The 576,716-nt window shown below is 44.8% G+C and overlaps 29 protein-coding genes, 8 long non-coding RNA genes, 1 other non-coding gene and 4 pseudogenes across 59 annotated transcripts; 24 read left to right on the top strand and 18 right to left on the bottom strand.

The window, feature by feature from the left end:
• Window positions 1-53,395: 53,395 nt before the first annotated feature.
• Window positions 53,396-53,977, top strand: LOC117193813. The gene is made up of 2 exons (XR_004474710.1): window positions 53,396-53,553; window positions 53,629-53,977. It is a non-coding gene; the product is annotated as an uncharacterized LOC117193813 (long non-coding RNA).
• A 17,420-nt stretch (window positions 53,978-71,397) lies between these two features.
• Window positions 71,398-94,532, top strand: LOC117192895 (lipase 3-like). The gene is made up of 5 exons (XM_033397638.1): window positions 71,398-71,532; window positions 83,879-84,112; window positions 84,185-84,343; window positions 94,009-94,093; window positions 94,183-94,532. The coding sequence occupies exons 1-5, from the start codon at window positions 71,398-71,400 to the stop codon at window positions 94,509-94,511; spliced, it is 942 nt and encodes a 313-aa protein (XP_033253529.1). The 3' UTR covers window positions 94,512-94,532.
• Window positions 94,533-119,689: 25,157 nt separating this feature from the next.
• Window positions 119,690-122,236, bottom strand: LOC117193360. The gene is made up of 2 exons (XM_033398075.1): window positions 121,641-122,236; window positions 119,690-121,563 (listed from the first exon to the last, which is right to left on the bottom strand). The coding sequence occupies exons 1-2, from the start codon at window positions 121,647-121,649 to the stop codon at window positions 120,568-120,570; spliced, it is 1,005 nt and encodes a 334-aa protein (XP_033253966.1). The 5' UTR covers window positions 121,650-122,236; the 3' UTR covers window positions 119,690-120,567.
• Window positions 122,237-187,615: 65,379 nt separating this feature from the next.
• LOC117192646 lies at window positions 187,616-191,656 on the bottom strand (annotated as a pseudogene).
• Window positions 191,657-191,742: 86 nt separating this feature from the next.
• Window positions 191,743-195,819, top strand: LOC117192663. Of its 3 annotated transcripts, none has more exons than XR_004474412.1 (3): window positions 191,743-192,056; window positions 194,702-194,989; window positions 195,071-195,819. It is a non-coding gene; the product is annotated as an uncharacterized LOC117192663 (long non-coding RNA). The 3 variants fall into 3 exon arrangements; XR_004474411.1 differs by lacking the exons at window positions 194,702-194,989; window positions 195,071-195,819 and adding exons at window positions 192,119-192,406; window positions 192,488-193,270; XR_004474413.1 differs by lacking the exon at window positions 191,743-192,056 and adding an exon at window positions 194,293-194,639.
• LOC117192661 lies at window positions 193,028-194,226 on the bottom strand. The gene is made up of 3 exons (XM_033397387.1): window positions 194,062-194,226; window positions 193,375-193,997; window positions 193,028-193,316 (listed from the first exon to the last, which is right to left on the bottom strand). Exons 2-3 carry the CDS (start codon window positions 193,400-193,402, stop codon window positions 193,042-193,044), a joined length of 303 nt encoding a protein of 100 aa, XP_033253278.1. The 5' UTR covers window positions 193,403-193,997; window positions 194,062-194,226; the 3' UTR covers window positions 193,028-193,041.
• Window positions 195,820-196,855: 1,036 nt separating the features above from the next.
• LOC117192664 lies at window positions 196,856-198,025 on the top strand. Of its 2 annotated transcripts, XR_004474415.1 has the most exons (3): window positions 196,856-197,190; window positions 197,253-197,540; window positions 197,622-198,025. It is a non-coding gene; the product is annotated as an uncharacterized LOC117192664 (long non-coding RNA). The 2 variants fall into 2 exon arrangements; XR_004474414.1 differs by lacking the exon at window positions 196,856-197,190 and having other exon boundaries at window positions 197,199-197,540.
• A 1,392-nt stretch (window positions 198,026-199,417) lies between these two features.
• Window positions 199,418-200,994, top strand: LOC117192665. The gene is made up of 2 exons (XR_004474416.1): window positions 199,418-199,776; window positions 199,839-200,994. It is a non-coding gene; the product is annotated as an uncharacterized LOC117192665 (long non-coding RNA).
• On the bottom strand, window positions 200,752-201,956 carry LOC117192660. Its single transcript, XM_033397386.1, has 3 exons — window positions 201,787-201,956; window positions 201,099-201,722; window positions 200,752-201,040 (listed from the first exon to the last, which is right to left on the bottom strand). Exons 2-3 carry the CDS (start codon window positions 201,124-201,126, stop codon window positions 200,766-200,768), a joined length of 303 nt encoding a protein of 100 aa, XP_033253277.1. The 5' UTR covers window positions 201,127-201,722; window positions 201,787-201,956; the 3' UTR covers window positions 200,752-200,765.
• Window positions 201,957-205,270: 3,314 nt separating this feature from the next.
• Window positions 205,271-212,039, top strand: LOC117192655. Of its 3 annotated transcripts, none has more exons than XR_004474407.1 (4): window positions 205,271-205,285; window positions 210,624-210,826; window positions 210,891-211,514; window positions 211,573-211,699. XR_004474407.1 is itself a non-coding variant. In XM_033397381.1 (3 exons), exons 2-3 carry the CDS (start codon window positions 211,487-211,489, stop codon window positions 211,845-211,847), a joined length of 303 nt encoding a protein of 100 aa, XP_033253272.1. In that variant the 5' UTR covers window positions 210,718-210,826; window positions 210,891-211,486; the 3' UTR covers window positions 211,848-212,039. The 3 variants fall into 3 exon arrangements, 1 of the variants encoding a protein (XP_033253272.1); XR_004474406.1 differs by lacking the exon at window positions 205,271-205,285 and adding an exon at window positions 205,352-205,366; XM_033397381.1 differs by lacking the exon at window positions 205,271-205,285 and having other exon boundaries at window positions 210,718-210,826; window positions 211,573-212,039.
• Window positions 211,619-213,164, bottom strand: LOC117192651. The gene is made up of 3 exons (XM_033397375.1): window positions 212,825-213,164; window positions 212,474-212,762; window positions 211,619-212,392 (listed from the first exon to the last, which is right to left on the bottom strand). Exons 1-3 carry the CDS (start codon window positions 213,008-213,010, stop codon window positions 212,373-212,375), a joined length of 495 nt encoding a protein of 164 aa, XP_033253266.1. The 5' UTR covers window positions 213,011-213,164; the 3' UTR covers window positions 211,619-212,372.
• A 7,014-nt stretch (window positions 213,165-220,178) lies between these two features.
• Window positions 220,179-248,987, bottom strand: LOC117192650. 2 transcript variants are annotated; one of them, XM_033397374.1, is made up of 4 exons: window positions 248,934-248,987; window positions 221,015-221,209; window positions 220,664-220,952; window positions 220,179-220,582 (listed from the first exon to the last, which is right to left on the bottom strand). In XM_033397374.1, the coding sequence occupies exons 2-4, from the start codon at window positions 221,198-221,200 to the stop codon at window positions 220,563-220,565; spliced, it is 495 nt and encodes a 164-aa protein (XP_033253265.1). In that variant the 5' UTR covers window positions 221,201-221,209; window positions 248,934-248,987; the 3' UTR covers window positions 220,179-220,562. The 2 variants fall into 2 exon arrangements, with proteins under 2 accessions (XP_033253265.1, XP_033253264.1); XM_033397373.1 differs by lacking the exon at window positions 248,934-248,987 and adding an exon at window positions 242,444-242,555.
• LOC117192652 lies at window positions 233,180-234,826 on the top strand. Of its 2 annotated transcripts, none has more exons than XM_033397377.1 (3): window positions 233,180-233,454; window positions 233,517-233,802; window positions 233,890-234,826. In XM_033397377.1, the coding sequence occupies exons 1-3, from the start codon at window positions 233,269-233,271 to the stop codon at window positions 233,901-233,903; spliced, it is 486 nt and encodes a 161-aa protein (XP_033253268.1). In that variant the 5' UTR covers window positions 233,180-233,268; the 3' UTR covers window positions 233,904-234,826. The 2 variants fall into 2 exon arrangements, with proteins under 2 accessions (XP_033253268.1, XP_033253267.1); XM_033397376.1 differs by having other exon boundaries at window positions 233,884-234,826.
• On the top strand, window positions 235,652-236,862 carry LOC108158936 (7-methylguanosine phosphate-specific 5'-nucleotidase). Its single transcript, XM_017291745.2, has one exon. It carries the CDS (start codon window positions 235,784-235,786, stop codon window positions 236,777-236,779), a length of 996 nt encoding a protein of 331 aa, XP_017147234.2. The 5' UTR covers window positions 235,652-235,783; the 3' UTR covers window positions 236,780-236,862.
• On the top strand, window positions 237,512-257,021 carry LOC117192659. 3 transcript variants are annotated; one of them, XM_033397385.1, is made up of 4 exons: window positions 237,512-237,633; window positions 237,698-238,321; window positions 238,381-238,511; window positions 256,167-256,313. In XM_033397385.1, the coding sequence occupies exons 2-4, from the start codon at window positions 238,294-238,296 to the stop codon at window positions 256,308-256,310; spliced, it is 303 nt and encodes a 100-aa protein (XP_033253276.1). In that variant the 5' UTR covers window positions 237,512-237,633; window positions 237,698-238,293; the 3' UTR covers window positions 256,311-256,313. The 3 variants fall into 3 exon arrangements, 1 of the variants encoding a protein (XP_033253276.1); XR_004474409.1 differs by lacking the exons at window positions 237,512-237,633; window positions 237,698-238,321; window positions 238,381-238,511; window positions 256,167-256,313 and adding exons at window positions 255,317-255,427; window positions 255,492-256,115; window positions 256,645-257,021; XR_004474408.1 differs by lacking the exons at window positions 237,512-237,633; window positions 237,698-238,321; window positions 238,381-238,511 and adding exons at window positions 255,317-255,427; window positions 255,492-256,115.
• On the bottom strand, window positions 238,806-239,787 carry LOC117192653. 2 transcript variants are annotated; one of them, XM_033397378.1, is made up of 3 exons: window positions 239,642-239,787; window positions 239,291-239,579; window positions 238,806-239,209 (listed from the first exon to the last, which is right to left on the bottom strand). In XM_033397378.1, the coding sequence occupies exons 1-3, from the start codon at window positions 239,753-239,755 to the stop codon at window positions 239,190-239,192; spliced, it is 423 nt and encodes a 140-aa protein (XP_033253269.1). In that variant the 5' UTR covers window positions 239,756-239,787; the 3' UTR covers window positions 238,806-239,189. The 2 variants fall into 2 exon arrangements, with proteins under 2 accessions (XP_033253269.1, XP_033253270.1); XM_033397379.1 differs by having other exon boundaries at window positions 238,806-239,203.
• LOC117192658 lies at window positions 240,572-241,286 on the top strand. Its single transcript, XM_033397384.1, has 2 exons — window positions 240,572-240,929; window positions 240,988-241,286. The coding sequence occupies exons 1-2, from the start codon at window positions 240,902-240,904 to the stop codon at window positions 241,260-241,262; spliced, it is 303 nt and encodes a 100-aa protein (XP_033253275.1). The 5' UTR covers window positions 240,572-240,901; the 3' UTR covers window positions 241,263-241,286.
• On the bottom strand, window positions 241,264-242,451 carry LOC117192649. Of its 2 annotated transcripts, none has more exons than XM_033397371.1 (3): window positions 242,249-242,451; window positions 241,898-242,186; window positions 241,264-241,816 (listed from the first exon to the last, which is right to left on the bottom strand). In XM_033397371.1, exons 1-3 carry the CDS (start codon window positions 242,432-242,434, stop codon window positions 241,797-241,799), a joined length of 495 nt encoding a protein of 164 aa, XP_033253262.1. In that variant the 5' UTR covers window positions 242,435-242,451; the 3' UTR covers window positions 241,264-241,796. The 2 variants fall into 2 exon arrangements, with proteins under 2 accessions (XP_033253262.1, XP_033253263.1); XM_033397372.1 differs by having other exon boundaries at window positions 241,264-241,810.
• LOC117192656 lies at window positions 242,736-243,873 on the top strand. The gene is made up of 3 exons (XM_033397382.1): window positions 242,736-242,855; window positions 242,913-243,536; window positions 243,595-243,873. The coding sequence occupies exons 2-3, from the start codon at window positions 243,509-243,511 to the stop codon at window positions 243,867-243,869; spliced, it is 303 nt and encodes a 100-aa protein (XP_033253273.1). The 5' UTR covers window positions 242,736-242,855; window positions 242,913-243,508; the 3' UTR covers window positions 243,870-243,873.
• On the top strand, window positions 245,238-246,277 carry LOC117192654. The gene is made up of 3 exons (XM_033397380.1): window positions 245,238-245,287; window positions 245,350-245,638; window positions 245,720-246,277. Exons 1-3 carry the CDS (start codon window positions 245,243-245,245, stop codon window positions 245,737-245,739), a joined length of 354 nt encoding a protein of 117 aa, XP_033253271.1. The 5' UTR covers window positions 245,238-245,242; the 3' UTR covers window positions 245,740-246,277.
• LOC117192657 lies at window positions 246,508-247,952 on the top strand. Its single transcript, XM_033397383.1, has 3 exons — window positions 246,508-246,732; window positions 246,797-247,420; window positions 247,478-247,952. Exons 2-3 carry the CDS (start codon window positions 247,393-247,395, stop codon window positions 247,750-247,752), a joined length of 303 nt encoding a protein of 100 aa, XP_033253274.1. The 5' UTR covers window positions 246,508-246,732; window positions 246,797-247,392; the 3' UTR covers window positions 247,753-247,952.
• On the top strand, window positions 249,096-250,274 carry LOC117192647 (7-methylguanosine phosphate-specific 5'-nucleotidase-like). The gene has a single exon (XM_033397369.1). The coding sequence runs from the start codon at window positions 249,251-249,253 to the stop codon at window positions 250,244-250,246; it is 996 nt and encodes a 331-aa protein (XP_033253260.1). The 5' UTR covers window positions 249,096-249,250; the 3' UTR covers window positions 250,247-250,274.
• LOC117192662 lies at window positions 251,726-253,451 on the bottom strand. The gene is made up of 3 exons (XR_004474410.1): window positions 253,063-253,451; window positions 252,712-253,000; window positions 251,726-252,630 (listed from the first exon to the last, which is right to left on the bottom strand). It is a non-coding gene; the product is annotated as an uncharacterized LOC117192662 (long non-coding RNA).
• LOC117192648 (7-methylguanosine phosphate-specific 5'-nucleotidase-like) lies at window positions 253,477-254,652 on the top strand. Its single transcript, XM_033397370.1, has one exon. It carries the CDS (start codon window positions 253,574-253,576, stop codon window positions 254,567-254,569), a length of 996 nt encoding a protein of 331 aa, XP_033253261.1. The 5' UTR covers window positions 253,477-253,573; the 3' UTR covers window positions 254,570-254,652.
• A 24,571-nt stretch (window positions 257,022-281,592) lies between the features above and the next one.
• On the bottom strand, window positions 281,593-291,348 carry LOC117185945. 4 transcript variants are annotated; one of them, XM_033397263.1, is made up of 6 exons: window positions 291,227-291,348; window positions 287,327-288,704; window positions 286,289-287,264; window positions 286,055-286,221; window positions 281,929-285,983; window positions 281,593-281,866 (listed from the first exon to the last, which is right to left on the bottom strand). In XM_033397263.1, the coding sequence occupies exons 2-6, from the start codon at window positions 288,701-288,703 to the stop codon at window positions 281,713-281,715; spliced, it is 6,729 nt and encodes a 2,242-aa protein (XP_033253154.1). In that variant the 5' UTR covers window position 288,704; window positions 291,227-291,348; the 3' UTR covers window positions 281,593-281,712. The 4 variants fall into 4 exon arrangements, with proteins under 4 accessions (XP_033253154.1, XP_033253153.1, XP_033253151.1 ...); XM_033397262.1 differs by lacking the exon at window positions 291,227-291,348 and adding an exon at window positions 289,214-289,543; XM_033397260.1 differs by lacking the exon at window positions 291,227-291,348 and adding an exon at window positions 289,288-289,543.
• Window positions 291,349-292,386: 1,038 nt separating this feature from the next.
• On the bottom strand, window positions 292,387-295,049 carry LOC108160329 (H/ACA ribonucleoprotein complex subunit 4). 2 transcript variants are annotated; one of them, XM_033397406.1, is made up of 7 exons: window positions 294,957-295,042; window positions 294,808-294,888; window positions 294,412-294,699; window positions 294,086-294,337; window positions 293,581-293,855; window positions 292,898-293,323; window positions 292,387-292,834 (listed from the first exon to the last, which is right to left on the bottom strand). In XM_033397406.1, the coding sequence occupies exons 1-7, from the start codon at window positions 294,967-294,969 to the stop codon at window positions 292,616-292,618; spliced, it is 1,554 nt and encodes a 517-aa protein (XP_033253297.1). In that variant the 5' UTR covers window positions 294,970-295,042; the 3' UTR covers window positions 292,387-292,615. The 2 variants fall into 2 exon arrangements, with proteins under 2 accessions (XP_033253297.1, XP_033253296.1); XM_033397405.1 differs by having other exon boundaries at window positions 294,412-294,888; window positions 294,957-295,049.
• Window positions 293,401-293,539, bottom strand: LOC117194224. The gene has a single exon (XR_004474790.1). It is a non-coding gene; the product is annotated as a small nucleolar RNA snoR639/H1 (small nucleolar RNA).
• Window positions 295,050-295,629: 580 nt separating the features above from the next.
• Window positions 295,630-299,667, top strand: LOC117192679 (ras-like GTP-binding protein Rho1). Its single transcript, XM_033397404.1, has 5 exons — window positions 295,630-295,757; window positions 296,384-296,547; window positions 299,119-299,268; window positions 299,333-299,413; window positions 299,472-299,667. The coding sequence occupies exons 2-5, from the start codon at window positions 296,392-296,394 to the stop codon at window positions 299,661-299,663; spliced, it is 579 nt and encodes a 192-aa protein (XP_033253295.1). The 5' UTR covers window positions 295,630-295,757; window positions 296,384-296,391; the 3' UTR covers window positions 299,664-299,667.
• A 4,030-nt stretch (window positions 299,668-303,697) lies between these two features.
• On the bottom strand, window positions 303,698-306,388 carry LOC117193101 (annotated as a pseudogene).
• A 483-nt stretch (window positions 306,389-306,871) lies between these two features.
• Window positions 306,872-313,373, top strand: LOC117185849 (annotated as a pseudogene).
• Window positions 313,374-313,494: 121 nt separating this feature from the next.
• LOC117192889 (esterase-6-like) lies at window positions 313,495-315,507 on the top strand. Its single transcript, XM_033397633.1, has 6 exons — window positions 313,495-313,692; window positions 313,748-313,891; window positions 313,950-314,073; window positions 314,126-314,311; window positions 314,367-315,211; window positions 315,283-315,507. The coding sequence occupies exons 1-6, from the start codon at window positions 313,495-313,497 to the stop codon at window positions 315,331-315,333; spliced, it is 1,548 nt and encodes a 515-aa protein (XP_033253524.1). The 3' UTR covers window positions 315,334-315,507.
• A 3,701-nt stretch (window positions 315,508-319,208) lies between these two features.
• LOC117192634 lies at window positions 319,209-397,358 on the top strand (annotated as a pseudogene).
• Window positions 340,392-341,047, bottom strand: LOC117192635. The gene is made up of 2 exons (XR_004474402.1): window positions 340,607-341,047; window positions 340,392-340,552 (listed from the first exon to the last, which is right to left on the bottom strand). It is a non-coding gene; the product is annotated as an uncharacterized LOC117192635 (long non-coding RNA).
• On the bottom strand, window positions 348,160-348,697 carry LOC117192636. The gene is made up of 2 exons (XR_004474403.1): window positions 348,266-348,697; window positions 348,160-348,210 (listed from the first exon to the last, which is right to left on the bottom strand). It is a non-coding gene; the product is annotated as an uncharacterized LOC117192636 (long non-coding RNA).
• A 69-nt stretch (window positions 397,359-397,427) lies between the features above and the next one.
• On the top strand, window positions 397,428-398,953 carry LOC108158081. The gene is made up of 3 exons (XM_033398237.1): window positions 397,428-398,343; window positions 398,407-398,574; window positions 398,631-398,953. The coding sequence occupies exons 1-3, from the start codon at window positions 398,130-398,132 to the stop codon at window positions 398,882-398,884; spliced, it is 636 nt and encodes a 211-aa protein (XP_033254128.1). The 5' UTR covers window positions 397,428-398,129; the 3' UTR covers window positions 398,885-398,953.
• Window positions 398,954-400,955: 2,002 nt separating this feature from the next.
• On the top strand, window positions 400,956-414,082 carry LOC117192936 (protein spinster-like). 3 transcript variants are annotated; one of them, XR_004474466.1, is made up of 9 exons: window positions 400,956-401,752; window positions 407,552-407,909; window positions 408,359-408,685; window positions 409,243-409,504; window positions 412,130-412,228; window positions 412,304-412,498; window positions 412,556-412,697; window positions 412,809-412,957; window positions 413,164-414,082. XR_004474466.1 is itself a non-coding variant. In XM_033397666.1 (8 exons), exons 1-8 carry the CDS (start codon window positions 401,404-401,406, stop codon window positions 413,205-413,207), a joined length of 1,776 nt encoding a protein of 591 aa, XP_033253557.1. In that variant the 5' UTR covers window positions 400,959-401,403; the 3' UTR covers window positions 413,208-414,082. The 3 variants fall into 3 exon arrangements, 1 of the variants encoding a protein (XP_033253557.1); XR_004474465.1 differs by lacking the exon at window positions 409,243-409,504 and adding an exon at window positions 408,789-409,050; XM_033397666.1 differs by lacking the exons at window positions 409,243-409,504; window positions 412,809-412,957 and adding an exon at window positions 408,789-409,050 and having other exon boundaries at window positions 400,959-401,752.
• Window positions 414,083-446,065: 31,983 nt separating this feature from the next.
• On the top strand, window positions 446,066-446,932 carry LOC117192863. Its single transcript, XR_004474458.1, has 3 exons — window positions 446,066-446,230; window positions 446,283-446,735; window positions 446,790-446,932. It is a non-coding gene; the product is annotated as an uncharacterized LOC117192863 (long non-coding RNA).
• A 2,900-nt stretch (window positions 446,933-449,832) lies between these two features.
• Window positions 449,833-461,232, top strand: LOC117193097 (MAGUK p55 subfamily member 7-like). 5 transcript variants are annotated; one of them, XM_033397819.1, is made up of 8 exons: window positions 449,833-450,089; window positions 451,479-451,585; window positions 451,652-451,929; window positions 451,991-452,116; window positions 453,647-453,676; window positions 459,674-459,841; window positions 459,899-460,220; window positions 460,380-461,232. In XM_033397819.1, the coding sequence occupies exons 2-8, from the start codon at window positions 451,543-451,545 to the stop codon at window positions 460,667-460,669; spliced, it is 1,257 nt and encodes a 418-aa protein (XP_033253710.1). In that variant the 5' UTR covers window positions 449,833-450,089; window positions 451,479-451,542; the 3' UTR covers window positions 460,670-461,232. The 5 variants fall into 5 exon arrangements, with proteins under 5 accessions (XP_033253710.1, XP_033253713.1, XP_033253711.1 ...); XM_033397822.1 differs by having other exon boundaries at window positions 460,500-461,144; XM_033397820.1 differs by lacking the exon at window positions 453,647-453,676.
• A 52-nt stretch (window positions 461,233-461,284) lies between these two features.
• Window positions 461,285-464,058, bottom strand: LOC117193096 (spermine oxidase-like). The gene is made up of 2 exons (XM_033397818.1): window positions 463,959-464,058; window positions 461,285-463,132 (listed from the first exon to the last, which is right to left on the bottom strand). The coding sequence occupies exon 2, from the start codon at window positions 463,115-463,117 to the stop codon at window positions 461,591-461,593; it is 1,527 nt and encodes a 508-aa protein (XP_033253709.1). The 5' UTR covers window positions 463,118-463,132; window positions 463,959-464,058; the 3' UTR covers window positions 461,285-461,590.
• A 16,462-nt stretch (window positions 464,059-480,520) lies between these two features.
• Window positions 480,521-482,395, bottom strand: LOC117193639 (syntaxin-6-like). The gene is made up of 4 exons (XM_033398384.1): window positions 481,896-482,395; window positions 481,609-481,766; window positions 480,743-481,453; window positions 480,521-480,673 (listed from the first exon to the last, which is right to left on the bottom strand). The coding sequence occupies exons 1-4, from the start codon at window positions 481,928-481,930 to the stop codon at window positions 480,597-480,599; spliced, it is 981 nt and encodes a 326-aa protein (XP_033254275.1). The 5' UTR covers window positions 481,931-482,395; the 3' UTR covers window positions 480,521-480,596.
• Window positions 482,396-483,250: 855 nt separating this feature from the next.
• Window positions 483,251-492,729, top strand: LOC117192295 (phospholipid scramblase 3-like). Its single transcript, XM_033396951.1, has 5 exons — window positions 483,251-483,405; window positions 491,725-491,889; window positions 491,949-492,340; window positions 492,404-492,547; window positions 492,614-492,729. Exons 2-5 carry the CDS (start codon window positions 491,814-491,816, stop codon window positions 492,641-492,643), a joined length of 642 nt encoding a protein of 213 aa, XP_033252842.1. The 5' UTR covers window positions 483,251-483,405; window positions 491,725-491,813; the 3' UTR covers window positions 492,644-492,729.
• A 191-nt stretch (window positions 492,730-492,920) lies between these two features.
• LOC117192293 lies at window positions 492,921-576,495 on the bottom strand. The gene is made up of 9 exons (XM_033396950.1): window positions 575,108-576,495; window positions 526,123-526,179; window positions 500,781-502,273; window positions 500,402-500,715; window positions 499,703-500,288; window positions 499,515-499,631; window positions 496,310-499,446; window positions 496,020-496,249; window positions 492,921-495,943 (listed from the first exon to the last, which is right to left on the bottom strand). The coding sequence occupies exons 1-9, from the start codon at window positions 575,136-575,138 to the stop codon at window positions 493,737-493,739; spliced, it is 8,172 nt and encodes a 2,723-aa protein (XP_033252841.1). The 5' UTR covers window positions 575,139-576,495; the 3' UTR covers window positions 492,921-493,736.
• Window positions 576,496-576,716: the final 221 nt, after the last annotated feature.

The raw sequence follows: 576,716 nt of genomic DNA, 5'->3' as shown, positions 1-576,716 counted from the left end.
GACGAAAATCTGTTGCATCCACAATATTGCAGATTCGAGAAAACTAAAAACGCAGAATCATAGATAATGACCATATCTATCAGATTGCTGAATCTAGATCAGATCGGATCATTTTTGTAGCCAAAAGCAAGAAATCAATTTTCAGTGGCTACGCAGCGCCCGACGTCACGCTCAGACTGATTTTCTGTCTCTCTCGCACGCACTCTTTGTCGTGTCGTTTAATATTAGCGGCGTCTGCCGGAGGAGAGCCATACTGACTTAGTATCGGGTATAACCGTAGAGTTGCGGTGTCCGCAGCAACTCACAACGTTCCCCCTCGTTTGGTGTTGTGTTTGTTTGGTTGGTTGGATGCTTTGAAAATTAACAATAATTATAAGTAACTAATATGCCGAGCAGGTTTTCCTTTACTTTCTTTACTTTTTTTTTTGATGGAACGTGACGACTGAGATTGTTTTGGAAAAAAGAAATACCAGTCAGGGAAAATATTGATATATACTTTTATAAATTGCTTGCAATCACATTTACGTTTCCATTTTAAACAAATATTACAACTAAATGGAGTATTTTTTTCAGATTTATTCCTCAATTGAAAACTCTTTGTAAATATATGACAGGGAAAATAAATGAGAAAAATATATATTTTCAACGATGTGAAATCAAATCAAAGCGAAATCCCTTTATACAGTTTATGCAAATATAAAAAACAAAAGCAAAAAATAAAACGTGGCTACGTCAATCGTTAAAAAAAGTGAAAAAGTGAAAAGACTTATCAGCTTCGCATAAATAAAAAATCAAACGAATATGGAAATAATGTGAAGCAAATACAATAAAAACGAGGGGGAACGTTGTGAGTTGCTGCGGAGACCGCAACTCTACAGTTATACCCGATACTAAGTCAGTATGACTCTCCTCCGGCGGACGCCGCTAATATTAAACGACACGACAAGGAGTGCGTGCGAGAGAGACAGAAAACCAGTCTGAGCGTGACGTCGGGGGCTGCGTAGCCACTGCAAATTGATTTGTTCCTTTTGGCTATAAAAATGATCTGATCTGATCCAGATTCAGCAATCTGATAGATATGGTCATTATCTATGATTCTGCGCTTTTAGTTTTCTCGAATGTGCAATATTGTGGATGCAACAGATTTTCGTCCTTTGTGGGGGCGGAAAAGGGTGGGGCGAAATTCTGAGATATACGTTTTATGGTGAGATCTAACAGAAGTGCGGATACCAAATTTGGTTACTCTAGCCTTAATAGTCTCTGAGATTTGTGGATGCCCCAGATTCTCGTCCTTTGCGGGGGCGGAAGGGGGTGTGGCGAAATTTTGAAACAAACTCGTCTCGGTCCGATATATTAGGAGTGTGGATACCAAATTTGGTTGCTCTAGCTTTTGTAGTCTCTGAGATCTAGGCGCTAATATTTTACTCTAAGCAAAGCCGCCTATGCTACGTGTGTGTTAGAGAGAGACAGGGCGAGAAAGAATAAAATTGTTTTCTTGATTCTGGCTAAAATCATTATACGATCTGGTTCAGATTTTGCACTGTAGAAGATATGGTCATCCTCACCGATTCTGCGTTTTTGGTTTTATCGTATCTTTAAAAATGTGGATGCCACAGATTTTCGTTCTTTGTGGGGGCGGAAGTGGGCGGGGCGAAGTTTTGAAATATTTTTGTAGCAGTGACATATCACAGAAGTCTGGATCCAAAACATCGTTGCTCTAGCTCTTATAGTCTTTGAGCACTAGGCGCTGAAGGGGACGGACGGACGGACGGACGGACGGACAGACGGACAGACAGACAGGGCTCAATCGACTCGGCTATTGATGCTGATCAAGAATATATATACTTTATGGGGTCGGAAACGATTCCTTCTGGACGTTACACACATCCACTTTTACCACAAATCTAATATACCCCAATACTCATTTTGAGTATCGGGTATAAAAAGCGCTAAAGATTAGCTTGTTTATATTATTATCAGGCCCAAAACTTTCGGCAGTCTACCGACCATTCCATGCCCAATAAATTTAATTTTGACAAAAAATCTGATGCCATAATTATGGCGATTTATTTGTTTCATTTCATTGAGAGTCAGATCAATCATAATACTATATTCCTAAATATTCCGTAGAAGGTATAACATAGTCGATCAAATAGCAGTCTATATTAAAAAACGAGGGGGAACGTTGTGAGTTGCTGCGGACACCGCAACTCTACAGTTATACCCGATACTAATTCAGTATGACTCTCCTCCGGCGGACGCCGCTAATATTAAACGACACGACAAGGAGTGCGTGCGAGAGAGACAGAAAATCAGTCTGAGCGTGACGTCGGGGGCTGCGTAGCCAGTGCAAATTGATTTGTTCCTTTTGGCTATAAAAATGATCTGATCTGATCCAGATTCAGCAATCTGATAGATATGGTCATTATCTATGATTCTGCGTTTTTAGTTTTCTCGAATGTGCAATATTGTGGATGCAACAGATTTTCGTCCTTTGTGGGGGCGGAAAGAGGTGGGGCGAAATTCTGAGATATACGTTTTATAGTGAGATCTAACAGAAGTGCGGATACCAAATGTGGTTACTCTAGCCTTAATAGTCTCTGAGATTTGTGGATGCCCCAGATTTTCGTCCTTTGCGGGGGCGGAAGGGGGTGTGGCGAAATTTGGACACGAAACGGTCAAGGTCCGATATCACAGGAGTGTGGATACCAAATTTGGTTGCTCTGGCTCTTATAGGTTCTGAGATCCTTGAACTCATATTTTGCAATTGGCAAAGCCGACCATGAAACCTGTGTGTTAGAGAGAGACAGAGCGAGAAAGAATGAAATTGTTTTCTTGATTCTGGCTATAATAATTATACGATCTGGTTGAGATTTTACACTCTAGAACATATTGTCATTCTCTACGATTCTGCGTTTATGGTTTTATCGTATCTTTAAAAATGTGGATGCCACAGATTTTCGTCTTTTGTGGGGGCGGAAGTGGCCGGGGCGAAGTTTTGAAATAATTTTGTAGCAGTGACATATCACAGAAAACTGGATCCAAAACATCGTTGCTCTAGATCTTATAGTCTTTGAGCACTAGGCGCTGAAGGGGACGGACGGACGGACGGACGGACGGACGGACGCACGGACGGACGGACGGACAGACGGACAGACAGACAGGGCTCAATCGACTCGGCTATTGATGCTGATCAAGAATATATATACTTTATGGGGTCGGAAACGATTCCTTCTGGACGTTACACACATCGACTTTTACCACAAATCTAATATACCCCAATACTCATTTTGAGTATCGGGTATAATAAAAAAACGAGGGGGAACGTTGTGAGTTGCTGCGGAGACAGCAACTCTAAATTTATACCCGATACTAAGTCAGTACGGCTCTCCTCCGGCAGACGCCGCTAATATTAAACGACACGACAAAGAGTGCGTGCGAGAGAGACAGAAAATCAGTCTGAGCGTGACGTCGGGGGCTGCGTAGCCAGTGCAAATTGATTTGTTCCTTTTGGCTATAAAAATTATCTGATCTGATCCAGATTCAGCAAGCTGATAGATATGGTCATTATCTATGATTCTGCGTTTTTAGTTTTCTCGAATGTGCAATATTGTGGATGCAACAGATTTTCGTCCTTTGTGGGGGCGGAAAAGGGTGGGGCGAAATTCTGAGATATACGTTTTATAGTGAGATCTAACAGAAGTGCGGATACCAAATTTGGTTCCTCTAGCCTTAATAGTCTCTGAGATTTGCGGATGCCCCAGATTTTCGTCCCTTGCGGAGGCGGAAGGGGGTGTGGCGAAATTTGGACACGAAACGGTCAAGGTCCGATATCACAGGAGTGTGGATACCAAATTTGGTTGCTCTGGCTCTTATAGGTTCTGAGATCCTTGAACTCATATTTTGCAATTGACAAAACCGACCATGAAACCTGTGTGTTAGAGAGAGACAGAACGAGAAAGAATGAAATTGTTTTCTTGATTCTGGCTATAATCATTATTCGATCTGGTTCAGATTTTGCACTGTAGAAGATATGGTCATCCTCACCGATTCTGCGTTTTTGGTTTTATCGTATCTTTAAAAATGTGGATGCCACAGATTTTCGTCCTTTGTTGGGGCGGATGTGGGCCGGGCGAAGTTTTGAAATATTTTTGTAGCAGTGACATATCACAGAAGTCTGGATCCAAAACATCGTTGCTCTAGCTCTTATAGTCTTTGAGCACTAGGCGCTGAAGGGGACGGACGGACGGACGGACGGACGGACGGACGGACGGACGGACGGACAGACGGACAGACAGACAGGGCTCAATCGACTCGGCTATTGATGCTGATCAAGAATATATATACTTTATGGGGTCGGAAACGATTCCTTCTGGACGTTACACACATCCACTTTTACCACAAATCTAATATACCCCAATACTCATTTTGAGTATCGGGTATAAAAAACGAGGGGGAACGGTGTGAGTTGCTGCGGACACCGCAACTCTACAGTTATACCCGATACTAAGTCAGTATGGCTCTCCTCCGGCAGACGCCGCTAATATTAAACGACACGACAAAGAGTGCGTGCGAGAGAGACAGAAAATCAGTCTGAGCGTGACGTCGGGCGCTGCGAAGCCACTGCAAATTGATTTGTTCCTATTTATACCCGATACTCAAAATGAGTATTGGGGTATATTAGATTTGTGGTAAAAGTGGATGTGTGTAACGTCCAGAAGGAATCGTTTCCGACCCCATAAAGTATTTATATTCTTGATTAGCATCAATAGCCGAGTCGATTGAGCCCTGTCTGTCTCTCCGTCTGTCCGTCCGTCCGTCCCCTTCAGCGCCTAGTGCTCAAAGACTATAAGAGCTAGAGCAACGATGTTTTGGATCCAGACTTCTATGATATGTCACTGCAACAAAAATATTTCAAAACTTCGCCCCGCCCACTTCCGCCCCCACAAAGTACGAAAGTCTGTGGCATCCACATTTTTAAAGATACGATAAAACCATAAACGCAGAATCGTAGAGAATGACAATATGTTCTAGAGTGTAAAATCTCAACCAGATCGTATAATTATTATAGCCAGAATCAAGAAAACAATTTCATTCTTTCTCGCTCTGTCTCTCTCTAACACACAGGTTTCATGGTCGGCTTTGCCAACTGCAAAATATGAGTTCAAGGATCTCAGAACCTATAAGAGCCAGAGCAACCAAATTTGGTTTTCCACACTCCTGTTATATCGGACCTTGACCGTTTCGTGTCCAAATTTCGCCACACCCCCTTCCGCCCACGCAAAGGACGAAAATCTGGGGCATCCACAAATCTCAGAGAATATTAAGGCTAGAGTAACCAAATTTGGTATCCGCACTTCTGTTAGATCTCACTATAAAACGTATATCTCAGAATTTCGCCCCACCCCCTTCCGCCCCCACAAAGGACGAAAATCTGTTCCATCCACAATATTGCACATTCGAGAAAACTAAAAACGCAGAATCATAGATAATGACCATATCTATCAGATTGCTGAATCTGGATCAGATCGGATCATTTTTGTAGCCAAAAGCAAGAAATCAATTTGCAGTGGCTACGCAGCACCCGACGTCACGCTCAGACTGATTTTCTGTCTCTCTCGCACGCACTCTTTGTCGTGTCGTTTAATATTAGCGGCGTCTGCCGGAGGAGAGCCATACTGACTTAGTATCGGGTATAACTGTAGAGTTGCGGTGTCCGCAGCAACTCACAACGTTCCCCCTCGTTCCTGTTGGCTACAAAAATGATCCGATCTGATCCAGATTCAGCAATCTGATAGATATGGTCATTATCTATGATTCTGCGTTTTTAGTTTTCTCGAATGTGCAATATTGTGGATGCAACAGATTTTCGTTCTTTGTGGGGGCGGAAGGGGGTGGGGCGAAATTCTGAGATATACGTTTTATAGTGAGATCTAACAGAAGTGCGGATACCAAATTTGGTTGCTCTGGCTCTTATAGGTTCTGAGATCCTTGAACTCATATTTTGCAATTGGCAAAGCCGACCATGAAACCTGTGTGTTAGAGAAAACAGAGCGAGAAAGAATGAAATTGTTTTCTTGATTCTGGCTATATTAATTATACGATCTGGTTGAGATTTTACACTCTAGAACATATAGTCATTTTTGGCTTTATCGTATCTTTAAAAATGTGGATGCCACAGATTTTCGTTCTTTGTGGGGGCGGAAGTGGGCGGGGCAAAGTTTTGAAATATTTTTGTAGCAGTGACATTTCACAGATGTCTGGATCCAAAACATCGTTGCTCTAGCTCTTATAGTCTTTGAGCAATAGGCGCTGAAGGGGACGGACGGACGGACGGACGGACGGACGGACGGACAGACGAACAGACAGACAGGGCTCAATCGACTCGGCTATTGATGCTGATCAAGAATATATATACTTTATGGGGTCGGAAACGATTCCTTCTGGACGTTACACACATCCACTTTTACCACAAATCTAATATACCCCAATACTCATTTTGAGTATCGGGTATAAAAATAGGGTATATGGAAAATCGCTTAAAGGCATGAGTGATATGTGTATAAAACCGTGATCATGGTTGAAGACCAACGAATAGACACCGCACATTCATTCTTTTCAGATGGCTTACTTGGTTCAGGATAATCACTTACGATACGATTAATAGCTTTGACTCCCACGCAGAAAGATCTTTCGTTGTGTGTTGGATGCGATGATTTGATGGGTGGAGGAGTATGATGATGTGTGTGATTGTGATGAGTATCTGCATAGATGATGAGATGAATGCGTGGCAACCAAAATCAAAAACTGTAAAAATAATCGGTATTAATACACTACTCATTTGTTCAAGTTCGATTTAGCCCATGGATAGGAATTCCCTTTTTGTTTATACCGGATTTAATTGGCTGTTGCAAATTTTTTGCCGTATCAAAAGAACGTAGTTAAACAGAAAGCGGATAAAAAACAGGGTTTCGCATATCGGGTCTAATTTCGAAAGAAAGATAGAAAATATAACTAAATCCGAGGCGGGGTCGATGCTTCCCGGCTGGAGACCGAGTTCCTACTCGAAGTCTGAAGGTGGCACACGATTGTACCGGGCGCAGGTAACTTCAGCTGTTTCCGATGCCAAGGGTCAATGACCGCGGTTCATCTGCGGCGTGAGGTTAGGTACACCCGCACACTTGATGGCTCGTGGGGCGACTGGTGTATTTGAAGAGTCAGTCAGATCATCCCCATGGGTCGAACGGGTCCCGGCGACGCTTGTAGAGCCCACCGATCGGGTTTACTGGAGGAGCAAGTCCATGCCCTCGGCTACCACCTCATCCGATTGTCAAACGGTGGGGGTTTAACCGGTGGTACGGGCACGTGGCCAATAGAGGTCTCCGGGAATAACCAATCCGTAACTTCTAGACCAGCGTTTCAATACGTAGATACTAGTGGTGCTAATCCTACGCGGAAAGAACGGACAGACAGACAGGGCTCAATCGACTCGGCTATTGATGCTGATCAAGAATATATATACTTTATGGGGTCGGAAACGATTCCTTCTGGACGTTACACACATCCACTTTTACCACAAATCTAATATACCCCATTATTACTCATTTTGAGTATCGGGTATAACAATACCATACTCGATGGAAGGGAAGGGAAGCTCGGAATGGCCATCGAACTGTGGCATACATATATCTCGATTGATATATCCCTATGCCGCCGCGGATGAGGAAATAATTGCGGGAAAAATACCTACATTTAATTGCATTCAGCAAAAATATGGAGAAAAAAAGTGGTCTTTCTGCGAAACACTCTGCCTCGCTGCCATAGAATATGTAAATTGATATTTCAACAGCTAACAGATTTTCTAATCAATCAAAATGTCTTTTAAGCATTGGAATAATTATTGCTGGAATATCTTTGTTATTTTTATGGAGCTACATTCTCCCAATTCCAAATGTAAAATATATTTATTATCAAGCAAATTGGAGTTTTTTCCCACGCCAATGATATCATTGATGATTACTCTCCGTGTAAAAGCCTAATGATTAAATAACTAGGACATATCCTTATCAATCAATCAATTATCATACAATTTTTTACCTTTCTCATCTCTCTTTTTCCTGCACTTATTATTTTTCATCTTTAATTTTTCCCACCTGCCATGGCCTGCCCTTGTGTACCACATTGTAGTGTACCAGAGTTTAAATATATATATATGTAAACAGATATATAGTCCCTTGATATCAGCAGATGACTATGACTGAACTTAAGGACGGCGTACAAATAGGGTTGGTCGTGTGCACTCTTGCTAGGCTCGGGTCTAGCTCGCCGGATGGTCGGGGTTCTTCCTCACCTAATTGTACTATCGTACTCCACTACTTTTAAATAGTGCACTTTACGGGAAACTATAAGTGATTATACAAAAACAAAGTAAACTGAAATACTGATAGCGCCGACACGCCAAATAAAAGCCCTACTGAACCATTTCTATTTAGAGAGAACCTAGGTGTTGATTGCCCCTCTCTTCTGTACCCACCCTACCATGACAATGCGTTCGAGTTCTTGCATTGTCCCTTGATGAATCCTTTACTAAGATTTACCACATTTTATATGATCCTGGCACGGATACTCGACAGACCATTTTTATGATTTTAAAGATTCATTTCAATTCAAAACGATTCATATTTTAATATAATGGGAGACTTCAATTTCAATATTCATTACGTTGCAGTTGTAGAAACACAACAATTGACTTAGGTTCTAATTTGTGGGTAATATTTCCTTAATCCTAATTATCATATAAGTATAGTTATAAATTCATTATTTAAAGCATGAAAATTATTAGGGTATAGATATATAAAGTGACATATCTATAGTCCATGCTCCGCATACCCTTGTCTATGTCTATTACCCTGCACCCACAATACTATAAACAATACGACACCCTCAGCTTCGAACCCTCATAAACAATCTCACGCTCGAAATGGACCACGCGCAGCCGATTGCAGGCAATGTAAACAAACACCCTAAACTGGAAGTTGAACATAAAACAATAGATGCCGCCCTAGAATCCAGCCGCACTAGAATCCAGCCGCACCAGAATCACGCCACTCTTTAGAGATCAATTACGAATCGATTCTCAAGAATCACACCATCCTAGCTGACCAATCAGAGGCCCTATTCTCAGCCACCCCCAAGTAATGCAACACCGATCATACGCAGCGGAAGCCTTTCATCAAAAGCCGCCTTTCCCACATATCGATCGAGTCACGTACTCCATCTCCGAAGCCGAAGTCGAAGCCAACGCCTCCGAATCCAAATCCGAATCCCAAACCGAGCATCATAATATAAATAGTCTGCATCTAAGAAGCCAACTCAGTTCTGTTCAAGACAAACGTCAATCGCGACACCGTCGGAGAATTCAACCAAAGTTAATTCCGTTCAAGACTTCAGACCTCAGTCATCGTCGGGGAAATAACTAATCAATGTACGCTAAAGTTTAAGTGAAGAATAAAACCTTTTTTAAAACGTAAACTGAAGTGTCGCATATTTAATTGGCGCAGCCGGTAGGATCTCAGTTAAAAGTGAATCCTTTTTTTTAACACGATCAATTGGCGTAGTGACAGTTACAGTGCGTAATAACCTACAGTGATCAGAGGAAAAGTAACGCTAATACTAAAGAGATCCGCCAAAGAATCTACACACGAAACTCAATTAATATTAGAAAAAATAAATAAATAAAAAGAAATCAACATGCCGCTAACAGAAATACACCTGAACCAAGCCTTGAAGTCAATCAGGCAAATTCCACCATACGACGGATGCCAAGAACGACTAAGCTCGTTCATAAGTAGGATCGAGTACATCTCCGAATTGTACTCAACAGAAGACATCCGTCAACAAAGCATCATGTACGGAGCCACTGAGGGTCAACTGTGCGGACGAGCACAACTTTTATCACAAAGCCTTCAACCCAACACCTGGACCGATCTAAAAGCAGCCCTAATCAGCAAATTCAACAACCACACTCCATACGAGAAGCTGCTACAACAATTACACGACACCAAATTCAATGGGAATATTCGTAAGTTCGTAGAAGAACTAGAAATTAAGTCAAATGTTATAGTAAGTAAACTAAATCTGGAGACTAGCCCAGAAAATAAGATAATCTTTAAAAACGCTCTGGCAAATGCCACCAGACATACCATAGAAGATGCTCTACCCAATAAACTATTCATCATTTTAGCAAAAAAAGACATTTCTACTATGGCTAATCTAGAAAAATCAGCTCAAGAGTTAGGAATCTACGAAAATTTCGTAACTGATAACAAGAATCACGAACATTCAAGAAACGGAAATAACAATCGTAAGAATGTTGGAAGTTATTACCCTCGCTATAGTAGTAACGATTATAACAAGCAAAACCCAAGTACTTCCAGAAATAATCTTGGATCGAATCGAAATAATTCAGGAAATAATGCCGTAAATAATAAAGGGTTATTTAACGAATTTAGAAATTCCTTAAACCAGGGCAGAGTCCAGAATCCCACAAACTATCAAATCAATCAGACACAGGCAGGTAGCAGTGCACCAAATCAGCCAGTCAAACGATCTAGGGAAAGCCAAAGCGGACAAATGAAAATGGATGTAAATTTTCAGCAGAGTGCCTCGGAAGAAATCGAGGAAGACCAAATATAGAAATAATCGCAAATAATCAAAAATTAAGAGGTATCGCGGACTCGGGATCGTCAATAAATATAATAAAAGAAAACTATACAGATTCCAAAGTCGATAGCGACAACCTCACCGTCCATACCATCAATGGACCCGTCCGTCTGACTCAGAGCATTACACGTAATGCAACCAAAAACTGTCCGACAAAACAAAAATTTTATATTCATAATTTTTCTAAAAATTATGACATACTCTTAGGCAGAGAATATTTGATGGCCAGCAAAGCCGTCATCGATTACCGAAATGAAACGGTAACGTTAGGAGAAAGGTCATACCCAATCATCCAAAGTGGAGAAGCAATTGCCGTCGGCAAGACCGCACACAAAGGTGTTAAGCCATCTTCAAAGGAAGATATAACTACACCTAAGTGCCTTGACCCATCTCCTGAAGGAGAGCAATACTTCGCTTCCGCATTAGAGAATGAATTCAGGGAATGCAACCAGCTAAGGTTGGAACATTTAAATGACGAAGAAAAGGAGAAACTAAAGAAAGTTCTCTATGAATTTAAGGACGTGCAGTATAAAGAAGGTGACATTTTGACCTTCACTAGTACTATAAAGCACGAAATAAAAACCCATCACGAAGATCCTGTATATCGTCGACCATATAAATATGCTCAAATACACGATCAAGAAGTGACACAACAAATCAAAGATATGATTAGACAGGGAATCATTCGTAAGTCGAACTCTCCCTATTGTGCACCCATCGCTATGATACCAAAGAAAATAGATGCTTCAGGAAAGCAGAAATATCGTATGGTAGTAGATTATAGAAGTCTAAACGAGGTGACAATAAAGGATAAATTTCCTACACCCAGAATGGACGAAATACTAGATAAACTAGGTAGGTGCCAATATTTCACAACAATCGATTTAGCTAAGGGATTCCATCAAATTCCTATGGAACCTAGCTCAATCCCAAAAACAGCTTTCTCCACGAAGCATGGTCATTACGAGTTCACTCGTATGCCCTTTGGGCTAACCACTGCCCCCGCTACCTTCCAAATGTGTATGAACAATCTGCTAGAAGAGTTAATCTTCAAAGATTGCCTCGTATACTTAGACGACATCATTATATTTTCCACTTCATTGGAAGAACACCTGTTGTCACTAAGGAGAGTATTTGGAAAGTTGAGAGACGCCAACTTAAAGCTACAAATGGATAAGTGTGAATAAGACAGAAAATCAGTCTGAGCGTGACGTCGGGTGCTGCGTAGCCACTGCAAATTGATTTCTTGCTTTTGGCTACAAAAATGATCCGATCTGATCCAGATTCAGCAATCTGATAGATATGGTCATTATCTATGATTCTGCGTTTTTAGTTTTCTCGAATGTGCAATATTGTGGATGCAACAGATTTTCGTTCTTTGTGGGGGCGGAAAGGGGTGGGGCGAAATTCTGAGATATACGTTTTATAGTGAGATCTAACAGAAGTGCGGATACCAAATTTGGTTGCTCTGGCTCTTATAGGTTCTGAGATCCTTGAACTCATATTTTGCAATTGGCAAAGCCGACCATGAAACCTGTGTGTTAGAGAGAGACAGAGCGAGAAAGAATGAAATTGTTTTCTTGATTCTGGCTATATTAATTATACGATCTGGTTGAGATTTTACACTCTAGAACATATAGTCATCTTCTACGATTCTGCATTTTTGGTTTTATCGTATCTTTAAAAATGTGGATGCCACAGATTTTCGTCTTTTGTGGGGGCGGAAGTGGCCGGGGCGAAGTTTTGAAATAATTTTGTAGCAGTGACATATCACAGAAAACTGGATCCAAAACATCGTTGCTCTAGATCTTATAGTCTTTGAGCACTAGGCGCTGAAGGGGACGGACGGACGGACGGACGGACGGACGGACGGACGCACGGACGGCCGGACAGACGGACAGACAGACAGGGCTCAATCGACTCGGCTATTGATGCTGATCAAGAATATATATACTTTATGGGGTCGGAAACGATTCCTTCTGGACGTTACACACATCCACTTTTACCACAAATCTAATATACCCCAATACTCATTTTGAGTATCGGGTATAATAAAAAAAACGAGGGGGAACGTTGTGAGTTGCTGCGGAGACCGCAACTCTAAATTTATACCCGATACTAAGTCAGTACGGCTCTCCTCCGGCAGACGCCGCTAATATTAAACGACACGACAAAGAGTGCGTGCGAGAGAGACAGAAAATCAGTCTGAGCGTGACGTCGGGGGCTGCGTAGCCAGTGCAAATTGATTTGTTCCTTTTGGCTATAAAAATTATCTGATCTGATCCAGATTCAGCAAGCTGATAGATATGGTCATTATCTATGATTCTGCGTTTTTAGTTTTCTCGAATGTGCAATATTGTGGATGCAACAGATTTTCGTCCTTTGTGGGGGCGGAAAAGGGTGGGGCGAAATTCTGAGATATACGTTTTATAGTGAGATCTAACAGAAGTGCGGATACCAAATTTGGTTACTCTAGCCTTAATAGTCTCTGAGATTTGTGGATGCCCCAGATTTTCGTCCCTTGCGGAGGCGGAAGGGGGTGTGGCGAAATTTGGACACGAAACGGTCAAGGTCCGATATCACAGGAGTGTGGATACCAAATTTGGTTGCTCTGGCTCTTATAGGTTCTGAGATCCTTGAACTCATATTTTGCAATTGACAAAACCGACCATGAAACCTGTGTGTTAGAGAGAAACAGAGCGAGAAAGAATGAAATTGTTTTCTTGATTCTGGCTATAATCATTATTCGATCTGGTTCAGATTTTGCACTGTAGAAGATATGGTCATCCTCACCGATTCTGCGTTTTTGGTTTTATCGTATCTTTAAAAATGTGGATGCCACAGATTTTCGTCCTTTGTTGGGGCGGATGTGGGCCGGGCGAAGTTTTGAAATATTTTTGTAGCAGTGACATATCACAGAAGTCTGGATCCAAAACATCGTTGCTCTAGCTCTTATAGTCTTTGAGCACTAGGCGCTGAAGGGGACGGACGGACGGACGGACGGACGGACGGACGGACAGACGGACAGACAGACAGGGCTCAATCGACTCGGCTATTGATGCTGATCAAGAATATATATACTTTATGGGGTCGGAAACGATTCCTTCTGGACGTTACACACATCCACTTTTACCACAAATCTAATATACCCCAATACTCATTTTGAGTATCGGGTATAAAAAACGAGGGGGAACGGTGTGAGTTGCTGCGGACACCGCAACTCTACAGTTATCCCCGATACTAAGTCAGTATGGCTCTCCTCCGGCAGACGCCGCTAATATTAAACGACACGACAAAGAGTGCGTGCGAGAGAGACAGAAAATCAGTCTGAGCGTGACGTCGGGCGCTGCGTAGCCACTGCAAATTGATTTGTTCCTATTTATACCCGATACTCAAAATGAGTATTGGGGTATATTAGATTTGTGGTAAAAGTGGATGTGTGTAACGTCCAGAAGGAATCGTTTCCGACCCCATAAAGTATTTATATTCTTGATTAGCATCAATAGCCGAGTCGATTGAGCCCTGTCTGTCTCTCCGTCTGTCCGTCCGTCCGTCCCCTTCAGCGCCTAGTGCTCAAAGACTATAAGAGCTAGAGCAACGATGTTTTGGATCCAGACTTCTATGATATGTCACTGCAACAAAAATATTTCAAAACTTCGCCCCGCCCACTTCCGCCCCCACAAAGTACGAAAGTCTGTGGCATCCACATTTTTAAAGATACGATAAAACCATAAACGCAGAATCGTAGAGAATGACAATATGTTCTAGAGTGTAAAATCTCAACCAGATCGTATAATTATTATAGCCAGAATCAAGAAAACAATTTCATTCTTTCTCGCTCTGTCTCTCTCTAACACACAGGTTTCATGGTCGGCTTTGCCAACTGCAAAATATGAGTTCAAGGATCTCAGAACCTATAAGAGCCAGAGCAACCAAATTTGGTTTTCCACACTCCTGTTATATCGGACCTTGACCGTTTCGTGTCCAAATTTCGCCACACCCCCTTCCGCCCACGCAAAGGACGAAAATCTGGGGCATCCACAAATCTCAGAGAATATTAAGGCTAGAGTAACCAAATTTGGTATCCGCACTTCTGTTAGATCTCACTATAAAACGTATATCTCAGAATTTCGCCCCACCCCCTTCCGCCCCCACAAAGGACGAAAATCTGTTCCATCCACAATATTGCACATTCGAGAAAACTAAAAACGCAGAATCATAGATAATGACCATATCTATCAGATTGCTGAATCTGGATCAGATCGGATCATTTTTGTAGCCAAAAGCAAGAAATCAATTTGCAGTGGCTACGCAGCACCCGACGTCACGCTCAGACTGATTTTCTGTCTCTCTCGCACGCACTCTTTGTCGTGTCGTTTAATATTAGCGGCGTCTGCCGGAGGAGAGCCATACTGACTTAGTATCGGGTATAACTGTAGAGTTGCGGTGTCCGCAGCAACTCACAACGTTCCCCCTCGTTCCTGTTGGCTACAAAAATGATCCGATCTGATCCAGATTCAGCAATCTGATAGATATGGTCATTATCTATGATTCTGCGTTTTTAGTTTTCTCGAATGTGCAATATTGTGGATGCAACAGATTTTCGTTCTTTGTGGGGGCGGAAGGGGGTGGGGCGAAATTCTGAGATATACGTTTTATAGTGAGATCTAACAGAAGTGCGGATACCAAATTTGGTTGCTCTGGCTCTTATAGGTTCTGAGATCCTTGAACTCATATTTTGCAATTGGCAAAGCCGACCATGAAACCTGTGTGTTAGAGAAAACAGAGCGAGAAAGAATGAAATTGTTTTCTTGATTCTGGCTATATTAATTATACGATCTGGTTGAGATTTTACACTCTAGAACATATAGTCATTTTTGGCTTTATCGTATCTTTAAAAATGTGGATGCCACAGATTTTCGTTCTTTGTGGGGGCGGAAGTGGGCGGGGCAAAGTTTTGAAATATTTTTGTAGCAGTGACATTTCACAGATGTCTGGATCCAAAACATCGTTGCTCTAGCTCTTATAGTCTTTGAGCAATAGGCGCTGAAGGGGACGGACGGACGGACGGACGGACGGACGGACGGACGGACAGACGAACAGACAGACAGGGCTCAATCGACTCGGCTATTGATGCTGATCAAGAATATATATACTTTATGGGGTCGGAAACGATTCCTTCTGGACGTTACACACATCCACTTTTACCACAAATCTAATATACCCCAATACTCATTTTGAGTATCGGGTATAAAAATAGGGTATATGGAAAATCGCTTAAAGGCATGAGTGATATGTGTATAAAACCGTGATCATGGTTGAAGACCAACGAATAGACACCGCACATTCATTCTTTTCAGATGGCTTACTTGGTTCAGGATAATCACTTACGATACGATTAATAGCTTTGACTCCCACGCAGAAAGATCTTTCGTTGTGTGTTGGATGCGATGATTTGATGGGTGGAGGAGTATGATGATGTGTGTGATTGTGATGAGTATCTGCATAGATGATGAGATGAATGCGTGGCAACCAAAATCAAAAACTGTAAAAATAATCGGTATTAATACACTACTCATTTGTTCAAGTTCGATTTAGCCCATGGATAGGAATTCCCTTTTTGTTTATACCGGATTTAATTGGCTGTTGCAAATTTTTTGCCGTATCAAAAGAACGTAGTTAAACAGAAAGCGGATAAAAAACAGGGTTTCGCATATCGGGTCTAATTTCGAAAGAAAGATAGAAAATATAACTAAATCCGAGGCGGGGTCGATGCTTCCCGGCTGGAGACCGAGTTCCTACCTGAAGTCTGAAGGTGGCACACGATTGTACCGGGCGCAGGTAACTTCAGCTGTTTCCGATGCCAAGGGTCAATGACCGCGGTTCATCTGCGGCGTGAGGTTAGGTACACCCGCACACTTGATGGCTCGTGGGGCGACTGGTGTATTTGAAGAGTCAGTCAGATCATCCCCATGGGTCGAACGGGTCCCGGCGACGCTTGTAGAGCCCACCGATCGGGTTTACTGGAGGAGCAAGTCCATGCCCTCGGCTACCACCTCATCCGATTGTCAAACGGTGGGGGTTTAACCGGTGGTACGGGCACGTGGCCAATAGAGGTCTCCGGGAATAACCAATCCGTAACTTCTAGACCAGCGTTTCAATACGTAGATACTAGTGGTGCTAATCCTACGCGGAAAGAACGGACAGACAGACAGGGCTCAATCGACTCGGCTATTGATGCTGATCAAGAATATATATACTTTATGGGGTCGGAAACGATTCCTTCTGGACGTTACACACATCCACTTTTACCACAAATCTAATATACCCCAATACTCATTTTGAGTATCGGGTATAACAATACCATACTCGATGGAAGGGAAGGGAAGCTCGGAATGGCCATCGAACTGTGGCATACATATATCTCGATTGATATATCCCTATGCCGCCGCGGATGAGGAAATAATTGCGGGAAATATACCTACATTTAATTGCATTCAGCAAAAATATGGAGAAAAAAAGTGGTCTTTCTGCGAAACACTCTGCCTCGCTGCCATAGAATATGTAAATTGATATTTCAACAGCTAACAGATTTTCTAATCAATCAAAATGTCTTTTAAGCATTGGAATAATTATTGCTGGAATATCTTTGTTATTTTTATGGAGCTACATTCTCCCAATTCCAAATGTAAAATATATTTATTATCAAGCAAATTGGAGTTTTTTCCCACGCCAATGATATCATTGATGATTACTCTCCGTGTAAAAGCCTAATGATTAAATAACTAGGACATATCCTTATCAATCAATCAATTATCATACAATTTTTTACCTTTCTCATCTCTCTTTTTCCTGCACTTATTATTTTTCATCTTTAATTTTTCCCACCTGCCATGGCCTGCCCTTGTGTACCACATTGTAGTGTACCAGAGTTTAAATATATATATATGTAAACAGATATATAGTCCCTTGATATCAGCAGATGACTATGACTGAACTTAAGGACGGCGTACAAATAGGGTTGGTCGTGTGCACTCTTGCTAGGCTCGGGTCTAGCTCGCCGGATGGTCGGGGTTCTTCCTCACCTAATTGTACTATCGTACTCCACTACTTTTAAATAGTGCACTTTACGGGAAACTATAAGTGATTATACAAAAACAAAGTAAACTGAAATACTGATAGCGCCGACACGCCAAATAAAAGCCCTACTGAACCATTTCTATTTAGAGAGAACCTAGGTGTTGATTGCCCCTCTCTTCTGTACCCACCCTACCATGACAATGCGTTCGAGTTCTTGCATTGTCCCTTGATGAATCCTTTACTAAGATTTACCACATTTTATAAGATCCTGGCACGGATACTCGACAGACCATTTTTATGATTTTAAAGATTCATTTCAATTCAAAACGATTCATATTTTAATATAATGGGAGACTTCAATTTCAATATTCATTACGTTGCAGTTGTAGAAACACAACAATTGACTTAGGTTCTAATTTGTGGGTAATATTTCCTTAATCCTAATTATCATATAAGTATAGTTATAAATTCATTATTTAAAGCATGAAAATTATTAGGGTATAGATATATAAAGTGACATATCTATAGTCCATGCTCCGCATACCCTTGTCTATGTCTATTACCCTGCACCCACAATACTATAAACAATACGACACCCTCAGCTTCGAACCCTCATAAACAATCTCACGCTCGAAATGGACCACGCGCAGCCGATTGCAGGCAATGTAAACAAACACCCTAAACTGGAAGTTGAACATAAAACAATAGATGCCGCCCTAGAATCCAGCCGCACTAGAATCCAGCCGCACCAGAATCACGCCACTCTTTAGAGATCAATTACGAATCGATTCTCAAGAATCACACCATCCTAGCTGACCAATCAGAGGCCCTATTCTCAGCCACCCCCAAGTAATGCAACACCGATCATACGCAGCGGAAGCCTTTCATCAAAAGCCGCCTTTCCCACATATCGATCGAGTCACGTACTCCATCTCCGAAGCCGAAGTCGAAGCCAACGCCTCCGAATCCAAATCCGAATCCCAAACCGAGCATCATAATATAAATAGTCTGCATCTAAGAAGCCAACTCAGTTCTGTTCAAGACAAACGTCAATCGCGACACCGTCGGAGAATTCAACCAAAGTTAATTCCGTTCAAGACTTCAGACCTCAGTCATCGTCGGGGAAATAACTAATCAATGTACGCTAAACTTTATGTGAAAAATAAAACCTTTTTTAAAACGTAAACTGAAGTGTCGCATATTTAATTGGCGCAGCCGGTAGGATCTCAGTTAAAAGTGAATCCTTTTTTTTAACACGATCAATTGGCGTAGTGACAGTTACAGTGCGTAATAACCTACAGTGATCAGAGGAAAAGTAACGCTAATACTAAAGAGATCCGCCAAAGAATCTACACACGAAACTCAATTAATATTAGAAAAAATAAATAAATAAAAAGAAATCAACATGCCGCTAACAGAAATACACCTGAACCAAGCCTTGAAGTCAATCAGGCAAATTCCACCATACGACGGATGCCAAGAACGACTAAGCTCGTTCATAAGTAGGATCGAGTACATCTCCGAATTGTACTCAACAGAAGACATCCGGCAACAAAGCATCATGTACGGAGCCACTGAGGGTCAACTGTGCGGACGAGCACAACTTTTATCACAAAGCCTTCAACCCAACACCTGGACCGATCTAAAAGCAGCCCTAATCAGCAAATTCAACAACCACACTCCATACGAGACGCTGCTACAACAATTACACGACACCAAATTCAATGGGAATATTCGTAAGTTCGTAGAAGAACTAGAAATTAAGTCAAATGTTATAGTAAGTAAACTAAATCTGGAGACTAGCCCAGAAAATAAGATAATCTTTAAAACCGCTCTGGCAAATGCCACCAGCCATACCATAGAAGATGCTCTACCCAATAAACTATTCATCATTTTAGCAAAAAAAGACATTTCTACTATGGCTAATCTAGAAAAATCAGCTCAAGAGTTAGGAATCTACGAAAATTTCGTAACTGATAACAAGAATCACGAACATTCAAGAAACGGAAATAACAATCGTAAGAATGTTGGAACTTATTACCCTCGCTATAGTAGTAACGATTATAACAAGCAAAACCCAAGTACTTCCAGAAATAATCTTGGATCGAATCGAAATAATTCAGGAAATAATGCCGTAAATAATAAAGGGTTATTTAACGAATTTAGAAATTCCTTAAACCAGGGCAGAGTCCAGAATCCCACAAACTATCAAATCAATCAGACACAGGCAGGTAGCAGTGCACCAAATCAGCCAGTCAAACGATCTAGGGAAAGCCAAAGCGGACAAATGAAAATGGATGTAAATTTTCAGCAGAGTGCCTCGGAAGAAATCGAGGAAGACCAAATATAGAAATAATCGCAAATAATCAAAAATTAAGAGGTATCGCGGACTCGGGATCGTCAATAAATATAATAAAAGAAAACTATACAGATTCCAAAGTCGATAGCGACAACCTCACCGTCCATACCATCAATGGACCCGTCCGTCTGACTCAGAGCATTACACGTAATGCAACCAAAAACTGTCCGACAAAACAAAAATTTTATATTCATAATTTTTCTAAAAATTATGACATACTCTTAGGCAGAGAATATTTGATGGCCAGCAAAGCCGTCATCGATTACCAAAATGAAACGGTAACGTTAGGAGAAAGGTCATACCCAATCATCCAAAGTGGAGAAGCAATTGCCGTCGGCAAGACCGCACACAAAGGTGTTAAGCCATCTTCAAAGGAAGATATAACTACACCTAAGTGCCTTGACCCATCTCCTGAAGGAGAGCAATACTTCGCTTCCGCATTAGAGAATGAATTAAGGGAATGCAACCAGCTAAGGTTGGAACATTTAAATGACGAAGAAAAGGAGAAACTAAAGAAAGTTCTCTATGAATTTAAGGACGTGCAGTATAAAGAAGGTGACATTTTGACCTTCACTAGTACTATAAAGCACGAAATAAAAACCCATCACGAAGATCCTGTATATCGTCGACCATATAAATATGCTCAAATACACGATCAAGAAGTGACACAACAAATCAAAGATATGATTAGACAGGGAATCATTCGTAAGTCGAACTCTCCCTATTGTGCACCCATCGCTATGATACCAAAGAAAATAGATGCTTCAGGAAAGCAGAAATATCGTATGGTAGTAGATTATAGAAGTCTAAACGAGGTGACAATAAAGGATAAATTTCCTACAACCAGAATGGACGAAATACTAGATAAACTAGGTAGGTGCCAATATTTCACAACAATCGATTTAGCTAAGGGATTCCATCAAATTCCTATGGAACCTAGCTCAATCCCAAAAACAGCTTTCTCCACGAAGCATGGTCATTACGAGTTCACTCGTATGCCCTTTGGGCTAACCACTGCCCCCGCTACCTTCCAAAGATGTATGAACAATCTGCTAGAAGAGTTAATCTTCAAAGATTGCCTCGTATACTTAGACGACATCATTATATTTTCCACTTCATTGGAAGAACACCTGTTGTCACTAAGGAGAGTATTTGGAAAGTTGAGAGACGCCAACTTAAAGCTACAAATGGATAAGTGTGAATAAGACAGAAAATCAGTCTGAGCGTGACGTCGGGTGCTGCGTAGCCACTGCAAATTGATTTCTTGCTTTTGGCTACAAAAGCCGATCTGATCCAGATTCAGCAATCTGATAGATATGGTCATTATCTATGATTCTGCGTTTTTAGTTTTCTCGAATGTGCAATATTGTGGATGCAACAGATTTTCGTTCTTTGTGGGGGCGGAAGGGGGGGGCGCGAAATTTTGAGATATACGTTTTATAGTGAGATCTAACAGAAGTGCGGATACCAAATTTGGTTGCTCTGGCTCTTATAGGTTCTGAGATCCTTGAACTCATATTTTGCAATTGGCAAAGCCGACCATGAAACCTGTGTGTTAGAGAGAGACAGAGCGAGAAAGAATGAAATTGTTTTCTTGATTCTGGCTATATTAATTATACGATCTGGTTGAGATTTTACACTCTAGAACATATAGTCATCTTCTACGATTCTGCATTTTTGGTTTTATCGTATCTTTAAAAATGTGGATGCCACAGATTTTCGTCCTTTGTGGGGGCGGAAGTGGGCGGGGCAAAGTTTTGAAATATTTTTGTAGCAGTGACATTTCACAGATGTCTGGATCCAAAACATCGTTGCTCTAGCTCTTATAGTCTTTGAGCAATAGGCGCTGAAGGAGACGGACGGACGGACGGACGGACGGACGGACGGACAGACGGACAGACAGACAGGGCTCAATCGACTCGGCTATTGGTGCTGATCAAGAATATATATACTTTATGGGGTCGGAAACGATTCCTTCTGGACGTTACACACATCCACTTTTACCACAAATCTAATATACCCCAATACTCATTTTGAGTATCGGGTATAAAAATAGGGTATATGGAAAATCGCTTAAAGGCATGAGTGATATGTGTATAAAACCGTGATCATGGTTGAAGACCAACGAATAGACACCGCACATTCATTCTTTTCAGATGGCTTACTTGGTTCAGGATAATCACTTACGATACGATTAATAGCTTTGACTCCCACGCAGAAAGATCTTTCGTTGTGTGTTGGATGCGATGATTTGATGGGTGGAGGAGTATGATGATGTGTGTGATTGTGATGAGTATCTGCATAGATGATGAGATGAATGCGTGGCAACCAAAATCAAAAACTGTAAAAATAATCGGTATTAATACACTACTCATTTGTTCAAGTTCGATTTAGCCCATGGATAGGAATTCCCTTTTTGTTTATACCGGATTTAATTGGCTGTTGCAAATTTTTTGCCGTATCAAAAGAACGTAGTTAAACAGAAAGCGGATAAAAAACAGGGTTTCGCATATCGGGTCTAATTTCGAAAGAAAGATAGAAAATATATCTAAATCCGAGGCGGGGTCGATGCTTCCCGGCTGGAGACCGAGTTCCTACTCGAAGTCTGAAGGTGGCACACGATTGTACCGGGCGCAGGTAACTTCAGCTGTTTCCGATGCCCAGGGTCAATGACCGCGGTTCATCTGCGGCGTGAGGTTAGGTACACCCGCACACTTGATGTCTCGTGGGGCGACTGGTGTATTTGAAGAGTCAGTCAGATCATCCCCATGGGTCGAACGGGTCCCGGCGACGCTTGTAGAGCCCACCGATCGGGTTTACTGGAGGAGCAAGTCCATGCCCTCGGCTACCGCCTCATCCGATTGTCAAACGGTGGGGGTTTAACCGGTGGTACGGGCACGTGGCCAATAGAGGTCTCCGGGAATAACCAATCCGTAACTTCTAGACCAGCGTTTCAATACGTAGATACTAGTGGTGCTAATCCTACGCGGAAAGAACGGACAGACAGACAGGGCTCAATCGACTCGGCTATTGATGCTGATCAAGAATATATATACTTTATGGGGTCGGAAACGATTCCTTCTGGACGTTACACACATCCACTTTTACCACAAATCTAATATACCCCAATACTCATTTTGAGTATCGGGTATAACAATACCATACTCGATGGAAGGGAAGGGAAGCTCGGAATGGCCATCGAACTGTGGCATACATATATCTCGATTGATATATCCCTATGCCGCCGCGGATGAGGAAATAATTGCGGGAAATATACCTACATTTAATTGCATTCAGCAAAAATATGGAGAAAAAAAGTGGTCTTTCTGAGAAACTCCCTGCCTCGCTGCCATAGAATATGTAAATTGATATTTCAACAGCTAACAGATTTTCTAATCAATCAAAATGTCTTTTAAGCATTGGAATAATTATTGCTGGAATATCTTTGTTATTTTTATGGAGCTACATTCTCCCAATTCCAAATGTAAAATATATTTATTATCAAGCAAATTGGAGTTTTTTCCCACGCCAATGATATCATTGATGATTACTCTCCGTGTAAAAGCCTAATGATTAAATAACTAGGACATATCCTTATCAATCAATCAATTATCATACAATTTTTTACCTTTCTCATCTCTCTTTTTCCTGCACTTATTATTTTTCATCTTTAATTTTTCCCACCTGCCATGGCCTGCCCTTGTGTACCACATTGTAGTGTACCAGAGTTTAAATATATATATATGTAAACAGATATATAGTCCCTTGATATCAGCAGATGACTATGACTGAACTTAAGGACGGCGTACAAATAGGGTTGGTCGTGTGCACTCTTGCTAGGCTCGGGTCTAGCTCGCCGGATGGTCGGGGTTCTTCCTCACCTAATTGTACTATCGTACTCCACTACTTTTAAATAGTGCACTTTACGGGAAACTATAAGTGATTATACAAAAACAAAGTAAACTGAAATACTGATAGCGCCGACACGCCAAATAAAAGCCCTACTGAACCATTTCTATTTAGAGAGAACCTAGGTGTTGATTGCCCCTCTCTTCTATACCCACCCTACCATGACAATGCGTTCGAGTTCTTGCATTGTCCCTTGATGAATCCTTTACTAAGATTTACCACATTTTATAAGATCCTGGCACGGATACTCGACAGACCATTTTTATGATTTTAAAGATTCATTTCAATTCAAAACGATTCATATTTTAATATAATGGGAGACTTCAATTTCAATATTCATTACGTTGCAGTTGTAGAAACACAACAATTGACTTAGGTTCTAATTTGTGGGTAATATTTCGTTAATCCTAATTATCATATAAGTATAGTTATAAATTCATTATTTAAAGCATGAAAATTATTAGGGTATAGATATATAAAGTGACATATCTATAGTCCATGCTCCGCATACCCTTGTCTATGTCTATTACCCTGCACCCACAATACTATAAACAATACGACACCCTCAGCTTCGAACCCTCATAAACAATCTCACGCTCGAAATGGACCACGCGCAGCCGATTGCAGGCAATGTAAACAAACACCCTAAACTGGAAGTTGAACATAAAACAATAGATGCCGCCCTAGAATCCAGCCGCACTAGAATCCAGCCGCACCAGAATCACGCCACTCTTCAGAGATCAATTACGAATCGATTCTCAAGAATCACACCATCCTAGCTGACCAATCAGAGGCCCTATTCTCAGCCACCCCCAAGTAATGCAACACCGATCATACGCAGCGGAAGCCTTTCATCAAAAGCCGCCTTTCCCACATATCGATCGAGTCACGTACTCCATCTCCGAAGCCGAAGTCGAAGCCAACGCCTCCGAATCCAAATCCGAATCCCAAACCGAGCATCATAATATAAATAGTCTGCATCTAAGAAGCCAACTCAGTTCTGTTCAAGACAAACGTCAATCGCGACACCGTCGGAGAATTCAACCAAAGTTAATTCCGTTCAAGACTTCAGACCTCAGTCATCGTCGGGGAAATAACTAATCAATGTACGCTAAAGTTTAAGTGAAAAATAAAACCTTTTTTAAAACGTAAACTGAAGTGTCGCATATTTAATTGGCGCAGCCGGTAGGATCTCAGTTAAAAGTGAATCCTTTTTTTTAACACGATCAATTGGCGTAGTGACAGTTACAGTGCGTAATAACCTACAGTGATCAGAGGAAAAGTAACGCTAATACTAAAGAGATCCGCCAAAGAATCTACACACGAAACTCAATTAATATTAGAAAAAATAAATAAATAAAAAGAAATCAACATGCCGCTAACAGAAATACACCTGAACCAAGCCTTGAAGTCAATCAGGCAAATTCCACCATACGACGGATGCCAAGAACGACTAAGCTCGTTCATAAGTAGGATCGAGTACATCTCCGAATTGTACTCAACAGAAGACATCCGGCAACAAAGCATCATGTACGGAGCCACTGAGGGTCAACTGTGCGGACGAGCACAACTTTTATCACAAAGCCTTCAACCCAACACCTGGACCGATCTAAAAGCAGCCCTAATCAGCAAATTCAACAATCACACTCCATACGAGACGCTGCTACAACAATTACACGACACCAAATTCAATGGGAATATTCGTAAGTTCGTAGAAGAACTAGAAATTAAGTCAAATGTTATAGTAAGTAAACTAAATCTGGAGACTAGCCCAGAAAATAAGATAATCTTTAAAAACGCTCTGGCAAATGCCACCAGACATACCATAGAAGATGCTCTACCCAATAAACTATTCATCATTTTAGCAAAAAAAGACATTTCTACTATGGCTAATCTAGAAAAATCAGCTCAAGAGTTAGGAATTTACGAAAATTTCGTAACTGATAACAAGAATCACGAACATACAAGAAACGGAAATAACAATCGTAAGAATGTTGGAACTTATTACCCTCGCTATAGTAGTAACGATTATAACAAGCAAAACCCAAGTACTTCCAGAAATAATCTTGGATCGAATCGAAATAATTCAGGAAATAATGCCGTAAATAATAAAGGGTTATTTAACGAATTTAGAAATTCCTTAAACCAGGGCAGAGTCCAGAATCCCACAAACTATCAAATCAATCAGACACAGGCAGGTAGCAGTGCACCAAATCAGCCAGTCAAACGATCTAGGGAAAGCCAAAGCGGACAAATGAAAATGGATGTAAATTTTCAGCAGAGTGCCTCGGAAGAAATCGAGGAAGACCAAATATAGAAATAATCGCAAATAATCAAAAATTAAGAGGTATCGCGGACTCGGGATCGTCAATAAATATAATAAAAGAAAGCTATACAGATTCCAAAGTCGATAGCGACAACCTCACCGTCCATACCATCAATGGACCCGTCCGTCTGACTCAGAGCATTACACGTAATGCAACCAAAAACTGTCCGACAAAACAAAAATTTTATATTCATAATTTTTCTAAAAATTATGACATACTCTTAGGCAGAGAATATTTGATGGCCAGCAAAGCCGTCATCGACTACCGAAATGAAACGGTAACGTTAGGAGAAAGGTCATACCCAATCATCCAAAGTGGAGAAGCAATTGCCGTCGGCAAGACCGCACACAAAGGTGTTAAGCCATCTTCAAAGGAAGATATAACTACACCTAAGTGCCTTGACCCATCTCCTGAAGGAGAGCAATACTTCGCTTCCGCATTAGAGAATGAATTAAGGGAATGCAACCAGCTAAGGTTGGAACATTTAAATGACGAAGAAAAGGAGAAACTAAAGAAAGTTCTCTATGAATTTAAGGACGTGCAGTATAAAGAAGGTGACATTTTGACCTTCACTAGTACTATAAAGCACGAAATAAAAACCCATCACGAAGATCCTGTATATCGTCGACCATATAAATATGCTCAAATACACGATCAAGAAGTGACACAACAAATCAAAGATATGATTAGACAGGGAATCATTCGTAAGTCGAACTCTCCCTATTGTGCACCCATCGCTATGATACCAAAGAAAATAGATGCTTCAGGAAAGCAGAAATATCGTATGGTAGTAGATTATAGAAGTCTAAACGAGGTGACAATAAAGGATAAATTTCCTACACCCAGAATGGACGAAATACTAGATAAACTAGGTAGGTGCCAATATTTCACAACAATCGATTTAGCTAAGGGATTCCATCAAATTCCTATGGAACCTAGCTCAATCCCAAAAACAGCTTTCTCCACGAAGCATGGTCATTACGAGTTCACTCGTATGCCCTTTGGGCTAACCACTGCCCCCGCTACCTTCCAAAGATGTATGAACAATCTGCTAGAAGAGTTAATCTTCAAAGATTGCCTCGTATACTTAGACGACATCATTATATTTTCCACTTCATTGGAAGAACACCTGTTGTCACTAAGGAGAGTATTTGGAAAGTTGAGAGACGCCAACTTAAAGCTACAAATGGATAAGTGTGAATTCCTGAAGAAAGAAACGGAATTCCTAGGCCATGTAGTAACAACTAACGGCATAGTTCCTAATCCAAAGAAAATATCTGCCATAATAAACTTCCCAATACCCAATACAACCACAAAAATAAAATCATTCATAGGTTTATGTGGATTCTATAGGAAATTCATTCCCAACTTCGCTAATATAGCAAAACCTATGACACTCAAATTAAAGAAACGAGCAGTCATAGACCCAACAGAGGAAAAATACGTCGAGGCCTTCGAAAAATTGAAAGTACTTATCACCTCAGACCCCATCCTCGCATTCCCAGATTTCAACAGAATGTTCACGGTAACAACCGATGCAAGTAACATTGCATTAGGAGCAGTGTTGTCGCAAGACCACAAACCAATCTGCTATGCAAGTAGAACCTTAAACGAACACGAAATCAATTATTCAGCAATAGAAAAGGAATTACTAGCTATAGTTTGGGCAACTAAGTATTTCAGATCATACCTGTTTGGTAGAACGTTTGAGATATTAAGTGATCACAAACCCTTGATTTGGTTGAATAACCTCAAGGAACCAAATATGAAGCTACAACGATGGAAGATCAACTTAAATGAATTTGACTTCAAAATAAAATATTTACCCGGAAAGGAGAACCATGTAGCCGATGCGCTATCAAGAGTAAAGATTAACGAAAACCTACTCGGGGAAACCATTAATAGTGATTGTGCAACGGTCCATAGCGCGCAAGAAGATAATACAAATTATATTCCACTTACAGAGAGACCAATCAATTACTATAATAGGCAAATAGAACTGATTAAAGGTAATGAAGATAAGGTAGAAACATCCCACTATTTCCACAAGATACTGATAAAAATCACATATACCGAAATGACAGAATCATTAGCAAAAGATATAATAAAGGAATATGTGTGTACCAAAAAGAGTGCACTATATTTCCATAACGAAGTAGACTTCCCACTGTTCCAAAGGGCATTCCTGGAGATAATCAGTCCAAATCACTTCACTAAACTGATTAAATCCAGTACCAAACTCATAAATATTCCCAACTACTCCGAATTCAAAGAACAAATATTGAAGAATCATAAAGAGCTACTTCACCCAGGTATCGAAAAGACCACTAATTGGTTTAAAAGAAAATTCTACTACCCCGATTATCAAAAGTTAATCCAAAATATTATCAATGAGTGTACTACGTGCAACGTTGCTAAAACTGAGCATCGTAACACCAATCTAACCTTCGAAATCACCCCTGAAATACAAAATATCAGAGAAAAGTATGTCATGGATTTCTATTTGGTAGGCAATCAACAATTCCTATCATGCATTGATGTATATTCTAAATTCGCTACCCTTGTAGAGGTTAAGAGTCGTGACTGGTTAGAAACCAAGAGAGCCATCATAAAAGTCTTTAACGAAATGGGCAAGCCACAGGGAATTAAAGCCGACAAAGATTCAGCCTTTATGTGCGCAGCATTGCAAGCATGGTTGAATGCGGAAAACGTGAAAATCGAAATCACCACCAGTAAAAACGGAGTTTCTGATGTAGAACGACTACATAAAACGATCAATGAAAAATTAAGAATCATTTCAAGTGAGGATAACATAGAAAACAAGCTCACAAAATTCGAGTTAATTCTATACACTTATAACCATAAAACGGTTCATAATACTACAAAAAGATCCCCAGCTGATATCTTCCTGTACGCCGGACTACCAGATTATAACACTCAACTGAATAAAGTTAGGAAGATCAATCATTTGAATAACGATAGAATCGACTTTGAAGTAGACACACGCTTCAAGAATGCACCCCTAGTTAAAACAAAAACAACCAACCCGTTCAAAAGAACAGGGGAAATTAGGCAGGTAGACGAAAAGCACTTTGAAGAGAAAAATAGAGGGAGGAAAATCACCCACTATAAAACGAAATTCAAAAGAAAGAAAAAATCTAATAAAAGTAAATACGATAATTGTAGAGTACCCGAAGAGAGTACTGGGAATCCGGAGCTACAACATGATTAATATTATAATCTTACTAATGTTCACCGTCCTACAGTCTTCCGGACAGAATATAGAGATAGATCCCATCAACTCAAGGAATGGATATCTCATATTCAAAACAAATACCATTAACATACCCATTAATTATGAATACCATTATCTAACAATTAATATAACAAGAACAGATGAAACATATCAGAGTTTACTAGAACAGGCCACCCAATTTAATAACGAAATCCAAGTTCAATATTTAGTCGAGAAATTGCAACGTGAATTCAACGGCATCAAAATAGCCAAAAGAAACAAAAGAGGCCTTATAAATGCAGTAGGCACAGTATATAAATATCTATTTGGAACATTAGATCAAGATGATAAAGTCGAATTAGAAGGGAAAATAAACAATCTGGCTAGCCACAGTGTTCAAGCTAACGAATTAAACTTAGTAATCCAAGCAGTAAATTCTGGCATAGAAGTTGTCAATAAATAAAGCAAGGATAATGATAGAAATAAGCAACTAGAGATATTAATATTTAACCTTCAACATTTTACAGAGTACATAGAGGATATTGAATTAGGCATGCAGCTAACAAGATTAGGGATCTTTAATCCAAAATTATTGAGGCAGGATTACCTGAAACACATCGATTCAGAGAAATTATTAAATATCAAAACATCTACCTGGTTGAAAACAGACACTAACGAAATACTAATAATTTCCAACATCCCACGAGAGATCAGAAATATTCCTATACTTAAAATTGTCCCATATCCAGATGAAGATAATAACATCCTCACTGACCTAACGCAAAACAATTATTACGTTCTAGAAAACGAGGTATATGAAAAAGAATCAAAACGAAAAATAAATGACGAATGTATTTCAGGAATAGTCAAACAAGTAGAAACAAAATGTCCATACACCAAAGCACACCAAAACTTTCAAATAAGTTTCATAGAACCCAACATATTGTTAACTTGGAAATTACCAAAAACCATATTAAACCAAGATTGCCTAAACCAAGAAATAAAAGTAGAAGGTAACGCATTAATAAAAATACATAATTGCAGTGTACAGTTAAACGAATTCTTAATATCCAACTCCATACCAGAATTTGCACAAAGCATCTACATCAACAATAAAGTAACAAAAATTAAACCATTGTCTTTGTGGAGATAATGTTTTTTATCCCCAATCGGCCGACTAATTATTTCGAATTAAATAAAACTCGGCGCAGAAATAAAATTACGATATGTTATTTAATGCGTGACATCCAAATTGCAAGTGTGGCTTGCCTGCCCTTTACATTGCCGCTCCGATCGCTAAGCGCAGCTTCGCTCGGCCGACGTCGGTAGGCAGACGCAAAGCGGAGATAGCGAAGAGCGAGCTGGCAGAGAGCGTTTAGCAGGGCAAGCAAGCGCAGAGCTTTAACAAACAAATGAGTGACATAGACATAAGTAACAAACAAAATAAGCGGCTGAGGGCCAAGAATTAGGTGCTATTTGGCAAGCAGCTAATCGGCTGGGTTCTGCTCCGAACATTCACCCCCCGTTGGAAGGCAAAGGCTTTCAACAGATCCATCCTGAAGGGGCAGAACCGCTATTTTTCCAACGGCCCTCTTGAAAAGGCCTTTTTGAGTGCGGATGACGGCTACTCTGATGGTTCCATCTTTTCCTGGGATGACGCTCTCAATGCGGCCAAGCGGCCACCTTAATGGTGGCAGCGTTTCCTCCTTGATCATGACGAGCGCTCCTAGCTTGATGTTTGGAGACGATGACCGCCACTTGCTCCGCTCCTGAAGAATCGAAAGATACGCCGTGCTCCATTTTCTCCAAAACGCCTGCTTCATTTGACACAGCCGCTGCCATCGACTAAGTAGGTTGACCCGGAGATGCGCCACATCTGGCTCGTCGAATGCAGCTTTCGGGGCTCCATTGAGAAAGTGGTTTGGCGTGAGCACATCTAGATCATCGGGACTTTCTGTAATTGCATAAAGCGGACGGGAATTTAACAAAGCAGAGATTTCACAAGCCAAGGTCTGAATTTCATCAAGAGTAAAAATGTAGGTCCCGACGATGCGATGAAAATGATATTTAGCTGCTTTAACAGCCGCCTCCCACAAACCCCCAAAATGAGGTGAGCGAGGGGGATGAATTTCCAATCGATTCCACTAGAAACGCAGAGATGTGACACAGCCGACGTATGAGGATCGCTGAGGAACATTTGCCGAAGCTCCAAAAGCTCATTTTTTGCTCCTACAAAATTTGTAGCGTTGTCTGACCAGATGATTCGAGGTTTGGGACGTAGACTTATAAAACGCCTTAATGCTGCCAGAAAGGATTCTGTAGATAGATCCCGAACGACTTCCAAATGAGTTGCTTTGGTGCTAAAGCATACGAAGACAGCGATGTAACATTTGATAGGAGGCCTGCTTCTGACTTCCGACTTGTGATAAAAGGGTCCGCAAAAATCAACGCCCGTTGTGTGGAATGCTGGATTAGTCCTTACGCGATCCGCAGGCAAGTTTCCCATGATATGTTCCCTCAGCACTGGCTTCAAACGAAAGCATCTAACACATTTGCGAATGATTCCCGCAACATATTTGCGTCCGCCAATAGGCCAGAATTTTTGCCGAAGCAGTCCGAGCAATCCTTGAGCTCCTGCGTGGAGAAACCTTTCGTGAAAGAAGATAATAATAGAGACAGTGACAGGATGTCCCTTAGGAAGCAGGATCGGGTGCTTCGCGTCGTAGTCCAATTCGGCATTTTGGAGGCGGCCTCCAACACGCAGCAATCCAAAGCTATCCAGAAATGGATTCAGTGAGGCCATCGTGCTTTTTGGGGGTAGGGCCTGTTTGCTGGCGAGGGCCCTTATCTCTTCCGAAAATTGTTGCTGCTGTATTGCCCTTATGAGCAAATGCGTACCATTTTTGATGTCGATTACGGTAAGTTGACCCTTCGACCGCGCTATGCCTTTGTCCTTGAGAATGTAGAATCGATATATGTAAGCAAAGACGCGCTGCATGGATCCGAATGAGTTTTGAAATTTGCAATCGTACGATACATCCCTTTCGTTTGAAACAACCAATGCTGCATGACGACGTTCTGGTACATCGGTCGGCAATTGCAAGCCTGCAGGCCACTCTGAGCTCTCAAGACGCAAGAATGGTGGTCCAGAGATCCAAAGGCTGCTATCCATTAGTTCAGCGGGCGTGGCTCCACGTGATATGATGTCGGCAGGATTCAACTTTGTGGGCACGTGATGCCAAGTCATTCCAGCGGTGAGCTCCTGAATCCGCTGAACTCGATTAGAAACAAATATATTAAAATTCAATGGTGATTCTCGAATCCAGGCAAGGGCTATGGACGAATCCGACCAGCAATGTATTTGGCATGGAGCTGATAATCCCTTAACTATGGTGGACACTAGTTCGGCTAATACGAGGGCAGCGGACAGCTCAAGCTTGGGGATAGTCATACTTTTCAAGGGCGCGACTCTGGATTTAGAGCATAAGAGATGACTTTGCACAATGCCAAGAGCTTCCGAACGCATGTATACACAGGCGCCATATGCTGCTTGGCTCGCATCACAAAACGCGTGCATTTCTAATCTGGCTTGCTGCCGAAGCACGTAACGTGGAAACTTAAAGTTTTTAACCATCGACAACTGCGAAGTCAGCTCAATCCAAGTCGTATGTAGATCCTGGGGCAGGCTTTCGTCCCAATTCAATTTTAGGCTTTCGTTCCATAGCGACTGCATAAATATTTTAGCTTTTGTGATGATGGGAGAGATGAGCCCTAGAGGATCGTAGAACCTAGCTAGTGTAGACAGGACCGAACGCTTCGATATTGGGCCTGCAGCGGTTCCGACGTGAGCGAAGCTAAACAGAAGATTGTCCGTGGTGGGATCCCAAACTAGACCAAGCGCCTTGGTTACTTCAGTCCCATCATGAAAGGTAAGGAACTTTTCGCGATCCGCCTCCGATACGCCTTCCAAAGCAGCGGGTTCATTGGAACACCATTTACGTATGGGAAAACATCCTTTCGAAAGTAGCTCCTTTACCTGCTGACGAATTTTGATGACAGAATCAATGCTGTCCCCTCCAGATATGAGATCATCGACATAGAAATCTCTTCGAACAACATCAGCGCCAAGCGGAAAACGCAACTCTTCATCATTTGCCAATTGATGCATAGCACGAATTGCTAAGAAAGCGGCAGGTTTGGTTCCGTAAGTAACAGTCTCCAACTTGAACACCTGAATCTCCTCCTTCGGGTCATTGCGCCATAGGATGCACTGCACGTGCGTATCGGGATGGGAAACGCGTACACAGCGGTACATTTTGCAGATATCGCCACACAAGGCGACTTTAAAAAAGCGGAAACGAAGCAGAGTTATCAGAATTTTAGGTTGGATGGTGGGTCCAGCCATAAGCGCATCATTCAGTGATACTCCAGACGCTGTTTTGGCAGATCCATCGAACACTACGCGTAATTTGGTGGTTGTACTATCCTGCTTGTGGACGCAATGGTGAGGCAAGAAGTACTGCGGGAGGTCTGACTGCCGCGAAGCTGGCGACATGTGTCCTAAATCACGATACTCCTGAAGAAACTCCATATATTTTGCCTTAAGCTGTGCACTTTTTGCTAGCTTCCTCTCCAAATTGAGAAATCTACGTAGCGCCTGCTGATACGATTCTCCTAATTCCTCTAGACTGAATTTGGTTGGCAAACGCACGGAGTAAGCTCCGGACTCTAGGCGAATGCAGTTTGTGACGAAATGCTGTTCGCAATGAACATCTTCCTCCGAAATTGATGAGGGCGAATAATCTCCATCGACTTCCCAAAACCGCCTTACAATATCGCACAAATTAGTCTCGCAAGCGGAGATGACAGGGGGATCTTCAACGGCTGCTAGCGCCGCACGGGCTTTCTCAGAGTTTTTAATACTTCCTGACACTATCCAGCCAAGTTTCGTCTTCTGCAATGTTGGCAATTGGTCTGACAGTCGAATCTGTCCAACGCACATTAATTCGAAAAACAAACCAGCACCTATCAACAGATCGACCCGCTGGGGCTTGGCGAAATTAGGATCAGCTAGTTTTAGGTTATTTGGCATTGGCCAATCCTTTGCGTCTAGGCCGAAGTTAGGCTGCATTCCTGTGATTGAGGCAGTGATAATTGCAGAGAGGAAACCGCGATAGCTTTCGTCTTGAGATTGCAGGACGATGTCCACAGCCTTGCTGGATGGTAGAATTGACTCTCCAATACCGGCGATTTTAACGTGAGACGGGTGAGGATCTAACTGCAGCTGATTGGCGAGTCTCGATGTTATAAAGTTAACCTGAGAAGCGGAATCTAAAATGGCACGACATGGAATAAGCGATCCAAAACGGCCCCTGACATATACGATTGCAGTAGCTAGCAGCACGTTTTGGCTAGGCAGAGATTTTTGACTCGAGGGGGGAGGGCTAATATATTTGCTTGCTACTAGGGCACTTGCAGGATCATGCTGGGTCGATTCCGTGCTCGGCGACGGCAACTCAGCGTCAGCGCCCGACTGCATGTGGAGCAGTGTGTGATGCTTGGCTTGGCAATTTCTACATGCCCCTGACTTGCAGCGTTGCAATGAATGGCCTTTGTTGAGGCAGTTTAGACATAAATGGCGCTTCTTCACCTCCTTGTATCGAGAAAAAACAGGGAGATCTATAAATGCCTGGCATCGGGATATGTAGTGCTCGGAGGATTTGCAATACTTGCATGTTGAGCTATTATGATCGTTAATGGAGGTGATTAGGGTGCTAGGTTTACTTTCTCCCACCTGCTGGCTAGGAATTGTTACCATAGCCGATCCCAAATTTTCCAGCATCCGACATCTTGCTTCCAAGAATGAGGCCATGCTTGACCACCGAGGCAATCCTGACGTCGGCAAGTTCTCTTCCCATTTCTCCTTGGTCTTGTGGTCCAATTTCGTGCCTATGATGAAGATCAGCAACCCATCGGAAATCTCCTGCGGGGTCGCCAAGGTCTGAAGTGCACGCAAGTGCGAATTGATTTTATCGCTGAGCGCGCGCAAGCCGATAGCCGAGCCCTTCTCCACCCCTTGCAGCCCGAAAATAGCCTTGACGTGTGCCTGAAAATGTAACAGTTTATTATCGAATCGCAACATTAGTAAATTCAACGCCTTGTCGTAATTCTCCTCAGAAAGTTCCAAGGAACGAATCGTATCCAGCGCAGCACCATCTAGACATCCACGAAGATATTGGAATTTTTCGATGATTGGTATACGATGGTCTTTGTGCACCATTGTCGAAAACATCGCGTGGAATTCTGGCCAATCCATGTAGCTCCCACTGAATCGCGGAAGCTGCAACTCGGGCATTCGAGAACGGCCTATACTATTATAGGCGAACAACGACGAATTCCCCTCGAGAGTATGCCGAGCCGTTGAATTGGCAACATTTACCGTGCGAGCAGCCATCAACTCCCGCGACAGCCTGGACCTAACCTTGACATAAACATTCGAAAAGTCCAGCCGGGCATCATGGGCTAACTGCAGGAAATCCAGCCTTTCAAGGCTCGTTTGAGCGGCATCGAAATCCGCATTCATTCGCTCGATTTGCTCTAAGCGAGCTTGAAGTTCTGCCTCATCTAACTCGGCAAGCTCTTCCTTGGTAAGAAAGCGATCCATGGCCTTTAGTTGGCGCGCGATGGACTCGGCCTTGTGCTTGTAGAAATCTACATCACTCGGCATTGCTGCGTTCGCGACATTGGTAGGCTCAGGTGCTGCCATGTTGAGGTTTTAAAAGAGTCACTCAGCACGACCGAAAAAGACACCCTGTATACGTATAAACGTGGGAACCGAAAGCAAAGGGATTACAACTAATGCATTTAGCTGTGCGACTGTGCGAGCTGTCCGACTCCGCTTTGTACTCCGCTTGTGTGTATTAGTGAGTTCGCTGCACTGCCTACCGCACTGCACTGACCGAATTGTCGCGACAGAGAAATTAATAGCCAGCAATGCGTGTATGTAGGTGTATGTAAGTGTGTTTTAGCACCGAATTGTGCTTAACCGCCGAAAATTTGCTAGGGCTAACGAATGTCGATCGCGAATGATTATTAATTGACACTGCAACTCAGAGATCACGTCGGGGTCACCAAATTTTATGTGGAGATAATAATTTTTATCCCCAATCGGCCGACTAATTATTTCGAATTAAATAAAACTCGGCGCAGAAATAAAATTACGATATGTTATTTAATGCGTGACATCCAAATTGCAAGTGTGGCTTGCCTGCCCTTTACATTGCCGCTCCGATCGCTAAGCGCAGCTTCGCTCGGCCGACGTCGGTAGGCAGACGCAAAGCGGAGATAGCGAAGAGCGAGCTGGCAGAGAGCGTTTAGCAGGGCAAGCAAGCGCAGAGCTTTAACAAACAAATGAGTGACATAGACATAAGTAACAAACAAAATAAGCGGCTGAGGGCCAAGAATTAGGTGCTATTTGGCAAGCAGCTAATCGGCTGGGTTCTGCTCCGAACAGTCTTATTTGCAAACCAAAGAAATCGTAATAGAAAATACGCGATTAAATAATGTATTACATTTAAGCTTAATACTACTATTTGTCATAATCATAATAGGATTAAGCTACAAATTGTTTAATCTAAGTAAAAGCAATAAGCCTAAAACCGACCCGCACATAGAAACACCTTCAGACGAAGACGAGGAATCCCCAGCAGGCACAGTTTTAGACGCACCCGAACTATATCCAAGGATAATCGCCTGAGGACAGGCTTAAATCTAACAATGGGGGAGTGACATATCTATAGTCCATGCTCCGCATACCCTTGTCTATGTCTATTACCCTGCACCCACAATACTATAAACAATACGACACCCTCAGCTTCGAACCCTCATAAACAATCTCACGCTCGAAATGGACCACGCGCAGCCGATTGCAGGCAATGTAAACAAACACCCTAAACTGGAAGTTGAACATAAAACAATAGATGCCGCCCTAGAATCCAGCCGCACTAGAATCCAGCCGCACCAGAATCACGCCACTCTTCAGAGATCAATTACTAATCGATTCTCAAGAATCACACCATCCTAGCTGACCAATCAGAGGCCCTATTCTCAGCCACCCCCAAGTAATGCAACACCGATCATACTCAGCGGAAGCCTTTCATCAAAAGCCGCCTTTCCCACATATCGATCGAGTCACGTACTCCATCTCCGAAGCCGAAGTCGAAGCCAACGCCTCCGAATCCAAATCCGAATCCCAAACCGAGCATCATATTATAAATATTCTGCATCTAAGAAGCCAACTCAGTTCTGTTCAAGACAAACGTCAATCGCGACACCGTCGGAGAATTCAACCAAAGTTAATTCCGTTCAAGACTTCAGACCTCAGTCATCGTCGGGGGAATAACTAATCAATGTACGCTAAAGTTTAAGTGAAGAATAAAACCTTTTTTAAAACGTAAACTGAAGTGTCGCATATTTAATTATATATATATAACGAGGGGGAACGTTGTGAGTTGCTGCGGACACCGCAACTCTACAGTTATACCCGATACTTAGTCAGTATGGCTCTCCTGCGGCAGACGCCGCTAATATTAAACGACACGACAAAGAGTGCGTGCGAGAGAGACAGAAAATCAGTCTGAGCGTGACGTCGGGCGCTGCGTAGCCAGTGCAAATTGATTTATTCCTTTTGGGTATAAAAATGATCCGATCTGATCCAGATTCAGCAGTCTGATAGATATGGTCATTATCTATGATTCTGCGCTTTTAGTTTTCTCGAATCTGCAATATTGTGGATGCAACAGATTTTCGTGCTTTGTGGGGGCGGAAAGGGGTGGGGCGAAATTCTGAGATATACGTTTTATAGTGAGATCTAACAGAAGTGCGGATACCAAATTTGGTTACTCTAGCCTTAATAGTCTCTGAGATTTGTGGATGCCCCAGATTTTCGTCCTTTGAGGGGGCGGAAGGGGGTGTGTCGAAATTTGGACACGAAACGGTCAAGGTCCGATATCACAGGAGTGTGGATACCAAATTTGGTTGCTCTGGCTCTTATAGGTTCTGAGATCCTTGAACTCATATTTTGCAATTGGCAAAGCCGACCATGAAACCTGTGTGTTAAAGAGAGACAGAGCGAGAAAGAATGAAATTGTTTTCTTGATTCTGGCTATAATAATTATACGATCTGGTTGAGATTTTACACTCTAGAACATATAGTTATCCTCTACGATTCTGCGTCTTTAAAAAATGTGGATGCCACAGATTTTCGTCCTTTGTGGGGGCGGAAGTGGGCGGGGCGAAGTTTTGAAATATTTTTGTAGCAGTGACATATCACAGAAGTCTGGATCCAAAACATCGTTGCTCTAGCTCTTATAGTCTTTGAGCACTAGGCGCTGAAGGGGACGGACAGACGGACGGACGGACAGACGGACAGACAGACATGGCTCAATCGACTCGGCTATTGATGCTGATCAAGAATATATATACTTTATGGGGTCGGAAACGATTCCTTCTGGACGTTACACACATCCACTTTTACCACAAATCTAATATACCCCAATACTCATTTTGAGTATCGGGTATAAAAACGAGAGAATAAGAATCGAAATCGTAAACAAAAGCTAGATCAGACTGGGGTGCATTATAGACGCTGAGCAGACGGGTTTGAATCATTATACGTTGTATGCATATCTACACTTTCAAGCCAATGGCTCTTTTGACCAAACTACTTTTCGCTGTACATAATTACTCACTCCGGCGTTATTGTCTTACGCTGATCGTTGGGCCCAATGATGTCGTAGATGTTGACCGCAGCTGTTTAAAATATGGAAAATCATAAATATATAATGCATACAATACAATTACGCTACAAACACCGTCGCATAGTCATCAGCCAGTTGTTTTGGTTTTCATAATACAGACAGAAATTTAATTGTTATGCTCTATCGCGAAAATTGAACCAAAAAGTAACAAACGAAAGACAATTTAGTGTGCATATGCACATATGTATGTAGATATGTACGCGCGTAACATCAAAGAGGGGTGTTAATAAAGTTTCAGTTACAATACGTTAAACTGCTGGTGTTATGCGTTGGAACTTGATAATGAATTAAATGTAAATTGGACAACACTCGATCCCGTGCGGCTGCTTTGTAGACTCTTGCCCGACTGAAGTTGGTTAGAGGTCAACAGGTGCGATGTATATGGTTCCTGGCCGTACTGACGAATCTTCCGCCAAGCCTATATTTAGTTATTTATGACTGAGCAGCACTAAAAATTCTTGGCGATTGAGGCTGATCTGGTTCACTTGGATCTTTGGAGATTCCGAACTCGGTGGTAATATAAGATCCAGAAAAGATGAATTATGGTTGGAGTTGGAGAGACCTCGACAACTGTACGCCTAAGCCAGCTCCCAGGGTAGTCTTCTCGAGACTATACCGCGATGGGGCAGCTTATGTACACTTCCCTGCAACATAGGTTATGTCAGCACGTGCACGGCATTAATATGAAAACATACCTTTTTTCCCCAATTATATCTGCACTAAATTCTTCTTATTCACTGACCACTGGACTGTACGGCACTTGTAATTATATGCTTCCAGCATATATATGTGGAAATATATATATTTTCCGGACAGCACTATATATATATGTGTGCACTGTGTATGTTGCTCGCACTCGGGAATTATCACGTCTTAACAGATAGATCAACTTTCTTCTTTTGTTCAAAGCAGTAATAGACGATGGACTGAGTAGCCTGTGCAGCAGAGCTTTTGGAGCTTTTTACCAACTGTGCAATCGTATGATCTAGAACATTCGAGCAGAATTAGACGATCGTCTAATGCACAGCATAGCTTAACTGTGCAATCGTACGATTGCCGTCTATGCTTCCCACTGTCCGTCGCTTGCATGTGTGCGTGGGCGTTCGGACTTAAGAGCGGCTAAAGCTTTGATCCAACCTTAAGAGCGGCTAAAGCTTGATCATTTGAAAGATCACTAGGGGGTCTCACGAGACGAAAGAAGATAACCAATTCCCTATATTTTTGTGCTGGCTACTACACCACAGATATTTATACAAGACCTGCTCGACGAATAATTATCTGAAGAACCTGATTAGGAGAGATTATTTCCTGATCTGAATGTCTTTCAGATGATACACGCCGAGATATTTCTTGTTCTCATCGACCAATTCGTAATAGTACGGACTTCGCCTTTTAACTAAACTTTTTTACAGCACTACTTTGTGTGAAATTTCTAGCATATACCAAATCTCCAATCTTTAATTGTGTATCACGGCAGCGTAAATTGTATCTACGCGAATTTTCTTCGTGTGCCTTTTTGACATTCGCTTTAGCCTGTTGCCGGATTAGCTGCAAGGAATCTGGGTTCTCTATTCTAGTATCGTCGTTCAAAAGGTCTAGTTTACGCAAGAGCGCGTAATCTTTCCCATTCAACATCATGTTTTGACCAAATGCTAAAAAATATGGAGAATACCCTGTACTCCTATGTAAGGTAGATCTCAATGAACCACTAATGGCATTCAGGTTACAGTCCCATTTGGAATGTTCGTTACCGATATAAGCTCGTATCGCAGCTATCACGGATCTGTTCAGTCGCTCGCTGGCATTCGCTTGCGGTGAATAAATAGCTGTGCATTTTTGTGTTATACCGAAGCTATTTAAAAATGCCTGAAAGTAGCTAGATTTAAATTGGGATCCATTGTCTGACAAGATGACTTCTGGCACCCCAAATGTATAAAAGAGAGACCCTTCCAGATATTCACAGATCTTTGGGGCTGTAAATTTCTTCAGGGGACACAGAAAATGGAACTTGGTATTGTGATCGACAACTATGAGCAATCCTATGTTTCCCTTTTTCGTGCGTGGGTATGGTCCTAAGAGATCTATGTATAATTTCTGAAACGGCCTATCCGAAGTGAATGGTTTACCCATAGGAGGTCTAAGAATCATATTCGGACTCTTGGTCGTGCGACAAACGGTGCATTCAGATATGTACTTGCGCGTCTGGCTAACCATGCGAGGCCAGAATAAATATCTTTTAAGCTTCTCTATGGTTTTACTCATCCCACAATGTGCGGAGCTAGGGGCGTCATGAGCTTGATATAATACGTTCGTAATTAACCCTGACGGAACCCAAAGTTTCCATGATGCGTTCTCTTGAGACTCATCTCCCGAAGCGAATACTGCCCTTTTGAAAACTTGACCGTCTATCACTTTCAAGTCTGGGAACTTACTCTGATTCTGTTGAATGCTTTCTATTAAACTCAGATACTCAGCTGATTTGAATTGATCTGAGTCCAGATCAACCATGGGGTTTATTTGCGTGAGCTCCACTATAGCCGGTTCATCCTGACGCGATAGAGTGTCAGCGACAACATTCAGTGTCCCCTTTCTATGTAGGATATTAAATGTGAAACTACGCAATTTCATAGACCATCTGGCTAATCTACCCGATAAAACTTTTTGTTGCATTAACCATTTAAGTGCTGCGTGATCGGTTATGACTACGAAGTCCTGTCCCTCAATATAAGAGCGGAATTTTTGTATCCCCTTTATGACTGCTAAGCACTCTAGTTCGGTAACCGAATAATTACGTTGTGCCTTGGATAATTTTTCTGACATGTAAGCAATTGGCAATTTAACGCCGTCGCGTTCTTGCGCTAAAACACAGCCGATTCCGTAAGTGCTAGCATCACAGAGCAAAATAAAAGGTTTTGAGAAGTCAGGAGTTATCAAAATGGGTGATGCGGTTAAACAGGACTTTAAGGTCTCAAACGACTGTTGAGCATCCTTATTCCACTGTAAATCTTTTTCTTCTTAAGCAACTCGGTTAGGGGAAAACTAACGGAAGCATAATTTTCAACGAAACGTCGGTACTAACCGGATAACCCCAAAAATCGACGCAGTTGCTTAACGGTAACTGGCACAGGGAACTTCGAGATGGCCTTGATTTTGTCTGGATTTGTCTTTATCTGACCATTGCCAATAATAAAACCCAAATACGTGATTTCTTTTAAGCAAAAGTTCGATTTCCCTATGTTAATGGTTAGATTTGCTTTGCGTAGACACAACGCTATCTCCTGTAACAACAGTAAATGCGACTCGAAGTCCTCTGATAAAACAAGTAGATCATCTAAATATACAAACACACGTGTACGAAGATGAGCTGGAATAACTCGATCCATTAGTCTACAGAGAGTTTGAGCGGCATTGCAAAGACCAAAAGGCATCATTTTATATTGATATAACGGTCGGTTAGGCACTGTAAATGCAGTGTACTGTCGCGATTGTTCATCCAACGGGACTTGCCAAAATGCGTGTTTCATGTCTAATCCAGTGATGTAACGAGCGGTTGGTAACCGACTTAGAATACGACTTAGTTTTAACGTATCTTTAAAAATGTGGATGCCACAGATTTTCGTCCTTTGTGGGGGCGGAAGTGGGCGGGGCGAAGTTTTGAAATATTTTTGTAGCAGTGACATATCACAGAAGTCTGGATCCAAAACATCGTTGCTCTAGCTCTTATAGTCTTTGAGCACTAGGCGCTGAAGGGGACGGACAGACGGACGGACGGACAGACGGACAGACAGACATGGCTCAATCGACTCGGCTATTGATGCTGATCAAGAATATATATACTTTATGGGGTCGGAAACGATTCCTTCTGGACGTTACACACATCCACTTTTACCACAAATCTAATATACCCCAATACTCATTTTGAGTATCGGGTATAAAAACGAGAGAATAAGAATCGAAATCGTAAACAAAAGCTAGATCAGACTGGGGTGCATTATACACACTGAGCAGACGGGTTTGAATCATTATACGTTGTATGCATATCTACACTTTCAAGCCAATGGCTCTTTTGACCAAACTACTTTTCGCTGTACATAATTACTCACTCCGGCGTTATTGTCTTACGCTGATCGTTGGGCCCAATGATGTCGTAGATGTTGACCGCAGCTGTTTAAAATATGGAAAATCATAAATATATAATGCATACAATACAATTACGCTACAAACACCGTCGCATAGTCATCAGCCAGTTGTTTTGGTTTTCATAATACAGACAGAAATTTAATTGTTATGCTCTATCGCGAAAATTGAACCAAAAAGTAACAAACGAAAGACAATTTAGTGTGCATATGCACATATGTATGTGGATATGTACGCGCGTAACATCAAAGAGGGGTGTTAATAAAGTTTCAGTTACAATACGTTAAGCTGCTGGTGTTATGCGTTGGAACTTGATAATGAATTAAATGTAAATTGGACAACACTCGATCCCGTGCGGCTGCTTTGTAGACTCTTGCCCGCCTGAAGTTGGTTAGAGGTCAACAGGTGCGATGTATATGGTTCCTGGCCGTACTGACGAATCTTCCGCCAAGCCTATATTTAGTTATTTATGACTGAGCAGCACTAAAAATTCTTGGCGATTGAGGCTGATCTGGTTCACTTGGATCTTTGGAGATTCCGAACTCGGTGGTAATATAAGATCCAGAAAAGATGAATTATGGTTGGAGTTGGAGAGACCTCGACAACTGTACGCCTAAGCCAGCTCCCAGGGTAGTCTTCTCGAGACAATACCGCGATGGGGCAGCTTAGGTACACTTCCCTGCAACATAGGTTATGTCAGCACGTGCACGGCATTAATATGAAAACATACCTTTTTTCCCCAATTATATCTGCACTAAATTCTTCTTATTCACTGACCACTGGACTGTACGGCACTTGTAATTATATGCTTCCAGCATATATATGTGGAAATATATATATTTTCCGGACAGCACTATATATATATGTGTGCACTGTGTATGTTGCTCGCACTCGGGAATTATCACGTCTTTACAGATCGATCAACTTTCTTCTTTTGTTCAAAGCAGTAATAGACGATGGACTGAGTAGCCTGTGCAGCAGAGCTTTTGGAGCTTTTTACCAACTGTGCAATCGTATGATCTAGAACATTCGAGCAGCATTAGACGATCGTCTAATGCACAGCATAGCTTAACTGTGCAATCGTACGATTGCCGTCTATGCTTCCCACTGTCCGTCGCTTGCATGTGTGCGTGGGCGTTCGGACTTAAGAGCGGCTAAAGCTTTGATCCAACCTTAAGAGCGGCTAAAGCTTGATCATTTGAAAGATCACTAGGGGGTCTCACGAGACGAAAGAAGATAACCAATTCCCTATATTTTTGTGCTGGCTACTACACCACAGATATTTATACAAGACCTGCTCGACGAATAATTATCTGAAGAACCTGATTAGGAGAGATTATTTCCTGATCTGAATGTCTTTCAGATGATACACGCCGAGATATTTCTTGTTCTCATCGACCAATTCGTAATAGTACGGACTTCGCTTTTTAACTAAACTTTTTTACAGCACTACTTTGTGTGAAATTTCTAGCATATACCAAATCTCCAATCTTTAATTGTGTATCACGGCAGCGTAAATTGTATCTACGCGAATTTTCTTCGTGTGCCTTTTTGACATTCGCTTTAGCCTGTTGCCGGATTAGCTGCAAGGAATCTGGGTTCTCTATTCTAGTATCGTCGTTCAAAAGGTCTAGTTTACGCAAGAGCGCGTAATCCTTCCCATTCAACATCATGTTTTGACCAAATGCTAAAAAATATGGAGAATACCCTGTACTCCTATGTAAGGTAGATCTCAATGAACCACTAATGGCATTCAGGTTACAGTCCCAATTGGAATGTTCGTTACCGATATAAGCTCGTATCGCAGCTATCACGGATCTGTTCAGTCGCTCGCTGGCATTCGCTTGCGGTGAATAAATAGCTGTGCATTTTTGTGTTATACCGAAGCTATTTAAAAATGCCTGAAAGTAGCTAGATTTAAATTGGGATCCATTGTCTGACAAGATGACTTCTGGCACCCCAAATGTATAAAAGAGAGACCCTTCCAGGTATTCACAGATCTTTGGGGCTGTAAATTTCTTCAGGGGACACAGAAAATGGAACTTGGTATTGTGATCGACAACTATGAGCAATCCTATGTTTCCCTTTTTCGTGCGTGGGTATGGTCCTAAGAGATCTATGTATAATTTCTGAAACGGCCTATCCGAAGTGAATGGTTTACCCATAGGAGGTCTAAGAATCATATTCGGACTCTTGGTCGTGCGACAAACGGTGCATTCAGATATGTACTTGCGCGTCTGGCTAACCATGCGAGGCCAGAATAAATATCTTTTAAGCTTCTCTATGGTTTTACTCATCCCACAATGTGCGGAGCTAGGGGCGTCATGAGCTTGATATAATACGTTCGTAATTAACCCTGACGGAACCCAAAGTTTCCATGATGCGTTCTCTTGAGACTCATCTCCCGAAGCGAATACTGCCCTTTTGAAAACTTGACCGTCTATCACTTTCAAGTCTGGGAACTTACTCTGATTCTGTTGAATGCTTTCTATTAAACTCAGATACTCAGCTGATTTGAATTGATCTGAGTCCAGATCAACCATGGGGTTTATTTGCGTGAGCTCCACTATAGCCGGTTCATCCTGACGCGATAGAGTGTCAGCGACAACATTCAGTGTCTATGTAGGATATTAAATGTGAAACTACGCAATTTCATAGACCATCTGGCTAATCTACCCGATAAAACTTTTTGTTGCATTAACCATTTAAGTGCTGCGTGATCGGTTATGACTACGAAGTCCTGTCCCTCAATATAAGAGCGGAATTTTTGTATCCCCTTTATGACTGCTAAGCACTCTAGTTCGGTAACCGAATAATTACGTTGTGCCTTGGATAATTTTTCTGACATGTAAGCAATTGGCAATTCAACGCCGTCGCGTTCTTGCGCTAAAACACAGCCGATTCCGTAAGTGCTAGCATCACAGAGCAAAATAAAAGGTTTTGAGAAGTCAGGAGTTATCAAAATGGGTGATGCAGTTAAACAGGACTTTAAGGTCTCAAACGACTGTTGAGCATCCTTATTCCACTGTAAATCTTTTTCTTCTTAAGCAACTCGGTTAGGGGAAAACTAACGGAAGCATAATTTTCAACGAAACGTCGGTACCAACCGGATAACCCCAAAAATCGACGCAGTTGCTTAACGGTAACTGGCACAGGGAACTTCGAGATGGCCTTGATTTTGTCTGGATTTGTCTTTATCTGACCATTACCAATAATAAAACCCAAATACGTGATTTCTTTTAAGCAAAAGTTCGATTTCCCTATGTTAATGGTTAGATTTGCTTTGCGTAGACACAACGCTATCTCCTGTAACAACAGTAAATGCGACTCGAAGTCCTCTGATAAAACAAGTAGATCATCTAAATATACAAACACACGTGTACGAAGATGAGCTGGAATAACTCGATCCATTAGTCTACAGAGAGTTTGAGCGGCATTGCAAAGACCAAAAGGCATCATTTTATATTGATATAACGGTCGGTTAGGCACTGTAAGTGCAGTGTACTGTCGCGATTGTTCATCCAACGGGACTTGCCAAAATGCGTGTTTCATGTCTAATCCAGTGATGTAACGAGCGGTTGGTAACCGACTTAGAATACGACTTAGTTTTAACGTATCTTTAAAAATGTGGATGCCACAGATTTTCGTCCTTTGTGGGGGCGGAAGTGGGCGGGGCGAAGTTTTGAAATATTTTTGTAGCAGTGACATATCACAGAAGTCTGGATCCAAAACATCGTTGCTCTAGCTCTTATAGTCTTTGAGCACTAGGCGCTGAAGGGGACGGACAGACGGACGGACGGGCAGACGGACAGACAGACATGGCTCAATCGACTCGGCTATTGATGCTGATCAAGAATATATATACTTTATGGGGTCGGAAACGATTCCTTCTGGACGTTACACACATCCACTTTTACCACAAATCTAATATACCCCAATACTCATTTTGAGTATCGGGTATAAAAACGAGAGAATAAGAATCGAAATCGTAAACAAAAGCTAGATCAGACTGGGGTGCATTATACACACTGAGCAGACGGGTTTGAATCATTATACGTTGTATGCATATCTACACTTTCAAGCCAATGGCTCTTTTGACCAAACTACTTTTCGCTGTACATAATTACTCACTCCGGCGTTATTGTCTTACGCTGATCGTTGGGCCCAATGATGTCGTAGATGTTGACCGCAGCTGTTTAAAATATGGAAAATCATAAATATATAATGCATACAATACAATTACGCTACAAACACCGTCGCATAGTCATCAGCCAGTTGTTTTGGTTTTCATAATACAGACAGAAATTTAATTGTTATGCTCTATCGCGAAAATTGAACCAAAAAGTAACAAACGAAAGACAATTTAGTGTGCATATGCACATATTTCTGTAGATATGTACGCGCGTAACATCAAAGAGGGGTGTTAATAAAGTTTCAGTTACATTACGTTAAACTGCTGGTGTTATGCGTTGGAACTTGATAATGAATTAAATGTAAATTGGACAACACTCGATCCCGTGCGGTTGCTTTGTAGACTCTTGCCCGCCTGAAGTTGGTTAGAGGTCAACAGGTGCGATGTATATGGTTCCTGGCCGTACTGACGAATCTTCCGCCAAGCCTATATTTAGTTATTTATGACTGAGCAGCACTAAAAATTCTTGGCGATTGAGGCTGATCTGGTTCACTTGGATCTTTGGAGATTCCGAACTCGGTGGTAATATAAGATCCAGAAAAGATGAATTATGGTTGGAGTTGGAGAGACCTCGACAACTGTACGCCTAAGCCAGCTCCCAGGGTAGTCTTCTCGAGACTATACCGCGATGGGGCAGCTTATGTACACTTCCCTGCAACATAGGTTATGTCAGCACGTGCACGGCATTAATATGAAAACATACCTTTTTTCCCCAATTATATCTGCACTAAATTCTTCTTATTCACTGACCACTGGACTGTACGGCACTTGTAATTATATGCTTCCAGCATATATATGTGGAAATATATATATTTTCCGGACAGCACTATATATATATGTGTGCACTGTGTATGTTGCTCGCACTCGGGAATTATCACGTCTTTACAGATCGATCAACTTTCTTCTTTTGTTCAAAGCAGTAATAGACGATGGACTGAGTAGCCTGTGCAGCAGAGTTTTTGGAGCTTTTTACCAACTGTGCAATCGTATGATCTAGAACATTCGAGCAGCATTAGACGATCGTCTAATGCACAGCATAGCTTAACTGTGCAATCGTACGATTGCCGTCTATGCTTCCCACTGTCCGTCGCTTGCATGTGTGCGTGGGCGTTCGGACTTAAGAGCGGCTAAAGCTTTGATCCAACCTTAAGAGCGGCTAAAGCTTGATCATTTGAAAGATCACTAGGGGGTCTCACGAGACGAAAGAAGATAACCAATTCCCTATATTTTTGTGCTGGCTACTACACCACAGATATTTATACAAGACCTGCTCGACGAATAATTATCTGAAGAACCTGTTCAGGAGAGATTATTTCCTGATCTGAATGTCTTTCAGATGATACACGCCGAGATATTTCTTGTTCTCATCGACCAATTCGTAATAGTACGGACTTCGCTTTTTAACTAAACTTTTTTACAGCACTACTTTGTGTGAAATTTCTAGCATATACCAAATCTCCAATCTTTAATTGTGTATCACGGCAGCGTAAATTGTATCTACGCGAATTTTCTTCGTGTGCCTTTTTGACATTCGCTTTAGCCTGTTGCCGGATTAGCTGCAAGGAATCTGGGTTCTCTATTCTAGTATCGTCGTTCAAAAGGTCTAGTTTACGCAAGAGCGCGTAATCCTTCCCATTCAACATCATGTTTTGACCAAATGCTAAAAAATATGGAGAATACCCTGTACTCCTATGTAAGGTAGATCTCAATGAACCACTAATGGCATTCAGGTTACAGTCCCAATTGGAATGTTCGTTACCGATATAAGCTCGTATCGCAGCTATCACGGATCTGTTCAGTCGCTCGCTGGCATTCGCTTGCGGTGAATAAATAGCTGTGCATTTTTGTGTTATACCGAAGCTATTTAAAAATGCCTGAAAGTAGCTAGATTTAAATTGGGATCCATTGTCTGACAAGATGACTTCTGGCACCCCAAATGTATAAAAGAGAGACCCTTCCAGATATTCACAGATCTTTGGGGATGTAAATTTCTTCAGGGGACACAGAAAATGGAACTTGGTATTGTGATCGACAACTATGAGCAATCCTATGTTTCCCTTTTTCGTGCGTGGGTATGGTCCTAAGAGATCTATGTATAATTTCTGAAACGGCCTATCCGAAGTGAATGGTTTACCCATAGGAGGTCTAAGAATCATATTCGGACTCTTGGTCGTGCGACAAACGGTGCATTCAGATATGTACTTGCGCGTCTGGCTAACCATGCGAGGCCAGAATAAATATCTTTTAAGCTTCTCTATGGTTTTACTCATCCCACAATGTGCGGAGCTAGGGGCGTCATGAGCTTGATATAATACGTTCGTAATTAACCCTGACGGAACCCAAAGTTTCCATGATGCGTTCTCTTGAGACTCATCTCCCGAAGCGAATACTGCCCTTTTGAAAACTTGACCGTCTATCACTTTCAAGTCTGGGAACTTACTCTGATTCTGTTGAATGCTTTCTATTAAACTCAGATACTCAGCTGATTTGAATTGATCTGAGTCCAGATCAACCATGGGGTTTATTTGCGTGAGCTCCACTATAGCCGGTTCATCCTGACGCGATAGAGTGTCAGCGACAACATTCAGTGTCCCCTTTCTATGTAGGATATTAAATGTGAAACTACGCAATTTCATAGACCATCTGGCTAATCTACCCGATAAAACTTTTTGTTGCATTAACCATTTAAGTGCTGCGTGATCGGTTATGACTACGAAGTCCTGTCCCTCAATATAAGAGCGGAATTTTTGTATCCCCTTTATGACTGCTAAGCACTCTAGTTCGGTAACCGAATAATTACGTTGTGCCTTGGATAATTTTTCTGACATGTAAGCAATTGGCAATTCAACGCCGACGCGTTCTTGCGCTAAAACACAGCCGATTCCGTAAGTGCTAGCATCACAGAGCAAAATAAAAGGTTTTGAGAAGTCAGGAGTTATCAAAATGGGTGATGCGGTTAAACAGGACTTTAAGGTCTCAAACGACTGTTGAGCATCCTTATTCCACTGTAAATCTTTTTCTTCTTAAGCAACTCGGTTAGGGGAAAACTAACGGAAGCATAATTTTCAACGAAACGTCGGTACCAACCGGATAACCCCAAAAATCGACGCAGTTGCTTAACGGTAACTGGCACAGGGAACTTCGAGATGGCCTTGATTTTGTCTGGATTTGTCTTTATCTGACCATTACCAATAATAAAACCCAAATACGTGATTTCTTTTAAGCAAAAGTTCGATTTCCCTATGTTAATGGTTAGATTTGCTTTGCGTAGACACAACGCTATCTCCTGTAACAACAGTAAATGCGACTCGAAGTCCTCTGATAAAACAAGTAGATCATCTAAATATACAAACACACGTGTACGAAGATGAGCTGGAATAACTCGATCCATTAGTCTACAGAGAGTTTGAGCGGCATTGCAAAGACCAAAAGGCATCATTTTATATTGATATAACGGTCGGTTAGGCACTGTAAATGCAGTGTACTGTCGCGATTGTTCATCCAACGGGACTTGCCAAAATGCGTGTTTCATGTCTAATCCAGTGATGTAACGAGCGGGTGGTAACCGACTTAGAATACCATCAATGTGGTATGTGGTAACGGATATGCATCCCGTCTTGTAACCTTGTTCACCTCTCTTGAATCGTAACACAGTCTATATTTTTCGCCTTTCTTTACCAAAACGCAATTACTGCTCCAGGGACTAGTCGACTCCTCTATAACATCGAGCGCATGCATATTGTCCACCTCGGCAAACATCAATTTCTCAATGGCTGGTGATACCGGCCAATGTCGTTGCTTTACGGGAATAGCTGCTCCAACATCTATAGAGTGTGTGACTAAACTGGTACGGCCTAATCCTTCAGTCGCGAAAGATGGAAAACAACCTATCACTTTATCTAAGCGAATTCTCTCGTCTGCTGTCAATTTATGTAGGTTCGGTGGTTCTTCGACGTCATCCGTACCTCCAACATCTAATTCAGATACCTCTGCAGTGTGTGTGATTTTATCTAAAAGTCCAAATTTTTTCCAGAAGTCTATCCCCAAATAGACGTCTTGCTTGAGTTCAGGAATAAGAAACATTTCTAGGTCTGCCGTGCATCCACGGTAATTAATTTGTGTTACCAGCTTGCCTATAACCTTACTTTCAGTATCGTTAGCCGTTCGTATTGCTCCTGAACACTTTTTAATCTTGCAATGCGCCAACATTTCTTTCGCGGCGGAGCCTCCAATACAACTGATTGTGGCCCCCGAATCCAACAAAGCTACGTAATCACTGCCTTCAATGGTGACATTGGTATACAGCCTGTTATCCGAACTAAGAAATATAGCTGAAACAAACTTGTTCTTATTCTTGCGAACCATCTTCCAAAATTGTCTTAAACGTTTAGTTGAACGTTTGGGCTTTCTTACAAATTTAAAACTATCTATCTTATCAAAAATTTTCTTACGCGTTGTAATATAATTTGTTTCCCTTTCAGGTAAAGGAGTAAATGAATAATGATATGCCGTAGGCAGGGTTTCCACTACTGTTTGTGAGCTGATCTTAGGCTTCCTTAAACTTTGGTCGTTCGTTAAACTAGTAGGTGATTCTTGCAAACTTTTTTCTAAGAATGTGTCTGCTTGTTCTTGTTTAACACATCCTTCTGCAGGTTTCCCGGAGGGTTACATTTGGGACGTACCGGCTTGTAAGTATCTTTTGTTCCACACCCGTAGCAAAAGATCTTACGAGGACCTACACAATCGTCAAATTTATGACCTTTGTTGTCACAATTCCAGCAATTTGGAACTGTGTGTGAAGTACGACGTTGTATTTGACACACTTCATTATGCTCGACCAAGTCATCGAATAGCTGCTCGCTATCGTCTGGACCTAACAAATCCAATACGTATGAGCGAAGAGTCCTTTGCTTGACCGATTTTATATCGTTATAAAACTGCTCGTGCTCACGTACCTCTCGTCGTAATAGCGATCTGTTGGCAATCTTTAAGTGAAGAAGCTCGTGGTGAAGAGTGGGCTTGGAATTTCTAATAAGTAGATTCACCACATCTTCTTCTGTAACCGAATTTTGAAGCCTATCCACGAGATCTTCGATAGCATATTGAAAGTCATCGAAGGATTCGTTTTCGCCCTGACGACGTTTCCTAATCTTTTCCCAGATATCATAGTCGGTCTCAACATCTTCAAATCTTCGTCTAAACTCTATACAAAACGTATCCCAATTAAAGTTTGGGTAAGTTCGATGGAATTTCCAGTCCCAATCACTAGCTTTTCCCGCGAATAAAAGATACAAGTGATCACAAAGCAATTGATAATTGTTATAAAGATTTTGTTGCGTTAGAGAACGTACTCGATAAATAAACTCATCCATTCTCATGCATGTTTTTGAACCATCGAATTTAATGCGCCAATTCTGCATTATACTGGAAACTTTTGCTGGTGCTACGTGTGAGCTCGAATTACTTCGATTTGCACTCGCTCTTGAAAAATCTAAAAGAACTTCTGCGTGACTATCGTGCTTGACCGATACCCACGTTATTTGTTTGGATAATGTTATTGTCACGGGAAACATCGGGTGTTATATGTTCTGGTTGCGTCAACTGGAGTGACGCTAATTGATTTTGAATCGAAGATTCAATTGTTTTGCTTAAAAATGAAGTTAGTTGTTCCATTAACTGAGCCTGTTGAATGCTTACAGCAGACTGGACGTAGTTAGCGTTTGACACTTGAGTGGTTATTGGAAGGGTTGTGTCGTTGGTTTCAGTTTCTGTTGGTGAGCGATCTAACCGGGATCGTTGAGTTGATCTCGTATTCATACCCCTTCTAATAAACTTTTGGCCCTTTTTAGGTCGATTAGACGTTCCGTCTATTGTGCTAAAAGATTCGTTAGCACTAGTTGGACGTGTTCCTTCGGCGTTAAGCTCGGCTAACAACGTGTTGTTAGAGAATGTTAGTGCCAGAGCAGAACAATCTAATGAACAGGTGGGAAATTTTGGGTTTGTCCTAATCTGTTCCAAAATACAAAGTTTATGGAATTTGTGTCTACACGGGGTGTTGGCTATAATCTCACTAGTTCCCAATACTTCGTTGCAAATTCCACAAAATGGTTCTGCTTCCTGCAAAGCAGTTGTTATATCATCTGTACTTCGCCTTACAGCCATTGTATATCAGACAATATTTAAGGAATTAAAGAAAAACTAATAAAAAAAATTATATAAGAAGATATTAATTGTAATAATAAGGTCTGTCTTTCCCACATGCCAGAATACTTACAAAATATCTATTTGGTTTCAGTAGGCTTTTCTATTTTCGTTAATATGGACTATTTATAGGTTAATGACCTCGTACACTGAATCATTGGACAACTATCGCGATTTGGCAATATAAAATTGTAAATCCGAATAACGCAAGATGCCTAAAGTGAAAAAGCAGGTTTGCTTTGGTCGGTCAATCCAAAATGAAATGAACTGGAACCGCAAAATCCTAAAACAATTCCTGTTTATTCTGATCACTGTATGGTATTGCATAACTGTCTCTGATACTCACAATTCGATACTTTAGGTCTGTTTTGGTCAACCAATCCGAATCAATTGAATTGCAGTTGCTAAATCCGAAAACCGAGTCTAAGTATAAATTTTGAAATCTTTAACCCTTATGCAATATTTTGCAAAAGAAAATGTGTCGCTGAAATTTTGATGTATTACCGGTTGAGTTTGTAGAACCAAGGCAAGATTTGCTTGTCTTATTAAAATAAACGGCCTATATAGTAAGACACTATAAATCCAAATTTTAATATCGGCTCTTAATTGTTTTTAGATTCTAAGGCAAGTTGCCTGGCCCCACGTTGGGCGGCATAAATGTGTAGTGTACCAGAGTTTAAATATATATAGTGACATGTCCATAATTCCATCCACACAAGTACCCCATCCACACAAGTAACAGGACACCACTGAAGAATCAATAACTGATTCTTCCCACACTCCAGCTAGAGTCCACTAATCTAAACAATAGACCCTATTGATTCATCAACGCCAGAATCACGCCACCCTCAAGAAATCGATCCGTTAGAATCATGCCACTCATGAGGACCAATCAGAGCTAGTCATAAAACCAAGAAGTATCACATTCCTAGCTCACTCATGTAATGCAACACCGATCGCCAGCAGCGGATGCCTTTGATCAAAAGCCGACGCATCCCCAAACATCGGTCCAGGCACGTACGCCACCGACACGAAGATGCAGCCGAGGAAAGCAGCACCCGAAGCCGGAGTCGAGAGAAGGGCTCATGGAAACTAGCAAACAATAGAGAAGTCAGTTCCGTTTGAGACAAGAAGACGTAAAGTTAAGTCGGGAAATTCAACCAATCTTGTGACATAAAGAAATTAAGTACTAAAAATAAAATCTTTTTTTTAAAGCTAAATTTCGAGTTGCGGATATTTAACTGGCGCAGCCGGTAGGATTTCGTTTAAAATTAACTCCTATATTTCGGTAATGGTCAGCTTGTGTAATTTCTAATTACTGTGATCACGTAATCCCGGAATCGTTAATAAAATTGTGAAATCCGCCAAAGAACCTATGTGCTGCAAGAACATACGATTTGCAAAACTAAATTTAAGTGAACTGAAGTAAGCAGAGGACACCAAGGAATCAGTGAAACACTAAATACAAAATCAAAAAACTTACAAGTGAACCAAAATAAAGTTCAAAACTACAACAAAACAAAACCCAATCAACACCAACAACTACAACATGGCGTTACCATCACCAACATTGAGCGAAATCCACTTGAACCAGGCACTGCTGTCGATCCGACAAATACCTGCTTTTGATGGTTCATCTGGACAGTTGAGTTCGTTCATCAACCGAATCGAATATGTATGCAGTTTATATCCAACTGAAGATCTTCGACAACAAAGGATCCTATTTGGAGCGACCGAGATCCAACTAACAGGAGAGGCACAACGCATATCGCAGATGATACAACCCAACACATGGCACGAACTGAAGACGGCGCTAATCAACGAGTTCAAAAATCACACACCATATGAAGAACTCTTACGACAACTATACACCACCAGATTCAACGGCAGTCTTCGTAAGTTTATAGAAGAATTAGAAATAAAAGCATTATTAATAAACAATAAGCTAAACTTAGAAAACATACCAGAAAATAATGTCATTTATAAAAATGCTTTGAATAACACAATTAAAGATTTCATTACTCGAAAACTTCCTGACAGAATGTTCATGAAAAGATATTACTACATTGTCTAATCTTAAGAAGGCAGCACAAGAAGAAGGATTATACGAAACTAGTATAAAAGATTCAGGTACAAATAAAGATCAATCGAAATCATCTCAATCAAATCGAAAGAATTTTGGAAATTATTATCCAAATTATTATTTGGATTTTTTTTTTTTTATTTGGAATTCCAAATTATTACTACTAACTATCACAATCAAACTCAGAATTCATCTGGAACAGGTCAAACTAATCGAATAAATCAAAATCAAAATTCCCAAGATCCTGGATTATATAATGAGTTCAAAAATTCTTTCAATCAAGGTAGGGCTCAGAATCCATTCAATCAGCAAATATCTCAAAACCAAGCCAGTGGGAGTAGACCCAACCAACCTACTAAAAGATCGAGGGAGAGCCAAAGTGGCCAAATGAAGATGGACGTAAATTTTCATCAAGCCGCCTCGGAAGAAACTGAGGAGGACCCTTTATAAACATTACCATTAATAAAAGAACATTAAGGTGTATCGCTGACTCGGGATCATCGATCAACATTATGAAAGAAAATTATACAGATTCCGAGATAAAAGACGATAACCTTACAGTCCATACCATCAATGGACCTGTCCGTTTAACCATAAGTATAATGAGGAATGCGAACAAAACATGTCCGTCCGAACAAAAGTTCTACATACATAACTTTTCCGAGAACTATGATATTTTATTAGGAAGAGAATACTTGATGGCAAGTAAAGCCATCATCGATTACAGAAATGACACTGTAACATTAGGAGCTAGGTCGTACCCAATCATTCAGGGTGGAGAAGCTATTGAAGCCGGCAAGACTGCACAGAAGTGCATAGATCCCTCTACAAAAGAAGAGAAGATCGTACATAAGTGCCTTGACCCATCTCCAGAGGGAGATCAATACTTCGCTTCCGCTCTAGACAGTGAATTAAGGGAATGTAATCAATTAAGATTAGATCGTTTAAACGACGAAGAAAGGGAGGCATTAAAGGTCTTATATGAGTTTAAAGATGTGCAGAACAGAGAAGGTGACAATTTGACTTTCACAAGTACAATCAAGCACGAGATCAAAACTCAACATGAAGACCCGGTCTACAGACGACCATACAAATATGCCCAGATACACGATCAGGAGGTAAATCAACAAATCAGGCAGGGAATAATTCGAAAATCGAATTCTATGAATTCTATCTATGATTCCGAAGAAGATAGATGCTTCAGGAAAGCAGAAATATCGAATGGTAGTAGACTATAGAAGTCTTAATGAAATAACAGTTAAGGACAAATTCCCAACTCCAAGAATGGATGAAATCCTAGACAAACTAGGTAAATGTCAGTATTTCACGACAATCGATTTAGCAAAGGGTTTCCATCAAATACCCATGGAACCTAGCTCAATCCCCAAAACTGCGTTCTCCACTAAGCATGGACATTACGAGTTCACTCGTATGCCTTTTGGGCTAACCACTGCCCCCGCTACCTTCCAAAGATGTATGAACAATCTGCTAGAAGAGTTAATCTTCAAAGATTGCTTTGTATACTTAGATGACATCATTATATTTTCCACTTCATTGGAAGAACACTTGTTGTCACTAAGGAGAGTATTTGGAAAGTTGGAATTGGAATTCATGAAAAAGGAAACTGAATTCCTAGGTCATGTAGTCACTTCTGAAGGAATAGTACCAAATCCAGGCAAGATCTCTGCCATCGTCAAATTTCCAATACCGGAAACGACTAAGCAAATAAAGTCATTCTTAGGTCTGTGCGGTTTCTACAGGAAATTCATTCCTAATTTTGCAAACATAGCAAAACCCATGACACTCAAACTAAAGAAAGGAGCTGTCATAGACCCCAAGGAAGAAAAGTTCGTCGAGGCATTTGAGAGACTAAAAGTACTCATCACCTCAGACCCTATCCTTGCATTCCCAGACTTCGACAAAATTTTCACGGTAACAACCTACGCTAGTAATATAGCATTGGGAGCGGTTTTGTCACAAGAACTCAAGCCGATCTGCTACGCTAGCAGAACCCTAAACGAACACGAAATAAACTATTCAGCCATCGAAAAGGAATTATTGGCGATCGTATGGGCAACCAAGTATTTCCGTTCATACCTGTTCGGTAGAACATTCGAGATACAATGCGATCATAAACCCTTGATTTGGTTGAACAACCTCAAGGAGCCAAATATGAAATTACTAAGATGGAAAATAAAACTGAATGAGTTCGACTTTAAAATAAAATATCTACCAGGCAAAGAAAATCATGTAGCGGATGCCTTATCAAGGGTAAAGATTAACGAAAATCTCCTTGGAGAAGCTTCCAATAGCGTTGGTGCAACTGTACATAGCGCACAGGAAGACAATCTCAATCACATTGCCATCACGGAAAGACCGATTAACTATTACAACCGGCAAATCGAGTTAATAAAAGGCAATGAAGAAAAGGTAGAAACAATTCGTTACTTTCACAAGCTAATCATCAAGATTACGTATAAAGAAATGACTAACACCTTAGCGAAGGATTTAATAAAGGAATATCTATGCATCAAAAAGAGCGCATTATATTTCCATAACGAAATAGATTTTCCTCCATTCAAAAAAGCCTATTTAGAAATCATTAATGCTAACAATATACATATACAAAACGAGGGGGAACGTTGTGAGTTGCTGCGGACACCGCAACTCTACGGTTATACCCGATACTAAGTCAGTATGGCTCTCCTCCGGCAGACGCCGCTAATATTAAACGAAACGACAAAGAGTGCGTGCGAGAGAGACAGAAAATCAGTCTGAGCGTGACGTCGGGCGCTGCGTAGCCACTGCAAATTGATTTGTTCCTATTGGCTATAAAAATGATCTGATCTGATCCAGATTCAGCAATCTGATAGATATGGTCATTATCTATGATTCTGCGTTTTTAGTTTTCTCGAATGTGCAATATTGTGGATGCAACAGATTTTCGTCCTTTGTGTGGGCGGAAGGTTGTGGGGTGAAATTTTGAGATCCACGTTTTAAAGTAAGATCTAACAGGAGTGCGGATACCAAATTTGGTTACTCTAGCCTTAATAGTCTCTGAGGTTTTTGAATATCCCCAGATTTTCGTCCTTTGCGGGGGCGGAAGGGGGTGTGGCGAAATTTTGAAACAAACTCGTCTCGGTCCGATATATTAGGAGTGTGGATACCAAATTTGGTTGCTCTAGCTTTTGTAGTCTCTGAGATCTAGGCGCTAATGTTTTACTCTAAGCAAAGCCGCCTATGCTACGTGAGTGTTAGAGAGAGACAGGGCGAGAAAAAATGAAATTGTTTTCTTGATGCTGGCTATAATAATAATACGATCTAATTCAGATTCCGCAGTCTTAAAGATATGGTCATTCTCTACAATTCTACGGTTTTGGTTTTCTCATATCTTTAAAATTGTGGATGCCACAGATTTTCGTCCTTTGTGGGGGCGGAAGTGGGCGGGGCGAAGTTTTGAAATATTTTTGTAGCAGTGACATATCAGAGAAGTCTGGATCCAAAACATCGTTGCTCTAGCTCTTATAGTCTTTGAGCACTAGGCGCTGAAGGGGACGGACAGACGGACAGACGGACAGACGGACGGACGGACGGACGGACAGACGGACAGACAGACAGGGCTCAATCGACTCGGCTATTGATGCTGATCAAGAATATATATACTTTATGGGGTCGGAAACGATTCCTTCTGGACGTTACACACATCCACTTTTACCACAAATCTAATATACCCCAATACTCATTTTGAGTATCGGGTATAAAAAGCTGTCAAATCAAGCACGAAACTTCTAGATATTCAAAATTACGCTGAATTTAAAGAAACCATTTTAAACGAGGGGGAACGTTGTGAGTTGCTGCGGACACCGCAACTCTACGGTTATACCCGATACTAAGTCAGTATGGCTCTCCTCCGGCAGACGCCGCTAATATTAAACGACACGACAAAGAGTGCGTGCGAGAGAGACAGAAAATCAGTCTGAGCGTGACGTCGGGCGCTGCGTAGCCACTGCAAATTGATTTGTTCCTATTGGCTATAAAAATGATCTGATCTGATCCAGATTCAGCAAGCTGATAGATATGGTCATTATCTATGATTCTGCGTTTTTAGTTTTCTCGAATGTGCAATATTGTGGATGCAACAGATTTTCGTTCTTTGTGTTGGCGGAAGGGGGTGGGGCGAAATTTTGAGATACACGTTTTATAGTAAGATCTAACAGGAGTGCGGATACCAAATTTGGTTACTCTAGCCTTAATAGTCTCTGAGATTTTTGAATATCCCCAGATTTTCGTCCATTGCGGGGGCGGAAGGGGGTGTGGCGAAATTTTTAAACAAAGTCGTCTCGGTCCGATATATTAGGAGTGTGGATACCAAATTTGGTTGCTCTAGCTTTTGTAGTCTCTGAGATCTAGGCGCTAATGTTTTACTCTAAGCAAAGCCGCCTATGCTACGTGTGTGTTAGAGAGAGACAGGGCGAGAAAAAATGAAATTGTTTACTTGATTCTGGCTATAATAATAATACGATCCAATTCAGATTCAGCAGTCTTAAAGATATGGTCATTCTCTACAATTCTACGTTTTTGGGTTTCCCATATCTTTAAAATTGTGGATGCCAGAGATTTTCGTCTTTTGTGGGGGCGGAAGTGGGCGGGGCGAAGTTTTGAAATATTTTTGTAGCAGTGACATATCACAGAAGTCTGGATCCAAAACATCGTTGCTCTAGCTCTTATAGTCTTTGAGCACTAGGCGCTGAAGGGGACGGACAGACGGACAGACAGACAGGGCTCAATCGACTCGGCTATTGATGCTGATCAAGAATATATATACTTTATGGGGTCGGAAACGATTCCTTCTGGACGTTACACACATCCACTTTTACCACAAATCTAATATACCCCAATACTCATTTTGAATTTTGGGTATAAAAATCATAAAGGCTTACTCCACCCAGGGATAGAAAAAACCGTAAATTGGTTTAGGGGAAAATACTATTACCCGGATTATCAAAAACTAATCCAAAACATTATAAACGAGTGTCCTACTTGTAATATTGCCAGCACAGAGCATAGAAATACAAAGATGGCATTCGAAACCACACCTGAAATACTGAACATCAGAGAGAAATACGTCATGGACTTCTATATGATTGATAACCAACAGTTCCTATCATGTATTGACGCATAATCGAAGTTTGCCACTCTTGTAGAAGTAAAATGTCGTGACTGGTTAGAAGCAAAAAGAGTCAGCATGAAAGTTTTTAACGAGATTGGCAAACCTATTGAAATCAAAGCCGACAAGGATTCAGCTTTTATGTGCGCAGCATTGCAAGAATGGCTGAATGCGGAAAACGTCAAAATAGAGATCACTTCCAGCAAAAATTGAATATCCGACGTAGAAAGATTTCATAAAACAATAAATGAAAAATTACGAATAATACCTAGCGAGGATAACCCAGAAGATAGATTCACGAAATTTGAATTAATTCTTTACAATTATAATCATAAAACAAATCATAATACCACAAACAGGACTCCAGCTGATATATTCATTTATGCAGGCTCACCTGATTATGACACCCATCTAAATAAAGTGAATAAAATCACTCAATTAAATAAAAACCGCATAGAGTATGAAGTAGATACCCGCTATAAACTATCTCCTTTAGTTAAGTCTAAGGTAGCAAACCCTTTCAAAAGGACGGGCGAAATTAGACAGGTAGACGAGAAACATTAAGAAAAAAAGAATAGGGGTAGGAAAATAACTCATTATAAATCAAAGTTCAAGAAAAAGAAGAAATCTAATACAAGCAAATATAATAATATAACACAGTTAAAATCCTCATCTTCCTCATAATAACCATCGTAATGGCACAGGGCCAAAACATAGAAATAAATCCTATAGAATCCCAAAACGGAACTATGATATTCAAAACTGGATCGATTAACATACCTATCAATTATGAATACCATTATCTAACTGTTAATGTAACTAAAACTGAAGAGCTATACCAAAATTTGTTATTGTAAGCCACTAAATTCCAGGACATGATCCAACTAAAATATCTAGTAGACAAAGTGCAAAGAGAAATGAACGGGCTAAATATAACCAAAATAAATAAAAGAGGACTAATCAATATAGTAGGAACAGCCTACAAATATCTCTTTGGAACACTAGATCAGGAAGATAAAGTCGATTTGGAACAAAAAATAGAAAATTAAGCCAGCCACAGCATTCAAATGAATGAACTAAAATTAGTAATAGATGCAGTAAATAGCGGAATAAACGTCATAAACAAACTAAATGAAGAAAAAGACAGGAATCAACAAATAGAAATTGTTATATTCAATCTACAACATTTCACAGAATATATCGAAGATATAGAACTAGGTATGCAATTAACCAGGCTCGGTATATTTAATCCAAAATTATTAAAACAAGACTACCTGGAACAAAAAAATTCTGTAAATTCGATACTAACGAAATTTTAATAATTTCCAACATTCCCAAAGACATTACAAAAGTTCCAATCTATAAAATCGTTCCGTATCCAGACGAATTAAATAATATGTTAACAGATATGACACACGACAAGTACTACATACAAAATGAAGAAGTATTTGTTAAAGAAACTAAACTGAAAACCAATGACAATTGTATAAAAGGAATTTTAATGCAAACTCCCTCTAAATGTCCATATTCAAAAACTTTTCAAAACTTTCAAATAAACTTTATAGAACCCAATATACTAATCACATGAAATCTTCCAAAAACAACGCTAAACCAGAATTGTGTAAACCAAGAAATCATAGCGGAAGGAAATCTACAACTGTTCAATCCAGTTAAATGAATTTACAAAATCAAACACAATGTTAGATTTTGCCCAGTACGTTTATGTCAACAAAAACATAACTAAAATAAAACCACTGTAGTATGTCCAAACTAATGAAATAATTATGCAATACACCTGTTAAAGTTATTTTATTTGTAAGACAGCAGAAGATCAGTATACAGAATTATATGTGCTTCCGAGTAACATACGCAAGAGACAGACGCCGAAAGTAGAATATCGATATGAGAACATCGATATGAGAACATATGCAGCAGGGCACATGCGCAGTGTTGTTAGAGATCAATATATAATTATCGTGGCGGTCACTTTGAACACTCCTCCTCAACACAACGCATGTTTACAAACTTTAAATATACTTAACTAATATCCAATAACATGTCAAGCACTTATAAACGATCTTTTAAACCAAATGCGAATACAAATTTATGGTGCTTAACCTTGGCTAAGTTCTTTGTGAGGACATCTGCTATCATCTCATCGGTTGGCAGATACGCAATGTTAACTTCACCTCTCTTGAGAACCTCTCGAATATGATGTATCTTAAGGTCGATGTGCTCTGTAGGTGCAGCTTCAAGTCAATCAGTAGGCTGCGAAAGTATATCGCCTCTTTTGCTGCAGATGATAAGGCTATGCACTCTGCCTCCGTGGAACTGAGGGCAACCGTCGATTGCTTTCTTGACTCCCAAGAAACCGGTCCTCCTGCCAACATGCATACATAGCCAGTGAATGACTTTCGGTTCGTCATATCACTTGCCCAATCTGCATCAACAAAACACTCAATTGCCTTTCCTTGCTTTGTGTAGCATATCTCCCAGTCGATAGTTTTTGCCAAATATCGAAGGATGTGCTTGGCTGCCGCTTCATGTTCGGAATGAGGATCCTTGTTACGTTGTGCTAATTTGTTCACCGAATGCGCAATGTCCGGACGAGTCATAACAGCAAGATAAGATAACTCTCCAATTAGCTTTTGGAACGATGTGATGTCGACCCTGCGGCAGTCCTCTTTGTTGCATGCCACCTGGTAACCAGCTTCAAGAGCCGTGGACGTCTGTCGACAATCTTTCAAATTGTACTGTTCGAGCAACTCTCTAATATACTTCCGTTGGCTGATTGAAATCGCACCCGTACTGCCTTCACGTTTCACCTCAATACCTAAAAAGTATTGCATAGGCCCGATGTCAACCACATCAAATTCTGCTGCGATCTTTATCTTGATATCAGATATATCATCTAGGTCCTTCCACGCCAAAATAATGTCATCTGCGTAGACAGCTATTAGACACATATTTTTACCTGGCTTACAATACAGACAGGGTTCATTGACAGTCGGTATAAAACCAATGCGTTTCAGCGTTGCATCCAACGTAGAGTTCCACACTAATCCTGATTGTACTTTTGTGAAGCCTCAAAACATGATTTGGGTGAACTTCGCTGATGAAGCCGTCAGGTTGTCTCATAAAAACCTCATCTTCCAATTCGCCGTTGAGATACGCCGTGACAACATCCCTTTGATGTAGGTGGAGACCATGTTCGACTGCAAGTTGCGTGGCGTACAACTGGTGCAAATGTTTCCTTGTAGTCGATCCCGTAGCGTTGGCTACAACCTTTCGCCACCAGACGTGATTTGAGCCTGTTCACGCTTCCATCCGGATTGGACTTAACTGCGTAAACCCATCTGCATCCAATCGACTTTTTCCCGCTAGGCAATTTAGTAAGCGACCACGTGCCGTTCTTCACGATAGATTCGTACTCGTCCTTCATTGATGCTTTCCATATCTCGCCTTCAGTAGACCGTTCAGCTTGTGCGTAGTTTTGTGGAACTAGTACGTCTGCTGCCAGTATCGCATTGAGCATATGATACTGCTTCCATGGTCGTCCTGGTTTGCCCGTCCGTACTATGGTTGGGCGTCCTGGTCCTCTTATTGGTTCTGGAAATACAAGAATGTCATTACTAGACCTAATCTCCTCCTGATATTCTGGCTCATTTTCTGGATCTTTAAATTGCTCGCTATCCATTTCGGGTTCAGAGTCCTGCTTTTGTTGAACCTCAATTGATGCCATGTCATTGGAACATGATGCATCTAGTTTGCCCCCTTCAGGTTCTACAAAAATGACATCCCTACTCTCTACGAGTTTCCTGGTTTCTTTACTGACCAAACGGTATGTTTTGGCCGTATCCGAGTAGCCCACCATTATATACTCTAAGCCTTTCTGTGCGAACTTTGATTTCTTTGTTTTATCTAGAGCTATCGCTACTGAGCCAAAAACTCTTAAATGCGATACCACTGGCTTTCTACCTGTCCATATTTCAAAAGGTGTCACCCCGCTCAAGCAGCTGCTTGCCACTCTATTTCGCAAATAGGTGGCAGCTCGAATCGCTTCTGCCCAATAGCATTCACTTAACCCAGCATGCAGCAGCATACTTCTTGCCATTTCTACCAATGTTCTGTTGGCCCTTTCTGCAACTCCGTTTTGTTGAGGTGTATATGGCACTGTTAAGTTTCGCTTTATTCCATTTTGGTTTAGGTAATTATCAAAAACGTTTGATATGTATTCTCGGCCATTGTCGCCTCGTAAAACCTTGACTTTTCTCCCAGTTTGGCACTCAACTTGACTTTTAAATTCTTTAAAAGCCTGGAAAACCTGATCTTTGGTTTTTAGGAAACTTACTGATACATATCTTGAACAATCATCAATAAATGTGGCGAAATATCGATTGCCTCCCATTGACTGCTTTTGCATTGGACCGCATACATCAGTATGTATTAAGTCTAGAACGCCCTTTGACCTGTTTGTGCTCGATTGAAATGGTTGCACGCAAATTTTACTTTTTGCGCATGTTGCACACACTTGTTTTGGCTTGTATATGCCCTTGAGACCTATTACCATCTCCTTGTTAACCATTTCCTTTAATGCGTCAAAATGTACATGGCCGAACCTATTGTGCCATTTGAATGCATCTGCCTCAACATTTACAATGTTCATACACTTTTCCTGATTGTCCTGAACCATAAACAATCCATTTTCCAGATGTGCCTTTATAACAATTTTTCCGTTTTCAAAAATCATCGCTTGATTTTTCTCAAACACAACTTTTTTTCCATGTTTTAATAGTTTTGTGACCGATATAAAATTGTACTGCAAATCTGTTACCAAGATAACCTTTTCCAGCGTAACGGATCTATCACCGAACTTTACTTGATCAGTTCCATGCCCTTCAGCAATAAGTGATTTACCGCCGGCTAAAAATACTTTTTGATTATCTTCCGTGAACGACACAAAGCGTTCCTTGTCACAACATAGTGTAACGATCCGTTCTTTTCCCGTCTGATGCAGCTGGGCTGGCTCAGCGGTCGGTAGGCTCGCTGCAACAATATTTGTATGTTGTCCCGACGACAAGTAAGAAGGCACGGGTTGGGTCTTGTACTGGTATGCTAATATGCTTTATTGGTATCTTAAGTCTATCTTACGCTATTCCGCCTCCGGTGCGGGTTCTCCTCGTGGTTCTCCTCTGTGGTTCGATGAGCATGTCGCTCCCTGGGCCCCCCACGGCGTCGCCGAGCGTGGCACCGCCGGCTCTACTGACTGGGTCTAGCGATTCTTGGCACGTGGCCCAAATCCGCCTCTCAGTCAGGCGCCTGACGCGTTCGCTCTCACTCGACTCCCTTGGCTTTGCGGCCCGAGGGTGCCTCACTCCTGGTGGGATGCGCGTCAAGCGTGGCACCGTTGGTTCAAGGGATTGGGGTCTTTGCCCCTTGTTTGCTCGCTCGAGTCCGCCTCTCAATCCTCACACAACGTGTTCGCTTTCTAACGCTCTTTTCCCTTCGCTTGGTCTCACTCTTGGCGCTCACTGTGCACTTCACTTTTGCTAGCTCCGTTTGCTGACTGTCCTCTGTTCCTGGTCGCGGCCCTCCTCTTATAGGCTCGCTTCTGCGTCAGCGCCGCCGATGCCGCCTGGCGCTAACGGCACTTTCCGCCATGCGGTGCCCGTATTTTTCCATCGGCGTTCCTTCATTCCCTTGTCGCTTTCCAACGGGACCTGGCTGGTGGCGTGATCTCATGACCATATTTGGTCATGCGCTGGGCCACTGCCGGCCCGATCCCGTCATCCCGCGGCTCTCTCTCCAGGGTCCTCCCCTCTCATCTTGGGTCCCCGGGAGAGCTCTCCTCGGGAATTCGCCGCCTCCGGATATCCCCGGATAACGGCCGTTAGCGCTTAACCCTGCACTGCCCCCTACGTGTGGGAATACCTTTCCTCACACTTCCCCTTTTCTTTTATTGGCGGAAAACCCCGGTTATCCGCGTCCCAGGTTTGGGATGCTTCAAAAGCCCCGCGCGACCGGCGCGCGTGCTTTGTTCTCGACCCGGGTGCCCCCTGGCGCCCTCTTTCGGCCTCACGCCTTGCGGTGTTGCCGTACCTCTCCGATGAGCGCGATCGATTCGATTCCCCCTTACCGATAGTTCGCATAGGAGCTTTTTTTTTGCCCCGCCCGATATAGGGTACGGTCGCTATTCTGCCCTACTCGATATGACACGGCGTTGCCCTTACGCTCCACTCGATACAGCGTAGGGTCGTTTCTGTGCTCTACTCGATATGTCGCAGCGTGCGTATTCTACTTCTGGATCGCGAATTCCTCAATGGACTGGAAACGTACTATTTTCTCGCGATGCCGGGTGTTTTCTTTGTTTACCTTGTGCGCGTCTGGTTTTTCCTACTACCCTTCGCTGGGCCGCCTGCTTTCCGCCGGCCCTCTGGATGCTTCGGGTAAGTTTTCCTCCCGCTTTGGCTCCTTCCGCCGCCTTCATTCAAGCTCCCCCGATTCCCCGCTGTTCCTCTGCTGCAAGGTAAGACCTTGTTTTTTTTCTTAAAACACCCCTTTTTTTTTGGTTTTTTTTTTTCTTTTTTACTTGTTCTTGTTTTCAGTTACTTTCTTCTCCATTCTTCTTCTCTACTCTTCCTTTCTCCTCAATACCCAGCCCGGAATACCGGGCTATCCGCCACTCCTCGCGGTTGACGGCACGCCACCGTGAGTTGTCCGCCGACCTCGTCTGGGGCCACGATGCCTGGCGCTGGAGCTCGGGCCGGCGCGCCTTCGCCCGCTCCCCTGGGCACGACGCCTGTCGGCCCAGCTTCGGACGCTCGCCCTGGCCGGGTTCCGGCCATCGCCAAGGACCTCTCTCCCATGGCTCAGGTGAGTGTTGTTCCGCGGCCTCGTCCTTCTTCGCTTCCGCCGTTGCTCTTGCGCCGTCATCCGCTTCGCCGTCGGCCGCCACCCCGGCTTCGGGCGCCGCCGCTGGGCCCTCCGCCGTCAGTGATGTTGGCGTGTTCGTCGTGCCCTCCGTCTCGACCTCTGCCGTCCTCCCGGGCGCCTCCTCGGGCACCTCTTCGGCGGTGGGTGCCACCGCTGAGCCTGTCGACTCCTGTGGCCGTGCCCGCCGCCTCGGGTCCCGCTCGTCACTGGCGCGTGGTGCCTCCTCCCACAGTCGAGCCTCCCTCGCTTCTTGCCCGGGCTGCTGGGGCGCGGGCCCAGAGGCCCACGATATGTGCAGCGTTTGCACGTGCCACATCATGCCGTCTCGCACCGCGGAGCGCACCTCCTGCGAGACGAACGGCCCGATGGCGGCTCCCTGTGGCCCGTGCCAGTGCTGCTGCTGCTGCTGCTGATGCTGCTGCTGCTGACGCTGCTGCTGCTGCTCCTGATGCTGATGCTGCTTTTGCTGATGCTGCTGCTGCTGACCCCCTTGACCGCGCGCGTTGTAAGCCGGCGGCCGACGCCGGAACAGCTCTTCCTCTGCCCCCGGTGACGGTGGGGCCTGCGGCCGTGGCTCCTCCTCGGACTCGACGTGTTCAGGGGTGGCTGCCAGAGCTCCTCCTCCTCCACCTCGGCTCGTCGTAGCCTCTCCTGCCACTCCTCTTCGGGCGACTGGACTCGAGCCGCCTTCGGCGCTGGTGGGCACTCCGGCTCCTCCTCGTCGCTGGAGATCACCGCCAGCCCGCCTGCCGCGCCCTCCGCCCGCGTCGCCCTTGCCTTCTCTGCTTCCGCCCGCAGACTCTCCCTTCGCTCCGCTGCGTCGACCCGGCTAATACAACGCCATTGTATTGTGCGCGCTTGCTTGTGCGGGGCCCCTCGTGCTTGCTGGTGCGGGGCTCCTTGCTACTGCTGGTCCGGGGCTCCTCGCGCTTGGTGCGGGGCTCCTTGCTACTGCTGGTCCGGGGCTCCTCGCGTTTGGTGTGGGGCTCCTCGCGCCTGCTGGCCCGGTGCTCCTCGCGCTTGCCGGGGTGGGGCTCCTCGCGCTTGCTGGTGCGGGGCTCCTTGCTACTGTTGGTCCGGGGCTCCTCGCGCTTGGTGTGGGGCTCCTCGCGTCTGCTGGTCCGGGGCTCCTCGCGCTTCGCCTCGCGTGCGCGTTCTCTCCGTGGCGCCGGCTCCCAGCTCACCAATTCTAGGTCACTTTCCGCCTCGGTGTACCCCGGCGATACCATGGGGGACACCGTCGGTCCCATGGATCCCGCGGTTGACACTAGCGGTGAGGCCAACAACTGTAGCTCAGGTGAGTGTTGTTCCGCGGCCTCGTCCTTCTTCGCTTCCGCCGTTGCTCTTGCGCCGTCATCCGCTTCGCCGTCGGCCGCCACCCCGGCTTCGGGCGCCGCCGCTGGGCCCTCCGCCGTCAGTGATGTTGGCGTGTTCGTCGTGCCCTCCGTCTCGACCTCTGCCGTCCTCCCGGGCGCCTCCTCGGGCACCTCTTCGGCGGTGGGTGCCACCGCTGAGCCTGTCGACTCCTGTGGCCGTGCCCGCCGCCTCGGGTCCCGCTCGTCACTGGCGCGTGGTGCCTCCTCCCACAGTCGAGCCTCCCTCGCTTCTTGCCCGGGCTGCTGGGGCGCGGGCCCAGAGGCCCACGATATGTGCAGCGTTTGCACGTGCACATCATGCCGTCTCGCACCGCGGAGCGCACCTCCTGCGAGACGAACGGCCCGATGGCGGCTCCCTGTGGCCCGTGCCAGTGCTGCTGCTGCTGCTGCTGATGCTGCTGCTGCTGACGCTGCTGCTGCTGCTCCTGATGCTGCTTTTGCTGATGCTGCTGCTGCTGACCCCCTTGACCGCGCGCGTTGTAAGCCGGCGGCCGACGCCGGAACAGCTCTTCCTCTGCCCCCGGTGACGGTGGGGCCTGCGGCCGTGGCTCCTCCTCGGACTCGACGTGTTCAGGGGGTGGCTGCCAGAGCTCCTCCTCCTCCACCTCGGCTCGTCGTAACCTCTCCTGCCACTCCTCTTCGGGCGACTGGACTCGAGCCGCCTTCGGCGCTGGTGGGCACTCCGCCTCCTCCTCGTCGCTGGAGATCACCGCCAGCCCGCCTGCCGCGCCCTCCGCCCGCGTCGCCCTTGCCTTCTCCGCTTCCGCCCGCAGACGCGCCGTCTCCCTTCGCTCCGCTGCGTCGACCCGGCTAATACAACGCCATTGGTGCGCGACGTCTCGCTTGTGGCGCTCCGCCTCCGCTTCTTGCGCCGCCTTTTCAGCATCCTGCGTGGCCTTCAGCCTCTTTGCCAGCGTCAAGGCGTCCTCCCATACACGCCGTTGCCTCCGCTCCTCCGCCGCCGCGGCCAGCGCGAACCGCCGGTGCCATTCGCGAGGCGTCGTGCCTCAGCGGCCGCGTTATCTTCCGCGATGTCGGCCTTCGTTGCCTGCGGCTCTTTGACCGCGGTCTCGGTCGGCGTTGTCTGCGGCTCTTTGACCGCGGTTTCGGCCGGCGTTGGCTGCGGCTCCTCGACCTGTGGGTCTGTCGGCCGCTGATCCCTTGTGCGTGCCGACGACTCCTCTTCCTTGGCCGTACGCGTCGAACGCGTGGACGCCCGCTTCGAGGCCCGCTCACTGGGCTCCTCCTTCCGCGTCTCCGTGCGCCCCTCCTTCCTCCCTCAGGCCGCTCCTCGCGCTTGCTGGGGTGGGGCTTCTCGCGCTTGTCGGTGTGGGGCTCTTCGTGCCTGCTGGTCCGGGGCTCCTCGCGCCTGCTGGTCCGGGGCTCCTCGCGCTTGCCGGTGCGGGACTCCTCGCGTCTGCTGGTCCGGTGCTCCTCGCGCTTGCCGGTGTGGGGCTCCTCGCGCTTGCTTGTGCGGGGCCCCTCGCGCTTGCTGGTGCGGGGCTCCTTGCTACTGCTGGTCCGGGGCTCCTCGCGCTTGGTGCGGGGCTCCTTGCTACTGCTGGTCCGGGGCTCCTCGCGTTTGGTGTGGGGCTCCTCGCGCCTGCTGGCCCGGTGCTCCTCGCGCTTGCCGGTGTGGGGCTCCTCGCGCCTTCTGGTGCGGGGCCCCTCGCGCTTGCTGGTGCGGGGCTCCTTGCTACTGTTGGTCCGGGGCTCCTCGCGCTTGGTGTGGGGCTCCTCGCGTCTGCTGGTCCGGGGCTCCTCGCGCTTCGCCTCGCGTGCGCGTTCTCTCCGTGGCGCCGGCTCCCAGCTCACCAATTCTAAGTCACTTTCCGCCTCGGTGTACCCCGGCGATACCATGGGGGACATCGTCGGTCCCATGGATCCCGCGGTTGACACTAGCGGTGAGGCCAACAACTGTAGCTCCGGGGACCTACTCCTACTTGCCCTTTGCTCCTCGCGCTCGACCTGGTACGCCTGCCGCCGACTTTGTGTATGGGTGATAGCCTGATACCCGCGGCGAATCCATTTTCGCTGCTCCGTTAAGTACCTTATTAAGTGCTGCTGCATCTTACCCTTTTTCTTTTTTCCACCTGGTCAACTTTTGAAAAGACCTGATCGTGCGCTGCTCCCCCCTTTATAAGGGCTCGTGCCGGTGTTCACCGTTCCCTGTAACGGTGCCTTACATGGGCCCGTGGGACGGCTCTCTCTTGCTTTCCAGCTGGCTCTCTCGCTCGCTCCCGTTTTGAAAGTTATCCGCGCCTCTCGCCGCGTTAACCCTAGGGTGCCCCCTGGTTTTGTTAGCTTTCCTTCGGTTCCCACTTTTCTTCCTTTTCCCTTTTTTTTCCATTTGGCCCTTTCTACTTCCAGGTCTGGCGACGTGTTGCCTGGCTTCGCCTTGGATCTGGTAAGCCTCCCGAGTTCTTGGGTTCCTCATCTCAACTTGCCTTTCTTCCAGCCCGTCCTTGGGTTCCAGTCCAGGGTGCTGACTGATCTCCCAGCTCGTGACCAATAGGTCCTCCGACCTTTCGCCCGTGCTGCCAAACATCGGCCCGCCCCCCGTGGCCAGCTCCGCCCGTCTCTGGATCGGCTTAGACGCGGATGTCACCCCCGTGCAGCGCCTCGGACCCAGGGATCATCCGATTCCCCAGCCGGAAGACCGCGCACGGGCGGCATCCGCTTTTGTCCCGCCATCCCCGACGTTAGCAGCTGGCTTCGATGCCCTGGACCCGGACCCGAACTTCTGCTCATCTCGGAACCCCCTTCTCGGGCGCCCCCTCGTCCGTCGACGCACCACGCAACCCGCCCCCCCTGGGATAGTGGTAACCCGGGTATCTTCTACCTTCTTTGCCTTTGATCAGTTCCAATTGGCTGACGAGCTAATCCTCCTTTTTTTTATTGTAGGTCCAGCTTTATTGGTCCGCCGGCCGCCGTCTGCTGCTTAGTTTTACTGAACCTTAGTTGTAAGAGCATCCTGTACGGCCTTGTCCTGCGTGGCATCAAGTTGGGCCACCCGCTCCTCCCTTGTGGGCGATTCATGTCCTGCGTGACACGCGTGGTTCTTAGTTTTTTTGAACCTTAGTTGTAAGAGTATCTCGTACGACCTTGTCCTGCGTGGCATCCAGCTGGGACTCTCCTTTCTGCCCCTGCCGTTAGTCTCTGTCTTCCGTGCTCGTCCACCCTTATCCGTATGCCTCGCCCGTTGCCCCTCCTTGTGCGTCGTCTACGATTCGGCTCCAGGGCCTGTTTTAGGGGTTCCTTCCCCGGGTTGTGGCTTCAGGTCCCCTATACGGGCGGTCCGCGTCCGTTTCTCGCTGTCCTTCTTTAAGTTACAAATGACCGGGGACACGAAATCCATTATGGTGTAGGGCCCGTCATATTTCGGGGCCAGTTTTGCCGCAAACCCTTCGGCCGCGTTGGATAGATGGTGTTGCTTGGCCCATACCTTGTCTCCAATCGTGGGTTTCCACGCTCTCCTCCTCAGGTTATAATACCTCGCCTGGTCCTGCGCCGCTCTTTCGAGATTCCGCCTCACCAGTTGAAACACCTCTCTCAACTTGGCCGCGTTCTCGTCCGGAGTGGGCGTGCCCTGTCCTGTGCCAAGCGCTTCGTCATCGTATAGAGCCTTTGGTAGCCTCGGCTCTCTCCCTTGGACCACGAACGCCGGCGAGTACCCGGTGGATTCGGACACCCCTGAATTTACGGCCAACATTATCTCCGGCCATTTCTCATCCCAGTTCCTCTGGTTCCCTTCGGTGAACTGAGCTATCATAGTTCTCCTGCGGCGTGTACGGGGCCGTGAACTGATGCCGTACACCCATCTGCTCCAAAAACCTCTTAAAAGCTCTACTGGTGAACTGGACGCCATTATCCGTGATCACCACCTTCGGCACGCCAAACCGGGACACGATGCGCTCTCGGAACGCTTTCGTTAGTGCTTCCGCCGTGGCCTTTCTCAAGGGGACCAACTCGGTCCATTTCGAGAACCGATCCACCATCACCAATAACATGGCATTCCCATGCTTTGACCTGGGCAGAGGGCCCACGAAGTCGGCACACACCGTTGCCCACGGCTCTTCTGGCACTTGTGTCAGCCTTTTCCCGGCCGCCTGCAGTTGACTTGGTTTGTAGCGTATGCAGCTTTCACACTTTCTCACGTATGTCCTCACATCTCGGTGCATCCGCGGCCAGAAGTATCGGGCGGCTACTCGGGCCATCGTCCTTCTGCCGCCCGCGTGCCCCGCCTCCGGCGAGTCGTGATTCTCTCTTATAACTCTCTCTCTTAGATCCTTCGGTACGCATAACTTCCATGATGCTATCTCCTCTTCTCCAGCCCGGTGAGGGATGTGCCGGTATATCCGGCCTGCTTCCTCGACGTAATCCGGATATTTCCTCGGTTCCGTCCTCATCCTCTCTTTGACCTTTTTAATCCATCCGCACTCTGCCTACGGTTCGTGTCCCTTTTCTGCTTCCGCCTCGGTGGTTCTCAGGCATCGCTCCGCCAATGGCTGTCGGGACAGTGCGTCCGCCACTACGTTCAGCTGCCCTTTCCTATATGCCACTTCGAAGTCGTATTGTTGTAGCTCCAGCGCCCACCTGGCGATCCTCCCTGTTGGGCTCTCGATGCTGTTCAACCATTTCAACGCCATGTGATCCGTGACCACCTTGAAATGGTATCCCTCCAGATAGGGCTTTAGCTTTCTTATAGCCCATACAATGGCCAGACACTCCTTTTCAGTCGCCGAATAGTTCTTCTCTGCGCTATTCAGAGTCCTACTGGCGTATGAGATGACCCTCTCGCCCTTCTCCGTCTCTTGCGTCAGGATCGCCCCCAGTCCGTAGTCGCTGGCGTCCGTCTGGAGCACGAATTTCTTTGAGAAATCTGGGCATGCCAACACCGGATCTGCTGTCAGCCGACCTTTAACGTCCTCGAACGCTTGTTGCTGTTCCGTTGACCATTCCCACTTGGCCTTCTTCTTCAGCAAAGTGCTGAGGGGCTGCACCAACGTGGCGAATCCCTTTACGAAACGCCGGTACCAGGAGGCCACGCCCAAGTATTGTCGTAGCTCTTTGACACTCGCTGGCGGCTGCAACTCCTTAATGGCCGCCACTTTCTCGGGATCGGTGCAGATTTCGTCTCCCGTTACCAAATGCCCCAGGTATCGTAGCTCCTTCCTAAAAAATTGACACTTGTCCACATTTAGGCGCAAGTTTGCGTTCTTCAACCGTCGAAAAACTTCTTCGAGGTTGCGCTTGTGCTCCTCCTCGGTACGGCCGATGACAATGATGTCGTCTTGGTACGCGAACGCGTGTGGCATCATCTCGTAGCCGAGGCTGAGTGGAGTCCGAATGGCATCACCTTCCACTGGAACAGCCCTTTGCCGGGCACCGTGAACGCGGTGAACTTTCTACTGCCTTCCTCCAGTGGTATCTGCCAATATCCGTCCTTTAAGTCCAAGCTACTGATGAACCGTGCCTCCCTGAGCTGGTCCAAAATATAGTCTATTCTTGGCATGGGGTACGCATCCTTGATGGACTTCGCGTTTATCTGTCTGAAGTCCACGCATAATCTCCACTTTCCCGTCTTCTTTTTGGCCATCACGATGGGTGAACTGTACGGGCTCTTCGATGGCTCAATACACCCTCTTTCCAGCAGTTCGTCAACCTGTTGGTTGATTTCGGCTTGCATCTTGGGATTTTTGGGGTAGTAGCGCTGTTTGACCGGCTGTGCATCACTCATAGAGATCGTGTGTGTAGCTATGTTCGACACTCCCTTCAGTTCTCGGAACTCTTCCAACTCCTTTGCCAGGAAGTTTTCAACCGATCCCTCCTCCGCTCGCGTTCCGTCGGATGCGGGCTCGACAGACCTTCCCGTGTTCGCTACCACCGCCACTGACAGACTCTCCTCCAACCGCCCCTGGCGGTGGCCTCTCGCCGGGATCACAATCCTGTGTCCCGCACAGGTCACCTCTGCTCCGACCGCGGTGAGGAAATCCCATCCCAGGACCAGCTCATCTATTACTCCGGGCAACACGAGAAGCGGGATTGTAACGATCTTGTCCCCGAAGGCCAGCTCCACCTCGATCTGGGAATTGATTTCCCGGCTGCGTCCGTCAGCCAGCCGCACCAGCTTCCTCGTCTCTTTCTGTCGCCCCTCTTCCCCAGTCTACTCGCCGCCTCGCAGCTGATAAACCTGCTTGTCGCCCCGGTATCGACCGTTGCTTTCCAGTTGCTGCCCGCGATCCTCACCACCGCCGACAGCTGGACATCCTCCTCCGTGAGTTCTCCTATGAGCTTTGGGGGGCTTCGTCTTGCGAAAAGCTCAAGAGCTTTGGAAGCTTTAAGCTTTAGCGCAGATCAGCGGCAGCAGGTGCTTCACACCTATGCGACGGTGATTAGTTACCCTTACTTTTGCATTAATACGAAAATAACGAAAATGTAGAAATCTTAAATTACAAAAGTTCCTAGTTAAATATTCATGAAATTATTCCCAGTACCCTACCATCTGTTTTTGAGATCATATATTTTATTCCTATTATTTAAAATTATTATTCCTATAGTTTTAATTTTCTTATTGCCCTAGCTTATACTCAACCCATAACTATATATCATTTTCTTTCTACCCAGGTATTTAGCTTTAGGCACTATCGTTAAAAATAAATATTGTTAATGATTTGGAAATGATTTGTTAGAAGATTTTTGTTTAGGAGCCATGCAGGGATCGATGAGGGAGAGTGAGGTATGACCCCCGGCGAGAAAAGGGATCATCCATAAGCCATATTTTCTTCGGAATTAGGATGATCAAGGTTGGGAGGGCCATGGCTGTTGCATCCAACACCAGCACAGCTACCCGTCGGTTCGGATATGCATGGCGGAAGCCCACTTCCCTTTCCCCTTAATTCCTTTGTCCCTTCTAATTCCCCCAGCCTCCTCATCCTCCTTCCCCAACCCCCTAACACAAGTCATACGGTCATACGCAGGGTATTGCACGCGAACAAAAATAATAAGATAAGGCATCGACGCGAGCACGTATAGGAAAGGACCAGTATAGGCCCTCTTGAAGATGCTTGCTTGGGCGCAGCTGGCGGCTACGCTGGGATGATCGTCGAACACGGCCCTCCGCGGCTTGGGTCGCGGGGCGTTTCCCGCTTTCTGGCAGCACTGCCATGTCGGGGCTCCTACCTTGCCGCACCTCCAGCAGAATGTTATAGGTCGGCCATCGGATGCTTGTGCCCAATGGCGGTCACTTCCACATCGTCGACACGCCTGGGCTGGGTTTTTCACGAACCCAGCCTCTATGTTCGTGTTCGCTTGGTCGTCCCGCCGCGTTGGGACCGGCCTTTTTTCCCTTGTCGAATCAGAGCTGGCTGTCGTTTCGCCCTGGCAGCGGCGACATATCTCCGTTACTGCCGGACGAGCGAACGGATTGTTTGCTTTTGCCTTATTCGCCGGACACTCCCGTTGGAACTCCAGCCGGTCCCTCTCCAGAGCCTCAAACTCGTCGGCCAGCGTCATCATGTGATCCAGGTCTCTGCACCTATGTGGCCGGATGAACACCCTCAGATCGGGCATGCTGTTGTCTCTAATGAGCTCCAACTGCTCTTCGGGCGTGCATTTTAGTGGCCGCATGAGGGTCTGCATCTCCACCATGTAGTCCTTGAATGGCTCTCCCCATCTTTGCTTCCTCAACCTCACCTCCTGGAGTAATTTTTCAAAATACCCCCTCGGCAGGAAGTATGCTTGGAAGCTACGCGCAAATGCGTCCCATGTCTGCCACTGCCTGTTGTTGGCTACAAACCACATGAGCGCCCGACCCCTTAGCAGCTCAGGCATGGCTCGCGGAATTAGATTCAACTCCAACCCGTACATGTCGGCTGACCACTCGATCTGTTACAGGAACTCGAGTGGTTTCGCCGTTCCGTCGAACCGAAACGACCACTCCCTGAGCTGCTTGGCGACGTGGGCAAAACTTGAACTGGGCGGTCTCGTGGTTTGTTCATCGAGTCCCCGTCGACGATCCTCCCCTGCTCTCCCTTCTTCCAATCCCTGTGGGTTTCTCGCGCCCCCTTTTTCCGGCTGTGCTGGCCTGGTTGGCCTCTCCCCACTCTCTGCCCGCGGTCGGCTAGGCGACCGGCTTTTCACCGGGACCGCCAGGCTCGCGAGGAGCTCCTCTGGGGTCTCGGACGGCCGTCTCCACAGCGTTACTTGCTCCGCACTCGCCGGCAGCGTCAGGCGCTCGTATGGATCCGCCCCGTCCTCCATTTGGGCCGCGGTCACGGCTCCTTCCGCCTTCATCTCCCAGGCCTCGAGCGCGTCCGCATACTCCGGTTCCTCTCCGTGTTTCTCTATCCACTCCTTAAAGATTCGGCGCATCTCGGTCAGCGTGCCTTCCAATCGAAGACCGCACGCCCGCGCGCACTGGACCAAGTCCTCTTTCCTCAATAAATGAACCCATCGTCGGCTCCTCATTTTTATGCCCTCGCGATACCAAACTCAATACCGCCCTTCCCAAATGCACTCTGTCTTTTGCTTGTCGAGAGACCCCACGTTGGGCGCCAGTTGTAACGATCCGTTCTTTTCTCGTCTGATGCAGCTGGGCTGGCTCAGCGGTCGGTAGGCTCGCTGCAACAATATTTGTATGTTGTCCCGACGACAAGTAAGAAGGCACGGGTTGGGTCTTGTACTGGTATGCTAATATGCTTTATTGGTATCTTAAGTCTATCTTACGCTATTCCGACTCCGGTGCGGGTTCTCCTCGTGGTTCTCCTCTGTGGTTCGATGAGCATGTCGCTCCCTGGGCCCCCCACGGCGTCGCCGAGCGTGGCACCGCCGGCTCTACTGACTGGGTCTAGCGATTCTTGGCACGTGGCCCAAATCCGCCTCTCAGTCAGGATCATGACGCGTTCGCTCTCACTCGACTCCCTTGGCTTTGCGGCCCGAGGGTGCCTCACTCCTGGTGGGATGCGCGGCAAGCGGGGGACCGTTGGTTCAAGGGATTGGGGTCTTTGGCTCTTGGCTGCACGCTCGAGTCCGCCTCTCAATCCTCACACAACGTGTTCGCTTTCTAACGCTCTTTTCCCTTCGCTTGGTCTCACTCTTGTCGCTCACTGTGCACTTCACTTTTGCTAGCTCCGTTTGCTGACTGTCCTCTGTTCCTGGTCGCGGCCCTCCTCTTATAGGCTCGCTTCTGCGTCAGCGCCGCCGATGCCGCTTGGCGCTAACGGCACTTTCCGCCATGCGGTGCCCGTATTTTTCCATCGGCGTTCCTTCATTCCCTTGTCGCTTTCCAACGGGACCTGGCTGGTGGCGTGATCTCATGACCATATTTGGTCATGCGCTGGGCCACTGCCGGCCCGATCCCGTCATCCCGCGGCTCTCTCTCCAGGGTCCTCCCCTCTCATCTTGGGTCCCCGGGAGAGCTCTCCTCGGGAATTCGCCGCCTCCGGATATCCCCGGATAACGGCCGTTAGCGCTTAACCCTGCACTGGCCCCTACGTGTGGAAATACCTTTCCTCGCAAAGACTATAAGAGCTGGAGCAACGATGTTTTGGATCCAGACTTCTGTGATATGTCACTGCTAAAAAAATATTTCAAAACTTCGCCCCGCCCACTTCCGCCCCCACAAAGGACGAAAATCTGTGGCATCCACAATTTTAAAGATATGAGAAAACCAATTGTAGAGAATGACCATATCTTTAAGACTGCGGAATCTGAATTGGATCGTATTATTATTATAGCCAGCATCAAGAAAACAATTTCATTTTTTCTCGCCCTGTCTCTCTCTAACACACACGTAGCATAGGCGGCTTTGCTTAGAGTAAAACATTAGCGCCTAGATCTCAGAGACTACAAAAGCTAGAGCAACCAAATTTGGTACCCACACTCCTAATATATCGGACCGAGACGTCTTTGTTTAAAAATTTCGCCACACCCCCTTCCGCCCCCGCAAAGGACGAAAATCTGGGGATATTCAAAAATCTCAGAGACTATTAAAGCTAGAGTAACCAAATTTGGTATCCGCACTCCTGTTAGATCTTACTATAAAACGTGTATCTTAAAATTTCGCCCCACCCCCTTCCGCCCACACAAAGGACGAAAATCTGTTGCATCCACAATATTGCACATTCGAGAAAACTAAAACCGCAGAATCATAGATAATGACCATATCTATCAGATTGCTGAATCTGGATCAGATCAGATCATTTTTATAGCCAATAGGAACAAATCAATTTGCACTGGCTACGCAGCACCCGACGTCACGCTCAGACTGATTTTCTGTCTCTCTCGCACGCACTCTTTGTCGTGTCGTTTAATATTAGCGGCGTCTGCCGGAGGAGAGCCATACTGACTTTGTATCGGGTATAACCGTAGAGTTGCGGTGTCCGCAGCAACTCACAACGTTCCCCCTCGTTTAAAATGGTTTCTTTAAATTCAGCGTAATTTTGAATATCTAGAAGTTTCGTGCTTGATTTGACAGCTTTTTATACCCGATACTCAAAATGAGTATTGGGGTATATAAGATTTGTGGTAAAAGTGGATGTGTGTAACGTCCAGAAGGAATCGTTTCCGAACCCATAAAGTATTTATATTCTTGATCAGCATCAATAGCCGAGTCGATTGAGCCCTGTCTGTCTGTCCGTCTGTCCGTCCGTCCGTCCGTCCGTCTGTCCGTCTATCTGTCTGTCCGTCCCCTTCAGCGCCTAGTGCTCAAAGACTATAAGAGCTAGAGCAACGATGTTTTGGATCCAGACTTCTGTGATATGTCACTGCTACAAAAATATTTCAAAACTTCGCCCCGCCCACTTCCGCCCCGACAAAGGACGAAAATCTGTGGCATCCACAATTTTAAAGATATGAGAAAACCAAAACCGTAGAATTGTAGAGAATGACCATATCTTTAAGACTGCGGAATCTGAATTAGATCGTATTATTATTATAGCCAGCATCAAGAAAACAATTTCATATTTTCTCGCCCTGTCTCTCTCTAACACACACGTAGCATAGGCGGCTTTGCTTAGAGTAAAACATTAGCGCCTAGATCTCAGAGACTACAAAAGCTAGAGCAACCAAATTTGGTATCCACACTCCTAATATATCGGACCGAGACGACTTTGTTTAAAAATTTCGCCACACCCCCTTCCGCCCCCGCAAAGGACGAAAATCTGGGGATATTCAAAAATCTCAGAGACTATTAAGGCTAGAGTAACCAAATTTGGTATCCGCACTCCTGTTAGATTTTACTATAAAACGTGTATCTCAAAATTTCGCCCAACCCCCTTCCGCCCACACAAAGGACGAAAATCTGTTGCATCCACAATATTGAGGATACGAGAAAACTAAAAACGCAGAATCATAGACAATGATCATATATATCAGATTGCTGAATCTGGATCAGATCAGATCATTTTTATAGCCAAAAGGAACAAATCAATTTGCACTGGCTACGCAGCACCCGACGTCACGCTCAGACTGATTTTCTGTCTCTCTCGCACGCACTCTTTGTCGTGTCGTTTAATATTAGCGGCGTCTGCCGGAGGAGAGCCATACTGACTTAGTATCGGGTATAACCGTAGAGTTGCGGTGTCCGCAGCAACTCACAACGTTCCCCCTCGTTATTTTTAGCATGCTCAAGCTCGGCAAATCATCTCGCGTCTCAATCGCAACAACAAAACTTTCATACGATTTAGGCAAACCATTTAGCAACACAACTGATAAGATCTTTTCATCAACCTTTATAGGTGTATCGCTGACTCGGGATCATCGATCAACATTATGAAAGAAAATTATACAGATTCCGAGATAAAAGACGATAACCTTACAGTCCATACCATCAATGGACCTGTCCGTTTAACCATAAGTATAATGAGGAATGCGAACAAAACATGTCCGTCCGAACAAAAGTTCTACATACATAACTTTTCCGAGAACTATGATATTTTATTAGGAAGAGAATACTTGATGGCAAGTAAAGCCATCATCGATTACAGAAATGACACTGTAACATTAGGAGCTAGGTCGTACCCAATCATTCAGGGTGGAGAAGCTATTGAAGCCGGCAAGACCGCACAGAAGTGCATAGATCCCTCTACAAAAGAAGAGAAGATCGTACATAAGTGCCTTGACCCATCTCCAGAGGGAGATCAATACTTCGCTTCCGCTCTAGACAGTGAATTAAGGGAATGTAATCAATTAAGATTAGATCGTTTAAACGACGAAGAAAGGGAGGCATTAAAGGTCTTATATGAGTTTAAAGATGTGCAGAACAGAGAAGGTGACAATTTGACTTTCACAAGTACAATCAAGCACGAGATCAAAACTCAACATGAAGACCCGGTCTACAGACGACCATACAAATATGCCCAGATACACGATCAGGAGGTAAATCAACAAATCAGGCAGGGAATAATTCGAAAATCGAATTCTATGAATTCTATCTATGATTCCGAAGAAGATAGATGCTTCAGGAAAGCAGAAATATCGAATGGTAGTAGACTATAGAAGCCTTAATGAAATAACAGTTAAGGACAAATTCCCAACTCCAAGAATGGATGAAATCCTAGACAAACTAGGTAAATGTCAGTATTTCACGACAATCGATTAGCAAAGGGTTTCCATCAAATACCCATGGAACCTAGCTCAATCCCCAAAACTGCGTTCTCCACTAAGCATGGACATTACGAGTTCACTCGTATCCTTTTGGCTGTCGCAACAACTGTCTCTGAAACACACTCGCACTCTCACTCTCCCTCTCTACGACCATCTATCCCTTTTGTTTGCAACACATTTATTAGGCAAACCAAAGCGCAAACTTCCGTTCAGTCCACGTTCCAGTCCTCCCAGACAAAAAACTTGTCCAAAACAAAGGCAGCAAAAAAATTAACTTAACTCAATTTAAAAACGAGGGGGAACGTTGTGAGTTGCTGCGGAGACCGCAACTCTACAGTTATACCCGATACTAAGTCAGTATGGCTCTCCTCCGGCAGACGCCGCTAATATTAAACGACACGACAAGGAGTGCGTGCGAGAGAGACAGAAAAACAGTCTTTTTTTTTATTTTTTTTTATTTTATTAGAAATCAGCTTTACTTAAACTATGATCTAATATTAGTGATATTTACATTGGCTTACTACATATTATAAGAGTTTAATGATTAGGTTTATATATACATTTTAATGATGTGTTATTCAGCAAATTTTTCTATTTTTTATGTTCGATGGGTGGAGACGTTTGAGTCTGCGTGGGATTTGGGGGTGCAGTAATCCTCTAGCTGTTTCATTTGGATGGTTAATGAGCCTATCGTTGTATCGACTGCTATGATGGTTTATTTGATCTCCAATTTTTGGGATGAGGAGATCTCTTTCCAGCATTGTGGTCCGAACAAACCACGGGGCACCTGTCATCGCCCTTAGAGCCTTCGCTTGCATGACTCTGATTTTATTCAGATGCGTCTTCGCTGCACATCCCCAGACTTGAATGGCATATGGCCATATAGGGATTATAGTAGCCTTGTACAATATGACTTTATTGCGTAGGGGAAGCTTACTTTTTGAGTTCATGAGCCAGTGCAACTTTTTGAGTTTGTTTTGACATTTGATGACTGTAGCTCTGATATGCGGTCCCCAAGTTAGGCTTTTATCGAAGTGGACACCGAGGTAACAGTGACTGCTCTTGCGCGGAATTATATTTCCGTTGAAGGTTAGGTCTGGTGGGTGCTTGCTTCTTAGAGTAAAATTTACGTTAACTGACTTTGTTTCGTTAATTGTGATGTTCCATTTTTTTGCCCATTTTTCCACGGATTCGAGGTAGATTTGAAGTTGTTCAGCAACGGCTCGGTAGCAGGTGGATGACGAAAGAATAGCAGTATCGTCAGCGTAAGTGGCGACCAGGAAGTTGCTTGGGTTGACGTGCGGTAGCGGCATGTCGCGTGAAAACAATGTGTACAGGATTGGCCCAAGGACGCTGCCTTGTGGAACTCCAGCTCTGATAATTTTTATGTCTGAAATAGCGTCCTTGATTGTGACAATAAACGTTCTTTCTCCCAAAAATGACTTTATGACTGAATACTGGGGGGCGGGTAGTAGAATCTTTAATTTATATAAAAGTCCCTTGTGCCAGACTTTGTCGAAAGCTTGTTTCACGTCGAGAAACACCCCTGAGCAGTATTGCTTAGTTTCATAAGCGTTGAGGATGTGTTGAGCCACTCTGTGTACTTGTTCCGGAGTCCCGTGCTGTCTTCTGAAACCGAATTGGTGCTGTGGAATAGCTTCCTTGACGCAGCTTTCAGCCACCATTCTGCTCAAGAATATTCTTTCGAATATCTTGGAGAAAACTGGCAGTAGGCCCTCTACGACCTGCCCGCCATCGTGGACCGTGTACTGGTAATGACACGCCACCGGCAGGTACACTATGTGGGTCACTCGCAGGGAACCACTGTGCTGCTGGTGCTCCTGTCGCAGCGTCCCGAGTACAATTCGAAATTTGCCAATGCGGCCCTAATGGCTCCCGTGGCCTTTCTCAAGCACCTTAGTAGTCCGCCGCTGCGTTTGCTGGCCAGCGACAGTTCTGGGGTAACCGTGCGTATATACTTGATGAGCGGACACATCACCAGAATATGATCCTAGAATCCTAACCCTCCCCCCTTACAGATGCTACTCAACAAGCTGGGCCTCAACGAGCTGCTGCCCGCCACGGCGCTCACCCAGGTGGGGGGGCAGTTCTTCTGCAGCGCAACCCTGCCCACCTACACCCTCTGCACGTTCTTCACCTCCCTCTATGTGGGCTTCAGCGACTATCCAGTGGATCGTGTGAGTACGATTATATATGCGGGCCATAATTTAGCCAACAAAGCGGCCCCAAAACTTTTTTCTTGTTGTATGCAAAAGTTTTTATTGCACTCAGGAGTGGTACTGAACCAAAACCCCATGCTGCCACACACACACACACACAGGCATATACGCACATACAGACAGGAGTGGGGAAGCGTGGCGACGAATGCGAGAGGTAGAGCTCTGCTGGAGATCATTGCGCCCCTGGACATCGCGCTCCTCAACGAGGGAAACCAGCATACCTTCTCCAGAGCAGGAACAGGATCGGTCATCGACCTTACATTTGTCAGCAGCTCACTTTTTAATTCATCGGGCTGGAGCATCAGCCAAATCTACACAGGGAGCGACCACAGGGCAATTATATGGGACACAGGCCAACAGACGTGTAGCGTAGAGACAGCTGCGCCCAGATGGAGATGCTATCGCGCCGAAACGCTCAATACGGCCCTGTTCATGGAGCTTATGTCCAACCTCACGGCGAATGGAAATGCTGAATGCATGGCCAACCATGTCATGGAGCATCTGGAGGCAGCATGCAATGCCACCATGGCGCAGAGGAAGCACTACGGTCGCCACCACCAACCTGTGTTCTGGTGGAACGAGGACATTGCCGCGCTACGCCGGGAATGCAACCAAGCTCGACGCCGCTACCAGCGCTCGCGCGGAAGCACTGCCTTTCCGCAATGGCAATCCACGTTCAGGGACTGCAGAAGGGCCCTCAAGGCGGCCATTAGGGATAGCAAGCGCCAGTGCTTTCTCAAGCTATGCGACTCTGCGGAGCAGGACCCATGGGGAAGGGCGTACAAGTTGGTGACGAACAAACTTTGCGCCAAGAGGCAGGCCCCCCCATCGGACCCCGACACGACAAGATCTATCGTGGAGGAACTCTTTCCGCACAGGGCTGACCACATCGGGGATGTCCGTTGCCTCACACTGCAGCCGCACAGTCAGGCACACATCGAGGAGGTGTCACTCGAGGAAGTCGAAAGCGCAGCCAGGAGCATCAGCCCGAACAAGGCTCCTGGGCCGGACTCTATCCCGAACAGAGCCCTCTTGCTCGCCCTCTCCACGCGTCCGGACATCTTTGCGAAGCTGCTAAATCAGTGCCTTCGGGAAGGAGTGTTCCCTGTGAGGTGGAAAATACAGAAGCTGGTGCTTATTCCCAAGCCAGGCAAGCCGCCGGGGACAGCGTCGTCGTATAGGCCTATCTGCCTGATCGACACCGCGGGTAAACTGCTTGAGAAGGTGGTCTGCGCGCGACTGGAACGCTCCATCGCGGAGGCTGGCGACCTCTCACCGCACCAATACGGCTTTCGCAAGGCCCGATCCACGATAGACGCCGTTCGTAAGGTGGTGGACATTGCCTCCGGTGCAATTGCCGGCACTCGGTGGAAAGGCGGCGGGAAAGAGTACTGCCTAGTAGTCACCCTAGACATTAAGAACGCGTTCAACACGGCGAGGTGGAGCTGCATCCTAAGGGCGCTGGAGAGTTTCGACACACCCAGGTACCTGCAGCGGATGGTACAAAGCTACTTTGAGAGAAGGCTGCTTTTGTACGACACGCAGGCTGGCACGGAGGAATACGAGGTATCGGCAGGCGTCCCGCAGGGTTCAGTGCTTGGCCCCACTCTGTGGAACGCAATGTATGACGGCATCTTGCGACTCAGCCTCCCCCACGGAGTACACATGGTGGGTTTTGCAGACGATGTGGCTGTCCTAGTGGTGGCAAAAGACCTGTCCGTCGTGGAAACGACCTGCAACCAAACGATAGCGCGCATTCAACAGTGGCTGGACCTGGTCGGGCTCGAACTCGCACCCCACAAAACAGAGGCAGTGCTAGTATCCAGCCGGAAGAAAGTCGAGACGGCCAACATCTCAGTGGCAGGTACCCCGGTTTCGTCTAAGCGCGCTATCAAATACCTTGGTGTCCTGGTGGACACACGTCTCTGCTTTCAGGAGCACTTGGCCTACATGGGCACGAAGGCGGCGACCACCAACGGTGCGCTCTCGAGGCTAATGCTGAACACCCGAGGACCAAAGCAATGGCGGCGACAACTGCTAACGAGTGTCACGAGATCGGTGATGCTATATGCGGCGCCAATCTGGGCAAAGGCCCTTCGAACAGCGAGCTACGCACGGGGTCTGGCAGCCACGCACCGCCTCTCTTCGATTCGGATCACCAGTGCCTTCCGAACGGTCTCGGACGAGGCAGCACACGTGATCGCGGGCATAGCACCCCTGGAATTACTGGCGGATGAACGGTCCACATACTACCAGGAAACACATGGCAGAGGAATGGACGCGGCGGCGAAAAGGCACGCATGGCGTGCAAACAGGAGAGTCTCAGAAGGTGGCAACAGCGCTGGGACACGACCACTAAGGGGCGTTGGACCCACCAGCTTATCCCGTCCATCGACGCGTGGGTAAGCAGGAAGCACGGGCAGGTCAACTTTTACCTGACTCAGCTCCTCAGTGGTCACGGCTGCTTCCGAAGCTACCTTCATCGCTTCGGGCACGCGGACTCCGCAGAATGCTCTTGGTGCGGGCACTACGTGGAGGAGGATGCCGAGCATGCGATATTTTCGTGTGGCAGGTTCGCAGCGCAGCGCCAGCGGCTAGAAGAAGCGCTGGGGGGAGCCGTAGTCAAGCAGAGCTTGGTGCCGTGCATGCTCCTGTCCCCGGAAAACTGGGAGGCGACGAGCTGCTTCGCGGCGACCATTATGAGGGAACTGCGCGCTGTTGAGCACCAGACAAGAGTCCAGTTAGTCTAAACGAAGCATGCACATGTGTGAAGCATTGCTCCACGGCCGTACCACACATGTTGGGCTTCATAGCCTAACCTTTATTATAGTTTGCTTTAAGTATAAAATAAGTTGTAAATACAAGCAATTAAATGGAATTTAAAAAAAAAAAAAAAAAACATACAGACAGAGAGAAAGAGAAAAAGAGCTGAAGTGGAAGGTTGGAAATTGGGGGAGAAGCCTTAGTTTTGGTAATAAAAGTTCTTTGAATTTAAATGCGTAAACGAGCTGCTCCTGCCGGGTCTCAGCTTCCTGGTTGGAAGTTAGGTCAGAACTATTGTGGATAGAAAGAGTGCAGATGGGTATATCGGTATGGGCTTAACGTTTATAACCTTTGGACTGTAAATATCCAAACAATCGAGAACTGTGAGAAGGTCCGTCAGACATTCAATTGGATGAACAGATTTAATCCATATATATCTGTATATATTGTGATGTACCTATTTCAGGCTGAGGTAAGCTCAGTCCCGTCCGGGGGTCAATCCACAAGAAATTTGTAGAAATGTGATGGAACCTTAAGGGCGGCGTCAGGGGGGCGGCCTGTTGTAGAGAGGTGGATCGGGGCTAGAATGGGCGTCGCTCGTCGTGTATACGAAACGACTGTGTGGACTCGGGGCGGGGCGACGTCGGTGCCTCGGCTAATTGGGGTGAACTTACGCAATCGGGTGTTTTTACTTTGATAATTTGACATTTTATTGTATTTCTTAGCGGTTTAAATGAACTTATTTTTAATTGGGCGCCGATGTCTTCTGGTGAGTTCCGGGTACCGCGTCTGTACTCCGGGCCGAGTCTCTGCGTAAGTTGCTCTTTGGTTCTCGTCGCCGTCTTTTTATAGGCCCGTATTGCTGGGTCGGCGGGTTTGACAAATGCACTTCCGCGTCGGGGCGCACTTTGCCGTTCTGCAGATTCGTTGCAGATTTTGGCGGCGCCGACTTTCCTCCGTCGATGAACCCGGAAAACCGCACTCGGCCGATGGCTTGGCTTGGAGTGGGGGAAAGCTCGTGTGACCTGATGTCTTTGGTCATCGTTCTAGAGTTGGCGCGTGTTGATCGTTGGTTGCTTGCGGAGGGGGCGCTGGTTGTGGGGTGCGGTGCGATGCGCTCATTATAGGTCGGTGGACGGATTGTATCGAAACCTTTTAGGTTCGTTACACCCTCCCCTTTCTTCCCCGACGAGAGTTACGAAGACTCGTGCGTCGGGTGCGCGGCGGTGGGTCCTGTACCTTTCGCGTCGAGGGCGGTGTCGATGCGCTTGTGGGCCAGGGTCGCGGTCGGAGGTGGTACCTCGAGCGCCTGGCTGCTGCGTGGCGGCTGTCGTTGCTGGGGCCGGGTTGTCTTCTGGGTTCCTGGGTGTCCTGGGTTCCTTTCCCTTCGTTGGGGAACCGCGTCGGTGTCCTCGGGAGACCGACTCGCTTTCTTCGTGGCATTGCTTAGTTTTGGGTTTCTCGGAGTGGGCCTGGGGCTACTGTGCCTCGTCGTGGACGTGGGTTCTGTGTTCCTTGTTCCTTGTGCTCTTGTCTCGTGTCATGGCGGGGAATTCATTGGCGGCGGGGGTCTCGAGTTCGTGGGTCCGGGGGCGTGTACTTGGCTAGCGGTGATCGTCGGCGTGTTTGGGGTGGGGCGTCGGGAGCCTTGGAGCTGGAGGCGTGTGGCGCCTCATTGTATTGTGGTTTCAATGGCGCACAGGAAATCCATCCCTATGATGGCTTGCTCTACCATATTTAGTAGTACCAAGAGTGGCATCTGTATCTCTTGTTCGTCTAGTTTGACGCGCGCTAGCAAGATCTGAGTTATCTCGCGGGCCGAGCCGTCTGCTAGGCGTATCGGGACGCATGCGGCTCGCAGGTCGTTGTCGCGGCCGAGTTTGCGGGCGAGTTCGGCGTTGATGAAGCTTCGGGACGCCCCGGTGTCGACCGTGGCTTCCGCGCGCCGTCCTCCGATGGTCACTCTCGCCATTATCCGGCCGTCGTGTACTTGTAGCGGTTTTCTTAGTTGGTTGTCTGAGGAAGCGTCGTGCCCGGCTGTTCCCGTGTCAGCTGGGGACGCGAGTCGTTTCCCGACGGGTCCCGGCGGCAACAGCCCACGGTGCGCGTTCCGCGCCTGCCGCATTCCCAACAGAAGAGGATCGATGGGTTGGTGCAGTCGCGAGAAACATGTCCAGCTTCTCCGCAGCGTCGACAGGCTGCGTGTGAGTTGGCGATGGGGGTGGTGATCATTCTATGTGCCGTTTCCTGTGCTGGAGCGCCGGCCTGGTGCGGCTTCCTTGCGGGTTCCGAGGTGTTCCAGTGAGGCTTTCGGAATTGGGCCCGATTCGTCCCGCTTTCGTTTTGTTGTGCCGTTGGCCGCGTGTACCTGGGTGGTTGTCGAGGGGTAATGAGGGTCGCTGGTACGTTTCGTTCCTGGATACTCTCGAACTCTGTGGCCAGCATTGTTAATTGCGTCAGACTTCTCAGTTCGTGCCTTCGCACGTACAGCTGGTACGCCGGGAGGGTGTTGTCATAGATCCGGCTAAGTTCCTTGGCTTCGTCGTACCCGGCGTGGTGCATGAGCAACCGGAGCTCGATGACGAAGTCCTTGAACGGTTCGCCCACCGCTTGTTTGCGGTCCCTGATCTGGTCTTCCAATTGCTCGAAGTACCGGGGAGGCAGGAAAAAGGCTAGGAATTCCTGGCGGAAATCGGCCCAAGAGGCGCTCTGGAGTCGGCTGGTGCGGAACCAACGGTTGGCTCGGTCGGTGAGGAGCTCTGCCATGGCTCGCGGCACGTAGTTCATGTCTACCCCGTACGAGAGGGCACGCTCTTGCAGTAGTTCGACGAACGACAGTGGGTCGTCCTGCCCGTCGAACTGGATTCCCCACTTTCGGATCCGTTCCGCCATCTGTGCGGCGTGACTGTAGTAATGACCGTCTGTGGGGCCATTTCCTCCCGCTGTCGGCAAGATCCTTCTCATGGGCGAAGGCCTTCGCTCCGGGGGCGGGGGCTTCGGTAAGTCTTCGACGGTTATCAATGTCGGTGAGGTGCTGGCTTTGCCCTCCATGACTCCTGGAACTTGTAGGCTGAGTTTGGGGTCCGTCTTTCGCTTCTCTGCTAGTGCTGAGATGTCGGGCTGGGGCGATCTGGCTCGTCCTGGCGATCTGGCGTACTGCCGCTCGAGCTCTGCCAACCTGACCCAGGCATCGTGTTCGAGGGGCCCGGCGACTAGTTCGGCGAAATTTCTCCGCAAATCTTCCACGTTACCCAGCTCCTCTCGGCGGCGTTTGTGTATCCAGCCGGTACTCACCCCTGGGTTGGCGACGAATTCTCCAGGGTAATACCCACTGGGCTGTTCCTCTGCATGGGATTCCATCGCTTCGATTGTTACTCGAGTTGGCTGTTTCGCTGGGCTTGCGCTTTTCCTTCACTAGGGCACTGTGTAGAGCTTCGCGGCTGACGCTTCGAATTTCTTCTCGGGGTGACGGCACTGTTCCCGTTTCTCTGTCGCTGTGTCGCGCTTTCGTCTGCTCGTTGCGCAACTCTTGCCGTTGGTATTGTGCGAGGTCGGGGCTTTCTTTGAGTCGTTTTCTTTTGTTCTTCTCTAGTGGCCGTGGGGTTTTATTCCACAAACCCTCGCTGACGTTCCCTTGGGTCCCTGCTCGGGCGCCACTTGTGATGTACCTATTTCAGGCTGAGGTAAGCTCAGTCCCGTCCAGGGGTCAATCCACAAGAAATTTGTAGAAATGTGATGGAACCTTAAGGGCGGCGTCAGGGGGGCGGCCTGTCGTAGAGAGGTGGATCGGGGCTAGAATGGGCGTCGCTCGTCGTGTATACGAAACGACTGTGTGGACTCGGGGCGGGGCGACGTCGGTGCCTCGGCTAATTGGGGTGAACTTACGCAATCGGGGGTTTTTACTTTGATAATTTGACACTTTGACAAATGCACTTCCGCGTCGGGGCGCACTTTGCCGTTCTTGGTGATCGTTGCAGATTTTTCGCCGACTTTCCTCCGTCGATGAACCCGGAAAACCGCACTCGGCCGATGGCTTGGCTTGGAGTGGGGGAAAGCTCGTGTGACCTGATGTCTTTGTCATCTTTGGTCATCGTTCTAGAGTTGGCGCGTGTTGATCGTTGGTTGTTTTCGGAGGGGGCGCTGGTTGTGGGGTGCGGTGCGATGCGCTCATTATAGGTCGGTGGACGGATTGTATCGAAACCTTTTAGGTTCGTTACAATATATATATGTATATAGCTTTATTAAATAATCACATCATTAACCATTCAGAGCATCTGCATATAGACGGCACTTTAACCTTTTGTATATCTCCTTTAATGTGCAGCCCAAAGGTACGCTAAACTTTTCCACTGCCCAACCGAACTAAAACCGTTTCCAGGAATACACACATACACACAGTTCCCCACCGCCTGCTCCGCTGGCGCGGCTAACTAGAGTATAACATACATTACGTATACGGCACGCTGCATTAAACACTTATTGTTTCCCTCTCGCATGCGAATGGTACACTCGGTACATTTGAATTTTGTTTTGCCGTGAAATATGGCGAATAAATCGCGCCCGTGCAACGAGAGAAAAAACTTTATGGCTTATCTGTGTGTTCGCCATGTTACGGGGGCGCGTGCTTAAAAGGCTTACCTATCCGACTGGAGTGAATCTGTTGGAGTGTGCCTGGTGTATGTGGCATGCCCCGGACGGACGCCAAGTGCCGCTTGTTAGTTATTAGGGTAAGGGCTTGGGCCAATTGGTTTTTGGACCAGGCCAATGCTGCCGAAGCCGGATGTTCACTTTTTATAGTTGCCAAGAGACAGTGAAAAAATGGTTGGAAACTGTTGGGGAATATAACTCTAAAGACTCTTTCCATATGCAGCCATAAACAAGCATTTAAAACGATGAATAAAACACAGTATATCTTAAACAAAACACTGCCCTCAAAAAGTACAACATACAAAATTGATCGTTCATGGAATATGCAACAATGGAAACGCAATCAATTTATTATAAATAAATACGATTTGTCAGATTTCTGAGAGTCTTACTAGCTTCAAATCAAAGAAAGTCTTATCGCAGGAATTTCAGAATATTCTATTTTGGCAAACCAATCAAAGATTCATTTTATTTCAATACCAATCCCAAGCGAATCCCTTCAATTGATGACTCTTCCTCCCAGGGAAGAACCAAGTGGAAACCAGTTTCCCTGTACATGAATAAGTTTGTCAATTTGAAACTTCAACGCCGAAACTTTGGAGCGCCAAACGGAGGCAAGTCAACAGCAATTTGGCAGCTACTGCCACTTGACACAGGAATCACTAAGTGCAACCGCGTGCCATAGTCGGATCGTCATGGCTTCCATAAAAAAGTCAACAAACTAGTCACTGCAACCAGTAAAAAAATAAAAATAAAAGGAGAATATATGGCTAAGCAAATAGGGAGCAAAGACGCTCAGAGTTGAGCAAATGGAGCTAGGCGATGGCGATGGCGATACTTGCGACAACTGTCGAACATGCCACACCATACAGATAGACGTCCGAATAAATATTTGTGCATATTTAGTAGGAGCGGGCTGCCCCTCAAGCCGGGGCCCGCATGGAGTTCAACAGACTTGGCCAACAGCAATTCTGCAATGCGTCGAGTAAGATTCGAGAGGGAATAAAGAATGTACAGAAAAACGCAAGCGAATAATCATGGGGAATGGGTAAAGAAAAACTCTGGAAACACAAACAAGCTGGCGGCACAAAAATTGCTCGTATTTGCCACAAGTTGCAAGCTGGTTGCAACAAAAATAACAACAACTGTCGTGTGGAAATGCAACGGCCAGGCGGAAAATCAAATAAACATCAAAATAGCAACAAAAAAATATGTCGCCGCAGGACGCAGAGCGACACTCAACGGGCAACGCGACGCGGGACGACAGGACGCGACACTACGCCACACGAAGCGCCACGACGCATGCAACGTTTCAATGGCTTGTCATGGAAATTTAAAGTCGCCGGATTTACATAAAATACTACAGTTAAAAACTCCATTCAAGAGTCGTTGCGGCATGGAAAAAGAATGCCACAAACATGCAGTCGACATCCACAAAAAGTGACCAAGTTTTTGCGGATATTCCAAATGAATATCCCATTCGTATTCAATCAAGCAGCGATTTCTTCGTTTTAAATTAAACTTTTTCGATAGAGTTTAATAGTATCAAAGGAAAAATTGGCAAGATGTTTATTCAGTGTTTTTGGGGAATAGAAAAACGAGGCGGAGATGTCTTGTCAAATGAATCCGTAGAATAAAAATCAATTAATCAATTGTGGAATTCTGCAAGTGTAATTTAAGAAAAATTTTACGAAAGATAAGCAGATTGAGAATCTATGTATGTATGTCCGACTCTCTTAATAACAATATTAATGAAAGCTCTTTAATCTTACGACTCTTGCCCTTAGTTTAATTTATCCACCCCAAATCAATCTTAATGAGTTTCAATTTTAAATGGAAAATTCCTTTGCATTTTCCTTAATCAAAAGCTGATCAACAAATAAGCAGATAATTTCTAAAAAAATAATAAAAATTCCAAGCAACGGTCGGAGCAGCCATCAAAGCAAACGGACCTCCTAGCCTTTGGCCTGCGACCTCGCTTCAGTGTTTGCTCATGTGTCTTTGTGTGTATGTGTGTGTGCTTGTGTGGACTTCCGTATGCTTTTAAACGGAAATAGCAGCCTGAACACACACCGATACGACGGCCGACACACACATGAATGGTCGAGAGGTCGTATATCCGGCTTCATATCATACAATTTAAACGTTTTGGAAGTTTAAGCCTAACAAAATGGCTTCATGCTTGCCTCTGCTTTGGCTTTTGCCTTTCACAGAACCTCTTGCCACGCATCCTGGAGACGATTCCGGCGGGCATCTCGCGTGGCCAGTCGCAGCACTTCGGGCAGCTCATCAATAGCGGTAAGTCGGAGAGATGACATATGCCTGATGCGAGTGGGGAAGGTAATCCTTCTCCATCCTGCTGATGTCTTTCTCCGTTTCATCCGTAGGCAAATTCCAGCAATACGACTATCGTTCGCCGAAGCTGAACAGCCTGGGATATGGCCAGCCCACGCCCCCCTCATATCAGTTGAGGAATGTTCGCCTCCAGCTGCAGATCTTTCATGGTACACGCGATGCCTTGTCCAGTCAGGCGGATGTACAGCGACTGGTTAACGAGCTGCGTCAGAGCCGTACCCGGCTGTATCAGGTTCCAGGCTACAATCACATTGACTTTCTGTTTGCCGTCACTGCCTCGCAATTGGTTTATGAGCGCATCATTCAACAGGCCTGGCAACTGGATGCAACAGCAGCAGCAGTAGCACTCCAGGGTAGATGATAGTGATGATGATGAATTACAGTGGTAGAGATACTTTTATTCTATTTTATCAATAGGTTTAATCGTCTTAATCGTGGAAATATTCATTATAGTTACACTCATAGCTTGTTATGGTGAAAAACAAAATCTAAACTAAAAACGAGGGGGAACGTTGTGAGTTGCTGCGGACACCGCAACTCTACGGCTATACCCGATACTAAGTCAGTATGGCTCTCCTCCGGCAGACGCCGCTAATATTGAACGACACGACAAAGAGTGCGTGCGAGAGAGACAGAAAATCAGTCTGAGCGTGAAGTCGGGCGCTGCGTAGCCACTGCAAATTGATTTGTTCCTTTCGGCTATAAAAATAATCTGATCTGATCCAGATTCAGAAATCTGATAGATATGGTCATTATCTATGATTCTGCGTTTTTAGTTTTCTCGAATGTGCAATATTGTGGATGCAACAGATTTTCGTCCTTTGTGTGGGCGGAAGGGGGTGGGGCCAAATTTTGAGATACACGTTTTATAGTAAGATCTAAAAGGAGTGCGGATAACAAATTTGGTTACTCTAGCCTTAATAGTCTCTGAGATTTTTGAATATCCCCAGATTTTCGTCCTTTGCGGGGGCGGAAGGGGGTGTGGCGAAATTTTGAAACAAACTCGTCTCGGTCCGATATATTAGGAGTGTGGATACCAAATTTGGTTGCTCTAGCTTTTGTAGTCTTTGAGATCTAGGCGCTAATGTTTTACTCTAAGCAAAGCCGCCTATGCTACGTGTGTGTTAGAGAGAGACAGGGCGAGAAAAAATGAAATTGTTTTCTTGATGCTGGCTATAATAATAATACGATCCAATTCAGATTCCGCAGTCTTAAAGATATGGTCATTCTCTACAATTCTACGTTTTTGGTTTTTTCATATATTTAAAATTGTGGATGCCACAGATTTTCATCCTTTGTGGGGGCGGAAGTGGGCGGGGCGAAGTTTTGAAATATTTTTGTAGCAGTGACATACCACAGAAGTCTGGATCCAAAACATCGTTGCTCTAGCTCTTATAGTCTTTGAGCACTAGGCGCTGAAGGGGACGGACAGACGGACGGACGGACAGACGGACAGAAGGACAGACAGACAGGGCTCAATCGACTCGGCTCTTGATGCTGATCCAGAAAATATATACTGTAACGGACCTGCTTCTTGGTTCGCTTGAGTTTGCTGGGCTCGCTCAGCGGTCGGCCGATTCGTTGCAACGTATTTTTATTGTTGCCCCCAACGACAAATGATTAGACCTTCCTTTTCTTTAATCGAATCTCTCTTTATTCGTACTTATATTAGGACTTAGGGCTAGATGCTACAATTCAGCTTATCTATGGATCTCCACCACGCGTGGGCTCTCGTCGGGTGTGGCAGCGTTGAGGCTGTTGATTGGGGCAGTTTGACCTCCGCTATTGCTTTGGCCCGCCACGCAAATCCGCACTCTACGTCTCGCACTCCCCTCTTAGCTTCCGCCGGCAACTGTGGATCACCTCTTAACTTAGACTCACTCTGGGGGCAGGCGGGGTCTGTCTTCCTGTTGTTATTCGCTTCACTGCACTTCTTCGAACCGTACCGGGTATTACTCTCACGTTTCGACGGGGTTTCAACGTGCGCGCGCGATCACTTCTCCACGGAAAAAAAAGAGCCGCTTCGTTGCCGCAGCCTCCTTTTATAGCCCCTTGACGGGCCCCGGCTCGGCGTTGGTAGTTTTCCATCGCCGTCTCCTGGTTTCCACGGCCTTCGTAACGGGGCCTGGCCGGTGGCGTGATCCCATGCCCTTATTTGGTCATGCGTCGGATCGCTGCCGGCCCGATCCCGCCGTCTCCTCTGCCTCTCGCGTTTCTCTTGCTCCGAGAGCGGGACACTTCTCCTCTCGGGGCCCTTGGCCTCTTCGCCGCATCCGGCTATCCGTGGGTATCTGGGCTGACCTTCGCCTTATCCAGCCAGCCATCAGCCTTTATCCGACCGTCCCTCCGCCTTTATCCGGCTATGCCTTGGTCGAATTCGGCCTGTGGGAACCACGGTTCCTCACACCCCCCTCTTTCTTCCCGCAGCGGAATACTCCCGTTTTCCGCGACCTTGCGACGGAGTGTGCTTTCCTCATTCAAACGGCCCCATTTTACGCGCGCTCCTTACGGCATCTGGGATCACGGGCGCCCTGGCGCCGTCTGGCGCCTTTGCTCGGGCGGCGCTGCCAGCCCTTGCAATTTTCTGGCTGGGGCCGAATCCCCACCTATCGATAAGGTGTGGGGGTGCTTAGGCGATCCACTCGATATCTCTCCCCCGTACGTATTCCACTTTTCTCTTTTTCTTCTCTCTTTATTCATTTTCTCTTTTTTTTCTTTCCCCCTTTTTTTCCTTACTTGTGCTCGCGGAACACCTCCGTGCGCGTGGCCGACATCGCAATGCGGTACCGGGTACCCCGCTCGCTCACCAGCTTCTTCACCCTCCTACCCACGAGGCGAATCTGGGCCTGCGCGCGGATCACCGCCGCCGGCCACTCCTCCCGCGGGATCGCCCTCCAGTGGACCGTGGCTGCTGGTGCCGAGCTCTGCCGTTGCAGGGCCGGTCGCTTCGGTCCTGCACAGGGCTCCGGGCAGGAGGCCTGTCGCTTCAGAGCCGGGCGCTCGGCCGCCGTCGACCTCTCCGGTGCGGGCCACACCCACGGTCCGCGCTCCCACGCCTCGAGTTCCACCTCCGTCGGTGCTGTCGCCGCCGTCGCCGTTTCCGCGGCCCGCGTCTCTGCTTCTGCCGCTGCCTCGGCCGTCGCCGTCTGGGCCGCCGTCGCCGTTTCCGCGGTCTGCGTCTCTGCTGCCGCCGTCGCCGCCTCTGCCGCTGTCTCGGCCGTCGCTGTCTGGACCGCCGTCGCCGTTTCCGCGGCCCGCGTCTCGGCTTCTGCCGCTGCCTCGGCCGTCGCCGTCTGGGCCGCCGTCGCCTTTTCCGCGGTCTGCGTCTCTGCTGCCGCCGTCGCCGCCTCTGCCGCTGTCTCGGCCGTCGCTGTCTGGACCGCCGTCGCCGGCTGGGCCGCCGTCGCCATTTCCGCGGCCTGCGTCTCTGCTGTCACCTTCGCCGCTTCTGCAGTCCGCATCGCTGCTCTCGCTGGGCTTCGCTCGGGGCGGGCCCCGAGGCCCACGTGATGTGCAGGTTCTGGTGGTGCCACACCATCCCCTGGCGCACGGCGGTCCGCACCTCCTGCGATACATACGGACCCATTACGGCCGCCTCCGGTCCCCTCCACTGTGGTTGCTGCTGCCACTGCTCCTGCCCCTGCTGCTGGTGATGCGGCTGCTGGTGCTGCTGGTGCTGGTGCTGCTGTTGCTGCTGCTGGTGCTGCTGCTGCTGCTGCTGGTGCTGCTGCTGCTGCTGCTGGTGCTGCTGCTGCTGGTGCTGCTCCTCCTCGGCCTGCGGCTGCCGCCTCTCGGGGCCCTCGTCATCCTCGGCCGGTGGCGTAGGCTGCCACAGCTCGCCTTCCTCCTCCTCGGCCTGCTGCAGCCGCCGCTGCCACTCGGCCTCTGGGTTCGTAGCCTGCTTGCCCGTGGCCTGGGGCGGCGTTCCCTCGGTCTCCGCCTCGTCGGTCCGGGGCTGCATCGGCGGCAGCACCACCCGGAATGGTGGGGGTGGCGGCGCCTCGTCGTTCTCTTGGCCGTGCTCCTCCGTACTGGCGGCTCTTTCCGCCTGTCGCCGCCGCGCCACCATCCGCTCGTCCCTCCGCCGCCTGATCGCCCGCGCCCTCTCCAGCACTTGGTGCATCCGGCGCTTCTCCTCCGGCGTCGCCTCCTGAAACCTCCGCCTCACCGCCTCAATTTTGTCGCGCAGGGTCAACGGCCTTCCATTCCTCGTCTCCGGCTCCGCCCTTTGCTGCCGTCTCCATCTGGCCTTCTCCTGAGCGGTTGGCGCGCGCGGGCCGTCGGTGCATATGACCTCGTCGTCTTCCTCCTCCTCCTCATCCGATGACACCGTCGGCGACACCGAGTCGTGCCCCGATGGCACCGGTGACACCAACGGCGAGGCCAGCAGTTGAAGGAACTGGGAGCCATCGCACCAATCCTCCTCGTCGCTACGCGAGAGCAGAGACGCCCGTCGCTGACGAGAAGTACCGGCGCGATAGCCCCCTCCTCCCACGATCGCCTGTTGCTCCTCCAGGAAGGCCCTCATATCATCCATCTTTTTCCTGCCATCCTCGTGGTTGAGCCCGCGTTTCATCTCCATTTTTTTTGCTGCCTTTCTTGCGTTCTTTCTGGTGATAACTACCTTCAAGTGTTCGCTGTTCCGTTTTCCACCCGCCTATATACACGCGTTGCATTGCCAATCGTTCCCTCTACCGGTGCCGGTGCTCCGTGTCTCGGTCTCTCCCGCCTGGTTCTAACGGTTGTTGCGTCTGTACTCATGGCCCTCAGCCTCGTCTCTCTGCCGGCCGCGCTCTCTAACGGCATCTTTCCCCTGGTTGTGCGAGTGCCGGCGCGCTCTCCGCTCTCTAGCCGATTTCGCCTTATCCCTTCTTTTTTGGATACTGTTGTGTTCTCGCCGCGTTTCTCTGTTGGCTCATGGATAAAACTTTTCCATCTTTGATGGACCCACCCCCTTCCCGCTCATGATTATTTTGCTTTTTATTCCCCCATTTTATTTTTGCTTATTCACAACTTTTATTCAGCCCTTTATTCTTGTTTATTTTAATTGCTATTTAATGGATTGATGGATTGCTAATTATTTACTTTTAATTTTTATAGAAAAATTGCTATTTATTCTTACATGCTACCGCCGACCTGTCTTCTTCATCCCGTGCTGCTCGGACCCTCCTTGGCCTGGGTGAGTTCTCCCGACCCGGATGACTTTTACTCCATCCTTTCTCCCTTTCCAGCTCGCCCTCTGCCCTCAATGCGGGCCGCTTGCCGCGATTCCGCTCGTAAACAATGGGTCATCCGACCCTCCGCCCGGGCTGGAATCTTGGGCTCACATCCCAGGGCAACTCCTTTGCGCCACCGGCCGGACTCTTTTGACGGGTGTCTCCCTCACACAGTGGCTCGGACCCGAGGATAATCCGACTCCTCGCCCGGTAGTCCACGCATGAGCGGCACCCGTCGTTCCGGCCCGACGCTCGTAGTTGCCCCGTGAGTCCGCGTTGAGGCGTGAACCTGGCCCCTGGGTTTTTCCTGGTCATCCGCTGTCTGAGATTACACTCCCCGACCCTGGATTCGCCTCCCAGCTTTGGGTGACGCGTTTCCTGTTCAGGTTTGCTGCGCTTTTCCTCTTCTCGTTTTATTTTCCTTTCTTTTTACTAATCTTCGCTTCTTTCAGATTTCTCCAAACACAGTCTTCCTGTTCGCCTTTTTTTTTTTTTAATCTAAGTGCACAAGTCCATCACCCTGCGCGCTGACGAGTCTCGTGCGTGTCCTGCGCGGCACCCTTCCCCAGTGTCCTGCGTGGCACTCTACCGTTCCTGGTCCTGCGTGACCCTTTAGGGCGACCTATTACAGCCATTCTCCTTCACCCCTGTGTCTCTCGCTCCTCGGGTTGGGGTTTCAGATCTCGTATGTGTGCCGTTCTCTTCTTCCTGTCGCCCTCCTTTCTTAGGTTGCAGATAACCGGGGATATAAAGTCCTCTATCTGGTATGGCCCATCGTACCTTGGTGCCAGCTTCGCGGCGAATCCCTCCGCTGCATTGGAAAGGTGGTGCTGTTTGGCCCACACGACCTCTCCCACTTTGGGTCTCCACGGTCTTCTTCTCAGGTTGTAATGCCTGGCCTGATCCTGGGCTGCCCTTTCCAAGTTGCGTCGAACCAACTGAAACAGCTCCTTTAATTTCTTCGCATTTTCATCCGGCGTCTCTGTGCCTTGTCCCGTGCCTACCGTCTCCTCGTCATATAGGGCCTTTGGCAGCCGGGGTTCCCTTCCTTGCACCACGAACGCCGGTGAATATCCCGTTGTATCCGACACTCCCGAATTCATGGCCAGCATTAGCTCCGGCCATTTTTCATCCCAACACCTTTGATCACCCTCGGTGAACTGAGCTATCATGGTCTTTACCGTTCTGTTCGTTCGCTCTGTCGGATTCTCTTGCGGCGTGTATGGCGCCGTAAGCTGGTGACGAACTCCTAGCTGCTCCAGGAATCTTGTAAATGCCCTGCTTGCAAACTGCACCCCATTGTCCGTAATGAAGACTTTGGGCGTGCCAAAACGGGCTATTATACGCTCCCGACAGGCCTTTATTAGTGCCTCTGCTGTGGCCTTCCTCAGCGGCACCAACTCGGTCCACTCGGCCAGGGGATCTGCCAATATCCATCCTTCAGATCTAGGCTACTTATGAATTTCGCTTGCCGCAGTTGATCGAGGATGTAATCGATCCTGGGCATTGGGTACGCGTCCTTTACTGATCTCGCGTTAACTTGACGAAAGTCCACGCACAATCTCCATTTGCCATTTTTCTTCTTTACCATCACTATAGGCGAACTGTAGGGGCTCTTTGACGGCTCTATGCATCCCATTTCTACTAGTTCGTCCACTTTCTGGTTAATCTCGGCCTGCATTTTGGGGTTCTTCGGGTAATATCTTTGCTTAATCGGTTGCGGGTCACTCATGTGATTGTGTGATTGGGTGATTGTGTGCACCGCCACATTAGACACCCCCTTGATCCTGGAAAATGCCTCTAACTCTCGGGCTAAGAATTCCTCCACTGGCTCTTCCCTCGCCCCCTTATTCTGCCTCATGCCCGCTGACACCCCTCTGGCGGCCATTCTTAGGGTCGTGTCCGTTTCGTTGTCGGACTCCGGAGCCGTGTCTCCAGCTTCGGCCTTCGCCACGGACAGTCTTTCCTCCTGGTCTCCTCGTTCCCGATCTTGGGCAGGGATCACCACCCTGTGCCCTGCACCGGTCACCACTGCCCCGACCGCGCGGAGAAAATCCCATCCCAACACTAACTCCTCAATCACACCCGGCAATACGAGTAGCACCATTGGGATCTCCTTGTTCCCAAAGCATACCTTCGTTTCAATCTGGCACGTGACCTCCTGGCTATGGCCATCCGCCAACCTCACCCTTTTCCTTGCCGCCGCCTCCCGGCCTTCACCCTTTAGTCGGTCCGCCAGCTCGCGGCTCACGAAACTGCTGGTAGCTCCTGTATCCACCGTGGCTTGCAGCTCCATGCCCGCGACCTCCACTAATGCGGATAACTGTTCCTCCTCGCTGGTCAGCCTGCCGACTAGGCTTGAGGGACCGTTTCTTGCGACCCTGGCACGGCCCTCCGCGGCGTGGGTCGCGGGGCGTTTCCCGTCTTCCTGCAGCATTGCCATGCCGAGATGCCCACTTTTCCGCATCTCCAGCAGTAGGTGAGAGGTCGGCCATTGCACTCCCGGCTCCAATGATCCGCGCTCCCACACCTTCGGCACGCCTGGGCCGGATTCTTGACATATCCGTTCTCGATATTGCCGTTGGTCGGTGTCGGCCTAATGACACGCTCTCCCCTCTCCTCAAGTGCTGCTCCGTCCAGCGGGCCGTCCTTGCATCGCCGACAGGCCGTCGTCTCGGCTGGCTTGTGGAAGGGATTCGCTGCCCGGGCTTTCACGGTTGGATTCTCCCGTTGGAACTCTAGGCGGTCCCTCTCCAACGCCTCGAACTCGTCTGCCAGTTCCATCATGGTGTCGAGGTCCTTGCACCGGTGCGGCCTCATATACGCTCTCAGATCGGGCATGCTATTCTCACGAATCAGCTCCGTCTGCTCCTCTTGGGGACATTTCAGGGGTCGCATAAGTGTCTGCATCTCTACCATATACTCTTTGAATGGCTCGCCCCATTTCTGTTTCCTCATCCTCACTTCCTGCAGCAACTTCTCAAAGTATCCCCGCGGCAGAAAGTAAGCCTGGAAGCTCGACGAGAACTCTTTCCACGTTCTCCACTGTCGATTGTTCGCCACGAACCACATCAGCGCCCGCCCTTTTAGCAGCTCCGGCATCGCCCTTGGGACCAGATCCGGATCCAGACCGTACGTCTCGGCGGACCACTCGACCTGCTCCAAGAACTCGAGAGGCTTCGTCGTCCCGTCGAACCGGAACGACCACTCTCTCACCTGTTTCGCCACTCTAGCGTAGTCCAGGTGTGCTGGCCGTATTGTGGCTGGTTCGGTTCTCCCTCTTTCGGTCTCTCGGCTTCGATCCCTTCCTTGGTGGCGGGGCCTGCTAGGCGTCCCCGTGTGCGAGCGTTCCGGTATTGGCACTGAGAGACTCGCTATCAATTCTCTCTGTATGTCGACTGGGGACCTCCACAGCGTCGCCGCGGTTGCGCCGGGTGGGGGTGCCGGGTGCTCGTACGCGGCTTGTTTGTCGTCCGCCCGGGGTGTCGGCGAGGACCTGTCCGCCCGACACTCCCATACCTCAATCAGATCGGCCCACTCCGACTCATCTTCGTGTTCCCTCATCCACTCCTTAAATGTTCTTCTCATTTCGTCCACTGTGCCCTCCAGCCGCACGCCGAAGGCGTGGCCGCATTGGACAAGCTCCTCCTTTCTCAACCGGTGGATCCATTGTCCCTTCCCCATTCTCTCATCTATATTTCTCCTCCCTTTGTCCTACTATTTGTCGTTGTAGGCCCCACGTTGGGCGCCAGTTGTAACGGACCTGCTTCTTGGTTCGCTTGAGTTTGCTGGGCTCGCTCAGCGGTCGGCCGATTCGTCGCAACGTATTTTTATTGTTGCCCCAACGACAAATGATTAGACCTTCCTTTTCTTTAATCGAATCTCTCTTTATTCGTACTTATATTAGGACTTAGGGCTAGATGCTACAATTCAGCTTATCTATGGATCTCCACCACGCGTGGGCTCTCGTCGGGTGTGGCAGCGTTGAGGCTGGTGATTGGGGCAGTTTGACCTCCGCTATTGCTTTGGCCCGCCACGCAAATCCGCACTCTACGTCTCGCACTCCCCTCTTAGCTTCCGCCGGCAACTGTGGATCACCTCTTAACTTAGACTCACTCTGGGGGCAGGCGGGGCCTGTCTTCCTGTTGTTATTCGCTTCACTGCACTTCTTCGAACCGTACCGGGTATTACTCTCACGTTTCGACGGGGTTTCAACGTGCGCGCGCGATCACTTCTCCACGGAAAAAAAAAGAGCCGCTTCGTTGCCGCAGCCTCCTTTTATAGCCCCTTGACGGGCCCCGGCTCGGCGTTGGTAGTTTTCCATCGCCGTCTCCTGGTTTCCACGGCCTTCGTAACGGGGCCTGGCCGGTGGCGTGATCCCATGCCCTCATTTGGTCATGCGTCGGATCGCTGCCGGCCCGATCCCGCCGTCTCCTCTGCCTCTCGCGTTTCTCTTGCTCCGAGAGCGGGACACTTCTCCTCTCGGGGCCCTTGGCCTCTTCGCCGCATCCGGCTATCCGTGGGTATCTGGGCTGACCTTCGCCTTATCCAGCCAGCCATCAGCCTTTATCCGACCGTCCCTCCGCCTTTATCCGGCTATGCCTTGGTCGAATTCGGCCTGTGGGAACCACGGTTCCTCACAATACTTTATGGGGTCGTAAACGATTCCTTCTGGACGTTACACACATCCACTTTTACCACAAATCTAATATACCCTGTCGGGTCAAGCAGCTTAAATATTTTAAATTATTGCCAGTGGTGCGGCCCAAAGGAAATGCATTTTGGTGTTGTCGTTTCCAATGCCCCCACTGCAAAGATCATTTGCTACCGCATATGCGCATGCAGCGGAATTCTTTCGTCTCCTTATGTCGCAATCTGTCGGACTCGGCTTAACAGCGTCGCCGAGCAGCTCTAACGCTCTCGGGCTATCATACGCTCTCGCTCGCGTCTAAGCTTGCTGCATAGGGCCCGGCAATTTGGCCCGTCAGCCCTTGCATGAGCAGTCTTGAGCTAATCGTCGCTGCTATTAGACTAACATCCTCGCATCAATCGTTCGCCCCAATCATCCCCATATGTACATACATACGCGATAAGTTGGTGTTAAAGTTATTTTATTTGTAAGACAGCAGAAGATTAGTATACAGAATTATATGTGCTTCCGAAGAACATACGCAAGAGACAGACGCCGAAAGAAGAATATCGATATGAGAACATCGATATGAGAACATCGATATGCAGCAGGGCACATGCGCAGTGTTGTTAGAGATCAATATCTAATTATCGTGGCGGTCACTTTGAACACTCCTCCTCAACACAACGCATGTTTACAAACTTTAAATATACTTAACTAATATCCAATAGCATGTCAAGCACTTATAAACGATCTTTTAAACCAAATGCGAATACAAATTTATGGTGCTTAACCTTGGCTAAGTTCTTTGTGAGGACATCTGCTATCATCTCATCGGTTGGCAGATACGCAATGTTAACTTCACCTCTCTTGAGAACCTCTCGAATATGATGTATCTTGACGTCGATGTGCTTTGTACGTGCATGAAACATGGGGTTTCTAGCAAGCTGCTGTGCTCCAAAGTTGTCGCCGTACATCTGAATAGCTGACTCCTTGGACATCAGCTTCAAGTCAATCAGTAGGCTGCGAAAGTATATCGCCTCTTTTGCTGCAGATGATAAGGCTATGTACTCTGCCTCCGTGGAACTGAGGGCAACCGTCGATTGCTTTCTTGACTCCCAAGAAACCGCTCCTCCTGCCAACATGCATACATAGCCAGTGAATGACTTTCGGTTCGTCATATCACTTGCCCAATCTGCATCAACAAAACACTCAATTGCCTTTCCTTGCTTTGTGTAGCATATCTCCCAGTCGATAGTTTTTGCCAAATATCGAAGGATGTGCTTGGCTGCCGCTTCATGTTCGGAATGAGGATCCTTGTTACGTTGTGCTAATTTGTTCACCGAATGCGCAATGTCCGGACGAGTCATAACAGCAAGATAAGATAACTCTCCAATTAGCTTTTGGAACGATGTGATGTCGACCCTGCGGCAGTCCTCTTTGTTGCATGCCACCTGGTAACCAGCTTCAAGAGCCGTGGACGTCTGTCGACAATCTTTCAAATTGTACTGTTCGAGCAACTCTCTAATATACTTCCGTTGGCTGATTGAAATCACACCCGTACTGCCTTCACGTTTCACCTCAATACCTAAAAAGTATTGCATAGGCCCGATGTCAACCACATCAAATTCTGCTGCGATCTTTATCTTGATATCAGATATATCATCTAGGTCCTTACACGCCAAAATAATGTCATCTGCGTAGACAGCTATTAGACACATATTTTTACCTGGCTTACAATACAGACAGGGTTCGTTGACAGTCGGTATAAAACCAATGCGTTTCAGCGTTGCATCCAACGTAGAGTTCCACACTAATCCTGATTGTTTTAGGCCATATATACTTTTGTGAAGCCTCAAAACATGATTTGGGTGAACTTCGCTGATGAAGCCGTCAGGTTGTCTCATAAAAACCTCATCTTCCAATTCGCCGTTGAGATACGCCGTGACAACATCCCTTTGATGTAGGTGGAGACCATGTTCGACTGCAAGTTGCGTGGCGTACAACTGGTGCAAATGTTTCCTTGTAGTCGATCCCGTAGCGTTGGCTACAACCTTTCGCCACCAGACGTGATTTGAGCCTGTTCACGCTTCCATCCGGATTGGACTTAACTGCGTAAACCCATCTGCATCCAATGGACTTTTTCCCGCTAGGCAATTTAGTAAGCGACCACGTGCCGTTCTTCACGATAGATTCGTACTCGTCCTTCATTGATGCTTTCCATATCTCGCCTTCAGTAGACCGTTCAGCTTGTGCGTAGTTTTGTGGAACTAGTACGTCTGCTGCCAGTATCGCATTGAGCATATGATACTGCTTCCATGGTCGTCCTGGTTTGGGCGTCCTACTATGGTTGGGCGTCCTGGTCCTCTTATTGGTTCTGGAAATACAAGAATGTCATTACTAGACCTAATCTCCTCCTGATTTTCTGGCTCATTTTCTGGATCTTTAAATTTCTCGCTATCCATTTCGGGTTCAGAGTCCTGCTTTTGTTGAACCTCAATTGATGCCATGTCATTGGAACATGATGCATCTAGTTTGCCCCCTTCAGGTTCTACAAAAATGACATCCCTACTCTCTACGAGTTTCCTGGTTTCTTTACTGACCAAACGGTATGTTTTGGCCGTATCCGAGTAGCCCACCATTATATACTCTAAGCCTTTCTGTGCGAACTTTGATTTCTTTGTTTTATCTAGAGCTATCGCTACTGAGCCAAAAACTCTTAAATGCGATACCACTGGCTTTCTACCTGTCCATATTTCAAAAGGTGTCACTCCGCTCAAGCAGCTGCTTGCCACTCTATTTCGCAAATAGGTGGCAGCTCGAATCGCTTCTGCCCAATAGCATTCACTTAACCCAGTATGCAGCAGCATACTTCTTGCCATTTCTACCAATGTTCTGTTGGCCCTTTCTGCAACTCCGTTTTGTTGAGGTGTATATGGCACTGTTAAGTTTCGCTTTATTCCATTTTGGTTTAGGTAATTATCAAAAACGTTTGATATGTATTCTCGGCCATTGTCGCTTCGTAAAACCTTGACTTTTCTCCCAGTTTGGCACTCAACTTGACTTTTAAATTCTTTAAAAGCCTGGAAAACCTGATCTTTGGTTTTTAGGAAACTTACTGATACATATCTTGAACAATCATCAATAAATGTGGCGAAATATCGATTGCCTCCCATTGACTGCTTTGGCATTGGACCGCATACATCAGTATGTATTAAGTCTAGAACGCCCTTTGACCTGTTTGTGCTCGATTGAAATGGTTGCACGCAAATTTTACTTTTTGCGCATGTTGCACACACTTGTTTTGGCTTTTATATGCCCTTGAGACCTATTACCATCTCCTTGTTAACCATTTCCTTTAATGCGTCAAAATGTACATGGCCGAACCTATTGTGCCATTTGAATGCATCTGCCTCAACATTTACAATGCTCATACACTTTTCCTGATTGTCCTGAACCATAAACAATCCATTTTCCAGATGTGCCTTTATAACAATTTTTCCGTTTTCAAAAATCATCGCTTGATTTTTCTCAAACACAACTGTTTGTACACGGAGCGTTTTCCGCATTAATGTTAATTCACGGATGGGGGTGTGTTAGTTTTTTCTGCAAACGAATCAAAGTCTATACAAGAAAGAAAAAAATCGATCGATCCAGTTGAGTATTAGGGAATAACTATTTATTACAAATCTTAGTGCTTGAGTACTGGGCATAAGAGAGAGAATACAGTGGTGAATTTAGTACAATTATGGTGAGTAAATACAAAAAGTGAGCGTAGGCTATCTATTTTACGAGTGTCATTTGAATACTTGTTCCTTAAAGGAGTTTGACCGATCATCCCGGCCCCGTTGAAAGGACTGCTTTCAAACCACCGGAAGAATTGCCAACTTGTGTATTGGCCTGCAACATGTTCCATTTGCAGTGCGGAGGTGCACCACCCGTACAAGTCCATCCTTCCCAAGCACAGTAGACTGCACTCGGCCTAGTTTCCAGAGTAGCGGTGGCAGGTTGTCCTCATGGATGATGACCAACGTGCCCTCGGTGAGGTTCGTTGAGGGTGCTGCCCACTTCGTGCGCGATCGCAATTCGTTGACATAGTCAGCAGACCATTGCTTCCAAAACCGTTGCTTGACGGCCGTAATCGCATCGTAGCGGTCCATACTTGACAGCTTGATATTCTCGAGGGACCTTTCAGGTAACGATCGCAAAGATTCGCCAACCAAGAGATGACCAGCCGTGAGAGTGCTATAGTCATTTGGGTCTGACGAAAGCGGCGATAGCGGGCGCGAGTTGAGGATCGATTCTATCTCGACGACGACAGTGATCAACTCTTCGAAGGTGAACCTGGTGTTGGCCAGCGTACGATTTAACAGCCCTTTTGCACTCTTGACTGCCGCTTCCCAAAGGCCTCCGAAATGAGGTGCCCTGGGGGGAATAAAATGGAAATTAATAAAGTCAGATGCGCAAAATTTATAGATTTCATCTTGGGTCTGCTTTAAAAACATAAACTTTTTTAGTTCCTGCAGTTGATTCGATGCCCCTACAAAGTTAGTGGCATTATCGCAGAAGATGTCTGTCGGCAGCTTGCGACGACCTCCCATCCGTTTCAATGCGTTTAAGAACGCCTTTGTTGACAAATCAGAGACTACTTCGATGTGAACGGCCTTGGTGAGAAGGCAAACGAACACGGCTATGTATGCTTTTGTAGGTCCCTTTCCTCGAATGCGTAGATATGTGTTGATGGGTCCACAAAAGTCAACTCCACAGCGTTCAAGGGGTCGAGCCGGAGCGAGTCGCGTAGGCGGTAATGAGCCCATGAGTTGTTGTAGCAGCTTCGGTCTGTAGCGAACGCAGTGTACACAGGAGCGAACAATTCTACGTGCCAAGTCTCTGGCGTTAACGATCCAATACTCCAAACGAATGAGAGCGACTAGGGCTTTAGGTCCAGCGTGATAGTTCCGAAGATGCAAATGGCGAATATAGTTCCATACAAATTTGGACTGACTAGGCAGCAGCAACGGATGTTTTTGACCGTCTTGTAGGTCTGAGTATTCCAAACGTCCACCAACCTTGATAAGTTCGAATCCGTTCACGACTTCTAAAAAGGGAGTAAGAAACTTTAAGCTGCTTTTTAATGGTTTTTCCTTCTGAAGTAAACGGATGTCCTCTACAAAATGAGTTTGTTGAATGTTCCAAATAAGGCAATGTGAAGCAAAACGAAGTTCATCTGGCGTCGGTGAGGTTGTGGTAAACGTCGATTGCTTCCGACATCTCCTTATGAACCTAATCATCCAAGCAATGAGACGCAGACTGTGATTGTACGAGCTGATATTATCGACGATGTTGAGGATATTATTTGTCTCGTGTACGGCAGCAAACAAACTTTTCCGATTCTCCGAGTTAACCACGTCCATGTCAATATCAAGTTTTCCACCAGTGGCGGGCCAGCTTAGTGAATCTTCGACTAGAAACGTAGGACCCGAAAACCATGGAGACTTAATCAACTCGCTCACGTTACAGCCTCGCGACAGAATATCAGCAGGGTTTTGATGTGTTGGCACATAGCGCCATTTTCCATCAGACGTTAAATCCTGAATATCGGACACTCGATTTCCAACAAAGGTCGATAAGGTGACTGAGTGTTGTTGCAACCAATGCAATACGAGCTGTGAGTCGCTCCAAAAATAAGATGTGATAGTGTGTTTTGTAATGTGCCAGAAATTCATATTCGTAGAGGTGTGAGATTGTATGTACGGATGGAGGTTGTACATACTTTTTTTGACGGTCAGACACCAATAGTATAGCAGGATTTCGGAACGTGTACCTCTAGCTATGCTCTAACTAGCTCGCCGGAATGTCGTGGGATCTTTCCTACTCTCCTATCTGCTATACGAACACATTCGCAAAGATGTTTTAGGTACACTTGATTTAATGTTCAAAAGGAACTCTACAAAAGAAATCAAAAAGAAAAGAATGTGAATTTTAACTAACTGTTTAACCGACTACCGACAAATAGTCAGGCTATATTCCGTCGCTCTTGGGGAACTCAGATGACTTTGATCCCTTCTCTACCCTCCCTACCTTTGTATGCCGTTTAATCGACAGCATAACCCTAATCGAGCGCATCTCTATTTGATCATCGGACTTCCTCAGGCTCTACTCAGGACAAACACGAAAGGTTTAATGTTCCATTATTATCTACTAATTATTATTTAATAATTCAAAATTTAAGGGTTTGGACTTCATGGTTTTCCAGACAAGTATAAACTTAGCATAAAGTAATTAAATAAAGAAGGAGGAAATAGTATCCAGTTATACCTAGTTATATGTATATATGTATATAGGACTTATGTGTAGAGAATATGGCGTAAAAGAAATTAAATTGGAGAGAAGAGAAAAATATGATAATTATATAACTAGAAGGCAAACGTGAAAGTAAAGTTAGTAGCCGATCCGCTTTAAATTATGGCACGGATATGGTTGTTTTATATACCGGAATAGAAGTTTTATCAGACAGATATATATTTCGAAAATACTCGAGAATTCCGTTTAAGGAAGTTTCGTAACTCACTCATACTTTATACGAATTATCCGGCGTGTCCGTTGAGCTCAAGGGGCGACGTAGGAACATATTCTGAGGAAGGGAGAAAAATTATGAATATACAGGTCTTCACTTCTAATTCGGATGAAACACCGATTTTCTTTCCATTTCCATACCCGTACGATGACGATTTGCCACTCAACGGCGGATCTTAAAAAAATGTGGTTTTCATTTGCGCTAATTTCTAATTATGGGTAATTATATACATTATTGGTTTTTTTTTTTTTTTCCTTTTTAAATCTAGACAATACAAAAATAGTTAGTGCGTAGCCTAATCTTTAATAAATGGAAAATCTCATGACGAGACTCAAGACTAATACTTTGGTACATTTTCACACGACGACTATTAAACGGCAGTGTGGATCGCCGCAGAATAATGTTTTATTTTCACAGTTTGAGAGCCACTCCACACATTGCGAAGAACTACATGCGAAAGCCTTAGCCGCGCGCTTAATTCATAAGCGAGAAGGGTGACGAAGAAAACTATTCTTCTCGTCTTACTCCAAAATGTACTTCAGCTCAAGTATGCCTCCACATAACTTGGGGTTTCACTCTAGTATATCTTCGGACGGCTCTTTCTGGTTTATTTGGTTGTAGTTATCGTTGGTTTATGTAGATGCTGGTTCCTGGGAAATCCGAGGTCTTTCCTAGATCTACTAAGAAATCGATGGACTTTGACGACCTCGTTCTTGGAGGGGGGGTCAATTGGTTTTTCTTTCCCAGTGTCGAACGTAGTAAGATTTCCAGCCCTATGATACGAGACTGTTAAAGCTGTGTCACTATTGTAAGGTCCAAATACCTTTTATTTTTTCTTAATCCAAAAGGAATAATGTAGTCCACCAGAACTTCAATTTACTTGGCACGTGTTTGATTGCACAACGTTTTCAAATTCACTTGGATCTATATATTTGTATAAAAAGACACATCCGAATTCGCACAGCTTCATTATAGCAATGATCTAGCCAGAAGTTCTATTACTTGCATTAGCCCTTACGATCGGAACTTTACCTTCCACAACCAACGGGGTAATCGTACGATTCCAGACAAAGCTTACACCTTGCTTCCCTAGATAACGGAGTAATCGTACGATGCTAAGCAAAGCTTACACATAGCTTCCACGACTAACGGAGTAATCGTATGATTTCTAGTAAAGCTTTAAAACATAACTCCCACAGATCCACGCTGCTTCTCTAAATTAGACATTAAGCTCTTCAATGGAAGCTTTAACTACTGCTCTCTTGTAATTGATCTCTTATCTTGTTTTTTTGTAAAGAGCAGAGTTAATGTTATGTTCCCAAGCTGTTCTCTGGAGTTTTAGAGTCACAACTGGCCACTACACCACAGTTGAGGAAGCGCTAGTTTTAACTGGCGAAGCCTAAACGGAAAAAGGACAGTTGCCTAGTGTTTCACTTGTATGTCTTTGAGGTGAAATATTCCTAAGTTTTTACCCTGTTCGTTCTTCAGTTGATAATAGGATGAGCCAACTCGTCTAGATACCACGGCTGAAATAAAAACCGGCGCTAACTTTGCATTGAACTTTTTAATAGCATTGCTTTGGCAGAAATTGCGGGCAAGTACTGGCTCTCCAACCTTAAACTCTACTTTCCGACAGCGTAGATTATATCGCCTAGCATTTTGTTCATGGGACTCTTTCGCCTTTTTCTTTGCCGATTCGCGAATAATTTGTAGTGCTTCCGGATAACTAATGCGGCTATCCTCCGATAAGAGTCTTAAGTGGCGAAGCAACTCATAGTCTTTGCCATTCAGAATCATATTTTGTCCAAAGGTTAGGAAATAGGGCGAGTACCCGGTGCTTTGGTGAATGTTGGATCTGAGAGCAGCACTGATTTCCGGTAATTTGGTATCCCAAGTGGAATGATCCCGGCTTATGTAAGCTCTTATAGCTGCTAACACCGATCTATTGAGTCTCTCACTGGCATTCGCCTGTGGTGAATATATCGCCGTACGAATATGTTGTATCCCAAAGCGGGTTAGAAAAGCCTGAAAGGCTCCAGAAACGAATTGAGATCCGTTATCTGTTAATATCACCTCGGGGACTCCAAATGTACAGAACAAATAATTTTCGAGGTAATCGCACACCCGATTGGAAGTAAACACCCTAAGGGGGCATAGGAAATGAAATTTTGTGAAGTGATCTACGATAATAAGTAAACCAATGTGCCCTTTCTTGGATCGGGGATATGGACCCAGCAAATCCATATAAAGCTTTTGAAACGGACGATCAGACACCATTGGTTTTCCCATGGGTGGTTTCAACACGGTGTTCGGGTGTTTGGTGTGACGACACACTTCACAATGAGTTACATACTCACGTATTTGCTTGTTCATTTTTGGCCAAAACAAATATCTTTTAATCTTTTCGATGGTTTTCCCTACTCCACTGTGAGCGGCATTGGGCGGATCATGAGCCCGCGAGATTACACCCTGGGTGAGTTCCCTAGGAATCCACAATTTCCAAGATAGATTATCTACACCATTATTTCCCTGATCAGGTTCGGTTCTTTTGTAGACAAAATCATTGAGAATCTTCAAGTCTGGTAATTTGTCTTGCTTAGCGCGAATGTTATCAATTAAGGTCATATATTCTGGTGATTTAAATTCTGCGGCAGACAGATCAACTATCGGACCCTGCTCTTCCATTTCAGAAACAGTAATTTCCTCTTTACGCGATAGGGCATCCGCTACCACGTTTAGTGAGCCCTTCCGGTGCGTTATCTCAAAAGAGAATCCCTGTAGTTTTATGGCCCATCGAGCTAATCTACCAGACAACTCCTTCTGACGCATAAGCCATTGTAATGAGGCATGATCGGTTATCACCTCGAATGCCTGACCTTCTACATAAGCACGAAACTTTTTAATTCCCTTTATCACCGCTAAACATTCTAATTCCGTGACTGAGTAGTTTTTCTGAGCTTTAGATAGCTTCTCGGACATGAATGCTACGGGTAATTCTTCTCCTTCTTCGTTTTTCTGAGCTAACACACAACCAATTCCTACAGTACTAGCATCACATAACAGCAAAAAGGGTTTTGAGAAATCAGGAGTAGACAAAATGGGAGCTGACGTCAAGCACTGTTTAAGTTTTTCAAATGCCTGATTGGCCAAAGGGTTCCACGCATACGCTTTCGGTTTCTTTAATAGTTCTGTGAGGGCGCAACTTACCGTTGCATAATTGTCTACGAAACGACGGTACCACCCAGCAAGACCAAGGAATCGTCGCAATTGTTTCACCGTCTTGGGAACGGGGAATTCTTTAATAGCTTCAATTTTACTCGGATCCGTCTTTACCTGTCCGTATCCAATGATGAACCCCAGATACTTAATCTCACGCATGCAAAAGTGCGACTTGGCAATGTTTATCGTAAGATTAGCCTTTCGTAAGTGTACTGCAACTTCTCTGAGTAACATTAAATGGGATTCGAAATCGTCTGATAAAATTAGTAAGTCATCGAGGTAAACAAACACTCTCGTACGCAAGTTAGCAGGTATTACCTTATCCATTAAACGACAGAGGGTTTGTGAGGCATTGGTTAGACCAAAAGGCATAACTTTGTATTGATACAGCGGTCGGTTAGGTATGGTAAACGCGGTGTATTGGCGTGAAGACTCCTCTAGGGGAATTTGCCAATAAGCATGCTTCATATCGAGTCCCGTTATGTATTTGGCAGGTGGCAATCGACTGAGTATCCCATCTATATGGGGAAGGGGGTATGCATCTTTTCGGGTATATTTGTTGATCTCTCGAGAATCAAGGCATAACCTATTCTTGTTCCCTTTCTTTACTAGGACGCAATTGCTACTCCATGGACTATTTGAAGGTTCTATCACGCCCAGCTTAATCATCTTCTCTACTTCTTCGAACATCACTTTCTCTTTCGCGGGGGAAATGGGCCAATGTCGTTGTTTGACGGGTACTTCGGCATTGATTACCATAGAATGTTGTATTAGGTGTGTACGACCTAGTCCGTCGCATTCATATGACGGGAAGGTTCTTATTACCGCCTCTAATTGGTTTCTTTGTTCTTCATTTAGGGAATGCATTTTAGGCGTTTCCTTCATAATCGTGTCGTCTCTATTCTCCAAACAGCTCACAGTTCCTTCTCGGGTCAATAATTGGGATAGAAGACCGAAATCTTTCCAAAAGTCAACTCCTAAATAAACATCTTGCTTTAAATCTGGTATGATAAAGAACTCTACTTCCTTAACTATTTTACGGAATTCAATCGGGACCACCAATTTGGACACTACGGTACAAGCTTCGTTGCTGGCAGTGCGTATGGTTCCCAAACACTTCTGAGACTGTGGGTGATGTGCTAAAAAGGTTGCTGCTCTCCCACCCAAACAACTAATGGTTGCTCCTGAATCCAGCAAAGCCTTATAAGTTTGCCCTTCGATCATTACCTCCGTGTACAATCGGTTATCTGAACTCAGAATAACTGCTGAGACTAAACGTTTTCGAACAGATTGGACCTTTTTCCAGAACGCTCGTCTCCGGACCGTTGATCGTTTGGGCTTAACTATCAATTTAAACCACGTATTCACATTTTCTGAATCTAACTCTTTGCTCTCCATCGTTTGAGTCGCTACATCTATACCTGTACAAATTTGGTGTAGTATCATATCCGGTTTTACGTCAACTACCCCTTCGGAAAGCCCTCTTAAGGTAGTTGGTTTACTTTCGTTTAGTTGCTGTTCTTGGTCGGATGTACTGACTGGGCTCCGGTCGGTACATCCCGTTTCAAGTTTTTCGCTGGGTTACATTTGACGCATCGAGGTTTATAAATATCCTTAGCACCACACCCATAGCAGAAAATTCGCCTTTCTCCTAAACAATCATCAAAACGATGCCCTTCCTGGTCGCAGTTCCAGCATACTAGTTTCTTACGATAAATCTGCGAAACGTCTTCTTCCTCCATATCTTCATTGTCCGTAAGTATTTCTGCTACATTCGGTTTGCTGAATTTACCTCGTGGAAAAGGGTTATGGTTGTCTTTACAGAAGTTTTCATGCTTGCGAACTTCTTCTCTCAGGCCAGTTCGATCGCTGATTTTGAGATGCAAGAGTTCATATCTGAGGGCCGTTTTTGCGTTACGTTTTAAAATGTCTACTAACTTATTTTCGCTAACCTCGTGTGAGAGCCTGGACACTAATTCTTCGACGGCCGTCTGGTAATCGTCAAACGATTCACCCTCTCTCTGACGGCGTTTTCTAATCAACTCCCACAAGTCGAAATCATCTTTAGCATCATCGAATCGTTGTCTAAATGAGGCAGAAAAAGTTTGCCAAGAAAACTGTGGGTTCTTTCTATGGAAGTTCCAAAACCAATCGCTGGCTTTAGACGAGAAAAGCAGATGCATATTGTCACAGAGTAATTCGTAATCGTTATTTAAAGTGGAGGATGTAAGTGAACGAACCCTGTACAGGAATTCGTCGACGTTCATAGCGTCTTTGGATCCGTCAAACTTTAGTCGCCAACTGGCTAAGATATTAGCGGCCTTCCCAGGAGCTATTGCCCTGTTAGAGACATTTGGATGTGGTAATCCCCTTTCCCTTTCATTTTCTGAAGACAACGAGTTTCCTGTTATATTAGGCTCGTGATTTTGCCTTGTCGCTTGCACAGGCGTGCTATCTGAGGCTATAGTCATCCTACCTAATTGTCCGCGTAGATTTTCTTCGATCAAATTCTTAACGAATGAACTTAGCTCCACCATCATATCTTTCTGCTCCCCTTTTATCAGGGCTTGTATAACCTCAAGGGTTCTTTCCGACATATCTCCTTCGCCCGACCTATGGCTGATGCTGCCCAAAGAATTATCCCGAAATTGTTGAGACTGCAACCTAGTATGCATCCCTCTGCGCGATGTAGTTCCTCGTCCCTGTTTAGGCCTAGCCCCTCTTGACTTTTGAAGTCCTCTCTCTGAAGCGTTTGACTCCGGGTTGGATCCCCCTTCTAACGGCACTATACCCGAACCCATGTCGGGTGGTAATTCGGCTGCTAGAGTATTCTCATCAAACGAAAGTTCCTCCGGATTCAACTCCGCCCTACATACGGGGCAATTTCTGTTATTTTTCACGAATTCTTTCATGCAAGTATCATGATACCTGTGCCCACAAGATGCAGTACATATTAGTTGACTTCTTCTTATGGCTTCTTGACATATACCACAGATCTGGGCGTCCACGTCACCCGACGCCTTGCTCCCTGGGGTACGTTGTACTGGTGACATGTTAAGATAACCCAGTAATACGAGCTCTGATCACTAAATGTGGAAATCCCTAATTATAGGACCAAAGCTTCAATAAATTCTACAAAATTTTCCTAAATACCCAATATTTGTCCTTTTCGAGCTTGACTCCGTCCGATATACGCTTTCTCTTGTCGCCGGAATATAACCTCAATGAAATCTAATTTGGTCTATGGTATGTTTATGTGGTCAGTAACCTTGGCAATGGCTAATTTCCAAATCTATATCTAGAAAATTAGACTTCCGAAAGCCATCGATACTCTTCCCTCATAAACTCTTTTGGGGTTATCCTATTATAATTTGGCCGACCTATCCGCCTTTGTGAATAGCTGTCGTATATTCGCAAATTAATTCTGGTAACAAAAAAAAATCAGTTTCCATCCCTTGCTACCTGGCGGATTCTATTTGGTTAGGTATTCCGAAACTCGGAATCTTAAACCCAAAATTCCATCAATATCCTCCGTTACAGTAGTTGGACGGGAAGTATTAATTTTAATGTGGAATTTAAAATTGCAACGAGCAAAGTTTTTGGGGGTTTTAACCAGTAGTAACTCGTACTCTGGCCCCACGTTGGGCGCCAATCTATGTAATGTGCCAGAAATTCATATTCGTAGAGGTGTGAGATTGTATGTACGGATGGAGGTTGTACATACTTTTTTTGACGGTCAGACACCAATAGTATAGCAGGATTTCGGAACGTGTACCTCTAGCTATGCTCTAACTAGCTCGCCGGAATGTCGTGGGATCTTTCCTACTCTCCTATCTGCTATACGAACACATTCGCAAAGATGTTTTAGGTACACTTGATTTAATGTTCAAAAGGAACTCTACAAAAGAAATCAAAAAGAAAAGAATGTGAATTTTAACTAACTGTTTAACCGACTACCGACAAATAGTCAGGCTATATTCCGTCGCTCTTGGGGAACTCAGATGACTTTGATCCCTTCTCTACCCTCCCTACCTTTGTATGCCGTTTAATCGACAGCATAACCCTAATCGAGCGCATCTCTATTTGATCATCGGACTTCCTCAGGCTCTACTCAGGACAAACACGAAAGGTTTAATGTTCCATTATTATCTACTAATTATTATTTAATAATTCAAAATTTAAGGGTTTGGACTTCATGGTTTTCCAGACAAGTATAAACTTAGCATAAAGTAATTAAATAAAGAAGGAGGAAATAGTATCCAGTTATACCTAGTTATATGTATATATGTATATAGGACTTATGTGTAGAGAATATGGCGTAAAAGAAATTAAATTGGAGAGAAGAGAAAAATATGATAATTATATAACTAGAAGGCAAACGTGAAAGTAAAGTTAGTAGCCGATCCGCTTTAAATTATGGCACGGATATGGTTGTTTTATATACCGGAATAGAAGTTTTATCAGACAGATATATATTTCGAAAATACTCGAGAATTCCGTTTAAGGAAGTTTCGTAACTCACTCATACTTTATACGAATTATCCGGCGTGTCCGTTGAGCTCAAGGGGCGACGTAGGAACATATTCTGAGGAAGGGAGAAAAATTATGAATATACAGGTCTTCACTTCTAATTCGGATGAAACACCGATTTTCTTTCCATTTCCATACCCGTACGATGACGATTTGCCACTCAACGGCGGATCTTAAAAAAATGTGGTTTTCATTTGCGCTAATTTCTAATTATGGGTAATTATATACATTATTGGTTTTTTTTTTTTTTTTTTTTTTTTAAATCTAGACAATACAAAAATAGTTAGGGCGTAGCCTAATCTTTAATAAATGGAAAATCTCATGACGAGACTCAAGACTAATACTTTGGTACATTTTCACACGACGACTATTAAACGGCAGTGTGGATCGCCGCAGAATAATGTTTTATTTTCACAGTTTGAGAGCCACTCCACACATTGCGAAGAACTACATGCGAAAGCCTTAGCCGCGCGCTTAATTCATAAGCGAGAAGGGTGACGAAGAAAACTATTCTTCTCGTCTTACTCCAAAATGTACTTCAGCTCAAGTATGCCTCCACATAACTTGGGGTTTCACTCTAGTATATCTTCGGACGGCTCTTTCTGGTTTATTTGGTTGTAGTTATCGTTGGTTTATGTAGATGCTGGTTCCTGGGAAATCCGAGGTCTTTCCCAGATCTACTAAGAAATCGATGGACTTTGACGACCTCGTTCTTGGAGGGGGGGTCAATTGGTTTTTCTTTCCCAGTGTCGAACGTAGTAAGATTTCCAGCCCTATGATACGAGACTGTTAAAGCTGTGTCACTTTTGTAAGGTCCAAATACCTTTTATTTTTTCTTAATCCAAAAGGAATAATGTAGTCCACCAGAACTTCAATTTACTTGGCACGTGTTTGATTGCACAACGTTTTCAAATTCACTTGGATCTATATATTTGTATAAAAAGACACATCCGAATTCGCACAGCTTCATTATAGCAATGATCTAGCCAGAAGTTCTATTACTTGCATTAGCCCTTACGATCGGAACTTTACCTTCCACAACCAACGGGGTAATCGTACGATTCCAGACAAAGCTTACACCTTGCTTCCCTAGATAACGGAGTAATCGTACGATGCTAAGCAAAGCTTACACATAGCTTCCACGACTAACGGAGTAATCGTATGATTTCTAGTAAAGCTTTAAAACATAACTCCCACAGATCCACGCTGCTTCTCTAAATTAGACATTAAGCTCTTCAATGGAAGCTTTAACTACTGCTCTCTTGTAATTGATCTCTTATCTTGTTTTTTTGTAAAGAGCAGAGTTAATGTTATGTTCCCAAGCTGTTCTCTGGAGTTTTAGAGTCACAACTGGCCACTACAGTTTACTGAATATGGCCTTGACTTTGTTATACAACTGAGAAAGTAGATGTGCGCCGCATAGTTCAAGCTTCGGAAGAGACTGTTTCTTCACTGGTGCTACTCTAGACTTAGAAGTGAACAATTTCACTGTGACCTGTCCAAGCGAATTCTCCGTGCGCACATAAACACAGCAGCCGTATGCCCGAATCGATGCGTCGCAAAATCCATGTATTTGAATGCTCCTAGTATCAGGCTGCAAACAAAAACGAGGTACCGCTAGTGACGACAGTGAATTCAGCGATTCCAAACACTTGCTCCATGCATGGCTTAAATTCTGGGGGACAGACTCGTCCCAGTCGAGTTTCAAAAGCCACAACTCCTGAAGAATGATCTTAGAGACAATGACTAACGGTGATAGCAGACCGATTGGATCGAATAGCGACGACGCAGTAGACAAAATTGTTCGTTTTGTGGTAGTGGGATAGACTTCCTTTGGATTAAATGTGAAACTAAATGCATCTCTTCGTTGATGCCAAGCTAAGCCGAGTGTGCTGCTGACTGAGTTTTCTGAAATGTTTAATTCCTTGGTAGATTCGTCTTCCATCACGCCTGGATGATTTGAATGCCACTTGCATAATGGAAACTGACCACGAGCGAGAGTTGATGTGATTTCAGTTTTTAGTTTGAAGAGTGTATCTATATCACCAGCCCCACACAAAAGGTCATCAACATAAAATGCAGTTTTAACAGCAGCAGCCCCTAATGGCCATGCATCCTTACAACCCTCAGCCAAGTAATGCAAACTACGAGTTGCGAGAAATGGGGCAGACGCAGTCCCATATGTCACTGTATTGAGTTGGTAGGTTTGAAGATCCGTATTTGGAGATGCTCGCCACAAAATGTACTAGAATTTTCTATCCTTCTCACTCACAAGTACCTGCCTGTACATTTTTGTGACGTCGGCTGTGATGCCGAACCTATGCATGCGGAACCGCAGCAATTGCAAGTACAACTCATCCTGAATGGTAGGGCCGACTAAAAGTAGATCGTTAAGTGACCTTTGAGATGTTGTACGGCAAGAGGCGTCAAAGACAACTCTGAGCTTCGTCGATGTACTGCTTGGTTTCAGAACGAAATGGTGGGGTATATAATAATGCGGTTCTTCCAAGTTAGGATTCAGTACGAGGGACATATGGCCGAGACTTTCATATTCCTGCATGAACGAGATATACTGCGAGCGAATTTCCGGTAGACGAGCGAGACGTCTCTCAATGGCAAAAAATCGAGTTCGAGCTGTATCGAAGGAACTTCCAAGACAACTTGGATCTTCTTGAAATGGCAAGCGAACGACAATCCGCCCACTGGCATCCTGATGTGTTGTGTCCCTGAAATGGTCCTCACAGCGACGATGATTTGGGAGCATTCTAGCGCTTGGATCGACAAATGAGTCCACTTTCCATAATTGCTGCAAATTCTTGTCGATCGACTCTTCTACAGTCGCCAAGCACAATGGTGGCTGTCTGTTATATTGCCGCTGGTACCTCCCAGCAACAACCCAACCAAAAAGAGTCTTCTGCAAAGTGGGAAGATTTGGACCAATGCGAATCTGGCCAACAGCTAGAGCTCCATAGAAGGCTTCGGTCCCCAGTAACAAATCAATACGTTTAGTCCTATAGAACGATTCGTCAGCCAATGGAGTGTTAGCTGGTAGGTTCCAATTCGATATGTCAATCTCACTATCTGGCTGGTAGGCAATATGGGATGTGATTCCAAGCTGGAGAGTGAGCTGATAGCCGGAAGTACGTGACTTAATAGAGGTAGTCGTACGAGCCTTCAAACTAGTAAGGGAGTCTCCTATACTGCGAATTCCAATGTGGTGTTTTTCACGACGAAGGCGAAGCTTTTGTGCAAAGGTTTCGGTTACAAAATTAACCTGAGAGCATGAATCAAGCAACGCTCTACCGAGTTTGTATTCACCTGTGGCATCCTTTACCAAAACCATAGCTGTTGCCAACAAAATTTGATCATCTGCTGCGATCTCCATATGAGAATGTGAAGCAGCTTGATGAGCTGTTTGCCAGGAGGGTTGCGCTGGTTGGAGTACCGGTTCAGTAGTTGAAGATTGTCCTGCTGATGATTGGGGTGGCTGTTGCGGCTGAGAGTGATGCAAAGATGAATGATGATTCCGATTACAGGATCGGCAACGATGAGTCGATGAACATTGCGCCACTCTATGACCATTTCCAAGACAATTGATGCAGAGACCGAGGCGTTTTGCATTGTCGTACCGTTGGTTGCTGTTCATAGCCTTGAACTGAGCGCAATTAGAGATCTTATGGCCAGAACTAGAACAAAGTGTACAAGACGGATTAGTGATAGCAAACGACGAGTTTATTTGGTGATTAGAATGACGATTTGACTTATTGGATTCAGCCTTTCGTTGTGACGAAGTAGCAGCCGAGTTTCCAGACGAATGGAGAAACTGACAGTGGCGTTCCAAAAGCTGTGTGCATGCTAGCCAGGTTGGCAGAGTTTTGTAGTCCTGCGATTCCTTTCACTTGTTCCGAGTTTGCTGATCACACTTTTCCATTATGATATATATAACCATAGCGTGAACAATATTCTCAGGTTTGCCGATGGACTCCAGCGAGCTTAATATAGCGGATGCCTTATCCACTAGGCTGTGAAGCTGCTGACTGTTTGACCTTTCCACAGGTTGTAGTGCAAACAATGCCTCAATACCTTCTAAAAATATAAGAGTAGGATTATCAAAACGGCCTTTGAGTTTTGCTAGGGCCTTCGGATAGTTTTCGCTTGTAACCTGGAATGCCTGAATTGTATCTAATGCCGGCCCCGTGAGGCAGGTCAGCAAATAATTAAACTTTTCTATATTAGACAATCCAGACTCACGCACAACAATTTGCTCGAACGAGTGAATAAAATTCTTATAGTTTGCATATGTTCCGTCGAAAGTGGGTAGCGACAACCTTGGTAACGATGACTTCACTGGCGGTGGGTGGTAGTCCGGCGCAACAATGCTGGCGTTCAGATCTCCTCCCATTTTTTCCCTTATGGCTAGCTTGATTGCTATGTATGTATCCTCCAAATCTGCCCGTCCTTCATCATTCGGACTAAGGTCTTCAATATTAGCTTGGACATTTAAAACATTCTTGAAATACGTTTCTAAGATGTTCAACCGATAGCGAAGCTCATCATTGCATATCGGGGTTTCCGATTTAGCATCTACCACAGATTTGATCCGAGTTATATTTCGTTTTATATTGCTCCGTTGGCGTTTTAAGTCTTCGAGCGTCATCATTTTGTTGTGTAGTGTAATTACGCTGACACAGAACTAGAGCTTCCAAAAATAACAACAACAAAAAAACGCAGCAAGCAGCAGCAGCTAGAGCACAAAACCAACGGTGAAAGCAAAAGCAAAAGTTCCAGCAGCGGCAACGAAAGCAAAACGAAAGTGAAGCGGTGGAATTCCAATAGAAAGAATGCGTTGATCGATGGACCAAATCAGGTAGCTGCAAAGCGAACGAACCGAGAATGCAAGCGCCGTTGAATGCGTTGTGGGTGACAAGCGAATGATAAAATTAAGCGAGAACAAGGCGAGGACAACGATCCCGCGATCTAGACGAACAATTCTGATACGGTTTTCGGAACTTTCGATTGCAGCTGCGAGACGAGCGAATGTTGTAATTGTTGCCTTTGTAGATTGCGATTAGTTTAATTGTTCACAGAAGAATTAACATAACACACATGCCCCACGTTGGGCGCCAAAATGTTTGTACACGGAGCGTTTTCCGCATTAATGTTAATTCACGGATGGGGGTGTGTTAGTTTTTTCTGCAAACGAATCAAAGTCTATACAAGAAAGAAAAAAATCGATCGATCCAGTTGAGTATTAGGGAATAACTATTTATTACAAATCTTAGTGCTTGAGTACTGGGCATAAGAGAGAGAATACAGTGGTGAATTTAGTACAATTATGGTGAGTAAATACAAAAAGTGAGCGTAGGCTCTCTATTTTACGAGGGTCATTTGAATACTTGTTCCTTAAAGGAGTTTGACCGAACAATAGCAATAGCATTCACTTAACCCAGCATGCAGCAGCATACTTCTTGCCATTTCTACCAATGTTCTGTTGGCCCTTTCTGCAACTCCGCTTTGTTGAGGTGTATATGGCACTGTTAAGTTTCGCTTTATTCCATTTTGGTTTAGGTAATTATCAAAAACGTTTGATATGTATTCTCGGCCATTGTCGCTTCGTAAAACCTTGACTTTTCACCCAGTTTGGCACTCAACTTGACTTTTAAATTCTTTAAAAGCCTGGAAAACCTGATCTTTGGTTTTTAGGAAACTTACTGATACATATCTTGAACAATCATCAATAAATGTGGCGAAATATCGATTGCCTCCCATTGACTGCTTTTGCATTGGACCGCATACATCAGTATGTATTAAGTCTAGAACGCCCTTTGACCTGTTTGTGCTCGATTGAAATGGTTGCACGCAAATTTTACTTTTTGCGCATGTTGCACACACTTGTTTTGGCTTGTATATGCCCTTGAGACCTATTACCATCTCCTTTTTAACCATTTCCTTTAATGCGTCAAAATGTACATGGCCGAACCTATTGTGCCATTTGAATGCATCTGCCTCAACATTTACAATGTTCATACACTTTTCCTGATTGTCCTGAACCATAAACAATCCATTTTCCAGATGTGCCTTTATAACAATTTTTCCGTTTTCAAAAATCATCGCTTGATTTTTCTCAAACACAACTTTTTTTCCATGTTTTAATAGTTTTGTGACCGATATAAAATTGTACTGCAAATCTGTTACCAAGATAACCTTTTCCAGCGTAACGGATCTATCACCGAACTTTACTTGAACAGTTCCATGCCCTTCAGCAATAAGTGATTTACCGCCGGCTAAAAATACTTTTTGATTATCTTCCGTGAACGACACAAAGCGTTCCTTGTCACAACATAGATGCGCCGTTGCGCCACTGTCTATGCACCATGCATTTAACATCTGGTCATTTGGCTTAGCTAAACTTAGGATTGGTACATATTTTTCTGGTTCCACTTTGGCATATTCGGTTACGCAAAGCATTGTACCCAATCTTTCCCCGCTTTTACTGTTTGCGCCCTTGTTGTTTGCTCCTTCCTGCTTGCTTTTAGCACGGCATTCCGATTTAAAATGCCCTTCCTTTCCGCACTTAAAACACTTTTTGCCCTTCTTAAAGTTTTTCTTAAAATTGTTGTTGTCATAACTGACGTGTAGTTCCGCGCTACTTGTAATTTCCTTGCTAATGCTATCTTCCTGCCTATTCGCTTCTTCAGAAATTTTTATTTTTAGCATGCTCAAGCTCGGCAAATCATCTCGCGTCTCAATCGCAACAACAAAACTTTCATACGATTTAGGCAAAACATTTAGCAACACAACTGATAAGATCTTTCCATCAACCTTTATGTTGACCTCTGCTAAAGCCTCGTGTACCACCTAGAATTTCCGCAAATATTCCTGTGCACTTATACCATCCGACATTTTTAACGTCAACAATTGTTTAATTAAAAGCACTACCCTTGCTGGTCCGCTTGGCCTGTGAATTTTATTTAGCTTTTGCCATGCCTGTGACGACGATACACAATTTTTAATATTGTTTAGTTGGGTCGATTTAACACAAAGTAAACTTGACGCCAACGCCTTTTGATCCTTTAGTTCAAAAGCTGCACGTTGCTCATTTGTTGCACTTTCAATTTTACCACTGACGATTGGCCACAAATCATTTTGTATGAGAACACTTCTCATAAAAACTTCCCATGTGCTATAATTGTTTTCGTCCAGTTTCTCAATATTGAAATTCATATTTCCACTCATTTTTGATACTTATTGTCCCACAGTGCAAAATTTGTACTTGTCGATCGTCTCATGCACAAAGCAACTACGACGACAATACTGTTGTCCGTGTCTTTCTTTTGTTTTTTCGTTTTCTTTTAAGTATCCCTCCGAGTTGCTATTTACACACACACACTCGCGATTTTCTATGCCTTGGTATACACACTTTTGGGTATACACACTCGCGGTTTTGTGCGGCTTGGCATACGCACTTTTTGGTACACACACTTGAGTCTCCGTTCGCTTTTGTGTTTCTTGATCCGTTGGGACTGCTTTATTTTGGACTTTAAACCACGGCAACGGTCCGATTCGCTGCAAAATTCTAATCAAAAAAACACAATGCGAATCTCCGTTGAATTTGTTCAACTTGTTCTTTTGCCTTTCTATGTACACACATACACTAATGAGTCTCTGCCATTTTTTTAGCACTGCTTTTCACTAAGCACCAAACAATGTTTATTGTTTCTCACTGTTTCTTTTTTATACTGTTTCTGGGTGAATTGGTGTCTGGGCCCATAACCTGTTAAAGTTATTTTATTTGTAAGACAGCAGAAGATTAGTATACAGAATTATATGTGCTTCCGAGTAACATACGCAAGAGACAGACGCCGAAAGAAGAATATCGATATGAGAACATCGATATGAGAACATCGATATGCAGCAGGGCACATGCGCAGTGTTGTTAGAGATCAATATCTAATTATCGTGGCGGTCACTTTGAACAGTTGGTTTACATATGCAAATAAATTGTGACTTATAAACAGCCTCTCGACTTTCATAAACTTCAAATTGCAACAGTTGTTAAAAACGCTTAATAGCTTAACATTTGGTGACCCCGACGTGATTGTGCAATAAATAATCCATCAGTGCAATCACAAACTAATATAGCATTCAAAGATCTTAACTAATTGCCATCTCAACCAGTGTCATCGACCACATAAGTTACCCATACATATATACACCGGCCTCCCCTGCATATTCGGTAGTGCACGGAGCTGTTGGCTTGCGCTTCTCTTTTCGATCATCTTCCCGCAAGAAACGTTTCTTACACCGGTCGCCTTTGTATATACAGTTCGTACATAGCTGTTCGCTTGCTGGGCTCGGTTCTTGTCGTCTATTGCTCGTGTTACTCTTTGCGATCATCTTCCCGCTAGAGACGTTGGTCTTTCTGCTAACGCTGCCGCTACCATGGAAATTAATGCTGCTAACGAAACTCCAATGACCAGTGAGCAAAACAGGGTGTCTTTTTTGAAGCTTAAGTCAACGGAATTATGCGAGAAATTGAAAAGGTTAGCTACCGCTTGGCAGAATGAGTCGTCAGACTGTGACTACTACATGCTCGTGGTAAAGCAAGAGCAAGTCGAGAAGTTGATCAGCAAATTTGAGATGTTTCACGGCGAGCTTGAGGAATTGGATCGAAGCGAAATTCACATTTTTGAGTCACTTGCAAGCTCGCTGAAGGCGGCGATTATGAGGGAAATGGCTAAGAGTAGCGGCCGCATGCCGTTTCATTCTACCTTGGCTGGAGGAAATACTACGGTTGAGTTTGCCGGCTCGCAATTTCTACCTCACCGTAGACAAGTACCATCCCTCCCTCCTATACAATTGCCGACGTTTAGCGGCGGGTATGCGAACTGGACGGACTTTTATTCAATGTTTGCCACCATCATCGACAGCCATCCGGACTTAACAAACATAGAAAAGCTCCAGCATTTGCGTTCCTGTTTGCGGGATTCGGCATTGGAGACTGTTCGGTCGCTGGAAATCTCAGATGGCAATTATGCTGTGGCATTAGATTTGTTGGAAAACAGATTCAATAATCGGCGATTGGTCTTTCAGGCACACATCAATGAGATCTTGGCGCTCCAGGCTGTGGAACCTGGGTCAGTGGTCATGCTTCGGGAGCTTTCAGACAAGTTCAATTCACATATGCGCGCGCTCCAGGGTTTGGGCACCACTGAGCAGATCGCAGGATGCATCGTCGTGCAGGAAATTCTCCGAAAACTGGATCCAGCGAGCCAAGAGAAGTGGGTGGAACGATTCAACGACCTCGCATTCGCAAACTTAATTCCGTCGTGGGAATCTATGGCCTCGTTCTTGGAGCAGCGATGCAGATCATTGGAGACGATGGACTTTTCTATGGCAAGCTATGCGTTGAGCAATCAGGTGGGCAGAAGTAGAAAGCATAATAATTCTAGGTCCACATTGGTTACAACGAACCAAACCGTAGCACGCTGCGCGCTGTGCAACGATGGTGCACACGAGGTCCAGCACTGCCAGAAGTTTAAAGCGCTGTCCCCCACAAATCGCTATAAAGAAGCCAAGCGGCTTTCGTTGTGCATAAATTGCCGCAAAACAGGGCATCGATTACTTCAGTGCACCTCGAGCAACTGTCGTACCTGCGGGGGTAGACACCATACCCTCCTTCATTTTGGTAGCCCTGAAGATACCGCAGTCCCAGGGAAATCAGCGCCGTATACTCCATCTCAGTCTGCACTGTCTGAGTCTACGCCGTCTGAGCATACCACTGCGCCCTCTACTTCAGCGGCTATCTCGTCTGCCCTTATTGCCCAAGATCTCAGGAATGGTGTTGTTTTACTTGCCACGGCCACGGTCTTAGTCAAAAATCGTTCCGGAGTTTTAGTTCCCTGCCGAGCGTTGCTGGATTCCGGCTCCCAGTTGCATCTAATAACTTCTCGTTTCGCGAATCAGCTTCAGCTTCGAAAAATGAAATCATCGACTGCAGTCTCGGGAATAGGCGACTCTAGCTTCGTCACGGATGGATTTTCGGTCAACGTTAGCCTGCACTCTCGCTCATCGGATTACTCAACTCTCATCACTGCCATTGTAGCCTCTAGCATAACCGATCGACAGCCAAGCTTTGGAATTGACACTCAAAACTGGAACATTCCATCTAACATACCACTAGCTGATCCGGAGTTTTATAAGCCGCAGCGCGTCGATCTGCTAATTGGCGCAAGTCTGTTTTTCGAGCTCCTGTGTGCTGGTCAGGTCAAGCTACTGCCAGGATTGCCTTCAATTCAGAAAACGCGCTTGGATGGGTCGTGTCTGGAAGTTGTTCGCGTTTAAAAGGTTCCTCGTTGATGGTCTCTCGCGCTCGGGCCGTAGCTGCTGAGGATAATAGTCCAGAGGATCGGCTTGAGGTGCTTCTTCGGAGGTTTTGGGAGGTAGAAAATTGCATCGAACCAATAATAAAGTCTACCAAAGAAGAGCTAGATTGTGAAGCACACTTTGTGCAGCATTTCCGTCGACTACATAAAGGCGATTATTGTGTTCGGCTGCCAGCAAAATATAATTTGGATCTCCTTGGAGAATCTTACAATCAAGCGCTTCGTAGATTCCTGACCCTTGAGAGAAAGTTAGATCGTCGCCCTGAGGTTAAATCTCAGTATGCAGCATTTATAAAGGAGTACCTTGATTTAGCCCATATGTCTCAGGTTCCTACCCAGTCAATCAGCAACTGCCGATATTTTTTGCCTCACCATTGCGTCATGAAGGAAGATAGTTCTACGACCAAGCTTCGCGTCGTTTTTGATGGATCCGCTTCAACCCCATCTGGATATTCCCTGAACGACGTTTTAATGGCTGGTCCCGTAATCCAACCCAAACTGTTTCATATTCTTGCTCGATTTCGGTCATACGCCGTTGCGATTACGGGAGATATCTGTAAGATGTATCGTTGTGTAAGAGTCTCGACCGAGGATAGCAACTTGCAGTGTATTCTGTGGAGAAACTCCAGGGAAGAAGACTTGCGTGTGTTTCAATTGGACACCGTTACTTATGGGACGAAGCCTGCCTCCTATCTATCTGTGCGAGCGATGCATCAGTTGGCAATAGACGAGCAGATGGCGTTTCCAGTTGGAGCTGAAATCCTTCGCCGTGACTTCTACGTGGATGACTTGATATCTGGAGCCAGCTCGCAGGAGGAGGCTATCCGGATTAGGGAGCAAACTACTGGAATTTTGTCTAGAGGTCAGTTCAGATTGAGGAAATAGTGTTCGAACGTCCCTGCTGTGCTGGATGGAGTTCCGGAAGAGGACAAGGAAACATTTTTGAAGTTCGACGATGGCAGCCATGTGACTAAAACTTTAGGACTTGCGTGGGACCCGGTTTCTGATCTACTATTATTTTCGTTCTCGGCCCTTCAATCTTCTTTGAATTCCTGCAGGCGCTCTGTTTTGTCATCCATAGCGCGATTCTACGATCCTCTCGGACTAGCTGGTCCCGTAATTACTAAATCCAAAATCTTTCTCCAGCGTTTGTGCCAAGAGAAGTTGTCCTGGGATGAAAGCCTTCCAGTCGCACTGAACACCGAGTGGCAGGAAATATGCACCAGTTTTGGTCAGATTCGTCGACTTGAATTTCCTCGGCTTGTGCTCCTTCCAGACTCTACGCTGGAAATTCACGGATTTTGCGATGCCAGCATCGAGGCTTATGGTGCATGCATTTATGTCGTGTCCAAGGGTCAGCATTTCAGCAGTCACTTACTTTGTGCCAAATCTCGTGTGGCTCCTTTGAAGACACTTACAGTACCAAAGTTGGAGCTTTGTGGAGCGGAGTTGCTGGCTAGGCTCATATCTGAGATAGCTGGAATGAATGTATTCAAGGGAAGGTGTTACTGTTGGTGTGATTCTGCCGTTGCGCTCTCTTGGATTCGGGACGAGCCGTCAAGATTTAATATTTTTGTTGCAAATAGAGTCAACGATTCAGGAAATGACCGAAAAAATGGAATGGCGCTATGTTCCCACAGCTTTAAACCCAGCCGACATTCTGTCTCGAGGGGCTCATCCGACTGAGCTGAATGAGTCACCTCTTTGGGCTCATGGTCCTCCATTTCTTTGCGGCTCCTCAGATGACTGGCCACCCACTGTGCTACCTGATAAGCCAGCCCTTGAACTTCGTCGGAAGGCTCTTCTGGTCAAATCGCCCTACATGGACATTATTGCTGATTCCAAGTATGCAAATTCATTTGCTTCTTTGCAACGCGTTTTCGGATACATTCACAAGTTTTGCAACCGAATTCAGCGCCCCGGACTCACTGTCTCAGACATTGAACATGGAACCCAGGTATTGCTACGACTAGTCCAGCGTACTCAGCTATGGGAGGACATGAAGTCACTGCGGGCAAGGGGAGCAGTCTCCTCATCGAGCTCAATCGCATCGTTATCGCCATTCATGGATCAGTTTGGACTTCTCAGGGTAGATGGTCGACTGAAAAACTGTTCGTTGGATTTTAATGGCCGTCATCCCATCATCTTGCCTAGCAGCCATCCACTGACTCTTGCAATAATCTCCCATTTTCATGAGCGGAATCTGCACGCTGGTCCTCGAGCTTTGCTTGGACTAATTCGATCCCAATATTGGCCTATTGGGGGAAGGAAGACGGTAAACAAGGCAGTATACAAGTGCGTAAGATGCTTTCGACTGAAGCCCAGGGTATTGGAGCATATTATGGCGGATCTTCCAAAGGAGCGGCTCGGTGGGTCTCATGCCTTTGAGATCACAGGCGTGGACTTCTGTGGGGCGTTTTTCTACAAACCGGAGGCACGCAATAAGGCTCCAATCAAGTGCTACGTCTGCGTCTTCATTTGTTTCATTTTTGCTTGGTCGAGGCTATAGACTGGCATTTCATTCCTCCGCGCTTGTAAGAGGCTTGTAGCTGAGGGCGAAAACTAAATTGACCGCCAACGGCGTTGTATGGGCAGCCATAGTCTCGCTGCTACAGGGGGTTTTGGAGTCAGGGGCTCTAAAACGGTGCTCTGAAAGGTTGGCTCCCTCTGGGGGTGAGTTAACGCTGATGGCAGTTGAAGAGAAAGAGGAGAACGTCATCCAGCGGATCCGACCGGTCTCATAGTGGATGGGAGCGTGTCCATCTTCCTTTTGGAATTTGGATGTCGAGCGACCAACATCGCCCCGAACAGGCTCAGCAAAAATCATTAAGGAAAAAGTTCCAAAGTCAAGAAAAGAATATTGTCAAAGCGCGAGTGGTATCCAGCAGCAGTAAAGCAAAAGTCGCGGGACTACGATAACTGAAGCTAGGTCGGCCACTGGGGCCAAGATTGACGGGTAAGAGGAACAAAAAGTGGGATACCACAGATCTTTCGGATCGACGTCGGTGAGGCGGCGGCCAGAAAGCGGGACGGTCGATAATCCGCGATAGCGGAAAGTTCAGCACCGGCGAAATACGAACGGAGAAAAAGGAGGAAAATAGCGCAAATCCGACCTAAACGTGCCGTAGGGCAAATTAAGTTAACAAGGCCCAATTAAGATCCGCAGTACATAGTGAAGGAAAGAGTTAGTGTGTTGTTGGAGTTCAATACTCAGAGCTGCAAGGGTAATGCCCCAAAACAAATAAAGAGGGCGAGCGGAGCCAAAGGTGATGCGCGCATAGGCAGAGAGTGAAAGCGGGGGAGAGAGAGAACGCGCAAGCAGCAAAGGCAGAGCCCAAACCATCGTTGCTCTAGCTTTTATAGTCTTTGAGCATTAGGCGCTGAAAGGGACGGACGGACGGACGGACGGACGGACGGACGGACAGACGGACAGACAGACAGGGCTCAATCGACTCGGCTATTGATGCTGATCAAGAATATATATACTTTATGGGGTCGGAAACGATTCCTTCTGGACGTTACACACATCCACTTTTACCACAAATCTAATATACCCCAATACTCATTTTGAGTATCGGGTATAAAAAGAAATGCAGAAATGAAGAACAGCAGTGAGGGAGCATAGAGTAGGAAAAGAAGGGCAAGAGGAAGAGTGAATATGAAACTAAAACAAATCCATAAATAGATAACCTTCCATGCACAGATCAAAACAAAACGAGGGGGAACTTTGTGAGTTGCTGCGGACACCGCAACTCTACGGTTATACCCGATACTAAGTCAGTATAACTCTCCTCCGGCAGACGCCGCTAATATTAAACGACACGACAAAGAGTGCGTGCGAGAGAGACAGAAAATCAGTCTGAGCGTGACGTCGGGCGCTGCGTAGCCACTGAAAATTGATTTCTTGCTTTTGGCTACAAAAATGATCCGATCTGATCCAGATTCAGCAATCTGATAGATATGGTCATTATCTATGATTCTGCGTTTTTAGTTTTCTCGAATGTGCAATATTGTGGATGCAACAGATTTTCGTCTTTTGTGGGGGCGGAAAGGGGTGGGGCGAAATTTTGAGATATACGTTTTATAGTGAGATCTAACAGAAGTACGGATACCAAATTTGGTTACTCTAGCCTTAATAGTCTCTGAGATTTGTGGATGCCCCAGATTTTCGTCCTTTGCGGGGGCGGAAGGGGGTGTGGCGAAATTTGGACACGAAACGGTCAAGGTCCGATATCACAGGAGTGTGGTTACCAAATTTGGTTGCTCTGGCTCTTATAGGTTCTGAGATCCTTGAACTCATATTTTGCAATTGACAAAACCGACCATGAAACCTGTGTGCTAGAGAGAGACAGAGCGAGAAAGAATGAAATTGTTTTCTTGATTCTGGCTATAATCATTATACGATCTGGTTCAGATCAGAAATCATCGACTGCAGTCTCGGGAATAGGCGACTCTAGCTTTGTCACGGATGGATTTTCGGTCAACGTTAGCCTGCACTCTCGCTCATCGGATTACTCAACTCTCATCACTGCCATTGCAGCCTCTAGCATAACCGATCGACAGCCAAGCTTTGGAATTGACACTCAAAACTGGAACATTCCATCTAACATACCACTATCTGATCCGGAGTTTTGCTAATTGGCGCAAGTCTGTTTTTCGAGCTCCTGTGTGTTGGTCAGGTCAAGCTACTGCCAGGATTGCCTTCAATTCAGAAAACGCGCTTGGGATGGGTCGTGTCTGGAAGTTGTTCGCGTTTAAAAGGTTCCTCGTTGATGGTCTCTCGCGCTCGGGCCGTAGCTGCTGAGGATAATAGTCCAGAGGATCGGCTTGAGGTGCTTCTTCGGAGGTTTTGGGAGGTAGAAAATTGCATCGAACCAATAATAAAGTCTACCAAAGAAGAGCTAGATTGTGAAGCACACTTTGTGCAGCATTTCCGTCGACTACATAAAGGCGATTATTGTGTTCGGCTGCCAGCAAAATATAATTTGGATCTCCTTGGAGAATCTTACAATCAAGCGCTTCGTAGATTCCTGACCCTTGAGAGAAAGTTAGATCGTCGCCCTGAGGTTAAATCTCAGTATGCAGCATTTATAAAGGAGTACCTTGATTTAGCCCATATGTCTCAGGTTCCTACCCAGTCAATCAGCAACTGCCGATATTTTTTGCCTCACCATTGCGTCATGAAGGAAGATAGTTCTACGACCAAGCTTCGCGTCGTTTTTGATGGATCCGCTTCAACCCCATCTGGATATTCCCTGAACGACGTTTTAATGGCTGGTCCCGTAATCCAACCCAAACTGTTTCATATTCTTGCTCGATTTCGGTCATACGCCGTTGCGATTACGGGAGATATCTGTAAGATGTATCGTTGTGTAAGAGTCTCGACCGAGGATAGCAACTTGCAGTGTATTCTGTGGAGAAACTCCAGGGAAGAAGACTTGCGTGTGTTTCAATTGGACACCGTTACTTATGGGACGAAGCCTGCCTCCTATCTATCTGTGCGAGCGATGCATCAGCTGGCAATAGACGAGCAGATGGCGTTTCCAGTTGGAGCTGAAATCCTTCGCCGTGACTTCTACGTGGATGACTTGACATCTGGAGCCAGCTCGCAGGAGGAGGCTATCCGGATTAGGGAGCAAACTACTGGAATTTTGTCTAGAGGTCAGTTCAGATTGAGGAAATATTGAGGTTTGAAATATTCTTGTAGCAGTGACCTATCACAGAGGTCTGGATCCAAACCATCGTTGCTCTAGCTTTTATAGTCTTTGAGCATTAGGCGCTGAAGGGGACGGACGGACGGACGGACGGACGGACGGACGGACGGACGGACGGACGGACAGACGGACAGACAGACAGGGCTCAATCGACTCGGCTATTGATGCTGATCAAGAATATATATACTTTATGGGGTCGGAAACGATTCCTTCTGGACGTTACACACATCCACTTTTACCACAAATCTAATATACCCCAATACTCATTTTGAGTATCGGGTATAAAAAGAAATGCAGAAATGAAGAACAGCAGTGAGGGAGCATAGAGTAGGAAAAGAAGGGCAAGAGGAAGAGTGAATATGAAACTAAAACAAATCCATAAATAGATAACCTTCCATGCACAGATCAAAACAAAACGAGGGGGAACTTTGTGAGTTGCTGCGGACACCGCAACTCTACGGTTATACCCGATACTAAGTCAGTATAACTCTCCTCCGGCAGACGCCGCTAATATTAAACGACACGACAAAGAGTGCGTGCGAGAGAGACAGAAAATCAGTCTGAGCTTGACGTCGGGCGCTGCGTAGCCACTGAAAATTGATTTCTTGCTTTTGGCTACAAAAATGATCCGATCTGATCCAGATTCAGCAATCTGATAGATATGGTCATTATCTATGATTCTGCGTTTTTAGTTTTCTCGAATGTGCAATATTGTGGATGCAACAGATTTTCGTTTTTTGTGGGGGCGGAAAGGGGTGGGGCGAAATTTTGAGATATACGTTTTATAGTGAGATCTAATAGAAGTGCGGATACCAAATTTCGTTACTCTAGCCTTAATAGTCTCTGAGATTTGTGGATGCCCCAGATTTTCGTCCTTTGCGGGGGCGGAAGGGGGGGTGGCGAAATTTGGACACGAAACGGTCAAGGTCCGATATCACAGGAGTGTGGATACCAAATTTGGTTGCTCTGGCTCTTATAGGTTCTGAGATCCTTGAACTCATATTTTGCAATTGACAAAACCGACCATGAAACCTGTGTGCTAGAGAGAGACAGAGCGAGAAAGAATGAAATTGTTTTCTTGATTCTGGCTATAATCATTATACGATCTGGTTCAGATTTTGCACTGTAGAAGATATGGTCATCCTCACCGATTCTGCGTCTTTGGTTTTATCGTATCTTTAAAAATGTGGATGCCACAGATTTTCGTCCTTTGTGGGGGCGGAAGTGGGCGGGGCGAAGTTTTGAAATATTTTTGTAGCAGTGACATATCACAGAAGTCTGGATCCAAAACATCGTTGCTCTAGCTCTTATAGTCTTTGAGCACTAGGCGCTGAAGGACGGACGGACGGACGGACGGACGGACGGACGGACGGACGGACGGACGGACGGACGGACAGACGGACAGACGGACAGACGGACAGACAGACAGGGCTCAATCGACTCGGCTATTGATGCTGATCAAGAATATATATACTTTATGGGGTCGGTAACGATTCCTTCTGGACGTTACACACATCCACTTTTACCACAAATCTAATATACCCCAATACTCATTTTGAGTATCGGGTATAAAAACGAGGGGGAACGTTGTGAGTTGCTGCGGGTTATACCCGATACTAAGTCAGTATGGCTCTCCTCCGGCAGACGCCGCTAATATTAAACGACACGACAAAGAGTGCGTGCGAGAGAGACAGAAAATCAGTCTGAGCGTGACGTCGGGCGCTGCGTAGCCACTGCAAATTGATTTGTTCCTATTGGCTATAAAAATGATCTGATCTGATCCAGATTCAGCAATCTGATAGATATGGTCATTATCTATGATTCTGCGTTTTTAGTTTTCTCGAATGTGCAATATTGTGGATGCAACAGATTTTCGTCCTTTGTGTTGGCGGAAGGGGGTGGGGCCAAAATTTTGAGATACACGTTTTATAGTAAGATCTAACAGGAGTGCGGATACCTAATTTGGTTACTATAGCCTTAATAGTCTCTGAGATTTTTGAATATCCCCAGATTTTCGTCCTTTGCGAGTCGGAAGGGGGGGTGGCGAAATTTTGAAACAAACTCGTCTCGGTCCGATATATTAGGAGTGTGGATACCAAATTTGGTTGCTCTAGCTTTTGTGGTCTCTGAGATCTAGGCGCTAATGTTTTACTCTAAGCAAAGCCGCCTATGCTACGTGTGTGTTAGAGAGAGACAGGGCGAGAAAAAATGAAATTGTTTTCTTGATGCTGGCTATAATAATAATACGATCCAATTCAGATTCCGCAGTCTTAAGTATATGGTCATTCTCTACAATTCTACGTTTTTGGTTTCCTCATATCTTTAAATTGTGGATGCCACAGATTTTCGTCCTTTGTGGGGGCGGAAGTGGGCGGGGCGAAGTTTTGAAATGTTTTAGTGTAGCAGTGACATATCACAGAAGTCTGGATCCAAAACATCGTTGCTCTAGCTCTTATAGTCTTTGAGCACTAGGCGCTGAAGGGGACGGACAGACGGACAGACGGACGGACGGACAGACGGACAGACAGACAGGGCTCAATCGACTCGGCTATTGATGCTGATCAAGAATATATATACTTTATGGGGTCGGAAACGATTCCTTCTGGACGTTACACACATCCACTTTTACCACAAATCTAATATACCCCAATACTCATTTTGAGTATCGGGTATAAAAATAACAAAAAAACCACATGTTTATAACCGAAATGCAATAATAATACACCCGAACCCAAAATATCATATTAACCACAGTTTTGCAGCAACCATCAGAAAGCGCTTTCGACGGTGGATCCGTTTGTGGGGGCGGAAGTGGGCGGGGCGAAGTTTTGAAATATTTTTGTAGCAGTGACATATCACAGAAGTCTGGATCCAAAACATCGTTGCTCTAGCTCTTATAGTCTTTGAGCACTAGGCGCTGAAGGGGACGGACAGACGGACGGACGGACAGACGGACAGACAGGGCTCAATCGACTCGGCTATTGATGCTGATCCAGAATATATATACTGTATGGGGTCGGAAACGATTCCTTCTGGACGTTACACACATCCACTTTTACAACAAATCTAATATACCCTGTCGGGTCAAGCAGCTTAAATATTTTAAATTATTGCCAGTGGTGCGGCCCAAAGGAAATGCATTTTGTTGTTGTCGTTTCCAATGCCCCCACTGCAAAGATCATTTGCTACCGCATATGCGCATGCAGCGGAATTCTTTCGTCTCCTTATGTCGCAATCTGTCGGACTCGGCTTAACAGCGTCGCCGAGCAGCTCTAACGCTCTCGGGCTAACATACGCTCTCGCTCGCGTGAGCAGTCTTGAGCTAATCGTCGCTGCTATTAGACTAACATCCTGGCATCAATCGTTCGCCACAATCATCCCCATATGTACATACATACGCGATAAGTTGGTGTTAAAGTTATTTTATTTGTAAGACAGCAGAAGATTAGTATACAGAATTATATGTGCTTCCGAGTAACATACGCAAGAGACAGACGCCGAAAGAAGAATATCGATATGAGAACATCGATATGAGAACATATGCAGCAGGGCACATGCGCAGTGTTGTTAGAGATCAATATCTAATTATCGTGGCGGTCACTTTGAACACTCCTCCTCAACACAACGCATGTTTACAAACTTTAAATATACTTAACTAAACGATCTTTTAAACCAAATGCGAATACAAATTTATGGTGCTTAACCTTGGCTAAGTTCTTTGTGAGGACATCTGCTATCATCTCATCGGTTGGCAGATACGCAATGTTAACTTCCCCTCTCTTGAGAACCTCTCGAATATGATGTATCTTGACGTCGATGTGCTTTGTACGTGCATGAAACATGGGGTTCCTAGCAAGCTGCTGTGCTCCAAAGTTGTAGCTGACTCCTTGGACATCAGCTTCAAGTCAATCAGTAGGCTGCGAAAGTATATCGCCTCTTTTGCTGCAGATGATAAGGCTATGTACTCTGCCTCCGTGGAACTGAGGGCAACCGTCGATTGCTTTCTTGACTCCCAAGAAACCGCTCCTCCTGCCAACATGCATACATAGCCAGTGAATGACTTTCGGTTCGTAATATCACTTGCCCAATCTGCATCAACAAAACACTCAATTGCCTTTCCTTGCTTTGTGTAGCATATCTCCCAGTCGATAGTTTTTGCCAAATATCGAAGGATGTGCTTGGCTGCCGCTTCATGCTCGGAATGAGGATCCTTGTTACGTTGTGCTAATTTGTTCACCGAATGCGCAATGTCCGGACGAGTCATAACAGCAAGATAAGATAACTCTCCAATTAGCTTTTGGAACGATGTAATGTCGACCCTGCGGCAGTCCTCTTTGTGGCATGCCGCCTGGTAACCAGCTTCAAGAGCCGTGGACGTCTGTCGACAATCTTTCAAATTGTACTGTTCGAGCAACTCTCTAATATACTTCCGTTGGCTGATTGAAATCGCACCCGTACTGCCTTCACGTTTCACCTCAATACCTAAAAAGTATTGCATAGGCCCGATGTCAACCACATCAAATTCTGCTGCGATCTTTATCTTGATATCAGATATATCATCTAGGTCCTTACACGCCAAAATAATGTCATCTGCGTAGACAGCTATTAGACACATATTTTTACCTGGCTTACAATACAGACAGGGTTCGTTGACAGTCGGTATAAAACCAATGCGTTTCAGCGTTGCATCCAACGTAGAGTTCCACACTAATCCTGATTGTTTTAGGCCATATATACTTTTGTGAAGCCTCAAAACATGATTTGGGTGAACTTCGCTGATGAAGCCGTCAGGTTGTCTCATAAAAACCTCATCTTCCAATTCGCCGTTGAGATACGCCGTGACAACATCCCTTTGATGTAGGTGGAGACCATGTTCGACTGCAAGTTGCGTGGCGTACAACTGGTGCAAATGTTTCCTTGTAGTCGATCCCGTAGCGTTGGCTACAACCTTTCGCCCCCAGACGTGATTTGAGCCTGTTCACGCTTCCATCCGGATTGGACTTAACTGCGTAAACCCATCTGCATCCAATGGACTTTTTCCCGCTAGGCAATTTAGTAAGCGACCACGTGCCGTTCTTCACGATAGATTCGTACTCGTCCTTCATTGATGCTTTCCATATCTCGCCTTCAGTAGACCGTTCAGCTTGTGCGTAGTTTTGTGGAACTAGTACGTCTGCTGCCAGTATCGCATTGAGCATATGATACTGTTTCCATGGTCGTCCTGGTTTGCCCGTCCGTACTATGGTTGGGCGTCCTGGTCCTCTTATTGGTTCTGGAAATACAAGAATGTCATTACTAGACCTAATCTCCTCCTGATTTTCTGGCTCATTTTCTGGATCTTTAAATTGCTCGCTATCCATTTCGGGTTCAGAGTCCTGCTTTTGTTGAACCTCAATTGATGCCATGTCATTGGAACATGACGCATCTAGTTTGCCCCCTTCAGGTTCTACAAAAATGACATCCCTACTCTCTACGAGTTTCCTGGTTTCTTTACTGACCAAACGGTATGTTTTGGCCGTATCCAAGTAGCCCACCATTATATACTCTAAGCCTTTCTGTGCGAACTTTGATTTCTTTGTTTTATCTAGAGCTATCGCTACTGAGCCAAAAACTCTTAAATGCGATACCACTGGCTTTCTACCTGTCCATATTTCAAAAGGTGTCACCCCGCTCAAGCAGCTGCTTGCCACTCTATTTCGCAAATAGGTGGCAGCTCGAATCGCTTCTGCCCAATAGCATTCACTTAACCCAGCATGCAGCAGCATACTTCTTGCCATTTCTACCAATGTTCTGTTGGCCCTTTCTGGAACTCCGTTTTGTTGAGGTGTATATGGCACTGTTAAGTTTCGCTTTATTCCATTTTGGTTTAGGTAATTATCAAAAACGTTTGATATGTATTCTCGGCCATTGTCGCTTCGTAAAACCTTGACTTTTCTCCCAGTTTGGCACTCAACTTGACTTTTAAATTCTTTAAAAGCCTGGAAAACCTGATCTTTGGTTTTTAGGAACCCTTCTGATACATATCTTGAACAATCATCAATAAATGTGGCGAAATATCGATTGCCTCCCATTGACTGCTTTTGCATTGGACCGCATACATCAGTATGTATTAAGTCTAGAACGCCCTTTGACCTGTTTGTGCTCGATTGAAATGGTTGCACGCAAATTTTACTTTTTGCGCATGTTGCACACACTTGTTTTGGCTTGTATATGCCCTTGAGACCTATTACCATCTCCTTGTTAACCATTTCCTTTAATGCGTCAAAATGTACATGGCCGAACCTATTGTGCCATTTGAATGCATCTGCCTCAACATTTACAATGTTCATACACTTTTCCTGATTGTCCTGAACCATAAACAATCCATTTTCCAGATGTGCCTTTATAACTATTTTTCCGTTTTCAAAAATCATCGCTTGATTTTTTTCAAACACAACTTTTTTTCCATGTTTTAATAGTTTTGTGACCGATATAAAATTGTACTGCAAATCTGTTACCAAGATAACCTTTTCCAGCGTAACGGATCTATCACCGAACTTTACTTGAACAGTTCCATGCCCTTCAGCAATAAGTGATTTACCGCCGGCTAAAAATACTTTTTTATTATCTTCCGTGAACGACACAAAGCGTTCCTTGTCACAACATAGATGCGCCGTTGCGCCACTGTCTATGCACCATGCATTTAACATCTGGTCATTTGGCTTAGCTAAACTTAGGATTGGTACATATTTTTCTGGTTCCACTTTGGCATATTCGGTTACGCAAAGCATTGTACCGAATCTTTCCCCGCTTTTACTGTTTGCGCCCTTGTTGTTTGCTCCTTCCTGCTTGCTTTTAGCACGGCATTCCGATTTAAAATGACCTTCCTTTCCGCACTTAAAACACTTTTTGCCCTTCTTAAAGTTTTTCTTAAAATTGTTGTTGTCATAACTGACGTGTAGTTCCGCGCTACTTGTAATTTCCTTGCTAATGCTATCTTCCTGCCTATTCGCTTCTTCAGAAATTTTTATTTTTAGCATGCTCAAGCTCGGCAAATCATCTCGCGTCTCAATCGCAACAACAAAACTTTCATACGATTTAGGCAAACCATTTAGCAACACAACTGATAAGATCTTTTCATCAACCTCTATGTTGACCTCTGCTAAAGCCTCGTGTACCACCTGGAATTTCCGCAAATATTCCTGTGCACTTATACCATCCGACATTTTTAACGTCAACAATTGTTTAATTAAAAGCACTACCCTTGCTGGTCCGCTTGGCCTGTGAATTTTATTTAGCTTTTGCCATGCCTGTGACGACGATACACAATTTTTAATATTGTTTAGTTGGGTCGATTTAACACAAAGTAAAATTGACGCCAACGCCTTTTGATCCTTTAGTTCAAAAGCTGCACGTTGCTCATTTGTTGCACTTTCAATTTTACCACTGACGATTGGCCACAAATCATTTTGTATGAGAACACTTCTCATCAAAACTTCCCATGTGCTATAATTGTTTTCGTCCAGTTTCTCAATATTGAAATTCATATTTCCACTCATTTTTGATACTTATTGTACCACAGAGCAAAATTTGTAACTGTCGATCGTCTCATGTACAAATCAACTACGACGACAATACTGTTGTCCGTGTCTTTCTTTTGTTTTTTCGTTTTCTTTTAAATATCCCACCGAGTTGCTATTTACACACACACACTCGCGATTTTCTATGCCTTGGGTATACACACTCGCGGTTTTGTGCGGCTTGGCATACGCACTTTTTGGTATACACACTTGAGTCTCCGTTCGCTTTTGTGTTTCTTGATCCGTTGGGACTGCTTTATTTTGGACTTTAAACCACGGCAACGGTCCGATTCGCTGCAAAATTCTAATCAAAAAAACACAATGCGAATCTCCGTTGAATTTGTTCAACTTGTTCTTTTGCCTTTCTATGTACACACATACACTAATGAGTCTATGCCATTTTTTTAGCACTGCTTTTCACTAAGCACCAAACAATGTTTATTGTTTCTCACTGTTTCTGTTTTATACTGTTTCTGAGTGAATTGGTGTCTGGGCCCATAACCTGTTAAAGTTATTTTATTTGTAAGACAGCAGAAGATTAGTATACAGAATTATATGTGCTTCCGAGTAACATACGCAAGAGACAGACGCCGAAAGAAGAATATCGATATGAGAACATCGATATGCAGCAGGGCACATGCGCAGTGTTGTTAGAGATCAATATCTAATTATCGTGGCGGTCACTTTGAACAGTTGGTTTACATATGCATATAACATATAGCATTCAAAGATCTTAACTAATTGCCATCTCAACCAGTGTCATCGACCACATAAGTTATCCATACATATATACACCGGCCTCCCCTGCATATTCGGTAGTGCACGGAGCTGTTGGCTTGCGCTTCTCTTTTCGATCATCTTCCCGCAAGAAACGTTTCTTACACCGGTCGCCTTTGTATATACAGTTCGTACATAGCTGTTCGCTTGCTGGGCTCGGTTCTTGTCGTCTATTGCTCGTGTTTCTCTTTGCGATCATCTTCCCGCTAGAGACGTTGGTCTTTCTGCTAACGCTGCCGCTACCATGGAAATTAATGCTGCTAACGAAACTCCAATGACCAGTGAGCAAAACAGGCTGTCTTTTTTGAAGCTTAAGTCAACGGAATTATGCGAGAAATTGAAAAGGTTAGCTACCGCTTGGCAGAATGAGTCGTCAGACTGTGACTACTACATGCTCGTGGTAAAGCAAGAGCAAGTCGAGAAGTTGATCAGCAAATTTGAGATGTTTCACGGCGAGCTTGAGGAATTGGATCGAAGCGAAATTCACAGTGGTTTGTGTGACATTTTTGAGTCACTTGCAAGCTCGCTGAAGGCGGCGATTATGAGGGAAATGGCTAAGAGTAGCGGCCGCATGCCGTTTCATTCTACCTTGGCTGGAGGAAATACTACGGTTGAGTTTGCCGGCTCGCAATTTCTACCTCACCGTAGACAAGTACCATCCCTCCCTCCTATACAATTGCCGACGTTTAGCGGCGGGTATGCGAACTGGACGGACTTTTATTCAATGTTTGCCACCATCATCGACAGCCATCCGGACTTAACAAACATAGAAAAGCTCCAGCATTTGCGTTCCTGTCTGCGGGATTCGGCATTGGAGACTGTTCGGTCGCTGGAAATCTCAGATGGCAATTATGCTGTGGCATTAGATTTGTTGGAAAACAGATTCAATAATCGGCGATTGGTCTTTCAGGCACACATCAATGAGATCTTGGCGCTCCAGGCTGTGGAACCTGGGTCAGTGGTCATGCTTCGGGAGCTTTCAGACAAGTTCAATTCACATATGCGCGCGCTCCAGGGTTTGGGCACCACTGAGCAGATCGCAGGATGCATCGTCGTGCAGGAAAATCTCCGAAAACTGGATCCAGCGAGCCAAACTTAATTCCGTCGTGGGAATCTATGGCCTCGTTCTTGGAGCAGCGATGCAGATCATTGGAGACGATGGACTTTTCTATGGCAAGCTATGCGTTGAGCAATCAGGTGGGCAGAAGTAGAAAGCATAATAATTCTAGGTCCACATTGGTTACAACGAACCAAACCGTAGCACGCTGCGCGCTGTGCAACGATGGTGCACACGAGGTCCAGCACTGCCAGAAGTTTAAAGCGCTGTCCCCCACAAATCGCCATAAAGAAGCCAAGCGGCTTTCGTTGTGTATAAATTGCCTCAGAACAGGGCATCGATTACTTCAGTGCACCTCGATCAACTGTCGTACCTGCGGGGTAGACACCATACCCTCCTTCATTTTGGTAGCCCTGAAGATACCGCAGTCCCAGGGAAATCAGCGCCGTATACTCCATCTCAGTCTGCACTGTCTGAGTCTACGCCGTCTGAGCATACCACTGCGCCCTCTACTTCAGCGGCTATCTCGTCTGCCCTGAAGTGGTTTGAAAGAGTAACGTATAAAAAAAAGGTATAAATACTGGGATCCACAAAAGGGAACATTTGGAAAAGTACCAAGAAGGGATATTGGTCTCCCTATGTTACTCAACTTTGCCGCCTCAATTCAAGTTAACAGGTAAACGAAGGAGAGCGGTTTTTTATACCCGATACTCAAAATGAGTATTGGGGTATATTAGATTTGTGGTAAAAGTGGATGTGTGTAACGTCCAGAAGGAATCGTTTCCGACCCCATAAAGTATATATATTCTTGATCATCATCAATAGCCGAGTCGATTGAGCCCTGTCTGTCTGTCCGTCTGTCCGTCCGTCCGTCCCCTTCAGCGCCTAGTGCTCAAAGACTATAAGAGCTAGAGCAACGATGTTTTGGATCCAGACTTCTGTGATATGTCACTGCTACAAAAATATTTCAAAACTTCGCCCCGCCCACTTCCGCCCCCACAAAGGACGAAAATCTGTGGCATCCACATTTTTAAAGATACGATAAAACCAAAAACGCAGAATCGTAGATGATGACTATATTTTCTAGAGTGTAAAATCTCAACCAGATCGTATAATTATTATAGCCAGAATCAAGAAAACAATTTCATTCTTTCTCGCTCTGTCTCTCTCTAACACGCAGGTTTCATGGTCGGTTTTGTCAATTGCAAAATATGAGTTCAAGGATCTCAGAACCTATAAGAGCCATAGCAACCAAATTTGGTATCCACACTCCTGTGATATCGGACCTTGACCGTTTCGTGTCCAAATTTCGCCACACCCCCTTCCGCCCCCGCAAAGGACGAAAATCTGAGGCATCCACAAATCTCAGAGACTATTAAGGCTAGAGTAACCAAATTTGGTATCCGCACTTCTGTTAGATCTCACTAGAAAACGTATATCTCAGAATTTCGCCCCACCCTTTTCCGCCCCCACAAAGGACGAAAATCTGTTGCATCCACAATATTGCACATTCGAGAAAACTAAAAACGCAGAATCATAGATAATGACCATATCTATCAGATTGCTGAATCTGGATCAGATCAAATCATTTTTATAGCCAAAAGGAACAAATCAATTTGCAGTGGCTACGCAGCCCCCGACGTCACGCTCAGACTGATTTTCTGTCTCTCTCGCACGCACTCCTTGTCGTGTCGTTTAATATTAGCGGCGTCTGCCGGAGGAGAGCCATACTGACTTAGTATCGGGTATAACTGTAGAGTTGCGGTCTCCGCAGCAACTCACAACGTTCCCCCTCGTTTTTTCTGTTTTTATACCCGATACTCAAAATGAGTATTGGGGTATATTAGATTTGTGGGAAAAGGGGATGTGTGAAACGTCCAGAAGGAATCGTTTCCGACCCCATAAAGTATATATATTCTTGATCAGCATCAATAGCCGAGTCGATTGAGCCCTGTCTGTCTGTCCGTCTGTCCGTCCGTCCGTCCGTCCGTCCGTCCGTCCGTCCGTCCGTCCGTCCCCTTCAGCGCCTAGTGCTCAAAGACTATAAGATCTAGGGCAACGATGTTTTGGATCCAGACTTCTGTGATATGTCACTGCTACAAAAATATTTCAAAACTTCGCCCCGCCCACTTCCGCCCCCACAAAGGACGAAAATCTGTGGCATCCACATTTTTAAAGATACGATGAAATCAAAAACGCAGGATCGTAGAGGATGATAATATGTTGTAGAGTGTAAAATCTGAACCAGATCGTATAATTATTATAGCCAGAATCAAGAAAACAATTTCATTCTTTCTCGCTCTGTCTCTCTCTAACACACAGGTTTCATGGTCGGCTTTGCCAATTGCAAAATATGAGTTCAAGGATCTCAGAACCTATAAGAGCCAGAGCAACCAAATTTGGTATCCACAATCCTGTGATATCGGACCTTGACCGTTTCGTGTCCAAATTTCGAAACACCCCCTTCCGCCACCGCAAAGGACAAAAATCTGGGGCATCCACAAATCTCAGAGATTATTAAGGCTAGAGTAACCAAATTTGGTATCCGCACTTCTGTTAGATCTCACTATAAAACGTATATCTCAGAATTTCGCCCCACCCTTTTCCGCCCCCACAAAGGACGAAAATCTGTTGCATCCACAATATTGCACATTCGAGAAAACTAAAAACGCAGAATCATAGATAATGACCATGTCTATCAGATTGCTGAATCTGGATCAGATCAGATCATTTTTATAGGCAAAAGGAACAAATCAATTTGCACTGGCTACGCAGCCCCCGACGTCACGCTAAGACTGATTTTCTGTCTCTCTCGCACGCACTCCTTGTCGTGTCGTTTAATATTAGCGGCGTCTGCCGGAGGAGAGCCATACTGACTTAGTATCGGGTATAACTGTAGAGTTGCGGTCTCCGCAGCAACTCACAACGTTCCCCCTCGTTTTTTCTGTTTTTATACCCGATACTCAAAATGAGTATTGGGGTATATTAGATTTGTGGTAAAAGTGGATGTGTGTAACGTCCAGAAGGAATCGTTTCCGACCCCATAAAGTATATATATTCTTGATCAGCATCAATAGCCGAGTCGATTGAGCCCTGTCTGTCTGTCCGTCTGTCCGTCCGTCCGTCCGTCCGTCCCTCCATCCGTCCGTCCGTCCGTCCGTCCGTCCGTCCGTCCGTCCGTCCCCTTCAGCGCCTAGTGCTCAAAGACTATAAGATCTAGAGCAACGATGTTTTGGATCCAGACTTCTGTGATATGTCACTGCTACAAAAATATTTCAAAACTTCGCCCCGCCCACTTCCGCCCCCACAAAGGACGAAAACCTGTGGCATCCACATTTTTAAAGATACGTTAAAACCAAAAACGCAGGATCGTAGAGGATGATTATATGTTCTAGAGTGTAAAATCTGAACCAGATCGTATAATTATTATAGCCAGAATCAAGAAAACAATTTCATTCTTTCTCGCTCTGTCTCTCTCTGACACACAGGTTTCATGGTCGGCTTTGCCAATTGCAAAATATGAGTTCAAGGATCTCAGAACCTATAAGAGCCAGAGCAACCAAATTTGGTATCCACACTCCTGTGATATCGGACCTTGACCGTTTTGTGTCAAAATTTCGCCACACCCCCTTCCGCCCCGCAAAGGACGAAAATCTGGGGCATCCGCAAAGCTCAGAGACTATTAACGCTAGAGTAACCAAATTTAGTATCCTCACTCCTGTTAGATCTTACTATAAAACGTGTATCTCAAAATTTGGCCCCACCCCCTTCCGCCTACACAAGCGACGAAAATCGGTTGCATCCACAATATTGCACATTCGAGAAAACTAAAAACGCAGAATCATAGATAATGACCATATCTATCAGATTGCTGAATCTGGATCAGATCAGATTATTGTTATAGCCAATAGGAACAAATCAAATTGCAGTGGCTACGCAGCGCCCGACGTCACGCTCTGACTGATTTTCTGTCTCTCTCGCACGCACTCCTTGTCGTGTCGTTTAATATTAGCGGCGTCTGCCGGAGGAGAGCCATACTGACTTAGTATCGGGTATAAATGAAGAGTTGCGGTCTCCGCAGCAACTTACAACGTTCCCCCTCGTTTGAGTTGAAACTTGTAAAATAATTACGGCGTCAATTCGCAAATGGAGGTCTCAGACAGTGCAGATCTAGCCTCGGTCTCTTGGAAGAAAAACTGTTGGCGAAGACAGACGTGCTATTTTTGTCCAGTCCAAGTATAAAGAACGTTGGAACGTTGTGAGTTGCTGCGGACACCGCAACTCTACAGTTATACCCGGTTATACTCTACAGCCCCAGTATGGCTCTCCTGCGGCAGACGCCGCTAATATTGAACCACACGACAAAGAGTGCGTGCGAGAGAGACAGAAAATCAGTCTGAGCGTGACGTCGGGCGCTGCGTAGCCACTGAAAATTGATTTCTTGCTTTTGGCTACAAAAATGATCCGATCTGATCCAGATTCAGCAATCTGATAGATATGGTCATTATCTATGATTCTGCGTTTTTAGTTTTCTCGAATGTGCAATATTGTGGATGCAACAGATTTTCGTCTTTTGTGGGGGCGGAAGGGGGTGGGGCGAAATGCTGAGATATACGTTTTATAGTGAGATCTAACAGAAGTGCGGATACCAAATTTGGTTACTCTAGCCTTAATAGTCTCTGAGATTTGTGGATGCCCCAGATTTTCGTCCTTTGCGGGGGCGGAAGTGGGTGTGGCGAAATTTGGACACGAAACGGTCAAGGTCCGATATCACAGGAGTGTGGATACCAAATTTGGTTGCTCTGGCTCTTATAGGTTCTGAGATCCTTGAACTCATATTTTGCAATTGACAAAACCGACCATGAAACCTGTGTGTTAGAGAGAGACAGAGCGAGAAAGAATGAAATTGTTTTCTTGATTCTGGCTATAATAATTATACGATCTGGTTGAGATTTTACACTCTAGAACATATAGTCATCCTGTACGATTCTTCGTCTTTGGTTTTATCGTATCTTTAAAAATGTGGATGCCACAGATTTTCGTCCTTTGTGGGGGCGGAAGTGGGCGGGGCGAAGTTTTGAAATATTTTTGTAGCAGTGACATATCACAAAAGTCTGGATCCAAAACATCGTTGCTCTAGATCTTATAGTCTTTGAGCACTAGGCGCTGGAGGGGACGGACGGACGGACGGACGGACGGACGGACGGACGGACGGACAGACGGACAGACAGACAGGGCTCAATCGACTCGGCTATTGATGCTGATCAAGAATATATATACTTTATGGGGTCGGAAACGATTCCTTCTGGACGTTACACACATCCACTTTTACCACAAATCTAATATACCCCAACTCATTTTGAGTATCGGGTATAAAAAACGAGGTGGAACGTTGTGAGTTGCTGCGTACACCGCAACTCTACAGTTATACCCGATACTAAGTCAGTATGGCTCTCCTGCGGCAGACGCCGCTAATATTGAACCACACGACAAAGAGTGCGTGCGAGATAGACAGAAAATCAGTCTGAGCGTGACGTCGGGTGCTGCGTGGCCACTGCAAATTGACTTCTTGCTTTTGGCTACAAAAATGATCCGATCTGATCCAGATTCAGCAATCTGATAGATATGGTCATTATCTATGATTCTGCGTTTTTAGTTTTCTCGAATGTGCAATATTGTGGATGCAACAGATTTTCGTCCTTTGTGGGGGCGGAAGGGGTTGGGGCGAAATTCTGAGATATACGTTTTATAGTGAGATCTAACAGAAGTACGGATACCAAATTTGGTTACTCTAGCCTTAATAGTCTTTGAGATTTGTGGATGCCCCAGATTTTCGTCCTTTGCGGGGGCGGAAGGGGGTGTGGCGAAATTTGGACACGAAACGGTCAAGGTCCGATATCACAGGAGTGTGGATACCAAATTTGGTTGCTCTGGCTCTTATAGGTACTGAGATCCTTGAACTCATATTTTGCAATTGGCAAAGCCGACCATTTAACCTGTGTGTTAGAGAATGAAATTGTTTTCTTGATTCTGGCTATAATCATTATACGATCTGGTTCAGATTTTGCACTGTAGAAGATATGGTCATCCTCACCGATTCTGCGTTTTTGGTTTTATCGTATCTTTAAAAATGTGGATGCCACAGATTTTCGTCCTTTGTGGGGGCGGAAGTGGGCGGGGCGAAGTTTTGAAATATTTTTGTAGCAGTGACATATCGCAGAAGTCTGGATCCAAAACATCGTTGCTCTAGCTCTTATAGTCTTTGAGCACTAGGCGCTGAAGGGGACGGACGGACGGACGGACAGACAGACAGGGCTCAATCGACTCGGCTATTGATGCTGATCAAGAATATATATACTTTATGGGGTCGGAAACGATTCCTTCTGGACGTTACACACATCAACTTTTACCACAAATCTAATATACCCCAATACTCATTTTGAGTATCGGGTATAAAAAGAGGAATAACGAGGGGGAACGTTGTGAGTTGCTGCGTACACCGCAACTCTACAGTTATACCCGATACTAAGTCAGTATGGCTCTCCTGCGGCAGACGCCGCTAATATTGAACCACACGACAAAGAGTGCGTGCGAGATAGACAGAAAATCAGTCTGAGCGTGACGTCAGGTGCTGCGTGGCCACTGCAAATTGATTTCTTGCTTTTGGCTACAAAAATGATTCGATCTGATCCAGATTCAGCAATCTGATAGATATAGTCATTATCTATGATTCTGCATTTTTAGTTTTCTCGAATGTGCAATATTGTGGATGGAATAATAGGAATAACGAGGGGGAACGTTGTGAGTTGCTGCGTACACCGCAACTCTACAGTTATACCCGATACTAAGTCAGTATGGCTCTCCTGCGGCAGACGCCGCTAATATTGAACCACACGACAAAGAGTGCGTGCGAGATAGACAGAAAATCAGTCTGAGCGTGACGTCAGGTGCTGCGTGGCCACTGCAAATTGATTTCTTGCTTTTGGCTACAAAAATGATTCGATCTGATCCAGATTCAGCAATCTGATAGATATAGTCATTATCTATGATTCTGCATTTTTAGTTTTCTCGAATGTGCAATATTGTGGATGCAACAGATTTTCGTCCTTTGTGGGGGCGGAAGGGGGTGGGGCGAAATTCTGAGATATACGTTTTATAGTGAGATCTAACAGAAGTACGGATACCAAATTTGGTTACTCTAGCCTTAATAGTCTCTGAGATTTGTGGATGCCCCAGATTTTCGTCCTTTGCGGGGGCGGAAGGGGGTGTGGCGAAATTTGGACACGAAACGGTCAAGGTCCGATATCACAGGAGTGTGGATACCAAATTTGGTTGGTCTGGCTCTTATAGGTTCTGAGATCCTTGAACTCATATTTTCAATTGACAAAACCGACCATGAAACCTGTGTGTTAGAAAGAGACAGAGCGAGAAAGAATGAAATTGTTTTCTTGATTCTGGCTATAATCATTATACGATCTGGTTCAGATTTTGCACTGTAGAAGATATGGTCATCCTCACCGATTCTGCGTTTTTGGTTTTATCGTATCTTTAAAAATGTAGATGCCACAGATTTTCGTCCTTTGTGGGGGCGGAAGTAGGCGGGGCGAAGTTTTGAAATATTTTTGTAGTAGTGACATTTCACAGATGTCTGGATCCAAAACATCGTTGCTCTAGCTCTTATAGTCTTTGAGCAATAGGCGCTGAAGGGGACGGACAGACGGACGGACGGACGGACGGACGGACGGACGGAATATATATACTTTATGGGGTCGGTAACGATTCCTTCTGGACGTTACACACATCCACTTTTACCACAAATCTAATATACCCCAATACTCATTTTGAGTATCGGGTATAAAAAAGCACTTCCCTACGCCACGAGTGTATGTGGTGTATATTAGCGACGCTGAAATACATACCAATTGAGATTGGCACTTAACACACTTTTACTTTATAAACGCACAATATTTCTTTCTTTTTGCTGTATTCAGCTGTTAAGATCTTTTCCCGGTTTTTATACCCGATACTCAAAATGAGTATTGGGGTATATTAGATTTGAGGTAAAAGTGGATGTGTGTAACGTCCAGAAGGAATCGTTTCCGACCCCATAAAGTATATGTTAGGTATTATATTAATATCTATATACGGTCACACCATCCAAGGGATATAGAATAAAAGAGAATATTGAAGACAACGCGTGCTTAAGTCTGAGTGTCAATACACTACATAATTGGCGACGAGCATAAAATAAAACGTATTAATATACATACACATGTTAAAAGTGCATATAAATGCGGAATAGCAACATGACGAAAAATGAAGCACCAACATTCTATCAAATGGCAACAATTGCTGAGTTTTCGCCACACCAAGAAACGTTCTGCATTTGGAAGGAAAAATTCGACATACATTTGTGCGAATTGAATGTGAAAGAGGAAAACACAAAAAAGGCAGTTTTGTTGAAGTCGATCGGTACAGCGGCTTACACTGTACTACATAGTTTGTGCAATCCGGTATCACCCGTATCAAAAGCATACAAAGAATTATGTGAAATTTTAAAAACACACTACACACCACCTACACTCATATTCAGAGAAAGAAAAAAATTTCACATGTCCACAAAAAGTGAAGATGAGACTGTAGCGGAGTGGTATGCTCGAGTTAAACAATTGGCATTGGAATGCAAATTTGGCTCAAATCTGGAAGCGTTTGTATTAAACCAATTTGTGATGAGCCTTCCCAACCCTATATATGAAAGAATATGTGAAGAAGACGAAAATCTAACTCTGGCTGATGCACTCAAGAAGGCGATGATCATGGAGACGAAGATCAGCACAAGGAAGACAGAACACAACGTCAACTACATGCATCAAAAGAACGGGACTAGTCAATGGCAGAGGCAAAGAGGCGAGAACAGAGATCAAGCAAAGAGCAACGGCAGAAGTCATTTCAAGGGCAACCGAAACGTGAGTTACAGAGGCGGCAGAAGCGACGGTGACGGCGACGGCGAAAACGACTGCGACGCTGGCAGAGAAAAGAAGCAGCAGCCATGCACACACTGTGGCTGGCGAAATCATAACTCAAACAATTGCAAGTATAAGGCATGCAAATGTCACAGCTGTGGAAAAATAGGTCACTTGGCGAGCATTTGTAAAAATAAATCAAAAAAATCCGTAAATTATGTATCTCAAACAAAACATGACACCTATTCTGATAATAATTTTGATAATGATAATTATAACTTTTCTATCTATAGCGTTGATACAACCTCAACTAATGGAGTATATTATTTACCTGTAAAAATTGATGGAAACATAACGAAAATTGCTTGCGACACTGGTGCACCGTGCACATTGGTTCCAAAAACATTTTACGAAAGCTTAAATACCAGCAGACCACTTAGAAAATGTCTAGTTCCATATGTAGATTACAATGGAGATTCAATCAAAGTTATTGGTGAGTACGATGCAACGATCGAATATCGAGGTCTAAAAAAACAAATTGTTGTTGTTGTAACCAATGCAGTGAGTCCACCTTTGCTAGGTAGAACATTTTTGAGAGCTTTTAATTTTGAGTTAATGCAGGTGAACAATGTGTACGTAAATGAACCAAATTCTGTAATTACAGAACAGATTAAATCGGAGTTTGCTGAAGTTTTTGAGCCTCGTTTAGGTTCATATACTACGAATACGATATCGTTACTATTAAAAGAAGATGCAAAACCAATATTTTTCAAGCCTAGGTCAGTACCATTAGCATGGAAAGAAAAGATTGAAGTGCAGTTACGAAAATTCATAGATGATGGAATTTTAGAGCAAGTTGTTAGTTCTGAATGGGCAACACCTTTGGTACCGATTTTAAAACCAAACGGTGACATACGAATTTGTGGTGACTATAAGGTTACATTAAACCGGTCTTTAGTCGACGTAAAGTATCCACTACCTCGAATAGACGACATTTTTGCAGCGCTTGAAGGGGGTACACTGTATTCAAAACTTGACCTGTCAAATGCTTACAATCAGCTAAATTTAGATGAGCAATCTCAAAATTTGTGTACTTGGAGCACACATATTGGACTATTGAAAGTTAAACGCTTACCATTTGGTATAAAAACTGCAGCAGCTATTTTTCAAAAAACAATGGAAGGGTTGTTTCAGGGTATGCGAGGAGTTGTGGTTTATCAAGATGACATAACAGTTACAGGACGAGATCTTCAAGAACATATTTCAAACCTAAAAGCTGTACTTAGAAAACTGAAATCAGTTGGACTTAAATTAAATGACAAGAAATGTGAGTTCTTTAAATCCAAAATTTGTTACCTAGGATTTTCAATTGACAGGATAGGACTGAGCAAAAACAATGATAGAGTTGCGAGTGTATTGTTTGCACCGGCTCCGGAAAACGTATCACAGCTTAGAGCTTTCATAGGCATGGTAAATTATTATTCAAAGTTTATCAATAATTTCGCTCAGATAATGAGTCCTTTATATGCATTATTAAAGAAAAATACAAAATTTAATTGGACACGCGAATGTCAGAGTGCATATGAAGAGGTAAAGAAAGAAGTAACTTCTGAACAAGTTTTAGTTCACTACAACCCAGATCAACCGTTAGTATTAACGACTGATGCTAGCAGTCATGCAGTTTCAGGTGTTTTATCACATAAATGCAATGAAGATATCAAACCAATAGCATTTGTATCAAGAGCATTATCCAAAAGCGAGCATAATTACAGTACAATCGAGAAAGAGGCCCTGGCTATAGTGTTCTGTGTGAGTAAATTAAGACAGTATCTTTTAGGAAACAAGTTCATCCTTCGAACAGATCACAAACCATTACTAAGCATATTTGGAGACCTGAAAGGACTTCCATTGATGGCCTCTGCACGAATGCAAAGATGGGCACTGACTTTGTCAGGTTTTCAATATACAGTTGAACACATAAAAGGGACCTTAAATATAGCAGATGGACTCTCAAGAATGCCTCAATGGGAAACGGCTGTACCAAACGAAGACTATAATTACATACATTTTATACAGTCCGAAAAGGTGTTCAAAATTAGCTTCAAAGAAAAAGCTCGCGAAACACGACGTGACCCAATATTATCAAAAGTTTGTGAGGCAATTAACACTGGTTCGAAGACAAGATTAAAAAGCAGCGAGTTTTCTGCCTACATCTCTAAAACAAATGAACTTTCAGTGGAATATGATTGTATCTTATGGGGACACAGAGTAGTAATTCCAACCAAACTGAGACAAGCTATTTTAGCAGAATTTCATGCATCGCATTTGGGAATAGTAAAAACCAAAATGTTAGCACGTTCTTATGTGTGGTGGCCTTGCATGGATTCTGAAATTGAGAAATTAATTCGAGATTGTATTCCTTGTCAGGAACTACAATCAAGTCCAGAAAAGAGTCTGTTAATACCGTGGAAATCCACAGGAAAGGCTTGGAGTCGAGTACACATAGACTTTGCAGGACCAATTAGAGGTTTTCATTTATTGGTTATTATAGATTCTTATACAAAATGGGCAGAAGTATTCAAAACGAAGGAAATAACTTCATTGTTTACTATCAACAAGCTTAGAGAAGTATTTTGTCGATATGGTTTACCAGACGTGTTAGTTAGTGACAATGGACGACAGTTTACTTCTGATGATTTTAAAACGTTTATGAAAAACAATGGTGTTAATCACATTTTTACTGCTCCAGGACATCCAGCGACTAATGGTCAAGCAGAAAATTTTGTAAAGACTGTTAAGAAATCACTATATGCAAACATAAAGGCTAATGAAAGACAAGATTTTAATACAATTTTAAATAGATTTTTGATCGATTACCGAAATACGATTCATTGTACTACGGGCGAATCTCCTGCTAAATTATTTTTTGGTCGTACACTAAAAACAAGATTTTCGTTGTTAAAACCACCTACGGTCGAAAGCATAATAAATAAAAAACAGACTGAGTGTGTTGTAAATCACAAAGGTAGACGAAGCACAGAATTTTTAAAGGGTCAAAAAGTTATGGTTAGGGACTACAAAAATCCTAACAAAGCAAGCTGGACTCAGGCAACTGTAAAACAACAACTGGGCCCGCGTTCGTATTGTTGAATTTTGGCGAACAATAACAGAGAAATAAAACGTCACCTGGATAAAATTAGAAACCAAAGCACTAACAATCATACATCGCCTAATGCGAAAACACCTGATGTCGAAAGCAATTGTTCAGTAGATGACAATTCCAAAACCAACAATGAACAAATAGTTTCTCAACCAACACCCACCAGGAGAGAGTTGAGACCACGTGAGGCAGGGAAGGTAGTAAAGCGTATTTAACAATAAAATAATATAAAGAAAGGAATTATGAAATCAAATTATGTACAAATTAAACACTGAAACAAATACTAAACAGATTAAGAAGAAAGAAAAATACGAAATCACATAAATTTTATATACGCTAATTAGATTAAGTACACAAATCAAATTGTTATAAGAAAATAGATTTGTAAATGACATGTATATTAAACATCTAAGGAGAGGCGTGTTAGGTATTATATTAATATCTATATACGGTCACACCATCCAAGGGATATAGAATAAAAGAGAATCTTGAAGACAACGCGTGCTTAAGTCTGAGTGTCAATACACTACAGTATATATATTCTTGATCAGCATCAATAGCCGAGTCGATTGAGCCCTGTCTGTCTGTCCGTCTGTCCGTCCGTCCGTCCGTCCGTCCGTCCGTCCGTCCCCTTCAGCGCCTAGTGCTCAAAGACTATAAGAGCTAGAGCAACGATGTTTTGGATCCAGACTTCTGTGATATGTCACTGCTACAAAAATATTTCAAAACTTCGCCCCGCCTACTTCCGCCCCCACAAAGGACGAAAATCTGTGGCATCTACATTTTTAAAGATACGATAAAACTGCGTAGCCACTGAAAATTGATTTCTTGCTTTTGGCTACAAAAATGATCCGATCTGATCCAGATTCAGCAATCTGATAGATATGGTCATTATCTATGATTCTGCGTTTTTAGTTTTCTCGAATGTGCAATATTGTGGATGCAACAGATTTTCGTCTTTTGTGGGGGGGGAAGGGGGTGGGGCGAAATTCTGAGATAAACGTTTTATAGTGAGATCTAACAGAAGTGCGGATATCAAATTTGGTTACTCTAGCCTTAATAGTCTCTGAGATTTGTGGATGCCCCAGATTTTCGTTCTTTGCGGGGGCGGAAGGGGGTGTGGCGAAATTTGGACACGAAACGGTCAAGGTCCGATATCACAGAAGTGTGGATACCAAATTTGGTTGCTCTGGCTCTTATAGGTTCTGAGATCTTTGAACTCATATTTTGCAATTGACAAAACCGACCATGAAACCTGTGTGTTAGAGAGAGACAGAGCGAGAAAGAATGAAATTGTTTTCTTGATTCTGGCTATAATAATTATACGATCTGGTTCAGATTTCGCACTGTAGAAGATATGGTCATCCTCACCGATTCTGCGTTTTTGGTTTTATCGTATCTTTAAAAATGTAGATGCCACAGATTTTCGTCGTTTGTGGGGGCGGAAGTAGGCGGGGCGAAGTTTTGAAATATTTTTGTAGCAGTGACATATCACAGAAGTCTGGATCCAAAACATCGTTGCTCTAGCTCTTATAGTCTTTGAGCACTAGGCGCTGAAGGGACGGACGGACGGACGGACGGACGGACGGACGGACGGACAGACGGACAGACAGACAGGGCTCAATCGACTCGGCTATTGATGCTGATCAAGAATATATATACTTTATGGGGTCGGAAACGATTCCTTCTGGACGTTACACACATCCACTTTTACCACAAATCTAATATACCCCAATACTCATTTTGAGTATCGGGTATAAAAAACGAGGTGGAACGTTGTGAGTTGCTGCGGACACCGCAACTCTACAGTTATACCCGATACTAAGTCAGTATGGCTCTCCTGCGGCAGACGCCGCTAATATTGAACCACACGACAAAGAGTGCGTGCGAGAGAGACAGAAAATCAGTCTGAGCGTGACGTCGGGCGCTGCGTAGCCACTGAAAATTGACTTCTTGCTTTTGGCTACAAAAATGATCCGATCTGATCCAGATTCAGCAACCTGATAGATATGGTCATTATCTATGATTCTGCGTTTTTAGTTTTCTCGAATGTGCAATATTGTGGATGCAACAGATTTTCGTCTTTTGTGGGGGCGGAAGGGGGTGTGGCGAAATTCTGAGATATACGTTTTATAGTGAGATCTAACAGAAGTGCGGATACCAAATTTGGCTACTCTAGCCTTAATAGTCTCTGAGATTTGTGGATGCCCCAGATTTTCGTCCTTTGCGGGGGCGGAAGTGGGTGTGGCGAAATTTGGACACGAAACGGTCAAGGTCCGATATCACAGGAGTGTGGATACCAAATTTGGTTGCTCTGGCTCTTATACTCATTTTGAGTATCGGGTATAAAAACCGGGAAAAGATCTTAACAGCTGAATACAGCAAAAAGAAAGAAATATTGTGCGCTTATAAAGTAAAAGTGTGTTAAGTGCCAATCTCAATTGGTATGTATTTCAGCGTCGCTAATATACACCACATACACTCGTGGCGTAGGGTAGTGCTTTTTTATACCCGATACTCAAAATGAGTATTGGGGTATATTAGATTTGTGGTAAAAGTGGATGTGTGTAACGTCCACACACCTCCTTTATCGGAGGTGCAACGAGATCAACTGAATAGAACCATTCAGTGTCTTCCGTCTTTCGCGGATAATGGTTTAGGAAAAACCACGTTGTTGTCCCATGTAATAGATGTAGGGGAGGCAAAGCCCACAAAACAACGACACTATGCAGTGTCCCCAGCTATCGAGAAATTAATGTATGAGGAGTTGGGTCATCGAAAAATCCAACAGTGCGTGGTCTTGTCCGGTAGTACTCGTCCGGAAGCCGGAGAAGGTTCGTCTTTGTATAGACAGCCGCAAGGTGAACGAGGTGACTCGGAAGGACGCGTATCCCATGCCGCTCATAGATGGGATCTTAAGCCGGTTACCAAAGGCAGAATACATAACTAGCCTCGACCTGAAAGATGCCTACTGGCAAATACCGCTAGAAGAAGGTTGTAGGGATAAAACAGCATTCACAGTGCCTGGACGGCCGCTTTACCAGTTTAAAGTTATGCCGTTTGGGCTTACCAATGCGCCGTCTACTATGTCCAAACTTATGGACCGCATTATTCCAGCCAATCTTCGAAACGAAGTGTTTATATACTTGGATGACCTGCTTATAGTGTCAGACACCTTTGAAAGGCATCTGAGTGTGTTAAAAGTATTAGCAGAGAAGCTGTCTGCAGCGGGGCTTACAATTAATATACAGAAGAGCAAGTTCTGTGTGCCTGAGGTCCGCTATCTGGGTCATGTAGTGGGTCACGGTATTATAGGCATGGACTTGGACAAAATAGAGGCCATTAAGGAATATCCTGCTCCGAAGTCGGTGAAACAGTTGCGTCGATTCTTGGGTATGACGGGATGGGACCACAAATTTATAAAGAATTTTGCGGCTATTGCGGCGCCTCTGACGGACGCCCTGAAGCAGAAACGCCAGTTCATTTGGTCCGAAGAAGCAGAAGCTGCATTCACAGCTCTGAAGAACTCAATGTGTGAAGCTCCCGTCTTACACACACCGAATTTTGAAAAGCCTTTCTTTATCCACTGCGACGCTAGTCACTCAGGAGTAGGAGGGGTACTGATGCAGATAAACGAAGAGGGCGATGAAGTACCAATTGCGTTTATGTCACGAAAATTGAATAAGTGCCAACGTGCTTACTCGGTGACGGAAAAGGAATGCTTAGCTGCCATTCTGAGCATCAAGAAATTTCGCGCTTATGTAGAGGGACATCAACTTACGGTGATAACCGACCATGCCTCCTTGAAGTGGCTGATGTCCCAATCAGATCTGAGTAGCAGACTGGCCAGATGGGCTTTGAAGCTTCAGGGGTATTCCTTTAATATTAGCCACCGAAAAGGGTCTCGAAACATCGTTCCAGACGCCTTGTCTCGGGTCTTTTCCCCAGATTTGTCAGAGATCGAACCAGAAGAAAGGATCGATTTGGAGTCGGAGCACTTTAGTTCGACGGATTACGTTTCCCTTAGGGCTAAAGTAGCGAGTAGTCAGGCTCAGATGCTAGATGTAAAGGTGGTAGGCAGGCATATATATCGTCGCACCGAGCACGCAACAGGCGAAAGGGTAGCGGATGAACTCTGTTGGAAAATTTGAATTCCCAAGGGGCTCATAGATTCGGTCCTGAAAATGGCCCACGAGCACGCCCTATCTGCACACGGAGGCATAAATAAAACGCTCGAAAAGGTTCGGCGCTACTATTATTGGCCGACGTTGTTAAAAGATGTCAAAGAGTTCATAAACCGGTGTGAAATTTGTAAGTGTACTAAGCATCCAAATAGACCTTTAACACCGCCACTAGCAAAAACGGGGGAAACAGAACGGTTCTTCCAGAAGCTCTACGTAGATTTTCTGGGACCGTATCCTAGAAGTCGTAGTGGGAATGTCGGCATATTTGTGGTGTTAGATCATTTTTCCAAATTTCCGTTTATTAAACCCGTAAGAAAATTTACCGCCGACGCCATCGTACCATACATTGAGGAACAATTATTTCACTGCTTGCCGGAAAAGCTAGTCTCGGACAACGGCGTCCAATTTAAGTCCCATGCATTCAACTCCTTGCTTCAGAAGTATGGCATAGAGAACGCTTACACCGCCGTTTACGCTCCGCAGGCTAACGCGTCCGAGCGAGTTAACAGATCTATCTTGGCAGCAAGATCGTTGGGTGCATTTTTCTAGGGACGACTCATTTGAGATGATGCGTGGCACGGCAAAGGAGGCAATGAGGGCTCAGCACGAACGAAATGAAAAGACGTATAACCTTCGAAGTAAGGAGGTATCATTCAGAGTGGGAAGGAGGTTTACCGTCGAAATTTCCAGCAAAGTAATTTCGTGAAAGGATTTAATGCCAAGTTGGCTCCCGTTTTTGTGAAGTCCCGGGTAAGGCGACAGTTGGGTCAAGCCTATTACGAGCTAGAGGATCTGCAAGGACGTCTGATCGGCAAATTCCATGCCAAAGATATCAAACAGTAGCACCATGGTTAAAAATCGCTCTAAGTGGGTATCACCCTTTTGGTCCTTCTTCCCCAAAGTGTGATTTTGGTACGGGGATTTGAAGTGTTTTGAAAGAGTAACGTATAAAAAAAAGGTATAAATACTGGGATCCACAAAAGGGAACATTTGGAAAAGTACCAAGAAGGGATATTGGTCTCCCTATGTTACTCAACTTTGCCGCCTCAATTCAAGTTAAAAGGTAAACGAAGGAGAGCGGTTTTTTTCTGTTTTTTGAGTTGAAACTTGTAAAATAATTACGGCGTCAATTCGAAAATGGAGGATTCTCAAGTTTAAGGCTGTACTGGGGGTCTCGGACTGTGCAGATCTAGCCTCGGTCTCTTGGAAGAAAAACTGTTGGCGAAGACAGACGTGCTATTTTTGTCCAGTCCAAGTATAATGAAAAAAAAAGAGGAATAAAAACCGGGAAAAGATCTTAACAGCTGAATACAGCAAAAAGAAAGAAATATTGTGCGTTTATAAATTAAAAGTGTGTTAAGTGCCAATCTCAATTGGTATGTATTTCAGCGTCGCTAATATACACCACATACACTCGTGGCGTAGGGTAGTGCTTTTTTTTTATTGTAGGAAATTAATTTTTCAGATTGGCGGTTAGTACCGGCTTAAACTTCGGGCAATCGTTTGGGTACCTGTCTGAACCCCAATACGAAAGCTCGCAACATTAATTTCTCCGATATTAGGGCCTCCGCCCGCGGCAAGGGACTTATGCTCCTCGTCCAACTACAGCTCCGTACCAAAAATTCCCAGCGCTAGGCCGAGCAGCACAAAGCGGGAGGCGTAAAAGATCGGCTCATCAGTCGCTTTGCGGGCGCGAGCCACTTATGTGTCACGGACCCGCGATATATTGGAGGCCGTCCAATTCTGCGGAAATTATTAAAGCTATGTAAGCGGTCAGCCAATTTCTACCCGAAATATAGATCTGGGTCTCGACCTATTTTCGTTTCCCCATACGAAGTGCCGAGGAGTGCCCAGATGTGAAGCCGGCGGCAACGACTGTCGTTTTTTTTTATATCCATCAGTGTAACCGCTGATTCCTATTTTTATGCTATAGTGTCATTAGTGTAATTAGCTTAATAAATTTCTTTTGGTTGTGTTTTTAAATTCTGTTCGGAAGAAATAGCAAGTGGAATGTGTGACAGGGCGAAAGTGAACAACGGTTAAACGGCAGAGGAGAGCGTGAGTTTTTTTTTTGTAAAAGTATTTCTCCAGCTTTCGTTTTAGGAACGTTGCCGCAGTCCATGGAAGCGCTTTCATCGCTGTTTCAACGCATTTATTAAAACAAATCAAAGGAAGGCCGTAAGTGATCCCAAAACATAAAGATAAAATATTGGAGTTTGTTTGTTATGAGCAACTATTTATTGCATGACCGAAAAAAAAAAACCTCACGTAGTCAGGAGCTTCGTCGCTTAAGAGAGGCTGTGCGCTCTCCCTTATGCCCTGCTGGCAACCATAAGCGCTTACCCCGCGCATAAGAACCAGCCCTCTTAAGAACAAGGCACAAAAGGGAAGATGCGAGGCTGGTCGCTCTGACGTTCTTTTATGCTTTCTACTTGCGGTTGCTTTCGCTAATGCACTTGAATAACTGACCTGCCATAACGATCGCGGCGCACAGTTTTTACATTCCCTTTTGCATATTTATTTATTATTATTATCTATTTGCCTAACATAAAAGCTGGAGATGTGTACCCTTCCCTTCTTTCAATTTGTAAGTTAAATTTCAATCTAAAGTGTATTATTAAGAGTTAATCATTTATTAGTTTACTAGTGCGATGCATGTGCTATTGCTCTATATGAAATATAGGATTTAACATGAATCGGGGCTAGAGTTCTATATGCGGGGACCATGCTGGGCAAAGGAGGGTAATGGGGTTGGATAGGAGGCTGTAAGAGCCTTCTTTATGGGATCACCGGATGAACCGGGAGCGGTGTCCCGTCCGTTCTGGGAAATAAAAAAACCCCCCATTTCTTGCCGATGAGACGGAAGCCGGAACAAGCACGTGCCCGGACGGGAGACGAACCATCACCTGCTCAGCCTTCCGTGAAGGTTTGGTAATATCCAATATGCTACAGCCCTTATTGCCCAAGATCTCAGGAATGGTGTTGTTTTACTTGCCACGGCCACGGTCTTAGTCAAAAATCGTTCCGAATTCTTATTTCCCTGCCGAGCGTTGCTGGATTCCGGCTCCCAGTTGCATCTAATAACTTCTCGTTTCGCGAATCAGCTTCAGCTTCGAAAAATGAAATCATCGACTGCAGTCTCGGGAATAGGCGACTCTAGCTTCGTCACGGATGGATTTTCGGTCAACGTTAGCCTGCACTCTCGCTCATCGGATTACTCAACTCTCATCACTGCCATTGTAGCCTCTAGCATAACCGATCGACAGCCAAGCTTTGGAATTGACACTCAAAACTGGAACATTCCATCTAACATACCACAAGCTGATCCGGAGTTTTATAAGCCGCAGCGCGTCGATCTGCTAATTGGCGCAAGTCTGTTTTTCGAGCTCCTGTGTGCTGGTCAGGTCAAGCTACTGCCAGGATTGCCTTCAATTCAGAAAACGCGCTTGGATGGGTCGTGTCTGGAAGTTGTTCGCGTTTAAAAGGTTCCTCGTTGATGGTCTCTCGCGCTCGGGCCGTAGCTGCTGAGGATAATAGTCCAGAGGATCGTCTTGAGGTGCTTCTTCGGAGGTTTTGGGAGGTAGAAAATTGCATCGAACCAATAATAAAGTCTACCAAAGAAGAGCTAGATTGTGAAGCACACTTTGTGCAGCATTTCCGTCGACTACATAAAGGCGATTATTGTGTTCGGCTGCCAGCAAAATATAATTTGGATCTCCTTGGAGAATCTTACAATCAAGCGCTTCGTAGATTCCTGACCCTTGAGAGAAAGTTAGATCGTCGCCCTGAGGTTAAATCTCAGTATGCAGCATTTATAAAGGAGTACCTTGATTTAGCCCATATGTCTCAGGTTCCTACCCAGTCAATCAGCAACTGCCGATATTTTTTGCCTCACCATTGCGTCATGAAGGAAGATAGTTCTACGACCAAGCTTCGCGTCGTTTTTGATGGATCCGCTTCAACCCCATCTGGATATTCCCTGAACGACGTTTTAATGGCTGGTCCCGTAATCCAACCCAAACTGTTTCATATTCTTGCTCGATTTCGGTCATACGCCGTTGCGATTACGGGAGATATCTGTAAGATGTATCGTTGTGTAAGAGTCTCGACCGAGGATAGCAACTTGCAGTGTATTCTGTGGAGAACTCCAGGGAAGAAGACTTGCGTGTGTTTCAATTGGACACCGTTACTTATGGGACGAAGCCTGCCTCCTATCTATCTGTGCGAGCGATGCATCAGTTGGCAATAGACGAGCAGATGGCGTTTCCAGTTGGAGCTGAAATCCTTCGCCGTGACTTCTACGTGGATGACTTGATATCTGGAGCCAGCTCGCAGGAGGAGGCTATCCGGATTAGGGAGCAAACTACTGGAATTTTGTCTAGAGGTCAGTTCAGATTGAGGAAATGGTGTTCGAACGTCCCTGCTGTGCTGGATGGAGTTCCGGAAGAGGACAAGGAAACATTTTTGAAGTTCGACGATGGCAGCCATGTGACTAAAACTTTAGGACTTGCGTGGGATCCGGTTTCTGATCTACTATTATTTTCGTTCTCGGCCCTTCAATCTTCTTTGAATTCCTGCAGGCGCTCTGTTTTGTCATCCATAGCGCGATTCTACGATCCTCTCGGACTAGCTGGTCCCGTAATTACTAAATCCAAAATCTTTCTCCAGCGTTTGTGCCAAGAGAAGTTGTCCTGGAATGAAAGCCTTCCTGTCGCACTGAACACCGAGTGGCAGGAAATATGCACCAGTTTTGGTCAGATTCGTCGACTTGAATTTCCTCGGCTTGTGCTCCTTCCAGACTCTACGCTGGAAATTCACGGATTTTGCGATGCCAGCATCGAGGCTTATGGTGCATGCATTTATGTCGTGTCCAAGGGTCAGCATTTCAGCAGTCACTTACTTTGTGCCAAATCTCGTGTGGCTCCTTTGAAGACACTTACAGTACCAAAGTTGGAGCTTTGTGGAGCGGAGTTGCTGGCTAGGCTCATATCTGAGATAGCTGGAATGAATGTATTCAAGGGAAGGTGTTACTGTTGGTGTGATTCTGCCGTTGCGCTCTCTTGGATTCGGGACGAGCCGTCAAGATTAAATATTTTTGTTGCAAATAGAGTGTCAACGATTCAGGAAATGACCGAAAATATGGAATGGCGCTATGTTCCCACAGCTTTAAACCCAGCCGACATTCTGTCTCGAGGGGCTCATCCGACTGAGCTGAATGAGTCACCTCTTTGGGCTCATGGTCCTCCATTTCTTTGCGGCTCCTCAGATGACTGGCCACCCACTGTGCTACCTGATAAGCCAGCCCTTGAACTTCGTCGGAAGGCTCTTCTGGTCAAATCGCCCTACATGGACATTATTGCTGATTCCAAGTATGCAAATTCATTTGCTTCTTTGCAACGCGTTTTCGGATACATTCACAAGTTTTGCAACCGAATTCAGCTCCCCGGACTCACTGTCTCAGACATTGTAGTGTATTGACACTCAGACTTGAGCACGCGTTGTCTTCAAGATTCTCTTTTATTCTATATCCCTTGGATGGTGTGACCGTATATAGATATTAATATAATACCTAACACGCCTCTCCTTAGATGTTTAATATACATGTCATTTACAAATCTATTTTCTTATAACAATTTGATTTGTGTTCTCAATCCAATTAGCGTATATAAAATTTATGTGATTTCGTATTTTTCTTTCTTCTTAATCTGTTTAGTATTTGTTTCAGTGTTTAATTTGTACATAATTTGATTTCATAATTCCTTTCTTTATATTATTTTATTGTTAAATACGCTTTACTACCTTCCCTGCCTCACGTGGTCTCAACTCTCTCCTGGTGGGTGTTGGTTGAGAAACTATTTGTTCATTGTTGGTTTTGGAATTGTCATCTACTGAACAATTGCTTTCGACATCAGGTGTTTTCGCATTAGGCGATGTATGATTGTTAGTGCTTTGGTTTCTAATTTGATCCAGGTGACGTTTTATTTCTCTGTTATTGTTCGCCAAAATACAACAATACGAACGCGGGCCCAGTTGTTGTTTTACAGTTGCCTGAGTCCAGCTTGCTTTGTTAGGATTTTTGTAGTCCCTAACCATAACTTTTTGACCCTTTAAAAATTCTGTGCTTCGTCTACCTTTGTGATTTACAACACACTCAGTCTGTTTTTTATTTATTATGCTTTCGACCGTAGGTGGTTTTAACAACGAAAATCTTGTTTTTAGTGTACGACCAAAAAATAATTTAGCAGGAGATTCGCCCGTAGTACAATGAATCGTATTTCGGTAATCGATCAAAAATCTATTTAAAATTGTATTAAAATCTTGTCTTTCATTAGCCTTTATGTTTGCATATAGTGATTTCTTAACAGTCTTTACAAAATTTTCTGCTTGACCATTAGTCGCTGGATGTGCTGGAGCAGTAAAAATGTGATTAACACCATTGTTTTTCATAAACGTTTTAAAATCATCAGTAGTAAACTGTCGTCCATTGTCACTAACTAACACGTCTGGTAAACCATATCGACAAAATACTTCTCTAAGCTTGTTGATAGTAAACAATGAAGTTATTTCCTTCGTTTTGAATACTTCTGCCCATTTTGTATAAGAATCTATAATAACCAATAAATGAAAACCTCTAATTGGTCCTGCAAAGTCTATGTGTACTCGACTCCAAGCCTTTCCTGTGGATTTCCACGGTATTAACAGACTCTTTTCTGGACTTGATTGTAGTTCCTGACAAGGAATACAATCTCGAATTAATTTCTCAATTTCAGAATCCATGCAAGGCCAGCCCACATAAGAACGTGCTAACATTTTGGTTTTTACTATTCCCACATGCGATGCATGAAATTCTGCTAAAATAGCTTGTCTCAGTTTGGTTGGAATTACTACTCTGTGTCCCCATAAGATACAATCATATTCCACTGAAAGTTCATTTGTTTTAGAGATGTAGGCAGAAAACTCGCTGCCTTTTAATCTTGTCTTCGAACCAGTGTTAATTGCCTCACAAACTTTTGATAATGTTGGGTCACGTCGTGTTTCACGAGCTATTTCTTTGAAGCTAATTTTGAACACCTTTTCGGACTGTATAAAATTTATGTAATTATAGTCTTCGTTTGGTACAGCCGTTTCCCATTGAGGCATTCTTGAGAGTCCATCTGCTATATTTAAGGTCCCCTTTATGTGTTCAACTGTATATTGAAAACCTGACAAAGTCAGTGCCCATCTTTGCATTCGTGCAGAGGCCATCAATGGAAGTCCTTTCAGGTCTCCAAATATGCTTAGTAATGGTTTGTGATCTGTTCGAAGGATGAACTTGTTTCCTAAAAGATACTGTCTTAATTTACTCACACAGAACACTATAGCCAGGGCCTCTTTCTCGATTGTACTGTAATTATGCTCGCTTTTGGATAATGCTCTTGATACAAATGCTATTGGTTTGATATCTTCATTGCATTTATGTGATAAAACACCTGAAACTGCATGACTGCTAGCATCAGTCGTTAATACTAACGGTTGATCTGGGTTGTAGTGAACTAAAACTTGTTCAGAAGTTACTTCTTTCTTTACCTCTTCATATGCACTCTGACATTCGCGTGTCCAATTAAATTTTGTATTTTTCTTTAATAATGCATATAAAGGACTCATTATCTGAGCGAAATTATTGATAAACTTTGAATAATAATTTACCATGCCTATGAAAGCTCTAAGCTGTGATACGTTTTCCGGAGCCGGTGCAAACAATACACTCGCAACTCTATCATTGTTTTTGCTCAGTCCTATCCTGTCAATTGAAAATCCTAGGTAACAAATTTTGGATTTAAAGAACTCACATTTCTTGTCATTTAATTTAAGTCCAACTGATTTCAGTTTTCTAAGTACAGCTTTTAGGTTTGAAATATGTTCTTGAAGATCTCGTCCTGTAACTGTTATGTCATCTTGATAAACCACAACTCCTCGCATACCCTGAAACAACCCTTCCATTGTTTTTTGAAAAATAGCTGCTGCAGTTTTTATACCAAATGGTAAGCGTTTAACTTTCAATAGTCCAATATGTGTGCTCCAAGTACACAAATTTTGAGATTGCTCATCTAAATTTAGCTGATTGTAAGCATTTGACAGGTCAAGTTTTGAATACAGTGTACCCCCTTCAAGCGCTGCAAAAATGTCGTCTATTCGAGGTAGTGGATACTTTACGTCGACTAAAGACCGGTTTAATGTAACCTTATAGTCACCACAAATTCGTATGTCACCGTTTGGTTTTAAAATCGGTACCAAAGGTGTTGCCCATTCAGAACTAACAACTTGCTCTAAAATTCCATCATCTATGAATTTTCGTAACTGCACTTCAATCTTTTCTTTCCATGCTAATGGTACTGACCTAGGCTTGAAAAATATTGGTTTTGCATCTTCTTTTAATAGTAACGATATCGTATTCGTAGTATATGAACCTAAACGAGGCTCAAAAACTTCAGCAAACTCCGATTTAATCTGTTCTGTAATTACAGAATTTGGTTCATTTACGTACACATTGTTCACCTGCATTAACTCAAAATTAAAAGCTCTCAAAAATGTTCTACCTAGCAAAGGTGGACTCACTGCATTGGTTACAACAACAACAATTTGTTTTTTTAGACCTCGATATTCGATCGTTGCATCGTACTCACCAATAACTTTGATTGAATCTCCATTGTAATCTACATATGGAACATATGGAACACGGTGCACCAGTGTCGCAAGCAATTTTCGTTATGTTTCCATCAATTTTTACAGGTAAATAATATACTCCATTAGTTGAGGTTGTATCAACGCTATAGATAGAAAAGTTATAATTATCATTATCAAAATTATTATCAGAATAGGTGTCATGTTTTGTTTGAGATACATAATTTACGGATTTTTTTGATTTATTTTTACAAATGCTCGCCAAGTGACCTGTTTTTCCACAGCTGTGACCTTTGCATGCCTTATACTTGCAATTGTTTGAGTTATGATTTCGCCAGCCACAGTGTGTGCATGGCTGCTGCTTCTTTTCTCTGCCAGCGTCGCAGTCGTTTTCGCCGTCGCCGTCACCGTCGCTTCTGCCGCCTCTGTAACTCACGTTTCGGTTGCCCTTGAAATGACTTCTGCCGTTGCTCTTTGCTTGATCTCTGTTCTCGCCTCTTTGCCTCTGCCATTGACTAGTCCCGTTCTTTTGATGCATGTAGTTGACGTTGTGTTCTGTCTTCCTTGTGCTGATCTTCGTCTCCATGATCATCGCCTTCTTGAGTGCATCAGCCAGAGTTAGATTTTCGTCTTCTTCACATATTCTTTCATATATAGGGTTGGGAAGGCTCATCACAAATTGGTTTAATACAAACGCTTCCAGATTTGAGCCAAATTTGCATTCCAATGCCAATTGTTTAACTCGAGCATACCACTCCGCTACAGTCTCATCTTCACTTTTTGTGGACATGTGAAATTTTTTTCTTTCTCTGAATATGAGTGTAGGTGGTGTGTAGTGTGTTTTTAAAATTTCACATAATTCTTTGTATGCTTTTGATACGGGTGATACCGGATTGCACAAACTATGTAGTACAGTGTAAGCCGCTGTACCGATCGACTTCAACAAAACTGCCTTTTTTGTGTTTTCCTCTTTCACATTCAATTCGCACAAATGTATGTCGAATTTTTCCTTCCAAATGCAGAACGTTTCTTGGTGTGGCGAAAACTCAGCAATTGTTGCCATTTGATAGAATGTTGGTGCTTCATTTTTCGTCATGTTGCTATTCATATATTATATGCACTTTTAACATGTGTATGTATATTAATACGTTTTATTTTATGCTCGTCGCCAATTATGTAGTGTATTGACACTCAGACTTGAGCACGCGTTGTCTTCAAGATTCTCTTTTATTCTATATCCCTTGGATGGTGTGACCGTATATAGATAGTAATATAATACCTAACAGACATTGAACATGGAACCCAGGTATTGCTACGACTAGTCCAGCGTACTCAGCTATGGGAGGACATGAAGTCACTGCGGGCAAGGGGAGCAGTCTCCTCATCGAGCTCAATCGCATCGTTATCGCCATTCATGGATCATTTTGGACTTCTCAGGGTAGATGGTCGACTGAAAAACTCTTCGTTGGATTTTGATGGCCGTCATCCCATCATCTTGCCCAGCAGCCATCCACTGACTCTTGCAATAATCTCCCATTTTCATGAGCGGAATCTGCACGATGGTCCTCGAGCTTTGCTTGGACTAATTCGATCCCAATATTGGCCTATTGGGGGAAGGAAGACGGTAAACAAGGCAGTAAACAAGTGCGTAAGATGCTTTCGACTGAAGCCCAGGGTATTGGAGCATATTATGGCGGATCTTCCAAAGGAGCGGCTCGATGGTTCTCATGCCTTTGAGATCACAGGCGTGGACTACTGTGGGCCGTTTTTCTACAAACCGGAGGCACGCAATAAGGCTCCAATCAAGTGCTACGTCTGCGTCTTCATTTGTTTCGCTACCAAGGCTGTTCATCTGGAGCTTATAAAGGACTTATCCACAGCTGCTTTTCTACATGGACTAAAGCGCTTCATATGTACCAGACGGAAGCCGCGGCAAATTTGGTCAGACAACACAACCAATTTTGTCGGCGCTAAGAATGAGCTGATGGAATTAAAGAGCCTGGTCCTCAGCGATGACCATTAGAAGGCGCTGCTGGAGGCTATAGACTGGCATTTCATTCCTCCGCGCTTGTAAGAGGCTTGTAGCTGAGGGCGAAAACTAAATTGACCGCCAACGGCGTTGTATGGGCAGCCATAGTCTCGCTGCTACAGGGGGTTTTGGAGTCAGGGGCTCTAAAACGGTGCTCTGAAAGGTTTGCTCCCTCTGGGGGTGAGTTAACGCTGATGGCAGTTGAAGAGAAAGAGGAGAAAGCGATGACATTCGAACGTCATCCAGCGGATCCGACCGCTCTCATAGTGGATGGGAGCGTGTCCATCTTCCTTTTGGAATTTGGATGTCGAGCGACCAACATCGCCCCGAACAGGCTCAGCAAAAATCATTAAGGAAAAAGTTCCAAAGTCAAGAAAAGTATTCTTTCCTTGTCAAAGAGCGAGTGGTATCCAGCAGCAGCAAAGCAAAAGTCGCGGGACTACGATAACTGAAGCTAGGTCGGCTACTGGGGCCAAGATTGACGGGTAAGAGGAACAAAAAGTGGGATACCACAGATCTTTCGGATCGACGTCGGTGAGGCGGCGGCCACAAAGCGGGACGGTCGATATTCCGCGATAGCGGAAAGTTCAGCACCGGCGAAATACGAACGGAGAAAAAGGAGGAAAATAGCGCAAATCCGACCTAAACGTGCCGTAGGGCAAATTAAGTTAACAAGGCCCAATTAAGATCCGCAGTACATAGTGAAGGAAAGAGTTAGTGTGTTGTTGGAGTTCAATACTCAGAGCTGCAAGGGTAATGCCCCAAAACAAATAAAGAGGGCGAGCGGAGCCAAAGTAGGAAAAGAAGGGCAAGAGGAAGAGTGAATATGAAACTAAAACAAATCCATAAATAGATAACCTTCCATGCACAGATCAAAACAAAAAAAATAACAAAAAAACCACATGCTTATAACCGAAATGCAATAATAATACACCCGAACCCAAAATATCATATTAACCACAGTTTTTCAGCAACCATCAGAAAGCGCTTTCGACGGTGGATCCGCAGTAAAAGTGAGTTTATTTACTAGGTGTTTGATTACAATCATTTGGGCATGGAAGAAATTGTCTATTGGTGTTCCGACCAAATTGCCTTACCGTTTCGTAGCCCGTAAGAATCAACATTTATATTCTATCTTTAAATTTTAATCTTTACCATTGCACATTTATTCAAATACTAGTTTATAAGTTTACCTGATCCTAGTTCAAGGGAACCAGGCCCAGGTAGCCTATGGGAGGGAACATATACCCCGTATTTTTATGTATAATTTAGTTCCAATAAATATCATTATAATGTTTAACTAAACCCTTCTTATGATCTCCCCTTCCAAGCCCCTGTAGCGCGTGTCGGCACACCAAGGGGTCATGGCCGACAGATAGATGTATGGAATGGTTTGGTAATATCCAATATGCTACAGCCCTTATTGCCCAAGATCTCAGGAATGGTGTTGTTTTACTTGCCACGGCCACGGTCTTAGTCAAAAATCGTTCCGGAGTTTTAGTTCCCTGCCGAGCGTTGCTGGATTCCGGCTCCCAGTTGCATCTAATAACTTCTCGTTTCGCGAATCAGCTTCAGCTTCGAAAAATGAAATCATCGACTGCAGTCTCGGGAATAGGCGACTCTAGCTTCGTCACGGATGGATTTTCGGTCAACGTTAGTCAAGTCTGTTTTTCGAGCTCCTGTGTGCTGGTCAGGTCAAGCTACTGCCAGGATTGCCTTCAATTCAGAAAACGCGCTTGGATGGGTCGTGTCTGGAAGTTGTTCGCGTTTAAAAGGTTCCTCGTTGATGGTCTCTCGCGCTCGGGCCGTAGCTGCTGAGGATAATAGTCCAGAGGATCGGCTTGAGGTGCTTCTTCGGAGGTTTTGGGAGGTAGAAAATTGCATCGAACCAATAATAAAGTCTACCAAAGAAGAGCTAGATTGTGAAGCACACTTTGTGCAGCATTTCCGTCGACTACATAAAGGCGATTATTGTGTTAGCCTGCACTCTCGCTCATCGGATTACTCAACTCTCATCACTGCCATTGTAGCCTCTAGCATAACCGATCGACAGCCAAGCTTTGGAATTGACACTCAAAACTGGAACATTCCATCTAACATACCACTAGCTGATCCGGAGTTTTATAAGCCGCAGCGCGTCGATCTGCTAATTGGCGCAAGTCTGTTTTTCGAGCTCCTGTGTGCTGGTCAGGTCAAGCTACTGCCAGGATTGCCTTCAATTCAGAAAACGCGCTTGGATGGGTCGTGTCTGGAAGTTGTTCGCGTTTAAAAGGTTCCTCGTTGATGGTCTCTCGCGCTCGGGCCGTAGCTGCTGAGGATAATAGTCCAGAGGATCGGCTTGAGGTGCTTCTTCGGAGGTTTTGGGAGGTAGAAAATTGCATCGAACCAATAATAAAGTCTACCAAAGAAGAGCTAGATTGTGAAGCACACTTTGTGCAGCATTTCCGTCGACTACATAAAGGCGATTATTGTGTTCGGCTGCCAGCAAAATATAATTTGGATCTCCTTGGAGAATCTTACAATCAAGCGCTTCGTAGATTCCTGACCCTTGAGAGAAAGTTAGATCGTCGCCCTGAGGTTAAATCTCAGTATGCAGCATTTATAAAGGAGTACCTTGATTTAGCCCATATGTCTCAGGTTCCTACCCAGTCAATCAGCAACTGCCGATATTTTTTGCCTCACCATTGCGTCATGAAGGAAGATAGTTCTACGACCAAGCTTCGCGTCGTTTTTGATGGATCCGCTTCAACCCCATCTGGATATTCCCTGAACGACGTTTTAATGGCTGGTCCCGTAATCCAACCCAAACTGTTTCATATTCTTGCTCGATTTCGGTCATACGCCGTTGCGATTACGGGAGATATCTGTAAGATGTATCGTTGTGTAAGAGTCTCGACCGAGGATAGCAACTTGCAGTGTATTCTGTGGAGAACTCCAGGGAAGAAGACTTGCGTGTGTTTCAATTGGACACCGTTACTTATGGGACGAAGCCTGCCTCCTATCTATCTGTGCGAGCGATGCATCAGTTGGCAATAGACGAGCAGATGGCGTTTCCAGTTGGAGCTGACTTGATATCTGGAGCCAGCTCGCAGGAGGAGGCTATCCGGATTAGGGAGCAAACTACTGGAATTTTGTCTAGAGGTCAGTTCAGATTGAGGAATGGTGTTCGAACGTCCCTGCTGTGCTGGATGGAGTTCCGGAAGAGGACAAGGAAACATTTTTGAAGTTCGACGATGGCAGCCATGTGACTAAAACTTTAGGACTTGCGTGGGATCCGGTTTCTGATCTACTATTATTTTCGTTCTCGGCCCTTCAATCTTCTTTGAATTCCTGCAGGCGCTCTGTTTTGTCATCCATAGCGCGATTCTACGATCCTCTCGGACTAGCTGGTCCCGTAATTACTAAATCCAAAATCTTTCTCCAGCGTTTGTGCCAAGAGAAGTTGTCCTGGAATGAAAGCCTTCCTGTCGCACTGAACACCGAGTGGCAGGAAATATGCACCAGTTTTGGTCAGATTCGTCGACTTGAATTTCCTCGGCTTGTGCTCCTTCCAGACTCTACGCTGGAAATTCACGGATTTTGCGATGCCAGCATCGAGGCTTATGGTGCATGCATTTATGTCGTGTCCAAGGGTCAGCATTTCAGCAGTCACTTACTTTGTGCCAAATCTCGTGTGGCTCCTTTGAAGACACTTACAGTACCAAAGTTGGAGCTTTGTGGAGCGGAGTTGCTGGCTAGGCTCATATCTGAGATAGCTGGAATGAATGTATTCAAGGGAAGGTGTTACTGTTGGTGTGATTCTGCCGTTGCGCTCTCTTGGATTCGGGACGAGCCGTCAAGATTAAATATTTTTGTTGCAAATAGAGTGTCAACGATTCAGGAAATGACCGAAAATATGGAATGGCGCTATGTTCCCACAGCTTTAAACCCAGCCGACATTCTGTCTCGAGGGGCTCATCCGACTGAGCTGAATGAGTCACCTCTTTGGGCTCATGGTCCTCCATTTCTTTGCGGCTCCTCAGATGACTGGCCACCCACTGTGCTACCTGATAAGCCAGCCCTTGAACTTCGTCGGAAGGCTCTTCTGGTCAAATCGCCCTACATGGACATTATTGCTGATTCCAAGTATGCAAATTCATTTGCTTCTTTGCAACGCGTTTTCGGATACATTCACAAGTTTTGCAACCGAATTCAGCGCCCCGGACTCACTGTCTCAGACATTGAACATGGAACCCAGGTATTGCTACGACTAGTCCAGCGTACTCAGCTATGGGAGGACATGAAGTCACTGCGGGCAAGGTGAGCAGTCTCCTCATCGAGCTCAATCGCATCGTTATCGCCATTCATGGATCATTTTGGACTTCTCAGGGTAGATGGTCGACTGAAAAACTCTTCGTTGGATTTTGATGGCCGTCATCCCATCATCTTGCCCAGCAGCCATCCACTGACTCTTGCAATAATCTCCCATTTTCATGAGCGGAATCTGCACGCTGGTCCTCGAGCTTTGCTTGGACTAATTCGATCCCAATATTGGCCTATTGGGGGAAGGAAGACGGTAAACAAGGCAGTAAACAAGTGCGTAAGATGCTTTCGACTGAAGCCCAGGGTATTGGAGCATATTATGGCGAATCTTTCAAAGGAGCGGCTCGATGGTTCTCATGCCTTTGAGATCACAGGCGTGGACTTCTGTGGGCCGTTTTTCTACAAACCGGAGGCACGCAATAAGGCTCCAATCAAGTGCTACGTCTGCGTCTTCATTTGTTTCGCTACCAAGGCTATTCATCTGGAGCTTATAAAGGACTTATCCACAGCTGCTTTTCTACATGGACTAAAGCGCTTCATATGTACCAGACGGAAGCCGCGGCAAATTTGGTCAGACAACACAACCAATTTTGTCGGCGCTAAGAATGAGCTGATGGAATTAAAGCGCCTGGTCCTCAGCGATGACCATTAGAAGGCGCTGCTGGAGGCTATAGACTGGCATTTCATTCCTCCGCGCTTGTAAGAGGCTTGTAGCTGAGGGCGAAAACTAAATTGACCGCCAACGGTGTTGTATGGGCAGCCATAGTCTCGCTGCTACAGGGGGTTTTGGAGTCAGGGGCTCTAAAACGGTGCTCTGAAAGGTTGGCTCCCTCTGGGGGTGAGTTAACGCTGATGGCAGTTGAAGAGAAAGAGGAGAAAGCCATGACATTCGAACGTCATCCAGCGGATCCGACCGGTCTCATAGTGGATGGGAGCGTGTCCATCTTCCTTTTGGAATTTGGATGTCGAGCGACCAACATCGCCCCGAACAGGCTCAGCAAAAATCATTAAGGAAAAAGTTCCAAAGTCAAGAAAAGTATTCTTTCCTTGTCAAAGCGCGAGTGGTATCCAGCAGCAGCAAAGCAAAAGTCGCGGGACTACGATAACTGAAGCTAGGTCGGCTACTGGGGCCAAGATTGACGGGTAAGAGGAACAAAAAGTGGGATACCACAGATCTTTCGGATCGACGTCGGTGAGGCGGCGGCCACAAAGCGGGACGGTCGATAATCCGCGATAGCGGAAAGTTCAGCACCGGCGAAATACGAACGGAGAAAAAGGAGGAAAATAGCGCAAATCCGACCTAAACGTGCCGTAGGGCAAATTAAGTTAACAAGGCCCAATTAAGATCCGCAGTACATAGTGAAGGAAAGAGTTAGTGTGTTGTTGGAGTTCAATACTCAGAGCTGCAAGGGTAATGCCCCAAAACAAATAAAGAGGGCGAGCGGAGCCAAAGTAGGAAAAGAAGGGCAAGAGGAAGAGTGAATATGAAACTAAAACAAATCCATAAATAGATAACCTTCCATGCACAGATCAAAACAAAAAAAATAACAAAAAAACCACATGCTTATAACCGAAATGCAATAATAATACACCCGAACCCAAAATATCATATTAACCACAGTTTTTCAGCAACCATCAGAAAGCGCTTTCGACGGTGGATCCGCAGTAAAAGTGAGTTTATTTACTAGGTGTTTGATTACAATCATTTGGGCATGGAAGAAATTGTCTATTGGTGTTCCGACCAAATTGCCTTACCGTTTCGTAGCCCGTAAGAATCAACATTTATATTCTATCTTTAAATTTTAATCTTTACCATTGCACATTTATTCAAATACTAGTTTATAAGTTTACCTGATCCTAGTTCAAGGGAACCAGGCCCAGGTAGCCTATGGGAGGGAACATATACCCCGTATTTTTATGTATAATTTAGTTCCAATAAATATCATTATAATGTTTAACTAAACCCTTCTTATGATCTCCCCTTCCAAGCCCCTGTAGCGCGTGTCGGCACACCAAGGGGTCATGGCCGACAGATAGATGTATGGAATGGCATGACCAAGGTAGGGTGGGCAAGGGGTCCTCGAAACAGCTGAGGATCGTCCGTCTGTATTTTAGGTAATCGTCCGTGTTATGTGGTCATTTGTAGTGAACTCTGTCCGGTGAAGTGTATGGCTTGTTTTTTCTTGCACGTTAAATTTAAAATAAAGAAAGTAAAGGGCCTCGGACTATGACAATAAAACAACTCCACCCCCTTGCCGACGAGCCAGCAGCCGGAAACAATACGTGCCGGTCATAGCCGAGTAATACCATCTCGCCCAAGTACTCGTTACCCATTACAGTAATAATTAAGAAGATCTTTATTTTTGGCGCCCAACGTGGGGCCACCTTGTGTTGTACATCGGATTGACTCCGATTAATTAATACCAGGAGGACTCACACATTACATTGACCACAATTGTCTTCTTTCCCATCTGTCTTATTTACAACCTTGTATTGTCTGAGTGAATTGCGTAGGGTAGCTGTCCGTAAAGTTTACGCTGGTTAGCGTATAGCTTTGATGGCAAATATCTGTTTCACTACAAAGTTTTCTGCGAGCATGGAACCATGACAAAAACTTGGAATGCAGGCAAATTAGCCTCAGAGGCGATAACCTGTCCAGTGAGATGTGGGTTCGAGCGGGATTTCTATATTTTCAACAGGTGAAGGGACGACTGGGATAGAATGCATAGGAATTCAGAATGGGTCAGCTGCGAGCAGTTGCCTTCTGACCACATTTACCTAGCGATAGTTTTCACTTAACCTTATCTTTTATTTGTTTTGATGTTTTTGTTGAAAAGCCATTCTGACGATTGGAAATCAAGTTGATTCAACCTTTGGGATGAATCTCTGACCACGGCAGATGGACTGGAACGGAAACATGGCAGTTCTTCTATTTGTTTGTGATCGAGAAATTGAGTCGAGTAGGAAACAAGGAGAGTTTTTTTGTCATGCCTCCTGTCCACGATTCATTTGTGTTGGTCAGTTTCATAAATTTGCTATTAGACGTTACCAAAAAAGCGGACAATTGGTGTGCAGCTTCTGCAGGGAGCTATTGGGAGTCGGGAGATTATTATTTTCTTTTGATGGTATAATTTCAAAGAATTAAATTTCTTTATATATTTGTTTTATAGAAACATTTTTATATTTTCTTCTATATTTTTTTTTATAATTTTTTTATATCTTATTTTTGTTATATTTTTTTTTATATATACTCACATACATATGTACACTCATTAACAGGCTACATAAATAGATTTGATACATTTATTGGGGGTTATTCCGCAATGTGATGTAATTAATTCTGGGAAGAAATTAAATAGTTCTATGGGTCTGGATAGATCTTCACGAAAAGGGGTGCCTCCTCGAAGCATAGAATGCAGCTTATGCAAGTCCGAGTTGGGAACTGGGGAAAATTATAAAACGAAGTGCGGACATCCGTTTCATAAGGCATGTATAAAAACGCATTTCACTGTTAAAACAACTTGCCCAACTTGTGATTCGGTTTGCATAGCTCAAACCATTACAAATCCATCTAGCACATCTGTGTTAACGAGGCAGCAATCTAGACTCGTACCAATCCCAAGAGCAGATAGCTTATCAGATTTGGCCGAAACGAGAAGTGAAGAGCTAAGTGCGAGCGAGAACCCGTCCATCGTCGAGATGAGCCAGACGTCTGCCGAAATTGCAGCCGCTGTCAAGGCTATGCAGAACGAGCTGTTAACTCAGTTGACAGAACAAATGGCGAATCTCATTCAAACCAATGTAGAAGCTCACATAAATAATATGGAGCAGCAAAGACAAACGCGAAATCCAAATACTAGCAGGAATACTTCTTTGGAGCAGCTACTAGGAATCAATGGGCAGCAACCAGATCCGGGGTTACCTCCGCGTGCAACCAGCGCCCGATCGGTAGGTTCAGAATTGGCCCAAAGACCAGACAAAGTAGGCCACATAATGTCGAACTGGAAATTAAGAGTTTCAGGAACCACCGATACAATAGGAATCGATAGCTTTATCTATAGAGTTGAGGCCCTTACTCATCGTTAGAGGGAAATTTCTCACTTCTGTGTGGTAATGCGAATTCGCTATTTGATGGCAAGGCATCTGATTTCTGGCGATATCACAAGTCGGTAGGAGTGGTAGGAGTAGTTCGGTGGCAGGAGCTTTGTGCTGCGTTGAGGAAGCAATTCCGAGACTCCAGAACGGATGTGGATATCCGCCAAATAATAAGGGATAGAAAACAGAGGGAAAAAGAAACGTTCGAAAGTTTCTACGATGCCATCCTAAAGCTAACTGATAGACTCGACCAGCCTCTTAGTGAGAAGACGCTGATTGAAATTGTGAGGCGTAATTTACGTCCGAAAATTCAGCATGAAATTCTTAACATACGGGTAGATTCGATGGAAACCTTGAGGGATATATGCAGGAAAAGGGAATGCTTTTTAGAAGAAGTCCGTAAGAATCATGGTTATCAGAAACCATCGGTCTTTAATAAGCAGATATCAGAGCTCAGAAGCGAACATCGATGATGCCGTAGAATTTTCTGAAGGAGAGGTAGAGGATGAGATAGGCGCTTTTGCTCTCGTATGCTGGAATTGCAGGAAGGAGGGGCATAGGTATCAAGACTGCGCGGAAAAAAGAAAATTTTTTGCTATGGATGCGGTATTCCTAATGCCTATAAACCTTCATGTGCGCGATGCCAAAAAAACGCGCAAAGGAGCACTGCAGCATCTCGTCCACTGACCAGTGTTCCCAACCGGCAAGCGGCGACAAAGGAGTGAGGATATATAGCAGTGGTGGGGAGCGGGAAATGACACACTCCCTTTCGGCTGGTCAGCCAGAGTATTTTTGGCATACTAAGCTGGAAAATATTAGGAAGATTGGGTTTCCGAGCTTTGGCGACAAAGCAAAGACAAGTTCTCGCAGCAGTCGGCGGTTAAAAAAATTCTGGGAGTCAGTAAAGTACATAAATATCATTAGAAGAAACAAAGGGGACAAACGCCCTTATGCTGAAGTTAGTCTTCTGGATAATAAGCGAGTGGGTTTGCTCGATACAGGAGCTGCTCTGACTTGCATCGGAGGGAAACTGGCCAAAGAATATATTATCAGCAGGAAGCCGTTTAAAAAGGTGCTGTCCAAGGCATGCACCGCTGATGGAAGTCATCAGAAAATAGTTGGTAAATTTAGGACTAGTATAGAGTATAAAGGTATAAGTAAAGAATTAGATATATACATAATCCCTTCGTTAAGTCAGGATGTTTATTTAGGAATTGATTTTTGGATGTCGTTCGATCTTTTGCCCCCACCCTTAGAGGTGGCGGAAATATCAGCCGCCACAGAGCAGCACGTTCTGACAGACATTCAGGAATTGAAATTGCAGGGAATGGTCCAACGTTTTCCATCATTTGCGACATCGGGTCTCGGGAAAACTTCGGTGTTGTCACACTCAATAGACACTGGAAACGCGAAGCACGTTAATCAGCGTCATTTTCCAGTTTCCCCGGCAATTGAGAAGTTATTGTACACTGAGATTGACAGGATGCTTCAACTAGGAGTGATTGAAGAATCTGAAAGTCCTTGGTCCTCGCCAGTAGTACTTGTCCGGAAACCGGGAAAAGTCAGAGTTTGTTTGGACAGCAGAAAAGTGAATGAGGTTATGGAAAAAGATGCGTACCCCCTTCCCCAAATAGATGGCATTCTCAGCCGTTTACCGAAGGCAGTGTTCATAAGTAGTCTCGACCTGAAGGATGCATATTGGCAGATCCCCTTGGATCCGGCATCTAGGTGTAAAACTGCATTCACGGTTCCAGGGAGGCCCTTGTATCATTATAAAGTCATGCCGTTTGGTCTCTGTAATTCCTCTCAAACCATGACACGCTTAATGGATAAAGTCATTCCTGCGTCGCTTAGAAACGAAGTCTTCGTTTATTTGGACGACTTATTGCTGGTGTCAGATACGTTTGAGAGACATTTACTCGTTTTGGACACCGTGGCCTCGCGGATTCGGGAAGCTGGCTTGACCTTAAATATCGAGAAAAGTAAATTCTGTGTGCGCTCTGTGAGATACCTAGGGCATATAATAGGAGAGGGTGGTATTCGCACTGCCCCCGAAAAAGTCTCGGCTATTTCGGATTTTCCATTGCCGACGTCGTTGAAAGCGTTGAGAAGCTTTCTGGGATTGGCAGGGTGGTATCGAAAATTCATAAACAACTTTGCGTCTGTATCCGCCCCGTTGACCGACCTATTAAAGCCGAAGCAAAAATTCGTGATGACAACAGAAGGCAAGGAAGCTTTTGAGCGGTTAAAGGGCATGCTTTGCAGTGCTCCGGTCTTGCCGGAAGTCCGGACTTCAGCAAACCATTTTTTATACATTGCGACGCCAGTAAAAGCGGGGGAGGCGGAGTACTGGTACAGAAGTCGGTCGAAGGGGAAGAACTGCCGATAGCCTTTGTTTCGAAGAAGCTTAACAAAGCCCAAAGAAACTATACGGTTACAGAGCAGGAATGTCTCGCTGCTCTGGTGAGCATAAAAAGATTCAGAGCCTATGTAGAGGGTCAGGAGTTCACTGTAATTACGGATCACGCCTCGCTGAAATGGCTCATGTCTCAAAGTGATTTGAATTCGAGGTTAGCGAGATGGGCTTTAAAACTGCAAGGTTTCCGGTTCAGTATCCAACACAGAAGAGGGAAGCTGAATGTTGTTCCGGATGCCTTGTCCAGGGTCCCATATGACCAAGTGGCTGCAGTGGATTTCAGCAATGGCTTGCTGGTGGACATTGAGTCAGCTCATTTCAAATCGGGAGAATATTTGGAACTGATGGAGGGAATTAAGAGCAATATGGCTCAACTCCCCAACCTTAAAATAGTTGATTCTCTGATCTATCGGCGATCCAAGCATGTAAAAGGAGACATCCTTAATGACGCGTTTGCTTGGAAGTTGTGGGTACCCAGGGGGATGGTCAAAGAAGTGCTTAAGAGAGCACACGATGATCCGCTGGCTTCCCATGGTGGAGTCCACAAGACACTCGAGCGGATTCGGCGTTATTATTTCTGGCCCGGACTCGTCAATGACGTAAAAGACTACGTGGCAGCCTGCGAGCAATGTAAAATATCAAAAGCTCCAAAGGCTCCGTTACGTCCACCGATGGGAAAAGCGGCCGAGTCGCAAAGGTTCTTCCAGCGTCTCTATATTGATTTCTTAGGTCCGTATCCTAGGTCTCGCAGTGGAAATATAGGAATTTTTATTGTCCTGGACCATTATTCGAAATTTGTTTTCCTCAAGGCTGTAAAAAAATTAAATGCGGATGTTGTGCTGAGGTATTTAGAGGAGGAGTTATTCCATACTTTCGGAGTTCCAGAAGGAATTGTATCTGACAACGGATCGCAATTTCGATCCGAGAAGTTTCAAGGCCTGCTCAGAAGGCATCGAATAACGCACACGCTAACAGCTGCCCACGCTCCCCAAGCCAATGCTTCGGAGCGAGTCAACCGTTCGGTCATCGCTGCCATTCGGTCGTATATTCGCAGTGACCGGAAAGACTGGGATGAGAGTCTTAGCAAAATATGCTGTGCGTTGAGGTCGGCGGTTCACTCAGGGTTATGATCCACGCCTTACTATATGGTTTTCGGCCAGCAGATGGTGTCTTCAGGCGCAACGTATTCTTTGCTGAGGAAATTGGGGATGTTAGAGGACAAGGCAGCGACCTTCACACGTGAGTATGCTTTGGATATCGTCAGAAAGAGAGCGTGTGAAGTGATGCGGAAGCAATGGGAGCGAAATCGACGGCATTATGACCTGAGGGCACAGGAAGTATCGTACCAGGTGGGGCAGGAAGTGCTACGGCGAAATTTTAAACAAAGCAATTTTCAAGCCGGCTACAACGCTAAGCTAGGGCCAATGTTTCTTAAGGCGCGAGTTAGACGGAAAGTGGGGAACTCGATTTATGAGCTGGAAGATCTGCAAGGAAAGCTCATCGGAAGGTACCACGGGAAGGATATCCGGCAAGTGTAGCTACAAGCCAGTCAGCCTTGTGGATTCCTCAAGGCAGGCAATATCCCCAAGTCTAACTTTGGCAGGGGGGATTTTGTAAGAGGCTTGTAGCTGAGGGCGAAAACTAAATTGACCGCCAACGGCGTTGTATGGGCAGCCATAGTCTCGCTGCTACAGGGGGTTTTGGAGTCAGGGGCTCTAAAACGGTGCTCTGAAAGGTTGGCTCCCTCTGGGGGTGAGTTAACGCTGATGGCAGTTGAAGAGAAGGAGGAGAAAGCGATGACATTCGAACGTCATCCAGCGGATCCGACCGGTCTCATTGTGGATGGGAGCGTGTCCATCTTCCTTTTGGAATTTGGATGTCGAGCGACCAACATCGCCCCGAACATGCTCAGCAAAAATCATTAATGAAAAAGTTCCAAAGTCAAGAAAAGAATATTGTCAAAGCGCGAGTGGTATCCAGCAGCAGCAAAGCAAAAGTCGCGGGACTACGATAACTGAAGCTAGGTCGGCCACTGGGGCCAAGATTGACGGGTAAGAGGAACAAAAAGTGGGATACCACAGATCTTTCGGGGCCGTATACGTTAGACGGTTCTTTCTCCCTGCACTAGATTTGGCGCCTAGCAATTTGGGCTGGCGAAGCAGCGGCGCTCCAAGCAGCTGATCCGTCGCAGCACAGAGCGAGGGAGCAGAGACGCAAAAAAAATTCAGAGAGGCTCGACCTTCGCGGGCAGCCGGATCGACGTCGGTGAGGCGGCGGCCACAAAGCGGGACGGTCGATAATCCGCGATAGCGGAAAGTTCAGCACCGGCGAAATACGAACGGAGAAAAAGGAGGAAAATAGCGCAAATCCGACCTAAACGTGCCGTAGGGCAAATTAAGTTAACAAGGCCCAATTAAGACCCGCAGTACATAGTGAAGGAAAGAGTTAGTGTGTTGTTGGAGTTCAATACTCAGAGGGCGAGCGGAGCCAAAGGTGATGCGCGCATAGGCAGAGAGTGAAAGCGGGGGAGAGAGAGAACGCGCAAGCAGCAAAGGCAGAGCCCAATAGGAGAGCGAGCGAGCTATAAAAACGCTCGCCAGCAACGGAGCCGAAGGGGGCTGGCGATAAGCCGAGAGAAGTAACATAAGTAACATAAGAGTAAGCAGAATAGTACCGAGCAGCAGAACAGCTATTTAAGTTTACATATATATACATAAAAAAGAAATGCAGAAATGAAGAACAGCAGTGAGGGAGCATAGAGTAGGAAAAGAAGGGCAAGAGGAAGAGTGAATATGAAACTAAAACAAATCCATAAATAGATAACCTTCCATGCACAGATCCAAACAAAACGAGGGGGAACGTTGTGAGTTGCTGCGGAGACCGCAACTCTACAGTTATACCCGATACTAAGTCAGTACGGCTCTCCTCCGGCAGACGCCGCTAATATTAAACGACACGACAAGGAGTGCGTGCGAGAGAGACAGAAAATCAGTCTGAGCGTGACGTCGGGGGCTGCGTAGCCAGTGCAAATTGATTTGATCCTTTTGGCTATAACAATAATCGGATCTGATCCAGATTCAGCAATCTGATAGATATGGTCATTATCTATGATTCTGCGTTCTTAGTTTTCTCGAATGTGCAATATTGTGGATGCAACTGATTTTCGTCCTTTGTGGGGGCGGAAAAGGGTGGGGCGAAATTCTGAGATATACGTTTTATAGTGAGATCTAACAGAAGTGCGGATACCAAATTTGGTTACTCTAGCCTTAATAGTCTCTGAGATTTGTGGATGCCCCAGATTTTCGTCTTTGCGGGGGCGGAAGGGGGTGTGGCGAAATTTGGACACGAAACGGTCAAGGTCCGATATCACAGGAGTGTGGATACCAAATTTGGTTGCTCTGGCTCTTATAGGTTCTGAGATCCTTGAACTCATATTTTGCAATTGACAAAACCGACCATGAAACCTGTGTGTTAGAGAGAGACAGAGCGAGAAAGAATGAAATTGTTTTCTTGATTCTGGCTATAATCATTATACGATCTGGTTCAGATTTTGCACTGTAGAAGATATGGTCATCCTCACCGATTCTGCGTTTTTGGTTTTATCGTATCTTTAAAAATGTAGATGCCACAGATTTTCGTTCTTTGTGGGGGCGGAAGTGGGCGGGGCGAAGTTTTGAAATATTTTTGTAGCAGTGACATATCACAGAAGTCTGGATCCAAAACATCGCTCTTATAGTCTTTGAGCACTAGGCGCTGAAGGGGACGGACGGACGGACGGACAGACAGACAGGGCTCAATCGACTCGGCTATTGATGCTGATCAAGAATATATATACTTTATGGGGTCGGAAACGATTCCTTCTGGACGTTACACACATGCACTTTTACCACAAATCTAATATACCCCAATACTCATTTTGAGTATCGGGTATAAAAATAACAAAAAAACCACATGTTTATAACCGAAATGCAATAATAATACACCCGAACCCAAATATCATATTAACCACAGTTTTGCAGCAACCATCAGAAAGCGCTTTCGACGGTGGATCCGCAGTAAAAGTGAGTTTATTTACTAGGTGTTTGATTACAATCATTTGGGCATGGAAGAAATTGTCTATTGGTGTTCCGACCAAATTGCCTTACCGTTTCGTAGCCCGTAAGAATCAACATCTTTAAATTTTAATCTTTACCATTGCACATTTATTCAAATACTAGTTTATAAGCTTACCTGATCCTAGTTCAAGGGAACCAGGCCCAGGTAGCCTATGGGAGGGAACATATACTCCGTATTTTTATGTATAATTTAGTTCCAATAAATATCATTATAATGTTTAACTAAACCCTTCTTATGATCTCCCCTTCCAAGCCCCTGTAGCGCGTTTCGGCACACCAAGGGGTCATGGCCGACAGATAGATGTATGGAATGGCATGACCAAGGTAGGGTGGGCAAGGGGTCCTCGAAACAGCTGAGGATCGTCCGTCTGTCTTTTAGGTATACGTCCGTGTTATGTGGTCATTTGTAGTGAACTCTGTCCGGTGAAGTGTATGGCACGTTAAATTTAAAATAAAGAAAGTAAAGGGCCTCGGACTATGACAATAAAACAACTCCACCCCCTTGCCGAGGAGCCAGCAGCCGGAAACAATACGTGCCGGTCATAGCCGAGTAATACCATCTCGCCCAAGTACTCGTTACCCATTACACGCTCCCCTCATTTTGGTGGTCTATGGGAGGCTGCAGTGAAGACGGCCAAGTACCACTTCTACCGTGCGATAGGCAACTCGGTTCTTGGATTTGACGAGCTGCGGACGCTGTTGTGCCACATCACGGCAGTGATTAATTCAAGACCTTTAGTTTCAATTTCAGAGAGCCCTGTCGATCTAGATGTTCTAACTCCAGCGCATTTCTTGAATGGTGGCCCTCCTGCTTCGTTCGCTGAGCCTGACGTCACGCAGCTAAACTTCGATCGCCTGGACGGCTGGCAGCGCGTTTCGTACCTGCAGCAGCTCTTTTGGTCCCGGTGGAAGGAGGAGTACATAACGTCACTGCAGCAGCGCTCAAAGTGACGCACTGCGAAGCCTAGTTTAGTTCTTTGTGTGGGCGGAAAGGGGTAGGGCGAAATTTTGAGATACACGTTTTATAGTAAGATCTAACAGGAGTGCGAATACCAAATTTGGTTACTATAGCCTTAATAGTCTCTGAGATTTTTGAATATCCCCAGATTTTCGTCCTTTGCGTTGGAGGAAGGGGGGGTGGCGAAATTTTGAAACAAACTCGTCTCGGTCCGATATATTAGGAGTGTGGATACCAAATTTGGTTGCTCTAGCTTTTGTAGTCTCTGAGATCTAGGCGCTAATGTTTTACTCTAAGCAAAGCCGCCTATGCTACGTGTGTGTTAGAGAGAGACAGGGCGAGAAAAAATGAAATTGTTTTCTTGATGCTGGCTATAATAATAATACGATCCAATTCAGATTCCGCAGTCTTAAATATATGGTCATTCTCTACAATTCTACGTTTTTGGTTTCCTCATATCTTTAAATTGTGGATGCCACAGATTTTCGTCCTTTGTGGGGGCGGAAGTGGGCGGGGCGAAGTTTTGAAATATTTTTGTAGCAGGGACATATCACAGAAGTCTGGATCCAAAACATCGTTGCTCTAGCTCTTATAGTCTTTGAGCACTAGGCGCTGAAGGGGACGGACAGACGGACAGACGGACGGACGGACAGACGGACAGACGGACAGACAGCCATGGCTCAATCGACTCGGCTATTGATGCTGATCAAGAATATATATACTTTATGGGGTCGGAAACGATTCCTTCTGGACGTTACACACATCCACTTTTACCACAAATCTAATATACCCCAATACTCATTTTGAGTATCGGTTATAATAATCAAAAGAAAAACCTTGCTAAACAGACCTCAAAAGCTTCATTCTTTACACATCGTATTTAGGTAAGTCATTATACATATACATATATATTTACTATGAAGAACTGGAATAGATGCACTGTCTGCATCGCCTACATCGCCTGCCTATGTACCAGTGTGCCTAGTGGGTCCCTTGGATTGGAGTCGTGTTTTCCGGGTATGGGGATATGTGTACCCTGTTCAAGGGAGAGTGGTACTGTGGGTGTATAGGTGGGAGTCAGATTAGCTGAGCTCGAATCCCACACCGGACTGTATGGCATAGAGCAGCTTTTCGCGCATTTGTTCCACAGTATTAAATGGCGGCAACTTCAGCAGATTGGTGCAGGTGCTGGCCGTAGGCAAGCGCTCCATATCTCCAGCATTTTGTATGAAGAATGGAGGATCCAGGTCCTGCAAACGATATTTAATATAAGATAAAACAGGTTCAAATGAAATTCCATCTAGTGGTCACACCTTAAAACCCAACAACGGTGGCCTAGAACAGCTGGTAACGAACTTTAGCAGCTGCCTGCGCTGCAGGTCATCGAAGCCCTCTAATGCCTCCCAGAAGGCCACAATCGAGGGATGCTCCGGCGTGTATTCGCCGCCGTACTTGCAGTGCTTCTTGAGATCCTCCAGATCGATCGGAATCTCAGCACCAGAGATGAGTATTTGCAGCTCCTTGTTGCTGAACATTTTCAGCCATTCGATGGGCAGGACATTGGACAGACCCTTGCGGAAGGCATTGCAGTGGCGACGTATCTGGACATTGAGCTTATAGTCGGCTATCAGCTGGATATAATCAATGCGATTTGAGTTGGTCACCGGAGTGCTCTGGCCCTGCGGCTTCAGCTCGACAATCTGTGTCTGTCCCAGCGAGCTGCTGGCCACCGTGAAATCCAAATTCAGTTCACTGACATCCCCCGTATAGTCCTTCAAGTACAATAGATTGCGATACAGTTCCGGGTCCAGCGAGGCCAACTGATGTATGTCCACATCCGAGTATTTGCCAGCCAGTTTTGTCAGGAAGAACTCGGCCAGCGGCAGCTCCACGAGCAGATTCTCGTATATCGCCTTGCCCAGAATGCGACCAATGAAATAGTAATGTTTCTCAAAGTCGCCAAAAAGATCTGCCACATTCGGATTCGGATAAAGCTTGTTGTCCGTGGTTACCCTGGTAATGCCAATATAATGAATAAAGGGATTTCCCCCTTGGGTATAGCTAATGTCCTCACATGAAAAAACCCCGATTGGGATCGAATGCAGATTTGATAAGCTCTGATAGGAATTCGCGAAAAACTCCGCCGCCATCAATTCCCGCCTCATCCAGACCCAGCGAAGAGACAAACTGTATGCGGAATTTCGGACGTAGATCCGGCTCTGTAAGAAAGATAATTTCATTAAAATCAAACATTATGGAATAGGAGGGGAGAGCATACCATTCTCCGGGCGCAGCTTGTCGTAGGCATCTTCATATAGATGCGTCCGCCAGACAGTGATCATAATGGAGGGACCCTGGAGGAAGGCTTGTAAGTGGCCCTGTACTCGCATCTTGTTGGCTGCCACCAGACCTTGAAGAATGCTCACACGCTTGCTGAAGGCCACCACAAATGGTATTTCGCGCAGAATGCTTATTGAGCGTATCTGCTTGGTGGACATGGGCGGACCGTTCTCGAAGTCTTCGCGTGTAAAGTCCCGGATCGGTTGAAAGGGACGAATGCCGCGCAAACGGCTGCTATGAGTCAGGGGAAGATCGGTTGGCCTATCGAGCGGCAGGTCCAATCGGCTGACAGTCCAGTGCGACTCCGGACAGATGCCCATGCGCAGGTCACGCGTGTGTATTTGGTTGAGCACAAAGCACATTGAGCAGATTGGCCCAGATCTGCTTCTGATGACGCAGCTTTTTGTCATCGGCCTCTGTGCCCAACACGCTGCAATAGTTGGCCAAATTGCTGCGCGTTTCTGGAAAGGCCAGCTCCACGAGGCCCAAACTAATGTCCTTAAGCGTCTTCGACATTTGCACAATCTCTGCAATAGAGAATGGCATTAGTCGAACGTGCGTCGTCGGCATCAGCTTATTCTCCACAAACTCTACATCGTGCAGAGTGGGCAGCAGACGTCCAAAGAGCATACAAAACGTGGCCAACAGTGGAATGGTGCGATCCACTCCTTGCTGCTTCGCTGTGGAAATGCGAAAGAAATGGCAATTTGTAATGGAACCAAAGAAGCTGTCTTTCATTTTAAAGAGCACTTACGCACAACCCCCTTGGAAATGAGGGTAAGCGGTGCTGAGAAACCGAGCTGTGTGGATTCGGCGGCCAGCTTGAACCATACGGCGCGTATAAACTTCGGAGTGAAGGCCAGAGTGTAGAGCAGCCTGCAAGGGCAAAAGTTTACTTAACTGAATGCTCATTATTGACCATATTCTCACTTATATTCGAAGACTGCGTGTTTGTTGTAGATCATTAGGTTGTGGCAGATCTCGCAGAGGGCGTAGATCAGTTGGCTGTGCTCAATGTGAGGATCCAGCTGCTGGACAATAAAATCCACGCGCTCCGTTTCGTTCAGTGTGGCTATAGACTCCAGCAGACAGTCACGCTCCTTGCTGCTTAGTTCCGCGCTCGTGCGTCTGCTCCATATCGTAGTCCAGTGTGTGAGCGACTGGCTGGTCCTCCTCTTCCTCCTCATCCGATTCATTGTCGCTGTCCACATGCCGATGCGGGGCATTGGCATGCGTTCGTAGAGTGGACTTGGGAAGGAGCAGAATGTTGGGCATCATTTCGGCTATGATTCGCACGTATACAGTGAGCAGTGAACTCTGCAGCAATGTGGCTGCAGACACAAGACAATTTATGATGGATATTTGATCCGGGTACTCAAATACAATATTTTTGTAGCGACCTACCCAGCTGCCTGCGGTCGAGCACCAAGAGAGAGTTAAGTAAGAATGAGGTAAACAAGGCATCCATTGGTTGGGCCACGGTTTGCTTAGCGCCGCCGCTGCCCGTGTCTGCTCCATGGAACAAGAAGCTGCGCCGACTGGACGCACTATCTGACTCCGATGTCGCAGTCACCGCTGCTGTTTCCAGGAGATCGATGAGCGAGCGCATCAGCAGATCGAATGGGAACTCTGGATATTCTGCCAGGCAGGGGAGTACGAAACAACGTATGGCATCCGTGTGGGGCGTGGCCAGGATATCCTTTATGAAATTCTGGCACACGAGCAATGACACGGGCAATACTTGGCCCCCATTACAGGCTCGTTTGGCCACTGCCAACACACGCAGCAGCAAATGGAGTAGGGCATCGGCCTGCGGACTGGGGGCATACAGCGTTTCCCCATCCAGCGGCGGGCATTTTTCATCCAGCAGCCTGCGCAAGCGATGGAAATAGTTGCGTGCGATTAGGAACCCAAACACACGCTCCAAATATTTGAACAGCAATGTCTCATCGTTCACATAGCGTTCCACGGAGGTGACGGTTGTGAAGGTTTCCAGCATTCGCAGGGGAATGGCCTGGGGAGCCTGGGAGAGCGTCAGCTGGAGCAGGCAAGCGTCTAGGAGCTTGCATACACGAAACAGCCATATCGGATCCGAGGCTGAATGCTGCAATAGGCGGCCAGGGCTACGCAGGATTTGTTGACAGACTTCAATCTGGAAAAGCAAAGCATAAGCCGGCTAGCGAGTGGAATATATAATTGACAGTTTTACGAGTCATACCAAACGTTCGCCGTCCTTGGCTTCGCGACTGCTGTAGAAGAAGTTGAGGCGACGCAACAGAAAATTCAGACTCTCATCCTCCGTCAGGCGGTGGCGATGAATCTGGAGGTATATGTCAAAGGCCTCACGCTCCGCCCTTTTGAGACGCTGGCGATGAATGAAAGAACGGGCATAGGACTGCAGCAACACCGCGCCGTTGGCCTTCTGGCGCAGCTCATTGCGTTTCTGTCGCTCCTCGGCTGCTTTCCGTATCACAGTCTCCCGGTCGTGTGTATGCGAAGCGCCACCAAGACTTTGCACCGGACGACGACGGAACTCGCCATCGAATCCAAACATGACGCTGCACTTGTCTTGGTTTAATATTGAAGTTGTTCCGTCTTGTTTCTATTAAGTTTCTGTTGTTGTTGTTATTGTTGTTGCCAGCAGCTGGTCTCGTTCTCTTTATAGGCTCTGCACACTGAGCCCATCCCGGGGGAATGGTGGGATTTTTTGACAGATGTGAAACTCCGATTCACACTGCCACCATCCACCATCCACCATCCGTCAAAAACAGCTGATGCCAATAACAAGTTCATTAAATTTGCGCGGAAGACTTATTAATTCTTGGTTCTTATAATGGATGATGAAGATATAGCAATTATTTCGGCTGTGGTTCAACAGCAAAATATTTTCTTGCACCAACTAATAATGTTGCTGTCAATGAATAATGATGATGACGATGATGACTTTAACATTGACGAGGATGAGATGACCCAGATGACTGCCATAAAAACACAAAAGCCAGGAAGATTATGGTCGTTTGTGAGTACTTCTACTAACTTCAACTATAGTTTAAAGTACAAGGACATATTTTATGGTTTTAGAAGCGGTTCGGGATATTTTGGGAGAAAGATGTACCAGAAAACAACGAGGCGTTTTTCAAAGAGAGTTTCCGAATGGAGAGGCCCTGCTTTGATATTTTAGTGAATCGGCTTGAAGTACTGCGAAAGAAGGACACCAACTGCCGAGCTGCAATTCCTTTGGAAAAGCGCATCGCCATTGCGCTATACACTTTGGCTCGTCCTCTGAGTACCGAACAGTTGGCAGGCTTTTCGGTGTAGCTCCAAACAGTGTGTGTAATATCCTGCACGAGTTTTGCAGAGCACTTATAGGTATGCAAATATCTTGCACAAAAATATGTATTAAGCAAGTTGGTTTAATGTCCTAAATTATTTAAATCCGATTCTTTTTAGATACAGATTTACATATGTAAATATCGGCTCTGCAGGAAGGTGCAATGACTCGATGATATACCAGAAGTCAAGCCTTGCAAAACATATCGAAGCATCGGCAATACTCCAAGAGAAAGCCAAGGAAATAAGCGGAGTAAACGTCCCTGTAATGCTTATCGGGGACTCGGCATTTAGGTTTTCTAAAAAGCTGATGAAACCTTCCCCGTTTTCCACATTCGCCTCTTTGGAATAGCGCACGTTTAACTACAACCTTTCCAAAGCTAGGCCAGTGGTGGAAAATGCATTTGGGCATTTAAAAGCCAGATTTCGAATATTCGGAAAAGGTCTTGATAGCCACCAAAAAAATAATAGCGCCATAATAATGAGCTGTTGTATTTTACACAATATATTAAATATGCACAACAGCGCGATTAATGAAAATTGGGAGCTTGCAACAAATGAGCAGCGCGAACAGCCCGATACCAGCAACAGTTCTGCTGACTTTAATCAGTCAGCAGAACAGATACGATCTGCAATCGCAAAATATTGTGTAGACCGTAATGAAAATTAAAAACTTATTTATTTTTATTTTTTAAAACTTCTAATAAGTCGTTCTGGAATTTTGTTTGGGTGCTGATCAAGTCCTGCACCATCTTCTCCTGCCTAACGTCGTGCTCCTCCTTCTTTCTGTGGTGGTCCTTTTGTTGTTCGAGACGCTCCTGGGCGATCTCTGCCAGCCACGAAATTTCGGTCTTTTTCTTTTTCTTTGGCGGACGCCCAGACAAGGTGCTGGAGCTACAAGATCCGTCCAGGTCCATCTCAATAATATCCGAAAAGTACTCATCAGGATCTGCAATGAACACCTTAAATGAAATATATTTTTTTTGCAATAAATTAATAAAACTTACTATCGTTGTCCAATGTGCTCTGCTCCATGTTGTTTGCACTCAAGATGCCAAATCAGCTAACTTCAGTTCAGCGCCCTGAATGTGACGGTCAACCGGCGGTAATCTGATATCTTGCACATGCCGCAAGATCAGCATTATCGCTTATGCCAAGTCGGCTTACCGACTGTAGCTTTGTAGCTCTAAGTACATATATTTTGTAGCTTTGCATTCTTTGGCAATTAAATACTTTTGATTCAGCTTATGCCACAGCTTGCTGGTGGCTCCTAGTTTTAGTTCTGTTCTTATAACGAAAGCTAACGCTTCTTAATAAACCTTGCTCCGGCAACCAGCCGTAAACACTTTGAATTATTAATTCTATACCACTGTACCACAAGGCCAGTGATAAGAGAGACAGTTATCTCTCCAACATAATCTTCATAAAGGATTCTATACCACGGAACCCGCACGAGGACCACCGCATCAAGCAGCTAAGGCTACTTGGACATACGGACAACTTAATTTACACATGTGAATTTTTGCGTGGTCCGCGCAAATCTTCAATTTTCTCCTTCCATATGTCAATCAGCAGGCTCTTAAGCGCGGCACTCCATTTCACCCTGCGCCTGCTGTTGTTCTCTTGTTTGCTGCATTGTGTAATAATATTATATATTATAAACAATAAAAAACAAATATATCTATTCAACGTACCACTGGAGGAGTTTTCTGGCACTAAATCCATTTTATTAATAAGTTTTTCAAAACTTTGGTCTGCTGTCCTTCCGAGCTGTTCTGTAGTTGTTTTTTTTTTTTGTTAATTTTGTCACAATCATTGTTTACGTTTTCGCAGTGAATACCATTTTTCCATTGTGAATGACAATTATTCAGAGTTGCGTTTGAAAACCATCGGCTAACTATCGCATAGAAACGTGCGGTTTATAGGCTCTGCACACTGAGCCCATCCCGGGGGAATGGTGGGATTTTTTGACAGATGTGAAACTCCGATTCACACTGCCACCATCCACCATCCGTCAAAAACAGCTGATGCCAATAACAAGTTCATTAAATTTGCGCGGAAGATTTATTAATTCTTGTTTCTTATAATGGATGATGAAGATATAGCAATTATTTCGGCTGTGGTTCAACAGCAAAATATTTTCTTGCACCAACTAATAATGTTGCTGTCAATGAATAATGATGATGACGATGATGACTTTAACATTGACGAGGATGAGATGACCCAGATGACTGCCATAAAAACACAAAAGCCAGGAAGATTATAGTCGTTTGTGAGTACTTCTACTAACTTCAACCATAGTTTAAAGTACAAGGACATATTTTATGGTTTTAGAAGCGGTTCGGGACATTTTGGAGAAAGATGTACCAGAAAACAACGAGGCGTTTTTCAAAGAGAGTTTCCGAATGGAGAGGCCCTGCTTTGATATTTTAGTGAATCGGCTTGAAGTACTGCGAAAGAAGGACACCAACTGCCGAGCTGCAATTCCTTTGGAAAAGCGCATCGCCATTGCGCTATACACTTTGGGCTCGTCCTCTCAGTACCGAACAGTTGGCAGGCTTTTCGGTGTAGCTCCAAACAGTGTGTGTAATATCCTGCACGAGTTTTGCAGAGCACTTATAGGTATGCAAATATCTTGCACAAAAATATGTATTTAGCAAGTTGGTTTAATGTCCTAAATTATTTAAATCCGATTCTTTTTAGATACAGATTTACATATGTAAATATCGGCTCTGCAGGAAGGTGCAATGACTCGATGATATACCAGAAGTCAAGCCTTGCAAAACATATCGAAGCATCGGCATTACTCCAAGAGAAAGCTAAGGAAATAAGCGGAGTAAACGTCCCTGTAATGCTTATCGGGGACTCGGCATTTAGGTTTTCTAAAAAGCTGATGAAACCTTACCCGTTTTCCACAGTCGCCTCTTTGGAATAGCGCACGGTTAACTACAACCTTTCCAAAGCTAGGCCAGTGGTGGAAAATGCATTTGGGCATTTAAAAGCCAGATTTCGAATATTCGGAAAAGGTCTTGATAGCCACCACAAAAATAATAGCGCCATAATAATGAGCTGTTGTATTTTACACAATATATTAAATATGCACAACAGCGCGATTAATGAAAATTGGGAGCTTGCAACAAATGAGCAGCGCGAACAGCCCGATACCAGCAACAGTTCTGCTGACTTTAATCAGTCAGCAGAACAGATACGATCTGCAATCGCAAAATATTGTGTAGACCGTAATGAAAATTAAAATTTTATTTATTTTTATTTTTTAAAACTTCTAATAAGTCGTTCTGGAATTTTGGAATTTAACATCGTGCTCCTCCTTCTTTCTGTGGTGGTCCTTTTGTTGTTCGAGACGCTCCTGGGCGATCTCTGCCAGACACGAAATTTCGGTCTTTTTCTTTTTCTTTGGCGGACGCCCAGACAAGGTGCTGGAGCTACAAGATCCGTCCAGGTCCATCTCAATAATATCCGGAAAGTACTCATCAGGATCTGCAATGAACACCTTAAATGAAATATAATTTTTTAGCAATAAATTAATAAAACTTACTGTCGTTGTCCAATGTGCTCTGCTCCATGTTGTTTGCACTCAAAATGCCAAATCAGCGAACTTCAGTTCAGCGCCCTGAATGTTACGGTCAACCGGCGGTAATCTGATATCTTGCACATGCCGCAAGATCAGCATTATCGCTTATGACAAGTCGGCTTACCGACTGTAGCTTTGTAGCTCTAAGTACAAATATTTTGTAGCTTTGCATTCTTTGGCAATTAAATACTTTTGATTCAGCTTATGCCCCAGCTTGCTGGTGGCTCCTAGTTTTAGTTCTGTTCTTATAACGAAAGCTAACGCTTCTTAATAAACCTTGCTCCGGCAACCAGCCGTAAACACTTTGAATTATTAATTCTATACCACTGTACCACAAGGCCAGTGATAAGAGAGACAGTTATCTCTCCAACATAATCTTCATAAAGGATTCTATACCACGGAACCCGCACGAGGACCACCGCATCAAGCAGCTAAGGCTACTTGGACATACGGACAACTTAATTTACACATGTGAATTTTTGCGTGGTCCGCGCAAATCTTCCACTCTCTCCTTCCATATGTCAATCAGCAGGCTCTCAGGCGCGGCACTCCATTTCACCCTGCCGCCTGCTGTTGTTCTCTTGTTTGCTGCATTGTGTAATAATATTATATATTATAAACAATAAAAAACAAATATATCTATTCAACGTACCACTGGAGGAGTTTTCTGGCACTAAATCCATTTTATTAATAAGTTTTTCAAAACTTTGGTCTGCTGTCCTTCCGAGCTGTTCTGTAGTTGTTTTTTTTTTTTTGTTAATTTTGTCACAATCATTGTTTACGTTTTCGCAGTGAATACCATTTTTCCATTGTGAATGACAATTATTCAGAGTTGCGTTTGAAAACCATCGGCTAACTATCGCATAGAAACGTGCGGTTTATAGGCTCTGCACACTGAGCCCATACCGGGGGAATGGTGGGATTTTTTGACAGATGTGAAACTCCGATTCACACTGCCACCATCCACCATCCGTCAAAAACAGCTGATGCCAATAACAAGTTCATTAAATTTGCGCGGAAGATTTATTAATTCTTGGTTCTTATAATGGATGATGAAGATATAGCAATTATTTCGGCTGTGGTTCAACAGCAAAATATTTTCTTGCACCAACTAATAATGTTGCTGTCAATGAATAATGATGATGACGATGATGACTTTAACATTGACGAGGATGAGATGACCCAGATGACTGCCATAAAAACACAAAAGCCAGGAAGATTATAGTCGTTTGTGAGTACTTCTACTAACTTCAACCATAGTTTAAAGTACAAGGACATATTTTATGGTTTTAGAAGCGGTTCGGGACATTTTGGAGAAAGATGTACCAGAAAACAACGAGGCGTTTTTCAAAGAGAGTTTCCGAATGGAGAGGCCCTGCTTTGATATTTTAGTGAATCGGCTTGAAGTGCTGCGAAAGAAGGACACCAACTGCCGAGCTGCAATTCCTTTGGAAAAGCGCATCGCCATTGCGCTATACACTTTGGGCTCGTCCTCTCAGTACCGAACAGTTGGCAGGCTTTTCGGTGTAGCTCCAAACAGTGTGTGTAATATCCTGCACGAGTTTTGCAGAGCACTTATAGGTATGCAAATATCTTGCACAAAAATATGTATTTAGCAAGTTGGTTTAATGTCCTAAATTATTTAAATCCGATTCTTTTTAGATACAGATTTACATATGTAAATATCGGCTCTGCAGGAAGGTGCAATGACTCGATGATATACCAGAAGTCAAGCCTTGCAAAACATATCGAAGCATCGGCATTACTCCAAGAGAAAGCTAAGGAAATAAGCGGAGTAAACGTCCCTGTAATGCTTATCGGGGACTCGGCATTTAGGTTTTCTAAAAAGCTGATGAAACCTTACCCGTTTTCCACAGTCGCCTCTTTGGAATAGCGCACGTTTAACTACAACCTTTCCAAAGCTAGGCCAGTGGTGGAAAATGCATTTGGGCATTTAAAAGCCAGATTTCGAATATTCGGAAAAGGTCTTGATAGCCACCACAAAAATAATAGCGCCATAATAATGAGCTGTTGTATTTTACACAATATATTAAATATGCACAACAGCGCGATTAATGAAAATTGGGAGCTTGCAACAAATGAGCAGCGCGAACAGCCCGATACCAGCAACAGTTCTGCTGACTTTAATCAGTCAGCAGAACAGATATGATCTGCAATTGCAAAATATTGTGTAGACCGTAATGAAAATTAAAAACTTATTTATTTTTATTTTTTAAAACTTCTAATAAGTCGTTCTGGAATTTTGTTTGGGTGCTGATCAAGTCCTGCACCATCTTCTCCTGCCTAACGTCGTGCTCCTCCTTCTTTCTGTGGTGGTCCTTTTGTTGTTCGAGACGATTCTGGGCTATCTCTGCCAGCCACGAAATTTCGGTCTTTTTCTTTTTCTTTGGCGGACGCCCAGACAAGGTGCTGGAGCTACAAGATCCGTCCAGGTCCATCTCAATAATATCCGAAAAGTACTCATCAGGATCTGCAATGAACACCTTAAATGAAATATATTTTTTTTGCAATAAATTAATAAAACTTACTATCGTTGTCCAATGTGCTCTGCTCCATGTTGTTTGCACTCATGATGCCAAATCAGCTAACTTCAGTTCAGCGCCCTGAATGTGACGGTCAACCGGCGGTAATCTGATATCTTGCACATGCCGCAAGATCAGCATTATCGCTTATGCCAAGTCGGCTTACCGACTGTAGCTTTGTAGCTCTAAGTACATATATTTTGTAGCTTTGCATTCTTTGGCAATTAAATACTTTTGATTCAGCTTATGCCGCAGCTTGCTGGTGGCTCCTAGTTTTAGTTCTGTTCTTATAACGAAAGCTAACGCTTCTTAATAAACCTTGCTCCGGCAACCAGCCGTAAACACTTTGAATTATTAATTCTATACCACTGTACCACAAGGCCAGTGATAAGAGAGACAGTTATCTCTCCAACATAATCTTCATAAAGGATTCTATACCACGGAACCCGCACGAGGACCACCGCATCAAGCAGCTAAGGCTACTTGGACATACGGACAACTTAATTTACACATGTGAATTTTTGCGTGGTCCGCGCAAATCTTCAATTTTCTCCTTCCATATGTCAATCAGCAGGCTCTCAAGCGCGGCACTCCATTTCACCCTGCCGCCTGCTGTTGTTCTCTTGTTTGCTGCATTGTGTAATAATATTATATATTATAAACAATAAAAAACAAATATATCTATTCAACGTACCACTGGAGGAGTTTTCTGGCACTAAATCCATTTTATTAATAAGTTTTTCAAAACTTTGGTCTGCTGTCCTTCCGAGCTGTTCTGTAGTTGTTTTTTTTTTTTTTGTTAATTTTGTCACAATCATTGTTTACGTTTTCGCAGTGAATACCATTTTTCCATTGTGAATGACAATTATTCAGAGTTGCGTTTGAAAACCATCGGCTAACTATCGCATAGAAACGTGCGGTTTATAGGCTCTGCACACTGAGCCCATCCCGGGGGAATGGTGGGATTTTTTGACAGATGTGAAACTCCGATTCACACTGCCACCATCCACCATCCGTCAAAAACAGCTGATGCCAATAACAAGTTCATTAAATTTGCGCGGAAGATTTATTAATTCTTGGTTCTTATAATGGATGATGAAGATATAGCAATTATTTCGGCTGTGGTTCAACAGCAAAATATTTTCTTGCACCAACTAATAATGTTGCTGTCAATGAATAATGATGATGACGATGATGACTTCAACATTGACGAGGATGAGATGACCCAGATGACTGCCATAAAAACACAAAAGCCAGGAAGATTATAGTCGTTTGTGAGTACTTCTACTAACTTCAACCATAGTTTAAAGTACAAGGACATATTTTATGGTTTTAGAAGCGGTTCGGGACATTTTGGAGAAAGATGTACCAGAAAACAACGAGGCGTTTTTCAAAGAGAGTTTCCGAATGGAGAGGCCCTGCTTTGATATTTTAGTGAATCGGCTTGAAGTGCTGCGAAAGAAGGACACCAACTGCCGAGCTGCAATTCCTTTGGAAAAGCGCATCGCCATTGCGCTATACACTTTGGGCTCGTCCTCTGAGTACCGAACAGTTGGCAGGCTTTTCGGTGTAGCGCCAAACAGTGTGTGTAATATCCTGCACGAGTTTTGCAGAGCACTTATACGTATGCAAATATCTTGCACAAAAATATGTATTTAGCAAGTTGGTTTAATGTCCTAAATTATTTAAATCCGATTCTTTTTAGATACAGATTTACATATGTAAATATCGGCTCTGCAGGAAGGTGCAATGACTCGATGATATACCAGAAGTCAAGCCTTGCAAAACATATCGAAGCATCGGCAATACTCCAAGAGAAAGCCAAGGAAATAAGCGGAGTAAACGTCCCTGTAATGCTTATCGGGGGGGGACTCGGCATTTAGGTTTTCTAAAAAGCTGATGAAACCTTCCCCGTTTTCCACATTCGCCTCTTTGGAATAGCGCACGTTTAACTACAACCTTTCCAAAGCTAGGCCAGTGGTGGAAAATGCATTTGGGCATTTAAAAGCCAGATTTCGAATATTCGGAAAAGGTCTTGATAGCCACCACAAAAATAATAGCGCCATAATAATGAGCTGTTGTATTTTACACAATATATTAAATATGCACAACAGCGCGATTAATGAAAATTGGGAGCTTGCAACAAATGAGCAGCGCGAACAGCCCGATACCAGCAACAGTTCTGCTGACTTTAATCAGTCAGCAGAACAGATACGATCTGCAATCGCAAAATATTGTGTAGACCGTAATGAAAATTAAAAACTTATTTATTTTTATTTTTTAAAACTTCTAATAAGTCGTTCTGGAATTTTGTTTGGGTGCTGATCAAGTCCTGCACCATCTTCTCCTGCCTAACGTCGTGCTCCTCCTTCTTTCTGTGGTGGTCCTTTTGTTGTTCGAGACGCTCCTGGGCGATCTCTGCCAGCCACGAAATTTCGGTCTTTTTCTTTTTCTTTGGCGGACGCCCAGACAAGGTGCTGGAGCTACAAGATCCGTCCAGGTCCATCTCAATAATATCCGAAAAGTACTCATCAGGATCTGCAATGAACACCTTAAATGAAATATATTTTTTTTGCAATAAATTAATAAAACTTACTATCGTTGTCCAATGTGCTCTGCTCCATGTTGTTTGCACTCAAGATGCCAAATCAGCTAACTTCAGTTCAGCGCCCTGAATGTGACGGTCAACCGGCGGTAATCTGATATCTTGCACATGCCGCAAGATCAGCATTATCGCTTATGCCAAGTCGGCTTACCGACTGTAGCTTTGTAGCTCTAAGTACATATATTTTGTAGCTTTGCATTCTTTGGCAATTAAATACTTTTGATTCAGCTTATGCCCCAGCTTGCTGGTGGTTCCTAGTTTTAGTTCTGTTCTTATAACGAAAGCTAACGCTTCTTAATAAACCTTGCTCCGGCAACCAGCCGTAAACACTTTGAATTATTAATTCTATACCACTGTACCACAAGGCCAGTGACAAGAGAGACAGTTATCTCTCCAACATAATCTTCATAAAGGATTCTATACCACGGAACCCGCACGAGGACCACCGCATCAAGCAGCTAAGGCTACTTGGACATACGGACATCTTAATTTACACATGTGAATTTTTGCGTGGTCCGCGCAAATCTTCAATTTTCTCCTTCCATATGTCAATCAGCAGGCTCTCAAGCGCGGCACTCCATTTCACCCTGCCGCCTGCTGTTGTTCTCTTGTTTGCTGCATTGTGTAATAATATTATATATTATAAACAATAAAAAACAAATAAATCTATTCAACGTACCACTGGAGGAGTTTTCTGGCACTAAATCCATTTTATTAATAAGTTTTTCAAAAATTTGGTCTGCTGTCCTTCCGAGCTGTTCTGTTCTTGTTTTTGTTTTTTGTTAATTTTGTCACAATCATTGTTTACGTTTTCGCAGTGAATACCATTTTTCCATTGTGAATGACAATTATTCAGAGTTGCATTTGAAAACCATCGGCTAACTATCGCATAGAAACGTTCGGTTTAGGAACATCCAAAATGGATGGTGGACTAATAGGCTCTGCACACTGAGCCCATCCCGGGGGAATGGTGGGATTTTTTGACAGATGTGAAACTCCGATTCACACTGCCACCATCCACCATCCGTCAAAAACAGCTGATGACAATAACAAGTTCATTAAATTTGCGCGGAAGATTTATTAATTCTTGGTTCTTATAATGGATGATGAAGATATAGCAATTATTTCGGCTGTGGTTCAACAGCAAAATATTTTCTTGCATCAACTAATAATGTTGCTGTCAATGAATAATGATGATGACGATGATGACTTTAACATTGACGAGGATGAGATGACCCAGATGACTGCCATAAAAACACAAAAGCCAGGAAGATTATGGTCGTTTGTGAGTACTTCTACTAACTTCAACCATAGTTTAAAGTACAAGGACATATTTTATGGTTTTAGAAGCGGTTCGGGACATTTTGGGGGAAAGATGTACCAGAAAACAACGAGGCGTTTTTCAAAGAGAGTTTCCGAATGGAGAGGCCGCCCTGCTTTGATATTTTAGTGAATCGGCTTGAAGTGCTGCGAAAGAAGGACACCAACTGCCGAGCTGCAATTCCTTTGGAAAAGCGCATCGCCATTGCGCTATACACTTTGGGCTCGTCCTCTGAGTACCGAACAGTTGGCAGGCTTTTCGGTGTAGCTCCAAACAGTGTGTGTAATATCCTGCACGAGTTTTGCAGAGCACTTATAGGTATGCAAATATCTTGCACAAAAATATGTATTTAGCAAGTTGGTTTAATGTCCTAAATTATTTAAATCCGATTCTTTTTAGATACAGATTTACATATGTAAATATCGGCTCTGCAGAAAGGTGCAATGACTCGATGATTTACCAGAAGTCAAGCCTTGCAAAACATATCGAAGCATCGGCATTACTCCAAGAGAAAGCCAAGGAAATAGGCGGAGTAAACGTCCCTGTAATGCTTATCGGGGACTCGGCATTTAGGTTTTCTAAAAAGCTGATGAAACCTTACCCGTTTTCCACAGTCGCCTCTTTGGAATAGCGCACGTTTAACTACAACCTTTCCAAAGCTAGGCGAGTGGTGGAAAATGCATTTGGGCATTTAAAAGCCAGATTTCGAATATTCGGAAAGGTCTTGATAGCCACCACAAAAATAATAGCGCCATAATAATGAGCTGTTGTATTTAACACAATATTTTAAATATGCACAACAGCGCGATTAATGAAAATTGTGAGCTTGCAACAAATGAGCAGCGCGAACAGCCCGATACCAGCAACAGTTCTGCTGACTTTAATCAGTCAGAAGAACAGATACGATCTGCAATCGCCAAATATTGTGTAGACCGTAATGAAAATTAAAAACTTATTTATTTTTATTTTTAAAACTTCTAATAAGTCGTTCTGGAATTTTGTTTGGGTGCTGATCAAGTCCTGCACCATCTTCTCCTGCCTAACGTCGTGCTCCTCCTTCTTTCTGTGGTGGTCCTTTTGTTGTTCGAGACGCTCCTGGGCGAAAAATGAAATATATTTTTTTAGCAATAAATTAATAAAACTTACTGTCGTTGTCCAATGTGCTCTGCTCCATGTTGTTTGCACTCAAGATGCCAAATCAGCGAACTTCAGTTCAGCGCCCTGAATGTGACGGTCAACCGGCGGTAATCTGATATCTTGCACATGCCGCAAGATCAGCATTATCGCTTATGCCAAGTCGGCTTACCGACTGTAGCTTTGTAGCTCTAAGTACATATATTTTTTAGCTTTGCATTCTTTGGCAATTAAATACTTTTGATTCAGCTTATGCCCCAGCTTGCTGGTGGCTCCTAGTTTTAGTTCTGTTCTTATAACGAAAGCTAACGCTTGTTAATAAACCTTGCTCCGGCAACCAGCCGTAAACACTTTGAATTATTAATTCTATACCACTGTACCACAAGGCCAGTGATAAGAGAGACAGTTATCTCTCCAACATAATCTTCATAAGGGATTCTATACCACGGAACCCGCACGAGGACCACCGCATCAAGCAGCTAAGGCTACTTGGACATACGGACAACTTAATTTACACATGTGAATTTTTGCGTGGTCCGCGCAAATCTTCAATTTTCTCCTTCCATATGTCAATCAGCAGGCTCTCAAGTGCGGCACTCCATTTCACCCTGCCGCCTGCTGTTGTTCTCTTGTTTGCTGCATTGTGTAATAATATTATATGTTATAAACAACAACGGTACCAACAATATCCGGCAGCGACTGGCAGGCATTGAAGATCCCAAAACTGGAGGGCACCACACTGCCGTCCTCAGTCCGCTGTTTGGTGATTGTATAGTCAAAGTCCGACGCAATGCGCTCCGGGCCGCCCTGTACGAACTCATTGATGATGCACTCCACCTTGGAGGGATCTAGCATGCGACAGTGGTCCTGCATCAGCACCGGAATGTCCTGGATGCGCAGGCTTGGCTTGGTGGTTTCTTGCTTCTCCTCACAGCCCATGTTAGTTTGATATGGAAAAATTGTCGCTGACTGCACCGATGGAAATTCGCTGTGGGAGGGAGCTTTCGATTCAGCAGTATCTGTAAATGTTATAGTGGTTAAGCGAACTAGTGCCGTCGCCTATATACCGCTTTTTTTGCTTCCCCAGCACTTATGTATGTCAGCGAATACGAGTATGTGAATGTGGTTGCGCGTTGGTCGTTCTATATTATGTGTGGCTGACCTTGGTTGTGGTTTTTTTTTAAATTTGACAATTCAATTGCTTTGCTTTGCCGCCTTCGATTTCCCCCCTATACCAGTACGAATGAATGCGTGGGCGCTTGTCAGCTGACCATAGAAGCTTTATAGGCTATTCACACTGACGACCATCCACCATCCACCATCCATTTCGGGGATGGTCCGTAAGGTTTTGCCGTTCCGAAAATTTCCCAGTTATAGCCTATTCACACTGACGACCATCCACCATCCACCATCCATTTCGGGGATGGTCCGTAAGGTTTTGCCATTCCGAAAATTTCCCAGTTAGTCCACAATCCATTTTGGATGTTCCTAAGCCGCACGTTTCTATGCGATAGTTAGCCGATGGTTTTCAAATGCAACTATGAATAATTGTCATTCACAATGGAAAAATGGTATTCACTGCGAAAACGTAAACAATGATTGTGACAAAATTAACAAAAAACAAACACTTCCTTTTCATCAGCGAGCGAGACCGGTCGTGTTTTTTCTTAACAGTCTGAAAAGTGACTTTTTCCAAGCAACAAAGGCTTAATTAAAAGTGATTGTAAAAATTGGATCATTGTTTATTTCATACAAATCTTCATCAATATATAAATTATTCCTCTTTTCATTTCCCAAAGGAGAGGTAAGTCTTTGGCAATCTGGTTAAACCAGCAAGTATGGCGGACGCCGGTCACTCGGTGTCTGTCAAATTGAAACCCCCTGATCAGGTGGCAAAAAGCGGCAAAATTCAAACCCAAAAAACAATAGCAAAAAACTTCAGTGCTTTGTGTTCAGGTGTGAAAGAGGACATATTCGACAGCTTGACTAACGAAAAGTACCCAGCAAAAAAGATGCGCAAGGAACAAAAAAGCGACAACACCAATACAGACATAAATAACAAAATGCTGATAGACGATGGCAGTAACAAAATGGTGGAGGCTTCTGACGGTGTGACCGTTCACAATTCTCACACAAATGCCATAAATGGTTTTACTGGAAATACTGAAATGACTAAAACACTGAATAAAAATACTAATCCGATTATAAACCCATCAAATGTAGGTATCGAAAGAGAAACAGTGTTGTATAGTGAGTGCCACATCGGTGATGCGGCTGTACTAGTATCGACTAAGAACAGTACCATCTTCGAAAACAAAAACACCAAAAATGGCTTATTCTTTTTTGAAAAAATAAGACACCTTAAAATCAAAGGAATTAAAGAGATCGTAGCTCTTGCGCCTACACTATACAAGATTTATTTTAAGGTTTTCAGCGAAGCAAATGATTTAGTTTTAAATGAGGAGTTAAAAAAAATGAATTTAGTGGTATTTATACCAGAAGACTATGTGGAATCCTATGGAGTAATTAAAGGGGTGCCCCTCGGTTTTTCTGAGAATGAAATTATGGATAATATTACTTCTAACATAAAAATTAAGTCAATTGAAAGATTAGCAAGAAGGCAGAAAATTACAACAATGAAACATTCAAGCTCATACCATTAGAAACAGTCAAAATTGGTTTTGAGGGTTCAGACATCCCAGAAAAGGTATCTCTTTTTGGGATATGTGGGATGAAAGTAAGCATATATGTTCCCAGAGTAAGGCAATGTTATAATTGTGGCAGACTTGGTCACACTTCGACCAGATGCAAATCAGCTAGGAGGTGCTATAAATGCTGAGTCGAGGAGTGCAATGGGTCGTTCACTGATCTCAAGTGTATCCTTTTCAATGGGAAAAATCACTCAGAATCATATACCAGCGATTCTAGTAATCACGTACCATTTTTTGAAAACAAAGAACTAAAAGAAACCAATTTACCATTCAACAGATGGTTGGCATGTTGTCTTTGTTTAGTCGACTCAAATGATGTGTCACATCCATCAAAAAAAGTGACCAGTACAAATGATTACAATATGGAACATAATGCAGACAGAAAAATGAACAAACAGAGAGAAACGAACCTTTTTAAAACATCTAAATAAATATGAAATTTTTACAACATAACATTCAATCTATTAAAGCCAATAAAAACGACCTAGTATTCTACTTAAACAATGAAAACTTCGACTTTGCCATTCTGGCTGAAGTTTTCTCTCACCATCTCCGTTTTAGGAAACTAGCCAACTTCAATATGTTAGAAAAACATAGAGAGGACGGTTATGGAGGAGTGGCGATTGCCTACAAAAAAGAATTAAGAGTTAAAAGACTGATATATGAGACAGAGCAAGATATAATTATAGCAAGAACCATCAACAACAAAGATAAATTTCTTATCACCTCAGTATATTTTGAACCTTTGTTGTCTCTTGCATCCTTCAAGCAAGCGATTAACAATCTCCTTGAATATTTAGATGCATTCGGAAAAGTCATAATTGCAGGAGATTTTAACGCAAGACATACCTTTTCTGGAGACAGAACTAACAGTGGAAAGGGAACTTTTCTCATGCAAGCTATGTCAAATGCTGGCTACAGTCTAGCAAATGACCACAGTCTCACATTCAGAAGACACATCGACTCAACATCAGAGTCTATACTCGATTTAACTTTCACAAAGGGTATTCATATAGAGAATTGGAAATGCGAAAAGTTTTACCTAGGAGGCAGCCACCATCACCCAATAACCTTTGAAACAGCAGGATATCAACACAAACTCAAAACTTTCCTTGCCAAAAACAGGCTACTGAAAAAGCTAAGCCAGTTTGAGGCCGACAAAGATATGGATAATTTAGCGAAGAACATCCAACAGGAAATAAAAGCAGCTACTTATGAAATCAAAAACAAATGTCCAAAACTATGGTGGGACGAGAATTTAGCCAAATTATTCAGGGAGTTTGCAGAGTCGCAGAAGAAGGCAGCTTCAGAACCCTCCTTTCAAAATTATTGTTCTGCTGTTAACCTCAAGGTTAAATGGAATAAATCTGTTAAAATTGCCAAAAGAACTAGCTATGCCAGGAAGTTAACAGAGTTAAATGTAAAATCGAACTCAAGAGAAGCCTGGAGATTCCTCAGAAATCTAAAAAACTGTCAAGAAGACACCCCAGAAATTTTCGACCCTGACAAAGCTGGGCCATACCTAGAATTCCTTAACGAACAAATAACCTCAGAAGCAAAGGATGTAGACGAAGAAATGTACTCAACCAAGAACAATGAAAATCCTTTCTTTTCCTTGGAAGAGTTAGAGGCTGTGTTAGTCAGAAACAGAAAAACGGCAGGAGGAATAGATCACATCACATACGAGATGCTGAGTGCTCTTAACACTAGTATAAAGACAGAACTTGTACATTTTTACAACCGTCGAGTGGCTATGTGCGATTTCCCAGTCGAATGGAGATCTATCAGAATTGTACCAATACCGAAAAAAAACATGGATCTGACTGACTTAAAACATTTTCGACCCATATCCCTCATTTCGGTTCTAGCCAAGACAGTAAATGGCATGGTGAAAGCCAGGCTGGAAAAGCATATACAAGAAAACAAGATTATACCCTACAGATCTTATGCATACCAAAAAAACAAGTCTGCAGTGATGTGCATTAATGATGTCATCAATGTGGTAGCGGCAAAGAAAAAGAACAAGGAACACGTTACTCTTGTGGTTGTTGACCTCAACAATGCCTACAAGTGTGTCAACCTGAAATTCTTAAAAAGACTAATGGAAAACGAGTGTTTTCCTAAAACATACATTGGCTGGATCATCATTTTTATGTCTATGAGACTACTGAAAACAGGGGAAGCTGTTCAGGTAGTTCAGGGAGAAATCTTGTCTGTCGCCCCTCCTTTTTAATGTATACACAAAAAGACTACATCAGATCGGTAGCGGTTGAAAACCTTAATAAAAAACTAAATGACTTTAACCTTCTATGTGGTGATCTCGGTTTTAGCTTCAATCCAAGCAAATCTGCAGCAATGAATGTAGGAAAAAGACAGGTCAGAGCGGTAAATATTTCTGTTAGAAATGTGCCTATACCAAATCGAAAAGATATCCGTTTCTTAGGCAGACTGATTAGCGCAAACATGTCAAATGTCAGTCATGTAAAAATGGTTAAAGAACAAACAAAAAAATGCAACAGACTTCTCCAGCTTGCGACTACTATCAAATCAGGTCTAAAACCTAAAACAAGTGCCAACATCTTCAAATCTTTTATTAGAACAAAACAAGAATATGCTATCACAAGTTTTTCAGACATGGGATCTGGAGCAAGTAAAGATATAGAAATAGCGCAAGCTAAATCACTCAGAAGGTGTGTTGGGGTGCCACCTGACACAAGCAAACACGAAATTTTTGTCCTCGCTGGTGTAATGCCACCTGTTTTCAGGGCGAAATGGCTTACAGCCAAAGAACTGCTTAAAATTAAAAGGTTCAATCCAACAATGTTTGACGAGCTAATACGCTCAAAAGCGGATACGAGTTACACACGTACTTTAAGAGAATTTATTTCCATCTTTGTAAACACTCAAGAATGTGATAGTGTTAACACATGTAACAAAATCCATGTATTAGATAAATTTTTAACTAAGGGTAAAGAAGAATACTCGAATGAAGAAATAAAAACTATATTTTATGAGATTCTGAACAAGTACAGAAAGGACGACTGGAACATTCTATCAACAGATGCCTCAGTTACAGAAAGTACATGTGGCATAGGAATAGTAGAATGGCCTAGTGGAAATATCCACAAGTACAAAATAGAAAACAGATTATCCTCAGTAGGTGCCGAACTCGTAGGCCTTAAAAAGGCCTGCGAACTATGTCTTAAATATAATTACAAAAAGGCTTTGATTTTAAGTGATGGATTAGGAGCTATTAATTTAATTAAAAATAAGAATACAGACTCGTACCTAGTGAATGATATTCACAACATAATTAACCAATCAGACATTCAGAAACTTGACATTCTATGGGTCCCTGGTCACAAGGGTGTGGCCGTCAACGAAAAGACTGACATAGCAGCAAAGGCTGCTACAAGTGAGGGGTTTACAATAAATATAAAATACAGCTACAAGGAGGCTCAAAGAGAAATTAGGAACTTTTTAGTATACAAATGGAATGAGGACTACAGGACGAAGTGTAGGACGAAGGGATCCAGCCTCATAGACATATTTCCAGACATACCCAGTAAACCCTGGCATTTTTCTCTTAAATGGAATGCTAAAAGCATCAAGACCATTAACAGCCTTATGACGGGACACACATACGACAAAGTCTTCCTACACAGAATCAAAGCAATTGACCCAAATATCTGCGAAACGTGCAATGTAACTGAATATGCCGAACACCTGATCTTCGATTGCCAAAGATTTGCCGGGCTCAGAAGGAAATTCAAAATCTTTAAATATTATAACAATTTACATCAATTATTAATAAAACGAGAGGGAACGTTGTGAGTTGCTGCGGACACCGCAACTCTACGGTTATACCCGATACAAAGTCAGTATAACTCTCCTCCGGCAGACGCCGCTAATATTAAACGACACGACAAAGAGTGCGTGCGAGAGAGACAGAAAATCAGTCTGAGCGTCACGTCGGGCGCTGCGTAGCCACTGCAAATTGATTTGTTCCTATTGGCTATAAAAATGATCTGATCTGATCCAGATTCAGCAATCTGATAGATATGGTCATTATCTATGATTCTGCGTTTTTAGTTTTCTCGAATGTGCAATACTGTGGATGCAACAGATTTTCGTCCTTTGTGTGGGCGGAAGGGGTGGGGCGAAATTCTGAGATATACGTTTTATAGTGAGATCTAACAGATCTGACGGATGGTGGATGGTGGCAGTGTGAATCGGAGTTTCACATCTGTCAAAAAATCCCACCATTCCCCGGGATGGGCTCAGTGTGCAGAGCCTATTAGTCCACCATCCATTTTGGATGTTCCTAAACCGCACGTTTCTATGCGATAGTTAGCCGATGGTTTTCAAATGCAACTCTGAATAATTGTCATTCACAATGGAAAAATGGTATTCACTGCGAAAACGTAAACAATGATTGTGACAAAATTAACAAAAAAAAAAAACAAGAACAGAACAGCTCGGAAGGACAGCAGACCAAATTTTTGAAAAACTTATTAATAAAATGGATTTAGTGCCAGAAAACTCCTCCAGTGGTACGTTGAATAGATATATTTGTTTTTTATTGTTTATAATATATAATATTATTACACAATGCAGCAAACAAGAGAACAACAGCAGGCGGCAGGGTGAAATGGAGTGCCGCGCTTGAGAGCCTGCTGATTGACATATGGAAGGAGAAAATTGAAGATTTGCGCGGACCACGCAAAAATTCACATGTGTAAATTAAGTTGTCCGTATGTCCAAGTAGCCTTAGCTGCTTGATGCGGTGGTCCTCGTGCGGGTTCCGTGGTATAGAATCCTTTATGAAGATTATGTTGGAGAGATAACTGTCTCTCTTATCACTGGCCTTGTGGTACAGTGGTATAGAATTAATAATTCAAAGAGTGAACGGCTGGGTGCCGGAGCAAGGTTTATTAACAAGCGTTAGCTTTCGTTATAAGAACAGAACTAAAACTAGGAGCCACCAGCAAGCTGGGGCATAAGCTGAATCAAAAGTATTTAATTGCCAAAGAATGCAAAGCTACAAAATATATGTACTTAGAGCTACAAAGCTACTGTCGGTAAGCCGACTTGTCATAAGCGATAATGCTGATCTTGCGGCATGTGCAAGATATCAGATTACCGCCGGTTGACCGTAACATTCAGGGCGCTGAACTGAAGTTCGCTGATTTGGCATCTTGAGTGCAAACAACATGGAGCAGAGCACATTGGACAACGACAGTAAGTTTTATTAATTTATTGCTAAAAAAATATATTTCATTTAAGGTGTTCATTGCAGATCCTGATGAGTACTTTTCGGATATTATTGAGATGGACCTGGACGGATCTTGTAGCTCCAGCACCTTGTCTGGGCGTCCGCCAAAGAAAAAGAAAAAGACCGACATTTCGTGGCTGGCAGAGATCGCACAGGAGCGTCTCGAACAACAAAAGGACCACCACAGAAAGAAGGAGGAGCACGCCGTTAGGCAGGAGAAGATGGTGCAGGACTTGATCAGCACCCAAACAAAATTCCAGATCGACTTATTAGAAGTTTTAAAAAAAATAAGTTTTTAATTTTCATTACGGTCTACACAATATTTTGCGATTGCAGATCGTATCTGTTCTGCTGACTGATAAAAGTCAGCAGAACTGTTGCTGGTATGGGGCTGTTCGCGCTGCTCATTTGTTGCAAGCTCCCAATTTTCATTAATCGCGCTGTTGTGCATATTTAATATATTGTGTAAAATACAACAGCTCATTATTATGGCGCTATTATTTTTTTGGTGGCTATCAAGACCTTTTCCGAATATTCGAAATCTGGCTTTTAAATGCCCAAATGCATTTTCCACCACTCGCCTAGCTTTGGAAAGGTTGTAGTTAAACGTGCGCTATTCCAAAGAGGCGACTGTGGAAAACGGGTAAGGTTTCATCAGCTTTTTATAAAACCTAAATGCCGAGTCCCCGATAAGCATTACAGGGACGTTTACTCCGCTTATTCCTTGGCTTTCTCTTGGAGTAATGCCGATGCTTCGATATGTTTTGCAAGGCTTGACTTCTGGTATATCATCGAGTCATTGCACCTTCCTGCAGAGCCGATATTTACATATGTAAATCTGTATCTAAAAAGAATCGGATTTAAATAATTTAGGACATTAAACCAACTTGCTAAATACATATTTTTGTGCAAGATATTTGCATACCTATAAGTGCTCTGCAAAACTCGTGCAGGATATTACACACACTGTTTGGAGCTACACCGAAAAGCCTGCCAACTGTTCGGTACTCAGAGGACGAGCCCAAAGTGTATAGCGCAATGGCGATGCGCTTTTCCAAAGGAATTGCAGCTCGGCAGTTGGTGTCCTTCTTTCGCAGCACTTCAAGCCGATTCACTAAAATATCAAAGCAGGGCCTCTCCATTCGGAAACTCTCTTTGAAAAACGCCTCGTTGTTTTCTGGTACATCTTTCTCCCAAAATGTCCCGAACCGCTTCTAAAACCATAAAATATGTCCTTGTACTTTAAACTATGGTTGAAGTTAGTAGAAGTACTCACAAACGACCATAATCTTCCTGGCTTTTGTGTTTTTATGGCAGTCATCTGGGTCATCTCATCCTCGTCAATGTTGAAGTCATCATCGTCATCATCATTATTCATTGACAGCAACATTATTAGTTGGTGCAAGAAAATATTTTGCTGTTGAACCACAGCCGAAATAATTGCTATATCTTCATCATCCATTATAAGAACCAAGAATTAATAAATCTTCCGCGCAAATTTAATGAACTTGTTATTGGCATCAGCTGTTTTTGACGGATGGTGGATGGTGGCAGTGTGAATCGGAGTTTCACATCTGTCAAAAAATCCCACCATTCCCCCGGGATGGGCTCAGTGTGCAGAGCCTATTAGTCCACCATCTATTTTGGATGTTCCTAAGCCGCACGTTTCTATGCGATAGTTAGCCGATGGTTTTCAAATGCAACTCTGAATAATTGTCATTCACAATGGAAAAATGGTATGCACTGCGAAAACGTAAACAATGATTGTGACAAAATTAACAAAAAACAAAAACAAGAACAGAACAGCTCGGGGATAGAGGTTGTTCAACACTGGTATGGCGCGTACCTAAAATTGTTTGCGGAAGGAAAAAATTAACATATTTCAAGACGTTCGCTGATAGTTTTAATCAAAAAGACATTTTCCGAAGCTTCTGGGGGTGCCTCACACGCCTACGAAGACGGCGCGAAGAAATTCCCAAAGCTTCATCAATTAAGTCTAAAACCTGGAATTTACAGCATGGCGTTCCGGAATAACTCTTAAAACGGCTCTTGGAACTCCGTCTGGACCCTGGGAAGCATGGCAAGCATAGGAAAGACAAGGATGGCCACGGAGAAGGCGACGGGAGTTAAAATTCGCATGGAAACGCTGAAAAAAAGGGAAGGAGAAGCTAAATCCGCCATGCGGGTAGGAGTAAAGATGGCGGCAAAAACGGCTCCGCAGCTTTTGGCTTCTAAACTGCTGTGCAAGAAACCAAACTTGTCGACGAACGTGTCGACAAACATGTCCACGAACACGACAACAAGCATGACATCAAACATTTCTACGACGAAAGAGAGAGAGAAGACTGACGCGGTTTGTGTGGCTTCCGTGAGTACGAAAAACGGAAGTAACCGTACGGAAGTAAATCATCGTTAACAAGTATTATGAGGGGCATAAAGGCCCATACATTGTTTGTATCGACAAAATGAGTGCGAATAATGCCAGAATTGCTATAAACCAGTTTGATCTATCCGATCTACTGCTGAAACAGGGCATTAGCGATATCGAGGAGGTTGCTAGAATGGGCTATGGCAGGTGCAAGATTGTGTGCGGGTCGGCGGAGTGTGCAAACGGGCTAGTGGAAAACAGTGTTTTCGATGCTCAAGGGTACTCAACCCGAATCTTTAGGCACTTCGTCCAAAAAGCAGGGTTAATTTTTGGGATCCCCGGGCACTACTCGGAGGAACAGCTAGCGGAGCTTGTAACCTCGGATATCCCAATTGAGGAGATAGTTCGGATTACGCGAAGGGATAGAGCATCGGGGGAACGTGTACCTACTGGCAGGGTGAAACTCTGGTTCAGAGGAGAGCAGTTACCAACCAAAATCAATTTTCTATATTTTAAAGTAGAAGTGAAACCTTTTGTTCAGCTTATTCAATGTTTTAGGTGTTTTAGGTTTGGCCATCTGGCGCAACATTGCAAGAGTGGAGCGAAATGTTTCAAATGCGGACAAGATCACAGCAAAGATATTATCTGCTCAGGGCTGGTCTGTGCTAACTGCAAGGGGGAAAATGCTGCCACCCACCCGCAGTGTGAGGCCAGGAAAAAAGCGTACGCCATTCAAAAGTGCATGACACTGGAAAACCTAACTAGAGCTGAGGTCAAGGCTAGATATCCGATCCTTTTTGATAGAACTTCCCCCAACCTAAGGGATCAAGGGGAATTTCCTAGACCCAGTTGGCAATCTAACCGCTCCCCTGAATTCTTAAATAACAGCTTAGAGTCCGCCAGGGAAATTCATTCTGTCACCTCTTTCGCGGAAGTGACCAAATCCAATAGGGTTGCCGCCCGGAACGCAGAGGCGGCCAAGGCAGCAGCCAACATGGCAGAGTGGAAGAACTCAATAAACTCAGACTACGTCCAAATGAGCGAGAAATTTGTGAGATCTTCATCCGTGGCATCTTCTCTGGCCCAGGATAAGCTAAACGCACTAGGAGCCAAACTCACAGCGTTCCTGATTGATCCAAACAACATCATTAAAGGGGATTCTTTAGCGAATAAATTTATTAAGGAAATTAGAGAATTTGTCAATGCTTCCAACGCAGAACTAGATAGGCGTCAGATTGCCCAAGGGATGGCAGTTGGTTCTCAAAACATCCAACAATGAAGATTCTTCAGCTAAATATTCAAAGTCTGACACACAACAACAACAAACAGCTCCTCTCAATGTTCCTAGACAAGAACACAATAGATATTGCCATCCTCTCAGAGATTTGGGTGTTGAACAACGCGGACTGCAGCATTTTAGACTATAAATTTTTTCTGCAGGCCCAGAGAGGACGGCTACGGCGGGGTTGGCATCTACGTCAGGAAAAACATTCAATTCAGCATTTTAAAAATAGAGAACGACTTGGAAATTTTAGGAATAAAAACATTAAACCTCAAGAGCAATTTCAATATTTTTAGCATATATGCACCGCCATCAACAACAGTTTCACAGTTTAAATCGGGCACAAAAAAGTTTTTCGAATTCGCGGCTTCGCTTGACATACCCTCAATAGTGGGCGGGGACTTCAACGCTAGGTCTTCTATCTGGGGAAGTCCGATCTGTGATCGCAAGGGTCGCAGCATTGAGAATTCCACCCGGGAGGCCGGATTTATCTGCCTAAACGACGGTTCGCCAACCTTCTCCAGGAGCCCATCTCAATTCTCCGTTCTTGACCTTTCCTTTTCGAACTACAGAAATGGAACTATTAACTGGCAAGTCCTCAAAACAAAAATTACGAACAGCAACCACTTCCCAATTGTATTATCAGTGCAAGGCCTAAATGCCCCCCTCCAAGGCAAGAAGATCCTTCACAACAGAATGGCCCGGATTCTGGGTGCAAGTGATTTCTCAAATCTGGAGGAGCTCAATGAAAAAGTGAAATCCCTGACCTTAAAAAACACGGTCACATTCCCAAGCAAGAACAAGTACGTTGCTAAGAAATGGTGGAACGAGGAAACGGAAAAACTTTTTCGCGTGAGAAACGCTTGCAGGCAAAAATTCTACCTCACCAAAAAATTGGCTGATGCCAGAGCAACCTTAGAAGCTGACAAAAATCTACAAAATCACGTAAAAAATCTTAGAAAGCGCAACTTTTCCAAGTTTATAGAAGAGGTCTCCTCATCGCCCTCTATGTAGAGCAGGGTGAAGAACATAAAAAAATACGGTCAAATCAAAAATGTAGGGAACAAATGGACGAACGAAGATGACAAAAACTTTCTCAATATGGTTAAAGTAACCCCATCCACGTCAAACAGTAGGCCCCCTAAGAAAATTCCTGCCCCTTTGTTAGGACCAGACGACCCGGAACCCCTGGAACTGGAAGAATTCCTGGCCTTCCTAAAAACCAGGAACCCCAATTCGGCTAGAGGCCCTGATGGCATCTCGTTCAGGATGCTTCAAAAGCTACCAAGTGGGAAAAAACAAGACATTTTTGAAATTATAAATAAAGTATGGCTGAGTGGCGTCATCCCTGAAGTCTGGCGCAGGATAAAAGTGGTACCCATCCCCAAGAAGAATGCAGACCCTACTTCCTTCCAAAACCATAGGCCGATTTGTTTGATTAACACGCTGTTTAAATCCATAGAGGGGTTGATAAGGTTGAAGTTGGACGAGCACATAGCAAACTGTGACCTGCTGCCGGTCAGGTCCTATGCCTTCAGGAGAAACAGGTCCACGGCTCTTTGCATCAACGACCTTATCAACAAAGTTCTGGCGCTGAAGGCGAGGGGTTGTCAGGTTGTCGCAGCTTGCCTAGATTTACAAAGAGCGTTCGACTGCGTAAGAGTGGACACACTCGAGCACAGGATGAGGGATATGCGGTTCAATACAAGCCTCACGGCTTGGATCTCCAGCTTCCTTAACAGACGAATTCTCATAAAGGGCAAAAGCGAGGTAGAGGTGAACAGAGGTGTTAGCCAGGGTAGCTGTCTCAGCCCAACCCTTTTTAACCTTTACACAGCCGAACTACATGATATTAACAGTCATAACTGCTTACTGTTTCAGTATGCTGATGACTTTTTCATAGTTTGTTTTCATAGAGGCGTATCCATTGCGAAAGGTGTGCTGGAAGACAGTATAGATAAGTTCGAAGAAAAATGCAATAGGCTAAACCTGTCATTCAATCCGGTGAAGTCTAAAGTGATTTACTTCAACAATCGTAGAGCTGCGCTAAATATCTCGCATCAAGGAGTTGAGATCAGACAAGTAGAGCAGATCAAATACCTAGGCAGGACTATCTCAGCAAACAACTCAGCCTCTGGTCACATTGATCTGGCCATCTCGGAATCGAACAGAAACTGTGCATTTCTCAGATTACTCAGTGGGTGTCACTATGGTATCAGCCCCAAAAGAGGGCTTATATTTTACAAGGCATTTGTCAGAAGTAGGCTAGAGTACGCGTGCTCATCATTCTGCAACCTGTCCAAATCTGCCTTGGCCAAAATCAAATCCCACTGCAACCATCACCTCAGAAAGTCGCTGGGTCTGATAATCTGCACTCCCGTTCCTATCATATATCACATGGCAGGAGAACTTCCCCCGGACTACAGGATGAGATTCCTGGCGGCGAAAGAGTTGGTTAAGGTGTTTGCATTTAATCTCCCAGCAAGTGAAACAGTGTCAGCAAATAGGGATTTCAACACGGGCTACGCTAAGGCATATCGGGAGTTTGGCAGCATAATAGATAAAGTTGAGGTTTTCGAGAACACAGCTTCATTTTGCACTAAAATTAGCTCCGACTTAGAATTTTTCAAGGGTTCTGCACCCAACAAGCACGCTATAGACCAGGCAGGTATCATGCTGCTCCACGGGGAAAAGAAGGATCAGCTGACAAAAGGTGGTTTTGAAATCTATTACACGGATGGGTCAGTCGCAGATGGGCATTCCAGCGCCGCTTTCCTGCACGATAGGACAGGTTTTTGAGATAGCTATTACACGCACAAAACCCTTTCCTCGTTGTCCGCCGAGCTCCTTGCTATCGAGAAGGCATTAGACCATGCTATTTTGTCAAATTTTCCTCGTGTCGCGCTCCTGACAGACAGCAGAAACAGGGCCCTCATTCTGGCGAAGAACATTCAGGATAACTCTATCGCCTACAAAATCAGAGAAAAGATCCAACAAAATCCACATCTAAGAACTGTAGAGGTTCACTACATTCCCGGACACGCTAACATCCCTCAGAACACTTCAGTTGACGCAGCAGCCAAAGAAGCCCACAGACGAGGAAAATACACAGTGGTTAAATGGAACCTTAAAGACGCTATGTGCGAAATACACAGAATCTTAAAAGCAGAATGGGAGAGAGAATACGCCGAGTTTGCTAGTATCAAGCACAACGATTACTGCTCGCTTTTCCCCTCAACATCATCCAAACCGTGGTTCCTAAATAAAACTAAGCTTAAAGCCATTGACGCTAAAAGAATCAACAGACTGCTTAGTGGTAACGCATTCGATAGGCACACTCTCGCCAAAATGCATGTAGTTCCTAGTAACATATGTGATACATGCGATAGTATCGATAACGCCTAGCATTTAATTTTCAATTGTACAAAGTACAACACAACAAGGCAAAACTTCCCATCTCTAAGAAAATATAATGATATTTACAAATTCTTTGAAAAAGAAAACATCAGCGCGTACCAAACACTAATTGACTTTATCGACGAAATTGATGTAAAGCTATAAACAGTACTCCAACATCTTCTATTCTTTGACTTGGCAATTTCCACCTTCAAAAGGCGGGCGGCCAACTAATCCCACGCTACTCACGGGTAGCTTGGTAACTTAAATCCTAAAAAAAAAAAAAAAAAAAAAAAAAAAAAAACAAACAAAAACAAAAACAAGAACAGAACAGCTTGGAAGGACAGCAGACCAAATTTTTGAAAAACTTATTAATAAAATGGATTTAGTGCCAGAAAACTCCTCCATTGGTACGTTGAATAGATATATTTGTTTTTTATTGTTTATAATATATAATATTATTACACAATGCAGCAAACAAGAGAACAACAGCAGGCGGCAGGGTGAAATGGAGTGCCGCGCTTGAGAGCCTGCTGATTGACATATGGAAGGAGAAAATTGAAGATTTGCGCGGACCACGCAAAAATTCACATGTGTAAATTAAGTTGTCCGTATGTCCAAGTAGCCTTAGCTGCTTGATGCGGTGGTCCTCGTGCGGGTTCCGTGGTATAGAATCCTTTATGAAGATTATGTTGGAGAGATAACTGTCTCTCTTATCACTGGCCTTGTGGTACAGTGGTATAGAATTAATAATTCAAAGTGTTTACGGCTGGTTGCCGGAGCAAGGTTTATTAACAAGCGTTAGCTTTCGTTATAAGAACAGAACTAAAACTAGGAGCCACCAGCAAGCTGGGGCATAAGCTGAATCAAAAGTATTTAATTGTCAAAGAATGCAAAGCTACAAAATATATGTACTTAGAGCTACAAAGCTACAGTCGGTAAGCCGACTTGGCATAAGCGATAATGCTGATCTTGCGGCATGTGCAAGATATCAGATTACCGCCGGTTGACCGTCACATTCAGGGCGCTGAACTGAAGTTCGCTGATTTGGCATCTTGAGTGCAAACAACATGGAGCAGAGCACATTGGACAACGACAGTAAGTTTTATTAATTTATTGCTAAAAAAATATATTTCATTTAAGGTGTTCATTGCAGATCCTGATGAGTACTTTTCGGATATTATTGAGATGGACCTGGACGGATCTTGTAGCTCCAGCACCTTGTCTGGGCGTCCGCCAAAGAAAAAGAAAAAGACCGACATTTCGTGGCTGGCAGAGATCGCCCAGGAGCGTCTCGAACAACAAAAGGACCACCACAGAAAGAAGGAGGAGCACGACGTTAGGCAGGAGAAGATGGTGCAGGACTTGATCAGCACCCAAACAAAATTCCAGAACGACTTATTAGAAGTTTAAATAAAAAAAAAAAATAAAAAAGTTTTTAATTTTTATTACGGTCTACACAATATTTTGCGATTGCAGATCGTATCTGTTCTGCTGACTGATTAAAGCCAGCAGAACTGTTGCTGGTATCGGGCTGTTCGCGCTGCTCATTTGTTGCAAGCTCCCAATTTTCATTAATCGCGCTGTTGTGCATATTTAATATATTGTGTAAAATACAACAGCTCATTATTATGGCGCTATTATTTTTGTGGTGGCTATCAAGACCTTTTCCGAATATTCGAAATCTGTCTTTTAAATGCCCAAATGCATTTTCCACCACTCGCCTAGCTTTGGAAAGGTTGTAGTTAAACGTGCGCTATTCCAAAGAGGCGACTGTGTAAAACGGGGAAGGTTTCATCAGCTTTTTAGAAAACCTAAATGCCGAGTCACCGATAAGCATTACAGGGACGTTTACTCCGCTTATTTCCTTGGCTTTCTCTTCGAGTAATGCCGATGCTTCGATATGTTTTGCAAGGCTTGACTTCTGGTATATCATCGAGTCATTGCACCTTCCTGCAGAGCCGATATTTACATATGTAAATCTGTATCTAAAAAGAATCGGATTTAAATAATTTAGGACATTAAACCAACTTGCTAATTACATCTTTTTGTGCAAGATATTTGCATACCTATAAGTGCTCTGCAAAACTCGTGCAGGATATTACACACACTGTTTGGAGCTACACCGAAAAGCCTGCCAACTGTTCGGTACTCAGAGGACGAGCCCAAAGTGAATAGCGCAATGGCGATGCGCTTTTCCAAAGGAATTGCAGCTCGGCAGTTGGTGTCCTTCTTTCGCAGCACTTCAAGCCGATTCACTAAAATATCAAAGCAGGGCCTCTCCATTCGGAAACTCTCTTTGAAAAACGCCTCGTTGTTTTCTGGTACATCTTTCTCCCAAAATGTCCCGAACCGCTTCTAAAACCATAAAATATGTCCTTGTACTTTAAACTATGGTTGAAGTTAGTAGAAGTACTCACAAACGACCATAATCTTCCTGGCTTTTGTGTTTTTATGGCAGTCATCTGGGTCATCTCATCCTCGTCAATGTTAAAGTCATCATCGTCATCATCATTATTCATTGACAGCAACATTATTAGTTGGTGCAAGAAAATATTTTGCTGTTGAACCACAGCCGAAATAATTGCTATATCTTCATCATCCATTATAAGAACCAAGAATTAATAAATCCATAATAATGCGCTGTTGTATTTTACACAATATATTAAATATTCACAACATCGCGCTTAATGAAAATTGGGAGCTTGCAACAAATGAGCAGCGCGAACAGCCCGATACCAGCAACAGTTCTGCTGTCTTTAATCAGTCAGCAGAACAGATACGATCTGCAATCGCAAAATATTGTGTAGACCGTAATAAAAATTAAAAACTTATTTATTTTTTTTTTTTATTTAAACTTCTAATAAGTCGTTCTGGAATTTTGTTTGGGTGCTGATCAAGTCCTGCACCATCTTCTCCTGCCTAACGTCGTGCTCCTCCTTCTTTCTGTGGTGGTCCTTTTGTTGTTCGAGACGCTCCTGGGCGATCTCTGCCAGCCACGAAATGTCGGTCTTTTTCTTTTTCTTTGGCGGACGCCCAGACAAGGTGCTGGAGCTACAAGATCCGTCCAGGTCCATCTCAATAATATCCGAAAAGTACTCATCAGGATCTGCAATGATCACCTTAAATGAAATATATTGTTTTTAGCAATAAATTAATAAAACTTACTGTCGTTGTCCAATGTGCTCTGCTCCATGTTGTTTGCACTCAAGATGCCAAATCAGCGAACTTCAGTTCAGCGCCCTGAATGTGACGGTCAACCGGCGGTAATCTGATATCTTGCACATGCCGCAAGATCAGCATTATCGCTTATGCCAAGTCGGCTTACCGACTGTAGCTTTGTAGCTCTAAGTACATATATTTTGTAGCTTTGCATTCTTTGGCAATTAAATACTTTTGATTCAGCTTATGCCCCAGCTTGCTGGTGGCTCCTAGTTTTAGTTCTGTTCTTATAACGAAAGCTAACGCTTGTTAATAAACCTTGCTCCGGCAACCAGCCGTAAACACTTTGAATTATTAATTCTATACCACTGTACCACAAGGCCAGTGATAAGAGAGACAGTTATTGTAGCATATCACATACAACGATTGTTGTGTGTGGCGGTGCCACTCGCGCTGGTCGGGGGTGTATCGGGCAGGACTGGTGCACGCGCTGGCTCCGGCTGTATGATCGGTAGTATGGGGGGGGTTCCTATACTGGTCCTTTCCTATACGTGCTCGCGTCGATACCTTATCTTATTATTATTTTTTTTCGCGTGTGATACCCTGCGTATGACCGTATGACTAGTGTTAGGGGGTTGGGGAAGGAGGATGAGGAGGCTGGGGGAATTAGAAGGGACAAAGGAATTAAGGGGACAGGGAAGTGGGCTTCCGCGTTGCATATCCGAACCGACGGGTAGCTGTGCTGGTGTTGGATGCAACAGCCATGGCCCTCCCAACCTTGATCATCCTAATTCCGAAGAAAATATGGCTTATGGATGATCCCTTTTCTCGCCGGGGGTCATACCTCACTCTCCCTCATCGATCCCTGCATGGCTCCTAAACAAAAATCTTCTAACAATTCATTTCCAAATCTTTAACAATATTTATGTTTATCGATAGTGCCTAAAGCTAAATACATGGGTAGAAGGAAAATGATAGATAGTTATGGGGTGAGTATAAGCTAGGGCAATAAGAGAATTAAAACTATAGGAATAATAATTTTAAATAATAGGAATAAAATATATGATCTCAAAAACAGGTGGTAGGGTACTGGGAATAATTTAACGAATAATAACAATAATAATGAATATTTAAGTAGGAACTTTTGTAATTTAAGATTTCTTCATTTTCGGTATTTTTGTATTAATGCAAAAGTAAGGGTAACTAATCACCGTCGCATAGGTGTGAAGCACCTGCTGCCGCTGATCTGCGCTAAAGCTTACAGCTTCCAAAGCTCTTGAGCTTTGCGTGGGCTTAAGGCCTCTTTACAACAAAAAAAGCTCCAACATAATTTAGGGAAAAATCAAAGACTACGGGCGACCGGGCTCATGTATGGTTTTTTCTTTTGTCTCTTTATGTTAAAAGTTTATAAACGTTAACTGGGAGTTTGTTCACTTACGTACTTTCATGTTCCGGCCACGTCCAAAAGATCTTTCGGCGAGGGGAATACCTGTAAGTTTTAGAGAGAGAGCACACACACATGCACACGCATGACCACGGCTAACACCAGATTATCTTGATCTTCTTTTTCTTTTTGTTTAGGGCTTTTTTTTTGAGCATATATAGTTCATAAATCAAATTATTCCATCTTTAACTTCTATATTTTATACTTTATTCAATATTTATTCGTTTATTTAGATTCGTTGGGGTAGGTCTTGATCCATAGACCAAGGTGTGGGCGCACGGAAAAAGCTCCAAGCAGCTGGTTTCGTTTTATATGCACAAAGGGGTCAACGGCCTAACAAGCGCACATAAGTTCTTTGGGAATAAACGCACAATGGCCACAAGAGGATCATACGAGTTCTTCCCGTTCCGTTGGGGTTTATTTAATACATTTAACCTTCACATGTCATGATCTGGCTTTTAGGTTAGGGCGAAGCACGTCGACAAAAAAAATTCGGGTCAGGGTCTCTTTTTCCTTGGACGGGTCTGGTTATTCCTGGCAAGGAAGATCACTTGGCACTTTTTGTTTAAGGCTCTTGGCCCGGTGGCTGGATGGCCCACTCTCGGTCGCGACGGCTCGCGTTGGGGCGGCGAAGAGCTCGCTGCTGCCGGCGCTAAAGCTCGGAAACGGCTGAGGGGCCGCTCTCTGTCGGCGCTGAAGCTCGGGAACTGCTGAAGGGCTCGCTGTGGTGGATGGCGTTGGGGCTTTAGGTGGAGCTTCCCAACTCTACGGTGGACCGCGTTGGCGGAGGGCGTTGGGGCGTTGGGTGGAGCTTCCCAACTCTACGGTGGCCCGCTTTGGGGCGATCGTCAGAAAATTCGCACCATCCTCTGCACCGTGGATCGGGGATTGGTTTCTTGTCTGGGTGGATGGGGTCTTTCTTCCGAAAGGCCGGCGGATCGTGCTGATCTCCCAAGAACTTTTATTTGATTTTTACCTTTTATTAATTTTTTTTTTTTTTTGAGCTGGATAAGTACGTCCGTACTGTTCGGATACCACGAGGAGAGAGCGAGCTGCTTCTCCCGGAAATCAAGGCCTCATCCCCTCGTTCTTCCCTTTTTCTTTTTCGATTTGTCAAAATGACAGTGGGAGGAGGAGGCCGATTAAAACGTCAGCCAAACAAAATAATATGGGCAGCCCAAGGTGACGAAGCGCACCCAGTAGATGGCGTGTTAAAAGCTTAGCTTTCTTGGACCCAACAGAAGACTTAGCCTATTCGCGTAGCATAATTTTAGGGAAAATTAAGACGTCGATGCAAACAATTTTTTCTTACAACAAGCGCACTACATAATCCCCCCCACTTAAATCACGCTTGGGGTGGGACACCCAAAGTGGGATCCGCGCTTGTAACAATTCATGTCAAGGTTTTATATCCTTGGTATGAAATTTGCCTACAAGGCGGCCTTGAAGATCTTCAAGTTCGTAATGGCAGTTTCCTAGCTTCCTGCGCACTCGGGACTTTATAAAGGTTGGTGCTAACTTTGCGCTAAAGCCCTTAGCGAAATTGCTTTGCTGAAAGTTACGTCTATATACTTCCTGTCCATCCCTATAGGAAATTTGTCTCGTTCGTAAGTTATAGGATCTGGCATTTCGGAAGTGCTGGGCCTGTATAGAGCCTTTTGCTTTGCTGCGAATTATGTCGAAGGAATCTTCTCGCGAAAATTGGACACCGCGATCTTCTAACATGTCTAGGTTACGCATCAGTTTATAGCTACTGGCATCGGTTACCATATGCTGTCCAAAAGCAAGCCGATACGGGGTAGTGCTTATGGCTAAATGATGGCTAGACCGAAGTGCACAGCAAATGCTGCTTAATTTCTCATCCCAATTACGTTGATCCGGGTCAACATAACTTTTTATGGCCGCCAGAACGGATCTATTTACTCTCTCCGAAGCATTGGCTTGAGGAGAATAAAAGGCAGTATAGACATGAGAGATATTATATTTGTCAAGCAAGGAGTTAAAAGTGTGAGATTTAAATTGGACCCCATTATCGCTTACGATGGTTTCGGGGACCCCGAAACAGTGAAAGAGGTCTTCTTCCAGGAAGCGTTTTATGGAATCTGCTGTAAATTTTCGTACGGGCTTCAAAAATGGAAATTTTGACAGATGGTCTAACACGACAAAGATGTCAATATTTCCTGACTTGCTGCTCGGATAAGGTCCTAAAAAGTCTACAAATAATTTTTGAAAGAATCGAGAAGGTAAGCCCGTATTTCCCATTGGTGGCTTTAAGGGTTGACTTGGATGCTTCGTGGTTTTACAGATATGGCAATTATTTATGAGTTCTTTGACATCCACCGCTAAGTTTGGCCAATAATAAGATCGCCTGAGTCTTTCAAGGGTTTTATTTATCCCACTGTGGGCACACAAGGGATCCTCATGGGCAGCTTTGAGGACGGGTTTTACAAGGGATGGGGGTATCCAAAGTTTCCAGCAGGAATCGTCTGTGATCTTGGTTCCATCGGCATGTTCCGCACGCCGAAAGATGCGTTCATCTTTGATTTTCAGATCAGGCAATCGGGAACTGTTCAACCTAATCTTCTCTTTAATTGACTGATATTCTGGTGATTTGAACTCAGGAGAATCAGGGTCGACCAACATGCTATCAATTGCCAAGAAGGACAAGTCTTCTGAGTGCGTACGGGACAAGGCATCGGGGACTATGTTATCACTCCCGTTTCGGTGTAAGATTTTAAATTCAAATCCCTGCAACTTTAAGGACCAGCGAGCCAATCGGGAGCTAAGATCAGCCTGCGACATTAGCCACTTTAAGGAGGCATGATCTGTAATGATTGTGAATTCTTGGCCCTCAATGTATGCCCTGAACTTTTTTACGGCTAAAACCGCAGCGTAACACTCTTTTTCAGTTACAGTGTACTGCCTCTGGCATTTGTTAAGCTTTTTCGACATAAAAGCAATTGGTACGTCTGCGCCCTCGTTGTTTTCTTGCATTAGAACTGCCCCTACGCCGGTATGACTGGCGTCACAGTGTATTGAGAATGGTATGGAGAAATTTGGGCTATGTAGAACTGGCGCGGAACACATTTGGGACTTTAATGACTCGAAAGCAAGCTGAGCCTCGTCAGTCCAAATAAACTTGCGCTTAGATTTCAGAGTATCTGATATGGGTGAACTAATAGCTGCATAATTGTGGATGAACTTGTGGTACCAGCCTGTCATTCCAAGAAATCGACGAACTTGTTTGATCGACTGGGGAGCTGGAAAGTCCTTAACGGCGGCTATTTTGTCAGGATCAGTGCGAATATTCCCACCACCAATCACGTGGCCTAAATATTTAACTTCTTTCCGGCAAAATTTGCTTTTCTCCACATTTATAGTAAGATTGGCCTTGGAAAGTTGGGATGCGACCAGGGACAACACCTCCAGATGGTGCTCAAAATTATCGGATATAACTAAGAGGTCGTCAAGATATATGAAGATTTCATTCCGTAGATGGGCTGGTATGACTTTATCCATAAGTCGCGACAAGGTACAGGGTGCGTTGGTTAAGCCGAATGGCATGACGACAAACTCGTATAAGGGACGGCCAGGCACGGTAAACGCTGTCTTATCACGAGATTTTTGATCGAGAGGGATTTGCCAAAACGCGTCCTTTAGATCGATGCTTGTGATGAACTCTGCTTTCGGTAGTCTACTCAGGATTCCGTCTATAAGGGGCATGGGATATGCATCCTTTACCGTGACCGAGTTTACTTTCCTACAATCGATACACAATCTAACCTTGCCAGGCTTTTTAACCAGCACTACGGGCGAAGACCACGAACTAACCGATTCTTGTATAACCCCAAGCTTCAGCATTCGGTCTAATTCCTCGTACATTAGCTTCTCCGTTGCCGGTGACACCGCATAGTGGCGTTGTTTAATGGGCTTTGCGTCGGCTATCTCTATCGTGTGAGTGATTACAGAGGTCTTTCCTAGACCTTGCTTTGAGTAAGATGGGAAGAGAGCTATTACCTCCTGTAGTAATACTTGCTGTGAAGGCAGAAGCGCCCTCATTGTGGGGTCTTCTAAGGTTTCAATACGTAAATTTTGTGTCATCAAGTGCAACGGTAAAAGTTCAAAAGCCGTCCAAAAATCGATTCCTAAATAGAGATTACCCGTCAAGGAAGGTACAATATAAAAACAAAGTTCCTTGGATTCCCCTCTATACGTGACTTTTGCGGAAATTTTGCCGACTATACTTTGGCTCTTTCCGTCGGCAGTTCTAACTTTTAGGGACAGCGGCTTATATTGGACTTTATTCCGAATAACGTCGGACGCGCAACTTCCCCCTATGCAGCTAACTGAAGCTCCAGTATCCATTAGTCCTATGACTGGTTTACCAAAAAGCATAATCTGAGCATGGGGTCGTAAATCATTTGGTTTTCCAACTACAGAAGCTAAGAGCAGTCTTTTCTCAAGTTTGCAATGTTTCTTAAAATCGCTTCTTCGGCGCTGGGATCGATTTGGAGGGCTAGCAAGGTGGTCAGCGTATACGCTGTTTGACACGTCTGGTATAATAAGGTCAGTGGAAGGAGAAGAATTGATCACTCGGTATTGGTCGCTTGGTTGACCAGTTGTTTGCGTGCACTTTTCGGCGGTGCACGCGACAACGAGTTTTTTGCCGTGTGGGGGTTGCACTTCCTGCAACTAGGCTTATAAGTATCGGCCCTGCCACAACCATAGCAAAATACCCTACGTTCGGCCATGCACTCTTGGTATCGATGGCCTTTGCCACCGCAATTCCAACAGACGAACTCTACGGCTGATACTTCCAGATCTTCTTCTTCACCTACTTCTTCACTATCCGGGGCAATAGATTCGTCTAATATAGCATTGACTTGGCGGCGTGGTATCGTTCGGGGGGCCGCCAGGGGAGGCTTGGTTTTAGCTACGGACTGCATGAATATTTCTCGCGTTCGGACCAGGTGACGTAAGGATTTCACCGTCGCAGCCGACTCATATAAAATTTCATGCTGTATATCAGCCAAAAGGTTTGCTCGCAGTGTCTCAACCAAGGCTGCCTCAGACATGGGCTCAGACAGTTTATCTGCCAATGCGGCAATTACGCCATAAAAATCATCAAAGGACTCGTTTGGTCGCTGTTTCCTTAATTCGATCTCTGTTCTGATATTCCTATCTGTTCTATCGTCTTTAAATTGGCCACGCAAGGCTAGGCATAGATCTGCCCAACGGACTTCAGGGACACTTTTATGATACCGCCAAAACCACTCGCTGGCGCTTCCATCAAAGAGGTTACTGGCGTATCGAGCTGTTATTTCAAAGTTACCGTCCAAAGTTTGCTTTGTAAGTGCTTCAATACGGTAAATGAAGTCCTCAATCGACATACCAGCCTTTCCCGTAAACCGCAGTTTCCAATTAGACATTATCTGGCTAACACGATCTGCCCGAAGGGATGAAGCGGAGGAACCTGTGGAAACTCCTGAGCCAACATTACGGGTTTGCTCCAAATTCGAGGGTGACGAACTATTTCCCGATTGATTAATCCCCGGCACTGGTACCTGTTCACTAGTGGACAGCCGAAAAAGTTGCTCGATCGTTTGCTGTTCTAGTTCTGCTACCGGTTGCATCCGAGCTGCATTTATGTTCGGGGAGGGTACAGATGCCGTACTTTGAAGTCCATCGGAAATGGCTCGAACTAGCCGGTTAGTTTGATCAGCCATGCTGGTCGCCAAAATTCGGGTTTGCTCTACCATAGCTACTCTAATCGCGTCCACTATGGACTGCTGTATAGTTTCCGCCATAGTGGCCTGATTCTGTTGAGGGTCGACGGAGATTGGAGACCTGTTGGCATTCTCTGAGTTAGCCATCTCAAGAGGGCTTAACGCTTCAACTCTTTTGCTTGGACTTCTAGTCTGAAGGGACTGAGTAACAGATGGCATTCGTGCTCTAGACGTAGACGGACCAATGGGACTAAGATTCTCAGCTGAGGCCGATGTGGTGTTCAGGTCTTGCTGACAAGTGGGACACTTCCGTTTGTTACCACTTTTAGCGGTGAAGCACACTCTGTGGAAGGTGTGCCCACAACTGGCCGACAATAGTTGTATCTGGTAAACGATTACTTCGGAGCAAATTTGGCAATGTTTCCCCGTGTCTTCTGAGAGGGCTAAATTCTCCGTACTACGAGACACCACCATTTCGGTTTGGGCACCACCAAGTATGAATATATTAGATATATATAGCAAATGCAAAAAAAATAATACAAAAAAAAGTCACAGTCAATAGATATGTAGATATCAAAACAGTTTAGGAGCCATGCAATCGTTTTTTGGGTAGGAATAGAGTAAAGCGGATTGCATTGTTTTCGGGTAGGGAAGGGACAGGAATAGGGTAATCTACTTATAACTGAAATCTGCCTCACAAGTTAATCCGTGGCAGGATAAATAATCCCCCATCCAGCGAAATCTAAAAGGTCAGATCAGAAGTATTGGGGCTGAGAAAGGTGCTGGATTAGTTCCACTAATCATCAGGTAGTATGGGAGTCCGATGTCACCTAGGCTTACCGAGGCTTGCAACCTCAGTAATCTTCTCAGGGGTTCCTCGGGACAGCCAAAACCCAGTTAATTAGGGGCAATCTTCGTAGAATTTCATCATAAACGATTTGGAATGCGCTCTCCTTTCCTGCAGTAGTGTTCTCGCTTAGCTCCTATAACAATCTTCAACTAGTTGATAGGCTAAGCTCGACCCACGGAGTTATACCCAATATAAGTTATAACACTTCCAGTGTATCGGACCTACTGCACGCCAATATACCCTGCACGATACTAGGCCCTGTAGGCCATGATGAGCTTACACGGATCCACAGTATCCACTGGATAAGTTGCAAAAAAAAACGGTCTAGCAAGGATAAAAGTCAGGTGTTACTTTTGACCAAGTTATTTCTTTAAATGGGGCAAGCCGGATCGGGCCCCACGTTGGGCGCCAAAATAAGATAAATGTAGCATATCACATACAACGATTGTTGTGTGTGGCGGTGCCACTCGAGCTGGTCGGGGGTGTATCGGGCAGGACTGGTGCACGCGCTGGCTCCGGCTGTATGATCGGTAGTATGGGGGGGTTCCTATACTGGTCCTTTCCTATACGTGCTCGCGTCGATACCTTATCTTATTATTATTTTTTTTCGCGTGTGATACCCTGCGTATGACCGTATGACTAGTGTTAGGGGGTTGGGGAAGGAGGATGAGGAGGCTGGGGAATTAGAAGGGACAAAGGAATTAAGGGGACAGGGAAGTGGGCTTCCGCGTTGCATATCCGAACCGACGGGTAGCTGTGCTGGTGTTGGATGCAACAGCCATGGCCCTCCCAACCTTGATCATCCTAATTCCGAAGAAAATATGGCTTATGGATGATCCCTTTTCTCGCCGGGGGTCATACCTCACTCTCCCTCATCGATCCCTGCATGGCTCCTAAACAAAAATCTTCTAACAATTCATTTCCAAATCTTTAACAATATTTATTTTTATCGATAGTGCCTAAAGCTAAATACATGGGTAGAAGGAAAATGATAGATAGTTATGGGGTGAGTATAAGCTAGGGCAATAAGAGAATTAAAACTATAGGAATAATAATTTTAAATAATAGGAATAAAATATATGATCTCAAAAACAGGTGGTAGGGTACTGGGAATAATTTAACGAATAATAACAATAATAATGAATATTTAAGTAGGAACTTTTGTAATTTAAGATTTCTTCATTTTCGGTATTTTTGTATTAATGCAAAAGTAAGGGTAACTAATCACCGTCGCATAGGTGTGAAGCACCTGCTGCCGCTGATCTGCGCTAAAGCTTACAGCTTCCAAAGCTCTTGAGCTTTGCGTGGGCTTAAGGCCTCTTTACAACAAAAAAAGCTCCAACATAATTTAGGGAAAAATCAAAGACTACGGGCGACCGGGCTCATGTATGGTTTTTTCTTTTGTCTCTTTATGTTAAAAGTTTATAAACGTTAACTGGGAGTTTGTTCACTTACGTACTTTCATGTTCCGGCCACGTCCAAAAGATCTTTCGGCGAGGGGAATACCTGTAAGTTTTAGAGAGAGAGCACACACACATGCACACGCATGACCACGGCTAACACCAGATTATCTTGATCTTCTTTTTCTTTTTGTTTAGGGCTTTTTTTTTGAGCATATATAGTTCATAAATCAAATTATTCCATCTTTAACTTCTATATTTTATACTTTATTCAATATTTATTCGTTTATTTAGATTCGTTGGGGTAGGTCTTGATCCATAGACCAAGGTGTGGGCGCACGGAAAAAGCTCCAAGCAGCTGGTTTCGTTTTATATGCACAAAGGGGTCAACGGCCTAACAAGCGCACATAAGTTCTTTGGGAATAAACGCACAATGGCCACAAGAGGATCATACGAGTTCTGCCCGTTCCGTTGGGGTTTATTTAATACATTTAACCTTCACATGTCATGATCTGGCTTTTAGGTTAGGGCGAAGCACGGTGACAAAAAAAATTCGGGTCAGGGTCTCTTTTTCCTTGGACGGGTCTGGTTATTCCTGGCAAGGAAGATCACTTGGCACTTTTTGTTTAAGGCTCTTGGCCCGGTGGCTGGATGGCCCACTCTCGGTCGCGACGGCTCGCGTTGGGGCGGCGAAGAGCTCGCTGCTGCCGGCGCTAAAGCTCGGAAACGGCTGAGGGGCCGCTCTCTGTCGGCGCTGAAGCTCGGGAACTGCTGAAGGGCTCGCTGTGGGGGGTGGCGTTGGGGCTTTAGGTGGAGCTTCCCAACTCTACGGTGGACCGCGTTGGCGGAGGGCGTTGGGTGGAGCTTCCCAACTCTACGGTGGCCCGCTTTGGGGCGATCGTCAGAAAATTCGCACCATCCTCTGCACCGTGGATCGGGGATTGGTTTCTTGTCTGGGTGGATGGGGTCTTTCTTCCGAAAGGCCGGCGGATCGTGCTGATCTCCCAAGAACTTTTATTTGATTTTTACCTTTTATTAATTTTTTTTTTTTTTGAGCTGGATAAGTACGTCCGTACTGTTCGGATACCACGAGGAGAGAGCGAGCTGCTTCTCCCGGAAATCAAGGCCTCATCCCCTCGTTCTTCCCTTTTTCTTTTTCGATTTGTCAAAATGACAGTGGGAGGAGGAGGCCGATTAAAACGTCAGCCAAACAAAATAATATGAGCAGCCCACGGTGACGAAGCGCACCCAGTAGATGGCGTGTTAAAAGCTTAGCTTTCTTGGACCCAACAGAAGACTTAGCCTATTCGCGTAGCATAATTTTAGGGAAAATTAAGACGTCGATGCAAACAATTTTTTCTTACAACAAGCGCACTACATTATCTCTCCAACATAATCTTCATAAAGGATTCTATACCACGGAACCCGCACGAGGACCACCGCATCAAGCAGCTAAGGCTACTTGGACATACGGACAACTTAATTTACACATGTGAATTTTTGCGTGGTCCGCGCAAATCTTCAATTTTCTCCTTCCATATGTCAATCAGCAAGCTCTCAAGCGCGGCACTCCATTTCACCCTGCAGCCTGCTGTTGTTCTCTTGTTTGCTGCATTGTGTAATAATATTATATATTATAAACAAAAAAAACAAATATATCTATTCAACGTACCACTGGAGGAGTTTTCTGGCACTAAATCCATTTTATTAATAAGTTTTTCAAAAATTTGGTCTGCTGTCCTTCCGAGCTGTTCTGTTCTTGTTTTTGTTTTTTGTTAATTTTGTCACAATCATTGTTTACGTTTTCGCAGTGCATACCATTTTTCCATTGTGAATGACAATTATTCAGAGTTGCATTTGAAAACCATCGGCTAACTATCGCATAGAAACGTGCGGTTTAGGAACATCCAAAATAGATGGTGGATTAATAGGCTCTGCACACTGAGCCTATCCCGGGGGAATGGTTGGATTTTTTGACAGATGTGAAACTCCGATTCACACTGCCACCATCCACCATCCGTCAAAAACAGCTGATGCCAATAACAAGTTCATTAAATTTGTGCGGAAGATTTATTAATTCTTGGTTCTTATAATGGATGATGAAGATATAGCAATTATTTCGGCTGTGGTTCAACAGCAAAATATTTTCTTGCACCAACTAATAATGTTGCTGTCAATGAATAATGATGATGACGATGATGACTTTAACATTGACGAGGATGAGATGACCCAGATGACTGCCATAAAAACACAAAAGCCAGGAAGATTATGGTCGTTTGTGAGTACTTCTACTAACTTCAACCATAGTTTAAAGTACAAGGACATATTTTATGGTTTTAGAAGCGGTTCGGGACATTTTGGGAGAAAGATGTACCAGAAAACAACGAGGCGTTTTTCAAAGAGAGTTTCCGAATGGAGCCCTGCTTTGATATTTTAGTGAATCGGCTTGAAGTGCTGCGAAAGAAGGACACCAACTGCCGAGATGCAATTCCTTTGGAAAAGCGCATCGCCATTGCGCTATACACTTTGGGCTCGTCCTCTGAGTACCGAACAGTTGGCAGGCTTTTCGGTGTAGCTCCAAACAGTGTGTGTAATATCCTGCACGAGTTTTGCAGAGCACTTATAGGTATGCAAATATCTTGCACAAAAATATGTATTTAGCAAGTTGGTTTAATGTCCTAAATTATTTAAATCCGATTCTTTTTAGATACAGATTTACATATGTAAATATCGGCTCTGCAGGAAGGTACAATGACTCGATGATATACCAGAAGTCAAGCCTTGCAAAACATATCGAAGCATCGGCATTACTCCAAGAGAAAGCCAAGGAAATAAGCGGAGTAAACGTCCCTGTAATGCTTATCGGGGACTCGGCATTTAGGTTTTCTTAAATGCTGATGAAACCTTACCCGTTTTCCACAGTCGCCTCTTTGGAATAGCGCACGTTTAACTACAACCTTTCCAAAGCTAGGCGAGTGGTGGAAAATGCATTTGGGCATTTAAAAGACAGATTTCGAAATTTCGATTCGGAAAAGGTCTTGATAGCCACCACAAAAATAATAGCGCCATAATAATGAGCTGTTGTATTTTACACAATATATTAAATATGTACAACAGCGCGATTAATGAAAATTGGGAGCTTGCAACAAATGAGCAGCGCGAACAGCCCGATACCAGCAACAGTTCTGCTGACTTTAATCAGTCAGCAGAACAGATACGATCTGCAATCGCAAAATATTGTGTAGACCGTAATGAAAATTAAAAGCTTATTTATTTTTATTTTTAAAACTTCTAATAAGTCGTTCTGGAATTTTGTTTGGGTGCTGATCAAGTCCTGCACCATCTTCTCCTGCCTAACGTCGTGCTCCTCCTTCTTTCTGTGGTGGTCCTTTTGTTGTTCGAGACGCTCCTGGGCGATCTCTGCCAGCCACGAAATGTCGGTCTTTTTCTTTTTCTTTGGCGGACGCCCAGACAAGGCGCTGGAGCTACAAGATCCGTCCAGGTCCATCTCAATAATATCCGAAAAGTACTCATCAGGATCTGCAATGAACACCTTAAATGAAATATATTTTTTTAGCAATAAATTAATAAAACTTACTGTCGTTGTCCAATGTGCTCTGCTCCATGTTGTTTGCACTCAAGATGCCAAATCAGCGAACTTCAGTTCAGTGCCCTGAATGTGACGGTCAACCGGCGGTAATCTGATATCTTGCACATGCCGCAAGATCAGCATTATCGCTTATGCCAAGTCGGCTTACCGACTGTAGCTTTGTAGCTCTAAGTACATATATTTTGTAGTTTTGCATTCTTTGGCAATTAAATACTTTTGATTCAGCTTATGCCCCAGCTTGCTGGTGGCTCCTAGTTTTAGTTCTGTTCTTATAACGAAAGCTAACGCTTGTTAATAAACCTTGCTCCGGCAACCAGCCGTAAACACTTTGAATTATTAATTCTATACCACTGTACCACAAGGTCAGTGATAAGAGAGACAGTTATCTCTCCAACATAATCTTCATAAAGGATTCTATACCACGGAACCCGCACGAGGACCACCGCATCAAGCAGCTAAGGCTACTTGGACATACGGACAACTTAATTTACACATGTGAATTTTTGCGTGGTCCGCGCAAATCTTCAATTTTCTCTTTCCATATGTCAATCAGCAGGCTCTCAAGCACGGCAAAACCTTACGGACCATCCCCGAAATGGATGGTGGATGGTCGTCAGTGTGAATTGCCTATAAAGCTTCTATAGTCAGCTGACAAGCGCCCACGCATTCATTCGTACTTGTATAGGGGGGAAATCGGAGGCGGCAAAGCAAAGCAATTGAATTGTCAAATTTAAAAAAAAACCACAACCGAGGTCAGCCACACATAATATAGAACGACCAACGCGCAACCACATTCACATACTCGTATGCGCTGACATACATAAGTGCTGGGGAAGCAAAAAAAGCGGGATATAGGCGACGGCACTAATTCGCTTAACCATCGAAAGCTCCCTCCCCCAGCGAATTTCCATCGGTGCAGTCAGCGACAATTTTTCCATATCAACGTTCGCACTGTTAAAACGCAGACGTCTTTCTGTTTGTGTCCGAGAAAACTAACATGGGCTGTGAGGAGAAGCAAGAAACCACCAAGCCAAGCCTGCGCATCCAGGACATTCCGGTGCTGATGCAGGACCACTGTCGCATGCTAGATCCCTCCAAGGTGGAGTGCATCATCAATGAGTTCGTACAGGGCGGCCCGGAGCGCATTGTGTCGGACTTTGACTATACAATCACCAAACAGCGGACTGAGGACGGCAGTGTGGTGCCCTCCAGTTTTGGGATCTTCAATGCCTGCCAGTCGCTGCCGGATAGCTTCAAAACGGAGTCGGACAAACTATACCATAAGTACAGGCCAATTGAGATCGATCCGCACATGCCCATCCCCGAGAAGGTTCAATACATGGTCGAATGGTGGACCAAGTCGGGTGCGTTGGCCACCGGCTTCACCTTCGATCAATCAGAAATAGATCAGATTGCCAGCAAGAATAAAAACGCGCTACGTGACCGTACTCATGAGTGTTTTGCCGATCTACAGCGCTTGGGCATTCCCACATTGGTGTTCTCCGCCGGACTGGGCAACTCTGTGGTCTCCGTGTTGCGCAAGGCAAATGTGATGCATCCCAATGTAAAGGTGGTGTCGAATTTCCTGCAATTTCGCAATGGACTTCTGGACGGCTTCCAGCAGCCCATGATACACACCTTCAACAAGAACGAAACTGTCCTGGACGGCAGTGAGTATTACAACCTGGTCCACACACGCGACCACATCATCGTGATGGGGGATTCCCTGGGAGACGCTGACATGGCCTCCGGCGTTCCGGCCTCTTCGCATATCATAAAAATTGGTTTCCTTTTCGAACATGTGGAGGCCAATATGGATAAGTACATGAAAACATTTGATATCGTCTTGGTGGATGATCAAACAATGGATGTGCCCCGGGCTTTGCTCGCTCTCATCGAAAAGCAGCACCAGCTGAAGCAGCAGGCCCCTCTGTATCGTACTCAAAAAACGTTCCTGCTTTCTCAAACACAAACACACAGCAGAAGCTACTAATTAAGTGGTTTAGATTTAACCATTTCATCCATTCTAACAGCAATTCATACCATATTAAATGACAACGTTGTGCTACAAAATTATTTATTCAATTTTATTTAGTATATATTTAAAACGAGGGGGAACGTTGTGAGTTGCTGCGGAGACCGCAACTCTACATTTATACCCGATACTTAGTCAGTATGGCTCTCCTCCGGCAGACGCCGCTAATATTAAACGACACGACAAAGAAAGCGTGCGAGAGAGACAGAAATCAGTCTGAGCGTGACGTCGGGCGCTGCGTAGCCACTGCAAATTGATTTCTTGCTTTTGGCCACAAAAATGATCCGATCTGATCCAGATTCAGCAATCTGATATGGTCATTATCTATGATTTTGCGTTTTTAGTTTTCTCAAATGTGCAATATTGTGGATGCAACAGATTTTCGTCCTTTGTGGGGGCGGAAGGGGGTGGGGCGAAATTCTGAGATATACGTTTTATAGTGAGATCTAACAGATCTGACGGATGGTGGATGGTGGCAGTGTGAATCGGAGTTTCACATCTGTCAAAAAATCCCACCATTCCCCCGGGATGGGCTCAGTGTGCAGAGCCTATTAGTCCACCATCCATTTTGGATGTTCCTAAACCGCACGTTTCTATGCGATAGTTAGCCGATGGTTTTCAAATGCAGCTCTGAATAATTGTCATTCACAATGGAAAAATGGTATTCACTGCGAAAACGTAAACAATGACAAAATTGTGACAAAATTAACAAAAAACAAAAACAAGAACAGAACAGCTCGGAAGGACAGCAGACCAAATTTTTGAAAAACTTATTAATAAAATGGATTTAGTGCCAGAAAACTCCTCCAGTGGTACGTTGAATAGATATATTTGTTTTTTATTGTTTATAATATATAATATTATTACACAATGCAGCAAACAAGATAACAACAGCAGGCGGCAGGGTGAAATGGAGTGCCGCGCTTGAGAGCCTGCTGATTGACATATGGAAGGAGAAAATTGAAGATTTGCGCGGACCACGCAAAAATTCACATGTGTAAATTAAGTTGTCCGTATGTCCAAGTAGCCTTAGCTGCTTGATGCGGTGGTCCTCGTGCGGGTTCCGTGGTATAGAATCCTTTATGAAGATTATGTTGGAGAGATAACTGTCTCTCTTATCACTGGCCTTGTGGTACAGTGGTATAGAATTAATAATTCAAAGTGTTTACGGCTGGTTGCCGGAGCAAGGTTTATTAACAAGCGTTAGCTTTCGTTATAAGAACAGAACTAAAACTAGGAGCCACCAGCAAGCTGGGGCATAAGCTGAATCAAAAGTATTTAATTGCCAAAGAATGCAAAGCTACAAAATATATGTACTTAGAGCTACAAAGCTACAGTCGGTAAGCCGACTTGGCATAAGCGATAATGCTGATCTTGCGGCATGTGCAAGATATCAGATTACCGCCGGTTGACCGTCACATTCAGGGCGCTGAACTGAAGTTCGCTGATTTGGCATCTTGAGTGCAAACAACATGGAGCAGAGCACATTGGACAACGACAGTAAGTTTTATTAATTTATTGCTAAAAAAAATATATTTCATTTAAGGTGATCATTGCAGATCCTGATGAGTACTTTTCGGATACTATTGAGATGGACCTGGACGGATCTTGTAGCTCCAGCACCTTGTCTGGGCGTCCGCCAAAGAAAAAGAAAAAGACCGACATTTCGTGGCTGGCAGAGATCGCCCAGGAGCGTCTCGAACAACAAAAGGACCACCACAGAAAGAAGGAGGAGCACGACGTTAGGCAGGAGAAGATGGTGCAGGACTTGATCAGCACCCAAACAAAATTCCAGAACGACTTATTAGAAGTTTTAAAAAAAAAAAAAAAATAAGTTTTTAATTTTTATTACGGTCTACACAATATTTTGCGATTGCAGATCGTATCTGTTCTGCTGACTGATTAAAGTCAGCAGAACTGTTGCTGGTATCGGGCTGTTCGCGCTGCTCATTTGTTGCAAGCTCCCAATTTTCATTAATCGCGCTGTTGTGCATATTTAATATATTGTGTAAAATACAACAGCTCATTATTATGGCGCTATTATTTTTTTGGTGGCTATCAAGACCTTTTCCGAATATTCGAAATCTGGCTTTTAAATGCCCAAATGCATTTTCCACCACTCGCCTAGCTTTGGAAAGGTTGTAGTTAAACGTGCGCTATTCCAAAGAGGCGACTGTGGAAAACGGGGAAGGTTTCATCAGCTTTTTAGAAAACCTAAATGCCGAGTCCCCGATAAGCATTACAGGGACGTTTACTCCGCTTATTTCCTTGGCTTTCTCTTGGAGTAATGCCGATGCTTCGATATGTTTTGCAAGGCTTGACTTCTGGTATATCATCGAGTCATTTCACCTTCCTGCAGAGCCGATATTTACATATGTAAATCTGTATCTAAAAAGAATCGGATTTAAATAATTTAGGACATTAAACCAACTTGCTAAATACATATTTTTGTGCAAGATATTTGCATACCTATAAGTGCTCTGCAAAACTCGTGCAGGATATTACACACACTGTTTGGAGCTACACCGAAAAGCCTGCCAACTGTTCGGTACTCAGAGGACGAGCCCAAAGTGTATAGCGCAATGGCGATGCGCTTTTCCAAAAGAATTGCAGCTCGGCAGTTGGTGTCCTTCTTTCGCAGCACTTCAAGCCGATTCACTAAAATATCAAAGCAGGGCCTCTCCATTCGTAAACTCTCTTTGAAAAACGCCTCGTTGTTTTCTGGTACATCTTTCTCCCAAAATGTCCCGAACCGCTTCTAAAACCATAAAATATGTCCTTGTACTTTAAACTATGGTTGAAGTTAGTAGAAGTACTCACAAACGACCATAATCTTCCTGGCTTTTGTGTTTTTATGGCAGTCATCTGGGTCATCTCATCCTCGTCAATGTTAAAGTCATCATCGTCATCATCATTATTCATTGACAGCAACATTATTAGTTGGTGCAAGAAAAGATTTTGCTGTTGAACCACAGCCGAAATAATTGCTATATCTTCATCATCTATTATAAGAACAAAGAATTAATAAATCTTCCGCGCAAATTTAATGAACTTGTTATTGGCATCAGCTGTTTTTGACGGATGGTGGATGGTGGCAGTGTGAATCGGAGTTTCACATCTGTCAAAAAATCCCACCATTCCCCCCTGGATGGGCTCAGTGTGCAGAGCCTATTAGTCCACCATCCATTTTGGATGTTCCTAACCCGCACGTTTCTATGCGATAGTTAGCCGATGGTTTTCAAATGCAACTCTGAATAATTGTCATTCACAATGGAAAAATGGTATTCACTGCGAAAACGTAAACAATGATTGTGACAAAATTAACAAAAAACAAAAACAAGAACAGAACAGCTCGGAAGGACAGCAGACCAAATTTTTGAAAAACTTATTAATAAAATGGATTTAGTGCCAGAAAACTCCTCCAGTGGTACGTTGAATAGATATATTTGTTTTTTATTGTTTATAAAGCTACTACACAATGCAGCAAACAAGAGAACAACAGCAGGCGGCAGGGTGAAATGGAGTGCCGCGCTTGAGAGCCTGCTGATTGACATATGGAAGGAGAAAATTGAAGATTTGCGCGGACCACGCAAAAATTCACATGTGTAAATTAAGTTGTCCGTATGTCCAAGTAGCCTTAGCTGCTTGATGCGGTGGTCCTCGTGCGGGTTCCGTGGTATAGAAATCTTTATGAAGATTATGTTGGAGAGATAACTGTCTCTCTTATCACTGGCCTTGTGGTACAGTGGTATAGAGTTAATAATTCAAAGTGTTTACGGCTGGTTGCCGGAGCAAGGTTTATTAACAAGCGTTAGCTTTCGTTATAAGAACAGAACTAAAACTAGGAGCCACCAGCAAGCTGGGGCATAAGCTGAATCAAAAGTATTTAATTGCCAAAGAATGCAAAGCTACAAAATATATGTACTTAGAGCTACAAAGCTACAGTCGGTAAGCCGACTTGGCATAAGCGATAATGCTGATCTTGCGGCATGTGCAAGATATCAGATTACCGCCGGTTGACCGTCACATTCAGGGCGCTGAACTGAAGTTCGCTGATTTGGCATCTTGAGTGCAAACAACATGGAGCAGAGCACATTGGACAACGACAGTAAGTTTTATTAATTTATTGCTAAAAAAATATATTTCATTTAAGGTGTTCATTGCAGATCCTGATGAGCACTTTTCGGATATTATTGAGATGGACCTGGACGGATCTTGTAGCTCCAGCACCTTGTCTGGGCGTCCGCCAAAGAAAAAGAAAAAGACCGACATTTCGTGGCTGGCAGAGATCGCCCAGGAGCGTCTCGAACAACAAAAGGACCACCACAGAAAGAAGGAGGAGCACGACGTTAGGCAGGAGAAGATGGTGCAGGACTTGATCAGCACCCAAACAAAATTCCAGAACGACTTATTAGAAGTTTTAAAAATTAAAAATAAATAAGTTTTTAATTTTCATTACGGTCTACACAATATTTTGCGATTGCAGATCGTATCTGTTCTGCTGACTGATTAAAGTCAGCAGAACTGTTGCTGGTATCGGGCTGTTCGCGCTGCTCATTTGTTGCAAGCTCCCAATTTTCATTAATCGCGCTGTTGTGCATATTTAATATATTGTGTAAAATACAACAGCTCATTATTATGGCGCTATTATTTTTTTGGTGGCTATCAAGACCTTTTCCGAATATTCGAAATCTGGCTTTTAAATGCCCAAATGCATTTTCCACCACTCGCCTAGCTTTGGAAAGGTTGTAGTTAAACGTGCGCTATTCCAAAGAGGCGACTGTGGAAAACGGGGAAGGTTTCATCAGCTTTTTAGAAAACCTAAATGCCGAGTCCCCGATAAGCATTACAGGGACGTTTACTCCGCTTATTTCCTTGGCTTTCTCTTGGAGTAATGCCGATGCTTCGATATGTTTTGCAAGGCTTGACTTCTGGTATATCATCGAGTCATTTCACCTTCCTGCAGAGCCGATATTTACATATGTAAATCTGTATCTAAAAAGAATCGGATTTAAATAATTTAGGACATTAAACCAACTTGCTAAATACATATTTTTGTGCAAGATATTTGCATACCTATAAGTGCTCTGCAAAACTCGTGCAGGATATTACACACACTGTTTGGAGCTACACCGAAAAGCCTGCCAACTGTTCGGTACTCAGAGGACGAGCCCAAAGTGTATAGCGCAATGGCGATGCGCTTTTCCAAAAGAATTGCAGCTCGGCAGTTGGTGTCCTTCTTTCGCAGCACTTCAAGCCGATTCACTAAAATATCAAAGCAGGGCCTCTCCATTCGGAAACTCTCTTTGAAAAACGCCTCGTTGTTTTCTGGTACATCTTTCTCCCAAAATGTCCCGAACCGCTTCTAAAACCATAAAATATGTCCTTGTACTTTAAACTATGGTTGAAGTTAGTAGAAGTACTCACAAACGACCATAATCTTCCTGGCTTTTGTGTTTTTATGGCAGTCATCTGGGTCATCTCATCCTCGTCAATGTTAAAGTCATCATCGTCATCATCATTATTCATTGACAGCAACATTATTAGTTGGTGCAAGAAAATATTTTGCTGTTGAACCACAGCCGAAATAATTGCTATATCTTCATCATCCATTATAAGAACCAAGAATTAATAAATCTTCCGCGCAAATTTAATGAACTTGTTATTGGCATCAGCTGTTTTTGACGGATGGTGGATGGTGGCAGTGTGAATCGGAGTTTCACATCTGTCAAAAAATCCCACCATTCCCCCCGGGATGGGCTCAGTGTGCAGAGCCTATTAGTCCACCATCCATTTTGGATGTTCCTAAACCGCACGTTTCTATGCGATAGTTAGCCGATGGTTTTCAAATGCAACTCTGAATAATTGTCATTCACAATGGAAAAATGGTATTCACTGCGAAAACGTAAACAATGATTGTGACAAAATTAACAAAAAACAAAAACAAGAACAGAACAGCTCGGAAGGACAGCAGACCAAATTTTTGAAAAACTTATTAATAAAATGGATTTAGTGCCAGAAAACTCCTCCAGTGGTACGTTGAATAGATATATTTGTTTTTTATTGTTTATAAAGCTACTACACAATGCAGCAAACAAGAGAACAACAGCAGGCGGCAGGGTGAAATGGAGTGCCGCGCTTGAGAGCCTGCTGATGGACATATGGAAGGAGAAAATTGAAGATTTGCGCGGACCACGCAAAAATTCACATGTGTAAATTAAGTTGTCCGTATGTCCAAGTAGCCTTAGCTGCTTGATGCGGTGGTCCTCGTGCGGGTTCCGTGGTATAGAAATCTTTATGAAGATTATGTTGGAGAGATAACTGTCTCTCTTATCACTGGCCTTGTGGTACAGTGGTATAGAATTAATAATTCAAAGTGTTTACGGCTGGTTGCCGGAGCAAGGTTTATTAACAAGCGTTAGCTTTCGTTATAAGAACGGAACTAAAACTAGGAGCCACCAGCAAGCTGGGGCATAAGCTGAATCAAAAGTATTTAATTGCCAAAGAATGCAAAGCTACAAAATATATGTACTTAGAGCTACAAAGCTACAGTCGGTAAGCCGACTTGGCATAAGCGATAATGCTGATCTTGCGGCATGTGCAAGATATCAGATTACCGCCGGTTGACCGTCACATTCAGGGCGCTGAACTGAAGTTCGCTGATTTGGCATCTTGAGTGCAAACAACATGGAGCAGAGCACATTGGACAACGACAGTAAGTTTTATTAATTTATTGCTAAAAAAATATATTTCATTTAAGGTGTTCATTGCAGATCCTGATGAGCACTTTTCGGATATTATTGAGATGGACCTGGACGGATCTTGTAGCTCCAGCACCTTGTCTGGGCGTCCGCCAAAGAAAAAGAAAAAGACCGACATTTCGTGGCTGGCAGAGATCGCCCAGGAGCGTCTCGAACAACAAAAGGACCACCACAGAAAGAAGGAGGAGCACGACGTTAGGCAGGAGAAGATGGTGCAGGACTTGATCAGCACCCAAACAAAATTCCAGAACGACTTATTAGAAGTCTTAAAAAATAAAAATAAATAAGTTTTTAATTTTCATTACGGTCTACACAATATTTTGCGATTGCAGATCGTATCTGTTCTGCTGACTGATTAAAGTCATCAGAACTGTTGCTGGTATCGGGCTGTTCGCGCTGCTCATTTGTTGCAAGCTCCCAATTTTCATTAATCGCGCTGTTGTGCATATTTAATATATTGTGTAAAATACAACAGCTCATTATTATGGCGCTATTATTTTTGTGGTGGCTATCAAGACCTTTTCCGAATATTCGAAATCTGGCTTTTAAATGCCCAAATGCATTTTCCACCACTCGCCTAGCTTTGAAAAGGTTGTAGTTAAACGTGCGCTATGCCAAAGAGGCGACTGTGGAAAACGGGTAAGGTTTCATCAGCTTTTTAGAAAACCTAAATGCCGAGTCCCCGATAAGCATTACAGGGACGTTTACTCCGCTTATTTCCTTGGCTTTCTCTTGCAGTAATGCCGATGCTTCGATATGTTTTGCAAGGCTTGACTTCTGGTATATCATCGAGTCATTGCACCTTCCTGCAGAGCCGATATTTACATATGTAAATCTGTATCTAAAAAGAATCGGATTTAAATAATTTAGGACATTAAACCAACTTGCTAAATACATATTTTTGTGCAAGATATTTGCATACCTATAAGTGCTCTGCAAAACTCGTGCAGGATATTACACACACTGTTTGGAGCTACACCGAAAAGCCTGCCAACTGTTCGGTACTCAGAGGACGAGCCCAAAGTGTATAGCGCAATGGCGATGCGCTTTTCCAAAGGAATTGCAGCTCGGCAGTTGGTGTCCTTCTTTCGCAGCACTTCAAGCCGATTAACTAAAATATCAAAGCAGGGCCTCTCCATTCGGAAACTCTCTTTGAAAAACGCCTCGTTGTTTTCTGGTACATCTTTCTCCCAAAATGTCCCGAACCGCTTCTAAAACCATAAAATATGTCCTTGTACTTTAAACTATGGTTGAAGTTAGTAGAAGTCCTCACAAACGACCATAATCTTCCTGGCTTTTGTGTTTTTATGGCAGCCTATTAGGAACATCAAAATGGATGGTGTACTAATAGGCTCTGCACACTGAGCCCATCCCGGGGGAATGGTGGGATTTTTTGACAGATGTGAGACTCCGATTCACACTGCCACCATCCACCATCCACCATCCGTCAAAAACAGCTGATGCCAAAAACAAGTTCATTAAATTTGCGCGGAAGATTTATTAATTCTTGGTTCTTATAATGGATGATGAAGATATAGCAATTATTTCGGCTGTGGTTCAACAGCAAAATATTTTCTTGCACCAACTAATAATGTTGCTGTCAATGAATAATGATGATGACGATGATGACTTTAACATTGACGAGCATTTTCAGACCCAGATGACTGCCATAAAAACACAAAAGCCAGGAAGATTATGGTCGTTTGTGAGTACTTCTACTAACTTCAACCATAGTTTAAAGTACAAGGACATATTTTATGGTTTTAGAAGCGGTTCGGGACATTTTGGGGGAAAGATGTACCAGAAAACAACGAGGCGTTTTTCAAAGAGAGTTTCCGAATGGAGAGGCCCTGCTTTGATATTTTAGTTAATCGGCTTGAAGTGCTGCGAAAGAAGGACACCAACTGCCGAGCTGCAATTCCTTTGGAAAAGCGCATTGCCATTGCGCTATACACTTTGGGCTCGTCCTCTGAGTACCGAACAGTTGGCAGGCTTTTCGGTGTAGCTCCAAACAGTGTGTGTAATATCCTGCACGAGTTTTGCAGAGCACTTATAGGTATGCAAATATCTTGCACAAAAATATGTATTTAGCAAGTTGGTTTAATGTCCTAAATTATTTAAATCCGATTCTTTTTAGATACAGATTTACATATGTAAATATCGGCTCTGCAGGAAGGTGCAATGACTCGATGATATACCAGAAGTCAAGCCTTGCAAAACATATCGAAGCATCGGCATTACTCCAAGAGAAAGCCAAGGAAATAAGCGGAGTAAACGTCCCTGTAATGCTTATCGGGGACTCGGCATTTAGGTTTTCTAAAAAGCTGATGAAACCTTACCCGTTTTCCACAGTCGCCTCTTTGGAATAGCGCACGTTTAACTACAACCTTTCCAAAGCTAGGCGAGTGGTGGAAAATGCATTTGGGCATTTAAAAGCCAGATTTCGAAATTTCGATTCGGAAAAGGTCTTGATAGCCACCACAAAAATAATAGCGCCATAATAATGAGCTGTTGTATTTTACACAATATATTAAATATGTACAACAGCGCGATTAATGAAAATTGGGAGCTTGCAACAAATGAGCAGCGCGAACAGCCCGATACCAGCAACAGTTCTGCTGACTTTAATCAGTCAGCAGAACAGATACGATCTGCAATCGCAAAATATTGTGTAGACCGTAATGAAAATTAAAAACTTATTTATTTCTATTTTTTAAACAGATTTTCGTCCTTTGTGGGGGCGGAAGAGGGTGGGGCGAAATTCTGAGATATGCGTTTTATAGTGAGATCTAACAAATCTGACGGATGGTGGATGGTGGCAGTGTGAATCGGAGTTTCACATCTGTCAAAAAATCCCACCATTCCCCCGGGATGGGCTCAGTGTGCAGAGCCTATTAGTCCACCATCCATTTTGGATGTTCCTAAACCGCACGTTTCTATGCGATAGTTAGCCGATGGTTTTCAAATGCAACTCTGAATAATTGTCATTCACAATGGAAAAATGGTATTCACTGCGAAAACGTAAGCAATGATTGTGACAAAATTAACAAAAAACAAAAACAAGAACAGAACAGCTCGGAAGGACAGCAGACCAAATTTTTGAAAAACTTATTGATAAAATGGATTTAGTGCCAGAAAACTCCTCCAGTGGTACGTTGAATAGATATATTTGTTTTTTATTGTTTACAATATATAATATTATTACACAATGCAGCAAACAAGAGAACAACAGCAGGCGGCAGGGTGAAATGGAGTGCCGCGCTTGAGAGCCTGCTGATTGACATATGGAAGGAGAAAATTGAAGATTTGCGCGGACCACGCAAAAATTCACATGTGTAAATTAAGTTGTCCGTATGTCCAAGTAGCCTTAGCTGCTTGATGCGGTGGTCCTCGTGCGGGTTCCGTGGTATAGAATCCTTTATGAAGATTATGTTGGAGAGATAACTGTCTCTCTTATCACTGGCCTTGTGGTACAGTGGTATAGAATTAATAATTCAAAGTGTTTACGGCTGGTTGCCGGAGCAAGGTTTATTAACAAGCGTTAGCTTTCGTTATAAGAACAGAACTAAAACTAGGAGCCACCAGCAAGCTGGGGCATAAGCTGAATCAAAAGTATTTAATTGCCAAAGAATGCAAAGCTACAAAATATATGTACTTAGAGCTACAAAGCTACAGTCGGTAAGCCGACTTGGCATAAGCGATAATGCTGATCTTGCGGCATGTGCAAGATATCAGATTACCGCCGGTTGACCGTCACATTCAGGGCGCTGAACTGAAGTTCGCTGATTTGGCATCTTGAGTGCAAACAACATGGAGCAGAGCACATTGGACAACGACAGTAAGTTTTATTAATTTATTGCTAAAAAATATATTTCATTTAAGGTGTTCATTGCAGATCCTGATGAGTACTTTTCGGATATTATTGAGATGGACCTGGACGCATCTTGTAGCTCCAGCACCTTGTCTGGGCGTCCGCCAAAGAAAAAGAAAAAGACCGACATTTCGTGGCTGGCAGAGATCGCCCAGGAGCGTCTCGAACAACAAAAGGACCACCACAGAAAGAAGGAGGAGCACGACGTTAGGCAGGAGAAGATGGTGCAGGACTTGATCAGCACCCAAACAAAATTCCAGAACGACTTATTAGAAGTCTTAAAAAATAAAAATAAATAAGTTTTTAATTTTCATTACGGTCTACACAATATTTTGCGATTGCAGATCGTATCTGTTCTGCTGACTGATTAAAGTCATCAGAACTGTTGCTGGTATCGGGCTGTTCGCGCTGCTCATTTGTTGCAAGCTCCCAATTTTCATTAATCGCGCTGTTGTGCATATTTAATATATTGTGTAAAATACAACAGCTCATTATTATGGCGCTATTATTTTTGTGGTGGCTATCAAGACCTTTTCCGAATATTCGAAATCTGGCTTTTAAATGCCCAAATGCATTTTCCACCACTCGCCTAGCTTTGGAAAGGTTGTAGTTAAACGTGCGCTATGCCAAAGAGGCGACTGTGGAAAACGGGTAAGGTTTCATCAGCTTTTTAGAAAACCTAAATGCCGAGTCCCCGATAAGCATTACAGGGACGTTTACTCCGCTTATTTCCTTGGCTTTCTCTTGCAGTAATGCCGATGCTTCGATATGTTTTGCAAGGCTTGACTTCTGGTATATTATCGAGTCATTGCACCTTCCTGCCGAGCCGATATTTACATATGTAAATCTGTATCTAAAAAGAATCGGATTTAAATAATTTAGGACATTAAACCAACTTGCTAAATACATATTTTTTTGCAAGATATTTGCATACGTATAAGTGCTCTGCAAAACTCGTGCAGGATATTACACACACTGTTTGGAGCTACACCGAAAAGCCTGCCAACTGTTCGGTACTCAGAGGACGAGCCCAAAGTGTATAGCGCAATGGCGATGCGCTTTTCCAAAGGAATTGCAGCTCGGCAGTTGGTGTCCTTCTTTCGCAGCACTTCAAGCCGATTAACTAAAATATCAAAGCAGGGCCTCTCCATTCGGAAACTCTCTTTGAAAAACGCCTCGTTGTTTTCTGGTACATCTTTCTCCCAAAATGTCCCGAACCGCTTCTAAAACCATAAAATATGTCCTTGTACTTTAAACTATGGTTGAAGTTAGTAGAAGTACTCACAAACGACCATAATCTTCCTGGCTTTTGTGTTTTTATGGCAGTCATCTGGGTCATCTCATCCTCGTCAATGTTAAAGTCATCATCGTCATCATCATTATTCATTGACAGCAACATTATTAGTTGGTGCAAGAAAATATTTTGCTGTTGAACCACAGCCGAAATAATTGCTATATCTTCATCATCCATTATAAGAACCAAGAATTAATAAATCTTCCGCGCAAATTTAATGAACTTGTTATTGGCATCACCTGTTTTTGACGGATGGTGGATGGTGGATGGTGGATGGTGGCAGTGTGAATCGGAGTTTCACATCTGTCAGGGGAAGCAAAAAAAGCGGTACATAGGCGACGGCACTAATTCGCTTAACCACTATAACATTTACAGATACTGCTGAATCGAAAGCTCCCTCCCCCAGCGAATTTCCATCGGTGCAGTCAGCGACAATTTTTCCATATCAACGTTGGCACTGTTAAAACGCAGACGTCTTTCTGTTTGTGTCCGAGAAAACTAACATGGGCTGTGAGGAGAAGCAAAAAACCACCAAGCCAAGCCTGCGCATCCAGGACATTCCGGTGCTGATGCAGGACCACTGTCGCATGCTAGATCCCTCCAAGGTGGAGTGCATCATCAATGAGTTCGTACAGGGCGGCCCGGAGCGCATTGTGTCGGACTTTGACTATACAATCACCAAACAGCGGACTGAGGACGGCAGTGTGGTGCCCTCCAGTTTTGGGATCTTCAATGCCTGCCAGTCGCTGCCGGATAGCTTCAAAACGGAGTCGGACAAACTATACCATAAGTACAGGCCAATTGAGATCGATCCGCACATGCCCATCCCCGAGAAGGTTCAATACATGGTCGAATGGTGGACCAAGTCGGGTGCGCTGGCCACCGGCTTCCCCTTCGATCAATCAGAAATAGATCAGATTGCCAGCAAGAATAAAAACGCGCTACGTGACCGTACTCATGAGTGTTTTGCCGATCTACAGCGCTTGGGCATTCCCACATTGGTGTTCTCCGCCGGACTGGGCAACTCTGCGGTCTCCGTGTTGCGCCAGGCAAATGTGATGCATCCCAATTTAAAGGTGGTGTCGAATTTCCTGCAATTTCGCAATGGACTTCTGGACGGCTTCCAGCAGCCCATGATACACACCTTCAACAAGAACGAAACTGTCCTGGACGGCAGTGAGTATTACAACCTGGTCCACACACGCGACCACATCAGCGTGATGGGGGATTCCCTGGGAGACGCTGACATGGCCTCCGGCGTTCCGGCCTCTTCGCATATCATAAAAATTGGTTTCCTTTTCGAACATGTGGAGGCCAATATGGATAAGTACATGAAGACATTTGATATCGTCTTGGTGGATGATCAAACAATGGATGTGCCCCGGGCTTTGCTCGCTCTCATCGAAAAGCAGCACCAGCTGAAGCAGCAGGCCCCTCTGTATCGTACTCAAAAAACGTTCCTGCTTTCTCAAACACAAACACACAGCAGAAGCTACTAATTAAGTGGTTTAGATTTAACCATTTCATCCATTCTGACAGCAATTCATACCATATTAAATGATAACGTTGTGCTACAAAATTATTTATTCAATTTTATTTAGTATATATTTAAAACGAGGGGGAACGTTGTGAGTTGTTTCGGAGACCGCAACTCTACATTTATACCCGATACTTAGTCAGTATGGCTCTCCTCCGGCAGACGCCGCTAATATTAAACTACACGACAAAGAGTGCGTGCGAGAGAGATAGAAATCAGTCTGAGCGTGACGTCGGGCGCTGCGTAGCCACTGCAAATTGATTTCTTGCTTTTGGCTACAAAAATGATCCGATCTGATCCAGATTCAGCAATCTGATAGATATGGTCATTATCTATGATTTTGCGTTTTTAGTTTTCTCGAATGTGCAATATTGTGGATGCAACAGATTTTCGTCCTTTGTGGGGGCGGAAGAGGGTGAGGCGATATTCTGAGATATACGTTGTATAGTGAGATCTAACAAATCTGACGGATGGTGGATGGTGGCAGTGTGAATCGGAGTTTCACATCTGTCAAAAAATCCCACCATTCCCCCGGGATGGGCTCAGTGTGCAGAGCCTATTAGTCCACCATCCATTTTGGATGTTCCTAAACCGCACGTTTCTATGCGATAGTTAGCCGATGGTTTTCAAATTCAACTCTGAATAATTGTCATTCACAATGGAAAAATGGTATTCACTGCGAAAACGTAAACAATGATTGTGACAAAATTAACAAAAAACAAAAACAAGAACAGAACAGCTCGGAAGGACAGCAGACCAAATTTTTGAAAAACTTATTAATAAAATGGATTAGTGCCAGAAAACTCCTCCAGTGGTACGTTGAATAGATATATTTGTTTTTTATTGTTTATAATATATAATATTATTACACAATGCAGCAAACTAGAGAACAACAGCAGGCGGCAGGGTGAAATGGAGTGCCGCGCTTGAGAGCCTGCTGATTGACATATGGAAGGAGAAAATTGAAGATTTGCGCGGACCACGCAAAAATTCACATGTGTAAATTAAGTTGTCCGTATGTCCAAGTAGCCTTAGCTGCTTGATGCGGTGGTCCTCGTGCGGGTTCCGTGGTATAGAATCCCTTATGTTGGAGAGATAACTGTCTCTCTTATCACTGGCCTTGTGGTACAGTGGTATAGAATTAACAATTCAAAGTGTTTACGGCTGGTTGCCGGAGCAAGGTTTATTAACAAGCGTTAGCTTTCGTTATAAGAACAGAACTAAAACTAGGAGCCACCAGCAAGCTGGGGCATAAGCTGAATCAAAAGTATTTAATTGCCAAAGAATGCAAAGCTACAAAATATATGTACTTAGAGCTACAAAGCTACAGTCGGTAAGCCGACTTGGCATAAGCGATAATGCTGATCTTGCGGCATGTGCAAGATATCAAATTACCGCCGGTTGACCGTCACATTCAGGGCGCTGAACTGAAGTTCGCTGATTTGGCATCTTGAGTGCAAACAACATGGAGCAGAGCACATTGGACAACGACAGTAAGTTTTATTAATTTATTGCTAAAAAAATATATTTCATTTAAGGTGTTCATTGCAGATCCTGATGAGCACTTTTCGGATATTATTGAGATGGACCTGGACGGATCTTGTAGCTCCAGCACCTTGTCTGGGCGTCCGCAAAAGAAAAAGAAAAAGACCGACATTTCGTGGCTGGCAGAGATCGCCCAGGAGCGTCTCGAACAACAAAAGGACCACCATAAAAAGAAGGAGGAGCACGACGTTAGGCAGGAGAAGATGGTGCAGGACTTGATCAGCACCCAAACAAAATTCCAGAACGACTTATTAGAAGTTTTAAAAAATAAAAATAAATAAGTTCGTAATAAGATCGTATCTGTTCTGCTGACTGATAAAGGCAGCAGAACTGTTGCCGGTATCGGGCTGTTCGCGCTGCTCATTTGTTGCAAGCTCCCAATTTTCATTAATCGCGCTGTTGTGCATATTTAATATATTGTGTAAAATACAACAGCTCATTATTATGGCGCTATTATTTTTTTGGTGGCTATCAAGACCTTTTCCGAATATTCGAAATCTGGCTTTTAAATGCCCAAATGCATTTTCCACCACTCGCCTAGCTTTGGAAAGGTTGTAGTTAAACGTGCGCTATTCCAAAGAGGCGACTGTGGAAAACGGGGAAGGTTTCATCAGCTTTTTAGAAAACCTAAATGCCGAGTCCCCGATAAGCATTACAGGGACGTTTACTCCGCTTATTTCCTTGGCTTTCTCTTGGAGTAATGCCGATGCTTCGATATGTTTTGCAAGGCTTGACTTCTGGTATATCATCGAGTCATTGCACCTTCCTGCAGAGCCGATATTTACATATGTAAATCTGTATCTAAAAAGAATCGGATTTAAATAATTTAGGACATTAAACCAACTTGCTAAATACATATTTTTGTGCAAGATATTTGCATACCTATAAGTGCTCTGCAAAACTCGTGCAGGATATTACACACACTGTTTGGAGCTACACCGAAAAGCCTGCCAACTGTTCGGTACTCAGAGGACGAGCCCAAAGTCTATAGCGCAATGGCGATGCGCTTTTCCAAAGGAATTGCAGCTCGGCAGTTGGTGTCCTTCTTTCGCAGCACTTCAAGCCGATTCACTAAAATATCAAAGCATGGCCTCTCCATTCGGAAACTCTCTTTGAAAAACGCCTCGTTGTTTTCTGGTACATCTTTCTCCCAAAATGTCCCGAACCGCTTCTAAAACCATAAAATATATCCTTGTACTTTAAACTATGGTTGAAGTTAGTAGAAGTACTCACAAACGACCATAATCTTCCTGGCTTTTGTGTTTTTATGGCAGTCATCTGGGTCATCTCATCCTCGTCAATGTTAAAGTCATCATCGTCATCATCATTATTCATTGACAGCAATATTATTAGTTGGTGCAAGAAAATATTTTGCTGTTGAACCACAGCCGAAATAATTGCTATATCTTCATCATCCATTATAAGAACCAAGAATTAATAAATCTTCCGCGCAAATTTAATGAACTTGTTATTGGCATCACCTGTTTTTGACGGATGGTGGATGGTGGATGGTGGATGGTGGCAGTGTGAATCGGAGTTTCACATCTGTCAGGGGAAGCAAAAAAAGCGGTACATAGGCGACGGCACTAATTCGCTTAACCACTATAACATTTACAGATACTGCTGAATCGAAAGCTCCCTCCCCAGCGAATTTCCATCGGTGCAGTCAGCGACAATTTTTCCATATCAACGTTCGCACTGTTAAAACGCAAACGTCTTTCTGTTTGTGTCCGAGAAAACTAACATGGGCTGTGAGGAGAAGCAAGAAACCACCAAGCCAAGCCTGCGCATCCAGGACATTCCGGTGCTGATGCAGGACCACTGTCGCATGCTAGATCCCTCCAAGGTGGAGTGCATCATCAATGAGTTCGTACAGGGCGCCCCGGAGCGCATTGTGTCGGACTTTGACTATACAATCACCAAACAGCGGACTGAGGACGGCAGTGTGGTCCCCTCCAGTTTTGGGATTTTCAATGCCTGCCAGTCGCTGCCGGATAGCTTCAAAACGGAGTCGGACAAACTATCCCATAAGTACAGGCCAATTGAGATCGATCCGCACATGCCCATCCCCGAGAAGGTTCAATACATGGTCGAATGGTGGACCAAGTCGGGTGCGCTGGCCACCGGCTTCCCCTTCGATCAATCAGAAATAGATCAGATTGCCAGCAAGAATAAAAACGCGCTACGTGACCGTACTCATGAGTGTTTTGCCGATCTACAGCGCTTGGGCATTCCCACATTGGTGTTCTCCGCCGGACTGGGCAACTCTGCGGTCTCCGTGTTGCGCCAGGCAAATGTGATGCATCCCAATTTAAAGGTGGTGTCGAATTTCCTGCAATTTCGCAATGGACTTCTGGACGGCTTCCAGCAGCCCATGATACACACCTTCAACAAGAACGAAACTGTCCTGGACGGCAGTGAGTATTACAACCTGGTCCACACACGCGACCACATCATCGTGATGGGGGATTCCCTGGGAGACGCTGACATGGCCTCCGGCGTTCCGGCCTCTTCGCATATCATAAAAATTGGTTTCCTTTTCGAACATGTGGAGGCCAATATGGATAAGTACATGAAGACATTTGATATCGTCTTGGTGGATGATCAAACAATGGATTTGCCCCGGGCTTTGCTCGCTCTCATCGAAAAGCAGCACCAGCTGAAGCAGCAGGCCCCTCTGTATCGTACTCAAAAAACGTTCCTGCTTTCTCAAACACAAACACACAGCAGAAGCTACTAATTAAGTGGTTTAGATTTAACCATTTCATCCATTCTGACAGCAATTCATACCATATTAAATGACAACGTTGTGCTACAAAATTATTTATTCAATTTTATTTAGTATATATTTAAAACGAGGGGGAACGTTGTGAGTTGCTGCGGAGACCGCAACTCTACATTTATACCCGATACTTAGTCAGTATGGCTCTCCTCCGGCAGACGCCGCTAATATTAAACTACACGACAAAGAGTGCGTGCGAGAGAGATAGAAATCAGTCTGAGCGAGACGTCGGGAGCTGCGTAGCCACTGCAAATTGATTTCTTGCTTTTGGCTACAAAAATGATCCGATCTGATCCAGATTCAGCAATCTGATAGATATGGTCATTATCTATGATTTTGCGTTTTTAGTTTTCTCGAATGTGCAATATTGTGGATGCAACAGATTTTCGTCCTTTGTGGGGGCGGAAGAGGGTGGGGCGAAATTCTGAGATATACGTTGTATAGTGAGATCTAACAAATCTGACGGATGGTGGATGGTGGCAGTGTGAATCGGAGTTTCACATCTGTCAAAAAATCCCACCATTCCCCCGGGATGGGCTCAGTGTGCAGAGCCTATTAGTCCACCATCCATTTTGGATGTTCCTAAACCGCACGTTTCTATGCGATAGTTAGACGATGGTTTTCAAATGCAACTCTGAATAATTGTCATTCACAATGGAAAAATTGTATTCACTGCGAAAACGTAAACAATGACAAAATTGTGACAAAATTAACAAAAAACAAAAACAAGAACAGAACATCTCGGAAGGACAGCAGACCAAATTTTTGAAAAGCCTATTAATAAAATGGATTTAGTGCCAGAAAACTCCTCCAGTGGTACGTTGAATAGATATATTTGTTTTTTATTGTTTATAATATATAATATTATTACACAATGCAGCAAACAAGAGAACAACAGCAGGCGGCAGGGTGAAATGGAGTGCCGCGCTTGAGAGCCTGCTGATTGACATATGGAAGGAGAAAATTGAAGATTTGCGCGGACCACGCAAAAATTCACATGTGTAAATTAAGTTGTCCGTATGTCCAAGTAGCCTTAGCTGCTTGATGCGGTGGTCCTCGTGCGGGTTCCGTGGTATAGAATCCTTTATGAAGATTATGTTGGAGAGATAACTGTCTCTCTTATCACTGGCCTTGTGGTACAGTGGTATAGAATTAACAATTCAAAGTGTTTACGGCTGGTTGCCGGAGCAAGGTTTATTAACAAGCGTTAGCTTTCGTTATAAGAACAGAACTAAAACTAGGAGCCACCAGCAAGCTGGGGCATAAGCTGAATCAAAAGTATTTAATTGCCAAAGAATGCAAAGCTACAAAATATATGTACTTAGAGCTACAAAGCCACAGTCGGTAAGCCGACTTGGCATAAGCGATAATGCTGATCTTGCGGCATGTGCAAGATATCAGATTACCGCCGGTTGACCGTCACATTCAGGGCGCTGAACTGAAGTTCGCTGATTTGGCATCTTGAGTGCAAACAACATGGAGCAGAGCACATTGGACAACGACAGTAAGTTTTATTAATTTATTGTTAAAAAAATATATTTCATTTTTCGCCCAGGAGCGTCTCGAACAACAAAAGGACCACCACAGAAAGAAGGAGGAGCACGACGTTAGGCAGGAGAAGATGGTGCAGGACTTGATCAGCACCCAAACAAAATTCCAGAACGACTTATTAGAAGTTTTAAAAAATAAAAATAAATAAGTTCGTAATAAGATCGTATCTGTTCTGCTGACTGATTAAAGTCAGCAGAACTGTTGCCGGTATCGGGCTGTTCGCGCTGCTCATTTGTTGCAAGCTCCCAATTTTCATTAATCGCGCTGTTGTGCATATTTAATATATTGTGTAAAATACAACAGCTCATTATTATGGCGCTATTATTTTTTTGGTGGCTATCAAGACCTTTTCCGAATATTCGAAATCTGGCTTTTAAATGCCCAAATGCATTTTCCACCACTCGCCTAGCTTTGGAAAGGTTGTAGTTAAACGTGCGCTATTCCAAAGAGGCGACTGTGGAAAACGGGGAAGGTTTCATCAGCTTTTTAGAAAACCTAAATGCCGAGTCCCCGATAAGCATTACAGGGACGCTTACTCCGCTTATTTCCTTGGCTTTCTCTTGGAGTAATGCCGATGCTTCGATATGTTTTGCAAGGCTTGACTTCTGGTATATCATCGAGTCATTGCACCTTCCTGCAGAGCCGATATTTACATACGTAAATCTGTATCTAAAAAGAATCGGATTTAAATAATTTAGGACATTAAACCAACTTGCTAAATACATATTTTTGTGCAAGATATTTGCATACGTATAAGTGCTCTGCAAAACTCGTGCAGGATATTACACACACTGTTTGGAGCTACACCGAAAAGCCTGCCAACTGTTCGGTACTCAGAGGACGAGCCCAAAGTGTATAGCGCAATGGCGATGCGCTTTTCCAAAGGAATTGCAGCTCGGCAGTTGGTGGCCTTCTTTCGCAGCACTTCAAGCCGATTAACTAAAATATCAAAGCAGGGCCTCTCCATTCGGAAACTCTCTTTGAAAAACGCCTCGTTGTTTTCTGGTACATCTTTCTCCCAAAATGTCCCGTTATTATGTTGCTGTTATTAGTTGGTGCAAGAAAATATTTTGCTGTTGAACCACAGCCGAAATAATTGCTATATCTTCATCATCCATTATAAGAACCAAGAATTAATAAATCTTCCGCGCAAATTTAATGAACTTGTTATTGGCATCACCTGTTTTTGACGGATGGTGGATGGTGGATGGTGGATGGTGGCAGTGTGAATCGGAGTTTCACATCTGTCAAAAAATCCCACCATTCCCCGGGATGTGCTCAGTGTGCAGAGCCTATTAATATGACAAGCTTTTTATTTATATATTATATGAGCAAAAACAATGCGGAACAACGCTGTGTAAACAATCAGCTTATTTAACTTGTACTCGCGTCGCGCGGTTTTTACAATAAAAACTACGAACAGCTGTTGATTGCAGCAATTTCTGGAACGCTGTGGAACTGAAACTAACTTATCGAAATCCAAGCAACAGCTGTGAAGCGCCTGAAAACAAACCAATTTGTTTTGAAAAAACAACGAACCGTCTGAAATAGTTTAGTTGGAAAAATTTGCTTTTCAAAGAAAGAAAGCACACAATCTAATATATGTATATAAATAGTTCTGCAACCAACTTTCAGATAGCTGAAGCCAAGTGGAACTGGAACAAAGAAACATCTGGCCAGCGGTCGAGCGAAACGAATTTCAATCCACATTTTTATAAACTTAAACTTATATAAATAAAAAATAGCTTAAAGATAAAAAACATTGGATCATGATCAACTTAAGTTACAAACTAGATAGTTTACATATTTCATATGTAAGGTGGGATCACGCCACCGGCCAGGCCCCGTTACGAAGGCCATGGAAACCAGGAGACGGCGATGGAAAACTACCAACGCCGAGCCGGGGCCCGTCAAGGGGCTATAAAAGGAGGCTGCGGCGACGAAGCGGGTCTCTTTTTCCGTGGAGAAGTGATCGCGCGCGCACTTTGAAACCCCGCCGAAACGTAAGAGTGATACCCGGTACGGTTCGAAGAAGTGCAGTGAAGTGAATAGCAACAGGAAGACAGGCCCCGCCTGCCCCCAGAGTGAGTCTAAGTTAAGAGGTGATCCACAGTTGCCGGCGGAAGCTAAGAGGGGAGTGCGAGACGTGGAGTGCGGATTTGCGTGGCGGGCCAAAGCAATAGCGGAGGTCAAACTGCCCCAATCATTAGCCTCAACGCTGCCACACCCGACGAGAGCCCACGCGTGGTGGAGATCCATAGATAAGTTGAATGGTAGCATCTAGCCCTAAGTCCTAATATAATTACGAATAAAGAGAAATTCGATTAAAGAAAAGGAAGGTCTTATCATTTGTCGTTGGGGGCAACAATAAAAATACGTTGCGACGAATCGGCCGACCGCTGAGCGAGCCCAGCAAACTCAAGCGAATCAAGAAGCAGGTTCGTTACAACTGGCGCCCAACGTGGGGCCTACAACGACAAATAGTAGGACAAAGGGATGAGAAATATAGACGAGAGAATGGGGAAGGGACAATGGATCCACCGGTTGAGAAAGGAGGAGCTTGTCCAATGCGGCCACGCCTTCGGCGTGCGGCTGGAGGGCACAGTGGACGAAATGAGAAGAACATTTAAGGAGTGGATGAGGGAACACGAGGATGAGTCGGAGTGGGCCGATCTGATTGAGGTATGGGAGTGTCGGGTCACCCCGGGCGGACGACAAACAAGCCGCGTGCGAGCACCTGGCACCCCCACCCGGCGCAGCCGCGGCGGCGCTGTGGAGGTCCCCAGTCGACATACAGAGAGAATTGATCGCGAGTCTCTCAGTGCCAATACCGGAACGCTCGCACACAGGGACGCCTAGCAGGCCCCGCCACCAAGGAAGGGATCGAAGCTGAGAGACCGAAAGAGGGAGAACCGAACCAGCCACCATACGGCCAGCACACCTGGACTACGCTAGAGTGGCGAAACAGGTGAGAGAGTGGTCGTTCCGGTTCGACGGGACGACGAGGCCTCTCGAGTTCTTGGAGCAGGTCGAGTGGTCCGCCGAGACGTACGGTCTGGATCCGGATCTGATCCCAAGGGCGATGCCGGAGCTGCTAAAAGGGCGGGCGCTGATGTGGTTCGTGGCGAACAATCGACAGTGGAGAACGTGGAAAGAGTTCTCGTCCAGCTTCCAGGCTTACTTTCTGCCGCGAGGATATTTTGAGAAGTTGCTGCAGGAAGTGAGGATGCGGAAACAGAAATGGTCCGAGCCATTCAAAGAGTATATGGTAGAGATGCAGACACTTACGCGACCCCTGAAATGTCGCCAAGAGGAGCAAACAGAGCTGATTCGTGAGAATAGCACCGGTGCAAGGACCTCGACACCATGATGGAACTGGCAGACGAGTTCGAGGCGTTGGACAGGGACCGCCTAGAGTTCCAACAGGAGAATCCAACCGTGAAAGCCCGGGCAGCGAATCCCTTCCACAAGCCAGCCGAGACGACGGCATGTCGGCGATGCAAAGACGGCCCGCTGGACGGAGCAGCACGGGAGGAAAGGGGAGCGCGTGTCCTTATGCCGTGTCCTCAGGGACTTGGCAGCCCCCTGTTCTAAGTATGCCTTATCCGGGCAACGTGGATCTCTGCCCGGACGGACCGTACCCCTTCTCTGCAGCTCGTGGGAAAAGAATGGAAGAATTTAAAAACAAAAAAAATGAGTCTGGCACTCCCCAAATGCCAACAGGGAGCAATCCCAAACAGGGGAAGGCAGCGGCCCAATGGCCTGGCCCGACCCGCAAATCAGCAGGGAAAACCTGCGCGGCGGAAGATGCTAGGGAGAGCCCAAAGGGGTCCCATCCCGGTGTCGGGGTGGGTGGTGAATTGGCTCCCAAAATCGATACCTTGGCAGAGTGGCTATGCAATCCTGCGGCTGCTCTGCCTGCTGGTAAAGTGGCGGGTGATGAGTCACCATTTACTAGTGCCCAAGCCAAATCTTTTACATACGCCGACAGAAGGAGTGCTGGCAATATACTCCGTCGGCAGAACGCAAGCCAGATGTCCAGCCCGACGGACAAATGGATAAAGAAGGTTGAGTGGGCCTCGAAGGTGCGGCCGAACTTTGGCAAGGAAGCACCGAAGAAGGAAGCCCCTCAGCCAAAAAGGCAGCGCTCACAAGAGACTCCGGGGCCGACACCGAAGCGCTCCAGAGTGCTGCCTAACACATCATTCGCGCAGATTGCCAGAGAAAGGACGCTGATTGGCGTCCTGGACAAAGGCAGCGCGGACTCCCGGATACCTAGAAACCAGTGGAAGTGGGTGGAAGCGGCACTGGCCGACCGCTGCTTCGAGCTGCTGGAAAAGCAGCCTGGACCCCCCCCCCGTCTGCAAAGACATGGGCTGGTACCAGGGCTGCATAAAAATCGTAGCCTGTGAAGACGAGCGCTCCGTACAGCTGTACAAAGCAGCGGTAGCGCAAGTCGGGGAAGTCTACCCAGGGGCGAAGCTCGTCGCTGTAGACTGGAGCGAAGTGCCCAGTAGACCAAGGGCGAGAGTCTGGGTGCCCGCCTCCATGAAGGAGCCGGAGCGCATCCTAAAAATGTTGCAAAGATGCAACCCCCACCTCCCAACAGCAGATTGGAAGGTGGTCAAAGTTGAGACGACACAGGGCCCCACAAACCAGGCGGTGGTCGTCCTCAACAAAGAGTCGCTGGCCCCGATTGAGGCTGCCAAAGGCGAGCTAAATTTTGGGTTCAGCTCTGTGACCGTAAAGGTCTACAAGTCGGATGCGGCGGGCGAGGCACGTCCTGTCGACAAGCCAGTTGAGCAGGACGCTGCCTCGGAGATCGAAGCACCCGACGATCACACAGAGATAGACCCAGAGGGCTACTCCACCGATGGCACGCTGAGATGCGACTTCGAGGCGATGTGTTGCCACGAGGAAGTCGAGGACGATCCGGATGCCGACATTACAGTGGTGGAGAACACTAAGGATGTCCTTGAGGCTCCTTCAGATCAATCTCCACCACTGTAAGGTGGCATCCGCTGCTCTTATACTCCGCCTCGAAGAGAGCGGAGCAGACGTAGCCCTGATCCAGGAACCTTGGATAGTGGGAGACAAGGTTTGTGGACTAGGGTCGAAGGAGTACAAGATAATTGTAGCTCAACATGAAGGTAAAACCCGCACCTGCATTCTCGCCAGAAAGCACCTTAATATCTTTCTGCTCCATAACTATAGCGATAGCGACAACACGGCGGCAAGCCTAGAGCTGAAGGGGACACATCTAAGGCTGATGTCGTCCTACATGGCCCATGAGGGAAACGATCCTCCCAACGACCTGGTTCGCAAACTAGCCAGCGACAGCGAGAGGTCGGACATAGACCTATTAATAGGTTGCGATGCCAACGCTCACCACACTCAATGGGGGAGCTCGAACACAAATGTAAGGGGTGAGTCACTTTTCAGCTTCATCCTCAACTCAAATCTACTTATTTGTAATCGGGGCAACGACCCCACTTTTATAATTAAAAATCGACAGGAGGTTATTGACATCACCCTAGTGTCTTCCAACCTGTTAGACATAGTCAAGAGTTGGCAAGTCCTTGATGACCACTCTTTCTCTGACCACAAATACATCGAGACCACACTATCCCTCGAGTGTCCGAAACCTAAGGACTATATTAATCCCAGGAAAGCCAACTGGGAAAAATATAGCTCAGCCCTGGAGGACTTACTCCCCTCCAAAGCACCATCATGCCCTGACACAAAAGACGACCTAGATCGCCTAGTGAACAGGTTCACAGAGGCATGCAACAAAGCCTTCGCGGCAGCGTGCCCCTCTAGCAAACCTAGGGGGAAAAAGAAACCCCCCTGGTGGTCAAAACAAATAGACATCCTACGTAAAAGCTGCAGGACCCTCTTCAATAGGGCCAAAAGCGCGAACGAGGAGAGCCACTGGGCAGACTACAAAATCAGTCTGTCACTATATAAAAAGGAAACAAGGAAAGCAAAAAGGGCCTCTTGGCAAAAATTTTGCTCGGAAATTGAGGAAACGTCAGAGGCCGCAAGGCTTCGCAAGATTCTCTCAAAAACTAACCCCTCGGTAGGGTATCTTAAAAGGAATGACGGCACGTGGACTAACTCCAGTGAGGAGTCCCTGCAGATTCTACTAGACACACATTTTCCAGGGTGCACAACCATCGAGACGGCACATCTTCCAGGAGAGGGACCGGTAACCTCGATGGATCACATCCTCACAAAAGGTAACATAAGCTGGGCAATAAACAGCTTCAACCCGTTCAAATCGCCAGGCCCAGACCAGGTAATCCCGGCCCAACTTCAGAAGGCCGGGGATACGGCCATCAACTGGCTACAAGGTATCTTCAGGAAGATACTGGCTGTGGGTACAATCCCGCGAACATGGCTTAAGGCAAAGATAGTCTTCATTCCCAAAGCTGGGAAAGCCTCGCACTCAGCTGCAAAAGACTTTAGACCAATCAGCCTATCGTCCTTCCTTCTCAAAACCTTTGAGAGACTCGTCGGGCTGCAACTGAGGACAACTATACACCCTCAGTTGCTGTCAGGCGCACAGCATGCCTACCGGAAAGGAAAATCCACGGAAACGGCTCTTCATGAAGTGATCTCAGCGGTAGAGAAATCTCTGCATCACAAAGAGTACTCACTCATAGCCTTTCTCGATATTGAGGGAGCTTTCAACAACGTTGTACCGGGCGCCATTACAGAAGCCCTGACTTACCTGGGGGTGGACCGTCACTTGGTGATGCTCATTGATCAATTGCTCACATGCAGGACGGTGACATCATCGATGGGATCGTCCGCCCAGTCAAGGTATGTCAACAGAGGCACCCCGCAAGGTGGTGTCCTGTCTCCTCTTCTGTGGAACATAGCAGTCAACAAGATTCTATGTGACCTAGAAGGGGGGGCTGCAATGTCGTGGCCTATGCGGACGACGTTGCGATTATCTTCTCGGGGAAATACCCCCAAACACTGTGCGACTTAATGTCCACAAAGCTAGCGCAACTGTCGGATTGGACAGAATCGCGCGGTCTGGGAGTAAATCCCTCAAAAACGGAACTCGTACTATTCACAAATAAATACAAGGTCCCGCCCCTCAACCCTCCAATACTACAAGGATGCAGGCTCTCCTTTAGCGACAGTGCCAGTTACTTAGGGTTGGTAATTGACAAGAAGCTTAGCTGGAACCTGAATGTCAAAGACAGAGTGAAGAAGGCAATGACTGCACTCTACACATGCAAAAAAGCTATTGGGCTAAGATGGGGTATGAACCCAAGCATAGTCCAATGGATATATCAAGCTATAGTTAGACCAATACTACTCTACGGAGTTACGGTGTGGTGGCCGGCCCTATCAAAAAGGGCGATCACCAAGCAACTGGGCAAAGTCCAGCGGACTGCCGCCCTATGCATCAGCGGAGCTCTTCGCACCACCCCAAATGATGCGCTAAATGCCATCCTATGCCTACAGAGCCTTGACCTCGCAGGAAAGGAACGGGCAGAAGCAGCAGCAATACGTCTAAGAGACTCAGATCAATGGGTGACTCAGTGCATAGGTCACTCAGCCATTCCAAGAGAGTACACAGACACTCCCTTCGACACAATCATCCCTCACAGAGACGAATGGCTCGAGGGACTCCCAGGCCCAGATGGGGCCATAAACATCTTCACAGATGGATCAAAGCTGGACGACAGAGTCGGAGGGGGAATCTACTCTGAACAGCTAAGCATAAGGCATTCCTTCAGACTCCCAGATCATTGCAGTGTCTTTCAAGCGGAAGTCATAGCAATCAGGGAGGCTCTAGACTGCCTACAAGCGGCTGCCGTCACGGCAACCAAGCTAAACATTTATAGCGACAGCCAGGCTGCGATCAAATCGCTGAGCGCGATTTCCTCGAACTCGGCCACCGTGGCAGACTGCCGCAAATCTCTGCACGAGATGGCTCAGCAATTTGCTATTAGCCTGATTTGGGTCCCGGGCCACCGGGACATCGAGGGCAACTGTATAGCGGACGAGCTGGCCAGATCTGGCACTACAATCCCCCTTCTCCAAGACAAGGAGGATATCTGTATGCCAATGGCCACCTGTAAGCTCATTATAAGGGAGCAATACAAGCGACTAAACAACGATATGTGGCAAACAGTGCCACGATGTCGCACAACTCGGCAAACATGGCCGACCATGGACATGAAGCGCACCTCCGAGCTCCTCAAGTTAAGCAGGAAAAGGTGCAGCGTGGTCACACGTTCCCTCACGGGACACTGGCTAATAGGCACCCACGCTAACAGGCTGGGGGCCCCACATAACGATTTTTGTCGCAGCTGTAGAGACGAGGAAGAGGAGGAGACAGTGGAACATCTGTTCTGCTCCTGCCCAGCTCTCAGCAGAAGAAGGCTACAGCACCTGGGCTCAGCCTTTCTACACGACATCTCAGAGATGTCCAAACTATGTCCCAGGAGGATAGCGAACTTTGTGAGAGCATCTGGCTGGGATAATTGCTGACAGGAAGTCTCACAACGCAGGAAGGAAATGATCCTATGCGGTATCACAACGGGCCGAAACCGGCCTAAGTGTGACGGGTTCCGAGCGAGCCCGGCAGCCGCCTCAACCTAACCTAACCTAACCTTATGCCGACACCGACCAACGGCAATATCGAGAACGGATATGTCAAGAATCTGGCCCAGGCGTGCCGTAGGTGTGGGAGCGCGGATCATTGGAGCCGGGAGTGCAACGGCCGACCTCTCACCTACTGCTGGAGATGCGGAAAAGTGGGCATCTCGGCATGGCAGTGCTGCAGGAAGACGGGAAACGCCCCGCGACCCACGCCGCGGAGGGCCGTGCCAGGGTCGCAAGAAACGGTCCCTCAAGCCTAGTCGGCAGGCTGACCAGCGAGGAGGAACAGTTATCCGCAGTAGTGGAGGTCGCGGGTGAGGGTGAGGTTGGCGGATGGCCATAGCCAGGAGGTCACGTGCCAGATTGAAACGAAGGTATGCTTTGGGAACAAGGAGATCCCAATGGTGCTACTCGTATTGCCGGGTGTGATTGATGAGTTAGTGTTGGGATGGGATTTTCTCCGCGCGGTCGGGGCAGTGGTGAGGTCACAGGGTAGTGATCCCTGCCCAAGATCGGGAACGAGGAGACCAGGAGGAAAGACTGTCCGTGGCGAAGGCCGAAGCTGGAGACACGGCTCCGGAGTCCGACAACGGAACGGACACGACCCTAAGAGTGGCCGCCAGAGGGGTGTCAGCGGGCATGAGGCAGAATGAGGGGGCGAGGGAAGAGCCGGTGGAGGACTTCCTAGCCCGAGAGTTGGAGGCATTTTCCAAGATCGAGGGGGTGTCTAATGTGGCGGTGCACACAATCACCATGAGTGACCCGCAACCGATTAAGCAAAGATATTACCCGAAGAACCCCAAAATGCAGGCCGAGATTAACCAGAAAGTGGACGAACTATTAGAAATGGGATGCATAGAGCCGTCAAAGAGCCCCTACAGTTCGCCTATAGTGATGGTAAAGAAGAAAAATGGCAAATGGAGATTGTGCGTGGACTTTCGTCAAGTTAACGCGAGATCAGTAAAGGACGCGTACCCAATGCCCAGGATCGATTACATCCTCGATCAACTGCGGGAAGCGAAATTCATAAGTAGCCTAGATCTGAAGGATGGACATTGGCAGATCCCCCTGGCCGAGAGCAGCCGGCCGATCACGGCGTTCACGGTGCCCGGAAAGGGGCTATACCAATGGAAGGTGATGCCGTTTGGGTTACACTCCGCGTCGGCCACCTTTCAACGGGCGTTAGACCAAGTGATTGGGCCAGAAATGATGCCGCACGCGTTCGCGTACCAGGATGTCATAGTGGTCATCGGGCGAACAGAGGAAGAACACCGAAGAAACCTGAAAGAGGTGTTTCGACGGCTGCGCTTGGCTAACCTGCGGCTGAACGCAGACAAGTGCGAGTTCTTTAGGAAAGAGCTGCGGTATCTGGGCCACAAGGTGACCGGCGAGGGATATGTACAGACCCCGAGAAAGTCGCAGCCATAGCCGAACTGAAACCGCCGACAAATGTCAAGGAGCTGAGACAGTACTTGGGAGTGGCCTCATGGTACCGGAGGTTCGTGCCCGACTTCGCCACCCTCGTGCAGCCCCTGACCGGGCTCCTCAAGAAGAATATGGAATGGGTCTGGACACAAGAACGTCAAGAAGCGTTCGAGGAGGTGAAAAGACGACTAGTGGCGGACCCCGTGCTGGCGTGTCCCGACTTCTCGAAGAAGTTCATTCTGCAGACAGACGCCAGTGATTACGGGCTGGGAGCGATTCTCACGCAGGAGACGGAAAGGGGCGAACGGGTAATATCATATGCTAGCAGGACGCTAAATGGACCCGAAAGGAACTATTCGGCGACCGAGAAAAAATGTCTGGCCATTGTATGGGCCATCCGCCGGTTGAGGCCATACTTGGAAGGATATCGCTTCAAGGTGGTCACGGACCACATGGCTCTGAAATGGCTAAATAGCATAGAAAGTCCGTCGGGAAGAGTGGCGAGATGGGCATTAGAGCTACAGCAGTACGACTTTGAAGTCGCGTACAGGAAAGGACAGCTCAACGTGGTAGCCGACGCACTCTCCCGACAACCGGTGGAGGTGCGAGGTCGTCGGATAAGAAATGAGGAGGGAACACAACCAGTAGGCGAGCCGCCCTGCAAGTGGTTAGAGGGCATGGTAGAAAAGATCAGAAAAGAATCCCCGAAGTACCCCGACTATGTGGAGAAGGGGGAAACTTGTACCGGCACATTCCTCACCGGGCAGGGAGCGAAGAAGTCGCCTCGTGGAAGTTATGTGTGCCGAAATATGCCCGAGAAAGGGTTTTAAAGGAAAGCCACGATAGCCCGGAAGCAGGCCACGCCGGCGGAAGGAGAACCGCGGCACGGGTGTCGGCAAGATAGTACTGGCCAGGGATGTACAGGGACGTGAGGGCCTACGTGCGGAAGTGCGAACTATGTCTTCGTTTTAAGCCAAGTCAGCTACAAGCGGCAGGAGAAATGTTGACACAGGTGCCGGAAGAACCATGGGCAACGGTATGCGCGGATTTTGTGGGTCCTCTGCCGAGGTCGAAACATGGGAACTCGATGCTGTTGGTGCTGGTGGATCGATTCTCCAAGTGGACCGAGTTGGTGCCGCTGAGGAAGGCCACAGCAGAGGCACTAATAAAGGCCTGTCGAGAGCGCATAATAGCCCGTTTTGGGGCGCCCAAAGTCTTCATTACGGACAATGGGGTGCAGTTTGCAAGCAGGGCATTTACAAGATTCCTGGATGTAGTGTATTGACACTCAGACTTAAGCACGCGTTGTCTTCAAGATTCTCTTTTATTCTATATCCCTTGGATGGTGTGACCGTATATAGATATTAATATAATACCTAACACGCCTCTCCTTAGATGTTTAATATACATGTCATTTACAAATCTATTTTCTTATAACAATTTGATTTGTGTACTTAATCTAATTAGCGTATATAAAATTTATGTGATTTCGTATTTTTCTTTCTTCTTAATCTGTTTAGTATTTGTTTCAGTGTTTAATTTGTACATAATTTGATTTCATAATTCCTTTCTTTATATTATTTTATTGTTAAATACGCTTTACTACCTTCCCTGCCTCACGTGGTCTCAACTCTCTCCTGGTGGGTGTTGGTTGAGAAACTATTTGTTCATTGTTGGTTTTGGAATTGTCATCTACTGAACAATTGCTTTCGACATCAGGTGTTTTCGCATTAGGCGATGTATGATTGTTAGTGCTTTGGTTTCTAATTTGATCCAGGTGACGTTTTATTTCTCTGTTATTGTTCGCCAAAATACAACAATACGAACGCGGGCCCAGTTGTTGTTTTACAGTTGCCTGAGTCCAGCTTGCTTTGTTAGGATTTTTGTAGTCCCTAACCATAACTTTTTGACCCTTTAAAAATTCTGTGCTTCGTCTACCTTTGTGATTTACAACACACTCAGTCTGTTTTTTATTTATTATGCTTTCGACCGTAGGTGGTTTTAACAACGAAAATCTTGTTTTTAGTGTACGACCAAAAAATAATTTAGCAGGACATTCGCCCGTAGTACAATGAATCGTATTTCGGTAATCGATCAAAAATCTATTTAAAATTGTATTAAAATCTTGTCTTTCATTAGCCTTTATGTTTGCATATAGTGATTTCTTAACAGTCTTTACAAAATTTTCTGCTTGACCATTAGTCGCTGGATGTCCTGGAGCAGTAAAAATGTGATTAACACCATTGTTTTTCATAAACGTTTTAAAATCATCAGAAGTAAACTGTCGTCCATTGTCACTAACTAACACGTCTGGTAAACCATATCGACAAAATACTTCTCTAAGCTTGTTGATAGTAAACAATGAAGTTATTTCCTTCGTTTTGAATACTTCTGCCCATTTTGTATAAGAATCTATAATAACCAATAAATGAAAACCTCTAATTGGTCCTGCAAAGTCTATGTGTACTCGACTCCAAGTCTTTCCTGTGGATTTCCACGGTATTAACAGACTCTTTTCTGGACTTGATTGTAGTTCCTGACAAGGAATACAATCTCGAATTAATTTCTCAATTTCAGAATCCATGCAAGGCCACCACACATAAGAACGTGCTAACATTTTGGTTTTTACTATTCCCAAATGCGATGCATGAAATTCTGCTAAAATAGCTTGTCTCAGTTTGGTTGGAATTACTACTCTGTGTCCCCATAAGATACAATTATATTCCACTGAAAGTTCATTTGTTTTAGAGATGTAGGCAGAAAACTCGCTGCCTTTTAATCTTGTCTTCGAACCAGTGTTAATTGCCTCACAAACTTTTGATAATATTGGGTCACGTCGTGTTTCACGAGCTATTTCTTTGAAGCTAATTTTGAACACCTTTTCGGACTGTATAAAATGTATGTAATTATAGTCTTCGTTTGGTACAGCCGTTTCCCATTGAGGCATTCTTGAGAGTCCATCTGCTATATTTAAGGTCCCCTTTATGTGTTCAACTGTATATTGAAAACCTGACAAAGTCAGTGCCCATCTTTGCATTCGTGCAGAGGCCATCAATGGAAGTCCTTTCAGGTCTCCAAATATGCTTAGTAATGGTTTGTGATCTGTTCGAAGGATGAACTTGTTTCCTAAAAGATACTGTCTTAATTTACTCACACAGAACACTATAGCCAGGGCCTCTTTCTCGATTGTACTGTAATTATGCTCGCTTTTGGATAATGCTCTTGATACAAATGCTATTGGTTTGATATCTTCATTGCATTTATGTGATAAAACACCTGAAACTGCATGACTGCTAGCATCAGTCGTTAATACTAACGGTTGATCTGGGTTGTAGTGAACTAAAACTTGTTCAGAAGTTACTTCTTTCTTTACCACTTCATATGCACTCTGACATTCGCGTGTCCAATTAAATTTTGTATTTTTCTTTAATAATGCATATAAAGGACTCATTATCTGAGCGAAATTATTGATAAACTTTGAATAATAATTTACCATGCCTATGAAAGCTCTAAGCTGTGATACGTTTTCCGGAGCCGGTGCAAACAATACACTCGCAACTCTATCATTGTTTTTGCTCAGTCCTATCCTGTCAATTGAAAATCCTAGGTAACAAATTTTGGATTTAAAGAACTCACATTTCTTGTCATTTAATTTAAGTCCAACTGATTTCAGTTTTCTAAGTACAGCTTTTAGGTTTGAAATATGTTCTTGAAGATCTCGTCCTGTAACTGTTATGTCATCTTGATAAACCACAACTCCTCGCATACCCTGAAACAACCCTTCCATTGTTTTTTGAAAAATAGCTGCTGCAGTTTTTATACCAAATGGTAAGCGTTTAACTTTCAATAGTCCAATATGTGTGCTCCAAGTACACAAATTTTGAGATTGCTCATCTAAATTTAGCTGATTGTAAGCATTTGACAGGTCAAGTTTTGAATACAGTGTACCCCATTCAAGCGCTGCAAAAATGTCGTCTATTCGAGGTAGTGGATACTTTACGTCGACTAAAGACCGGTTTAATGTAACCTTATAGTCACCACAAATTCGTATGTCACCGTTTGGTTTTAAAATCGGTACCAAAGGTGTTGCCCATTCAGAACTAACAACTTGCTCTAAAATTCCATCATCTATGAATTTTCGTAACTGCACTTCAATCTTTTCTTTCCATGCTAATGGTACTGACCTAGGCTTGAAAAATATTGGTTTTGCATCTTCTTTTAATAGTAACGATATCGTATTCGTAGTATATGAACCTAAACGAGGCTCAAAAACTTCAGCAAACTCCGATTTAATCTGTTCTGTAATTACAGAATTTGGTTCATTTACGTACACATTGTTCACCTGCATTAACTCAAAATTAAAAGCTCTCAAAAATTTTCTACCTAGCAAAGGTGGACTCACTGCATTGGTTACAACAACAACAATTTGTTTTTTTAGACCTCGATATTCGATCGTTGCATCGTACTCACCAATAACTTTGATTGAATCTCCATTGTAATCTACATATGGAACTAGACATTTTCTAAGTGGTCTGCTGGTATTTAAGCTTTCGTAAAATGTTTTTGGAACCAATGTGCACGGTGCACCAGTGTCGCAAGCAATTTTCGTTATGTTTCCATCAATTTTTACAGGTAAATAATATACTCCATTAGTTGAGGTTGTATCAACGCTATAGATAGAAAAGTTATAATTATCATTATCAAAATTATTATCAGAATAGGTGTCATGTTTTGTTTGAGATACATAATTTACGGATTTTTTTGATTTATTTTTACAAATGCTCGCCAAGTGACCTGTTTTTCCACAGCTGTGACATTTGCATGCCTTATACTTGCAATTGTTTGAGTTATGATTTCGCCAGCCACAGTGTGTGCATGGCTGCTGCTTCTTTTCTCTGCCAGCGTCGCAGTCGTTTTCGCCGTCGCCGTCACCGTCGCTTCTGCCGCCTCTGTAACTCACGTTTCGGTTGCCCTTGAAATGACTTCTGCCGTTGCTCTTTGCTTGATCTCTGTTCTCGCCTCTTTGCCTCTGCCATTGACTAGTCCCGTTCTTTTGATGCATGTAGTTGACGTTGTGTTCTGTCTTCCTTGTGCTGATCTTCGTCTCCATGATCATCGCCTTCTTGAGTGCATCTGCCAGAGTTAGATTTTCGTCTTCTTCACATATTCTTTCATATATAGGGTTGGGAAGGCTCGTCACAAGGTGGGTTAATACAAACGCTTCCAGATTTGAGCCAAATTTGCATTCCAATGCCAATTGTTTAACTCGAGCATACCACTCCGCTACAGTCTCATCTTCACTTTTTGTGGACATGTGAAATTTTTTTCTTTCTCTGAATATGAGTGTAGGTGGTGTGTAGTGTGTTTTTAAAATTTCACATAATTCTTTGTATGCTTTTGATACGGGTGATACCGGATTGCACAAACTATGTAGTACAGTGTAAGCCGCTGTACCGATCGAGTTCAACAAAACTGCCTTTTTTGTGTTTTCCTCTTTCACATTCAATTCGCACAAATGTATGTCGAATTTTTCCTTCCAAATGCAGAACGTTTCTTGGTGTGGCGAAAACTCAGCAATTGTTGCCATTTGATAGAATGTTGGTGCTTCATTTTTCGTCATGTTGCTATTCATATATTATATGCACTTTTAACATGTGTATGTATATTAATACGTTTTATTTTATGCTCGTCGCCAATTATGTAGTGTATTGACACTCAGACTTAAGCACGCGTTGTCTTCAAGATTCTCTTTTATTCTATATCCCTTGGATGGTGTGACCGTATATAGATATTAATATAATACCTAACACTGGAGCAGCTAGGAGTTCGCCACCAGTTTACGGCGCCATACACGCCGCAAGAGAATCCGACAGAGCGAACGAACAGAACGGTAAAGACCATGATAGCTCAGTTCACCGAGGGTGATCAAAGGTGTTGGGATGAAAAATGGCCGGAGCTAATGCTGGCCATGAATTCGGGAGTGTCGGATACAACGGGATATTCACCGGCGTTCGTGGTGCAAGGAAGGGAACCCCGGCTGCCAAAGGCCCTATATGACGAGGAGACGGTAGGCACGGGACAAGGCACAGAGACGCCGGATGAAAATGCGAAGAAATTAAAGGAGCTGTTTCAGTTGGTTCGACGCAACTTGGAAAGGGCAGCCCAGGATCAGGCCAGGCATTACAACCTGAGAAGAAGACCGTGGAGACCCAAAGTGGGAGAGGTCGTGTGGGCCAAACAGCACCACCTTTCCAATGCAGCGGAGGGATTCGCCGCGAAGCTGGCACCAAGGTACGATGGGCCATACCAGATAGAGGACTTTATATCCCCGGTTATCTGCAACCTAAGAAAGGAGGGCGACAGGAAGAAGAGAACGGCTCACTTACGAGATCTGAAACCCCAACCCGAGGAGCGAGAGACACAGGGGTGAAGGAGAATGGCTGTAATAGGTCGCCCTAAAGGGTCACGCAGGACCAGGAACGGTAGAGTGCCACGCAGGACACTGGGGAAGGGTGCCGCGCAGGACACTCACGAGACTCGTCAGCACGCAGGGTGATGGACTTGTGCACTTAGATTTAAAAAAACGAGGTGAAACGTTGTGAGTTGCTGCGGACACCGCAACTTTACAGTTATACCCGATACTTAGTCAGTATGGCTCTCCTCCGGCAGACGCCGCTAATATTAAACGACACGACAAAGAGTGCGTGCGAGAGAGACAGAAAATCAGTCTGAGCGTGACGTCGGGCGCTGCTTAGCCAGTGAAAATTGATTTGTTCCTTTTGGGTATAAAAATGATCCGATCTGATCCAGATTCAGCAGTCTGATAGATATGGTCATTATCTATGATTCTGCGTTTTTAGTTTTCTCGTATCCTCAATGTTGTGGATGCAACAGATTTTCGTCCTTTGTGGGGGCGGAAGGGGGTGGGGCGAAATTCTGAGATATACGTTTTATAGTGAGATCTAACAGAAGTGCGGATAACAAATTTGGTTACTCTAGCCTTAATAGTCTCTGAGAGTTATGGAGGCCCCAGATTTTCGTCCTTTGCGGGGGCGGAAGGAGGTGTGGCGAAATTTGGACACGAAACGGTCAAGGTCCGATACCACAGGAGTGTGGATACCAAATTTGGTTGCTCTGGCTCTTATAGGTTCTGAGATCCTTGAACTCATATTTTACAATTGACAAAACCGACCATGAAACCTGTGTGTTAGAGAGAGACAGAGCGAGAAAGAATGAAATTGTTTTCTTGATTCTGGCTATAATCATTATACGATATGGTTCAGATTTTGCACTGTAGAAGATATGGTCATCCTCACCGATTCTGCGTTTTTGGTTTTATCGTATCTTTAAAATGTGGATGCCACAGATTTTCGTCCTTTGTGGGGGTGGAAGTGGGCGGGGCGAAGTTTTGAAATATTTTTGTAGCAGTGACATATCACAGAAGTCTGGATCCAAAACAACGTTGCTCTAGCTCTTATAGTCTTTGAGCACTAGGCGCTGAAGGGGACGGACAGACGGACAGACAGAAAGGGCTCAATCGACTCGGCTATTGATGCTGATCAAGAATATATATACTTTATGGGGTCGGAAACGATTCCTTCTGGACGTTACACACATCCATTTTCACCACAAATTTAATAAACCCCAATACTCATTTTGAGTATCGGGTATAAAAAAAAGGGATAAGGCGAAATCGGATAGAGAGCGGAGAGCGCGACGGCACTCACACAACCAGGGGAAAGATGCCGTTAGAGAGCGCGGCCGGCAGAGAGATGAGGCTGAGGGCCATGAGTACAAACGCAACAACCGTTAGAACCAGGCAAGAGAGACCGAAACACGGAGCACCGGCACCGGTAGAGGGAACGATTGGCAATGCAACGCGTGTATATAGGCGGGTGGAAAACGGAACAGCGAACACTTGAAGGTAATTATCACCAGAAAGAACGCAAGAAAAAGTAGCAAGCATAAAAGATGGAGATGAAACGCGGGCTCAACCACGAGGATGGCAGGAAGAAGATGGAGGATATTAGGGCCTTCCTGAAGGAGCAACAGGCGATCGTGGGAGAAGGGGGCTATCGCGCCGGTACTTCTCGTCAGCGACGGGCGTCTTTGCTCTCGCGTAGCGACGAGGAGGATGGGTGCGATGGCTCCCAGTTCCTTCAACTGCTGGCCTCGCCGTTGGTGTCACCGGCGCCGTCGGGGCACGACTCGGTGTCGCCGACGGTGTCATCGGATGAGGGCGCCGAGGAGGGCGACGACGAGGTCCTATGCACCGACGGCCCGCGCGAGTTACCGATAACGGTACCGCGACACCCCCACCTAAACCCCCTCGGGCCATGGCAATGTTCCACTGAACGACTATGTCATTCAACCCGGACATTGTAATGTCCAGCTCAACACTTTGACCACTTTGACTGTTGCAACATTCTACATACCGCGGCACAAACAACCGCCTACACATCTTAACATGAACAACATCGAAACTGGAACCCGACATCCGGCATAATGCCGACTCGGCGGTTTCACATACGCTAGCCCGTTGCAACATTTTATACTTATGTATGCCTTATGTACTAAACTCAAAGCCTCTGCGAAGGCTTCCTAAGAACATAATTAATAAACTCAGAACACTTCAATTTGGAACTCAAACCCGAACAGTCATACTTTATTCAACAGATTTTCGTCCTTTGTGGGGGCGGAAGGGGGTGGGGCGAAATTCTGAGATATGCGTTTTATAGTGAGATCTAACAGAAGTGCGGATAACAAATTTGGTTACTCTAGCCTTAATAGTCTCTGAGATTTATGGATGCCCCAGATTTTCGTCCTTTGCGGGGGCGGAAGGGGGTGTGGCGAAATTTGGACACGAAACGGTCAAGGTCCGATATCACAGGAGTGTGGATACCAAATTTGGTTGCTCTGGCTCTTATAGGTTCTGAGATCCTTGAACTCATATTTTACAATTGACAAAACCGACCATGAAACCTGTGTGTTAGAGAGAGACAGAGCGAGAAAGAATGAAATTGTTTTCTTGATTCTGGCTATAATCATTATACGATATGGTTCAGATTTTGCACTGTAGAAGATATGGTCATCCTCACCGATTCTGCGTTTTTGGTTTTATCGTATCTTTAAAATGTGGATGCCACAGATTTTCGTCCTTTGTGGGGGTGGAAGTGGGCGGGGCGAAGTTTTGAAATATTTTTGTAGCAGTGACATATCACAGAAGTCTGGATCCAAAACAACGTTGCTCTAGCTCTTATAGTCTTTGAGCACTAGGCGCTGAAGGGGACGGACAGACGGACAGACAGAAAGGGCTCAATCGACTCGGCTATTGATGCTGATCAAGAATATATATACTTTATGGGGTCGGAAACGATTCCTTCTGGACGTTACACACATCCATTTTCACCACAAATTTAATATACCCCAATACTCATTTTGAGTATCGGGTATAAAAAAAGGGATAAGGCGAAATCGGATAGAGAGCGGAGAGCGCGACGGCACTCACACAACCAGGGGAAAGATGCCGTTAGAGAGCGCGGCCGGCAGAGAGATGAGGCTGAGGGCCATGAGTACAAACGCAACAACCGTTAGAACCAGGCAAGAGAGACCGAAACACGGAGCACCGGCACCGGTAGAGGGAACGATTGGCAATGCAACGCGTGTATATAGGCGGGTGGAAAACGGAACAGCGAACACTTGAAGGTAATTATCACCAGAAAGAACGCAAGAAAAAGTAGCAAGCATAAAAGATGGAGATGAAACGCGGGCTCAACCACGAGGATGGCAGGAAGAAGATGGAGGATATTAGGGCCTTCCTGAAGGAGCAACAGGCGATCGTGGGAGAAGGGGGCTATCGCGCCGGTACTTCTCGTCAGCGACGGGCGTCTTTGCTCTCGCGTAGCGACTAGGAGGATGGGTGCGATGGCTCCCAGTTCCTTCAACTGCTGGCCTCGCCGTTGGTGTCACCGGCGCCGTCGGGGCACGACTCGGTGTCGCCGACGGTGTCATCGGATGAGGGCGCCGAGGAGGGCGACGACGAGGTCCTATGCACCGACGGCCCGCGCGAGTTACCGATAACGGTACCGCGACACCCCCACCTAAACCCCCTCGGGCCATGGCAATGTTCCACTGAACGACTATGTCATTCAACCCGGACATTGTAATGTCCAGCTCAACACTTTGACCACTTTGACTGTTGCAACATTCTACATACCGCGGCACAAACAACCGCCTACACATCTTAACATGATCCGGCATAATGCCGACTCGGCGGTTTCACATACGCTAGCCCGTTGCAACATTTTATACTTATGTATGCCTTATGTACTAAACTCAAAGCCTCTGCGAAGGCTTCCTAAGAACATAATTAATAAACTCAGAACACTTCAATTTGGAACTCAAACCCGAACAGTCATACTTTATTCAAACTCAAACACCAATCTTTGGAAAAGACAGAAATATAAACCCATACAAGAACAACCAGGACCATCAACAAGAAGCAGAAGGACGAACTGGTAACTGGCGCAGCCGGACTAAGAACCGAGGATCGCAGGATGATCTCCTACATTGGATTAATATTAGCAATGTAAAGCAGGTGAGCACCCAGTGGCAACGTTATGAGTGAAAGAAAAGGAAACTATAAAGAAATTTAAAAGACAAATAATAAATCTTATAATGCATAAAGTGGTGTGTGACAATAAAAGAAAGAAAAATAATATACAAATGTGGCGGCACTATCCGAAAGGCAAATGCCGAGCACCGCTGTTGTGCAGAAAAACTTAAATATATATATACATATACACGTACCCCCGTGCAAAACAAAATCTAGTGCAGATCATTGCCGTGGGTACCGGAAGAAATTAACTAATCTGTGTAACTGTGCAACAAATCTAGTGCAGATCATTGCCGTTATACTAATTAATACATTAAATAATATGCAACAAAACATATACATACATCCACATATACAAGGACCACTGTGCAAAAATCTAGTGCAGATCATTGCCGTGTGTACCGAAAAAAATTTTTGTTCTTTAACTAATCTGTGTAATTGTGCAACAAATCTAGTGCAGATCATTGCCGTTATACTAATTAATACGTTAAATAGTATGCAACAAAATATATACATACATCCACATATACACGTACCACTGTGCAAAAATCTAGTGCAGATCATTGCCGTGTGTACCGAGGAAAAATTAACTACTCTGTGTAACTGTGCAACAAATCTAGTGCAGATCATTGCCGTTATACTAATTAATACGTTAAATAATATGCAACAAAACATATACATACATCCACATATACAAGGACCACTGTGCAAAAATCTAGTGCAGATCATTGCCGTGGGTACCGGAAGAAATTAACTAATCTGTGTAACTGTGCAACAAATCTAGTGCAGATCATTGCCGTTATACTAATTAATACATTAAATAATATGCAACAAAACATATACATACATCCACATATACAAGGACCACTGTGCAAAAAATCTAGTGAAGATCATTGCCGTGTGTACCAAATAAAAATTTTAATTAATCTGTGTAACTGTGCGAACATCTAGCGTAGATCATTGCCGTTATACTAACTAAAACATTAAATAAAAAGTGTTATTATGCGGACATCAAGTGCGATCACCGCAAGTCAAAAAAAAAAAAAGAGAAAAGGAGAAGAGAATGTATATGCAACAAAATATATACATACATATACATGTGTCGCTGTGTATAGTAATAATAAAAATTAAAAAGAATCTACAAACACAGCCAGAGCGGCGCAATATATGAAATAAGAGACTTCAAGTGAAGTTTCAGTTGAAGTCAACCCCAGCGTCCGTCCCATATGTACGAACGAGTGGCGGATACAAAATATCCACCACTCATTTTTTTTTCTTTTTCCTATTTTCAAAGTACATAGTGGAGGGATCAAGTTACACGTTCCTCCACAGCCGCCACAATAAAGACCAACAAATAAACGAATAAACAAAACTGCTAATAAAAAGAAAAGAAGGAAAAGAGAAGAAAAAAACACAGCATATCACTTTATATCAAAACAACATTGCGCACCACAAAAATCGGTGGCGGAAAAAAAAAACTTTTCTATACCCTTTATTAACATGCCATTGGGTCCACGCAAATATACATTATAAACGATACACTTACCACATATATTACAGACTTCAACAATTTTAAACAAATTCCCTCATAAAGGGGAACGACAAACAAGTAAAATAAATTGTTGTACACATTTTACCACTTTACACTTTTACTCTATTTAAGAATTCATATACAAAAAAAAAAATTAAACAATTACTGTCACAACAAAATATTACAATAGAATTAGACCATGAAATGTATAACATACTTTCACTGGAATCAACAACAGTAAACAAACTCTAACTTTTAAAATTAAAATACCCATGCTATTACAGGAACAATACCAATTGTACCGATTAATACCCTTACCGTTCAACAACACAAAATGTGTAATTCTCCCACAATACATTATTAGAAATAAGCTAGAAATTAAGATTTTAAATTCACCTTGTATTAAACTGGGCAAATTGCATGTATGTGAACCCCCGACAGCACCGACAAATCCAGACTGTCTAATCAACCTACTCAACAATAACAAAGCGACTTGCAATATCGTCAACGGCGGAAACCAACCGCGAATATTCGTACCAATAAAGGGTCTACTACTAATCTTCAACGCCAAGAATGTAAATATTACGTCCGATTGCATGTCAGGCCACACGTTCAGCGGCTCCATGGTCATCCACTACGAGAACTGCTCAATCTCCGCGGACGGCATCGAATATGTCGACGCTGCCACCACCATAGCAGACAAAATTAAGATCAACATGCCACATATTCAAAACTTAACATTAACCTCAAATAAGGAATTGAGCCTCCAAGACTTACACCTAAACGATCTGGAGAACAGCCTGGAGGTTATCCGACTAAGAGACCAAGCATCTGCACACTTGACAGCCGTTTATGTGCTCATCGGAATCCAGCTCATAGCCACAACCCTCGTATGGATCTTCAAACGCAGAACAATAACTTTCACACCCGCCAGCCTTGACTCCGTTGTAACTCCTGCCACGGCTTCGTTGGCAATACCCTCATTGTGGCCATCGTTCCAAGTTAAGGGGGAGGAGTTACCGATAACGGTACCGCGACACCCCCACCTAAACCCCCTCGGGCCATGGCAATGTTCCACTGAACGACTATGTCATTCAACCCGGACATTGTAATGTCCAGCTCAACACTTTGACCACTTTGACTGTTGCAACATTCTACATACCGCGGCACAAACAACCGCCTACACATCTTAACATGAACAACATCGAAACTGGAACCCGACATCCGGCATAATGCCGACTCGGCGGTTTCACATACGCTAGCCCGTTGCAACATTTTATACTTATGTATGCCTTATGTACTAAACTCAAAGCCTCTGCGAAGGCTTCCTAAGAACATAATTAATAAACTCAGAACACTTCAATTTGGAACTCAAACCCGAACAGTCATACTTTATTCAAACTCAAACACCAATCTTTGGAAAAGACAGAAATATAAACCCATACAAGAACAACCAGGACCATCAACAAGAAGCAGAAGGACGAACTGGTAACTCGCGCTCCAACCGCTCAAGAGAAGGCCAGGTGGAGACGGCAGCAAGGGGCGGTGCCGGAGACGAGGAATGGAAGGTCGCGGAAATGGCGTCGGTGGCCCAGACGGCGACGGCCGAGGCAGCGGCAGACACGGCGACGGCGGAGGCGGCGACGCGAACGGCAGAGGCGGCGACGACGGCAGCCGGGACGCAGACCGCGGAAACGTCGACGGCGGTGCAGACAGCGACGGCCGAGGCAGCGGCAGAAGCAGAGACGCGGACCGCGGAAACGGCGACGGCGGCCCAGACAGCAACGGCCGAGGCAGCAGCGACGGCGGCGACAGCACCGACGGAGGTGGAACTCGAGGCGTGGGAGCGCGGACCGTGGGTGTGGCCCGCACCGGAGAGGTCGACGGCGGCCGAGCGCCCGGCTCTGAAGCGGCAGGCCTCCTGCCCGGAGCCCTGTTCAGGACCGAAGCGACCGGCCCTGCAACGGCAGAGCTCGGCACCGGCAGCCACGGTCCACTGGACGGCGATCCCGCGGGAGGAGTGGCCGGCGGCAGTGGTCCGCGCGCAGACCCAGATTCGCCTCGCGGGTAGGAGGGTGAAGAAGCTGGTGAGCGAGCGGGGTACCCGGTACCGCATTGCGATGTCGGCCACACGCACGGAGGTGTTCCGCGAACAAAAGTAGGGGGGAAAAAAAGGAAAAAAAGAGCAAAAGGGGACGAAAAAAAGGGGAGAAAAAACAAGGGCGAAACACGCGGGAAGAAAATGAATAAAGAGAAGACGAAAAAGAGAAAAGTGGAATACTTACTGGGGAGAAATATCGAGTGGATCGCCTAAACGCCCCTACACCTTATCGATAGGCGGGGAGTCGGCCCCAGCCAGAAAAGTGCAAGGGCTGGCAGCGCCGCCCGAGCAAAGGCGCCAGAGGGCGCAAGGGCGCCCGTGATCCCAGATGCAGTAAGGAGCGCGCGTAAAATGGGGCCGTTTGAATGGGGAAAGCACACTCCGTCGCAAGGTCGCGGAAAACGGGAGAATTCCGCTGCGGGAAGAAAGAGGGGGGTGTGAGGAACCGCGGTTCCCACAGGCCGAATTCGACCAAAGCATAGCCGGATAAAGGCGGTGGGACGGTCGGATAAAGGCTGATGGCTGGCTGGATAAGGCGAAGGTCAGCCCAGATACCCACGGATATCCGGATGCGGCGAAGAGGCCAAGGGCCCCGAGAGGAGAAGTGTCCCGCTCTCGGAGCGAGAGAAACGCGAGATGCAGAGGAGACGGCGGGATCGGGCCGGCAGCGATCCGACGCATGACCAAATATGGTCGAAGGCCGTGGAAACCAGGAGACGGCGATGGAAAACTACCAACGCCGAGCCGGGGCCCGTCAAGGGGCTATAAAAGGAGGCTGCGGCGACGAAGCGACGAAGCTGCGCGCACGTTGAAACCGTAAGAGTGATACCCGGTACGGTTCAAACTGCCCCAATCATTAGCCTCAACGCTGCCACACCCGACGAGAGCCCACGCGTGGTGGAGATCCATAGATAAGTTGAATTGTAGCATCTAGCCCTAAGTCCTAATATAATTACGAATAAAGAGAAATTCGATTAAAGAAAAGAAGGGTCTTATCATTTGTCGTTGGGGGCAACAATAAAAATACGTTGCGACGAATCGGCCGACCGCTGAGCGAGCCCAGCAAACTCAAGCGAACCAAGAAGCAGGTTCGTTACAATATGTATCAGACAGACATACGATACGTTGATGAGCGTGAGTGGTAAAGTATGTGCAGTATATAGCATATACATAGTTCTTAAAACTAAACAAAAAGTGTTTTTGTTCATGTAATGAGACGACAGCAGTGGTTTTTTCTTTTCCTATTTTTGGGATCAATCTTCGATTTCAATGGCGGCCGGTGGCTCTTGATACTTTGCTGGCCCTTTCGCGGTTGTCGTCTGTTGCCTCACAATCGACTGTGGGTCTGGCCGGAACTTCCAGTCGGCTGGCAGCATGGCCCTGCATTCCGTCTTCCGCATGAGTTCGCTTCAAGAGGAAATCGAATATTGAAATTGTGTGATTTACGTGGACTTTCCTGTGCTACTCACCGATTGAGGTAGGCGCCAGCAGTCACGTGATTCGCGAAGCGCAGAATTCCCACATGTGGCATCTTTAGAAAGAAATAGTCGCCCGACAGCTTGGTGCGATAGCTTGGCAGTCCATTAGACACCATATAGCCATATGTACACTTTGCCGCCACCCCTTCCGTTTGAGTCGCACTTTGCGCCGTCGGTATTTTGGCTGGCAGGGATGGCCGCGAGCGGGCCTGCTCCGCGGCAGCAGACGGTTGGCCAGGCAAAGAGACGCGGCCGACCATCCGACCAGGAGTGGCACGGACGTACGGTGAGTTTGCCTTCTTTGCCGGTTCCACCTCCCCAGCAGCCGCAGCAATCGGAGCCGTTTCCGGCGGTGGGTCTTTTACCGCTCGTGCTCCTTTGTTGGCGGTGGACGGTCCTACCCTGGAGGGGTACAAACTCACACAGGTGCCCGCCCTTGCGGTGGCGGGTCCTACTGGCGGTGTAGGACGTGGTCGTATCGGCTGATGATTACCTATGGAGAAGGTAGTTGCCGACAGCTGGATAATGGTGGGCCCAGCCTTGGATGTACACGCTGTAGGTGTGGCTGCGCGTGGCTTCTCTGTAGACGCGGGAGTCGGTTTAGGTAATAGTCTTGGCAAATGCCTAGGCCCCCCAGAGACACTACGCTTGGTGCCAATCTTGATGGCTTCACAGCCCTTGCCTAGTGATTTGGAAGTTGCTTTGGATTCATTGCCATCCATTTTGGTGACGGTTATGCTGGCAGGCAGGGCGGCTGTGGCTGTTGCTGTGGGTGTCGGGGTGCCGCTGCTCAGTAGCTCTTGCAGCGATTCGTTGATCCTGGCGCCAAAACTGAAGCGGCCCATCTTAGGAGCCGGCGGGTCCAAGGAAGTAACATTGGATGCACTTTGCTCGGGGGCGGCGCCGGCTACTGTTTGGGTGAGTTGGACCTGGGGTGTGAGGAGCTGGGTGGTGGGCGCCAGATCCCCAATCGCCGGCACATTGGCTATGAAAGGTACAAAGGCGCCAGTCAGCTTCCAGTTAGTCTCGGTGCTGTCTGGACGGGAGGATTCTAAGGCAGCATCTGGGGTGATATGCAGGGCCCCACTGCTGGGAATTGTTTGAATGGTAAAGTTCATGCGCGGTAGCTCCTGCACTCTCTCCGGATTGGACAGTGGGAGAGGTTCCACCACCGCCTCAAGATCTGTCTCCATTTGCTTCTCGTTCGCACACTGGTCCTTTTCTTTGACATGTTTCTCCGACACTTCATCATCTTCGTCTTCGCTGTCGATGATGACAACCGGCAAATCGTTGGCGGGCACCAACTGTTCGCTGGGATTGCCAGGAAGCGGAACCGGAACTAGGTTCCCAGCGGATGGCAGAGGGATCTGCGGGGCATTGGAATCAGTAAGAGTCTTCTGATCCTCCATATCGATCTCAAAATGCAGCTGTCCCTGAACTTTGAGCACCGAAAAGGCCATGCTCCGGTGGTGGGGCTGAACGGGAATGGAATGCTCTCTCTGGTAGACCTCTCGCAGCATCATCTTGCCATCGACGCTCTGCAGCAGCACCAGAACGGGTAGCGACATATCTAGCCGCAGAGGCCCGAAGTAGATCTTCTTTCGAGAGGCGGCCGTTACGAATGCATAGTATGGGGCCTGGTGGAAGAACTGAAGCTTCACCAGTTTATTCTTATCACGGGCCACCCGCATCACCTTGTGTATCCTGTCCAGCGATATCATCTCCCCGAAGGCGGGCACAAAGATGTGCGAGAAGTCATCGACAAGATCCAGCACCACCCAACGATGGTCACCCTGGTAACTTTCGGGTATATCCAGTTCATCCACATCGTTGCGGGTGACCCTGCGGAACTCGATATTCGTGCGGATGTTGGAAGCGTTTGCCTTTGTGGGGGCCTGATTGGAGGAGGCTGCTGGTCTTAGATCGGCTTCTGAAGCAGCCACAGATACAGATGCAGATGGAGATGGAGATGCAGATGTAGGTGTAGATGTAGATGGAGTCTGTTCCTCTGGCACAATCGTAATGGCCGGAACATCAGGGGCAGCAGGTTTCTTCTGGTGTTCACGAATGCGCTGCTTCACCAGCAGCGAGCAGAGGACGTTTATCTTCTTGATGAGCAGTGGATGCGTCTGAGGCGTCGGCTTAGTGCAGGCGCTGCCCTGAATGTGGCGCAAAAAGCCCTTGACCAGCCAATAGCTCTGCCTGCCCTGCATCACCACGGCCAGTCGGCTGGTGTACTCGTTTCGCTTGCTATCCATCAGCATGCGCGCCATCATAGGGGTATCGGGGTTGGCGGAAGCGAATCTGGTGTCCCCAATGGCGATGGCGCCGCACACTGCAGGCATCAGGTTGGTGGTGGTGGCCGCCAGGAAGGTGTACGTCTTCATTTGTACAATCCAAATGTACACATAGTTACATTCGTAGGCGGCCAGGAAGTTGGTCCACTTGATGATGCACAGAATCTCCTCGTTGGGTGCTGGTATGATTTTGCTCTCGCGCTGCAGGGCCAAATCAATGTCCTGCATCTTCTTGCTGACCTGCGAGTTCATGTTCTTCACCACCTCGTTGTAGAAGGAGCGACAGTTGGGCGAGTCCGCATCGGCCGGGGTGGGCCCTATACCACTAGCAGCCACGGCAGCAGCGGCCGCTGTATTCATGCCAGCCCTCAGCACGTCCACAGAGGCGGAATTCAGCGAGTAGCAGGCTGAAATGCGTGGCACCTGTATATCCAAATGAAGCTTGCCACTCTCCATCGGAGCCCTGTCTGATTGCAGTTTGGTGCGTTTGCTGGGAGGCATAGGTGGCGCATTCTGACGGCCTGACGACGGTACACTCCGCTTTCGGCTTTCTGTCTGCTCGCTCTCATCCGAGTCGTCCCGCACGACGATGACCGGGGCCTCCACCCGGCCCTGGGTCTCAGCCTGCTGGATTAACTGTCGACGTCTCAGCTTTTCCAACTCCTTGCGATAGAAGAAAACGGCGCCATCAATGCGACGCCTGAGCAGCTCCTGCGTCTCGGTCGTCTCCGTCTCCGTCACGTACTCGCGGGTGATATTCATGCGACAGCGATTCAGCTGTGTATAGGAACGCCTGGGCACGGCTAAGGCACGACGGCAGAGATAGGGACGCGAAGTGTAGTAGGTGTAAATGTTGTCCAGCTTAACTCTGCGTTCATGCGGAGACGATGTGCGAGGCTGTTGTTTTGAGGAGAATGCAGAAGATGCGGAAGGTGCGGAAGGCGCGGGAGATGCGGAAGGTGTCGAAGATGTGGAAGATACTGCTACCTTCGGCGTACACTCGTCTTTACGCACATTCTTTGGGGACTTGGGCAAAACAACTTTAGGCTTTGTAACCAGCATCCCTTCTAGTTTCGGCAAAGGCGGCACCGGCAGTACCGTGGCCTCCTCCTTTTCAGCCACCGCCAGCTCGGGTGGGTTTTGCTTTTTTCTGCCCCTCTTCTTAGGCTGTTGCTCCTCCGCTTGTCGTTCAAAGCTATAGTGCGCTCGGGTGGCCAGCTCTGGGTTGTAATGCGATACGGTCGCGTTCCACTGCTCCTTCTCGATGATCACGGGCTTTCCCTCGGTGGCCTCGCCGCCACAGAAGCACTTGTAAAGCTGATGAGTCATGCAGAAGGGTGCTATGTTGCCCATATCGCGCAGGCGACGGATCGAAACAAAGCAATGCTTCAGCTTGGCCAGATCCGTGTCCTTCACGGTGCAGCCCTTGGTGAGAGCGGCAGCGGCATTCTTGGCGCTAGCAGCAGCTGCCGCCGTGGCAGCCGCAGTCACAGCATTCCTCTTCGATGTGGTCCGGGAGGGAGAGACTATTTCGTCGTCGTCGTCAAACATGTTCGAGTCGTCAAAGTCTTCGTAGCGTTTGGGGGCCTTGGTGCAGCGTCGCTTCTTATCGCCCTGCGACTCGTTTATCAGCAGCGTCTCGTTATCCGTGAGCACCAGTGTCGAGGTGAAATCCTTCTCCATTTTGGCCAGTCGAGCAGTGGCCTTGCGTCGCAAATTGAACGCATCCTCGTTGGAGATGCTTCGCCCCTAAAACAAGCAAAAACACACAAAACGATTAAGTCTCACCCGAAAAGAGCGGGGTTCCAATGAGAGCTTACATCGGCCGTTTGCACACGCATCACTCGGGACTGTTCGCCGCCCATGCAATGACACTCGATTACGCAGTCGGCGCGTCCGCAATGGTCCCGCATCGGCAGCTCGGCTCCGCTCAGACTGGCACAAAGGCAGCCCAGCTGGCAGTGTTCCTTGATGCAAGGCTTTATGGCTGCAAAAAGGATGCAGGATTAAAGGATTCCTGACTATGACCTCGAATGGGTTTAAATAGCACATACCATTCGCATTCCTGTCGGCCGCATCTATGATGGTGGCATTGAGACGACGCAACTCATTGGCCAGTCGCTTCTGCTTGGTGGGACGACGCTTCCAATTCCCCACGGACTTGTCATCTTCGTCCTTGACGAGACTCAGGTCGGCGGCAGGCTTTGGTGGGCTGCTGATCGCTGCGGGATCGTCCATTGTCAGAGTATCCTCGGTGATGAAGCTGTTCTCGCTGCAGCTGATGGCCACCGTGTTGATCATGTCATTAATCATGTTTGCACAGTCCAGCATTTCAGCGTCGGGCTCCTGGGGCAGAGCCTTATGGAAACCGAACTCTTGCAGCTTGTGTGGCTCCTGGTAGAAGCTGGGATCCATCTGTTCAGACCGATCTACGACGCGACGCACTAGGATGTGATTTCGATCGTTTGTATATGGAATAACGAAGGTGAAGCTCTTCCGTCTGCCGGCTGCCGTCTGGGAAGCCTGCTCCTCGGCCTCCTTCATGCAAACAGGCGGCTGCTGCTGCAGCGTCGACACACTAAACTCGGCCCACTCTCTGGTTATGTCATGATGGGGCAGAATATGCTGCAGATACCGCCTGGCAATCTCGTCCAGTGGCCGCCCCAGCTGTGGCATTACTTCCAGCTGGACGGTGGGCATGCTGACCACAGCCATGCTGCCGCCGGCCAGCAATAGGGCTGCCTTGTCGTCATCCAATGGCTTCTGTAGCGGCTTCATCGACAGCGGACAGGGTGGAAAGATGGCAGATGCTGGATACTGATTGAGCCGCTTGTGATGCATGGCATTCGTCGCTGTAGTGGGTAGAATATTCAGCTTGGGTTGAACCGCTGCGTCCAAGCACAGGTCGTTGCAATAGACTGTGGCCGCCTCCTGGGGCGTCAGTTTGCTCTTGTAAGGACGCTTCTCCCGCTGCAGATTGTTGCCTTGGGCACCTGGCAGGCGAACCCTCTTACCGTCCACCTGGATCACCTGTCGGCATCGGAAATATAATTTTTCAGTCAATGGAAAGCTGGAAGGCATTCAAAACTCACCTGATAATAATACTTTGACGTTTCAGTGGCCACATAGCTGGCCGCCTGCCAGCCCTGGCGGGTGAAAGGCATCTGAGTGGTGAGGGCCTGCAGGTGCTGCATCGCCGCAATCTTGACCTTCCGCTGGCGCTGCTTGCGCTGCAGCTCCCTGTAAATGTTGGCCTCGTTGTTAATGATGGCCATCTTTTGGTTCTTGGAGCGCTGCAGGTACGAACGACGCTCGGCCACCGTGCGGAGCCGCTGCAGGGCCTCGGGAACAGCTGGCATATCCATGGGTGGCGGCAAACTGTGTGAGGTTACCTGCCCGTCGTGACCCATGGGCTCCAGGAGTTTCACCTTGTCATCGTTGATGTGATGCTCGCGCATGTACGCATCGAGAGATTCGCTGACGAAGGCCGAATTCCCCTCCAACGTCTTGCAGCTCTGTGGCACAATGGGAGTGAGCAGCATTCCCGGCTGATGGACGCTCTCATCGAAGCCGACAAAGTCGCCGCTGCCATCCTCTTCGGCTGTAAACGCAGGAATGGACGCTGGACAGGTTTCAATATGTAAATTCGATTCCCGGGCGTAGGAATTGACGCGCGCTTTATTGATCAGCATGTCCAAGAACTTTCTGCCACCGGATTCCTCTGATTTCTCCGATTTGTCAGCTTTTTCGGTACTAGAGCAAGCACTGGTCTGGCTGGTATTCTCTTTGCTGGGAGTGGCTGGCGTAGGAGCATCTTCCTGGCCGGAAAACATTGATTCGGGTGACTTTGTGGGTGTCTTCTCGTCCGTCTCCTTTGAGGGGGCGATGTCCATTGGTTTAACGCATTCGCTCTGACCATTGTCCTGGCCGATCCTTTCGGCATGCGATCCTATTTTGGCAGCAGTCTGACTGATCTCTTTGGCTTCGAGCATTTCGACATTTTTGTGTGAGTCTTCTATCAGGCAGAGAGTCCGTTTGCCAGTCTTGAGCAGCTCCAGTTGTTGCTTCATTTTCTTGGACAGCTCCTCGGCTGGCAGCGGCTCGGACACGTTGTATAGCTCCGTCTCCTCGTGCTCCTCGATGTGGCCCATTTTCTTGTGATAGTTTACGATGCTAAATGACCATTTTCTGATGTTCTTCTTACGCCTCTTGATCATCCGCTTGAGGCGCGGATCGAAGAGACAGATGCGAACGCGTTTCCGGATAACGACACGGTTGTTGCGTCGACTGCGCCACGCGTAGTTCCGCAGGATACAGCGTGGCGTCAGGGCATAGATGATAAAGCGCTTCACGTTCCACCAATTGCGATTTAGGAATTCCTTGGACACCGGATATTTTCGTTTTAGGTGACGATATTTGATCAATTGTTTGCCTTGTAATATGATAGGCGGCAGTTCGCTGCTAGTCATGCTGTAAAATATTTACAAGCAAAAGTGTCCATTAGCCCCAAGAAAATAATTTATTTTCACTAAATCTATTGTACCCGCCCCAGGAAACGATCGACTGTATATTAATGGACAGCACTTTTTTGATACAATGCACCATCACGTTTCGCAGGACCTGTCATTTTAAAATGAGTTGACAGCGCAATTCAGAATCTTAATTTTCATTTACATTTACCCGGTGGCGTGGCGTGGCCACATCTTGCGATGCTATAATTGCATTTAGGCCAAAGCAGGCTGGTGCATTACACATATAATTAAACAACTTTTAGCCAAGAAAAGTCTCGTAGCCACGTGCAGAATAACAAGCAGCGTGCGGCCGAGTTTGCCGCATGAATGCAGCAGTGGGTTGGGAGCACCGTCCGCCAGGGACACATACATACATATACACCTGGAATAAACCGTATTCCCCGGCAATCATCGACATGATGATGACCCCGGCATGCATCTTATTAATTGAAATAAATTACCACGCACTTTTTTCAACACTTCAAATATCACAGGAATGATATTGTTGCGATTGTTGTGCAGCAGTGCACACAAACACTCACACACAAGCAGACAGGGCAGGCGACAAGAGCCAGAACCATATGCACCAGCAGCCATCAACAAAAACTTTTACACTTTGATTTCTTTTCAGCACTGACGCCAGCCACAATAAACAATTGCATTGCCCAAAGGCATTGCGCATGTGCACACAAAATAGCTTTTATCAGTGCATGCAAACAATTTTTTTAAACGATTTATAATGCAGGCAGCGCGTGCGAATTCGCGATCACAAAACAGCATTGATTCCAACCGAGTGAGTGACGCTAGTGATGTAAAAACCCATCGATGCATCGAGCATCGATGTTTTTTTGCCGATGTTTACCGATGTTTTCCGGTGTTTTTGCTGGTACCGATGTTGAGCGATGCATCGATGTTTTGCAAAACATCGATCGTTTAATTTCAAATCATTGCGTATTTGTCTTCTGTAAGCAGCAACACAGCAATGTCAAATAAAGTAAACATATTTGACTTAAAATGAATCAAATTTACTATAGATGGTATACATTTGTTTAAATATGAAACTGCGAACGCCGTTAACATCATTCGAAGGCAACCCGTTGTGTGTTTGGGAAGGTATGAAGAGTACTGTTCAGTCACAGACATATACCTTATTAATATTACAGAATATACAGTACAATCTCATACACAAATACTCATAAATACAATTGTCCATGTCACTTCATGTCAATGAATATGACGACACGAAAATTACATTAGCAACTAAGAATAGACAATTGCACTTGTAAACTCGAACCCACCAAAAAGGGTGAAGCAATAAACTATTTACTCTATTGCTGCCAAGTACCTAAGTAAATGCACTGAAATGTAACCCCCGCACAGAGTAAGTGCACCATATCTAAAAATACACTCACATGGAGCCTGTGCGTTCCTTCCCATACAATAAGAGTACCACTGCTAGCTATATAAGGAGATCCATTTGTTCAATAAAACTCAGTATCAGAAACAGTACCACAACTGCCTGTCACTAATTTTCCCATCGCAATCATCAGAGGCTGTCGCCGTGTCTTCAGATCCTGATTTCGCGGTCATACATCGATGCATCGAAGAATAAATCCGATGTATCAATCCAACATCGATGTTTAATTTTGATAACATCGATGGACATCGACATCGATGTTTTCATTCAAATTTACATCACTAAGTGACGCTGCCACCGTCAGATGTGTGTGTGTGTGTGTGTGTGTATGTGTGTTCTTTGCGTGCGTGAATATTGGGCAATTTCGGTTCCAGGCGTTCCCCTGAAATACATGGCAATGGCACACTGGCTGAACCAAATGTGGGCGGCGAGGGACTTAGATACATATATGTAAATATACATGTACTGTATGCTTACGTTCGTTTGTAAACGTGTGCACTGATTACCGATGAATTATGTAAACCACAAATAAATGCAAAAGGAGCGGGAGACGAAGAAAGTCCTTACTTTTTCAACACTGAAAATCGGCGTTTAAACGTGGAAAGTAGTGTATCTAGGTGGCGTACCTCCCTGAACCTTGGAATCGCGATCAAAGCTATATTTATTGAATCCAATTTTATATTACCACATCAAAATGCAACCATGCGCAACTGCATTTTATTCATGTTTTATTTTACGAAGTCGTCACTCAATTTCAGAAAATAACCTCAAAAAATTCCCACACTTCGCGTCAGTCAATCGACGTTAAAACATCTTAAAACTTAAAAAAAAAAACATTGATGTATCTGGTCATTGCAGGTTAATTTCCTTGCGACAATATAATTCGGTACAGAAGCGATCAAATACAAAACAAAATTCAACATGGCGTCTCTGGTCGTCAGCAGACACATACAGAACCGATCACATGCGTCACGCAAAAGCACCCCCTTTTGCGCGGCCATGTAGAAAAATCTCGAATGATAAAAATGTCCTTTTGCACAACTTATTGCTTTCAGATTATTTACCTGTACAAGCAGTGGCTATCCGCACCGTGCAAGTTCCGAAACAATCACAAATCCGTATAGTTTTTATTATTTTACAAGCTATTTTCACAATTAATCAACAGCCAGCTCTCGTTGCTCACGTTGAAAAAAGCCAGCGAATACATACACAATGCGTGAGACACAGATGCGCACACAATGACGGGCTCGATAATTCCAATATGGAGACCGATAACTGCCCGCCAAGGGGACCAAGGTTTGCAACATGTGGAATGAAACGCAGGGTTGCATATTAGAGTTTGGTCTTTTTATACCTGATATTTTCATTCTAGAGGAAATGTGCAAACACAATTCGAAAATAAACCTGCACACCAGATAGAAATAAAGGGACAGTAACTAGATATGGTGGTCTTTTGACGGCAAACAAAGTCATTCAATTTAAGCCTTGTCAACAATGCCCAATAAAAAAATGTTGTACACGCTTCTTCTTGCGCTTTTTCATGGCAACTCTGTACGTCACCTGATTCCCGCACAAAATGCTCAGAGAGAAACTTCTGCGTTTTTGAGGTTAAATGCGCAAGTGGAATTTTATTCTGTGGGTTCATTTATTTTGAGTTTTTATTCATTTAATTTTATATTTATATATAGTCAACGAAAGATAAGTCGTCAAATAAATATCAGCTATAACAAGTGCTTTACAAATGAAACAAACCTTTTGAAATTACGTTTCTACGTGGTGAGGCAGGCCACTGTAAATGAATAGAAAACGTGTCGGTTAGTTCTTTCTCAGGATAATCTTTAAAGCTTTTAGCATAGTTTTTATATTCAGTAGGACCTATTGGATTTTGTATTGCGGTTATGTGAAAATCATGCCACATTATTCAGTTTTTTTTTTAACATCATTTTAAAACAGAATCGGTTTTAAATATATATAAATATTTACCTTGAACAATGTAGACAATCCGTACATGCAAAAGATAAGGAAGGAAAACTTTAGTCGATTGCAGAAAATATAGGGGCGAAAGTTTAATTATCATCATAAGGCAGCAGCAAAAGCAGAATTTGACAGAACTTTTAATCAATTTCAAATTGAACTTACCTTTAGTTGGGTTTAATGTGTGGCTGCTCACTGAAAAGCTAAACAAAACTGAACTACTGGGAATATAATACAGACAATATTTAGATTCTGCTGGTATATGTACAATAAATTATATAAAATTTATTGCATTGCGAATGTCACCTAAATGCATCTGAAATTTGTTTGCATTTCTAAACATAAAAACACTTGTTTGTAAAGATAGACAACTCTTTAAGCTTAACCACTAAGAAAATGTGTTGAAAATAATAATTAGATCTCTACAAAAAATCGTAGAGCTCTCTTAGAAAACCTAATCCTATAGGAACATAAATATCCTATTCCTGAGCTTCTTCTCTTTCCCTATCCTTATCCTTCTTCTTCTTCTTTTTCTTCTCATTCTTTACTGGCTCCACATCAGCCGTTGCCTCCTTCTCCGCCGCGGGGGACCCTTCTTCGCCCTTGTGCTTCTTCTTCTTTTTGTCAGTTTTGGCAGAGGAATCTTCAGCTCCCGTTCCCTGTGCTGCTTCCTCGGTACTGGAGGTGCTCAGTTTGCGCTGAAAAGTATTTATTTGATAAGTGAAAAAAGTATAACATAGAAGGTAATGTATAATCCCCACCTTGGACGGTTCGTCCGAGCCATTACTCCCGGTTTCTTTGACGGGTGTCTGTGGGGCCACTGCCGCCGCTGGCTTCTTGGCATTGTAGTCGACAAAGCCGGTGAGCCATTCTTTAGGCGTGTTCTCATTGGGCCTGCCAAACTTGTCCAATTTTCCGGCAGCGATGAGTGCCTTCCTAGCGGAAGCCTTGGGACCCAATCCCCACTTACGCGGATATATATCGCGCTCCATTATCACACGCTTTATCTTGGCCACAACGCCATGATCACACGACGACATGGTGGCCGTGGTCATCAGAGCAATGGCCAGGCAAATGGCCTCACCCTTGGTTGTGCATATGACAATCTCCTGATCGATCTCAATGCCATCCTCATAGCGCAGGACACCAGGCAACATGATTTTGGCGCCATAGCACACAGCATTCACCTAAGAGAAGAGCAGCATCAGCATACAGATTTGCAAGTTGTGTCGAAGATGATTTCGAATTCGGTCGGTCTTGGAAGTGTAGTCTGAAATTTCTTTGTCGAGTGCGCAGGAAAGAGCGCTGCCCAACATACACACATCAGCACCTTTACTGTTCCCAATCAAAGTCACAGACGCTTATGGGGGATACGGGCGTCTGCCGGCTTAATATCATGGGGTCATGGGGAATCAAAAGTGTAGAAACACTGTTGAACACTTACTGAACTGTCCTTCATTATGATGCGCTTGTGGTTGACCAGCAGACCCTCCAACGGTTTTATCACACGACGCAGCATCGACTCGTCCTTGTGGTTCTCGTACAGCCACATGGCATCGAGGACGTCATGCATGGTTACCATGCCGTCGCCCTCCGATTGAATGCCCGAACGCACACGACGCAGTTCCAACATTTGACCGCCAACGCCCAAGACTAGACCCAGATGGACGCACATGGTACGGATGTAGGAGCCGGCCTCGCAACTAACCCAAAAAACACCTAAACGTGAGTAGGGGGCAGATATTGTGGTGTTGGGGCATTGGGAGGGGAGAGAAGATACAGAGATGTTTTAACTAATAACTGTGCATTTGCATGTATGGGAAAATACTGAGATTTTTTACTGTACTAGCCGAAGCATCTTGCACGTCCCTGCCATACAGATTCATTCAAGCAGCGACGCACAAGCTTCGAATCGAATAAAATTAAATACAAATAAAACGAAAACTTACCCATATTGCGACTCTCATCGTAGTCCAACAGCTTGCTGTCGTACACCGTACGCACTCGGAGCTGTCGCTTGACGGCCGAGATAAGCGGGGTACGCTGGAAGAGAGCACCGCGCAGCTTCTCCAAGCCCTGACGCACTTTGGCCACCGATTCAACAGCACCATGGAGCTTAAAAATAGCCACATACTCCTTGCCGGCACTCTGTTGCGACTTCACTAGACGCGTGGCGCGGTCGATGCAGACAATCAAGCAACCTGCCGAGCAGAGCGCAACACACGTGCGTTGGTATTTGGAGGTTATGTTGAGGCGGCACATGCGTATCGCTTACCTGTAACCTTTGGATCCAAGGTTCCCGAATGTCCAGTCTTCTCTACCTTGAGAATCTTCTTAATCCAGGCCACCACCTCGTGGGAGCTGGGATTGGACGGCTTATCCAGGTTGATGAAGCCCGTCTTCATGTACTCTTTGATGTCGCGGTTGAGGGGCGAGGAGCCATGTGCCAGGGGCGTATAGTGATTGGATCGAATATTTAGTTTGTCGAAGCTCTTCAAAAGCAGCGGCCATTGCGATGTGTCCAGCTCGGCTATCTTCGACGAGGGTTTTATTTGAAAGTTACCCTGCTTTTGCAGCGTGCCAATATCGTCGGCATCCACTGGCTCCTCCTTGATCTTCTTCTTTCGCTTCTCTTTGCGTACATCTGCAACGATTCGCAGCGAAAAATTACCCTGCTTTTGCAGCGTGCCAATATCGTCGGCATCCACTGGCTCCTCCTTGATCTTCTTCTTTCGCTTCTCTTTGCGTACATCTGCAACGATTCGCAGCGATGCTTCTTGTAATCCTAGCACTAGGTTTAGTCATCACTTTGCTACTCACCACCATCAGCCATTTTTACTTATACAAATTTTAAAACGCTTTTAAACGCTTGTGCACGCGGTGCCTGGTCGAAGAAAATGGACGATCCAAACGTGTTGCCGATGAGTGTGGCCGCCGTGACCTTCGAACACTCAGAAATATACCGAAATATACGGTCTTATTTTCAAAATATACCGTACATATACTGACGAATTCAAGTTATATTTTACATATTCCCCGTTTTTGATCTTCCGTTGAATATTCCCAGCTATACAGATAATTTAGCCATGCCCACGTAATTTTATACGATTGGTGAATCTATTTTCTAATTGACTGGCCTATTCTTAATACTTGCTTTTATTAGATTTCTGTATACCGTTGAAAATGAAAAATAATAGATTGATGAAATTGACCATTATATACCGATATACAGTCGGTTCAATTTTGACCTCAAAAGATACCGAAAAGTATTAAAAATACCAGAAGCATATCGATATAAATATTCAGAAAAGTCAGAAAGGGATGCAATTGTCACAGAGCCACCTGGCGAACATCATTGGCGATACTATCGCAAAAGTGCGACTCTGTGGTTGAAGGCGTTGGTTGGTCATCGGGGTTCATCGCGCTACCAAGAAATGAAACGAATGAACATTGTTCATCGTCATTTTGCATGAGAAAAAAATCGTCTAGTTCAATTCGAATTTTTATAATTGTATCTTTAATACGAAACTATAAGGGCTAGACGCATAAGAATCAACCAGTTTGTGTCATTTTTTAAGCAAATTAAGTATCGAATTCGTGTTGTAAAAATCATCATAAATTGTAAGTGAGAAAAGTTGAAAGAGCAGTGAAAAAATTCCACAGAGGCACACACACGCACACAGAAGCAGCTAGCGCAAAGGCAGAGACACACACAGACAACAGCAATGCGAGTGGATGAGATGTTTTTGGAATAAAAGCAAAAGCAGCGGGCACGGGACGAGGAGTTTCTTTCAGTGGATTGGAGAAGGGAACGGGGCTGACGGGCACGGGCGGGCCCAAGCCCTATGACGCGACCACTTTGGACAAAACGCGAAAGTAATATGCATCAGGAGTATGGAACTCGATTAAAGCCAAACAATTATGAACTGAATCAAAATTTTCAATGCGGACATTGGTCAAAAAGAAAAGAACCCCCACTTTTGACTTTTAGATCGTTGTTCCGTTCAGTCAAGAACATGACTAAGTGAGAGCGAGCGAACGTGTGTGTACTGTTGCGGTGTGTTGGAGTGCTGCTGGTGTGTGCCGTGCCGTCTGTGCGCCTGTGTGTGTCTTTTTCATTTTGATAATTTTGAACAGCTCGCGCAGTTTTCGCGAATAAATCAAATCAAATAGAACTCGGATTTCGACGAACAGAAGAACGTGCTGCCTAGTATTGCATCCACACTCTCTTCCTTTTGCCATTGCAGAACGTCCAATGACGACGATTCGCAAGAAATTGGTAATTGTCGGCGACGGTGCCTGCGGTAAAACTTGCCTTCTGATTGTCTTTAGCAAAGATCAATTCCCCGAGGTGTATGTACCCACTGTGTTTGAGAACTATGTGGCCGATATCGAAGTTGATGGTAAACAGGTAAGTTTTCTACAAGCCATGCTATACCACACCCTGTCCCCCTTCCCTTTGGCAGTGCCAATCATCTGATCTCGTTTTACGTGAGATTTGTGCATTCAGCAAATTCAATTGCGCGTATCCTCCTTATTCTCCATTGTACTCGCACATCTGTGCTTCTGCATCTGTGCGTATGTGTGCATTGTGTAATTTCTTTATTATTCGTATTTCTCCACCACCCACAACTCCCGCCCCACTTCCCAAATACGTTTCCTTTTGCGGGTCTTAAAAAAAAAAACCGCCGTGAGTCAATACTGAACGACGACCGACGGAACAGGCACACAGACACTCACGCACACAGGTATACTCACGAGTGTTGGGAATATACTTTTATTTTGGCGATCACAGTCAACGAAAATATAAGTTTCTTCCGGCTCTGCTGATAGCTGAGATATACTGTGAAATATTCTGAGATGGTTGCTAGGATTCTGAAATACAGTTTCCCCACTAAGCCAATCATTCACCACACATAGCCAGACTGAGAGAGAATCACACACACAAACAAAGAGCAGTTGGCAGCTCCAACACACACAATAAACAATCATGCAGCTCCCTTCCTTCCGTTTCTTGTTGCTCGTTTTCTTTATTTTGTATTTGACTTATACAAGTACGTTTGCGCACATACAGTTTTGTGCGTTGCGACGACCCGATAGCCCCCTCCTCTGTTGCCCCCCGGACTACCGCAGCCTACCATACCCTAGCCTCTCTTTATCTCGTTCTCTTGCTGAGCACATTCTCCCTACCTGTATGTTATGGAGCCTGCGCTCCCGCTCTCTCTCGCTCACTCGCATTTGTAGTGAATCTTTTTGCGATTTTTTCTGGGGAGCCATTAAGTCATGATTTTGAGTTTTCGCTGTATTCCATTTCTAATATTTTCATTCGGTTTTCGGAAAAAAAACGGAGAGTGTTTGTGCTGCGCAGTATACATATGTATGTACATATGTATAGCTGGTTTCTGGGGTGTCGGAAGCATGGAAGACCTGTGTTTGGGTAACGTTTACATACCCATTCCGCACACACATTCGCACATGTGCACATACAGTATGTCAAGAAACTCTTTACACACTGAAAATAAATTAAATTTTTTGACTTTGGATAAGAAAATAATGGCCTTTGGTTCAAATTTATCAAATTTTTTTAATTCATAACCATTCAGGGATTAATTATAAAGTAGTTAGTGAAAAAAAAAAAAACTATAAATAGGTAACTTAAAAAAAAACAAAAACAATGATTACTCATTTTTGACACTGTCAAGAAACTCTTTACACATTTCGTTTTCGAGCTCTGTTTTGATCTCGTTCTTAGAAAAAACGGGACTTTACCGTAATCTATGCTTTTGGCGTTGCTCAGTGATGCTCTATTTTTGCATTGACTTTGATTTGGTTGCGAAATTTTGACCGGTGCACATCTACAGACTAACTTTCTGAAATTTTTAAAATGCCTGGCAAAAGACTATGCTTTCACGTTGTCCAGTTGATTTACTATAATCACCAGTTGGGCAAATCTGTTGCAGACATGGTAGACATGTTTTCAGTATCAAGGAAAACAATTTACAATGTCCTAAGTCGCGCGAAGAACGAAGGGAGACTGGAAACCAAATCTGGAGGTGGCCGTAAAAGGAAGATAGACAAACGGGCAGACCGCATAATCATGAGGAAAATTAATCAGAATCCGCAAATATCGGTCAGGACTCTGGCCAAGGAACTTGACGAAGAACTTGACTTGGTTGTTTCACACGAAACAGTACGCCAGGTTATTCTACGCCATAAATACTCTTCCAGAGTGGCACGAAAGAAACCGCTGCTTTCGTCGGTCAATGTGGAAAAGCGCTTCACTTTCGCTGTTAACATGATCAGTAAGCCGGCAGAGTATTGGGATGACGTCATATTTTGCGACGAAACAAAAATGATGCTATATTACAATGATGGTCCACCCAGAGTATGGCGCAAGCCGTTAACAGCTTTAGATAACCGAAACATCATTCCGACTGTAAAGTTTGGAAAACTTTCGGTTATGATTTGGGGGTGCATCTCTAGCCGAGGTGTGGGAAATATTGAATTTATTGAGAACACAATGGATGCCAAACAGTACCTCCAAATTTTAAAAACAAATTTAAAAAGCAGTGCGGAGAAATTTGGTCTCATTACGGACAATAGGGCCAAATTTAATTTTTATCAAGACAATGATCCCAAAGGCCATTATTTTCTTATCCAAAGTCAAAAAATTTAATTTATTTTCAGTGTGTAAAGAGTTTCTTGACATACTGTATGTACATATGCTGACGCTCGCGTCATTCTACTTTGATGTGATTAATACGTTCGGTATTTTCGCCGCCAAGTTCCTTAGCCCTGCTCTCCCTCGCTCAGTTGCTATCTCCAACTTGAAGTTCTTTCCTCTGCTCTTCCATATTCTCCCCATACGTCCCTCTGTCTGTAAAACCGTCTGATGAGTACCCATCTACACCGACATATGTATCTATTTATCTGCGATCGTCCTCTGTATCACCTACTAATGACATTGTTGCCATTATTTCAGGTGGAGCTGGCCTTGTGGGATACGGCCGGGCAGGAGGACTACGACAGACTACGACCGCTGAGCTATCCGGACACAGATGTAATACTGATGTGTTTCTCAGTGGATTCCCCCGATTCACTAGAAAATATTCCTGAAAAGTGGACCCCAGAGGTGAGTGATTGGCGTAGCCTTAAACCGTGACCAACAACTAATCTCTGAAATGCCATTCTCGCAGGTCAAACACTTTTGTCCAAATGTTCCAATCATTTTGGTAGGAAATAAGAAAGATTTGCGAAATGATCCCAACACAATTCGGGTAAGTCTCTCTCATTCCTTTAGAGGGTAATCTAATTAAATTTATGTACCTCCTGAAGGATCTCGCAAAAATGAAGCAGGAGCCTGTTAAGCCGCAGGAGGGACGCGCCATGGCCGAGAAGATAAATGCCTTTGCCTATTTGGAATGCTCGGCCAAGTCCAAGGAGGGTGTCCGGGAGGTGTTTGAGACGGCAACCAGGGCTGCGTTGCAGGTTAAAAAGAGGAAGAAGACCAGATGCCTTTTGCTCTAAAAGAGTAACTAACAAATGAAAATCTTTAACCATAATCATAGCTCGCAAATAACTGTTGACACTTTCGGCGTGTCTGATAAAAACCACTCATTGACGGACACATTGAGAAAATGGACTGAAAAGACCCGATCAAATCTGTTTTTGCTCAACTCGCTCTTCGGTCAAGCAAAGACCGATTTCTTCACTTCTCTTTTGTTCCTGTTTTTCACTGAGCATCTTGTCGCGAGTGAACGAACAAAGTGTCTTTTGCGTATGTATGCGTGCTTGTACGTGTGATGCTTATGGCAACGATCAATTTTTGTGAATTCTATACGGTTTGACTATTGGAGCTTAAAATGAATTAAAATGAAAAGCAAAACGAAAATGTTCGTTTGCCAATTTTGCAAATAAATATACATATTACAATACAATAGCCCAAACAATGCGGAAAACATGAATAAATAAACATATACACGAAAAAAACTAAAAACACTTTACTCAGACACTTTTTTGGTTCTGCTCATCTAAAGACACTTTTGCTGTGAGCGCTTGACCAAAGTGTCTCTCTAAGTTGTTATTGTGAGACACGATCGTGTGTCGGGCTCACCCGAAAACCCGAAAGACATAACACAAGCGAAGAGACAAAAAGTGTTCTGCTCAGTGAGAGACCGTGTCTTCGTGGTCTTTTTCGGTTTTGTCAGTGACGAGGCAGCAAAGGGAAAAAGTGTTGACCGTCGTTTGCGAGCTATGACCATAATACAACAAAAACAGCAACAACAACACACATAAACACCACACCCTCTCTCACCACACACCCACACACACAACACACACCTTTTAAAAAAAGAAAAAACGACAGCAACAAAAACAACATCGGCTGGAGGATGGATCATCAGGAGAACGCCAGCAACTAACGCAGCAAATCGTAGTGAACCCGGGGCAGAGTGTGTCCCATGCGTATTTGATTTTATATACAGTTTAGTGTAGTTATAAACCGAAGTAAAACCACATTAATAACGATGGCATTATTAATTGTATATCCCAAGGGCAGCAGACCGACCAATCCAGTCGAGCGGCTACAATCAAGAAATATATATCGATATATGTATACATATTCAAGTTGCATCCGTTTCTGTTCACCCCCTATCCTGCCCTGTTCTTTGATGCTTTTTGTGACCCTGTTGCCTTGAGTGCCTGCTTGTGCGAGGGTGTGGCAAGTTGAATCAGTTGGAAATGTCCAGTCAGACGCGATAATATGATCTATTATGTTCCCTTATCACAAAAACTACTTTATCAAGTGACACAGAAACTGCCAATAAACGATGAAAGCGTAACTACACTACAAGCAAACACATACAGAAAAGATACAAGATATTTTCAACACAAAAGATTAATGTTTATTATTTGACTAAAACGTAAGCCACAAATTAGATGAATTCAGTTTTCGGGAGTGGGTTGAGTCCCAGGAATCTGGAATCAGAGCGAAAAGTTTTTAATATTTGTATTTTGCATTAAAACAAATTGAAAAAAATATAAACAAAAAAAAAACGATGCAACAAGCTACCAAATTAAATGTATGAGGAAAATTTTATAATTTTATAAAATGCCAGTACCACATATATATATATATATTAATATATATACATCTAAATATACAGTGCATATATGTGTGTATGTCTCTTTTTGTATTTTGTACCGTCAATCGTGTAATTTCTCACACAGGAAATATTTAAACAAAAGAACACTCAAGGGAAAAGTGCCGTTTTCTACAGCAACAACAGAAAAAAGCAACCGCAAAGGAATAAATCTGAATATTTTCTATATAAGTGCAACTACGCTACTATTTTCTACAGTTACTATTACACAATTTACTAAATTTATAAATAAAGAAAACAAAAATAAATACAAAGAAACAAAAAAAAAACTAAGATCGAAAACCAGAGTCGAAAGTAAATTTGTAAATTTGTGCATTCAAAGTTTTGCTTCCTATAAAATAAAAAAACACACATTTACCAGATTACCAAAATTATATTTATATAATTTCCATATATGAACATTTAAAACGAAATGATAACTAAAACCAAACAAGCATATTGACCAGAGATTACGAAAATCGAATCCGACGTTTGGTGTCTTTTGTTGTTAATTTAAAGAGCAAAAATATGAAAAAATATTATGTGAAACGTGTCAGAGGAAAGAGAAAATGAGGATTATTTAAAAAATAAAGAATTTTTCGAGAGTCTATTGTGCATTTTGCATAATATTCCTTACAACAAATTAGAAAAATAATGAAAATCATCAAACAAAATTTGAAGAAAACAAAATGGAAATGAATAATTAAAGGTAAAAATATTTTACTAATATAAATACATATATTACATATATAAAAAATAAATAAAAAATACAAAAAGGATACAAAAATCAAATCATATTTTGAGTTTTATTGAAGATCGCTCAGGTGGTACGTATAGACGTCCTCCAGCTAAACTTGCAATTATGGATTAAATGAGAATGTTCGAATTCTTCAAAACTCTTTTAGTTGGGAATGTAAATTTCGTGAAATTCCAGTGAAAGTCGTACTTTTAACGGGAGTTTCCAAAAATCTTTATTTCTTTTTGTTCATATTTTATTTTTCCATTGTGCATTAGTATTCCATTTTTTAAATACATTTTAAATGTATATAACATTATGAATAAAAATAGGGTTTTGGTTTCTCATTTGTTTGGGCATTACAATCCAAAATTACTCGCAACGCTCCTGGAACATGTCGGCCGTTTTCAAAACGACCAGAGCTACGACAGAACGATGGTGTTACATACAAACTCGTATGTAGGTATAGTTTCTAGGATGTTGGGGGAAAGCGTTCAAGGCTGGCTTTTTCTTTAGATTAACCCGCATTCCATGACGCGCTTATCGCTTGTGAAGTTGGCTATTGTTGTGTTTTGTTTTTTATACCCGATACTCAAAATGAGTATTGGGGTATATTAGATTTGTGGTAAAAGTGGATGTGTGTAACGTCCAGAAGGAATCGTTTCCGACCCCATAAAGTATAAATATTCTTGATCAGCATCAATAGCCGAGTCGATTGAGCCATGTCTGTCTGTCCGTCCGTCCGTCTGTCCGTCCGTTCGTCTGTCCGTTCCCTTCAGCGCCTAGTGCTCAAAGACTATAAGAGCTAGAGCAACGATGTTTTGGATCCAGACTTCTGTGATATGTCACTGCTATAAGAATATTTCAAAACTTTGCCCCGCCCACTTCCGCCCCCACAAAGGGAAAAAATCTGTGGCATCCACAAATTCAAAGATACGAGAAAACTGAAAACGCAGAATCGTAGAGGATGACTATATCTTCAGGATATAGTAACCAGATCGTGTAATTATTATAGCCAGAATCAAGAAAACAATTTCATTCTTTCTCGCTCTGTCTCTCTCTAACACACAGGTTTCATGGTCGGTTTTGCCAATTGCAAAATATGAGTTCAAGGATCTCAGAACCCATAAGAGCTAGAGCAACCAAATTTCGTATCCACACTCCTGTGATATCGGACCTTGACCGTTTTATGTCAAAATTTCGCCACATCCCCTTCCGCCCCTGCAAAGGACGAAAATCTGGGGCATCCACAAATCTCAGAGACTATTAACGCTAGAGTAACCAAATTTAATATCCGCACTCCTGTTAGATCTCACTATATAACGTATATCTCAAAATTTCGCCCCACCCCCTTCCGCCCCCACAAAGGACGAAAAACTGTTGCATCCATAATATTGAGGATACAAGAAAACTAAAAACGCAGAATCATAGATAATGATCATATCTATCAGATTGCTGAATCTGAATTAGATCAGATCATTTTTATAGCCAAAAGGAACAAATCAATTTGCAGTGGCTACGCAGCGCCCAACGTCACGCTCAGACTGATTTTCTGTCTCGCGCACGCACTCTTTGTCGTGTCGTTTAATATTAGCGGCGTCTGCCGGAGGAGAGCCATACTGACTTAGTTTCGGGTATAACTGTAGAGTTGCGGTGTCCGCAGCAACTCACAACGTTCCCCCTCGTTTTTTTTTGTTGTTGGCGGGTTTACACAAATTAGTCATCGAATCGTTTCATGAGGGGATTTGTAATAACAATATATATGTAGTTATGGAGTAGTTCCAACGTTCAACTGCTTAAGTGGGTTCCATAACAAATGTTGGAGTAATTAAAGCCGTTTAAAACTGTTATTTGTGTAGTGTAGTGTTTTCTGTAGTAGTGATGATAGTTAATAATATTAACATGTATGAGAGGAACTCATGGTGAACGCTTAGAGAACGTGATGTGTTGCGTGGTGGAGTTGTTTTGTGTGTAAACAGTAATTAACAAATGTGTTAAACTAATAATAAATAAACTTAGAAGTAAACACGTGTCCTTAACAATAAACATATAAACCATAGACATTTCTCAAACTTAAACAACAATTTCAATCGGCTGTCTTGGGCTTAAATTACATACATACATTATCTCTCTGTGTATTTAGGTGTATATCATATATATATATCATTATCAATTTGGATTGGATTTGGATTTGAACAAAGCTCCAGGTCAAACACACATTCTGAAATGTTCCCGCGTTTTACATTCTTATATCGTAGATCGATCGATTTATATATATATATATATCTGTATATATGAATTAGTATACATTAAATTCAACATTTATTCGATTAGTTAAATGTGTGCTTGTGTGTGTCGCGTGTCCTGCTGGGGTAATACATGCATTACATAAGTTCTAAAATCCACCATCAATACTTTCTCTGCCAATATCCATCCACTTCCCTGACAGAAACGCTTGGCATTCACACTCACTTGTGTTGTGCTTTGTGTGTCCTTTGCTAGGATGCAGATCTCTCAGGTGTGTCACGATTTGTTATAAGATTATTGGTTTCGCGTTGCTCTGCTTCGTCCGGTCTCAGCCTCAGATTGAAGCTCATTGCTTCAACTTGAATTTGAATGCATGTCTACTTTTTGCTGCTTTTGCCAATTGCCAGCCAATCTGTCACGCCTGCTTCTATTCTACCTCACCTCGCCTTAGGAATCAACGTTATTTGTTTTATTTTGACTACATAAAACATATGTACGTGCATTGTTAATATGTATCATTTTGGATCGGTGCTTAAACATATTGATATATTCTATCGTCTACCTCCGCTTGCTGCGCCTATCTTTGCTTGTTTGGCCAACAACAAATACGTTAAATAGTTTGTAACAAATAATAAATAAACGACTGACCGACCGACCCTCTTCCTCTCCACGGTGGCCATAACAATAATTATGTAGTTTCTTCTATCTCTCGATTGGTAAATTCTTGTGGTTTTGCCTCTGCCTTTGGAAACTTCGATCAATTACAAATAATCGTAGATATATAATCTGCGGATTGGTTGTGCTATATACAATCCGTGTATATAGCGACACATAGAAAGAAAAGGTTACTCGCATTGGTTAATATTGCACTGATTCAAAGAAATTGTTAACGCGCACGCACTCTTCTGGCTCCAGCTAAAGCTCCTACCCAGCTTTATCCCCCAGTCTAGTTCAAGTTGCGTCGACGACGGAATACCAAGGCGAATATGGAGCGTATGCGCCACCAGCGGCTGCGGTGGCGCGTGTGGATTTTCTCCGAGCTGCTGTCGGTGCCCTTCTGCTGCTCCTTGCGACGGATCTCTCGGACGAGTGTGTAGAACGCCTCGTCGATGTAGTGGCGTAGTGCCGCGGACGTTTCAAAGAACGGACAGCCAAACTGATTCGCCAGATTTTTGCCCTCCTCGGTGGTGACGCGACGCTGAGATTCCAGATCCACCTTGTTGGCAATCAGCACCAGCGGTATCTCTTCGGACAAACGCACCCGGGTAATCAGTTTGCGGTACTCCGATGCCTCCTGGAAGCTGTGGCGGTCGGTGACTGAGTAGCAGATGATGAAACCTTCCCACAGCGCATGTATTGGTCCCGCATGGCCGTGAACTCGACCTGGCCGGCAGTATCGAGTATATCGAGCAGGGCGGCCTCGTTGTCGATGACCGCCTGTTGCTGGTACGAGTCCTCTGCGGCAACGAGTCGGCAGCATTTAAGGATTAGTCAAACGAGTTCAAGTCTATCGGCATGCTGCAGCACACTCACCAATGGTCGGGTCGTGGTAGTCCAAGAAGCTGTGGCTCACGAACTGCAGGGTAACAGCTGATGTTCGAGTGCGCAGGGTTCAGCCGAACGCCCGAACGAAAGCGCCGAGACAGACGGATTGGGGGTGGTCGGGGCGATGGTGCGTGTGGAGGGAGGGCAGTGATGGGGGACGGACAAAACAAAGCGTAAAAGAAATTGAGATAATTTATTGATTTTTCGCAACCACAATCAAAATGCGCAGTGATAACTTTGCAGAGCCTGGTAGCCAACTTACCCGACTTTCCGACACCGCCATCCCCAAGGATGACTATCTTGTACACCCGGAGGCCACCTCGCATGTTCTGGGGCGGTGCTGGGGCTTGTTTTACGCTGCCATTGTCCATGCGATCGTTGGCTGCTATGTGCATGGAGTCCGTGTCGCCCCCACTGGTGCAGGACTTTAGTTTGCTCGACCTTTTCAAAGCTGAACAGCCAATGGACATGTCGCCGGCCATTACTTTTACTCCCTACCCCTGGGGGCCCTTGATCTTATACGTTTTTCAACAACACGACCCGCCACAACCCAGTTAGAGCTCACTAAAACCAATTTCTGTATTTATTTTCTTTTTTTTTTTTGCGGCTCGGGTTCAGTGTGATTTATCCATAAAATATACCGTCAGTCCGAAGAAATATACCGAAATATACCCAAAATGCCGATGACAAATTCGAGCTAACCCATTCAACCCCCCTCTCTTTAAACCGGTGAACAACTGCGGTTTGTTGTGTATGCAGTCACATTTCTTTATTTGTTGAACACAGTGGAATAATAATGATATTTATGGGCAAATCAATGAATATTACACTTGCTTGGTGTTTTCTACTGGGGTTCCTTAAGCCGGTAGCCTGGCCGTATTTGAATAATTGTTTACCGCCTCGAACACAGAGCTGCCACCCAGTTCGACTGTGCTGGGAACTTGAAGGACCAACACAATAAGTTGGCTCAAATGTATTTTTGAACAATCAAGTTTAGTTTACGCAATTTACTATTGCAATATATATTTTCCCATCCACAGGACGTCTGGCAACGTCGAAACGCAACGGCGCACATTTTATAAATAATTTCCAACGACTACGAGCTGCTCGCATTTCGTTACGTACAGCGATCGTGTTCGGGAACGCTGACAGCCCGGTCTTTGTGGCCGTCGACGACACCTATACACATCTGGACACAAAACAACATACATTTCCCCCCATCATATTGGCATAAATTTAGTGTCAGGCCAGGAAAATGTCGGGGGATGTGCAGCCGCGAAAGCGCAAGGATAAGCGCAGAAAACGCGGTAAGTTCACTGCGGTAATTCCCTGCGGCCGCCGCTAAGACCGTAGCAAGCAGTTCATTTCTTTTATTATCAAAATAATATTGTCGAGTGCCTTTAAAAATAACTTTGCCCTATTATATAAAATTATACATCTCGCCTGTTTCTGTCGCTATGCGTGTGCCGATCCACTATAGAAAAATATGTATATGTATTGGACATATGCGGGGGTCTATGTGTGGCTTTTATGACTCGTAGAAAGGAAAAGGGCATTGAATATTTCGGGTTGGTTAGCTTAGATTTTAATTTGAAATTATTTGTGGAGACTGCTCTGTCTTTTATCTTGTATTTTTCACTCTGTCCGAGCTATCCCGGGTCTTATCTCACGGCTTATCTATAAAGACTAACAACTGGGGGAGGGTAAGAAATCACCTCGACCATAATTCATGATTCCAACGCTGTTAATGCGCTGCACAAAGACACGGAACGACACTTCCCGTTTCGTCTGTGGCCATTACACCCACAGAAGATTCTCTTTTTGGACAGGCAGTGCAACAAAAACACCGAAATTATATGTAAAGCAATTTAATTTTATTTGGCCATCTGCCCAAGAGCATGACTGGCGGGTTCTTTGTTTATTATTGCACATATTTAGGCATAAACAAATCCCTCTCTTACCGCATTGTAATACCGGTGTCACACAAGCGGGGGAAATTCTGCGGGTACAATAATCCAGGAGGGAAGCTGTTTTCGGGGTAGTACATTCTAAATAGCTTTGGCATTCATTGTAACTAACTTTTTGTGTTTAGATAATTGCAAATCTGACGGCGATGTGACTGTTCTGCGTCAGTCCAGCTTTCAAGGTAGCCAAAGCCCCTCCGTCCCATATCCCATAACCACATCCGTCGTCCTACCCTCTCCAACCCCCTAAATGGTTTTCTGTTACTAAATCAACCGCTTGTCTATCTACCATGCAATCGCACACACGAACTCACAGATGACGACGAGTCTTCCCATGGCGTCCACATTACGAAGATGGGAAACGACGATGTACACTTGCACGTGCATCACGAGCACGACACCGGTGGCAATTGGTGTGCCAAGATCATGTTCTTCTCTCTGATGGCAGTTCTCTTGGGCCTCGTCGGCCTAATCATCTTGGAGAATCGTGGCCTTGAAGATAGTAAGTCCAGAAACCACTAAATGATACTTGTTTGGTTAATGAAAATATATTTTAGTGGACACTCCGTTATCTGAGTCGCGCTTTTCAAACTATTTTAATGGTTTGGTCGACGAGCATCGAGGGGAGCATGATGCCCGTGACGTAAACAAACCTTCTGGAGAGGCTTTGGATGAGCATGACGATCATGACGATCACGATGAAGAAGGTAGGCCGAACACACTAATGCATAACTCTCTTTTTAAAGCCTTTTCTCTTTTAGAAGACCCCCTTTCGGAAGAAATAGAAGAGGAAGAAGAGGATGATGATCATGACGATCACGAAGAAGAAGGTAGGCCAAGCATTACAGAATGCATACATATGTTTTTAAAGCTGTTTCTCTTTTAGAAGAACCTATTTCGGAGGAAATAGAAGAAGAAGACACAGAGCAAGAGCAAGAAGAAGGTGAAGAAGAGGTGGAGCAGGAGGAGCAGGAGCAGGAAGAAGACGACGAAGAGGAGGATAACAATGCTGGCGAAAACATCACCGCCGAAGATCCAGAAGATGACGATGAAGACGAAGACAATGTTGAAGAGGCCACTGTTGAGGCTACCACAGAGGCCACCGCAGAAGCCACCACTGAGTACGATGTAGAGGAACCCGAAGAAGTGGCAGAATCGCAGGAGCCAGCTCCTTCTACAGCCAAATTGGATGAGGTAGAGTCTAAGTTTTGTTTAAATATTGAACACTTAGATAACTATCTGTCTGGCATCTTGCAGGAAGATGAGGAGGACAACGATGATGCTGACGAGGAGGAGATCGAAGAGCCTGTTCAATCGAAAGCACAAAGGGTCCCTGCCACAAATATGTGGCAATATAAATATGTCAAAGTTGATAAATATGATGAGGTGAAAGAAAGCAATTTCTTTGAAAATAAGTTTAATATTCGATACACGATCTGCAGGACAAATACGATGATGACGACTTTGAGTCCCTCGATGAGGAATCCGAAGATCTGGTGCGGCGAGTGAGAAGACCCGACCTTGACGAAAGCGAGGAGCAGAAACAAGACGATGATGAGGAAGAACCGAAAGAGGGCTCTTCCTGGTTAGCATCGCGTAAGTTGAGTCCCTTTCTGAGGCGATACCCAGTGGAACAGTGAACGGATGTCCCTAAGGCCCTAGAACGTTAAGAACTGACAGACCATCTCTTGCTCCACCTTATTACAAACACGCACACACAAAACACAGAAAAAATATTGTACAAGAAAGTGCAAAACAAATCTTGTTTGTTCTCTGATACTAAAACCTGAATCATTTTACAGTTGCCGTTAAATTTGGCGTTGGCGTTGCACTTGCCTTAGTTTCACGTCTTGTATTGATCAGGAAAAGTCCGAATACAATTGAGTCTTCAATGCTTGACCTACTCCTCCATTGCTCTCTGCTCTGTGATCTGTGATCTCTGCCAAAGCACGCCAAAATCAATGTTACTGCATCTCTCTATCTGGCTATCTGCTTGAGGACTGTATGTTCGGATAGTTTGTAACCAAAGCGACGCTTTCCTTTCTAACCCACCAAAAGCCATTGGCAACAACACTCTCACTGTCTCCAATTCGATTTGTGACGTATTAACAGAGCTAAAACAAAGTCTCGGCTCTCGGTTTCTCTCTTTTCGGTTTTCAAAATATACAAATTTCTTTTATTTTAAACGAAATACGTTGAGAAATCGGTGCCAGAGCTAACCTTTTGCACTTTCTTTATTATTTATGATTATGATTTTTTTTAATTTTGTAAATTTATTGTAGTTACAGCTCTGTTTAACTATTTCCACCAATGTATGTATGTATGGAAATTGCTGTATGGCTTTGTTGTTGCCCGTCTAGTAATAGTTTAATCCGCATTATGATGACCAAAATGTAGCCAAAGACGAGCCGCCCCCACCGGAGGCAATCATGAGGCGCCGCCTGTCGATTGCCACGGACTAGGATCAGATACCAGACGACCTGGAGGAGATTCCGCTGCTGGACGATGGTTGGAGAGCTCATTTATATCCCAATTCAGAACTTCGGATTATCGAAGATGCTTCGAAATCATTTCTAGCTGCAGCTGGAAGTGATCTTGAAGTCTTTAGTTAGGATCCAAAATGTATCCATTAATATTAATTTGTATAATATCACATTCCATCACAAAAACAAGAATATTCCGAGGAGGAAATCGAAATCGAGGAGGAAATCGACAGCGACATCGAAGAAGAGGATGCCGGTGATGGAGATGGTGATGTGGCATTGTCGGCCAGCTATGTGTCCGAGACCTTTGAGCAGATGAGCTCTATGTACAAGTCATCGCCAGAACCATCAGATGAAACGAAGAACAAGGAGCCAGAGGAGACAAACGAACCAATAAAGCCTTCGGGCTTCAGTGATCTTTATGTGGAATACGAGGACGGGGCTATTGAGGATTACGAACACGATGGAGAGACAGACGAGGAGGACGAGATATCCGATGAGGAAGAGGACGAGATATCCGACGTGGATGATGCCGATCTAATGAGCAGACTGGAGGCCAAGTACGGCCGTCTGCCGGTTAAGGAGTACGAAAGCGACCCGGACTCCGACGATCCAACCTGGACACGTAATTACTAAATGTACAATTCACACAGTATCGCCTTCGACTGTCGATGTCCTCCACTGCATTGACTTATCCTACATACTCTCGTATTGTTTAAGACTCTAAAATAATCTCAGTCATGGCCATAAGCTACACTCTACTTTAAGACACACCATCTGATCCATAACCGATCGTAAGTGAAGAACTTCTCCTACTCCTACTATCAATAGAAACGCCTCACTAACACTTCATATGTATAAGGTGGAGCTCTGTCTAGGCCCTAACCGTTCAAAGAACTGTTCATTGCACTGTATAAACATCAAATCCAATCAATCTTTAACCCAACCAGAAATCAAACCCAAGGATCCTACCACAGATGCTCCGGCTTCGGTTCCGGTTCCAGCCGCAGATGATTCGTTTCAACAGGAGCTGCGTCAGGCCAATGCCGAAATGATCCGGGGGGTAGGTCACAGATTTGAAGACTTCGTGCCAAGGAATAACCCAAGGAATCTCTCGATATATCTCTGGCTCAACAATCATTAAATCACACAAAACCAAACTCATTTCATAGCTTTAGTTTCATGTTTGCTTTGCTAGTCATTAGATCTATTAACTGTTTAGCTTTATAAGATCCAAAACGTAAGATTTGGCTTGTTGGAAACCCTCTTGTCAAAGCTTTTCAATTGGGCGCAACCAATGGCGGCCTCCTCCAGCCAGACACACCCACTGGAGGGGGCCTCCTGGGGGATGTTCCCCTGAAGTCCTCTGAAAATTGTGTTTCCTCTTCTAATGAGCTTCATTATTTTTGTACTAATTGCATGTCCTGTGAACCCTATCTAACCCGTCTTTGTGTGCGTTTTGGCTGACGAACCGCGAACTAATCGCCGCCCAAAGAACTATGCCCAAGCCCTGCGCTCGTTTAACACGCTCATCCAGTACTATGCCGACGAGCCCTTGTCCCATCTGGCCCGTGCCCACTTTTTGGAGCGCCTGGCAGAGAGGGAGCGCAGCAACCAGCGACTGTTGGAGGCCATTGATTCCTACAAACGATATCTGGCCTTTGGCGAGCTGGTGGCCAGCGATGGAGAGTTTCTTTCTGCTGGAGAACGCTGCATCGAGCATTTGCGATTCATGGGTGAGTTTTGGAGATGCTGTTCTTCTTGAAAAATCTTCTCATGATGTCTCTGCTCCAGGTTATCATCACCAAACAGTGGCCATTCACGAGCTGCTCATCGAGCTTTTGCCTGCTGATCCGCGACTGCGCAATCAACTCTCTTTCACCCACCTAACGGCCAATAAGTAGGTGAGCTAAGGTTCAAGCCCAAATCCTATTCCGGCTTTAATCTCACAAGATTGCTTGCAGCATGCGCCAGGTGAAGCTTGTGGCAGCTGAAACCTTGAAGCTCTGGCCAGCAGATCCAGTCATAGAGTCAAAGGCAGATGGCACACAGGAGGCTTACTTCTACCTCGCCCTGGGAGAAACGCTCCAACGTTTGTCCAGACAGCCAGAGGCTGTGGAAGTGCACAGACAGGGCGTGGCTAGGGGATTATTCGTCAGAGTCTATCAGAGATCGCTGTACAATGAGCCCAAGCTGAGAGCTCAACCCTTTTGGCAACCCTCGGAGACGGGCTACAACTCGCAGTTAAGGAAACTACAGCACAACTGCATATCCATCCGTGAGGAGGCCTTGGCCCTCCTCAGCCATCGCGCCTACTTCGAAGATGAAACGGAGAATCTGCGCCACATGGGCATCTGGCAGCAGTTCGAGCTCTTCGCGAAGGGGCAGCTTATTAGAAGAACTGCCAACGGGCTCCCATCACCTGTAGTCTGCTGAAAGAGTTCCCCGAATCCAGCGGCTGTCGACGGGGACAAGTGAAGTTCAGTGTGATGCAGGCAGAGACGCATGTGTGGCCGCATTGTTGGCCCACCAATTGCCGCTTGAGAGCGCATCTCACGCTGGTGGCTCCAGAGCCAGAGCGAACCTCACTTCGAGTGGCAGAGCAGGAAAGGTTAGTGGAAATGGAAGCTTTTCGCCATCAAAATCTCATTTGATTTTACCTTTTAGAACCTGGCGCGAAGGCGAACTAATCATCTTTGATGACAGCTTCGAGCACGAGGCCTGGCACAATGGCACTCGCCCTCGGCTGGTCCTCATCCTGGACATGTGGCATCCAGATCTAACTGCCTCACAGCGTCGCAGTCTGACAGCTATCTGAGATCAATATCGAGCGTCTTATTAGATTTACAAATGGTTACGGTTCCTAGGCTTCACGTATAGACAATTTCCGCACCTTTTGTTCATTGTTAGTTGAATTCATTCACTAGTTATAGAGTCATTACACTCAAGTACTAAAGTAATTGTATCTCTTAATTGTTAAGCTCAATTGAATGCGTGTTTAGGCCATAGGAAAATGCACTCTTGATATGTATTTTACATACGATCTGCTTTGGTGGGCAGCGACTGTTTGCCTTTTGTACTTTAAATACAGAATCAATACAATGTTTTTTAAGATTTGAAAATAGCAGGAATTATTTTTTGGGAAGCTTGGCGACATGAGATTGAGATTATTGTATCCTAGTGTGTTCGGTTAAGTTTTTCTATAAAAGGGAGCCGCACTGGCTGCCCGTACATGAAACCAAAATGTGCCTGCTCTGGTCTGGAGCTCTACTGACTCTAGCTTTCTGCTGGCTTTCGGTTACCGGCGATTCTTTAGATGCGATTCTGAAGGATCTGGGCTGCCTCAGGGGCACACAAATGCCAGGATATCAGGGCGAGGAGTTCGAGGCCTTCATGGGAATACCATTCGCCCAGCCTCCTGTGGATTCCCTCCGACTCAGGGTAAGTTCAGGACAGTCCTTTTATAATTTTAACATAATAATGTATACCAATCTAGAACCCAGTTCCTGCCATTGCCTGGGAGGGCATCTTTGATGCAGAAACAGCCAAGGACAGTTGCCTGCAGAGAAACTACTTTGTCGAGAAATGGCCAGTTTCGGGCGTAGAAGATTGCCTTTATCTGAATGTCTACAGGCCAAAAGTTACGGTTAATGTGCAACGGAAAGGCAGATTTCAACTAACTTTCATTCCATTCATAGAGACGCGATAGAAATCCCTTGCCAGTCATGGTATATATCCATTCTGGGGCTTACCTCAGCGGTTCTGCGGTTCTTACGGAGCAGGTGATCATGGTCAGCGTACCTTATCGCCTGGGCCCATTAGGTGAGCTCTGAGGGAGTAATTGTCAACAGTTTGAAGAGAGGATCTCTTGCAGAATTCCTAAGCACTGGCGATACAAATATGCCGGGAAATTTCGCTTTAAAGGATCAGCGCCTGGCCATAAAATGGGTGCAGCAGCACATCGGCGACTTTGGAGGGGATCCCCAGCTGGTGACGATCTTTGGCCACAGTGCGGGAGGGATGTCGGCCCAATATCACATGCTCAGCCCCAGCTCAAACGGTGGGCTTCACTGTACAATCATTTGACTCTCGCTTAACTCTTTTCTTCTCTCTAGGACTCTTTCAACGAGCCATGTCCTTGGATGGCACCATTCTATCACCATTATTGAAGATAAACAGGGATCCTCTGGCCCAGGCGATGCAAATTGCTGATGTGACAGGCATCGAAAATGTGGAGATCTTGAGCACCAAGGACCTGGCCCAAGCTCTGCGAGAGCTGGATCCCATTAAGCTGCTCACCGCGGTAGATTCCCTAAAAGTCTGGGAAAACTTTCCCTTCATCAGCAAAACACCAGTCGTCGAGCCGGTTGGATGTCCGGAAGCCTCCTTCACCGAGGATCCGGTGCAGGCTCACCTTGAGGGACGCATCAACCAGGTCCCCTGGCTGCTGGGCATCAATTCGAGGTCCGGAGAGGGTTCTCTTGCCCTTCTGCACGTCTTCGACAATCAAAACCTGCGGACGGAGCTCAACGAGCGCTTCTTGGAGCGTTTTTCACAAATTTTGCATTTGCCTGACGGCACATCGCCTCAGGTTGTGCGGGAAATCTTAGACGCCTATGGATTCGAGGGAGAGACCATTAGCAACGATACACTCGTGCCGCTGGCCGAGATCTCGGGCGACTTTGGGTTTTACTATCCGCTCTACGAGTCGGCCTACACATATGCGAGCTACGCCAATCTTCAGGAGAATCCGCTTTCCTTATACATTTTCGAGTACCGTGGTCTGCGCACCCTCTCGCCGCTGTTTAGTGGTTCATCGGTGGAGTATGGAGTCGGTACTGCCCACATGGACGATGCCCTGCACGCCATACGGTTTCCGGCTATTGTCGAGGACTATCCCAAGGATTCGGAGGATGCTGTGGTCATTAAACGAGTGACCTCATTGATGGTGGACTTTGAGGTGAGGTTTTATTCCATTTTCTATGAAAGAGCTTCTAAGCTATATGTTATATTTGCTGTTCCCTGATTTAGGATCTTCCACAGTGGCACATACTGCAAAGCTTCGGATTTCACGGATCATGAGATGTGCAGCTATGTCCATTTTGGTGGCACCATTGGCAACTACAAGGAAGACATACTGAAGGATGTCCAATTGCCAGCCTATCCAATATGGAAAAGGTTGTTTTTCTGAGAATCCAGTTCGCGCACCGATTTCTTCAAGGTTAACATAACATAAAGCTACAAATTTGAATACTACTGTAAGGAAGCGATCCTGGGCTGGGGTTCATATCTCAGAGTACTCCAGGGTCGAAATTACAGTAATATTTATAATTTGCCGGGACTCCGTATTTCGGACCGACGATGGGGACGGGGCAGCAGTCCCGCGGACGGGAGCGATCGTAGCGTGGGACGTGGCAGTTGGTTTTACCGAGAGCACTCAGGTTATCGCCGAATTGCGCCTTCAGAACCCCACCGAACTCAGAATCAATACGGAGGTCTTTACTATGCGATAATACCGACAGGCATCGCCGAGAGTACCGACAGTACTTACGTGACCCTGTCGGCCTAAGAATTACTACGAGGGTCGGGTATATCGACAAGCATCGCCGAGAGTGCCTAGGAAATCGCCGGATAGCACTTACGAACACTGTCGAACTAAGAATTACTACGGGGGTCAGGGATATCGACAAGCATCGCCGAGAGTGCCTAGGCAATCGCCGGACGGTACTTACGGGACCCTGTTCGCCTAAGAATTACTACGACGCGGAAAGGGGGACTTTGCTATGCGGAAATACCGACAAGTATCGCCGAGAGTACCTAGGCTATCGCCGGACGGTACTTACGCGACCCTGTCGGCCTAAGAATTACTACGACGCGGAAAGGGGGGACTTTGCTATGCGGAAATACCGACAAGTATCGCCGAGAGTACCTAGGCTATCGCCGGACGGTACTTACGCGACCCTGTCGGCCTAAGAATTACTACGACGCGGAAAGGGGGGACTTTGCTATGCGGAAATTGCTATGCGGAAATTCCGACAAGTATCGCCGAGAGTACCTAGGCTATCGCCGGACGGTACTTTCGGGACCCTGTCGGCCTAAGAATTACTACGACGCGGAAAGGGGGACTTTGCTATGCGGAAATACCGACAAGTATCGCCGAGAGTACCTAGGCTATCGCCGGACGGTACTTACGCGACCCTGTCGGCCTAAGAATTACTACGACGCGGAAAGGGGGGACTTTGCTATGCGGAAATACCGACAAGTATCGCCGAGAGTACCTAGGCTATCGCCGGACGGTACTTACGGGACCCTGTCGGCCTAAGAATTACTACGACGCGGAAAGGGGGACTTTGCTATGCGGAAATACCGACAAGTATCGCCGAGAGTACCTAGGCTATCGCCGGACAGTACTTACGCGACCCTGTCGGCCTAAGAATTACTACGACGCGGAAAAGGGGACTTTGCTATGCGGAAACACCGACAAGTATCGCCGAGAGTACCTAGGCTATCGCCGGACGGTACTTACGGGACCCTGTCGGCCAAAGAATTACTACGGGGGTCAGGGATATCGACAAGCATCGCCGAGAGTGCCTAGGCAATCGCCGGATAGCACTTACGGGACACTGTCGAACTAAGAATTACTACGGGAGTCAGGGATATCGACAGGCATCGCCAAGAGTGCCTAGGCAATCGCCGGATAGCACTTACGGGACACTGTAGAACTAAGAATTACTACGAGTGTCGGGGATACCGGCAAGCATCGCCAAGAGTGCCTAGGCAATCGCCGGATAGCACTTACGGGACACCGCCGAACTAAGAATTACTACGAATACGGGAGTACCGACGCATATCGCCGAGAGTGCCTAGGCAATCGCCGGATAGCACTCACGGGACACTATCGGGCTAAATATTACTGTCATACAGGGCAGGTATCGCCGAGAGGGCTTAGGCAATCGCCGGACAGCCCCTTCGGGACCCAGGGAACTATGGGGATCAGGCGATACACCAACAGGCGTCACCGGGAGCGCTTAGACGATCGTCGGATAGCGGCCTCGGGATCCTGCGGGGTCACAAACTACTGGAGGGAATCATGCGGAGGGAACGCCGACAGGTGTCACCGAGAACGCCTAGGCAATCGCCGGACAGCGGCCTCAGGATCCTGTCGGGCTACGAACTACTGGATAGAATCACACAGACTCGGGCAAGAGGCGTGAGGAAGGGCAGAGAAGATAAAGCCCCGGGCCTCCAGGTTCCCTAGTGTCTAGATTGTTGGTGGGCAGGCTATGTTTCTGTTATATTCGTTACATTTCACTTTATTCTTTCTTGGTTCCCTACATATCGCACCGCTCAGCAGCCCGTATACACGTCTAGAGACTCGCTTACTCCTGAACTCCTACGCTTGTACTCGTCGAAAGCCTCCTTTTCCCCGTGGGTGCAGCGTAGATGCAGGATCTCCTCTCCGTAAGTGTAGTATCGATGCAGGGTCTTCTCCCCGTGGGCGCAGCGTCGATGCAGGATCTTCCTCGTGTCACTGATCGCGTTAGCGTGGATCCGGTCCGCCACGTGTTTTACTTTTTCCAAGCCACTCGAATTTTTTCCGCGAACACGTCCGACTCCTACGACTGCTCCCAATCGAATTGCCTCTCCTTCCACGTTTTTGCAGCTCAGAGCCGGCGTTCTGCTGGCTCTGCCGATCCAGCGTCAGCGTGGGCGGCTAGCGCCGTCATCCTCGCTGCGGCAGAAGGCTGGCGCCGTTGTCTACCCTCTTTTTCGGCGTCTGTAGCTGCGCCAGTGTAGCGATGCCAGCGGCTCGCTGGGTCCCGGTGTTTTCCTCGTCACTCTTTGGCCGCTTCTGCGTCGTTGTTGTTGGGTTTGGTTCTCGGCGTATTCCTCGTCTCTCTTTGGCCGCTGCTGCGTCGTTGCTGTTGGGTTTGGTTCTCGGCGTATTCCTCGTCTCTCTTTGGCCGCTGCTGCGTCGTTGTTGTTGGGTTTTTGTTCTCGGTGTTTTCCTCGTCTCCCTTTGGCCGCTGCTGCGTCGTTGTTGTTGGGTTTGGTTCTCGGCGTATTCCTCGTCTCTCTTTGGCCGGTGCTGCGTTGTTGCTGTTGGGTTTTGTTCTCGGCGTATTCCTCGTCTCCCTTTGGCCGTTGTTGCGTCGTTGTTGTTGGGTTTGGTTCTCGGCGTATTCCTCGTCTATCTTTGGCCGCTGCTGCGTCGTTGCTGTTGGGTTTGGTTCTCGGCGTATTCCTCGTCACTATTTGGCCGCTGCTGCGTCGTTGTTGTTGGGTTTGGTTCTAAAAAGCCAGTGGCGTCCGCCGTGATCGCGACTTGGCCCCCCCCTTGGCCTTCGTGGCCTTCCCCCCTACCCCTTAACCTAAAACTGAAAAGTCAATGCTTAAACCTAGAAAACGAAGAAAAGTCAAAAATCTTAATTCTAATAAAGTAGGTCCGGGTCCCTCCACTGGGAAAATGCCGGCGAGTTGATGGGCGGAAAAATGTGGGTGGAGCGTACGCTCCCTCACACTACACAATATCTGGCACTGGAACGAACATTGTAATATTAAAGTCTCCTCTAAAAGACACTTTCGTTCCACAATACGTGTACTCAATGTCAATTGTAACTGTGTGTGGGGCTCTACTTGCACTTGGGGCTGTTTCTCACTCTCTCTCTCTCTGTCTATATATCTCTTCCTCCCTTTAGCGATCGGCATGTTGCTGCTGCGATCGCGGCTGTGATTCCGAAGGTCAGTTTTGCATATTGCAGACAATGCAAGAAACGAGATTAAGTGCGAATAAAAGAAAAAAAGCAAGGTTTTGGAAGCATCAAAAAACCGTTCATAAATAACCATCCACTCGATATGCATAATTAATGATCCATAAAGATGGCCATTAGCTTGGCTCGGCTTCGATTTCGGTTTCTTTGTAGCCAGACGAAGATTTAGGCGATACAGTTACGGATGATGCTGGTGCCGCTCGTGCTCATGCTCGTCCTAGAGCTCTTCTCGTGCCCGACTCTGGCTCTGGACCAGCTGACCGTCTGTCCGCCGAGTGTGGGCTGCGTGAAGGGCACGCACCGAAAAGGCTATCAGTCGGAGCGGTTCGAGGCCTTCATGGGCATTCCATATGCCCTCTGCGCGAAAGTCCGAAAGGGAAAGGAGTTCCATGTAATGTCAGGGCGGTATTTTTCCATCTAGAACCCCAAGGTTATGCCCAAGCTGCTTGGCCTCTACGATGCCACCAAGCCCAAGCCGGACTGTATCCAGAAGAACTATCTGCTGCCTACTCCCATCGTCTTTGGCCAAGAGGATTGCCTCTATCTGAATGTCTACAGGCCGGAGGTGGTGCTATACTAACTTGTTTTATCTGCCTTTAGTCTTTATCTGAGTCATTTCTGCATCTTCCACGTTCTGGACAGGCCCTGCTCCCTGTAATGGTCTACATGCATGGTGGTGGATTCTTCAGTGGCTCCGCTGGACCTGAAGTGACGGGACCAGAATACTTTATGGACTGATAACCATGGCCTATCGCCTGGGGCCTTTCGGTAAGCACCAGTCTCTGTAAACAGTTGTAGTTTGTAACGAACCTAAAAAGTTTCGATGCAATCCGTCCCCCGACTTATAATGAGAGCATCGCACCACACCCCGCAACCTACGCCCCCTCTCCGCAAGCAACCACCGATCAACACGCGCCAACTCCATAACGATGACCAAAGACATCAGGTCACGCGGACTTTCCCCACTCCAGGCCAAGCCATCGGCCAAGTGCGGTCTTCCGGGTTCATCGACTGAGGAAAGTCGGCGCCGAGAAAATCTGCGACGATCACCAAGAACGGCAAAGTGCACCCCGACGCGGAAGTGCATTTTCAAACCCGCAGACCCAGCGATACGGGCCTATAAAAAGACGGCGACGAGAACCAAAGATCAACTTACGCAGAAACCCGGCTCAGAGTACGGACGTGGTACCAAAAACTTACGCAGAGACCCGGTTCGGAGTACAGACGTTGTACCCGGAACTCACTAGAAAGCATCGGCGACCAATTAAAAATAAGTTCATTTAAAGTGCTAAGAATTACAATAAAGTGTCGAATTATCAAAGTAAAACACCCGATTGCGTAAGTTCACTCCAATTAGCCGAGGCACCGACGCCACCCCACCCCGAGTCTGCGTGGCCGTTTCGTATACACGACGAGCGACGCCCATTCTAGCCCCGATCCACCTCTCTACGATAGGCCGCCCCCCTGACGCCACCCTTAAGGTTCCATCCCATTTCTACAAATTTCTTGTAGATTGAGCTTGCCTCAGCCTGAAATAGGTCCATCACAAGTGGCGCCCGAGCAGGGACCCAAGGGAACGTCAGCGAGGGCTTGTGGAATAAAACCCCACGGCCACTAGATCATGAACACAAGAGAACAACCCAAAGAAAACCCCGACCTCGCACAATACCAACGGCAAGAGTTGCGCAACGAGCAGAAAGCGCGACACAGCGACAGAGGCCGACAGAGGTCTCCAAGGCTCCCAACGCCCCATCCCTAACACGCCGATTATCACCGCCAGCCAAGTACACGCCCCCGGACCCACGAACTCGAGACCTCCGCCGCCAACGAATTCCCCGCCACGACACGAGACAAGAGCACAAGGAACAAGGAACACAGAACCCACGGCCACGACGAGGCACACTAGCCCCAGGCCCACTCCGAGAAACCCAAAACTAAGCAAAGCCACGAAGAAAGCGAGCAGGTCTCCCGAGGGCACCGACGCGGTTCCCCCAACGAAGGGAAAGGAACCCAGGACGCCCCTCCAGAAGACAACCCGGCCCCAGCAACGACAGCCGCCACGCAGCAGCCAGGCGCTCGAGGTACCACCTCCGACCGCCACCCTGGCCCACAAGCGCGTCGACACCGAGAAAGGCGATCACTACCACACGAGGCACCCATCGGAACCCCGACGCAACTGGAGCTGACGCACCATCGATCGTCCCCGAAATCATGGAACGCCTCCCGGGCAACACCTCGTACGGCGCCGACATGCGGCCCAGCACCACGCCTGGAGCTATGTCGGTGAACCTCACCGCCCAAACTAGCCGTCGGTCAAACGCTACGATCGCCATCGAGACCCGCACGTTCGTACATCACGCTGAGTACAACGTCGCGCAAGCACCCCCAGGACACACACGAGCCCCCTACTCATGATCGAGGCACCCGTCGCCAGCATAAGCGAATACACTCGCGAAGTCGAACCACCAAGCGCATTCGACATAACAATCCGCCCCGAGAACCCCGACCACACTTGCGACCCAGGAATCGACGACCCACCCGAGGACGATTCGGAACGAATCTCCGACCCATGGCCTCCCGACATCGCTCCGAAAATACGGAAATTCCTAGACGAGGAACTGCCAACACTCGCAGGCATCCGAGGGACGACGGGCCTAACGGAACACACCATCGTCATGAGGGACAACCGACCCAAAAAACAACGGTACTACCCGAAAAATCCAGCCATGCGGCGGATCATCGATGAACAGGTCGACCAACTGATAGCCGAGGACCAATCGAACCATCCCGGAGCCCCCACAGCGCGCCAATCGTCCTGGTCCGCAAAAAGGACGGGAGATGGCGCATGTGTGTAGATTATCGGCAGCTAAACGAGCGTTCTATCCCGGACGCGTACCCGCTACCCAGGATCAACTACATACTAGAGCGACTCCGAAATGCCCACTTCATCACGACCCTTGACCTGAAAAACGGGTATTGGCAGATACCAATGGCCCGCGACAGGCGGGAAGCCACGGCATTCACGATACCCGGCCGAGGATTATACCAATGGAAAGTAATGCCTTTCGGTTTACACTCCGCGGGAGCCACGTTTCAACGGACCCTCGACGCCGTTATCAGCGCAGACATGGAACCATTCGCGTTCGCATATCTCGACGACATCGTCATCGTCGGGAAAAGCTTCCAGGAACACCTGAACAACGTAAAAGAAGTTTTCGCACGACTGCGAAAGGCAAACCTACGGGTCAACACGAACAAGTGTGCCTTCTTCCAGCGCCGCATAAAATACCTGGGCCACGTGATCAGCGAAGAAGGTATCCACACGGACCCCGACAAAATCGCAGCCGTAAAGGATCTGAGGCCGCCGACCAACCTGAAGGAGCTACGACAATGCGTAGGCATGGCCGGGTGGTACCGCAGATTCGTCCCAAACTTTGCCACCGTAGTCCAACCAATGTCACTGCTGCTGAAGAAAGGGAAAGCATGGACATGGGGTCAAGAACAACAAGACGCCTTCGACGAGCTGAAAACACTGCTCACCACCGCACCGGTACTCGCCTTCCCAGACTTTAACGTCAAATTTTCCCTGCAGACGGACGCAAGCAACCTTGGAATGAGCTCGGTCCTCACCCAAGAGATCGAAGGGAAAGAGCGGGTCATCGCATACGTCAGTCGACGCCTCAACAAGGCAGAAGAAAACTCCTCGGCCACCGACAAGGAATGCCTCGCCGTCATCTGGGCGATCCGAAAACTCCGATGCTATCTCGAAGGCTACCGATTCGACGTCATAACCGATCATCTCGCACTAAAGTGGCTGAATACCCTCGAGAGCCCTTACGGTAGAGTAGCAAGATGGGCGCTCGAACTACAGCAATACCAATACGACGTGCACTATCGGGCCGGCAAACAGAACGTAGTCGCAGACGCACTGTCAAGACAACCACTGGAGACCCTATAGTGGTCGCTTGTCGGGCGGATAGGAAAGCATATTTGTGTTCTTCGCCTGAAAGTATGCCCGATGGTATTTGTACAATTTATATATTTATGTATATTATATATATAAATATATTTATATATATTATATTATTTATACAAGTATATATCACACCTCACCGAGATACTTATTAATTATTAAGTTTAGTCCCCATAGTTAGTGTATCGTTAGGTTAGGTTAGGTTAACCCGGACGGCTCTCAGCGGGGCCACGCCAATATGGCCCTTAGTTATCTGGATGGGGTGTGTATGAACCGTCGCGGGAGTGTTAATGTGGTTTTAAAAAGTCCCCGAGAATCGAGGTGTTTTTAGCATAGGCCAGCAGTTCCTGTGGCGTCCTTTTGGAGGCATCTTCCAGTGATGCCAACACTGGGGCGCCCAGGTATCTCCTCCTTGCCCTTGAGAGAGCCGGACAGTTGCAGATGAGATGTTCCAGGGTTTCTATAGCCCCAGGTTCCTCACATTTCCTACAACTGTCTCTGTTGGTGATGCCTAGCTTTGCTGCATGTGCAGCAGCCAGACAGTGACCTGTTAGTATCCCCACTAGCAATCTACAGTCCTTTCGTGGTAGGTGCAGTAGGTAGTGGCTAAGTTTCTCGTTGCGCTCCTTGCACATTATCTTCGAGGTTCTGCAGGTGGTGGTACTCCTCCACCTGCTATCAGTCTGTGCTCTAGCCTGCTTCTCTAGATCGCCTTGCAGCGTTCTGAGGGAGACAGGCACGTTCTCGGTTCTCCTATTCTCCAGCCCGACGCCTTCGTTAGCTAGTACGTCCGCCGCTTCGTTTCCTTCGATGCCCTGGTGGCTGGGAACCCAATAGATCCGCACTGTCTTTTTCGTGCTTAGGATGTCTAATGCCTCCCTGCTCGCCAAGACACTTCTGGAACTGACCGCGGACGACTGCATGGATCTTATCGCCGCTTGGCTGTCGACGAATAGGTTGACTGCATCGTGTGCTCGTTCTGTTAGGAGAGCGACCTCCGCTGCCTTCCCGATGGCAAAAACTTCTGCCTGGAATATGCTGCATTGGTCCGGTAGCTTATACGACAGCCTTATCTCAGGGTCTGTACAGTATAGGCCCGCTCCTACTCCTCCTTCCATCTTGGAGCCGTCTGTGTATATGTTGAGGTGCTCAGTTTGGTCCCTTCCAATTTTCCAGTCTTCAGGTCCCAAAGATGTGGTTGTTTTGACGTCAAGGCAAGTTTGGGGGGTCATGTAATCAGTTGATCTGGTCATGTCCCTGCCAATTGAACTGTGCCCGTATCCTTGTATGGATAGGTTTCCTGATGCTATAAGGCGTTGTGCTGCCTTTCCCGCAATCAGGCGAGCGTGAATGTCCAGGGGGTCGATTCCGAGTATAGTTTCGAGTGCTTTTGTTGGGGTTGACCTCAGCGCCCCTGTAATACAGAGCAAAGCCTGTCGCTGAGTCTTTTCCATAAGCTTATGGTATGTCTTCTTTTCAATAGCCAATGTAGATCCAGTGCATTAGAGCAGGTGACAGGCCCCATGTGCTGCTGAGCATCTTCTTGGATGCATAAAGCGCAATGGTAGCCTTCTTCACCCTTTCCACTACATTGGGCCTCCATGCCAGCTTGCTGTCCAGTACTGTGCCTAGGTATTTCACCTGTGATTTTGGAGTCAGCCTAGTTTGGTCAATTTTCGGGGGGGTCCATATCGGTACCTTGTACCTCTTGGTAAAGAGGTTGAGGTCCGTCTTGTCCGCGTTGATACTGAGTCCTACCTCTTCCGCCCACTCACTTATCTCCCTGAGTGTACGTTCCATTATGGAGCTGAGGGTCGATGGACATACACCCGTAATAAGTATGCTTATGTCATCTGCATAGGCTGTTATTTTTGGGGCCTTCCTTTCAAATCTCTTAACGAGGTCGTCGACCACCAAATTCCACAGTAGTGGCAGTAGGACTCCACCTTGAGGTGTGCCTCTGTGTGCCCCCTTTACCATGGAAGCGGTGCCCCACTCCGATTGCACCCGTCTACAACTTAGGAGGTTTTTGATCCAGACGTTGATTGCAGGGTGTATGTTATTCGCTTCTAGGCGACTTGTTATTGCGGTTGTTGCCACGTTGTTGAATGCTCCTGAGATGTCCACAAATGCTCCCAAAGCATACTTTTTGTTGTGAAGGGCGCTCTCGATGGTGGCTACTAGCGAGTGTAGTGCCGTCTCCACTGATTTCCCCTTGGTGTAGGCGTGTTGGTTTATTGACATCAGTCCCCCTACCTCATTCCTGATGTGTAAATCCAACAGCTTTTCTAGTGTTTTTAGTAGAAAGGAGGTAAGGCTTATCTGTCTGTAATCCTTGGGACTCACGTGGCTGCACTTTCCTGCCTTAGGGAGGAAGACAACCCTCGAGGTTCTCCATTGGATGGGGATATAGCCTGTACTTAGGCATGCTGAGTATATTGCGAAGAGCCATGGGGTAATAACCTCTTTGGTCAACTGCATCATGGCTGGGAATATCCCGTCCAGTCCTGGTGCTTTTATGGCCGCGAAGGAGTCTATGGCCCAGTGGATTCTCTTAGTGGTTAACAGACCTATTGGGGGTGCTGTTCCTCAGTTGCTAGGTCCTGATGCTCCTTGGCGTCAGTGACCTCGGTGCATCCAGGGAAGTGCGCCTCCATTAGTGCTGTTAGGGCTTCTTTACTGCCCTCTGTCCACTGTCCGTTGTCTAGTTTTAGTTGGCTCTGTACTGTGGGCTGCTTTGAGAGCAGCTTCCGGAGCCTAGCGGTTTCGGGCACTTTCTCAATGTTGGAGCAGAAGTATCCACGAGTTCCTTTGTGCCTTACGTATTTCCTTCTTGTAGCTCCTAAGTATGATTTTATATTCCTCATTGACAATCTCTTCGTTCGCTTGTTTGGCGATCTTGAAGAATTCCTTGAGGTTGTTCCTTTGGAGAGAGAGATCTCGGTTCCACCAGAGTGGCTTGGACCTCCTCTTCGTTCTCGAGGGTTTGCACGATGCATGGTAGGCGTTCAGTAACTCGTTGAATAGGGTCTTTAGGGACTTCTCTATATCCTCCGCGGATTTCACTGAGCCCGGATTCGCGAGCTTCGAAGTAACAGTCTTTTTAAACTTTACCCAGTTTGTGTTTCGGGGGTTTCTATAGACTGTTATCTTCGAAGAGTGTGTGAATTCGCACTTGAACTGAATGTACTTATGGTCTGAGAAGGATGGTCTTTCGAGGACTCTCCAGTCAGATACCAAGGTACTCTTTCCCGTGACAAGATTTAGGTCTAGCACGTCTGACGAGGTGGGACCCACGAAGGTGTGTTCCTCCCCCACGTTTGCTACATCTAAGTTAGTGGATAAGATAAAGTCTAGGAGTGACTCACCTCTATCGTTGGTGTCAGGGCTTCCCCACACATTGTGATGGGCGTTGGCGTCTGCACCGATGAGGAGTTGGAGATTTTTGGAGCCGGCTTCTGTTACAGACTCCTTAGTTCTTCCGGCGGGGCGGGCCTGTCGTGTGCCATGTAGCAGGAAGCTGCCATTAGGCGCTTTTCCTCGCTCTCCAGCATCACCACCGTCAGGTCATCCGTGCTGTAATGAGACATAAGATGAGCATGGATTCCCTTCCGTACGAGTACGGCGGTTCTGTTCCTGCTTACCGATGTTGAGTAGAGAAGGCTGTAATTTGAGGACTTTAGTCCGGCCACAGAGTTGCCTGACGCAATCCACGGCTCCTGGACTAAAGCTATGTCGGCGGGCCCTTGCTCCATGGCAATGAGGAGCTCCGCCGACGCTACCTTGCTTTTATGGAGATTGAGTTGCAGCACCCTTAGTGTCATGGGTGGCTAACTCAACCTCGCACGACGGGTTGACTATGATTGTCAGGTCACCGTCACCGTCTTCCTCCTCCTCCGAGTCGTCCAGCGCAAGACCCTGGGCGGCCTCCACTATGGTCTCCAGACCTAGGTCCTTCTCGACCTCGCCTGCCTGGAGGGTGTGCGCATCTTTATCCTCGGGGTGGCGCTTTTTCAGCCGTAGGTATACGCTACCTACGCCCCACGCCATCTTTCCGAACTTGGTATACAGGATGTCCTCCGCCACCTTGCTGATCTGGAGGATCACGTGCTGGTCCCCCTCGTTGGGTAGTGGGCTACCGGCATGCAGAACCTTCCAATCAGCCGTTGGCACGTCCGGATTTTGCCTCTGCAGCAGCTTCAGAGCTCGCTCCCCCTGGACAGCAATGGGGAAGAGCACCTTCGCCTTTGGTATGGACGGGATCAGCTCCCTGTCTACCACCTCCAGCTTGGCCCCCTCCCACAGAGCTTCCAGTAGGGGCACCTTCTGCACCAGCCACTGCCGCGCTGGGTCGTCATTGCACTTGAGGATTTTGACCCCGTTCAGCCATCCCGCTCCATCGAACGTGGGCATGGGAGCGCTAGGGTCCTCCTCCATTCGCGAGAACAGTGCCTCGACGAGCTGCGCGTGGACTAACTTCCACTGCGCCGCCGTCATCTTCCCGTTCTCATCGCTGCGATCGATCAAGGCCACAATGAGATGTCTCTTGGACACCTCGCTCATGGCCTTCTGCCTCGGCTTCCTCGTCTTCGGCTGGGGGGTGGCCACCTTGGGCCCGCGTTGCCGCTTGCTCGCCGGAGTGTCTTTGGCAGCACTCTCGATCGAGCGTTGCCTCTTGGTGGCCAACATCTCCTCCACCTTGTTGGCGAATCCACCGTTTGTTGCCTTCATCTGCGGCAGCTGCGCGTAGTGTTCGCGGCCCTCCTGTACACGTTGCTCAGCCCAGGCTAGCTTGGACTTCTCCTCTTGGGAGATATCCGCCTTGCCCTGGAGCCGGCTCAGTAACTTGAGGGCCGCCTTATACTGAGCTTTTGCCTTCATCCCCTCCCTGGAACGCTTCGGCCCTTCCCTACGCAGGGAGCTGGTACCTGGTTCCGGCAAGCGGAGAAGGCTTTCCTCTTCGGTCTTGCTAAGGGATAGCACGCTCTCCAGGTCCGAGTCTGCATCGACAACGGCACCCGCGCGGCTCTCCCTGCAACGCGTCGTTTTTGTGGCAGTAGTATTACAACTGACATGACCTGCTCCCGCCATGCCCGAGGTGTGACCGCTGGCGACACGCAGAGAGGATTGCTCCTCCCCGTGCCCGCCGGTGGTAGCAGTCACGCTTTCCACCGACGTTTGGGTTGACATCCCAACCCGTGTTTGCTCCTTATCTACCTCCATATTTGGCCCGAAGGTCCATACCGGTTAGGGTTTTTCGGGGGACCACCCCCTAGCGTTTTATGACTGGCCGCCAGGCACCTCTAGCCATGGCCTTGGTTCAGTTCCCCCGACTTTAGATCGGGAAGACGATGGACCATAGCCTTAGCTAGACACTGCATTACCCCGGGCAAGGCAAGCGACAGTGCATTATCCTCGCCCGGGATAATGCAGTGTCCATTGCCCAGCCGGCACCCTCGTGGAGGGTTCAGCTAGAGGGTTTTTAGGTATAGTTAGGTTGGCTTAATTTCTTGTTGTGGTGTTACATGTTAAATGTGTCTTGTCGTGTGGGGCTAGCGCCACCTAGGGTTGACATTAAGAATATGCTTAAAAACGAACAAAAATCTCCCCACCATTTCCATAACCATTCAAGGTGAATGGCGAAGGATCGTGCAAAGGCAGATCCGGAGAACAAAATTTTTGTTGGTCAGTAGATCCGCCCAAACCGTTCTTTCTCCTCGTGGCCGTACAAGCATTCAGTTGCGCGGTGAGAAAAAAAACGAGGGGGAACGTTGTGAGTTGCTGCGGACACTGCAACTCTACGGTTATACCCGATACTAAGTCAGTATGGCTCTCCTCCGGCAGACGCCGCTAATATTAAACGACACGACAAAGACAGAAAATCAGTCTGAGCGTGACGTCGGGCGCTGCGTAGCCACTGCAAATTGATTTGTTCCTATTGGCTATAAAAATGATCTGATCTGATCCAGATTCAGCAATCTGATAGATATGGTCATTATCTATGATTCTGCGTTTTTAGTTTTCTCGACTGTGAAATATTGTGGATGCAACAGATTTTCGTCTTTTGTGGGGGCGGAAAAGGGTGGGGCGAAATTCTGAGATATACGTTTTATAGTGAGATCTAACAGAAGTGCGGATACCAAATTTGGTTACTCTAGCCTTAATAGTCTCTGAGATTTGTGGATGCCCCAGATTTTCGTCCTTTGCGGAGGCGGAAGGGGGTGTGGCGAAATTTGGACACGAAACGGTCAAGGTCCGATATCACAGGAGTGTGGATACCAAATTTGGTTGCTCTGGCTCTTATAGGTTCTGAGATCCTTGAACTCATATTTTGCAATTGGCAAAGCCGACCATGAAACCTGTGTGTTAGAGAGAGACAGAGCGAGCAAGAATGAAATTGTTTTCTTAATTCTGGCTATAATAATTATACGATCTGGTTGAGATCTTAAACTCTAGAACATATAGTCATCCTCTACGATTCTGCGTTTTTGGTTTTATCGTATCTTTAAAAATGTGGATGCCACAGATTTTCGTTCTTTGTGGGGGCGGAAGTGGGCGGGGCGAAGTTTTGAAATATTTTTGTAGCAGTGACATATCACAGAAGTCTGGATCCAAAACATCGTTGCTCTAGATCTTATAGTCTTTGAGCACTAGGCGCTGAAGGGGACGGACGGACGGACGGACGGACGGACGGACGGAAGGACGGACGGACGGACAGACGGACAGACAGACAAGGCTCAATCGACTCGGCTATTGATGCTGATCAAGAATATATATACTTTATGGGGTCGGAAACGATTCCTTTTGGACGTTACACACATCCACTTTTACCACAAATCTAATATACCCCAATACTCATTTTGAGTATCGGGTATAAAAACTGTAAGAGATGTGCTCACATATGTACCTATGTATGTATACACAGCCCACTGAAAGCCACTGAGGCCAAAAAGATCCCACCGTGACTCGCATTCCCTTGAACCTCGCAGTCCGTTGATATGTCTGTTTTTGTGTAGTTGGATATTCTTAGTGATAATTGTAGACAGAACAAAAAAAAAAAAACAGAAAAAAAACCCAACAACACATGGAAATTTTAAAAATGCATTTGATGAAAGTTTAAAAGTTTGAGCTTAAAAGCGTCCGCTCGGCCGGGTCCCATCCGCGAGCTTATGCCATGCAGCACGCGCTGTACGATTTTGTTTTTGGTTTGCAGGTAAAAGTTTAATGCACCCACACACAGTCACACGCCCAGCTACGAAAGATCTTTCGCCGCGGGAACACAAACAAAAACTGATTGAGCTTTATAATATACCAACAACACTACATTTCTTTGCCTCCCAAAATTCCGCGAGCGTGGCAAAAGCTTCGTTCTTTTTTGCTAGAGCTGTTTGTCGTTCGTTGACCTCACACTTTTAAAGTAGTCACAGCTGATTGGCCTTCTGCCTTTACAGTACGCTTGGTAAAACGAATAGTATGTCCAACTACTCCCTGAAGCCGATGTGCTGGGACATGTGTACCTATATGGCGCTATAGTATTATCTTTCTATTTAAGGAAAAATCATTAGTTTATATCGCACTATAAAATATCGTATATGCACTTATAACTATTTACACTTATCGTATTTATTTATCTAAATATTCCCTAGTAATAATAGCTATATCTCTTGTTACGCTTTTCGTTCCTCCTTTTGTCCATTTAGCCTTGTCTTGGAGTTCTCGGTTAGTGTTTCTTTTTTCTTGTAACATGGGGGTATCTGAATATAGTTTCTAATAAAATGATTGTTAAGATGAATATGTGCTAGACGTTACCGTATTTGGGGGGAACCATGCCGCTCGTGAGCGAAATAGGATGACCAATACCGGCCTCTCCAGGGATCCTGATATTATTATTGGCTCTTTCAGGATCATGGTAGGGTGGGCGTGGCACGACTCCGTGCCAGCAAAACAGAGATGTCCGCCGCGGTGGTAGATCCCTACTCCTTCTCTGCACTATCTTTGCCCCACTATACTTTCCGTACCCCTAACGATCCTTTCCTTGTCTGTCCCCCTCCCATTCCCAAAAAGAGTACGCGAATTTTAATAAAATAATACAAGCAGGAGCGAAGCAACCTAACTGGAGGGTTACCCCAAAGAACCCATCCCCATTTCCGACCAGAGACCAGCCGTGAAAGCGAGCGCGTACTCCTTCTCAGTTAGCCGACCACCAGCTTCATAGTGCGAAGATTCTCTTCGTTACTCGTTACAGGAATAATTATTTTATTTGGCGCCCAACGTGGGGCCGAAAGGCCTGAAGGTCAGGGTTGACGTAATTGTAATCCTTACAAAGCGGAGTTACATTAACCTGTAGTATGGTTTTGTGTGACCCCAGCCAAACTTGACCCCGAAGCAGAAAAATTGTTGAGAAAGTCCATAACACCTGCGAGCAGTGCATAGTCATGCACTGGCTTAAGACTTTTGTTCCCTGTTTCCCTTCCCCCTTCCTTCCTGCCTATTTATACAGCAGGTTATCGCCGGCCGAACGTGGTACCCCTGGTGCTGGTGCGTTTCTTCGTGCTACGCTTCCGGCCCGGACCGAGAATGGCTGCGGAAAAGGTATAGGTCGTAGCACGCAGAAACTATTACAAACTCCCCGTAACCGCTTCGGTAATGTTTCCTCGATGGGCGGCTGACGAGCACCGTCGTGATCCTGGTATTGGCACGCGTGCAAGAACGTCGTCCGTCCCTATGTTTAGGCGTTCGCCGCAGACAGGCCTAGAGCTACTACTTGGGTCACGATTGCCGAAGATACCTTTTCTTTATTTCTCCCTTTTTCGCTCTACCACGCATAGTTATTGGCAACCTTTTCGGAGGGAAAGGGTTGCATGCTTTCCCCAAAATCTCTCTATCAAAGATCGTTTTTTTTTGCTTTCCCCGTTATTATTGTTTTTATACCCGATACTCAAAATGAGTATTGGGGTATATTAGATTTGTGGTAAAAGTGGATGTGTGTAACGTCCAGAAGGAATCGTTTCCGACCCCATAAAGAATATATATTCTTGATCAGCATCAATAGCCAAGTCGACTGGGCCCTGTCTGTCTGTCTGTCTGTCCGTCTGTCCGTCTGTCCGTCCGTCCGTCTGTCCGTCCCCTTCAGCGCCTAGTGCTCAAAGACTATAAGAGCTAGAGCAACGATGTTTTGGATCCAGACTTCTGTGATATGTCACTGCTACAAAAAAATTTCAAAACTTCGCCCCGCCCACTTCCGCCCCCACAAAGGACGAAAATCTGTGGCATCCACATTTTGAAAGATACGATAAAACCAAAAACGCAGAATCGGTGAGGATGACCATATCTTCTACAGTGCAAAATCTGAACCAGATCGTATAATGATTATAGCCAGAATCAAGAAAACAATTTCATTCTTTCTCGCTCTGTCTCTCTCTAACACACATGGTCGGTTTTGTCAATTGCAAAATATGAGTTCAAGGATCTCAGAACCTATAAGAGCCAGAGCAACCAAATTTGGTATCCACACTCCTGTGATATCGGACCTTGACCGTTTCGTGTCCAAATTTCGCCACAAACCCTTCCGCCCCCGCAAAGGACGAAAATCTGGGGCATCCACAAATCTCAGAGACTATTAAGGCTAGAGTAACCAAATTTGGTATCCGCACTTCTGTTAGATCTCACTATAAAACGTATATCTCAGAATTTCGCCCCACCTTTTTCCGCCCCCACAAAGGACGAAAATCTGTTGCATCCACAATATTGCACATTCGAGAAAACTAAAAACGCAGAATCATAGATAATGACCTTATCTATCAGATTGCTGAATCTGGATCAGATCAGATCATTTTTATAGCCAATAAGAACAAATAAATTTGCAGTGGCTACGCAGCGCCCGACGTCACGCTCAGACTGATTTTCTGTCTCTCTCGCACGCACTCTTTGTCGTGTCGTTTAATATTATCGGCGTCTGCCGGAGGAGAGCCATACTGACTTAGTATCGGGTATAACCGTAGAGTTGCGGTGTCCGCAGCAACTCACAACGTTCCCCCTCGTTTTTATACCCGATACTCAAAATGAGTATTGGGGTATATTAGATTTGTGGTAAAAGTGGATGTGTGTAACGTCCAGAAGGAATCGTTTCCGACCCCATAAAGTATATATATTCTTGATCAGCATCAATAGCCGAGTCGATTGAGCCCTGTCTGTCTGTCCGTCTGTCCGTCCGTCCGTCTGTCCGTCCGTCCGTCCCCTTCAGCGCCTAGTGCTCAAAGACTATAAGAGCTAGAGCAACGATGTTTTGGATCCAGACTTCTGTGATATGTCACTGCTACAAAAATATTTCAAAACTTCGCCCCGCCCACTTCCACCCCCACAAAGGACGAAAATCTCTGGCATCCACATTTTAAAGATACGATAAAACCAAAAACGCAGAATCGGTGAGGATGACCATATCTTCTACAGTGCAAAATCTGAACCAGATCGTATAATGATTATAGCCAGAATCAAGAAAACAATTTCATTCTTTCTCGCTCTGTCTCTCTCTAACACACAGGTTTCATGGTCGGTTTTGTCAATTGTAAAATATGAGTTCAAGGATCTCAGAACCTATAAGAGCCAGAGCAACCAAATTTGGTATCCACACTCCTGTGATATCGGATATATGTCCAAATTTCGCCACACCCCCTTCCGCCCACGCAAAGGACGAAAATCTGGGGCAACCACAAATCTCAGAGACTATTGTAACGAACTTGGCAGGTGTCGGGGAGTGAGAGAAGGGGGCACGCAGATATTCCCGGCTGGGAGGCTCGTCGGCTAGTTGGGGTGGTGATCTTGCCCTCCTCTCACTTAATGCCTATTCTCATTATTACAAGGTTATAATCTGTGCGTGCTACGACGAGAGTTAATTTGGACCTAAAATTCGACTGAACACATAATTGGCTCTTTCTTCTACCTGTTCCCGAACGCTTTTCCTCGCCTCCGATCTCGTTGAAGCGGATTGACCTTCCCTTCCTTGGCCATCCGCAATTTTCACGGAATGACCCCTCTGCGTTCTCATGGGGCTCTCAGGGGCATCTGGCTAGCCGAAGGCAAACAAAAACTATATTCTAGAACATTATAAAATTTATTGAACCCTACATAAACAAATTTCTAAACTAAAACTAAACCTAACCCAAAAATAGGTACGCATAAAACAGATAAAATAGATGGAATTTCAAAATGACTTAATAATAGTGATAAACAAAATGAATAATTATTTCACATATAAAAAGATTAACAACGGCCAAACCGAAAGGGGGGAAGAAATAGAAACAGTAAGGGGGGAAGCATATAAAGTATTTGTCCCTCTCCTCTTTACTTTTTCAGTGGGACTCGAGTCAAATCGTTCGAGTTGCGTCTTTTACATTTCTCTTTCACACTCACCCGCAGATCCGCATGTCCACCGACGAAAGCGCTTTCCGGAGGAGAATCGGACCTGGAACAAGAACTCCGATAGGGAGTGGCATAAAGCACAACAAAAACTCACTCACAAATTCCCCACTTTCCTCTCTCCACACTTAATTTGAGCGACTCATTACATTAAAAAAAAACTTTCTCGCCCCTTTTCTTTTTCTCGTTCGCGCTGCCCCTTGCCGACTGCCGATGTCTTTCTCAAAGAAAAAAACTAACAAAAAAAAATTATTTAAATTAACATAAAACACTCGACAATACATATATTAATTCTTTTCAAATTTCTGCCTTCCCGATCTCTTCCCGACCTTCCGCAATCGGGCTGTTTTCGACGACCACTCGCGCCGCCCCTCGAAATCTCAGACTGTTCTTGATCGCGCTCAGTCTGCGCTATGTAGCCCTTCCTTGGCTCGCTCTCCAACCATAAAAAAAGGAGTTTTTTTTTTCTTCCAAAAACCACTCAACTCCCGCTAGCGTCGTTGGTGCCCGGGTACTTGGGCCTGTAAATTTTCCACCGCAGCTTCGGCTGCTCCTCTGGACCTCTTTTGCGTCCCTCGGTCTCTCGATCTACTCGACGCCTCGGCGTCTTTGGATCCGTGAAGCTGAACCGGGTCGGTATTGTAATGAAAATGCGGCGACACGGCGTTCCTCTTCTGCCGTATAAACTGCGCCAATAGCCGGTCCTAGTTTGGAAAAACTAACGCCGGATTAACTCGAGACTTTCTCGTTTCTGAAGCACTTAGATAAAAAATATATTTTTTTTTCTGATAAAAGAAAACGAATGCTCGGGTCGAGCGCCAAAACGGGAAGAGACCGAAGCCAAGCCCCTCAACATGCTAGAACCTTCGGGCCCTCTCATAGAACAAGGGAAATGCCAGAAAAAGTTGACAATCTGGGCTGTTAAATCTATCACCCTTTCCTATGCCCCTTTTCGTGACCTCCCAAACATAGCCCATAGAGGGTGTATGCTCTGCCACGGCCATTACGGTGCCGACCACTAGATGGCGCTGCGAACTAGCTCTCTCGGCTGATCCAAGCGTTACAAATACCCCCGCCGAAGATCTGACTTAGTGGTATCACACAAGTCGGATCCCAAACTGCGCGGATCAGCTATTGTTTTAAGTCTTTCGCGTGGTATCGACCAATAGACCGTCCTTGCAGATCCTCTAATTCATAGTAAGCATTCCCTATTTTCTTGCGTATTCTGGCCTTCACATATGCTGGGCCCAGTTTGGCACTATAGCCAGCCTGGAAGTTACTCTGCTTGGAGTTCTTTCTGAACACCTCTTGGCCCACTTGATACGAAGTCTCCCTTGATCTCAAATTGTAAATCCGTTCGTTTTTCGCCCTTTGCTTCTCCATTATCGTTAAAGCCTTGCTACGTACCAACTCTAACGAATCCTCCTTGGAAAACACTAGGGATTTATCCTCCAACAATCGAAGAGCTCTCAGAATTTTGTATGTTTCCCCGGAGCTAACGAACTGTTGCCCAAATACCATATAATACGGCGAAGTTCCGAGGCTGGAATGGACCGCGGTTCGCAATGCGCAACAGATACTGCTCAGCTCCTCGTCCCAATTTTTCTGATCTGCCCTCACGTATGAGCGAATGGCGGCAATTACCGACCGGTTTACTCGCTCTGACGCATTCGACTGCGGAGAGTATACTGCTGTGGCCGTATGTGATATCTTGTGCGCCTTGAGAAACTTCTGGAAAACTTCCGACTTAAATTGAGAGCCATTGTCCGATACAATGATCTCCTGAAAGCCAAAAGTATGAAACAGATCTTGCTGCAGGTCACAAGATCAGCCGTTAGTTTTTTAACAGCTTTCAGAAAGACGAACTTTGAATAGTGATCTAACACTATAAATATACCAATGTTCCCGCTTTTTGAGCGTGGATACGGGCCCAGAAAGTCGACGTATAGCTTTTGGAAAAACCTCTGCGACTCAGGTGCCACTCCCATCGGGTGTCGATGGACAGAGTTCGGTGCTTTAGTAGATTTGCACGTGTCGCACGCGAGTACATATGCTTTTACATCTTTGACTAAACTTGGCCAATAGAGAAACTGTCGCACTCGCTCTAAAGTCTTATGAACTCCCCCATGCGATGCTAAGGGATGGTCGTGAGCATTGGCTAATACCTCTGGAATAAGACTCTGTGGGATCCATAACTTCCAGATAAAATTATCATGAAGAATACTCCCTGTGGCGAAATCACACTTCCTGTACACAAGACCTTCGACCACCCTCAGATCCGGCAGGTTAACGTCATTGGCTTTTATTCTGCTTGCCAGTTCTACATACTCAGCGGACTTAAAAGCTGGGGACTCGAGATCAACTGCTTGACCATAACCACCATCCACGGCCGCCAAATCTTCTTCATTGACTCTGGACAAGGCATCGGGTACAACATTTAAACGACCACTCCGGTGTTCAATTTTGAAGTTAAAGCCCTGTAACTTTAATGCCCATCGGGCTAGCCGCGAATGTAGATCCGTCTGAGTCATGAGCCATTTCAGAGATGCATGATCGGTGATAACCGTAAAATCATGTCCTTCAATGTAGGCTCTGAAACGGTTGATGCAAACGATTGCCGCCAGACACTCTTGCTCGGTCACAGAATAATTTCTTTGCGCCTTATTAAGTTTTTTCGACACAAAAGCTATCGGAAATTCGTCTCCCTCTGGAGTCTTTTGAACTAAGACACCTCCAACTCCTGATTTGCTGGCATCGCAATGCACAAAGAACGGCTGGTTGAAATCCGGACTGCGAAGAACTGGCGCAGAGCACAAAAATTTTTTAAGTTCCTCGAACGCTGTACGTCCTTCTGGTGTCATGACAAATCTGCACTTAGGTTTCAGCAAGTCAGTGAGAGGGGAAGCTATTGACGCAAAATTTTCTACAAATTTACGATACCATCCAACCATTCCAAGGAATCTCCGTAAGGCTTTCAGAGAGTTCGGTACTGGAAAGTCTATCATGGCCGAAATTTTCCCGGGATCCGTTCGAATGACACCCTCCCCGACGATATGACCAAGATACTTCACCGAACGCATACAGAATTTGCTCTTTTCCACGTTAAGCGTTAATCCGGCCAATCGAACATGCTGCGCTACAACTCTCAATACCTTTAGATGCGACTCAAAGCTATCGGAAACAATTAACAAGTCATCCAAGTAGACGAAGACTTCATTGCGAAGTTCCGCCGGGATCACCTTGTCCATCAATCTGGTCATGGTTTGCGACGCGTTGGTGAGACCGAACGGCATGACCTTGAACTGATATAGAGGTTTACCCGGAATTGTGAAAGCAGTTTTGTCCCGAGACTCCGGATCCAAGGGTATCTGCCAATAGGCATCCTTGAGATCCAGACTTGAGATGAACATTGCTCTGGGGAGGCGACTTAGTATACCGTCTATTTGCGGCAACGGATAGGCATCCTTTCGTGTAACGGCATTGACCTTCCGGCTGTCTAGGCAAAGTCGAACCTTTCCCGGTTTCTGGACTAGCACAACTGGAGAGGACCAGGCGCTATCAGAGTCCTCAATAACTCCTAATTTGAGCATCCTGTCCACTTCAGCATACAGCAATTTATCCACTGCTGGTGACACGGGAAAATGCCGTTGTTTTACGGGCTTGGCATCTCCTGCATCGATCGAGGGCGACAAAACCGATGTTCTACCCAAACCAGAGACTGCAAAGGATGGAAATCCCGACACAACCTTCTGCAAATCCTCTTTCTGGCTTAGAGTTAGTTCATGCGATTCCTGACAAATTTCTGCTACCTGCATCTCCGGAGGTAATAAATTGAACGTGGACCAAAAATAGATTCCTAGATATAAGTCCTGGCTAAGCGACGGAATGATATGTAGTTCCAAGTCCTTCACAACCTTATCATAGGTGACTGGAGTTCTCAATCGCCCCAGAACCTCCTGACGCTTGCCATCTGCAGTATGAGCAACTGAGATTCCCCGTTTAAATGGAATCCTACTGGTGATTATTTGTTTAGCCAAATTCCCACCAACTACACTCATCGCTGCCCCCGTATCTAACAACCCAAGCACTGGCCGCTCAAAAATGTTTACCTCTGCGTACGGACTTTTATCTAGCTCTTTGTACCTAATCGCATTTATCGATTTAGCTGCCTTCCAAAATGATCTCATCCGTTTGGAGTGTCTTGAATTGGATTTATGACGGAACAGTGTTTCTGCAGCCTCTTCATCTGAATGAGAATTAATGAAATTGTGCCATAAATTTGTTGCTACACTACTGACGGACTGGACTGGAATGGTTGTATCTATAACTGCCTGGTGTTGCTTTTCTACTGGCTGGCGTCTGGGTTCGCGGACTGGGTTTTGGCGACGCACACTTTGAAGCTGACGAGGCTGTGTGCTCGCCCTGCCGTTTTTTTTCTGACATTTTTCACAAGCTGGTTTGTAAATGTTTGGAATGCCACACCCATAGCAAAAGATCTTGCGTTTGGATTCGCAATCCCGGTACCGATGTCCTTCCTTATGGCATTTCCAACATACCAAGGCCAACGCTCCTATTTCGCCTTCGCCCTCCCCTTCGGAAAACTCCGTTGCGTCATCAGACATGTGCTCCTCCACCAACTCAGCCACTTGCCTACGGAAAGGGACACTCTTTTGATAACCATAATTCCGTCTCACGTCATCCAGGAAACTCTCTCTTCGTCTGCATATTTCCCTGAGCTCCCCAACCGAAGTTATGTTTATATTGAGCAACTCGTGCCTTACTTCGAGCCTCAAATTCCTTCGCAGTATGGCTACCACAGACTTTTCTGACAAGGGATACTCTAAACTATCCATTTGCTGAACTATGGCTTCATAAAAAGCATCGAACCCTTCCTTTTCTTTTGCTTCCGGTCCCTGATCGCTTCCCGAATGTCCACATCCGTGCGAGTGTCTCGGAACTGTTTCCTTAAAGCCTGACAAAGCAAGTCCCATCGTACAACTACCACTGACTTATGAAACCTCCAAAAGAATTCACGAGCCTTTCCGTCAAAGAGGATGCTAGCGTTGCTACATAGCACCGCGAAGTTGCTTTCCAGCGTTGAATGGGTAAGAGCTTCTACTCTATAGATAAAATTATCAACGCTAATTCCTTCCGCATTCCCGCTAAATCGTAGCTTCCAACCATTCATAATGTGTACGACCTTGTCCGGCCTTTGGGACAGGTCGGAAGCTATACTTCTAGGAGTGTCTCTGCCCTCTCTGTAAAATCCTGTCGATTCTCGGCCTCCGCCTGCTTCCTGACCCTGCGAACTATGGTCCTGAGCTAAATTTCGAGTATGATGATCTCGGCCAGTCAGTTGAAGATGAGCAGCGACATTGGTTTGTATTATTTGCGCCATCTGCTCCGACAACTGGGATAAAAGGTCGTTTTGCATGGCCCGCACTGCTTGGGTAATCATGATCCCTATATTCCCGCTATCCACTGGAGCCGACCCTGGGTTATTAACGGGTGCTCCCGCCGCTGGGGTGCCTGAAGCTTTTTGCATGCCCGAGCCCGATGCGCCGCCTTGCAAGTCAAAAGTGGCTCTTCCACACCTAGGACATTTGGCATTTTCCCTCGAATATGGCACTATGCAAGCTTTATGAAATTCGTGGCCACACCTGGTCTTGTATAACTGCTGAGATCCAAACTCTTCTCCACACAGAATGCAGACGGACGGATCTACAGGTTCTCCCTCCATTATTAATACGTTCCCTTTATCTCCAACTGTTAACTTCCGCTTACTCTGTCACTCACTATCAACGAGATTCAACGATTCGAGATTCAACACAGCTGACCCGCTCAATTCCCTTCGGTACTTCAACTAGCCTTTCCTTTTTCAGCGCTCACAACTCTCTGCCGGTCAATGACCTATCTCACCTGAACCAGCTGTTCCGCGTTTTATCACCCTTGTTCTCTCCTAACACCTTCGTTTGTGACACTTTTTTTTTTTTTTTGTTTGCCGCTTGAGGAATTGAGACGCGTTTATTGTTGAAAACAAAACATAAAACAAATTATAAATAAAAAATAATATTTTGTAAAAACCGCAATATATAAAGAAATACAAAAACATTTATTTGCCTTCAAGCATAGCTTAGTTCCCCTGAAAAAAATCTTATTGGAACTGGTGTGAGAAGAAAGAACAAACATAATTTACCGCTACTTGTGCCGTGCTAATCAGCCCTCGCAACAACCAAACGTTTTGTTGCTTTGGCGCGCCGATCCGCAAGACAAAAACAACGACTGCAAGCTAAAGTGCGAGTAAATCGAAGCTAATCAGTTTCGTCTTCTTTACTCTCCTTCGCACTCTTGCTTCTGCGGACAGGTATGCTGGTTTTCCATCACCCGTGGCCAGGCAAACTCTTTATAAAGAGATTGTTCTGTCTTTCCAAGCGTTTGATGGCTAGCTCTGCCGCATACTATTGCTGAAAGTGGATGGGTCTTTGCCAAAACTTGTTATCCGTGGTCAGGGTAGACTTATCTAAAGACTTCTTCCCTGCTTTTCCAAACGTCTAACTAGTTGGGCTACGGACTCCATTACTGTAGGGTATTTAATCGCCTACTAAGCTCTACGACGTCAGCCGTGGCTTGTCGATCGCTGCTACCAACTTCACGACAATAACTCCTATGCGACTGATTTGCAAAATTTAGCTGACTGTGAAGCTCGTTATTCTGGCCCAGATGCTGCAGCAACCGTAGTTTGAGAATAAAAGCGGACAAACGTATATGCTTCTCTTCTCAAGCTCACTACATAATATCTAGTTTGCCAGAAAAATCGAAAGTGTTTTTGATGTGTGTTCCTGCGATATTGTTGACCACATCGAGATGCGGTTCTACCAATTATTTTGGGTCCCATTGTTGGGCGCCACTTACTTTATAATAATGAAATTAATAATTACTTATAACTGTAACGAACTTGGCAGGTGTCGGGGAGTGAGAGAAGGGGGCACGCAGATATTCCCGTCTGGGAGGCTCGTCGGCTAGTTGGGGTGGTGATCTTGCCCTCCTCTCACTTAATGCCTATTCTCATTATTACAAGGTTATAATCTGTGCGTGCTACGACGAGAGTTAATTTGGACCTAAAATTCGACTGATCACATAATTGGCTCTTTCTTCTACCTGTTCCCGAACGCTTTTCCTCGCCTCCGATCTCGTTGAAGCGGATTGACCTTCCCTTCCTTGGCCATCCCTAGGTCGCAATTTTCACGGAATGACCCCTCTGCGTTCTCATGGGGCTCTCAGGGGCATCTGGCTAGCCGAAGGCAAACAAAAACTATATTCTAGAACATTATAAAATTTATTGAACCCTACATAAACAAATTTCTAAACTAAAACTAAACCTAACCCAAAAATAGGTACGCATAAAACAGATAAAATAGATGGAATTTCAAAATGACTTAATAATAGTGATAAACAAAATGAATAATTATTTCACATATAAAAAGATTAACAACGGCCAAACCGAAAGGGGGGAAGAAATAGAAACAGTAAGGGGGGAAGCATATAAAGTATTTGTCCCTCTCCTCTTTACTTTTTCAGTGGGACTCGAGTCAAATCGTTCGAGTTGAGTCTTTTACATTTCTCTTTCACACTCACCCGCAGATCCGCATGTCCACCGACGAAAGCGCTTTCCGGAGGAGAATCGGACCTGGAACGAGAACTCCGATAGGGAGTGGCATAAAGCACAACAAAAACTCACTCACAAATTCCCCACTTTCCTCTCTCCACACTTAATTTGAGCGACTCATTACATTAAAAAAAAACTTTCTCGCCCCTTTTCTTTTTCTCGTTCGCGCTGCCCCTTGCCGACTGCCGATGTCTTTCTCAAAGAAAAAAACTAACAAAAAAAAATTATTTAAATTAACATAAAACACTCGACAATACATATATTAATTCTTTTCAAATTTCTGCCTTCCCGATCTCTTCCCGACCTTCCGCAATCGGGCTGTTTTCGACGACCACTCGCGCCGCCCCTCGAAATCTCAGACTGTTCTTGATCGCGCTCAGTCTGCGCTATGTAGCCCTTCCTTGGCTCGCTCTCCAACCATAAAAAAAGGAGTTTTTTTTTTCTTCCAAAAACCACTCAACTCCCGCTAGCGTCGTTGGTGCCCGGGTACTTGGGCCTGTAAATTTTCCACCGCAGCTTCGGCTGCTCCTCTGGACCTCTTTTGCGTCCCTCGGTCTCTCGATCTACTCGACGCCTCGGCGTCTTTGGATCCGTGAAGCTGAACCGGGTCGGTATTGTAATGAAAATGCGGCGACACGGCGTTCCTCTTCTGCCGGGTGAACTGCGCCAATAGCCGGTCCTAGTTTGGAAAAACTAACGCCGGATTAACTCGAGACTTTCTCGTTTCTGAAGCACTTAGATAAAAAATATATTTTTTTTTCTGATAAAAGAAAACGAATGCTCGGGTCGAGCGCCAAAACGGGAAGAGACCGAAGCCAAGCCCCTCAACATGCTAGAACCTTCGGGCCCTCTCATAGAACAAGGGAAATGCCAGAGAAAGTTGACAATCTGGGCTGTTAAATCTATCACCCTTTCCTATGCCCCTTTTCGTGACCTCCCAAACATAGCCCATAGAGGGTGTATGCTCTGCCACGGCCATTACGGTGCCGACCACTAGATGGCGCTGCGAACTAGCTCTCTCGGCTGATCCAAGCGTTACAAATACCCCCCGCCGAAGATCTGACTTAGTGGTATCACACAAGTCGGATCCCAAACTGCGCGGATCAGCTATTGTTTTAAGTCTTTCGCGTGGTATCGACCAATAGACCGTCCTTGTAGATCCTCTAATTCATAGTAAGCATTCCCTATTTTCTTGCGTATTCTGGCCTTCACATATGCTGGGCCCAGTTTGGCACTATAGCCAGCCTGGAAGTTACTCTGCTTGAAGTTCTTTCTGAACACCTCTTGGCCCACTTGATACGAAGTCTCCCTTGATCTCAAATTGTAAATCCGTTCGTTTTTCGCCCTTTGCTTCTCCATTATCGTTAAAGCCTTGCTACGTACCAACTCTAACGAATCCTCCTTGGAAAACACTAGGGATTTATCCTCCAACAATCGAAGAGCTCTCAGAATTTTGTATGTTTCCCCGGAGCTAACGAACTGTTGCCCAAATACCATATAATACGGCGAAGTTCCGAGGCTGGAATGGCCCGCGCTTCGCAATGCGCAACAGATACTGCTCAGCTCCTCGTCCCAATTTTTCTGATCTGCCCTCACGTATGAGCGAATGGCGGCAATTACCGACCGGTTTACTCGCTCTGACGCATTCGACTGCGGAGAGTATACTGCTGTGGCCGTATGTGATATCTTGTGCGCCTTGAGAAACTTCTGGAAAACTTCCGACTTAAATTGAGAGCCATTGTCCGATACAATGATCTCCTGAAAGCCAAAAGTATGAAACAGATCTTGCTGCAGGTCACAAGATCAGCCGTTAGTTTTTTAACAGCTTTCAGAAAGACGAACTTTGAATAGTGATCTAACACTATAAATATACCAATGTTCCCGCTTTTTGAGCGTGGATACGGGCCCAGAAAGTCGACGTATAGCTTTTGGAAAAACCTCTGCGACTCAGGTGCCACTCCCATCGGGTGTCGATGGACAGAGTTCGGTGCATTAGTAGATTTGCACGTGTCGCACGCGAGAACATATGCTTTTACATCTTTGACTAAACTTGGCCAATAGAGAAACTGTCGCACTCGCTCTAAAGTCTTATGAACTCCCCCATGCGATGCTAAGGGATGGTCGTGAGCATTGGCTAATACCTCTGGAATAAGACTCTGTGGGATCCATAACTTCCAGATAAAATTATCATGAAGAATACTCCCTGTGGCGAAATCACACTTCCTGTACACAAGACCTTCGACCACCCTCAGATCCGGCAGGTTAACGTCATTGGCTTTTATTCTGCTTGCCAGTTCTACATACTCAGCGGACTTAAAAGCTGGGGACTCGAGATCAACTGCTTGACCATAACCACCATCCACGGCCGCCAAATCTTCTTCATTGACTCTGGACAAGGCATCGGGTACAACATTTAAACGACCACTCCGGTGTTCAATTTTGAAGTTAAAGCCCTGTAACTTTAATGCCCATCGGGCTAGCCGCGAATGTAGATCCGTCTGAGTCATGAGCCATTTCAGAGATGCATGATCGGTGATAACCGTAAAATCATGTCCTTCAATGTAGGCTCTGAAACGGTTGATGCAAACGATTGCCGCCAGACACTCTTGCTCGGTCACAGAATAATTTCTTTGCGCCTTATTAAGTTTTTTCGACACAAAAGCTATCGGAAATTCGTCTCCCTCTGGAGTCTTTTGAACCAAGACACCTCCAACTCCTGATTTGCTGGCATCGCAATGCACAAAGAACGGCTGGTTGAAATCCGGACTGCGAAGAACTGGCGCAGAGCACAACAATTTTTTAAGTTCCTCGAACGCTGTACGTCCTTCTGGTGTCATGACAAATCTGCACTTAGGTTTCAGCAAGTCAGTGAGAGGGGAAGCTATTGACGCAAAATTTTCTACAAATTTACGATACCATCCAACCATTCCAAGGAATCTCCGTAAGGCTTTCAGAGAGTTCGGTACTGGAAAGTCTATCATGGCCGAAATTTTCCCGGGATCCGTTCGAATGACCCCCTCCCCGACGATATGACCAAGATACTTCACAGAACGCATACAGAATTTGCTCTTTTCCACGTTAAGCGTTAATCCGGCCAATCGAACATGCTGCGCTACAACTCTCAATACCTTTAGATGCGACTCAAAGCTATCGGAAACAATTAACAAGTCATCCAAGTAGACGAAGTCTTCATTGCGAAGTTCCGCCGGGATCACCTTGTCCATCAATCTGGTCATGGTTTGCGACGCGTTGGTGAGACCGAACGGCATGACCTTGAACTGATATAGAGGTTTACCCGGAATTGTGAAAGCAGTTTTGTCCCGAGACTCCGGATCCAAGGGTATCTGCCAATAGGCATCCTTGAGATCCAGACTTGAGATGAACATTGCTCTGGGGAGGCGACTTAGTATACCGTCTATTTGCGGCAACGGATAGGCATCCTTTCGTGTAACGGCATTGACCTTCCGGCTGTCTAGGCAAAGTCGAACCTTTCCCGGTTTCTGGACTAGCACAACTGGAGAGGACCAGGCGCTATCAGATTCCTCAATAACTCCTAATTTGAGCATCCTGTCCACTTCAGCATACAGCAATTTATCCACTGCTGGTGACACGGGAAAATGCCGTTGTTTTACGGGCTTGGCATCTCCTGCATCGATCGAGTGCGACAAAACCGATGTTCTACCCAAACCAGAGACTGCAAAGGATGGAAATCCCGACACAACCTTCTGCAAATCCTCTTTCTGGCTTAGAGTTAGTTCATGCGATTCCTGACAAATTTCTGCTACCTGCATCTCCGGAGGTAATAAATTGAACGTGGACCAAAAATAGATTCCTAGATATAAGTCCTGGCTAAGCGACGGAATGATATGTAGTTCCAAGTCCTTCACAACCTTATCATAGGTGACTGGAGTTCTCAATCGCCCCAGAACCTCCTGACGCTTGCCATCTGCAGTATGAGCAACTGAGATTCCCCGTTTAAATGGAATCCTACTGGTGATTATTTGTTTAGCCAAATTCCCACCAACTACACTCATCGCTGCCCCCGTATCTAACAACCCAAGCACTGGCCGCTCAAAAATGTTTACCTCTGCGTACGGACGTTTATCTAGCTCTTTGTACCTAATCGCATTTATCGATTTAGCTGCCTTCCAAAATGATCTCATCCGTTTGGAGTGTCTTGAATTGGATTTATGACGGAACAGTGTTTCTGCAGCCTCTGCATCTGAATGAGAATTAATGAAATTGTGCCATAAATTTGTTGCTACACTACTGACGGACTGGACTGGAATGGTTGTATCTATAACTGCCTGGTGTTGCTTTTCTACTGGCTGGCGTCTGGTTTCGCGGACTGGGTTTTGGCGACGCACACTTTGAAGCTGACGAGGCTGTGTGCTCGCCCTGCCGTTTTTTTTCTGACATTTTTCACAAGCTGGTTTGTAAATGTTTGGAATGCCACACCCATAGCAAAAGATCTTGCGTTTGGATTCGCAATCCCGGTACCGATGTCCTTCCTTATGGCAGTTCCAACATACCAAGGCCAACGCTCCTATTTCGCCTTCGCCCTCCCCTTCGGAAAACTCCGTTGCGTCATCAGACATGTGCTCCTCCACCAACTCAGCCACTTGCCTACGGAAAGGGACACTCTTTTGATAACCATAATTCCGTCTCACGTCATCCAGGAAACTCTCTCTTCGTCTGCATATTTCCCTGAGCTCCCCAACCGAAGTTATGTTTATATTGAGCAACTCGTGCCTTACTTCGAGCCTCAAATTCCTTCGCAGTATGGCTACCACAGACTTTTCTGACAAGGGAGACTCTAAACTATCCATTTGCTGAACTATGGCTTCATAAAAAGCATCGAACCCTTCCTTTTCTTTTGCTTCCGGTCACTGTTCGCTTCCCGAATGTCCACATCCGTGCGAGTGTCTCGGAACTGTTTCCTTAAAGCCTGACAAAGCAAGTCCCATCGTACAACTACCACTGACTTATGAAACCTCCAAAAGAATTCACGAGCCTTTCCGTCAAAGAGGATGCTAGCGTTGCTACATAGCACCGCGAAGTTGCTTTCCAGCGTTGAATGGGTAAGAGCTTCTACTCTATAGATAAAATTATCAACGCTAATTCCTTCCGCATTCCCGCTAAATCGTAGCTTCCAACCATTCATAATGTGTACGACCTTGTCCGGCCTTTGGGACAGGTCGGAAGCTATACTTCTAGGAGTGTCTCTGCCCTCTCTGTAAAATCCTGTCGATTCTCGGCCTCCGCCTGCTTCCTGACCCTGCGAACTATGGTCCTGAGCTAAATTTCGAGTATGATGATCTCGGCCAGTCAGTTGAAGATGAGCAGCGACATTGGTTTGTATTATTTGCGCCATCTGCTCCGACAACTGGGATAAAAGGTCGTTTTGCATGGCCCGCACTGCTTGGGTAATCATGATCCCTATATTCCCGCTATCCACTGGAGCCGACCCTGGGTTATTACCGGGTGCTCCCGCCGCTGGGGTGCCTGAAGCTTTTTCTTTGCCTCCTGCCTGCTGTTTGGCTGTTTGCATGCCCGAGCCCGATGCGCCGCCTTGCAAGTCAAAAGTGACTCTTCCACACCTAGGACATTTGGCATTTTCCCTCGAATATGGCACTATGCAAGCTTTATGAAATTCGTGGCCACACCTGGTCTTGTATAACTGCTGAGATCCAAACTCTTCTCCACACAGAATGTAGACGGACGGATCTACAGGTTCTCCCTCCATTATTAATACGTTCCCTTTATCTCCAACTGTTAACTTCCGCTTACTCTGTCACTCACTATCAACGAGATTCAACACAGCTGACCCGCTCAATTCCCTTCGGTACTTCAACTAGCCTATCCTTCTTCAGCGCTCACAACTCTCTGCCGATCAATGACCTATCTCAACTGAACCAGCTGTTCCGCGTTTTATCACCCTTGTTCTCTCCTAACACCTTCGTTTTTGACCCTTTTTTTTTTTTTTTTGTTTGCCGCTTGAGGAATTGAGACGCTTTTATTGTTGAAAACAAAACATAAAACAAATTATAAATAAAAAATAATATTTTGTAAAAACCGCAATATATAAAGAAATACAAAAACATTTATTTGCCTTCAAGCATAGCTTAGTTCCCCTGAAAAAAAATCTTATTGGAACTGGTGTGAGAAGAAAGAACAAACATAATTTACCGCTACTTGTGCCGTGCTAATCAGCCCTCGCAACAACCAAACGTTTTGTTGCTTTGGCGCGCCGATCCGCAAGACAAAAACAACGACTGCAAGCTAAAGTGCGAGTAAATCGAAGCTAATCAGTTTCGTCTTCTTTACTCTCCTTCGCCCTCTTGCTTCTGCGGACAGGTATGCTGGTTTTCCATCACCCGTGGCCAGGCAAACTCTTTATAAAGAGATTGTTCTGTCTTTCCAAGCGTTTGATGGCTAGCTCTGCCGCATACTATTGCTGAAAGTGGATGGGTCTTTGCCAAAACTTGTTATCCGTGGTCAGGGTAGACTTATCTAAAGACTTCTTCCCTGCTTTTCCAAACGTCTAACTAGTTGGGCTACGGACTCCATTACTGTAGGGTATTTAATCGCCTACTAAGCTCTACGACGTCAGCCGTGGCTTGTCGATCGCTGCTAGCAACTTCTCAACAATAACTCCTATGCGACTGATTTGCAAAATTTAGCTGACTGTGAAGCTCGTTATTCTGGCCCAGATGCTGCAGCAACCGTAGTTTGAGAATAAAAGCGGACAAACGTATATGCTTCTCTTCTCAAGCTCACTACATAGTATCTAGTTTGCCAGAAAAATCGAAAGTGTTTTTGATGTGTGTTCCTGCGATATTGTTGACCACATCGAGATGCGGTTCTACCAATTATTTTGGGTCCCATTGTTGGGCGCCACTTACTTTATAATAATGAAATTAATAATTACTTATAACTGTAACGAACTTGGCAGGTGTCGGGGAGTGAGAGAAGGGGGCACGCAGATATTCCCGGCTGGGAGGCTCGTCGGCTAGTTGGGGTGGTGATCTTGCCCTCCTCTCACTTAATGCCTATTCTCATTATTACAAGGTTATAATCTGTGCGTGCTACGACGAGAGTTAATTTGGACCTAAAATTCGACTGAACACATAATTGGCTCTTTCTTCTACCTGTTCCCGAACGCTTTTCCTCGCCTCCGATCTCGTTGAAGCGGGTTGACCCTCCCTTCCTTGGCCATCCCTAGGTCGCAATTTTCACGGAATGACCCCTCTGCGTTCTCATGGGGCTCTCAGGGGCATCTGGCTAGCCGAAGGCAAACAAAAACTATATTCTAGAACATTATAAAATTTATTGAACCCTACATAAACAAATTTCTAAACTAAAACTAAACCTAACCCAAAAATAGGTACGCATAAAACAGATAAAATAGATGGAATTTCAAAATGACTTAATAATAGTGATAAACAAAATGAATAATTATTTCACATATAAAAAGATTAACAACGGCCAAACCGAAAGGGGGGAAGAAATAGAAACAGTAAGGGGGGAAGCATATAAAGTATTTGTCCCTCTCCTCTTTACTTTTTCAGTGGGACTCGAGTCAAATCGTTCGAGTTGAGTCTTTTACATTTCTCTTTCGCACTCACCCGCAGATCCGCATGTCCACCGACGAAAGCGCTTTCCGGAGGAGAATCGGACCTGGAACGAGAACTCCGATAGGGAGTGGCATAAAGCACAACAAAAACTCACTCACAAATTCCCCACTTTCCTCTCTCCACACTTAATTTGAGCGACTCATTACATTAAAAAAAAACTTTCTCGCCCCTTTTCTTTTTCTCGTTCGCGCTGCCCCTTGCCGACTGCCGATGTCTTTCTCAAAGAAAAAAACTAACAAAAAAAAATTATTTAAATTAACATAAAACACTCGACAATACATATATTAATTCTTTTCAAATTTCTGCCTTCCCGATCTCTTCCCGACCTTCCGCAATCGGGCTGTTTTCGACGACCACTCGCGCCGCCCCTCGAAATCTCAGACTGTTCTTGATCGCGCTCAGTCTGCGCTATGTAGCCCTTCCTTGGCTCGCTCTCCAACCATAAAAAAAGGAGTTTTTTTTTTCTTCCAAAAACCACTCAACTCCCGCTAGCGTCGTTGGTGCCCGGGTACTTGGGCCTGTAAATTTTCCACCGCAGCTTCGGCTGCTCCTCTGGACCTCTTTTGCGTCCCTCGGTCTCTCGATCTACTCGACGCCTCGGCGTCTTTGGATCCGTGAAGCTGAACCGGGTCGGTATTGTAATGAAAATGCGGCGACACGGCGTTCCTCTTCTGCCGTATAAACTGCGCCAATAGCCGGTCCTAGTTTGGAAAAACTAACGCCGGATTAACTCGAGACTTTCTCGTTTCTGAAGCACTTAGATAAAAAATATATTTTTTTTTCTGATAAAAGAAAACGAATGCTCGGGTCGAGCGCCAAAACGGGAAGAGACCGAAGCCAAGCCCCTCAACATGCTAGAACCTTCGGGCCCTCTCATAGAACAAGGGAAATGCCAGAAAAAGTTGACAATCTGGGCTGTTAAATCTATCACCCTTTCCTATGCCCCTTTTCGTGACCTCCCAAACATAGCCCATAGAGGGTGTATGCTCTGCCACGGCCATTACGGTGCCGACCACTAGATGGCGCTGCGAACTAGCTCTCTCGGCTGATCCAAGCGTTACACTATTAAGGCTAGAGTAACCAAATTTGGTATCCGCACTTCTGTTAGATCTCACTATAAAACGTATGTCTCAGAATTTCGGCCCACCCCCTTCCGCCCCCACAAAAGACGAAAATCTGTGGCATCCACAATATTGCACATTCGAGAAAACTAAAAACGCAGAATCATAGATAATGACCATATCGATCAGATTGCTGAATCTGGATCAGATCGGATCATTTTTGTAGCCAAAAGCAAGAAATCAATTTTCAGTGGCTACGCAGCGCCCGACGTCACGCTCAGAATGATTTTCTGTCTCTCTCGCACGCACTCTTTGTCGTGTGGTTTAATATTAGCGGCGTCTGCCGCAGGAGAGCCATACTGACTTAGTATCGGGTATAACTGTAGAGTTGCGGTGTCCGCAGCAACTCACAAAGTTCCAGCTCGTTTTGTTAATATTTGTCTGAACTAGATTTATAGGAACATGCTTAAAGCTAGTTAATATATAGTATAACGTTACAATGCCGGTAGACCGAAGCCCGGATTATAGGATTCAGCCAAAAGAGAGCGAAACCGTTTGCTGTGTATGCACGCAAGAAGTCAAATACCCAGGCCAGCTATTAGCTACCAGCTGTAACCACTTTTTCCATCACACCTGCTTTAGTGCACGTTCAGGAAATAAGAAAGTCTGTCCAGTGTGCAGAACTGCGCTGAGCAAATCGACCCTTAATTTGGCAGAAGAACTAGAAGCAGCTCAAGCCTCAGGCAACCAACCAGGGGCAGTTTCAGTGACCAGATCCCGTTCGAAAACACTTAAATCACAGCAAAACCAATTATCCGCTGCCAATATGCAGAGTGGGGTCCGAAGTGTTAGCCAACCCGAAGGGCCTAGTGTTTCCGGTCCAATGGCCGCTCCAGATCGTCCTAGAGGCCAACCGCCAAATTCTGCGGCAGCAGTGGTGTCAGCTTCAGCAGCTCGAACGGGTCTGCCAGCCACGGATGGTAGCTTGCAACAGACCATTGCGGACGCAGTGACAGCCGCACTAGCACAGCACACTCAAATGCTAGCTAACGCGATTGAAGCGGGGTTTCAAAGATTGTCGCTCCAGAATGCAGCTCCAGTTCCAACGGAAAGGGTACACCCAGCCCATAGGCAGTCCTCTCCCGTTAGGTCAAATCAATCCTTTGAGCAACTCTTTAGGTTATCCGCCAGGGAAAACGCAGCATTACCAAACTCAGCGTCCGAGCGACCGACTAACTTGTCAGCTCCACCCGAGTCGCAGCAATCACATCAGTTGCGCGCGGATCGGATTAGCCAGATAATCGCGAACTGGAAGTTGAGATTCTCAGGGCGCTCCTCTATGTCAATAGATGATTTTTTGTATCGCGTCGAAGCTCTGACCAGCCAGACATTAGATAGCAATTTTGAATTGTTATTTCGCTACGCGAGCAACCTGTTCGAAGGAAGCGCGGGTGAATGGTACTGGAGGTATCATAAAAGCGTACCAAGAGTGTGCTGGATTGATCTCTGTATTGCTCTGAGATCGCAGTTTTCGGACGGCAGAACAGATTTAGAAATCAGAACCGCGATCACCCAGAGGAAGCAGAAAGTCAACGAACCGTTGACAGTTTTTATGAGGCCATAGAAGAATCAGATAGCCCGTGGTCTTCCCCTGTAGTAATTGTGCGTAAGCCAGGTAAGTTTCGCCTTTGCCTTGATAGCCGGAAAGTTAACGGAGTAACAGTCAAAAATGCTTACCCTATGCCCCTCATTGATGGCATTTTAAGTAGACTTCCAAAAGCGCAGTTCATTTCAAGCATCGATCTTAAAGATGCTTACTGGCAGATTACGCTTACTCCAAGGGCTCGGGAGAAGACGGCTTTTGCTGTGCCTGGGAGGCCGCTATATCAATTCACGGTGATGCCGTTTGGTTTATGCAATGCCCCACAGACCATGTCCAAACTGATGGATAAAGTTATCCCACCATCTTTGCGAAATGAGATTTTCATTTATCTCGACGACTTATTGGTGATTTCGGAGTCCTTCGAGAAGCACATGTCCGTGTTGAAAGCGCTGGCCGACCGGCTGTCTCTAGCTGGACTGACGATAAACGTGGAGAAGAGCCAATTTTGCCTGAAGGAAGTGAAATACCTGGGCCACGTGATAGGGTATGGGATAATACAAACGGATCCCGAAAAAGTTGCTGTTATTCGGGAGTTTCCAGTGCCTCGATCGGTGAAGCAAGTACGACGATTTTTGGGAACCACTGAATGGTACCATAAATTTATTAAAAACTATGCCGGAATTGCTGCCCCAATATCAGATACACTAAAGCAACGTCGATCGTTTGTATGGACCAACGAAGCGCAAAGGGCGTTTGAAAGTTTAAAAGACCAAATGTGCGAGGCACCAGTCCTACATAGCCCCGACTTCACCATTCCATTTGCCATTCATTGCGATGCCAGCCACACCGGAGTTGGCGGCGTGTTAATGGAAACGGATAGCGATGGTAATGACATCCAAATCGCATTCATGTCTCGCAAGCTGAATCAGTGTCAGCGAAACTATTCAGTCACGGAAAAAGAGTGTTTGGCAGCCATAATGTGTGTGAAGAAGTTTCGAGCTTATGTGGAAGGACACGAGTTCTCCATCCATACCGACCATGCATCATTGAAGTGGCTAATGTCACAATCGGACCTAAGTTCTAGGTTGGCAAGATGGGCTCTCAAATTGCAGGGGTTCAACTTCAAAATTTTCCACCGCAAAGGTAGCCAAAATGTTGTCCCAGATGCTCTGTCGCGGGTGCACACCGAAGATCTATCGGCATTCAGCTGCGATGGATTGGTAGACCTGCAGTCTGATTGCTTCAAGTCAGCAGAATATTTGGAACTGATTCGAAAAATTAAAGGCAACCAGACACAGATGCCAGACATTAAGGTGATCGATAATCTCATATATCGGCGAGCAGAACACGCGGCTGCTGATCAGATCGCTGACGACCTGTGTTGGAAGCTGTGGGTTCCAACGGAGCTGGTGTCCGATGTACTAAAACAGAGTCACGAACAGTCGTTAGCAGCTCATAGCGGCATTAATAAAACGTTGGAGAGAGTTCGACGTTATTATTATTGGCCAAGTTTAGTAACCGATGTGAGAGCGTTCATAAACAGCTGTTCGGTCTGCAAGTGCACCAAGTACCCGAATCGTTCGTTACGACCCCCATTAGCTCCAGTGAAGGAAACTCAACGAGTGTTTCAGAAGTTGTTTGTGGATTTCCTGGGTCCGTATCCACGAAGCAAATCCGGAAATATCGGTATCTTCGTTGTTTTGGACCATCTTTCAAAATATCCGTTTTTAAAACCCGTAAAGAAATTTACAGCGGAGGCGATAACTCGATTCATGGAAGAAGACCTATTCCATTGCTTCGGGGTACCCGAAGTGGTTGTGTGCGACAATGGAGTACAATTGAAGTCCCATCACTTCAATTCGCTGCTGAAAAAGTACAATGTGCAGCATTTTTATACGGCTGTGTACGCACCTCAAGCCAACGCATCGGAACGCGTTAACAGATCCGTTATTGCCGCCATTAAAGCTTACTTAATTGGGATGAGCAGCTTAGTTCTATTAGTTGTGCCTTACGATCTAGTCTGCATTCAGCCCTAAACGACAGCCCCTATCGGGTTGCATTTGGACAGCACATGACAACCAATGGAGACACCTATCAGCTCTTACGAAATTTGCAGGTTTTAGAAGATCGTACCGTGAGTTTTGGTCGGGAAGATTCGTTTGATGTGATTCGAAAAACAGCCCAACGAACAATACAAAACAACACCAACGAAACGAACAGCAGTACAACCTTCGAAGTCGTGAAGTGGCGTTCAAAGTTGGCCAGGAGGTCTACAGGCGCAACTTTCAGCAGAGCAATTTCGTTAAAGGTTTTAGCGCAAAACTAGCTCCTACTTTTGTAAAAGCTAGAATAAAACGTAGGCTTGGTCACAGTTATTACGAGTTGGAAGATCCCCAAGGTAGACTTATCGGAAAATACCACGCTAAAGACATAAAGCAGTGACCATCCTAATACAGGTTAACGGGTTTCCTCCAAGCGTCTATCACCCTTTGATGTGATTAACACCAAAGTGTGATCTTGGCCGGGGGATTTGTAGTGGTCGCTTGTCGGGCGGATAGGAAAGCATATTTGTGTTCTTCGCCTGAAAGTATGCCCGATGGTATTTGTACAATTTATATATTTATGTATATTATATATATAAATATATTTATATATATTATATTATTTATACAAGTATATATCACACCTCACCGAGATACTTATTAATTATTAAGTTTAGTCCCCATAGTTAGTGTATAGTTAGGTTGGCTTAATTTCTTGTTGTGGTGTTACATGTTAAATGTTCCTTTTCGTGTGGGGCTAGCGCCACCTAGGGTTGACATTAAGAATATGCTTAAAAACGAACAAAAATCTCCCCACCATTTCCATAACCATTCAAGGTGAATGGCGAAGGATCGTGCAAAGGCAGATCCGGAGAACAAAATTTTTGTTGGTCAGTAGATCCGCCCAAATCGCACATCTCTTACAGTTTTTCGGGTACATTCAGCCTACATAATGACACTAACGTGCACATAAGACAAACACGGGCCTCAGCTGCTCTTTAAATAAACGTTTGAACAGCTAGGCCGAATCACGAGAAGAACAGGAGAGGCGATACCACTAGGGGTCGCCGGGAGGTTATGTACACACGTGGTGCACTATTTTTTCCCGCCCGGTAGGAACATTTAAGCGGCGTCGGTCCTACGCTGACTGCAAGCACCGGTTTCCGTTTCTTGTCCCGGTTTTGAACGCGAAACGGCTACGCCAATTCGCCGCACTAAGCCCGTTCAGACGGCTGTCCTCGCCTCGCGCAGCCAAAGTTCACTGCCCGCGACTTGGTGGATCAGCTGGTTCGTAGTGCGGGGGCTTAAAGCTCGGGCTGCAGCTTTTGGATACTTCTTAAACTAAGTGCCGATTCTAATGTGGAATTTGAAAATACTGATCAGGCTACTTTTTCTAACAGTTACTCCATTCACATATTTACCCGGTTGGAACTGGCACTGCGAAAATAGGGGGATGGGGTTGCGGTGCTAATTCCTTCTTTCTCCAGGTTTTTTTATACCCGATACTCAAAATGAGTATTGGGGTATATTAGATTTGTGGTAAAAGTGGATGTGTGTAACGTCCAGAAGGAATCGTTTCCGACCCCATAAAGTATATATATTCTTGATCAGCATCAATAGCCGAGTCGATTGAGCCATGTCTGTCTGTCCGTCTGTCCGTCTGTCCGTCCGTCCGTCTGTCCGTCTGTCCGTCCCTATTAGCGCCTAATGCTCAAAGACTATAAGAGCTAGAGCAACAATGTTTTGGATCCAGACTTCTGTGATATGTCACTGCTACAAAAATATTTCAAAACTTCGCCCCGCCCACTTCCGCCCCCACAAAGAACGAAAATCTGTGGCATCCACAATTTTAAAGATACGAGAAAACCAAAAACGCAGAATCGTAGAGAATGACCATATCTTTCAGACTGCGGAATTTGAATAAGATCGTATTATTATTATAGCCAGCATCATGAAAACAATTTCATTTTTTCTCGCCCTGTCGCTCTCTAACACACACGTAGCATAGCCGGCTTTGCTTAGAGTAAAACATTAGCGCCTAGATCTCAGAGACTATAAAAGCTAGATCAACCAAATTTGGTATCCACACTCCTTATATATCGGACCGAGACGAGTTTGTTTCAAAATTTCGCCACACCCCCTTCCGCCACCGCAAAGGATGAAAATCTGGGGATATCCACAAATCTCAAAGACTATTAAGGCTAGAGTAACCAAATTTGGTATCCGCACTTCTGTGAGATCTCACTTTAAAACGTATATCTCAAAATTTCGCCCCACCCCCTTCCGCCCCCACAAAGGACGAAAATCTGTTGCATCCACAATATTGAGGATACGAGAAAACTTAAAACGCAGAATCATAGATAATGACCATATCTATCAGATTCCTGAATCGGGATCAGATCGGATCATTTTTATAGCCAATAAGAACAAATCAATTTGCAGTTGTTACGCAGCGCCCGACGTCACGCTCAGACTGATTTTCTGTCTCTCTCGCACGCACTCTTTGTCGTGTCGTTTAATATTAGCGGCGTCTGCCGGAGGAGAGCCATACTGACTAGGTATCGGGTATAAATGTAGAGTTGCGGTGTCCGCAGCAACTCACAACGTTCCCTCTCGTTTTTTTTCTCACCGTGCAACTGAATGCTTGAATGCTGAACATTTAACATGTAACACCACAACAAGAAATTAAGCCAACCTTACTATATACTAACTATGGGGAATAAACTTAATAATTAATAAGTATCTCGGTGAGGTGTGATATATACTTGTATAAATAATATAATATATATAAATATATTTATATATATAATATACATAAATATATAAATTGTACAAATACCATCGGGTATACTTTCAGGCGAAGAACACAAATATGCTTTCCTATCCGCCCGACAAGCGACCACTACAAATCCCCCCGGCCAAGATCACACTTTGGTGTTAATCACATCAAAGGGTGATAGACGCTTGGAGGAAACCCGTTAACCTGTATTAGGATGGTCACTGCTTTATGTCTTTAGCGTGGTATTTTCCGATAAGTCTACCTTGGGGATCTTCCAACTCGTAATAACTGTGACCAAGCCTACGTTTTATTCTAGCTTTTACAAAAGTAGGAGCTAGTTTTGCGCTAAAACCTTTAACGAAATTGCTCTGCTGAAAGTTGCGCCTGTAGACCTCCTGGCCAACTTTGAACGCCACTTCACGACTTCGAAGGTTGTACTGCTGTTCGTTTCGTTGGTGTTGTTTTTGTATTGTTCGTTGCGCTGTTTTTCGAATCACATCAAACGAAACTTCCCGACCAAAACTCACGGTACGATCTTCTAAAACCTGCAAATTTCGTAAGAGCTGATAGGTGTCTCCATTGGTTATCATGTGCTGTCCAAATGCAACCCGATAGGGGCTGTCGTTTAGGGCTGAATGCAGACTAGATCGTAAGGCACAACTAATAAAACTAAGCTGCTCATCCCAATTAGTTTGATCTGGCTTGATGTAAGCTTTAATGGCGGCAATAACGGATGTGTTAACGCGTTCCGATGCGTTGGCTTGAGGTGCGTACACAGCCGTATAAAAATGCTGCACATTGTACTTTTTCAACAGCGAATTGAAGTGATGGGACTTAAATTGTACTCCATTGTCGGACACAACCATTTCGGGTACCCCGAAGCAATGGAATAGGTCCTCTTCCATGAATCGAGTTATCGCCTCCGCTGTAAATTTCTTTACGGGTTTTAAAAAGGGATATTTTGAAAGATGGTCCAAAACAACGAAGATACCGATATTTCCGGATTTGCTTCGTGGATACGGACCCAGGAAATCCACAAACAACTTCTGAAACACTCGTTGAGTTTCCTTCACTGGAGCTAATGGGTGTCGTAACGAACGATTCGGGTACTTGGTGCACTTGCAGACCGAACAGCTGTTTATGAACGCTCTCACATCGGTTACTAAACTTGGCCAATAATAATAACGTCGAACTCTCTCCAACGTTTTATTAATGCCGCTATGAGCTGCTAACGACTGTTCGTGACTCTGTTTTAGTACATCGGACACCAGCTCCGTTGGAACCCACAGCTTCCAACACAGGTCGTCAGCGATCAAGCAATCAGACTGCAAGTCTACCAATCCATCGCAGCTGAATGCCGATAGATCTTCGGTGTGAACCCGCGACAGAGCATCTGGGACAACATTTTGGCTACCTTTGCGGTGGAAAATTTTGAAGTTGAACCCCTGCAATTTGAGAGCCCATCTTGCCAACCTAGAACTTAGGTCCGATTGTGACATTAGCCACTTCAATGATGCATGGTCGGTATGGATGGAGAACCCGTGTCCTTCCACATAAGCTCGAAACTTCTTCACACACATTATGGCTGCCAAACACTCTTTCTCCGTGACTGAATAGTTTCGCTGACACTGATTCAGCTTGCGAGACATGAATGCGATTGGGATGTCATTACCATCGCTATCCGTTTGCATTAACACGCCGCCAACTCCGGTGTGGCTGGCATCGCAATGAATGGACTGGTGCCTCGCACATTTGGTCTTTTAAACTTTCAAACGCCCTTTGAGCTTCGTTGGTCCATACAAACGATCGACGTTGCCTTAGTGTATCTGATATTTTGGGGCAGCAATTCCGGCATAGTTTTTAATAAATAAAGTTATGGTACCATCCAGTGGTTCCCAAAAATCGTCTCACTTGCTTCACCGATCGAGGCACTGGAAACTCCCGAATAGCAGCAACTTTTTTGGGATCCGTTTGTATCATCCCATACCCTATCACGTGGCCCAGGTATTTCACTTCCCTCAGGCAAAATTTGCTCTTCTCTACGTTTATCGTCAGTCCAGCTTGAGACAGCCGGTCGGCCAGCGCTTTCAACACGGACATGTGCTTCTCGAAGGACTCCGAAATCACCAATAAGTCGTCGAGATAAATGAAAATCTCATTTCGCAAAGATGGTGGGATAACTTTATCCATCAGTTTGGACATGGTCTGTGGGGCATTGCATAAACCAAACGGCATCACCGTGAATTGATATAGCGGCCTCCCAGGCACAGCAAAAGCCGTCTTCTCCCGAGCCCTTGGAGTAAGCGGAATCTGCCAGTTAGCATCTTTAAGATCGATGCTTGAAATGAACTGCGCTTTTGGAAGTCTACTTAAAATGCCATCAATGAGGGGCATAGGGTAAGCATTTTTGACTGTTACTCCGTTAACTTTCCAGCTATCAAGGCAAAGGCGAACCTTACCTGGCTTACGCACAATTACTACAGGGGAAGACCACGGGCTATCTGATTCTTCAATCACACCAAGGCCTAACATTTGGTCCAACTCTTCGTATATACATTTTTCGACTACAGGCGACACTGCGTAGTGACGTTGTTTTATGGGCCGAGTCTCTGAAATTTCTATGTCATGTGTAAGCCAGTTTGTCTTTCCTAATCCTTTTTCGGCAAACGAAGGGAACATCTGTACTATCGCTACTAGTTCCTTCTGCTGTAATTCCGACAAAGGTATTTGCATCGGGTTGTCAAAGTTTATAGCCGCCAAACTGTTATTATTCGCTTTGCTGATTAAGAAGAACGGCAGTAGATTAAAGCTTCTCCAAAAGTCTATTGCTAGATATAACTCCTGCGATAACGATGGTACAAGATAAAGGCATATTCGTTTGGAATTTCCACGAAAGCAAATGAGTGTGGAGATCCTACCTAGAATAACTTGCTTTTTCCCATCTTCGGTTCGCACGGCTGACTTCATCGGCTTGACCTCAGGGTTTGTTCGAGCTACCTCTTCTGCAAATTTACCCCCAAGGCAGCTGATTGAGGCGCCTGTGTCCATTAATCCACTTATCGTCTTGCCAAACAGAGTGACATTGGCGTAGGGTCGTAGATCAGTTATATTACTAATAACAGAGGCTAATAATGCTCTGCGCGCATTTTTGCTCTGCGTGCGGAACAGCTTCCTACGCTTACGGTCTCTCGCGCAGGGGTCCTTTCCTGATCGTCGTCCTGTACTGGTATCATAGTGGTCGTTATTATGTCAGGAGGTAGGGGAAGTGAGCTTGACGTAGCCCCGATTACTCCGTATTCGTCGCCTTCGACACTAATTTGCGTGCACTCGATATCGGTGCACGAGCCAACTCGTTTTTTGACGAGCTACATTTTCGGCACGATGGTTTATATGTGTCCCGCTTACCACATCCATAACAGAATACTTTACGCTCTGCTTCGCACTCTTGATATCGGTGGCCTTGTTTATTGCAATTCCAGCAAGAAAGCGTCATCGCGTCGATATCAAGAGCGTCAGCTTCTTCCGAATCGGCTTCTGCCAGACCTTCTGTCTGGATGGACATTTCGTTCACCTGATTGCGAGGAACAAATCGTCGAGTAGCCGGGATTGGCTTAGCAGTGTTTTCGATGAACATTTCACGCTTGCGGACCACTTGTCGCAACTGCACAATGTTCGGTATGGACACATATAAAATCTCATGTTGTATGTAATTTTTTTTTTTTTTTATTTTTTTTTTTCATAAGCGTTGAATCCGTACATTGCATATAACGTATCTTAACATCACTGGTAAATAATATTGGGGTAGCCAAACCTAATGCTAAATGCGAGAGGACTTACAAAAAATATAATATTATAATATTGGGAGGGAAACTTAGAGTTGGCCAATAGTTTTGGCAAAACCCAATCTCTTCAACCGCCTCACAGGCCTGGCAGGTAGTAATCGTCTGGCGAGCACACTATGGTGTCTAATTAGCCTGTCACTGTATCTGCTGGTGTGCCTTCCAATCTGCTCCTCTACTGTATGCAGATTCAAATCCCGATGTAGGGTGGAGCCGCGCACGTACCAAGGGCAGTTCGTTATTTGCCTCATGACGCGATTCTGCAAGACCTGTATCCGTTTATAGTTCGATTTGGCAGCTATACCCCAAATCTGCACACCGTAGAGCCAGATCGGGGCTACACAGTGTACACAAACTGCTCTTTTGGCTCACAGTGACATGGTGCTTCTTCTGTTAATCAGCCACCGCAATTGCTGCATTCTTTGCCCACATTTACGAGCCGTAGCTTTCAAGTGTGGACCAAAAGTAAGACGCTTATCAAGGGTGATACCGAGATACTTTGCTTGCTCTGGTTGGTCCAAAGTTACGCCTTCAAACTTTATGGGTGGGGTGTGGTCTATGAGCGCTTTCAGGGTGAAGCATGGTGGTCTTCAGTGGGTTGACTTTTAAATTCCATCTTTTGCACCAAGCTGCCAAAGAGTAGAGGTACTCTTGGAGACCATCTGCTGCCTCAAGGCGGCACTTGGAGCTGTAGAGTAGTGCTATATCGTCCGCGTAGGTAGCAAGCAGAGCCTTATGGGGGGCCTCCATATGTTGCTCGCTTGGGGAGGGTAGATCTGCAGTATAGATAGAGTAAAGCAGCGGGCCAAGGACGCTGCCCTGTGGAACTCCAGCTCTCATTTGGCAAGGTGTTGAATGTGTGTTCCTGAACCTGACCATAAACTGACGTCCTTCCAAGTATGATCGTAGGACACCGTAGTATGGTGCTGGGAACAGTTTTTTAATTTTGCTCAGTAGGCCGATATGCCAAACTCTATCGAAGGCTTGCTGCATATCAATGAAGACTGCATTGCAGTATTCTAGATCATCATAGGCCTGTAGGATGTGTCCTGCCAATCTGCCGCATACTATTGCTGAAAGTGGATGGGTCTTTGCCAAAACTTGTTATCCGTGGTCAGGGTAGACTTATCTAAAGCCTTCTTCCCTGCTTTTCCAAACGTCTAACTAGTTGGGCTACGGACTCCATTACTGTAGGGTATTTAATCGCCTACTAAGCTCTACGACGTCAGCCGTGGCTTGTCGATCGCTGCTAGCAACTTCTCAACAATAACTCCTATGCGACTGATTTGCAAAATTTAGCTGACTGTGAAGCTCGTTATTCTGGCCCAGATGCTGCAGCAACCGTAGTTTGAGAATAAAAGCGGACAAACGTATATGCTTCTCTTCTCAAGCTCACTACATAGTATCTAGTTTGCCAGAAAAATCGAAAGTGTTTTTGATGTGTGTTCCTGCGATATTGTTGACCACATCGAGATGCGGTTCTACCAATTATTTTGGGTCCCATTGTTGGGCGCCACTTACTTTATAATAATGAAATTAATAATTACTTATAACTGTAACGAACTTGGCAGGTGTCGGGGAGTGAGAGAAGGGGGCACGCAGATATTCCCGGCTGGGAGGCTCGTCGGCTAGTTGGGGTGGTGATCTTGCCCTCCTCTCACTTAATGCCTATTCTCATTATTACAAGGTTATAATCTGTGCGTGCTACGACGAGAGTTAATTTGGACCTAAAATTCGACTGAACACATAATTGGCTCTTTCTTCTACCTGTTCCCGAACGCTTTTCCTCGCCTCCGATCTCGTTGAAGCGGGTTGACCCTCCCTTCCTTGGCCATCCCTAGGTCGCAATTTTCACGGAATGACCCCTCTGCGTTCTCATGGGGCTCTCAGGGGCATCTGGCTAGCCGAAGGCAAACAAAAACTATATTCTAGAACATTATAAAATTTATTGAACCCTACATAAACAAATTTCTAAACTAAAACTAAACCTAACCCAAAAATAGGTACGCATAAAACAGATAAAATAGATGGAATTTCAAAATGACTTAATAATAGTGATAAACAAAATGAATAATTATTTCACATATAAAAAGATTAACAACGGCCAAACCGAAAGGGGGGAAGAAATAGAAACAGTAAGGGGGAAGCATATAAAGTATTTGTCCCTCTCCTCTTTACTTTTTCAGTGGGACTCGAGTCAAATCGTTCGAGTTGAGTCTTTTACATTTCTCTTTCGCACTCACCCGCAGATCCGCATGTCCACCGACGAAAGCGCTTTCCGGAGGAGAATCGGACCTGGAACGAGAACTCCGATAGGGAGTGGCATAAAGCACAACAAAAACTCACTCACAAATTCCCCACTTTCCTCTCTCCACACTTAATTTGAGCGACTCATTACATTAAAAAAAAACTTTCTCGCCCCTTTTCTTTTTCTCGTTCGCGCTGCCCCTTGCCGACTGCCGATGTCTTTCTCAAAGAAAAAAACTAACAAAAAAAAATTATTTAAATTAACATAAAACACTCGACAATACATATATTAATTCTTTTCAAATTTCTGCCTTCCCGATCTCTTCCCGACCTTCCGCAATCGGGCTGTTTTCGACGACCACTCGCGCCGCCCCTCGAAATCTCAGACTGTTCTTGATCGCGCTCAGTCTGCGCTATGTAGCCCTTCCTTGGCTCGCTCTCCAACCATAAAAAAAGGAGTTTTTTTTTTTCTTCCAAAAACCACTCAACTCCCGCTAGCGTCGTTGGTGCCCGGGTACTTGGGCCTGTAAATTTTCCACCGCAGCTTCGGCTGCTCCTCTGGACCTCTTTTGCGTCCCTCGGTCTCTCGATCTACTCGACGCCTCGGCGTCTTTGGATCCGTGAAGCTGAACCGGGTCGGTATTGTAATGAAAATGCGGCGACACGGCGTTCCTCTTCTGCCGTATAAACTGCGCCAATAGCCGGTCCTAGTTTGGAAAAACTAACGCCGGATTAACTCGAGACTTTCTCGTTTCTGAAGCACTTAGATAAAAAATATATTTTTTTTTCTGATAAAAGAAAACGAATGCTCGGGTCGAGCGCCAAAACGGGAAGAGACCGAAGCCAAGCCCCTCAACATGCTAGAACCTTCGGGCCCTCTCATAGAACAAGGGAAATGCCAGAAAAAGTTGACAATCTGGGCTGTTAAATCTATCACCCTTTCCTATGCCCCTTTTCGTGACCTCCCAAACATAGCCCATAGAGGGTGTATGCTCTGCCACGGCCATTACGGTGCCGACCACTAGATGGCGCTGCGAACTAGCTCTCTCGGCTGATCCAAGCGTTACACTATTAAGGCTAGAGTAACCAAATTTGGTATCCGCACTTCTGTTAGATCTCACTATAAAACGTATGTCTCAGAATTTCGGCCCACCCCCTTCCGCCCCCACAAAAGACGAAAATCTGTGGCATCCACAATATTGCACATTCGAGAAAACTAAAAACGCAGAATCATAGATAATGACCATATCGATCAGATTGCTGAATCTGGATCAGATCGGATCATTTTTGTAGCCAAAAGCAAGAAATCAATTTTCAGTGGCTACGCAGCGCCCGACGTCACGCTCAGAATGATTTTCTGTCTCTCTCGCACGCACTCTTTGTCGTGTGGTTTAATATTAGCGGCGTCTGCCGCAGGAGAGCCATACTGACTTAGTATCGGGTATAACTGTAGAGTTGCGGTGTCCGCAGCAACTCACAAAGTTCCAGCTCGTTTTGTTAATATTTGTCTGAACTAGATTTATAGGAACATGCTTAAAGCTAGTTAATATATAGTATAACGTTACAATGCCGGTAGACCGAAGCCCGGATTATAGGATTCAGCCAAAAGAGAGCGAAACCGTTTGCTGTGTATGCACGCAAGAAGTCAAATACCCAGGCCAGCTATTAGCTACCAGCTGTAACCACTTTTTCCATCACACCTGCTTTAGTGCACGTTCAGGAAATAAGAAAGTCTGTCCAGTGTGCAGAACTGCGCTGAGCAAATCGACCCTTAATTTGGCAGAAGAACTAGAAGCAGCTCAAGCCTCAGGCAACCAACCAGGGGCAGTTTCAGTGACCAGATCCCGTTCGAAAACACTTAAATCACAGCAAAACCAATTATCCGCTGCCAATATGCAGAGTGGGGTCCGAAGTGTTAGCCAACCCGAAGGGCCTAGTGTTTCCGGTCCAATGGCCGCTCCAGATCGTCCTAGAGGCCAACCGCCAAATTCTGCGGCAGCAGTGGTGTCAGCTTCAGCAGCTCGAACGGGTCTGCCAGCCACGGATGGTAGCTTGCAACAGACCATTGCGGACGCAGTGACAGCCGCACTAGCACAGCACACTCAAATGCTAGCTAACGCGATTGAAGCGGGGTTTCAAAGATTGTCGCTCCAGAATGCAGCTCCAGTTCCAACGGAAAGGGTACACCCAGCCCATAGGCAGTCCTCTCCCGTTAGGTCAAATCAATCCTTTGAGCAACTCTTTAGGTTATCCGCCAGGGAAAACGCAGCATTACCAAACTCAGCGTCCGAGCGACCGACTAACTTGTCAGCTCCACCCGAGTCGCAGCAATCACATCAGTTGCGCGCGGATCGGATTAGCCAGATAATCGCGAACTGGAAGTTGAGATTCTCAGGGCGCTCCTCTATGTCAATAGATGATTTTTTGTATCGCGTCGAAGCTCTGACCAGCCAGACATTAGATAGCAATTTTGAATTGTTATTTCGCTACGCGAGCAACCTGTTCGAAGGAAGCGCGGGTGAATGGTACTGGAGGTATCATAAAAGCGTACCAAGAGTGTGCTGGATTGATCTCTGTATTGCTCTGAGATCGCAGTTTTCGGACGGCAGAACAGATTTAGAAATCAGAACCGCGATCACCCAGAGGAAGCAGAAAGTCAACGAACCGTTGACAGTTTTTATGAGGCCATAGAAGAATCAGATAGCCCGTGGTCTTCCCCTGTAGTAATTGTGCGTAAGCCAGGTAAGTTTCGCCTTTGCCTTGATAGCCGGAAAGTTAACGGAGTAACAGTCAAAAATGCTTACCCTATGCCCCTCATTGATGGCATTTTAAGTAGACTTCCAAAAGCGCAGTTCATTTCAAGCATCGATCTTAAAGATGCTTACTGGCAGATTACGCTTACTCCAAGGGCTCGGGAGAAGACGGCTTTTGCTGTGCCTGGGAGGCCGCTATATCAATTCACGGTGATGCCGTTTGGTTTATGCAATGCCCCACAGACCATGTCCAAACTGATGGATAAAGTTATCCCACCATCTTTGCGAAATGAGATTTTCATTTATCTCGACGACTTATTGGTGATTTCGGAGTCCTTCGAGAAGCACATGTCCGTGTTGAAAGCGCTGGCCGACCGGCTGTCTCTAGCTGGACTGACGATAAACGTGGAGAAGAGCCAATTTTGCCTGAAGGAAGTGAAATACCTGGGCCACGTGATAGGGTATGGGATAATACAAACGGATCCCGAAAAAGTTGCTGTTATTCGGGAGTTTCCAGTGCCTCGATCGGTGAAGCAAGTACGACGATTTTTGGGAACCACTGAATGGTACCATAAATTTATTAAAAACTATGCCGGAATTGCTGCCCCAATATCAGATACACTAAAGCAACGTCGATCGTTTGTATGGACCAACGAAGCGCAAAGGGCGTTTGAAAGTTTAAAAGACCAAATGTGCGAGGCACCAGTCCTACATAGCCCCGACTTCACCATTCCATTTGCCATTCATTGCGATGCCAGCCACACCGGAGTTGGCGGCGTGTTAATGGAAACGGATAGCGATGGTAATGACATCCAAATCGCATTCATGTCTCGCAAGCTGAATCAGTGTCAGCGAAACTATTCAGTCACGGAAAAAGAGTGTTTGGCAGCCATAATGTGTGTGAAGAAGTTTCGAGCTTATGTGGAAGGACACGAGTTCTCCATCCATACCGACCATGCATCATTGAAGTGGCTAATGTCACAATCGGACCTAAGTTCTAGGTTGGCAAGATGGGCTCTCAAATTGCAGGGGTTCAACTTCAAAATTTTCCACCGCAAAGGTAGCCAAAATGTTGTCCCAGATGCTCTGTCGCGGGTGCACACCGAAGATCTATCGGCATTCAGCTGCGATGGATTGGTAGACCTGCAGTCTGATTGCTTCAAGTCAGCAGAATATTTGGAACTGATTCGAAAAATTAAAGGCAACCAGACACAGATGCCAGACATTAAGGTGATCGATAATCTCATATATCGGCGAGCAGAACACGCGGCTGCTGATCAGATCGCTGACGACCTGTGTTGGAAGCTGTGGGTTCCAACGGAGCTGGTGTCCGATGTACTAAAACAGAGTCACGAACAGTCGTTAGCAGCTCATAGCGGCATTAATAAAACGTTGGAGAGAGTTCGACGTTATTATTATTGGCCAAGTTTAGTAACCGATGTGAGAGCGTTCATAAACAGCTGTTCGGTCTGCAAGTGCACCAAGTACCCGAATCGTTCGTTACGACCCCCATTAGCTCCAGTGAAGGAAACTCAACGAGTGTTTCAGAAGTTGTTTGTGGATTTCCTGGGTCCGTATCCACGAAGCAAATCCGGAAATATCGGTATCTTCGTTGTTTTGGACCATCTTTCAAAATATCCGTTTTTAAAACCCGTAAAGAAATTTACAGCGGAGGCGATAACTCGATTCATGGAAGAAGACCTATTCCATTGCTTCGGGGTACCCGAAGTGGTTGTGTGCGACAATGGAGTACAATTGAAGTCCCATCACTTCAATTCGCTGCTGAAAAAGTACAATGTGCAGCATTTTTATACGGCTGTGTACGCACCTCAAGCCAACGCATCGGAACGCGTTAACAGATCCGTTATTGCCGCCATTAAAGCTTACTTAATTGGGATGAGCAGCTTAGTTCTATTAGTTGTGCCTTACGATCTAGTCTGCATTCAGCCCTAAACGACAGCCCCTATCGGGTTGCATTTGGACAGCACATGACAACCAATGGAGACACCTATCAGCTCTTACGAAATTTGCAGGTTTTAGAAGATCGTACCGTGAGTTTTGGTCGGGAAGATTCGTTTGATGTGATTCGAAAAACAGCCCAACGAACAATACAAAACAACACCAACGAAACGAACAGCAGTACAACCTTCGAAGTCGTGAAGTGGCGTTCAAAGTTGGCCAGGAGGTCTACAGGCGCAACTTTCAGCAGAGCAATTTCGTTAAAGGTTTTAGCGCAAAACTAGCTCCTACTTTTGTAAAAGCTAGAATAAAACGTAGGCTTGGTCACAGTTATTACGAGTTGGAAGATCCCCAAGGTAGACTTATCGGAAAATACCACGCTAAAGACATAAAGCAGTGACCATCCTAATACAGGTTAACGGGTTTCCTCCAAGCGTCTATCACCCTTTGATGTGATTAACACCAAAGTGTGATCTTGGCCGGGGGATTTGTAGTGGTCGCTTGTCGGGCGGATAGGAAAGCATATTTGTGTTCTTCGCCTGAAAGTATGCCCGATGGTATTTGTACAATTTATATATTTATGTATATTATATATATAAATATATTTATATATATTATATTATTTATACAAGTATATATCACACCTCACCGAGATACTTATTAATTATTAAGTTTAGTCCCCATAGTTAGTGTATAGTTAGGTTGGCTTAATTTCTTGTTGTGGTGTTACATGTTAAATGTTCCTTTTCGTGTGGGGCTAGCGCCACCTAGGGTTGACATTAAGAATATGCTTAAAAACGAACAAAAATCTCCCCACCATTTCCATAACCATTCAAGGTGAATGGCGAAGGATCGTGCAAAGGCAGATCCGGAGAACAAAATTTTTGTTGGTCAGTAGATCCGCCCAAATCGCACATCTCTTACAGTTTTTCGGGTACATTCAGCCTACATAATGACACTAACGTGCACATAAGACAAACACGGGCCTCAGCTGCTCTTTAAATAAACGTTTGAACAGCTAGGCCGAATCACGAGAAGAACAGGAGAGGCGATACCACTAGGGGTCGCCGGGAGGTTATGTACACACGTGGTGCACTATTTTTTCCCGCCCGGTAGGAACATTTAAGCGGCGTCGGTCCTACGCTGACTGCAAGCACCGGTTTCCGTTTCTTGTCCCGGTTTTGAACGCGAAACGGCTACGCCAATTCGCCGCACTAAGCCCGTTCAGACGGCTGTCCTCGCCTCGCGCAGCCAAAGTTCACTGCCCGCGACTTGGTGGATCAGCTGGTTCGTAGTGCGGGGGCTTAAAGCTCGGGCTGCAGCTTTTGGATACTTCTTAAACTAAGTGCCGATTCTAATGTGGAATTTGAAAATACTGATCAGGCTACTTTTTCTAACAGTTACTCCATTCACATATTTACCCGGTTGGAACTGGCACTGCGAAAATAGGGGGATGGGGTTGCGGTGCTAATTCCTTCTTTCTCCAGGTTTTTTTATACCCGATACTCAAAATGAGTATTGGGGTATATTAGATTTGTGGTAAAAGTGGATGTGTGTAACGTCCAGAAGGAATCGTTTCCGACCCCATAAAGTATATATATTCTTGATCAGCATCAATAGCCGAGTCGATTGAGCCATGTCTGTCTGTCCGTCTGTCCGTCTGTCCGTCCGTCCGTCTGTCCGTCTGTCCGTCCCTATTAGCGCCTAATGCTCAAAGACTATAAGAGCTAGAGCAACAATGTTTTGGATCCAGACTTCTGTGATATGTCACTGCTACAAAAATATTTCAAAACTTCGCCCCGCCCACTTCCGCCCCCACAAAGAACGAAAATCTGTGGCATCCACAATTTTAAAGATACGAGAAAACCAAAAACGCAGAATCGTAGAGAATGACCATATCTTTCAGACTGCGGAATTTGAATAAGATCGTATTATTATTATAGCCAGCATCATGAAAACAATTTCATTTTTTCTCGCCCTGTCGCTCTCTAACACACACGTAGCATAGCCGGCTTTGCTTAGAGTAAAACATTAGCGCCTAGATCTCAGAGACTATAAAAGCTAGATCAACCAAATTTGGTATCCACACTCCTTATATATCGGACCGAGACGAGTTTGTTTCAAAATTTCGCCACACCCCCTTCCGCCACCGCAAAGGATGAAAATCTGGGGATATCCACAAATCTCAAAGACTATTAAGGCTAGAGTAACCAAATTTGGTATCCGCACTTCTGTGAGATCTCACTTTAAAACGTATATCTCAAAATTTCGCCCCACCCCCTTCCGCCCCCACAAAGGACGAAAATCTGTTGCATCCACAATATTGAGGATACGAGAAAACTTAAAACGCAGAATCATAGATAATGACCATATCTATCAGATTCCTGAATCGGGATCAGATCGGATCATTTTTATAGCCAATAAGAACAAATCAATTTGCAGTTGTTACGCAGCGCCCGACGTCACGCTCAGACTGATTTTCTGTCTCTCTCGCACGCACTCTTTGTCGTGTCGTTTAATATTAGCGGCGTCTGCCGGAGGAGAGCCATACTGACTAGGTATCGGGTATAAATGTAGAGTTGCGGTGTCCGCAGCAACTCACAACGTTCCCTCTCGTTTTTTTTCTCACCGTGCAACTGAATGCTTGAATGCTGAACATTTAACATGTAACACCACAACAAGAAATTAAGCCAACCTTACTATATACTAACTATGGGGAATAAACTTAATAATTAATAAGTATCTCGGTGAGGTGTGATATATACTTGTATAAATAATATAATATATATAAATATATTTATATATATAATATACATAAATATATAAATTGTACAAATACCATCGGGTATACTTTCAGGCGAAGAACACAAATATGCTTTCCTATCCGCCCGACAAGCGACCACTACAAGTCCCCCCGGCCAAGATCACACTTTGGTGTTAATCACATCAAAGGGTGATAGACGCTTGGAGGAAACCCGTTAACCTGTATTAGGATGGTCACTGCTTTATGTCTTTAGCGTGGTATTTTCCGATAAGTCTACCTTGGGGATCTTCCAACTCGTAATAACTGTGACCAAGCCTACGTTTTATTCTAGCTTTTACAAAAGTAGGAGCTAGTTTTGCGCTAAAACCTTTAACGAAATTGCTCTGCTGAAAGTTGCGCCTGTAGACCTCCTGGCCAACTTTGAACGCCACTTCACGACTTCGAAGGTTGTACTGCTGTTCGTTTCGTTGGTGTTGTTTTTGTATTGTTCGTTGCGCTGTTTTTCGAATCACATCAAACGAAACTTCCCGACCAAAACTCACGGTACGATCTTCTAAAACCTGCAAATTTCGTAAGAGCTGATAGGTGTCTCCATTGGTTATCATGTGCTGTCCAAATGCAACCCGATAGGGGCTGTCGTTTAGGGCTGAATGCAGACTAGATCGTAAGGCACAACTAATAAAACTAAGCTGCTCATCCCAATTAGTTTGATCTGGCTTGATGTAAGCTTTAATGGCGGCAATAACGGATGTGTTAACGCGTTCCGATGCGTTGGCTTGAGGTGCGTACACAGCCGTATAAAAATGCTGCACATTGTACTTTTTCAACAGCGAATTGAAGTGATGGGACTTAAATTGTACTCCATTGTCGGACACAACCATTTCGGGTACCCCGAAGCAATGGAATAGGTCCTCTTCCATGAATCGAGTTATCGCCTCCGCTGTAAATTTCTTTACGGGTTTTAAAAAGGGATATTTTGAAAGATGGTCCAAAACAACGAAGATACCGATATTTCCGGATTTGCTTCGTGGATACGGACCCAGGAAATCCACAAACAACTTCTGAAACACTCGTTGAGTTTCCTTCACTGGAGCTAATGGGTGTCGTAACGAACGATTCGGGTACTTGGTGCACTTGCAGACCGAACAGCTGTTTATGAACGCTCTCACATCGGTTACTAAACTTGGCCAATAATAATAACGTCGAACTCTCTCCAACGTTTTATTAATGCCGCTATGAGCTGCTAACGACTGTTCGTGACTCTGTTTTAGTACATCGGACACCAGCTCCGTTGGAACCCACAGCTTCCAACACAGGTCGTCAGCGATCAAGCAATCAGACTGCAAGTCTACCAATCCATCGCAGCTGAATGCCGATAGATCTTCGGTGTGAACCCGCGACAGAGCATCTGGGACAACATTTTGGCTACCTTTGCGGTGGAAAATTTTGAAGTTGAACCCCTGCAATTTGAGAGCCCATCTTGCCAACCTAGAACTTAGGTCCGATTGTGACATTAGCCACTTCAATGATGCATGGTCGGTATGGATGGAGAACCCGTGTCCTTCCACATAAGCTCGAAACTTCTTCACACACATTATGGCTGCCAAACACTCTTTCTCCGTGACTGAATAGTTTCGCTGACACTGATTCAGCTTGCGAGACATGAATGCGATTGGGATGTCATTACCATCGCTATCCGTTTGCATTAACACGCCGCCAACTCCGGTGTGGCTGGCATCGCAATGAATGGACTGGTGCCTCGCACATTTGGTCTTTTAAACTTTCAAACGCCCTTTGAGCTTCGTTGGTCCATACAAACGATCGACGTTGCCTTAGTGTATCTGATATTTTGGGGCAGCAATTCCGGCATAGTTTTTAATAAATAAAGTTATGGTACCATCCAGTGGTTCCCAAAAATCGTCTCACTTGCTTCACCGATCGAGGCACTGGAAACTCCCGAATAGCAGCAACTTTTTTGGGATCCGTTTGTATCATCCCATACCCTATCACGTGGCCCAGGTATTTCACTTCCCTCAGGCAAAATTTGCTCTTCTCTACGTTTATCGTCAGTCCAGCTTGAGACAGCCGGTCGGCCAGCGCTTTCAACACGGACATGTGCTTCTCGAAGGACTCCGAAATCACCAATAAGTCGTCGAGATAAATGAAAATCTCATTTCGCAAAGATGGTGGGATAACTTTATCCATCAGTTTGGACATGGTCTGTGGGGCATTGCATAAACCAAACGGCATCACCGTGAATTGATATAGCGGCCTCCCAGGCACAGCAAAAGCCGTCTTCTCCCGAGCCCTTGGAGTAAGCGGAATCTGCCAGTTAGCATCTTTAAGATCGATGCTTGAAATGAACTGCGCTTTTGGAAGTCTACTTAAAATGCCATCAATGAGGGGCATAGGGTAAGCATTTTTGACTGTTACTCCGTTAACTTTCCAGCTATCAAGGCAAAGGCGAACCTTACCTGGCTTACGCACAATTACTACAGGGGAAGACCACGGGCTATCTGATTCTTCAATCACACCAAGGCCTAACATTTGGTCCAACTCTTCGTATATACATTTTTCGACTACAGGCGACACTGCGTAGTGACGTTGTTTTATGGGCCGAGTCTCTGAAATTTCTATGTCATGTGTAAGCCAGTTTGTCTTTCCTAATCCTTTTTCGGCAAACGAAGGGAACATCTGTACTATCGCTACTAGTTCCTTCTGCTGTAATTCCGACAAAGGTATTTGCATCGGGTTGTCAAAGTTTATAGCCGCCAAACTGTTATTATTCGCTTTGCTGATTAAGAAGAACGGCAGTAGATTAAAGCTTCTCCAAAAGTCTATTGCTAGATATAACTCCTGCGATAACGATGGTACAAGATAAAGGCATATTCGTTTGGAATTTCCACGAAAGCAAATGAGTGTGGAGATCCTACCTAGAATAACTTGCTTTTTCCCATCTTCGGTTCGCACGGCTGACTTCATCGGCTTGACCTCAGGGTTTGTTCGAGCTACCTCTTCTGCAAATTTACCCCCAAGGCAGCTGATTGAGGCGCCTGTGTCCATTAATCCACTTATCGTCTTGCCAAACAGAGTGACATTGGCGTAGGGTCGTAGATCAGTTATATTACTAATAACAGAGGCTAATAATGCTCTGCGCGCATTTTTGCTCTGCGTGCGGAACAGCTTCCTACGCTTACGGTCTCTCGCGCAGGGGACCTTTCCTGATCGTCGTCCTGTACTGGTATCATAGGGGTCGTTATTATGTCAGGAGGTAGGGGAAGTGAGCTTGACGTAGCCCCGATTACTCCGTATTCGTCGCCTTCGACACTAATTTGCGTGCACTCGATATCGGTGCACGAGCCAACTCGTTTTTTGACGAGCTACATTTTCGGCACGATGGTTTATATGTGTCCCGCTTACCACATCCATAACAGAATACTTTACGCTCTGCTTCGCACTCTTGATATCGGTGGCCTTGTTTATTGCAATTCCAGCAAGAAAGCGTCATCGCGTCGATATCAAGAGCGTCAGCTTCTTCCGAATCGGCTTCTGCCAGACCTTCTGTCTGGATGGACATTTCGTTCACCTGATTGCGAGGAACAAATCGTCGAGTAGCCGGGATTGGCTTAGCAGTGTTTTCGATGAACATTTCACGCTTGCGGACCACTTGTCGCAACTGCACAATGTTCGGTATGGACACATATAAAATCTCATGTTGTATGTAATTTTTTTTTTTTTTATTTTTTTTTTTCATAAGCGTTGAATCCGTACATTGCATATAACGTATCTTAACATCACTGGTAAATAATATTGGGGTAGCCAAACCTAATGCTAAATGCGAGAGGACTTACAAAAAATATAATATTATAATATTGGGAGGGAACCTTAGAGTTGGCCAATAGTTTTGGCAAAACCCAATCTCTTCAACCGCCTCAAAGGCCTGGCAGGTAGTAATCGTCTGGCGAGCACACTATGGTGTCTAATTAGCCTGTCACTGTATCTGCTGGTGTGCCTTCCAATCTGCTCCTCTACTGTATGCAGATTCAAATCCCGATGTAGGGTGGAGCCGCGCACGTACCAAGGGCAGTTCGTTATTTGCCTCATGACGCGATTCTGCAAGACCTGTATCCGTTTATAGTTCGATTTGGCAGCTATACCCCAAATCTGCACACCGTAGAGCCAGATCGGGGCTACACAGTGTACACAAACTGCTCTTTTGGCTCACAGTGACATGGTGCTTCTTCTGTTAATCAGCCACCGCAATTGCTGCATTCTTTGCCCACATTTACGAGCCGTAGCTTTCAAGTGTGGACCAAAAGTAAGACGCTTATCAAGGGTGATACCGAGATACTTTGCTTGCTCTGGTTGGTCCAAAGTTACGCCTTCAAACTTTATGGGTGGGGTGTGGTCTATGAGCGCTTTCAGGGTGAAGCATGGTGGTCTTCAGTGGGTTGACTTTTAAATTCCATCTTTTGCACCAAGCTGCCAAAGAGTAGAGGTACTCTTGGAGACCATCTGCTGCCTCAAGGCGGCACTTGGAGCTGTAGAGCAGTGCTATATCGTCCGCGTAGGTAGCAAGCAGAGCCTTATGGGGGGCCTCCATATGTTGCTCGCTTGGGGAGGGTAGATCTGCAGTATAGATAGAGTAAAGCAGCGGGCCAAGGACGCTGCCCTGTGGAACTCCAGCTCTCATTTGGCAAGGTGTTGAATGTGTGTTCCTGAACCTGACCATAAACTGACGTCCTTCCAAGTATGATCGTAGGACACCGTAGTATGGTGCTGGGAACAGTTTTTTAATTTTGCTCAGTAGGCCGATATGCCAAACTCTATCGAAGGCTTGCTGCATATCAATGAAGACTGCATTGCAGTATTCTAGATCATCATAGGCCTGTAGGATGTGTCCTGCCAATCTGTGGACTTGCTCCACTGTGCCGTGTCCCTCCCGAAAGCCAAACTGGTGATCCGGCAAGATACGGCATTCCTTGATTATACTACCAAGACGATTGGCAAGAAGCCTCTCCCATACCTTAGATAAGGAAGACAAAAGACTTATTGGCCGATACGACTCAGGGTCGTCCTCCGGTTTTCCAGGCTTATGGATCATCAGGATTGTTGCTATCTTCCACTGCTTAGGGAAAAACTGCATCCTTAACATGGCGTTAAAAATGAGCACTATGTAGAGTATCGCCCGAGTAGGCAATGCTTTCAGTGTGGAATTGCACACTCTGTCAATGCCAGGAGCCTTCTTCCTCGGTAGGGACTTGATGACTTCAACAATCTCCTCAGCCCTGGCTGGTTTAATGGGTAAGGCCATTTGTAGAGGTGTTTGCAGACTATCTTTTGTCTCTTTGTACTGCGCCTCCGTGGCGAATTGGTAATGGGTGAACCTGTCCCCTAAATGATGTGCAAACGAATTGGCCTGCTCTTCTTCGTTTCTAGCAAGTTCACCGTTGGGACACCGGATGGAAATCTGTCTGAACGGTTGTCTCTCAAGAGACTTAGTGGTCTTCCAAAGCGAATATCCAGCATCCACGGTGTAATCCATGGAAGCAAGCTTTTGTTCAAAGAAGTTGCTTCGAAGTTCTCTCAGGGTGTTTCGAAGTTGCTTGGCAGCCCGGTTCCATAGAATTCAGTCCCATGGGTCTTGAGATCGGATTGCGCGTCTGCGAAGTCTCCTTTTTTGTGACAAAAGCTCTCTGGCCTCTCTTGTAAGAACTATTCCATAGGCGGCGCTTGTCGGAGGATGCGAGGGCGTTGAGGCAGCAGCAGCCATGTGTATACTCTCTGTGATGTTATCTACAGCCATCTCGATATCTTCCTCAGAGTTTAGCGTGACGTTCAGTTGAATCGACCTCTCCAAATGTTGCCTAAATGCGAGCAGATCAGTGTGCTTGGTGACTAGATGAGGGCTTGGATTTTCTATAATGCCATCTGTTTTAATGCTGATGACTAAGGCCAGATGGTCGGAGTCCAGATCCCAGCTCTGACTTATTGTTGCTCGAGAATCCGGAATACCATGATGTACTGCGAAGTCTATGCAGGACGGCGTGTGATTGAGTACATATGGGTACCTGGTTGGTGATCCAGTTGCAAGGATCTTAGCGCCAGTAGCAGAGATGGCTTCCGCTAGCTCTCGCCCCCTAGGGGAATTGTAAGTGTCTCCCGACAGCCAGTGTCGGGCATTCCAGTCACCACCAACCAAATACCTTTGCCCGCAAGCACGGAGTGCATCGATGTAATGTCTTTCCTCAATCCTGACTCTGGGAGGGCAGTAAATGGCGCTGAACTCCACATCGCCCAGTCCTGTGGCTACTTTTACTGCTGACATTTGCATGCTGCGTGTCTCAATGACCCTTTGTGGAAAATGACGAAGCGAAGTCTTAACTAAAACCGCAACTCCACCAACGCTATTATTATTCCGCGATGGCTTGAAGGCTGGATAGAAGGCATATCCATGTATTTTTACAGCTGCCCCTCTTTTAATTCTGATCTCCGTCAAAAGAAGAATGTCAACGCTATTCTTGTGCGCGAAGAGCTCAACTTCTTTTGCTTTCCCTGAAATGCCGTTAGCATTCCAGATGAGAACCTTTAGTGGGTTCATTGAGATGCTGAAACGTTGTTCTGGAGCTGAAGATTAGATCCAGCCCATTGCTTAATCGTGTTGGCCAATTCAAAAACCATTTTTTCAAGTTTTTCAAGGCGTTGATTGGCTTGACTATTATGCTGCTGCTGTTCTTGTTGCTGTTGCTGTAGCCACATAAGAAACTGCTGCTGCTGCTGCTGTTGGAGCTGTTGTTGTCATTGTTGAAATTTTGTCTGCTGTTGTTGTAGCAGTGCATGAACTTCATATGAATTCTGTTGCTGGTTATTCAATCCTTGTGGCTGATGCGCTTGTAGACTATGAAAACGACGCTGAGCAGGTGTAGCAGGTATTGCATTTGAATTACCATTTGCTACGGCAGCATAGGAGGCTCCTGTATTACTTCTAGTGCCTACCAAAGGTTGGTGCTGAACAATATTTCGCTGGTGCTGCTGTATTGTTGGTCTATTAGCCCCCTTTTTGTGACTAGACTGCAAGGTAGGAAACTGTTGCTGGTCTCCAGGAAGTGTGGTAGAGTAAGCATATGCCACTTGATTATTTAAGGGGACATGACCCGTCCTGTTCGTATTAATTGCCTTCTTTGCGGAGCCCATTGATCGGCGTAGAAACTCCTGATACCATTGGCATCCTTTGTAACTGGCCATATGGCTTCCAGAGCAGTGAATGCAGGTTGGCTGTGCATCTAGGGGGCGTGTGCATTGTGAGGTTTGGTGATTTTCACCGCATCTGGCACAGTTGTGATGTCGGCGGCAGTATTAGGCTGTGTGGCCGAAATCCTGGCATCGACGACATTGAGCAATCTCTGTGGATTTTCGCATCCTTTCAATCCTTATTTTTTGGCGGCAAAGGGTCTTGACTTGGTAAATTTCGTTAATTTTTGCACAAGGCTTAATATTAATGAAAAAAATATTAAGTTTTTCGTCCTTGTTAGTCCTTGAGCTTGGATTATGGATGTGAAGGACCTCGAAGCCCAACATTTTAAAATCGGCGGTAATATCATTGTTTAGGGTGCTATGATGTAGGTCTCTTACAACAATTCTATGAGGCTTTTCAGTCTGCAATTGGTATGTGTGGAATTCTATTCCAATGGCATCGAAACAATCCACAATTGCTCTATAGGTATCACTGTCTTTGGGGAGGATTCTGACCGTTTCCCCCTGGTTAGCTTTGACGCTTTTCAAACTTGCAACGTCCTTTATGACATCAAATAAGTCATTTAAGTTGCTAATATTGACAACTATTTGCGGTGGTTTTGGAGGGCCTTTAAGCTGATTACCAGAGCTCGTTGATTCTCCTTGAAGACACTGGTCTGTATTAACTGCTTCATAAAGGTGTTCATCCAGTTGGTCATTTCCAACGTCTGCATCTACATTCATCCGAACTTCCTCATTATTACTATCACTTGGGATGTTCGTGTCAAGAATGGAAAATCTGTTGTTGGTGTTTGCCTGTTGGCTTGTAGTGGGGGGCAAGCCCAGGTCCCGGCCGCCGCTCCCTCGTTTAGATTTAGATGACAAAGTCTGATCGTTTTTTCTTTTGCCCGTTCTCCGTTTTTGAGCATCCAGAAGTCGTTCGGCAGCAGTGCGAAGTGTTTTTGCCTCAGTGTCGTCGGGGCATGTGGATATGGAGTTTTCTTGGCTATCAAAGCTTAGTGCAGGGCAGTTGCCATGGTGTAGGTGGTGTTGTTGGTGGCACTAGTGAATGTTACTGTTGTTGTGGTTTCTGTGCATGTAGAGCGTTCAGCCTCTGAACGGTACTCAGAACGAATCTCAGAAGATAATTTGCCTGATATTAGAAGCATTCTCTCATGATCAGTCCGCTTATTTCTAAGCCGAGAGTCAGATGAACTATTCGCATTCATTATACCGTAGCTGATAAGCGAAGTTTTTATTGCCCCTCTTGTGCGGCTGTGCGCAGACTGAGGGGAATGTCTTGCCCGAAGGGCACTGAATACAGTTGTAAAAACGTTCACAAATGTGTTTTTTGTTTTTGTCCAATTGCCGACACCGCACAAAGCAGCACCCGAATTTACGATGTATGCTATTTTTAGCACACAAGAGAATGCTCCGCTAAAGCAGAATAAAGAAAACAACTTTGCACAAGCGCGACACAACCGATCTCTATGAAAGTTGATTCGAGACTCAATAAAAGCAAGTATTTCAAATAAACCACTCAAGTATGTTACACTTGGCTTGTTTCCCAGAGGGCCATGCCGGCTATTGTATGTCATTGAGCAGATTTGCTCGCAACACCTCTAACAAGGACTGCTCAGTCATCGGCTGCACGAGCTTGTCTGCAAGCCCCACTATGGCCTCATAAAAACTGTCAAACGGTTCTTTGACTTTCTGCTTCCTCTGGATGATCGCGGTTCTGATTTCTAAATCTGTTCTGCCGTCCGAAAACTGCGATCTCAGAGCAATACAGAGATCAATCCAGCGCACTCTTGGTACGCTTTTATGATACCTCCAGTACCATTCACCCCCGCTTCCTTCGAACAGGTTGCTCGCGTAGCGAGATAACAATTCAAAATTGCTATCTAATGTCTGGCTGGTCAGAGCTTCGACGCGATACAAAAAATCATCTATTGACATAGAGGAGCGCCCTGAGAATCTCAACTTCCAGTTCGCGATTATCTGGCTAATCCGATCCGCGCGCAACTGATGTGATTGCTGCGACTCGGGTGGAGCTGACAAGTTACTCGGTCGCTCGGACGCTGAGTTTGGTAATGCTGCGTTTTCCCTGGCGGATAACCTAAAGAGTTGCTCAAAGGATTGGGCTGGGTGTACCCTTTCCGTTGGAACTGGAGCTGCATTCTGGAGCGACAATCTTTGAAACCCCCCTTCAATCGCGTTAGCTAGCATTTGAGCGTGCCGTGCTAGTGCGGCTGTCACTGCGTCCGCAATGGTCTGTTGCATGCTACCATCCGTGGCTGGCAGACCCGTTCGAGCTGCTGAAGCTGACACCACTGCTGCCGCAGAATTTGGCGGTTGGCCTCTAGGACGATCTGGAGCGGCCATTGGACCGGAAACACTAGGCCCTTCGGGTTGGCTAACACTTCGGACACCACTCTGCATATTGGCAGCGGATAATTGGTTTTGCTGTGATTTATGTGTTTTCGAACGGGATCTGGTCACTGAAACTGCCCCTGGTTGGTTGCCTGAGGCTTGAGCTGCTTCTAGTTCTTCTGCCAAATTAAGGGGCGATTTGCTCAGCGCAGTTCTGCACACTGGACAGACTTTCTTATTTCCTGAACGTGCACTAAAGCAGGTGTGATGGAAAAAGTGGTTACAGCTGGTAGCTAATAGCTGGCCTGGGTATTCGACTTCTTGCGTGCATACACAGCAAACGGTTTCGCTCTCTTTTGGCTGAATCCTATAATCCGGGCTTCGGTCTACCGGCATTGTAACGTTATACTATATATTAACTAGCTTTAAGCACGTTCCTATAAATCTAGTTCAGACAAATATTAACAAAACGAGGGGGAACGTTGTGAGTTGCTGCGGACCCCGCAACTCTACGGTTATCCCCGATACTAAGTCAGTATGGCTCTCCTCCGGCAGACGCCGCTAATATTAAACGACACGACAAAGAGTGCGTGCGAGAGACACAGAAAATCAGTCTGAGCGTGACGTCGGGCGCTGCGTAGCCACTACAAATTGATTTGTTCCTATTGGCTATAAAAATGATCTGATCTGATCCAGATTCAGCAATCTGATAGATATGGTCATTATCTATGATTCTGCGTTTTTAGTTTTCTCGAATGTGCAATATTGTGGATGCATCAGATTTTCGTCTTTTGTGTGGGCGGAAGGGTGGGGTGGGGCGAAATTTTGAGATATACGTTATATAGTAAGATCTAACAGGAGTGCGGATACCAAATTTGGTTTTTCTAGCCTTAATAGTCACTGAGATTTTTAAACATCCCTAGATTTTCGTCCTTTGCGGGGGCGGAAGGGGGTGTGGCGAAATTTTGAAACAAACTCGTCTCGGTCCGATATATTAGGAGTGTGGATACCAAATTTGGTTGCTCTAGCTTTTGTAGTCTCTGAGATCTAGGCGCTAATGTTTTACTCTAAGCAAAGCCGCCTATGCTACGTGTGTGTTAGAGAGAGACAGGGCGAGAAAAAATGAAATTGTTTTCTTGATGCTGGCTATAATAATAATACGATCCAATTCAGATTCCGCAGTCTTAAAGATATGGTCATTCTCTACAATTCTACGTTTTTGGTTGAACGTTTTGTGAATATCCCCAGATTTTCATCCTTTGCGGGGGCGGAAGGGGGTGTGGCGAAATTTTGAAACAAACTCGTCTCGGTCCGATATATAAGGAGTGTGGATACCAAATTTGGTTGCTCTAGCTTTTATAGTCTCTGAGATCTAGGCGCTAATGTTTTACTCTAAGCAAAGACGGCTATGCTACGTGTGCGTTAGAGAAAGACAGGGCGAGAAAAAATGAAATTGTTTTCTTGATGCTGGCTATAATAATAATACGATCTTATTCAAACTCTGCAGTCTAAAAGATATGGTCATTCTCTACGATTCTGCGTTTTTTGGTTTTCTCGTATCTTTAAAATTGTGGATGCCACAGATTTTCGTCCTTTGTGGGGGCGGAAGTGGGCGGGGCGAAGTTTTGAAATATTTTTGTAGCAGTGACATATCACAGAAGTCTGGATCCAAAACATCGTTGCTCTAGCTCTTATAGTCTTTGAGCACTAGGCGCTGAAGGGGACGGACGGACGGACAGACGGACGGACGGACAGACGGACAGACAGACAGGGCTCAATCGACTCGGCTATTGATGCTGATCAAGAATATATATGTATACTTTATGGGGTCGGAAACGATTCCTTCTGGACGTTACACACATCCACTTTTACCACAAATCTAATATACCCCAATACTCATTTTGAGTATCGGGTATAAAAACGAGGGGGAACGTTGTGAGTTGCTGCGGACACCGCAACTCTACGGTTATACCCGATACTAAGTCAGTATGGCTCTCCTCCGGCAGACGCCGCTAATATTAAACGACACGACAAAGAGTGCGTGCGAGAGAGACAGAAAATCAGTCTGAGCGTGACGTCGGGCGCTGCGTAGCCACTGTAAATTGATTTGTTCCTATTGGCTATAAAAATGATCTGATCTGATCCAGATTCAGCAATCTGATAGATATGATCATTATCTATGATTCTGCGTTTTTAGTTTTCTCGAATGTGCAATATTGTGGATGCAACAGATTTTCGTCCTTTGTGTGGGCGGAAGGGGGTGGGGCGAAATTTTGAGATACACGTTTTATAGTAAGATCTAACAGGAGTGCGGATACCAAATTTGGTTACTCTAGCTTTAATAGTCTCTGAGATTTTTGAATATCCCCAGATTTTCGTCCTTTGCGGGGGCGGAAGGGGGTGTGGCGAAATTTTAAAACAAACTCGTCTCGGTCCGATATATTAGGAGTGTGGATACCAAATTTGGTTGCTCTAGCTTTTGTAGTCTCTGAGATCTAGGCGCTAATGTTTTACTCTAAGAAAAGCCGCCTATGCTACGTGTGTGTTAGAGAGAGACAGGGCGAGAAAAAATGAAATTGTTTTCTTGATGCTGGCTATAATAATAATACGATCCAATTCAGATTCCGCAGTCTTAAAGATATGGTCATTCTCTACAATTCTACATTTTTGGTTTTCTCATATCTTTAAAATTGTGGATGCAACAGGTTTTCGTCCTTTGTGGGGGCGGAAGTGGGCGGGGCGAAGTTTTGAAATATTTTTGTAGCAGTGACATATCACAGAAGTCTGGATCCAAAACATCGTTGCTCTAGCTCTTATAGTCTTTGAGCACTAGGCGCTGAAGGGGACGGAAAGACGGACAGACGGACAGACGGACGGACGGACAGACAGACAGGGCTCAATCGACTCGGCTATTGATGCTGATCAAGAATATATATACTTTATGGGGTCGGAAACGATTCCTTTTAGACGTTACACACATCCACTTTTACCACAAATCTAATATACCCCAACACTCATTTTGAGTATCGGGTATAAAAAAATCGACGGAGATGGCCGCTCTGTGGGCTCACCACCAGCGGTGGAGACATCGGCCGGGACATCGGCTGGGGGTTAAAAATGCGCCTCTAGACTGTCAATCCCTCATAACGACTTCTGCAGGAGTTGTCGCGACGAGGAGGAGGAGGAATCGGTCCCCCACTTCTTCTGCCACTGCCCAGCCTCGGAAATCGTCGTCTTCGTATTCTCGGGGCCGCTTTCCTCACGGACATTTCGGACCTGTCCGTAATCAAACCAGGGACCTTGTCCAAATACATCCAAGCCACCGGATGGGACTGCCCTTAACCTGCAGTAGTATGCTCTCACGGTTCGGGCAACGCGAAGGGGCACATGCCCATGCGGCAACACAACGGACCTTTTATAGGTCCAAGTGAGCTTGGGGGCGGGAGGCTCTTATCCCCCCCCCCCCCCCCCCCCCCCCCCCCCCCCCCTCCCGGCTACCGCCTTAACCTAACCTAACCTATGTACATACATATGAACTATGTATATTGTATGTATATAGCAAACATCTGAATTAAATTCGTTCATTTCAAAAATCATCAGCAGTCCCATGGCACATGCTCCTGTTGAGCATCGTTGTTGATACGAAGTTAGATAAGAAGTTGCAGAAGAGCAGCTCTCACGGGGTAAACGTTTGTTCCTTTTCAAATAAAATTTACAGCAGACAGCCTGTATCGGCATATGTTTTGTTCTCATTTCACTTTTCGCTGACATGCGCATTTTTAACCCCCAGCCGATGTCCCGGCCGATGTCTCCACCGCTGGTGGTGAGCCCACAGAGCGGCCATCTCCGTCGATTTTTTTATACCCGATACTCAAAATGAGTATTGGGGTATATTAGATTTGTGGTAAAAGTGGATGTGTGTAACGTCCAAAAGGAATCGTTTCCGACCCCATAAAGTATATATATTCTTGATCAGCATCAATAGCCGAGTCGATTGAGCCCTGTCTGTCTGTCCGTCTGTCCGTCCGTCCGTCCTTCCGTCCGTCCGTCCGTCCGTCCGTCCGTCCGTCCCCTTCAGCGCCTAGTGCTCAAAGACTATAAGAGCTAGAGCAACGATGTTTTGGATCCAGACTTCTGTGATATGTCACTGCTACAAAAATATTTCAAAACTTTGCCCCGCCCACTTCCGCCCCCACAAAGGACGAAAATCTGTGGCATCCACATTTTTAAAGATACGATAAAACCAAAAATGCAGAATCGTAGAGGATGACTATATGTTCTAGAGTGTAAAATCTCAACCAGATCGTATAATTATTATAGCCCGAATCAAGAAAACAATTTCATTCTTTCTCGCTCTGTCTCTCTCTAACACACAGGTTTCATGGTCGGTTTTGCCAATTGCAAAATATGAGTTCAAGGATCTCAGAACCTATAAGAGCCAGAGCAACCAAATTTGGTATCCACACTCCTGTGATATCGGACCTTGACCGTTTCGTGTCCAAATTTCGCCACACCCCCTTCCGCCCCCGCAAAGGACGAAAATCTGGGGCATCCACAAATCTCAGAGACTATTAAGGCTAGAGTAACCAAATTTGGTATCCGCACTTCTGTTAGATCTCACTATAAAACGTATATCTCAGAATTTCGCCCCACCCCCTTCCGCCCCCACAAAGAACGAAAATCTGTTGCATCCACAATATTGCACATTCGAGAAAACTAAAAATGCAGAATCATAGATAATGACTATATCTATCAGATTGCTGAATCTGGATCATATCGGATCATTTTTGTAGCCAAAAGCAAGAAATCAATTTGCAGTGGCCACGCAGCGCCCGACGTCACGCTCAGACTGATTTTCTGTCTCTCTCGCACGCACTCTTTGTCGTGTGGTTCAATATTAGCGGCGTCTGCCGCAGGAGAGCCATACTGACTTAGTATCGGGTATAACTGTAGAGTTGCGGTGTACGCAGCAACTCACAACGTTCCCCCTCGTTTTGATTAGATTTTTGCAGCGAATCGGACCGTTGCCGTGGTTTAAAGTCCAAAATAAAGCAGTCCCAACGGATCAAGAAACACAAAAGCGAACGGAGACTCAAGTGTGTATACCAAAAAGTGCGTATGCCAAGCCGCACAAAACCGCGAGTGTGTATACCCAAAAGTGTGTATACCAAGGCATAGAAAATCGCGAGTGTGTGTGTGTAAATAGCAACTCGGAGGGATACTTAAAAGAAATCGAAAAAACAAAAGAAAGACACGGACAACAGTATTGTCGTCGTAGTTGCTTTGTGCATGAGACGATCGACAGTTACAAATTTTGCACTGTGGGAAAATAAGTATCAAAAATGAGTGGAAATATGAATTTCAATATTGAGAAACTGGACGAAAACAATTATAGCACATGGGAAGTTTTGATGAGAAGTGTTCTCATACAAAATGATTTGTGGCCAATCTTCAGTGGGAAAATTGAGCTTAGTGAAAGTGCAACAAATGAGCAACGTGCAGCTTTTGAACTAAAGGATCAAAAGGCGTTGGCGTCAATTTTACTTTGTGTTAAATCGACCCAACTAAACAATATTAAAAATTGTGTATCGTCGTCACAGGCATGGCAAAAGCTAAATAAAATTCACAGGCCAAGCGGACCAGCAAGGGTAGTGCTTTTAATTAAACAATTGTTGACGTTAAAAATGTCGGATGGTATAAGTGCACAGGAATATTTGCGGAAATTCCAGGTGGTACACGAGGCTTTAGCAGAGTTCAACATAAAGGTTGATGAAAAGATCTTATCAGTTGTGTTGCTAAATGGTTTGCCTAAATCGTATGAAAGTGTTGTTGTTGCGATTGAGACGCGAGATGATTTGCCGAGCTTGAGCATGCTAAAAATAAAAATTTCTGAAGAAGCGAATAGGCAGGAAGATAGCATTAGCAAGGAAATTACAAGTAGCGCGGAACTACACGTCAGTTATGACAACAACAATTTTAAGAAAAACTTTAAGGGCAAAAAGTGTTTTAAGTGCGGAAAGGAAGGGCATTTTAAATCGGAATGCCGTGCTAAAAGCAAGCAGGAGGGAGCAAACAACAAGGGCGCAAACAGTAAAAGCGGGGAAAGATTGGGTACAATGTTTTGCGTAACCGAATATGCCAAAGTGGAACCAGAAAAATATGTACCAATCCTAAGTTTAGCTAAGCCAAATGACCAGATGTTAAATGCATGGTGCATAGACAGTGGCGCAACGGCGCATCTATGTTGTGACAAGGAACGCTTTGTGTCGTTCACGGAAGATAATCAAAAAGTAATTTTAGCCGGCGGTAAATCACTTATTGCTGAAGGGCATGGAACTGTTCAAGTAAAGTTCGGTGATAGATCCGTTACGCTGGAAAAGGTTATCTTGGTACCAGATTTGCAGTACAATTTTATATCGGTCACAAAACTATTAAAACATGGAAAAAAAGTTGTGTTTGAGAAAAATCAAGCGATGATTTTTGAAAACGGAAAAATAGTTATAAAGGCACATCTGGAAAATGGATTGTTTATGGTTCAGGACAATCAGGAAAAGTGTATGAACATTGTAAATGTTGAGGCATATGCATTCAAATGGCACAATAGGTTCGGCCATGTACATTTTGACGCATTAAAGGAAATGGTTAACAAGGAGATGGTAATAGGTCTCAAGGGCATATAAAAGCCAAAACAAGTGTGTGCAACATGCGCAAAAAGTAAAATTTGCGTGCAACCATTTCAATCGAGCACAAACAGGTCAAAGGGCGTTCTAGACTTAATACATACTGATGTATGCGGTCCAATGCAAAAGCAGTCAATGGGAGGCAATCGATATTTCGCCACATTTATTGATGATTGTTCAAGATATGTATCAGTAAGTTTCCTTAAAATCAAAGATCAGGTTTTCGAGGCTTTTAAAGAATTTAAAAGTCAAGTTGAGTGCCAAACTGGGAGAAAAGTCAAGGTTTTACGAAGGTACAATGGCCGAGAATACATATCAAACGTTTTTGATAATTACCTAAACCAAAATGGAATAAAGCGAAACTTAACAGTGCCATATACACCTCAACAAAACGGAGTTGCAGAAAGGGCCAACAGAACATTGGTAGAAATGGCAAGAAGTATGCTGCTGCATGCTGGGTTAAGTGAATGCTATTGGGCAGAAGCGATTCGAACTGCCACGTATTTGCGAAATAGAGTGGCAAGCAGCTGCTTGAGCGGGGTGACACCTTTTGAAATATGGACAGGTAGAAAGCCAGTGGTATCGCATTTAAGAGTTTTTGGCTCAGTAGCGATAGCTCTAGATAAAACAAAGAAATCAAAGTTCGCACAGAAAGGCTTAGAGTATATAATGGTGGGCTACTCGGATACGGCCAAAGCATACCGTTTGGTCAGTAAAGAAACCAGGAAACTCGTAGAGAGTAGGGATTTGTAGAACCTGAAGGGGGCAAAATAGATGCATCATGTTCCAATGACATGGCATCAATTGAGGTTCAACAAAACCAGGACTCTGAACCCGAAATGGATAGCAAGCAATTTAAAGATCCAGAAAATGAGCCAGAAAATCAGGGGGAGATTAGGTCTAGTAATGACATTCTTGTAATTCCAGAACCAATAAGAGGACCAGGACGCCCAACCATAGTACGGACGTGCAAACCATGGAACGACCATGGAAGCAGTATCATATGCTCAATGCGATACTGGCAGCAGACGTACAATTTCCACAAAACTACGCACAAGCTGAACGGTCTACTGAAGGCGAGATATGGAAAGCATCAATGAAGGACGAGTACGAATCTATCGTGAAGAACGGCACGTGGTCGCTTACTAAATTGCCTAGCGGGAAAAAGTCCATTGGATGCAGATGGGTTTACGCAGTTAAGTCCAATCCGGATGGAAGCGTGAACAGGCTCAAATCACGTCTGGTGGCGAAAGGTTGTAGCCAACGCTACGGGATCGACTACAAGGAAACATTTGCACCAGTTGTTCGCCACGCAACTATCAGGTTGATAATTGCACTTGCAGTCGAACATGGTCTCCACCTACATCAAATGGATGTTGTCACGGCGTATCTCAACGGCGAATTGGAAGATGAGGTTTTTATGAGACAACCTGAGGGCTTCATCAGCGAAGTTCACCCAAATCACGTTTTGAGGCTTCACAAAAGTATATTTGGCCTAAAACAATCAGGAAGAGTGTGGAACTCTACGTTGGATGCAACGCTGAGACGCATTGGTTTTATACCGACTGTCAACGAACCCTGTCTGTATTGTAAGCCAGGAAAAAATATGTGTCTAATAGCTGTCTACGTAGATGACATTATTTTGGCGTGTAAGGACCTTGATGATATATCTGATATCAAGATAAAGATCGCAGCAGAATCTTTCGTATCTTTCGTAGTGATCAGACGTGTTTTTGTTTTGCGCTCCGCATTTTTTCTTTTGGTTTTGAATAAACAGCCGGTGTTTTCCTAACTAAATTCTAATTATACTTCCTAACCAGACAACAATCTGGAAACCTATTCTATTACGCGAGTGCATGCCTTTTGATTTGTGTTAAAACATTATTTAACTTTTTATTTTTCGGCGTCGGCTTGTGCTTGTGTTTGTGTTGTTGCAGTAAGTGAGTACGCATTACATTGCATTGCAGTCCGCTCTCGTCTGGTAGCTTTTGTTGTTTTATCACTCTCTCGCTATCACCTCAACTTCAATAACTGTTCTTTCTCTCTCGCTCTTTAAACTTTCTGAGCAATAGCGCTCTCTGCTTAGTAGCTCTCGCAATAACCGCTCTCCACTCTGCTCTCTTTTTTTTACCAATTCCGCTTTGAGCGTTGTCTGGCACATTGGTCTGATACCAATTTGTTTTGCAAATAATAGTGTATATATAAATAAATAATAAAATAAAATGGAATACGCTGTGGTCTGTGCCAAAAAAAGCTGTAAGAAGCAGATCACCCACGATCAGCCGAATGTCCCCTGCTGGCTCTGCGACAGCGTAGTGCACGCAAAATGCGCTGGATTTTCTGGCCTCGTGAGTGATGCTATAGCCAAACGTAATGGCTTGCATTACAGTTGCGAGGCATGCCGTGCGGTGGAGAAAGACATGGTGGCTTTCATGAGGCAGACGCGGAGTGGCTTTAAGGAGCTGACCGTTGGTTTTAAAAACCAATACGATCGGCTCCTAGCCATGGAGGCTCAGTTTAGCGGTTTAAAACTGCTGAATGAGTCTCCGAGGCGCAAAAAGGTCACTCCGCGGGATCTGCAATTGCCAACCGTCACTCAGCCGTGCGCCGCCGAAAAACTGACTCCGACCACTCCAAGTGTGCAGCAGTTGATCTCGTTTGCCACTCCAAGGGCAACGACAGCTGCTGGCGACGCAGATTCGGTAGCCGAATTCATCGCCTCGGAGAATGTGCAGCCAAGTACGTCTGCAGCGTCCGTGTCCGTGGTGTCCGCAAGTTCGCTAGTTGTCCCGTCTATCCCGATCCCACCAGTAAATAGACGTTCCGGACCTCCGGATATTGCCACCACAGGTACTAGGCCTGTGGTGACTAAACCACTGGTGGGAGTCCCACCAAAACGACAAGTGTTTGTTTCACGGCTGGCCCCTGACCTCACATCTAATGATGTAATTGCTTTTATTCAAAGCAAAATAAAAGCCGTGGGCTTAAAGGTGGAGAAATTTAACTTCTCTTATGCCAGGGAGATAGCCTCGTTTAAGATAAGCATCTCCCCAACTCAATTTGACACCATTTGCTCCGCCAAATTTTGGCCGGAGCATTTGGTGGTGAAGGAGTTTAAGGCTAAGAAGAAGAATAGGCCCCCCATATCCCTTCCAAACCTTTCCAGTGTGCCACCCTCAACCTCAACCTCAACTTCCTCTTCCTCAACTTCCCGTCTTGCTTCCACCTTTCCAAAAAACTAACTTCTCTTTTAGTAACCTATCAGAATGTAAGAGGCTTGCGTAGTAAGCTCAGCATTCTTTTCCGGGATAGTGTTGCATTTGCTTCCCACGTTATTGTGTTTACTCAAACCTGGTTAAAGCCGGACATTCTTAGTTCCGAGGTTTTGGCAGGTCGGTACACAACTTTTAGAAAGGACCGTTCGTCTCGACGGGCAGGGGGGGTTCTAATTGCAGTGGACTCTTACTTCACGTCGGAACACTTCACAGTCCAAGTTCAACAGGAACTGGAATTCCTGTGTGTAAAACTGATTCTTCCCGCTTTCGCTATATTCATTACTTGCTCGTATATCCCACCTTCTTCGGATATTTCAATTTATGAGCAGCACTTGTCCGCTTTAACCGCTGTTTCTTCCTCGCTATCTGATAAAGATCGTATGATAGTTCTTGGTGACTTCAACTTGCCAGGAACTGTTTGGTCTTCGGTAAACGAGTCTAGTATCCTAGTGCCCATGTCACGACATGACTTTGTTGACGGCTTGCTTGACCTATCCCTGTCTCAAGTCAACCATGTGAAAAATTCCTTGGGTCGATTGCTTGATCTGTGCTTTGTATCGGATCCGACCATAGTGTTGTTAACCCGAGCCCTTCCGCTCACCATTCCTGAAGACGCCTACCACCCTACTTTCGAGGTGTCGCTAGATATAGGACCAACTGTATTGGATCGGTCGAGTAGGCTGCCCGAACGTGTCCGCTGCTTTCGTAAAGCCCAGTTTGCGAAGCTTAATAACCTCATTAGGGATTTTGATTGGTCCGCTTTGTACTTGTGCACTGATATCATAAAAGGCACAAACATTTTTTACAATGCTCTTGGCACATTTTTCGATTCTTGTGTCCCGCTTTCTTGTCCGACTAGATCTGGAAAACCCCCTTGGTTTACCAAGGAGTTATCCAGTCTAAAAAACTTAAAATCAAGACTTTATAAAAAATTTCAAGAAGTGGGTTCTCCTACTTCTCACTCTCGCTATGTATTAGCTCGGTCAAACTTTTCAGTTCTTAATGCTCAATGCTATAAGAACTACCTATCTCGATGCAGGATACGTTTTTCTCAGGACCCTAAACAGTTTTACAGCTTCGTAAACAGTAAGCGTAGAACGTCCGCACACCCATCCTCGCTATCATTTTGTAATACGTCGGCAAATAATGATCAGGCAATTGCCGATCTTTTTGCCCAATTCTTCCAAACCACCTATTCTGAGGAAAGCTACTCTGGTCATCCGTACCCATACGGTTTACCGAGGTCGAACGGCATTTTCAGTCCCTTGTTAAATGAATGTTCCCTACTTCATGATCTTCGACTAGTTAAGCCGGTGTTTTCACCGGGTCCAGACGGGATTCCAGGTTGTGTACTCAGGTACTGCGCCGAGGCTCTGTGTGGACCTTTGCTTAAACTATTCACCCTATCCATTGATTCTTCTTGCTTCCCCCCGATCTGGAAGGAATCGTTTATAATTCCTCTCCATAAAAAAGGTAGCAAGTCTGATGCAAAAAATTATAGAGGTATCGCAAAGTTATCCGCTATTCCTAAAATGTTTGAGAAGGTTTTAACTCCGCACTTGCAACATCTCTGCAAGTCACTTATATCTCCAACTCAGCATGGATTTATAAGGCGGCGATCAACCACCACGAACTTGTTTGAGTTTACCTCTTTCATTATTAAAGGCTTTCAAGGTAACTTACAGACGGATGTTATTTACACCGACTTTAGTAAAGCATTCGACTCTGTAAACCATTCCCTTTTAGCGCATAAACTTGACCTTTTAGGGTTTCCGCCCAACCTCCTGAGATGGATTTCTAGCTATCTTTGTTCTAGGTCTCAAAGAGTCCTCTTCAAAAACTCCCTCTCTTTCCCAGTAAAGGTTTCTTCGGGAGTACCACAAGGCAGCCATCTAGGCCCCTTACTCTTCACACTCTTTATTAATGACTTACCTTCAGTATTAACATACTCTCGAGTACTTATGTATGCGGATGATGTTAAACTCTGTGTCCAGTACAAGGACATTTCATTTCATTCTCGCTTGCAATCCGATCTCAATAACTTTCAGTCATGGTGTTGTGCAAACTTGTTACACCTTAATGCCTCGAAATGCAAAGTTATGACATTTCATCGTTCTAGCCCTTTGTTGGCTCCCTACACCCTATTTGGTGGTTCCCTTGAGAGAATTACCCTGGTGGATGATCTGGGTGTTATGTTAGACCCCAAGTTAAAGTTTTCCGAACACATTTCTACCATGGTAAATAAGGCCATGGGCGTGCTTGGGTTTATAAAGAGGTGGTCAAAGGAATTTGACGACCCCTATATAACAAAGACTCTCTATACCTCGCTTGTTCGTCCGATCTTAGAATACGGCTCCTGTGTATGGTGCCCTCAGTACAAAGTACACCAGGACCGTATAGAATCAGTACAGAAAAACTTTTTACTCTTTGCTCTGCGGGGCCTTAACTGGGATGCGGGTGTAAGACTCCCATCTTACTCTAGTAGACTACTATTAGTAAACCTCCCATCCTTAGTTAACCGTAGAAAACTTCTTGGTGTGATATTTATGCACAACTTGATCAGGGGTGACATAGACAGCCCTGATCTGTTGAGCCGCATAAACTTCACGATTCCTATTAGACTGACTAGAAATTTTATACCGTTGTTCCTTCCACTTTGTAGATCGAATTATTCCTTGCATGAACCGTTTAGGGTCTTATGCTCGGATTATAATTCCCTCTACCATATTATATCCACCACTAATTCTCTTCCTCTTATTAAATTATTAATCCTTACACACCTTTCTATTAATTAGTAATTGTAGTGGTATTTGTATTTTGATTGCATGCTTAGTTTCTTAGTAAGTTTAGTACTAATTTTCCTCGAATGTTAGTCTAATAGCTATCTTTCTTGCATGTTCGCGTTTGGTTCGGCTACGCACCGCGCGTCATGCGGCAGCGCCCCTCGGTCGGTTGGGCGGGAGGAGGGCTGCGTTTTGCCTGGGATCCGCGCGTAACAGCCTTCTGCTGGTGTCACACGGGCCACTTGACGGTGCAGTAACTGCATCGCCTCTTGAAAGATGCAGTCATTGCATGACAACGTCCACAATAAATAATATAATATATAATATAATATATAATATAATATATAATATAATATATAATATAATATAATATAATATAATATAATATATTTATATATATAATATACATAAATATATAAATTGTACAAATACTATCGGGCATACTTTCAGGCGAAGAACACAAATATGCTTTCCTATCCGCCCGACAAGCGACCACTACAACCTTCTCCCGCATCGAGGAAGACGACACACCATGCACCTGGCTTTAACAAAGGATCCAACAAGTCCAAGACGAACCCCAGAAACGGCCGGACGAGAGTTCTTCGCGAATGCCATGACGAACCAACGGCAGGACACCTTGGCGTCCGGAAAACCATCCTGAGGACAACACAACGATACTACTGGCCAGGACTACACCGAGACGTGCGACGGTACGTGCAGGGCTGCGTAAGCTGTCAGAAATTCAAAACCACGCAGCGCATGGCCGTGGGCAGGATGCTCACACATAAAGCCGAAGAACCCTTCGCCACCCTGCGTGCCGACTTCGTCGGACCATTACCACGGTCCGAGCACGGGAACACCATCTTACTGGTATTCTTCGACACTTTCTCCAAGTGGGTCGTACTGGTACCCCTCAAGAAAGCGACAACAGCGAACCTCGAACGAGCCTTCAGAGAACGAATACTGAGCAGCTTCGGCGTGCCGAAACTATTCGTCTGCGACAACGGGACCCAGTTCACCAGCCGATCGTTCAGAACATTCATGCGAAGCGCAGGCGTGGAGCTGCAACACACAGCCCCGTATTGCCCCAAGAAAACCCGACGGAGAGAGCCAATCGGACTGTGAAAACGATGATCGCCCAGTTCGTCGACGACCACCAGAATACATGGGACGAGCTCCTACCCGAGATGACATTGGCGATCAACTCCAGCGTCTCCGAGACGACCGGATTCATGCTGCAAGGAAGAGAGCCCCGACTCCCCGGCGCCCTCTACGACGAAGTCACGCCCGTGACAGGGAGTACGCCAGAGACGGCCACCAGCAAAGCGACAAGGCTGAAAGAAGTATTCGCCATCGTCCGGAATAACATCCAGGGAGCCAGCCAAGAGCAAGGGAGACATTACAACCTCCGCCGGCGACTATGGCGCCCCGCCTTCGGATCACTGGTACCATATCAACGACCTGAGAGAGTTCCACGATCACGAGTCCGAAGAACCCACTGACCTACTCGAAAATGCTGACATCGACGAAGAAAGCAACGAGACATTAACCCGACGCCCCAACCACGGCACCGCTGAGACAGCACCGGCAAAAAAACGAGCCCGATGGCATAATACCGCCGAGAATGCAAGCGCAGCGAACCGCGCGACCACCAATTAATCGAACAGCGCTGACGCCAGCGAGAGAAGTAACGTAACGGAAACCCCAACGCAGACCCGCCGACGGGGCAAGAAACGAGATGATAGCAAAGCGGCAGGCGATCCCAAAACGCACCCCCGGTGCATCACGGAAGCGAAAAGAAGAGCGTGCTCCGCGAGTACAGCCCCAAAGAACGGTTTAAATAGCCGCAGCGCTGGCCCACATTGATCAGTGCACTCTTACCAAGAGAAGACGAAGTCGTCCGAGCCAGCAACCCTCAGTCAAAGACTCATCCACCGCCGCACACCCAACGTACGAGTCTTCGTATGGGGAGGGTGTAACGAACCTAAAAGGTTTCGATACAATCCGTCCCCCAACTTATAATGAGAGCATCGCACCACACCCCGCAACCAACGCCCCCTCTCCGCAAGCAACCACCGATCAACACGCGCCAACTCCATAACGATGACCAAAGACATCAGGTCACGCGGACTTTCCCCACTCCAGGCCAAGCCATCGGCCAAGTGCGGTCTTCCGGGTTCATCGACTGAGGAAAGTCGGCGCCGAGAAAATCTGCGACGATCACCAAGAACGGCACAGTGCACCCCGACGCGGAAGTGCATTTTCAAACCCGCAGACCCAGTGATACGGGCCTATAAAAAGACGGCGACGAGAACCAAAGAGCAACTTACGAAGAAACCCGGCTCAGAGTACGGACGTGGTACCAAAAACTTACGCAGAAACCCGGCTCAGAGTACGGACGTGGTACCAAAAACTTACGCAGAGACCCGGTTCGGAGTACAGACGTTGTACCCGGAACTCACTAGAAAGCATCGGCGACCAATTAAAAATAAGTTCATTTAAAGTGCTAAGAATTACAATAAAGTGTCGAATTATCAAAGTAAAACACCCGATTGCGTAAGTTCACTCCAATTAGCCGAGGCACCGACGCCACCCCACCCCGAGTCTACGCGGCCGTTTCGTATACACGACGAGCGACGCCCATTCTAGCCCCGATCCACCTCTCTACGATAGGCCGCCCCCCTGACGCCGCCCTTAAGGTTCCATCCCATTTCTAAAAATTTCTTGTGGATTGACCCCTGGACGTGACTGAGCTTGCCTCAGCCTGAAATAGGTACATCACAAGTTCATCAAAAGTTCATCCCATTTCCTTGTCCCTTGTTGTGGCAGGTTTTCTATCCACCCAGGATGCAGCCATCTCTGGAAACTTTGGCCTCAAGGACCAGAACCTCGCCCTGCGCTGGGTGCAACGCAACATAGAAGCCTTCGGTGGCGATCCCAAGCGAGTGACCATCTTTGGCCAAAGTGCCGGGGGAGTGGCCAGGCACCTGCACCTTCTCAGTCCCAGGTCGAAAGGTCTTTTCCACGGCGCAATCAGCATGAGCGGCACAGCCAACGTGCCCTTTGCCATCACGGAGCAGCCCTTGGAGCAGGCCCGTCTTGTGGCCGAGCTCTGCGGAATCAAACAGGCCCAAAACCTGAGCACGGTGAAGCTGGCACGATCCCTGCGCCATGTGGAGGCGACGAGACTGCTGGACGCCGGCGATGGCCTCAAGTTCTGGGACGTGGATCACATGACAAACTTCCGGCCCGTGGTGGAGCAGGGTGTTGGCGCGAAAGCGTTTCTCAGCGAACACCCCAGCCGACTTGTGGCACAGGGCAGTCGAATGCCCATTCCCTGGCTGGTGGGAACAGTTCCGGACGAGGGAGCGGTCCGCGTGGTGAATATCATGGGCAATGAGACGCTGCGCAAGAGCTTCAATTTGAGATTTGACGAGCTGCTGCAGGAGCTGATGGAGTTCCCGACCAGCTTCAACGAGGAGCGGCTGGCCAGCAGCATGACCCTTATCCTGAAGGAGTACTTTCAGGATCAGCCCGAGGTGAACGAAAAGACTGTCCAGGGGTTCATGGATGTAAGTGACTGATCTGATGGACCTATCAATCATATGTATCTAAATATCCTGATGCACTTCTCAGCTCATCACTGACAGGGGATTTAAGCATCCTTTGTACAATGCCATCAGGGAGGATGTGCGCCAGCAGCGCCCGCCTCCGCTCTATCTGTACAGCTTCAACTACAGAGGTCCCCTACAGAGGCCTCCGCGTACACCTCGGCGAATGTCAGCGGCAAGTACGGCGTGGTCCATTGCGATGATCTGCTATACTTGTTTCCCACTCCGCTGATCTTTCCCGACTTTGAGCGGAACTCCACTGAGGACAAGGTGATTCACTCCTTTGTGGATTACTTTGTGCACTTTGCCGAATTCGGGTGAGTGCTTGGATCGGAGCCAAGCGTTGGTCAGATTATAAATAGTTCTCTCCCATAGCAAACCTAGGAATATGGACTCAGTGAAACCTTGTACTGAATCGCTCCTTCAGTCACGCCCCAGTGGGATCTGTGATTACCAGGAATTTGTCAATGCGCCGGCCCCCTACAAGGGGTTTGAGGTGCACGTGTCTAGCGAATTCCAGGGGCCACGAGTCAAGCTTTGGTCGAGTATACTGAACGAAACCTCCTTAAATGAATACTAAAGGAGTCAGTGAATGAATATTATGTATACGCATAGTTCCCCCAAACCTCAAAGATGTATTAGGACCTAATATGAAACCAGAGAGTACATACATACATACGTACGTAATGTTAGAAAACACCTAAGCTTTAATCGTTGATGTAGAGGATTCTAAGGTTTCTGGCTTTCTTTCGTCGATACCTAAAAGAAAACTTATTCTCATATATGTATTGCTAATATATGCCCCAACACCTGGAAACTCTTTGTTTGGCATTATACAATTCTGAAAAGTGGAAATTGAATTTCATGGCCTCATTATCCATGAAGCTTCTGTTTGAAGGCAGCAACTAGATTTTCAAATACAATATACAATATTCTACCTATAATAGCCATGTTTGCAATTCAACATTCTTTAATTGCTGGACGGGGCGGAAGAAAGGTGGCGGATAGTTTAAGCCGGTTTAGCAGGAACGGGAAATTAAGTACCGTCAATGGGGAAATGGAAATAAAGATTTATAAATCCATGTTAATATTCACAGCCTGAGTAATTTGTTGAATATATTACACATATAACTCTTATTGCTTGTCCTCATTGAGAAGCGAAAGCTCAATGAACTTTTGTATCTGATGGATTACCGTTGAGGGGGTGGGTCTGGTGGGAGTGTCATTAGCCCGTCAAATTGAGTTGGCGCATGCAAACCGCAGATACAGTCAGGTGGCGAGACCCTTGTGCCCAGTTGTGTGCCAATTAAAATCAATAAAGCCAACCCAAATCAGTAGAGCTTATGACAGCTCCTGCAGGACACTGCCGAATCGTTTCAGTTGCATTTGGAAGTGCAGCGCGAGAGCTTCATCCATGGAACTAGCACGGAAGATTGTGATTCGGATTGTGCCCCTGTTTTTGCTCGGGTGGCTCCTCACAATGGGCGAGGCCTACCTGGAGAGTGTCCGCGTGGAGGAGATACCCTTTGCCGGCCACAAGGTCCCGGCTAACCGTCGTTCTAGTGAGATTCACCTGATATCCAGCCTTGAGCATCAGCGCAATTTTCTGCACCTTTTTCATGTGCCCTGTAAGTGAAGAAAACATTAATTTTGCAGATATATTAGATATCTATTTTATATTAATGTTACAGACATAATCTGTTTCTATGCCGCCAAAGGAAAGTGGCCGTATGTGCCGGGATTCATGAAGTACAAGGTCGACAACGCAGCTCGCAATTTGTTCCACAATAACGATAGTGCCATAAGGCAGTTCTGCAACAAGTGGATCCAAGTGAAGGAGTGCTTCCGGCCCATTTTTGGTGAGCTTAAGTAAGAATGTTAAGAAAGCCCCTCATCTGCGACATCATTCTTGCAGACAACTCCAACAGGACCAGTACCGATGATGTTGAGACACTGAACGGAAAACTCCAGCAATGCAACTGCGAGAAGCTCCTAGCCACGGAGTCTCCCGTTGTGTACTTTGATAAGAACTATATTGGAAACGTTAGCTCGGAGACCATTCATAATACGATCGAGTTTTTGGAGAGTTTCCTACCGCCGCCGACTAAAAAGCACAAGCGGAAGAATCGCGTGCGTAGTCGTGTAGATGAAATGGATATTGATACCTAATCAATTTACTCAACACATCATTTACTTTTTTACCTTTAAAAAAAAACATTTTCTTAATACAACATTTCTAAGCAGCTGGAAAATTAAATTTGATTTTGAATTCAACCGTAGTTGAGTCATTACTTGTGTGTTCACAATGACAAATCGAGGCAGAAATCTGGTTGCAGGGGGTGTTAGGACAGCGAGGTGTGCTATGTGATTCTATGAATTACCAAATACCAACAGAATTTTGATACTAATTAAAAGAAATAGGGTATAAAGATGTCCATACTCATACCTGTTGAAAAACAATAATGACTAACGTTCTTACGTTCTTACATAAATATGTAGTTCATATGTACAAATATGTAGTAAATGTGTAGTTACCATGTAAGAAAACCCTTATTTTATAAACAACCCAGTAAATGGGGTCGTTAAAATTAGCCGTCGTTATATTTATGGTATATTTTGAATGTGATACCGTATATTTTGGCATTTATTTACCTCTTATAGCTCTCTTACGTTTTATTTGTTTGACCTTTTTCGCTATAACTTTTTTTTGACAGAATCTAATAAAAGGGAGTATTGAAAACAAGCCGGATAAAATTATGTGGGCATGGCTGAGAGATATTCGACTGAATATCAAAAACGAGGTTTATTTTTCAAATGAGACGGTTTATTTTGGTATTTATTTGAATCGGGTAAGGACCTCTTTTACCCGGTTGACAGCATGAGTCCCATTCCATACACAAAAGCTGCGGCAACATATACTTGAAAACCGTATTTTAGTCAAAATAAAATACATAAAGGTAATTAAAAGTAGTAATCTTGTAGAAAATGTATTCTTCTATGGGATAAAGCCAAGTGGGCAAAGCTGAAAACTCTATATAGCTTGAAATATCCGGATTTGGCAATACCCGATTCACAACAAATGAGTCCCATTCCATACACAAACATGTTGCTAATTCCATGCACACATACCCTGGGGGAAATGGATGATATAGAATTGCGGAAATGTGTTTCATCCCATGCTCTAATTAATGCAGAAACTAGTCAGTATCTATTTTAAACGATATTTTGCAATTAGTGGTCTTCTTACAGAGACAAAGAATCGCTACAGGGATCAGGTTTTGTATACAAATAACTAATCAAATGCATGAATAGACCAAAAAAATGCAATCTAAAACAAGGCCTTTATTAATTACATTTGAAAGCAGCTTGGAAAACAGTATCTTTATATAATATTCACGAAATAGGGTATACAAACGGACATACCCTGGTTGACAACAAATGAGTCTGCAAATACCAGCAACATTGACGTCACAACCTGCGACTATTGAACATTTTTGTTGAAATCGTCTTTTTGTCAAAACAAAAAACATGCAAGTACTTAAAAATAGTTAATCGTGATCAAAATTGTTTCAGCAATCATATAAAATTATCTGGGCAAAAATAAGAAATCTATATAGCTGGGAATATTTGACGGAAGAAAGATTAACCAAGATATAGTCGTCATAACCGGTTCAGAACAATGAGTCCCATTCCATACACACATACCCTGGGGGAAATGGATGTTATAGAGTTGAGAAAATGTTTGTCTTCCAAGGCTCAGTAGGTATCAGGATCGCTATAAATATATACAAGATACTAATAATGTACTTGAATATGTCTAAAGAATATCAATTTGAGAAAATCACGTTTCATCTTCATATAATATTAACAAAATAGGGTATACAAAGGCCTACACGCAACATGTCTTCAAATACCAGCAACATTGCGACTGTTTTTTTTGTTGAACTATTTTGTTTAATCCTTTTTTTAGTCAAAATACAATAAAAGCAAGGACTAAAAACTAACCAATTGTATAGAAAATTGATTCATCAATCGTATAAAATTATGATGGCATGGCTAAATGTGCTATATAGCTAGTAATATTCGACGGAATATCAAAATCGAGGAATATGTACAATAGAACTTTAATTCGTCAGTATATTTACGGTATATTTTGAAAATGAGGCAGTATGTTTCGGTATATTTCTGAGGGTCGGACGGTATATATTATCGATAAGTCCGCGGTCACTCTGGCTATGAATTTTGTTTCGCGTTGTTGTTCCAATTTCTTGCTTAAAAAAAGTGATAAATATAGATAAAGTGAAGCACTGCAAATGCTTTTAGCACATAATCGGGCAAGAACACCGCATTCGATTAGACAAGTTAGCAAATAAGTGGCAAGTGCTGGCCAAGCCAATTGATTAAACGCCCTAATTTAACTAAAATATACCAGGCGCGAGTGACATAGAGAGAGAGAGAGAGCGAGATCGAAGCATTGAAAAGCTGCCAAAGAAATCTTGCCACCAACACACATTTTTTGCATTCACTCTTTGCTCTCGGCCGCTTTCATCGCGTGTTGTTTGTGTGTGCGTGTGTATATATTTTGCCGCGTTGCCTTGCTGGCTCATTCGTAGTCTCCTGAATTGGTTTTTGTCGCTGGGAATCGCCCGAAAGCGCTGTTGGAAGAGTGTGCAACAAGAGGCACGTGAATGTCGCAAAAACACCAGAAGCAGTCCTACCAACCGCTCCCCACCGCCGCGGCCGCCATGGACAATCCGGCGATGACCCAGAGCAGTAGCAGTAGTGGCGGCAGTAATGAAAATGTCGCCAACATACCTCCGACTTACTCGTCACAACAGTTGATGCCCTCGGATTCCGACAGCATGGAAGAGGAGCGTCAGCTACGTCCCACTGGAACTGCAGCCAACCTCGGTGCCGGCCTTGGCTTACCGACCGTGCCCACGCGCCTCTCCGCGGTCGGCCGGTCGCAATGGTTTACCGTTTCCGTGCTCTGCTTTGTCAATCTCATCAACTATATGGACCGCTTCACGATTGCGGGTAAGTGCTCTCTTTCTTCTTGACAGCATTCTCAGAAAAGCCGTTACTCCCAAAAAGCGAGGGCTATTGATTGTGACGTCAGTTGTTGTTATTTACTTAAAAGATAAGGAAAAAGTATTGTTGATGATAGAAAAACAGCCGTTATTATATGAATATTATTGTGAAGTACAGGGTCGGGTCTGTCGAGAATTGACAACAGAATCGTACGAGTTGTGTATGTGATAAACGCCTTTGGGGATGACTAATCAAGCGTTTACATTTATTTTTGAATCATCCGATTCGAAAATACGTACATACATACATATGAGCACACTCATTTGGATACTTTTTTTATCGCTTGCTAATAATATAGCTATTTGCTTCCTCTCTTTGGGTACATTTCCACGGGAAATCAATCAAATCGGGGGTGCGATATCAGCACCTGACCATGGGGTGGGGGCACCAAAGGCTGAGCCTCAAGTGGCTCCCGCCCGCGTGACAATTGACAGAAATCGTATGTTATGGAAGTACACTCCCCTCTCCTCAAATATCATCTAATTTCTGGGTAATCGTTTAGATTCGTGTTAATTGTTTGTGCTCTAATGCGGGTCTTTCTAAGTTTTCAGCTTCAATTTGATACTAAAACAATAATTTGTGGGCTTCCTTCGGCGTGCAAGACGAGAAATAATGATACCAGCCAAGTGTCAAATTGTCTAAATTCCTAGTAATTGACATGATTCGAATAGAATCTTTCTGTTACAATGCGGGCCTCTGAACTTTCAAAAGAAACAATAGCAATGCCTCCGTTTCGAATAGCTACAATTTTGAAGTCAATTCGTCTACATTGTTTCTTTGCGGCTCAATGCGGGTCAGCTTTCGCTCACATTAACGATCTTGGAAAAGTCTCTGGTCTGTGAACCTGAACTTTGCCAATTGCGATATCAGCGAAAACTCTTAGCCAAGCCAAACGCACACCAAGGTCAACAGATAAATAATTTTTCACAATTTGCGCTTCCAGAGAGATTAAATGTGAAGACAATTGGTTGATTGATATAGAATCGATCACAAATTGATTTTAAACTCATGTGTTGATATTTTAACCCCTTTGTAGTAAGCTTTTAATGGGTGGCCCAAATGCCTAATATATGTATATGTATGTACATACTCGGATATGTGGTGTATCGTATGACTTTTAATCAAGCAAAGTCGGTCCCGTCAGACAGGAAGCGGATTTGCACCGAATTCTTTACCGAAAGGGCGATAACATTTACATTTAAAGCTTCCAATGAGTCCATCATCCATCATTTGCACTCACTCGCACTCATTTGGGGGGGCCTCACTCATTCATTGACTCCACTCCCCCCTCTCTGCCGCACGAGCTCCTACTATCTTATTTGCTGACTTCCACGCAAATTCATATTTGCATACCCTTGAAAACAGGGTATTATAGCTTTGATCAGGTGCCTGTAACTACCAGTATTTTCCAGATTTCCTAAATTTTTCATATTTTGCTTGTGCCTCTAATTAATTAGGAATAATTTTGTATATTTAGAACAAAAGCTAAAATAACGGCTATCACATCTCTTCTCTCCAGTCGTGTCTTATCAGTTTCAGTGGGGCGCAGCTGGTGGGGCCAGCGGCCATGGGACACGTGTCGGGAATTTGTTTAAACAATTTCGAATTGATTAGATTGGCAGTTTCGTGGGTTATTTATTTACTTTTTGGTTGGCCTTTTGTGTGAATTTCAACATTTTCCACATAGATAAATAAGCAACAATACATTTACTGTTAGCTACATATATGCATATTTTTATACCCGATACTCAAAATGAGTATTGGGGTATATTAGATTTGTGGTAAAAGTGGATGTGTGTAACGTCCAGAAGGAATCGTTTCCGACCCCATAAAGTATATATATTCTTGATCAGCATCAATAGCCGAGTCGATTGAGCCCTGTCTGTCTGTCCGTCTGTCCGTCCCTTCAGCGCCTAGTGCTCAAAGACTATAAGAGATCGAGCAACGATGTTTTGGACCCAGACTTCTGTGATATGTCACTGCTACAAAAATATTTCAAAACTTCGCCCCGCCCACTTCCGCCCCCACAAAGGACGAAAATCTGTGGCATCCACAATTTTAAAGATATGAGAAAACCAAAAAGGTAGAATTGTAGAGAATGACCATATCTTTAAGACTGCGGAATCTGAATTGGATCGTATTATTATTATAGCCAGCATCAAGAAAACAATTTCATTTTTTCTCGCCCTGTCTCTCTCTAACACACACGTAGCATAGGCGGCTTTGCTTAGAGTAAAACATTAGCGCCTAGATCTCAGAGACTACAAAAGCTAGAGCAACCAAATTTGGTATCCACACTCCTAATATATCGGACCGAGACGAGTTTGTTTCAAAATTTCGCCACACCCCCTTCCGCCCCCGCAAAGGACGAAAATCTGGGGATATTCAAAAATCTCAGAGACTATTAAGGCTAGAGTAACCAAATTTGGTATCCGCACTCCTGTTAGATCTTACTATAAAACGTGTATCTCAAAATTTCACCCCACCCCCTTCCGCCCACACAAAGGACGAAAATCTGTTGCATCCACAATATTGCACATTCGAGAAAACTAAAAACGCAGAATCATAGATAATGACCATATCTATCAGATTGCTGAATCTGGATCAGATCAGATCATTTTTATAGCCAATAGGAACAAATCAATTTGCAGTGGCTCAGACTGATTTTCTGTCTCTCTCGCACGCACTCTTTGTCGTGTCGTTTAATATTAGCGGCGACTGCCGGAGGAGAGCCATACTGACTTAGTATCGGGTATAACTGTAGAGTTGCGGTGTCCGCAGCAACTCACAACGTTCCCCCTCGTTATATATATGTACATGTATATATGCATATGATGTCTGTCAAGTTCAACGTGATGCATCTAATTAATATTTTAAGTACGTCTTGGCCTTTGCGAACGACCCCCGACTTTGCTATGGCCTGGTATTATCTCTACTCTTTTCGGTCGAGGTATTCGCTAACTTTTGGCAAAAAGCCTCTTAGGTTCCTTTAAATGGTGGTTCTTGTTGACACCGAAGTGAACTTTGGATCAAAGATCTTCTGATGGTACAGGAATCGGTTATTTTGGTCGCCAGATATGTAGTCTGAATGAACGACACATATGTATCTCTACATAAATCTGTTGTGCCATGCCTCCTACGTAATTTTCTTGGCCACCTTCCAAGGCGCCAAATAGAACAATTGTCGCTGTCCAATTGATTGCAAACAGTTGGTTGGCTTATAGGATCTGCAATGTGATAAAGAGTATCTTTTGCAACCATATTGAGGTGTTAGTTTTTTCTCTTATTTCGATTTCATTATGCGCTTATTTTGCATTTCGTTCAAAGTCGCTGAGTTTGTTTTTATGTCCACTTGAAATGTTTTCTTAACAAAGTGTTTAGGGTACCCACCGAAAAACTTTCCATTTTGTTGCCTTCATGGTTGGAGAAAGAAATAAACAAAATGAGTAGAAACCTTGACACACCGAAGTGACGTATACCCTTGGATGTACATATGTATGTATATGAATATTAACAGAAATATTAGACAGCGGAATGCATATGCATGGATTTGGTTAGGAAAATACCATTGGCTGTACAGAACCTTTCCCAATTCGTATTAAGACACACCCGTTCCATAATACTTTTGTGCTTTGGGTCTTGCATTATGCAAAGTTTGTTGTAGTTTTTGTAGTTGTTGGATTTTGCACTATTTTGCAGCGTCACTGATTCTATTGTGGCCTTTTTCAGTTCAACGAACTGCAGAGTCAGGGCAGTGGCAGTCGGCGACTTGCAAAATAGACATTTGCCTCGAAATTGAATTAACCAGAAACCCGGAGTCACAATACGAATAACCATAATTCAATCTAGTTAATCGGTCAGTCGCCTGTTGGGGTAGGGAAGGGAATGTCTATCTGAATGCGGTAAACAGGGAAATGTAGGGACGTTTTCTAAGTTTTGTTTGCAAGCTTTCACAATTGATTTCCATTTGTGTTTATTTCCACCTGCCCCAAAAATGAAAGTTTTTCTCTGCAGCGAAAGTCTCTGTCGCGCTGCTCCGCCTTTCAGGTGCAAGAGCACTCCAAATTTCAACCCAAGTGTCTTTTAAATATCCCGATTGGCTAATCATTGTCCGATTTTAAAGCTTACGCGGAGACGTAGTAGTAGCAACAGTCTCCGACCTCCCCCCTTTTGGCCAGGTCCCCTGTCTACAGTACGTTTCGGCAGTGTAAGAATATGATACTGTATCAATTATTCAAACCGATTTGGCTATCAAAGAGAGCCATTGGCTTTTTGTTATGCGACGTACTGTCTTGTGCTAAATAAAAGAGAGCAAACAAGAGTGCCGGAGAGGCCGAGAGGTTGAGAGAGCCAAACTGGTTCTTAAATGGCCACACTCGGCATTCCTTATGCGAGAACCCGATTACACCTCGTGTATGGGAGGGAAAGACCCCACTTCACCACACCACACACTCCTCTTTTTCTATCGCGCTTTCCGTCTGTCCCCACAACCCCTCTGCCATTCCACACCCATCGCATATCGCAATGCATTGCACACACACACAAGCACACACTGTTTATCGTGTGGCGTCCTCCAACCATTACGTCACTGGGCAAACAAAAGCTCTGATTGGTCGAAAAACATCGTACGATAAATTTCTCAAAGCGAATCGAGCAAAAAGAGACCCAGAAAATGAAATAATTAATAAGCAAACGCTGATTCACGTCCCTCTTCGTGCCACGTTCGCCTAAGCATTCGGCTCCGCTCGGCTAGAGTTCGTTGGGGGTTCGTTCGGCCCACAACTTGTTGAGCTTTTGCTGTTTTGTTTGTGTTGTCTCTGTGCGGTGCAATTACCAGCTTTTGATCTCCCTCTCTCCGGCGCGCGCTTTCTCTCTTTCTCTCTCTCTCTCTCTCTCTCTCTCTCTTCTGTCTTTGCTCTCTCGATTGTCACTTTATTTTTGGGTGCTCGAGCACTTTTTTTGTAGACCATTTGACCGCGTACATTGGCCCCGTACGCTGACGGGGGGCTTAAAAGCCATGCTTGAGCTGCAAGTAGAATGTAGGAAATAGCGTTAGATGCTCAAACAGTTATTGGCGGAGGTCGTTTTGGCCATTAATGCGGCTTGCACATCCGTTTGATAATGAATCTTTATACTATGCGACAAAACGTGCCGCCCAGTTTTCTTTGCATGAAACGGAAATAAACGGCTATTTGTAGGCGAAGGTGATTCATAATATTAAAATTCATCTTTGGGCTCGTCTTGACACGGATTGAGATACTCTCCTATATGTGTACATACTTATGTATTTATTTCGAAAGCGGGGACGCCCATATCAAGATGCATCTGATAGCAGTGCGATATTCCTAATAGATCGAGCGATTTGCATTATTTACTAACAAGTCTTGGTATACCCATTTTTAGCCACTCATAGTGATTGATTTTGCCACTTTCTGCTGCTTTTAGTTTGGTTGTTTTAACATTTTAACGAGTCACGGTGAAGAGGAGTGACTGTGTGGCTGTGGCGTGCTAATTGAGGAAGGTACCACCGGAACCTCTCACCACTCCCATCGAATTCCATGGGGCTTACGTAAAGCACTCGAATATAGCATACTCATATTAACAATTTATTTATTTGGACAATTAGCGTCTACTGGTGTTTGAAATAGGTAGTACACACCATAAAATATCATACATATAATATTTATGTATACATCACGCGCTCCCAAGTTGTATCAATATTAAAATTCTTTTAATTTCTTGCAGGGGTTCTGAAGGATGTGCAAAACGACTTTCAAATTGGCAACGATAGTGCGGGACTCCTGCAGACGGTCTTTGTCATATCGTACATGGTCTGTGCGCCAGTCTTTGGCTATCTGGGGGATCGGTACTCCCGGCCGTGGATCATGTCCGTGGGCGTGGCCCTATGGTGCACCACCACGCTGTTGGGCTCGTACATGCAGAGCTTCGGCTGGTTCATCACGTTCCGGGCTCTGGTAGGGATCGGCGAGGCCTCTTACAGCACGATAGCGCCTACGATAATATCGGACCTCTTCGTGGACCACATGCGCTCCAAGATGCTGGCGATGTTTTACTTTGCCATTCCTGTCGGCTCCGGTATGGGGTAAGTTCTATGACCCACAGCAGCGGCAGTAACGGTAGCTGGAGAGTAAACAGGGGGCTTATCAGTGGATCGTCTGGGTGTTGCGTCTTCGACTTTGTCACTCCTCGAGAATCCGTTATCAGCTGCTGACAACAGCAGGACGGGTGCAAAGTTTGTCTTGGGGCTCGACTCAAGGGGATGCTCTAATCAGCGTAGCGTGAGAAAAGTCACGTGACTTCACCCGGATCACCTTCAATTAAAAATGGAACTGGAAACTGGAATTGAAATTGATTTATTTTTGGAACGAAGAGATGGCTTGGCTCTAATTCAATTAAAGTGGGGTCAATTGGGAGGGGGGCCTGTTGCGTTGATTGAAATTTATGCGCCGCGCCAATTGGCAGCCAATGCAATGGCGGACCAAGACTCAACTAATCGCAATCAACTCTATATGCTCTCTTCTACCCTTCCAGATATATTGTCGGCTCGAAGACGGCTCACCTGGCCAACAACTGGCGCTGGGCGCTGCGCGTGACCCCCATCCTGGGCGTGGCTGCTGTCCTGCTGATTATGCTGATCAAGGATCCGGAGCGCGGCCAAAGCGAGGGCTCCCACAGCATGGAGGCCACCTCCTACAAAAAGGACATCAAGGAGCTGCTCAAGAACCGCTCGTTCATGCTCTCCACGGCCGGATTCACGTGCGTGGCCTTTGTGGCCGGAGCACTGTCCTGGTGGGGACCCTCCTTCATCTACCTAGGCATGAAGATGCAGCCGGGCAACGAGAACATCGTTCAGGACGAGTAAGTGTACAATCCTCCCCCTGCTTCCCTGCCCTCAATGTCCCCGAAATTCCCCAATCGAGCTCGGCGCCTTATACCTTTACCTCTGGTTCTATCATCGAAGCATCTCGTACAAGTTCGGAATAGTCTCGATGGTGGCGGGCCTAATCGGCGTCCCGATGGGCTCCGTGCTCGCCCAGCGACTGCGCAGTCGCATGGAGAACTGTGACCCGTACATCTGTGCCGGAGGACTACTGGTATCCGCGCCCATGGTGTTTGCTGCTCTTGTGGTGTCGCGGACGAGCGGATCGCTGTGCTTCTTCTTCGTGTTTCTGGCCCAGGTGGCCCTCAACCTGTGCTGGTCCATTGTGGCCGACATTCTGCTGGTAAGCTGGCCGAAAAGTGTTTCTTAACAGAAGCAACAGCAGCAAAAGCAGCCACAACGAAAGCCGATTACTAATGCGCCCATCCCCAAGGCCCCAAGCTCGCAGAACAGTTTATACTCTTCGCCTAAGCTTTCTTTCAAAAACTAACCTGTTCTATCCCTCCAATTCCAAAATTTTCCCCCCCAATCCCAGCGTTGCATTCAATTTCGGAGTGATCACAATGGTGGCGGGCCTGTTGGGCGTGCCGCTGGGCTCGTTCTTGTCACAGTATCTGGTGAAGCGATACCAATCGGCGGATCCGGTCATCTGCGCCTTTGGCCTGCTGCTCAGCGCCCCGCTACTGTTCGGCGCCTGCCTGATGGTGTCGTCCCACGAGCTGGGCACCTATTTGCTAATATTTTTCGGACAGTTAGCTTTAAATTTGAATTGGGCGGTTGTGGCGGACATCTTGCTGGTAAGCCGAAAGGGAGAGACACCTACCTCCTCCAACAAATTTATCCAGTCTTGCTTTTGTAATTTTGCACTCACTTTTTGTTTAAATATCAGTATCGTAACTGTAATTACAACACGTACAACACGTAATCTTAATATTAACTTTTTACTGTTATAATGAGAACACTATCCCACCCAGCCACACACACACAAACACACATACACAGCATGCTTACACTCACACTCTAACCAATATACACTTTTGTGTTCTTCTCCTCCGCATCCTGTCTTACCGGTGGTGGTCGTTGTCCCTGTCAGAGAGAGCCTAAAAGGAGTCTTAACTCTAGGGAGTGGTACTGACTTAATAAACCCTTAAATGGTACACATTTCAAAAACCTTGCATTTATTAGGATATTCTAGTCTGGATATCTTATTCATATATCTTTTACTTTAAACTTATATTTCCCTTAAAGATGTGGCTTTTTTGCAACTATCTTAAAGGTGATAAATGCACTGTCCCTTTTTTTCCCTTGTACCCCCCAGAGAGAGAGTTGACATTTCTTCTTATTACTTTTCTTCTTCTTTCTTTTTCTTTGCAAATGTAAAGCTCATCTTTATTCTTTTATATTCTGCTCCTTGGCATTTTTCACCCCTCTACGCCAGCTGATGGTTGTCTGGGGGTGAAAGAGAGTGTGCCTGCCACCCCCAGACACTTGCACCTTGGAATAAATTTCATCACACTCAACCCCCCAATGGGTAATGGGATGGCAACCTTATTACAGTCCCACATGGCACACATCCCACAAGTGCAAGCCAACGCGTCATACCCGGCATACCCCCCATAACCCCCATACCCCAATGAAGATAAAATGTCGAAATTTTCGTATTTATATTGTACGCTTCTGTCTGGCAGTTTTTGGGGTTATCTGCACTGGCGAAGTCACGTTTGCTGGCTGCCAACTGATAAGCGAGAGATAGTCGCACTCCAGTCACACATATAGATACGTACTAGTAAATACTCTGTCAATCAGATATTGGTTCGTTCTTGATTACTTTGATTTCGGTACGATTCGATAAAGAAACTTTAACGAAAGCTGATAAGCAGAATTCATGATCGATTCGATAGTAGATTTATGATTTAGTTAACTACGTATATGGTGTACCTAATACAAGAACGTATTCCATTTATGTATGACCTTATGTTTGATACTTGACCCAATTCGACCCTGAAGGGGTAATTCCATTTCAGATAATGATATAATCCGTATCTTGTAAGATTAAACTTCTTATCTGTGCTCTACTTCAGAACTCGAGTCATACAATTTCCACCACTTAAACTTAGCTAAGAGCCATAGGCATCTATAAGATTCCTACTTGGGAGCTTCGTCTGCATTGTGAATGGTCAGGGAGAGCTGTTTAAACAGCTGATGTGCGCAACCTATGCGCCAAGACAGTGGATACTACTCGTAGTATATAAGTATATATTCGTACTGAATCCAAAGCCACTTGAGTACTCGCAGACGTAATACTTTCAAGTGGTATGTATGTATGTTATGTGGCCTGTTCTAAATTTGGCAGTACGTCAGACCATACTATACATATGTACATATGTATGTGTATATACTATACGTACACCCCTCTCAATGCATTATACTATTTTATTTTATTTGGTTCCGAGTTTCTTTTTTACCACGCACTTGATTCGAGTGTATGCTTCTCGCTTTTTTGTTGCCTTTTTGGCATTGCAAAATGATTCCGTTCCGTGACAAAAATAAGCAATCGAAAATGATTATCTAACCCAAAAGAGACCCAATGGTAGTGGTCCCACCCGAGGGTGGCGCTATTTTAATTGGTTCAGATAAGGAGCTTTGATTAGAAACCGGGTTTATCTAGCGTTTTCACTGGAATGGGAATGGAATGGCCTACACCAAAGTTAGATCTTTCGAGAATGTCTGCAGAAATCATAGGTTTGCTTTGCATAATTTCTGCTTCCGCTTTAGCACACATCTAAAAAACACACACGCGCAGACCTCCCAACACACACACACACACTATTGTAATTATAACAGTAAAAACTTAATTTTGCTTGAAAGAAACTCGAAAGTTAATCAATCAAAATTGGTAGATCAACAAAACAATGCCACAATCAAACAATTCAAGAACTTTCCACCCAGTAGTTGATGTCCGTATATCCTTCAATGCCGATCGGCATAATATAAAGATCCATAACGGTAAATTCTACATGTCGAAAGTACTGCTAGCAGCGCCAGAACTGTTCCCAGGCGCACGCTCGCCCAGTGTTCCCAAATGCCGCCATTGTTGACACGAACCTGCACGCGAATTGGGGCGGGAGCCCGTTCCTTATCCCCCGCATTGCCAAGTGGCTCCATCTGTGGCGAGCTTTTGGCATCATCGCAGCTTGTTTGATTGTGGCTGCTTCTTGCACACACGTACACGTACTCTAGAACTCACGCACACCTTCGCACCCTAATCGATTTGATTAAACATTTTTGGTTGTGGTCTTGGCTTAAAAATTCCATTGCATTGTTTTGTTTTGATGTTGTTGTTGGTAAAACCGCTGTTGGCTTAAATTAAACATTGATCAATCAAAATTAAACTAATATATATATTTTCCCTCGTGATGCAGTATGTAGTGGTGCCTACGCGTCGTTCCACAGCGGAGGCCTTCCAAATACTCATCTCCCGCGCCCTGGGTGATGCCGGCAGTCCCTATCTTGTGGGAGCGGTAAGTTTTAGGATCTCTTAGCTGTGGAAACCCATTACTTATACCTATGTATATGCTTATTTGTACCCATTTCAGATGTCGGAGGTCATCATGAAGCATCTGCGCAAGCATCCCGACGCTTCGGGCTTGACAAATGAACTGCAAAGCATGTCCCAGGTGCTGGAGGCGCAACTCGTCAATGCCACGGAAGTGGCCACGAAAGTGGCCTCGGAGGCTATCCATTCGTTACAAACTAATCTAACAAAGTCAGTTGACAAGCTGGCAGAACAAGTGGGTTTTGGAAGTTCTTTCTATACTGGACTATCTTAACTTTTGCTATTCCCGCAGTTTACGGAACTCGAGCAGTTTGAGGGACTTCAGTACGCGCTGTTCTCCACCAGCTTCGTGGAGGTGCTGGGCGGAATCTTCTTCCTGTTCACCGCCTGCTTCATACTCAAGGACAAATACAAGGCCGCGCAAAGTGTAGCTGGTAAGGATCACCCATGAGTCCGATGTTCTAGCACATGTGTCCTCTATCTATCTCGTTGGCAATCTTCTGTCAATTTCGGATCTTTTGTTTTGATTCTGTTGGTTTCGGCAGGCGATAAGGGACTAGCAGTGGCAGCGAAAGACGTCGAGTCTGTCAATTCGGACTGTCTCGTCCTGTACACTGACATTGCCCTGCGGGAACGCGCGTGATAATGTAAGGCGCCCTCGAAATAAACCTGTTTTGGCCTCAGATCCCATAAGGTGGGGTCCTCTAAATTCTCGTTTCTTTATACGTTCTGTTCTGCGTGCCTTTCATCGTTCAGCGTTGCGTTCTACTAATTCGACATGACCGCAAGGCCTGCCCTAACATCCAAATTGTCCTCAGTCCTCAGACATGGCTTTTCATATGTGTTCCTTCGCTTAATGGGATATATCTAATGAATTGTATTTCTTTCTCGATTTTACAGATGCTCAGGATCAGCACCAGCAGCGGGGCAACCAGATTGCCTAATACCAGCCTATACTGGAAGTTATGCTGCGCACTCAGAGCACTGATGTCATTTTGGGTGAACTCATACAGACTGAAAATCATCTTTAATTTAATCTCCACACACACACGCACACCACGGATTGGTTTCATTTGGAATTTGGATAATGTGTAGCCCTACGTAGGATACATGCTCAATTTCCTATCAGAAGGGAAAGGACAGATAGCCACGACATCCATACATACCTAAACAGTTCAGTTATGTAGATATATACATACATACACTTTCAATCATCCACTCCCAAACTCGCGAGTCATATACTTCTTATTGGTTCATTTTACCTGTAAACGATAATTTACGTAGTCGTAGATAGACCTAGTTCTCGTATTTTAGTCTAAAGAAAAATTAAAATGGAAAAAAAATACAAAATAAAACAAGCAAACACTTCAAGCGATTTCGAGGATGTTCTCCATTAGGCGGCCACTGCTCTCCTCTCCAATCAAGACCGAAACTGTTGTAAATAGTTCAAGAACCCTATCCTATTAAGTGGCAGAAGCACCGAACCGCACGGATTATCTCAGGCAACGTATGGAACGCATGGAGTGTCGATTGTTGCGATATTTATATACAATAAGCAACACATTTAGAGTATAATATATGAATACATTTGATTTGTAAATATGGATACGCATTGGGCCATTGTATAAGTGCATAGTCTCTATAGATAATCAATCTAATCGTAATTCTGTAATTTTATTTTAACTATAACTTTAATCGTAATCTTAACTCTAGATAGATTTGTGTAACAAATTGAATGAAATATCTGCACCCTCAACTATTACTGAATATTACAAGCTAACTATTTAAACAAATGGAAAAAATCCTTTTAGCTACAGAATTAATCTTCTGGGATCATATATGTTTTTGATGTTAACTCTTAGTCCAATGTTAGCCACTTCAAAACTGAAATAAAAAGCGACAAAAAGACTGCAAATAATCAAAATCGATATTCGGAATAACCCAAAGATAGGGCAAACAAATATGTGACAAATATGATTTGACAATTGAGGACTATTGGGGCAGTAAAGAATTTCAAAAAAATAATACCCAATGTACTTATTTCGTTTGATATTTCCGACGGAGGGAGTTGGTAACAACCCAGCCCGGCTGATAAGCGGACTAGTCTGCGTCGGACCATATGTATATGTTACATGTAAAATATACACATATATGTATTTTATATTGATAAGAAATACTTATATGCGAATCAGTTTTGTTTTCGCTTTTCCGCTGTTCAATGCGGAACCAAGCCCTGAATACCGCGACTAAGCGAATCTATGACATCCACATCGGCCCCATCTTTAACAGAAACGAGCAGTCGACTGATTAAAGCAGAGCCAGGTGTCGACAGCGAATCTCCGGAAGAGTTAGCAGCGAAGGCAGCCGCCGACTATTGTCCGCCCGTCAAGTGGGCCGCCATGGGCCTTCGGTTTGGGAATGGTTACTTTATTCCCATGGATCCCAACAATACTTATCCACTTCTTCAGGATGGATGGTCGTCTCGTTATGTTTTTATAGTCTTTTCTGTAGCACCCGAACTGATTTTTTTTTTGTTTTTTTTTTTTTTATTGAATTTAACCAATGGATCAGCGAAGAAGATATGAAGAAATATAAACGAAACAACTCCTGCAATATATACAAAGGAGGAGAGCTTTCATAGATATAGCACTACTTTTAATTGTTATAAACTGTAATGGGGACATCTGCGGACATACATAGTTGTTTGCGTCGCTTGCACTCGTAACTCTTGGCATTTCGGAATGTTTTCGACCCATATGTACTCGTACATATAAGAACTGGGACACGATACCCAATTCAATAAAGAACTTAAATCCTTCCCATACAATTTCGTCAATTTATAGCTTATAAGAGAAGTGCGAGGGACACTTAAATGCCAGAATCTGGCGGCAGTGGATGATTGGATGGGAAAGGAACTCTCGAGTACAAACAATCTTACCCATTGCAAATGCGAACAAAACATTCTTCTCCACTTTAAACCATTAAAGATTCGAACTTTTGAGTATCAGGCACCAGACGGCATTGTTACAAGCCTAAGACAAGGACCATAGTAAGATGAGTAACGCCCATAAATTTCAATTGTTATATGCTGCAAGGTTCTTTGAAGCCACCCCGCTCGCACAAATTAGAGAGCGCCCAAATCTAAAAATAGAATATTTTCCGTGTGTGAGTACGACAGAACCTGCAAGTACGTAGTAGTTGCGAGCCACAAATCCACAAATCTTTATCCAAAAATGTATTTACTGGAGGGGACGAAAATCCTTTTGCGGTACATATCACGACTGGTCACTATTTATATCAATTGATGTGCCATTCGTCTAAATGAGTAGGAACCGAACTTCTTGGGTACGAAGTTGCCGCCGTACCCTCCTCACTTCCTCGCAGAAATTGTTGCGTTATCGCATGGAAGCAGCAGCATGCAGCTTATAAGCCTATTATTCGCTTCAGCATCCACCAATGAGTCGATGCACTATATGGCCATACCTTCTGTGTCCATGCCTCCTTCAGTCAAAGGGAATGGCAGCAGAAACACGAGGAGTTGCATCCATCCGCTGTCCAGCGCACCCAACTTCTTGCGTACATGCTGTCGTATCATACAGAACCCCCATTAGAATTAAAATTAAGTCAATTACACGCTTGGGCATCCATTAATGCATCATTTCCGATATGGCCAATGGGAGTGTTGCAGAAACACATATGTAGGCCTGTCGCCAACAAAAGGATTAATGCATGAAATGCTTCCATCCGCGGCACAGCGGCTGACGGGCCATCAGTTTCAGATTAGTTTTCGAGGTTTCAAGACGTGCAACGTTCGATCATCCTATCGAGCACTTCTACGATATTCCCAGCTAGTAATGAATCAAAATAATTAATAATAAAACGAGAGCACCATTAATATTAATTACATATTCCAAGTGCAAGTTTTTTTTTTTTTTTTATTTTTTTTTTTTTTTTTATTAAGCGTTGAATCCGTACATTGCATATAACGTATCTTAACATCACTGGTAAATAATATTGGGGTAGCCAAACCTAATGCTAAATGCGAGAGGACTTACAAAAAATATAATATTATAATATTGGGAGGGAAACTTAGAGTTGGCCAATAGTTTTGGCAAAACCCAATCTCTTCAACCGCCTCAAAGGCCTGGCAGGTAGTAATCGTCTGGCGAGCATACTATGGTGTCTAATTAGCCTGTCACTGTATCTGCTGGTGTGCCTTCCAATCTGCTCCTCTACTGTATGCAGATTCAAATCCCGATGTAGGGTGGAGCCGCGCACGTACCAAGGGCAGTTCGTTATTTGCCTCATGGCGCGATTCTGCAAGACCTGTATCCGTTTATAGTTCGATTTGGCAGCTATACCCCAAATCTGCACACCGTAGAGCCAGATCGGGGCTACACAGTGTACATAAACTGCTCTTTTGGCTCTCAGTGACATGGTGCTTCTTCTGTTAATCAGCCACCGCAATTGCTGCATTCTTTGCCCACATTCACGAGCCGTAGCTTTCAAGTGTGGACCAAAAGTAAGACGCTTATCAAGGGTGATACCGAGATACTTTGCTTGCTCTGGTTGGTCCAAAGTTACGCCTTCAAACTTTATGGGTGGGGTGTGGTCTATGAGCGCTTTCAGGGTGAAGCATGGATTGGTGGTCTTCAGTGGGTTGACTTTTAAATTCCATCTTTTGCACCAAGCTGCCAAAGAGTAGAGGTACTCTTGGAGACCATCTGCTGCCTCAAGGCGGCACTTGGAGCTGTAGAGCAGTGCTATATCGTCCGCGTAGGTAGCAAGCAGAGCCTTACGGGGGGCCTCCGCTTGGGGAGGGTAGATCTGCAGTATAGATAGAGTAAAGCAGCGGGCCAAGGACGCTGCCCTGTGGAACTCCAGCTCTCATTTGGCAAGGTGTTGAAAGTGTGTTCCTGAACCTGACCATAAACTGACGTCCTTCCAAGTATGATCGTAGGACACCGTAGTATGGTGCTGGGAACAGTTTTTTAATTTTGCTCAGTAGGCCGATATGCCAAACTCTATCGAAGGCTTGCTGCAGATCAATGAAGACTGCATTGCAGTATTCTAGATCATCATAGGCCTGTAGGATGTGTCCTGCCAATCTGTGGACTTGCTCCACTGTGCCGTGTCCCTCCCGAAAGCCAAACTGGTGATCCGGCAAGATACGGCATTCCTTGATTATACTACCAAGACGATTGGCAAGAAGCCTCTCCCATACCTTAGATAAGGAAGACAAAAGACTTATTGGCCGATACGACTCAGGGTCGTCCTCCGGTTTTCCAGGCTTATGGATCATCAGGATTGTTGCTATCTTCCACTGCTTAGGGAAAAACTGCATCCTTAACATGGCGTTAAAAATGAGCACTATGTAGAGTATCGCCCGAGTAGGCAATGCTTTCAGTGTGGAATTGCACACTCTGTCAATGCCAGGAGCCTTCTTCCTCGGTAGGGACTTGATGACTTCAACAATCTCCTCAGCCCTGGTTTAATGGGTAAGGCCATTTGTAGAGGTGTTTGCAGACTATCTTTTGTCTCTTTGTACTGCGCCTCCGTGGCGAATTGGTAATGGGTGAACCTGTCCCCTAAATGATGTGCAAACGAATTGGCCTGCTCTTCTTCGTTTCTAGCAAGTTCACCGTTGGGACACCGGATGGGAATCTGTCTGAACGGTTGTCTCTTAAGAGACTTAGTGGTCTTCCAAAGCGAATATCCAGCATCCACGGTGTAATCCATGGAAGCAAGCTTTTGTTCAAAGAAGTTGCTTCGAAGTTCTCTCAGGGTGTTTCGAAGTTGCTTGGCAGCCCGGTTCCATAGAATTCGGTCCCATGGGTCTTGAGATCGGATTGCGCGTCTGCGAAGTCTCCTTTTTTGTGACAAAAGCTCTCTGGCCTCTCTTGTAAGAACTATTCCATAGGCGGCGCTTGTCGGAGGATGCGAGGGCGTTGAGGCAGCAGCAGCCATGTGTATACTCTCTGTGATGTTATCTACAGCCATCTCGATATCTTCCTCAGAGTTTAGCGTGACGTTCAGTTGAATCGACCTCTCCAAATGTTGCCTAAATGCGAGCAGATCAGTGTGCTTGGTGACTAGATGAGGGCTTGGATTTTCTATAATGCCATCTGTTTTAATGCTGATGACTAAGGCCAGATGGTCGGAGTCCAGATCCCAGCTCTGACTTATTGTTGCTCGAGAATCCGGAATACCATGATGTACTGCGAAGTCTATGCAGGACGGCGTGTGATTGAGTACATATGGGTACCTGGTTGGTGATCCAGTTGCAAGGATCTTAGCGCCAGTAGCAGAGATGGCTTCCGCTAGCTCTCGCCCCCTAGGGGAATTGTAAGTGTCTCCCCACAGCCAGTGTCGGGCATTCCAGTCACCACCAACCAAATACCTTTGCCCGCAAGCACGGAGTGCATCGATGTAATGTCTTTCCTCAATCCTGACTCTGGGAGGGCAGTAAATGGCGCTGAACTCCACATCGCCCAGTCCTGTGGCTACTTTTACTGCTGACATTTGCATGCTGCGTGTCTCAATGACCCTTTGTGGAAAATGACGAAGCGAAGTCTTAACTAAAACCGCAACTCCACCAACGCTATTATTATTCCGCGATGGCTTGAAGGCTGGATAGAAGGCATATCCATGTATTTTTACAGCTGCCCCTCTTTTAATTCTGATCTCCGTCAAAAGAAGAATGTCAACGCTATTCTTGTGCGCGAAGAGCTCAACTTCTTTTGCTTTCCCTGAAATGCCGTTAGCATTCCAGATGAGAACCTTTAGTGGGTTCATTGAGATGCTGAAACGTTGTTCTGGAGCTGAAGATTAGATCCAGCCCATTGCTTAATCGTGTTGGCCAATTCAAAAACCATTTTTTCAAGTTTTTCAAGGCGTTGATTGGCTTGACTATTATGCTGCTGCTGTTCTTGCTGCTGTTGCTGTAGCCACATAAGAAACAGCTGCTGCTGCTGCTGTTGGAGCTGTTGTTGCCATTGTTGAAATTTTGTCTGCTGTTGTTGTAGCAGTGCATGAACTTCATATGAATTCTGTTGCTGGTTATTCAACCCTTGTGGCTGATGCGCTTGTAGACTATGAAAACGACGCTGAGCAGGTGTAGCAGGTATTGCATTTGAATTACCATTTGCTACGGCAGCATAGGAGGCTCCTGTATTACTTCTAGTGCCTACCAAAGGTTGGTGCTGAACAATATTTCGCTGGTGCTGCTGTATTGTTGGTCTATTAGCCCCCTTTTTGTGACTAGACTGCAAGGTAGGAAACTGTTGCTGGTCTCCAGGAAGTGTGGTAGAGTAAGCATATGCCACTTGATTATTTAAGGGGACATGACCCGTCCTGTTCTTATTAATTGCCTTCTTTGCGGAGCCCATTGATCGCCGTAGAAACTCCTGATACCATTGGCATCCTTTGTAACTGGCCATATGGCTTCCAGAGCAGTGAATGCAGGTTGGCTGTGCATCTAGGGGGCGTGTGCATTGTGAGGTTTGGTGATTTTCACCGCATCTGGCACAGTTGTGATGTCGGCGGCAGTATTTGGCTGTGTGGCCGAAATCCTGGCATCGACGACATTGAGCAATCTCTGTGGATTTTCGCATCCTTTTAATCCGTATTTTTCTGGCGGCAAAGGGTCTTGACTTGGTAAATTTCGTTAATTTTTGCACAAGGCTTAATATTAATGAAAAAAATATTAAGTTTTTCGTCCTTGTTAGTCCTTGAGCTTGGATTATGGATGTGAAGGACCTCGAAGCCCAACATTTTAAAATCGGCGGTAATATCATTGTTTAGGGTGCTATGATGTAGGTCTCTTACAACAATTCTATGAGGCTTTTCAGTCTGCAATTGGTATGTGTGGAATTCTATTCCAATGGCATCGAAACAATCCACAATTGCTCTATAGGTATCACTGTCTTTGGGGAGGATTCTGACCGTTTCCCCCTGGTTAGCTTTGACGACAACGTTATTCAAATTTGCAACGTCCTTTATGACATCAAATAAGTCATTTAAGTTGCTAATATTGACAACTATTTGCGGTGGTTTTGGAGGGCCTTTAAGCTGATTACCAGAGCTTGTTGATTCTCCTTGAAGACACTGGTCTGTATTAACTGCTTCATAAAGGTGTTCATCCAGTTGGTCATTTCCAGCGTCTGCATCTACATTCATCCGAACTTCCTCATTATTACTATCACTTGGGATGTTCGTGTCAAGAATGGAAAATCTGTTGTTGGTGTTTGCCTGTTGGCTTGTAGTGGGGGGCAAGCCCAGGTCCTGGCCGCCGCTCCCTCGTTTAGATTTAGATGACAAAGTCTGATCGTTTTTTCTTTTGCCCGTTCTCCGTTTTTGAGCATCCAGAAGTCGTTCGGCAGCAGTGCGAAGTGTTTTTGCCTCAGTGTCGTCGGGGCATGTGGATATGGAGTTTTCTTGGCTATCAAAGCTTAGTGCAGGGCAGATACTGCTTATTGTAGCAGTTGCCATGGTGTAGGTGGTGTTGTTGGTGGCACTAGTGAATGTTACTGTTGTTGTGGTTTCTGTGCATGTAGAGCGTTCAGCCTCTGAACGATACTCAGAACGAATCTCAGAAGGTAATTTGCCTGATATTAGAAGCATTCTCTCATGATCAGTCCGCTTATTTCTAAGCCGAGAGTCAGATGAACTATTCGCATTCATTATACCGTAGCTGATAAGCGAAGTTTTTATTGCCCCTCTTGTGCGGCTGTGCGCAGACTGAGGGGAATGTCTTGCCCGAAGGGCAGTGAATACAGTTGTAAAAACGTTCACAAATGTGTTTTTTGTTTCTGTCCAATTGCCGACACCGCACAAAGCAGCACCCGAATTTACGATGTATGCTATTTTTAGCACACAAGAGAATGCTCCGCTAAAGCAGAATAAAGAAAACAACTTTGCACAAGCGCGACACAACCGATCTCTATGAAAGTTGATTCGAGACTCCAAGTGCAAGTGAAACACGCATTCGAATCCATTTGTGTGACGGAGGGGTAAAACGGGGCCCAGAGACATAGACATACCAAAAGGTGCAAAAAGGTTGTTTTCCAAGCGGCATTTAATCTATTGTAATTTATTTATAAAGAGCTTTCAAAGAGCCATTACACGACTTACATATGTACATATGTACATACATAAGTGAACGGCAATTATTTAAGCTAACACCACTATGCACTAGTAACTATATATACATATGTATGTACATATGTATGTACATATGTACATACAAATTAAATAACTGCGGTAGCGGATTGCGTTTTTAAAAAGTTTTTATTTAACTTCTAAGTTTACAGATATAGATTTAAGTTGAGGGTCACAAAGGATTCCGGACAAAGGGTTTGCGCGATCTTAGTTTTTAGCTCGACTTTTCGGTGTCGCTTCTGGATCAAGACTGACTTGAACTTTTTGATCTTTGCATCGTCGATCCCTTTCGGGAATAGTTTTTCTATAAACATTTCAATTGATTTCGCCATCCCGAGTATTGGATTTCGTCATCCAAAGAGAGAACTGTAAAATGCCTAAAGTGCAGGATCTGCAGAAAGCCGGGTGTGAGATTGTTTATGAGAAGCCGGGTGTGGGCAAACATTGGTTTTCCATTTAGGCGAGTGTCAAAGATTGGGATTGTGGCGGGAGCCATTGAGATTGTACATCTTAGAAATCAATTAGGCGGAGGCCCAAGATTGAAATTGTTTTCGTTTTGGAAAGCCAAAGATTGTTTACAACTCGTATAAGAGCTCAATAGAATTGGGTACGTTAACTCCCCCCATTCTTAAATGTTTCGTCCGGATACATTTTGAAGTTCTGATAGAGCTCTAATTTCTTCTGACAGTATTTGAATGCTGCTTTCCACTATTTCTTCTGACGGTATTCTTATTGATTTAATAAGTACAAATTTGGTTAGTTTATAGCCGAAGTAAAATAACATTGTCAATATCAAAATAATTAAAAATAATGTTGTTAATGGTAAGGCCGTATTACCTAATGTTATAAGGGGATTTAAAATATTAACATTATCAAAAGAAAATTGCTTATCATTCGATTGTATCAAAGACTATACAATACCAAGATGTTGCATGAGCGACCAAAAAGCTGTTCTATGGCGGTTCCTAACATTAGGACCCAAAAGGCACGAGGGAGCGCGCGGGGTTTCAATTCCCTTTTCGCCTGTACTTCGTCTCTACCGCGACCCCGCTGCCCATCGGTTTCGTCTGTTCGGCAATGCCTTCACCGTCGAAGCGGTGGTCGCGGATCGCCGATGTCTTTGGAGCGGCACAGTGGGACCTTTGGCCGTCTCAGCTTGCTAAATTAGTTAGTTAGTCAATAAATATTTGCACACTAAAAATAAGGTTAAACTTTGAGTGCTTATATCTCCTAAACTAAAACTATCTTGAAAATTCGATTGGAAAATTCTCTATTAGATGCGTACATTAAATTTATCTAAAGCACTCATACAATTTTTTGACTAGTTCGGCTGAGTCCCCACTGTGCCGCGCCAAAGACATCAGCTACCACGCTGCCCTACGGTTTCGGCACGCAGTCACTGACATGCTTTCAGTGCGCTTGTGTGTGAAGCTAAAAGCCGTATATGCTGCGGGCGAAACCGGTTTATGGCCGTGCCGACCTAGGACATACACACATATACACAACTACAAGCATATTTCTGGGTTGGCTCCAGCTCGCGCTGACCGAGGCATTGACGAAGCCGAGTAGCACTTCGGAGGCGAAGGTAGCGTAAAATAGAATTGAAGTACTAGCCCCGCGCGCCCGTACCGTGAAGCGTCAAACGAAAATTGAAAAAGCATTTGTTTTTTCATGCGACATCTTGGTATTGTATAGTCTTTGATTGTATATAATCAACTAATTCAAAATCGCTATATCTATGATGCGATATACATATATCTTAGAATTTTACCCTTATCATTTATGTGGGTTATATTATTTATTAAAATTGTGTTGTTGAATATAAGGAGATACGAACCTAACAAAGTAGTATTGTCTACGATATTTTTGCCTGAAACTAATATGGCACCATCCTGAATGATGTCTATTTCTTTGTTTTTTTTCCTTTTTTTTAGTGCAGTTGGCTTTAAAGCCATTAAGTAAATTGGTGAAACAGGTCTTCTTTAAATTTATTTGTGCGTAATTGTTAAAAGTTTCACTTTTAAAATTATTCATTAAATAGTATTTCTCCTTACATTCACAAACTTTTTCACTTATAACTAACATTCCATCATTTTGTGAGATGGCTCTTGCATGGTAAAACTTGCAAATATCTTTAATTTGATGATATTTTATATAAATGATTATTAAATCTGCATTTCGAATTATTTTAACCGTTGCAATGTCCAGCAGATCAGACAGTTCAACAGGATGTTTTTATACCCGATACTCAAAATGAGTATATGTGGTAAAAGTGGATGTGTGTAACGTCCAGAAGGAATCGTTTCCGACGCCATAAAGTATATATGTATATTCTTGATCAGCATCAATAGCCGAGTCGATTGAGCCATGTCTGTCTGTCCGTCTGTCCGTCCGTCCGTCTGTCCGTCTGTCCGTCCCCTTCAGCGCCTAGTGCTCAAAGACTATAAGAGCGAGAGCAACGATGTTTTGGATCCAGACTTCTGTGATATGTCACTGCTACAAGAATATTTCAAAACTTTGCCCCGCCCACTTCCGCCCCCACAAAGGGCGAAAATCTGTGGCATCCACAATTTCGACGATACGAGAAAACTAAAAACGCAGAATCGTAGATAATGATCATATATATCAGATTGCTGAATCTGGATCAGATCAGATCATTTTTATAACCAAAAGGAACAAATCAATTTGCAGTGGCTACGCAGCGCCCGACGTCACGCTCAGACTGATTTTCTGTCTCTCTCGCACGCACTCCTTGTCGTGTCGTTAAATTTTATCGGCGTCTGCCGGAGGAGAGCCATACTGACTAAGTATCGGGTATAACCGTAGAGTTGCGGTGTCCGCAGCAACTCACAACGTTCCCCCTCGTTCATGCTTATAAATGTCCTCTATTTCGTTTTTATTTAAAGTTTTTGTATTGAAAATGTTTACTTTTAAGAGGGTTATGGTATCAACTAAATTTAGTAGGTCAAAAGTTATTAATTTTAAACGATGCTTTCTCAGTATCGTTTCTTCATTGAAGATGACATTTTTTAATGAATTTGATAGCAATTCAATTTCTTTGAAAAATTTGGAATTTATTACAAATTGTTTATTATTATTTTTAGTTAATTCATTTACTTTATTTTGTATTTTCAAAAAGTCGTCATGATCAGGGCTGCCTGCTATCCATTTCCAAATGGTACCTAATTCATTAATTCCCCTTTTATTCCGTTTTGGAACTAATTCTGAAATCATTAATTTTAATAGACTTAAGTCCATTGATATTTCCCACTCATCGTCTGAATTAATTGATTTGTTGACATATTTGGATTCTATATCAATTATCTCTCTATAAAAACTCAAATTAGTAATATGGAAAAGTTCAGCGTATGTTTCATAAGTGTAAACGTCTCTGTCGTCTTTGAGCAATAGATAGTCACTATGCGTATAGTCAATTACTTCCGAAGTCGTCAATATAACAAAAGTCAGTATTCGCATACATTTTCTGGAAAAAATATTTAATATTTAATGTTATCTTTATGTATAATTATGTTTCTATTGTTGATTACAATTTTATTCGGTCGATTTTCCTTAACTACCTGCTTTTTGTATCGGGATTGAAGTTTATTTCTTTCCCCGAATTTCTTTTCATAAACTACTTCTCCTAATTTATAATCTTTTTCTCTTCTATCTTTGTTACGTAGCTTAAGCATTTTGGTCTGAGCTTCCTTAAGTAATATTGGATTATTTTTGTGCTCTATATTGTTATACAATATGTCATATGGAATTTGATTGGTCGTTGAATGTATCGTCAGGTTATATTTCAGTGCCGCCCTTATTATTATTTCTGAAGAATCTGTTAGATTTAGTTCATCCTTAATGCACCGCGCTATTTCCATTTGAGGTGCTGTGTCTGGGATCAGCATAATAAATAGTTAAGTTACTTCTTTGTATGAATGATCTAAATTGTGCTGAAGTAAAGCTTGGTTCGTTGTCAGTCATTAATGATGTTGCTAACGGAAAGTGTTGCAAAATTTCCATTACCTTATTTTCAATGTTTAATTTACTTTGAATTTCCTTGACCACCAAGTATTTGGAATCAGAATCTATACAAGTTATGAATGTTAGGTTTTGGGCATAGTATATGTCTAAATGTAATTGATCTCCTTCTTTTGCTGGAATGGGAGCTTCCCCAATTGGAATTTTTACAGTGTGTCTGTGATATTTGTTTTTGTTACAGATCTCACAATTTTTTATATATTCTTTTAATTTTTTGTGCAGGTTTCGCCAATAATACAACTTAGTTATTTGTTTGTAATTTTCGTCTAGTCCTCTATGGGCTCTGCAATGTGTTTCTTCTATAATTATAGCTTTATCTTCTGAATTTACTTCATCTTGGAGGAACTTTCTCGTGAAGAGAAATTTATTTATGAAGTTTTCCTTTAGCTTATTTTGGATAAGGTATAAATCTTCTAAAGTGCAGTGTATTCCTGTGGTTAAGTGAGGCTGAATAAATTCCTTTAAAATGATTAGTAGATTGTCAACCGTATCAAATTCAATAATATGTCGGGTATTTTCATAAACTTTTACTAACTTATGAACTGTGAATCTCCCTTGCGCTAATAGTAGCTGCTGTTTAAATTGGTTTAGAGGCTTGCTAGTCTCTTGAATGATATTTTCAAAACTACTCTCTGCTGAATGCTGAGTATTTATGTCTGATACTGTTAAAGTTATTTTATTTGTAAGACAGCAGAAGATCAGTATACAGAATTATATGTGCTTCCGAGTAACATACGCAAGAGACAGACGCCGAAAGAAGAATATCGATATGAGAACATCGATATGCAGCAGGGCTCATGCGCAGTGTTGTTAGAGATCAATATCTAATTATCGTGGCGGTCACTTTGAACACTCCTCCTCAACACAACGCATGTTTACAAACTTTAAATATACTTAACTAATATTCAATAACATGTCAAGCACTTATGAACGAACTTTTAAACCAAATGCGAATACAAATTTATGGTGCTTAACCTTGGCTAAGTTCTTTGTGAGTACATCTGCTATCATCTCATCGGTTGGCAGATACGCAATGTTGACTTCACCTCTCTTGAGAACCTCTCGAATATTATGTATCTTGGCGTCGATGTGCTTTGTACGTGCATGAAACATGGGGTTTCTAGCAAGCTGCTGTGCTCCAATGTTGTCGCCGTACATCTGAATAGCTGACTCCTTGGACATCAGCTTCAAGTCAATCAGTAGGCTGCGAAAGTATATCGCCTCTTTTGCTGCAGATGATAAGGCTATGTACTCTGCCTCCGTGGAACTGAGGGCAACCGTCGATTGCTTTCTTGACTCCCAAGAAACCGCTCCTCCTGCCAACATGCATACATGTAAAGGACAGTGTATCAAGCAGTTAGCACTATCCCATCTAAATTAACATTTGAACTTAAGATACCATCGATAAGACCTAACCGATATAACCAGACTTAACCGATGTTTAAAAGACCTAACCGATAAGGGGTTATCGATACGGGAGGCGGTTGTTGGAAGTAGAAGCAGAAAGTTGAACAAAAAGTCGGAAGAACAGACTCATTAATTGCACATCTTAAATCATACACTTTGTACTCTTTTTCGAAAAACACTATTAATAAACGATACATTATTATTAATCTTACATTTGGGGGCTCGTCCGCGTCGAATACAGAGCTCGGAGTGTGTGAAAAAGAAAAACAGAAGAAAGCAGAAGCTGATGCAAGAAGAGGATTGTTGAAAAGTTGTTAAAGTTGTTGTTTGTAGCTACATAAAGTTGTAAAGTTGTTGTTGGTGTCTATAAACATTAAGTTGAACAATCCAAATTCTGTGAGCCTAACAGTAGACACGGAGCTTAATAAAAGATCGGTCGTTTAATTCGGTTGGAAAATTGTGAAATTCATTGTCGCGCCGCAGCGTCGCCTTGTCCGTGCGCAGTACGTACACAAGCAGAAAAAACACGCACAGACACGTTGTGTGTGATACACACTTATAAACAGAAAAGACAAGCCCTCGTCGGGTACACAGACACAAGTCGAAAAGAGCCGCAAAATGATGCAAACACCGCCGCCGTTGCACTGGAAAGAGAGAGAGAAGGAAGAAGCTGTACCAGGAACGTCGCGCCCGAGTGCAAACGAGATGGAAGATTTAGAAAATGCAGAAAACAATAGTGATGACAAGATTGATCAAATGATAAAGTTGCTAAGTTTGAAACTGCTTTGCGATGAGCAACGAGAAATGAAGATCGCTCCAGATAATTTTACAAAAGTTGTGAGAGATTGTGATGGAAAATCGGTTCCCATAGAAAAATGGTTTGAGATATTCGAAAAAAATGCCGACGCATATGAGCTTACTGAAAAGCAAAAGTATGTGCAGGCCAGAGGAAAAATGACCGGTGCAGCTAAGCTTTTCCTTGAAGCTGAATGCGTGTGCACCTATGAGGAACTCAAGAACGTATTATTGGATGAATTCACATGTAGCTATAACAGTGCAGACATTCATAAGCTGCTGCAAGAAAGAAAGAGGAAGAGTAGTGAGTCGATTCACGAGTACTTGCTGCAGATGAGAAAAATAGCAGCAGTCGGACATGTTGAACACGCGGCTGTTATAAGCCATATTGTAAACGGTCTGGACATAAGAAACGAGTATAAGTATGCCATGTATCGCTGTAAGACCTTCAGGGCCTTGAAAGAAGAGTTCGATATCTATGATCGTTTGAACATATCGGAGAAGAAGGGCAATAACGAACAGCATAAAACGAGTTTCAAGCAGCAAAGTGGGCAAAGCGGTAAAAAGAATATTGTGAAATTCATTGTCGCGCCGCAGCGTCGCCTTGTCCGTGCGCAGTACGTACACAAGCAGAAAAAACACGCACAGACACTGCAAAGCCGAAACAAAGTGTTTTACGTGCAATCAGAATGGTCACATTTCGCGTAACTGTCCTTATGAAGCTGATAAAGTTGATAAAGTTCGCGTCATTTTGGATCGCAGTCGCATGAAAAAATTCAAATAAACGGCATTGTTGTTGACTGTCTTGTGGATACAGGGTCAGATGTAACCCTAATCAAAGAGAGTATGTTGAAGACCATGAAAAACTTTAAACTTTTGAAGTGCACAACTATGTTGCGCGGTCTGGGTCAGATATCAACAAAGCCTGTTGGATACTTTAATGCAGAAGTTACCGTGGATAAGTTGCAGACCACACAGAAGTTTTTAGTAGTCCCCAGTAGCCAGATTGATTTCGACGCACTTTTGGGGCATGATTTCATTAAAAAGTTCCGTTTCGTCGCTGATATGCAAGGATACACGTTTTTGAAGCATGAAGCAGATCCTGTGCCAACAGATGAGCATGCTCTTATATATAATGTAACTGAAGAGTCATCCTTTGTAGCTCCGCCGCAATATCGAAAAGACGTTGAACAGATGATAAGAAACAGTTACCAAATGCCCACAGAAGTTGCAAAGCAGTCTCCAATCCAACTGAAGATAGTTCCCGACGGAGTAATCAAGCCGTTTCATCACTCACCGAGTCGTTTATCAACAGACGAAGCCAGTGCCGTAAAGAAGCAAGTCGAAGAATGGATCGAGCAAGGAATCGTGCGCAAGTCGTCTTCAAATGTAGCGAGCAGAGTTGTCGTCGTGAAGAAAAAAGATGGTACACTTAGAGTTTGCGTAGACTACAGGAAGTTAAACAGCATGGTATTGCTGGACTGCTTCCCAGTCCCGATCATGGAGGAAGTCTTGGAAAAGCTGCAGTCGGCTAAGTGGTTTACCATAATGGACCTTGAAAACGGATTTTTCCATGTGCCTATGGAAGAGCAAAGCAAGTCGTATACGGCCTTTGTTACAAAGGAGGGATTATTCGAGTTTAATAAAGCGCCTTTCGGATTCAAGAACTCGCCAGCTGCGTTCATTCGGTTCGTAAGCTATATTTTTCAAGAATTAATCAACTCTGACATTATGCAGCTTTATATGGACGACATAATTGTTTACGCCGCGTCGCCCGAGGTATGCATGAGGAAGACAAAGTTGGTCCTGGAGACAGCTGCGCAGTTTGGCCTAAAGATCAAGTGGAAGAAATGCAGCCACGCATTAGCTTTCTGGGCCATATCATTGAGGACGGGAGAATCTGGCCCGGCAAAGAGAAGACAGCAGCTGTCAGTCGGTTTGCTACGCCCAAAGACATTAAAGCAGTTCAAGCATTTCTGGGACTCACAGGCTTTTTCAGAAAGTTCATCCCTGGCTATGCACAAGTTGCCCGGCCGCTCACGAAGCTACTCAGGAAGGAAGCAGTTTTCAACATTGGCGAAGCAGAGCAACAATCGCTACAAACCTTAAAGAATCTGCTTGTAATCGCACCTGTATTACATTTATACTCACGAGAAGCGCCAACGGAACTCCACACGGATGCATCCAAAGAAGGTTTCGGAGCAGTTTTGTTGCAGCAGTTTGATGGCAATTTCCCCCCGATTTACTATTGGAGTAAAAAGACTACACAAGCCGAGTACAAACGTCACAGTTACTATTTGGAGGTCAAAGCTGCATACCTCGCACTCAAGAAGTTTCGTCACTACCTGTTGGGGATCAAATTTGATCTTGCCACTGACTGTGCGGCGTTTAAGCAGACAACAACGAAAGTAGATATACCCAGAGAAGTTTCCCAGTGGATTCTGTATATGGAGGACTTTACATTCAAAGCAGTACACCGCCCAGGGGACAGAATGAGACACGTGGACTGTCTCAGTCGTTTTCCGCAGACATGCATGTTCGTGACGACGGAGCTAACAGCTCGGATAAAGAAAGCACAGCAGGATGACGATTTCATCAAAGCCACAGTTGAGATCCTGAAGCAGCACCCATATCAAGACTACAAGCTTAAAGGAGGTCTTCTCTTCAAATCTGTAAATGGCAATGACGTATTGGTGGTTCCAAGGCTGATGGAAAGGGAAATCATTCAAGGATCGCATGAAGTTGGTCATTTCTCCCCAGCGAAGACAATGCACTCAGTTCAGCAGCAATACTGGATTCCGCACCTTGAACGGAAAGTAAATAAGTTGATTACTAATTGTATCAGTTGTATAATTTTCAGCAAAAAGTTGGGCAAACAAGAAGGCTATCTTCATTGCATTGACAAGGGTGACACACCACTATACACGCTGCACGTTGATCATTTGGGACCAATGGATGCGACAGCCAAGCAATACAAGTACATTTTTGCTGTGGTAGATGCATTCTCCAAGTGAGAACTAAGTCAACAGGTCACGAAGAAGTTGTGAAGAGGCTGAGAGATTGGTCATTTGTGTTTGGTTTTCCCAAGCGCATAGTCAGCGACAGAGGAGCAGCGTTTACAGCCAACGCATTCAGCGAGTTTCTCAACGAGAACAAAGTCGAACATGTGTGTACAACGACAGGTGTGGCGAGAGGCAACGGTCAGATTGAGCGGGTGAACCGTTCAATTTTAGGTATCATCGCAAAGCTCTCAGCTCAGGAGTCAACGAAGTGGTACAAGCATGTGCCACAGGTCCAGATGGCGATTAATTCGCATGTGCATTCTACGTTGAAGTCGTCGCCATTCGGGTCATGTTTGGGACAAAGATGCACAGACAAGCTGAAAGTCGACTATTGGAGGTGCTCAACGAGGAGTTGGTTACGCAGTTTAACAACGAGCGCCAAGAACTGCGTGACCAAGCGAAACAAAACATTCAGAAGGCGCAAGAGGTGTACAAGCGCTATTATGATAAAAAACGACGACCTGAGCACGGCTACAGACTAGGAGACATGTTCGCGATCAAGAGGACGCAGTTCGTCGCAGGACGCAAGTTGGCCAGCGAGTATCTAGGCCCATATGAAGTCACCAAGGTAAAGCGGAACGGTCGCTACGACGTCAGAAAGGTTGCTCAAGTCGAGGGGCCAAATATCACAGCAACGAGCAGTGACAATATGAAGCTATGGCGTTTTGTCTCAGAGAACGATGATATATTATCATCTGGGACAGATGAAGATGAGCAGGAGGGCCGAATGTGAAGGACAGTGTATCAAGCAGTTATCACTATCCCATCTAAATTAACATTTGAACTTAAGATACCATCGATAAGACCTAACCGATATAACCAGACTTAACCGATGTTTAAAAGACCTAACCGATAAGGGGTTATCGATACGGGAGGCGGTTGTTGGAAGTAGAAGCAGAAAGTTGAACAAAAAGTCGGAAGAACAGACTCATTAATTGCACATCTTAAATCATACACTTTGTACTCTTTTTCGAAAAACACTATTAATAAACGATACATTATTATTAATCTTACATACATAGCCAGTGAATGACTTTCGGTTCGTCATATCACTTGCCCAATCTGCATCAACAAAACACTCAATTGCCTTTCCTTGCTTTGTGTAGCATTTCTCCCAGTCGATAGTTTTTGCCAAATATCGAAGGATGTGCTTGGCTGCCGCTTCATGCTCGGAATGAGGATCCTTGTTACGTTGTGCTAATTTGTTCACCGAATGCGCAATGTCCGGACGAGTCATAACAGCAAGATAAGATAACTCTCCAATTAGCTTTTGGAACGATGTGATGTCGACCCTGCGGCAGTCCTCTTTGTTGCATGCCACCTGGTAACCAGCTTCAAGAGCCGTGGACGTCTGTCGACAATCTTTCAAATTGTACTGTTCGAGCAACTCTCTAATATACTTCCGTTGGCTGATTGAAATCGCACCCGTACTGCCTTCACGTTTCACCTCAATACCTAAAAAGTATTGCATAGGACACATTGCATAGGCCACGATGTCAACCACATCAAATTCTGCTGCGATCTTTATCTTGATATCAGATATATCATCTAGGTCCTTACACGCCAAAATAATGTCATCTGCGTAGACAGCTATTAGACACATATTTTTACCTGGCTTACAATACAGACAGGGTTCGTTGACAGTCGGTATAAAACCAATGCGTTTCAGCGTTGCATCCAACGTAGAGTTTCACACTAATCCTGATTGTTTTAGGCCATATATACTTTTGTGAAGCCTCAAAACATGATTTGGGTGAACTTCGCTGATGAAGCCGTCAGGTTGTCTCATAAAAACCTCATCTTCCAATTCGCCGTTGAGATACGCCGGGACAACATCCCTTTGATGTAGGTGGAGACCATGTTCGACTGCAAGTTGCGTGGCGTACAACTGGTGCAAATGTTTCCTTGTAGTCGATCCCGTAGCGTTGGCTACAACCTTTCGCCACCAGACGTGATTTGAGCCTGTTCACGCTTCCATCCGGATTGGACTTAACTGCGTAAACCCATCTGCATCCAATGGACTTTTTCCCGCTAGGCAATTTAGTAAGCGACAACGTGCCGTTCTTCACGATAGATTCGTACTCGTCCTTCATTGATGCTTTCCATATCTCGCCTTCAGTAGACCGTTCAGCTTGTGCGTAGTTTTGTGGAATTTGTACGTCTGCTGCCAGTATCGCATTGAGCATATGATACTGCTTCCTTGGTCGTCCTGGTTTGCCCGTCCGTACTACGGTTGGGCGTCCTGGTCCTCTTATTGGTTCTGGAATTACAAGAATGTCATTACTAGACCTAATCTCCTCCTGATTTTCTGGCTCATTTTCTGGATCTTTAAATTGCTCACTATCCATTTCGGGTTCAGAGTCCTGGTTTTGTTGAACCTCAATTTATGCCATGTCATTGGAACATGATGCATCTAGTTTGCCCCCTTCAGGTTCTACAAAAATGACATCCCTACTCTCTACGAGTTTCCTGGTTTCTTTACTGACCAAACGGTATGCTTTGGCCGTATCCGAGTAGCCCACTATTATATACTCTAAGCCTTTCTGTGCGAACTTTGATTTCTTTGTTTTATCTAGAGCTATCGCTACTGAGCCAAAAACTCTTAAATGCGATACCACTGGCTTTCTACCTGTCCATATTTCAAATTTCACCCCGCTCAAGCAGCTGCTTGCCACTCTATTTCGCAAATACGTGGCAGTTCGAATCGCTTCTGCCCAATAGCATTCACTTAACCCAGCATGCAGCAGCATACTTCTTGCCATTTCTACCAATGTTCTGTTGGCCCTTTCTGCAACTCCGTTTTGTTGAGGTGTATATGGCACTGTTAAGTTTCGCTTTATTCCATTTTGGTTTAGGTAATTATCAAAAACGTTTGATATGTATTCTCGGCCATTGTACCTTCGTAAAACCTTGACTTTTCTCCCAGTTTGGCACTCAACTTGACTTTTAAATTCTTTAAAAGCCTCGAAAACCTGATCTTTGGTTTTAAGGAAACTTACTGATACATATCTTGAACAATCATCAATAAATGTGGCGAAATATCGATTGCCTCCCATTGACTGCTTTTGCATTGGACCGCATACATCAGTATGTATTAAGTCTAGAACGCCCTTTGACCTGTTTGTGCTCGATTGAAATGGTTGCACGCAAATTTTACTTTTTGCGCATGTTGCACACACTTGTTTTGGCTTTTATATGCCCTTGAGACCTATTACCATCTCCTTGTTAACCATTTCCTTTAATGCGTCAAAATGTACATGGCCGAACCTATTGTGCCATTTGAATGCATATGCCTCAACATTTACAATGTTCATACACTTTTCCTGATTGTCCTGAACCATAAACAATCCATTTTCCAGATGTGCCTTTATAACTATTTTTCCGTTTTCAAAAATCATCGCTTGATTTTTCTCAAACACAACTTTTTTTCCATGTTTTAATAGTTTTGTGACCGATATAAAATTGTACTGCAAATCTGGTACCAAGATAACCTTTTCCAGCGTAACGGATCTATCACCGAACTTTACTTGAACAGTTCCATGCCCTTCAGCAATAAGTGATTTACCGCCGGCTAAAATTACTTTTTGATTATCTTCCGTGAACGACACAAAGCGTTCCTTGTCACAACATAGATGCGCCGTTGCGCCACTGTCTATGCACCATGCATTTAACATCTGGTCATTTGGCTTAGCTAAACTTAGGATTGGTACATATTTTTCTGGTTCCACTTTGGCATATTCGGTTACGCAAAACATTGTACCCAATCTTTCCCCGCTTTTACTGTTTGCGCCCTTGTTGTTTGCTCCTTCCTGCTTGCTTTTAGCACGGCATTCCGATTTAAAATGCCCTTCCTTTCCGCACTTAAAACACTTTTTGCCCTTAAAGTTTTTCTTAAAATTGTTGTTGTCATAACTGACATGTAGTTCCGCGCTACTTGTAATTTCCTTGCTAATGCTATCTTCCCGCCTATTCGCTTCTTCAGAAATTTTTATTTTTAGCATGCTCAAGCTCGGCAAATCATCTCGCGTCTCAATCGCAACAACAAAACTTTCATACGATTTAGGCAAACTATTTAGCAACACAACTGATAAGATCTTTTCATCAACCTTTATGTTGACCTCTGCTAAAGCCTCGTGTACCACCTGGAATTTCCGCAAATATTCCTGTGCACTTATACCATCCGACATTTTTAACGTCAACAATTGTTTAATTAAAAGCACTACCCTTGCTGGTCCGCTTGGCCTGTGAATTTTATTTAGCTTTTGCCATGCCTGTGACGACGATACACAATTTTTAATATTATTTAGTTGGGTCGATTTAACACAAAGTAAAATTGACGCCAACGCCTTTTGATCCTTTAGTTCAAAAGCTGCACGTTGCTCATTTGTTGCACTTTCACTAAGCTCAATTTTACCACTGACGATTGGCCACAAATCATTTTGTATGAGAACACTTCTCATCAAAACTTCCCATGTGCTATAATTGTTTTCGTCCAGTTTCTGAATATTGAAATTCATATTTCCACTCATTTTTTATACTTATTGTCCCACAGTGCAAAATTTGTAACTGTGGATCGTCTCATGCACAAAGCAACTACGACGACAATACTGTTGTCCGTGTCTTTCTTTTGTTTTTTCGTTTTCTCGGAGTATCCCTCCGAGTTGCTATTTACACACACACACTCGCGATTTTCTATGCCTTGGTATACACACTTTTGGGTATACACACTCGCGGTTTTGTGCGGCTTGGCATACGCACTTTTTGGTATACACACTTGAATCTCCGTTCGCTTTTGTGTTTCTTGATCCGTTGGGACTGCTTTATTTTGGACTTTAAGCCACGGCAACGGTCCGATTCGCTGCAAAATTCTAATCAAAAAAACATAATGCGAATCTCCGTTGAATTTGTTCAACTTGTTCTTTTGCCTTTCTATGTACACACATACACTAATGAGTCTGTTCGGAGCAGAACCCAGCCGATTAGCTGCTTGCCAAATAGCACCTAATTCTTGGCCCTCAGCCGCTTATTTTGTTTGTTACTTATGTCTATGTCACTCATTTGTTTGTTAAAGCTTTGCGCGTGCTTGCCCTGCTAAACGCTCTCTGTCAGCTCGCTCTTCGCTATCTCCGCTTTGCGTCTGCCTACCGACGTCAGCCGAGCGAAGCTGCGCTTAGCGATCGGAGCGGCAATGTAAAGGGCAGGCAAGCCACACTTGCAATTTGGATGTCACGCATTAAAGAACATATCGTAATTTTATTTCTGCGCCGAGTTTTATTTAATTCGAAATAATTAGTCGGCCGATTGGGGATAAAAAACATTATCTCCACAGAGTCTATGCCATTTTTTTAGCACTGCTTTTCACTAAGCACCAAACAATGTTTATTGTTTCTCACTGTTTCTGTTTTATACTGTTTCTGGGTGAATTGGTGTCTGAGCCCATAACCTGTTAAAGTTATTTTATTTGTAAGACAGCAGAAGATCAGTATACAGAATTATATGTGCTTCCGAGTAACATACGCAAGAGACAGACGCCGAAAGAAGAATATCGATATGAGAACATCGATATGAGAACATCGATATGCAGCAGGGCACATGCGCAGTGTTGTTAGAGATCAATATCTAATTATCGTGGCGGTCACTTTGAACAGATTCTGATTCTGTCTGGTCGACATCACTATCTGTCATATGATTTATTTTAATCCGAGATAAAGCGTCCGCTACTACGTTAGTTGAGCCTGGCTTATAAATGATTTTTGGTGTGAAACTTTCTATGAAGTAATACCAACGTTTCATTTTAACATTTGGATTTTTTTGCGACATTGCAAAGGACAAAGGTTGGTGATCTGTATGTATTTCAATTCCACTCACTCCGTATAAATAATTTCACAAATTTTTTAATGCCCATTCAATAGCTAATAATTCCTTTTTATTAGTAGCATATAATTGCTCGGTTTTACTTAAAGTTTTAGAAATAAATGTTATGGGATTCCCATCTTGCGACAAAACTGCACCTATTGCTATGTCCGATGCATCTGTGGTTAATGTGAATTTTTTATTGTAATCTGGTTGTACTAATTCAATATGTGCTATTAAACTGTCCTTTAAATTATTAAATGCTCCAATTGCTGGTTCATCCAGCTGTATTAATGTTTTCTTGGATGCCCTTCGTGAAACTTTCCCATTTACTCCACTCAGATATTTTGTAAATGGTTTGGCAATTGTGGCATAATTTCGGACAAATTTTCTGTAATACCCTGTTAGTCCTAAGAAGCTACGTAGCTCTCTGATATTTTTAGGAATTGGATAGTTTTGTATTGTGGAGATTTTGTCTGGATCTGTTTTAATGATATTTTGGGAAACAATGTATCCCAGAAATTTGGTTTCCAATTGAAAGAATTTAGACTTCTCTAGGAAAATTTTCATATTAGCGTTTTGCAATATCTGTATTATATGAATTAGATCTTTATAATGTTGTTCAATAGTTTTTGAAAATATTATTATATCGTCCATATAGACGTGACAAGTTTTCCCAACTTGTTCTCTAAGTATATCGTCCATTGCCCTTTGGAAAATCCTGGGAGCGTTTGTCAATCCCATAGGCATTCTTAGAAATTCATATTTTCCGTTATTTATGGAAAAAGATGTTTTTTCAATATCTGATTCCCTCATTAAAATCGGATAGAAACCTGACTCTAAATCAATGGCCGAGAAATACTTTGCCTTACCTAAATTGGCAAGGATTACTGAAGGATCTTGCATAGGGTATCTATCCGGTATGGTGTTTTTATTAAGTTTCTTAAAGTCTATTACTAATCTATGCTTAGGAGTTCCGTCCTCATTTACTCCCTTCTTTGGTACTACTATTACCGGTGAATTATATGGGCTTTTACTAGGTCTGATTATACCTTCATCTAACATTTTACTTATTTCGTTATTAACGAAATCGTTAACCGAATAAGCGTATGGATACTGTTTGCCATATACCGGTCTATCATGTTCAGTGATAATCTCTCCTTTTATATCCATTCTGAACGGTAACTGTAAATCTATATTGGCATGGTCTTCTTCGATGATAGATATCATTTTCTCTCTGAGATTTTCTAAATTGTCCTCTTTGTAGGTTATTGTGTTATACAATTTCATTTTTTTCAATTCAGAATTTGCATAACTTTGTATGTCGGATAATTCAACGACGGCGTGTTCAGGATTCTTAAATCCCAAACTATTCAAACTTTTAGTGTCGGATAATTCAACGACGGCGGGTTCAGGATATTTGAATCCCAAACTATTGACGGATAATTCTTCGTCGGCGTGCTCAGGATTTTTTGATCCCAAGCTATATAAACTTCCTTCTACCTTTACTGAATCACTTTTCATTTCTTTTTCTTCTTCAAAATATTTTTTTATTATATATTCCTTCAATGGAAGGATGGTTTTTCCTTCTATAAAGGACCTCGTCATATATTAGTTTCTCTTCATTGTCTTTATAACTTAAAGTCCCCTTTCCTGTATCAATAACAGCTCCGATTTTCTTTAATAGGTTAAATCCTATTAGTAAATCTGCCTCCATTCCATCTATTTCGTAAAACACTTGTTTTGTGTTGAAAATAGTTATATTATGGAAATATTTAATTATTGAAAACCCATTTACTGTAGCAACTTTCTTATAAATTGATAATTCTTTTTTATTTTCGTAAATTCCCTTTGTTCGGAGCAGAACCCAGCCGATTAGCTGCTTTGCCATGAGCGCGAAGAGCTCAACTTCTTTTGCTTTCCCTGAAATGCCGTTAGCATTCCAGATGAGAACCTTTAATGGGTTCATTGAGATGCTGAAACGTTGTTCTGGAGCTGAAGATTAGATCCAGCCCATTGCTTAATCGTGTTGGCCAATTCAAAAACCATTTTTTCAAGTTTTTCAAGGCGTTGATTGGCTTGACTATTATGCTGCTGCTGTTCTTGCTGCTGTTGCTGTAGCCACATAAGAAACAGCTGCTGCTGCTGCTGTTGGAGCTGTTGTTGCCATTGTTGAAATTTTGTCTGCTGTTGTTGTAGCAGTGCATGAACTTCATATGAATTCTGTTGCTGGTTATTCAACCCTTGTGGCTGATGCGCTTGTAGACTATGAAAACGACGCTGAGCAGGTGTAGCAGGTATTGCATTTGAATTACCATTTGCTACGGCAGCATAGGAGGCTCCTGTATTACTTCTAGTGCCTACCAAAGGTTGGTGCTGAACAATATTTCGCTGGTGCTGCTGTATTGTTGGTCTATTAGCCCCCTTTTTGTGACTAGACTGCAAGGTAGGAAACTGTTGCTGGTCTCCAGGAAGTGTGGTAGAGTAAGCATATGCCACTTGATTATTTAAGGGGACATGACCCGTCCTGTTCTTATTAATTGCCTTCTTTGCGGAGCCCATTGATCGCCGTAGAAACTCCTGATACCATTGGCATCCTTTGTAACTGGCCATATGGCTTCCAGAGCAGTGAATGCAGGTTGGCTGTGCATCTAGGGGGCGTGTGCATTGTGAGGTTTGGTGATTTTCACCGCATCTGGCACAGTTGTGATGTCGGCGGCAGTATTTGGCTGTGTGGCCGAAATCCTGGCATCGACGACATTGAGCAATCTCTGTGGATTTTCGCATCCTTTTAATCCGTATTTTTCTGGCGGCAAAGGGTCTTGACTTGGTAAATTTCGTTAATTTTTGCACAAGGCTTAATATTAATGAAAAAAATATTAAGTTTTTCGTCCTTGTTAGTCCTTGAGCTTGGATTATGGATGTGAAGGACCTCGAAGCCCAACATTTTAAAATCGGCGGTAATATCATTGTTTAGGGTGCTATGATGTAGGTCTCTTACAACAATTCTATGAGGCTTTTCAGTCTGCAATTGGTATGTGTGGAATTCTATTCCAATGGCATCGAAACAATCCACAATTGCTCTATAGGTATCACTGTCTTTGGGGAGGATTCTGACCGTTTCCCCCTGGTTAGCTTTGACGACAACGTTATTCAAATTTGCAACGTCCTTTATGACATCAAATAAGTCATTTAAGTCATTGACAACTATTTGCGGTGGTTTTGGAGGGCCTTTAAGCTGATTACCAGAGCTCGTTGATTCTCCTTGAAGACACTGGTCTGTATTAACTGCTTCATAAAGGTGTTCATCCAGTTGGTCATTTCCAGCGTCTGCATCTACATTCATCCGAACTTCCTCATTATTACTATCACTTGGGATGTTCGTGTCAAGAATGGAAAATATGTTGTTGGTGTTTGCCTGTTGGCTTGTAGTGGGGGGCAAGCCCAGGTCCCGGCCGCCGCTCCCTCGTTTAGATTTAGATGACAAAGTCTGATCGTTTTTTCTTTTGCCCGTTCTCCGTTTTTGAGCATCCAGAAGTCGTTCGGCAGCAGTGCGAAGTGTTTTTGCCTCAGTGTCGTCGGGGCATGTGGATATGGAGTTTTCTTGGCTATCACAGCTTAGTGCAGGGCAGATACTGCTTATTGTAGCAGTTGCCATGGTGTAGGTGGTGTTGTTGGTGGCACTAGTGAATGTTACTGTTGTTGTGGTTTCTGTGCATGTAGAGCGTTCAGCCTCTGAACGGTACTCAGAACGAATCTCAGAAGGTAATTTGCCTGATATTAGAAGCATTCTCTCATGATCAGTCCGCTTATTTCTAAGCCGAGAGTCAGATGAACTATTCGCATTCATTATACCGTAGCTGATAAGCGAAGTTTTTATTGCCCCTCTTGTGCGGCTGTGCGCAGACTGAGGGGAATGTCTTGCCCGAAGGGCAGTGAATACAGTTGTAAAAACGTTCACAAATGTGTTTTTTGTTTTTGTCCAATTGCCGACACCGCACAAAGCAGCACCCGAATTTACGATGTATGCTATTTTTAGCACACAAGAGAATGCTCCGCTAAAGCAGAATAAAGAAAACAACTTTGCACAAGCGCGACACAACCGATCTCTATGAAAGTTGATTCGAGACTCCGATGGCCTCACTGAATCCATTTCTGGATAGCTTTCTATTGCTGCGTGTTGGAGGCCGCCTCCAAAATGCCGAATTGGACTACGACGCGAAGCACCCGATCCTGCTTCCGAAGGGACATCCTGTCACTGTCTCTATTATTATCTTCTTTCACGAAAGGTTTCTCCAAGCAGGAGCTCAAGGATTGCTCGGACTGCTTCGGCAAAAATTCTGGCCTATTGGTGGACGCAAATATGTTGCGGGAATCATTCGCAAATGTGTTAGATGCTTTCGTTTGAAGCCAGTGCTGAGGGAACATATCATGGGAAACTTGCCTGCGGATCGCGTAAGGACTAATCCAGCATTCCACACAACGGGCGTTGATTTTTGCGGACCCTTTTATCAGAAGTCGGAAGTCAGAAGTAGGCCTCCTATCAAATGTTACATCGCTGTCTTCGTATGCTTTAGCACCAAAGCAACTCATTTGGAAGTCGTTCGGGATCTATCTACAGAATCCTTTCTGGCAGCATTAAGGCGTTTTATAAGTCTACGTCCCAAACCTCGAATCATCTGGTCAGACAACGCTACAAATTTTGTAGGAGCTAAAAATGAGCTTTTGGAGCTTCGGCAAATGTTCCTCAGCGATCCTAATACGTCGGCTGTGTCACATCTCTGCGTTTCTAGTGGAATCGATTGGAAATTCATCCCCCCTCGCTCACCTCATTTTGGGGGTTTGTGGGAGGCGGCTGTTAAAGCAGCTAAATATCATTTTCATCGCATCGTCGGGACCTACATTTTTACTCTTGATGAAATTCAGACCTTGGCTTGTGAAATCTCTGCTTTGTTAAATTCCCGTCCGCTTTATGCAATTACAGAAAGTCCCGATGATCTAGATGTGCTCACGCCAAACCACTTTCTCAATGGAGCCACGAAAGCTGCATTCGACGAGCCAGATGTGGCGCATCTCCGGGTCAACCTACTTAGTCGATGGCAGCGGCTGTGTCAAATGAAGCAGGCGTTTTGGAGAAAATGGAGCACGGCGTATCTTTCGATTCTTCAGGAGCGGAGAAAGTGGCGGTCATCGTCTCCAAACATCAAGCTAGGAGCGCTCGTCATGATCAAGGAGGAAACGCTGCCACCATTAAGGTGTAGCGTCAGAGTAGCCGTCATCCGCACTCAAAGAGGCCTTTTCAAGAGGGCCGTTGGAAAAATAGCGGTTCTGCCCCTTCAGGATGGATTTGTTGAAAGCCTTTGCCTTCCAACGGGGGGTGAATGTTCGGAGCAGAACCCAGCCGATTAGCTGCTTGCCAAATAGCACCTAATTCTTGGCCCTCAGCCGCTTATTTTGTTTGTTACTTATGTCTATGTCACTCATTTGTTTGTTAAAGCTTTGCGCGTGCTTGCCCTGCTAAACGCTCTCTGCCATCTCGATCTTCGCTATCTCCGCTTTGCGTCTGCCTACCGACGTCAGCGGAGCGAAGCTGCGCTTAGCGATCGGAGCGGCAATGTAAAGGGCAGGCAAGCCACACTTGCAATTTGGATGTCACGCATTAAAGAACATATCGTAATTTTATTTCTGCGCCGAGTTTTATTTAATTCGAAATAATTAGTCGGCCGATTGGGGATAAAAAACATTATCTCCACACCCTTTTTTATATAACAGGAAGTTGCTCCCGTATCTATCAAAACTTTTAATTCTCTGTTTATTTTTTATCTACTCTTTTTAAGTGAGGCAGACCTACTTCGGGGGCTGATCTAAAAAATGGTTGGCTATAATTGTTATTATTTCTCCTATAATAACCATTAGTATTCTCCCGATAATATCTATTATTATTATTATTATTATTATTATTTCCCCTGAATTGATTGCTGTTCTGTCGGTTCTGGATTTGTAATGATTCGTCTACATCCATTGGTTCTGGGGCCTTATTTTGTTGTCTATTACCCAAGAAATAGGGTTGTCCCCATGACATGTTATTCCTCTGAAAATCCCTTTTTTGGTCGAATGGTGAACTATTAGTCCTTGGTTGTCGTTGGTTGAATCTTAATGTATTGTAATTATTATTCCCTGAATTTCTGGGGCCACTGAATTGGTAGGCAAATTGGGCCCGAATGTTATTTGATTGCAATTCCTGTACCTTTGCCAAGGCATTCGGTAAATCTGGGGGATTCAATGAAAATAGGATTTCTGCAATGCCGCCGTTTAGGCCAGTGACAAAAATGCGTAAGGCATTGTCTCTAATTTTTTTATTTGATTCTTTTGTGATTTCACTGTCCTTTCCGTGAGTCATTATTGTCTTATTTATTAACAAGGTCATTTTCTTGTTAACCTCGTTATAGAAATCTATTATTGAAAGGTTCCCTTGTCGGAGAACGCTTAACTCCTGTTCTATTATGTAAATTGGTCTCTTGTCACTGTAAACAAAGTCAAGTCGTGAAAGTATGGCATCAAAATTTAAAACTGTCCCGTGGTTGGTCAGTGCGTGTCCTGTTATTTTGTTTCTTAAAATTGTTAAGGCAATATAATATTGCTTACTTCCTTTCTTATATAATTTCACTGCAGTTTCTGCAGCTTCCCTCCATCCTACGTATTGGTTCAATCAAAGACTATACAATACCAAGATGTCGCATGAGGAACAAATTCTTTTTCAATTTTCGTTTGACGCTTCATGGTACGGGCGCGCGGGGCTAGTACTTCAATTCTCTTTTACGCTACCTTCGCCTCCGAAGTGCTACTCGGCTTCGTCAATGCCTCGGTCAGCGCGAGCTCGAGCCAACCCAGAAATATGCTTGTAGTTGTGTATATGTGTGTATGTCCTAGGTCGGCACGGCCATAAACCGGTTTCGCCCGCAGCATATACGGGATTTAGCTTCACACACAAGCGCACTGAAAGCATGTCAGTGACTGCGTGCCGAAACCGTAGGGCAGCGTGGTCGCTGATGTCTTTGACGCGGCACAGTGGGGACTCAGCCGAACTAGTCAAAAAATTTTATGAGTGCCTTAGATAAATTTAATGTACGCATCTAATAGAGAATTTTCCAATCGAATTTTCAAGATAGTTTTAGTTTAGGAGATATAAGCACTCAAAGTTTAACCTTATTTTTATCCGCGACCACCGCTTCGACGGTGAAGGCATTGCCGAACAGACGAAACCGATGGGCAGCGGGGTCGCGGTAGAGACGAAGTACAGGCGAAAAGGGAATTGAAACCCCGCGCGCTCCCTCGTGCCTTTTGGGTCCTAATGTTAGGACCCGCCATAGAACAGCTTTTTGGTCGCTCATGCGACATCTTGGTATTGTATAGTCTTTGGTTCAATCCACCATTGAAAATTGGTAGGGATTCTATTACCTTTAATGTGGTGTCATCTTTTATTGTCTCGTCTATTGTTTCTGCCTGATAATCTAATAACTGATCGGATTTAGTTTCTATTTGTTGTTTCAAATTTACTATTTGCTCCTGTACTTGTGAAATTTGAAGTGCTATCGATTGTTTGACCAGATCTGCAGTGAGATCGGCTTTGTTTGTGAGTTAATCATTTTTAGTTTTCCAAACTCTAAAATTAGTTGATCCACCTTAAATTTTTCTTATATGTTTGTTTTTATATTCTTGACCACCGCTGGGCTTAAACCTAATTGAACTTATATATTTAGTACTACAACTTTCGCTCACGAACTATCCGGTAGGGGTCGTCCTTCTTAGGGCCTTCCTTCTTGGTTTGGCTGACAGATCTTCGAACGGGTCTTCCTTCTTGATTTGGCTGACAGATCTTCGAACGGGTCTTCCTTCGTAAATTTCTTTGTTGTTTAACTGGGTCTTCTGGGGGTCTTCCTTCTTTGGTTTAGCTGATAGTTCCACTTTCTTTGTGTTTTGTTTTGATTGGTTTTGTTTAAAGATTGTGGTTTTTTTGGTTTTTTTGTATTTTTGAATTGTCTTGATTAGCTTTTCTTGTATTTATTTTTGCACACCCTAAGCTGTTTGTTTCCTTTTTATCTCACTTTTTCTTATCTAATATCTCACAGTCACTCCGCGTTTTTATATTGATGGATTTATTTCATTAATTAATTGTCCTTCGGGTTTCGGCACGACGCAACACTTTTATTATTCGGTGCTTTTTATACAACGTCGCCCCACGTTGGGCGCCAATTAAATAACTGCGGTAGCGGATTGCGTTTTTAAAAAGTTTTTATTTAACTTCTAAGTTTACAGATATTGATTTAAGTTGAGGGTCACAAAGGATTCCGGACAAAGGGTTTGCGCGATCTTAGTTTTTAGCTCGACTTTTCGGTGTCGCTTCTGGATCAAGACTGACTTGAACTTTTTGATCTTTGCATCGTCGATCCCTTTCGGGAATAGTTTTTCTATAAACATTTCAATTGATTTCGCAATCCCGAGTATTGGATTTCGTCATCCAAAGAGAGAACTGTAAAATGCCTAAAGTGCAGGATCTGCAGAAAGCCGGGTGTGAGATTGTTTATGAGAAGCCGGGTGTGGGCAAACATTGGTTTTCCATTTAGGCGAGTGTCAAAGATTGGGATTGTGGCGGGAGCCATTGAGATTGTACATCTTAGAAATCAATTAGGCGGAGGCCCAAGATTGAAATTGTTTTCGTTTTGGAAAGCCAAAGATTGTTTACAACTCGTATAAGAGCTCAATAGATTTGGGTACGTTAACTTACATATATCCTGCGGTACGACGACTCTCTTTTTATCCATCCAGACAGGAACGTGCTTGCTCTCCTTCAAAATTTGGTTGCCCTATAGCTCTTATAGTCTTCAAAAACTAGACGACAACGGACGGCTAACGGGCGGCCGGACGGACAGACAAACATATGTACATACATATCGACTCGGCTACTGATGCTGATCAAGAACATACATACATATGTATGTACATGTACATACATGCACACATCCATACATATGTACATACATACAATATGTACATATGTACTTTATGGGTTGGCATACCGCATTGCTCCTTGGAATAGGGCAGATCTAACTCAAAAAATCATAAATATTATGTTAATTTCAGGTATATGTATGTATGTATGAGTGGAAAATTGTAATTACATACATAATTATATATGTACATATGTATACATACATATTCATGCAGATTTTTGTTTGTAGATTTATCACACCAAATAAGAAGCAAGGAGCAGCAAACCCGTTTTATTATTTTCCTCATTCCTCTTTCTCTCGTAAGAACTGCGCGCACTTGAAATGCACACATCCATATGTATGTACATATGTATGTATGTATGTATGTAGACATGGTTTTGTGTATTGCCATCGCGTTCATATTTCGCTCTCTCTCTGTCTTCCTTTTCCTCTGTCTCTGATCGCTTGCGCAGTTTTGTTTTGTTCATTCGCTCGTTGACGGCAGAAGGGGGAAGTTAAAAACGCAGGAGCTCAGCGCCGTTAGACGACGAGATAAAGCGTGGAATAAGCAAAGCAAAACGGAAAGAAGCGCGGAAAACGAAACCTCAACAAACAAACAACTGTACATTTCGCGAAGCGTCTAGAGGAATTTTGTGTCAGCAAGTAAGTGGACATGTGGACTTTGGTTTATTTCAAGATGCTTATGGTCAAAAAGTCAGTTTAGCTGCAGAAAATGGACAAAGCATCATCACAGACGGAGGCGGACTTGACTGGCCTCCACTTGGGATGCCTGCTGTGCGAGAAATGTTTTGTCGGCATATGTAGATGCGCTCCAGGAGGCTCACCTGCCCCACTTTCCGTCGGTCAGCCCAGAGCCGATCCCCAAGAGCCACACCTGTGACCTGTGTGGGCGCGCGCTGCACTCGCTGCAGGAGCTAAGGAAACACTACAAGGAATACCACGAGGCCCTTGTTAGCACGGAATCGCGTACGGGCGAATTTTTCGAGTGCGATCGTTGCGCCAAATACTTCGTCCTAAGAGACTACCTCAACCTCCACTTGAAGCTAAAGCATTCCGAGTGGGAGATCAAGAAACCAAATGATTCAGATCATGTCCTACAGAATCCCCAAAATCAAAATTATCCACCGTACTCCGCTTTTATGAACGGGTAAGTTCAGTGATGGATCTTTCTTTGCCCACTAACCCGACGTTTCGTATCTAGGACTCTGCGCACCGACTATTACGTGTAGGAGCGCCTACTTCTCAAGATTGTTATTATGGAATATTATTTGATTTAAAAACCTCTGTTATTGCTTATAAACAGGGCCATATCGGCACTGAATGCTAAATTACTGGATTGACTTATAAAATATAAAGAAATGTTGTACGAACAGTATAATAATAAAGACAATATATGTACAGGCCGTCAGCCATCGGGTGCTACAGGGGGACAAACGGATGACGGGTCGGCTCGCACAACTGTGAACTCGGAACTGAGGCGCAGCCGCTCCGGTTAGTAATACCCGGTGCGGTCTGCGTCTCACACCCCCCCCCCCCCCCCCCCCCCCCCCCCCCCCCTAGGACACAGAGGGTTGCGAGCGAACCGTCACCCGCCGTAACTGTGCACACCGGTGGAAGTGCGACTATACTCTCCCCGTGAGGGCGGCTGGAAACAGGTCCTAGCACGGTCATGTCTCTGCTAGGATGCTGGCGAATGGTAGTCGGGCGTAGAGAAGAAAACTCTCAGTGAAATTACCCCAATCCAAGGTGACACTATTATATGTCGAGGGATGCATGGCCGGGGGGTGCCCGGTCGCTAATATGCGGACTCTGGATACCTGCCGACCTCCAGTTTAAATCAGGCTTCCCGGGCCACAAGCAGCTATCAAAGCTCTAGGCTCAATATCGTCGAACTCAGCGACTGTAAATGACTGCCGCAGGTCTCTGCACGAGATCGCAGAGCAGTTAGATCTCTTCCTTATATGGGTCCCCGGCCACAGGGACATCGAGGGGAATGACGCCGCCGACGAGCTAGCCAGGCAGGGTACTACGATTCCTCTCCTACCGGAGAGGGAGCAAGTAGCGATGCACTTAGCTACGTGCAGGCTCCTAACGCACGAATTGTTCGAGCAAAATGCCAATAGGAGATGGCAGCAAACCGTTTCCTGTAAAGTCTCAAGATTGATATGGCCATATCGATCGAAGAAGCGCTCAGCAGAGCTGTATAAACTCAGCAGAGCACAGTGCTCTGCAGTTACTAGAGCCATTACGGGACACTGGCAGATCGGCACTCACGCCTCTAGACTGTCAATCCCTCATAACGACTTCTGCAGGAGTTGTCGCGACGAGGAGGAGGAGGAATCGGTCCCCCACTTCTTCTGCCACTGCCCAGCCCTTGGAAATCGTCGTCTTCGTATTCTCGGGCCGCTTTCCTCACGGACATTTTGGACCTGTCCGTAATCAAACCAGGGACCTTGTCCAAATACATCCAAGCCACCGGATGGGACTGCCCTTAACCTGCAGTAGTATGCTCTCACGGTTCGGGCAACGCGAAGGGGCACATGCCCATGCGGCAACACAACGGACCTTTTATAGGTCCAAGTGAGCTTGGGGCGGGAGGCTCTTATCCCCCCCCCCCTCCCGGCTACCGCCTTAACCTAACCTAACCTATGTACATACATATGAACTATGTATATTGTATGTATATAGCAAACATCTGAATTAAATTCGTTCATTTCAAAAATCATCAGCAGTCCCATGGCACATGCTCCTGTTGAGCATCGTTGTTGATACGAAGTTAGATAAGAAGTTGCAGAAGAGCAGCTCTCACGGGGTAAACGTTTGTTCCTTTTCAAATAAAATGTACAGCAGACAGCCTGTATCGGCATATGTTTTGTTCTCATTTCACTTTTCGCTGACATGCGCATTTTTAACCCCCAGCCGATGTCCCGGCCGATGTCTCCACCGCTGGTGGTGAGCCCACAGAGCGGCCATCTCCGTCGATTTTTTTATACCCGATACTCAAAATGAGTATTGGGGTATATTAGATTTGTGGTAAAAGTGGATGTGTGTAACGTCCAGAAGGAATCGTTTCCGACCCCATAAAGTATATATATTCTTGATCAGCATCAATAGCCGAGTCGATTGAGCCCTGTCTGTCTGTCCGTCCGTCCGTCTGTCCGTCTTTCCGTCCCCTTCAGCGCCTAGTGCTCAAAGACTATAAGAGCTAGAGCAACGATGTTTTGGATCCAGACTTCTGTGATATGTCACTGCTACAAAAATATTTCAAAACTTCGCCCCGCCCACTTCCGCCCCCACAAAGGACGAAAACCTGTTGCATCCACAATTTTAAAGATATGAGAAAACCAAAAATGTAGAATTGTAGAGAATGACCATATCTTTAAGACTGCGGAATCTGAATTGGATCGTATTATTATTATAGCCAGCATCAAGAAAACAATTTCATTTTTTCTCGCCCTGTCTCTCTCTAACACACACGTAGCATAGGCGGCTTTGCTTAGAGTAAAACATTAGCGCCTAGATCTCAGAGACTACAAAAGCTAGAGCAACCAAATTTGGTATCCACACTCCTAATATATCGGACCGAGACGAGTTTGTTTTAAAATTTCGCCACACCCCCTTCCGCCCCCGCAAAGGACGAAAATCTGGGGATATTCAAAAATCTCAGAGACTATTAAAGCTAGAGTAACCAAATTTGGTATCCGCACTCCTGTTAGATCTTACTATAAAACGTGTATCTCAAAATTTCGCCCCACCCCCTTCCGCCCACACAAAGGACGAAAATCTGTTGCATCCACAATATTGCACATTCGAGAAAACTAAAAACGCAGAATCATAGATAATGACCATATCTATCAGATTGCTGAATCTGGATCAGATCAGATCATTTTTATAGCCAATAGGAACAAATCAATTTGCAGTGGCTACACAGCGCCCGACGTCACGCTCAGACTGATTTTCTGTCTCTCTCGCACGCACTCTTTGTCGTGTCGTTTAATATTAGCGGCGTCTGCCGGAGGAGAGCCATACTGACTTAGTATCGGGTATAACCGTAGAGTTGCGGTGTCCGCAGCAACTCACAACGTTCCCCCTCGTTTGATATCGCTTGCTGCAGCTCTTTCTTAAAATTTTCTCGTTGGCGTTTCGTTCCTCGTAGTCTTCGTTTTGGCCTCGCTGCGTCGACCTGCTGGCCCCCGGGCCCTGTCGTCTGTTCACTTTGCAACCAGCAAAAATTAAAGGTTATCGTTGAAACTACATATTCCCTTCAATTGGCCATAGCGAAGTGGAGCTGCCTAAAAATAGCTAATCACAGACAGACATTGAACAGTCCCGTCCCAGTAAATCGTCGTGCCTCACATGTTGTCGGTGTATGTGTGTGCGTTTGCCTGCGAGTGAAGTGGAAACCTGTTTAAAAATAAAACAAGGCCGAGACGGAAAAACAGTGCCAAGTGACATCCATCCGCATCAACGATAACAAAGCCCCCAAGGACGCAATCGTCAGGTGAGAAGGGGCAGGAGTCCTGGGGAGTTTGTTTCCAACTGTAAATACTCTCACGCTTCCGAGAGAGTCGGAGCTCTCTCTCGGACCTCTCTCGTTTGCTCTCTCGCTCTCCAGCTCTCCCGTTTTTTCCCGCCACGTTCAGTGTGACCAGAGTGTCTGTCGGCTTTCCAGCCTTTAAAAATATTTTGTTCGAGTGTATTTGCAATTACTTCAAGTTTTCAATCAACGGCAGGGTGGTGGAGCGTCCAGGGGTGAGTGTACCTGCCTTATCTTACGCTCAGAATGACTGCTATTGTTGGAGTGCACTTTAGCCTTTGAGACCACTTGGAATGATTCCGCCAGTCCCACAAAGGGAAATGCAGTCTGTATCCTTGAAACCTGCTGCTGCAATACGAACTGGCCCACGCGCTCACATGGTTACATTTCGTCGTTGCATGGACGGGAAACTGTTGCCATGCTGCTGCAGCTACTGCGTACGCACGATATGTAGTTCAAGGTCATCTGGTGGCCAAGCCTCCGCCTCCAAGCAACCCAAAAGCCCAGAGTTTGAGTGTAAGATCACGCTCATTAGCGGCAATTGCCTGGGGAAAAGGGAACCCTTCTGCAAGTTTAAGGACATGCGGATCATGCGAATGTCGGACCATCAACTTGAGACGCTTTTTCTGGCGTGGCACTAATTTGCTCCCCCTCCTCCACTGCCTCTTTCGTGTGAGAATAACTGTAAACGTGGCACTAGGAAAACGTGGAAAAGCTACGTGGCCAGGCGACTCCATTACATGGGCAACGTGTTAGTGAACTCTGCCCACGGACCTGGTACTTCGCCAAGACACCTCCAGCTCCAGCAACAGGAAGCGCAGTCATTGAACACTTAATGGAATGCAGTTGGAACGGAAATAGGCGCCAACATTCTGGGCCACTGGGCCTCTCTTCCTACCCGCAGATGAAAAGTAAATTTTCCGCTTGCATCAATATCCTGGGCAAAAGCCAAGAGGGGGCAACCTACTTAGCCCTGCTTAATGCCAGCTAATTGCATTTTGCAGTTTGGGGGCAGCCAATAGAAAGAGAAAGAGAGAGCTCCGCTTAGACAGAGTGTCGTTAGTTGGTCGCCATCGCCCCACCATCCTTGCCACCAACCAAGTTCAATGGAGCGCAAATTGTTGTTATAGCAACGAATAAGTATAGCAGCTCATTCGGCTGGCAACATTCTCCAGTGTCTGGCGGCGTTCCCTGCGGCGGACGAATGACGCTGGGGGCGGCGCTATCCTTGGGGCTGGAATAATCATACAGCCTTCTCCCACCCCCACCCTGTTGACATGTTTATGCGCAAATTTTCAAAGTTTCCGTTCGTTCCGTTAAAGCCAGCTATTGATTTTGTTAACTCAATTACAGTAACAGCGCCGCGCCGAAAGGATAGCCAAGGATAGTGGTAGTGCTTCGTAGGCCGTTGAGTAGCATGCTATCTGCAGTTATGGCATCGGACATCAATTGCGATCCAGGTGAATGGCGTGCCAAGGATTTCAGCCGAAGGGCTGATGCAAACGTTCTGCTTTGTGGGCTTTCAGCATTGTCTAAATTGTTTACCACGCTCAAGGAGTCAGAGAACCTCTCCAATGACCAGGAGATTGATTTTCTGAAAGCCCTGCTCGAATCCAAGGAGCTGAATGCTCTGGTCAATGTGCACACAAAGGTGGCCAAAGTGGGCCGGAATGATCGCCTGGCCCCAGTGCTCTCCACCTCTGCCCAGGTGCTGTACGAGGTGCTGGAGCAACTATCGCAGCGCTGCCATCTGAGCGATGACTGCAAGGAGGCCTTCCACCTGCTGCAGGATGCCCATGTGCAGGTGAGTGTCTTCCAAACGGAGAGATCAGGATATGTATTGCTGACCCTTTCACTCGCTCTAGCATTTACTGTTTGCGCACGATGCCATCGCCCAAAAGGACTTTTATCCGCATCTGCCCGAGGCGCCCTTCGAGATGGACGAGGAGCCCATTAAGATCGTGCAGTTGGTGAAGAGCAACGAGCCCCTGGTAAGTGCCTCTGCCTACATCTCTAGCGCGCTCTCTCTCTCTCATTCCGTCGCTCCATCCCAATCTGCATCTACTTTCGGCTACACTGTCCACCGATTGATCATTCTTCCAGGTCCTGTCGCTCATTGTGATCGTGACAGTGCTCTGTGTTGTCTCTCATTCCCTACCATCCCCCCACCCCTGCCTCTGTCGACTATTCAGCCAACTGCTCCCCCTCTATGCGCCTCCATTCATGCATTCGTCGTATCATCGTATCCGTCCCATCCGCCGCATCTATTTCAATTCTTCTCTAAGCTAATCAATTTTGTAAATTTTGCTTTCGACCAAAATCGAATACGATCGAATCGATATCTCATTAAAAAAACAAACCACTAAAAAACATTTGCTAAACAAAAATTAAATTAAACGAGGTGGAACGTTGTGAGTTGCTGCGGACACCGCAACTCTACAGTTATACCCGATACTAAGTCAGTATGGCTCTCTAATATTGAACCGCTTGAACCGCCGCTAATATTGAACGACACGACAAAGAGTGCGTGCGAGAGAGACAGAAAATCAGTCTGAGCGTGACTTCGGGCGCTGCGTAGCCACTGCAAATTGATTTGTTCCTTATGGCTACAAAAATGATCCGATCTGATCCAGATTCAGCAATCTGATAGATATGGTCGTTATCTGCGTTTTTAGTTTTCTCGAATGTGCAATATTGTGGATGCAACAGATTTTCGTCCTTTGTGTGGGCGGAAGGGGGTGGGGCGAAATTCTGAGATATACGTTTTATAGTGAGATCTAACAGGAGTGCGGATACCAAATTTGGTTACTCTAGCCTTAATAGTCTCTGAGATTTGTGGATGCCCCAGATTTTCGTCCTTTGCGGGCGGAAGGCGATATCACAGGAGTGTGGATACCAATTTTGGTTGCTCTGGCTCGTATAGGTTCTGAGATCCTTGAACTCATATTTTGCAATTGGCAAAACCGACCATGAAACCTGTGTGTTAGAGAGAGACAGAGCGAGAAAGAATGAAATTGTTTTCTTGATTCTGGCTATAATAATTATACGATCTGGTTCAGATTTTGCACTCTAGAAGATATAGTCATCTTCTACGATTCAGCGTTTTTAGTTTTATACTATCTTTAAAAATGTAGATGCCACAGATTTTCGTCCTTTGTGGGGGCGGAAGTGGGCGGGGCGAAGTTTTGAAATATTTTTGTAGCAGTGACATATCACAGAAGTCTGGATCCAAAACATCGTTGCTCTAGTAGCTCTTATAGTCTTTGAGCACTAGGCGCTGAAGGGGACGGACAGACGGACAGACGGACAGACGGACGGACGGACGGACGGACGGACGGACGGACGGACAGGCGGACAGACAGTCAGGGCTCAATCGACTCGGCTATTGATGCTGATCAAGAATATACATATATACTTTATGGGGTCGGAAACGATTCCTTCTGGGCGTTACACACATCCACTTTTACCACAAATCTAATATACCCCAATACTCATTTTGAGTATCGGGTATAAAAACACAGACAGGAGCACAGAGTGCGGAGCCAATTGTTGTAAGTAAAGTAAACGAATGTCCATAGCTGTAAAAAGTTCCACCATAAACTACAACAAAAGAAATCCCGTTCCAAGCACCACTAAAAGATGGATACGATATGTGTATTCCCACAACGACATAGCAAACTGTACAAAACACACACCACATGCATACACACCGATGTACTCTGTACTCGTGCGACTACAAGTTGTTGGTTGTGTGCCGCCCCATTTGGTTGTTGTCGCACGTCCATCAGCCACAGCACACGAACACTCCCACATACACATAATACACATATCGGAAACAGCACTCTCTCTCTCTCTCACTCACACACACGCACACACACACGCACATGAAGGAATTTTCACTCAACTTTTCTTCTTTCCTCTTCTTCTCGTCCGGAGCTTCACACACAGCAGCTGATCGCGCCGCCAGACAGGTGATCGCGTAGAGTTGCCACACGGACGGTGCTGCCAGACAGCCCCGATCGACCCAGGGCTGCCAGAGTGTTGGAGAGAGCTGGAGTTGCGCGCCAACGGAGGGAGATTTTAATTTCGAAATTCAAATTCTAAAGTAAACAATAGGAATGGAGGAGGATGAAAAGCTCGCCTTCAGGAAGGGTAGCATGCTCGCCCGATCGCCGGCACCCGAGCCATCTCCATCTCCAGCAGCAGCCGCGCAGAGTCGGGACCTTGACTCTAGGGAGACCCCCAAGAGGGTTCGGGACCCAGCCAGCCCGGGAAGTTCCCAGAGGCAAACGCCGCCCAAGAAGAGCAAGGCCCACCAGGAGGCTACCTGCCTTGAGAACCTCTCAGAGCTGGGAAAAATCCTTGATGAGGTTCAGACCAGGATGATGGACAAAACTACGCGCCACATCAACATGGCCACCAGAGCACTGTTCGTGCGCATGAAGGAGCTGCACTCGAACATCATCGAATCGAGCCAAGAGGCTGCAGCGGGTAGAAGCGCGCTGCAGGAAGGCTCCGACGCCCAAGGCCTGTGCCCGAAATGCTCACAGAGCACGCGGAGCGCAGACAAGGAGCAGCAGACAACGACCGTCTGGAGGAAAGATGCCGCAGCGCAAACCGAACCGTGGCGTAAACTTAGCCAGCCATCCGTGGCCGAAGGTCCAATGGGGAGCCGGGAACCCCACCTACGCGCCCAAGGCAGCGAAAAGGAGCTATCGCAACCAAGAGGACCCTTAAAAAGGCCCCGTTGCGGCCACACGGAGACGTGGCGACGACCAGCGCCATGAGGCAGCCCAAGAGCCCCGGAATCCCGGACAGCGAATGGAGCGTGGTGGCCAAGAGGCCGAGAGCAGCACGCCGCGCTCGCCCAGACGCGGTCATAGTTCAGGCCCCCGGGAAGTCGTACAGCGAGGTTCTGGCAATGGTCACCAGACGACACGACAACCAGCTTTCCGACCTGGGAAGCTGCGTCTCCAAGGTACGCCGCACCATAAACGGCAACCTTCTGCTGGAGGTGGCAAAAGACAGCGTGGAGAGTGCTGAGGGCATGAAAGCCAGCATCGCACGTGTCCTCGGCGATGGAGCGTCTGTGCGCGCAATGACGGAAGACTCGAAGGTGGTGATATTGGAGATACGGGACATCGACTCCCTCGCGACGGAGCAGGAGATCTGTGCCGCTGCAGCGGGTAGAAGCGCGCTGCAGGAAGGCTCCGACGCCCAAGGCCTGTGCCCGAAATGCCCACAGGGCACGCGGAGCGCAGACAAGGAGCAGCAGACAACGACCGTCTGGAGGAAAGATGCCGCAGCGCAAACCGAACCGTGGCGTAAACTTAGCCAGCCATCCGTGGCCGAAGGTCCAATGGGGGAGCCGGGAACCCCACCTACGCGCCCAAGGCAGCGAAAAGGAGCTATCGCAACCAAGAGGACCCTTAAAAAGGCCCCGTTGCGGCCACACGGAGACGTGGCGACGACCAGCGCCATGAGGCAGCCCAAGAGCCCCGGAATCCCGGACAGCGAATGGAGCGTGGTGGCCAAGAGGCCGAGAGCAGCACGCCGCGCTCGCCCAGACGCGGTCATAGTTCAGGCCCCCGGGAAGTCGTACAGCGAGGTTCTGGCAATGGTTACCAGACGACACGACAACCAGCTTTCCGACCTGGGAAGCTGCGTCTCCAAGGTACGCCGCACCATAAACGGCAACCTTCTGCTGGAGGTGGCAAAAGACAGCGTGGAGAGTGCTGAGGGCATGAAAGCCAGCATCGCACGTGTCCTCGGCGATGGAGCGTCTGTGCGCGCAATGACGGAAGACTCGAAGGTGGTCATATTGGAGATACGGGACATCGACTCCCTCGCGACGGAGCAGGAGATCTGTGCCGCTCTAACTCGCCAATTCAACATTGACGAGGCTCGAGTAAGAGTCCGCAGTCTGCGCCGCGGATACGCGGAGTCCCAGCTGGCGGTGGTCAGCTTGCCCTTCTCCCTGGGCCAAGCGGTCCTGAAAGGCGGCAAGGTGAGGATCGGCTGGACCTTATGTAGGATCCGGGAAAGAGATGGACTCCCAAGGTGCTACCGATGCCTGGAACCCGGCCATATCGCACGGAACTGCAAGAGTACAGTGGACAGGAGTGGCTGCTGCATCAAATGCGGGGAGAAAGGGCACAAAGTTTCCGAATGCAAAAAAGAGCCTGCGTGCTTCATCTGCTCAGCAGCTGGAAAGAAGGAGGTCACGCACCAGGCAGGCACTAAAAACTGCCCAGCCACGCGAAGCGGCGTCGGCAAAACCAGGACGACATGCAGTTGATTCAACTCAACCTGAATCACTGCAGGGCCGCACAGGATCTCCTGACGCAGACGGTGCGCGAGCTTGGCTCTGAGGTGGCACTCCTCAGCGAACCACATAAGGTGGGCAGCAGCAGCGATTGGGCCACGGACCTTACTGGCAAAGCGGCCCTGTGGCTCTGTGGCGTCGACGCGCCACAATTGCGCGACACCAAGTCGGCAGACGGGTTCGTCCGAGGGTATGTAGGCGGCATATGGTTCTACAGCTGCTACCTGGCACCCAGCCTCTCACTGGAGACCTTCAGCCGCATTATGGACGAGCTGAGCTGCGATCTGCGAGGACGGAACAACGTCGTAGTCGGAGGCGACTTCAACGCCTGGGCCCTGGAATGGGGGTCCTCCCGTACAAACGCCAGAGGCCGCACGGTGTTGGAGGCTTTTGCCTCTCTGGACGTCGTCCTTCTGAACGAAGGGTCCCAACAAACTTTCAGCAGGGCAGGTGTAGGGTCGATCATCGATCTCACCTATGCCAGCAGCACGCTGGCCCGGCACGCCCGATGGAGGATCAGCGACGTATATACTGCCAGCGACCACGAGGCCATACTATGCACCCTGGGCACCCTTGCCCGATCGAGAGGTACCCCGTTCCGGCATAGGAAGGCGTACCGCCAGGACACGCTGAGGGCCCAAGCCTTCGCAAGCGCCCTTGAGAGCTACTCTGCAAACGATGCAGACGGAGCCAACGATATGGCGACCAAATTGGCGGACGCACTTGAAGGCGCCTGCGACCAGAGCATGCTACCGAGAGGGACGTTCCGAAAGAACAAGGATCCAGTTTTCTGGTGGAGCGAAGCGATTGCGGTTCTCCGTAGAACCTGCCACCGGGCCAGAAGGCTGCTCCAGCGAGCCAGAGGCACACCGCGCTTGGCCCGATGCAGCGAGACCTACAAAGCGGCGAGGAAGGATCTGAAGACCGCCATAAGGAACAGCAAGAGGGAATGCTTCCTTAAGCTGTGTGATGCCGCCGAAGAGGACCCCTGGGGAGGCGCGTACAGGATGGTGGTGAAGAGGCTGAACGCGGGCAGTAAAGCTCCAACAGATCCAGAGGCACTGGAGGGTATAGTCAAGGCACTGTTTCCTCGAGGACGGCAGATCCCTAGCTCCCTGCGGTTCGAGCATAGCCCGAGCGACATCTGCGAGGTTACGGAAGCCGAGGTGTTGCAGGCAGGCAGAAACCTGATACCTAGGAAGGCTCCGGGTCCGGATGCGATCCCCAACAGCGCGTTGAAGCTGGCACTTCTTCTACTCCCGAGGGAAGTTGCGGGCCTTTTCAACAAATGCCTCCAGGAGGGGACGTTCCCCGAGAGGTGGAAAAGGCAACGGCTGCTACTATTAACCAAGCCGGGCAAGCCGCCAGGGGTGGCCTCTTATTACAGGCCCATCTGCCTTCTGGACTCCATGGGAAAAGTCTTCGAAAGGGTGATCGGTGCGAGGCTGAGCGCAGCCATCGAAGCAGCAGGCGGTCTCTCCCAGAACCATAACGGGTTCAGGAAAGGGATGTCGACGCTGGACGCCATCTTGAGGGTCGAAAAAACTACGGAGGAAGCCATTGCTGGGACTAGGTGGAGAGGCGGAACCAAGTCCTATTGTCTGGTGGTGACACTGGACATAAGGAACGCCTTCAACTCGGCCGACTGGACCCGGACGCTGGAGGCACTGAGGTCCTTCAACATCCCGGGCTACCTACTGAATATAGCGCGCAGCTATTTCAGCAATAGGGTGCTGACAATGGACACATGTCAGGGCTCTAGGGCATACGAAGTCTCAGCCGGAGTCCCGCAGGGCTCCGTTTTGGGACCTCTGCTCTGGAACGCCATGTACGACGGGGTCCTACGCCTCCCGATGCCAGCCAACACTAACCTGGTGGGTTTCGCTGACGACGTCGCAATAGTGGCGGTAGCGAAGGAACTTGCCGCAGTGGAGGAGCTTGCCAACGTCGCCATACAAGCCGTCGAGGCGTGGCTAGCCGCCGCGGGGCTGGAACTGGCGGCCCAAAAAACGGAGGCGGTCCTGATATCCAGCCGTAAAGTGGTCGAGACCGCCAGAGTGCAGGTTGGTGGGACCGCGATCGAATCGCAGAGCTCCATCAAGTACCTTGGAGTCCTCATCGACACGCGCCTGTCCTTCAAAGAGCATCTGGAATACGTCCACACGAAGGCCGGTGGGACGGCGGGAGCGCTATCCAGGATGCTGCTAAACACCAGAGGGCCAAAGCAGGCAAAGAGGAAACTGCTGACGAGCGTCGTGACGTCGCAGATGCTCTACGCCGCTTCGTTGTGGGCAGAAGCCGCGAAGGTGAGGAGCTACATGCGAGGAGTGGAGGCAACGTACAGACTGTGCGCCATTAGGATCGCGTGCTCGTTCCGGACCATCTCAGACGAAGCCGCGTTAGTCATTGCCGGGCAAGTTCCGCTCAGGGAGCTGATAAGGGAGAGGAAGGAGATCCATGATGCCATGACGGACAGTGCAGCCAAGGTACGCTCCAAAGCAGAAATTAAGGACGCCGCCAGAAGGACCAGCATAGACAGATGGCAGACTCGATGGGACTCACCCAAAGGCCGATGGACCCACACCCTCATCCCAAGCATAGCATGCTGGGTTGAAAGGAAGCACGGCCAGGTGGATTTCTACCTTACCCAGGCACTGATCGGACATGGCTGCTTCCGCGGCTACCTCAAGCGCTTCGGCCACGAGACAGAGGACTGGTGCCCCGAGTGTGGCACAGGCATAGAGGAGGACGCTCGCCACGTCCTCTTCGACTGCCACAGGTTTGACCTCGAGCGTCAGACATTGGAGACAGCAGCAGGGTCTAGGGTCAGCACCGAGACTCTGGTGCCGCTGATGCTGGCAGACCCGAAGGTGTGGGAAGCGGCCGCGGAGTTCGCCTCTAGTGTGATGCGAACGCTTAGGTCCTTGGAGAGAAGGCGGAAGGAGCAGACGGAGTAAGTGTCCACGCCACTGCGAAGCAATGCTTTGCGGCAGTACCGCAGTCCGCGGGGCCCCTAGTCCCAACATACTCTTGTCCGTTAAATTTAGTTAAATATAAATGTAAGTAGCATAGCATGTGTGCGTGTGCATTGGTTTGACGTAAAAATGACATCAGCCATGTAGGGGCGTGGTGGCATGCGACAAGCAGCCCAACGGAATAAAACACACGCACATGAGCCGACTTTTGATTGGCGGAATATTGAAATGCGTTTGTCTACTTTTAGGGGGCCACCATTAAGACGGACGAGGAGACCGGCAAAATAATCATAGCTCGAATCATGCACGGCGGCGCTGCCAATCGCTCTGGTCTGATACACGTCGGCGACGAGGTCATCGAGGTCAACAGCATTAATGTGGAGGGCAAGACACCCGGCGATGTGCTCACCATACTGGTTAGTGCCCAGCGATCCCATCGTCCTGACTCCCACTACATTCTCTCTGTTTGCTAGCAAAACTCGGAGGGCACCATCACCTTTAAGCTGGTGCCCGCTGACGCCAAAGGCGCCCAGCGCGAGTCCAAGGTGCGGGTGAGGGCCCATTTCGACTACAATCCCGATGTGGATCCGTACATACCGTGCAAGGAGGCGGGCCTGGCCTTCCAGCGCGGCGATGTCCTCCATATTGTGGCCCAGGATGATGCCTACTGGTGGCAGGCACGCAGGGAGCACGAGCGCTCCGCCCGCGCTGGCCTCATCCCGAGTCGCGCCCTGCAGGAGCGTCGCATCATCCACGAGCGTACGCAGCGGGATGGCAATGATCTGGACTCCAAGCGTAAGCATCCATCATACCAGCTGGTTCATGAATCTGTCCCTGACTCCCCCATGCCCAAGCCCAGACTGAAATTGATATACTTTCATGTCGCCTCTTAATCCGATCATCCGCAATCTGACTAACAATTGGCCGCCTCCCCTAACATCAACCATCAATCAGCCGGTTCATGCGCATCACTCTGCAACACCACCCCACCCCGCTCCCTCCGACTGCACACGAGCAGCAGCAGCTCGTCGTGCCGCCAGCCCAAGACTAAAAAGATCATGGACGACTTGGCAGAGAACGACGACTTTGATCGCGAGCAGATCGCAACCTACGAGGAGGTGGCCAAGCTCTATCCCCGGCCTGGCATCTTCAGGCCAGTGGTGCTCATCGGTGCCCCTGGTGTGGGTCGGAATGAGCTGCGCCGCCGTCTGATAGCCCGTGATCCCGAGATAGAAGAAATGTAGTTGAATAGTTGAGGAACGAATAGGAACTATAGAGAGACACTATGACACCATAGCAGGCGGTCCTGCTGCTGGGCTGGTACACTCCCGTCCAACTTTAGTCCTTTCACGACAAGTACCTTTTTGCGTAACAGTGAAAACAATGAAATGAAAACAATAAACAATTGAAAGAACTTAGAAACCAGCATCTATAGAACGGATTAACAATTACACTTACCATTACAATTACAATTAAATTATGTGAAATTGTTGTACAAAATTGATTATTTGTGTTCAAATAGAATAACTTAAAAAATTAATGTATTTATTACACGTTGTTAAAATCAAAAGAGTTAATCCCTACGACACATACCCCTATAACTGTAACTTTACCTCTAACGCTAACTGTATTGTATCTCAATTGTATATACACTCTCACTATCTGGGGCATATTGGATACAGTATGGATCTACGTTCTATATGTGACATTTCTCTCATTTCTAAGCTGATTTCATCTAACGAGGAGCTATTGTGCGGCGATTCATTGTTAAAAAAAAGTGAGAAATTAATAAAAACCTATTTTAAAAGGAAGTTTCATTATTCCCAAGGGGGAACATTTCAATTTAGATCAAATAAAAGAAGACTTAAACACAGCTTTATTGGGCAGCACATTTTGTATACATAATACATATCGACACTACACTCACATATTAATGTATATAGTACCTACGAAGGATTCTTCGTCTAAGTATAGCCTATGTGGTACATTGTATATCTTATCCATATCAAAGTCTATGCAGGATGTTTCATCAGTTTTCTTGATTGATTGCTAATTGCAGATTGTAATACGAAGACAAAGACTAACTCCCATCTTTCATTGCACTGAAATCATTGTCAGGTATCGCAGTTCGCCATCTCTCTTTCTCTCTACCTCTCTCTGTATAGCTAGAGCTGCGACTTGGTCCCGGACCAAGAAGAACTCTGTCCGTAAAAGTCTGCCAACCGCTTGGCCTCACGCCACCCGGCCTCGACCGCACCATGCACCGTGGAGTAGTAGTGCTCGCTGGAAGCCTCTCCCGCCATCTGGACAATGGGCTTGTCGCAACGACTCTGTTGCAGCTCCTCCGACGGCTCGCGCTCCCGCTCCGGAGTGGTGGACACCACAGTGAGTGGGTGGGCGAGCTCGCGGGCTCCTGTGCCCAGGTTCTCTGTTTCCATGGAACGGTAGGAGTACGAGCCACGGAATTTCTCGTTTGTGTGCCAGGCAGAGGTGCGGAAGCTGCTTGGCTCGGGGATGTTCCAGTGCAGGAAGCGGCGGAAGAGATACATGCAACCAGCCAGAATCTCATCCTCAGGCAAGGTCTCCATGTGCCTGCCGTTGACATTGGTTATCCAGCCGGCCAGGATGCGGGGCTGATAGCTCACTCGATAGAAGCCAAAGACGTCCTCCAGCCATGCCCGTGAAGTTCCCCGAATGTCGTCCAAGTCCTCGTCCCGCCAGAGCAGCGTGAAGCCTGTCCAGTCGTCAGGCCAAAAGGCCACCGGAAATTCCACAAAGATCTTGTTGACGGTGCCAAAGGCCAGTCCTTCGATAGCCCGCTGCTTTTCCACTGGGAGCTTTGGCTCGAACAGACGCCAGTGCTGCTCCTTGAGCACGCCCAGGGAGACGGTTACCACCACATGATCGGCGATGCAGTTCTCTCCGTTGCTCAGCTCCAACTTCACGCGTCCATCGTTGCGGTTCCAGTTGATCTTAAATGCGCGGGTACCCAGGAGCTGGCGCTGTTCCAGGACCACCAACTCGGACTTGAGCTCGCGGGCGCGCATCAGTAGTTTCAGCAGCTCCACGTAGCCCTTATCGTACCAGTTGAGGAGGATGTCGCCCTCACACTGCCAGTAGTCCAGATATCCACGTCCTGACACCTGGTCCAGCGTGTCGGAGGCCTCCACGGAGTTCTCGAACTTCTGACAGTTGTCAAAGAACTCTCTGGCCACCACCGCATCGATGTCGGCGTTCTCCGGCCGGCGCAGGGTCTCATAGAACTTGTTGGTCAGGTAGCTGCCGAGGGATCCGCTGCAGTGGCGCAGCTCCAGCTGCCGCGAGACCAGTGAATCCCCCACGATCGCCTTGAGCCGGCTGGCCACGTTCTCTGGTACGACCTCCCGATTGGAGCGCACACGCTGATAATTCTCGTAGACAGGTCCGGTGGACTCCAGCAGTTCCTCCGCCTGTCTCCTGGTCAACTCGTACACAATGTTATCCCTCTCACCTTCACACCACTGGGCGCCCAGATCGATCACATTGTCCCCAAAGGGGATGGTGTGTATGCGTACTCCCACACGCTCCTCGGCCTCCACAACGAGCACGTTCTGGAAACCGTACTCCAGCAGCTTGGTGGCACACGCAATCCCCGATGCTCCGGCTCCAATTACAACGATCTTGCGATCGAGATTCCGCTGCGACTGGCTCATTCTGGGCAACTAAATCTGGGAATGAATGCACAAAAGCAAATCAAGGGGGAGGTACATATGTACATAAGAATACTCGAGCCAATTGATGGAAAATGTGCAAATGCACACTTTATGCACATATCTGAGTGGGAGGGGAGGCAAGGGTGGGGTGTCAATTCCAACAGCAACCGAGACACCGTTAGTTGATTTTCTTCGGAAATTGTTTTCATTTGAATAGCTGTTGCAGTGCAATTCCAGGCACTTGAGAGCTTTATCAATTCAACATCTACAATCATACAATCAAAAAAAGAATAGCTCTAAGGGACCGAAGCTGACAATACCCTTACACACCGTACAGGGAAATCTTATAGACATGACAGTTCATGGGATTCAGTACATATACGTATGTAGAACTGGTCTTTTCTGGTTAAAGCCTGAGTACCCTTTGATAGGGTATATACGCTTCCTTTCTGTTTCGGTTATGAATTTGTAGTGCGCCCGCACGGTAAACGTAACGGCATTTCAGCCTTTGATAAGAGTCTCGAAAAAGCTCCCCAGCAACAAACAAAAAAGCCATTTCAGCCACAAGTAGTAGGTGGGGGGATGGGGATAGTCGTGTACATACGTACGAATGTTTGGTCTTTGGCTGCATGAATTTATTAATAGTCGCCACATTGTGAGTGTGGGGGATGGAGCGGGCCGGGGCGCAGTGACCAGTGAGCATAGCATAGGAGCCTAGAGGAACCAGTGGCCCAACCGGACCAGCGGGTTTTACCGAGGCGGCATTCCTCTGGATCTAAAATGAATGCTCAGTGAAAGAGGGAGCGCCGCAACTTCCTGGTCGCGAACAGAGAGCACTCACCGAAAACTTGTGACTTGTATTTCAAAACTGCCGAATATATTCACAATCAAACATTTTGACTGCACTCTGGAGTATTTTGTGGGTCCAGGTCCTATGCCGAGAACTGGAAATCGAGAAAAATTCTGACTGAGGGACTGCGTCTGCCGCGGCGGGTACACAAACAAAACTGAATGCCGAAAAGCAATGAGCATATGGAATCGTGCTTCTTTGGCCATGCTTATGCTGTGCTGCCCAGTGGCGCTGTGGTGCTCTGAGTGGGGGCCGCTGTCGTATTGGTCAAATTGTTGCCCACGTCTCTGGGCGCTCTGCGCAGACTTTAATCTTGCGAAGAGCTTTGAGTGAAAGCTGTGCCGGTACAGCTGACTGCCCGAGCGAATGAGGGGGGGTGGTGTTGTGAGTTCTCTTCGTTGGGTGGGAGATTAGGAAAGAAGGAAAATGTGGTATGATGGATGACATGACCCCTTGACCAGACCAGCATGGATGCAATTGGGTTGTGCACTTGGCGCCATTAGAAAGTGTTTTGAATGATTCACATATATATATATATATATTTACTCAACTGCATACAAGTTTAGTTAAATTAGTGGAATTTGCTAAAACTCTTCATTAAATAACTCACTTGATATATGCGTTCGTGTTTGTGTGTGTGTGTATATAAGATATATTCCTCGATGTATGTACAAGTTAACACCCTAAGAGTTCAATACTCTTATTTCCAATTAAAACAGAAAAAAGTATAAAAATTCTTGCCCAATAGTTTATTACCCAATTGTAATAACAATGCGCAAGAATTCTGTCACAATTTACACAAAAAGTAAAAACCATTTCCTGCCTAAAACAAGAACCGAAACATTGTATTTCTGGAAGTGCTTATGCGCTCCACTTCAAGTCAGCACTTCACGAGAAACCATCGCCCCCACCCAGTCTTCGACGTCGCGACTGCGATAATGTCGACAATGCATTTTTGATGACTCCGCTGTTCTTCACCCCCAACATCGACCAGCAACATTGACTTCCTATTGCCGGTCAATAACTGCAACTGCGCTGTCGCCACCGACGCCGCCGCCTACAATAATTCTGAAGACCCCAACAATTCGGCCTCTGCCGAAGTTCCTCTGCCGCGTTCATCGATAGGTTTCTTTAAGAATTATAATTCTAGATTTAAGCAGTCACATTCTGATATTCAATAAAAGCACTTCGCTAAAGTGAACAGAATCAAAATAATCTTTTATTTTGTCCTTCGAATAAGGATAAAATTAACTGGCGCCCGAGCAGTGACCTGACTAGTGAACAACACAGCAAAAAGTTTAGTACGTTCGCGAAAACTGCAAAAACTTGCAGCCGTCGGTCTCAATAATAATTACCGGTGTGACTCAAAATATTTCGTAATATTGTCCGGTATAACCCATCGGTGACTCCAATTCCTGAAAGTTCCGTACTCAGGAAAACCAACCAAAATGGAGCGAAGTCCAGGAACCTCAGTAAGGTGATACCATCATAAAAGGGACCAATTCCGGATCGCCCGGTGGACGAGCCACATCCAACATGTTAAGGTAAGTAAAACAAAAACAAAACGACGAAAAACAAAAAACATTTGTTTCAAGTGAAAATAAAATAAAGTGAAGGAAAAAATTCACAAAAGTGAAACAATTAAAAAAATATAAATTTTCCGCGCGATACAAAAAATTATAAAACGGGAAACAAAAACCCCAAATGGAAAAAGAAAATAAAAACCCAAACCTACGAAAGCTAAAACAAACAAAATACCTATTCACATATTTCAAAAACCATATTCATATCTTACAAATACTTAATACTTGCACATAATGGCAAATCCTAATAACCTAATCAGACCTGCCGTTCTGGTTCAAGACCCCAATGCTGGTACAAGAAGTAAACCCTGCACTTCCTCACCATGCGAGTGACTACGACAAAATCCCAGACTTAGTGAAAAGTATTCGGGAATTTTCGGGAAGCTTAAACGAATTTAGTTCCTGGAAGAAGGGAGTAGATAGGATTCTAGGGGACTTTGCAGACATAGTAGGAACCCGAAAGTACGTTGGGATCCTTCAAGTCATTCGAAACAAGATTGTCGGAAATGCCGATACGGCATTAGAATCATACAGCATTCCTCTTAATTGGAATGCTATTTCCAAATGTTTAACCCTACACTATGGTGACAAGGGAGACCTGAGTACATTAGAGTACCAGATGACCATGATAGTGCAGGGAAATCAACAGTCAGTGGAAGATTATCATCAAGTCGTTTATCACCAAATGTCACTGATTCTAAATAAAATAGGTTGCATGGAATTAGGAAGGGAAGAAGAACAATTAATGACCAAACTATACCGCGATAAAGCTTTAGATACTTTTGTCAGAGGACTACGAGGAGATCTTCCTCGACTCCTGGGTATGAAAGAACCAGCAGACCTCCCATCAGCTCTACACCTTTGTTTAAAATTAGAAAACCAGAACTATCGTTCCAATTATGCTAACGCCAAAGCACCCACTATTGGATTTAGGGGATCAAACCAAAAACCAATTCCAGCACCCCGATCAAATATCAACTATAATAACTTTAGGCAACCTCTTCAGTACCACCAGTATAATCAATATAAACCTTCAGTTCCTCCCAGACAAAACTATAATTACCAAACACCTCAAGTTACACAGAGTTATCCCCGTCAACAATTCCCTCCGAATAACATTCCGAATCGTCCGATCGCACCAAAGCCAATGCCAAAACCAGAACCAATGGAGATAGATCCAAGTCTCCATACTAGAAATGTCAACTATATGAATCGTCCGCATTTTCAAGCAGGAAAACGACCCCCAACTCAAAATGTAATAGAAAAAAGACAAAGACAATTCAATATCCAAACTGGCGAAACCGACGAAACTCAAACGAACTCTTCGCCTGATGCAATAAATTACCGCAACTTTGGCTGAATACGAACAACTGAAAGATGAGTATGAAAACGACAATGACTTTGAACAAACCCTTGAGGAGTATGCTCAAGAACCAGATACAGACAATAACGACTCGAATCTCGAACAACTAAGTGACTTACATTTTTTAGAATAAACGAGGTGGAACGTTGTGAGTTGCTGCGGACACCGCAACTCTACAGTTATACCCGATACTAAGTCAGTATGGCTCTCCTGCGGCAGACGCCGCTAATATTGAACCCCACGACAAAGAGTGCGTGCGAGAGAGACAGAAAATCAGTCTGAGCGTGACGTCGGGCGCTGCGTAGCCACTGAAAATTGACTTCTTGCTTTTGGCTACAAAAATGATCCGATCTGATCCAGATTCAGCAATCTGATAGATATGGTCATTATCTATGATTCTGCGTTTTTAGTTTTCTCGAATGTGCAATATTGTGGATGCAACAGATTTTCGTCTTTTGTGGGGGCGGAAGGGGGTGGGGCGAAATTCTGAGATATACGTTTTATAGTGAGATCTAACAGAAGTGCGGATACCAAATTTGGTTACTCTAGCCTTAATAGTCTCTGAGATTTGTGGATGCCCCAGATTTTCGTCCTTTGCGGGGGCGGAAGGGGGTGTGGCGAAATTTGGACACGAAACGGTCAAGGTCCGATATCACAGGAGTGTGGATACCAAATTTGGTTGCTCTGGCTCTTATAGGTTCTGAGATCCTTGAACTCATATTTTGCAATTGACAAAACCGACCATGAATACCCTGTGTGTTAGAGAGAGACAGAGCGAGAAAGAATGAAATTGTTTTCTTGATTCTGGCTATAATCATTATACGATCTGGTTCAGATTTTGCACTGTAAAAGATATGGTCATCCTCACCGATTCTGCGTTTTTGGTTTTATCGTATCTTTAAAAATGTGGATGCCACAGATTTTCGTCCTTTGTGGGGGCGGAAGTGGGCGGGGCGAAGTTTTGAAATATTTTTGTAGCAGTGACATATCACAGAAGTCTGGATCCAAAACATCGTTGCTCTAGCTCTTATAGTCTTTGAGCACTAGGCGCTGAAGGGGACGGACGGACGGACGGACGGACGGACGGACGGACAGACGGACAGACAGACAGGGCTCAATCGACTCGGCTATTGATGCTGATCAAGAATATATATACTTTATGGGGTCGGAAACGATTCCTTCTGGGCGTTACACACATCCACTTTTACCACAAATCTAATATACCCCAATACTCATTTTAAGTATCGGGTATAAAAACTCCTCACTACCCTATATAGAGTGTAGATTGAGGAGTGGACAGACCTTAAAAATCTTAGTAGATACCGGCTCTAATAAAAGCTATATTCAACCCCAACATGTTAATAACCCAATTTTAAACCAAAAACCTTTTAACGCTATCACCGTTAGTGGTAGCATAAAAATAACACACCATAAAATTGCAAACCTTTTCAATATCCCTAATATTAATGTAAAATTCTTTCTGTTACCCACCTTAAAATCATTTGACGCCATACTAGGAAATGACTACCTCAAAGAATTAGGAGCAGTCATTGACATAAAAAAACGAACACTAACAATAAACAATGGTCATGTTATTCCGATAAAGGAAAAATTCTTGGAAGCAGTGAATGTCATATTCAATAGGACAGAACATCTAACAGAAACACAAAAACTAACCCTTAAAAACCTCTTTAAAACACACTCTAATTTGTTCGCAGATCCAAACAGAAAACTTACTTACACCACAAACATTAAAGCAGATATCCGCACCACCTCTGATACTCCAGTTTATTCACGATGTTACCCCCTACCAGTGGGATCCAAAACAGAAGTAGAGAAACAAATAAAATAACTACTAGATGACGGGATAATTAGACCATCTATGTAGGTCCCCGTACAATTCCCCCGTATGGCTGGTTCCGAAAAAAATGGATGACTCTCAAAAGAAAAAATTCAGAGTAGTCATCGACTACAGAAAACTAAATTTAGTTACTGTTGCCGATAAATATCCCATTCCAAATATAAATGAAGTTTTAGCACAACTAGGAAACAACAAGTTCTTTTCAGTACTATTTCTTAAAAGTGGTTTCCATCAAATTCTATTAAAAAAATCAGATATCGAAAAACTGCATTCTCCATCAACAACGGTAAATACGAATTCACACGTCTCCCCTTTGGACTAATGCCCCTTTGGAAAATGCACCGGCAATATTCCAACGCACCCTTGACGATATCCTACGACCACATATTGGTGAAATCTGCTATATTTATATTGACGACATAATTATTTTTGGGAAAGATGAAAAAACACATGCTAACAATCTCGCGACCATATTCGATACCCTTGAACAAGCCAATATTAAATGCCAACTCGACAAATGCGAGTTCTTTAAAAATAAAGTAGAATTTTTAGGATTTATTATTTCCGATAGAGGCATAGAAACCAATCCTGCAAAGGTGGAAGCCATTTCCAAGTATCCTTGTCCGAAAACATTAAAGGATCTCAGATCCTTCCTAGGATTGTCCGGTTACTATAGAAGATTCATAAAGGACTATGCAATGCTAGCCAAACCACTTACCTCATTATTAAGAGGGGAAGATGGTCGCGTATCTAAAAACAATTCGAGCAAAAAAATCATTCACCTTGACCCAGAGGCAATGGAAGCTTTCAAAAAACTCAAGAGCACCCTCATTTCGACAGAAGTCATTTTACAATACCCAGATTTCAATAAAGAGTTTCAACTCACAACAGATGCCTCAAATTTCGCATTAGGAGCAGTTCTTGCTCAAAATGACAAACCAATATCCTTCATTTCCCGAACCCTTTCGAAAGCCGAAGAAATTTATGCAGCAAACGAAAAAGAAATGCTAGCAATAATATGGTCATTGAAGTCTTTGAGAAATTATCTCTATGGGGGAGCAAAGGTAAAAATTTACACCGACCATCAACCCTTAACCCATTCCATGAGCGATTGGAATGGAAACGCGAGAATAAAACGATGGAGAACATTTTTGGAAGAGTACGACTATCAGCTAATCTACAAACCAGGAAAAGCCAATGTAGTAGCTGACTCTTTGTGCAGAATCAAGGAAATAAACTCCATCACGACACAACATAGTAGCCAAAGTTCCTCCGAAAGGTTAATTCATAGTATGGAAATACCAATAAATGCTATTAAAAACCAAATCTTTATTATTCCAGGAAACGAAAATAATTACAAATTTAGTATACCATTTCCAACATTTCATCGACATGAAATTACACAAAACACATTCACCGAAGCTGATTTATTACAAATATTAAAAAAATACCTTAACCCCTCCGTTATTAATGGAATTCAAACAACCGAACATATTATGGGACAAATCCAAAAAATATACCCATCAAATTTCTTCCAATACAAAGTTAGATTCACACAAAGTAGAGTAGAAGATCTAAGTAACGAAAGCCAACAAGAAGAAGAGATCTTAAAAGTTCACAACAGGGCCCACAGGAATGCCGTAGAAAATCAAAAACAACTCATTCTATTTTCCAAAAATGAAACAGAAAATTTCCACTATAGTAAAGCAGTGTCAGATTTGTAAAGAAGTAAAATACGACAGACACCCCACTAATCCCGAAATCGTGGAAACACCAATACCACAATATCCAGGTCACACTATTCAGATTGATATTTATTCCACAGAAAGAAATTTAGTTTTGACAGCAATAGACAAATTTTCCAAATTAGCCCAAGGAAGAATCATCAAATCCAAATCCATCGAAGATATAAAACCATCCCTGCATGATATTCTGTTTTATTTCGGCGTACCAAAAAATGTAGTAATTGACAATGAAAAATCCTTAAATTCAGCTTCCATAACGTTTATGATGAAAGACCAATTGGGAATTCAGATATTTACAGCTCCACCCTACAAAAGCTCAGTAAATGGACAGGTAGAAAGATTACATTCAACCCTCTCAGAAATAATGCGGTGTTTAAAAAGTAAAGGAATCTATAGCACATTTCAAGAATTACTGAATCAGGCCATTTACGAGTACCATTTCTCGATACACTCAGTAACCAACAGAAAACCGTTAGAAGTATTCTTTGGTAGAAACGTAACAACAAATCCTGACCAATACGAAATAAGCCGACAAAATAATATTGACAAACTTAAAAACAAACAGGACTCGGATTTGAAAAATCACAAGAAAAAAAAACCGATAATACTATACTCACCAGGTCAAGAAATATTCGTAAAAATAAACACACGGTTAGGATCAAAATTGTCTCCAAGATTTAAAAAAGAAACAGTAAAAGAAGACAATAACACTACAATTAAAACTGTGTCAGGAAAAATTTTTCACAAAAGTAACATAAAAAGTTAATAACTGTCCGATATTCATAGGTCCATGTCCATGTCCGTATTAAAATGACTAAAGGTTATATTATATGAAATAACTACACCCAAAACTAAAATATTTATCCGATTGCGGGTTCCATCCGATTATAGCACCACGAATCGGAAAATACCCGAAAATACAATTTTTTTACGATATTCTTCATTCTCTTCCAGATTGATAACATCATTACTCCTCCTACAATTAGTAGCTGGATCTATCGAAATAACCAACTATACCGATAGCCATGTTTTAACCATTCATACTAAAACAGGCAAACTAACCACAGAACATACAAAACTAATTCATGTCATAGATTTAACACTAATAAAACAAACTCTAGACCAAACTCTTTGGTACATAGAAAAAGACCTAAAAAATAATGATTTTTATAATACCTTGGACCATGAAATAAACCAAACTTACCTTATATTAAATACACTTACACCCACTCGACACAGTAGATCTATAGATATGATCGGCACGGCACGGAAGTCCCGATCATGATGACCTAAATATGATCCAAAATAATCTTAATGATATAATTTCAAATTATAATAAGCAAATAGTAATAAATACACAATTTGAGAAACGAATAAACAAACTCACAGAAATAAACAATAGACTCTTGAATACAATAAAAAAAAGACAATTCATTCAGCAACGAAATAGCCATTAGTCTACAAATTCAAACCCGACTTATAAAAGAAGAACTAACCAATGTAAAATATGCAATTCAATGGGCAAAAATAAATATAGTAAACACATTCCTTCTTAACGAAAACGAAATAGAGACAATTAAAGAAAACTTTAAGGAAATACTAACCCCACTCAATTCAATAGAAGAAATGTAGGAAACGAAGGAAAGAGAGAGACACGAAGCGGTCGTGTTCCAACATACTTATCAAATAAATGTTACTCGTTGCCATCAAGCAACTTAAACTACTACAAATTGGGGGCTCGTCCGAAAATAAGCCCAAGACAACAACATTTGCAAGTGAGATTTGTGCGTGTATTTGGAAATTTTGGCGAACACGAGGCTAGAGCTACAAGGAGACAAGCGGCACAGAGACGACAATCTGAGCGCGTTCGTTCCAAAGAGAGCAGAAGCGACAAAACTACGGCAGACGGCAGCAAACACAGCAAGAATCAAAACCTTCGTTGTTGTTGTTGTGCATTGCGTCTGAGAGGCTAGAGCTACAAGGAGACAAGCGGCACAGAGACGACAATCTGAGCGCGTTCGTTCCAAAGAGAGCAGAAGCGACAAAACGACGGCAGACGGCAGCAAACACAGCAAGAATCAAATCCTTCGTTGTTGTTGTTGTGCATTGCGTCTGAGAGGCTAGAGCTACAAGGAGACAAGCGGCACAGAGACGACAATCTGAGCGCGTTCGTTCCAAAGAGAGCAGAAGCGACAAAACGACGGCAGACGGCAGCAAACACAGCAAGAATCAAAACCTTCGTTGTTGTTGTTGTGCATTGCGTCTGAGAGGCTAGAGCTACAAGGAGACAAGCGGCACAGAGACGACAATCTGAGTGCGTTCGTTCCAAAGGAAGCAGAAGCGACAAAACGACGGCAGCAAACAGCAAGAATCAAAGAACATTGATTGTTGTTGTGTTGCACTGCGTCGGACGGAGACTACAACTACAAGAAAAGACAAGCAGCAGTTCATTTTGTAACAGCAGAAGCAGCGACGATTCGGGAAGCGACAACGAGTTATCGGCGAACGGCGAGAGCAAGGCAAGGCAACAAAGAGAGGACGGCAACAGCGACATCGACAGGCAAGCGAGATCTGGATGTGGTGGTGTGTGTGCGTCAACTTTGGAGTCTGGAAAGTTCTGCGCAGAAGCGAGAGTTAACAAGGGTAAACCCATAGTAAGGTGAGCGTTAACAGAGAAGCGATCGTTAACAGTGACGACTTTAAAGGCGTTTTCGAAATCGATGTTAACTGGAAAATTGTTAACAGGCCAGCAGTAATAAGGTTGTTTAAGTTGATTTAATTACATTTTCTTAGATATAAGCTAATATCAATTATTTTGTATTTAAATCGTCACGATGCAAGTTGAAGAGATAATGACACTGAGAGTCGCAGATTTGCGAGAGAAGTTAAGAGAGCTTGCGTTGCAGACGACGGGACGAAAGCGCGATTTGCAAGATAGACTATTAATACATCACGGCTTTCCAGTTGAGGATGAAGAAGAGTCAGAGGATGAGTCCGTAGTAACAGCAGAGGATGATACCGTAGCAGTTCAACCAGGTACGCGACAGGCAGAGTATAAATCTTGGTTTACGCTAAAAGACGTGGAAGGTAGTGTGTCACAATTTTCTGGTTCTAATAACCCCGACATCAATCAATGGATAGAGGAATTAGAAGAATGCGCAGCTACTGTTCAATGGAGTCAATTACAATTATTCATTTATGCCAAGCAGTTGTTAGTTGGTGCAGCAAAATCTTTCGTTCGTAGTTTGCGTGATATTCGTAACTGGAATTCGTTGAAGGCAGCTCTGTTGGATGAGTTTAGTGTTAAACTGTCGTCCGTAGAAGTACATAGAATGTTGCAAAAGCGCCAGCAGAAAAAAGGAGAGTCGTTGCATGAGTTTTTGTATGCGTTAATGGAGATAGCCAAGCCAATTAAACTAGATGATGAGAGTTTAATCGAATATTTTGTGGATGGTATACCAGACGCTAGGGCAAGTAAGGCAATGCTGTACCAAGCTAGAAACTTAAAGGAGCTTAAATTTCAGATCGATGTTTACCAGAAAGCTAGAGGCGGATCCAAGCCGATGAGTAAGAATTGGCCGCTGAGTAATAAAAGTGAGAGTTCGGTGAAAGGGTCGATGGCAGAGAATTTTAGGAAATGTTTTAAGTGTGGAGACAAATCGCATTTGAGGAAAGATTGTCCCAAAAATGATTTTTGTTGTTTCAAATGTGGCCAACCAGGACACCGTGCTGCAAGCTGTAATGTCAAGGTCGAAACCAGACAAGAAAAGATATCGAATACGAACATTATTCGAGATAAGGAAGTCGTCAATAAGCCGTCAGGTATTTTCACTCCATCAGGTTTGGAATTAAAGGATATTAAGTACGCGAATTTGGTATTCCAAGGTTTGATTGATACTGGAGCAGATTTGTGTTTAATTCGCAGGAGGGTATTTTTGAAATTTGGAAATCTTGAACTGATCGGCCAGGAGAAATGTTTAACAGGTATTGGAGATAGTCAAGTTGTAACTTTTGGTAGCTTTTCGATACCAGTGAAAATCGATGAGATTGGAATGGAGGTAGAATTTCATGTCATTCCAGACGAGGATATTGGTTTTGAAGCCATTTTAGGAAGGACTATTCTGGATCATGTGGACATGCAAGTTTCTAAGACAGGAACAAGATTTGTTCGTAGAGTTTGTGGCGAGGATAAAGATAAGAAACTTGATCAGGTAGCATCGTCCTCATGCGTGGAATTGTTTAATGAATATAAAGGCATTTGCATGTCAAGTATTGACGAAGTTGAGAAGGAGTTTTCAATTGATGTTGGTCATCTCAGTGAAGTACATGCTAGAGAGGTTAGGGGTATGGTAGGAAAGTACCAACCTCAGAGAAATGTAGATGCGCCGATAAAAATGAAAATTGTGTTAGTGGATGAGATCCCAGTTTTCCAGCATCCGAGACGATTACCGTTGTGTGAACAGGAAATCGTGGACAAGCAAGTGGAAGAGTGGCTGGCTCAGAAGATTATAAAGCCAAGTACATCGGAGTATGCATCACCAGTAGTGTTGGTACCGAAAAAGAACGGTAGCAAGAGACTATGCTGTGATTACCGAAAGCTGAATGAGAAAATAGTTCGCGATAACTTTCCAATGTCACATATGGATACAGTGTTGGAGAAACTGCAGGGTGCAAAGTATTTCACCACGTTGGATTTAACGAATGGTTTTTTCCATGTGCCTGTAGAAGTCGAGTCTCAAAAATATACGTCTTTTGTGACTCAGAATGGTCAGTTCGAATTTTTATATGTACCATTTGGAATTTCAAATTCTCCAGCGGTGTTTACCAGATTTATAATGGCTGGGTTGAGAGATTTGGTAAAGAATAATGAAGCAGCAGTCTATATGGATGACGTTATTATTTGTAGTCAAGATATAGAAGAGGGTTTGTTAAAGTTGAGAAAAGTACTGAAGATAGCGGAAATGAATGGGCTACGTATAAATTGGAGAAAGTGTCAGCTGTTACGATAAAAGGTTAATTTTCTGGGGTATATAATAGAAAAGAACACGATAAGACCAAGTGATGAGAAGACGAGGGCAGTCGAAAAGTTCCCAGTGCCAGTTGATAAAAAAACAGTGCAGCGTTTCATAGGATTGACTTCTTATTTCCGAAAGTTTATTGAGGGTTATGCTGTTATTGCAAAACCATTGACAGATCTGCTGCGGAAGGATGTTAAATTTGAATTTAAGGAGATACATCAGGTTGCGTTTGAACAACTAAAGGTAGCATTGATTAGTAGACCTGTTTTAGAAATGTACAACCCGAAGTTGGAGACAGAAATCCATACTGATGCATCAAAATGGGGGTATGGAGCCGTGTTACTGCAAAAGAGTTTGGAAGACTGCCAATTCCATCCAGTTCAATATATGAGCCGTAGGACTAAGCCATGTGAAGAGAAATATCCTGCTTATGACCTTGAGGTTCTGGCAATTATCGAAGCTTTAGCGAAATGGCGTGTATACGTTTTGGGTATAAAGTTCAAAATTGTCACAGATTGTAATGCATTTACAATGACGATCAAAAAGAAAGACGTTCCTTTGAGAGTAGCACGTTGGGCCATGTACCTACAAGATTTTAATTATGTTATAGAACATCGCTCAGGAACGAAGATGAGGCACGTTGACGCGTTGAGTCGTGTATCTTGTTTTATGGTGACCGAAAGTATAGCTCATCGTTTGAAAGAAGCTCAGCTAACCGACGATTGGGTTAAGGCTGTTAAAAGTATTGTGGAGGACAAGGAATATGAGGATTATTATATTCAGAATCAGATTTTGTTTAAGGATCCGGATAAGGAGCTCATCGTAGTACCAGCTCAGTTGGAAAATGAGATTATATCAATAGCACATAAGCAAGGACATTTTTCAGTTAAAAAGACACAAGATATCATTGAAAAGTCGTATTATATTCCGAAGTTAAAAGACAAAGTATGGCGCGTAATAAATAGTTGTGTCGAGTGTATCATTGTCAATGAAAAGACAGGAAAACGTGAGGGTTATTTGCAACCAATAGACAAGGGTGATAGGCCGTTACAAACGTATCACATTGATCACGTTGGACCAATGGAAATGACTAAAAAACAGTACAATTATATACTGGTTGTCGTTGATGGATTTTCTAAGTTTGTTTGGTTATATTCTACACGTAGTACAGGTGTTGAAGAGGTCGTTAAGTGTTTGGAAATTCAGGGGACTAGTTTTGGTAATCCGAACAGAATAGTGACGGATAGGGGTGCAGCGTTTATGTCCAATTTGTTTCGTGAATATTGTGAGAGAGAGAAAATACAGCATTTAATGATTGCCACAGGCGTTCCACGTGGGAATGGTCAAGTCGAAAGGATGCACAAGATAGTGGTGCCTATGTTGTCGAAATTGTGTCAGGGTAATTCCGGTAGTTGGTATAAGCATCTAGGAAAAGTACAGCAAATGATCAACAGTGTTGAGCCGCGAAGTACCAAGGTAACACCTTTCAAGATATTGACTGGGCTAGACATGCGTATAGGAATGGATCCAAAAATAAAAGAAATATTGGAAGAATCACTTATCGAAGAGTTGAACAAGGACCGCGAAAAAATTAGAAAGGAAGTAGTTGAAAACATTGCACGGTTACAGCAGGAAAACAAGAAGAGTTTTGACTTAAAAAGGAAACTAGATAGACAGTATGAGGTTAATGAGCTAGTAGCTATCAAGCGTACTCAGTATGGTACTGGATTAAAGCTAAAAGGAAAGTATCTAGGGCCGTATAAGGTGGTTAGGGTAAAGAATCATGGAAGGTACGAAGTCGAGAAGATTGGGGATACTGAGGGTCCCTATAAGACCTCTACAGTTTCAGAATATATGAAACCTTGGCTAGACCCATCCGAGGCGAATGGTCCGTCAGGACAGCCGAATGTAGGAAACGAAGGAAAGAGAGAGACACGAAGCGGTCGTGTTTTCGTCGTGTCGTCGGGATAGAGCAGTAATCGGCTCTGAGAGAGCCGATAGCAAGAGAGAGAGATCAGTCAGTTGTCAGTTCAGCCACGCATCAGACGTACACGCATATAATTAGTCACAAACATACTTGTAAAACTTGGAGCTGTTATAATTTTAAGTCCAACATACTTATCAAATAAATGTTACTCGTTGCCATCAAGCAACTTAAACTACTACAGAAATGCTTGAGTTTGCAGACGTCTCAATTTTATATAATAAAAACACATTACTCTATATTATTAAGATCCCTAAGTTAGAAAAAGAAACCTATAAAGATATCATTATTCGACCGGTCGTCCGAAAAAACCTCATTGTTAATTTACCTTTCCAAGAAATATTTATTAATGAATTGAACACTTACGGAATTGATAAACCATGTAAAGACTACAATAACGTAAAAATTTGCAAAACAAATAACCACGATAACTGTATTAGTAGATTATTGATAGGGAAAGATTCCTCGTGTAACTACAGCAATGCAGAACACATCGAACCTATAGAAGAAATAGATTCCGACTCACTCCTCCTAAATAACTTCAACGGAACAATAAAATGGCAAAACGTCCAGGAAAAACTAAGGGGCACGTACTTACTAAAGTACTGGAACGACACAATAAAAATCGAAAAGAAATTTACAAACATTCACAAAACTATAACCAAACCACAAACTCCAATGGTACAAATAGGCCCATTGCAAGAAAAACGCATAAAAATACTTTCTCTCAAAGCACTCGATGAACTTCACATCAACAATACGAAACACTTAAACTTCCTTCAAACTCACTCCTCAATAAATAGTATGACTCTTATTACGCTATTTACAATTGCAATAATACTGATCATAATATCACATGTGTGTCGAAAATCACAAAAAGTGATACTCAACATTCCTCCAGAAATACCAGACATCAAAATCAAAACCGATACAAAGATACCAACAAACACAAACCAAAATCTTGAATTTAATAACATACCATATTTCTAAAAATTCATTGTGTGACAAATGAAATAAGAGGGGAAGAGTTAACACCCTAAGAGTTTAATACTCTTATTTCCAATTAAAACAGAAAAAAGTATAAAAATTCTTGCCCAATAGTTTATTACCCAATTGTAATAACAATGCGCAAGAATTCTGTCACAATTTACACAAAAAGTAAAAACCATTTCCTGCCTAAAACAAGTACCGAAACATTGTATTTCTGGAAGTGCTTATGCGCTCCACTTCAAGTCAGCACTTCACGAGAAACCATCGCCCCCACCCCGTCTTCGACGTCGCGACTGCGATAATGTCGACAATGCATTTTTGATGACTCCGCTGTTCTTCACCCCCAACATCGACCAGCAACATTGACTTCCTATTGCCGGTCAATAACTGCAACTCCGCTGTCGCCACCGACGCCGCCGCCTACAATAATTCTGAAGACCCCAACAATTCGGCCTCTGCCGAAGTTCCTCTGCCGCGTTCATCGATAGGTTTCTTTAAGAATTATAATTCTAGATTTAAGCAGTCACATTCTGATATTCAATAAAAGCACTTCGCTAAAGTGAACAGAATCAAAATAATCTTTTATTTTGTCCTTCGAATAAGGATAAAATTAACTTACATGTTCCTTTGGCCAAATCGGGAAATTACAGACAGGAAAATCTTGATTATTTGGTTTATATATGCATGTATGTATGTATATATAGTTAGTTTTTATTACATGATCATTCGGTTCTGTCTTTGTCTTTAACTTTGGAAGTGCATATGTATTCCGTATACTATATGCACGTTAGTGGATTTAAAAGTTAAGTATATGTACGTGTATATACAGCAAGGGAGTTTACTTGGATTCTGCTGATAGTTTGTTTGAATATAAAATATATGATTTACTTTCGAATATCCAAACAAAGGGGAATCCAAAGCATTAACTAATACAACTAATTTACACTAAATAAAATTTAAACGAGGGGGAACGTTGTGAGTTGCTGCGGACACCGCAACTCTACAGTTATACCCGATACTAAGTCAGTATGGCTCTCTCCGGCAGACGCCGCTAATATTGAACGATACGACAAAGAGTGCGTGCGAGAGAGACAGAAAATCAGTCTGAGCGTGACTTCGGGCGCTGCGTAGCCACTGCAAATTGATTTGTTCCTTATGGCTACAAGAATGATCCGATCTGATCCAGATTCAGCAATCTGATAGATATGGTCGTTATCTGCGTTTTTAGTTTTCTCGAATGTGCAATATTGTGGATGCAACAGATTTTCGTCCTTTGTGTGGGCGGAAGGGGGTGGGGCGAAATTTTGAGATACACGTTTTATAGTAAGATCTAACAGGAGTGCGGATACCAAATTTGGTTACTCTAGCCTTAATAGTCTCTGAGATTTTTGAATATCCCCAGATTTTCGTCCTTTGCGGGGGCGGAAGGGGGTGTGGCGAAATTTTGAAACAAACTCGTCTCGGTCCGATATATTAGGAGTGTGGATACCAAATTTGGTTGCTCTAGCTTTTGTAGTCTCTGAGATCTAGGCGCTAATGTTTTACTCTAAGCAAAGCCGCCTATGCTACGTGTGTGTTAGAGAGAGACAGGGCGAGAAAAATGAAATTGTTTTCTTGATGCTGGCTATAATAATAATACGATCCAATTCAGATTCCGCAGTCTTAAAGATATGGTCATTCTCTACAGCTCTACGTTTTTGGTTTTCTCATATCTTTAAAATTGTGGATGCCACAGATTTTCGTCCTTTTTGGGGGCGGAAGTGGGCGGGGCGAAGTTTTGAAATATTTTTGTAGCAGTGACATATCACAGAAGTCTGGATCCAAAACATCGTTGCTCTAGCTCTTATAGTCTTTTAGCACTAGGCGCTGAAGGGGACGGACAGACGGACGGACGGACAGACAGACAGGGCTCAATCGACTCGGCTATTGATGCTGATCAAGAATATATATACTTTATGGGGTCGGAAACGATTCCTTCTGGACGTTACACACATCCACTTTTACCACAAATCTAATATACCCCAATACTCATTTTGAGTATCGGGTATAATAAAATGATTTGGAAACAATCGAAACAAAAAGCAATTACAAAATAATAAATAGAATTATCACAAACAATAACAGCCCCGTTAGGATGAGAATAGCAGCCCACTGACGTTTATCTGCAAGAAGGAATTAAATCATTACATAATTTAATGATTGGGTATTGTATTGTATTGCATTCCACTCACCATTATTCATGTGCAACACTTTGGCAACCTTCTTAATGGTCGTGTCCAGCTTTGACTCTGTTGTATCGAACTCGTTCCCTAAATCATCCAGCATCACAGCCTGTTCATCCAACTCGACGCCAATCTGCCGCGATACAGTGTTCAGGGTGCCTATGGAATCACTGATCATGTCGAGCTGCTCGTCCTGGCCCTGCTGTATGGACATCGTCTCGCCCACATACCTGTGGCCGGGGCTGTCCAGACTGCTGGCTTGATGCGGCTGCCCGTAGTGACTGGGACTGTCAAGGGCATTCTCCAGCTTCGAGTACCTGGTCCCGCTGTGGCGGGAAGCAGCCGCTGCTGACATCGTGCCCGCTATGGTGTTGGCCACCGCCTGACTGCCGCTGTTGACCAGTGAGTTGCCGTTCAAGGTGCTGGGGCACTCCACCAGGTAAGTGCGATCGTTGTGCGGATGGAGATGGAGAACCAACTCTTTTGAGTTGGTGTTGGAATTGAGGATGGTGTGATGATTTGGTTGATTCTGATTGGGGTTGTTGCGATCGTTGTCGAGGAGTGGCTGGTGTGCGGTTATGTCTCTGTCCCTGTTCCGGATCAGGCTCATCTTATCCTTCATCTGCTTGACCTCATCGCGGGTGTTGTCGATGAAGTGGCGCCGGCTGGAGAGTTCGCGGTTGTCGATCCGAAACTTGGTCGGATTCTTCTCGACAATGCGTGCTAGTCGGTTTCCCAGGGTTAAGAAAAACCTCGTAAAAAATGCAAAAAATGTCTCAGCTAAAGGGGAAAGGTTAGGCAAAGCGAATTGATTTTTCGCCAATTCGGCGTGACGTCGCGCAACACATTAGTAATGCAGTTTATGAAAAGGATATTGATAGTGTCCTCGAGGTCCTCGAGATCCCATTCGATGCTCCGCAACGAGTTACGCAGCTCAGTGGTGGTCCATTCAACCTCTGCTCCGCCGTCCTCCCCCAGCTCGCGCCAGCGCAGGTAAAGGCCTCGTGTTTTGTTCAGAGCTTTGAATACCTCGCTGCAGAGAGAGAGAGAGAGAGAGAGAGAGAGAGAGAGAGAGAAGGAAGAGAGAGTAAGAAGGAGATGTGCTAAGATGGGGCTGATGGAACGTAATGATGAAGAAATTCCATTGCAATAAACCACCTACTCCTTGACTACGAAAAACGGATCCTCCAGAGACATTTTGCTCGTTCCTTGGCCAAATGGAAATTTACGGTTGCGGCAAGGGTAACAACGGTTATTTTTCACGTACGAGTACGGGTGTAACGGTTAGCGCACTTGACTTTTATATTCATGGATTTTTCTTCCTCTTTTGCGCTGCTCAACGGACGCGCGCACAAACTGACACACAGTAGGAAAACCACCCCCGAAATTGGGGAAACTGCAAGTTGGAAAATATACGAATACTCGTTTCTAAGGGCGCCTGGACGAACCGACCGTTACATCAAAAAAACATGGAAGCTTATCTTTTTTTTTAGCAGGAATTTCACAATCAACTTGGATCTAATCAAGCCATAAAAGCGTATTGTGCGAAGTGATGTTTGAATAGCGGGTTTATTGATTATTGCACTTCGCCGAGCTGCTTATCTGCTCTTTTTCTTGTTTGCGCCGCGTCAGAGTTTTGTTTCGACCAGGCAGAGAGTACACTGGGCCAGAGTACACTGGCGCTATTTTGCGATTCGGAACGACGGCAGCTGCAGGTCGGCGAGAGTGAAGGCGAAGGTGAAGGCATTTGTTTATGCCACTCCAGCGGCTGCGCACTGGACGCCACCCACCCCCAAGCCACAAGCTAACCGAACATTATAGTTTTCCAGCAGAAAGTGCCCCTTTTTGACAACACTTTTTTGTATTACAACAAAAAGAATCAGCTAAAGTGCCACCACTGGCTATGACACTGACCAAAACAAAGATTTTGCTCACCTGCTGCACGTTTCGACGTCATTGAGCAAAGCGCTTCTAGCAAACACTGTGACACTTTAAAATTCAAAATTCTGTATCAAATTTCGCGAAACTTTTAGCTTAACAATAATAATAATAATTTGCATTTATTCGTCGTGACCGCGGATTTATCGATAAGATATACGGTCTGACCCTCAATAATATACCAAAATATACTGTCTCATTTCAAAAAAAAATACCATAAATATACTGACGAATTCAAGTTTTATTTTACATATTCCTCGTTTTTGATATTCCGTCGAATATTACTAGCTATATAGCACATTTAGACATGCCCACATAATTTTATACGATTGGTGAATCTATTTCCTACTTGATTGGCCTATTCGAAATAATTGCATTTATTGGCTAAAAGGGCGGGCGCAAAAATTGTCTGTGATGTAAAAAAAACATCGATGCATCAAAGAATAAGTCGATGGACATCGACATCGATGTTTTCATTCAAATTTACATCACTAATTTGCATTTATTCGTCCACCAGGTGATGCTCTATCGATGTAGACGATATTTTAATTTTTGATACAATAATATAATATATAATAATAATAATAATAATAATAATATAATAATTGCCGCTCGTGTTGGTCCGAATTAATTTGAACACTGCATTTAAAATGCTCCAAAACGATGCGGTTCGAACACTGCAATACGACAGCGAAATACGCGTGGCACAGCAGCCAAATGCCCAGAACCCAGAGGTAGGTAAATGATGAAATTTAATCAACAAATACATGAATCACCATGGACATTGGTACAATTTTTACTAACTGATAAGTGGTTTTGCGCCTGTGTTCGCCAGCCGCTGCATTTGGATTAATTGTTACGGCGTTCACATGGTCTGTGTGTGCTTGTTGTGTTGTGGTAGTGTTACTGTTCAAAGAAATATGCGACATAAAATTAGCTACATATATCTTACCAGGAAAAGTTTTGTTGTGGTATCATGTAGTGTGGCTTGTCGGCCAGGAAGGCCTAAAAGTATGTGGGGGAATTGGTTAACTTTCTATCTGGGATCTCTCTTGCAATTGAGTGGAAGAGCCACGTTCGGAGGAGCAATTTCTCCAAATTCGATCGGGTCCGGAGTGGCTCGACGAAGCGGACGGCAATAAATGGGAAAAGAAAGAAGGGCCAGTTCCCAAGGAGGAGTAAAAGAGTTGAGAAGTGCGCGCTGCTACCAGGAAAAATACCCTTTGAACCGACGCGAAAAGTTGAACGCGGCTAAAAGCAAATTCCGTCGGACCAAGCCAGTTCATCTGGGCGCTGCATACGACCGCTCAGCTTCAGGGAAGCTGGCCACGACAGCGCCTGTATCCGAAGCCGCTTCGACCTCTACAGCGACGGTATCGGAAGCGCCAACAGAACGGCTTGCCATAGCAGCTAACATCCCCCGCGATAACGTTGGACGTTACCGCCAACAACAACAGCTAGGCAGCAGTCATTCCTCAGCAGCCCAGTCCCCCGCGCTAGCATCGGCCGTTAGCGACAACAGAACGGCTTGCCGTAGCAGCCAAATCCCCCGCGCTGGCACCAACAGTTCAAGCCAACAACAACAGCTAGCTTCGGCAGCCGAAATCTCTGACATCAAACAACATACAACCGGAGTACCATCTAAATTAGTTTAGTCGCCTTCAGCGAAAATATTTATTAATTTATCCCAAGGGAGGGGAATGTAAACCGGGAAGGGGTATAGGAACCCGAAAGCAGCATAGCTGAAGACCCTCGCAGTCTCTCTTCTATCTTCTACTTCGTTCCCTCTTCTCTCTACCTCCAAAAAAAACAAAATAAAAAAAAACCCATCCCGCCAAGCTCAAGCGTTGCTCCCGCGATCTGGGACGACCAGCGTAGAGCGAGACAGGCAAACGCCGCATCGGTGCGGATGAGCGTAGGGGCTTGGAGAGCGTAATAATGCTCTCTTAGAGGTCTTCGTGTTTTCTTTCTAGCGTTTCAGACGGCGTCGAAGCGCTTCTACGTTGGAGAGGAACGAAGTGCATGTAACTGCCACTTGCAGGTAAAAAAATAATTTAATCTCGTTCCCCCTCTATATCCGGCCTATGCTGAGTAGTGTCTCCGAACTCACTCGCTCCCCCTTTTTCCCATGACCCAGTTGAGGTGTTCAGAAGCTTACGCTCGCTAAAATTGTGGTTAACATTCTAGCTGTATAACATAGTTTAACATTAACATTAATCATAATCGTACATAATCGTAAGATTAACGTAAGTATAACGTTATACATTTACATGTTAATTTTACAGATTAGAGATTTTTAGGGTAATTAATGTTCAAGGGGATGCGTAAAAGTTGGGTCTTCTTCTAAATAAATTTATAATATTTGATATGTGTTAGAGCGTGATTATTTGAGCCATGCGTCGGGTATCGTCCCTGTCAAGGTAAGCATAGTGGCCAAAGGGATCGTCAAAACGAGGAGATGGAGATGACGATCATGGTTGGGAGGGCTATGCGCAAGCTCAACACCTGCTGCGTTTAAAAGCGCCACTATGGCCTAGTCCGTTTCCGTCCTGTCTGTCCGTCGCTGTAAGTGTATTGGTGCTCTATGTTGTGGATAGCGTCAAATAGCACGTGATTAGTAATTGAGTTTTTTTAATGGTTGCGAGCCCGGTGTCCGAGCGAGTCCCATCCCTACTTTACCGAATATGGAAGCCGGATCCAGCACGTGCTTCGTGTCGCATACCACCACCACCCGCTCGATCGGTATAGGTAACATGCTACAGTATTTATCTATATAAGATATTAATTAAAGAAATAATTATTATGGCGCCCAACGTGGGGCCCGACCTGACATTACGACAGGTCCATCCGGTATGCCCCGATCTAAGGTAAAAGTATACGTCCATGACATCCGACGGTACATTCACGACCTATCCACAATATTAGCTTCTTATTAATTGACACACGAGACTCGCATCCTTTAACCGTTGCCTATGTTTAGCTATCCGAGCTTTAACATCTCAGGCTAATAAAGGGAGTTGATGCTAACTAGTTTTTTTGTAAATAGGTGTTGTTTAGTGGTTTTCTTACGCGGACAACTGAGCTGCGACCATCCCACCTTTTGGACGATTAATACTTAAAGAGTTAGCGTGTGTGTCCGTTGTATCTCCGTTCTGATTCTTGTCTGTTTACTGGAGTATTAGTGTCACTGATGTTCTTGAAATCGACATAAACTCGATTGTTGCCGTTCGCCTTTTGGGGTCCTGTTCTAATTGTTAGTTCTGTCAGTGATCCGTAAACTGTAATCGCAATATCAGATGTTCATTTAATGTTCGGGGTGTGATTCCTGAAGGTGTAATTGTCCACATTGTATGTTGCTGACAAGACATCTTATAAACTTACATACCTTTCTTCAGATACGGATATAGGACAAGGTGATTGATACGACAGTGACGAAAACCGATTGCATGGCATCCAGATTATATACTTTTTGATTTTTTTTACCTTTCTGTGCTAAAATTTTTTTTGTTTTCACTACTTTTTTATATTTGATATCCAAATTATTAGTTTAATTACTATTAATTACTATATATAATCGTTAGTTATGCCTTTAACTCGAAGTAACGAGAATTTGTCCACATTGCAAGACACAGGGAGAACTTGTGTGATTTGCTCAGAAAAGATTGCCTTCCAAGCCCAACTGCTTGTTACCATCTGTGGCCACGAGTTCCATAGAGTTTGTTTTTCCTCCAGATCTGGGAATAGTCGGATCTGTCCCGTGTGCTCCGGCTCGCAGTTAAGTGCATCTCTAGAAAGTTTGACCTCCGACCCTGAGCCTTCCGGTTCAAATCCTCGAGCTCCTTCAGTGGCCCATTCTTTATTGACTCGCGCTCAGAGTAAGAGAACAGCGGAAGCCAACATGTCAAACCCAAATATCCCGCCAATGAAACAAGCTGCATGAGACAAGCTATGGCTGAGGCAATGACAGCAGCCATGTTACAACAGACAGAATTCCTGTCTCAGGCCATGACCCGGCAGACGGAACGGTTAGTTGAAACCATGGCTTCAGCTTTCCAGCGCAGTGCTCAACCGGCCGCTTCCCCGGGGGAATTACCCCAACCGTCACTATTCAACCCAATAGACCCGAGGGTACAGCCGTCAGATCTTCAGCCCAATCTTCAGTCACTGCGAAGTGACAATCAGTCACGCGGCACTTCGATGAGTTCGTTGAGGTCCGACAAAGTCACCCAAATTATGACGAACTGGAAGTTGCGGTTCACGGGGAAGGGTCCAATGACTGTGGAAGATTTTATTTACAGGGTGGAAGCATTGGCAGCCCAAACATTGGAAGGAAATCTAGACTTAGTGGCACTAAATGTGAATAATCTGTTTGAGGGTATTGCCAGTGATTGGTATTGGCGGTACCACAAAAGTGTTAGAGTGGTCCAATGGCATGCTTTGTGCTCGGCATTGAGAGGCCAATTTATGGACGATCGTACTGATCGGGATATTCGATCAGAAATAGAACAGCGGATGCAGCGATCGAGTGAGTCTTTTGATGAGTTTTACCGAGTTATAGCTTCATTGGCTGACAGGCTGACACAGCCAATGTCAGAGCAGGCCATGGTAGAGACTTTACGGGCAAATCTCCTTCCAGAGATTCAGCTTGAGATGTTGTACGAGCCCGCAGCCTCGGTCTCACAACTACGAAGACTGGTCAGGACTAGGGAGATTTTTATGAAAACGGTAGGGAAAACGCAAGTGACAGTACATCGACCAGTACAACGACGCCAGGTTTGTGAAGTGCAGTGCCAGGTCGAGCAAATCTCAGACGCCGAGGGGTCCGAGGAAGACTTTGAGGTGGCAGCTATGGAGCTGGTGTGCTGGAATTGCACCACCAAAGGCCGTAGGTATCAGGAGTGCACAGCAGATAGCCGAGTCTTCTGTTATGGGTGCGGGAAGGCAGATACCTACAAGCCCAGTTACAGCAGATGTCACAGCCAAACGCCAAAAAACTCCTTAGTGCGTGCACAGCTGAAACGAGGGGGAACGTTATGAGTTGATGCGGACACCGCAACTCTACAGTTATACCCGATACTTAGTCAGTATGGCTCTCCTCCGGCAGACGCCGCTAATATTAAACGACACGACAAGAGTGCGTGCGAGAGAGACAGAAAATCAGTCTGAGCGTGACGTCGGGCGCTGCGTAGCCAGTGCAAATTGATTTGTTCCTTTTGGGTATAAAAATGATCCGATCTGATCCAGACTCAGCAGTCTGATCATTATCTATGATTCTGCGTTTTTAGTTTTCTCGAATCTGCAATATTGTGGATGCAACAGATTTTCGTCCTTTGTGGGGGTGGGTCGAAATTCTGAGATATACGTTTTATATTGAGATCTAACAGAAGTGCGGATACCAAATTTGGTTACTCTAGCCTTAATATTCTCTGAGATTTGTGGATGCCCCAGATTTTCGTCCTTTGCGGGGGCGGAAGGGGGTGTGCACTAGCACTAGGCGCTGAAGGGGACGGACAGACGGACAGACGGACGGACGGACAGGCAGACAGGGCTCAATCGACTCGGCTATTGATGCTGATCAAGAATATATATACTTTATGGGGTCGGAAACGATTCCTTCTGGACGTTACACACATCCACTTTTACCACAAATCTAATATACCCCAATACTCAATTTGAGTATCGGGTATAAAAAGCACGCAAACCAATGATTTCGAAGTCGACAATGACCGAATAAGATCAAAGGAAACGAGTTCTAACACCAGCCAAGACCTCCTACCGATTCTCGATCCACAACCCACGACTGGTGATCCCGAGAGAAGCAGCTTGTCCGACCGCAGCAGCCGAACGCCGACTCCTCCTGTCGGCGATTGTAGGCCAACTGGGCGATCTACGACCTTACGCCCAAGTCCAAATTCTGGACAAGTTCATAGTTGGTCTAATGGATACGGGAGCTTCCGTAAGTTGCATCGGGGGGAGTTTGGCAGCAGAACTGCCAGCGTTAAATATGCCGTTCATTAAACTAGCCGCTACCATTCGGACGGCTGATGGACAATCGCAACAAATCACAGGGCGTTTAACCATAGAGCTGACTTTCCGAGGGTAACATAAGAATCTGACCTTCTACATAGTACCCTCATTATCCGGAGATCTGTATTTGGGTATAGATTTCTGGAAGCACTTCAAACTTTTGCCCGAACCGTTTTTGCAAGAAGGTCGTGTGATTTCGGCGCTGGAAGACCCACAAACACGACCCTTAACACCATCCCAGCAGCAATCATTGCATTCAGTAATTAAGGGTTTTCCGTCATACGCTGAAAAAGGATTAGGTCATACTCAGGTGATCACTCATTCCATCGATGTAGAAGATGCTAAGCCTATTAAGCAAAGGCATTATGCCGTGTCACCAGCTATGGAGAAACTAATGTACGCCGAGCTAGATCGAATGATCAATCTAGGTGTCATACAAGAGTCCTGCAGTGAATGGTCCTCACCTGTAGTGCTGGTCTAAAAGCCGGGTAAGGTGAGACTCTGTATTGATAGCCGGAAATTGAACGAAGTAACGGTCAGGGATGCGTACCCAATGCCGTTGATAGAGGGAATTCTGGGCAGACTGCCAAAGGCAGAATTCATTACGAGTCTAGACCTAAAGGACGCCTTTTGGCAGATTCCTTTAGACAAAAAATCGCAGGATAAAACGGCCTTTACAGTTCCAGGTAGACCGCTGTATCAGTACCGGGTCATGCCTTTTGGTCTCTCCAATTCTCCGCAAACGTTGTGCAGGCTGATGGACAAAGTAATCCCACCGGACTTAAGAAACGAAGTCTTTGTATATTTGGACGATCATTTGATCGTTTCAGAGACATTCGAGCGACATATGGAAGTACTTGGAGTGGTTGCCGTTGCACTCGAAAAAGCAAAACTTACCATTAATGTGGGGAAGAGCAAATTTTGTCTCACAGAAGTCAAGTACTTAGGCCACATTATTGGAAACGGTACAATAGGTACAGACCCTAGCAAAATATCAGCCAGTAAAGACTTCCCGGCTCCACGTTCACTTAAGCAGGTTCGTCGATTTTTAGGGCTAACAGGCTGGTACAACAAATTTATCCGGAATTATGCCGCCGTGGCAGCCCCAATTACAGTCACTCTTAGGAGTAACCGTAAATTTGTGTGGACCAGTGAGGTCCAGGAATCCTTTGAGTTGTTGAAGCAGCAGATGTGTACGGCTCCTGTTCTGCACAGTGCAGACTTCGATCGTCCCTTCTCGATACATTGTGATGCTAGCAACACCGAGGGATGCCGAGGGAAATGAAGTCCCTATTGCCTTCATGTCAAAAAAGATGAATCGTTGTCAAAGGAATTATACAGTCAATGAAAAAGAATGTCTAGCTGCGGTTCTGGCCGTAAAGAAATTCAGGGCGTATGTGGAAGGACAGGAATTTTCAATTGTCACGGACCATGCTTCTCTAAAGTGGTTAATGTCTCAAACAGACCTGAGCTCCCGGTTGGCGCGTTGGGCCTTAAAACTTCAAGGGTTTGGGTTTAAAATCTACCACCGCAAGGGGAGTCAGAACGTGGTCCCGGATGCATTGTCCAGAACCTTCACCGAAGATCTCTCTCCTATCGAGATAGCCAGTCTGATAGACCTACAGGCCAAAGAGTTTGATGATCCAGATTACGTGGCCCTGAAAGATAAATTAAATTCAGCCAGCTATCAGATATCCGATGTGAAGGTTAAAGATAGGTTTATTTATCGCCGAGCGGAGCATGCGTCGGACGAAAAATTATCGGACGATACATACTGGAAACTGTAGATACCCATGGGATTGATTCCGGAACTCTTAAGGAAGGCCCATGAGGACAGGCAAGGCTTCGCCTTGCGGAATAGGCAAGATGCTGGAGAATTTGAGGAGATATTACTACTGGCCCAATCTAGTAATAGATGTGAAAGCCTATGTAAACAATTGTGTTGTTTGCAAGACAACGAAGCATCCTAACCACACCTTAAGGTTAGCTTTAGGTAAATCGGGTTATTCCGAAAGGGTCTTTCAGCGATTGTATGTAGACTTTTTGGGCCCATATCCGCGTAGTAGCTCAGGGAACATCGGACTTTTTATAGTCGTCGATCATGCGTCTAAGTTTCCATTTTTAAAGCCGGTGCGGAAGTTCACAGCCGACGCAATAATTCCTTTCCTTGAACAGGAAATTTTTCATTGCTATGGAATACCGGAAACGCTTGTGTCGGATAATGGAGTCCAGTTCAAGTCAATCGTTTTCAACGCCTTGTTGGAAAAATATAACGTCGCTCACATGTATACAGCCTTATATGCTCCCCAGGCCAATGCGTCCGAGCGAGTAAACCGATCGGTATTGGCGGCCATTAAGGCGTATATTCACCCTAATCAGAAGAACTGGGACGAGAAGCTCAGCAGCATTTGTTGTGCCCTTCGCTCCAGCCTGCATTCAGCTATCAAAACCACCCCTTATAGAATGGTTTTTGGCCAACACACGATAACCGACGGGAAAAGCTATCGAGTGTGGAGGTATTTGGATTTGCTGGAAGACAGGACAGTCCAACTGGATAAAGATGATTCCTTGGATCTCATTCGTCGGTCAGCTCGGAACGCTATGCAAACACAACGACAGCGTAACGATCGCGCATATAACTTGCGCAGCAGAGAGGTTTCATTTAGTCCAGGTCAAGAGGTTTTTAGGCGGAATTTCCAGCAGAGCAATTTTACAAAGGGCTTTAGCGCCAAACTTGCTCCAGTATTTGTGAAGGCAAGGGTTAGGCGCAGACTGGGGTCAGTATATTACGAAATCGAGGATCTGCAAGGCCACATCGTTGGTAAATATCACGCTAAGGATCTTAAGCAGTGACGGTAACATGGTAACATGCTACATGCTACAATCATTATGGCCAATGGCGTCCTGGTTACGCCTGAAGTGTCTTTGTTCCTAATCGAACTGAGATATTGACCAAGTGATCGTCAAACATGCCTACACATACCCCATTCGAAGATCTAATAATAAATCCTTTTGTTTATTTGCAGTGTATGATTCCCATATTAGCATAACCTCACAGCTGCGATCAGAGGTTCCCAGGATACCCCTGCCCACAGTGACTGGCAGTCGAACATTTATGCCCCTCTCCGGCTACGACTGCCTAGCGGAATTGCCCTCGGTCCACATTGAACAGACATTCGAGATGAATGAGTGTATGTAGAGTAAAACTATAGACCGTGGCAGAGATCCTTTGAAGCCCTCTTCTTTGCAGGCCTGACAGCCGTTTCTTCGGAGAACCGGTATGTGGTCCGCTCGCCCCTGGGCGATGCCGTCTTTGCCGCCAGCGAGAGTTCCACGGAGAAAAATCGGCTCCTTTGGGGCGCCGGGCGACCCTTCCAGATGCACTTGCTCGACAAGACACACCAGGAGGCGCTGGTTTTCCGCAAGAAATTCGCCCTCGGTTCGATGTGCTGCCAGGCAAAGAGTCTGGAGATCTGGATACCGCCAGGCAATGTCCTGGGCCGGGTGGTGCAGTCGCCCACGTTCATGCAGCCCCAGTTCTTCATTGAGGACGGCAATACGGGCCAGCCCGTCTTCTGTGTGGAGGGTCCGGCGAATTCCGGTTTCTGCTGCTTCTGCCTGCCCAAGGAGTGCTACTTCAAGGTAGATTTCTCTCCACCCTCTCTCCATACTTATCTAATTATTAACCCTGATCCCCATGTACAGGTACATTCGGGAGGTAACCTGAGGGCGTCCATCGATCACAAGTGGATGGCCAGCAAGTCCCAGTACACCAAAAATATATACTTTAGCGATGCCAAACTGACGGCCAAGGAGCGTGCCCTGATCTTGGGCTCAGCATTTCTGCTAGTACGATAAATCATACCGCGAATCTCTCAAAGGAACCTGTAATTCTCATTTGTTTTTCCTTTCCAGGAATACATGTACTTCCAAACGCGCTTCTAAAGCGGTCCAATGACAAAATAATTTTACATTTTATATATTTTCACATTGATTTCTTTATTTTTTGTCATTTTTTTTTGTACAAGTTTTCAAGTTTTGTTTTTTTTTTCGTTCAGTTTTTTTGATATATTTTGCAATAATGTAATAGATCACTTCATTTTCTTGTTTCTTTTAACCACATGCATGCACACACAATAGATATATCTATGTATATATGTATATATACGTTGCTATAGCTCTTGTACAATAATTTTCATTTAAGGAAGAACTGCGTGTTTTGTTTTTTTTGGAAAACATTGTTCTTAAGGTTTTGGTGGGTGGGGAGTGCAGGGGCTTGGGCTGGCTAGGCCTTATAAATTATATATGTATGTACATCTCTCGTTCTCCTCGGCTTCTTCGTGTTATATTTTTGTAGATAGACGGCTCACAGCACTTCAGGGATCTATGAATCTATGGATATATCTTTATCTGTATACATTTACTACTCGTAGATTGAATTTTCCTTTTCCGTACGTGCTTCGTAGGATATACATACACATGCGGGATAGCTTAAAACTAGGGCTAGCGTACATGGTACCTGGGTTGCATACATATACGTACACATACACATATATATACTTTATGGGAGATGAACAGCTTTTCCAATACCCTATAGCTACATATACATATATTCTCATACATATATTTTTTAGATCAGAGTTGATGACGATTCCTTAAACTAGATACTTAAGAGGCAAATCGATCAGTTTCGGGGCTGCCCAGAGGATTGATTGCAGGTTGCAGTGATTTGCAGAAATCAGTTTGGGCTCGTCTGCGCGAGTGGGAAGGGGTAGGTCTCTTAGAAGCTAGTGCTAGAGTAAGTTTTGTGTGCCCAAATGCGATATGCTTAGACATTTGATATGCGCTCGTTGGAGGTTTGGTCATGGCTGCCCCCAACCCCATTGTCGCATCCCAAATCGCAAGGGAACTGTGAACGGATGGCGTTGCTGGCGGTGGCGATGGTCGGCAAGTGGTATCCCTGATACTGCTCTATAGACACCAGTTTGGGCGTCGCTGCTGTCGTGGGCCACACTCAGGTGGGCTGCAGCATGTACTGTCAGTTGCTGGCCGCTGCCGAGGCGACCACGGGAACGCTAACGGCAACGGGTAGGGCCAAAGTAGCATCCTTAGAAGGTCGGGGACGCTTCTCGTTGGCGGTAGTGGTGCTGCCCTCCGGTGGGTTGTCGCTCTCCTCGCCGCCCGTGCTGCTGAAGATGCCGGGCAGACGTCGCTTCAAGTTGTGGCTGAGCCCATTGGCCACGGTCTCATCTTCGGACATGGAGCTCGCACGCTTCGGCGTTTTGCCAGCACTGTCGTTATCCAGCGAGGCAATGGCCGTGGCGATGCCCTCCAAGCCACTAAACCCATCCTCAGAGGCGCTGGCCTGCGAGGCGGGCGTATCCTGGGCCAGCTGCATCATGCCCGAGGGCGTGGTGTAGCCACTCAGCTTGTTGGGGTCCTTTTCCAGAAGCTTGTGGGCGAGCAGCTTCAGGGAGATGAGCGAGTTCTCGCAGTCGCTGGTGTCGATCTCAGTGACACTGATGCCGGCCCGTTCGATCTCCGCGTAGGTGCCGAACGGCAGCTTCTGCAGGCACTCCAGCTTCTGGACGTGCGTCTTCGAGCGCAGATGCTTGGCCAGATGGCCGTGGATGCGGAACGCGATCTTGCAGTCGGTGCACTCGAAGGGTCGCGGATTGGAGGTGGTCGGCACACCAAACGTCGACGTCATCATCACCTTGTTCTTGTGCGCCTCGGAGCGTTCGTGCTTCTGCAGATGGCCCTGGGTACGGAAGGAGATGCCGCAGGGCTCGCACTTGAACTTGCGCTCCATGTAGTGGATGTTCATGTGCAGCGTTAGCTGGTGCTGGCGCTGGAACGTCTTCGAGCAGATCAAGCAGGTGGGTCTTGCATCTCCGGCAGTGGGTGGTGGCGGTGGCACGCCCCTTGGATATGTTGGCACAGCTCCAGGCTGCAGTTCGTTGTTGTTATTGGTATTGTTGTTGTTATTGTTGTTATTGGTATTGTTGTTGTTATTGTTGTTCTTGCTGCTGGCCGTAGCACTTTTGAAACCATCTTCGCCCACGATCACAGTCCGTGTGGGCTGCTGCTGCTGCTGCGAGGATGCTGTGGATAAACCTGCAGCTGCAACTGGAGTTGGAGTTGACGGTGGAGCTGGAGCTGGAGCGGGTGTGGCAGGGGTAGATGCTGCTGCCGAGGCTGGTGCGGATATACCCAGGACGCCGCTAAAGTCTGTTGCATCCGGCTGCTGCACTGCAGCAGGGAGATTCGCATTGTGCGGCGTCTCGCTTGCCGTTTCCTGATCCGACTGTGCTTCACCCTCCTCGCTCTCATCGTTGGCCGTTCCCTTCGCAGCAGGGATGATCGTGGCCGTGGCATTTGATGTCGATGGCAGCGAAACCTCGACCGCCTTCGGGGTCTTCACCTCATGCACCTCGACGCTGGGCACCTCATTGATGGTCATGATGGGCCTGCTCACGGACAGAAGGCTGCTACTGCCGCTGCTGGTGCAGGTGATAGCGCTGGTGCTGCTGCTGGTGGATATGACGGGGGTCGTGGCGGTGGAGCTGGTGCTGGAGAAGAGCGTGCTTAGATAGCTGCGACTGAACTGGCTCTGCTTCATCTTGGCATGCTGCAGGGCGTGCTCCTTGCGGTACGTCTGCATGAGCACATCTTCGCCCTCCGCCGCCTCGTGCTTGGCCTGCTCCTCCTCCTCCTTAATCTCGGCGGAGATGCGCACCTTGTCCGAGACCGAGATGAGGGTCTTCATGAAGCCACTGCCATTGCTGCCAGAGCTCCCGAAGATCACGTCATGCATCTGCTGTGCCTGCGATTTGGGCAGCTCCTGTGCCAGGGCTAGTGCTAGGGAGGGGGAGGGGGAGACGGAGCCGGCGGCGCCAGATGTGCTGGAGCACCGTGGCTTGGTGAGATCCATGGGCGCTCTCTCCACGCTGGCCGAGCCCCGCTTGGGCTTGGACTCCTCGGGATTCGAGTAGTACTGCTCCTGCTTCTGGTAGTCGAACGGCGGCTTTGGCGACGTAAAGGAGCATACCACACCGCGGGGCTTGGGCTGCGATGATCCCGACGAGCCGATGCTGTTGGCCGGACTGCCGGCCGGGGCCGGTGTCTCCTGGATCTGGGGGGGATATGGCGAAACGCTTTGCGGTATGGGCGGTGTCATCGACAGCGACAGCAGGCAGCGAGCGGCCTCGTGTTCCTTCAGCCGCGACTTGGATTCGTCTGTGTCTGCCAAAGGGCCGGAGAGAGGATCAGCGATTAGCGAGATATTCCAGCAAAGAAAACGATTCTGTCGTGCACTTACCGCTGCTTTCGGATTCAATGTCGCTGAAATCATCCGAATCTGATTCGCCATCGGCCATCGAGGAGGTGCGTCCGCCCGCCGAGGTCGACGACTGCTGATCAAAGTCCATGTCCACGTCGAGGAACTCGCCATCGGCGGGCATGGGCCCGGTATTGATGCCCAGCTCGATGCACTTCTTGAAGTGCGTCTTCGACTGCATGTGCTTGGTGAGATTCCCCTTGGTCTTGAAGCTGCTTGGAAGATTCCGTATTTACTTTCTCTGGCGGATTGGGACAAATAGAAAGCCTTACCTAAAGTTGCAGTGGCTACAGGTGAACGGACGCACGTCCGTGTGGGTGCGTATGTGCTTCTTCAGCATCGACGGCTTCTTGCAACGTATGCCGCACTCGGAGCAAACGTATCGACCGCGTCCGCGCCCCCGGATATAGGTGTAGTCCTCGTGCGACTCGTAACCGCCCACCAGGGGCTGTCCCGAGGGACTCACCTCCATCTTCTTGTCCTCGGCCGCCTCCTCACAGGCCTTGGCCGCCACATTCGCCTCGCTGAGCGCTCCCACGGCCACCATCGGCAGTGGAGCGAGCGGATTCTGATGCAGTGCACTGCTGGACATTGTAGAAATGGAGCAGATGGTCTGCTGCGAGCTGACCAATTTGTAGTTCAGCTTCCACGTGCCTGTACCTGAGCCCGCCATCGAGGTGCAGCTCCCGTTGCCGAGCATCTTCTGGCGTGAGTCGTACAGAGCCATCACCTGCTTGAGCTTGAACCCGAGCGGATGCGGCTGGTTCTCCTCGCACACCTGCCACACGCTGTACATCGACAGTTTGTGCATGCCCGCCACATACGACGGCTGCGGGCAGTTCACGGTGCAGTAGAACATCTTGGTGCTGCACTTCAGCCCCAGATAGGTGTAGGCATGGCCGTTGAGGTACAGCTGCACACACGACTTCGACGGACGCGGCGTTTCCGGCGAGATCAGCGGCAGGGTGTTGGCTGTCGGTGTGATTCCATGGTGGCGCTTCGGTGTAAAGGTGCCCGGCTTCAGGGGCAGACTCGTGGGCCGGAGAAACTTTGATTTGGCTGCCGACAGCGTCTCCTCTCCAGACACGGGCGTCCCATTGGGCGTATCCACGGGCAGTGGCGCCAGTGGTGCAGCCTCCTGTGGCGGCTGCTTGGCAGCAATCACATTGTCCAGGTTGAAGTGCCGCACCTCCGGTTCCGATGCCTTGACATTGTCCGCCATCCGCAGAAAGTTGAAGGGCGCCTTCTTGGGCGTCGTCTCCTTGCTGCTGTTCCACTGCAGGGCGTTCCTCTGGGCGGGCGTCGGCGGCCGCCGGCTGAACTCGCTCGGGAGATTCTGAACGCCACCGAAGGGCGACAGCGACTTGAGTGACTCTCCCGCTCCCGCTCCTCCTCCCAGCAGCAGCAGCGGACTCGGCTGCTTTCGATTGGGACTGCGGCCGCGACTGGCGGGCAGCTGCAGCTGCTGCGGTGGAGGCGGCAGAAGGGACATCTGTGTCGTCAGGCTGCCGGGACCCGGAATCCCCGGCACATACGGAATGGGCGTGACGGGTGCTGTTTTATCCCCAACACCGACGCCGCCCCTCATCGGCAAGGTGAGTGGATCGAAGTCAGTTATCGAATTGATGGGCGGAAACTGGAAATGCTGTGCCCCCTGTGCACTTCTGACACCGAGCATGGGGTGGCCAGCACCAAGGCCAGCCGCCAGCAGCTTGCGCTCCTTGCTGGTAGACGACTCTTGATTCTTGGGCGAGACATCCTGGAAGCTCCCTCCGGACAGTAGCGGAGTGCGTATCATCCAGGGACTGTTCTCCAGCTCGGGGCATTCCGAAATGGGTATCATGCTGCCGCCGGAGGAGGTAAGCCTGCGCAGGCGCTCCTCTTTGCTGGACTTCTGCTGTAGCTCCTGGGCCATGGTCATGTTGTGGTTGCAAAAAAAGTTGAACGTTTGAGTGTCGCTTGCGGTCTTCGCACGCTTCGCAGGCTGCGGAGCAGCAGCTGTAGCAGCAGCGTCCATGTCCATTGAGAAATGACGATCCTCGTGCATTTTGGTGATCACCACCGAATCGTGGGTCTTGCGAGGTGCATTCTGCTGGGCAAAATCCACCAGCGGGGTCTTTCCAAGCAACGGACCGGGCGATGGCAGTGGCGCATCCACAAAACGCATCGCCTCCACGGGGACGGAAACGGAAGCCTGAACGGGAACCGGAACCTGAACCTGCACGGGAGCCGATACCGATGCCGTTGGAGCCGTAACTGTCGATGTCCGGGCGGGAGATTGGGCGGCACTGAGGCGACTCAGCACCAGACTGCTCCGCTTCGTCTTCAGCTGCGACCACGCGAGCTTGGCCAGCGACAGCGGGTTCTTCGAGTTGGCCATGTGGCACTTGAGCTCCGGAAGGCTCATCGAGATCGAATTGGAACGAAAGTACTTGGAGCTGGGGGACGAGGCCGGACTCATCAGTGCACTAGCGCTGGCGTCCTGGCAGTAGGTGCTGTTGTGCAGCTTCAGCTCGTCCGCGCTGCGGAACTCGCTGGCGCAGATGGGGCACGAGTAGAAGGCGTCGTCGCCCTCGCCAATGGGCACGGCCAGTCCTCGGGCATTCAGGAGCAGATTCTTTATGATTGAATTGTTTGGCGTTTGGGTGGCACTGGCTGTGGCAGTCTTTGCTGGAGGCACTCCTCCTGCTGTTGCTGCTGCTGCAGCCGTACTCGTCGAGGGCGTAGATGCAGGCATGGGAGTGGCCTCGGGTTTCGGCTGTTGTTGCTTTGGCTTGGCAGAAAGATTCAATGGCATGGCACTGACAGCGACCACTGTCTGCTCCATTTTGGGCACTGGCGTGGCCGGATCCTGGCGATACTGTGGCGTCTGCATGGGCAGTGGCGAGGGGGGCGGTGGCAATTGCTGTTGTTGGAGTTGCTGGTGTTGTTGGTGCTGCTGCTGCTGCTGCTTGGCGGCTGTAGGCATGGCCGGGGCTGGCTTGTAGCTGTAGCTATTCCGTTTAACAACACCATTTGGCGGTTCCAGTTGTGGCAGGGGTTGCTGTTGCTGCTGCTGCACCTGTTGTTGCAGATACATTTGATAGTGCTGCTGGTGTATCTGTTGCTGTTGCTGCTGCTGTTGTTGCTGCTGCTGCTGCTGTTTGTGGACGATGGCCTGGGCCAGATTCACTTTCGTTTCTCGTTCGCTGGCACCGATTCCCATCATCTGAGGATTATTACTGCTGACAACCGCATTGCTGGCATTGACACTGGCATTGGCATTGGCATTCGCATTGGCATTGTTGAAGCTGCGCGAGCGATTTAGCTGCTTCGGGTACTTCTTCTGCAGTAGAATCTCCTTGTTCTCCACAATCGCCTCGTTCTGCGATATCAGCTTCGATATGTGCTCCTGCACCTTTTCCACATTCTGCAAAATAGAATTTCCCACTGGATTAGCCGCACATTTCCCGTGGACCCACAATGCAAAGTACTTACCACTTGCATGCTGCCACTGGCACTGGCAAAGCTGCTCAGGTTGGTGGCTGGCGTGGTGGGGGCAGTTGCTGTCGCTCCTGCTGATGCTGGCGATGCCTGGCTGTTGGCTCGCACCAACTGAAAATCGAGAGGGAGAGAGTTTGAGCTATAGGTTCTCATGCGATTCGATGTTCCCCCATCGCGCTCACCTGTTGGGGAGGAATATTCAGTGGGTGCTGCTGCTGTTGCTGTTGTTGTTGCATCTGTGGCGGAGGAGCCTTCACCAGCGAAGAGTGTTGCTGCTGCTGCTGTTGCTGCTGCTGCTGCAGATGAATATGTTGTTGAATTTGAAGTTGCTGAAGCACCATTGCCTGCTGATGCATGGCCGCTGCCGCATCCTGATTGTAATACGATGGCTGCCCCAGATAGTAGAAGCCTGCTCCCGTTGGCAAGGCCCCGGGATTGGCGGCCAGCATCAGCGACTGCTGGGCGTGTAGCTGCTGCTGCAACTGCAGCTGCATCTTGTGTGAGGTGATGTGATTGTTCAGCTTCATCTGTGTGCTGGGCGACAGTGTGGGACGGGCCAGCGCTGGCTGTTGCTGCTGCTGTTGCATTTGCAACTCCTTGCTGCCACCGGGCGGCACATATAGAGCTGCATTGTGGAACTTCGGTTTGTACGGCTTGTAGTCGATCGACTGGCGGTGCTGGCCCGCGGCCACGGGCATTGGCTGCAGGAGCTGCTGCTGCACGGCCATCAATTTCTGGTGCTGCACGTTGGGTAGGCCTGGAGCTGGTCTGTAAATAGATATTATTAGACCCATTAATATCAAGCAATACACACGGCTATAGGAATAACTATAAGCCCGTACAACTGACTGCAGACGACTCCCAATTCCGGGCGTACATACCCCACAGTTGTCTCCTTTTGATGCTGCATAGCGGGAGCGTGCTGCTGTTCCACTGTTCCTCCACTTGCTACTCCTATGCTGATGGGGGTCTTGTAGTCGAGCGACTGGCGGTGCTGGGCCGTGGCCGAGTGCAGGGTGTCCGCGGTGGCAGGCGGCAGGGTCCCAGCTGCCGGCGAGCCCAGTGGCAGTTGTTGCATGTGATGCGGCAGCGGTGGCTGGTGCTGGATGTAGGCGCTCTTCGATGCCGACAAAGTGGAGGGCGATGGCGTGGGCGAGGCCATGCGCTCGTCGTACGGCGACCCCGAGCGACTGGGCTGCAGAAACAGAGAGAACGAGATTAAGTGGAAATCCTCGATGACTATTCGATGGAAGTGCTTACCAACTCGGAGCTACTGTTGCTCAGGTCTGCATCCTGGTCGGACAGCCCGTCGTCGGCATCCTCGGGCACCTCCAGGCCGCGCACTCGTGCCGCATGCGACCGGGAGCGGCAGTGCTTGTACAGGTTGCTCTTCGTCTTAAAGGCAATGCCGCAGGTGTCGCACGGATACGGACGCTCGTTGGTGTGCGCTCGTATGTGCTTCTCCAGCACCGATGGCTTGGCACAAATCAAATTGCAGTATGGGCACACATATCTGCCAGATTTCTCTACTGCCGCGCCCACTGCTGCTGCTGCTGCTGTTGGCTGCGTCTGTTGCTGATGCTGGGCAAATGTTGCAGGCGTCAGTGTGGCATTGGCCGCATAGTTGCTGCTGTGACTGTGGCTGTTGCTCAACGGTGTTTGGGTTCTGGGCTGGCTCACATTGTTGGCCATCTTCCCGCTGCCGCTCCCACTCCCTCTCTCACTGTGGCTGTGGCTTTTGTGAATGTGGTTGCTGTTGCTGCCCTCCTCATGGCTGATGGCAATGACATGATTGCTATTTACAAAATTGGCACTGAATTCATTCGTCGTCGTCGTCGTCGTCCTCTGCTGCTGCTGCTGTTGCTCTGGCTGGGTCAAATGATGACCATTGGCCACTTCTGGCACCACCACCGGGCCCACTGGCGGCGGCGGCGGTGAAAGTGAGCTATTTGAGGATAGCGATGTGGTGCGACCGGCATCCCCGGCTGCAGTGAGGCTGCCGTTGCCACCGCCAACACCCTCCACTTCTGTGGTGCTTGCCAAGCGCTTGAACTTCTTGTGCAAATAGCGAGAGATATTTGAGCAATCCGCAATGCCGGCAGCAGCAGCAGCCATGCTGCTGGCGGGGGTAATGCTGTTGCTGTTGCTGCTGCTGCTGCTTGTGGCGGCTGCTCGCGGCGACTCCTCCTTGGGGCCGCCGACTGCAGTAGACATTTGCTGTAGCGTCATTTTGCTATCACTTACATTTGTTTTAGCTTCATCTGTATCCCTATTCTTAAACTCGTAATTATTCTCATTAATACTATTATCACTGTGGTGGTGGTGGTGGTTGTTGTTGTTGTTGTTGTTGCTGCTGCTGTTAGTGCCACTGTTAATGCTGTGGTCGTCTCTCAGCTTATCTCGAGTGCTGCTTGTACTGGGTTTGCTGCCTGCAACATCGGCAACTGTTGCTGTGGCTGCGGCTGCTGCCGCTGCTGCTGCTGCTCTGCTAGCTTTACTGTTGGCTGTTGCTGTCTTCTGTGTGGCTGCTGTTGTGGCAGATTCCCGATATGTTTGCTTCTTTGTTGCTGGTGTGGCTGTTGTTGCTGCCGCCGCTGCTGTGGCACGTCGCGTATTGTTGTTCACCTTACTGTTCGTCTTGTACTGTTTGCCCGCCGTCTTGTTGTAGTGCTTGCCCGCCGTTGTGGTGCTTGCATTTTCCATAGTATCATCAAATTTATTGTTAGCCTGCGAGGAATTGGCCGCGGGCTCATCTAAAAAGAGAACAGAGAGAGAGGGAGAGAGAAGAGTGAAATTTGAGTTAGTAAAATCATAATTTAATTCATATACTAATGCTCGTTTTTGGCAAAGCAAATTAATTTCAGTGCAGGAGATCAAACGCGGTCGCGACACTGGAAATGTGGAAACTGGAATCGATTAGCCCCCCACCGGGGGTACTTTTCTGCCATCCCCCGCTATCGCACACATTCACTATCGATTCCAAATGGCATATAATTTCCAAAAATCAATTTTTGTTTTACTTTTCATCAACTTTCTACCACAATCCAAATCAGAAAACCCCCACCGCCACATCAGAAAGCGACTCTGTTAAGGCCCCACCTGTTGCACACACACACACACACACAAGTAGACACGAGCCAGACGACAGGCAACCGAAACGAAACGACACGAAAAACGGTACGAAAATCCAAAAGAAATGACAAGTGAAAATGTAAGGCTTTCGGCTAAAGAATCGCCTAAAAAATTCCATTGATACTGCCCAAGCTCTTCTAAATACAGATACGATCGTACATACATACGTACATACACTAATAAAATGGTTGTGTGTACTTATTAGTTTAATTATCGGTTATCAGGTTATCAGGGTGTGGGGGGGGGGGGGGGGTGCGGGGTAGGTACTGACTCTGACTCAGAGAATCGAAACCCACTCAAAGATCAAGTATATGTGCGTATACCCTTGCAGTTCGGGGAGTTCTTTAGAAAGAAAGTAGTTCTTGGTCAAGTTTTTTCTGCACTTGGAAACACGGGGTATATATATCTCATACGTATCGTCTATCGTAGTAAAATCCCCATTAAGTGTACCATTGGTGTACTGTAGACAAAGCTCAGATTTGGGGTTCCATAAAAGCATAAACAAGAGGAGGGGACAAAGCCTACGCGCCTTAACCACCCGACCAGAAGGCGATAAGCTGTAATCAGCTGCAGAAACCCCAGTAATTATGGGGCAGAATACTCATACGCCGGGCATACCCTGTGGGAGGGTCGCTTGGCTTCATGTCATCGCAAAGAATAGAATACATAGTTTCTCATCTCCCATATTACTTTGTATTTACTTCAGTCGCACAGTCCTAATCCATTTGCTACAGCGGCAGAAAATAAATGAAAACTTATATCTAAATGGCATTTTGTTATCACGAATTTTTGTTTAACATTTACTGGCATTGCTGTTGATAGTTTATTTTATATATGTACGTGTGTGCCTGTGTATCTGTTGAAGGCGTGAAGTGTTGCTCGGGTTATTCAGTTTTATATGCACCCTGCAGTACCAGCAGTGAGCGGTGACGAATGTCATCTACAATGTCATCGAGGCATGATGCAATTATACAAGGTGGTCTCGTCGGGAGCCGAAGTTCGTTCGTGTTGTCCCTTATCGTCAGGGCATGCTTGCTTGTTGATGATGAAGGTTGTTCACGGACGAATTTTTTGATATATTCTTAACCCTTATGTCCCGACAACAACAAAATTATAAAAAGCATATAAAAAAAATACCACAGAATTAGAAGTAATCTTTATATATTATGTAAAAGAACATTTTAATATAACTAAAAATGTTGAAAAAAAATTATTAATGGCTGCATAAAATTTAAATATTAAAATATCAGTAAAATCATTTTATTTTAAAATTTTAAAACCCACGGGCCTGTTAAGGGTTAATCAACATCAACATTTACCGTCTCACTCACACTCACTATACTATGTGCCCTTCACTCGCACTTATTGCTAGCATACGTTAAGGGACTAACTTTTGCCGACGAGACCACCTTGTATAATTGCATCATGGGCTGGGCCAAGAAAAATTATTAATGGCTGCATAAAATTTAAATATGAATATATCAGTAAAATCATTTTATTTTAAAATTGTAAAACCCACGGTCCTGTTAAGGGTTAATCAACATCAACATATACCGTCTCACTCACACTCACTATACTATGTGCCCTTCACTCGCACTTATTGCTAGCATACGTTAAGGGACTAACTTTTGCCGACGAGACCACCTTGTATAATTGCATCATGGCCCAGCCTGTTCGTTCTCTCACACACACTCACTGAGTGTCAATTATATATTGAGTCAATTCATAAGAAACGAGCAAACCCGCCATATCGTCGTTTGTTGCTGAATACATGTTTACATTTCTTTGAGTGTATGAGTGTGCTTGTGCGAGCGTGTGTGCGAGTGGCATGAGCATGAATCAAGTTAAAAATTTTAAAAATTTTAATAATTTGCCCCGATGCGATGTTGTGGCTGAAAACGAGTTTAGCTTGTTGAGCCACCAAATGTTTCTGTCCCTGTTGTTTTCTTACTTGTTTTCGTTCTTCCTCGTCCTCGCTCTCGTCTTCGTCTACGTCTTTGTCTTCTTCTTCTTGAACGCAACGGCAATAATACTCAACACAAAAGCAGGCAGGCAGCAAAGCTACAAAACTTTTTATATTGAAGCAGAAAAGAGGAGCTTTCTAGAGCGCTTGATAAGCGGTTTACTTCGTCTCCCTCTCTCTGTTTCTTGCTGTTGTGGCGGCTGTGTGGGGGGCTATGACGTACCATACCCAATCAGCCGTTTCGGTTGTGAAGTGTTGTAGAAGATCAAATTAAGGCAATTAAAGAACGCGCGCGAGCTCTCGTGAGTTGCGTGATCCTAAACTTTCCGTGATCCAAACGATTCTCCACAACTCTATACCCGTTTGCACCCTATACAGTATGTGTGAATGATAAGGCCAGACAAAGAAATCTCACCGTACATATGTATATTCGCATTTGTTTATTCGTATGAAATATCATTCTATTCTATAAGCATTGCTTAGAAAAATAAACCAAAAACACGAAATTCCCAATAAATAGAATGATAAATGGAAGGGGAATTGCGATAATGATTTCCACAAATTCGTCTGACGTTCGAGTTTTTGGCTAATCGCGGAGCAGAGGCCATCTTTCGTTATGGTCTTGAAATAGATTTGGCTGTTTGGGGCTTATCATCGGGACATACCGATTTTCTCTCTGGCTTCTTTGTCAAGAGTAAAAGGTCAAGGTGCGGCTTTAGCTACTGATAAACAGATAAGATAGATGGTAGTGCTATACAAACACCTACCATTTATGGTGGAGCAGTCAGGCAGCCGTCATGTCATGTGACAAATATTGTTAGGGTATGAGTTCACTTGTACCCATTCCCATCTTTATAGCTAATGATTTATACAGTTTGTTTTCCCCATTCATTCTATTATCATCTTTGCAGGAGATCCAAGGTGTTCATCATCATCCAACGGATGAGTAAGCTGACTTTTGGATCATTTAGCAAACAAAACAACATTCTAGGGAGAGTAAACATACATACATATGTACGTCTCTTTTGGCACGGAAATTCCCAAATATGCTTGACGTCAGCTATAGAGATTTTTATACCCGATACTCAAAATGAGTATTGGGGTATATTATTATACCCGTACTCAAAATGAGTATTGGGGTATATTAGATTTGTGTGTGTGTAACGTCCAGAAGGAATCGTTTCCGACCCCATAAAGTATATATATTCTGTATCAGCATCAATAGCCGAGTCGATTGAGCCATGTCTGTCTGTCCGTCCGTTCGTCTGTCCGTCTGTCCGTCCCTATTAGCGCCTAGTGCTCAAAGACTATAAGAGCTAGAGCAACGATGTTTTGGATCCAGACTTCTGTGATATGTCACTGCTACAAAAATATTTCAAAACTTCGCCCCGCCCACTTCCGCCCCCACAAAGGACGAAAATCTGTGGCATCCACAATTTTAAAGATACGAGAAAACCAAATTCACAGAATCGTAGAGAATAACCATATCTTTTAGACTGCAGAATTTGAATAAGATCGTATTATTATTATAGCCAGCATCAAGAAAACAATTTCATTTTTTCTCGCCCTGTCTCTCTCTAACACACACGTAGCATAGGCGGCTTTGCTTAGAGTAAAACATTAGCGCCTAGATCTCAGAGACTACAAAAGCTAGAGCAACCAAATTTGGTATCCACACTCCTAATATATCGGACCGAGACGAGTTTGTTTCAAAATTTCGCCACACCCCCTTCCGCCCCCGCAAAGGACGAAAATCTGGGGCATCCTCAAATCTCAGAGACTATTAAGGCTAGAGTAACCAAATTTGGTATCCGCACTCCTGTTAGATCTCACTTTAAAACGTATATCTCAAAATTTCGCCCCACCCCCTTCCTCCCCCACAAAGGACGAAAATCTGTTGCATCCACAATATTGAGGATACGAGAAAACTAAAAACGCAGAATCATAGATAATGATCATATCTATCCGATTGCTGAATCTGGATCAGATCAGATCATTTTTATAGCCAAAAGGAACAAATCAGTTTGCAGTGGCTACGCAGCGCCCGACGTCACGCTCAGACTGATTTTCTGTCTGTCTCGCACGCACTCTTTGTCGTGTCGTTTAATTAGCGGCGTCTGCCGGAGGAGAGCCATACTGACTTAGTATCGGGTTTAACTGTAGAGTTGCGGTGTCCGCTGCAACTCACAACGTTCCCCCTCGTTTAAAATTTTCTTTCAGGGAAAATCGTGTATACATGTAGTAGTTTAAGTTGCTTGATGGCAACGAGTAACATTTATTTGATAAGTATGTTGGACTTAAAATTATAACAGCTCCAAGTTTTACAAGTATGTTTGTGACTAATTATATGCGTGTACGTCTGATGCGTGGCTGAACTGACAACTGACTGATCTCTCTCTCTTGCTATCGGCTCTCTCAGAGCCGATTACTGCTTTATCCCGACGACACGACGAAAACACGACCGCTTCGTCGCGCGCTCTTTCCCTCGTTTCCTACATTCGGCTGTCCTGACGGACCATTCGCCTCGGATGGGTCTAGCCAAGGTTTCATATATTCTGAAACAGTAGAGGTCTTATAGGGACCCTCAGTATCCCCAATCTTCTCGACTTCGTACCTTCCATGATTCTTTACCCTAACCACCTTATACGGCCCTAGATACTTTCCTTTTAGCTTTAATCCAGTACCATACTGAGTACGCTTGATAGCTACTAGCTCATTAACCTCATACTGTCTATCTAGTTTCCTTTTTAAGTCAAAACTATTCTTGTTTTCCTGCTGTAAGCGTGCAATGTTTTCAACTACTTCCTTTCTAAATTTTTTCGCGGTCCTTGTTCAACTCTTCGATAAGTGATTCTTCCAATATTTCTTTTATTTTTGGATCCATTCCTATACGCATGTCTAGCCCAGTCAATATCTTGAAAGGTGTTACCTTGGTACTTCGCGGCTCAACACTGTTGATCATTTGCTGTACTTTTCCTAGATGCTTATACCAACTACCGGAATTACCCTGACACAATTTCGACAACATAGGCACCACTATCTTGTGCATCCTTTCGACTTGACCATTCCCACGTGGAACGCCTGTGGCAATCATTAAATGCTGTATTTTCTCTCTCTCACAATATTCACGAAACAAATTGGACATAAACGCTGCACCCCTATCCGTCACTATTCTGTTCGGATTACCAAAACTAGTCCCCTGAATTTCCAAACACTTAACGACCTCTTCAACACCTGTACTACGTGTAGAATATAACCAAACAAACTTAGAAAATCCATCAACGACAAACAGTATATAATTGTACTGTTTTTTAGTCATTTCCATTGGTCCAACGTGATCAATGTGATACGTTTGTAACGGCCTATCACCCTTGTCTATTGGTTGCAAATAACCCTCACGTTTTCCTGTCTTTTCATTGACAATGATACACTCGACACAACTATTTATTACGCGCCATACTTTGTCTTTTAACTTCGGAATATAATACGACTTTTCAATGATATCTTGTGTCTTTTTAACTGAAAAATGTCCTTGCTTATGTGCTATTGATATAATCTCATTTTCCAACTGAGCTGGTACTACGATGAGCTCCTTATCCGGATCCTTAAACAAAATCTGATTCTGAATATAATAATCCTCATATTCCTTGTCCTCCACAATACTTTTAACAGCCTTAACCCAATCGTCGGTTAGCTGAGCTTCTTTCAAACGATGAGCTATACTTTCGGTCACCATAAAACAAGATACACGACTCAACGCGTCAACGTGCCTCATCTTCGTTCCTGAGCGATGTTCTATAACATAATTAAAATCTTGTAGGTACATGGCCCAACGTGCTACTCTCAAAGGAACGTCTTTCTTTTTGATCGTCATTGTAAATGCATTACAATCTGTGACAATTTTGAACTTTATACCCAAAACGTATACACGCCATTTCGCTAAAGCTTCGATAATTGCCAGAACCTCAAGGTCATAAGCAGGATATTTCTCTTCACATGGCTTAGTCCTACGGCTCATATATTGAACTGGATGGAATTGGCAGTCTTCCAAACTCTTTTGCAGTAACACGGCTCCATACCCCATTTTGATGCATCAGTATGGATTTCTGTCTCCAACTTCGGGTTGTACATTTCTAAAACAGGTCTACTAATCAATGCTACCTTTAGTTGTTCAAACGCAACCTGATGTATCTCCTTAAATTCAAATTTAACATCCTTCCGCAGCAGATCTGTCAATGGTTTTGCAATAACAGCATAACCCTCAATAAACTTTCGGAAATAAGAAGTCAATCCTATTAAACGCTGCACTGCTTTTTTATCAACTGGCACTGGGAACTTTTCGACTGCCCTCGTCTTCTCATCACTTGGTCTTATCGTGTTCTTTTCTATTATATACCCCAGAAAATTAACCTTTTGTCGTAACAGCTGACACTTTCTCCAATTTATACGTAGCCCATTCATTTCCGCTATCTTCAGTACTTTTCTCAACTTTAACAAACCCTCTTCTATATCTTGACTACAAATAATAACGTCATCCATATAGACTGCTGCTTCATTATTCTTTACCAAATCTCTCAACCCAGCCATTATAAATCTGGTAAACACCGCTGGAGAATTTGAAATTCCAAATGGTACATATAAAAATTCGAACTGACCACAAATTCACAAAAGACGTATATTTTTGAGACTCGACTTCTACAGGCACATGGAAAAAACCATTCGTTAAATCCAACGTGGTGAAATACTTTGCACCCTGCAGTTTCTCCAACACTGTATCCATATGTGACATTGGAAAGTTATCGCGAACTATTTTCTCATTCAGCTTTCGGTAATCACAGCATAGTCTCTTGCTACCGTTCTTTTTCGGTACCAACACTACTGGTGATGCATACTCCGATGTACTTGGCTTTATAATCTTCTGAGCCAGCCACTCTTCCACTTGCTTGTCCACGATTTCCTGTTCACACAACGGTAATCGTCTCGGATGCTGGAAAACTGGTATCTCATCCACTAATACAATTTTCATTTTTATCGGCGCTTCTACATTTCTCTGAGGTTGGTACTTTCCTACCATACCCCTAACCTCTCTAGCATGTGCTTCACTGAGATGACCAACATCAATTGAAAACTCCTTCTCAACTTCGTCAATACTTGACATGCAAATGCCTTTATATTCATTAAACAATTCCACGCATGAGGACGATGCTACCTGATCAAGTTTCTTATCTTTATCCTCGCCACAAACTCTACGAACAAATCTTGTTCCTGTCTTAGAAACTTGCATGTCCACATGATCCAGAATAGTCCTTCCTAAAATGGCTTCAAAACCAATATCCTCGTCTGGAATGACATGAAATTCTACCTCCATTTCAATCTCATCGATTTTCACTGGTATCGAAAAGCTACCAAAAGTTACAACTTGACTATCTCCAATACCTGTTAAACATTTCTCCTGGCCGATCAGTTCAAGATTTCCAAATTTCAAAAATACCCTCCTGCGAATTAAACACAAATCTGCTCCAGTATCAATCAAACCTTGGAATACCAAATTCGCGTACTTAATATCCTTTAATTCCAAACCTGATGGAGTGAAAATACCTGACGGCTTATCAACGACTTCCTTATCTCGAATAATGTTCGTATTCGATCTCTTTTCTTGTCTGGTTTCGACCTTGACATTACAGCTTGCAGCACGGTGTCCTGGTTGGCCACATTTGAAACAACAAAAATCATTTTTGGGACAATCTTTCCTCAAATGCGATTTGTCTCCACACTTAAAACATTTCCTAAAATTCTCTGCCATCGACCCTTTCACCGAACTCTCACTTTTATTACTCAGCGGCCAATTCTTACTCATCGGCTTGGATCCGCCTCTAGCTTTCTGGTAAACATCGATCTGAAATTTAAGCTCCTTTAAGTTTCTAGCTTGGTACAGCATTGCCTTACTTGCCCTAGCGTCTGGTATACCATCCACAAAATATTCGATTAAACTCTCATCATCTAGTTTAATTGGCTTGGCTATCTCCATTAACGCATACAAAAACTCATGCAACGACTCTCCTTTTTTCTGCTGGCGCTTTTGCAACATTCTATGTACTTCTACGGACGACAGTTTAACACTAAACTCATCCAACAGAGTTGCCTTCAACGAATTCCAGTTACGAATATCACGCAAACTACGAGCGAAAGATTTTGCTGCACCAACTAACAACTGCTTGGCATAAATGAATAATTGTAATTGACTCCATTGAACAGTAGCTGCACATTCTTCTAATTCCTCTATCCATTGATTGATGTCGGGGTTATTAGAACCAGAAAATTGTAACACACTACCTTCCACGCCTTTTAGCGTAAACCAAGATTTATACTCTGCCTGTCGCGTACCTGGTTGAACTGCTACGGTATCATCCACTGCTGTTACTACGGACTCATCCTCTGACTCTTCTTCATCCTCAACTGGAAAGCCGTGATGTATTAATAGTCTATCTTGCAAATCGCGCTTTCGTCCCGTCGTCTGCAACGCAAGCTCTCTTAACTTCTCTCGCAAATCTGCGACTCTCAGTGTCATTATCTCTTCAACTTGCATCGTGACGATTTAAATACAAAATAATTGATATTAGCTTATATCTAAGAAAATGTAATTAAATCAACTTAAACAACCTTATTACTGCTGGCCTGTTAACAATTTTCCAGTTAACATCGACTCCGAAAACTCCTTTAAAGTCGTCACTGTTAACGATCGCTTCTCTGTTAACGCTCACCTTACTATGGGTTCACCCTTGTTAACTCTCGCTTCTGCGCAGAACTTTCCAGACTCCAAATTTGACGCACACACACCACCACATCCAGATCTCGCTTGCCTGTCGATGTCGCTGTTGCCGTCCTCTCTTTGTTGCCTTGCCTTGCTCTCGCTGTTCGCCGTTAACTCGTTGTGGCTTCCCGAATCGTCGCTGCTTCTGCTGTTACAAAATGGTCGTCTCCTTGCTGCTTGTCTCTTCTTGTAGTTGTAGTCTCCGTCCGACGCAGTGCAATACAACAACAATCAATGTTCTTTGATTCTTGCTGTTTGCTGCCGTCGTTTTGTCGCTTCTGCTTCCTTTGGAACGAACGCACTCAGATTGTCGTCTCTGTGCCGCTTGTCTCCTTGTAGCTCTAGCCTCTCAGACGCAATGCACAACAACAACAACGAAGGGTTTGATTCTTGCTGTGTTTGCTGCCGTCTGCCGTCGTTTTGTCGCTTCAGCTCTCTTGAATGTCTGCTCACACTAATGCGCCTTCTTCGACAAGTGTCTCTCTAGCACGTATAGGCCAGACTGCAATTCAATTTCGCACCGCGACCGATCTCTTATGTCACCAGTCTCGTGTTCGCCAAAATTTCCAAATACACGCACAAATCTCACTTGCAAATGTTGTTGTCTTGGGCTTATTTTCGGACGAGCCCCCAATTTGTAGTAGTTTAAGTTGCTTGATGGCAACGAGTAACATTTATTTGATAAGTATGTTGGACTTAAAATTATAACAGCTCCAAGTTTTACAAGTATGTTTGTGACTAATTATATGCGTGTATGTACGTCTGATGCGTGACTGAACTGACAACTGACTGATCTCTCTCCCTTGCTATCGGCTCTCTCAGAGCCGATTACTGCTCTATCCCGACGACACGACGAAAACACGACCGCTTCGTGTCTCTCTCTTTCCTTCGTTTCCTACATACATATTCTTTGAGAGTGCCAAGGTTCCTTGGGTTTACTTTACATATGCATAGTTCGGATCGGTATAAACAAACAATGCTTTTTGGCACAGCACAGCAGAGCCGAATCGAATGTTATAAATTATATACATCGTACTTAGAGGAGCTTTCCTCCATATAGATAAATAGATTGGTTTTCGGGGCCTGCAGTTTTCGGAAATTTATGCCAGCAATTAAGTGTTGAAATGGGGGAAAATGCGAATTGTTGATTAAACGAGGGGGAACGTTGTGAGTTGCTGCGGAGACCGCAACTCTACAGTTATACCCGATACTAAGTCAGTATGGCTCTCCTCCGGTAATATTAAACGTCACGACAAGGAGTGCGTGCGAGAGAGACAGAAAATCAGTCTGAGCGTGACGTCGGGGGCTGCGTAGCCAGTGCAAATTGATTTGTTCCTTTTGGCTATAAAAATGATCTGATCTGATCCAGATTCAGCAATCTGATAGATATGGTCATTATCTATGATTCTGCGTTTTTAGTTTTCTCGAATGTGCAATATTGTGGATGCAACAGATTTTCGTCCTTTGTGGGGGCGGAAAAGGGTGGGGCGAAATTCTGAGATATACGTTTTATAGTGAGATCTAACAGAAGTGCGGATACCAAATTTGGTTACTCTAGCCTTAATAGTCTCTGAGATTTGTGGATGCCCCAGATTTTCGTCCTTTGCGGGGGCGGAAGGGGGTGTGGCGAAATTTGGACACGAAACGGTCAAGGTCCGATATCACAGGAGTGTGGATACCAAATTTGGTTGCTCTGGCTCTTATAGGTTCTGAGATCCTTGAACTCATATTTTGCAATTGGCAAAGCCGACCATGAAACCTGTGTGTTAGAGAGAGACAGAGCGAGAAAGAATGAAATTGTTTTCTTGATTCTGGCTATAATATTTATACGATCTGGTTGAGATTTTACACTCTAGAACATATGTCATCCTCTACGATTCTGCGTTTGGTTGGTTGGTTTTATCGTATCTTTAAAAATGTGGATGCCACAGATTTTCGTCCTTTGTGGGGGCGGAAGTGGGCGGGGTTCGCCCACTTTGAAATATTTTTGTAGCAGTGACATATCACAGAAGTCTGGATCCAAAACATCGTTGCTCTAGATCTTATAGTCTTTGAGCACTAGGCGCTGAAGGGGACGGACGGACGGACGGACGGACGGACGGACGGACAGACGGACAGACAGACAGGGCTCAATCGACTCGGCTAATGATGCTGATCAAGAATATATATACTTTATGGGGTCGGAAACGATTCCTTCTGGACGTTACACACATCCACTTTTACCACAAATCTAATATACCCCATCACAACGTTCCCCCACGTTTATTTTGTTTTGGCGCTGCGCTAGAAAAGTATTTTTATTCCCGATACTCAAAATGAGTATTGGGGTATTTTAGATTTGTGGTAAAAGTGGATGTGTGTAACGTCCAGAAGGAATCGTTTCCGTTGTGAGTTGCTGCGGACACCGCAACTCTACAGTTATACCCGATACTAAGTCAGTATGGCTCTCCTCCGGCAGACGCCGCTAATATTAAACGACACGACAAGGAGTGCGTGCGAGAGAGACAAAAAATCAGTCTGAGCGTGACGTCGGGCGCTGCGTAGCCACTGCAAATTGATTTGTTCCTATTGGCTATAAAAATGATCTGATCTGATCCAGATTCAGCAATCTGATAGATATGGTCATTATCTATGATTCTGCGTTTTTAGTTTTTTCGTATCCTCAATATTGTGGATGCAACAGATTTTCGTCCTTTGTGGGGGCGGAAGGGGGTGGGGCGAAATTTTGAGATATACGTTTTATAGTAAGATCTAACAGGAGTGCGGATACCAAATTTGGTTACTCTAGCCTTAATAGTCTCTGAGATTTGTGAATATCCCCAGATTTTCATCCTTTGCGGGGGCGGAAGGGGGTGTGCCGAAATTTTGAAACAAACTCGTCTCGGTCCGATATATTAGGAGTGTGGATACCAAATTTGGTTGCTCTAGCTTTTGTAGTCTCTGAGATCTAGGCGCTAATGTTTTACTCTAAGCAAAGCCGCCTATGCTACGTGTGTGTTAGAGAGAGACAGGGCGAGAAAAAATGAAATTGTTTTCTTGATGCTGGCTATAATAATTATACGATTTTTCTGCGATTTTTGGTTTTATCGTATCTTTAAAAATGTGGATGCCACAGATTTTCGTCCTTTGTGGGGGCGGAAGTGGGCGGGGCGAAGTTTTAAAATATTTTTGTAGCAGTGACATATCACAGAAGTCTGGATCCAAAACATCGTTGTTTTAGCTCTTATAGTCTTTGAGCACTAGGCGCTGAAGGGGACGGACAGACGGACGGACAGACGGACAGACAGACAGGGCTCAATCGCCTCGGCTATTAATGCTGATCAAGAATATATATACTTTATGGGGTCGGAAACGATTCCTTTTGGACGTTACACACATCCACTTTTACCACAAATCTAATATACCCCAATACTCATTTTGAGTATCGGGTATAACGAGGGGGAACGTTGTGAGTTGCTCCGACCTGAGCCAGATTCAGCCATCTGATAGATATGGTCATTATCTATGATTCTGCGTTTTTAGTTTTCTCGAATGTGCAATATTGTGGGTGCAACACGTTTTATAGTGAGATCTAACAGAAGTGCGGATACCAAATTTGGTTACTCTAGCCTTAATAGTCTCTGAGATTTGAGGATGCCCCAGATTTTCGTCCTTTGCGGGGGCGGAAGGTTATGTGGCGAAATTCGGACACGAAACGGTCAAGGTCCGATATCACAGGAGTGTGGATACCAAATTTGGTTGCTCTGGCTCTTATAGGTTCTGAGATCCTTGAACTCATATTTTGCAATTGGCAAAACCGACCATGAAACCTGTGTGTTAGAGAGAGACAGAGCGAGAAAGAATGAAATTGTTTTCTTGATTCTGGCTATAATAATTATACGATCTGGTTGAGATCTTACACTCTAGAACATATAGTCATCCTCTACGATTCTGCGATTTTTGGTTTTATCGTATCTTTAAAAATGTGGATGCCACAGATTTTCGTCCTTTGTGTGGGCGGAAGTGGGCGGGGCGAAGTTTTGAAATATTTTTGTAGCAGTGACATATCACAGAAGTCTGGATCCAAAACATCGTTGTTTTAGCTCTTATAGTCTGTGAGCACTAGGCGCTGAAGGGGACGGACAGACGGACGGACAGACGGACAGACAGACAGGGCTCAATCGACTCGGCTATTGATGCTGATCAAGAATATATATACTTTATGGGGTCGGAAACGATTCCTTCTGGACGTTACACACATCCACTTTTACCACAAATCTAATATACCCCAATACTCATTTTGAGTATCGGGTATAAAAATGTAATGAAAGTTTTCTTTTAATGTCACGTTATGGGGGTCTCTACCTATCTCTCGGGGTCCAATTAAATGTTTTAGAAATATTTCGTTTCTGTCAAAACAAACAATTAAACAACGAACGTAGAGAACGGAGAAGAGTCTCTGCCACCAAATCGTGCGATCAAGCGCAAAACAAAAATGCACAAAAATCCAAAGACATTTTATAATAAATTTTTCACAGATATAGCTCTTCTTCTTTTTTTCCACTTGTCTTGTCATTTTTCTGGCAGCTGAAGGACGGAAATACGTTGGCGGCATTTGGGAATTTTTGATTATTAGCAAAAATTAAAGACAAAAACAGAAAAAAGACACACCAAATTCATATATAAATACAAGAGGAGAAGATTAGGCAACGTTGTGCCGAACTATTTGATACCCTTGCAGATTGACGGTTTCAATGGTAGGCAGATTATGATATTGTATTGATTAGCTATTAAAGAACACATATGTATGGTGTATGTGCATGGTATTCCAGCAGACAGCGCAAAAATCTATGGGAAATCATAACAACCTCGGTAAAGAGAGGGTATCCTGAAAGTTTGATATATTCAAAGAGCGTACGTAGGCCCCCTGTGGTCGTCTGCCCCCACGAGCAGGTGTGAAGAAGAGGAAGCAGAGCCGCTAGCAGCAGCAGCAGCACCACCAGCAGCAGCAGCAGGGGAGTAGAAGGTGAAGAAGAAACTGACTTGATTGGGATTTGATGGAGATTCGATTGGAAATGAAAAGCAGTCGCTTGGGGCGAGAAAATGTCAATTGAAAAGACCATCAGACATTTCAAGCTACGCCCACGCCTTCCGCAAGCAAAACGAGTATTTGTATCTGAATCTGTTGGTCTGGTCTTTCTGTTGTCAAGGTCAGGGCATGCTCTTCGGGGGTTGCCTCTAAGCGTCAGCAGCCGATAAACATGTGTCGTCATTTCCCATGGAGGGCATTCCTCAACACACACACACACACACACACACACACACACACACGCACGCACAAAAACGGAGAGAGAAACACGAAACACACGGACCAAAGCGGAACGTATGATAACTGTTTCATGTTTAATTGTTCGTACCACACTTAAGAGTGGCCATAAACTGCCAGGGGATGAGATACAGATACTCGAATTCCATCTAGAGACGCACACACACACACACACACATACAGGGAGAACCCCCACTGGTGTGGCGGCTTTTGTGTACCCTCTAAGTGGATTTCCACCTTTCTCCGCCCATTGTTTGTTCTTGCTCTCACTCGTGTTGTTGTTGCAATGGGAATGACGTTGCAAGCCCTTTGCTGCTGCTGCTGCGGCAGGTATCCTGGCGCCGGCTTAATTTACGTTGCGTTCCTTTTTAGTGCAGGTAAAACGCCTCAAAGTAGTTCAAGTCCAATGCGCTGCCCTCTTATTGCTGCCTCTGCCGCGGCCGTTGCCTACAGCCCAGCATTTCACAGGCTTGCTCACTCGCGCACACACATGCACTCACTTATGCCGAGATTATCTCTATGCCTGCGCTGTTCACACTCACCCGCACACATTGGTTCCAACTGACACGTACACATTCACACAAATCTGACACACACAGCGGCCCGGCCGCGGGGTTGCCCAAAGTGTGTGTATGGTATGGTTTTGTTGTTGTTGGTGTTGCTTGCTCTCCTGCTCCGCCGCTCTCTCTATTGTATTCCCCTCTTCTGATGTCTGATGCTTCTTGACCTGACCGTTTCTGACTTTGTTTATTTTGAATTTTCACAGTTTTTCTTGGAATTCCTTCCACAATCCACTCCACACCACTCTACTTCTTTTCCACTCACTCACACTCTTTCAGGACCGAATAATATCAGCCCCACGCTGCTTGGCGCGCAGAAACTTTGCTCTCGACGGCGATTTTTGCACTTTGATTTTGGATTTTGGCCACTTCGATTCGCACCGTACTCAATTAGCATATTACGGCATTCGCTTCTGCCGTAACCTTTACATGCTCACTGTGCTTCAGGTCTTCTTTTGCCTATGATCTAATTTGATTAATACAAAACTTGTTGTGGCGACGGCTGCAGTGCGAGTTCGCCCACACACATACACACGAACACGCACACGCTACAGACTCACTGACTATTCGCCTATTCCGTTCTTTTGTGGTTTCTTTGCCTTTTGTTCATGTTCGGTCCGCTTCGAGAGGCTAGCGTAGCGGTTTTGCTTTGCGTTATTTATTCCGTTTCATCGTCACGAGCACGAACACACGAAGCAGCGAAGCCAACCTAACAGCGCAAAGTATGATCGTGGAATGGCAGACCAAGAGCGTCAGCGTCGGCGTCGGACCGGGCGGGCAGAGTAACGTATCCCTTGGGCGCCGAAGTGTGTGTAGTCTGGCACGTGCATTTGTAAGAAGTCTTTAACAGCCAGATCAATACAGATTCCGTGAAGTATTACTACATGGATGTTGTGGGACCTAATTAAGGTAAGTTTTTAACAGAATTGTGTTCCACTCGTATTCAACTATATTTGCATTACTATTTTTACTTGAGTCCGCTTACATTGCATCATCCAATCAGCTGAAACTGCTCTTAGTTAACCGCGCCACCCTGAACCGACACTGTTCATATGATTAACAATAACGACAGCAAGTGCCTTGGCGTCGCCAAGTCGTCGGCTGTTGCGCGTCGACGCTATCACTGTGTGAGAGTGTCTATGTGTGTGCGTTCCTGTTCTTATAATTCTCCCCATCTCTGTCTGGCAGCACGAAAGAGCCGCCCACCACTGGTCCAAACGGCAGACATATGGCGCTCACTGTTTCGTTTCGTTCTTGTTCCACGAAACTCAAACAAGCCCTGCCTCCGACGCTGACGCTGACGCTTACGTTGCCGCCTCAGACACGGTCGCGGGCATTGAGCGAAATCGTGTTCTCCGTATTTTCGGCCGCGAGGGAAGCCCGCCCGCGAAATGTGCTGTTGTTGTTGCTGCGGTGCCTTTTGCCGCGGTGGCATGAACAAGCGCGAAATAAAAGGATTCGCTGCTGATGCTATTCACAAATAAGTGAGCGCCGCGTTCTTGGCTTATTAGATCAATTGGGTCTGTTGGTTTGTTCTGTTTCATCGGGTTTATTTTTATTTCTTCTATTTTATATGCGCCATTTTCGTTGGGGCCTCGTATTGTTTTAGCTCGCTTATGTCGGAATATTATTTTTTGCGGCTTAGTTGTAATTTTTGCGCCTTTGCGGCGTTGACTGATTTTTGCTGTTGCTTTCTTATTACGTGCGAGACGTAGTGTGGCTGACATTGCCGTTCCATTTTGTAGCCCGGCAGGAAGAGGATGTGATAGGTTTTTAGCAGAAGTGGCAACGTTAGCCATATTCATTGGTCGCCAGTTTCACCGTTGCATCTTTGCAGTTATCCATGTCCTTAGTCGGAATCGACAGGATTTATGAATATCACCATGCCAAATATAAGAGGGAATCTTAATATTCGATCTTCAAACGTAGCTTCCTCTTATGGTTTACCCTTTTTAAACGGGGGATATGATAGTTTTCTAAAGCAGTTTGCAAATCTATGTATTTGCAGACCCATATGTACATATATCTATCTTAACAAAATACGCATTTGTTGCTGGTTTCTATACACTCCTTCCTTATGTTGCAATTCGGTATCGTCGGTATGTGGTCAATCGATCTGCAAGGGTATTTTTTACTTCGAGACCCAAACTTGTCGCTTTCTGTTTTTGATTTCCCTTAGCGGTTTCTATCCAGGTTTTAAGTGAATGAAGAGAGAATGGAAGAAACACTAATCAATTGTTGCAGATTAATTGCAAATTAATGACATCCTCTGATCGACGGTATCAGACTATTGCTGAGAATACGATATTAATTTGTTGGGGCTGTAAAACGCCAACAGCGCCCAATAAATCAGTTTCCGCGACTCACGCTCATTAAAACTCGATCTTCGATAAGGGGCTATCGGAAACAGCAAGAAGGGGATTCTACATGCACGAGCTTGACAACCCCGATTCCGAGGGGCCTGAAACGTCGACGCGTACGTATTTCTGTGCCAAGTCGAACGGAAGCGAATCGATAAGAACTATCCCCCACCCACACATACACATGCATAGAAATAGTTTGAATTTTCCCATTTGGCTCTGTGCATGTGTGCCTGTGCGCCGTCTCTGGCTGTCGTTGAGGCTGTTCATATATGTATTTAGACAGTTGACGTACAGTCAACACTTTGTCGCCGCTGATGATATCACAGAAAAGGTAAACAATCTAATCAATAAACACAATGACACGTATGTATCTACCACATCTGCAGGACTACGTACATACATATGTCCGTACAATCCGCCACATTGGAATACGTCATTAAAAGCAAACGAGGGGGAACGTTGTGAGTTGCTGCGGACACCGCAACTCTACATTTATCCCCTATACTTAGTCAGTATGGCTCTTCTCCGGCAGACGCCGCTAATATTAAACGACACGACAAAGAGTGCGTGCGAGAGAGACAGAAAATCAGTCTGAGCGTGACGTCAGGCGCTGCGTAGCCACTGCAAATTGATATCTTGCTTTTGGCTACAAAAATGATCCGATCTGATCCAGATTCAGCAATATAGTCATTATCTATGATTCTGCGTTTTTAGTTTTCTCGAATGTGCAATATTGTGGATGCAACAGATTTTCGTACTTTGTGCGGGCGGAAGGGGGTGAGGCGAAATTCTGAGATATATGTACGTTTATAGTGAGATCTAACAGAAATGCGGATACCAAATTTGGTTACTCTAGCCTTAATAGTCTCTGAGATTTGTGGATGCCCCAGATTTTCGTCCTTTGCGGGGGCGGAAGGGGGTGTGGCGAAATTTGGACACGAAACGGTCAAGGTCCGATATCACAGGAGTGTGGATACCAAATTTGGTTGCTATGGCTCTTATAGGTTCTGAGATCCTTGAACTCATATTTTGCAATTGGCAAAACAGACCATGAAACCTGTGTGTTAGAGAGAGACAGAGCTAGAAAGAATGAAATTGCTTTCTTGATTCTGGCTATAATAATTATACGATCTGGTTGAGATTTTACACTCTAGAACATATAGTCATCCTCTACGATTCTGCGTTTTTGGTTTTATCGTATCTTTAAAAATGTGGATGCCACAGATTTTCGTCCTTTGTGGGGGCGGAAGTGGGCGGGGCAAAGTTTTGAAATATTTTTGTAGCAGTGACATATCACAGAAGTCTGGATCCAAAACATCGTTGCTCTAGCTCTTATAGTCTTTGAGCACTAGGCGCTGAAGGGGACGGACAGACAGACAGGGCTCAATCGACTCGGCTATTGATGCTGATCAAGAATATATATACTTTATGGGGTCGGAAATATTTTTGAAATATTTTTGTAGCAGTGACATATCACAGAAGTCTGGATCCAAAACATCGTTGCTCTAGCTCTTATAGTCTTTGAGCACTAGGCGCTGAAGGGGACGGACAGACGGACAGAGAGACAGGGCTCAATCGACTCGGCTATGAGCCCCAGCATGTGCATGTGTGTGAGTTTTATTTCTAAATCAATCGATGCGATAGACGTTTTATTGGTGTAATCAATCGTCGCGTGTAGTCGGGGCAGAGCAGCGTCGCCTGTTCGCTTAATCGTACACACAACTGCTATTACACAGATAGCGTGCATAAGCATGCGGTACACTCCTCGACACATGAATAGAGCATACATACACATTTATCCACGTCTACTAAACACCACTACTGTTTAAACCCTAGTTTTTTGGATTCTGAATATGATATGTGGCTTATTATACCCGATACTCAAAATGAGTATTGAAAGTATTTTTTGAAATATTTTTGTAGCAGTGACATATCACAGAAGTCTGGATCCAAAACATCGTTGCTCTAGCTCTTATAGTCTTTGAGCACTAGGCGCTGAAGGGGACGGACAGACGGACAGACAGACAGGGCTCAATCGACTCGGCTATTGATGCTGATCAAGAATATATATACTTTATGGGGTCGGATAAAGTATATATATTCTTGATCAGCGCCTAGTGCTCAAAGACTATAAGAGCTAGAGCAACGATGTTTTGGATCCAGACTTCTGTGATATGTCACTGCTACAAAAATATTTCAAAAAATACTTTCAATACTCATTTTGAGTATCGGGTATAATAAGCCACATATCATATTCAGAATCCAAAAAACTAGGGTTTAAACAGTAGTGGTGTTTAGTAGACGTGGATAAATGTGTATGTATGCTCTATTCATGTGTCGAGGAGTGTACCGCATGCTTATGCACGCTATCTGTGTAATAGCAGTTGTGTGTACGATTAAGCGAACAGGCGACGCTGCTCTGCCCCGACTACACGCGACGATTGATTACACCAATAAAACGTCTATTGCATCGATTGATTTAGAAATAAAACTCACACACATGCACATGCTGGGGCTCATACCCATACCCGTGCCCCTCTTGCGTTCCGTGTCCTATCGTCAAATGATCGGCAATTGGGCGGCTGCACAGCAACAATTAACTGTGTCTCTCTCTCGGTTCGCCCTCTTTTGGTCTCGCTCTCGCTCTCGCAAACATAAATAGGCACAAGTGGCTGGCCCCAAACTGCAGGCAGCCAGCGACTGCAGCAGCAGCAGCAGCGTACGTCGCCCCCAAAGAGTTCTTACTCATTCACGCATTGGGTAATCAATACAAACACACACACACACAGACATACACCGGTTGAGAGAGGGGAGCCAAATGAAACCATTAAGCGCTACATAAAACAGTCGTCGTCGCTTTTGGTGGATTGAAGGGGAGACGGCGCGTCGGGGAAACATTGCAACCAGAAGCTACGATCGCCAGTGCCGCCAAAGTGGCGACAATGGCAGCAGCGAAGAGACGACGACTGCACTGCACAGCGGCTCCAACTCCAGCGCAGACAACACAAACAATCAGAGAGGGAGAGAGAGATAGAGAGGGAGAGGGAGTGAGCCAACAACAATCGACAAAGCGACGGCGACATGATCATGTCTGGCCCGTTCAGCAATGTTGGCGACGTCGTCGCTTATACCCTTGCCCTTGCAGAGGTCACTATGATTTTGACCAGGTGTTTGCCAAAAAAGAATCATTTGTGTAGAGGCAATTCATTAGGCAGACAATTATTTCAGCTTTGAAGATTTCTTCTAATCTGTTCACTAAATGATACATCTGTCCAAGTAACGATCGATTTGTAAGGGTATCAAAACTTCGACTCTCGGAGCTAGCCTATTCCGCTTGTTTTTGTTGCATTCGGCGGCTCCAACTTTGTTATTATTACCGCTCGTGCACATGCCCCCAACTGCCCACGATGCCACGCTGCTGCTGTGGCAGCCCCGAAACAGGTTTGACCATTCACTTGAACTGCTTTAGCAATCAGAATAGGACAGATGGCGTCGTCTCCCATCTCCATCTCCGTCTTCGTCATCGATATTAAGCGTGTAATCAATCGGGCGAACTTCTTTAATTGAGGAGCGCATCGTCGTCAACGGGCGGGAGACAAAGGCAAAGCGACAATCAAAGCTAATTGAATGCGCAGCCAACAAAAAAAAGAGCATGAAAAAGGCACAAGAGAGGAGCGTACACATGCGACGGACATAGTCGCAGAAGAGAGCATCAAAGTCTGAAAGTATTCCTGAAACGGATTGTTTTCGGTTAACTTAACAACGTCTAAAACAGCGACAGAAATCAAAATCCCTGCCTTGCCTTTCTAGAATTCCCTTAGGAATTGTTTGCTCTTTCTGCATCTAATGTGATTGTAAGCATATGTAGCTCTGATCGAATGTCCGTTTCACATAATTATCTACTACAATACATAGTAGGTAACATCGCTTGGGGTCCACTTAATTATTGAACTGCTTAGAGATGGGCGTATGGCTGGAGCACCCAACAATTTGTGGTTAAATGGCAGGTACTTCGTTCAAGCATTAAGCGGCTATCAATGTGGCGTGGAGACTCCGATGGTAGTGGTGCTTGCTGATCGATAAGTATGAGGTGCTTATTGAGGTGTTCCACAATCCGGCATGGATTCATCTTTCAATTGCTTCTGTTAGAAATCTGGTCTAATATTAAGCAGAAATTCCTGGTAGCGCTTCCCTCGCCGGACAGTGCAATCCCAGTTATCAGTTAGTTGGCCTTTCATTTAAATAGTACGCGCGGGTATCGCTGCTTTCTAGAATTTCTTAGTCAGACAGCCTGGTGGTGGTGGCGGTGGCAGTGGTGGTGGCAGCACTATTTTGCTGCTGCATGCGTCAGCGTTGAATAAATAAACGTTAGACGCCTAGACGTTAGTCAACCGACGACCTACACGCTTCACGCACTAGAAATACCGTGTGCCGAATGTCGAATGTCGAATATTGACCGCAGAGGGTCCGGGCCCCCGAGCGTTCTGGGTGTCGAGTGCTTCAGGCCGCTTAACTTAACTTGGCTATTATAATATCGTTGATTGCTCATTTGTTGACATGCAACGCTGGCTCTGGGGCAGGGCGCAGTGTGTTGTGTGTGGCGGGCAGTCAACAAAAGGTATAGTGCGGCAGGGGGCAAGCAAACTACAACAAGAACTTAAACAACAACAGTCCCGTGTTTGGTTTCGGTGTTATTTTCGTATATTTGAACAGTTCAACTACAACCACAAATAGGAGAATGGGAAGAAGCTGTGGCCATGACGAATGCTTCGAGTCCATAGCCATAGCCGTCAAAACCGGGCTAATATATGTACATACATATATACGTATATCATTTGCAGCAGAATGTTTTGCATATTCTGTGGCATATCAAATGTGTCTAGGCTTTATTGTATATGTTTATGACACACTGCTGTCTTAATCCTGATACTTGAATCGGCTCAGAGCTGCCCGTTCCGTTCCGTTCCGGCCCAGACAGCAACGAGACAGCTTAATCACATGCGTCAATGGATTTGCGCGACTGTTCCTGTTACCTGTTTAGGCCCACAAAAACCAAAAATCAAAAAAGAAAGAAAACATCAAGCAGACGGAGTGGCATCATTACACGTCCATAGAATGACCGACGACAGCTTTTCCCGGGTAAAACCCATAAAATCATCAATGCAAAGGAATTTCGAGGATTATCCTGGGCTTACGCTGCCACTTGACTTGAGGCAGCCCTAGGCAGCCAACCCCTCAAGATGCAGGCAGTCAAACAGGCAGATCCTCAGGCTGTAGGCAATTAAGTGGCTTTGTCCAAAAAAAAAAAAAAAAAGAAACAGGTACAACCGATTTCATTTCTGGCGAAAATCCCTAACAGCATAATTGTATCTTCGAGCTGGCAAATGCTCAGCAGATACCCCTTATAATTAGTGCCGCAAATGAACCCTAAAATAGATACATATGTAAAACAGAGGATTTATTATACGGGTATGTGCATGTGTACGTCACGTATCGTATCGGCTTTTCGGAATGAAAGTGAAATGCGGTTGACTGGCAAAAGTGTCTATAAGTATGCCCAGAAGCTCGTAATCTTTTCCGATACGCTTTCGCACAGATACAAATACAACACCGATAGATACGAAGCTTATTTTTGGTATATAATGTGCTTTATATACTCGTATTACTTATTTATTTATAGGAATTTATACGAATGTGTGCATGTGTGCGTCGGTGTGGAGTGTTCTTTTGCCATGAATCACGCCTTTCGGCCTTTTCAAATGAAGCTCTCAGCGGTTCTATTTGATTCGCTTTGTATGTACAGAGCACGCACTTTATCAATATTGGCAGCCACTCACATATGTCCACACTCTGCTGTGGGTGACTGTTTGCGCGGTGCGTTGTGCGTTGGAGCCATCGATAGAGTCCCCATTCCCATTCTCATTTCACTTTTATTTTTGCTGCACCCTCCCGAAGGTCACTGCTATGCGACGCGACTGTCAAATATTTCAAATTCGGTTTATAAATTTAACTTTTTCTTCTGTTTTATGGCCGTGATAGCGGTGCACTGATTGCCAGTTCTACTGTGAGTCACGACTGATATAGGTTTGCAGGTATTGATTGAATTATCAGTGATATATGCATACACAAATGTCCCAAAGCTCCTTGTTTATAAGAGAGATTACTGACTGGAATTTCTGGGGGTATACTTAATCTTAGTGTTTCTCAGTGATTTGTAATCATCGTTCGATTTCACCTATCAAACACCGATAATTGCTAATTTTGTAGGTTTAATGAAGTACAATAATTAATCTATTTCGCTGTGATACCGATATTTATAGATTTTGTAATCGAAGATTTGGTTCAGTAGTTTAGTCATATATGATAATTTATCGATAACCGGATGATGGCTTACTGAATTTTGTAATAACTGAAATACTCCGATCGATAATCGATAAATTTTCTGGAATACAAATTTCGATCACTTACCTTTCAGCTTTTCACGCGCCGTTTCCAGGGCACTCTTTCGTGAGTTTACTGTGGATTCTGAAAGAAAGCAATTTTTATACCCGATACTCAAAATGAGTATTGGGGTATATTAGATTTGTGGTGAAAATGGATGTGTGTAACGTCCAGAAGGAATCGTTTCCGATCCCATAAAGTATATATATTCTTGATCAGCATCAATAGCCGAGTCGATTGAGCCATGTCTGTCTGTCTGTCTGTCCGTCTGTCCGTCCCTATTAGCGACTAGTGCTCAAAGACTATAAGAGCTAGAGCAACGATGTTTTGGATCCAGACTTCTGTGATATGTCACTGCTACAAAAATATTTCAAAACTTCGCCCCGCCCACTTACGCCCCCACAAAGGACGAAAATCTGTGGCATCCACAACTTTAAAGATATGAGAAAACCAAAAACGCAGAACCGTAGAGAATGACCATATCTTTTAGACTCCAGATCTCAGAGACTATAAAAGCTAGAGCAACCAAATTTGGTATCCACACTCCTAAGATATCGGACCGAGACGAGTTTGTTTCAAAATTTCGCCACACCCCCTTCCGCCCCGCAAAGGACAAAAATCTGGGGATATTCACAAATCTCAGAGACTATTAACGCTAGAGTAACCAAATTTGGTATCCGCACTCCTGTTAGATCTCATTATAAAACGTATATATCGAAATGTCGCCTCAACCCCTTCCGCCCACCCAAAGGACGAAAATCTGTGGCATCCACAATTTTAAAGATACGAGAAAACTAATGAAAAAATCATAGATAATGATCATACCTATCAGGTTGCTGAATTTGCTGATTGCTGATCAGATCAGATCATTTTTATAGCCAAAGGGAACAAATCAATTTGCAGGGGCTACGCAGCGCCCGACGTCACGCTGAGACTGATTTTCTGTCTCTCTCGCACGCACTCTTTGTCGTGTCGTTTAATAGTAGCGGCGTCTGCCGGAGGAGAGCAATACTGACTAAGTATCGGGTATAAATGTAGAGTTGCGGTGCAGCAACTCATAACGTTCCCCCTCGTTTTCAATTAATTTCGATTCGTTGGTGAAAATAAAGATTAAGATGTTTTTGCGAGGAAGATGGGAAATTACGAGTAATGCAATTTGCTTCAAGATCAAACCTCTGCCGCACCCACGCTTTGACACTGACATTTCATTTGATGACGCCAGAACCGATGGCCGAGCGAAAGCAAAAGAAAATGGGGGAAAATAAACAGCACACACCGACACACCGACACACCGACACACCTCCCACATAGAAAATAGAGAATTCTAATGGCGAGCAAACGGATGGATGGGGGGAGAGGGGCAGCCGAATGTTGCCAATTTTCATGGGCCATGGAAAAGCCAAAACGGCGTCAGACAGAGGCCATCAAACCATGGGGAAAATTCATTTCCACAAGAATGTTTACAAGCCAATTTTGTTGCGTTCTTTGCTAAATTTAAAATAGCTGTATCTTTGGGCGGTGCGTGTGTAGGCGTGTGTCTGTGTGTCTGTATTTCGAAGTATTTATGAGAGAATTTTTCGCGCAGAATAAACGTGACAAACGCATATGCTGAGTGACTAAAAATAGCCTTCAAAGATCTTTCTTGGGAAACTGTGGCGAAGTTCCCTTTTGGAAGGCACTATAAATACCGAGTAATTGTTGGAAAACACTCGTTTTATACGCCAGTACGACGGGTATTTGTTGGGTGACCACACAGGCACTCGAATGACGCACTTTTCGGGATTGATGATAAGCCACTGGCCGCTGCAGAGTGTGTGGCAATAATAACGAGCAGAAATAAACATATGGAGAGGCAGTGGCGCAGGGAATACCCTAACCGATCTACAACTGTGACCTCCGCTGCTACACCTTCTATCCGTTGCATGTCGTCCCCCGGAATGGGTGGGACCCTCTTCTGGATAGGGGATCGTATCGACTATAAACCAAATGCGATTAAGAGGCGCTTAATGGGGCCGGTGGATTCTTATCAGTATTTGCCATGGTGAAAACACTGAATAGTCAATTCGAGGCGCTGTCTGGCTGTCCGCTTGGCTCTGGTCGGTCACCGAGACGTTGTAAAGCACTCGGGCTTAATCGCTGAGAGTGGCTGCACTGACTCCTTCACCTTCTGCTTGGCTCTGGCTCTGGTTTTTGTTTTTTCTTACCACCTGCCGCACTTGTTTATGGCCGCGATTCGTTGGCGACCAGCTCTGTCTGCAGCTCTTCCCCAAAGCGGAAACATGCACATCCAAGCCCCAACCAGATTGAAATTGGCAATGTCGTCGCGGTCGTCATCATCATCCGACCATCCGGCCATCCCGTCTTTTCAGCCTCTTTCTTTGGGGTTTGGCATTAGCAAAACTGGTTGGGAGAATGCCTCGCTGCAACCAGTTTATCTGCCCTCTCTTTCTGTGCGGGGAAGCCGCTGCTGTTGCTGTTGTTGTTGCCTTACTAATTGCTGGCTCGAATGTTTATAGAACAATTAACATTTGCGGCTCATTACGAATACGCTCTCGGCATAAGCTCAGCTCGGAGCTGCTGCCGTTGCTGCTGCCGCTGGGGCGTATGAGTAATTTATAGAGAGGGACAGGTAGGAGGAGCGGAGCCAATAAAATGATTCAGCAATTGCGCGCTTAATATTGTTCGAGATTTTTTCGATGTAAACAAAATAGGGCAAAGTGTTTCCAGATGATTTTACTTTTGGGTTTTATTGCATGTTCAGTTGCAGAAATATGCTTAAGTAATAGTTTCTAATACCCGTCGGCATAACACAGTGGCACCGTGACGCAGTGTTCTATTTAACATGTAATATAATACCTCACGACAACACACTGGCCACTGCAGTGAGTTCTGCTGACAATGCACTCTCTCCGCAGAGGGCGAGGACAGCGGGGCAGTTGCTGACCATCAAAATATCGCAATTGCCCACCAGACACTAAAATTATCCATAATACACAAAACATATATTTTACAGACTCAGCACTTTTGTACCTTTTATTACCTATAAATAAGAACCAGTTTTATCAATAAAATCAGTATCAGAAACAGTACCATAACTGCCTGTCACTCATCTTCCATCGCAATCATCAGAGGCTGTCGCCGTGTATTCAGACCCTCCCTTGCGCACCGTAGGATACCCACTCCGCAGTCCAACTGGTTCAAGTTCTAGTTGCGTCGACCAAACTGTAGACGGTTTATGTACCGTATGCAAACCAGCTTCCTACACACACACACACACACATTAACATTTGGTGACCCCGACCTTGGTCATCCTTTCAAACTGTCAGACAAGCTACAGTGAAAGGATTCGATCTGGACATCAGATTGAAGCAGTCAACCGGACATCTTCAATACAAATTTTGCATCAGGCCATACACTTACGGTAGCATCTCCTACCAATAAGTATCACTTTGGCAAATCTGACATATTCAGGTTATCAGCCAACAGAAAAACAGCTATAGAATTCGATTACCACCAAGGTAATCAATTTTTGTTGTTCCGTGCGTTCCATAGATTAGAAACAGCACAAATCCCTCCACCCAACACATCACCTGTACTATTACCTTTCTGACCGACAACGGTTGCGATTCGGAGCGTATCCAGCTGCAAAGCAAATAAAACACTCCCAACGGGTCAAAAGTAATAAGTACAAACAGATAGAATGGATACACATATGGAGGCAGAAGCTGCCGCTACAATGGCAATGGATGTGCAGCAAGAGATTGGTGAGGAAATATCGAGGTGCATTCGGAACTTTAAAAAAGATTCCCAAGAACGAAAGCAAACGGCCTCTTATTTTCAAGCCAAAATATCAGAACTCGAAAATGCGTGGAATCGCTTCAACAAAAACGACTCCAAACAAAACGGATGAATACGTAAAATTACGGAATACGGTAAACAATGTTTACCGAATGCATGGATAAGCTATCACAGACGTCTAGTGCTTGTGGGGAACGTCAAATCGTCTTTAAAGAAAAGCATGAGAATCCTCCAATAGGTCCCAAAGAAAGCGGTCCGATCCAGCAGTCCTCGAAGGATTACAGAAAACTGCTTTCACTATGTCGCCGACAAAAGGCCATAGTAGAGTCCGTTAAACGCAATCTGAAACAACTTTCAGAGGCGGAAGGAGGCACATCAAGTGATTTCATAAAATCACTATGGACTCAAGCGCAGGAAGTCCACTTCACAATTCATGGGGAATTCGAGGACCCAGTGGAAGGAGGATATGACATGGAATCCTACCTAACACTGGAAAGTAAGGTCCAAAGAGCATTGGCAAAATCAGCCACACCAAACACGGATAACGTGCAGCTTCCACGCATCAGCATCCCAAAGTTTGATGGGGATCTATTAAAATGGACCCAGTTCTTCGATCTGTTCTCATGCATGGTGCATGAGACCAACATGCCTACGGTGAAAAAGATGTGGTATCTTAAAACCACCGTTACCGGCGAGGCAGAAAGATTGATTCGCCATATCGATCTAAAGGAAGAAAATTATGAAGCCGCTTGGGAAATACTAGTTGACGCATACAACAATCCCAGAGATGTTTCGAACACGGTACTGAACCGCTTCCTCAATCACCAAACAATTAATGACGATCCCAAGTCATTAAAAGAGTTGTATATAACAACCATAGAATCCCTTGCATCACTAAAGGGATTGGGCATCAATATATCTACATGGGATCCGATATTGATTGCCATTATCAGAAACAAACTGGATGTAACAAATAAGGCCTTGTATGAACAATCATTGGGAAGCTCAAAGGACATTCAGGCGCTGGATACGATGCTTCAGTTCTTGGAGCAAAGAATTCGGGTTCTAGGAACCAGTAAGAAGCCACCAGCATCAAGGAGAGAGCCAAAAGGCACATGTTCATCAGCAAACACAGGGAGAGCGCGAGCACCCTTATGCACATTCTGCAAGAAAGCAAGCCATTGGCTATACGGATGCGAAGAATTTCGCTCCAAATCTCCATCAGAACGACTAAATTGGGTACAAAAACAAAAAATGAGCGTTAAATGTTTTAGAACAAATCACAAAACAAACGCATGCCCTGGTCGAAACTGCTTCAAGTGTGACAAGAAGCACAACACGATGCTACATTTGGAAACAACATCAGGCGCAGCTACAGAATCAAGAGGCCCGACGGTTGGTGCAGCAAGTAACAATAGTTACAATCTTCTGGCCACAGCAAAGGTGGCAGTAGAAGCCAACAACGGGCAGGTTGCTAATTTCAGAGCATTGCTAGATTCAGGATCACAGATAAACTTGATCTCTGAACGAATGGCATCAATGTTGTCACTCAAACTAAAAGACACAACATTACGGATCGCAGAAATTGGAGGTCAATCAAAGACCAGCAGAGCACGAGTAAATGTGCTCATGAAATCCCTTCACAATGGTTTTACGCAAAGAATTGAAGCTTTCGTATGACCACAGATAATAGCTGATCAACCAGCTCAGGCACTCGATTCAGAGAGCTTAAACGTACCAAGCAGGATCTCACTGGCAGATCCAAACTTCCATAAGCCAGGCAAAATCGACATGCTAATCGGAGCCGAGCATTACTACTCGCTGCTGCTACCAGATCAACAGCAGCTAAGGACAGGAGGCCCGTTGCTACAAAACACGAAACTGGGATGGATTGTGGCAGGAAAAGTCAAATCGGCCCACAATTCCACAATTCCTCACGGAAGACAAACCACGCACTCCAGTGGAAGCACGGTGCGAAGCTCATTTAATAGAAAATCTTCAGACAGCTTCAGACGGCCGTTTTATTGTAAAGCTCCCATTTTCCGAACACCCTTCAGCCCTGGGGGAGTCGTTGGAAACCGCAACAAAAAGATTCCTAGCGTTGGAGCGGCGAAGCTCAACAGAAACTTGGAAGAGTTATGTGGACTTCATGGAAGAGTATGAAGGACTAGGACATATGAAGATTGTGCCAGCATCAAAAGTTCCCAAAAGGCACTACTTCATGCCACATCATTGTGTACTCAAACCTGAGAGCACCACCACAAAGCTTCGGGTAGTATTCGATGCCTCATGCAAATCAACAAGCGGGAAATCTTTGAACGACATTCTGCAGGCTGGACCCACCGTTCAGAGCGAACTTATGTCCATTCTGCTACGATTTCGAATTCATAAGTACGTATTCACAGCGGACATAGAAAAGATGTACCGGCAAGTGTGGATGAATCCGAAGGATCAATTCCATCAGATGATAGTCTGGAGAAACAATCCATCCGAAGAGATCAAGTACTATCGCCTGAAAACAGTAACATATGGGACAACAGCTGCTCCGTTCCTAGCAACGAAATGTCTGGATCATTTGGCAATACAATACAAAGACAGACTACCAGTAGGATCAACAACATTGTGGAGATAATGTTTTTTATCCCCAATCGGCCGACTAATTATTTCGAATTAAATAAAACTCGGCGCAGAAATAAAATTACGATATGTTCTTTAATGCGTGACATCCAAATTGCAAGTGTGGCCTGCCTGCCCTTTACATTGCCGCTCCGATCGCTAAGCGCAGCTTCGCTCGGCCGACGTCGGTAGGCAGACGCAAAGCGGAGATAGCGAAGAGCGAGCTGGCAGAGAGCGTTTAGCAGGGCAAGCAAGCGCAGAGCTTTAACAAACAAATGAGTGACATAGACATAAGTAACAAACAAAATAAGCGGCTGAGGGCCAAGAATTAGGTGCTATTTGGCAAGCAGCTAATCGGCTGGGTTCTGCTCCGAACATTCACCCCCCGTTGGAAGGCAAAGGCTTTCAACAGATCCATCCTGAAGGGGCAGAACCGCTATTTTTCCAACGGCCCTCTTGAAAAGGCCTTTTTGAGTGCGGATGACGGCTACTCTGATGGTAGCCATCCCATCTTTTCCTGGGATGACGCTCTCAATGCGGCCAAGCGGCCACCTTAATGGTGGCAGCGTTTCCTCCTTGATCATGACGAGCGCTCATAGCTTGATGTTTGGAGACGATGACCGCCACTTGCTCCGCTCCTGAAGAATCGAAAGATACGCCGTGCTCCATTTTCTCCAAAACGCCTGCTTCATTTGACACAGCCGCTGCCATCGACTAAGTAGGTTGACCCGGAGATGCGCCACATCTGGCTCGTCGAATGCAGCTTTCGGGGCTCCATTGAGAAAGTGGTTTGGCGTGAGCACATCTAGATCATCGGGGCTTTCTGTAATTGCATAAAGCGGACGGGAATTTAACAAAGCAGAGATTTCACAAGCCAAGGTCTGAATTTCATCAAGAGTAAAAATGTAGGTCCCGACGATGCGATGAAAATGATATTTAGCTGCTTTAACAGCCGCCTCCCACAAACCCCCAAAATGAGGTGAGCGAGGGGGATGAATTTCCAGTCGATTCCACTAGAAACGCAGAGATGTGACACAGCCGATGTATGAGGATCGCTGAGGAACATTTGCCGAAGCTCCAAAAGCTCATTTTTTGCTCCTACAAAATTTGTAGCGTTGTCTGACCAGATGATTCGAGGTTTTGGACGTAGACTTATAAAACGCCTTAATGCTGCCAGAAAGGATTCTGTAGATAGATCCCGAACGACTTCCAAATGAGTTGCTTTGGTGCTAAAGCATACGAAGACAGCGATGTAACATTTGATAGGAGGCCTGCTTCTGACTTCCGACTTGTGATAAAAGGGTCCGCAAAAATCAACGCCCGTTGTGTGGAATGCTGGATTAGTCCTTACGCGATCCGCAGGCAAGTTTCCCATGATATGTTCCCTCAGCACTGGCTTCAAACGAAAGCATCTAACACATTTGCGAATGATTCCCGCAACATATTTGCGTCCACCAATAGGCCAGAATTTTTGCCGAAGCAGTCCGAGCAATCCTTGAGCTCCTGCGTGGAGAAACCTTTCGTGATGGAAGATAATAATAGAGACAGTGACAGGATTTCCCTTAGGAAGCAGGATCGGGTGCTTCGCGTCGTAGTCCAATTCGGCATTTTGGAGGCGGCCTCCAACACGCAGCAATCCAAAGCTATCCAGAAATGGATTCAGTGAGGCCATCGTGCTTTTTGGGGGTAGGGCCTGTTTGCTGGAGAGGGCCCTTATCTCTTCCGAAAATTGTTGCTGCTGTATTGCCCTTATGAGCAAATGCGTACCATTTTTGATGTCGATTACGGTAAGTTGACCCTTCGACCGCGCTATGCCTTTGTCCTTGAGAATGTAGAATCGATATATGTAAGCAAAGATGCGCTGCATGGATCCGAATGAGTTTTGAAATTTGCAATCGTACGATACATCCCTTTCGTTTGAAACAACCAATGCTGCATGACGACGTTCTGGTACATCGGTCGGCAATTGCAAGCCTGCAGGCCACTCTGAGCTCTCAAGACGCAAGAATGGTGGTCCAGAGATCCAAAGGCTGCTATCCATTGGTTCAGCGGGCGTGGCTCCACGTGATATGATGTCGGCAGGATTCAACTTTGTGGGCACGTGATGCCAAGTCATTCCAGCGGTGAGCTCCTGAATCCGCTGAACTCGATTAGAAACAAATATATTAAAATTCAATGGTGATTCTCGAATACAGGCAAGGGCTATGGACGAATCCGACCAGCAATGTATTTGGCATGGAGCTGATAATCCCTTAACTATGGTGGACACTAGTTCGGCTAATACGAGGGCAGCGGACAGCTCAAGCTTGGGGATAGTCATACTTTTCAAGGGCGCGACTCTGGATTTAGAGCATAAGAGATGACTTTGCACAATGCCAAGAGCTTCCGAACGCATGTATACACAGGCGCCATATGCTGCTTGGCTCGCATCACAAAACGCGTGCATTTCTAATCTGGCTTGCTGCCGAAGCACGTAACGTGGAAACTTAAAGTTTTTAACCATCGACAACTGCGAAGTCAGCTCAATCCAAGTCGTATGTAGATCCTGGGGCAGGCTTTCGTCCCAATTCAACTTTAGGCTTTCGTTCCATAGCGACTGCATAAATATTTTAGCTTTTGTGATGATGGGAGAGATGAGCCCTAGAGGATCGTAGAACCTAGCTAGTGTAGACAGGACCGAACGCTTCGATATTGGGCCTGCAGCGGTTCCGACGTGAGCGAAGCTAAACAGAAGATTGTCCGTGGTGGGATCCCAAACTAGACCAAGCGCCTTGGTTACTTCAGTCCCGTCATGAAAGGTAAGGAACTTTTCGCGATCCGCCTCCGATACGCCTTCCAAAGCAGCGGGTTCATTGGAACACCATTTACGTATGGGAAAACATCCTTTCGAAAGTAGCTCCTTTACCTGCTGACGAATCTTGATGACAGAATCAATGCTGTCACCTCCAGATATGAGATCATCGACATAGAAATCTCTTCGAACAACATCAGCGCCAAGCGGAAAACGCAACTCTTCATCATTTGCCAATTGATGCATAGCACGAATTGCTAAGAAAGCGGCAGGTTTGGTTCCGTAAGTAACAGTCTCCAACTTGAACACCTGAATCTCCTCCTTCGGGTCATTGCGCCATAGGATGCACTGCACGTGCGTATCGGGATGGGAAACGCGTACACAGCGGTACATTTTGCAGATATCGCCACACAAGGCGACTTTAAAAAAGCGGAAACGAAGCAGAGTTATCAGAATTTTAGGTTGGATGGTGGGTCCAGCCATAAGCGCATCATTCAGTGATACTCCAGACGCTGTTTTGGCAGATCCATCGAACACTACGCGTAATTTGGTGGTTGTACTATCCTGCTTGTGGACGCAATGGTGAGGCAAGAAGTACTGCGGGAGGTCTGACTGCCGCGAAGCTGGCGACATGTGTCCTAAATCACGATACTCCTGGATAAACTCCATATATTTTGCCTTAAGCTGTGCATTTTTTGCAAGCTTCCTCTCCAAATTGAGAAATCTACGTAGCGCCTGCTGATACGATTCTCCTAATTCCTCTAGACTGAATTTGGTTGGCAAACGCACGGAGTAAGCTCCGGACTCTAGGCGAATGCAGTTTGTGACGAAATGCTGTTCGCAATGAACATCTTCCTCCGAAATTGATGAGGGCGAATAATCTCCATCGACTTCCCAAAACCGCCTTACAATATCGCACAAATTAGTCTCGCAAGCGGAGATGACAGGGGGATCTTCATCGGCTGCTAGCGCCGCACGGGCTTTCTCAGAGTTTTTAATACTTCCTGACACTATCCAGCCAAGTTTCGTCTTCTGCAATGTTGGCAATTGGTCTGACAGTCGAATCTGTCCAACGCACATTAATTCGAAAAACAAACCAGCACCTATCAACAGATCGACACGCTGGGGCTTGGCGAAATTAGGATCAGCCAGTTTTAGATTATTTGGCATTGGCCAATCCTTTGCGTCTAGGCCGAAGTTAGGCTGCATTCCTGTGATTGAGGCAGTGAAACCGCGATAGCTTTCGTCTTGAGATTGCAGGACGATGTCCACAGCCTTGCTGGATGGTAGAATTGACTCTCCAATACCGGCGATTTTAACGTGAGACGGGTGAGGATCTAACTGCAGCTGATTGGCGAGTCTCGATGTTATAAAGTTAACCTGAGAAGCGGAATCTAAAATGGCACGACATGGAATAAGCGATCCAAAACGGCCCCTGACATATACGATTGCAGTAGCTAGCAGCACGTTTTGGCTAGGCAGAGATTTTTGACTCGAGGGGGGAGGGCTAATATATTTGCTTGCTACTAAGGCACTTGCAGGATCATGCTGGGTCGATTCCGTGCTCGGCGACGGCAACTCAGCGTCAGCGCCCGACTGCATGTGGAGCAGTGTGTGATGCTTGGCTTGGCAATTTCTACATGCCCCTGACTTGCAGCGTTGCAATGAATGGCCTTTGTTGAGGCAGTTTAGACATAAATGGCGCTTCTTCACCTCCTTGTATCGAGAAAAAACAGGGAGATCTATAAATGCCTGGCATCGGGATATGTAGTGATCGGAGGATTTGCAATACTTGCATGTTGAGCTATTATGATCGTTAATGGAGGTGATTAGGGTGCTAGGTTTACTTCCTCCCACCTGCTGGCTAGGAATTGTTACCATAGCCGATCACTAATTTTCCAGCATCCGACATCTTGCTTCCAAGAATGAGGCCATGCTTGAGCACCGAGGCAATCCTGACGTCGGCAAGTTCTCTTCCCATTTCTCCTTGGTCTTGTGGTCCAATTTCGTGCCTATGATGAAGATCAGCAACCCATCGGAAATCTCCTGCGGGGTCGCCAAGGTCTGAAGTGCACGCAAGTGCGAATTGATTTTATCGCTGAGCGCGCGCAAGCCGATAGCCGAGCCCTTCTCCACCCCTTGCAGCCCGAAAATAGCCTTGACGTGTGCCTGAAAATGTAACAGTTTATTATCGAATCGCAACATTAGTAAATTCAACGCCTTGTCGTAATTCTCCTCAGAAAGTTCCAAGGAACGAATCGTATCCAGCGCAGCACCATCTAGACATCCACGAAGAAATTGGAATTTTTCGATGATTGGTATACGATGGTCTTTGTGCACCATTGTCGAAAACATCGCGTGGAATTCTGGCCAATCCATGTAGCTCCCACCGAATCGCGGAAGCTGCAACTCGGGCATTCGAGAACGGCCTATAATTTTATAGGCGAACAACGACGAATTCCCCTGGAGAGTATGCCGAGCCGTTGAATTGGCAACATTTACCGTGCGAGCAGCCATCAACTCCCGCGACAGCCTGGACCTAACCTTGACATAAACATTCGAAAAGTCCAGCCGGGCATCATGGGCTAACTGCAGGAAATCCAGCCTTTCAAGGCTCGTTTGAGCGGCATCGAAATCCGCATTCATTCGCTCGATCTGCTCTAAGCGAGCTTGAAGTTCTGCCTCATCTAACTCGGCAAGCTCTTCCTTGGTGAGAAAGCGATCCATGGCCTTTAGTTGGCGCGCGATGGACTCGGCCTTGTGCTTGTAGAAATCTACATCACTCGGCATTGCTGCGTTCGCGACATTGGTAGGCTCAGGTGCTGCCATGTTGAGGTTTTAAAAGAGTCACTCAGCACGACCGAAAAAGACACCCTGTATACGTATAAACGTGGGAACCGAAAGCAAAGGGATTACAGCTAATGCCTTTAGCTGTGCGGCTGTGCGAGCTGTCTGATTCCGCTTTGTACTCCGCTTGTGTGTATTAGTGAGTTCGCTGCACTGCCTACCGCACTGCACTGACCGAATTGTCGCGACAGAGAAATTAATAGCCAGCAATGCGTGTATGTAGGTGTATGTAAGTGTGTTTTAGCACCGAATTGTGCTTAACCGCCGAAAATTTGCTAGGGCTAACGAATGTCGATCGCGAATGATTATTAATTGACACTGCAACTCAGAGATCACGTCGGGGTCACCAAATTTTATGTGGAGATAATGTTTTTTATCCCCAATCGGCCGACTTATTATTTCGAATTAAATAAAACTCGGCGCAGAAATAAAATTACGATATGTTCTTTAATGCGTGACATCCAAATTGCAAGTGTGGCCTGCCTGCCCTTTACATAGCCGCTCCGATCGCTAAGCGCAGCTTCGCTCGGCCGACGTCGGTAGGCAGACGCAAAGCGGAGATAGCGAAGAGCGAGCTGGCAGAGAGCGTTTAGCAGGGCAAGCAAGCGCAGAGCTTTAACAAACAAATGAGTGACATAGTCATAAGTAACAAACAAAATAAGCGGCTGAGGGCCAAGAATTAGGTGCTATTTGGCAAGCAGCTAATCGGCTGGGTTCTGCTCCGAACAAACATTAAAAACCGATTTCTATGTTGTCGACTGTCTAACTGGAGCAAACACGATTCCAGAGGCAATTCATGTTCGACAAGAACTAAATAAGATATTGCTACCGTCCGGATTCAAATTGCGCAAGTGGTGCTCCAACAATGAGCAACTTCTCCAAGGAATCGCAAAGAGGATATTGTAACCGATGTAAAACTAGGAGAGACACTAGAGCACTACAGCGTGAAAACTCTGGGTCTCATCTGGATGCCGAAGAAGGATACATTGTGTGGACGAACACAGAAAAGCCAGGCTACACGCATCACCAAACGGGTGGTATGTTCCGAACTGGCCCAAATCTTTGACCCATCTTTGAGTCCCCATCTTGGACTCTTTGCACCGGTGGTAGTAAAGGCAAAAATCTTCATGCAACAACTTTGGGAGCTCAAACTGGATTGGGATGACGAATTACCATTACAACACCAAACCGAATGGAAAGAATACCGGGACGACTTACAAACATTGAACAAAATGCAAATTCCCCGGCATATCTACGATGGTAAAATTCTAGTTACCCAAGAACTCCACACGTTTGTAGATGCATCAGAACGAGCATATGGCGCAGCAGTATATGTACGCGCTACATACAAAAACAACCAAGTGTCAGTAAGACTGCTCTGTTCGAAATCACGTGTGGCGCCGACAGCCAAACAATCGCTACCACGGTTAGAACTTTGTGCTGCAGTCCTCGGTGCCGAGCTCACAAACCGAGTCCGACAGGATCTGCACATGGACATTAACACGGTTTCAGGATGGTTTTGGAGTGATTCCACCGTTGTGTTATCCTGGATAAACGCATCATCAACATACCATACCTTTGTGGCAAATCGAATAGCCAAAATCCAGGCATTAACAAACCAGTCACAATGGCGTCACGTGTCATCGGCCAACAATGCAGCCGATGTCCTGTCGAGAGGAATCGCAGCAAGCAGACTGGCAGATCACAATCTGGGGTTATATGGACCATTATTCCTGCACGGATCTCGAGACAACTGGACGAAGGCACCCAACATAGAACCCAGCAATCTTGAGAGAAAAGCTAAACATGTAAGCTTGCCACATAACTCCCACAAATCCACGCTGCTTCTCTAAATTAGACATTAAGCTCTTCAATAGAAGCTTTAACTACTGCTCTCTTGTAATTGATCTCTTATCTTGTTTTTGTAAAGAGCAGAGTTAATGTTAAACGCGAGGGCCGTACTTCCCAAGCTGTTCTCTGGAGTTTTAGAGTCACAACTGGCCACTACACCACAGTTGAGGAAGCGCTAGTTTTAACTGGCGAAGCCTAAACGGAAAAAGGACAGTTGCCTAGTGTTTCACTTGTATGTCTTTGAGGTGAAATATTCCTAAGTTTTTACCCTGTTCGTTCTTCAGTTGATAATAGGATGAGCCAACTCGTCTAGATACCACGGCTGAAATAAAAACCGGCGCTAACTTTGCATTGAACTTTTTAATAGCATTGCTTTGGCAGAAATTGCGGGCAAGTACTGGCTCTCCAACCTTAAACTCTACTTTCCGACAGCGTAGATTATATCGCCTAGCATTTTGTTCATGTGACTCTTTCACCTTTTTCTTTGCCGATTCGCGAATAATTTGTAGTGCTTCCGGATAACTAATGCGGCTATCCTCCGATAAGAGTCTTAAGCGGCGAAGCAACTCATAGTCTTTGCCATTCAGAATCATATATTGTCCAAAGGTTAGGAAATAGGGCGAGTACCCGGTGCTTTGGTGAATGTTTGATCTAAGAGCAGCACTGATTTCCGGTAATTTGGTATCCCAAGTGGAATGATCCCGGCTTATGTAAGCTCTTATAGCTGCTAACACCGATCTATTGAGTCTCTCACTGGCATTCGCCTGTGGTGAATATATCGCCGTACGAATATGTTGTATCCCAAAGCGGGTTAGAAAAGCCTGAAAGGCTCCAGAAACGAATTGAGATCCGTTATCTGTTAATATCACCTCGGGGACTCCAAATGTACAGAACAAATAATTTTCGAGGTAATCGCACACCCGATTGGAAGTAAACACCCTAAGGGGGTGTAGGAAATGAAATTTTGTGAAGTGATCTACGATAATAAGTAAACCAATATGCCCTTTCTTGGATCGGGGATATGGACCCAGCAAATCCATATAAAGCTTTTGAAACGGACGATCAGACACCATTGGTTTTCCCATGGGTGGTTTCCCACGGTGTTCGGGTGTTTGGTGTGACGACTTCACAATGAGTTACATACTCACGTATTTGCTTGTTCATTTTTGGCCAAAACAAATATCTTTTAATCTTTTCGATGGTTTTCCCTACTCCACTGTGAGCGGCATTGGGCGGATCATGAGCCCGCGAGATTACACCTTGGGTGAGTTCCCTAGGAATCCACAATTTCCAAGATAGATTATCTACACCATTATTTCCCTGATCAGGTTCGGTTCTTTTGTAGACAAAATCATTGAGAATCTTCAAGTCTGGTAATTTGTCTTGCTTAGCACGAATATTATCAATTAATGTCATATACTCTGGTGATTTAAATTCTGCGGCAGATAGATCAACTATCGGACCATGCTCTTCCATTTCAGAAACAGTAATTTCCTCTTTACGCGATAGGGCATCCACTACCACGTTTAGTGAGCCCTTCCGGTGCGTTATCTCAAAAGAGAATCCCTGTAGTTTTATGGCCCATCGAGCTAATCTACCAGACAACTCCTTCTGACGCATAAGCCATTGTAATGAGGCATGATCGGTTATCACCTCGAATGCCTGACCTTCTACATAAGCACGAAACTTTTTAATTCCCTTTATCACCGCTAAACATTCTAATTCCGTGACTGAGTAGTTTTTCTGAGCTTTAGATAGCTTCTCGGACATGAATGCTACGGGTAATTCTACTCCTTCTTCGTTTTTCTGACCTAACACACAACCAATTCCTACAGTACTAGCATCACATAACAGCAAAAAGGGTTTTGAGAAATCAGGAGTAGACAAAATGGGAGCTGACGTCAAGCACTGTTTAAGTTTTTCAAATGCCTGATTGGCCAAAGGGTTCCACGCATACGCTTTCGGTTTCTTTAATAGTTCTGTGAGGGCGCAACTTACCGTTGCATAATTGTCGACGAAACGACGGTACCACCCAGCAAGACCAAGGAATCGTCGCAATTGTTTCACCGTCTTGGGAACGGGGAATTCTTTAATAGCTTCAATTTTACTCCGATCCGTCTTTACCTGTCCGTATCCAATGATGAACCCCAGATACTTAATCTCACGCATGCAAAAGTGCGACTTGGCAATGTTTATCGTAAGATTAGCCTTTCGTAAGTGTACTGAAACTTCTCTCAGTAACATTAAATGGGATTCGAAATCGTCTGATAAAATTAGTAAGTCATCGAGGTAAACAAACACTCTCGTACGCAAATTAGCAGGTATTACCTTATCCATTAAACGACAGAGGGTTTGTGAGGCATTGGTTAGACCAAAAGGCATAACTTTGTATTGATACAGCGGTCGGTTAGGTATGGTTAACGCGGTGTATTGGCGTGAAGACTCCTCTAGGGGAATTTGCCAATAAGCATGCTTCATATCGAGTCCCGTTATGTATTTGGCAGGTGGCAATCGACTGAGTATCCCATCTATATGGGGAAGGGGGTATGCATCTTTTCGGGTATATTTGTTGATCTCTCGAGAATAAGGCAAGGCATAACCTATTCTTGTTCCCTTTCTTTACTAGGACGCAATTGCTACTCCATGGACTATTTGAAGGTTCTATCACGCCCAGCTTAATCATCTTCTCTACTTCTTCGAACATCACTTTCTCTTTCGCGGGGGAAATGTCGTTGTTTGACGGGTACTTCGGCATTGATTACCATAGAATGTTGTATTAGGTGTGTACGACCTAGTCCGTCGCATTCATATGACGGGAAGGTTCTTATTACCGCCTCTAATTGGTTCCTTTGTTCTTCATTTAGGGAATGCATTTTAGGCGTTTCCTTCATAATCGTGTCGTCTCTATTCTCCAAACAGCTCACAGTTCCTTCTCGGGTCAATAATTGGGATAGAAGACCGAAATCTTTCCAAAAGTCAACTCCTAAATAAACATCTTGCTTTAAATCTGGTATGATAAAGAACTCTACTTCCTTAACTATTTTACGGAATTCAATCGGAACCACCAATTTGGACACTACGGTACAAGCTTCGTTGCTGGCAGTGCGTATGGTTCTCAAACACTTCTGAGATTGTGGGTGATGTGCTAAAAACAACTAATGGTTGCTCCTGAATCCAGCAAAGCCTTATAAGTTTGCCCTTCGATCATTACCTCCGTGTACAATCGGTTATCTGAACTCAGAATAACTGCTCAGACTAAACGTTTTCGAACAGATTGGACCTTTTTCCAGAACGCTCGTCTCCGGACCGTCGATCGTTTGGGCTTAACTATCAATTTAAACCACGTATTCACATTTTCTGAATCTAACTCTTTGCTCTCCATCGTTTGAGTCGCTACATCTATACCTGTACAAATTTGGTGTAGTATCATATCCGGTTTTACGTCAACTACCCCTTCGGAAAGCCGGTAGTTGGTTTGCTTTCGTTTAGTTGCTGTTCTTGGTCGGATGTATTGACTGGGCTCCGGTCCCGTTTCAAGTTTTTCGCTGTGTTACATTTGACGCATCGAGGTTTATAAATATCCTTAGCACCACACCCATAGCAGAAAATTCGCCTTTCTCCTAAACAATCATCAAAACGATGCCCTTCCTGGTCGCAGTTCCAGCATGCTAGTTTCTTACGATAAATCTGCGAAACGTCTTCTTCCTCCGTAAGTGTCCGTAAGTATTTCTGCTACATTCGGTTTGCTGAATTTACCTCGTGGAAAAGGGTTATGGTTGTCTTTACAGAAGTTTTCATGCCTGCGAACTTCTTCTCTCAGGCCAGTTCGATCGCTGATTTTGAGATGCAAGAGTTCATATCTGAGGACCGTTTTTGCGTTACGTTTTAAAATGTCTACTAACTTATTTTCGCTAACCTCGTGTGAGAGCCTGGACACTAATTCTTCGACGGCCGTCTGGTAATCGTCAAACGATTCACCCTCTCTCTGACGGCGTTTTCTAATCAACTCCCACAAGTCGAAATCATCTTTAGCATCATCGAATCGTTGTCTAAATGAGGCAGCCAAGAAAACTGTGGGTTCTTTCTATGGAAGTTCCAAAACCAATCGCTGGCTTTAGACGAGAAAAGCAGATGCATATTGTCACAGAGTAAATTGTAATCGTTATTTAAAGTGGAGGATGTAAGTGAACGAACCCTGTACAGGAATTCGTCGACGTGCATAGCGTCTTTGGATCCGTCAAACTTTAGTCGCCAACTGGCTAAGATATTAGCGGCCTTCCCAGGAGCTATTGCCCTGTTAGATACATTTGGATGAGGTAATCCCCTTTCCCTTCCATTTTCTGAAGACAACGAGTTTCCTGTTATATTAGGCTCGTGATTTTGCCTTGTCGCTTGCACAGGCGTGCTATCTGAAGCTATAGTCATCCTACCTAATTGTCCGCGTAGATTTTCTTCGATCAAATTCTTAACGAATGAACTTAGCTCCACCATCATATCTTTCTGCTCACCTTTTATCAGGGCTTGTATAACCTCAAGGGTTCTTTCCGACATATCTCCTTCGCCCGACCTATGGCTGATACTGCCCAAAGAATTATCCCGAAATTGTTGAGACTGCAACCTAGTATGCATCCCTCTGCGCGATGTAGTTCCCCGTCCCTGTTTAGGCCTAGCCCCTCTTGACTTTTGATGTCCTCTCTCTGAAGCGTTTGACTCCGGGTTGGATCCCCCTTCTAACGGCACTATACCCGAACCCATGTCGGGTGGTAATTCGGCTGCTAGAGTATTCTCATCAAACGAAAGTTCCTCCGGATTCAACTCCGCCCTACATTCGGGGCAATTTCTGTTATTTTTCACGAATTCTTTCATGCAAGTATCATGATACCTGTGCCCACAAGATGCAGTACATATTAGTTGACTTCTTCTTATGGCTTCTTGACATATACCACAGATCTGGGCGTCCACGTCACCCGACGCCTTGCCCCCTGGGGTACGTTGTACTGGTGACATGTTAAGGTAACCCAGTAATACGAGTTCTGATCACTAAATGTGGAAATCCCTAATTATAGGACCAAAGTTTCAATAAATTCTACAAAATTTTCCTAAATACCCAATATTTGTCCTTTTCGGGCTTGACTCCGTCCGATATACGCTTTCTCTTGTCGCCGGAATATAACCTCAATGAAATCTAATTTGGTCTATGGTATGTTTATGTGGTCAGTAACCTTGGCAATGGCTAATTTCCAAATCTATATCTAGAAAATTAGACTTCCGAAAGCCATCGATACTCTTCCCTCATAAACTCTTTTGGGGTTATCCTATTATAATTTGGCCGACCTATCCGCCTTTGTGAATAGCTGTCGTATATTCGCAAATTAATTCTGGTAACAAAAAAAATATCAGTTTCCATCCCTTGCTACCTGGCGGATTCTATTTGGTTAGGTATTCCGAAACTCAGAATCTTAAACCCAAAATTCCATCAATATCCTCCGTTACAGTAGTTGGACGGGAAGTATTAATTTTAATGTGGAATTTAAAATTGCAACGAGCAAAGTTTTTGGGGGTTTTAACCAGTAGTAACTCGTACTCTGGCCCCACGTTGGGCGCCAATCTATGTAATGTGCCAGAAATTCATATTCGTAGAGGTGTGAGATTGTATGTACGGATGGAGGTTGTACATACTTTTTTTGACGGTCAGACACCAATAGTATAGCAGGATTTCGGAACGTGTACCTTTAGCTATGCTCTAACTAGCTCGCCGGAATGTCGTGGGATCTTTCCTACTCTCCTATCTGCTATACGAACACAGTCGCAAAGATGTTTTAGGTACACTTGATTTAATGTTCAAAAGGAACTCTACAAAAGAAATCAAAAAGAAAAGAATGTGAATTTTAACTAACTGGTTAATCGACTACCGACAAATAGTCAGGCTATATTCCGTCGCTCTTGGGGAACTCAGATGACTTTGACCCCTTCTCTACCCTCCCTACCTTTGTATGCCGTTTAATCGACAGCATAACCCTAATCGAGCGCATCTCTATTTGATCATCGGACTTCCTCAGGCTCTACTCAGGACAAACTCAAAAGGTTTAATGTTCCATTATTATCTACTAATTATTATTTAATAATTCAAAATTTAAGGGTTTGGACTTCATGGTTTTCCAGATAAGTATAAACTTAGCATAAAGTAATTAAATAAAGAAGGAGGAAATAGTATCCAGTTATACCTAGTTATATGTGTATATGTATATAGGACTTATGTGTAGAGAATATGGCGTAAAAGAAATTAAATTGGAAAGAAGAGAAAAATATGATAATTATATAACTAGAAGGCAAACGTGAAAGAAAAATTAGTAGCCGATCCGCTTTAAATTATGGCACGGATATGGTTGTTTTATATACCGGAATAGAAGTTTTATAAGACAGATATATATTTCGAAAATACTCGAGAATTCCGTTTAAGGAAGTTTCGTAACTCACTCATACTTTATACGAATTATCCGGCGTGTCCGTTGAGCTCAAGGGGCGACGTAGGAACATATTCTGAGGAAGGGAGAAAAATTATGAATATACAGGTCTTCACTTCTAATTCGGATGAAACACCGATTTTCTTTCCATTTCCATACCCGTACGACGACGATTTGCCACTCAACGGCGGATCTTAAAAAAATGTGGTTTTCATTTGCGCTAATTTCTAATTATGGGTAATTATATACATTATTGGTTTTTTTTTTTTTTTCTTTTTAAATCTAGACAATACAAAAATAGTTAGTGCGTAGCCTAATCTTTAATAAATGGAAAATCTCATGACGAGACTCAAAACTAATACTTTGGTACATTTTCACACGACGACTATTAAACGGCAGTGTGGATCGCCGCAGAATAATGTTTTATTTTCACAGTTTGAGAGCCACTCCACACATTGCGAAGAACTACATGCGAAAGCCTTAGCCGCGCGCTTGATTCATAAGCGAGAAGGGTGACGAGGGCGGCATATTAGATTCTCCGAACTCGCAAGAAAACCATTCTTCTCGTCTTACTCCAAAATGTACTTCAGCTCAAGTATGCATCCACATAACTTCGGGTTTCACTCTAGTATATCTTTCAACGGCTCTTTCTGGCTTATTTGGTTGTAGTTATCGTTGGTTTATGTAGATGCTGGTTCCTGGGAAATCCGAGGTCTTTCCCAGATCTACTAAGAAATCGATGGGCTTTGACGACCTCGTTCTTGGAGGTGTCGAACGTAGTAAGATTTCCAGCCCTTTTATTTTTCTTAATCCAAAAGGAATAATGTAGTCAACCAGAACTTCAATTTACTTGGCACGTGTTTGATTGCACAACGTTTTCAAATTCACTTGTATATATATATTTGTATAAAAAGACACATCCGAATTCGCACAGCTTCACTATAGCAATGATCTAGCCAGAAGTTCTATTACTTGCATTAGCCCTTACGATCGGAACTTTACCTTCCACAACCAACGGGGTAATCGTACGATTTTAGACAAAGCTTACACCTTGCTTCCCTAGATAACGGAGTAATCGTACGATGCTAAGCAAAGCTTACACATAGCTTCCACGACTAACGGAGTAATCGTATGATTTCTAGTAAAGCTTTAAAACATAACTCCCACAAATCCACGCTGCTTCTCTAAATTAGACATTAAGCTCTTCAATGGAAGCTTTAACTACTGCTCTCTTGTAATTGATCTCTTATCTTGTTTTTGTAAAGAGCAGAGTTAATGTTAAACGCGAGGGCCGTACTTCCCAAGCTGTTCTCTGGAGTTTTAGAGTCACAACTGGCCACTACAGTTTGTTCTTCGATTTAATGTGCGTCGGACAGATTCGACAGATCAGCCCAATTGCCAACATTGAAGGAGACTAAACTTGGTTGGATAGTATCAGGAAGCATTGATAGCTCGGAGAATAAGCGTGCAGCTTTAGCCGCTTTTCAAAATTCCTCGTGCATCTCTATTGACGATTTTCGACCCACAACGCTGGAGTAAGTGCAAGTGGAAAAACTGCGATCGGAGAATCAGGAACTGCAGCGCGAACTTTTCCATATATTAAAAACCTACATATCCACGCTAAATGAAATTCAACTTTTAACAATTTCTACATTGCCAAATTTCCTGCCATTCTATGCAATTACAGAGGTTCCCGATGATCAAGACGTAATCACGACAAGCCGCCTTCGTAAAGAAGCGCCGATTGCTGCGTTCGACGATCATCCCAGCGTAGCCGCCAGCTGCGCCCAAGCAAGCATCTTCAAGAGGGCCGTTGGAAAAATAGCGGTTCTGCCCCTTCAGGATGGATCTGTTGAAAGCCTTTGCCTTCCAACGGGGGGTGAATGTTCGGAGCAGAACCCAGCCGATTAGCTGCTTGCCAAATAGCACCTAATTCTTGGCCCTCAGCCGCTTATTTTGTTTGTTACTTATGTCTATGTCACTCATTTGTTTTTTAAAGCTTTGCGCTTGCTTGCCCTGCTAAACGCTCTCTGCCAGCTCGCTCTTCGCTATCTCCGCTTTGCGTCTGCCGACCGACGTCGGCCGAGCGAAGCTGCGCTTAGCGATCGGAGCGGCAATGTAAAGGGCAGGCAAGCCACACTTGCAATTTGGATGTCACGCATTAAAGAACATATCGTAATTTTATTTCTGCGCCGAGTTTTATTTAATTCGAAATAATTAGTCGGCCGATTGGGGATAAAAAACATTATCTCCACAGCACCCTTAAAGTGCAACTTGAAAATACTAACCTCTGTTAGGCTATTACTAAAACCATGTGATCGATGTTGAATTATATAATGAAAAACCTGTAAATCGATCACATGTCCCTTAACATTTTTTTTTTCCTTCCTCCATTTTGGTCAAACATTAAAAAAAAAGAAAATATATCTATAAAAAAAAAATATATATATATATTGAGAAAATTTTAAAGAGTATAGAAAAAAAAGAAAGGGTATATAGATATGTATATTCAAGAAAAAAAAAAAATTTTTAATATTTTTTTATTATTGAAAATAATAAACGAATAGCAGATTCGGTTTGGTTCTGACGATAGTCAGACCAAAGACAATACGGCCAATGTGGTCAATAATGTTAAAATAATAGACCACAGGGATGATCTCAATGCACTCTGGGTATTACTTCTGATTTTAACCATTGTCAGTGTTTTACAATTCCTTTTAACATTGTATGTAAAACATAATAAGATAATTAAAAAGAGATATATGAGTAGGGCAAACAATTTAGATAGAGTCTAAAAAAATTGGTCTTAACAACCCCTAGGAGAATAATAGAGCTCGAATACATGTACATAGGTACATTTCAGGTAGAATTCCCGCTTTTAATATACTGTTACAAAGCCAAAATAAAATGTCTTGTAGAACAGCAGCAGCCATTAGGGCTACCCACGATAACAATGAAAATTTCGAATATAGAGCTAAAGCAATCTTAGCCGTATTCCCCAATCCAATTAGCATATACGAGTTCGAATACTCATATATTAACGAATATAATTTACCTTTTATACCACTAATTCATTGTGATGCCACACAAAAGGGTATCGTATTATCAACCATACCCGGCATCCTCGTAAACAGCCAAATAATAGAAAATGAATTTCTAGGAAGAATTGTGGTTGCTAATGTTAGATTTTCTTCAAATCGGAATGGACAACATTAAAAAACACATATGGACTGGCTTACGATCTGCGCTAAAGTTTGCACTCTAAGAGCAGAATTCGATAAGTCATATAAATGCTTAACGCAGAACAGACCTACTCAAAATAGTACGGTCATTAAACATACAACTAATTTGGTAATTAGTAATCAGTGTTTTACAATTCCTTTTAACATTGTATGTAAAACATAATAAGATAATTAAAAAGAGATATATGAGTAGGGCAAACAATTTAGATAGAGTCTAAAAAAATTGGTCTTAACAACCCCTAGGAGCATAATAGAGCTCGAATACATGTACATAGGTACATTTCAGGTAGAATTCCCGCTTTTAATATACTGTTACAAAGCCAAAATAAAATGTCTTGTAGAACAGCAGCAGCCATTAGGGCTACCCACGATAACAATGAAAATTTCGAATATAGAGGTAAAGCAATCTTAGCCGTATTCCCCAATCCAATTAGCATATACGAGTTCGAATACTCATATATGAACGAATATAATTTACCTTTTATACCACTAATTCATTGTGATGCCACACAAAAGGGTATCGTATTATCAACCATACCCGGCATCCTCGTAAACAGCCAAATAATAGAAAATGAATTTCTAGGAAGAATTGTGGTTGCTAATGTTAGATTTTCTTCAAATCGGAATGGACAACATTAAAAAACACATATGGACTGGCTTACGATCTGCGCTAAAGTTTGCACTCTAAGAGCAGAATTCGATAAGTCATATAAATGCTTAACGCAGAACAGACCTACTCAAAATAGTACGGTCATTAAACATACAACTAATTTGGTAAACAAATATAATGAGGTCAGAGAAATTTTTCTAGAGAACAAACAAAGACTTACTGATATACATTGGTTTCAAGCTACAGACATTTTCAAACGTCTAAGGGAACGATTAGTATTCGTTAGAGAAAAACTCAATCTAGACATACACATACCAAATCTTCTAAACACAGCTGCGACATATATACCAGCTGTAGAATCGGAATCAAGGCCAATAAGTCCCAGGCCCCCGAATGTAAAAAATATTATCATCATATCGGAAGACGATTCTCGTTCAAATAGATCGAACCATCCCGTAAACGACGACAAACCGTCGACTAGTTCAGCAAACAGCGTGGTTGGGCAAGAACCAACCACAATGGCAGACGAAACAATTGCCCAACGGGCATATATCAAAGATATTTCGCACGCCATTCCGGAATTTAATGGACAAAAACTCCATTTACAAAGATTCATTACGGCAGTCAGATTGGTCAATCTAACGAAAGGACCACACGAAAATTTAGCTATAGAAGTAATTAAATCAAAAGTAATAGGAACTACATTGTATAAAATACAAGATGAAACCACCATTAACGCAATAATAAAGAAATTGCAAGACACTATTGTCGGTGAGTCATCAGATGTTATAAGGGCTAAAATGGCAAAAGTATGCCAAAAAGGCAAAACAGCCGCCCAATTCACAACAGAGATTGATGATATGAGAAAACTTCTAGAAGCATCATACATTGATGAGGGTCTGAACACGCTGATAAGTTCAGCTGCAAAGAGGCCATTAGTACAATGGTTAAAAATTGCGAGCACGGCAGACTAAAAACAATACTAGAAGCAGGCACATTCCCAACAATGAATGATGCCGTAACAAAATATATACAGTGTAGTACAGAGATGACTGGTAGTGTAAGTTCAATATTGTACACCAGACAAGGACAAGTCTACCGCGGTAGTAACTTTCGAGGTAACTATCGTGGTAGAGGAAATGGTCGTGGTTACAACCACAACCATATTTACAACAACAATAATTATAATAACAATAGAGGTCGTGGTGGCTATAGGGGAAATAACCGTAATAACGGTGGAACCTATAACAACCAAAGATACAATAGCAATGGAAACACACGACAGAACAATGTTCGTGTTACCCAGACAGCTTCGGGAAACTCCCAAGATCCTTTAGATACACAAAATTAAAAAATCCAGCGGTTCACACAATCAACCTCAATCTCAATATATTCGTGGCATTCCTCAATTCTAAAACAGGAAAACAACTTACATTCCTTATAGATACAGGTGCCAATATATCACTATTAAAAGAAAATTCAGATGTCTTTAACGACATTCAAACAAAAAATACAATAGATATTCAAGGAATAGGGGAAGGGGAAGAGCTACAGACAGATAAGTACATAATTCCGCACAATTTCCATTTATTTAATCAGCATTCTGCAATTCCGTGTGATGGAATAATAGGCATTGATTTCATAAAACAATTAAACTGCCTAATAGACTTAAAACCTTCAGAGGATTGGTTAATAATACGACCAAATAATATAAAAATTAAAATTTATGTTCCAATAACATACAGTTCTGGTAACAATACAATTTTTCTACCAGCAAGATGACAAGTTGTCAGAAAAATAGAATTAACTTCCGATATAGAAACCATATTAATCCCAAACCAGGAAATTCAACCTGGTATTTATGTAGCAAATACAATAACTTCAAACGTTGTGAGTTGCTGCGGACACCGCAACTCTACGGTTATACCCGATACTAAGTCAGTATGGCAGACGCCGCTAATATTAAACGACACGACAAAGAGTGCGTGCGAGAGAGACAGAGAATCAATCTGAGCGTGACGTCGGGCACTGCGTAGCCACTGCAAATTGATTTGTTCCTATTGGCTATAAAAATGATCTGATCTGATCCAGATTCAGCAATCTGATAGATATGGTCATTATCTATGATTCTGCGTTTTTAGTTTTCTCGAATGTGCAATATTGTGGATGCAACAGAAGGGGGTGTGGCGAAATTTTGAAACAAACTCGTCTCGGTCCGATATATTAGGAGTGTGGATACCAAATTTGGTTGCTCTAGCTTTTATAGTCTCTGAGATCTAGGCGCTAATGTTTTACTCTAAGCAAAGCCGGCAAAGTTTTAAAATATTCTTGTAGCAGTGACATATCACAGAAGTCTGGATCCAAAAAATCGTTGCTCTCGCTCTTATAGTCTTTGAGCACTAGGCGCTGAAGGGGACGGACAGACGGACAGACGGACGGACGGACAGACGGACAGACAGACATGGCTCAATCGACTCGGCTATTGATGCTGATCAAGAATATATATACTTTATGGGGTCGGAAACGATTCCTTTTAGACGTTACACACATCCACTTTTACCACAAATCTAATATACCCCAACACTCATTTTGAGTATCGGGTATAAAAATAATACATTTGTCCGATTGCTGAATACAACCAGTACCAACCAATTAGTACATATAAATAACATACAATATGAATCACTTTCGAATTACAAGGTAATTCAAACAACTCAAAAAACCGAGAAAAAACTGTCATAGCTGAATTAAGCAAACATTTCCCAGTACAATTCAAGAAGCAATTAACTAAACTATGCACCAATTTTAGTGACGTATTCGGGCTTGAAACCGAATCAATCACAACAAATAATTTTTATAAACAGAAATTGAGATTGAGGGATGACGAACCTACATATATATATAAAGAACTATCGAAGCCCGCATAGCCAAGTTGAGGAAATTAAAAAACAAGTAGCAAAATTAATAAACGACAATATTGTCGAACCATCCGTATCAGAATACAACAGCCCACTTCTACTTGTCCCAAAGAAAGCCCTTCCGGGTTCAGAACAAAAGAAATGGCGATTAGCAGTTGACTATCGTCAAATAAACAAAAAACTCCTGGCCGACAAATTTCCACTACCTAGAATTGATGACATTTTGGATCAACTAGGTAGAGCAAAGTATTTCTCATGCCTTGACTTAATGTCAGGTTTCCATCAAATCGAACTAGAAGAAAGTTCGCGAAATATAACGTCTTTTTCAACGAGCAATGGCTCATATCGCTTCACGCGACTACCATTTGGTTTAAAAATAGCGCCGAATTAATTTCAAAGAATGATGACTATAGCATTCTCTGGACTTGAAGCTTCGCAAACCTTCCTGTATATGGACGATCTAATAGTCATGGGTTGTTCCGAAAAACATATGCTTAAAAACTTAACAGATATTTTTGAGATATGTAGGAAACACAACCTAAAATTACATCCACAAAAATGTTCATTTTGTATGCATGAAGTGACCTTTCTTGGTCATAAATGCACAGATAAAGGAATCTTGCCAGATGACAAGAAATATGACGTCATCAAAAACTATCCAGTCCCACATGATGCGGACAGCGCTAGACGATTTATTGCATTTTGAAATTATTATAGACGTTTTATTAAAAACTTCGCCGACTATTCCCGGCACATAACTAGATTATGTAAAAAGAATGTCCCCTTTGAGTGGTCAACTGAATGTCAAAATGCATTCCAATATTTAAAAGATAAACTTATGGAACCCACTCTGTTACAATACCCAGATTTTCAGAAAGAATTTTGCATAATCACCGATGCTAGTAAACAAGCATGTGGAGCGGTTTTAACTCAAAACCATAACGGACTCCAACTCCCATTAGCATATGCATCACGCTCATTCACAAAAGGTGAAAGTAACAAAAGTACTACAGAACAGGAATTAGCAGCAACTCATTGGGCAATTACCCATTTTCGACCATATATCTATGGTAAACACTTTACAGTAAAAACGGATCACAGACCACTAACATACCTATTTTCAATGGTCAATCCCAGCTCAAAACTCTCAGGCATGCGGCTCGAATTAGAAGAATACGACTTTACAGTCGAGTATCTAAAGGGTAAAGACAATCATATAGCAGATGCGTTATCAAGAATAACCATCACAGACCTGAAAAACATACAAACAACGAATAAAGTCCTGAAAGTCACTACCAGGCAACAGAGTAGACAGAAATCCTGCGCAGGAAAAGAACAAATAGAATTGCCTAGGCAATCTCTAACAAAAGCTTCAAAGCCCAACGTATATGAAGTCATCAACAATGACGAAGTACGTAAAGTAGTGACCTTGCATGTAAATAATAATTTATGTTTTTTCAAACATGGAAAAAAAATCACTGCAAGATATGATGTTAGCGATTTGTGTACTAATGGAACCCTTGACTTAGGTCAGTTTTTCCAAAGGCTTGAAACAAAAAATCAGCCAACTCAAAGTGACACCGTGGGAAAATATCTTTGAATACATTTCAATAGATAATTTTAAAAATATGGGCAATAAAATATTACGAACAATAAGATTAGCGCTACTCAACCCGGTGACCCTAATTCAAAATGAAAAAGAAAAAGAAGCATTACATGATGATCCCATACAAGGAGGACATACAGGCATAACAAAAACCTTGGCCAAGGTCAAAAGACATTATTTTTGGAAAGGTATGACTAAAGAAATAACCAATTACATACGAAAATGTCCAAAATGCCAAAAAGCTAAAGTAACCAAGCACACAATAACTCCATTGACTATTACAGAAACACCATACATGGCTTTTGATAGGGTAATAGTGGATACGATCGGTCCACTTCCTAAATCAGAACAAGGAAATGAATATGCAGTCACCTTAATATGTGACCTGACAAAATACCTTGTTGCCATACCTATTAGAAACAAAAGTGCAAATACAGTAGCTAAAGCTATTTTTGAAAATTTTATTCTAAAGTACGGTCCAATGAAGACGTTCATTACGGACATGGGAACAGAATATAAAAATTCAATAATTGAAGACTTATGTAAAAATCTAAATATCAAAAACATAACTTCTACTGCACATCATCACCAGACTGTAGGAACCGTGGAGCGAAGCCACAGAACATTTAACGAGTTCATACGCTCATACATCTCAGCTGACAAATCAGATTGGGATATATGGCTGCAATACTTCGTATATTGTTTTAATACAACCCCCTCTATGGCACATGATTATTGTCCATATGAGCTAGTTTTCGGTAAGACTTCTAACTTACCAGTTCAATTTAATACTATAGATAGAATAGCACCTCTATATAACATAGATGATTACTCTAAAGAGAGTAAATATAGATTAGAAGTAGCATATAAACGAGCAAGGATTATGCTCGAGGAGCATAAAATTAAAAATAAACAGCTATATGATTTAAAGTTAAAAGATTTAAATTTAGCTGTAGGAGATAAAGTTTTATTGAAAAATGAAACAGGTCATAAGCTAGATTTTAAATACATAGGACCATATAGAGTAGAAAGTATCGGAGAAAGAGATAACGTCATAATCTCCGATAATAAAAACAAAACTCAGAAAGTCCATAAGGATAGGTTAAAGATTTGCAATTCTTAATCATTTTTAGTGTGGCCATACAAAAATATAAACCAAAAAAATATATTATTCTGCATTTATATTCAAATAACTTTTAAATTTTATCAATATTAATTCAAGTTCAATACTCTAATAATTAACTTAGAAAAAAAATATATAAATTTTCTTTTTAAGAATACATAACTACATATATAAAAAAAGCTAAAAATAAAATAACTTCATTAGATTACGTTATTTTTCAAAAGGAGGGAGATGTAGTATGCTCATATTAAATTAAATATAATATACACATTCACATAAAGTATTCATTATTTCGAATACCCACTGTACCGACGGTACTTAAAGAATACACACTGTAACACTTTGTTGCAGTGTTTACGTAACAATAAAGTCCCAGACATTCTGGGTGATCGTATTACGATTCACTCAAGAATGCCTCGAGCGACCCAAGTGCAGCGTCAGCATGTTCCCATGACTTGACGGCACTAATATACATGCATACACACATATATCTTCCCTCGCGCTCTCGCTGCCAACAGCGCTGAGCATATTCACACATATACATACTAACATATAAGAGATACCCTCTAGTACCAGGCAACTAGTTTCGCACTGGTGCCGCACTAGCTACCATTCTCACCTCCCTGGTTCCAGATCGATTACCCGCAATGTATTTCAGCGGAGAATTTAACACATGCATGTCCTAGGGCGGAGCCACCCCTGGTTCCCGCTCGATTACCCTTCGATTACCCGTAGCTAGTTGCCAGCAACTAGTTCCCCGCTCGACTACCCTTCGATTACCTGTAGCTAGCTCTGACCTAGTTACCAGTAACTAGTTCCTAACTGACTACTGGTAGTAGTCAATCTGGCAGTCTGGAATAATACAAAAATAAAAACACAATGTCTTTCAATATAACGAATAATTTTTAATTATATGATGCTTAGCCTACTCCTGGTTTTTGGCAAGATACTTCTTTTTAAACACCCTTTTCTTCATCCTTTGCATTGCCTTCCGTACAGTGTTTTCGGGGGGCTCATCGCCAGGAGGACCCCATCGACGTTATATGCCAGAACAATGTCCTCACTCAAAATAAAGTTCAAGCCGCTCAAAACGCCAGCTGGCTGGAGAATTGATTTCATTGCTGTTATCTGTAAGTGAAACATTAAAATATAAAGATAAGACAGAGAAAAAAGTCATTCAATTTAGAGTTTAGATTTACTTACATAAATGTCCCTATTTAATTTTATTTTTTCCTCCAGTTCATTCCACGAGCGCAACTACAGTAAAATATCACGATTAACTTACCATTTCGGTGCTAATTGCATGGCGTGGCTCGGTAAAAACTAGCTGAGTGGGCACTGTAACTACAGGGAAATGCGGTTATTTGCCGACTTCGAAAACAAAACGAAGGCGGCTTCGTTTTTCGGTTTTTTTCGACTGGTCCGCGTTCGCTTCCCGCGTAACTAGTTGCAGAACTAGTACATTGTAGTCGACGAAGACCTGGTCCGCGTTTGCTTCCCGCGTAACTATTTGCGTAGCTAGTTGCGCGGTAAACAGCGCAGAACTAGTTCGAGAGGGGTCAATTGACCCCTTTGGGTCAATACACCTGCACTGCTTTCAATCGTTTCAATTTAACATAAGAGACGGAATTCCCTGTTAACAGCGCTGTCACTGCTTTCTGTTAACTTTCGCCTGCTTGTTGCTCTCTTGCAGCGCACACACACACAATCGCTCGCTCTCTTCTCTCTTTCACTCTTGATTAGTGTTGGGTAAACATTGCTCATTTTGGTGAACATGTTCACTTGTTCTTTTTTAGTAAGTGAGTCAACTCACTCATATTGCTCACTTGCTCTCTTAGATTGCTCAGTTACTCACTTGCTCACTTGCTCAGTTGCTCAGTTGCTCTGTTGCTCACTTGCTCAGTTGCTGACTTGCTCACTCAGTTGTTCACTGTTCATGCACAGATGGTTCCAAATTTCACTATACTTTCGAATTAGCGACATACAGAATATTTGAAAGAGTATACAGCTTTGCCGGTAATACAAAAAGTGTGAAGTAAACGAAAATATGAGCAACAGCTGACAGATCGCAAAATGCCCTTTGAGGATCAAAATTGCGCAAAAAGTGAGTAAACAACAAGTGAACAAAAATGAACAAGTGAACAACAAAGAACAAGTGAGCAAAAAAGAACAAGTGAACAATAAAGAACAAGTGAACAACAAAGAACAAGTGAACAACAAAGAACAAGTGAACAAAAAAGAACAGCTTGGAAGGAACATGTTCAGTTGCTCACTTAAGTGAACAACTCTTTTTTGTTCACTCACTCATGAGCAACACAACACTACTCTTGATTGCTCTTTTTTATACCCGATACTCAAAATGAGTATTGGGGTATATTAGATTTGTGGTAAAAGTGGATGTGTGTAACGTCCAGAAGGAATCGTTTCCGACCCCATAAAGTATATATATTCTTGATCAGCATCAATAGCCGAGTCGATTGAGCCATGTCTGTCTGTCCGTCTGTCCGTCCGTCCGTCTGTCCGTCCCCTTCAGCGCCTAGTGCTCAAAGACTATAAGAGCGAGAGCAACGATGTTTTGGATCCAGACTTCTGTGATATGTCACTGCTACAAGAATATTTCAAAACTTTGCCCCGCCCACTTCCGCTCGCACAAAGAGCGAAAATCTGTGGCATCCACAATTTCGACGATAAGAGAAAACCAAAAACGCAGAATCGTAGAAGATGACTATATCTTCTAGAGTGCGAAATCTGAACCAGATCGTATAATTATTATAGCCAGAATCAAGAAAACAATTTCATTCTTTCTCGCTCTGTCTCTCTCTTACACACAGGTTTCATGGTCGGTTTTGCCAATTGCAAAATATGAGTTCAAGGATCTCAGAACCTATAAGAGCCAGAGCAACCAAATTTGGTATCCACACTCCTGTGATATCGGACCTTGACCATTTTGTGTCAAAATTTCGCCACACCCCCTTCCGCCCCCGCAAAGGACGAAAATCTGAGGCATCCACAAATCTCAGAGACTATTAAGGCTAGAGTAACCAAATTTGGTACACACACTCCTTTAAAATGTCACTATAAAACGTATATCTCAAAAATTCGCCCCACCCTCTTGCGCCCCCACAAAAGACGAAAATCTGTTGCATCCACAATATTGCAGATTCGAGAAAACTAAAAACGCAGAATCATAGATAATGACCATATCTATCATATTGCTGAATCTGGATCAGATCGGATCATTTTTATACCCAAAAGGAACAAATCAATTTGCACTGGCTACGCAGCGCCCGACGTCACGCTCAGACTGATTTTCTGTCTCTCTCGCACGCACTCTTTGTCGTGTCGTTTAATATTAGCGGCGTCTGCCGGAGGAGCCATACTGACTTAGTATCGGGTATAACTGTAGAGTTGCGGTGTCCGCAGCAACTCACAACGTTCCCCCTCGTTTTTCAATTGATTTGTCGTTTCGTTTTCGTTTCGTTTACCGATTATCATTAGCCGGCGCAGAGTCTCGAATCAACTTTCATAGAGATCGGTTGTGTCGCGCTTGTGCAAAGCTGTTTTCTTTATTCTGCTTTAGCGGAGCATTCTCTTGTGTGCAAAAAATAGCATACATCGTAAATTCGCGTGCTGCTTTGTGCGTTGTCGGCAATTGGACAAAAACAAAAAACACATTTGTGAACGTTTTTACAACTGTATTCACTGCCCTTCGGGCAAGACATTCCCCTCAGTCTGCGCACAGCCGCACAAGAGGGGCAATAAAAACTTCGCTTATCAGCTACGGTATAATGAATGCGAATAGTTCATCTGACTCTCGGCTTAGAAATAAGCGGACTGATCATGAGAGAATGCTTCTAATATCAGGCAAATTACCTTCTGAGATTCGTTCTGAGTACCGTTCAGAGGCTGAACGCTCTACATGCACAGAAACCACAACAACAGTAACATTCACTAGTGCCACCAACAACACCACCTACACCATGGCAACTGCTACAATAAGCAGTATCTGCCCTGCACTAAGCTTTGATAGCCAAGAAAACTCCATATCCACATGCCCCGACGACACTGAGGCAAAAACACTTCGCACTGCTGCCGAACGACTTCTGGATGCTCAAAAACGGAGAACGGGCAAAAGAAAAAACGATCAGACTTTGTCATCTAAATCTAAACGAGGGAGCGGCGGCCGGGACCTGGGCTTGCCCCCCACTACAAGCCAACAGGCAAACACCAAGAACAGATTTTCCATTCTTGACACGAACATCCCAAGTGATAGTAATAATGAGGAAGTTCGGATGAATGTAGATGCAGACGCTGGAAATGACCAACTGGATGAACACCTTTATGAAGCAGTTAATACAGACCAGTGTCTTCAAGGAGAATCAACGAGCTCTGGTAATCAGCTTAAAGGCCCTCCAAAACCACCGCAAATAGTTGTCAATATTAGCAACTTAAATGACTTATTTGATGTCATAAAGGACGTTGCAAATTTGAATAACGTTGTCGTCAAAGCTAACCAGGGGGAAACGGTCAGAATCCTCCCCAAAGACAGTGATACCTATAGAGCTATAGGATTGTTTCGATGCCATTGGAATAGAATTCCACACATACCAATTGCTGACTGAAAAGCCTCATAGAATTGTTGTAAGAGACCTACATCATAGCACCCTAAACAATGATATTACCGCCGATTTTAAAATTTTGGGCTTCGAGGTCCTTCACATCCATAATCCAAGCTCAAGGACTAACAAGGACGAAAAACTTAATATTTTTTTCATTAATATTAAGCCTTGTGCAAAAATTAACGAAATTTACCAAGTCAAGACCCTTTGCCGCCAAAAAATAAGGATTGAAAGGATGCGAAAATCCACAGAGATTGCTCAATGTCGTCGATGCCAGGATTTCGGCCACACAGCCAAATACTGCCGCCGACATCACAACTGTGCCAGATGCGGTGAAAATCACCAAACCTCACAATGCACACGGCCCCTAGATGCACAGCCAACCTGCATTCACTGCTCTGGAAGCCATATGGCCAGTTACAAAGGATGCCAATGGTATCAGGAGTTTCTACGCCGATCAATGGGCTCCGCAAAGAAGGCAATTAATACGAACAGGACGGGTCATGTCCCCTTAAATAATCAAGTGGCATATGCTTACTCTACCACACTTCCTGGAGACCAGCAACAGTTTCCTACCTTGCAGTCTAGTCACAAAAAGGGGGCTAATAGACCAACAATACAGCAGCACCAGCGAAATATTGTTCAGCACCAACCTTTGGTAGGCACTAGAAGTAATACAGGAGCCTCCTATGCTGCCGTAGCAAATAGTAATTCAAATGCAATACCTGCTACACCTGCTCAGCGTCGTTTTCATAGTCTACAAGCGCATCAGCCACAAGGATTGAATAACCAGCAACAGAATTCATATGAAGTTCATGCACTGCTACAACAACAGCAGACAAAATTTCAACAATGGCAACAACAGCTCCAACAGCAGCAGCAGCAGCAGTTTCTTATGTGGCTACAGCAGCAAGAACAGCAGCAGCATAATAGTCAAGCCAATCAACGCCTTGAAAAACTTGAAAAAATGGTTTTTGAATTGGCCAGCACGATTAAGCAATGGGCTGGATCTAATCTTCAGCTCCAGAACAACGTTTCAGCATCTCAATGAACCCACTAAAGGTTCTCATCTGGAATGCTAACGGCATTTCAGGGTAAGCAAAAGAAGTTGAGCTCTTCGCGCACAAGAATAGCGTTGACATTCTTCTTTTGACGGAGATCAGAATTAAAAGAGGGGCAGCTGTAAAAATACATGGATATGCCTTCTATCCAGCCTTCAAGCCATCGCGGAATAATAATAGCGTTGGTGGAGTTGCGGTTTTAGTTAAGACTTCGCTTCGTCATTTTCCACAAAGGGTCATTGAGACACGCAGCATGCAAATGTCAGCAGTAAAAGTAGCCACAGGACTGGGCGATGTGGAGTTCAGCGCCATTTACTGCCCTCCCAGAGTCAGGATTGAGGAAAGACATTACATCGATGCACTCCGTGCTTGCGGGCAAAGGTATTTGGTTGGTGGTGACTGGAATGCCCGACACTGGCTGTGGGGAGACACTTACAATTCCCCTAGGGGGCGAGAGATAGCGGAAGCCATCTCTGCTACTGGCGCTAAGATCCTTGCAACTGGATCACCAACCAGGTACCCATATGTACTCAATCACACGCCGTCCTGCATAGACTTCGCAGTACATCATGGTATGGGATCCAGAGCTGGGATCTGGACTCCGACCATCTGGCCTTAGTCATCAGCATTAAAACAGATGGCATTATAGAAAATCCAAGCCCTCATCTAGTCACCAAGCACACTGATCTGCTCGCATTTAGGCAACATTTGGAGAGGTCGATTCAACTGAACGTCACGCTAAACTCTGAGGAAGATATCGAGATGGCTGTAGATAACATCACAGAGAGTATACACATGGCTGCTGCTGCCTCAACGCCCTCGCATCCTCCGACAAGCGCCGCCTATGGAATAGTTCTTACAAGAGAGGCCAGAGAGCTTTTGTCACAAAAAAGGAGACTTCGCAGACGCGCAATCCGATCTCAAGACCCATGGGACCGAATTCTATGGAACCGGGCTGCCAAGCAACTTCGAAACACCCTGAGAGAACTTCGAAGCAACTTCTTTGAACAAAAGCTTGCTTCCATGGATTACACCGTGGATGCTGGATATTCGCTTTGGAAGACCACTAAGTCTCTTGAGAGACAACCGTTCAGACAGATTCCCATCCGGTGTCCCAACGGTGAACTTGCTAGAAACGAAGAAGAGCAGGCCAATTCGTTTGCACATCATTTAGGGGACAGGTTCACCCATTACCAATTCGCCACGGAGGCGCAGTACAAAGAGACAAAAGATAGTCTGCAAACACCTCTACAAATGGCCTTACCCATTAAACCAGCCAGGGCTGAGGAGATTGTTGAAGTCATCAAGTCCCTACCGAGGAAGAAGGCTCCTGGCATTGACAAAGTGTGCAATTCCACACTGAAAGCATTGCCTACTCGGGCGATACTCTACATAGTGCTCATTTTTAACGCCATGTTAAGGATGCAGTTTTTCCCTAAGCAGTGGAAGATAGCAACAATCCTGATGATCCATAAGCCTGGAAAACCGGAGGACGACCCTGAGTCGTATCGGCCAATAAGTCTTTTGTCTTCCTTATCTAAGGTATGGGAGAGGCTTCTTGCCAATCGTCTTGGTAGTATAATCAAGGAATGCCGTATCTTGCCGGATCACCAGTTTGGCTTTCGGGAGGGACACGGCACAGTGGAGCAAGTCCACAGATTGGCAGGACACATTCTACAGGCCTATGATGATCTAGAATACTGCAATGCAGTCTTCATTGATATGCAGCAAGCCTTCGATAGAGTTTGGCATATCGGCCTACTGAGCAAAATTAAAAAACTGTTCCCAGCACCATACTACGGTGTCCTACGATCATACTTGGAAGTACGTCAGTTTATGGTCAGGTTCAGGAACACACATTCAACACCTTGCCAAATGAGAGCTGGAGTTCCACAGGGCAGCGTCCTTGGCGCGCTGCTTTACTCTATCTATACTGCAGATCTACCCTCCCCAAGCGAGCAACATATGGAGGCCCCCCATAAGTCTCTGCTTGCTACCTACGCGGACGATATAGCACTGCTCTACAGCTCCAAGTGCCGCCTTGAGGCAGCAGATGGTCTCCAAAAGTACCTCTACTCTTTGGCAGCTTGGTGCAAAAGATGGAATTTAAAAGTCAACCCACTGAAGACCACCAATCCATGCTTCACCCTGAAAGCGCTCATAGACCACACCCCACCCATAAAGTTTGAAGGCGTAACTTTGGACCAACCAGAGCAAGCAAAGTATCTCGGTATCACCCTTGATAAGCGTCTTACTTTTGGTCCACACTTGAAAGCTACGGCTCGTAAATGTGGGCAAAGAATGCAGCAATTGCGGTGGCTGATTAACAGAAGAAGCACCATGTCACTGTGAGCCAAAAGAGCAGTTTGTGTACACTGTGTAGCCCCGATCTGGCTCTACGGTGTGCAGATTTGGGGTATAGCTGCCAAATCGAACTATAAACGGATACAGGTCTTGCAGAATCGCGTCATGAGGCAAATAACGAACTGCCCTTGGTACGTGCGCGGCTCCACCCTACATCGGGATTTGAATCTGCATACAGTAGAGGAGCAGATTGGAAGGCACACCAGCAGATACAGTGACAGGCTAATTAGACACCATAGTATGCTCGCCAGACGATTACTACCTGCCAGGCCTTTGAGGCGGTTGAAGAGATTGGGTTTTGCCAAAACTATTGGCCAACTCTAAGTTTCCCTCCCAATATTATAATATTATATTTTTTGTAAGTCCTCTCGCATTTAGCATTAGGTTTGGCTACCCCAATATTATTTACCAGTGATGTTAAGATACGTTATATGCAATGTACGGATTCAACGCTTAATAACAACAAAAAAAACGAGGGGGAACGTTGTGAGTTGCTGCGGACACCGCAACTCTACAGTTATACCCGATACTAAGTCAGTATGGCTCTCCTCCGGCAGACGCCGCTAATATTAAACGACACGACAAGGAGTGCGTGCGAGAGAGACAGAAAATCAGTCTGAGCGTGACGTCGGGTGCTGAGTAGCCAGTGCAAATTGATTTGTTCTTTTTGGCTATAAAAATGATCTGATCTGATCCAGATTCAGCAATCTGATATATATGATCATTATCTATGATTCTGCGTTTTTAGTTTTCTCGTATCCTTAATATTGTGGATGCAACAGATTTTCGTCCTTTGTGGGGGCGGAAGGGTGTCGGGCGAAATTTTGAGATATACGTTTTATAGTGAGATCTAACAGGAGTGCGGATACCAAATTTGGTTACTCTAGCCTTAATAGTCTCTGAGATTTGTGAATATCCCCAGATTTTCATCCTTTGCGGGGGCGGAAGGGGGTGTGACGAAATTTTGAAACAAACTCGTCTCGGTCCGATATATTAGAAGTGTGGATACCAAATTTGGTTGCTCTAGCTTTTATAGTCTCTGAGATCTAGGCGCTAATGTTTTACTCTAAGCAAAGCCGGCTATGCTACGTGTGTGTTAGAGAGAGACAGGGCGAGAAAAAATTAAATTGTTTTCTTGATTCTGGCTATAATAATTATACGATCTGGTTCAGATTTTGCACTCTAGAAGATATAGTCATCTTCTACGATTCTGCGTTTTTGGTTTTCTCTTATCGTCGAAATTGTGGATGCCACAGATTTTCGCTCTTTGTGGGGGCGGAAGTGGGCGGGGCAAAGTTTTGAAATATTCTTGTAGCAGTGACATATCACAGGTCTGGATCCAAAACATCGTTGCTCTCGCTCTTATAGTCTTTGAGCACTAGGCGTTGAAGGGGACGGACAGACGTATCGGGTATAACAAGAGGAAGAAAGATTTATTTTTCGATCTGCGTAAACATAAATTACGAAAACAACGCACAGTACGAGCCAAAGGTAAAATATGTTGGCTACGTCATAGTCGTGGCAACACTTTGTCTGTGTGGGTGTATGTGTTGCAGCCATTCCAAATTTAATTTGTATATGCGTCTGTGCGTATCTTATACGAAGATACAGGCTCCCAGCGAAACATGAAAGTACGAGTATCTGTTGCTGTTGCAAAGTTCGAACACCGAAGCATCCTGGCAACGGCAACGGCAACAGCTGCCAACTTTCATGTTCCACCGAGGGGCACAACAAGAAAAAGGCGCAAAAACGAATGCTGTTTGTCCCGTGTCTGTGTGCCGCTGTGTGTGTGTGCCTCAGTATCTGTGTGAATCCTCAATCAACTTCGTGCTCACCTTCTTGTATCTGTATTTGTATCCGAAAGATACAAGTACGTATAGCACTTGCCGCTGCCTTTGCCTTTCTTTTTGGTTCTTTTCTTCCACTTTAAAACTTTGTTCGAGGCTGTGCTTCTGCGCGTTCTCTCTCTGTCTCTTTCACTCTCTCTGATTGTATCTACAGCAAGAGCTTGTCGCAAAAACGGGGCGAGATAGAACCGTCTGTTCGTCAGACTGTCTGTCAGTGGGAGAGACTGTGCGTGGAGAGCGGTCTATAAACAGAATTCTGAAACTCTGGCGCCTCACCAACGTGCACAAAGTGCTGTACGCTGTACGCTGTACGTGCCACATTTGTAACGTGACTTCCTCCAATAAATGGCCCACAGCAAGCAGCAGAGAGAAGAGATGTGAGAGTGGCAAAGCGAACGAGAGACAACTTTACGGTTTCTGTGTCTATAATTTTGTGGCAAGAGTTAGCTCAGCATTTCTCGCCCTACCACTCCCACTACGAATCACCCTCCCCCCACACATCTCCTGATTTCTCAGGAACTTCATCATTGTCGTCTATTTCTGCGAATTAACATATACTCGTACTACCGAGAGCGTAGCACAGTATTCAGTTAGCTGAAAAGCTCTTAAAAAGTTAAGTATTTTGCACAAAGGGAAGTTTTCTACTCTTTCTTTTCAAGGGAAAAGTACGTATCGGTATTACACTTCATAGGTAGGAGTTGAATACATTTCGAGTGGAATATACTATGTATCCGAATCATATTCAATTTCCCTCTATCCATGATTAAATTGCATTTCCAATGGCACCTCCGGTGCGTTTGGCTTTGAAAATACCGCCAGCGACCAAACAGCAAGACGACAACGTCGCCCGTCGCCAGACGACTGTCGCGGCAGTGGTGGCGGGGGGGTGTCGGCAGAGGTTGGGGATGGATGCATAAAGAATGAGACCGTTTTCCATGCTTATTGGTCTTTAAGACGGTTTAGCTGTATAGAGCCAGCTGAAGATAAGCAGTCAAACCGCAAAATTTGAATAAGAGTAAGCAGTGGTAAAGCAGAATACAAAGAACAAGCAGTGCAGAGGTATAAGAAAAATAATCTGCTGCAAAAAAGAGAAATAAAGAAGCAGCGGTAGATATACAAGTAATATCAACGAACACGATTAAAGTGGATTAACACATGAATGAAAGTGGAACTGAATCAGAACTAAGCAGTAATCAGCAGTGGTACAGAAGGTGAAGACCGAGCACTGCAGCATTATAAGAGCAAGCAGTGCATCATCAGCGGCATCACCTCGGCCAGAGGCTAACTTGTCTCCACAAAAGCATACTCCCTACACACTGTCTACCTATCCCCATTCCATCTTCAGGCCAGTCCCTTTTGATCTTGGCTTGTTTATTGAGTTGCGCTTTCGGGCGTTGAATGGTGGTCGTTGTCGTGGTTTTGGCCCCTAGGCGTCGACTTCTTCCAGAAAGGGGACTACCTGGCGCAGTCACCTTGTTTGTGCCGCGCCTCCCCACCCCCAACACCGATGCTGCATCATTTTCATATTTATGATACGCATGTACTGAGGAGGAAGACCATCGTCTTGGAGTGTTTGAACCTGCTTGGGACCTTTTTGTGGGGCTTTGGTTTTGTTTGTCTTTCGAGGTTTTTTTCTTTTGAGGGCACTTAACTTTTTATCGGAAATCACTTTTCGGTATTCTGCGAATTTCCTTTCGACGTTTGTGCAGGAATTTATATGTAAGGGTTGGAGGATGGAAGACAGACAGACCATATCACGTGTATCACTGCCAGCACTTGTTCACCCACCCATCCGAAGATGCATAAGGTGCATGTGAGGTACATAAGAGTTCCGTTGTCTTAGCATCTCCCCTGCCGCACATTCATTGGGAAGATTCGAGACCCCGTGCCACAAATTCACGTGGAAAATTCGAGCACTCCCGCCACACAAATTCAAGCTCCCCTGTCACATTGATGGGAAAATGCAAAATCAATTTGAATTCGAATTTGAATTTGAATTTCAATTGGAGCGTAACGTTTGCTGAACGGATTGATTTTGGTAGGCAAAACGACAAAAAATGTGCATTAAATGGTTTTATGGCCAGGCTAGAAATTAAATTGATATACATATGTATATATATTGTAGGGGCTGATCATTTATTGATTATTACGATTGATCACACAAGGGACACACACATACAGCTGCGGAGGCGGAAGGCAATGAAATTCCAGGAAATTTTGTGCGATAATTTCAAGACTTTCAAGTGTGCAAGTGTCTATGTGTGTGAGCGGTGAGTAAGATAGAGCCCCACCATAAGATGATATAATACTCGTTTGAAAACAGCACAGTGGGTAAAAGAGAGATAGGGAGAGTGTAGAGCGAGCAGGAATACTGGCGATAGAACCACTCAAAAGCGCTCAGGTGATTCATCGGGAAGCCCAAGAACCACCACAGCAGAGCTGTAGAGCCACTGGGCCCCTCACTCAATCGATTATCAGCTAATATTCTGTTCCGTTGTGGGAGCGGCCGAAAGATCTAAGCCGCAGCAGCACCCACCCATGGCAGAGAACTATTGGTCTATCAGGGGAATACTGAGAATTCGGTTAGAACTTGTTTCTAAATATGTTCCAGAAAAATTTGCATATTTTTGATCTAAAATTGTTTGTGCAAGGGTATCTTGAGGTTCGTTCTCCGAAGCTTCCTCTCGGGTTCAATAAAGCTTTGAGCCCAATCCACACAGACACACACACAGGCAAAACCGACAGACACCGTACACCCAATCGAATGAGGCCGAAACAGGTTAACACACAGTCTGCCATTTGGGTACAAGAAGTGTGGTTTTATTAGTGCATTGTAAGACAAAAAGTTGGCGGCTCTTGGCTGCACCCTACCCAAAGCAGTGCCAAAGCATAGCTCGAATCGAATCGCATGGAGTAGAGGCGAGCCGATCCAAGGTGCGCGCGTGTTTGTCTCTCGTTGTCTCGGCCTTTGGGACTTTGGATTGCGGAGCTTCCCCCCATAATTCTGTTTCGCGTTTTCTCGGGGATCTTCTGGGGACGGGAAGCAGCACACCAAGAAGATTTGGTTACCCTGTCATCGATCGATTTAGTATATTTTTGTTCTGCTTAACTATGAACAATGGACACTTGATACCCTTTCAGACCGTTGCACACTTCACAGAGCACAGATCCGTGTGTATTTTCTCGTTACAAGAAGAAGAAGACGCTTCTACCTAACCATTGCAAAACATCTGATCGAAGTCGTAGTACAGCAGAAGCAGCAGCAGCCAAAAGACCCAAAAGCGCTGACGAAGCTGAAATTAAAAGAGAAACCGGTATGACGTGATGTGATGCCTGCGCTGTGTTTTTTTTTCCTCTCCACTCTATTTGCCTTTCTGTTGTTGCCATATTGTTGCTCTTCTGTTACTCAGACTTTGCATATTTCAGCCGCGCTGGTGCTTTTGTTTTTGCTTTTGCCATTGCCATTGCCATTGCCTTTGCTCTGCCTCTCTCATGCTCTCACGCTCTGCTTCTCTGATTTATTTGCTTTTGTAAGCCTATATTCAACACGTTTCTGTGATATCTCGCTCTCGCTCTCTTCGTCTGTGTTTGTGTTCTTTGCGTAGACAAACAGAAATTAGAAGAAAATAAAACCGAAATGAATACCATAAACAATTTTTATTTTTTTGTTATTTTATTTCTTTTTTTTCTTTTCATTTCTGTCACCACTTGAGGCGACTGTGTGACGCCGCTGCTGCTGCTCTCTTGCTCTGCTGCGTCTCCGTTTATTTTTTTGCCAAAGTATTTTCTTTGTCTGGCAAGGGAGACCACGGCGGTCCGTGGGGTTTTGGGTGATAAGAATCTATAGAAGTGATGTTTGTTTGTCCAGCTGATACGCATTTCAATTCATTTCAGATTATGGCAACTGTTGAATCTCATAGAATACCTTTCAAATTGAAGTTTTCGATCGGAACTACCAATTGCATAGCTTTATTCCTTATCGGAATATCGGAACATATTCACAGGCCAGGCACATATTTTTCATAGAAAATCATTCAATTTCCATGCATTTTGTGGTAAAACAGAATTTCCAGAAACAAAGAAGTCCGATTTTAAGCGTATTTCCTGTGAAACCCCATATGCGTACTAGGGCTTCAGAGCTTTCAGTTTATTAAACACCAAATTGTTGTGTTATATTCAATAGCTCCGATGATTTTCCGGGCAGATTGCCTGTCCGGCGAGGGGGGAACGCACTGACCGCATTCAGCATTGACCAATGCTGCGCGGATGGTCCCCAGGGGTGGAGAGGTTATCAGTGGCTGTCCAAACACACAAGCAGTTCGTTCGATTCAATGCGTACTCACAAACACAACGGACATCAGTCTGTACTAGTATGTACATATGTACTTGTACTTGTATTTTAGTTGGAAAGTGAAACCCAATTAGGGAACGATTGGTGTAAGGAATATCTCCAGAGCAATCTTTTGACGATTGATTGGGGAGACTGAACGCCTGCGAAATTCAGGACAAGCACTGACTCATGAGGAAAACCGGCAAGCCGCGAGCCGTGCGCTGAAAATGATAAAAAAATTAATGAAATTCCAAAAAGTACCTGGAAAATAAGCTGGCCTGCTGGCAATTCATAAATAAATCAACAGCTTTTGCTTAACCCCATCATTTTGGGGATGGATAGGTTGTTTTTCTAGTCCCCCCACCGCCCACAGCTATCGGGGGAATTTCCCTCGAATGCATAGACGAGAAAATGCATGCAGAGTGGATTTATATTTATATTTCAAATTACCAGAGAAATGTTTTGCTAGCAGCTGTTCCAACATCAGTCCCAGGTCCCAAAAATAAGGGGTGCCAAAGCTATATGCAACCCAAAGGATATGCCACTTTTCCCCGTAGTGAGGTTAACAGCCCCCAACACCCAATCGTAGGCCCATTCTCCGACAATCGAGAGAGAGAGAGAGAGAGAGAGAGAGAGAGAGAGAGAGATACACGAGCAAATACCTGCACGTTCTTAGGCAACAAAAACAGAAATTGTATTGGGTTATCCTTGCACACACACACGCAAAAACATAGATACTCTCAAAAACACAGACACACACACAAAGGAAGAAGGCAAATGGCCTTTCACGGTCGTTGCCGTCACTCACTCGTCGTTGCCTCTGCCTCTGCCTCCTTTGTTGGCGCTGTTGAACAGCTTTCTGCCCCGGCAACAACAGGAGGCAACATTGGCCATAGCCGACAAGGCCCCTCCACCCCGTCCCCATGCCGCGCCACGACAGGGAAGGTCGGTACAAACAGGGGGCCAAGCGCACGTTTTCTTGCATCCGTATCCGTGGCACTCTCCGCCTCACAGCCCCTCTCTTTTGCACACTCCCACACTGCCACTCCCCCACTAACTAGCCCACCACTCCCTGTCTCTGTGGCACGCTGGCTCTTGCCTACTCATTTGTGTGAAGCTCGTCTGCCACAGGGTTGAGGGACATCCGATAAGCCGCAATACTTCACTGGAATATCGCTCAATCCTGTACCTCGCTTCAGCAGATGCAGCCCCCTGATGAGGAGGTGCCCTTGTATTATTGTATTTGCTGAAATTGAACACAGTTTAATGCAATTTTATTTCCAGCTCACAAAAGCCCAAAAGGGAGAGTAGGTTGAGCTAGGAACCTTGTGCAGCATCGAGACGTATGTACATAATTCTGTTATAATCACGTTCCATTTGAATTTCATGTTGCCACAGGAGCTTCATTCAATTATATCCTTGGGATGAAACTAGCGGATTAGAAACGTTTTTTTTTAAGTTTTAAATAAAAATGTTGCATTTGAAAGCTTAATATTTCCCAGACGGTGACCAGAAGCTACAAAAGGTACGATTTATAGCTGCATTTATCAGCTTTTCAGAAAAGAACACACATAAAAGAACACATAAGAAAAAAAAACATAACAAAATATTATTTTTTAAAGCTCCAAATCTATCAGGAAAAGTCGGTATTCTTTGTTATTTGTTGATCTTGATCTTACTGTGAACTAATGAAGCCTGATCTATCCTCCGGAAAGAGATCTTCTCACCCAAGGAACCCATATATCCTTCGGGAAGCTGTGATCACAATTTCACACTAGCCTCATCCTTGAGCGTGCCTTATTTACAGGATATTCTATAGTCCAGTCTCCTGTGGCACATTTATTGAGGATGGGTCGGTTGACTTGGTTTAATGCTCGCTTTTCTGTGGTAACTACTTGACGATGGAGGAGCGGCGACGGCAACAACGTCATCATCATCATCATCTGGATCATCATTATGAACCCCACAATTCACATGCCCCTCCTTTCCCCTATTCGTTTTATTATGGTTGAGTGCTGGCACTGGCTCTGGCTCTGCCTCTGCCTCTGCCACAGTCTGCTGCTGCTGCTGCCCCACAAAAATCTACAGTGGGCGGGGGTGGGGGTGGGGAGTCTACAGGTATGGTATGGGGTTTTATTTTGGTTTACTCTCGTAGAATTTTCTGGGGCCTGGATTTCGTTTCACGTTTATTTATTTATTTTCCTTCCTTTCCAGTTTCTTTTGCTGTTTCTGTTGCTGCCCCCTGTGCCACTCTCCATGGTGCCTTTCTTGTTTTTGTTGCTCCTTGGCACTATTGGCCACTCTGTCCTGACCTTTTTAGAGGCCCTAGCGGCTAGCGGGGGAGGGGGGATTTCCTGGGCGTGGCTGCTGCCTGCAAGCCGAATCGAGGAGCGAGAGAGCAGAGCCAGAGTGGAGGGTGGAGTGTTTTGTTTATGGCCATGATACGGCCCGAGGGAAAGGGAAACCCCAGCTTTATGCCACCTGAAGTTCGGGCCCAAAGCTGGCTTTTAAGCGAAAAGAAGTGGAGGCACTTTATTGGTAATTGGGAAAACTCTCTCTCAAAAAGGATGTTAGATGCGGGAGGGGGGATTAACAATTAACAATTACAATTTACAATAGAACTAATTTCAAAACAATTTTTAATTTAAACAGAAAGATTTAATTTGAAAGGATCCCAACTGAAAACAAAGTTAATTCCCAGTCAAAGGCGGAGTTTTATGAAAATACAAAACGAAATCAGAGCAATCAGCAAATGGAAATGGTTTCTGGAACAGGACATTGGGGCCACACCTAGGCCTACATACGAGTGTGTGTATGTGTATGGAAAGGAGCTACTTTTGGGGCACTTAGGGGCTCTCCACCTTCAACCCTTCCGCCCCAAAACGACCATAATGAAAGGCAGCCCCATTTTCAAGGAAAAACTATAACAAACTAAAAGCCTTTTTCCATTCGAAATGGAAATGGAATGCGGACGAGCGCAAAAGTCGCCAAAGGGAAAACAGGGAAGCAGAAAAGCAGAAAAGAACAGAAAACAAATGCAGAGATGAAATGAAAATACACAGAAATAAAAGTGTATCAAAGGAAAGCAAAGGAGTGCTCCCCTCCGACCCCTCCGACTCTCGGCATTCTCATAAATTATCTGCACAATGGACAAGAGGAAAAGAGCCAGGCCAAAGGGAAAACCTCGAGCCAAACCAAATATAACCCAACGGAACGGAACCCAGGAAAAGTCTATTTTAATTCTGACGTAGCTGGTGACACACAACGCAGATAGAAAGCGGGCCACAGACGGAAGGGGGATGAACCAAAGTCAGAGGCAAGGCAAAGACAAAGGCGAACTCGGCTTAAGTGCTGCCTGCCTCCCGCACCACCCAAATCCCTCCCAATCCCCAGCTGGGCGACCCTGCCACAACAGTTGCTGCTTCTCTTTGAATCGAGCTGCAGCCCTCTCTCTCAGTCTCTACCGCCCTCTCCGTGTGTGTGTTTTTTTTGTTGCCTTTTGTGTGCGCTTGGGGATTACGTAAGGGAATCCCCAACTTTTTGCAGCGCGCACGCCACGCCACGCAACTAAAATGATAAAAGAGGGGCGGAGGGGGGCGCTCCCAGTGGTGGGGCCTGGAACTGTGGCCCGTGGGGGTGGTGGTCGCTGTAGGTGGGTGTAGTGCGACTGACGATGGAGCGGCCCCCATCGTGGCCGTTTGTTTATTGTTTTATGCAAGCTCTTCTTATCTCTCGCTCTCCCTCTCGCTCTCGCTCTCCCTCTCGCTCTCGTGCCATCTCTGTCGCTTGTTGAGCAAGTGCGCGGCTGCCTGTTCAAGTAGTCGTGGCACAAATAATAATGCAAACGAGGGGGAACGTTGTGAGTTGCTGCGGAGACCGCAACTCTACATTTATACCCGATACTTAGTCAGTATGGCTCTCCTCCGGCAGACGCCGCGAAAAGAGTGCGTGCGAGAGAGACAGAAAATCAGTCTGAGCGTGACGTCGGGCGCTGCGTAGCCACTACAAATTGATTTCTTGCTTTTGGCTACAAAAATGATCCGATCCGATCCAGATTCTGCAATCTGATAGATATGGTCATTATCTATGATTCTGCGTTTTTAGTTTTTTCGAATGTGCAATATTGTGGATGCAACAGATTTTCGTCTTTTGTGGGGGCGGAAAGGGGTGGGGCGAAGTTTTGAAATATTTTTGTAGCAGTGACATATCACAGAAGTCTGAATCCAAAACATCGTTGCTCTAGCTCTTATAGTCTTTGAGCACTAGGCGCTGAAGGGGACGGACAGACGGACGGACGGACAGACGGACAGACAGACAGACAGACAGGGCTCAATCGACTCGGCTATTGATGCTGATCAAGAATATATATACTTTATGGGGTCGGAAACGATTCCTTCTGGACGTTACACACATCCACTTTTACCCCAAATCTAATATACCATACTCATTTTGAGTATCGGGTATAAAAACATGTATCTTATACATGTAGATACAATTCGCTCGATGGCAGACGGGTTAAAGCGGGGGCGTGAAGCACTTTTTCACTTTTGCATATTTTATTTCGCATCACTTGCGTGACTTCTCCTTCTGCCACCGTTTAAGGGGGTCGGGCGAAGGTGCTCGGGGCGGTTGGGTTCTTGGGTTCTTGGGGCACGGTACATAGATTGATGTCCCGCCATATGGCGGCTACAGTTTCTAAAAAGAGATCCTTGACTCTGCCGTAATTGAAAGTCCCTGTCGAGTGCTTCGCTTCGAGAGCTTGAGGACTCTTTCGGGGGAAACTTTTGCCTGGAAAGCAGCAAAGCTGTTCAAGTTTTTTCGTCCTTGAACGAATGTATCAAATTCCTGCCAAGATTTCCAAAGATGCGTTGATTTTCGGGGCAAAAGTTTCGTGTGCTTAATGAATAACAAGAAAAGATACTTACTGCCTCGGCCGCTGCCCCTGCGTCGCGCCATATTTCCTGCTCACGAAGATGTGCGTGGGTGGGAGTTTGGGTGTGGGTCCTTGTTGCGCCCTTCCTTGTCGCTATCACATGGGACAACTGTTGGACAGCTAGGAGTATTTCCTTATTGCCTGATTGATGTTTATTTAATGGGACCCGTCGAGTGGGTTGGTTTGCCTCTGTGCATGTGAATGTCCTTGAAGCACACACCACAACAATGGCTACACCTCTTAATCTCCTTGCTGTTGTCGTCGGCTGTAAGTGTGCAAGTGTGTGTGTGGCCTGGTTCCTGCCTCGCTTTTATTTGCCCGCTAGACAAATGGGAGTAGGGGCCCTGCCCGTGTCCATATCCCTCGCTGTCGTTGTTGATGTCGTCGTGTCCTGCTAATGTTCTGATATGCCTTTAGTCGGATGACGTAGCCCGCTCTCTCATCGCTGCCCTTCTGCCCTCCGTGTCCTGCTCCTTTCGCTCACAGTCCTTGGTTTGGCATTAGGGGGTTTCCCAATTCCGTTTGCTGTTGCTTCTGTTGCTCTGGGCGTTCCCCTTCTCTTTTTGTTGCTGTTTCTGTTGCTATTGTTATAAATATGTTTACTCTGGTGTATAGATCCATATGTGTATGTGTTTGTGGGTGTGGGTGTGTTGTATATATTAATTTAATTCTTTTTCGATATCTTCTTGTGGGCTCTACTTTTGATAGTTGTAAATACTTGAAAATGTTTATTTTATTGGTTTCTCTATTTGATATGCCTTTTGCTCGGTTTATTTTGTTGCTGCTTTGATTCCCTCGTTTTGTAGATCTTGTTGCTGGCTTTGTTTTTGTTGTTTTGATTGTTGCTGTCGTTTTTGCTCCTATTGTCGTAGGCCGCTCTTTTTATCCATTTATTAGCGTTTCGTTTTCCGCACGCAGGACTACGTCACCGTTCCGTGTTAATCGTACGCTCTCTAACGTTTATCGTTAATTGTTGACCGTTACGGCACGTTACGTTACCGACGCTGACTAGCGATCGAAGTTTTGGCACCGCCGGGCGTATACGCAGCCTGAACTCGATAGCACGACGTTGCAATCAGCAATCAATTAAAACTAATTCGCGTTTCAGACAGTTTTTCTTCTTACTTTCTATCTCTTTCTCTATCTTTTACACCATTTGCACTATGAAGATATTTCTTATCATCTGATGGTATGTGTGTGCGTGAGTATCTCACTTTATAATATATGCTCTATATGGCTGTGCGGCTTATATAAATAAACTACTTGAATATATATACTTATTTCGCTGTTATTCCAATATTAGTTGCTGTTTTTTGCGCATTTACCGTTTTTGCAAGAAGCGCACCTGACGAGATGCGTGCGTCGACGTCAGCGTTCGCGGAAAAACAGAGCCCCGCCGAAATCACAGGCCCCAACAGTGGCCACCAAAGCTGCTAACACAGAATGAGCCATATCAGCGCAGAATTAAGCAGACACACACACTAATGCACTAGGCACTGCTTGCAATTTGCACTGCTTTCAATTTCATGTTTAAGAGAGAGGCCATGCAAAGAGAGCGGCTCTTAAGAGTAAAATAATACATTTCAGCTTTTGTCGAGTGA

The sequence above is a fragment of the Drosophila miranda genome (genome assembly GCF_003369915.1).
Source record: "Drosophila miranda strain MSH22 chromosome Y unlocalized genomic scaffold, D.miranda_PacBio2.1 Contig_Y2_pilon, whole genome shotgun sequence".
Classification (NCBI taxonomy): Eukaryota; Metazoa; Arthropoda; class Insecta; order Diptera; family Drosophilidae; genus Drosophila; species Drosophila miranda.
The sequence above is the reverse complement of the archived record's forward strand: the minus strand, read 5'-3'. Positions and strand labels throughout refer to the sequence as shown.

Bases quoted from the DNA above. Each gene is read 5' to 3' on its own strand.
- LOC117192660 (XM_033397386.1), bottom strand. From the start codon at position 201,126: ATGGAGCAGAGCACATTGGACAACGATA. The intron at 201,041-201,098 runs GTAAGTTTTATT...TGTTCATTGCAG, and splicing joins GAGCACATTGGACAACGATA to ATCCTGATGAGTACTTTTCG.
- LOC108158936 (XM_017291745.2), top strand. From the start codon at position 235,784: ATGGGCTGTGAGGAGAAGCAAGAAACCACCAAGCCAAGCCTGCGCATC.
- LOC117185945 (XM_033397260.1), bottom strand. From the start codon at position 289,427: ATGCGCAATGCCTTTGGGCAATGCAATTGTTTATTGTGGCTGGCGTCA. The intron at 286,222-286,288 runs GTATGTGCTATT...TCCTTTTTGCAG, and splicing joins GGCCGACAGGAATGCGAATG to CCATAAAGCCTTGCATCAAG. The intron at 285,984-286,054 runs GTAAGCTCTCAT...TGCTTGTTTTAG, and splicing joins TGCGTGTGCAAACGGCCGAT to GGGCGAAGCATCTCCAACGA.
- LOC117192657 (XM_033397383.1), top strand. From the start codon at position 247,393: ATGGAGCAGAGCACATTGGACAACGACA. The intron at 247,421-247,477 runs GTAAGTTTTATT...TGTTCATTGCAG, and splicing joins GAGCACATTGGACAACGACA to ATCCTGATGAGTACTTTTCG.
- LOC117192654 (XM_033397380.1), top strand. From the start codon at position 245,243: ATGACTGCCATAAAAACACAAAAGCCAGGAAGATTATGGTCGTTT. The intron at 245,288-245,349 runs GTGAGTACTTCT...TTATGGTTTTAG, and splicing joins CAGGAAGATTATGGTCGTTT to AAGCGGTTCGGGACATTTTG. The intron at 245,639-245,719 runs GTATGCAAATAT...GATTCTTTTTAG, and splicing joins GTTTTGCAGAGCACTTATAG to ATACAGATTTACATATGTAA.
- LOC117192647 (XM_033397369.1), top strand. From the start codon at position 249,251: ATGGGCTGTGAGGAGAAGCAAAAAACCACCAAGCCAAGCCTGCGCATC.
- LOC117192293 (XM_033396950.1), bottom strand. From the start codon at position 575,138: ATGGCGCGACGCAGGGGCAGCGGCCGAGGCA. The intron at 526,180-575,107 runs GTAAGTATCTTT...GCTTTCTTTCAG, and splicing joins CAGGGGCAGCGGCCGAGGCA to AATCCACAGTAAACTCACGA. The intron at 499,632-499,702 runs GTGAGCGCGATG...CTCGATTTTCAG, and splicing joins TGAATATTCCTCCCCAACAG to TTGGTGCGAGCCAACAGCCA.
- LOC117192661 (XM_033397387.1), bottom strand. From the start codon at position 193,402: ATGGAGCAGAGCACATTGGACAACGATA. The intron at 193,317-193,374 runs GTAAGTTTTATT...TGTTCATTGCAG, and splicing joins GAGCACATTGGACAACGATA to ATCCTGATGAGTACTTTTCG.
- LOC117192889 (XM_033397633.1), top strand. From the start codon at position 313,495: ATGTGCCTGCTCTGGTCTGGAGCTCTACTGACTCTAGCTTTCTGCTGG. The intron at 313,892-313,949 runs GTTACGGTTAAT...TTCCATTCATAG, and splicing joins TGAATGTCTACAGGCCAAAA to AGACGCGATAGAAATCCCTT. The intron at 314,312-314,366 runs GTGGGCTTCACT...TCTTCTCTCTAG, and splicing joins GCTCAGCCCCAGCTCAAACG to GACTCTTTCAACGAGCCATG.
- LOC117193639 (XM_033398384.1), bottom strand. From the start codon at position 481,930: ATGTCTCTGGAGGATCCGTTTTTCGTAGTCAAGGA. The intron at 481,767-481,895 runs GTAGGTGGTTTA...CTCTCTCTGCAG, and splicing joins CCGTTTTTCGTAGTCAAGGA to CGAGGTATTCAAAGCTCTGA. The intron at 480,674-480,742 runs GTGAGTGGAATG...TCCTTCTTGCAG, and splicing joins AGTGTTGCACATGAATAATG to ATAAACGTCAGTGGGCTGCT.
- LOC117192656 (XM_033397382.1), top strand. From the start codon at position 243,509: ATGGAGCAGAGCACATTGGACAACGACA. The intron at 243,537-243,594 runs GTAAGTTTTATT...TGTTCATTGCAG, and splicing joins GAGCACATTGGACAACGACA to ATCCTGATGAGCACTTTTCG.
- LOC108158081 (XM_033398237.1), top strand. From the start codon at position 398,130: ATGGAACTAGCACGGAAGATTGTGATTCGGATTGTGCCCCTGTTTTTG. The intron at 398,344-398,406 runs GTAAGTGAAGAA...TTAATGTTACAG, and splicing joins GCACCTTTTTCATGTGCCCT to ACATAATCTGTTTCTATGCC. The intron at 398,575-398,630 runs GTGAGCTTAAGT...TCATTCTTGCAG, and splicing joins GTGCTTCCGGCCCATTTTTG to ACAACTCCAACAGGACCAGT.
- LOC117192652 (XM_033397376.1), top strand. From the start codon at position 233,269: ATGGATGATGAAGATATAGCAATTATTTCGGCTGTGGTTCAACAGCAA. The intron at 233,455-233,516 runs GTGAGTACTTCT...TTATGGTTTTAG, and splicing joins CAGGAAGATTATGGTCGTTT to AAGCGGTTCGGGACATTTTG. The intron at 233,803-233,883 runs GTATGCAAATAT...GATTCTTTTTAG, and splicing joins GTTTTGCAGAGCACTTATAG to ATACAGATTTACATATGTAA.
- LOC117192295 (XM_033396951.1), top strand. From the start codon at position 491,814: ATGCCCCTCTCCGGCTACGACTGCCTAGCGGAATTGCCCTCGGTCCAC. The intron at 491,890-491,948 runs GTATGTAGAGTA...TCTTCTTTGCAG, and splicing joins GACATTCGAGATGAATGAGT to GCCTGACAGCCGTTTCTTCG. The intron at 492,548-492,613 runs GTACGATAAATC...TTTCCTTTCCAG, and splicing joins TGGGCTCAGCATTTCTGCTA to GAATACATGTACTTCCAAAC.
- LOC117192651 (XM_033397375.1), bottom strand. From the start codon at position 213,010: ATGGATGATGAAGATATAGCAATTATTTCGGCTGTGGTTCAACAGCAA. The intron at 212,763-212,824 runs GTGAGTACTTCT...TTATGGTTTTAG, and splicing joins CAGGAAGATTATGGTCGTTT to AAGCGGTTCGGGACATTTTG. The intron at 212,393-212,473 runs GTATGCAAATAT...GATTCTTTTTAG, and splicing joins GTTTTGCAGAGCACTTATAG to ATACAGATTTACATATGTAA.
- LOC117192650 (XM_033397374.1), bottom strand. From the start codon at position 221,200: ATGGATGATGAAGATATAGCAATTATTTCGGCTGTGGTTCAACAGCAA. The intron at 220,953-221,014 runs GTGAGTACTTCT...TTATGGTTTTAG, and splicing joins CAGGAAGATTATGGTCGTTT to AAGCGGTTCGGGACATTTTG. The intron at 220,583-220,663 runs GTATGCAAATAT...GATTCTTTTTAG, and splicing joins GTTTTGCAGAGCACTTATAG to ATACAGATTTACATATGTAA.
- LOC108160329 (XM_033397405.1), bottom strand. The intron at 294,338-294,411 runs GTAAGCGATACG...TCTGCTCGGCAG, and splicing joins CTTGGATCCAAAGGTTACAG to GTTGCTTGATTGTCTGCATC. The intron at 293,856-294,085 runs GTAAGTTTTCGT...ACTCACGTTTAG, and splicing joins CGATGAGAGTCGCAATATGG to GTGTTTTTTGGGTTAGTTGC.
- LOC117192679 (XM_033397404.1), top strand. From the start codon at position 296,392: ATGACGACGATTCGCAAGAAATTGGTAATTGTCGGCGACGGTGCCTGC. The intron at 296,548-299,118 runs GTAAGTTTTCTA...CCATTATTTCAG, and splicing joins TCGAAGTTGATGGTAAACAG to GTGGAGCTGGCCTTGTGGGA. The intron at 299,269-299,332 runs GTGAGTGATTGG...CCATTCTCGCAG, and splicing joins CTGAAAAGTGGACCCCAGAG to GTCAAACACTTTTGTCCAAA.
- LOC117192895 (XM_033397638.1), top strand. From the start codon at position 71,398: ATGGGGGACATCGTCGGTCCCATGGATCCCGCGGTTGACACTAGCGGT. The intron at 71,533-83,878 runs GTATGGGTGATA...AACTGGCAGTAG, and splicing joins ACGCCTGCCGCCGACTTTGT to GCCCTCTACGACCTGCCCGC. The intron at 94,094-94,182 runs GTAAGTCGGAGA...TTTCATCCGTAG, and splicing joins CGGGCAGCTCATCAATAGCG to GCAAATTCCAGCAATACGAC.
- LOC117192648 (XM_033397370.1), top strand. From the start codon at position 253,574: ATGGGCTGTGAGGAGAAGCAAGAAACCACCAAGCCAAGCCTGCGCATC.
- LOC117193097 (XM_033397819.1), top strand. From the start codon at position 451,543: ATGCTATCTGCAGTTATGGCATCGGACATCAATTGCGATCCAG. The intron at 452,117-453,646 runs GTAAGTGCCTCT...ATAAAAACACAG, and splicing joins TGAAGAGCAACGAGCCCCTG to ACAGGAGCACAGAGTGCGGA. The intron at 460,221-460,379 runs GTAAGCATCCAT...ACCATCAATCAG, and splicing joins CAATGATCTGGACTCCAAGC to CCGGTTCATGCGCATCACTC.
- LOC117193096 (XM_033397818.1), bottom strand. From the start codon at position 463,117: ATGAGCCAGTCGCAGCGGAATCTCGATCGCAAGATCGTTGTAATTGGA.
- LOC117192653 (XM_033397378.1), bottom strand. From the start codon at position 239,755: ATGTTGCTGTCAATGAATAATGATGATGACGATGATGACTTTAACATT. The intron at 239,580-239,641 runs GTGAGTACTTCT...TTATGGTTTTAG, and splicing joins CAGGAAGATTATGGTCGTTT to AAGCGGTTCGGGACATTTTG. The intron at 239,210-239,290 runs GTATGCAAATAT...GATTCTTTTTAG, and splicing joins GTTTTGCAGAGCACTTATAG to ATACAGATTTACATATGTAA.
- LOC117192658 (XM_033397384.1), top strand. From the start codon at position 240,902: ATGGAGCAGAGCACATTGGACAACGACA. The intron at 240,930-240,987 runs GTAAGTTTTATT...TGTTCATTGCAG, and splicing joins GAGCACATTGGACAACGACA to ATCCTGATGAGCACTTTTCG.
- LOC117192655 (XM_033397381.1), top strand. From the start codon at position 211,487: ATGGAGCAGAGCACATTGGACAACGACA. The intron at 211,515-211,572 runs GTAAGTTTTATT...TGTTCATTGCAG, and splicing joins GAGCACATTGGACAACGACA to ATCCTGATGAGTACTTTTCG.
- LOC117192659 (XM_033397385.1), top strand. From the start codon at position 238,294: ATGGAGCAGAGCACATTGGACAACGACA. The intron at 238,322-238,380 runs GTAAGTTTTATT...TGATCATTGCAG, and splicing joins GAGCACATTGGACAACGACA to ATCCTGATGAGTACTTTTCG. The intron at 238,512-256,166 runs GAGCGTCTCGAA...TTTTTCGCCCAG, and splicing joins GGCTGGCAGAGATCGCCCAG to GAGCGTCTCGAACAACAAAA.
- LOC117192649 (XM_033397371.1), bottom strand. From the start codon at position 242,434: ATGGATGATGAAGATATAGCAATTATTTCGGCTGTGGTTCAACAGCAA. The intron at 242,187-242,248 runs GTGAGTACTTCT...TTATGGTTTTAG, and splicing joins CAGGAAGATTATGGTCGTTT to AAGCGGTTCGGGACATTTTG. The intron at 241,817-241,897 runs GTATGCAAATAT...GATTCTTTTTAG, and splicing joins GTTTTGCAGAGCACTTATAG to ATACAGATTTACATATGTAA.
- LOC117192936 (XM_033397666.1), top strand. From the start codon at position 401,404: ATGTCGCAAAAACACCAGAAGCAGTCCTACCAACCGCTCCCCACCGCC. The intron at 408,686-408,788 runs GTAAGTGTACAA...CTATCATCGAAG, and splicing joins GAGAACATCGTTCAGGACGA to CATCTCGTACAAGTTCGGAA. The intron at 412,229-412,303 runs GTAAGTTTTAGG...TACCCATTTCAG, and splicing joins GTCCCTATCTTGTGGGAGCG to ATGTCGGAGGTCATCATGAA.